This window comes from Molothrus aeneus, chromosome 9 (assembly GCF_037042795.1).
Source record: "Molothrus aeneus isolate 106 chromosome 9, BPBGC_Maene_1.0, whole genome shotgun sequence".
NCBI lineage: Eukaryota > Metazoa > Chordata > Aves > Passeriformes > Icteridae > Molothrus > Molothrus aeneus.
The window spans coordinates 8,080,182-8,641,732 of NC_089654.1; the positions used below are offsets into that span (position 1 = coordinate 8,080,182).

Below are 561,551 nucleotides of genomic sequence, written 5' to 3' on the forward strand. Positions count from 1 at the left end.
GGGATCCAGTTTTCAAATTACTGTGCACAACTCTTTCGATATACCAATTGCAAATAAGCCAATGACTGCAATTATGGTTACTGGAGTATCATATAAGTGAATAAATGAGATGTTTAGAACCTCATTTGGGCTGTAGAGATGCACAGTCTGATAATGTTTCAAGGAATTTTCTTCCAGACAGAAGACAGACAAAGCAGACATTAACCACAACAAAATCAATTCCATGGGAATTTTTTAAGAGAAATGTGCTTTCTTTAATTTAGCTTGCTTTCAGGGGATGTAGTGAACAGAGAAGGGGGTAAAGGAGAAGGAAAAGATGCCCATTTTTGGTAAAAGCATCCAGTTTCTTAATAAGAATTTTGGATGAGAAAAACAGTGAAAAAGTGTCCTTGCTGAAAGCGAATGGAAAACCCTACACAGACTGGAATATTTGGATACAAAAATAAAATGTTTTCCATACAAATTAAATTCCCAAAGAGGCATTTTTCACCAGCATAGTTTTTCAGTGGTAGGGGCTGGGGGTGGGTGCAGAAATAAAGCAAGTCTAGAAGGCTGAACATTCCTTGATGAAGGAGTCAGGAGTTGGCTGAGAGTCCCCCAGACTCAGGGTTTAGCTCAGGCTGCTCAGAGTCCCGGTGATTAACAGGCTTTGTTGTCACAGAACCAGGACAGCAGGTCTTGGCTTACCATGAGCACTCCTAAGGCAGAGCTCAGAACAACTCAGCCTTTCACCATTCCTCTCATTCCTCACATCTCCTCTAAGAGGAGGTAAATTGATAAAATTCTGACTTCATTTTATTTCTGCATTAAAAATGTCAATAACATTAAATTACACACGTAGCTTGACATCACCCCTTTGCAAACATGACTGTAAAGAATACACACAAGAAACAAAATTTACCTAAAATCGTTGGACAGAAACCCAGTCTAAAATATGGGTAAGGAAGGAACTCGCTCCTCCTGTGTTATATTTACAGTATCTTTGATTTATATCAAACATTTTTAAAAAGTATTAAAACAAAAATAATTAAGGCAAGCCAAATCCCTTCCTTGCCAGCACGCAAAGCTCGTCCGACTGGACATATTGAGGCTATCAATCGGTGGTGTGTATTTATAACCCAGTGCTCAGACAACTTGGAACGACAAACGCAAACAGCCACAAAGAAGTTACTTTGTTCGCTTGGCACAAACAAATCCCCGAGATGAAAAGCAGCCTGGCGTTTATTTTGGGCCAAGCTTCCTCATCTGATGATCCACAACGTGGCACGGAAAGGGCAGTGTTACCAAAGGACACGAAGCACATGGAGATGCATCATTAGAGCAAACACAGACCAGGGTGCCAGATTTTGTTATTCTTGCTTCTTCCTTCCCAGAATGGATGTCACTTTCCCTCCGTTCTTCTCCTCAAAGCACACTGGTTTGGAGCTTGGTTGTTTGTTGTTTGTTTTTTGTTTTTTTAGGACCATGCTTGTCGGCACAGCCTGAAAAGCTCTTAGAGCTATAATTTAAAACTGAATTGTGTTGATTGAAAACATGGCAAGCATCTGACTGCAGACATGTCTGAAAACTTCCACATGCGTAGTCAAATGAGGACTGGTGAAGCCATGGTGGGATTTGCCAGCAATATTCAAGCAAGCTCTGCAGGCACATGATCTTCAACTGTGCCCTAGAAAATGGGAAATGCCCATCTAGAGATGCAGTGGATTCCCTTAACTACTGAGCCATGAAGACCTGAGCTGTCCAAGCAAGCAAGACACTGCGATGGTCAGTCATTCTTGAGAGGCTTCTCAGAACAGAGCGTTCAAATCCAAGACTAGAGGAAGAAATCTCAGTGGGGTCCAGGCTGGTTTGATACTGAGACCTCATTCATTTTCCAACATGAACGAATCACAAGAGAAGCAACAGAGGAGAATGGAAAGAGCAGAATAACTCTGAGTGTTTAGCCAGTGAACACAGGGCTTCCTGGGAGGAGAGCACAGTGCCTTTTGTGGGAAGCTGGCTGAGAGAAGAGCAACAAGGAGACAGGTACCAACAGATAATGAACAGAGGCTGCAGGAGACCAGGAACAGTTGGGTTTTAGGAATGATGGTGCTGTTCCAGTTCAAAGGGAGTATCTTGCCATCTTCTGTGGCTCCATCAGGGGAAGATCTGGTCAGTCTTCTAGTCCTTATCTCCATGGGCAGACACAGACACTGAGCCTTGAGTCACATTGTCCCATGCATGGAAAATGGAACCTCAGCTGTTTTTGATTCTACAGTTCTTCTCATTGCCTTCAGTCTTCTCATACCTGCATCCTCTTAAGATATGTCACAGAGCTAAAAGCATGAGAAAGTCTTAATAAAGTTTTAAACTTCTGACAACACTCAGGCTTTAAAAGGAGGGTCATAGGTGATTTGGGAGACTTTTCTCTCATTTTACTTAAGGAAAGGACTTCTCACAGCTCTTTAAACACCAGAAGAGAGATGCATATATTTTTCAGTGTATGGATTCAAATCCTTGGTTTCTTTGGCAAAAGGCCATATAAATTCTCATGGATTTGTCATTGCCTGCTATAAATTTACTACTCAGAAAGAATAATATTTCATTTGTTTTATCGTTGGTGCCTCTAAATAAGGTGAAAATAGATTTAAGTCTTTCATTGAGCATTTTGATGAGGGCAGAGAAGGAACATAAAAAGAAGCCAAAAGGACACTTAAAGAATTGATATAAGGCTCCATCAGCTATAACTCAGTTGATAAACTCAGGTCTCCTTTGCAATGACTTACAATGCCAAGAGATTTGTTCTGTAAATCCTGTCCAGAACTTGGCAACACCATTCCTAAAAAAAGAGAAAGCAAACTCCCAGGGGACTAGAGCAATACTTTTCATCTTAATAGAGTTTGGTCTTACTCATGTTGGCTTTTAGGTGCTTCCTATTTTACATAGAGGAATAGGGGCTCTAGAGACTGTTCGGTCATGCAGAGTAACACCCTATCCCGTCAGAAGGCTTTAAGCATCCACACATTCTTGTTCTTCAGCACAACCTTATTGTACATGCATTGCACCTGTGTGCCCTCTGTACCCTTTTGGGATTGGTCAGTACACCTGGGCACTCCATGTCCCATTACCTTGAATGCTGTTCACCTGACCTACACAGCTGTAGCCCATTAGGGATGAGGCTCGGCTGCAGCCCCACTCCCAATTACCACAAACTGTGAACCTACACAGGACCTCAAACTCTTCAGTTTGCAGATTTGTAGGTATATGCATAGCTTCACAAATTTAAATCCATCAAGCTAAAGCCATTTCCTTGGCAGCTCTACTTATTCCATGACTCTTTATTATCTTCACAGTGACCTCATTCAGAGGGGACACTGCAGGGATCTTACCTCCCTGTATCAGCCCCCAAATGACGTAGGCTTGGGATTCAGAGAGCAGGACCTGGACTTCAGCAGTGGCAGAGATCCAAGTGTGCAGAAAAGTGTGTTTGGTTTTTTGTGACAGAGTAGAGTGAAATCAAAAGAGTTTTGGACTCTGGAGCTTCTCCAAAATTTATGTTCAGACCCAGACTTGCCTCCATTTATCAGACTTACTTAGCTTGAAGAGTCTGACCATGTGGTTACCACCATATTAGCATCTGAGATATTAAGTTTATGCTACTGAACAAATTTATGACTTGAAAGCCTGATCCTTGTCACTGGGGATTCAAGATGTGGACAGATGAAGCAATTTGCTCAGAGTCAAAAAGAGGATGGGTTACAAAGTTGAGGACTAAAGCAGAACCCTTGAGTCCCAAGTTTTTGGCCAGTGCCCAGGGGGATCCCTTCTCCTTTCCAGGGATTGAAAGATCAGTGAATTGCTCTCTAAATGCTTCCAATGGGAACTCTCCAAAACACAGCAAATGGGATTTTTCACACTTTGACTAATGAAAGCTTGGCACATGGCATGACAAATAAAATCCTTGCTGCCAGCAGTACAGATATATATAAAATGATGTTTATTTCTACAGGGCTTGTGAATAAGCAAGACATTTTTCACCCATGAAAGGCAGTTTCTATGTGAATGTGTAAGCTAGCAACAACAACAAAAAAGTGTGACTGATGATCCAAATGAGCATCATCTCAATGAGATTTAAATAGTCCTAACTTTTTGCTTCCCAAAAGAAAGTCTTTTTACTTCACCCTAGAAACTTCTAGGTTTATTGTCACTATATTTCTCTGCTCTTGACAGAAATACAGACATAATTCATTCTTTTGTTTCATGTTTATCATCAAAGGGCTAGGTATGTATAGAGAGAGATGCTGCAAGATCTACTTCCACATGAAAACAAAGCTAGTTTCTAACAAGGGAAGAGAGCCCATTCTTCTTGCCAAATTATGACATTTCTTTTATTTGATGCTTTTTTCCCTGCTTTTTTGGTGCTTTCCACATGATCAGTGCTAACAAGAGGAGAGACTAGTCCTTAACTCCTCATGCAAGCAGACTAAAAGTGATTAGACACAGACTGGGACTGAACAACATGCACTAAAGACACACTTCCAAAACTGACAGGTTTTTCTCTTTGTCTGCTCAAACTGTTTGGAAAAGAGTGCACTGAAAAGAGCCCTGAAAACAATAATTTCTGTGAAATACTGATAATGGCATCCTACCAAATAAGAGATGACCTGGCCACAGCCTTCCAGATCACAGCAAACTTGATATCCCTAGGAGAGCTCAGCAGAGGAGCCCTTATAGGCATTTCAGGGACTTGCCATAGTGTGAAATGTTTATTTTTTTTCTCAAGTCCAAAAGAATTACTGGGACTATTTTAAATTTGTTTCAAAGAAACAATAGAAGAGCTTTATAGTTCTGCAATAATCAGAAAATATGTAAGAGGAGATAGGTAAGTTGTGAGGTGCTTTAGCACAGCAGAGCATCAGGTTTTATTTGATTAATTCTTCCCTACAGCTTGGAATGGATATACACAGTATGATTTCAGGGCAGGAGTAGCTTCAAAGTACGGGCTGAGTATCACAGATCCAAGCATGCACAGCTGGATCTCAAATGTATAAGCCACTTTGAACTTGCACATGAGGAAGGAAAGGGGAAGATTACTATGATCTGAAATGTCAAAGCTTTTTCCACACAATTAAGTGCATTTACATGTTCTACTTAAACCAGGAGAAGTTGTTTCCAGGCAACAGAAAGAAATTAATAGGACTCCACACTAGGTATGTACAACATACATATGCACTGCTCCTCACCTGAGAGTTTCTAAAAACAGGACAAAATCATGATTTGGACAGAGAACTGGTAATGTTACAAGAAAATTATAGGTATTGAAAAAGCTTCCTGTCATTTTCCCTGTGGGGAAGAGGACAAGGGATACAGCATAGAGATGGTTAGGATTCCCTTCTAATAACCAAAACGAGATTTCTCATAAAAGGAGGCAGCCAGATTTCTCCTGCAGCAGGGTGCCCTAGAAGGCCATGAGCAGGTAGCTCATACCGGCTTTAGCATCCCCAGCAGCCCATTTATCGGGAAACACCATCACAGGCTGAAATCCAGGTGTTGAAATCCAGAGAGAAGACCATCCCCATGATGAACCTGCAAAATCATTGCTGCAGTGCTGGCGTGAACTTTGAGCCTCAGGGTCTCTCAGCACCACAAACACTAAGGCAGAGTCCTCCTCCTTAGACTTACTCAGAAGTAATTTTATAACTTTGTAAGAAATTTGTTATTTACCCTTTTTAATGGACTCAGGATGACTTGGAAGGTTTCACCAAGAATTTGCATACTGGTCTGGAGGAGCAATAGCTTTGTGCTGGACTGCTGTTAAAAAGCAGGAAAGCAGGTGACCTGAACCAAAAGAATGGATGGCACAGGATGGATGAAATGAGGTCAGTAGTTATTACAGAGGGCTACCCCCAGCCTCCACTCCTAAGTGAGATGAACATCTGGTTGGGATAGTGGAGGTCCACCTGACCCAGCTCTGGCCAGGCTAGATTAGATCCCTTCTAAACCTACTTGTCTAAGATTCATGAAAGCAAACAGACACACTCATCTGGCATTCTGAGATTAGGGAAGTTTAGATCCTGGCCAATTTCTATTGTTAAGCTCACAAAACACTGCGATAAATAATGGAAAATGCTTCAGCTGCTATTTATTTGGGGCACTTTCACCATGTGACATCAGAAAATATTCCATGGTGGAATTTATTAACATAAAAATGGACTCAGTGAGACTTTGTGATCTATAAAACTTCCAGCTAACTAGACTTTTGGTTATCCCATCGACAGATGGTGTTTTTCTGAACTGGTTATGTTGATTCACAGCACTGAAGTGGTTACTGGAAAAAAGGATCACAAGTTTAATAAGGAGCAGGCCCACACACACGCAACAAATGTGAGCCATATTCTACCAGCTCCAAAAGAAAAAAAAAAGCAGCAGTTTTTACACCAAATTGCCAAAATATTGGCACATTTTGCATGTCTATTATGTGTTCCAAGCCACTGAAATAGGAATGCTGTTGGCAAATGAGCTACATCAGACATGCATACAACATTATTGGATTTCCTTGGAATATTCTGCTCCAGGTTAGGCCAAAGATGCAGAGACTCTCTTTCAGAAGTGCTGTCTTGGAGGGCCAGTTTAGCTGCCTTATAATAAAGACTCATTCCACTTAAAAAACCCTCCGAGGCTTCTCATTAATAAATGCCAATGAACATAATATGATACCCAGGTTGTATAAATCAATGGCAATCTAGAAACCAGGAAAAGAAAATAGAGTGAATAACAATGAAGAATGGAGCATTCAGAGGACTCTTGAGCAGCTGAACTCATAATCATTCTCCAAACATGAAAGAGGCTTCAACTGTTTATGAAATTAAGTGGAGCTTTTGGAACTGCATACTGAACTATGTTGAACAGGAAGAAATCTCTTTGCTTATTAGGCCTCAAGGAGATAATCTGTAGTGCTATGGAAACAGCTATGGCCTTTTCTATACAGCAGGGAGATTACTTCTGTTCAGGTGGATGAGCTGCTTTCAGATCTTTGTTTCCCAATCTCTCTGATTTAATATGCTTTAGGAATGGAACAGTAGTGTTCTGCTTCAGGTGCACACATAAGATCTTGAAAACACAGGCTCCACCATACTTGTGGTGGGACATCAGAGAAGGAGAGGCTTCTGCCTCCATAGGCTAAAATTCGGAATATTTTTGAGAGGATGGGGAAAAGGATTGAAAAGCATATAAGGGAGCATTAATAGCACTCACCTATCCCATCATCTTGTGTGTATATATATATATATATGTATATATGAATGCACTAATATATATAAACATACACACATAGCTACATACACCTTCTTAGAGGTGTGCATAGGTAATAATACAGACATACACAAGCACAGACTAAACTTTATACAGAGGGAGAATGCATTCCAGAGTCTGACACTGGGAAAGGTTTTCTTCAGCTATTTACACGCCTAGTCCCAGGCAGGATGTGGTCTGTCATTGCAGAGGCCACAGCACAAGGTGAGACTTTGCAAAATGTAATACAAGCTATTAATGCTGGTTGGTCTGCAAAATTCATACCTCGTTCTTAGAAGGGAGGATGTCAGGATTGAGAGGGGATTTTCTTCAAGAGCTAGATTGGTTGGTTTTGCTACACTGAGACAAAAGACACTGAATTGGACACAGGAGGACAAACAGGCAAGAAAATGTAAGATTGCCAACAGTGACTACATTGTATTGCTTGCAACACACATTAAAAAAAAGATGTGAAACATTGAAACAGTTGTGGTAATTCAGCAGTTTCAGCATGACAGCCTTAAGTAGTGGAGGCTTGTTCATCTGACAACTGCATGTTTCAAATCATGAATTGCATGGCTTAGCAACGATGTTTTATGTGACTAGAACATCAAAATCAATCTTCTGCAGGAAAATCTATTTGCCAGACACATCACAGCACAGGTGTCACAGCAAATGACAAGTCATGGCATGACAGCTAGTGGTGCAACTGCTTTAGGCTTAATACTTTTTTGAGTCCAGGACAGCTACAGAGAATGCCACCCGTGTATAAGAGTAAAGAAATCTAATTAGCATCTTTAATTGAACTTCAGCAGCATGATCGAACATTGAAATGAACCCTGCTCAGAGTGGTTGGACCAGAAACCTCAGGGAGTTACTTCCAACCTAAATTGTGCTGTGACCTGTAGCATACAAGAAGATTGAATCTCATCTACCATCTCTGGTAGGAGCACAAGACACCTTCAGCTTCATTCATGGAAAAAGGAAAAGCTGGGTTCTTACTCTTCCAGTTTTGACACAGGAGAGGTTTGGGGAGAGCCATTGGCCACTCCAGTAAGGAGTTCCTTACTGCAGGAAGGTTTTAAGAAATGCAGAGACTGAAATTCACCAGGTGCCTTCAAATGAAAGTACACCAAGGTGGAGACAGGGAAATACTGCTACATCACAGGCCAGCAATATGGTGTTTTTCCTGTGAGGAAGGTGAGCACAGAGGAGAACATTCTTTAAAAAAATGTTAAACTTCCCTGCATGCAAATTCTGATCCCTCACAAGCTGTTTTCTCTCAGATCTAATAATCTTCTTTACCTGTTGGAAACTCACTGTAATTACAAGTTTCAATGCATGCTTCTCATTAACAAAGAAATCTATCCTCTATTCCATGGAGTTTTGTCTTACCCCATTGAACATATTGTTAAAGCCTCCACAAATATTTTTTATACCCACACGGACTCCTTATTGAATCTGGCTGTCTTCACTTTCTGTTTAAGCACAACTCACTTGGTAAGTTGTTGCCTCACCGCACCCCTAAAGTGGTTGCCTTTAAGTGGTTGGTGAAATGATTAATATTTATTTAGTAAGGTTCTTTGAAAATGATACATGACATAAGTAACAGCTATAGCTATTTATTATGCTTCTGCAAAAATAATGCAGCTTTTGTAAGAATAAAAGCCAATTCTCCCATTAATTTTCTTAAAATTTGTTAAAACCAAACTTACGTAACCTTCCATTTCAGCTTAGCCCTCCTTTCTCTTCACAGTTTTTAATAGTCAGTATTTTCCACCTGATTACTTCTAATCACACTGTTATATTGCTTTTACAGCCTTAGGCTTTATTACAAAGCCTCTCTGTTAGTCCAGATAGGCAAAAAACAGTAGCAGGTAGGGAGCAATACACATTTTCCAAAGATCAGCACCATTATTTAATGTTTTTGTAAATATTTACTTTAGACGCAGGCTAAATGTTATTTAAGATTTGTTCTAAACTGCTGTGTTTAAAAGTAAAAATCATGAGGACATATGGAACTCATCCGAAGGAGAAAAAAAATGTTACAGTTTCACAAAAGAATTAATTTCTTTACTGTTACCAAAGAGTTGCCTTCATAAAACTTGTGGCATGCTTTTGTATCTTAGGTGGAACATCATGACACATATCATGTGGTTTTGTGGTCTCCTCTTCCTACTGCCTGAAGCTCTGGCTGCAGTTTCCCCAACCTGACTGTCCCACCAAATCTGTACACACCCTCATCATGCTCCCACTGGGATTTCTGTTCCTGTTCTGGCCTTTTTTTTTTTCCCCCTTCTTAGTCATCTTACCCACAAGCAGCATAAATCAAGGCGAGGCCATGTTTTCACAGCTAGACCGTTCTTGCAACATCAGGGCTGAGTTCAGGGAAACGGCTGGAAAACTTGCTATCCACACTATCCACACACTCACACACACACACACACACACACCTGCCTTTTGGCTCATGGAAGATGAGCACAGTGCCAAAGATGTTTGTTTATTCTTGCCCTGGGTGCTTTGATATGTATGCTATCGATGAGGGCAATCGCCTCCCTCACAGCACAGCGCAGCACCCGGCACTGAGCAGGGCCTCACATCCTCACAGACCTCCCAGGCGTCTTCTCCAGGGTGTGAGATTCTGGGTCACGTCACTCCTGATGTCCCCACCAGCCTCCTGACGAGGCCCCTCTGTTCTTTCACAGCTTTGGAAGAGATTTGGGCAGATCAAGTCAAAGCCACTAAGCCAGGCAAGTGCAGCCATGCCACTTTGGACATGGCCCTTGCTGAATGCAAGGAGAGTTTGATCCAGGTGGAGCAAATGCAGCTCTGTGTTACAGGGTCATGACAGCATCCAGCCTGTAGCTTTGAAATAGTTTGTGGCAGCTTAAGGAAAAGCAACAGGATCCTGTGCTGTGACTCTACTTAGCCCTTGTTGTGTGACATCTGCTGGGACATGGACTGCACAACTTTCCCGCTCTGGACCTTAATTTCAGGTCTGGGCACAGCTACAGTGACATTTGGGCACATTTGGGGTGGGTGGGAGTGTGTGATGAGGCACTCGTGGGAGAAAGGTGGGGCTGCTGCAGAGAGAAAGATGCTGTGGGCACATGAAGCCAGGCCCTGCTCTCCCTGTCCTTGTGGGATTGTGCCATCACACCAGCAATGCCAGGGAAGTGAGTTGGTGGGGAGGACACAAGAGCAATCACTGCAAACACAAGAGCAAACACACACACAGCTGCTGCCACTCCATCTCCCAATAGCACAGAGCCACAGGTGACTCCAGCACCCAGCCATGACTTGGTTGTCTCACTGGACCATCCTGTGCTGCAGCGATGGGACACTCTGTGTGCTAAAAATCCTTCTGCCTCTCTGTTCTTCTCTACTTTTCCCTTATCTGAACTGTATGCCTCAGGGTGGAATCAGAAAATGGAATATTTATTTGAAATATTAAAGAGCTAGAAACACAATGAGGAAAAACTTACTCCACCTGATTTTTACCTGTCTGGGAGATCTGGGAGGAGAGAGAAGAGGATGAGTGGCATTACTTAGAGAGGAGCTGCTGGTTCCAACACTGTGGTGAGGAGGATGCTCCCCTGGCAGGAGCAGTGTGGAGGGCATGCACACACTGTGGTTCCAAAATGCCTTTCAGCAGCCTGTGCTGCTGCTTTGGTCCATCAGGCACCACAGCAACCGGCGTCTCTCACAGTCTCCACAGGGCCCTCAGGAAGCCACATTTACTTCCAGGTGGGCCTGAGTCTGTCACTGTCCTTGGCAAAACTCTGCTGGCTACGTGCATCATTATAGTAATGACAGCATTTCATCATGTAAATTTTGGTAGTTTTGATCATTACCAATACAGTGAGGAACTTCCCAGTTTTGGACAGGGTTTGCAGTCAGGGAGGTGATGGGCAAGCCAGGATACAGATCGGCTCTGCTGCACACAGCAGGATGAGGGCGATACCTGGGGCTGGACAGTGTCCTGAGGGTAGAATGGGCTATGTCCGGCACCCTGACTCCCATCCCTGCCCGGAATGGATCTGGAGAGGCAGGAGTTCTGGCATGTGACGGCGACGGGCACTGCCAGCCTGTCCTCTGCTCAGAAACTCTTTAAACGCACGCTAGTGTGTGAATTGGAGCTGCTGAACTCAAACGCCTTCTGCAACGACCTCCACAGAGGGCTCCAGACGCCCAGGGATCCTGGAAGTGCTCCCGTCACCAAGAATCACCTCAGGTCGTGTTGCTGAGGCTTTTCGGTCCAAGTGGAAGATGGATCGCTAATGATTCATGTTTAAAAATTCCTAAGTTTCCTTCCCTCCTCCTGTGCAGCTCAGGAGGCAGGGGTCCCGGCGAGGACAGCTGAGGTACGCGGCACGGTGCTGGGGCCACGTCCTTGTGCTGCCCTCCCCGCCGGGCTCGGAGGGGCCGGGGGAAGCCGGACATGTCCTGACCGCGCGGGTCAGCGCGGGCTGAGCGGGGGCGCCCCAGGCATCCCCCGCAGAGCCGGCTGCCCTCGGTTCCTGCCCGTGACAAGCCCCGTCGGACTGACTCTGTCAACTGATCGAGCGTGAGGATGTCGGAACTTGTCGGTTCCGCGCTGTTTGTTGGTGTTGAACGCGCGGGACTCGCCGCGCAGGTGCCGCGGGCCGGGCGGGCGCCGGGCAAGCGCCGCCGCCCCTCAGCCGCGGCCGCCGCTGGGCCGCCATCGCCCCCTGGCGGCGGCCGCTGGCGGCAGGAGGCGCGGGCGGGCCGGGGCGGCTGCGCGGAACTTTCCGCCGGCGCGCGGGTCCGGCCTCCGGAGCGGGGAGCGCGGAGCGGGGCCGGGAGTGCGGAGGCCGCCGCCGCCCTGCCGAGCACCGCCTGCCTTCCGCAAGGCGCCGCGGGAACCCCTTCTGGACCGCCGAATTAAAGAAAAAAAAAACAAACCAGTCCAAAAAATCTTGGGTTTAAACTTTTTTAACTTTCTGGCTGCTCTCCCCCCCCTTCCCCCCTCTTCTCCCCCCCCGCCCCTCTCCTCCCAACCTCCTCCCGAAGCGGCGGGGCGGGAAGGAGCGTCTCCGGTCTGCAACACCAAAGCATGGCGGAGGCTGGCGATGAGAACCGTCCTCCCCAAAGCATCCAGCGCCTCTGACAAGCCCGGAGCCAGAGGGGGTGGGGGTGGGAAAGGGCGGGAGGGGGGAGAGCATGGGAGGGAGGGGGCAGCCAGTCCTTCCCCCTGCACTTGTCAGATGCAGATGGGACTGGCAAAGTTTGTTTGAATAAAAAAAAAAAAAAAAAGGCTAAAAAAAAAAAAAAAGGGGAAGAGCAGGAGGAGGGGGGAGGAAAAAAAAAAAAGATCCTAGAAATCCAAAAAGGCTCATCTGGGAAGGAGAGAGAGGAGACCGAGAGGAAGCGGGATGCAACTCAACCTGACGCTGATCTGCTTCGTCTTCGGGGGGTTCCTGCCCGACGCCGCGGCCCGGCGGGAGCAGATGGACACGGGGCAGTGCGACCTGCCCCGCTCGGTGAGCCGGGCCGGGCCGGGCCGGGGGCGCGCCCGCCCGCGGGGGATGCGCGCGTGTCCGCGGGGCGCGCGGGGGCCGCGGGGCGCGGGCGGGACGGGGGCGCGCGGACGGATCCCCCCCCCCCCCACCCGGCTCCGCGCACGCGGGCGCGCGTGGCCCCCACAGGTGTGGCGGCGCTGCCCCGCGTGTGCCCCGCGGAGGGGCCCGGGCCGCGTCCCCCGCGGCAGTCGGGGGTCACGGCGGGACCCAGCCCCACGCGGGCCTCATGGTGCCCGTGGGCTTTGCTCGCTGCGAGCCCGCGTGGGGCTGGTGCGAGGAGAGGGGGAAGCGGGACGCCCGCTCCTCCTGCCCTGCGGGCAGCCCTGAGGGTGGCATCGCTGTCTCCTTCCTTTGTGCCCCTCCATCACTGAGCAGCCCCTCTGTCTCCCCCGCAGCAAGGAGAGCTCAACTCCTTCCTCTGGACCATTCGCCGTGACCCCCCCGCTTATCTCTTCGGCACCATCCACGTGCCCTACACGCGAGTTTGGGACTTCATCCCTGACAACTCCAAGGCCGCCTTCCACGCCAGCTCCAGCGTCTACTTCGAGCTGGACCTCACGGACCCGTACACCATCTCGGGGCTGGCCAGCTGCCAGATGCTGCCCCACGGGGAGAACCTGCAGGACGTGCTGCCCCGGGAGCTGTACCGCCGCCTCAAACGCCACCTGGACTACATCAAGCTGATGCTGCCCCACTGGATGACCCCGGACCAGCGGGGCAAAGGGCTCTATGCCGACTACCTCTTCAACGCCATCGCCGGGAACTGGGAGCGCAAGAGGCCCGTCTGGGTGATGCTCATGGTGAACTCCTTGACGGAGACGGACATCCGCTCCAGAGGGGTGCCGGTGCTCGATCTCTACCTCGCCCAGGAGGCCGAGAGGATGAAGAAGAAGACGGGTGCGGTGGAGCGGGTGGAGGAGCAGTGTCACCCGCTGAATGGGCTCAACTTCTCCCAGGTAAGGAGGCTTCTGGGCCTCGTGTCTTATCCCAGGATAGGGGGTGTATTCTCCTTGCACTTCATCAGCTGATGGGGGTGAACCCCAAGTTTCTGCGGTGGGGTGGTCACTCCTGGGCCTCCAGAGCTTTTGTGCTGGGCTGCCTGTTCTCCATCATGCCGATCCGTGCTGCCTGCAGAACCCCCATGATGTGCGTGGGGAGTGCTGCGTGTGTATCACGTGTATAATTTATTTGAGAGGCAAATGTCCAGGGTGTGAATGTGTGTGTCTGCTTGCCTGCCACTTGTGAGGGAAACTTACATGCTTCCCATCCTGTCCCGGAGCTGGGCAAAAACTGATTTTTTGTTTGTTTGTTTGTTTGTTTTGAAGTAAAGCAGCTCTGTGGTACTTGTCAGGAAGAGGATGAAGCATGAACAATGAAAATAGGAATTTCCACATTGTTCAGATTGATTTAAGTGCATGCAAACTGTCAGTCGTCTTTTTAGTGGTCACTCCGGGTCAAAACAAAGTGGCTCATGTTGCCCTTGTACTGGGGAAAATTGAGTGTGCAATATGCATGGGTTTATTTCATTTTAGAGCAGGTACATTTCAGCAAACAGAAAGGGATGTAGGATAAGAAACAAAAGTTATTGGTGTAACTGGACTCCGGAATTCTTTCAATGGATTTAGCTTTAAACAGCCAAATACTAAGCCATGAGATCTATTTCATTTCAGTGGATTAATGAGGAACACAGTAACAGCTATTGACTTTGCTTTGTGGAACTGTTTATGTGAAATGAGATTTACTAGAAATTGAGGAAATGAACGTGTGTGGAAGAAAACAAATAATCCGGGGGAGATTTAAGATGGTGTCAGTTACTGCTATGATATTTCATTTTTAACCTGCTTTTCGTCATTAGTTTTGGGTCGGTCTATGTCCAGCCTTATCTTACTGTCCTACTTTGACCAAAAAAATTCTTGGTGATGTTGGGGAATAAGGATTAAAGGACTAATCTTCGGTGTGATTAAAATGTCCTTAGAGTGCCTTCACCCCCTGCTCCCCTGAAGTCCAGTAGGAGCTATTTGAAGGGGAAAAAGTCTGGCTTTCACTAACATTTGGTTCATCCATATTTTAACTAGGAGTCTTAACTCTGCATACAGCCTTCAGAGCAGATTTGTTCCATACACTTTTGAATGTATTTTCTTGTTTATCAGCAAAAAATAATTAAAAGAAAGCCCCTCAGGACCTTTGCATTATTTAACACATGTCCAAATCAAGGAATTCGTTTTACACTATTTTCTCTGAAAGGTTTAAGTGCCTATCCTCTCTGTTGAGCCCCTTCTTTAAGGTGAGGTAAAAATAATTAACCATTCCACACATCCTATAGTGTTTGGTTGTATTAGGTCAAAAATGGCAGTTACAATCAAGCACATGAAAGCACCTGGTTAAAAACGTAGCACTTGGAAGCCTTTTAAATGTGAATCATAGTACATTTTTTTCTTTTCAGAGAGAGTGAGCAACAGAGAAAGGAAAAGGGACAGAGTACAAAACTCACTGCTGCCCTTAACCATAATTGTTTCTCTGTCCAACTTTTAAATAGAAACAAAAATTTCCCATTCATTTTACTCCAAAAATAATCTAAAAAGAACAGTAAAGGTATTACTGCTATTGGCAAGCAAAGGACAGTCATTTATGCAAAACATTTGTGCTGATTAAAAGAATACATTCCATTTTAATTGTTAGAGAGAATTGACAAAGTTGCTGAAATAGATCAGTGTTCAGGAGGAATTTTCCTAGATTGAAGCTTTTTCTGGGAACAAGGCCACCATAACAACAGGAGACAAAATTAAACAAAACAAACCAGATATTTATTTTCTTGCTTCCTCTAGATTTCCGTGCATCCTGACACCTGGCTAGTTGTTTAACAATAGTAATTTGTAATGTTATCACACCGTCTGGCAGTCCTACTGCTTGGTGTATTACTGTGCTAATTTAGTGGAGTGGATTAGTATTGCAAGGTTTCACCTCCCAATTCCAGGTCTTGGAGCCTTCCTTAAGCAACACATAATTAAAACCCACTAAAATGGAAATCAGAAATTGAGCAGCTTTTGTCTCGCAGGGTGTTTGCACAGTTTGATGAGAACATCTGTGATAAATTATAGTCCCAAATCTGCTAAGGGCATCAGCGGTTTTTTACCTGTTTTCAGCATTACTATTACAGGAACACTGCACATTATTTCTGCATTCAGAATTCAGGTTTTAGGACTGAGCCTTGCTGAATCATGTCAATGCTTTTGTTTCCCACATCCCCAAAGTCCAGTATTTTTGCCCTAAGCAAATTATAAAAAAAAAGACAAAAAAAGCTTTTTTTCCCTACTTCTTCTCCTCAAAGGCAGCTTTGTGCTACTGCAAATATTTAATCTGACTACATGCACCAAATCTGTTAATCTGATACCGTGAGGAGGAGGAAATCTAGGAGTGGTCCCGGTGTGGTACTTGGTTTTGATCTGCTCTGAAAGAAAGTGGATACACTTGCATTTTTGACCAGGAACGATCTTTGAAACGTTCTGTGCGTGGCTTTGAAATGTTGATTGTCTTAGCCGGATAAAAAGATTAAGGTGGCTCATATAATTAGCTGCTTCCTGGAGAGCCAGCTCCTGCAGGTAGGGCAGGGAGCATTGTTTTCTATTGTAAACCCCGAAACTTTGTAGTTTGATGCTCTGCTCCCCCTGAAACCCTTGCACAGTGTTTCCTGCTGCTTTTCCACATCACTCCCATCCTCCTGCTTGGATCCTGGGGGGAAGTGTTATCCCACCTCCTGGGACTCTGGCAGCTGCTGGTCCGGGCCCTGGGTATGGACGAGCTGGTGTCAAGGTGTCTGAATCCCAGCAGAAGGCAGTGTTGGGAGCCTGGATGCAGGGGAATTGGTAGCAGGCTTGGGTCAGGTTGAAATTTTACTGCTCCTTGGTATTTGAAATTTCAGGGTTTTCATGGGAGGTGGGACAGAAAGAGCTGAGGCAGGTGAAGAAGAGGAAGCAGACAAGTTTGTTTGACAGCACTGATGTTTATGTAGAGAGTGGCCAGAAAAGGGCAAAATCAAGTTGGCCAGGGCTGCGAATTGGTGAGGGGTAGATGACATTGCAGGCCTTCTTGTGGAATCCTGGCAGAGGCACTGCAGCCACTACTGGCTGTGAGGGCTCATCCCTGTATTTTCTGAGGGCCAGCTGGGATTAGGGCTAAACTCTCTCTCCTCTTTGGGACTCTCATGTGGGTCTATGATGGGAAGCTTTCCCCAGGCTATTGTTGGAGTAAGGAGAATTGTGATGGTGGCTCCTGCAGCTGCTCAGGTCTGGTGCATCCTCCCTGATGGCCCAGGGCTGTCTTGGGACCCCCATCACCCTGGAGTGATTGCAGTGTGTCCCCACTGAAGGTCTGTACAGTCAGCAAGGGGAAGGTCTTACTGCTCTACCCCAACTGCTGTTCCCTGGGGAGGTGGGTGGCATGTCTTGCTTGTGTTTGATCCTGTTTCTCAGCAGGATCCACAGTCCCAGACAGTGTTCATAGCCCTTCCTCCACATTAGAACTAAAATCCCTTTCCCATCCCATCCTATCCCAAGCTTGCTCTCCTCAGGGACGGTCTGCATTCAGCTCATAGCAGATGCCTTGAATCCCAATGTTTGTAGGGGAAATTTTGTATCAAGGTCCAGCTTCCTGCCAGCCTGTTGGCAGGGAAGCTGTCAGGCTGGTGAGGAGCTGCCAGCACCCCCTTCTCTCCCCTTTGGCTGTTTGGGAAGCCCTGACTCTGGTCTCCTCTGGCTGGTATCATTTCCAACTGCAGGGGGAGATGTTAAATATCAAACCAGTGTTGATTGGATCAGAGACGGCCTCAAAGAAAGAAACCTCAGACTGTGCCAGATTAAACTTCACACTTCACCATTCTCCCCCTTTCATTTCTTTGCCGCCTCATTCTCTGCACAAATAAACCTCATCTCCCCGCTTTCTACCAATGAGACAGCATTCATGGGGCAGGAATGACTTTGTTAACAAAATCAGTTTTCATTTCCCAGGTCCTGCTGTTCCATCAAACCCTGGGACATGGCAGCTTTGATTACTCTGGTGATAGGATTAGAGGGGGGAACAAGTGCTGGTTAATAAAAGGCCCATGGGTGGTCCATCATGTTTGGTCACTGACAGCTCTGCAGCCTCGAAGCTGGACCTTCAGTGGCAAAACAGTAATATACACAGTAATATATAGGCAGGGCCACATCCTGGACTCTCTATTTAATGTGCCCTGTCCTCTTGAAAAACAAAACATTTCTGTGATCACAAAGCTGGGATTCTCCAAGCTGACAGGACCAGTGTAACTGACTTCAAGAGAAATGTACTTATTTGTCCTAATGAAAGATCAGGGCCCAAAGTTTTCTGAACTGAATTAAAGGGCTCAGTTTCAGAGCTAGCTGACTTTTGATAGTCTGCATAGTTTATGTGAGGGAGTATTACTGATTTTTTAAAAATTTTTGAAATAAAAATGAGTTTTGCCTAGTAGAAATGGCATCTTCTTGCTTTTATAGAATTTCAGGCTTTGTGAAGAGATCAGGAGTCATCAAAAACAGCATTACCTGTTTTGATTGCTGAATGGTTTGAGAGAAATGTTGTTAAAGGGTTTGATTTCACATAGCTATACATAGTGCACATAGTTTTCAGCTTGCTGGCTTTTGTTAAACTATCATTCCCTTCACCCCCTTATGCCCCAGGGTAAAAAAATTCCTCCAGCAAAATTAACCTCAGGGTAGAAATTCATATAGCAAAAATAGAAATCCTTCCATTTAATTCCTTTTAAGTACTAGTGGGAGCTGCTTTATGTCTTCACCAGGGGAGCTGTTGAGGATGAAACTATGCAAGTATTAAAATGACAGTAGTGGCAGTAACACCTGAAAGGATCAGCAGCTGACATTTTATAGCTGTACCCACATGTAGATGTTGCTCTGTACAGCCAGTGACTGTGTGCTCCTGCCCCACAGCCCCTTGGAAGGCTCACCCAGGCATTTGATGGCTATTAAGAAAGCAGCCAGTCACTAAGGATGGCTTGAGGGGCAGCTGGCAATTCATCTGTTTTATTTATTGTGTATATAACTGCCAGAAGTGTTTGTACAACAGGTCGGGTATGAGCCCTCCCTTTCCCTCTGATCCTTCACACCCTTGTTGGTAACATCCAAGCCCAAGGCAGGTGTACCTGCCTCCCACGAGCAGGTCTGGAGGATTCTGCTGGTTGATTTCTTTGCAAAATTATGGGTGCTGCCTGTAATTGGTATTAGGTAGGAATTATATCTTTGTAAGATGGTTCTTGAAAGGGCAAAATCCCCAGAAAACAGTGTGACACTCAGGGGAATCCCTACTGTACCCGGGGCAGCTTAACTTTACCAGTGTATAGAAGTCAAATCTTGCAGAATCATGCCATTTTTTCCTGTGTGTGTTTGCCACCTCCGAGCTGCTAACCCAGTAGATACTGGGTTAGCCCCTGTTTAGTAAATGGTATTGCCCCTGTTTAGTAAATGGTATTTTCACAGTGATGATTTTCAATCTGTTTGTTATTTACTGTCACTTTGTGATGCTGTTGCAGCAGCAGTCAGGATCCTCCTTCAGGCCCAGAGTGCTTTGCTTATAAACAGAATGAACCATTGACCCTAAAATCCTCCACTTGAAGTATAGTGCAACCTACAGTTCTCAGAAAGTCTTTAACAGCCTCCCCTCAGCTCCCTAGCGAGTAGCAATCCACGTTATAAAGGCAGCCCACATCATTTGGGCTTGCAAAGGCCAGAAATGATCTTACACAAGGGCACTCACTCACCTTGCACTCCTGCGGAGAGGAGATCAGTGGCAGGGCTCCTGGCAAAGCATATTTAGGGACTTCAGATGGACATACTGTAAAATAACAGGTTTCCCCTGTGCTATGCTTTACACTGCAAACCCTTATTAATGTTTTCACTGTTGTTAGGAGTTGATGAGACAGGTAAAAGGCAGAAGAAATCACAGTGTTACTGCTTAAACCATGGGGACTTTGTGTGATTTCTTTCATCTTTTGGTCTTATTAGTGAGGTTCCCTGCCTGCTTGGATGAATGACTGTAAACTGGCATCCTCAGAGGACAGTGTTTAAGTTATAGAAAAAATGGACATTTTCAGCAATGATTGGTATTTTAGAAACTTCCTTGGTTTTAACTTTCAAGGGTCAGTGTTAGAAGAGCCCCATTTTGCAAGGAAACATATCTGCCTTGTGTTCTCACACTTTCCCTAATCCCTCTTCCAGGTAGACGGCCAGTACAGATGCTCAATGCCACTATACTTAAAATCTGCAGAAAGCACTGTAGGCTGATGACAAAATTTCAGTATCTTTGTGAATCTCTCAAATTATTTCTTGGTTGCAATTACTAAGAGATTTTTTTCTGAACATTGCAACAATTTTTGAACTTAATACTCCTTCTGTAACCCCAAAAGCATTATAGTTTCCATCTCGCTTGAGACACCAGAAATTAAACTGGTGCCTGCAGAGCTTAAAACTGCACATATCAGTGTTTGAACTTAATACCTCAGTTCTTGGGCTGGAATTGGAGCAAGACTATGCTCTGTGCAGAGTGGGAACAGACATGCTACTAAACTGTAAGACTGGCTGTATCCATCACAACAGCTAGTAGTTATGGTGTCTCAACACCTCCATGAATTTGCTTTTTCTGGTGCTCAATGGAACAATACAGCTACCTTGTAAAATTGTACTGTTTATTTGATCTAATTGTCATTTAAAGGCACGGACAATGAAAAGTGACTTGGTTAATACCTGTCAGAAGCTCAAGCAGGAATTCACACTCATGTCTGCTGCTTTTATCACTAGTTATTCCAACACCAGTCATTCACATTTGGATTTCTAATATTTTAGAGCTTCTGGTGCAAGTAATTTCAGGACTTCTAGTGCAATATAAATGAAAGTTGGTAAAAACTTTAAATTAAAACCATGTGCTCAGCATTTTGAAATGGATGTTGTATGGCTTGAGGAGGCTCATTAGAAAAAGTATTTTTAGTTTGAATGAGATCAAAGACCCAAGATTTTCCACTCTGAGGGTCATTTAGCATAGTACTGGACACCCCATTTCTCATCATACATAGACTCCCATAGGCCAGTTATGCCTGAAGAAATCATCGTCCCTGAAATATTGTAAAAATTAGATTTATTATCAATGGACCACTGCTGATCACCTCTGTCCAGGCACTGCAACAATGCTGAGGGGTTGAAGAGTCTTGGAGATGTCAGACGTTTATTCCTGACTTCCTCAAAATTGCAGCTCATGCCAGTGGGTAGCAGTGTTGGAAATGACAGACTGAATCCTGTGTGTTGTATCCATTCCAGAGTCCCTTGAAGCCAGGGAAAACACTGAACCATCCCCAGAAACTCCTAGTAGCACACAGAGAAAAGATTGTAAAAAAGAAAAAGAAACGAATCTGATATCTTCTTTTCCTAGGCTCAGTTAGTGTGGAAATTATGAAGCCTTCCACATCAATTCCAGTCCAGAGGTTCTTCATGCTTGGGTATGCCTGCAAAATGGGAGTTAGCTAAGATGGGGCAAAAAGCTAGGAATTCAGTCATTGGCAGTTTACTTAGCTGTATCAACATAATTAAGGAAATAGCAACAAATGCTTTATGTTTCCACCAGATTTAATTAAACTTACTTGATGCTGCTACCCTAACTCTTCCATTGGGGCACTCGTTGGGAGACACAGATATCTCCAATATATAAAACAGAGAAGAATCTGCCTTCATAGTGCAAAGCAATATTCATCAGACTTCCTTATTGAGCCAAAGAATGAGAAAAAGGAAACAAATCTTACAGTTATTTTCTAACCTCTTTCCATTTTAATAAAAGTCAAGTTATGAGGAATACAGGGAAAGTATTGCTTTCAAGTAGGCAGTTCTGTGTCTTGAAAGTATCCCCTCAATATTTTAGAGACTGTACTAAATCCAAGGTCTCCATTAGGCTCCCTCACTTTTGTTAACAATCACAATGAAGACTGATTATTCTCTGTACGCTTTCTGCCACTGCACAAATTTAGCTCTCCTTTGATTTCTTGCAGCCTTTTCCTATTACAGGTGACAGCATAATAGTGATGGGGAATATTTATTTAAATGTGAGACCAAATGCTCACAGTGCAGGAGTTTGCAGAGTCAGCAGAGAGGGAGAGGGCAAAAGGGTGATTTGAGAAACATGCCCAAAATTTTGAAGGTCTTTGTATTCCTGGCATGTGATTGATTTACAGTTTTAGAAATGATTACTGAGATAAATGTTATGCCAGAAGGAAGTGTGATGGGACGTCCCAATGTGTCTTGTTGATTCTAAAACACTGGTAAAATCATCACAGCACTATTAATTGTAAAAATGCTAAGCCCTACACCATGAGAGGAACTGGTCCTGACATACTGGGAGTCAGGTGGGATGCTAACTTGTAGTTTGTTTTCAAACTGAAGTAATTCTTTATTTTTGGGATATCACAGGGGCAGGGGAGGTACAAGTGTGCCAAAAGGGCCTAAAGATATTATTTTCATACGAGTTAATGATACAAAAAACCTTTCTTTGTCATAATGAATTTCCTGATTAAGACAGGAAAAAGCTAGAAAGAGCATTCTCAAAAAAGCTCATTGTCTGCCTGTTGGAGCAGATAACTCACAAACACCCAGAAGTGAGCAAAGTCAAGTTTTCTAATACAAAGTTATGGCCAAATCAATTCTTATATGGCTTAGCCTTCAAACAACTGGGATGCAGTTCAGCTCCTTCAGCATTTCTCCTTTGCAGTACCAGAATACCAAGGAGATAATACCTCCTCAGTCCATGAGACCAGGTTATACCATCCTGAAATAATTCAGGTGTTTGGTGGCAAGATGAAGTTGAGAGGCTCAAGGCAACAGGCCTTTGCAGGCATGAAACACTGTCTAGCTTTATGGATCTGAAGACTGGCATTGGCCAGCTTTTTACCCAGCTAATTGTGTGAGGCCAGAGAGGATTTTCTTTATTAACTTGAGTGGCTTGGCTGTGAAATGAGACATACTGTACAGTGTATAACTCAAGCTTGCTTTCAAAGGAATTTTTGTTGAAGCTGGGTATCCAGAGAGATCTGAGCCTTTAACATGTAGTCATCTGAAACACACTCTAGGAACTTCATAATTTAAGGTCAGCATTTGCACTGGTTCATGTTCCAGTAATGGAATAGTGCTTGCTTTAAAAACATACTCAATTTATATCTAAATGTACAAAGATGGGCCTTTTTCTTAAAAATAAAACTGACAGCTCTGAGCACTTGCTGTGCGTTAACTGTGGCTGGATAAGCTTGGAATGGATTTACCCTGTAGGGACTACAGCATATTATGGCTCTGAAGTGGAAAGCAAGCATCATTGATGAACTTGTACATTCTCAAAGCTGGAAGTATTAGCTGTTGGGAATCACTTGCAGTAGTACCCTTTTGTATTTTAGGAAGTACAAAGAGCTAAAATCTCCCAAAAGGTGATGTATTTTGGCATATTTTGGATGGGTTTTGTGATTACTGACAAAGAGATCCCAGTGGAAGATATTCCTAAGAATGCAAAACACAATCACTAAACCCACACAAGATCCCTTATCACACTCTCTCTAAAGTTGCTGCAGATTCATTTGAATTACACTGGAAAGATTTATCTCTAATTAATGGAGCACTCTTCATTTTTTAAAATTGAGTTGTTGTGCAACACATCAAATAACAATGTCATAACACATCATAAATCAGTTTGTTCAGTGAAGGATTCCACATGAGTTAATCTAACATCCTGGACACAGTTCATGAGCAGTTAATTTTAGCAGTTCTCTTTGATACATATCAGTTAAGGCAAAGCAACTCCAGCCATTATGGAGTACAGTCAAAACTGGTTCACGGCAAAGCAAGTACAGACAAAGATTGTTCACAGATAAAGCCTTTGGCAGATCATTCAAGGGATCTTTGCTTTATATATAGAACAATTGTAGTTCTAATACCAGCAGTGCAGACACTCTGGGACAAAGAGAAAATACACACACACACACACCAAACCACAGAAGAAAACCACACACACCACTTGGTACTTGAGTCTAACAAGAAAGTCAAGCTAAAGTTCACCAACCCTGACGTAGCTACCGAAGAGCTCCATGGCAGGCAATGAGATGGGAAGAACCACCCCCAAAAATGCATTCAGGAATTATTCCCATTGTCAGTGTGGGAGAAACTGAGAATGTTTGATTTGAAACACAAAGTCATCCCGCGGCCTGCCAAATGCCATTTATCTCAAGGTCACTCAACGTAAATAACCCAAAGGTTAGCTCCAAAGCAGGAGGTAGCTGAGCAAGAGTAGGGTAAGGGATTCCTCTCTCTTCCCTGTGGATGTTTGGCATGCTATTGACAAAGTTTTGAGGCCTGGCACTCCTGATGAGTCTGGTATATTAAGAGCAGTATAACACAGCAAAAGCAGAGAATAATAGCTGAATTTAGCATTATGGAAGGGACCATGGTTTGAGACCAAGCCACTAAGCTGTCGCACATTTTCTGCAAGAATTAATCAGGGACACTAATTAGAAAGGAAAACTTCAGCAGTAAAAAAAATTCTTTTGGATGCTTAAGTCTGAAAAGATTAATCCCTGTTACACAGTAGGGACAACCAATGTTTATTTACTGTTCATCTGAGTGATTGCATGAATTTTTCTGTTCTTCTAAAACACGAAGTATCACAACCTTCTTATACTTTTTAAGAGAACAACAAGTTTAACTGTTACATCAATAATCAATCATTATCAGTCAGGGAAGGAAGAGGTGTGTTTTCCCAAGAGTGCTCAGACCTGAGGGTATAGCTTGGAATATAACTATGGGAGAATCCCAAAAGACTTGGCACCTGTTCCCCTGTTCTCTGAGGCAAAGCTCAGTGTAGCTCCCACTAAAACAAATCAAACAAGTTGGCAATCCTTGTACTGGGAACCCAAAACTGTATCTCTTGAAACCAGGCAAGGTGTCTTTCCTGCTGGTTTATGCAGAAAGGAGTTTCAGGTAGATAAATAATTTATTAAGAGAATGAGGGAGAAAAGAAATGTTAGTCAATATTCTTCTAATTTATATGTGATTTCTGATAGGCTTAAAAACCAGAATAAGTAGAGTTACTTGTGATTTCATGTTGAATTTTTGATGCCATGAAAAAAGTGAACTAAACTCACTAAGTCAGAAGGAAAACTAAAAGTGTTTCAATTCAGTCAGCACCACTTGAGGTCACTCTGCAGAGTCCTGTACATCTGTGTGGCCTGAGCACCATTCCTTCCAAAATGAAGGTAAGTAGGCTGGGCATGTAGATAAAGAACCCTGAGTCTTTGTATACACAACACAGACAGTTTCATACCTGTAAGGCCTTACATAATGTGTGGGAAACTGAGGCATCACTTCAGAGGCTGAAATACCCCAACTATGTTACTGCATCTGGGGCTAAGACAATGATTTTTCCATCTATAAATTTCTCTTACACCTCTCAACTTATTAGTACTCCTAGAAAAAAAAAATATTTGTATGTGGAGAAGTCCAGGCTGATTGTGAACTCCAGAACCTACAGCTCTTTGGGCAAGGGACTATGGGACACATCTTCAACCCTGGTGAATAGAGTGGCTCCACCCCTCTTTGCTATTTTAGCCCCTAAAGGAATTGTTTTTCTCAAATGCAAATGTTCTTGAAAAATGGCAGAGAGCGTAGACTTGCATCATTAGTAATGAACCAAGGTCCTGTGTGTTGCAACAACCTTTGTTGAGGGATTGTTGTGTTGAAAATCCACTGATTTTGGCACAAGCTGGAGAACTCAGCAGCTCCACTTTGCATGTCCTGCCATCATTCAACAGGCAGACCCTCTAGCTAGACATCATAGCAGGGCAGCCAGTTGGCTTCTCCTAACCTCCTTAGGTTTCCAGATGTCATAACAAAATGAGAGAGAGAGACTTAGCCATCTTCCATGTGTTTACGCTGGAGCTGCTAGGCAGAAACCAAGCCACAACACTGCACAGCTTTTCAAAAAGGACTTAATAGGCCTCTCTGTAAACAGATCTAAATATTTGCTCCAGTGACATTTATCGCATCACACGTCTGGCGCGAGTGTTTCGTCCTTGTTTTGCTTGCATGTTTGGATTCTCTTATAAACATTAATGAAGTGCCTGAATACAAATGAATAATCCTCCCCCTTTCTTCCCGCCCTGGAGGGGAGGGGAATGGGAGGGCATGAAGCAATAATAGTTCAACCTTCAACCCGTAATTGCTCGGTACATTTTGATGACAGTTTTCTTTCTCACGTGCTTTAAAAGACTTTATTCAGCATGTACATCTATGTAGAAGGCATTGCACCTTTCTTCAAAGGCAGCTGCAGCCTGAGTTGGAGTGGAGGGCACTTAGCAGGCAGCACTGTGTCATTTGATGTTTGAGCAGTCATAGCAAGTTGACTTGCTGCTGGGTTCCCAGCAGACTGCCAGAATTCTGCCCCATCTACAAGGCTTTTAACAGAGGATATATTTAATATATGCTTTCCTAGGCGTCTGCTGTTGAGCTGGACAGAATAATGGGCCTGAAGCACCTCAAATCTAACTCCATTTGACGGTTCACCTACCTTTTGCTGGAGAACTGGGGTCATTCAATAGGTATTTTCCAATTACCTACAGCTTCAATGACTGGAGACTATGTGTTTCCAAGTAGTCCCTTCTGGTCTTTCAATGCCTTTATGGAAGCCCTGGAAAGTGGTTGTCTTGGTTGTCTTTGTGCCTGGTTTTGAACTGAAACTGCCACATCCTCCTTTTGATTTTGTCACTAAAGGAGAAGGAGAGTGTGGGGTAAGGAAAGACTGACCAAATCTTGTTTCCATAGGTGGTTTCTGTGGACACAACCTTTAGAAGATAATTCTGTTGTCTAGGGTATGAGAACATAAACCAAATGTATTAGAAGCCTGTTTCCTGATCCTGAGAGGGGTGAAGTTGTGAAATAGATCAAGGCATCATCCCTGAACCTGTTCCAGACTGAGAAAACATTGAGTATCTCATTCCTGTGTGGGAGCAGTTATATTACTGCTCCATTCTCCCTGTGCAGTTCAAAATGTCACAGTGTCTTCCATGCACAATAAATTACCATCATCTCCTGCCAGGTGGGACAGTGCTTTGCTTGAGACTTTACTAAGCATCTTTAGTTTCTGCAGCTGGGCTTGTAGGAGCAGTGGTTTGGCTTGCTTGGAAGCCAGTAATAAAAGAAATTTTCTTTTAGTCATGAGGGGCTCTTCAGAAATTCCCTGAACTCATGCAACTATGCTCTCAACTCTTTGTTAAGAGCAAAACTGCTGCATTTAAGCTGTGGGACATAAAAGAAGTAATCAATACTCAGAAAGTTCATTCTTCAAACAGTCTTTAAGAAAAAAAATCATCCTATACATGACATCTACGGGTCTGTTGTGTGCAATACTACTAAGTGCAAAGGATTTATGTCCCAATAGTCAGGCTTTGGGAGGTCAGAACTAATACCCAAGAGGAAAAAAAATGCATGTGTTTCCTTCATCTGAGTGATTAGGTATAAAATGGGTTAAAAATTAATACTGTCTTTGGTTCAGCTTGTATATGAAAACATTCAGTCTGCACATACTTGAGTACTATTCGAAAGTGCCTGTCAACTCCATTAATTATCAAATTGCTTATTCAGTCTATGCATTCCTTGCATAAATCCATATCAACTTTGCCTCTTGTAACAGTGTTTGTTTATATGAGCTGGAACTCTCAATCCTGAGCAGTCTGAAACGCCTCTTGAAAGTATTTCTTCGTCTGCACCTACAGGGACCCAGGCTAATTGCTATTCAGAGGATGCTTTTTTGGTGAGGAGTCACAAAATTGGCTGGAAAGGTGTCCTTTTGTCACTTCTGTGCATATTGATAATTCAGATAGAAGAGACTAAAATCGTTACAGTTCTCAGCAGCTGTGAAGTGTACACCAGAAAAAACAAAAAGTTAGGAGAAAGAGATAGAAAAAAAAAATTCCTGATATTTTTGTCGTCCTCTTTCTAATGTGCCAATACTAATGGAGGCTTTTTTTTTAATTGAACTTATAGTCCAGTGTATTCTTTTGTCCCTGTCGCTCAAGCATTCTGCCTTTTGCTCATTTGCTGGAACACAAACATGGAAGTGTATTTGGAACTAGCTGGAGTCTTAAAAAAAACAAAATTAAGGCAAGCTGCCAGATCAAAATCTAATACACAACATATGTTTACAGGGTTATAGTCTCTTGCCATGCTGGCTTTAACAGCACTCCAGTGTGAAGTAGAGTTAATGCCTTCCAAGATCTTTTATCATCCATTGTGTTTATCAAAACAGTAAAAATACTGGTTTTATTTCACCAAATGCACCTTTCCTCTTGTCTGAAGCCCTTTGAATTCCCCACCACATTTGGGATCAATGGAAGAGTATGTCCTTGGTCATCTTTGTCCAGTTCTCCTCCTCTTCCCAAGAGCTTCTATTCCTCAGGAGTGACCAGGTTCATCCAGCAGTTTGGCAGGCAGCCCTGAATAGGACCCCTGGTTTCAGAGAAGACAGTAATGTGCCTTGTGCCTTGTGCATTTGATGTGTAACTCATGACACTTTCTGAGGAGTCCGTCAAGAGCAAAGGGTTGTCCAAGTCCAAAACAGGATTGAAGTGAATGAGGTGCTTTAAGCTGACTTGGGCTACCTCAGCTTGTCCAAATGTAAGAGGTGCCATTGTGTTTGCTCAAACTTTAGTACTTTCTTGAGAGCCTTCTGCACTCAGCAGAGGCTGGCATTTGGTGTGGCCAGTGAGCCACACTGAGGCTCTGTGGTTCCTTTGGGCTGTGCCTTACACACTGCTGGTGTCTCTCATCCTATGGTGCCTCCAGCCATCCACAGCACAACGGGACCATTGCCACTGGAATCTGCTGCAGTGGAGAGCAGCCAGCTCAAGGCAAGGACTTGAGTGGCAGTTCAGCATGTAGGGGTGGGGTGCAAGGGACAACACTGCAGGGCAGCGGGAATGGAAAACAGGGACAGTTGTGCCAGACTTCTGTCACCTCCTGTGGCTGCTCTGCCCGGTGCGCAGTACACACTGTACAGCTCCTTCAGCAGCAGCTGGATGCAGCCTGGAGTATGCAGGGTCCAGGGAGAATAAACTTGAAGTGTCTGAAAATTTTGTGGGATGAGACAAAGCCTTGGTGGGTATATGAGGCTCTGAAATAGCAACACCCCTCACTATTTCTTCTGCTCATTCTCCATATGTGAGATATACCTGTCCATGATCCATGAAGCATCCTAGGCCAGCTGGACTCCATGAGCTCTATGCACTATTCCAAGCTTATCAGGAGAGCTCTGTTAGGAGGAGGCAGGAGTTTTCTGGGCTCTCAAGAGACAGTCCTGACGTGGCCTTTTGTGTTCAGTTCTCTGCGTGCAAGATGGGCAAGATATTAGAGCTATTTATTTTTGGAAAATGTCTTTTTTTTTTTTTTAAACAGAAACAGTGCTGATGTAATTTTTTTTTGTATTTGAGGAAAGAAACATTCCTTGAAATGTCTCAATTTCAAATTTAAAGAGAAGTTAGAAAAACCATGAGTCTCATCAGTAAAAGAACAATCTGGTGAGTGACCCAGTTGGAAATTTTTGTGCTATTAGTGCATAACAACACATTAAAGATAGAAAAGGCTGAATTTTTAATTTTTTATTGAGATATTGTTTTTCCCCACTGAACTGTATATAGCAAAAGAAATGTAAATCTTGTAGCAGCTTTGGATAAACTTGCCAAGGGAGAAGAAAGTCCTCCTGTGCCTCCTTGGTGGGAGCTGTCTAACACAGCTCCAGGATGCCTGACTGGAAGGTTATTTGAAATAGGAGGACTTTACCTCTGTTGAATATAGAAGATTCTTTAGAGATGTCAGGAGAGTAATAGTGTTTACAGCTTACTTAATGTGTAATTACACCTGATTTGCAGCAGGTCAGGTCTCTGGTCACATCAGTAGTGTCATGCTGTGCATGGTCATTGAAGTTCTTTAAGTACAGTTGAATGACATGGGAGGCAGGACATGGCAGTTTCACCTCAACATTTCATCAAGGAAATCTCTCTTGGATTGCCTTAGCTTGGAGTTCATTTCACAAATAAAAATCACATACATGGAAGGCCACAAAAGCTGTTGTATAAATACTGGGTTTGCATCTCTTGCAGCTCCAGGACTTCAATCTTTGTAGCTCAGATCTCACCGGACAACCAGCTTACCCTTTCACTTGAGGAGAAAGTCAGAAGAGGTGGTCATGGTTTGGACTTTGAGGCTTCATCTCTTTCTTTTCTCCTAAGAAATGTCCTCCTTCTATCACTAAGGAGATGAGCTGCCTAGTTCAGCTTTTGAGTCAAAAGTTTAAGCTCCTGCTTGCAGTTCTTGTTTGGCTGTGCTGTTTGGTTCTAAACAATTTCTGTATCCGTTCCCATTCTGTTATGCCTATTTCTGTTTGCCTGGTCAGTGCAGAGTAATGTTTAAGAGATTCAGTCAGTAAAGTCCATGTTGGCTAATTCCTTGGACACAGTGACTATCAGGACAATGACCTCTCCCTGACAAAGGCACTGTTTCCTCTATTTCAGCAGTATTCTATGTCCTGACCACTTGCACTGTGCAGAGAGAATTTGCTGTGTGCTTTTTTTGCTGCCCAAATGCAGATGTAGGTTTTGGATTATGAGATTTTGAGTTCTGAGAATCAGCATGGGTTTTAATGCTCTTGATGACACAGCCAAATAGTGTTGTTATGATAAAATTCAAAATTCATCTCTGAAGCACCTCTTTCTAGCGTTGCCTCATGCATTCTCAACTAGAAACGTATTCCTTTGTCTAAGTGACTTCCACTGTTGGAACTTTTTCCTAACATATTTAAGGTTTTCCTTTACTGCTTCCAGATGTAGACCCTTGTTTTACCATTCTTCAACTCTGTAAATATATTTTCTCTGGTTCTAGTACTGCACAGTTATTTGATAGACAAGATCATGCTCTCTCTTTTAGGAGTCATTTATTAAAGAAAGTTTTTACAACTTCAGACAAAAAACAGGCTTCTGCAGAGAATGAATTTCAGGTTTTGTCTCGTTGGTTAACCAGGATTCACACCCCTTCTGGGACAGTTCCTAGAGACACCTCGTGGCTGTCAGGAGCTCTACAGAGCACATCCTGCTTGTGTCAAATTAATTTATTCTAAGCCTCAACATCCAGAGTTATTTGAGAAAGAGTTAAGAGTGATGCTGCCAACCTTCTAATTAAAAGCTAGAAATATTTTCAAGTTCTCCTCTGATGGAAACAATTAAGCAAATCTGTTCTAAAGTGGGATTACCCCCCAAACCCAACAGCAACATGTTGTCTGCCTGAGTATAATTAAAACTATCGAAGGAAATTTTCTATTCCAAGATGAAAGGAATTGTTGGTTAGTTCTTAGATTCCCATACTCCAGTTTATACTCCCATTCTGTAAGAAGTACAGCAGGCAGCTCAGACTACATGGATGCAGTTTGTTGCTGGGATTCTTAGCTTCTCAGTCAAAACCACACTAGTCAGTTCAGAAAAGTAACAAAGCAAACCCCATTCCTTCAAACACATGCGTCCAGAATGACTTAGATGATAAGCTTTGTGCAAGAGAAAGACAGACTGACTTTTTAGGTTTCAGGTCATCCATTAATGTAGAAATTTAAACAAGTTGAATCCTGATGAGATTGCTCACCAGGCAGTAAGTCTTTCCAGTAGTAAGTGAGCAAGACCTAGAATTCACTATCTCTCAGAATAAGCAAAGTGTGCACCCTTTTTGTGTTTGATGCAAACTCTGTGAAAATGATATTTTAAAGAACAGAAGCCTTTAGAGGAATAAAGTTTATATATAAACTAAGCAGTTTTACTGGATGTAGTTGCTCTAGACCCAGCTGAATAGAAGTCTTGTGAGTACATTAATCTTACGTGTTTAGATCCAATTATTCAAGATTATACTTGCCATAATCTAATCACAATTTCATGTATATACATATAAATAAAAATGACAGGTAGGTGGAAATAGTGTTACCTCTTCTTTTCTCAATGAAAACCGAATCCTGCAAAATGATGGAATTCATCTTTCCATAGCAAAGGAGAATAGTGTCCTACACATGCTTTGCACAAGGTCCAAAGAGTCCCTCAGATTCAGGGGTTAGTTCCTACTTGGGGCAGGAGTAAGGAGGTAAAACAGAAGCAAGAAGAATAGAGTTATGGAAAGTATGACTTTTAATGATAAATCCCCGTCTTCATGAAAGCAGAAGCATGAAAGCAATAAAAACTGTCTGCTTTACTGATTTTTAAAATATCCTGGTTGAGTAGGAGAGTCTCATTACTGAAGACAACAACTCCAAGTTAGTAGTAGGACTTCATAAGGATTTTTTTTTTCCTTAATCAGAACATAGAACCACCTAGATAGGGTTAGAGTTACGTGTATGTATTATCATCTTGAGCTGAGATTTTTTCTAGGGGTACTTCCACACATTTTCTGTAGATGCCCAAGCAGTCTCCTTGCACTGGGCTGCGTATCCAGCTATTACTTCTTTCTATTCTATGGAAAGCATACACTAGGGTAACATTCAGGTCTTCCAAGCATTAAGCCTTAAAAAAAGTCACCATGTTTACTTCAGCTTTCCCTTTCTAAATTGCTTTGACAGCCCTGTGCTTTTTTAACTCGTTTTGGGGAATATCCAGTCTGCCATTGGAATTATTTGAATTGTACAGAAAGAAAGGAGGGCCTGTTCCCTCCGAATTCCATATATTGTGTCGCTGGAGCTTTTCATGTTCCATAAACAATGCTCTCTTTTTCTAACACTCTCTCCCTCCCGCCCATAGCCTGACTTTCTATAATTTTCTTGACATGGACAACTCAGCATTTTTGTGAAAAGCTATGACTGATTTTCTGCAGCTTTACAAACAGGAGCTTGCTGGTGATTTCAAGAGGATCAGGTAGTGTGATGCAAGCGAGACTGGGTCGGGTCTCTGGGACTTCAAACATGTCTCAGCAGTGCATCTAGTTGTGAGTGATTGTTTTCCCTTAAAGCATTCATGATCTCCAATTGGCAAGTCTCCTCTCATAACTAAGGAGACATTTGGAAAAATGTTGGTGTTTTTAAATATCTTCTTAATCCCTGTAGAACTCTATCCACATACAAGCAAGTGGCTTCATTTTTCCACACACTACTCTTTCTTTAGTTAATAATTCAGTTATTATGTGAGTGAAATCTCAGGAGGTACTCTGAGTTGCAGGCACTCTGTCGTTTAAGTTCATTGCAAGCTTCCTATGAGTCTTTTAATACTTGAATGGTGTTTCATGGTCTGTCTTTGACGACTCATGAAGCTGGATCCCAGGAGAAAAATCACAGCCTAGATAAGCAGCCATGGTAGATACTGCAAAAGCAGTAGTGCTTGTGTAGCACTTCAGTGGATTGATGCCTCAGTATATATTTATTTCTTTCTTTACCAGGAAGATGGATAATTTCCAATCTTAACAACCACGCATGGAAAGGATGAATAAGCAGTATTTGGGAATGGAGTCTGATTGGTTACACCCTTGTCTGGCTGTGCTTGCTGGTGCATTTTGCATAGCATTTCTGGAATGCTTTTCTGTTGAAGTGAAAGGGTTGTTGCAGCATTTGATTTCAGCCTTGTAAAGGCTTTAGAAGAAATGCCAAGTCCCTGTAGTCTGGAAGCAGCAACACTGACCATGTGCCATGTCACGGAGAGGGAAAATGACTCCCTTCCAATGTTTGCACTGAACATGAGTGTCACCAGAAAGCTCTAGGTTGCTCTTAAACCCCCTTGCAGCCTGACTGCTTTGTGGTGGACCTGAGAGGTCTTGGGTTAATGTCATCTAATGCATCCTAATGGGCAGCCTAATTGTAACTGCCATTCCAGCTGTCCCTTGTGGGTTTAACTCATGTAAATGAAAACCACAGCTTTCCAATTTACTCTTCAGCATGAAATATTATATTCTCCTTAAGTAATGTGTTTTAATTGCAGAAGCAAGATAATATATATATATATGGAAAGAGTGGGTGAGAGCTTGCAGGTTGTATATAAATAGCAGGGCTTCTTAGTTGTTTCTTTTCTTCACCAGTGACCTGTCTTCTCTCACCTGGCTGCTGACTTAACAGACAGGGAACAGGCCCCAGCTGATTCCCAAGGGGTGAGACTGCAGGTTGAAATGTGTGGTCAGTTATCCCAGTTCCCATCTGCTGCAAGATGTGCAGATGGTTGGACACAGCACTCTGAAGCTTGCACATGCCCACTTGATGTCAGTCTGGAGTGACTCTCTCTCTCTGATTTATGTTGGCAGAGAAGATCAAAACCCAGCTTAAAAATTAGGTGACAGAGACGTAAAAAAAAAAAGAAAAGAAAAAAAAAAGAAGTCAGTAGACACTCAGAGGCTGGGAAAGGCTGCCAAATAAGCATTCCTGCCCTTGCTTACGATTCTCCACCACATACAACTGGCTGTGTACGTCTGCAGCAGCCAGCATAGTGATCTATTCATAAAGGGCCAAACTCAGGAGCCGACCTGCAAGGCTTGAGTACATTGACTACACATGGGGAAGGTGGAGCAAGGGCTCTGAGGGGCTTCTTGGAGTTGTGCAGGACAAAAATCTCCTTCTTTCCAGCTAGCTAGAAAGCAGGCACATCAGCGGGAAAGAATGGTGTTGTGCTTAGGGCTTTACACTGGCTTTTGGGACAGCAAGGACCAATTCTCTAGTTGAGCAGAGAGTGTAATTTCTGTAATCTGCAGCTGCCTGGGTCCTTGTGAGGGTCCTTGTCACTGCTTGGAGCTCCTGCAGGGATGCTCTGATTTAGATACTGCCCAATGCTCGCTACAGACCTGAAGCAGAGAATAGCCAACACTGCAAGACAATGATTTTGTCTTCCCTGCACTTTACTGGCTGACCTTTGAAATGTCCTGTTCCACCAGGTCCTGACAGAGAGAGATACATTCATGAAGCACATGAACTGCTTTTTTCTAATGATGCTTTTTATCTATGCCATCATGGAGAACTGCATTGAAACCCACTCTTTCCTTGATGTGGAACTTCTGAGTGGGGCTGGACAGAGGTTGAGAAGGAAACAGAATACTTCTCTTCAAAATGTCCAGCTGTTGTTTTCAGGACGATGATTTGTGTGTTCTCATTGTGAGTTGCATGCTCTAGCCTCACCTCGTCCATATCACACCAGGGGCAGAGCTTGCAATGCCACATATTTCTGTGTATCTTCTCAAGTGCAGGTATAAACTCCCATGTATAATCCACAGCATTGTAGCTCATTCGGGGAATGTTTCATTTCTCCTGTTTATTAGTGGTGTGTAATTGTAATTGGTAAGCAGTCACAGGGGCAGCACCCTTAATCTACTTAGTGAGCCATTCCTAAAAGGGATAGAAAGACCAACAATGGATGACAGATATTTTTTGCATGTGCTTGAACAGTGTTTCCACTAAGCCTTAGATAGGCTGGGGAATGTTGCTGTTCTTGGATGTCCTCTCATTGGTACTCAACATCTGAAGCAATCTCAGATCAGCATCTGAACATGAAAATGCAGTTACAGTTACTCCAATTCTTTTCACAGAAAACCTACTTGCTTTTAGCTTAATATTGTCTTTTCCTCTACTTTTCCTATCACGCATTTTATGATAACTTACCCTTGGGAAACAAAGCTGGTTGTGGCACTGGGCAGGTGCTTCTCAGCATTTCAGCTACAGGCTGTCCATCTCAGGTGGCAGCTACTTTTAAGATGTTAGGTCATCACAGGAGTGTGAGTAAAAGTGTAATCCTGACTCAAGGTATGCTCCTGATGTATTTAAGCAATAGCCTACGAGGTAGATTTGTGGCAACCCTAGATGGGTTACTTCAAATATGCAGGTTCTGTCAGCATTCCTGATTTCCTATCCCTAAGGTAAGTCAGGCTCTGCCAGGTTTCAGCTTTGGGTGATAGGAAATTCAGAAGTCAGTTGTTAACAGTCACAGCTTGATTGCATATGTACACACAGAAACACACATGCGGAGGGAAAGCAGAAAAACAAAGCTGTACAAAAGGAGTTATTTATCTGGTTCTTTGTTTTCCTCCTGCCGCGTGTGAGCACAGCTGGGATTCCTGCTCGGCTGGGGGTTTCCAAGGGGCAGGCGGCTCATGCAGAGCCTCCTCCGAGCTGGAGGTTCAGAGCATGACTCCTCCACAGAGCTAGCTCAGTGTGAGGAGCAGAGCTGCACTGACCTCACACCATGAGAAAACGAGGCTCTCAGTAAGTGATTTGGCTAGGAAAAAATGGTAGAAGGAAAGAAACTAAAGAAAGCTTCTTCTGAGCAGGGGGTATTTCAGTGGTCTATTTTCCGCTGATCATTAGAAGATTAACTGCTGGTCATGTTCCCAGTTAGGCACTCTCAGAGCTTTTTTGATCCTGGGCAACAGGTTTATTTGCCTAATTTATTGTTGCTCTTAGAATTTTAAACTCAAATATAAATTAAAGCCTTTTGTTCTGTACAATTTAAAAGCATGTCTGGGATGGGGAGCCCAATGTTTGGCTTGGCTTCATGTTCTGAGATGTATTTCAAGAGCTTCTGGGCATTACTGGGATGAATTTGGGGCTGCAGTTTGTTTTCTGAATTATTTTGGTGCTTGATGTTTCTGCACTAAGAAGAAAGGTCACTGCCAGCTGTTAAGCAATGAAGAAGGGGAGTGGTTGTAAGGAACCTTTTTAGGCAAACCACCTGTTGGTGTGTATCTTCTAAAAGGGGACAAAGTTAGAAGTTGTTTTGTTATCACAGCTGATTTCTGCAACCATTAGGAATAATACTCCAGTTTGGAAAGAAAATTTCCAAAGAGGTGGAGACTATAAAAAACCTAATGAGTTACATCTACAAGATCTGCTGATTATCCTGTAAGACAACTCAGAATGTATCTGCTTCCAAGAATCTGAGAATCCTTATTGGATGTCTTATCTTGGGTGGAGGTATGAGTTGGCTTGGAACAAGTGCTAGTTGGGGCTAGTTGGGGCTTCAGCTTTTCAGCAGTGGTTCATCATTATCCTTGGTGTGCTGAGTGACCCAGGGCAAGTCACTTCAGCCCCTCCAGATTTTGTTTATTGAGGGACACTGAATTATGATGGATGGTAATTATATCCCCTCTCTGTGGGGAGATCGTGGGCAAGGAGATCACATCTTCAAACCACTTCCACCCAAGTGCCTCTGTGCTGCTGTGCCTGCCAGGTCTGCTAAGCTCTTCAAGGTACCATGCATCTTCTGTCTGTGAAATTTAAATATCAAAATATCACATCCCTTGAAAAAGATACATTTGGGATGTCAATAATTGGAATATATTGTTCTTGGCCCACAGGGAGTCTGACACAACAGCTCTACCTTAAACACAGCAATCAGCCTGCAAAAGCCAACAAAATCCCACAGACCAAGTGATAACAACTGTTTCACTTTCTTAAATCTCCCAGTAATCTGAGGGATGAGTGAGCTTCGTAGCTGAGAATTGCTTCTAAGTACAATTTACTGGGGTTTGTTTTTTAATACCCGTATTTATTATGATTTTTTTTTAAAGAAGTCTTTTCACAAGATTTGCCAAAGAACATAAAGGTTTGTTGTAACGGATCAAATCACTTATCCTTATAAATCCACTACCCTCTATCTGCCAGTGATGACTTGGCTCAGCTCGAGAATCAGCTTGTGTGTAGTACAGCTGGGTGAAGGCAGGGCTGCCCTGAAGGGCTGAAAGCCTCCATCCTTCCATTCCTCATTCTGACCATGGCAGCCTGGTGTTGGCATCCCCTTCTTGGTGCTGTCAAGGCTGCACTGCTGCTGGTTGGTAAAGGCTCAGAGGAAGCAGGTAGGCTCCAGAGAGGCTTTGTACTGAAAATATGTCCTCTGGCCTGGTAAGCAGGACAGAAAATTTGATTTAGAGTTTTTTCTTATCATGGATTCAGTTTCTTTGGAAGTAGGAGTGATTGGAAAGAAAAAAATCCAAGGTCTGAAAAGTGATGTGTGGATCACAAACATGCATAGTAACTGCCAGAAACAATAGGGTCTTGTATTCTGGGTAATCTACAGTAAAAACAGAGACTATGAACTTCATCAGTGCTCAAAGGCTTTGAGCTCCATTTCCATGTGCATCAGCGTCATAGATGCTCCCTGCACTTCCCAGAGATGAAGCTGTGGCAGCTAAAATGAGGTGCCACACATAGGCTGAAGGACACCTCATGCTGCTGTTGCTAAGGTTTCAGAAAGCCTGAAAGGCAATTCTACACTAGGATTAGGCATTAGGGGTTTTTTCCTTGCATGTTACAGAGCTATATACCATTACAGAAAATTAAGATTCCTGTTGTAGTGAGGCACTGTCTAAATCCATCTGTCTTGGGACAGTCACTGCTCTGCAAGCCAATGGGTGACATTATTCTGAGGGAAGAAATCCAGCTGCTCTGTGCCCTGAATAGGCCATGTAACCTTGGGACAGTTGTGCTCAGCTTCCCTTTTCACCTTGTCAGGCTTTAACCGTATGGTACAAGACAGTTGCTTGTTGAAGGAAGGGCTCAGCTTGCCATCGTGGGCAGATGTGGGGGAAAGGAAGAATTGAAAACCCTCATGTTTTGGATAGGAAAAAATATCCCAGTTGTGATCTACTGTTGCATGCATAGGTCAGGGAAGGATTACCCTGCGGTTAAGGAAGAGGATGGTATCAAGGGACAAGTTCTGTTCCCAGCTCAGCCACAGACTTCCTTTCGGACCCTAACACTTCATTCTTTGTGACTTTGTTTACTCACCTGTCTGATGGGAATAATACCGCCTACATCAGAGGCAAGTTGTGCTACTCTGTGTTGATGCACGTGGTGTTAGTTAGGAACATTAAAATGCTTTGTGATCCATGGATTTTAAAAAAATGCACTGTAAATGATCAGGGCTGTTACTTGAGATTTTAGTTCCAGACACTGTACCAAAAATCAAAATATCTCCTTTTATTTCTTACTGTAGAATGTTATAAAACATCCAGTGGTCAAAACATTGCACTTCAGAAAGCAAATGCAAATTTTGGACAACCCATCTAAAATCTAATTTCATATTTAAGCTTTATGTATGTTCTAGTTTCCATTGATATTTGTCATGTTATTTTTATTTTATATTTACTAGCAAAATGCTCTTCTCCGTTTGTTAGAGTTACCTATCCATTGTCCAATACCATTTGCTTCCATGTTTGGTATTTCAGGTTTTACTTTATGTCTCCCTTGTCTTTAGAGAACTAAATTATTCCTGTGCTCATTATTCAGTTGGAGTTTGGAAGGAACTTCAGATCTTTTTTTTTCTTTTAAGTCTGTTTTTGCTACCGGCTTCAGTAGCTCACTGAAAAATCCTTTAAGGAAGACACCAAATAGGAAGGTGGAAGCCTTGGTTTACTATTCCTTTCTGATCTCAAGCTCTCTGACACCGGAGGTCAGCTACAGAATATGGTTTTATTCAGGAGACATTCTACTGTATAAAAGGTATGAGGTTTATATAGTGTATTGAGGCATGTAAAAAAACACTTACGAATAGATTGTCTGGGATCACTGGGAAAGGCTGTAGCTTCCACAAGGCCACCATTTTAAAGAGCTTCACAGGTTTGTAGTGAGGAGCAAGGTCCTTGTCCTCAGTAGTGTTCAGTTGCAGCTCCATCAGCCAAAGCTCTCCATCAAGGCATGTCTTACCAGCAGCAAGTGCTTTCTTGTGTGACCAAACAACAGAGATGCCCAGTGGGGAGAGCAGCCTGGCTCCCAGGGCCACCACAGGGTCACCTCCTGTGAGCCCATGGTGGTCAGACAAGCCCAGAGCTGGGGAGGAAGAGTCATGGTCCAGCTGAGACTGTCTGGAGCCAGCCTGAGTTCCAGCAGCCCTGACCAGACTAGGGTGAGTCCCTGCTGGGATGCCTCACTGGTGGGATGGAGAAGAGTCGTGTAGGGAATGATTGCTCAGGAAGCCACAGGTGCTGTAGTCTCTCTCTTCCTGCTGGGATGTGGCCACAGTAGCGGGAATTCCCTATTCTTCAGTGCTGGCACGGCTCCTCAGCCTGGGGGTCAACATCGTACTGCAAGGTGCCTTTCATTTGGGAAAGACACAAAGAGGCCTGGGCATGCTGAATGTACCGGGGGAAAGAAACAACTCTGCAGGTTTGTATAAGGAACCTCAAGACCAAGGATCAAGCCCCTTTCTCACCCTGTTATTTCCCTTTGAGAAGAAAGCACATGGAGAGCAAGGATTTGTGATTCAGTGTTAAGAGGTAGTCTTGTACTCCAAGAACAGTGGAAGTACAGCAACCGTGTCACTTGGGCAGGGAAAGCCTTGAATATCCCCGTTTGTTGCATGCTAACAAGCTGTTAGTTTGCCACAAAAAAAGAAAATCCCAGTTCCATTTGGTTTGAGATCAAGGCAAATGTCAGCCTTGGCAAACTTCATCCCCAGCTTTCATACAGCTTTGAAGTCCAATAGGGAAGGAGTTTGTATCTAGAGTGTAGGACAAGGAGGAAGCCGAAGGGACAGCTCTGCAATCTCTTCTCACAGCTACTTCCTCCATGATGAAATACTTTAATGTCTTTCACATCCTGGTCTAAAACCAGATTTCTTTCTAGTACTACACAAATCCTTACTCCTAGACTTAAGACGTTTCATTTTCATTCTTTTTTTATCAGATGTCTTCCTGGATGTGAAACCAGGATTTCTAGGTTAATGTGTTGTCCCTCCCCCATTTCTTTAGCTAGCTTTGGGGTCTGTAAACAGGGTGCACAGCTTCTTCCACTTCAGCAGTTGCAGGGGTGCTTTGCTTGCCCTCTGAGATGTTGCTGGAATTTCATACCTCCGTTATCTGTAGTCCATGCAAAATTAGTCAAAACTACTTGCCTCCCACCCTTGTCTGTAAGAGACACTTCCTCAGGAGTGGAGACAGGAAAATGGGGGAGGGATTGGAGGTGATGAGAGGGAGCAGGGGTCCATCCCTGTGGTGCACGTCTGGATGCGGAGGAAGGAGCTGAGGGAAGGGGGAGGCACAGTTTATTGTGCTAAAGAGAAACAGAGAGCACTTTCTGCCGGTGCTTATTGACACAAGGCTCGGCGGTGACTCCGGGCTTCCCTGCCGGCTCCGAGTGACGGCCAGAACAGGCTGTCCCCTTGTTCACTGGGATCTTGTGCAGACAGACTCCTTGTGGAGGGATGCATCCTCCTTGAGGAGCTGGCGAGAGGACAGAAATGAAGGATCCGCTGGCTGAAAATCTGCCATCAGGGGACAGACAGACATTTTGGGAAGGCTACAGCTATTAAATTAGGGATATTTTCCCCAAGGTCCCACTTTTGAATTGTCCTCAAAGCCAGCTGCTCTAGTGCTCAAAAGTAAGAGTTATTTCTGTCTGGGCTGACCTTACGGGACACATCCAGCTTCCAGCCCATGTTCACGGCCAGTGTGAGTGTCCAGGCTGCCTTCTCTTGGCTGATGCTGTTGCTGGTTAGGAATGATGGGAGTGGATTTACAAGCTCAGCTCAGGCACAAGGCAGAAAGTGGCTCATCCACAATGTGCTGATTTGGTGTACAGGCTGAGCCTGTTCCAGGGACCCCAGCCATGGATCCAGCATGTCCTTGGTGCATGCTGTGCCCTGGAAATGCAGCCAGAGAGTGCTGTTGTTCATTTAATTGTAATTTAGGTGAGGATTTGAATTTTTATTCTTGGAAAACCCCCCAGAAGAACCCTGTGTGTCCTGGCAATTTATCTTCCCCATCATGAACAATAAACATGCCATTATAGAGAGAGGAAAGGGCATGAAAATCTTACTGTGGTTCACTTAGGCAAGGAAATCAAGGCACTAAAGGAGTTGGTTCTTGCATTATCATAGAAATTTCCTTCAAGTAAATGGCTCCTCCTAAATGGATGGAAGGCTAAACTGGACTGGTTTGGCTCTAGATGCACATCCATCCTGACAGAAAGAAAGGAAAAGACAATATCTGGATGAGCAGACATAAAATATATAGAGAGATGAGAAGAATGGGGAATCAAGGAAATCAAGATAAATGGGAGAAGATGTTCTAGAAAGCACTTGCTGTGGCACTGACTGGTGTTCAGGACTGTATTAATCAGTGCTAAAAGGAACTGATGGGAATGCAGGTGAATGAGGTTACATCAGCTGGAATTTGCAGGAAAGATTTTGCCATTAAAACCTTCCTACTACTCCTTACTTGGCAAGGATGTTGGCAGGTTTGAGGAGTTCTGATTACAGGTCCTTGTGCTTGAGAAGGTTTCTATATTCAGCTCAAAGGACCATTAATCAACAAATTCAATCCCTTGTTTATCACAGGTCATGGAGGAGGGCAATTTATTATTCCAGCAGAGAAACCCATAGTGGCTGGGTGGATGAAGCAAATTTTCCAGAGGATTGGCCAATGTCTCTCTGAAGAGAGAAAAAGATGATCCACCTTTTCTCTTGGGAATTGAATGGTTAATTGCAACCTCCTTTTCAGAATAGCCCCTCTGATGCCTGTTTGGATTTTACAGGCATTAGAAGCTATGGGATGGCTTCTTCAGGGCACCTCGGGCAGATAGAGGAAGGTTGAAAGCAGCTGATGGCATGGAGAATTTCCTTGAAGGTGGAAAAATACAGGCAGCTGATTTTCAAGGAGAAATGTTCCTTTACTAAAGTTAAACTAGGGTGCTGCCATCCCTGTGAACTCCAGCTGTGCGGATTAGGACCAATAAATAGGCTGCTCTGCCAAGGTCTGGGCTAAGTGAGGCAATGCTCAGTGTTTGCTGACCTTGAGGGAACACAAGCCCATTTAGAGTAGCAGAGTGCTGTAGGTATTTGAGATCTGGGGTGACTGAGGTTTTGCTGTAACCAACTTGGAGCTCCTAATGGGCTGAAACGTCACCCTGAAGCCACAGACATGTGGAGAAAACCCCATTGTACCAAAGTCGCGGTTAGACAGGACAGTCAGTGAAGGTCAGCGGAATACAAGGCAAATATTGTGCTTAGGGGAAAAAAAATCCATGTTTTCTGGCAGTATGAAACCGAGACCAGGGTGTTTTTTTTATGAAGAGAGCCATTTCCAAACAGGGAAAGGCTGCCAATGGTATGAGAAGCTTTTGTGATGTATAACAGGTGCTCCTCAGACCTGAGCAGAGAAAGCCAACAACTGGGAGGATGTTTTTATCTGCACATTGTGATCTAAGAGAAGGCAAACAAGTTTCTAGGTCTGTAGGATGCAGCAGGCAAACAGATTACTGCACTGGAATAAGCCAAGGGTTTCAGCCATGGGATGTGGGGTATTTATTCAGGGGTCATGCAGTGGGAACACGTGTGCAGGAGTTGTGAAATGGACACAGACCTGATCTTGAAAAAAATCCGCAGAGCAGGAAAGTTGAGAGGGTCATCTCTGGGTGTGAGCATCAGGGTCATGACTCTTCTAGTGTGCTGTGTGTAGTCCTACACTCCAAATTTTGGCTAGTTATGGGTGCTTTATGTTCAGCTTCACAACGGTTTTTTTTTTTTTTCCTTGCATAGGGAATAGGGAATATTAGTATTCCTAAATAACTCCCCTAATAAGCACAGGAAATCAGAATAGTTGCCAAGGAGGTGGAAGATGCAGTGAAATGAAAAATTCAGGAGAGTTTTGAGTTAGAAAAATTGTGCTCAGTGTATTCAACCTAAGTAAAACACTTAGATTTGACAGGACATTATTCTTACACGAACAACAATTCCTAATGAAACATGCCAGTCTTCTAGGACTAGCAGATTTTAAACTATTTTAGTTTCAGAACTGTGGACAGGAAAAATAAATTAGAAAAAGAACACCAGCCATTTGGAAATGTAAATTTTTCCTGCTTACTTACACTAGGTGAGAATTTGGCTCAGACAACAGGTCATGTCTGGTCTTATGGGGGTGTTTAGGACTGAGAGCCTCAGAGCACCGGACATATTTGAATTGAGGCCACTTGCAGCCTAAATCTGAATCCAGTAGTGCTTTGCAGCTGCAGATAAGGATGAGGTCATATGCCAGATTGTGGTCTCCACAATACGTCATTACCAGGATAATCACATCTGCAAGAAGGACTGTTAGCATCATGCATTATTGAATTAGATCAGGTACTTGTATTTCTGAAATAAGTCCAGGACTGTGTAATTTGCTGGCTTATTAGTTTCCAGGGTGAAGCTGCCAAGAGGCCATTACCAGGAGTTATGTGAATTGACAGGGAGGGCTCAGAGGACAGTTTGAGCCCTGTGATGGACAAGCAGAGATTTTGCAGTCAGTGGGCTATCAGTCTAGCTAAAAATGATAGTCTACACACATCCCATTTCTGGGATATTTCTTATATCTTTTTCTTCCCTTAATGGCCTGATGTCCAAATGCAGCTATCTCTGATACAGACATTAAGGATCAAATCCAACTGGTTTAATTGCATGCTGTTTATTTAAGACAAACAGTCTTGGTTCTCTGCCTGCATCCACCAACAGACACTGTAGAGGCTCCTCTCTGATCTCAAGGCAGCATGTGGTGTTTTTCAGCATGGTACACCTAGACCTACCCTCACAGCCAGCATTTGTTCTGGAGCTGGCTCATTTCTAGACAGTTGGGAGCATAAAGAAAGTGCAAGACCGTATCTGGTGGCAGGTTCCATCTGGACATACTCAGAGACAACTGTGCCTTTTAGACTGTGACACTGCAGTCTCAAAAGTAGGGTTTGGGATTTATTCTTTAATTGGGAGCAAGGAGACTGAAAATTGGATGTCCAAGCTCTATGCAGTTGAAGCAAAACCTGCCAGTTGAACTGACTTGTTACAGCTGTAATAGACAACTTGAATCCTTTTCAGAGAAGTCCTTTTTTTTTTTTTTTGGCTGATTCCTGGCACTTCTTTCAGGTCAGAACTTTTGAGGTATCCTAAAGGGAGCACTTTGAAATGGCTACACTCTTTTCAGGAAAGTAGTCCTAAAAGCCATCCCATGGGTCCTGAATGACTGGAGCTGCACAAATACATAGTTTTATAATCCACAAAGAAGTCTCTGGTCCAGCCTTCTGCATAACTGGTGTGCTTTACACAGGAATTTGGCTCATCACTTTTTTTCTTGAGATTTAGCAGTGTTTGGGAAGACTTGATTTGAAAGACTTTGCTAGAAGGAGGATGTACCCTGGTTCCAGTGATGACAGTGACATATCTGATCTCCCCTACTTCCTTCTCCTGGCAAGTTGCAATTGTGACATTTGGTCTATCACCAGAGGCTCAAACTGTAGGATTTTGGGATCTGTTTTGTGGCCTGGGGGAGGGGTGGCATATGGAACAAATGTTCTGCATTCAATTGCTCCCCTGGGCTTCAGTGCAGGCTCATCACACTAGCAGATCTAGACAAGGGAACATGGTATTTCTAAATTTTGAGACTCAAAAAACTGCAACAGTCTGTTTTCCCACTACAATGTACAAGAATTCTTGAAACAAAAATAAGATCCTGTCTCTGCCACTTACCCAGAGCCTCAGAGATGCAATCAACCCAGCAGTCATCCTCTTGCCAGAAATAAAAATATCTGTGGTGGGGTTTTATTTCCTTCTTCTGGAGACCTGGGATAGCAACACATGATTTGGTGCTGCTGACATCTGGCAGCATCATTCCTATTTACTGTAAACACGAGTCATCGCCCATGGAGTGTTTTATTGCTTGTGGTTTCCATCTTGTTGTATGCAGCAATTATGCACATGGCGTAATCTTTCCATGTCAATAAAAATGTTTCATTCTCAGCAAGGAACTTAAGAATGAACCTAGCAATTCTTAGGGGCTACTGTGCTGAGTCAAATGGGATGTGATGGGGAGGGGAACGGCAGAGGGTCAGTGTGGAGGGCAGGGGTGGTTTTTGGGGTCACTTGGTGGGACTCTCACACTCAGGGCAGTGCACAGAAAGCTGGTGTGAGTGTTCACTTCTCCAGCCTGGGGCTGAGAAAAGGCCTCACAGCTTTTGTTTGCTTTGTTGGCAAAACGTTGTGCAGCAGGATGCCTTGTGAGTGCTGCTGGAGACTTTCCTTCATGCTAATTTCTGTTTCTGTCTTTACTTTTTTTCCCCCCCCTGGTTATCCAGGAGTTTGGAGATGTTTTCAGTAAAGGATTCATGAGAGAATCTTCAAAGGCGACCACAGCCAGGGGAAAATCATGGGCATGACTGGAAAAGTAGTGTTTTAAATTAGTGTGAAGGCATGGGGGAAGTCACTTAGGCCTAAATCCACAAGTTGATTTAAGCCTCTTATTGCTGCTTAGGTGCCCTGTGCTCCCTTTGGAGTTACATATCTAAAGGTCTTTATGGTACAGCACTTCCCATCTCATTCTTCCCTTGGCTCATTGGGAGATGGAATACAGTGTTTGCCCTCTTTGGTGGGAGCAGGAGTGCATTTGTCTGGGGCTCCAGACAGCGGGGCTGGTCTTGGCAAGTCACCCAGCTCCTCTCTGCAGCGCTGCGGAGGGACAGGCCCTTCTGGTGGGTGACTCATCTCCACAGAGCAAAGATGTCTGAGACACGGGGCAGGAATCACTCCCTTGAGGTGCCAGATCCTCTCCACTGGCACTCAGTGGAGCTTAGCCAAGGAGTTTAGACTCGGCGCCTAAGTTTTAGGCAGCCAATGGTATGGGAGGTGAATTTCACCCCCGGGAACTTGGGGTGGAATTTAAGCTGTCTGAAAATGACAGTTGTGCAAGCAATTATAAACAGTCTGTATGGTTCCACGTCTGGAATCTCCTTATAAACAGGGGCATGCAAATCAATTAGATAAAAATCTGAGCATTTCTGAATTTCCTGCCCAAACTTGAACAGAATCTGCTTTTGGATTTGATGAAAATCCCCTTCACTCCACAACCTATGTGTAAGTCTGGTACTGCCCGACAGGCTGCCTTCTTGTTTCACACAGGGATGGAGGTGCCGTGGGATGCTGTCAGAGTGACCTATCTCTGGACATCCCTAACTTCACCAGGATGGTGAGAATCAGTGCTGGGAACCTTCTGGGAAGAGCCCAGAGACGTGGCATGATTCCTGACTCAGTGCTGCTGATCGAAGTGCTCCAGATAAGCTGAGATGTAGATAAGCACCGCAACTCCCAAGCACTTATCCAAACCAAAACTTTCAACATTTATCCACCTTGACTGTACATGACTTTGCCCTTAGCAACAGAGACTACACCCACTTTTTTCTTCACTACTGTCAGCGGAGGAGCAAGAACCTACTTGAAGACGAGTAAAACACCTTAGGCTTTTAGGTTCCCACACCTTTCTTCTTCCTTTTTCAGAAACTAGTCTGATTATGTATTCATTTCTCATTGTAGCCACTACCTGAGAAACCACAAATTCAGGTAGGAGTGCTGGGCAGCTTCTTGTGAAGGGAAGTGCTCTCTGACTGTACCAGAATGGGGAGGGCTTTTGGGGCCTCACCATCATCACTTGCCCTCATTTGATGTGAAATGGTTCTATTAGCTGCCTACAAAGGGCAGGATTTTATTTATTTGTTGATTATTACTCCCTTTTAAATTTAAATGTTTTTTGTTTGTTCTCTTTCTTTTGATTCCCTGGAGAGGAGAGAATAGATGTGACCCATCCACTGCTCCCTTTGGTGTATTGAAAATGCTCAGGTGCCTTGTGGCTGTATCTCGCTCATGCACTCAGGGTAAAACCAGAGTTTGACTTAGGGAAAAATTCCTAGGAGTGACAGAAGGCCTTCTTTTCCTTCGTTTTTTGTGTTTGCTAAGCAGGATTGGGTATGGGCCACTCTTCTCTGACCAACAGGCATTATCACCTAACAAATTACCTGTTCTTGAAAGGATCAGGGTTTCTTCTTTCTGCCTGTAGTGCATTGTAATTTTTTTTTTTTTGTGGCTTTTGGTTTTTCAAATTAGAGATTTTAAGTTGTTATAGATTATGTGGAAGTGTTCTGTGGCTTGTGGTGTGTCAAGTTATGTGGAGTCAAGTTTGGTGAACCTTTCTGAATAAATGTTGTTATACATTGGCTGTGAGGGGCTGCATGTGATGAACCAGAGATTTGTGTTTGAGTTCAGGGATTCTCCATTTATTTGGGCACATGCAAGCAAATGCTACTGCACTTTCTTTCAAAAACTGCCTTAATCTTAATATTTATGGGGAATTCAAACTGTCCAGAGGTGTGAACTCACCAGGCAGCCTTAGACATTCGTGTTCTCTCATTCCTTATTAATGGGTCAAGCAACGCATTGGCAACGTTATAAGAAGCTTCAGTTCTTACCTGGAAGGTCACCTCTGAAAAGAAGCCTTTCTTTTCCCATGTATCTCTTCCCTCAGCCTTTCCATTAGGGAGAACTGGGCCAAGAACATGATTTTTTTTAACAGAAAAGTAAAATAAAAGTATTTATACTCTTGGAAAAATATAGTTTTATTTATTAAGGAGGAAAAAATATGTTGTATCTGTTCTGTGTATACATATTATATTGTAAGTACTAAGAGGTTTCCATTCTGCACTCTCCTGCCTTTTTCTTTGGACTAAATAGTTTGGTTTCAGCCCCCTTTTTGATGGATTGGACAATTCTGATTTAAAAAAACCTTTAATCCCATGAAGTGTTAATTTTTTAAAACCCCCCCACTCTTCATCAAGCAGAATCACAGCATGATTTGAAAAGACCTCTAGACTGAGTCCAGCCATCAATCCAGCACTGCCAAGTCCACGACAAAGCCCATCCCTGAATGCCACATTTACATGTCCTTTAAATACCTCCAGGGATGGTGACTCCACCACTTCCCTTGGCATCTTGTTCAATACCTAATCACCCTTTCAACGAAGAAACCTTTCCTAATACTGAATTTTGTTTAAAAACATTTCAGGTATCTACTGTCAGGACTCCAGGCACAAAATGCTAACTGGTAAAAATCATGGCATGTATATGCACAGCAGATTATTTCCTGGAATTGGACAAACACCTTGAAAGTAATGATGCAGAGTGCAGTTGTGTTGTGGTTTGCTTTTCCTCAGAAAAGTCCTCAAAGTCAGGTCTGGTTGCTCCAAGTTAGTCCAGTTGAAGTTTGGAAATCTGCAAGAAGATAATTGACAGGACCTCTCTGGATCTTGGCTTCAGTGCTGGACCACTCTCCCTCTGAGCAGTTTTGTTTCATAATACCCATTTTCAACCTATCTTGTGCTCTTTGTGTCTGTGTCCATTGTCTTTTGTAATTTGTTTTCCAGGCACCTCTGAAAAGAGCTCAATTCCATCTTCTCTGTAACTCCTTTCTGGACAGTGTTTAGCTCTCTCCCTTTGCCTTTACTCCTGGGTACTTGACTGAGAAAAAAAAAATGACTGAGGAACCTTGTGTTGGTTTAAAGAAAACCCCAAAAAACAGCAAAAAACAAAACCCAAACACTACTGACTAAACAGCGCTGGCAGTTTTATCAGTAATTTCCAGGAGAGCAGAGTTAGCCCAATAGTAAATCCTTTCATGAATCCTTTCCTTCATGTTTTTAGTGCACTTTCCAAACCAAAAAAGATTAAATGCTCCCTAATACTCATCCTAACCAAACAGAAGTTCTGACCTCTTTAAGCTGTGACCTCTAAGGTCAATATTTGCAAAACAAAGCTGTCTGACCAGAGATGTGAGGTGTTGGTAAATGTTAGCGGTCAGCTGCTGTGCAGACATTGGCCACAACTCTCTGTTGGACAGTTTTGGTTTTGGGAAACTTGCTTGACTTGCTGTCTTACAAATGACAACAAAACATGAGCTTTTGGTGGTCAACCTTCCCCTTCTTCTGGGACAAACTTACAGAAACCAAACACATTTGGGTCTGTGTATGGAAAACATGTATGGCACTCAGTGCTCGTGAGATTGCCCCAGCCAGGAGAACCCAACCAGGGCAGCCAGCCACTTGCACAGATGTGGGAGGTTGCTGGGTGGGGATGTTTACTCTCCTGGCATGTGGCACTGCAGCGTGTTTGCATGTTCTTGTGTGTCTTTTCTGCAGCAAGACTTTACCCTGTGCTCTCAGGAGCTGTTCCTCCGCTGGCAAATGTGCCCGCACGCCCCAAAGAAATCAGACAGGAACTCCCCCTCATGTTTTCCACTGGCTTTCCATGGGGCAAGAGCAAGTGTTTCCTAGATATAAAATGATGAGCACTGAGGAGCACTGAGGTATTCAGAGAAGCTAAAAATGGCTTCCTCAAGTGCAGCTGGATGGTGGTCAGAAAGTTCTATTTTTACTTGCCTTGTGTTTGCACAGAGGCATCCATGCATGACTTTCTGTTGTTCCTGGAGTCTTTCAAGCATATGGTAAATAGACTTTCAATGGGTTGGAACCTATTGCTTCAGGAAATGTTGTTACAAATTGTTTTTCCACTGCAGTGCATTGAGGGTTTTTCATGCCACCCCCAACATATGCTCTGAAATCCAAGTGGACTCCAGAAGGGAGTGGCCAAAAGTTTTCAAGGCGTTATGAAACCCATTAGGCCTGCAGAGAAAGTGGTAAAAGCAGCACAAAACATATTAGAGCGTAGAAAAGCAGGGGCTGTTACTCAGAATGCAGTGAAACCATGTTTCCTTAACTAGATTAGTTTACATCTTGTGGTACATAAAGAAATAAAAAATACTTAGATTGCAATAAGCCATGTTTTCTAACTAAATAGATTGCCTTACGTTTTGTAGCAGGAAAAAAATGTTAAGAGATTGATTTGTTTTTTCTTAATCCCCCTTGACAGGCTGGATTTCTGATGCTTGGGTTGTTTAGTGATAATCTTTGACTTTGGGGCATCTTTTTTGGCTAGCTCTTCTCCTCCAATGCTTAAGAGCAGATGTTGCCCATAAACACCTGAGAAAGGCACATTTTCTTTAACAATCACTGTTCATCCATGACAACTGTTCTCCATCTTTCTTGAGCCTCAGCCTCACAGGACTCTTTCTGTTATGTAGGACATCTCTCGACCATGAGGTCCTTTTTCTTCCACAGCAAGCGATCTCATCTATTTTCCTGCAAAAACTTTGTTTTGAGGAACTCTTTCACACAGTGCACCCTTTATGATGTCAAGGTCTCATCAAGTCTTCCTCCCAAATTAAAACAATCCAAGCCACTAATATGTGTGGGCACAAATCCAAGGGTTCCAGTGTGTTTTCCATTTATAGCAGCTGGCAGATTGCATTTAGTGAGTGAAAACATGAGAAATTGAGCCGGATACCCAGCACAGCAAACTGTCATAGGTAGGACTGATAATGATGGAAAAGGAGAATGGATTTGTTTGCATTTGGGAAATGGGCAGATAACTTGAACAAAAAGATTGTCCTAATTCATGGAAAGTCTTTAAATCCACAGTGTTGGGATAGGATTTTAAAGATGGTATTGAGACATCAAATTTCAATTTAAAATATTTTTGGGAGAAAATTCTATCTCCTCCTCTATTTGACTAAGATACCCTTTGGCTTTTGTGGCATCACACCTCTGACCTGGGTTTGGAGCGTGGCAGTCAGTGGACTGTTGGAGAATTATAGTTTTGGTTCAGATTATAGTCTATGTTAGCTGAGCACTACAGAAATCCCTGCTTTTTCCTCTGAAACAGCTGCTACTGCTGGTGACAGGATACTGGATTTAGAGGCACCACTGTTGTGGTATAATTGTCAATTCCACAGGTTAGGAAAAACCAAAAACTGCAGTCCTCTCCTACTGTGTGTGCAGACTCAGAAATTATTACCTTCTGGCAGAATGTGGTGCCTCCACATTGTTCCTTGTGTCTTGCTGAAGTGCTGTCTTACAGGAGTCAGCTTTACAGACAGGGTATGCAGTGCACATCAGCATCTGTGGAACACAGTTAGAGGGGTAGAGACTACTCAGAGGTAATGAAACTCAGACAAGTGGGCACTTGGCTTATATCTGAAATGAAGAGCAGGCAGAGGAAACCTGGGGCAGCAAGGTATCTTTGTGATGAAGTAATTAAACAAAACAGAGGAATGTACCTACCTTGGAAGGCTGCTCGAGTCAAATCAAAAGCAGATGGAAGGCATTTAGAAGAAACTCAGGCTGGCTGAATTGCATTCAGGCAGATAAAAGACTTTGCTAAAGAATATATCTTCCACTTAACACAGAGAGGAAGTCCTACAACTCATGTGGGCTTCAAGTGATGACATCTGGTTCAAGTATCATGGTCCTCTTCTGAGGAAACAGCACAAAGGCTTGTCACCACCCCAGTGAAACATTCAGAAGGCTGCAGCAGGGCTGAGTCTGTTCTCTTGGAGCAGAAAGCAGAGTCAAGCTCCGATGACAACAGATGGACAGAGCTGATTTTTTTTTAAGGAAAACAGATTGTGATTAGAGGCCTTGGACCCCTCACCCATAGAGGATTTGTCCACATAGATATGGGGCAGGTATTTCAGCTTATTGAAAAATGCTTGTTGTCTCTGAGTTCCATGAAGGAAGAATTGGCCACAGATGTCTTCGTGTCCCTGATTCTTGGTGTGAAACTGCCTCTTTCATAAACACATGCAACAAAATAAACCACATCCCTGAGGAAATATTTTTTCTTTTATGCATTGTTTTTGTGAGACTGCAAATAGTATGTGCCCTTTTGTTAGCATTGAAGATAAACTTTTCTGAATGTGTGAACCACTTTTGGGTTTACTTTGATTACCAGCAAGTCTCTTTGTTAAAATAGCAAAGTTTGTGACAGCTAAAGGATGCTTGTGGATAACCACTTCCAGATTTGAAGTGGTACCTGCTGGTGTTGAAATTCGAGCCAAAAATGTGACAAACATCAAGGTACAGAATCACAGTACATAAGTCACAAGAAGTACCCCTCAAAAAATCCCAGCTCTCAAAGGTAAAATGAACCCCAAAATCACATGTAATCATGCCTATCCCCACCATTATCCCTGGCCATAGTTACTAAGGAAGAAATTTTAAGTACTTGTAAGGCAGTTGAGGGAGTGTGTTAGTCACCCAAAGAATAAACAGGGAAATTAATTAAAATAAAATGATTCATTATAAATTATTCTCCCAGCTACACTCATAATGATGTGAGAAATATTCCAAATACTATTAGAAAAGCACTCCCTCCGCCCCTAGTACTTCTGGCACCTCTAGAAACAGCAAGTGCTGAAACTCCCACGTGAGGGATGTTTCCTGTGAGCTGTACTGCCAGATTGTACCTGTATTTTTGGATAAGTGTTGGAACATTTGCCTGCTTATGGAAAAGAGCCTGGAGCCTGAACTTTTCTGAGGGTAGCTGTTACCAGGTGGATTCCCCCCATTTCTGTGCTGGGGCCAGCCACAAGTAATTATTTGGAAACTGTGTGTAGCAATGCCTAAAAACGGTGAAACGTGAGCAAAGGTAACTCTTGAGGATGTGGCCCTGGAGAACTGTGGTGGGATAGTCACCACCCCTGCTTAACTCCTGGAGATATGAAGAGTCCTTGCATTGATTTCACCTCTGGCTGTTTTAAAGGACAGCAACTTCTTCCTTTCCCACTGGGCTTTCAGCTGCCCCATGGCCCATCACACCAAGTCCTGCTTTATATTCTAAAAAAACTAAATATGCTTCCCCCCTGCCCAAAAATAAACCCCTCTTTTCCCCCTCAGTTACTGTCAGGGTCTCCTAAGGTGCTCTGAGTGTGTCTGTCTGACTGTTACACATGTGTTTAATTCACATATTTTCTACTGGAAGGGATGTGAAAGTGTGAGTTTAGAATTTGAAACAGAACGTTTGGGGTTATAAAAATTTAGCTTGGCTCAGAAAGGCTGTGTGTAAGCAGAGACTTAATTGACTTCTGCTGCCTCCGATGGGTCTCTGCCAGTCATTCAGGCTGGATAGACGGGCTGTCACGTAAATCCTGCGCTGGGGGACTTGGACCAGCAGTTCCACAAACTGGGCATTAATTTTCAGCATCCCAAAGGAATCCTGGAGGACCAGCTCCCAGATCCATAGCCTCTCTTGGGACATTATTTGTGAGAAAGATATTCACCTGCTCTGCCATCATGACTTCATTGCCAGTGTAAAATTTGAAGCTGTTGCCTTGCCCTTTATTTCTTTTGCTGCCATTTCTTGAAATCTTCTTTCTCAAAATGCTAAATAAACACTATACCACAGTGGCAGAAGTTCCTGAAGAGTGAGCTTACCATAAGCTATAGAAGAAGTTTGCAGTACTGGTGGAGATGGAAAAGAGTGCCTGGTATTTTCACACTGACTTAAGCAACAAAAAGGAATTCAGCGGAAAAGCCTGTGAATAATCTTTGTTCAATTCTTATGGGAAGTTTTATAGCACCCCAGATCTGTTTAGCAATACCTTTCTGGAGTCCTCTTCTGCTTAAAGTTGTCTTCAGATCCTCAAGCTCCTCAGACCTTGTGGTCCTGCATTTGTAGTGTCCAACTCCCAAATCCCTCCCAGCAAGAAGAGTATAAGAAGTAGTTTCAAGCCAAGCCTGAGGTCTGGTCTGAGCTGTGTATCTGGAGAGGAATCCCTCCAAGGTTACTGAAGAGTTTTGCCATTCACTGAAACACAGTGTTCATTGAAAAACAATGTTCCACCAAAACACTGAAGGGGAAGTTTTATTCTCTTTTCATTTATTTAAGACCAGGGATTTGGCTTGGGAATTTTGTTTATTGAAATATCGAAGGAAAGTCTGTCTGGCCCCATCTTTGTAGTATCTGAACTCTTTCCAAGTGTTTGAGGGTGGGGTTGCAAACTCAGTTTTCTCAGGCCCTTCCTAGTTTCTCACCCTAAAAGTGGTATGACAGTACTTTTTACTGCATTTTCACTGCATTATGGACTGTTTTTACTCGTGGTAACTTACACATTGTAGTTATGTGCAGCAAAAAACCAGCAGTGTGTTGTTGCAGCAGTGCAACCCCCTGAGACCAGACAGGGATGCTCAGAGAACTGAACTCATCATCTCATAGGGGAAGATGACAAACAGCCTGGTCTTAGGTTGGGGTGTTTCAGAGATATTTATTATCTATTAGAAGTCTCAAAATACCTTAATACAGTGTCATAATCTGTTGAAAGGGAGAAATTTTTATCCCATATTGTGGGAAAAGCCCAAATTATTACACAGCACTTGAGAAAATGTATCATGTGCATGCCAAGAAGCCGTTAGAAGGGAAGCAGAAGGGAGAATTTCTCTACTTAATCTTGAAGCTGATGCCATCTTTGGTGGGAGTACAGACGACCAAAACATGCTCATTTACTTATTGTGGAAAATACTGTGTAATTTTTATTTAGTCTAAAATGTTGCTATTAAATTCTTCTAGTTTTCAGTTTGTCTTTTCAGTTAAAAAGGACTTTCTGGTTTCTTTTATTTTAGAATAGTTTGATTCACAATGACAAAAACCTGAACCTCATTTTTAGAAGGTTTTTTTATTACTGATTTTAATTGTCACAGTAACTTTTTCACAATGTATGAGTTTTTGGTGAGAAATTGCCTCTTTTCACAGAAATACTTCAGTAAAAATATATTGCCTAGCTCCTTCTTGGCTCATCCATGTTTGTTCCATTTAATTTAATATGTAATTTAATGATCACAAGATTTTTTGATAGATAAGTGGGATGTGATTTTTTTAAGCTACTAGAGGAGTTTGTTACTCAAGTTCTGTGAAATTAATGAGAAAAACGTGGACTTTGAGGAGTATAAACACCAGCTTCCCTGGACTTTGTTTTGACACTTGGTGGGAGAGAGACATAGCCTTGATTTAGTTCTACTGGAAAGGTGCTTATGTTACACAAAGAGGGCTTCCCAGTCCAAAATTTGACAAGAGACAACTCTAGGAAAAGAAAAATCTGCTTGGTCAGGAAATGAGGAGACAATCATTTCTCATTTCACAAGTTAATAAATATTTTAGGTGCATTGTGACAGGGAAATCCTCTCTTGCTAACATGAATTCAGGTGAAGTTCCTCAGGGTCCCATGAACCTCTCAGCAAACCTGCATCCATTTGGTTGTATGAACACTGGAATGAGCTTGACCTGCAGTTGGCCTGGAATGAGTTAGTGTCTCCATGTGGGAACCATGCAAAGTGTGATGGTTTCATCAGTCTCTAGATATGACCTTAATCCCAGCAGGAGTGTTGCATCTGAAATCAGGACCTGAGGATGCAAATGTTTCCTCTAAACCACCTTCCAATGCTTCCTGCAGCTCATTCATCACTGTTTAGGTGTAACAACTCCTAGTGGCGTAAATTAGTGGCCTTAATGAAGAACAGAGGTTCAGTCTGATATCATTTGATAAAATTTGAGTTAGTACAAGTCAGTTTGATTAATATGACTGAATTTTACCAGAGTTAAATTCCCTTGAAAGTTACAGTGGTAAATCAGAGGAAAGAGTGATCCCATATGTAGAGTTCCTCAGCTCAGGATTCTGGTAAGAGTGGGTAGACCTGACATGCCCATGGTGGAAGTCAGTAAGTGTGGATTTATGCTGTGTTGCACCACTGGATCCCTTCTGGCCCTTTGCATAATATCCGTGGGATTATCTGTGAATGGAACAAAAACCCATCTGCATCTCCAAGTGGAGACAGAGCCCATGGTCAGTGAGATCAACTTCAAGGTGTCACAGATCACTGAGATAAGGGAAGCTGCAGGTGGCAAACATGCAGAGTAATGGCAGCAGGGCTAAGGCTATGGTGGAGCCAGCACAGGGAATGTGGGCTAAAAGCAACAGTCCTCAGGAAATGAATCCGGAAATTATTGTTGAAACAGCCCAGGGCAAAACTGCAGAACAGAAATGGCTGCTGACCTCCTAGGGTAAATTGTAAGAGATGGAATGAGTAAATGGAAGAAAATGCACAGTTTGGAGACCAGAAACTTATATTTGCTCTGCCTCATAATGAAAGGAGAAGAGGACATCTGATTAAAATACAAAGGTGATGAAAGCAATGCTGATAAAAGACTACTTCTTCACAGGGTACATAATTAAAAAGGGGAGCTTGTTGCTTCAAGATGCCTTGAGATCAAGAACCTAGTAGAAATTAAAAATAAACAAACACTAAACCCCAAACATGAGATATTTCCATGGATAGCAAGAATATCCAGTTTTGTCAACAGTTCTGCTTCAGCACATAAATTCATCTCTGGCTCGTTGGGGTTAATACTCTGTTCCTCTGAGAAGGATACTGGAACTGCTTACTGCCCACAGCATTTCTCTGGAAGTGCTGGCATCACCAGGAGCCAGGCACAGAGCAGGGGACATGGCTGACTGCTGAGGTGCTGCAGTATCCCGGGGCGATGCTTTTAAGGTGTCTGGCTCTTGTTCTGTCCTCATCAGGAACATTGTTCTGACTGGGGGCCACTGGACCACAGACAAACATTATTGCTTTTGGAAGCATTTTCTGGGATAATGAGGTGATAGACAGTCTCCGGGAGAAATGCTTAAAGGATGTTAATCTCACCTAGTGAGGAGGGACTGCAGAACTGTGGCACATACCACATAATTAAATAGCTCATTGCTGCAGGATATTGTGAAGGCCAAGAGTACAGATGGATTTGAGAGGGGAGTAGACAACATTCATGGAAGGTAAGTCCATGAGTAGCTCCTGGTCCTGGTGTGACCTCCGGGCAGTCCTTGAAGTGATGATTTCCAGACACCAGGAGGACGTGCCATGGAAAGCGACCATTTTCCATGTGACCTTTTCTTTTATACTCTTCCCTTTTCAGTCAGCTTGGAAGACAGAATATTTAACTAGACAGATGTAGGTTCTATCTTTATTACTTAAAAGGACTTAGAAATTCTGAAGGGCAGATGAATCACATTGGCAAGGGGTTCAGAAACTGGCAGATAGTCTGAAAACCCTGGGAAGCTAGATGGGAATAAGGCAGACTTATTATGCTTGAGGAGTACTTAGGCATATGGAATAAGTTACTGGGGAATGGCAGGCAATGTAAAGACATTATACTAAGTCTTTAAGATGATACTTTAAGGCGATATGTTCTAAGTTCAAGAGACACCTCCATCTCTCTTTTGAGGGGGGGCTTGGGAAAAGAGCAGTGTTATAGAATGGAATAGGATTAAGAAGATTGCTGGGAAATGGCAGGCAAGTAGTGCTGGATGCCCTTTCCCTGTTCCTAAAGTTTCCAGCATCCTCCTGAGAGGAAGAGAAAACAAACGGAGCAATGGTAATGCCTGGGGTTACACAATCAGGTCGGAGGCTGCTGACCTCGCCGCTAATGGTTTATGGGCAGCCACAGGCATCCGCCGCTGCCCCATGTTTTTGTTACACATGATCTGCCAGTTGCCAAATGACTCGGTCCCAATATGCAGGAAATTACTTGAGAGCTATATTAAGCAAGATGAGCCCATGTCTTGATTTGGCTGGAAGCTGAGGCAGATTGAATTAATCTAGGGAAAACGGAGTGTGTGGGGTCCCGGCAGAACATTTTCCCCCAAGTTTCCTGGGGTCCTCTGGCCTCCCTGGCGTTTCTGTTGTGGGCCAGCCTGAGGGTTGTCAGTGAAGGCTGAAGAAAAGGGGGTTTATGGGTTCTTGTTGCAGGATGTTGCAGCACAGCTCAGGGTAGCTGATCCAATCTCTGCTGCACAGCAAGGACAGCTGCAGCGTGAGTGAGTCCTCCTGAGGGAGCACAGCGTGGGCTCCATCCCCCTGGGGTGGCCCTGGGGCTGTGATCTCAGCCAGCTCCTCTGCCTGAAGCTGGACATGATCACAGCGCTTCCCAGCACTCTCCCACCTCAAGCTCCCTCAGAAGCTCCATAGCTCTCACACAGCTCTGGTTTCTCAGCCTCCTTCCCACAAGAAACTGGAATTAGGAAGCAAGATGAAGAATCATCCTCTGGGTGGTCACCACTCAGAAAAATATAGTCAAAATTCACATTCTCCAAGAGCAGCCCTTGTCCTTCCTTGGCAGTACATCAGGCAGATCCTCTGCCAGGGGGCAAGCCATGGCACTGGCTCTGCCCCAGGAGAGAAGACACCCACAAGACTTGAAATCTGCACATGGAGGTTTTCTTTCAGCAGTCCCAGCTCTCTGAAGCTGTGCAGCAAGGCTCTCCCTGTGGTTACCTGCCTTTCATGCAGTTGTCTTATTGGAGGTGTGTGTGGAATTACTTGCAGCAATCCTGATTCACAGCCCACAAAATCAGATTGGTTTTGGATCAGACCCTGTAAAGGATTTGTATTGTATTTCAGCACACAGGAACATAAAAGAGCAGAGTCTGGTTATTTGCTCAATAATTAGCAGTGTTGTCCCCTAAGGGGAGATGGATCAGTTCTGGGATGAGTCTCTAACCAAAGTGCCTGATGTTACCCTGCAGCTACCACACAGCAGCCAGGTGTTGTGGGAAAGAGGGATTTTATCAGTGCCATGCACCATGAAGAAGTATTTACTGTGCAGGAAGCTCTCAGTGAGCTACACAAGTGAGGTGAGGAGCGCAGTGTCTGGGCAAACTTAGAGCCCTGGAATTTTGTTTACTATAGCAAGGTGTTTTGCATGGCCTAAATACTAAATACACTTCCTAAAGTGGAAGTTACCTGACAGCAAAGAAATTATATGATAAATATTCAGTGAGATACCTCCAAGGGAGAAATGTTAAGAGAAAGCTTTTCAGCTTAAAGACTCACTTTGAAATGTCAGCATTTATTTCCCACCCTTTCATATTTTCCTTAGAGACTCATTTTGCTGATCTAAAAGACCAAAATAGTGTCATGCAAATGGAATGGTTCACACAGAAGATGGGCAGTGAGGGTGCTGTGCCATGGGGCACAGCAAAGCCCTCAAGCTCTTGCTCAACATCTTTCACCATGAAGGATGACAGTATTCCTGTCACTGGAGCTGGGCCACAGAGAGGAGGATAGTGTTGGGTCCCTCACAGTTCAGCAGTTTCTCTCAGCTGGGGCAAGTAAATGACAGTCTGGATCCTTTGAGCTGTTCAGGAGGTGTGAGATGGTTGTCTTCATTCAGTGTGGTATTTAGGGTGTGCTGAGTTCAAAGGAAACCCCTCTTGGGTGCTTTTGTGAATCAGAGCTACCCTGCCTACTTTTATTTTTACGAATTTAATTGACAAGTTTCTTCATAAATGTTGTCCCAGCATTTGGGTTTCTGACATCCACCCAGTGAAATGGGCAATGCAATGACTGAGTGAAACAGCTGCATAAATTTATGTCTTGTAGGGGATTCAGTGCAAGCGAGGCATTTCAAAAGCTGGCAATACTAAAATATGGATGCCTATTGGCAATCCTCTGACTCCAGCTCATGGAGAGCCACTCCTGCCACCCATTGTCAAAAACATACCCTTGGTTTCAGCATTCATCACCATTTGTCTCTTGTAATTGCATTTTTCTGAGTACTAGAAATTAAATCGGCAGTGACAGAATATTTATGGCTCAGAAATATTCTGGATGATTCCTAGAGAAGCTGTTTCCAGCTTGGTTATTTATGTCCTTTTATCATGGATTTTATAGTGGGACTGGGGAACTAAACAGCAGAAACCATATGAAACATGCTGAATGATTTCTTCCTTGAGCCAAACATTTAGTGTAGGCAAGGAGATGCTGGTGGGAGCACATGTGCAGCTTAGGGCATCCAGCCCAAGGCCAGTGCTTCACCTCCTGCCATCACTGTGCAGAGAGGTGCAGCCTGCTTGCTGAGCTCACCTGGCACATTCTCTTCACCTGGAGGTTGCCATCAAGCCCTGGAAGAGAGGCTGGTGTGGGTGGAAAGGCTGGACGTGAGTGGTGAAATGGTCTGACCTGCTCCCTGCTGTCAGTCTCACTCATCCCCGGGCATTGTAGATGAAACTTGTCAAGGGCTCTGACCACTCTCCCACTGGGAGCACCAGGCTTTTCCTCAGTACTCACAGTGAAAACTGAAATGGCTAAATTTTCAATGAAAAATAAAAAATAAGGAAGAATGTATGCAGGAAGTTGAGAACTGAATTTGCCAGGTCTGTTTCTGTGGCATCAAATTGTTCAAGACTGAATTTTTGGAGTGTCCCACCCTCTTTTTGTCCGTTAGACAGTTGAAATGAAGCACTTTGGCTTTGCTGAAATCAAAGATTTTGCTGATTTTCCCTGCTAGAAATTTTGCCAATATCAGCATACTTCTGAGAAATGCTCTTGTATTGGTATTTTCTCATATAATACTGTTCCTTATGCAAAACTGACTATTCTCAGTGATAAAATCTTTTTACAGTTCTTATGCTGGTCTCAGCTTTAGCCTCCCTGTGATACTGTGAATTTTTATCACATGCTATACATAAATAATAATCATGTGCAGAAGGAGCCTTGATCTCACAGGGGTGTGTCACAATTTAGCCACGATGATGATGTGCTGCCAGCTGAACTGCTGACCCTGTCACTGATTGCCAGTGTTTACATGGCTTAGAAAGGGTTACAGCTACCAGTGGTCAGTCCTGCAGGATCCCCACATTTTCTCCATCAGCCACAGGATGGATTGGTATCTGAGAGAGCTGAGGGGAGGAGTGGCAGCAGCAGAAGAGGCAGCATTTCTCTGGGCACCCCTGGCCTCAGGCAGGGTACATCTGTGCAGACTTTAACGTGGTTTCTTTCTGCTCCCATGCACAAAGTCCAGAATAAATCACAGCAGCATCAGCGCTGACAGTCCTGTTGAGATTTTCTCCTAGATAGCTTTTATGGCCAGAGCTGACTTTCAAAAGGCCCAAATTGCTATTCTTGAGATACTGTAAAGAAATCCTGTGCAGCAAATAGTGCACATAAAATAAAAAATAAAAAGGAGGACCTTTGTCTGCCTTTAATCGTCCGAGTCTTTCCTCAGGCATTGCAGGCAGCCTGCTCTTCCTGTTGGGATGGCTGGCTGCAGCAAAGGAGATAACAGCCTATCTTTTTATAGGATGATACAGGTTGTAGGTGAAGAGCCCAGTTCAAAGTGCAGGCCACTGAGCTCCTATAAATTTTTCCTGACATCCCTGATAAAACCCATGCTCTCCCTTCCGCCCTGCATCTTATATGAGCAAGGGGAAAGGGCTGCTAGTAAAGATACCATTTTTCCACTTCAGTCAATACTTTGATGTTTAAAGCTGTTTAATATTCATCAAAACTACTCCTAAAATGTAATTGCAAGAATTACAATTCCGTTTTTATGACTGTCTGTAAGCTTTACAGAACAGGCAGTTAAAACCATCTCTGTGATGGTTTGATGATAGGTCCAGCACGGGGCTCTTGTCTCAGAGAAGAGCAGGATCAGGCCTGGGTTCTCCCTGCCCACCAGCAGAGGTCACATGATTGGGAACAAATGGATTCTTTCCTTGGAAAAATAATTTTTGAGTTAATTGAGAGTGTTTGGAAATCTGTGCTGAGTGGTGACATCCCTGCCCTCCCCTCTCATACTCCATTCCTGGGCAAAGGTCTGTTTTGATAATTTCTGAAAGAAACATTTAGATTTCTTATTTCAACACAAAATTAATTTTGAAATTTGTTGAAGTTGTGTATACATACTTGTCTTTAAAAGGGGATGGAAAATCTCTGAGAGATGAAGTGAGATGTGAGTTTGAGAATTTTGAAACAAAAACTTTTACTTGACTAGAACTAAGAAAACTAAAAGGAAAAAATAAAAGTCTACTCAAGGCAACCTAAAGCAATATTTCTCATTACTGCTGACAATGAGTTAAAAAAAAGTCAACTATTCTCCCACCTTGGGATGAGATGTTGTGTATCTTTGTCAAGCTCTTTCTTCAACGGCAGTTACAGATCTGTTCCCTGAAGAACATCTCTGAAGATCCCTTCATGTCTTACTATGACAAACTATCTAAGCATTTCACAATGTTTTCATCAGAGTGTGCTCACAGGGAAGTGCTAATAGCTCTATTTTTTCAATGGGAAAATAATGAGAGACTGATTTATCTCATATAATTCTAGTTATCTAAAAATGAAACATCTCAGCTAAGCTGCTTGTCTAAAGCCACATTGTAGTTGATTTTCTCCCACTGTTAGATCTTCTCATCAGGACTGTGGAATGTGGGCAGGGAGGCTGTTTCTGCCTTTAGGAGATTTCTGAGCCATATTATCAGGGGAGGAAGAAAAGAAAGGGATTGATCTGTTTCTAGTATGATAGTGTAGTGCTCCAAGTGCCTTCTGAGATACAAATTTGGACTTCATGCTGCAGCTGTGAGAAATGCTGCTCCTCTGGCCATCTGCTTTCAGTGGATTGTGGCTAATGAGGCTGGGGAGCCATGAGTGTTGGAAGGGAAGCCAACCTCAAGTTACTGTCTTTGGGAACCTTTTTGGCTGGGAGGCTTTTGCTAAGGTGACCAATAGACCAGGGAGGCTCAGATGGGCCTTTCCCTATGGGCACGTTGAGGAGAGAGGTTGCTTACAGATGCAAAAGGCTTGAAACTTTTAAGCTCAGCAATTAGAGCAGGTGACAAGACCTTTCAGGAGACTATTTCCACCTGTGATGTTAAGCTCCACTGGGATTTCTTGGCAGTCCAACTCCATGTTTCAGGAACTGTCATTCAGCTCCAAATGCACTCCAGGAGCTACAAAAGAGCCACTGTCCTCTGCTTAATCCGTGGATTGTATCTCTATTGGTGCCTGGCTGAAGTGTAGTACACACAGCCCTAATAGAAGCAATTAATGTCAATCAAATGATACCTCCTCCCACACAACATTTGAGCTAATACAACCATCTTAATTGCCCGAGTTTCTTTGCTTTCAAAAGTATGTTCCGCTTCATGATGCCTTTTCTAACACTGGAACTCTGTTATAGCAATGCTGTTCCTACAAAAAATAATTTTCCAGCAACAATTCTCTCTCCCCCTGCTCCCTTTGAGTCCTGTAACTTTTGCTCCTTTCCTCCCCAAGCTGTGCACAGACCAGTTGGCTCCAGCCAGGACTAATTTCCTCAGCTGTCCTGGTGAAGCGCTCACATAAAGGTTCCGGCATTTGACAGGGTGGGATTGTTCTGGTTGTGTTAGTAAAGCTTCTCAGTTGTACAACAGGGCTTGGAAATGCTCTTCTTGACTCAGGGAGACATCCTGAGAAAGGAGAAGAGAATTGGCACACAAGGAAAGTGCAATTGCTCGGTCACATTAAAGCTGAGACAAAATGTTTCTTTTTAAAGAGCTTTAAAATAGTCCCTAATGTAAAAGCTTAGCAGCTGCAGCAACACAGAGCCTGAGTAATTTCCATGTATTTGCTGCAGCAACACGGAGCCTGAATAATTTCCATGTATTTATGGATGTGCGTGCTCACATGTGTGTATCTTTCTTTCCCAATCTGTTTGCACTGGTGCTGTAATAAACACTGCAATGTCACGTGCTCTAAGGCCAACACTGATTTATTTGTCACTCAGGTGTGAAGAACAACACATTGCATTATGTCAGTCCAAAATGGGCCATCTGATTTGGATTCCAGCTCCCAACAATTAATGCCTGACACACAGTTTCGGCACAATACCCAGCTTATGGCCTATTATGTTCATCATCAGACCATGAAGTATTAGTTACAGCAAGCCAAAATATGTCAGATACCCCTGGCTTTCTCCAGCATTCTTGAGAAGGAGTTAAAAAGAAAATGTTTCTTCTGTGAGCAGGAAACTGAAGCTTTGAAACCCTTGAATGCACATGGGCAGTCTGTGAAATCCAGCTTCGATTCTCCTTGCCAAAGTGACTATAATGGATTTCAGAAAGAAATCAGATTTCCTGCAATGATTTAAGAGAAGAATGGTGTATTCTATTCGATGGATGGAAACAGGCAGACATCTAGGTGTAGATTGGAATGTAAGATAGGAATCACAAGGGAATTGGTTAATTCTTTCAGGCATGGGAATGCAGAAGTTTCTAGGCAAGATATAGGTTTCACAGTATTTAGTGAGAAGGAGACTCTTGGCCTAAATTTACACATTAAGTAAAATATAAAGGGAGTGCATGGCCTCATTGGCCAGGTGAGATGTAGAGTGAGCATCATGAATGGGAGACTTGAGAAGAAGGATGTGGACTTGTTCTGCATCTCTGTTTCCTAAGAGGTGTTTACATTCTGACAAAGTAAATTTTCCTGAAAGCTTCCTCTTAGATATATAATTTTTACTTTATGCTTGCTTTTGGAATTTCTAGGAATTAATGAACTAAAAAGTCCTGATTTATGGATGTGCAAGTTCCATGCTCTCTGAACCTCATAGATTCAGTGTTCTCTATAAACTATAGCATTATAATGCTGATTTACCCCATGTTTCATAGTAGGAAATGAAGAATTATTTTACAACTCCTAACCCTTGGCTTTTATTGATAGTGTAGAAGTGATCCCATGGTTATAAGCCATAAAAGGTTCGAAAACCAGGCCAATCTAATGTAGTTTATGAGTTGGTAACATCATCTGTATATGGACAAAAGGAGCATTCCATGGTAGGAAACCAGAGTTTAAAGACCAAGTGCTGGAAAGTTTGTATGGAAAAATGGGCATTTCACTCGGAATGCTTTCAGGAAAAAGTTCGTGATGCACAACTGAAGGTTTAAGAAAGGCACCCAAATGCTTTTGTTTTATACAGCTGATTACCTAATGCAGAGCTCAAAAATGTCAGGTTTTACTAGCTGACTAATATCTAAAGACGTTGTCTGCTTGTTTTCTCTGCAAACTTTGTTGCACTAACAAGAAATACATTGTCCATATGGGGCAAAGAATAGCATTTAAGTATCGTGAGCTGAAATCCCACTCACTTTTACACATTATGCTTCAAAGCCCTGCTTCCTGGATACAAAAGTAGTTGTGTTCCCAGCAGAAGGTTTACATAGTTTAGCATGAAGTAAAAGCACCAGGGTATGAAGCCAGCCATGTATATAAACCATTAAACAATTTCAGCGCAAAGCTGCACAAAATGTCTATTAAATTTAACAGTACTATTAAAAATCCACATTTAAGCTTTCTTTGTTTTTAGCAATGAGGCTCTGAAAGATGGAAAAGTCAGTTAAAAAATCCCCAAACCAAACCCCAGCTTTTGCTTGGTCTGTAATTTCATAGCAAAGACGAAATGTCCACATCCCAATGCTTCCCAATTGGTCTTGCTCCAATCCTGAGCTACTTTTAAGTTTTCTGCAGTGTAAATGTTCCCTTTATGAAGTAAGCTATAGCCAGTGCCCATGGAAGCCTCTCCTAAGGAGGTGTTATTTTAATATATGAAGGGCAGTCATTTCATTCCATAAAGATAGCTTGTTCCACAGAGGAAATAAACATCACACTTGACAGATGCAGGGACACTCCAAGATCCTCAGCCCCTGTGGGGGCAGGGCAAGGCCTATAAAGCTGTTCTGTGTTTCCTGCATTATGCTGCATGGGGCTTTAGATGTCTTCCCTGAAAACCAATTCTGTGGTATAACTGTAGCCACCTAATAATTTTATTTTACTTTTAATGCCATAGAGTGCAGTGAGAAGCATGGTATTATGTGGAAGGGTGCTAATAGCAAATGGGGAAGGGTCCTGAGGTACAGATATAACCTTCTCTTTGTTCAGTGGTAGTGAGCATGCTGGGAACTGACATCAGGCAAGGTTTGTGTGGTTCAGAACCAGCTTACACATGGCTAGTTTATGGGAATTGCATCTCTGTTGGCATAGAAGAGTGCAGGTTAATGGTCTCCTGCAATTCTGCAGAAGTTTTGTCTCACCATCAGTCCCAAACACGTAGGAGTCGAGGATGGATTGATAGCCAAAAAAAAAAAAATTAAATTCCCTCAGTTTGAAGATATGTTCCCAGCATGTTGTGGGTGACAGCCCATTTTCAAGATGGGCACAATCTGTGTGTTTGATTCAATTATTTTCAGATGCTGTTTTGAGCTAATGGATGACTGTTTCTGATGCAAGGTCTAGAGGCCAAAATGCTGGCTTAGCTGCTGGAGGGAAGAGTTTGGACGAAAGGGATGAGAAACCCTCCTGCCTTATCTATTCATCCAGTGCTGTATTTGTTATCCAGAAATTCTGGAGAGCTGGCTGCCAAGCTGAGGTGAGGCTTATCCAGAGTTATTCCGACCGCATTTCTCAACGTCATGTTTGTTGTGCTTGGAAGGAACTGGATGGCTCTGTCGTCTCTCTCTCTCACTCCCTCCTGCTGAACATAGTAGCTATACTATGTTCTTACTGGAGACCTGTGGCACTTAATGGTGAACCAAAGTTGCTTCGTTTTTCCCTCACTTGATGAATGAAGCTGGGGTTGAGGCAGGCAGCGGGAGTGGAAGTAAGGAGAGGAGGAAAATTCACCTTGAGAAAACCCAGGTTTCCTTAAGGAGTGAAAGATGTTATGCTGGGAACAACACATACTGCTGGGACTTTGTTGGCCAAAAGAAGGAAGAATGATCTGTCTGTCTCACAGTGCCTTTCTGCTGAATGCAAAGTGTATTGGAGAAAACTGAAAGCAAGCTGAGGTAAAATTCCCTCTCTGTCATTCCAGTAATCTGGATAGTGCCATTCTGTCACATGGCATCACTGCTGCTTGAATGGGGGCAAAAGGGGGACACTCTGCTGAAATCCGTAGTGCTTTCTAAATAAGGCTTATAATACAGGAAAACATAATTCAAATCTCAGGATAAAACCCTGAGAAATGGAAAAATTTGCTTTTTCATGCACAATATATAACTTTTCTTGTAATACAAATAATAATTTCATCGTCCGTAAATGCTGTCGTTGGCACTACTTTAGCATTGTAGCGACAGTTCCATAATGAAACAATACATTATTTATTTCAGATTTTCATTATTACTATGATTGATCATATATTATGCTCCAGCCATGGTTCTTACCAGTAAAGGTTGCTGTGGAAATGATCTCTCAGATCACTGCTGTGTGATGGTGTATCCACCAGTGCCAGGGAATTTCTTATGGAAGAAGCAAATACCACAAAATCAGTTGTACAACATTTCAATAAAACTTCAGTTGTTTTGGGTTTTTTTTTTCAAAAGCTTGCAGAAATGGCAACATCCACTGTATATTTTCTGTTGCAAATTTTTATTTCCTCTTTGGATTTTGCTTTTCAAAACTTTTAATTTTTTTTCTAAATTAGTTCAAGCTGTCACCAATACATAAACATATTGGATTTTTTTTGTTCCACAAAGCAATCTTCCCCAAGACAACAATGCTTAATTCACTGCTTTGCATTTTTCTTATATATTTTGCTTGTATTTATCACAGTACTTACTTCAGCAACAGCCAGACAATACTGTTGTAAAGGAATTTTGTCATTATGGATGACTTTTTTGGGGGTTTGGGAAAAATTCTGCCGGAAGCCAATCAGTGTGATTCGGCAGCTCCATTCTTCTTGTTTTTGTCCTCCCTATATCAGGTGGGTTTCTTACTCTGTCCTTCTGGTGGGATGTTTTGTGGGGTAAAATACTGTATAACACCAGTGAAGTTTTTGCAATCTATCTGGCTCTCCCTGTGCAAAGAGATATTAAAAGCCCACTCCTCTAGGGACTCAGAAAATTAGAGAATCTGCTGAATAACAACTTTAAAATGCTTTTTTCCTATATAAATGTGGTTGTTTTGAATGGGGAGTGTAGTTTCCTGGACTAACTCCGAGGCTGATGCAGGAGGGAGAGTGGTGGTCCTACACAACCAAAATCAGACAGTTCTCAGCCATCACAGCCTGGCCCCTTGGTTAGTCATTTATTACTTGGAAAAATAAGTGCAAGGTGGCTACAGAAAGATCTGATTTTGTTCTAGTGGTGCATTTAGACCACCGTGTGTTTATTTTGCCCTGACATGAGCAGTAACACAAGATGTGGGGCACAGTGAAGCAACGCCTGGGAATTCTGCCATTGATGCTAATGGTGTTGGTCTCTAATCCTTTTCCAGCAAAGGTGAGATGATGCATCAGCAAAATGGCTGCCCACGCTGGGAAAGACACCAGCACCATTCATAGTTGCTGAGACAGTGAAACAGTATTTTGGGGAGGAAAAAAAAAAAGAAAAAACCTCATTCCTTAATATACGGTCTTATAGGGTAAATATTTATCCAGCCATCTAAAGGCAGGAGTAATCACTGCAGTTTTCCCTTCACTCAGAGACTGGAGATTTTTCCTGATTGAAAAAAAAAAGAAAAAAAAAAGAAAAAAAGAAGTCCAATTTTGTGTATGTGAAGAAATCAAAGCATTGCCCTTGAAATGGGTTTTTCAGCTGTCTCCTGGGTATTCTGGGGTTAGTTTTCACCACGTGAGGTTCTCAAGTGCATACTCAAAGGTTCAAACACAGGAAAATTGGCTATCACTGCCAGCTCTGTTGGGTGGGGAGAAAAAAGTTCCTTTATAGAAAAAGGGAAAAAAGGAAAGACTTTTTTTCTTCTTCTTCTTTCAAAGGACTATATGAGAATGAGCAGGAAGAACTCTTTGACTTTTATTATATCCTGTAATCAAATTTGAGCATCTTACTTGCTTCTTTTCGTAAAGACCACCCTGGCAGTAACAGTCCACACACACACACAATTTTGGTATGCATAAACCTATAAATTTCATAACAAAATATAGGAGCTGATGTTGTAGGAGGACTGCAAGGCAGAAGGTGCTGAAATGTAAAGTCTGTGTGTGTTTGAAGGGATGTCATTTATTACATACTTCTGCCTTTAAAAAAAACCAACAACCCTTACTGTTACCACACAGACTGTGTAAATATATATTGCCTAATGCAAGATGGTGTGGTGTAAAGATTTTATTGGCATGCAGTAGCTTAGCTTGAGTAGCAAAGGCCTGAGCAAGCTCTGTATCACCTCAGGTGTGTGCCAAGAAAACATGTTCTTGGCATGAGCAATGAGAACATCTCCGGTGATGCTGCATAGGTGCAAATCTAATGAGGATAATAACCCGTGTGCTCCAGGGCACCAACCCATTACTGGCTTCATGGGATTAGGCAGGAATTTCTCCTTTGTGTTGTTCTAAAGCTGTTTATTGTGGGCTCCACACACTTCTCCCTGAAGCCTCTGCCACTGGCCACTGCATGAAGAGCATGATGAATTTGATTGACTACCTGGAAGGGTCTGATTTGGGAGCTCATGCACTCTTCTGCGAATTCTATAATGGTACCTGTTTTATGTGGTTTGGAAAACGTTCTGCTGGGGCACTTCCTTCTGTAATGCCAGCTCCTGTAAAGCTTCTTTCATAAATGCATGGAATCATTTAGGTTGGCAGGGTGTTCTGCAGATCTCAGTCCAACAACCCACTCCAGGCAGGGCTGGCTTCAAAGTCAGTCAGATTGTGCAAGGGACTTGCCCAGTTCAGCTCTGAAAATCTCCAGGGGCAGGAACTTGGCCACTGCTCTGTTCGTTCCTCCATGGGGAATTTCCGGCAGCTTCAGAGAGACTGACACATGTAGAACACCCATCTTGAGCTGCAGAAAGGTGGAGTCTCTCCAGTCACAGAATTTTTTTTCTTCCTCCTGTAATCAAAGGAGAAAAATACAAGTCCTGGTGGAGTTCCTTTCATTCAAAGATGAGAGGCTGAGACCACCCTTGGTCTGAATTATTTCTGGCAAGGTCTGTTTCTCTCCACTGAACCTGGGGAGAACACAGATGTCCCCCTCAGATTTAATACCCAAGTACTCAGCAGCAGTGGTTACCTGGAACAAGCCTCAGCCAAAATATAAAGTCATCCAAGGTGAAGGGAATAGTGAGTTTATGTAATACCCTGTTATGTGCTGATCATGAAAAATTAAAAAAAAAGTGCCCCAATACACAGATCAAGCAGTTTAAGTTTTAGTGATGAAGAATTACTTTTTTGAACAACAGGACCTTAAAGGCAGCAAGTTTCGTGATATGGCTTCGTATCAAAAATCAGAGGGATTTATCCAGTTGAAAAATGGCTTTGGATTTCAACAATGTCAGCTGATATTTGAACTCTGAAAGTTTGATGTGGTCTGTCCTTATTACAGATGGTAGGAAAAAACAGACTGTTAGTATTTCTTTGGAAGAGAGAAATGCATTTCAAATAAGATATTGTGAAAAAATACATCTGTGTTTTAAGTGGAAGGGAAAAAACAGTGGGAGGAAAAAGTAGGAAATTCCATCTGATAGAAAAGCAAGCAAAAAAATCACAAAAAATTTAAAAGATTCTGGCAAGAAATCATTGGCAGCTCCTAAAACCCCACTGAATTCTAGACTTCCCTGACAAAATCTGCTTCCCTGGAACTGGATCTGGAAAATGCCTGGATGTGGTGCTCTCCAAACAGAAAACAAAACTGCAGGTGCTGTCACTTGGGGAGAAGAGTCCCCAGGATTTTGGAATGAGATTATTCCAGTAGATTTCTCCAACAAATTGCCGCTCATTTCTTTTCCTTCTTTGTGAAGAGAGGCCTAGTGCTTGTCATAGTCTTTTATATCTCAAAAAGTTCCAGTGAATGTCTTGAGAATGAGTAAGTTTTTGTACTCCAGCCTGAAGAGAAAAACAAAAAGTCAAGGACAATTGAAAAACCACTTTTTTCCCCCATCTAAGAAACTTCCATGGCTTTCATTAGCAAATCCAATTGAAGTCTTTCCTGCAATGCACACCCTTTGCACAGGCTCTCATTTTCAGGATGCCAAGGGAATAAATGGAGTGATGGATTCTGGACAGATCTTGCTGCAATTTTGAAAAGTAACTTTCTTCTTCCTTTATCCCCACGTACTGCCACAGCAGGGGAAAATTATGGGAGTAAGAAAAATAAAGCCTCTGCAGTGTTAAGGTTTGCTGCTCTGTCAAATAAAATTTTCTATATTTTTCCCTGAATGAAAAAAGGTTTAAAAAAAACTTAAAAAAAAAAAAAAGAAAAAGTATGTATGCTACCCAAAAGCTCTGCCAGATTAATGTGGGCAGCCCATACACTGAGTCCAGAGCTGCTGCATTCCTCACCAAGCCCTGATGGGAAGAGAAGGGAAGGGGAAGAGGAAGGGAAGCTCAGAGGAGCAGCAGCTTTGGGTCCTCCAGCCTGGGTTCTTTTTCCCCTCTTTTCTGGAGATGGGTGAGTCAGGAGCCAGCCAAGGGGGCTACCCCTTCTCCCCAGAACCAGCAAGAGACCCTGAAAATGGCACAACTAATCCTGCCTTCTTCTGCATTTTTTATTGTGGGAAAAGGTCTACTTCTGGAAAGCAGGGGGAAAAGTTTGTTTGTCTTCAAAATCTTGGAAAAGAAGATGTTTCAGGAAAAAGAAAGGGGGAAAAAAGGGTTATGTTTCAATTTGGGTACATTTGTGTAATATCCCCTCTGGAGCTGTAGTTTGGTTAACCTCTGTGGGTCGAGCTCCCAGGTACAGAAACCTCTCCTCAGGCCTGCTGCCTGGGGAGCCTCAGGAAACAAACACCACCCTGGTGCTTTGGGAAGGATTATAGGAGGAAATTTAGTCTCTGGAGAAAAAGAGAACAGAACACACCCAAACAATAATTTCACCAGGATTATTTTTTTAAATTTCATTGTTAATTTTACAGGAAGAGCTTTTAGTTTTCAATTAACTCTATGTGAAATTGGCATTCTGCTCCTCCAGTTCATCCCCAGGCCACTACAACTGTGGCCATTTGTTTGAAGGGACATGAAATTAAGGTCAATGGGGACTTGTTGGTTTTTTAACAGGAAGAGCCTTCAATCCTGTGCTTGCAAATTGTCCCTCAAGTTTCCAGTTTATGTTGCTGGAGTCCCTGAATGCTGCTGGTGATCCCACTGATGTGTAATATGTGTGTGTGTGTGTGTGTGTGTGCGTACAAAGCATCTATTTATGGTCACCAGCCAATGGGTGAAGCTCATTCTTATGTGAGATGTCCAGGCCACATTAGTACTGCCCCAGTAGACCTGGGTTGTGTTTGCAGTTCTGCCACATGGTGGCCCTGGGCAAATCACCTCCCCTCTGCAGTGAGGAAAAAAAACGTCTTTCTTTCTGAGTTCTGCTGAGGAAAATACATTATTAGAGTTAGAATGTGGTGATAATAATTGCATTAGCAGTTTAGGTTGGCCCTCTCATTGGGGAGTTTTAGGATTGGTCAGTTGGGGAGTGAATGCCAAACTTTAACACTATGTGGTTTAAATATACAACCATATGAATATTCAGGCTGTTAATGAGTGTGTATCTTTACAGCCCCTTTCCTCTGGCCTTTCTGTCAGTTATCTGGAGCCTCTTGTAGAGCAGCAGTCAATGTGTTTGGTCCCATATACTCTCAATATCTGTCTAAATCTTGGACAGATCACAAGTGAAAAGGTGATCGTCAAAATTGGAATAAAACAACACAGCAGTCATCCTGCATGAAGGGATGGGAGTCTGTGGGTGAGAGAAGCTGAGTTGCTGCTGCTGCTGTTGTGGTTTGTTTTCCAGAACAGAGGGCATGTCACTGTTTCTGTTGTCATTTGCTAAGTCATGGCAATCCATGGCTCCAGAAAGCTGTGACACAAACAGAATAGAAAGGAAAAATTTTGTTAATTGCTGAACCTGGCCATATGTTGCAATCAGATGTGCAGGAATTAGGAAAACAAGAACAAGGAAGTTTTGTGTGTAGCATCAAAGGCGGTATTGGCTCACACTTTGAAGAGCACAAGCATGGCCAGTATTGTTTGTTGATTTTCTCCCAGTTTGTGTGCTTGAAAGCTCATGGGCACATTAAGGGTGTGTTGACAGTGTAAGGCACCTACCAGGCTTATTGCACATCATGGGTGCAGTGAGCCTGGTAGGTAGCTGAGATGTCAGAAATGGGTTTATTGGGACAACCTGAGTACCTGGAGCTGTGACAAGGATACATCTTAAAAAAAATACAAAAAACCACCCCCCCCCCCAAAAAAAAAACCACAAAAAAAAAAAAAAAGAAACCCAAGAAAGTGTATTTTCAATGAATTGTACAGAATCACAGCTGATACTCAGGGCCATGTGGCTGTTAAAAGTTTTAAAGATTTTTCCCCTGGGCATGGTATATCTACATACAGCCATCCAGGACTATGTTTGTAGATGCTGAACAGAATCCTTATGACCCTTTTTGTTCTGTATCAAGTTGTTATTCTTTGAAGGTTTGACCCACAGGAACCAAATTTCTACTGGAAGTTATTTTTGGCTGGATTCTCAGTGCTAGCAAGGGTTGATTTTGTGCTGCAGCCATGCTGTTTCTTTAGTAATTTTTAGCAGATTTTTTTGTCCCATGTTTGGTTATTTCTCTTCATGAAAGATGTAGGAGTTAGTGGCCTTATGCTCCCATCATTTTGATGGAAATGGGCCTAGGGAGTTAAAAGGTAATGGAGAGCTACTGTGACAGGTAGATCCAAAGGAAGCACAGTTAGAAAGGGCAAAGGAAATTGGGCTATAAAGAGCATTGAATGAGAAGTTCAAGTTGCCTGGGAAAAAAAATCTTGCACAAAAAAAATTGCATTATGATTTGTAAAAAGCTGGCAGAGCGTTGCCAAAACACGATTGAGGTCTTATGCTGGGACGTGTCTGACAATGTTGACTGTTGACTCTTGGCTGATGCAACATCTGTGGGAGCGTGTTAGAAATCCAGGCCCAACGTACACTTCATCTCTCCTTCTACCTCACAATCCATATGTACTGTTTCAAATGTTCCCACTTTTCAAAAATGATCTGTAACAAAATGCTCCTTCTTTGTCCCACTCTGGAGCTCAGGTTTCTCTCCTTAACCCCGTGTGCTCCTAACCCATAATGGATGAGATGTGCTGCCCGTCCTTGTGTCCATCCAAATGTCAAACATGCTCCAAGGGATGGTTAGTCCTGAACTATCCTTAGCCTATCAGGAACAAAGCAACCTCTCTGCTGATATTTTGCTGAATGACTGGGATCTTGACAATGACAGCTTCTCTTTTCCATAATGGCTCCAGCACAATATGGGCTCTTGGCTCTGTGTCCATGATTTGAGGTACTCAGCAGCTCTCCTGTGTCTTCTCTGAAGAATGGATTTTGTGTTTTGTGATCATGGACACACACTCCAGAGCTCTCTGTCAGACTGAGGATCTCAAATTAATGGCCATGACTGAAAGCACTGACATTTCCTGAAGTTAGAGCAAAGGAAACAATGGTTAAAGTGGGAAAAAGGAAAGAAAGGGCATTCATTGCTTTTGATAATTTTTAAGCAATCATCAGTTTTACTTAAGACTAGCAAAAGAGATTTGTATCTAATAGAAGTGGCATTAGTGCAGAGCTAGATAATTAACATAATCATGTCTAATTTCAGTATAATTAGCATGCTGTAGTTAGAAACATCGTTAGTATAATTGGAACATGTATAAAATTAGCACAAAGGTATTTTAAATGTGTCATGAACCTGGCCTGGTCAGTATAGCTGTTGTCACTCTGCATTTCAGGTGATTTCTGGTGGGTGGTTCATGCACTTGCATGGCAGAGGAATTGATAGAGCTTGTCAGTGGAATTGATACAGCTGGAGTTCTCTGCTGGGAATTCTTTGCTGATGGAGAGTGTGTTGTAGGGCTAATAATTTTTATGGGAGGATGCTCAACCATATAAATTAGCCCTGTGTGGATTAGCAAGATTTTCCTGCCTGCATCCAGCAGAGAGGACATTTTGGGAATGACCATGCTGTACTTCCCTGGGTAAAAACTGTCCTGGATCCTGGAGTCTTTGGTGGGACTGTGTCAGTTTTCACCAGCCAAAGGTGTGGTGACCTTTTGCATTGGTTTGGACATTTGTTATTGGAGAGGTTAAGCTGCATGAAGGCTATTTAATTACAGACCTGCAATGGTTTCTGCATGCTTTCCCTGGAATTCATTGTACATTCAGGAAGGTGTGTAAATCAAACAACCAGCACATCAGGCAGGGGGTGGGGGCCAAGCAGGAGGAATTATTGGATGCCCTCATAAAACTTTAAAAGGCTTGAATGTCAAGCTTAAACTCTTGGGGCCTTAAAACTTGAGTCTCAAGGCACTTCTACCTGCTGTTTCATCACATAAGCTTTTCACTGTTCATGAGCTGCAAACCCAAGATGATTATGACTTCTATTTCCCTGCAGTGTATTTAATTTCCCTTTACTGTTGTCATCATACCCATGTCTGAACCACCTTTCATCTCCTCCTACCACTCATCATCCTTTCAGTCGGAGCCAGTGATGCATAGGCTTTTTAAATAGAGTGTTCCTTGTAGGCTCTTATATCAAAATCTGTTTAACCTCTGGTGCTTTCAAGCTTAAGGCAAAATCACTGCATATTAGCAGTTCTAATGCATAACTGCACTCAACAGGAGAGTTAGCAAATCTGCAGAGTGATACTGCAGCGCACAGGGGATAAGCCTGCTGCCAGCTGTGGCCAGATGTTCAGCTCCATGCTCCTGCCCAAGCCCTGTGCTGACCCAGTGTTGCACCCAGACACCTCTTGTGTCCCGTGGCTGTGGACACTCCCCCTAGCTGACCTGTCCTTAGGGTGGGAGAGGATCCTAAACTCACCTGGCAGAGTCAGGAAGGCGCTGGGCTATTCCCTGTCATCATGGACAGGCTTTTCAGGAATTTCCTTGCATTGGGGAAACACCAAGTGTCTCATCCTCTGCTGTCCCTGCATCCCAGGGAGCCCCTTTGCATCCTGTCTCCTTCTTCTTTATCTCTCTGTGAGCTGTCTGTCCCTGGGGTAATCTGAGACACTTGGGCCTCCTTCCCTGCTGTAGCATTTAAGAGCAGACACTCTGCATGCCTCATCAAAAATACTTTACATGATACTCTGAGTGACAGAGAGATTTACACTCAGATAAAATAGCGGCATCCACCACAGGGCAATTAAACTGACAGCTCAGTGGCTCAAATTGAATTTAGAGGAAGTTTAGGACCACATGCAGTTGAATTTCCCCTTTGAAAAGGGCTGGCTGGAGCAAAGCAACAGCAAGTGACAGTTGCTAATGCCTCTGCCAGAAACCAGCCTGGGAACACTGAACTGTGTTATCATTTCTGGTCGGCAGCTGGGGTTTCTTCATACTGGTTCCTTTATCACCCCACAAACCAAACCCTTCAGTAGCTGTAACAAAACTGATAGAAAGTGCCTGGGGAGGGGAGCCTGGACTGAACTCTTGGCTCCCCAGTTAACTCATACATTTTTGAGGTCAAAGCAACAACAATTGTGACAACAGAAGAACTTGTAGATAATGGCTCAGTGTAGTAAGTTCCCCATAAAACATTCACTCAAGGCAAGATGCTTCAGTTAACACTCAAATCCAGGGAGAATCTTATCACTTGCTGATCATCTTGCAAGAAAGAGAAGAATTCTGTGCTGCACAGTGCTCATTTCTGGGGGTGAATGAGCCTCTTGGCTCAGTTTGAGGCTTCTTGCCCAGATATTTATTCTATCAGTCCAGTTTTATAACAAACTAGGAATAATTCACTCTGTTTTCTTTCTTGCAGAGTATCAAAATGCTTTGCTAATGAGAAATGGGCAAATGAATCTAAGGAAATAACTCCACTTTCCCTGAATATTTCCTCATGCCTGGGATCAAACCCAAAGCCAAGCTGAGCCTTACTACTAGGATGGATTCGTGCTTTTCCAGTGTTGTTTTTGATTGCTTCTCACATCCCATCCCAGCTTTGGAGTTTGGGTTTGGATAGAAGCAGCAGTGCTGAAAGGTTATGAAATGGTTGTTTCCGTCGTGTCTCTGGCCCAGTAAGCCACAGAAATAGTTTAAAGTTTTGGTGGAGCCTCGAAAATTAATCTTCAGCCATGAACTTTGGGGGAAATCTATGGATGACTTGGGAGAGGCTGCATTCTGAGGCTTTAAAAGCTGACTAGCAAAATTATTGCTTTGGAGATAGTGGGAGATAATGGCGAAATATAAGTTACATTTCAGCACTGCTGCTAAGGTGCAAGGAGTAAATGGTTGAAAAAAGATTCCTCTTTTATCTCATCTTTGTGATGAGAAAACAGAGGGTGCTTTGGTTTAGTAAAACCTCATCAGTTGTTATGATTTGGTTTTGTAAACCTCCAACCAGAGAGGCTGGGGTCTGGCTTCCATTATATCCTAACCAGAAAGTTCATGCAGAAGAGCTTTTGTGCTCAAAACTCTCCTGAATTTGTTCTAAATTCAGTTTAATCACAGCAAAACCTAAACTCTTAGTCCTTTAGGGTCTGTCTGTCACTGTTGTTAATATTTTACAGTGTTCTGTGTGGAGTTTCATAGACAAATGAACTCAGAGAGGGTATTTATCACCCAAACACACACAACTGTGTATATGTCCATATACATATTGTAGCATCACGAGGTTCTCTTTATTTGACCACAGTGGTTTCTCCTTAGCCACAGAAATCCCATGAGTTCACAAGCCAGCTCCTATTTTCATTTGCGTTGGGGTGAAATCAAAATCGACTTGGCATGCTTCAAATGACAGCAGACAGCGTGCCAGCACTGTGCCACCAAGGAAGACAGCTCTCTGCTGGGTTTTACCTTCTCTGTATTTATCCTGCAGCCTGAAGTGGACCAGAAAGAGCAAAATGAACACAGGGATCATGTGCTGGATGTACTGGATGGGAACAACATTGAGAAATTTTAAGATCAACCCTTATAAATACACTTACAGTGTGTGTGTTGAACTAAATTAATAGCAGGCATAACTCTTTTAAAAGTCACTTGACTTTAATTGACATATCATTATAATTGGCAATTATCTTAATTGATATACATGGCATAAATATTGTGCTCTGGAAAGCTTCCAGTCCTTCTTTATTAGAGTATTAAGCCACAACACATGCAGATTACATGGAAATACCACTGGAGCATTTGTTAAAAGAAATTCCTTTCTTATGTCTCTTTCTTGTATTTTTATATCCATGTGTATATATGTAATTATGAAGGAAAAAAGTCACGAGGACATACTGAGTATTGTCAATACAGTCTTTTAAACAATTTCAAGTGATTCCACTAAAGGGTTTCTACAAGTTTCACACTCTGCTTTTGTGGAAATCAGCTTTCAAGTCAGCCAGGCTAGAGATTAGATCCAAAGATTTAAAACCCCTATAGATCAAAAGCAGATGCTCTTAGAAGACATTTCAGCCAAGACAAGCCGTCTGGGGACATTGTTACAGCGGGAGAAGACAATTTATCATTAAAACATGAAAGCCTCTGTTCAATAATAACCAGATGTATTAAAAAAAAAAAAAAAAAAAGAAAGAAGAAGAAGGAAAGGAAAAGAAAAGGAGAGAGAAAGAAAAAAAATGGGGGTGTCAAGGTCTTGATTCATTTGTCTCCCACTAGAAATCATCTTTATCCCATACTTAGGAAATGAGTGTAGATTCTTTGATGCCAAGACATAATGTAAGAAAAACTGAAACATTTCACATTGTAAATCCTTGGCAATTGTCAAGGAAATTTTAATTATATAAAATTCTGTAATGCCTTAGGTAAAGATAAGGAGCAGTCAAGTTAAAGAGCAGTTTCCGTGACTTAAAATTAAATGGGGGAAAGATCTGACAGGGGCGTTTCAGACGCTTCTGCCTTTCTTTGTACCACTTTTCACTTTTTCCTATCTTCACTCCAACCTAATGCTACTTGGCCACAGTGCTTGTCTCTGCCCTAAAACCTCCCCTCCAAACATTTGGATGTGCCATTTAAGCCTTCCCACATAGCAGAGGGATTGTTGTCACCCACAGGCATGAAGGGACACACCAGGGCACAGTGGGATGGGATGAGTTGCCTCATCATACAAGGATACTGAGGGGGAGAGACAGGAAGTGAAATTTTTAGGATCTAATTTTCCTGTCTCATAATCTAACCACTAGAGAGCATCCCTTCCCAGTGAAATGTATAGATAGCTCTGAAACACAGGAAATGCATCTGCTGCCAGGGTATGTGGAGCAGGAAGACCTCCTCACTATTCTTATTTTACAGGTCATGCTAGAGAGTGGGTGTGATTAGCAACAGTCGTTATAGTATATTTGAAATCATTTCCAGGTTTGTGGTTAGACATTTCAGGCTAAAATTCCTTAGGGAATGAGTACATTTAAGGTCTCAGAGCAAGTAATGTGAGGTGAGGACACAAGTTCTTGGCCATTGCCACCAAGTGGGTGACAGAGCAATCTGCCTGAGCTCGCCAGTTGTCCCACAAAATGAGGCACAAACCTATTTGCTTTTCTCATAGGAATGTGGGAGAAATGCACTCAACATCACTGAAAAATGTTTTTGTTGATGTTTCTGGAAATTGCTCATTCTTTGACAGAGAAACTTTTGGGAGAAGTATGTTGGTTTTGATAAAACTCTGGGAAAAATTACTCTGTTTCAGGACAAAATTTTTGATGAGTTGGAAGGAGAGGCTTGACCACCCTGCACAAGATCAAAGAGGAACACAAAACTTGTAGGGCTCTTCTGATACCTCCTGTGAGCCACACAGATTTAAACTAAGGTGTCTGATTTGCTGGTGATCCTGAAGAATGAGTTCCCCTATCTCTGACTGTGAAGAAAACCCTTGTCCTGGCCCTGAGGAACCTTCTCAATAAATTGTTGTCAAAACAAATAAAGAGACAGATTGCCAGACTCAGTAAAATGTGACCCTCATCTTACCTGTCATTGACTATGTGTCACCATTGGCTTTCTGCCTAAGCTTCTGCTTGCGGTGTCCTTGAGAGAGGATTTGGAAGAAAGGACAAACTGATTAGACAGGCAAAGGTTGGCCCCTCAAGAAGACAGAGAGGACAATTTGGAGAGTGAATTCTAGATCTGTGATCAGAAACTGTGGAGACATAGGACATGGATGTTTGTGTATTTCCTCAGCTCTTTGAGTCTGGAGCACAAGTCAGGTCACTGTCACAGAGGTCTCTGGTCTGTCGGTGGCTTCTGGGTTCTGGTCAAACCTTGCTGCAAGGGTGCAAAACCAGAAGATTTTGTCAGGGGGAAAACATTTTTCCAAGGAAAGTATGAGGAAACTGCACCAAGATCTGGAAAGCATATCAGCATGCCTGCCCTTTAGGAACTGGAAGGCTTTAGCATACTTAATTCCATTCCTTTTTTTTTTTTTTTTCTTTTTGAATAAGAAAAGAAAGGCATTGCCATCTTCTAGTCCAACAAGAACAGTTATGGTAGAAAGTACTGAGCTTTCTGGAAAATGCAACTTGGGTGAGCTGGAAAACTGTCACCATGGAAAAAATGAAATGAATTATATTTTTATTTCTCTCTGTGTGCCAAGCACCATTCATTTCAAACAAATCTGTTTACTTGAGCACAGTTTGGCGGATGTAAAGGACCAGGAAAACATGAGATAAGATGCTGCTTCTTGGCTATTCTCTTGATATCTCTGGAGCCACAAGTGGCACTTTGGAGACCTACAGACTCACTGGTGACAAAGGCCTTTTAGTGGCACATTTGTAACATTTTGGCTGAAGGTCTATGGTCTGGTGGGGCAATTTCTGCTGTTTCAAGTGGGTTTCCCTTCCTTTTCTTCATTTGGGAAGAAATCTCTTTGCATCTGCCTTGGAAGGCAAATGTTTATAAGCAGAGTGGACTGAAGCAGAGAAATCAGGTCCAGGGCCAGGTTAACAGCACTGCTGTCATCAGAAAGCTGAGTACTGTCGTTCTTGTTCTGACTCACAGCAGAAGATCTGACTTAATTGGATACAGACTGGATCTGCACATTGATTTGGAAACCCCAAAAGTTCGGGAATTCACATCTGGAGTTCTCAGCATAGGTTGGAAACAATGGAAAAATTGAAGAGAAGGGCCTGCTCAGCAACTGGGGGAAGACAAGATCAAGGAAAATACAACGTAGAAGGAGAGTGACAGGTAGAAAGATTCACACTCCTTTGTGCAGTGCTGTTCCAGTTGTACCTGTATATCCCACACATGTAGAACCTCCCCTGTGATCCCAATCCCTAGTTCCTGGGATTTGGGAGGTGGGGATCACTAGCACATGGGAGGTGGTGGCCACCACACTGACACTGGCTGCTGTCGCTGTGCCTGAACAGAAGCTTGTTTGGGGCAGAATAAGTGGTTCATGTGGCCACAGACACCACTTACACAGTGTGGGAGATCACACACATAAAAGTCTAGTGCAGAAGTGCACAAGCACAGACTCACTCAGCCCTCGGGCCTTTTCTGTTAACAATCAGACCCATAAAGCACATAAAAATAAACCTATTTTACAGCTCTGCACTGCTGTTCAACCAAGCATTTCAAGAAGCAAACAAAAGCACCCACTGCTCTGGAAAAGCAAGACTTCATTCCCATCCAGGAGCACAAATTGTACTCAGGAGGGAGTTGTGAAACCCTGTTTAGGCTCAGATTTGTTTTCAGTTTTGCATACCTTTGATTCACCCTTCTGTAGGAGGCGTTTTTAATTTTAGGCATTTGATAGCTCCATAGTTTTTTGGACAAACCATTTCCCAACAGTTTTCTGCCGATACAAGTGAGGTTTTTGCCTCCTCCTTTTCAAGTGTATATAGATAGAGGAGAAAAGTGTGTTGAAGAGCAGAAAACCTTCTCTCCAGCTGTTTCATGGCAGCTCTGTGGTGAGGTAAAGAGGGCATGAAAAGATGCTCTCTGTCCTCTGCCAGTCTCAGCCAGGGCTGAGTTTAGGGTCCCTGCTGATGGACCATGCTGAAAACCATCCTGATCACTCAGGCAAGGACTAGATTTCTCATCTGGGACCAAAACATATTCCCTAGGGAGCTCTTATTTGCATCAAGGGCAGCCTTGTGTGGACTTCAGGGGTGACTCTTGGGTGAAGAGGCGGCTGCTCTCAGAGAGGCATCCTCTGAGAAAGAAAAACAAACAGCAAAAACAATGATGTTCTGTCTTCCAAACAAGATCTTACATCATACAGAACAAAAGGGTCCTCATTTTGCTTGGAGATCCAAACCCAAAACAAAGGAGCGTTTATAATAATTGATTATAGATGCAGAATTGTTTGTTCTCCTTCTAATTTTTCTTTTCTTTTCCTGCAATTCTTTTAAATAACATCATGAAACCATTTGCATTTGTCAAGCTAAGTGAGCCACTCATTTTTCCCAATCCTTCCTTGCCTGCAAGGGCCTTAAATATTGCAACACTTGACATAAAGCAAAGATTTTTGCTGATAAGCGTGCGTAATGGTTCAAAACTGTTCCAGCGAGCAAATCTAGTTTCTCAAAGGTAAATGATACAAAAAGCTGGCCTTTGATTAAATATTCCAATCATGACCTGCTAATGGTGCATGAAGCTGTGATTTATCAGCCAAAACAATGTGCTGGAAAATGAACATAATTTATTAAGCCTGAACCAAACTTCACTTGAGCTTTCCACTCACAATAACTCTTGGCCAACAGCAATTGGTGTCATGCAGCAGAGGTCTGTTTGTAGGACACTTCACATTTTTTATTTTGCTGTGCTGAGGCACGAATTCTACCACTTGAGCATCCATGCAGGAGCAGTGTCCTGAACTGCTTGTAAGGAAACCAGGGGCCATGGGGGATTTATTTTTCTTGCATACTTGTTTTAAGCACCAGAGTGCAATTTCAGGGGCTCAATTGGCCTCAGCGATCTCTTCCATCTTGAAGATGACAAAGAGTTGTTTAAACTCATCCTGAACAAGCAGAGAGCTAAGAATTCGTGTTTGGCATTGGCAGAACATGGATTTCCCTCCTCACTGCTGCTTCCACCTCTGCACTGGGGAGCTGCAGGGAGATGGACTGGTAGCTGATCCCCTCGCCTTGGCTTCCTGCCTCCCCTCCCTGTGAGAACTCTGCTGGGTGCCAATGACATGTAATTACTCCTCAGGCCGCAACTTGTTTATTTTTAGGCTTGCCAGTGTGAGCTGGGGACATGGGCTGGTCAGGAGTGGTTTTGTGCTTTTTGCTGCCTCCAAAGAAGGGAGTTTGGTGGTGCTAGAGCACAGGGCTGGAGCTGGTGTGCCTGCTGCTAGCAGGACGTGTTGTCTGTTTTGCTAACATCCTGGGGCTGCTTATCGTGTAGTAACAAGGACTGTTTATTAAAAAAAGATGTCTGTTTTGTTACTGATTCCTTGCTGTAAAAGCAGTTGGGGAAAGGAGAGGAGATGATGCCAAATCATTGTTGGTGTAGCTTCAGAGGGGGTTCATCATTATAGAAACACTTGTTCCATTAGATTAAACTCAATGTAAATCAGGGTCAGGAAGCAGTTTACTCTGTTCCCCATAATCTCAAAACCTCAAAACCACCATGATTAAGTTCCTTCTCACCCACTTTGCACATCCAGATGAGCACCGAAGATGTAAACCAAAAGAATTTCCTGCTCCTCACATCACGTTATTTCCCACACATGCTAGAGAAATAACAAAATTATTTATAAAGTTTAATTAAAATCAAATCATCAGTCAAATCATCATGAGCTTTAGAGGGAGACAAGGAGAAGGAGGAAGGTATTTTTTTGCTGGAGAGGTGTACATAGGTGTGTGGAATTCATGCCCTGGCCGATTATATGGTTATGGGGCTTGGGCAGCAGCAGCATTGCCAGGACTCACCAGCTGCACCACTTCCCACAACAGAGGGCTCCCAGCACTCCCAGTGAAGCCAGAAGTCCAGATATGGTAGAAAAGGGGCAGGGATGACAAGGTATTTTGTGATAGCATCATGCTGCAGGGCTGCCATGCTTTCTATCCATGTTGCTGCAGCAAGAGTCCAAACTGCGCTGGGCATCTGCTGTATGCTCCACCCTGTGCTCAGACAGGACTGAACCAACAAATGTGGTCTTGGGGTGTCAGTTCTGCTGCAGTTTTTCTGCTTGGAGACACCAGGGCTGGCCTAGAGGGGCCTCTTTACTGAATCTTGGTGTTTTATGCCAGGGATGATGGATAGCTGTGCTTGTAGGAGTAGGCTACACCTCCAGTTTGCTGGCAGCGTGCACACTGCTGCTCTGGGAAGCTGACATGTCACTGCTGCATTAGGGGTGTGATTGACTAATTTGCCTCTCCTTTGATCTAGCAGAAAGCACTTGACACTTTTGGAAGAGGGAAGACAGGAAAACCACTCTCAGTTCAGCTGTGTTGTGTAAGCAGAGTGCCATGGGCTGTGCTGGCATTGTGCGCTGGTACAGGCAGAGGGAGGTAAAGAACAGGCCTGAGTCCATCTTCTCAGGCATGGATCAGCATTTGGCCTCTGCAGATGGAGAAAAAGGAGGAGTGCTAATCCAGGGAGTGTGAAGGATGAGCTCTAGACTGCAGTTTGGTTCTGGGAAATGGAAGGATTTGGGGGGCACTGGAGATATCTGGCAAATCATTGTGTGGCTGCAGAGTTCATGGCAGGGTAGATTCGAGGAGCACAGGGGCTGGGAGTGAGTTGTTCCCACTGAAACCTGAAGGTGTGATGGATGTCCTGTAGCTGTGTTATGTGGACACCAGTGTCCCTTCTCTTTCTGTCTTCCCTCTGCCTGTTTCTCTTGGAGCTCAGATTAGGTCCCAGGATAAGAGCTGTGGTCATACAATATGGCCAATAGTTTTAGGAACAAGACCTTTATAAATGGACACAGCACTACAGACACTGAGTTGGGGAAAGAAATGAGTGCAAGGAAAATGATAATTAACCATCTAGGAGTTTTACCAAGGTCTGCCACAGACTCTCCATACGACCTCTGGAAAGTCCTTCATCATCTTGGCCCACCTTCAGTGGTCTGAGTGCAGCTCCAAGGAAGTGCTAATTCTTCCTTTCATCCACTCTTTATTTAAATGATGAAGTCTTCTGAGCAGGCATTGTTTTCTATATGAGTTTGTAGAGTACCTGCCAATAAGTGCAATGCCACAGCAAGTTGTGAGCAGAGGCTCTGATCTTAGAAGATACTTTGGTGCCAAATTTCTGTACAGGAAGAGCTCCTGCTTACTCCAGAGATTTGGCTTAGCATGCAGTGGTTCACAAATAACACTCTCGACACATTTCATAGTTCTTCAAAAGAATAAAATAGTTCTAAAAGCCTACTTGCTTGAATTTCTAACCCCTCAAACACATTTTAATTTATTGGAGGACACAAATTTTAACCTTGAGCTTCTTTCTCAATACTCATTCATTACTTCTCCATTGTAGTTTACATTCCCTGTTGCTAAAACTAACAAAATGTTCATTTTAACAGAATGTCTCCTCCCTGCTGGGCCCCAAATGAAACATTCCTGGGAAGGCAGGAGGCAGTTGCTTTATTCTGCGTTGCGAATTAGCATGTTTGCATAACTTAATGGTCAGTGCATCAGACAGGAATTCCAGAAGAGATCAATCTTCAGTGCTGTGTTTGACTTCATGGGCCGAGCATCCTCCTCTCTGCATGGCATCACTGCTGAAATGTCTTTCTGGTGTGGGCTATCCATCATGGTTTCTGTGAGGAAACCACAGAGAATGGGAATGTGTCAAAGAGTTTATTGAAAGGCAGACTTATCACTGCCCACAGCAGAGAGCAAGCACTAGCACATCCCATTGAGAAAAACAGCTCTGGCTTATGAAGAAGATGACTGAATTCTTCCATCTTCTGTAGACACATGTTGAAAAACCATCTTTACCTCCATCTGTAGCTTTCTTACAATGCTGTGAAACCCCATTTGAGGGATCTGGGCAAACTCCACTCCAGTGCCACCATGTGTGTTGTCTCAGCTGCAGCATATGAGCGGCACTGGAGGAGGAAACCACCCATGAGCACATTATTTCCTGTTCTGTGCTCTGCAGAATTTTCTTCTTTAGGAAAACAACTCAGGATTCTTCCCAAATGTGCATTTTTTGTGTGTGCTCAGAGTTTTTCCCTTGCCAAGTTGAGGCCTGATCCAGGCGAAGCAAGATAAAGGGAAAAAACTCCCCTAGACCTGCCCAAGGGTGCAGGGCTAAAGGGTGGTGTGAGTTTGAAAGAATGGGAGGGCAGGTTACTGTGCTTGTGGAAGCCACATCATGTATGAAATAGCATCACCATTTTTAAAATCTGCTGTGGTGACCAGGTTTCAGGTAGCAAGCTCACAGGGTGCTGATTGAAGTCATGGCTGTGTTGCCTGACTACTGCCATTTATTTGTGTTAACAAATTCCTGAGGCAATCATGGGCCAGGATCCAAATGGCCTAGATGCCATCCAAGCTAAAACCCCAAAAATAAGCCTTGCCTGGGGAGTGCACAGTCTCTGAGCAAGATGTGTCCACCCTTGTTGCCCCTGAGAGCTGTCTTACCTTTCGTGGTGTTTCACTGAAGTTACTGTGAGATTGGGAGCACCTCATGGTTGACGCTTGCAGGGAAAATTCGGGTTAGTAATTAAAATATGAACACTCTTGGGATCCTAAATAGGTATTCCCACTGATGGAATTTCATGTTACTATCTAAATCCACCCAAAAATTCAAGACACACTTCTCATAACGCTTTATGGCAATCTGGGAATACAGAAGGATGGGTTCCTGAAAAGCTGAGAGAACAGTTGTTGAATGGCGTCTTTGCTTCCTTCCTAGCAGATTTCTTCAAGATTTTGTTTTTTTAAAAATTCCTAGAAGTGATTAAACAAATTTTTTTTGCAGCAGAAATATTTACCCTGGTTTCTGAGAACTGATAACACCTGCTTTTAAAAAATGCAGCAACATGCAGGATGTTAATATTTTAAACATTTTTGCTAGTTCTGCTTCTTAGAAAATTGGCAGCCTCTTTGCATATTTATCTTATCGCCCATGTGGTGTTTCTCAGAGCAAGTCCAGAAAATCTGTTTCTATTCTAACTCATTCAGTTTCATTCTACTGCTATTTCAGTACTTCCTACCAGCTGGTACCCTCTTGCTTTTATCATGCTGTGTTCAGTCACCCTTTTACAGACAAGCAAGTTAAAATACCAGGCATTTATCACTCTCTGGTAGTATTTTCTTACTGCTTTTTGCTTTTTTGGGTCTTTTCTTTTGAAGACACAATGGTGGGGTTGGCAGACGGGCAGTAAACATTCTTGTTTTATGGTTCAAATCAACTTAAAATCATTGTAATATGCTTAAAGATTTTTTTTTAATATACATCAAAAAAGAATTTGAGATATATATTGAAATCTACAGATAGGTAGTGGTCATGCAAAACTTGTCCATAATCAAGTATTGGAGTTGACAGTCTAAGGTAACAAAATCCTCAAATATCCGGAATGTGTCTTTAAAAGCCAGATACCTCATTTTCTGAAATACATTGCTTAGACTGATGGTTTTGTTTTTTTTTTTTAGTACATGGTCGTATTTTTTCACTTTATGTATTTAGGAAATATGAAGCCAATATATGTTATCTGTGCTTAAGAGCTCTCCAAGTTGTCCTTTCTAAGAAATTCCCTCCTTCGTTAAAGAAAAAGATTTGTTTGGATAGATAACCACCAGCTTCTCTCTGCCATATTGCAAATTATAAAGTGGTTTTGGATATCTGCTTTCTGAATGAGTGTATTTGATGTAATAAATGCCCAAATGTAACTGTTGACTTTAGCTGGTGAAATTATTCATTACAAAAAATGCTGGTTTGTAATAACATTAATTCTCCTCATACCTGTTCAGTGGACAATTTATGGCACTGTAAGCCATGCCACAGGTTAATTTATAAACTCCTAGGACATACTTTTCATTATTGATTAATTTGCAATTTATTGCTTGAATAATCTGATGTTGACTCTGGGGTTTTTTTTTTGCTTGGACAACATAAGTGTGATGAATAAAAGAATAATGAGTTGTAAATTCAGATTTGTGGTGCAGCAGCATCCATCACAAGTGCATATAAGTGTTTGCAAATGAGAAGGGCAGTCCTTGCCCCAAAGGCCTTCCAGCAGATCATCTGCTGAGATGATGAGTCGATGCAGAAAAGGATAAGGAAAATGGATTTTGCCACCACTGTAGTGCCCTTGGTGTCCTGTCAGCCCATCCTTTGTCCAGTTTTATTTTAGGTGGAGGGGAGTTTAAGATAATCACCAAAGGCAATGAGGTGAAGGAGAGGATAGGAAAGATTGAGAGAGTGACTTTCTTTGAAAATGTAGCTAGGGGTGTAGAAGGCATGGTGGGACAGCTGGAAATGTAAATTAACCCTTTGATACCTGTTATGATCCCATTATAGGAGATGGCTCTGCATGAATTATGATGGAAACAAGACCAAATTCTGAAGTCAACAGTACAGATTTTATTCAACAACAAATGTGGGGTAGAGAGGTGGAAGGAAATAGAAGAAGGGGCAGGGAGGGAGAGAAAAAGGGTGTTGGAATAACATCACTTAGCGGTATCTCAATGATTAAGGGAGAATTCAGGCTGAGAATTCAGAGACGGTGGTAGTACAGGGCCAATTTTGTTATAAATGCCAGAAAACTAAAGCTGGTGATGTCCTCCCAGGTGATCCTTACCTTGAGGCTGATTTGTCGTGCATAATGTGCAGGTGTGAAAGTAAATGTTAGGGTTTTCTGACTTTGCACCTTTCCTTCATCTTGTGTGGAAGGATGTGGGATCAGGGTGGATATCTTGCAGTGCCTGTAATGAAAATATAGATACTTATCCTAAGAAATTCAACTTGATTAGGAAACAACAGTTGGGTTCCTTAGTTGGGCATTGCACATCCAAAACAGCACAGACAGCAAAATATTCTCAGTATTTGCTGGTTGGCTAGTAATGCAGGAGAAGTTTTGAGCAATTCAACAGTATCTGTCATGAAAATGCTATTTATTCATCTTTATTATATAAAGTTCCATGTGTTTTTGCTATTCTATGAATATGCTGGTCTGGCAAAGTTCTTACAGATCCCTCAAAAGGTGACTGGTTTTAGAATTATGTGTTGTTTCTGGTCCTCCTCTTTTTTTAAAAAAATAACTTTATTCTATTTTTCAATGACTAGAAATCAATTGATCTTTCTGTAACTGGCAGGCTGGGGTAAAGCATACTTACAAAAAACTATATCCCATGGAATTCTTGGCTTGCTTTCTGTAACTGTGGCAGGACATCCTGATGCTATGAAATTACATGGGAAAAAAAGTCTTGGAAGAAAAACTGGGATTAGTAGCTTTGTTACTGAATAGATTTGATGAGTTCCTTCTTTGATAGGAACATCATGATGTTGAAAAGTAGCAAAAGCTTTGAAGAGCTCTGGTGGATTTCGAAATGAAAATTGAATGCAAAACTCTGGAACGTTTTAAAGAATAGGCACTTCATGTTTATTAAGCCCCCTCCATGACTTACAGGTACTGAGCTTGTCTTTACAACAGAAACATCTGGCTTCTTTGCTTAAATTATTCCAGCAATTCAAGAAAAAAAAATAGCACTGAGAGAAAAGGGAAGTAAAGGGAGAAAGATACATTTGTGGAGAGGGACGGTGAATAATGCAGTAATTTCCCTCTAGCTGCACCCCAAATATTGTATGGAATGAGACTGACACAAGGGAGAGGACATCTGGACTATCATTTTTTCAGATTAGCAGAAATTTGTGACATGTTACTTGGAAGAGATGTAATTAAGATTTATTTATTTTCTGAATGCTCTGCTCTTCTGTATTGTTTCAGCACACATGGCATTCATATAAATCAATTACAGCCATAATAGTCTATGAACACAGTGTCTCATCCACAGCCCACTGAAGTCTATGGGAGGGCTTTCCATTGACTTCACTGGGCACTGAGTCAGTCTCACTGAGGGTCTTTGATCAGCCAGTAACAGCCACTAAATTCCCCCACATCCCTCTGTGTGGGAGAGGTGACAGTTTTTGTTGAACATTTGGGAGGGTGTGGGGGGCTGGCTGGCACTGCAGGAGCTCGAGCTTGTTGGTCTCCTCGCCCCCACTGCAGACTGCCCTGGTTCCTGCTGCCTGGCAGGAGCAGGGCAGGTTTGTGTTGCTGGGCCTAACAGGTTCTTTTAACTGCTGGGAACTTGGGACTCCTGGAAGTCTTGGAATGGAAGAGTAGTCATGTTACACAAAGGAATGGGAGTCACTGCTGAAGCCTGATTACAGAATCAGGGAATCATTAAGGTCTGAAAAGACCTCCAAGATCATTGAATCCACCAGTTAACCTAATACTGCCAGGCACACAACTTAACCATGTCTCTAAGCTCCACATCAACAAGGTTTTTTAACACTTCCAGGGTTGGTGACTCTGCCACTTCCCTGCACAGCCTCTTCCACTCTTTTGTGAAGGAATTTTTCCTAATATCTAATGTAAACCTCCCTGGTACACCTTGAGGCCATTTCCTCTTGTCCTATGGCTTGTTACCTGGGTGAAGAGACCAACCCACACCTCACTACGATCTCCTTTTGGGTAATTGTAGAAAACTCTTGAGTTCACCCAAGCCTCTTTTCTCCAAGATAAATAGTTCCCTGAACTGCTTCTCTTAAGACTTGTCCTCCAGGCTTACAGAGCTCTGCTGGAGAGGCCCAGCAGACCACTGGATGCAGCTGAAAAGGACCCTGAGCCAGCAATACTCTGTGGTACCCTTGTTACCACCAGGGAGGTCTGAGCACCAGAAATGGTTTTGAGCCAGCACAGGCCATTTCCCAATGTGCTGAGAGCATGCACAAGTCTGCTATGGCAGCTCAGCTGACAGCCCACAGTTGCTTTAGTGGTGAAAGCCCATTCTGTTCTGAATGGGGGATCATGTGTAAGATAAACATGGGGACTGGGAAAGCAGTATGACAAAAGTGACATTATCCACTTGGTTTTAGCCAGTAGGAAAAGCTATCAGCTCATCTTCAGCTCAGCTATAGCCTCTATAACTTACTGTCATTTTCCCAGCAAATATTTCCTGAATGCCAGGAAGAATATTTTTTACGTCAAACAATTCTACACCACATTAAAGATAGAGATTTATGCTTTAGTATCTGTTAATGAAAAGAAAAAGATGCTTCCCCAAGAAAAACACTATTATATTAAAATATGATGGCAATAGAATCAATCACATTTCATATGTAACAATATACAGAAAAGAGTCCTCACTTTCCAGTGGCTCTCCATCACTACTGAAATTCAAACTGCTTGGAGTTGCATTTAAGCTTTTGCATTTGCAAGTAAAGAGAGAAGGAATAATTAATTTGATTTTGAACAATTGTCTTCCAAATAAATTCTGTTCCACAGTTCTGGTAGTGACTATTTGGTAAAAGAGAACAAAAAATAAAAAAGTAAACAGCCAAGCCTTGCTCAGGCTTTGGGCTTTTGGGTTCATTTTTTTAAAGGATAAAGTTATTTTGTTCACTGGATCTTGAGCTTGGAAAAAACAAACCCAGACATGTCTAATGTAAAAGATACTGCACTGATTTGCCATTGATTTGCCAGGAAAGCCCTAATCTAGTGCCTGTTAACATGGGTTAGTGAAATACTGTTGACTCCTGTGGGCTTTGGAGCAGACCCAGAGACAGTTTCATGTACTAGTTAATAATCCTACTAGAGGGTGGAACCTGATTCCTGGCATTCAGCAGGAATTTCCCAATTTATTTCTCTAGGCTTTGAATCAGACTGATGGGGTGATACTCATCCTATGTTAACAATCTCAGGGCTGGTATCTCATCATCTAGGATCACTCTTTTATCAGAGGCTAACAGGGACGTCTTTGGAGAGCAGCTCCCATCTCCTTTGCCTCAGTAGGACGGAAGGAGCTGAACTGGAGAGATGAGACAGCCAACTATCAGCTAAATTCAGATCAAATCTGTCCTACCTCTTTTGATCCCTGTGCAGCTAACTTGTGGTATTCTCAATGCATGAAAGACTCAGATTAACTACTTGGCATTGAAGGGCATTGAGAGTAAAAATAGGGAATCAAAACCAGAACTTTAGTTTAAATAATTTCAAGTATAATAGAAAAAATCATTAATGCTGTACTTCCTGTAGTCATTCAGAAAGCAACTAGCCCCACACACATGAGGAGGAGGACGGGACACAGACACATCTTTAGCATTTACAAATAGCCTGAAGTACTCCTATCCCGAGAATTACTTTGATTAGCAACAGTATCAAGTTTGAAATGAGCTCAGAACTGCCTGCAGAGGACACTGTAAGCAATGTCCTCTCAGGGATTTGAACACTGATAAATGAAGAGCTAGTATTAGGAGAAACCAAAGTTAGGGAGTCACAGAAGTTTGCTGTGTTAGTGAGTGAGAGAGCCCAGACCAGGACCCTGAATTCCATTCTCCTTGTCGATGTTCTCTCCTGCTGTACAGGTCAAGAACACAGATTTCAACCCAAACTCAAATATTTGCTTGAAATAGTTAACACAGCTTTGAGGAACAACTTAGAGTTGTTTTTGCAGTAGGCATTATTTGTGTTTTTGGTAAGGAGTGCAACATTTTGCCACTCTTTCATTTCTCTTGAAATCCCTTGGGTTGGTTTTGCCAGCTTGGCCTAGAGCCATCACTGCTTGGGTGTGTGCTCACCTTATCTCACCAGCTGATCAGGCTCAGGCAGGATCAGCCCTTGGGAATTGCCAGGGAGAACACAGGGTGCCAGAGGCTGGAATGGTGAGGCTTCCCAGGAGGGTTTTCTCCCTCTGAGTCAGTGCAGAGCCACTAAGTCAGCCCTGGTTTTGAGGGTGGCACATTCCCTCTGTAGCCATGATTAATCTGTGGTTTCTGCTTAATATCAAAAGGATGCAGTGAATTAAAACCAAAACAAAAAACAAAACCAAAAAGCAGACCTCGGCCTTAAATAAATGTTTGGTGTACTGATAGGTATCTTAGATGATCAAGGGAAGCCATGATGAAATACAGTGAAATACGTATGCTGGGGTGAGGGCTGCTGGAGGTCTGCTCAGTCTCTTTACTCTAAGCCTGAATAGGAATATTCAGGGAAAGCAAGACTGGAATGAAAATGGAATGAAAAATAATGGAGAGTTGCCTTTGTATGTGGAATGTCATTGTTAAGCAGCAGAGCCCATGGCTGTAGGAGGGCACCTGGGACATGACATGAGCTTGGTGGCCAGGGGGGGTTGCAGAGATCAGTGTGGCCACACCAGGCTGTGCCCAAGGGCTGTCACACTGAGGTGCTGCTCCGAGCCCTCTGCATTTGCAGCCAGGGCTGCAAGAGCATTGAGAATGATTTTTGGAGAGGGATGAGGGATGCAGGCTGTCCCAGACTGGAAGGAGGAGGTGCAGGGGTGTTGGAGTAGCCTCCTAAGGCTGTTTGAAGGTCATCACAAAGATGTCAGCATGAATCTGAGGAAAGCCACAGAATAAAGCAGTGACCCATGAGCAATAACAAATTGCAGCTTGGGAGGTTTGAATTAGACATGAGGAAAAACTTTTCACGAGGAAGGTGGAGCAGCACTGGAAGCTCTTCTGCTTAGCCAGGCTGCCAGGGTATCTCTGTCCTTGGAGGCTTTCAAGGCTTGGCTAGACAATGCCTTGGCTGACCTGAGCTGCTGTCAGCAATAGTCCTGCTATGAGTGGAAGGTTGGACTGGAGACGTTCAGAGATCACTTTCAACCAGCATTTCTGTGATCTTATGACATCCAGTGTGGAATTTCCTTAAAATTATATGATTAAAAATTGAGTCCCTGGAACTTGCCAGTCTCCATTACAAATCCCTTGTCCTGATTTCCCTTCTGCTGGTGTCTTTTTTCATCTGCACTGCCAAATCACATCATACTCCCTGGCAGGGTTTGTCAGCCAGTACACTGATCTGAAGAGTATCTTGGTGAAGAAATATTTGCAAAACAAAAGGTATGGGTTTGCTTTTTGTGGTGATTGCATCATCATCTGCAAGTGCATTTTCTGGCCAATAGTCAGAAAAAGCTTTTTTAGCCCCCAGTTGCATTGCATGTGCCAGCTTTACTTGTAGTGAAATCTTTAAGTAACTCTGGATTTTCATGTGAATCCTTGGTTACCAGCTTCATCCAAAAGAAAGGCAACTCCAGCTTTAACCAACACTTGAAAAACAGAGCAGGGTTAGCTAATACCACTCTGTTATCAAGTCTTGTGGTAAGAAGACCAGTCACAAGAAAAGAAGATTTGAGGCTGTATAGGTCTGTCTGCCATCTCTAATTATTACTGCCATGGAGATGCAGCCACAGTAAGCCCCCATCCAAAGCTGAGCCAGACATATTTTACGTAATACAAAGATATTCTGAAATGTTTAGGCAGATAAGTTAAAAGCAAGTGGCAAACTTTTTCTTTTTTTGTCACTGGCTCTTTGCTTTCTGAGCTGGAATAATTTATTGTTCCTTTTCTGTCCAATAGGAGAGATAAATAAGGGTGGATTTTTCAATGAGTAAAACATACATTTGGAAACATCATTTTAGTATCAAAATGAGATTTCCATACGACTTCTCTGAATGAAGCTGTAGCAGTATGTCTTGATCCCTCACTAGGAAAGGAAAAGCAGCCAGAAATTTCAGGATTAAATTGCCTTGTAGTTCATCTTCTTCCTTTGTTATTTTTTTGTTTATAGAAAAAGTGAATTTATTGAGCATGGAAAAATACCAGATTGACAGCTCTGGAAAATGAAAGCCTCTCTTAATCCAGCATGCAGATGTGGCACAGTCAGGATTAATGCAGAATGCCTCCCTGAGATCCAGAGGAATCATTGGAAGTAGTTTGGCAGGGACAGGCTCTCTGTCCCAGTCCTCATCCAGGGGGATTTCACAGAGCACAAGCTCTGACCAGAGCTGGAGTGCTCAGAGCTCAGTGGTGTGTTTGCATTTCTCTGTGCCACTCTCACTGCCAAACCACCCTGCTGAGGGGAGCAGGGAGTAAGGGAGAGGGGGAGAAGGCCAAAACAGGGAGGTTTATGCTTATTAAGAAGTCATTTAAGTCATCAATTCAATGAAACAGAAGTGGATGGATGTCCAGAGTGATGTCTTTGCACCTGTATGGATATGGGTGTGGTGCATGGGCAGCACTACACATCCAAAGGGGGTCAAGAAGTTCATGCTGTTAAGAGCAGAGCATCCAGCCTATTGCCCAAATTTTCCTCTACACATAGCAGCCTGGGGAGAGCTGTAAGTGATGGTTAATTGGATTTGGGGTATTCAGTCTTTATTGTGCAAGCTTCAGGGACACTCTGTTGTGTGTGGAGAAGGTTGTTTGTTTTTATTTTGCATTTTTACTCTGAAGTGTATGACTTTTTCATCAGGGTGAAAATCTGTCAAATGGCCATTTCAGACTTCCTAGAAATTATGAGGTTCTGGAATCTATTAAAGCATAAATGTCAAAAGAAAATTACTGCAGAGTTTGTCTGGCCTTTCTTGTTTTACTCCTTGATGTTAACTTTTCTTGTTTGCTGATGTATGCTTTTTTGCAGGGGTTACAGGAAGAAAAACTTTAAAAGATGCTGCAGTTATTAACTACTTTTGCATGTCTGCAGTCTTCAGGCTCTGTGTGTGTATATGTGGTTTTCCATCAAGATAAAACCTGCTTAGAAAAATGTTGTGGTTAAAAAAAAAAAAAGAAAAGGAGGAAAGAGAGACTGATGCCAGAAAACCAGACCTAAATCATTCTCTTTTTTCCCTTTGAATATTTCTGAATTAGACTTGTAATGCACCATAACAACAAACAACATGTTTTTCTAGTGTAAGTAGATTTGCTGTTGAGTAAGTCTGTGCCAAAGCTATTTTTGAGCAAGCAGATGTGAAGGCCTAAACAAGGCCTGAAGTGTGCATGGGCATTATGAATTGCACTTGCTTTCAGGGACAGTCTGAGGACAGAGAGCTTGTTAAATTTGTCTGTGAAGAGATGCCATTTAGGTGACTAAATGGTATTTGGGGTATTTGGCATGGCGTATGTACCAGCCCCTTCCAAAGCTCACCCTGTAATCCTTCATTTTCCTTTAAATCACTTTGTACTTCCAAAATACAATTGAAATAAAATGCAAAGAAGGGTCAGATGCTCTATTGGTTGGCATAACTCCCCAGCCTTATTTCTGCTAGCCTTGGCTGGATACTTGGTCCAGAGTAGGTGCCATCAGTGACTGAGATGTTCCAAGGAGGAGCAGGTAAGTGGAGCAAGTGCAGAGAGGTAGTGTGTATCTATTCTTCTCCAATGTTGGGAATCACTTCCAGAAGTCATCAGGAGTTACTAATATACCCAATAGTGGGAAAGCAGTCTGAACAGTGAAAATCCCAGAGCTCAACTGCATTGTGAGCTGTTTTCCCCTTCAGTTTCTCTCTGCATAGATGTGTTTAGTTTATTACATACTTCAGTATAGCACTGGGAAAAGGTGTGGGACAGTCTGGAGCTTCCAAGGTTTTAAGAACTGGAAACCTACAATTAATTTTGGTTAAGGAATTGCAATGGATTTAGATGTTTTAAGCAGCAAAGAATGAGCTAAGGCCCTTGTGCTGTTCCGCAGGGCTGGAATAAGTCCAGGCACACTTTGCTTCTGGGAGGAAAGTTATGACAATACCATGTCTGGAAGGACAGAACAGCCCCTTGGTTGGGTTTAGCAAAGCCTGGGGGCCCTGATGCACATTCCCACAAGTGCTCCCTTGCACTGTGGCAGAGGTGTTGATTATTGTCAGCAGGCTGTGATGCCGTGAGTGAAAATCAGACATGTTTTACAGGGAACACTGGGAACGTTGGCAGGATCTCCTTTTTCCGTGTTTGCAAATAATGTGATGTGAAATTCAGCAGCTTTGTGGCTGCTGAGCAGGGCTGCAGAGAGTCTATTAGGGCACATGTGTTTCCAAACCTTACCAGTGCCGAAATACCTCCCAGTAGCCGCGTATCAAGGTATAAGGCATTCATTTTCCTGAGCATAGCATGGTGTAGCACTGAGCTGCACCAGAAGGGAAGTTTATGGAGTCAGTCTGATCCCAGACCTGCACAAGGGATCATTAAACCCCAGTAAAATAGCATTGTGGTCCTTACAAAGTGAGCTGGGAGAGGCTGCAGTGCTATCGCATCCCAGGCTCCCCTCTGTGGGGCCATCACGAGAAAACACATCTTGTTGTCTAGAACACTGTCCAGAACTTGCCACAGGTTTTATTATTAGCTCAGCAATTATGTCATAGGATACGCTTCATGAAATGCTTTGGGGGAAAGGTTTAGCAATTTTAATATGTGTGCAACACCTTCACTGTACTGCGTCTCTCACTGGTCTGTGATCCACCAGCATCCCGTGTGGATCATGTTGGCCATAAAAGCCTTGAAAGCCAGAGCCTGGCTGCAGATATGCATGAGACATTAAAAAAATGTAATATTTTCATTTGCTTCAGCTTTATGACTCTTAAACAGATGCTGAGATTCTCTGAGCATGTCTGAGTCTGGTTAGCTGCACAAGCAGGGTCGATGGCAGATATAAGGCTTGATTATTTCTCTGTCTTGGGAAATCTTTATATTTAAAATGCATAGTAGTTTTTTCCTTAGGATCTCTGAGGTTCTGGAGAAAGTTATTATCAGTCCCAAACTTAGAACTAGAATTTGATCTCTTAGTACTCCTTCCCAGGAGTTGAATTAGCTGGAATCAAAGCAAGGAATTTCTTGTGGTATTGCTACCAGCACAGAAAATTAAGTCATTTAGGAGCGAACTCTAAAGGAAAAGTTATTTATGTTGTGGATGAATTTAACAAAAATTATCTTTATTGGAAACTCAACATGTTCTAAACTTGTGTCATTTTAAGAAATAAAAATTTACGATTTATTCTGAAACTTTTGTATTAAAATGTTTTAAATAATTTACTTTTTCCACTGAAACACCTCAGCAAATATTCTAAATTTATTCATCTTTCAGGTGTTAATAATTTAAACAAAGATAATATAAGTAGATCCACAGAGCATACAACATAGTTTCTCAAATTTCTAGTCAGCAGACAATAAATCACAAAATTTTTCCTTATTTTCTAGAAACTGTATGAAAGGATGACAAAATTTTTTGAGTAGATTTGTGCAGGACATGACATAAAAGAGGCTTTAATAAAGTCCATGTACCTCTGAAAGCCCAGAAACTATGGAGTGGAAGTCAGCCACACCATCTACATATTGTACACCCTTATTGCAGCTGAGGTGGTTGGAGCACACTGAGCTCTTTCCCCTCGCACAAGTGATCAAGGGAAAGGCATAAATGGGCTGAAATAATGATTGCAAAAGGAAATGTTCCTGAGATATCTGAATTTGGCTGCAAAGGGACCTGAGTTTCTTCTCACAAGTTCTCAACAGGAGTTAGCAAGAAGAAAACAAATCCATGTTATGGAAGGGGCAACTTCAACCTCTGTGAGGTCAAGCAGTGCAAATTTTACAGGTGATTACAGAGCTGTGCAGGGCACTGCCAGGTCCAGGGCCTCTGAATGAAGGAGGACAACACACTGGAGAAAGCAGTCTGGGAGAATGTGATGACAATAGCAGCCCTGGTCCTACGTCTGTGAGAGGAAACAAGAAGATTACCTCAGAAAATAAATATTACTTAGGCTATTGACTTAAGAAAGGAAAGTTAATGCCTAGGCATCATGCCTAAATGTAAGAGATTTATCCTTCTCTTAGAACTGTGCTGATTCTGCCAGAAGTTCTGCATTAGTGCATGAGGTTCTCCTGTGGGACTGCTCCACCATCTGGCTCAGCCTATTGTTCCAGGGCTTCCAAGGCCATGTAGAAGTGTGTGACCCACACTCTGTGCAGCTCCGTGTGCAGTTATTTACATGGCTACACGTGTGCATGTGCTGTTTATTGAGGAGAGCTGAGGTTTATGACATGTCAGCAATGCCCTGCAGGCCCTAGTGAGTGTTCACAAGGCTTCCAACCCAAGGCACAATGGTTCCCCTTATAAATGAAATCCCCAGTCAATATGTGTTTCATTACTCTCTCAAAGAATGCATTTTCCTCTCCAAATCTGGTTCACTTTCACTTACTGTCTGCTGAAACATCTCTTTTCTCTAATTCAAGGGGACTTACAAGACCCATGGCCAGTAGAAGGGTTTTAATGAAATCCATCTTGGGTAGAGAGGGAGAGGCTTTTGCTGTGGTCTTTTTTCCCAGTTACAGTGATATGGGCAAGAGTGAGTATGGCTGGAGAACTGTTCTGAAACAGGTCACCATGGGATCCGCAGGCTCTTGTGTGGAAACCCAGATTTGGTAAAGGTGAACTTGTCTGGAGGACTGAAAAGTGCTGAGGGGGTTCCTGTGTGCTGCTGGGAATTGCACTGAATCTCAAGATGAATCTCATGACTGTCAGGATCAGTGCTTTGCTGTCTTTGGTAGTAAATGTTAAAGCCAGGGAAGTCTGGAGTGCTGAAGTGTCTCCAGGATCACTGCACATGTTCATAGTCCATGGAAATGATGCAAAAGCTCATGAAACCCGAGTGAAATGGGCAGTCAAGTGCTGCCAGGGCAGTATGGCTGCTGCTGGGGACAGATTTTCTCCTCACACGTGCAAGTGACTCTAATAAAGACCCAACCCATCCCATACCTGTGAGATCCTGGCCATTCATACCCAACAAAGAAACATCTGATTTGTTAGCTTTTTCTGGACCTTGTTCTGTGTGCTTAGAGTTCACTGGTGCAGTGAGTCTGCAGGAGGTGAGGATGTTCAGCACCTCCCTAAGCCGAGACTTTAGCCTGGAAATCCAAAGGCCTTTCCTCTCCTGACACAGAGGTGCTTTCAGCCACACATAATTGTTCTTTAATTATGCAGGTTAACTGGAGTCAAGGAGTTGTTACTCCACTCCACAAGAAAAAGTCTTGGAGACATCGCTTGCTTATAGAAGTTTTATCCCTCCAGGTATAGACTCACTGGGGTGGCCCTTTGGAGGTTTACACAAGGCACATCCATATCCAGTGCAGCCTTCAGACATTCAGGGAGCACTTTTCTTTCAGCTTGAAACCAGTGGAATATGAACATCATCAAGAGCCAGGGTGCATGAACATCATCCACAGCCAGGATGGGAGCGTGCTAATGATCTGTGTGTGCCTGTGCATGCAGGCTGGGAAAGCATCGCTCCATCATCCCCAGATGGCTGCGAGGGGAGTAACCACAGCACTGCAGAGATCTTCTTAATGCTGTGGGCTGGGGCTTTACAAGCAAAATAAAACCCCAGTGAAAACAAACAGCCCTCGGGCTAATGATCTGCTGCTCCTGTTTTGTGAATGGGGATGTGGGACGAGGATGCTGGGGAAAGGCGGGGTGGATATGGAGCTGTTTAGTGTGCTCAGTAGCTGGGGCTCTCTCTCCTATCATGGCTCAGTCAAGCACAACCTCAGGTTTCAACAGCTGGTTACCCACATCCATTCCAGGGTTTATTTTACTATGTTTTATTTTATTGTTATTGTTGTTTTGTAACCAGGAGGGGCTGCAGTGGTTTCCAGCGTGCTACATCTCTGCAGACCTCGTGAGCCTCTCCTGTATGAGGTGGGAAAGAAAGAGAAAGACATGTTTGAAATGAAAACAAAATAGAAAAAAAAAATTAAAAAAAAGAGAGTGCTGGTATTTGCTGAGGAATGCTCCCCACAATGCTGAAGTTGCATAAGTGCCATCTTTGTTTCCATCAAAAATCTGCTTTTTGGGTTGAAACAAGGCCACCACTAACAAGGCCAGGAAAGAAATTCCTAATGGTTTGAAGTGAATTTAAGATTTTGATGGAGCATTTGATTCTGGGTATGGTTCATGTAGCTGAAGAAACAGAAATGCAGCCCCTCCACATCAGCCAATATATATACAAATGCTGCAGCACAGATCCAGCCAGCCACCCTCACCACACGGCTAATGGGCTTGAAGGGGAACCCTACTCCTCTAGCAGGGGAGTGCTAGAGCAGGGGAAATGATGAAGTGGCAGATAAAGGAACTCAACGGGAATGACACCAGGTATTTTGCAGCATTTGGGATGAATTTTATGGTGAGATGGATTGATTACAGGTGCTGTTATTGGGCCATACAAATCCTCAATGCCAGTGAACCAGCCCAGATTGAACTTGGCTTAGGTAGAGCATTATAGAATCTGAAGTTTCCATGGACTGTATATTTCTATTTGATCTTTTTTTCTCTGTTAAATTCCTTTGTTTCCTTGGTGAGCTCCTGAAGCATTCCCATTTTCCTCTTTTAACATTAATCACACTGAGAAGTAGATCATGAACAATGGGGCAGCCTGTCCCAGGGGGTGTGATGGCTCTCCTGTTGTGTTCCTGTCTCAGGGCACCTTTCTGACATCCTAGGAGAGAAGCAGGTGAGACTGCCACAAAACCCAAAACAGCTGTGACCCACACGTTCACTGTTCAGCCTCAACATTCTCTAGCCGTGGGTCCATCCTGCACCCACCCTTCCCCATGGGCAAACCACACCCCTCATTAACCCACAGCTGCTTCCCAGAAATGAGAACGTTGCCACTGTCACAGTGTTAGTCCGTAAGAACTGGTTCAGATCCCACCCAGCCATCAGACAGGGTTGGTGGTGAATATTCAGCCTGCAAGTGCAGTGACCTTTTCCCACGTGTATCTGACTGGTTCGGGGCAGACAGGCATTGTGAGAACTTCCTGAGTTGGAGGCTGCATCTGCAACAGAAAGGTCAGGCCACTCCCAACAGTACAAAAACTGGACAACTTCATCCTGAAGAGTCTCTGAGTAGCGCAGGTCGGCTTTCTCAGCAGCTGCTAGCAAAATTACACCACCTGAAAGCAATGAAACCCGAAAGGAAAGAATGGAGAGAGAGCAGAAAACCACTATCCATAGCTTTCATAAGCACCTCACCTTTTCTTCCTGTAGCAATAGTTCTTTCCGTCCCAAGTAATTGAATTTGACACATTTTAGCCATGCTAACCTTTGGTTTTCAACACATCTCTCATATTGTGGTCAATTATATTTTAGCAAGGCGAATACCATCTGCAGTTACGCCGGGGAAAATAAAATCACATGGCCCATCAGTTCCCCTGCTTCAGGCATAAGTTCACAAGAGCTGAGGTCAGGAAGGAATCACACCACTCACAGCAGATGGATGCTTTGACACCTTCTCCTGTAGCATCTGGAAACAGCAGCTGCTGGAAGCAGGACAATAAACCTACTGGACCAAATCCTGCTATGATCAAGAGCAGGAGGCTTTTCCACTCCTGAATATTGTGCTTACCACTCTGTGTTTCTGCCTTGTGAAACTAAGCCTTTGTGGCACTGATGATTTTCATCCTTGGCTGTGCAGGCAGTTGTAGCAAGAGTTGGTCACATAGGAAATGTGTGGTACAGCCAGAATTAAGAACTCAGCAGCCTTATCCGGTCATAGGCAAAGGAAGAGCCAAGACCAGCTTTCTGTCACACACACACACACAAAGTGGTTTTAATGACGGCCATCCCAGAGGGGTTTGCATGGGTAGCAGATAAATGGTGCAATGTGTGTTCCAGTGCACAAATTCCCAGGACCATGAAGCCAGAGTGAGGATTTCCTATTGCTTGTCATTTGCTGAGACAAGTTGTGGATGGTTCCATCCCTGGGGTGTTCAAAGCCAGGTTGGATGGGACTTTGAGGAGCCTGGTTTACTGGAAGGTGTCCCTGCCCATGGTATGGGGTGTTGGACCTGGATGATCTTTAAGGTCCCTTCCAACCCCAGCCATTCTGTGATTTTATTATTCTAAGCTTTGTGCAAATTTCTGCCTCAGTTTCCCCACCTAATAAAAAGCCTGATGGTTTTTCCTTTCTGTTACTCAGTAAATTGAGATCTCTAGTTGAAACCTACTGGAGTTGGTTACATTGGGACTTTCCTCAAAGGATGGCATACTGTGATTTCCTTGGTTTATTGCAAGGAAGGGAACATGCCTCTTCCTCTCCCAGCTTTGTGTCCTGACAGGTTGTGCCATGGCCAGGAGGAGCATCATTGCACCCTCAGCCACACCAGAGGCTTTTCCTCTTGGAGAAAGGCAGGTGGACTGATGAGGTTCAGCCTGCCTCTAATGACTACCCTTAGATGACATTGGCAGATTTCCTTCCCTTAATCACATAGAAGGGATTTGACAGTCTGTAGTACAGATTTACAAGAACACAAGCTTGCAGGGAATTTTATGGATGAAATAAGTCTCTTTAAAGGAATGCCAAGATTCTAGGACACTTGAGATTTGGGGTTTGAGTATGTATATATTTATTTGTGTATATTTATATGGTTCTCTGTTTCCACACGCCTCTGTGTGTGGAATAGTAATGATCCTGCAGATTCCCTGCTCTCATGACCACCATGAAATGTTGATACATTAAACTGCCTGAACAAGATGCTGATGCCCTCCATCTTCTCCTCTGGGGAAGCTGAAGTTAATGGGGCAGCCAGGTGGTGTGCTGGTGTGAAGCCATTGCTTCCCCACAGAGAGAAGGTTACAGACCTAACGAGCATCCAGCAGCAGAACACGGATCTGAGCTTCTGGGTGGTAATATTAACACTTGGGTAATGGCTTAGAGGAAAGCCCTAAGTCCTCTTGGACCTGGTTTCTGCCTGGTTGAGAAACCGCGGAGCTCAGATGAACATTGTTCCAGCTGGACCAGAGCCTCCAAAATTCTCCGTCCTGGAGAGAGAGACAGGCAAAGGAGGGAAGTGAACACAAACAGGGAAGGCAAGATGGAAATATCATAAGGCTCAAAGAGAGGCATGAACCTCTTTTGCTCTCTGGATGATGCTGAGCCACCCCTTTCACCTTGAGCTGTTCTCAGGAGGAAATGGGAGGGAATCCAAAGCTGCACTTGTGTCTTCCCAAAATTTCCCAAAGGGTATCTCTTCAGTTACAGACACAAAGACACACATGTAGATTTCCAGATCCCTGTCTTGCATGCTTCACATATTCAGGAATGTCTTTCAGGGTTGTGCTGTCAGCATTTCCAACAAAGCCAGTTAATATTCCTGTGCTCGCCAAGCAGTGTGTTGATATAGCTTGGAGAACACGTTTTTGTTTAAACAGCAAAACAAGCGAATAGGTTCCCCACTCCTTCCCTCCTCCTGTCTGCAATTTAGGACTCCTAGTCCTCGGGTATTATTCCTGGCTGAGAGGGAAAGTTTATGAGTCCTTTGTTACTGCTCTTGGCAGAGAGTGTTCATCACACTGTTCCTGTAATACTGCAGCACAGGTCTGGCCAGGGAGGAAAGCACAGAAGAGGATGGGAATTTGGGAGAACCAAAAAAAGCATCAGGTCAGGAGCAGCATGCCATGAGGGAAGATGGAGACATGTCGATGTGGTGTACAGATGAGCTCCTTCAAGCCTCCAATTCATGCCCTGAGCCTGGTGAGAGAGGCACAGAGCAGGGAGAAGTCAGCAGTCACCTCATGGAGTGTTTTGCCCAGATAAAACTCTTTATAAACCTTATTCCAGGTATATCCATTATCCAATGTGGAAGTCTCTCCAAAAACCCCAAACAAACAAATAAAAACCCCAAACAAAACCAAGGCAGGAGGCAAATTGTCCCCTGTACAGGACCTGAAGTGCTGTGCCTTAAGCACAGCCAAGGACAGCCAGGTTTGACCTTGGAGAGGTCTTTTCTAGCAGTCAAGTGGGAATAGATTGGGGAAGATGTAGTGTTTCCACCCTGAGAGATTAGGGGAGGTTAGGCAGGCATCTGTCAAGAGCTGGCTTCTTTCTGTGTTTCCACATTAGAGGTAAAGATACCTCTGTGTTATGGATCCCAGGAGACCAAACTCTCAGTCTGGGAGCCATGGGCATGGCTCCCACAGTAGCAGGAAACTGTTCAGGTGATACACTCCTAAATAATCCTGAGGGACCATTCTCTGCCATCCTAGAGGGTTTCTCTTACACTGTGCACACCAGTCAGACACAGATTTTCTGTGCTCAACCTGCAGCACTGATCTAGGCTGCTCAAACTCTTCTCTGCCACTGTTACAGCTTTTGGTGTTGATGCAGGAAGTCTGGAGTGAAAATAACCTCTAGTCCTTTGTGTGTATGTGCACAGGAGAGGAAATTCTTCCTCATCCTGAACACATCTGAAGTCCTGAAACAGAAGAGTTTATTATTTCCATTCCCTGCAATCAGGTTCAGGATTAAGACACAGTGTGTCAGAGTAAGTCCAAAAAACCCCATTCTCCTCAGCCTCATGAAAGGTGAAAAGCAAAAGAAGGACACTCATTTGCAAGGCGGGCCATGATGATCATCCAGACCCATGCACTGGAGATGGTTTAACATGTGCTTTCTTGAGAAGGTACCTGTGAATAAGACACATCAGAATAATGAGGAGTAAAAGGAACAGCTTCTCCCCTCCAAATTTTACTCCCATTTATATGGAATGGTTTCACTTGTGCTCATGAACCAAGGATGAGGAATAAACGGTTAATCCATCCTTCCTTCCTTCCTTCCTTCCTTCCTTCCTTCCTTCCTTCCTTCCTTCCTTCCTTCCTTCCTTCCTTCCTTCCTTCCTTCCTTCCTTCCTTCCTTCCTTCCTTCCTTCCTTCCTTCCTTCCTTCCTTCCTTCCTTCCTTCCTTCCTTCCTTCCTTCCTTCCTTCCTTCCTTCCTTCCTTCCTTCCTTCCTTCCTTCCTTCCTTCCTTCCTTCCTTCCTTCCTTCCTTCCTTCCTTCCTTCCTTCCTTCCTTCCTTCCTTCCTTCCTTCCTTCCTTCCTGCCTTCCTTCCTTCCTTCCTGCCTTCATGCCTTCATGCCTTCCTGCCTTCCTTCCCGCCTTCCTTCCCGCCTTCCCTCTTCCCGCCTTCCTTCCTGCCTTCCCACCTTCCTTCCTTCCTCTTTCTGAAGAAAGTTTTATCTCCTGTTTCATGTTCCTCTTACTGGGGCAGGACCATGGCATCCAGGATTGGCAGAGATTTGCTCCATCACTGCATTCAGACTCCTGCTTTCTTCAGCCAGCAGCCTAATTAATTTTTTTCATAATGGCTATTGAAGCTGTTATTATTATCATTAAATCATGTGTGATATATAATTATGCAATTAGGATAGTAATGACATTAATAACAGACACTGTAACACTGCCATCTCCCCTTCCATGCCTGGTTGAGACAAATGAGGCAGGTCCTGCATGAGAGAGGAGGGAAAGAACAAACCTGGCTCTCTTCCCCTTTCTCTGCAAAATCCTGTGTTGCAGACACCTCTGGCTGAGCTTGGATTTTCCACCCTAAATCCCATTAAGCCCCTGATCCCTCTAGCAGGGAGCAGTGGTGACACCGTTTCCCGGGGCAGCGGAGTGGCAGCTGGGAGCTTCAGGCCTGGGGTGTGGAATCAAAGCTTTCTCTCTGGGTGTAGGTAATCCAAATGGGCACCATTCCCTTTTGTTCACCAACAGGCCAGAGGAGGCCAAAGCTCAATTATTTTACTGGACAGGATTTAAAAAGAACTAATAATAGATATACTAATAACACATCTGGACACTATGTCATGATTTAGGAGACTGAATGCCTTTTGAGTGGGACTCTTGGCCATGTGAAAATTTCTCTGTTGCCTTTCTTTTTTTGAAGGATAGTTTACGCATTTGAAATAAAAATTAAAATGCTTCCTGCTAGGAAGGAGGAGTGCAGAAACCACAAGAATCCCAGCAACTCATCCTTCCCTTCACTGCAGCAGTGGGTGGTTGTCTCTTAAAACCTCAAATCTCACTTGGGGCTGGGAGGAGGACTTAAAGCTATCCCTGGAGAGGGAGACATCCATGCTACCACCCCCACTAAGGAGGTTGCTTGAGGGCATGTCTGAATGAAGACCCAAATCCTGCATTATTGGAGCTCCATAAGAAGCTGGGAGTGTTGTTCTTGGATCGTTTGTTGTTCCTACACATAGTGATGGGCTTCACCACCCAGATGAAGGTCACTCCAGCAGCCACACATCACATGTGTCCATTTACATTCAGGCCACTTGGGGATGACAGATTATGTTAGGCTGAATTTGGAAATGTCTGAAATCAATGCTTCAGGAAATTCAGTTGTTTCAAAGACAGGGCTTAGACACTGGAGGAGACCTCACCTCAGTGTGGATGGGGAGTGGGGTGGGATTCACATTTCAGGCTCCTTTGTACTGGTAGCCAGGCTTCTTGTCTTCCAAAAATTTCTTGGGAACTGTGATGGAGTATCTGATGGAAGACTGGCATATTCCACATCTCCAAAAATCTTTCCATCCCACAAGATGCCCTTAGCCAACACTACTTCTTCACTCCTGATGGGGCTCTGGGTGGGAGGGATGTCTGTCCAGACAGCTATGCTGCATGTGGGTGTATTTGATGTGCTGCCACCAAGTACCTTCTGATCAGGAGCCAGCTGGGGATCTATAGAGTAGTTTTGGCTTTCTTTTCTAAGGCATCATTAACAAAAGGTCTACCTAGTGCTAGAGCTGGACCTTGCCTCCATCTGGACATAGGAGGAAGGAAAAACACAGCTGATGGTGGTGGCAAGACTGAAGTTACTTCAGGACAGACTTGTCTTGGAGCAACTTGTCTCCCTGAAATGTGTCAGGGGAGAAGAGCTGCCTGTCAGCTACTGTTGCAGCAGAGGCTTGGGCTGGAAGTCTCGCTCAGACTGCAGCCAGGCTGGCTGGAGTTGATCCATCTGTAAGACAAAGGTGGAAATCCCCTCTGCATACCAGCTCAGTTCAGCTTGGAAGGCATTTCCAGAGGTCTGTAGTCCAGTCCATTAGTGAGAACAGGACGGCTTTGAAGTTACAACCCCTCCACGTACTCCCAGGAGTGTCTGAGCTCCTCACAGGCCAAGTGAGCCGTGGATGTGTGCTGGCTCCATGAACTTGGAGAACAATGGCTTTGGGAGTGCTCTAAGGCATGTCAGGGCTGGCCAGGCCCAGCACTGTCCAGCAGCATGGCTGTGCATCTCTGAGGTCACTGGGCTGCAGCAGCTGCAGCTGGAAGGGAATAACTGAGCACAGTGCCCTCCAGCGACTCCAACACAGACAGAAAATGTGGAAGGGGAAAAAAGAAGTCAAGTTAACGTGCAAAAAATTCACAAGAGAGATGGGAATAGAAAAAACCCAGGGGTTTGGAGTTATGGGCCAGGAATTATCCAGCTGGCAAGGTTGCCTCTGCAGTGTGGCATGTTCCAGCCATGGTGTTCTGCATAAACCCTGCCCTGGTGGTCAGCCTGCCCATGTCCAGCTGCATTTCAACACACAGCCTGATGGCTTCAGTCAGTGTGCCTCCAGGGGAAAGGGAGGCATTTCTGCTGAAGAAATCCCATCTTGTGCTCCAGATGATTCTTCTTTTTCTTCAGGAAGAGGCTGACAAGATTGACTAAAGAAGATGGGAGGCATGGGAGAACATTATCTGGAGCAGTGCTGGCTGGGCTCAGCAGAAGTGGTTCTGACTCTGGCCAGGCACAGGCAAATTGCCTTGACCTCCCGTGCCTCAGTTTCCCCATCTCTGAAAGTACCACCCAGGTGTGTTCAGATTCACTTACACTGTGCCAGGGCCTCACATTTTATGGCATTCAAGACCCCTCAGCTCCCCTGCAGTCCCCCTGTTGGCCCTGGGCAGCAGAGGCAGAGGAGAACCTCATAAATCTTGGTGTTGGTACTGACTTATACTCATTGGTTCAGTTGTCAGATAGACATTGGCAGCAACACCGGTGAATGAAACAAAGGTTTTTGGGAGTTTTTCTTCATGAGGAATGACTTTGGGCTAGGAGACAGAGCATGGAGAGGAGGGGGTACACCAGAAGTGATCAGCATTCCTGCAGGTGGAAGGGAAAGGACACATGTCTGCTGGTCAGTGCTGTGCTGGCTGTCTTGGGGAGGGCAAATTGGTGCCATTTCCAGAAGAGCCAGCTTGTTGCTTTTCCATAATGGAGACAAACCATTGAAATGCACGCATTTTGCTAGGCTGGCACACTCTGGACAAATCAAGAACCATCTCTGCTGGAAGCATTTACCTCATCCCTGAATGCTTTTGTTGTTTTCCTTATGCACAGGTGACACCTGGAACTAGGAGGGGTGGCAGGAATCAGAAGAGAAAGTCACCTCTCCCTGAAATCTGATAACATATTAGCAGCCCCACTGATGGAAAACCTTCAATATTACCACAAGAGTAGAGGCATGAGGCACAGTTCACCTACAGGGATTAAAAAATGGAAATACAGGTGCTTCGGGGGTTTTCTTTATTTTTCTCTGTCCACGTACTGTTTTTCTGCAATGCCTTTTCTGCCCTGGGAGCACTGAGCAGGGTTCACAGCAGCCCTTTCTGATGTCTGTGCTGCGAGCAGTGCCCTGAGCAAACCCAGAAACCACCAGCACTGCAGGGTGACCCTGACTGTGCTTGACCCGGCGGCTCGAGATGTCTTTGGTTAAAGTCTGCTCTGTGTTAGCAAGTGACTGTTCAAACACAGATGCTGCCTGTGTCAAGGAGGCTTTTTCTCAGAAAGTACAGACAAATATTGATCCTCTATTGAGCCTGGAGAGCAGGCTGGAGCAGCTCAGTGGTGTGTGATTGGAGCTGAAAAAGGTCCCACAGCACAGGAATTGAGGATACTAAAGAGCCTCTTATTTGCTGATCAGGCAAGGCTTGACGTGTGTCTAATCCCCCTGGCCAGTGTGGTCACGGGGTTTAGCTTTAACCAATTTCTAATTAAAAGTGTTTACAGATGAGCGCTTTATTTACCCAGCATTAATTATAAAGGGCTTTACTCTAGCGGGGAGCAAACGAGTTTCCTGTCTGCTGCAGCAAACCCCTCGCTGGGAGCTTGCTTTCCCCAGAAGGTCCATAATAAAGTTATTATAACGACAGTCTTTGTGATGAGATCCTGAGCAGATGGGGGCAGGAGAGCTGGGAGTGTTTCCACCACACAGGCACCCACCCTCACAGGTTTAGGAGCCCTCTGTTTCCATGTTTTCTGCCTGGATGCTTGCCAGCCACCATCCAAGGTCTTGTGGGTCCACAAGTCATTAGTTTAAACGCCAATGTAATCAGATATTAACTTATACATATGTAAAATGAAAGCAGGAGGATATTGGATGGTTTAAGATGCTCTCTGTGGTTGGAAAAGGGCTGAGTGCACAGGGGGAACGTGGGATTCCAGCTCTGCAGATCCGTGTGTGTCCATAATAAACAGCAGCATGTCTCCCAGCAGCTTAAATGGAGCCAACACTAAGTATTATTTAATGTTTATCTGGTTTTATTTCTTGTTGTAAACCCAGATTTTTTCCCTCCATGCCACACTCATTTTGACAAGATTTGTCAGAAGGAAATAAGCTGGTTGGGAAAAATTCATTGCAGAGCAATGAAAATTACATTACAGTTACGTTACGGTTAGTTCTGAAGAAGAAAAGTTCATTGAAAAATATCAGATTTAACAAATTATTCCTTTTTAAATTATTTTCTGTATTTTTTGTCTAGATTTTTTCTTCTACATCTCTACTAGTAATATTTTATTGTGTGTTTTAACAGCCCGTAATTCTATACACATTTGTAGCAAAAAAAACCTTCCAGAGCTGCTGTTCTTGAGAAATTTTGGTTGCTGGGAATGCAGGCCCCGAGATGTTGACATTTCCCACACAATTTGCTGTTCTGGCAATTCTAGTGATAGCCACCACTGCGTGCAGATCTGCTAACGGGGTACTTGGGAATAGGTGATAAGGTGGTAAGAGCCAGCTTCCACCTCCTCTCTTCATAGTGATGTTCAGTGGTTCATTAAATAAGGAAGTTTCTTGATTTTTGTCCCTTAGTCAGACTTTTTTGGTGCTATTCTTTAGCAAGATATTCTTTAACTTGTAAAAAAATTTATTTCTTTAATATTAAAATAAGAAACTCCAGATACTGTAGCGAGGGGAAGACCTAGAGAAAAAACCCCATTTTCTATACATTGCTTGTGTATATCTGTATTGAATTCAACTTTGTTTTACAAAAAGCTGCCATGACCTAGCGCCCAAGTAATAAAATAGTTATTCCCTTGTGGGTGTAGTGTTGTCAGATGGCTTTTCCTTAAAGCACTGAGGAGCTTGAGACAGAGCCATTCTGGTGAAGAAGTGTGTGCAATTGTGCACAGCACACACATTTTAGGAGCAGTCTGTAAATCAGACATCTTCTGCCTTGCATTTCTTTCATACCCTAGATAGCATTTTGTTCTTGCCACGACCCAGTACACAGCCTTGCAGTGCTTATGTCTAAGCCTTCCCAGTCTTTCTGCAAAACATCACCCACGGTGATAATATGGGAAAATAAAGGAAAGGACCCAGAGCCATCATGAAGAGCCTCATAAATCTGTGCATTGTGGATCATTTGGGCTCACTATCCATCAGCTGTGGTTGCTGTGCTATGGGCCAGCTCCTCCTGTGCCTTCCTCTCCCAGGAAGGATGCTTCTGGTGATAATGCCAGGATGCTTCAGGTGATAATGCCAGCCTGGGTGAGGATGTGGCTCTTCCTTGCTGCCTGGGCACACCTGGAGAGAGGAGCTGGCCAGTGGTGACAGATCACTGTGTCTGAGGTGGGGCTTTTGTCCAGCCTTTACCTGGCTGTGAATTTGAATTAGGCTGGGTTATTCAGCTTGGCAGCTCCCCAGCATCCTTAGGGCAAAGCTGTGTTCTAGACTGGTGCCATGTCTGCAGTGAAGGTCCAGTTAATGCCAAATTATACTTAGGGGAAATCTTTACCTTCGGCTATGATATTGTAAATTATTGAATGCTGCAGAGAAAATTACTACATGGTCCTTCTAAAAATACCTTCCCCTGTCATAGTCATACAGACCTTCAAAAGGTTTATTGAGAGGGACTGGGAGATTAATTTCCGTTAAATATGCAATTTCCTTATTAAAAAAAGAAAAAGTTGTAACTTAAATGGTGCTGTAAAATCTAAGGTAAAAATGAAGGGGAATCTCATGAATTCAGGGTATGTGCTCAGTACAAGAATTGCTGGACTTGAGCAGCTCTACAGCTGTCATTTTGCATCTATTGCAAGGCCTTCACCATTACCTGAATTGCAGTGAATTGATCACCTGCCTCCAGAGAATTGCTGATTTGGTGAAATGTGCCTCATGAAAAATACCTCAGGTATTTACCTCAATATTTACCTTATTAATGCCTCAGGCAGCAGCAGACGGGTACCAGGATGGATTTGGGAAAGGAGTGGTTATTACCAGTGGGACTGTGCTGAGCACTGATGGCAAGGGAGCTGCTGTGCCTGGCTGGTTTTCCTCTGTAAACACCAACCACAGCTCTCCATCCCACATGGAAGGGAGGCACTACTCACTCACAGCTGAGTGAGCTGCCTTGAGCCCTTGGCCATGACAAGACTGTAAGTGGATGAGCAGAGATGGCAAGAAGCACCTTTCCTTTAGGCAATCCCTGATGTTGTGTTAGCAATGAAGGATACTTTATTCTTACCTCTGTAGTAGCCAAGCATCTGGGCTTCTTGAAGTGGGAGTGGGGCCTCAAGTCCCTGTGGTGAGCAAAAGCCCCCAAACTCTCATTCCACCCACCTCAAGTGGCCTTTTTGTAATTTTAATCTAATGTGGAAGGCCACTGGTCCATGTGGGCCTGTGGGTCTGAAAGACTTTCTACACCAATTTGCAGACTGTAAGTAATGGCTTTGTAAGTCCTTGGCTGTGAGACCTCAGTGAAAAAACACATTTCACAAACAGGCCCATCGTACACCCCAAGCATCTCCTGAGCCTGCACGGGTTTCCTCAGCTGCCCTGTGCTGCCTCCCCTCCTCCCTCTCACTCCATACGTGGTTTCATTTAAAATGATGCTGAAAGATGTGAAAGAAGATACATACAGCAAGATGTAAACCCCTCCAGTCTGTCAGCATGCCTCAGGGAAAAAAACCAACCCCCCACGGGCAGGAGGGATGTAACCTGAGAGTCAGTGAATTCAGTATCTTCTAAATAGGGGTTAGCTTCGGTATGCAGAGAGAGGCTTGGATGGTGATCCAAGGTTTTATTAACAGGCACGCTCCCTGATGATGGCAGCATTGAGATCTTAGCCCCAACCCGAATCAGGCTCCCTCCTTCTGCAAAACCAGCTGGAAATTTGAAGAGGTTCATAATGCTTTACATTTTGATGACACTTCTTCAATTCAGACACCATCTAGGCATTAAAAATTGGACCTCTTGACATTCTTGCTCTGACTAGAGCTACATGGCAAATGGATTTTCCAATTTGTTGAGGTTTTGGGAAGCAAGCAAAAGAAATTTTGTTCCGTGTTGGAACAAAAAAAAAAAAAGCAGAATTGTTTTTGGGTCATTTGAAACATTTTCAATATATTCAAAGCACTTCATTCAGATTTCAACCCCTTATAATGTAATAGAAGTAGAGTCTATTTTAAAGAAAGTAATTTTGCAGGAAGAAACCAAACTTCTCAGTGGATGTATGGAAACAGACCATTTGAATCTTAAAAAAAATAGTGCCCTGAATTTTTCCAGTAAAGAAATATTTTCATAATGACTATGATTTTATTTTTAAACTGTTTTATTAAAACAAGAGCTTTTCTAAAGAAAACTAGAAATCCAGTGGATGCCTGGTGTAAGCTCTGTGGATTTCTTGACTTCTCAGATTGTTCCCCCTCTTATTCAATTAACATCCATGGCTAAGTGCAATCCCATGGTTTTCCTTTTTTTTTTTTTTTTTCCCCCCAGGGAAGCGTGTTGCATCCACCTCGATTATCTCCTTATTCCCTTTTTCTGGGGTACAGCTTCAGGCATCCGCCTGTGACTGTTGAAATTCCCTGGTTGACTTCAAAATATTTTTGATGAAAGTTTAATGAAAACTGATGCATTTTCATGGAAATTTTCCAATTTTAACCAATTGGTATTTTCTAACAAAGAACATTTTGTCAAAGCCGTTCTTGTCCTGTTTTCCTGCCTCCTACCTCAATTAGGTCATTAAAAACCAGAGACACAACACCTGTATAACTGGATAACAGCATTTCAATAGTCTAATACACAGATGAAATCTGAATTAGATTAGGAGAAAACAGGGAGATGGCTGTTATTTTTGAATGAGGTGGGGGAACATGTTCCCAGCCCTGAAGATACAAGATCTGCTCTTTCCTGTGGTGTTTCCATGGGGGCTGCCATGTCCCATCAGAGAAATCACCCAGGTTGATGAAATTTGTGAAGCTGCCCAGCGATGAGTCTGCATTGTGAGTAAAGGCAAATTAACTGGCAGTGTGTTAGCACATATTTCACTTGTGTCATGGTGTAATAATGAACCTTGTATCAAAGCCTGCAACACCATCTGAGTTTTATATGCCCCATTTCCTACATGTTCTGAACAGTGGAACCAATTTATAATGTAATGATTTTTCCATACATAATTTCTTTCTTATGATTTCCATAACTCGGGAGTTTTTTACTACAAGTATGGCTGAAGGCAGCCTCATAAAGGATATGAAAAGAGGGCTGGCTAAAGTGTCTCATAAAAAACTAGCTCGATTGATTTGCTAGTGGCTCTCTGTGGGTTTGATTGTGCCTTGGGTTTTGGGCCATGCCAGGAACCAGCAACCTGCATTCCCAACTGCCTTCACACCGCCAGCCTTTCACACCAGGCTGACTGCGGGCGGGACACAGGCAAGTGGGGACTGCTGGGCCTGCAGGAAAGGGGGATCTTGGCTACCTCTGCTCCTTCACTGGCCAACAGGGAGGAATAGAAATTTACTCCTGCTTTAAGCCAATCTGAGGCTGTGCTGATGAAGTGGCTGGGAAAGCTCCTTGCAGAGCCAGAAGTGAGACTACGTGCCCTGCTCTTCAGCTGGACTCCATCTCCTGTCAGAGATAAAAATAAGCTGTAAAAGCAGCTGAGTCTTAAAACGGGGTTGGAGGTGCTGTTTGCTCTGTAGCTTTGCTGGGTGCTGTTAATGCAGGAGCCAGATTTTCTTTTTTGTGCCACACAAGTGGCTGGGGTGGGTGGGAGGTGAGGGTACCTGCTTCTGGTCTCTGTTCAACATCATTTTGTGAACATCTTGGGGTTAGTGGGTACAAAACCACCAGTTTCAGACAGGTGAGGCAATTTAGCTATAAAAGCTCAACTGCTTGTCAGAGGGCATCCTATTATCTATGGAGAAAAAAATATAAGAAAAGTGGTGGGTGAACCTCAAAATTTTGAGTAAGATTTTGAATAAAATTTTCATCTCAGCCATTTCAAGACAAAATCCTTCCAGGTTTTGTCTCCACTTTAGGTGAACTTTTGATTTAATCAAATTTTAAAAAGGAAAACTTTCAACACTGAAGTACTTCATTTTAGGCTTGAACAAAAACTGTAGTTTGACCCCAGTGAAAATTTTGCTTGTGTCTTAATTCCTTTGCAGCTGCTTGATTGGCTGATGCAGGTCATTTGCCTGATCTCTCCATCCTTGTGCAGGAGGATGCTGAGGAATTAAGTGGAAGAGGGTAGAGGAAGATGGGGAATAGGGAACACCTGGCCTAAGAAACACCAGTTTTATAGAACTGTGACATTACATTCTTTGATCTCTGTCCTTCATATCTTTGCATATCTTCCACCAAGGTCAGCTTGAGAGTTTACTTTTTTTGTCTCTCTTTACTTAACAAGCATCCCTACATACAGTTAGGCTGAAAAAAAAATGTTTGAAGTTAGTTTTCTGTATAAGTTATTTGAAATATGTATAACTCCCCAAGTGCTAGTGACTGTATATCAAAGGCATACCCTGCCAGGACTGCCATCTGATCATGTCACAGGTAGGAGTTAAGAAACTGTCCATTTAACACATCAGATGATTCTAGTTTTGCTCATACCAACAAGTATCACAGAAAACAAGTTAAGATTGTGGCAGACAAGTACACGTGAATATTTCTTCCTGTTGTTGTCTCTGTTTTTTTGTTTCCAAATTTCCTTTGGAAGAGGGAAGACTTTAATCCAGGCTCTAACTCTCAGGTTGTTTATTCAGTGAAGGAGAAATTATATGTTGCTAAGAGCCCCCTCTTGGGCATGGATGTGATCACACAGTGATGGTGATGTGCTCTGGAAGCCAGTGGAGCTCCAGTTGTGCCTGAGCAGATCTGGAGCCCCAACAGATCCTGTGTGATGGGTGAGTAAAAGCTCAAGTGCCTTAGAGAAAGTACAGAGTCCTAAGTAATGTTCTCTGCTCTGTTTAGAGGTGTGAACAGTGTGCCTGTGTAAATCACGAATTCCTCATAATTGACACATCTGCTGGATGCTAATGAGGTTCTTTTCCTAGAAATGTATTTCTTTTTATCTGGAGAAATCAGTATTGCGGGTTCACGCCACGTGGCTTCTGTCTCAGCTGGATAAATAGCCTGAATCACTTTTCCCTTTCAAAGCCTCTCAGCCACTCAGCTCTAAATACCCATTTAATCTGACTTTATATGTTAATAAATCACTCAGGATAATTAAGCATTAGCTCCACGTGCCAGCAGAGTGCTGGGAAGGTGAATGGGTTGATGCAGTCCTGTGTCTTACAAACCCTTTCACACCAGAACCACCTTTCCTGGGGCACTTGGAGCCCAGCACTGCTGTGTTTGCTGGGGCTGAACTGGGATCCTGTGCAGGCTCAGGACTGGCTGCTGAGTGAGGATGTATCCTCTGGGGATTAGCAATAGCTGTGGCTGTTTGCAGGATGAAGAGCAGGTCCCTCAGTGTGCTGAAGGAGAGAAAGCCCAGGGTTCAAGGTTTGCTGGTCTGAGAAGTGCCTGGAAACCTTGCTGTAGCTCAGACTTGAGAGTACAGTTGCTGTTTGCTGAACACAGGGAAGGTCTGGACAGCTAATCCTGTGTGTCCAGGTTGTGTTTAGGCAGAGCCATGTTAGGGTCATGTGCCTGTGGTCCAAAAATTCATAAGCCCTCCACTCTGTAGGAGTGCTCGGGAACTGACTGTGTGGGTTTATGTATTTCATAGCTGTCCTGCTCCTGAGTCAAGATGCATTTGCAGAGCAACAGTGAGATTTATACACAGGAAATGGAGAATATGACATTTTGTTTGTGCCTCTGTGTATGTGTAATATCTTTAATATGAAACTAGTTGCCACTTAATTCTACAGGCTAAAGACCTCCATTCAGTGTGTTGTATACAATTTATGAGTCTCAGGTCTCCCAGACACATATTACAGCCATGTGGCAACACCCAGGTGACTAACATTCCTTTTTAATTTAATTTCCTTACATAAATAGCTTCATTAAGGATCAGTGATTTGGGCAGAGAAAATGCTATTTGAATAGGTCAGACTAAGCCACTGAATTTAGGACGCTGCTACTGTTCCTGCTGAGAGCAGCGCCAGATCTGGGTGTGTCACCCTCCTGCTCCACTGTTTGCTTTCACCTTCAGGCCAGGAATCTCTCTAGCAGAGATGGTGGACTCAATTCAGAGCTAATTCAGTGTGCAAGGTAGCACTGAAGTTTTTATGAGAGCAACACTAGGGAGGATATTCTCAGTCTGCTATTCAAGATCAGCCCTATTGCCAAGATTTCCAATTTGTTCAGTTGTCTCTCTCTGATAAAAAGAATGGCTTGTGAAATTCATTCTCACAGCATCTAGAAAATCGTTTCCCATCTTTGACTCTCTAGTTTCACACCTGGAAACAAATGGAAAACAATTGCTGAAGTCCTTGGGAAGCTGCTTGGGTCACCTCCAGGCATTGCTCTCCTGCTCTGCCTTACCATGTGGTGTAGATGGCTTAGGATTCACGGGATTCAGGTTCCAGGCTTCAGGCATTAAAAAGGGAGGAGAAGCCATGGAAATCAATGAATAGGTATCTTTTAATTCCCTGCACCCCAATTTGCAACACTTGTACTGCTCTCAAAATACTTGCTCTGTCTGTGAAGGCACATTAGATCAAAACTCCTAACTGATCATGGAAAAGTTATTTTCAGGTTCTTATGTTAGGGGTATTTTCCCTGATACAGCATTAACTTACTCCTTTCACATGAGCAGAAATGTAATTTACATCTCAGCATAAAGATCATTTTCTGAGGTAGCCAAGATTTTCTCCCCCCAGAAGTGCCACTACGTTGCCAGCCTCCAAACTTTCTTCTTCTGCCAAAGCTGCCAAACATTGCCAGAAAGGTGAATATTGCTAATGGCTTTGGCATTTCCAGGCTATGTCTGCAAGATACCATCAAAAGTGCACTCTGAGAACACAAGAAGATGTGAGGGAAGTTGGACATTTACACGGCTCTGCTCGCTTCCATGATGTTGAGTAAAGGTTTGCAAGTGGTATAAACACTTTGTTCCAGGACATGAGCCAAATCTGAACTGTCTGCAGGTAGGACAGAGCACTCTCAGCAGACACATTGTTCCATCAATATCTATTGTGCAGAAGCATCTGACTTTTATTACTCTCTGGGTTAGTACATGGGGCTCCCAGGACTATCACCCTGAATGTGTGTGCAAGGTGTAGGAATCACTGCTTCTTAAAGCACCAGCCAAATGTAAATCTTCCCAAACCCTTTCAAGATGGGTGGTCTTGCCTTGTTGGACACAGGCTTTTGCTTTTCAGCAGGGAAAGGGTTGAGTGATGATTATCTCTCGCTTTTTCCCATTCCGTTTCTTTTAGTGATAAATAAAAAGAGCCCTGCTCGAAGCGATTGCTTTTTAACGATGCGTGTCAGACGTGAAAGCGGTATCGCTCCTGTTTGAAAAGGGCATGTAATGTAACAAGCTGGCTGAGTTTCATTCCCAAATCACCACCATTCCCTCTATCAGCATAGAAATAAATGAGTTCTCATTGCCTGTGGAGGCTGGGGTGGCCATACCTTGCTGGATATTACCTCCTTGTTCTCTGTGGGGAAAAAAGGGTTATAAAATAGCAGACGCCCCCCCATTTTTTTTTTCTGATTGCCAGACGACCTCCACGTAGAAAATATGTGTGATCCCTGAATACATGTCCAAGTAATTAAATTTCTGTGGGGCTCATAAGGCCATTAATAACTCTGCTTGCCCCCCATGGGGTCTGAGCTTTAGTTTGGGTATTGCTGACCCTAAAGAATGGATTGAGCCATGTGGAGAAGAAAATCCTAGAGGCAGCTGAGCCTGTGAAGAAACTCTGAGTAGGTGTTTTGTGTTGTCTCATTTATGGTGGACACCAATGACTGAGTCAGTGACCAGTGACAGTCATTGCCACTCTGTGGTAAGTGGGGATTAAAATGGGTTGGTAGGAGCTGCTGTGTAGGGCTGTGAAATGCTGCAGCCAAAGGGAGGAGGTGAGGGCTACCCAGGGAGCTGTGGATGGTTAATGCAGGTGTGGACAGTGAGCATATTTATTTTCTCCAGTAATTGCCCTGTGCTGCAGGTGGAAGGTAAGTTTGGGCTTGATTTGAACCATGAGCTATTTGAAGAGCAGGTCATGGAAGATACCTAGTCAAAGCGGCAGAAATGTGCTGCACCCCTTCATCCTTCACATTCAGTGCACAACCTCCCAGAAACCAGGATGCTTTCCAGTGCATTATCCAGTCCAATTTGAAATGACCCAAGCAATGAACCAGCACTTCCCCTGGCAGCTTGTTAGGATGTTTTCTTCTCCTACCCAACTCATATTTCCCATTTCTTTATTTCAGCTCATTACTTCCTTTGTCTGGCTGAGGGCAAATGTGCTTCACCACTAAACAGCCCACAGCAATCAGGGCTTCAGTCATGTACCATTAATCCCTAGAGCACAGCATTGCTTGTTCACCCTCTGCTGCATGGTCCAGGAGAGAGTGAATGATTGACACTGGCCATAAATGCTTATAGTGTTAATTCTTTAATATCTTGCTAATTTTAATTTGCTCTGTTCAGGTTGAGAGGGGTATGATAACAGTTGCTGGACAGAATACTGCTGCTTATCACTGCAGGAAACATGCCTCTCCTGTCGTAGTTTGCACAGCCTCAAGGCATGGAACAAAAATGAAGGCTATTTTTGTATAAATAAACACCAAATTGCAGAGAGTTCTGCATCTTTGGTGGCCAAGAAAAGGGATCTGTGTGCTGGAATCTGCTCCGTGAAGTAGGCATAACCTTTCTCATGCCCCTTATTATATGCAAAGGTTTTGCCTGGCTACTTAAACCCAGCCTCATTTTTAGAAGGCCTTTATGCACTGAAACCCTTCAGTATTTGAGCCTCAGCCTTTGCCAAGCACTTGGGCAGGTGGAGCATGTGAAGGCCACGGGCTGCCTCACACCAGACAGTGCCTGTCCTCATTTTTGCTCTGCTGAAATGTGCTCAAAAGAAGCCCAAAGAAGGTGGCTGTTAGATTCATCTACTGCCTCAAAATAAAGCAGACACTGCTTGCACTAAACCACCCTTTGGTTAATGTATGACGTCCTGTACTTGCGGGAAAGAGTGGAATGGGATGAATAGCTCAGGTGTTTATTGAGATAGAGTTGATGAGCTGGTGGAAGCTGGGGGAATCTCATTCCAGCTTTTGGTTTGGACTCGTGTTCCTGAGCTGCGTTGTGCAGTCATGGCATTTCTTAGCAGATGGCTCTGCGATGCTGAATTTCATTTTCACAGTGGTCCATGCCACACTTTTTGGGCTGATCTTGTCAGCATCGCACTCGAGACCTGGATTTTTGGAGATTCCTAGCCCGTCAAACTTGTGCCAGCATTTTGAATGTGGTGCTTGGAGTTGAGGCTGTTTCCAGGGAGGGCAGCAGAAAGTTCAGTTCACAGTGGTTTGAACTGAAATTCATTCATCTTGGTGAGATGCTCAGTAAGATGAGTACCCCTTATATGAGTGCAGAGAGCCCTCCGACAGGTTTACGGAGATGAAAACACAAATGAGTTCATGCCTGGCAAGTTGGATAAAGAAATCATTCTTTCTATCTCTGTTTTTGCTTCCAATTTGCAACTAATCATAGATTTCCTTTGTATTTTTTAAAATATCCATTTTTAGCCTAATTGCAGACAATAAATCAAACCCTAAAGTAAGCAAGAACATCTGACTGTCAGCAGTTGCAAGGGGGAGACATGACAGCAAACTGGCCTGGCTATCCAAGCTTACATTTTAAAAAAAATATGTAGAAAGTGGTGGGATGTGATGAGAGATGAATTCCATTGGTGACCCTGTACTTTTCTTTCCCTTTGAACAGCATCTTGCAAGCACCAGGGTTAAAGAAAACATTATTTAAAAACTAGGCAGGGAAAGAAAGACCCACTGGGCAACGCTGGCTTGTAGCTAGCTGGGCTGCAAAACTTGAAGAGGTTACTTTGTCATCTGATTGCTTCAACAACAGCAGAAGGTGGCTCTGATTGGAGAGAATGCTGGGGCTTGTTGGAATTGAGGTACCCCTGACATTGTGCCACTGATGAACACAACAAAATCCAGGGGAAATCTTCTGTTCCCGAGCCAGGTGGCAGTAAATTGTACTTAGCAAAGACTGCAAACCAGATACCTACAAACCCGAGGGGCAAGCCATGAAATATTCATGAAGCCTTTCTTATGAAAGAGACTTATTCATGTGTGTGTATATGTATATATATATATATATATATAAAATATATGTGCACACTTTTGAAATCTATTCAAACCAAATAAGACTTTCTTAGTCACCTTGCGTAAAATAGGAAAGCAGATGACTTTGGTTCTCCCTCTATTATACAGTCATCAGGAGACTGAAATAGCTCTGGAAAAGGAGCTGCTGGTGCTCTGCCTTCCAAAGACATGTGCCTTTCTGGGGCTCTGCTGGCGTTTCAGCAGAGCAGCTGCTCTGGGGGAAATCACTTGCTGCTACCTTGATGTAGTAAATCAATGAGCTTTTGTAATTTATCACTCCCTGCACAAAAATAATGAGTAACTGTTCAAATGTATCAAGGGACAAAGATTTAAAATACCCTGGGAATGGCAATAGAGGAGGTCAGGCTGTGACCATGCACTTGCTGCCAGTGTCTCTGCCCTCTCTACGTGTGCCATGGGAGCATTGTTCCCATCTCATCCTGTCCTGCCCATACTAGGGATGTGCTGTAAATCAGACTGGTGACTCCAGGACAGCTGGGAAACCCAATAGAAAATGGGTCCCTAGGTAGTGGGCCCAAACCATGCAAAACCCAGCTCCTTTGCCAAGAACTTAAACTCAGAGACAGCAACTTCTGTGCCTGTCTTGCCTATAATCTGTCAGTAAATACTTCAGCTTTTTCACCATCACTAAAGCCCTTTCTGGAATCAAGAAAGGGGAGAGAGAAGACTGCAAATAATATCCTACAATGTAATGTAAATTATGTAATGTAAATAATAAGATTATTGTAGGAGTTTTGCTTGATGCCAGCAAATAGCTTTAGATGGACTCGCACTTGTCTTTTGAAGCAAAATCATCGAATTTAGAAAAGAGCCTTTTATTCTTATGCATATGAAAACATACAAGAATCTTTTTGGTTACATTAGCTAAAGTGGCTTTGGCATTTTCTTCCCTGAGAAACATCTGAACTGCTGAATGCTGTCTATATTATGACAGTGACAGAAGTAGTAAATTAGGAAGTGAAATCATTGGTGATATTACTTTAATAAAGAAGAAACAGCTTATTTATGTTCAATTCCACGGAGAAATTCTGCCCTGCTACCTTCTTTTATTCCCAGAATGTCAGGTACCAGAGTGTTTTAGCCACATGTATCAACATTTTCTTTCTTGATCACAAGTATAAGGGTCTGTTCTCCCTGTTTGGCATCACTCTAGCCTGGCATAGGTTGCCCTTTGCACCTTTGTGAGTGGTGGAGAACTGTGCATGGGGAAGAAGAGAGAAGGAGCTTCTTCTCAGAGAGCTCAGCAGGGCAATTTGCCATGGCCCCACTTAGCTGAATTTCTTTTTAATCTTCTGCATTTCTTTCTGGCCCCTGTCTTCACAGACCTCAGCTGGTAAATACTTGAGGAGTTGTTTTAATGTGTGCTAGCCAGAGATATGTCAAGTTGCTCTCTAATTAATATGTAGTAAATTCTGCAGGAAGAAACCGTTCCTCGGTGTGTTTGATGCAAGTTCACACAGAATTTTCAGTTCCCATGGGAGCTGCCCTGCTCTCTGCAGAGACATCTCGGCTGTGCTGCTCATTTGGTTCCCCTCCCTAATGCATGGCCAGGGAGAGGGAGCAGAAAGCTCCCTGTGAGCTGCAGGGAGAGGATGGGCAGAACTGCCAGCTGGGGTCTCTCCTGGCTCAGGTTAGCTGTGTCAAATCCTGCAGCCGATCGCAGTCTGCTGGCACAGATCATGGAGTTTATGCTTTTATCCTGTCTTTCAGAGAAAGCTCCCTGGAATGGTGGTGTCAGGTCAGGCTTGGTGAGGGTGGGAAGGTCTCTAGCCCATAGAGGAGGTCCTGGTGCTTTCCTGGGTAGAGGAGCAGAGCTGGCTCACGAATGTGCAGTGGAGCCTTGTACCAGACCTTGGCCCAAACTGGAAAGAGATTTTAGTTTGGGCACAATTCAGTTTCAAGAAATCCAGAATGCTTGTTCCCACTGTTTAAAAACCACACCTTACCCCAAAGCAAAACCAAACCTTACCAAAGTGCTATCAGATGGAGATGCTTTCCACACAATTTCCATTTCAGTGGGAAGTAATCTGTTCCTTTTTACTTTTTGTTGCTGCTGGCAGAAAAAGGATTTGAATGAAGAATAAGGAGCTCCCATAACGTGCAACCTGACTTGGATGTGTCTACACAGAATTGGAGAAGAGCAGGATCAGGGAAGAGCATTGTAAACTGAATTTGTGAAGTAAATTCTTTGCCTCACCAGATGGGATCAGAGCTTTAAGGATCATGCTTGATGTGGCTTCAGAAGTGAATTTCCTTGCACACCTCCTCATTAGCTGCCATCAGGTACTTAGGCAGGGCTCTCAATGGCCATGGTGATTTCCTTTCCCTCCCCAGGTATTCTTTCAGTCACATTCCAGTCCACAGGCTTAATATCTTCATCATGTTTTATCTGTGGCCAAGTTTGGCAGCCAAACATTCACTCTCACCTGCTTCTTCATTTGTTTCACGTGCACTCCTTTTGCAGAGAGAATATCCCTGGCATAAGCAGTGTCTGACATCACCGTGCCTGGGGTCTGTTTATTTATCCCTTCATCACCTAGTAAGTATCTAGGACAAACAATATTGAACTGGAACTGGCACACGTACCTTTCATAACCTCTTCATTTTCTTTCAATGCCCCAGCCTTGGGCTGTATTTAACATGAAGCTCTGGGAACTGCATTCATAAACCAGATACTCAGCTGTTGTAAGTTACTGTAGCTCCATTACAGTCACTGATACAGGGCTGATTTATAGTAGTTGACCTGTGCAGGAGCCAAGGAGAACACATATAAATGGCAGACATTCCAATAACTAAATTAAGCATGGGAAAATGCAGGCTAGCTCCTTGGAAAATTTTCCTAACCAGGTCTGTAAGTGCCTGGAACAGGTACCCAAGCAAACTGTTGGAAAGTTTGCCTTTTGTGTGTGTTGCAGTATGGCAGGATGGAGTGTTTGGAGAGCTAGGAACTACCCAGAAATATATTAACCAGATGCTGCACATGCCTGGGTAGAGCATAGTAATAAAATGACTTCACTGCTGAGAAAAGAGCTTGTACTGAAACCTGGCCAGTTCATGGGTATTTCTGCCCTGAGCATTTGCTGTGTGCACCTCTGGGTGCTGTTGGGCAGAGCTGATGACAGCGTAAATACAAGATAAAACTTATCAAACCAGGTCTGGGCAAGGACCTGGCTGGTTCAGCTCCCAGTGGCCAGAAGCACATATCTAGGCAGAGACACAGACATTGTCCACATTCCCACCCATCCTCTGATGGTGTGCAGCTACCTCAGATAAGGCCATGCTTGTATTAAATAAGGTTGGATGGCTTTTTCCTGAGATCTGACAGTTAAGAAATCTGCTTGCTCAGCCTCCCAGCCCACGCTGGCACTGTGCTCCACCACTGCATTGTGGTGTTTTGTTCAGCCGTCCACGTGTTCCATGTCTAGCAGTGGTGGCAGCCCTCTGGCACATCACACAGCTCAGCTGTCATTCCCTGGTATGAGGTAAGGGCAAACTTGGTTTGTCCATCTCTCACATCCTCAGTTGCAGTTTCTGCTGCTGTTTGAAATGAATACAAATTCAGAATTCACTCGTGCTGAACTCTGTATGTTGTATTCCAACATCCCTCAAGTAGATGTTGCAGAAAATGGTGGGAGGATGCCTGAAGGTGATTCTTGCCTGGACTCTGCCTCATGCCAGCAGCTATTGCCTCCATCGGGATCCTTGCCATAGTCACTAGCTCGCTGCATGTTGAAACCACTCAGTGTGTGATCTCTGCTCATGTGTCATTGTCCATCCTGCCAGGAGGAATTTCATGCTGGGGATTTCTTATACTGGTCACTTGTGTACCTGAAGTGTGTCCCAGGAGCACTGCCAGGTTCTCCTGCTGCTTCGTTACAACCTCCCAGCGTTTCTTGAAGGAGCACAACTTCTTTGGTGCCAGCACTAAACACTCACTTTTAGGAAGACGACTTGAGGACTTTTTCAGCATTTTGGGGGGTTTGTTCAGCATTCCTCATTGAAATGCCTGCTGATGCCCAGACATGGTGTAGAGCTCCTTCAAAGGTCTGAAGCCACCAGGATTCAGCCTGGCAAGCAGCATGTGCATGCCCAGCCCCTCAGGCTGCTGTGTAATTAGTAAGTGGTGCTGACCAGTAGCACCATGCAGGGGTGTTCACCTGGCCTTGCTCCCCACCAGTGTGGGTTGTTCCAGGGGCACTCCCATTTTTCATTCCTTCTCTTGGCTGGGCAGCATGCAGGCAAGTTCTGGAATAACAAATGGTGAAAAAGGACTGGGCTTTTTGAGCTTTAGGAAGTAAGGCAGAGAATAAAACATGGCCCATTAACCTGCCAGAAAAGATACATGGAAGACATTGAAATGACTTCTAAACCACCCTGCTAGTACATGAGAATTTTTTTTTCCTAAACTGATTTCCTTATGAATTATTTTTTTACTGCAAAATAACTACCAAGAAAAGTATGTTTTACTTATTCACAGTGACCTTTTAAACTTCCAAGAGAACTGCATATTTTCTGAGGCCCCATGTAGGGCCTATTAATAATTATGCACTCCCACTGAGCTCCATTGATTAGTTTGGGTCCTATTTCACACTGTAAAATGAAAAAAAAAAAAGTCCCTAGTGTTTGTGTATGTTTTTTTCTTTTTATGTTTAGCTCTCCTCGGCTATAGATCAAGTTTTGCCCCTAGCACAGGTTTTGGCCTATGTTGATGTGTTGCTTTGCTGTGGGCCCCAAAAATCAATGAAGAGGCAAGACTGGATGGCAGAAAAAGGAGGAAAAGGTTTGACCTGTGATCCAGCAGCAGCAGCAAAGTTCAGCTGGTGAGATAAGGGGCAATGTGAGTGACAAGACCGTGCATTAGTATGCTACAGCCCCACTCATGCCTACACTTTCATTTCTGCTAGCAAACATTTCTTTGTGAATAAATCTACTTTCTTGGCAATGCTCTGTGAGTGCTTTAGTTTCATTAAAGAGCCTGGAAACACCCCAGTGGTTCAGGCTGAGATATATAATACTGCTAACACAGATTTGTTTCATAACCCACAAACTATTAAAAATATTAGTGTCCTCTCGGGAGCTGCCTTTCAAGATTCCCTTTCTCTTTCTCACTTTCAGAGCTGGGCTAAGACAGCCAGCAATAATGCAAAGCAAGCTCAATTTATTCAGCTAAAAAAATAGATAACACTGTATTTTACTACTTCTGAGCACTTTCTTCGTCTGAATGTTGCTTTGTGTTGCAATTCTTATCCAATGTAAACAGCCATAAAGGAGAGTTGCTGAGACAACATGTGGACATTTCAAAAGGTAGACTTTACCCGTCCAAAGGGAGATGACATTTTGTTCGTAGTGAATTTAGTCTGGGACTTTGTAATGGGATATGTTGGTCCCTTCAAGACTGAGCAGGGAGCTCCAAATCCCTTCAGGACTGAACAGATCTGTGTATGTGTTAGGGGTCTTTATTCCACCCAGCTGACAAAGAAAGTAATAACTGGAAGAAAGGTTAATGGTCCCTGGAGGGGACTCAGGAGGTGAGTAGGTCCAGCATCCAAGGTGAGGGCTGTGGGGTGTAGGGGAGAAGAGGTCTCCTGGGAGCCACAGCCAGCAGGGCTGTGAGCCTGGGAGCAAGGACAGAAAGCTGGCTCCAAAACCCTCTGTTCTGTCAGCCAAGCTTGCTCAGGAAGATAGAGGTGTCAGCAGTTTCTCCTTGGTGGCAAGACCTCTATCAGCTTAAGTTTTACTGTCTGTGCCAGGGCCATGTTTTGATAAGGAATCTGGAATACCTGATGGGGACATATTAAGAGGAAGGAAATCTCCGGGAGGTACATCAGGGTTTGGTGTTGAGTTTTGCCAATGCACTTTTTGGTGTGTTTGTATGGACTTTGCCACTGGGCATCCAGGGAGGAGATGAGCCAAGGGGGACAAGGAGCCCAGAGCTGTGGGGTGTGAGTGCAGCCTTGCTGTCCAGAGCATCGACAGCATCTGAACTGCAGCACAGTCTGTCAGAGGTGGACAGAAAAGCCCATATCTCAGGAGCTAACAGCCCAGCCTTTAACTTGGATGTTCAGTTAGGCACAGTGAACATTAGCTGTCATCTGGCTCCGCAGTGAGTCAGAACTGGGTGGAAATTATTTCAAAGAGCTCTTCTTACACAGTTTTTGTTATTAATGTCCATCACAATGGCACCAAGAGGTCTCACTGCCATCAGAGCCCCCCAGCCCTCCATCCCCACCTGGTTTCCTCTGACTGCTCACGTACCACAGGCTACTTCTATCTAGTTAAAGTAGACTGGAGGCGAAGCAGGCTCTTTGTTTTACGGAAAGGGGATGAAGCACAAAGAGAAGCAATAACTTGCCCAAAGTCATGCAGGGGGCCACAGACATAACTGGGAACTGTGATGTAGCTCTCCCTTTCATCCCAGTCAGCATCCTACCCACAAAATAATTTAGTTTAGTTCTGCTGAAAAAGCAAAATATTTAAATATTTGCTTAAATCTACCTACTTTGCATAGCAACCTGATTCATGTAAAAGTTTATATAAAAGATTGGCAAGTCAGAGCTTGAGACTTTTTTTTCTGGGTCGTTTGAAGAAAGTGTGAAGAAACTTCTGAACTGCCGAATCCAAATCTGAACCAAATTTTCCCCACTTTGAACTCTGCTTATTGCAAACTGTAATAACATTCATCCACATTTCACAGGGTATCCTTGCAGATGGGAGGAAATACAGTAGCGCTGTTTGACACAGAAGAAATTAGATTTACGTGAAATTCCCTTTCCCTGTGTCCCTCACTTTATTTCCAACAGACCTACAGTTAACAATCAGCAGTGTTTCACTTTCAGACAGTGTGGTTTTCATTACAGAGGCTAAGGGAGTTTAAAATACTCTGGGAGCACACAGCATACATAACATCCTACCCTGCTCCTTTTGATTTCCCTTTGCGGCACTTGCGTTACAGATGCTGTGCAGAACATGTTAGAGGACAGTGCTTTTATTTGCCATCATTACAAGGAGGAAATATATTTAGAGACATCTGTTCAGGCTCTTTGATTTCAGCAGAATATAAGACATCTTTGATGAAGAGTTGGTTTTGGAGCACGGTGGTGTCAAAGCCTGGCAGGCGTGGACGTCGGGGGAATATGGCACCGCAACAGGCCCCCAGCCTAATCGGCAGGTGTGGACAGCACAGCTTCACCAGGAGGGGGAATTTCAGCTCTCACCTTGTCAGAGTTACCTTTCTCCAGTGGGAAGTTCAGCTCTGTTGTTTTCATGTGGGGTCAGCCCCAGAGGAACCTCAGTGTGGGGAGTGATCCCAAGCACTGGAGGTTTCCCCATGTACGGCGGCACAGTGGTGCCTCCCCTTTGCCACTGGAAGCGCAGGCATCCTTCTTTTGCCACATTCAGAGCCTGAAATAAAATAGAAAAGTGAAGCATGCTTTGTCTAGAAGCCTAGGGTACTTTAGGAGGTGCTACTGAGACTGAGCTGAACAGAATTGTGGGCATTCTTCCAAAGAAATGGAAGAACTTTCAAAGACGATACTGGAGCTTTGGAGGAGCTGAGAGGGTTTTCAAGAATAATCCCTGTCTGTTGGCTTTTAGATCCATGCCTGGGTAAAATCTAGGAGCAATTGTTTTTCTCATGGGGGCTTAGACATGTTCACACATTGGTTTATACCCTGTTTCCAGAACAGCTTCTTACATGATGCCAAGACTTGCAATGGTGAATTGAGTGGAGTTTCTGCGGCCATGAAGGGCTTCTTCCGACTCTGCTTCTGCCACCTGATCTTTAGGCTGTATTACTGTCAGCTTCTCTCAACCTGTTGGAAAAGGGCAAAAAGAAAGATCTTAAAGTACTATATAAATGCAGTTAAAAGCTTTTTTTTTCATTTTTATGCCGTTTTAGTGTATATCTCTTCTAAAAGAAAAAGTTATGTCTTCAAGAATTTTTGAAAGTTCTGTAAATTTAGGTTTTCATCTTTAATTACCAGAGGCAGGAAATACTAAAACCTTCATAATTCAGACTTTGCAATAACCAGGGATGATCCAGCTCTTTATAAAGCTGTCTTTTAGTCTCTAAAGCGCTAATCTCATATATAGTTGCTTATAAAAGCAGGGAAATCCTCAATTAAAATTTATAACCATATTAAACAGTTAGAACACTTCTTTATAATTAATAAATGGAAGCCAACACATCAAAGTATATAAATAAATGTAATATATATGAAAACAGATATATATAAAAGTATATGTGTGTATACATGTGTATTTATGTGTGTATATACAGAAGTCAACAATATTACAACAGAGCAGTATGGATTGCAGCATTCTTTGAAAAATCCTCATCAGCAGAATGCCAGGCTGAATTATGGATCAGGAAAGATCCCTGGTGTTCTCTGTGCTTAATGCTTTATGGTAGGGTGAATTCATTGACTTTAGTGTCAATACCAGTGACAAACTCAATACAGCTCATTTAAAAAATGCTATCAGAACTTTTTTGGTGATCAGCTGAGTGCTTGACAGTATAACTCGGGCTTTTCTCTCTTTAACCAAATCTGTCTGTTTGCTGTGGATCCATATTGAACGCCCATTGGCCAAACCTAATATTGTTCATTCCAAGAGACTTTGGCCAGTGGCCAAAGGATTAGGGATTTTTTCAACAAAAATGCAATATTTTCCATTAGAAAAATCCCCTACAATTTTCTGGGAAACTCTGGCACTTAGCTTCCCATGTATCTTCTCTTTGTCATCATTGTCAGAAACTAACTGGCATTTCTCACTGATATTTTTAGAAAAGAATATTTATATAGAAACAATGCAAATAAAAATTTGTCGGCAGAAACGGGTGACATTTACAGTATGATACAGCCCTGACATGTTTATGCCACCAGTGGGAATTCTGCCTGTTTGATGACTGATTCTGTCATTCCTCCATCATCCAAGTAGACCCGTTCAACTCAATACAACTGCTTAACTAACATCCCCAGTCTCTCTCTGGTGAAACTCATGTCTGGGAAAGGAGGTGGAATGAGCCCCAGTGTTGTGGATAATGAACAGTGGTGTTGACCGACTGCAGTGTGATGAACCTCAGTCAGCACCTAGGTTAGAACTGCAAGTTTTGAACTGCTGAGGTGCTACTTCGTATGTAACTAATTATGTCTTCCCATTCAGAAGAATAATTAATTCATAATCTCTATGGAATATTGACATAGGGTGCTACAGGACATGGTTACTGCAGGGTTGTCAAAGTCCGGCTCTGGAGATTAAACTGCCCTTTATGCCAAGGATTAGCGCAGGTCAATGAAGAAGTCAAGATCTAGAGGTGGGTGAGAAAAAAAAGTGTTGGTCCAAAACAATTCAGAAAATGTCAAGTTGATGTTCTTTGGCAAGTGCTGAAGGTTGCAGAGCTTTATTTTCATGTTGCTTTCAGTAAGAGAGAACTGCATGTTCAGGCACAAATTTTCAGAGAAATTAGGTTTGCTGCTTTTGACTGGCATGTGTTCTGGGAAGAAAAAGAGGAATAATTTGCAGGTGTCAAACTAGTTAGGGCAGCCAGGTAGCTGACAGAAAGAAGTATCCCTTTCAAGCCAACTTCTAACAAACCCAACCACTCGGTCTATAAAGCAACCCACAATTCCTAGTATGCTAAATTTTATAGCCCTTAGGAAAAAGAGAAACACAAACACAGGAAGGGAGGAATGCCACAGAAACTGTTTTGTTAGAAGGAGGTTGGGTTTCTCTTCCAATGCAGTGTTCTGTATTTTGTTGGTTAGTTTTGACCTTTTACTTTTTTCTTCTCCTTGGGGTAAATGGCACATGTAGCTGGTTTTATTTTCTGCATGCCAGGTAGTAATTAAAATTAGCAATCTGGTAATCAGTATCTTGGCCTTGGGCACTAGAAACAGATATACTAAATAATGCCAAAAGTTGTTTCAAACCAAAGGAGGCTGATGTGAGGAGCTGTGCTGAGGCAACTCTGCTGAATTCAGTGCATCCAGTTGACTCACGTGGGAGGGGATGAAGCCAAACATTTCAGTCAGTTCTTGTCACCTGCTGTCCCTGGCAGAAGGTGACAGGTTGTGTGAACTTTGTCATGACTTGGCCAGAAATCATATGAGTAACATCTTCTCATCGGGGTCCTGTCACTGCAATCTGTCCATGGAGATGAACCAAGCCACTAAGCCACACACAGTGCAAGTCACCTTCTGCTGGTCAAGTCACCTTTGATTTAACTCTTCTGCAGTTCAGCAGTGGGTGAGGAACCACTGAAGAGATTTTGTTTCCTTGGGAGAAAGTCTGATTGTCATTAGCTTCACCTCATTGAGGAGAGAGAGTGGAGGAAGAAGTACAAGCCCCACCTTCCCATCCTGTTCAACATCTTCTCCTTGAAGACGAAACAGGGACAGGGAATCAGCCCCAAAGCATCTTCAGCAACAGCAATTCACACTAGCCAGCCACATACATATGTCAGCCCTGGAGGAAAGCCTACAAAAGGACCCAAATGTGATGGTCTCCCTGTATTTCTCTGGCTGCTGGATTCATTCAGAGGCTCACAGCGTGGGCTCAGTCTGCACAGGCAGTGATGGCTGTGGGGAAAACTGCTGTCACCCAGGGATGGCACTGTCCCTCCGCCCCTTGTGGCACTGATGTCCTCCCCACTCCCTCTCCAGGAGCTGAGAGCTGCTCCAGTGAGGCTAGCCAGCACTAAAACCAAACTCTGCTTTTTCACATCCTGTGTTCCAGTACATGAGAGTGGGCATTGGCTGTCAGGCAACTGTGGTCTCAGCGGATTGTGTTTGTGGTGAGGCACTTGGGATTCCTGATTTCTAGTGCTGGAGCTGCTGTTTGCTTGGTGTGTGGCCTTGGAAGACTCACTTAGCTCTGCAGCACAGCAGTTTTTCCTTCTGTTGGATGGGGAAGTGACACCTGCCAAGCTGCAGCTGGGATAAACAGCAGCATCCTGCTAAGGAGTAGAACCTCTTACACTAGCAGCTAAGAGGGAAGACACTAAAATAAAGTGAATAATAATGTGAATCCTGCAGCAGTTACTTTCTATCCCAGACACAACGATGGAGTAGCTCTTTACCAGTTCTTTGAAAAGATGGTGCACCATCAAATTGCACCAGCCACTGAAAGTTCATATATTGGCATATTTCTTTCAGGGCAGGCATAGGGCTGATCCAACTCATAGAAAGAATTATGTTAATACAGTGTGAGAATAAAGGGGATGAAGCTCCTTGGCTTCCCCTTCCTGTCCCTGCAATGCTCAAAGCTGTGCTCAGAGGTCAACCTGCTTGAGGTGCTCCCAACTCTGTCCAGAGCTATTTCTGGTACTGGGGGTGTGCATCATGATGGTGAGGGGCCCTTGGATATTGGAGCTGCATATTGTAGTGTTGGGGGAAATGTTATTGGAATCTGTCCACTCCCTCACTCAGAAAATTCAGGTAAACTAAACTTTGTGGAGACAGCCCCTGAACATCCTGCTCAATTAGAGACATCATGGTTTCCTTGAGATGATAAGGGCTGCATATGCTGAGTTTTGTGTCTCAGTTTCCCCAGCTGTAAAAGTGAAGGTATTTTTTTTCATTGCTCTAATGAGAAGGGATGAATTACTATAGTTTAGACATTGCCTAAGTTATGTCCCTAGAGGGAAACATCTTTCCCTCTGCATCACCACTACAAACCTGTGTGTCCCTATTTTTTGGGCAGCCAAGGGCACCAGCAGTCCTGAATTCCTGCTGTGAGTAGCAGATGGTGCTGCTGATCCCTGAAGAAGTGGACCAAGGGCTGAAGGATCCAGGTTCCTGTTGTGCTTGGCTCTCTCCATGCTGTGGCAGTGAGCTCAGCAGAATGCAGCATCAGCTGCTGCAACAGGAGATCTTTGTAAGGTGTGAAGGCATCCAGCTCAAGAAGTATATGGTAAAACAATACCACATGTTGAAATCACAATAGGAGTAAGTCCATTTTGGCACAGTCTTCCACATGAAATCCCCTTTAATTTCAGTAACGTCACAGTCTCGGTCTCAGGGAACCTACAGCAATATATTCTGTGCCATAAATAAATCCACTTGGGGACTAATAAACTAAACTGTTGCTAATTTGTAATGTGCCACTTTTGCAGCAGTATCCAAAATTCATATGCACTAAGATTCCAGGGCTGGAAAGAATGAGGTGGCTTGTCCCTAGCCACTGCTTAACTTTTTAAGTTACACTGGTGAATCGGGTGCAGTTTGGCTTTTAGTGAGACCCCTGGGGAAGCAAGACCATCTTAGCCTACAGTCTTAAAAAAGGGGCTGTTTAAATAAAAGCATACCTATTAAAAGAAATACAAGGAAATGATGTCTTTATGACTGAATCAGGAACACTTGTGCCATTCAGGGACAACTCTTGCACTTCTGAGTATCACCACTGATAAGCACGAGTGACTTTGCCTCAGTGTGCTTTACAGGCACAGGTGGACCCTTTCATTTCATGTCTCTCTGCTTGGGATTATTGCTCAGCTCGTGGAGTCCTTTCTGTCTGGCTCTGAGCAAAGGGGAGGGTGGCAGCTCAGCAGGGCAGGGTGGTGCTTTATGGGGCAGTGGATCACAGCTGGTTATTGTTCAGATTGAGGGGGTTCCATGTGTGCCTCCATCTCACTCTTTCAGTCTGTTATGTCTTCTTGTTGGGGCTGGATTTAGATTAGGCTCAATGTTTTTCAGACTAAAAGTAATAATCCAGGAAACCCAGTGATGCTGCTTGTCCAGGGGAAATCTGTGAGAGCTCTCCGGAGATTGCTTTGAATTTTTCCCTTTTGTTGGCACCAAAGAAAGTGAAGTTCTCTGTTTTGTCACACTTGAGATTTGAAAAATCTGCTCTTTCAACTTTTTGGGCTCATATCAACATGAAAGCAAGTGTCAGAGGACTGGGATTTCTCTCAGGACAGAGCACCTTTTTTTCTGACAGCCCTTTGGGTGCTTCATGACTAGGAAGGCATTCAAAGCAAACTCAGCTGAGTATCCTCCTGTTATCACAGAAGCATCAAGCTCCTGCATAGCTTTGCCTCCTCCTTATAAGTCCTTTCTGCCTAGAACTGGCCCCATTCTCCCATTCTGTAGATAAAAATGTAGCATCTCTCCCATTGAAGTGGCAGCATCTCCAAGGATGAATTTGATAGATCTTCCTGCACAAGGAAAACCAAGAGCAAATGAATAATCAGATACATTGAGACTAGTCTGAACCTGTGAAAATAAAGATTTTCCCATTCTGTCCTGAAGGATTTATGGCTTGTCATGGACTTCCTGTGTGGTTCTGGGTAAATGGGTTGCAGTACGTCTCTCTTCTGTGAGAAGGGACCCTGGAATCCTGTTTTCAGCCTCATGTTGTCACCAGAAAGGTGTATGGGACAAATGAAGTGTCAATGGTCTGGCTCCTGCAGATCATAAGGAGTGCACTGGGCAGAGCCAGTGAAGCCCCTCAGGGCAGTATCAGCCAGGCACTGAGAGAAACTCTGATAGCGAAGGTCATGTAAGCACTGTAGACAAACAAAGCTGACAGCCTGAGCTTCTGCAGTGTTGGTTTTGTTCTGTATCTTCACTAGATAAGAGCTTGTGCCCTGCTGCTGTGTCCTTGGTAGTGTGTGTCAGCCCTGAGATTCTCCACCCTTTGTACAGGGAGGGCTGTGCAGCCTCCCCAAAGGCTGAAGGAGACCTCCATGTGGGACAGTTCTCCAGTGTTAGCAGTTTATCCAATTTGCTGTCTGTAAGTGAATAACTTGCATCCATCTGGAAAACCTTCTTGTATCTTCTATCATGATCAGACTTGATCTTCTCAGAGATGACCCACCAAATGAGGTGGTTCAGCAGATAAACCAGCAGAAGTTTAAATAAGTCCTAATAGGAAGAGGTGTTGTTGAGTGTTTATTGCAGGGTCAGGATCTCTCCTATTAATCTTTCCTTCAGCATTGGCAACCCACCCAAAAGTAACATTTAGGAGTTCAGGTATATGGGACCTTTGGGAGCTCACTGAATTCCTGCCTGCCTGCAGAGCTCCCAAGCAGGCTGCACAAATGCTCTTAAATGATGATGAAGTCAAGTTACCTCCCTGTGCCATTGTGGCAGGCCAAGAGTTGGCATGTGGACAGCTATTTACACTTTCTCTGACATGGACCTTGCTGCATCACAGTAATTTCAACTGTGGTTTGCATGCTTAGCACAAGACTTTTACCCCATTCCGCCCCAAAATGCCTATAAATGATAGCAGGATTTAATGTAGTCCCCACATGAAAATAAATTTGGAGTTGTCCACATCAGCATTTAATTTGGATTAGGAACTTGCTTTTGAAATATATCCCTCAGTGTTACCCCTGTTGCACCTTGGTGCTTGTTGTGGATTCAACAGACATTCAGTCAATGAGACCAGCATAGTACTAAGCCAAAATAAACCTCCTGAAATGTATGTAATGTTTATGTCAGGCCCTACCTCTCCCCTGATCCATTCCTGTCAGGCCACACTACTTGCCAATTTAGCCAATTCAGACTTTGATGTTTTTAGCATTTTCCCCCAACCCCTCCTCCATCTCACTCCTTACAAGAAGCCCTTTTCACTCAGTTTCACTGTATTCCATGTGAATTGATGCAACTTACAGGGATGGGATTTATTCTCTTGATTAGAAGCTGGGAAGTTGGACTGTGAGCTATGGAAAATTGTCATTGTTGACTCTTTTGACTGATCTTAGCTGACCTAGGCTGACTTGTACCAGCTAAGTCTATTGTAATTGCATTAGCTGTATTTTTGTGTTCACTCCTATTTATCTATCAGTATGTTTTGTCCTAACAGCATTATTGTAAGGCCAAGGGATTATATTATCCAGGCTGTCTGAATTCATCACATCTTGCAATGCTTTTAATTCCTTCCTCATTAGTAAAGGATCGTGAGTGATTAGCTAGAATGTGGTTGCCATGGCCGAAGTAAGAGTTCTTTCTCTGACATCATTTGGTACACTGAGTGGTGGTAGAGCTTTTTCCTTTCTTTTATCTTCCCTTTCCCTTTCCCTTTCCATTGCCCTTGCCCTTCTCCTTTACCTTCCCCTTCATTAACCCTTTCCCCCCTTTCTGCTTTTTACTTTCCCCTTCCTTACTTGCCCTTTCTTCCCTTTTCTTTCTTTCCCCCCCCAGCCCTGCTGCCTGGTTCTTGCTGGGCTGAAAAGTCACAGAAGCTGTTTTCTGTCAATTTGTTGATATCTTCTTTCCCTCCTAGCCTGGCACAGAACCTGCTTTTGTTAGTTTTCCTTTGAGGAATACATGTGCACTTCAGCATGAGGTCTGGCAACCTTGACCCTCCAGGCATGACTAATTCCCATTTACAAACCACTACAAAATCCATCAGATCAGAAGTGTCAGGGAGTCAGGAAAAGCACAGCGTGTAGGGCTGGCTGGAGCTGCTCTCCCTGTGCTGTATGACAAGCCCTCAGTCAGCTGGGCTTGACTGGGATGAGGTCAAGGAAAAGTGGTGCTTGGAAAGAGCAGGAGGTGAAGGGAGCAAAGGAGGGTTTTGCAAGCAGCCAGGGATGGATTAATTCTGCCCTGCTCATGGCCAGACACTGTGGCTCTGGAGACAGCCTGCGTTAACCAGTGATGCAGATTGAAACTCAAGGAGTTTGAGATGTCTCCTGATGTTTGAAAGCCTGGGGTAGAGACTTCTCTTCCTTGAAAGTAGGAAAAGAGCAGCACAAAGCCTCCTGCTCAGCCTTTTACTGAGATTCCAGTGTTTAGGGTTTGGATTTTTATTTTCCATCTCAACGTACTTACTCAGAAGTAATAAATAATTTAGATCACAGTCATGGAATGGCTCATTTACCGTTAGATCTGACTAAGCCTGTGATAAATGGACTTCAATTGAAATGCCAGTGGTTGGGAGAGCAGCAGGCAGTGGCTGCCACTCGAATCCTACACCATCCACATGTTCCAGCTGCAGGGGACTTCATTTCATGGAGAAAATTTAGTGAGGGTTTAGCCTGGCCTCAGAAGCTGCATTTAAGAACCCTCACTAAGGAGAAAGGAAAGATGTCTAGGTAAACATGACTGAAGGAAATACCTCCAAAGCTCGTTAAGAAACTGTTAAAATTAGTTCTCATTTTGTCCCTTCAGTTGATCTTTGTAGTATATAGCAAAGGTAGGAGCCCCTTATTATTTCATGGCGTAATCAGTTGAGTGGTGGAGCTTGGTACAAATCCATCAGCTTGAAAGAGTTACTATTGGATTATACCAGTGAAAACCTGAAAAATATCACCTGTAAATAACTGCTGGAAAGACAAATGTTTGAAATTCTCAAGGATACCGAGTTCTTATTTACAAATCTCAATTTCAACCAAGCCAGTATTGGTCTGAGGTGAGTTTTATTGACAGGAAGCTGCTCCAGTGAAGCAGGTTTCAATTGTCCTTGCTGACAGCAAAGTGAAGATGTTTCTCTGAGCAGTGGGCTCTGCTGAAGTGTGGGTGGTGGCATTTCTTGAGCCTCTTCAAGGAAATGCTGCTGGGTTTTATGTGCCAAGTCCTTACAATTCTCATCTGACCTTGTCATAATCTTGTCAGAGAAGGGTTGGATTGTGCTGCACCACTGACCTGGAAGGGCACAATATTGTTCCCTGGCTGAGTGTCTAGTTCAGAATATGAATTGCCAAGTGTACTATTATGAATCTGTCATTGTTAGGAGTTAGCATATTAATCAACAAGGTGATGATACTGGGCAGCAGATTATCTAGAATGTAAGACTCAGTGATTTAGTGCTTGTTAAACCAACTGCTGGAGGAGGATGAGCCTGATCATGGCCCGCTGGAGGACTTCCTGAGCCTGGCATGGCCATTTCCTATTGAGTAAACATATATTCTACTGTTAGCCTTTTTAAATTCAAGCCATGTAAGTCTTTTGGGAGGTAGAGGGGAATCCACCAACTGTAGATCCGTTAGAGAAAATAAATGGACTGTAATCTGTTGCAGCACTGTCACATTGCTTTCCATTTAAAACTGGAAAAAGAAAGAGGCTAAAGATGGTTTATTCCTGTTATTTTCTCCTGATTTGTTTCTTTCTTTCCTTGCATGTGTGAGTGGGTTAAGGTTTTTGTCTTGCTTTGTTTTGCAGTGTTTTATGGCCCACATTCTGATGTGCTGCAGCTCACAGGCTGTGAGACTGGAGCAATGTTTTAATTTCTGTTTGTAACTGAAACAGGTAGTAAGTGGGTAGGTTATAATTTAGGGAGTAGGTGGAAGATATTGAAACGATATGTTTGAGAAATCTAAAAAATGTCCACTGACCGCAGTTCTTATGTAGGAGGAGATGTCCTTCCCATCCCTCTGCTCCTCTCATTTCCAAATAGTTTTGCAGAGCAGCTTTGACTAAAGCTTTGCTGAGCTGAAAGTGCCACAGCCTGGGATGATAATAAAAAAGGATGCGTGATGTTATAAACACTCAATTATTTTCCTTCTTTCTTGTGGAGTTGTTATTAAGCCAGGAGGTTCAGAAGTTCAAAAATATAAAGGAATAATTTGTACAAGAAAAGAAAGGAGTCTATTTCACAAGCTATTGATGCTTCCACAGGGAATTAGCAGTAGCTGTTAGAGTAGCTGGGGTCATACAGAGCGGCCATGCATTCTGCTCCCACTTAGGAAACCCCTAATTTTTAACTTTTTCACAGCCACAAGCTTACATTTCTGGCAATGAAAAGTGGGGGGAATATTTGAGGAGCTCTTATTAAAAAAATAAACTTCAAATGATGATTGACTCCCCTTTTATGTCTCTAGAATGGGGCCCATAAATCTCAACAGTTTTCTCTTCAATGGCTACTTGTTCTTTTTGGTTGGTGACAACTTTTATTTTAAGCAAGCTCAGTGCTTAAATTAACCCTTGTGTTGACTCAAGCCTCCTTGTTTGTCTTTGTTTTGCCTCCCACGGACAGAGAAAAGCTTAGCATATGGTAACAGATGCATTCCCGTTTCATGCTTGACATGAAATGTGCTCATCAGTGAGTTCCTGGGAAAAGGAGCATCCAGACTTCAGAAGATTTGCCTCTAAAAAAAAGCCCTGAGCTCACAGTTACTGAGAGTCACCTCTCAGTCTTGACACTGGACTTCTGACAGGCAGATGAGCGCTGAGGGTTTAATTTATTGAAGCAGAAATATTCAGATTCACATAGGGACACTCAGACTTCCAGTCACACCCATTATGGATGGGTTCTGGCACCCCTCCTTTGTCATTCTTTTAATAGCAACTGTAGGGACACAGCTGTCCAGTGCTCCCTAGATCTTCCCTGTGTTTAGAATAAAATCCAACCTTTGCTACCTAGGAAGGAAACAGGATTCATAGGAATCTCAGGCAGCATCAGCAACTGGATTTGCCAGAAGACACAGCTGAAAAATGGTTTGGTGAGGGCCCTGTGATGTCCATCAGCCTCTGAGTCTCCCTCACAGGTATGCAGGCCCTGGCAGCCAGGAACATGCCTATCCCAGTGCCTGCCTGTGTGTGGCCAGCGAAATTTGGAGTCTCTATCTTATATCTTTCTGTCAGTGACCTGTTATACAGTCCTGGGGCCTAATGCTTGTGTCAACAGGAGGTTAGGTTTCATGGCATCCTGAGCAAAGCAGGAATGTCCTGGCTTATATTTGTCTCCCCAGGAGAGGAAGAGAGTGGGAGAAAAGCATTCAGCAGCTACTGGGCAATCTTCTGCCAACTCTTGACAGGTAGTGATATAAATCAGAGCCTTGAGTGGGCTCTGCTTAGATCCCTATCAGCCATGATTAATTCAGTGCTATAGGTGGAAGGATAAACGTGGCTTCCTGTAATCTTAATTGTTTCCACCAGCCTTTGAACTGATGCATCCATCTGGTAGCATTTAGTTGAGAATACAAAGGGTCAAACTCTGCCCAAGACTGCAGAGTAGGCAGCAGGCCCAGTTCTGCAGAATGCCAGTGCCAGCTAGGAGTTGGTCTCTTGTTCAGGCAGTTTAACAGAGGCAAGGGCACTTAAGTCAGTCCCCTGCAGTTGTCTTGCAGTATCATCTGGAAACTTTCAGGTGCCAGAGCATCTAAATTTATTAGAGAAGAGGCTGGCAAAAGGGCTTTAAGAAGTCTAGGGCTGGGCTGGATCTTTCATTCCGTGCTACAGCACATCTGTTCTGCCATTCCCAATGCTCTTACGAAAAGTCTAAAGAGAAGACAATGGGATTGCTTTTCTTGAGCAACTTCCATTGTAATTGAAAGGATTTTGTGGATCTTTTCAGATCCTACTATCTTCTTGCATCAGGAATCCTTCCCCTCCTCTCAAGACTTTAATGGCTCTGGTCTGTAATCTTTGCAAGTCGGTGGCTTGTACACTCATCCATCTACCTTCAGAGCTCTGCACGAGGCTTGGCTTCACTCTGACATTCTTGTGTACAAAGAATTCCCATCAGAATAGCTTGAAAAATGCCATGCTGGTTTTGTTCCCTCTTTAACATTGCGGTGTACCTGTGGGAAATTCTGAAAAGGGCAACAGTCTTGCTGTGTTTGGTGGAGAGGGCGTGTTTTGAAAGCAGAGAGATCTCTGGCAAATGCAGCCTGCAAGGAACAGAACCAGCTTATTTGAGCTGACAGCTCTGGAGAAAACCAGCATTGCTAAGTTTCAAGTCAGTGTGGGTAGACACTAATAGGAAAATGTAGAGCTAACAATTTGGAGGGAATAGTTTTCTGCTCTTTGGTTAATCCCTTTTCAGTTTCTATCAGCATAGAAAGAGCAGAGCTCGCAGTCATTTGTGCCCAAAGCAAAATGTGATGAAAACAGGCAAACTACAGTGTAATTTAGCTTCCTAAAAGCAAAGAGGAGAGGTCACCCCATCAGAAAAAAGAGAGTCAGAATTTGCAATTTAAACAAGACTCTGCAAAGTCTTTGTCTTAGTAATGCTTGTATCCTAATGCTTTGAATCCAGTAAGTTCTAGTTACCAGAGCTCAGTAAAGCCATGTTTCCTGAGCAACTTCTTTTGCAATCTATTCAATTTTCCCCTCTCTATATAAACTCTCTGACATTTTTCTCAGATGTATTCATCGTTTGTGCCTTCACTGAATAATTCCAGAGCTTCACCTCATCTCTAAGTGGTCCAGAACATTTGCTACTCAAAATCCAAGCTAAGTTTCTTAGAATTTTATAGTTATATTTTAAATATGAGGAACAATTAAATGGAAAGCATAGCTGCACGTGCACAAAATATAAACACAGGGCAAAATTCCCTGCCAAGTGATGTAATAAAGGATGGTTGGGGTGAGTTAATCTGATCAACTCCCATCTGCAAAGAAATTGGCCTATAAAGCCACCCCCCATCCTACCTGGTTTATGGAAGGTAAAAAGACCCAGAGCAGGGAAGAAATGCAGATCAGATACTATCTTCAAAATAAGCTGATCCCCCACAGGTTTTGGAGGATGTAATTTCCTACCCCCTGCACCATCCCCATCTCCTCCTCTGGGACATGTGGGTAGGATTTCAATGGGTGTCACTCATCAGGACAGTGCTAAATTACACCAGATGAGCCTCCTTGTACTGGCTGGAGTCAGCCTTAGGAAGTGCAGTCAAACCTGGAAGCAATCCTCTGTGCTCTGCTCAGTACCCACACCACTGCTTTGGGATTTCTCCTTGGACATCTTCCCTTCTGTCCTGAGGTTGAATAGTGGACAGAAGCCTCTGATCTCCAGCCCCACTGTCATGATTGTGCAAAAGGCTGTTATCCATCCATATTATTCTTGGGCAAGAGGAAAGACATTTGCTTTTGGGAGTTGCTTTTTCTCCCTTTGGGGTCTTTAGAACTTGTCTGAGCTGTGTCCTCATGTTCAATGCCTTCAGTGGCTGTAGGATTTCTGGGAATCTTCCTGGTGAAGCACAGCTGGGGAGGGAAAAACCTGTTGGACATTTATGGAGTGTTTCAGGGGTTGGCAGCATGTAATTGCTTAGTTGTGGGTGTATTTACAGAGCATCAGTATTAAACAGGCAATGAAAAAGAGGTGGAGGAGAAAGAAAGAGTTTATTTGGCTCAAATTCTGTGAGTGCATGTAAGGAGTGAGGAGATGCAGCCAAAGGGGCAGGAGGTGAACCTGAGGCAGATCTCTGTCAGGTATTCTCTCTGCTGCTTATGTGCATAGAACAGAATGGTGCCTGAAAACAGTATTAATTACTCTTTTTGTTATTTGTTCATGTGAGGAAATATCCCACCTTCAGTAATATATGAAGCTGTGCAAAGAATATTCCTCTACATCCTTTCTTAGTTGGAAGAAAAAAAAATGAAAGTGTTACTTGAATGAAGTGCTTTCTTCAGAATTTGCCAATTTAAATAAATGTTTTGTGGCAGCATCTGGTTCCTGGCTCTATCCAGGAGAGGAAGAATCTGAGAACACTCTTCTTGGTTATTTAGCAGTATATCCTCACTGGTAGGCTGATTTCATAGGTGTTCTCTGACTGGAGTGGAGACTGTTTAGGCTAGGCTTAAAAAACCTTCAAGCAAAAAGTTCTTTTAGTTCCAATGATAATAAAAATATAATTATAGTTATCTTTCAAGAGACAGGTATAACCTCCCATAGTTCATAAACAGGAGCATTAGATTGAGGGAGCCAATATATAGTAGAAAATAAAGTGTCTGAATTTATCATTCTGACTTTGAAAGCTAACAGAGAAGTTTGTTACAAATAATTAATTTTATAATTTTCTTCTGGCTTGGCAACTTGACTGTGAATAGATTGCGGTTTCCTTGAAGCTATTTGTTAGCTGAATTTATTTGCTGAATAATTGATGTAAATATCTCAGTGAATAGTAAGTAATTATTCTTGGCCTCTGCTTAATTTGAAGGCAAGTGCTTGGCTGCAAGTAGATGATATTAGAAATTTGAGCTGCTGTGATTTGATGGGTAGGTCACCTTCTTTCCCTGGCTAACTCAATTTTGAGTAATTTTTGTGTAGACTGCACCAGGGCTGCAACACTCTGGAGGGGAGCACCAGCTTCAGCCATTTTCATGCTTTGATGAAGCAGCTCTGGGGGTGGGAGGCAGCACGAGGGGTGAGCACTGCCCATCACCTGTGCTTTACAAGGTCTGCACTGGAACCCTGACCCTGAGGATAGAACTGTGGATTCCCAGGAGAAAGAGGGGCTGTCCTGGTAAGGCCACCCAGGCCCTTTAACAGCTGGCACAGATGGGGTCCCATCATCTGTCCTGGTTAAGGGCATAGGTTTGCTCCAGGTGGGGAAGACCCAAAGAGAGCAGCTGCCAGATCAAGCCCTATGTTTCTTAGAAACATGGGGTACTCCATGCCTGGTCACTATGTACCCCACTGGCAGAAACATCTTGCATAATAAAATTATTTCATCTTGAGATAATGTTAAGCTAAAGGAAAAAACAACAGTTCAAAACAAGTGTTCATCCCTGATGAGTTCAGCTCCCTGCTTCCTCTTGAAGTTTTTATTTTCTTATGCTGTTTTAAATTGTAATTTCTACTTTTTTCTCCTTTCCCTGCTGGACCTCATGAAGATTCACCCTCCTTCAGGCTTAGGAAACATTCCCTTTTCTACAGCTGTTACCTCAGTGGTGCTCATGTGGAGACTAGAAAGCTGAGACAGTTGTTGCCCCAAAGTGTTTGTCCTTGGCCAGAAGTTGCAGCTCCATCTGGCTCCCTTCCTGATGGGCTGTGATTTACTCTCCAGGATAGATGTATATTGAAATTGGCACCTGCTAGTGCTGATACCCCAGGCTGGGATTTGGAAATTCAGGACAGAAAGATCTGTGTCCTCTCCAGCCATTCCTGCTGCAGGAGCAGCAGTTTGGAAAGGGGCCGTGCTGGCATCGTGAGGTGTTAAGCTGGGATGGCTGAAGGAGTTAATCTGCTGCCTCACTGTAATATAATAGAAAGAAAAACATGCCTGTGGGGCTAGTCCGTTTTACTATGTAGCTTCAGCTGGTAATTAAAAAGCAACAGTTCAAAATTAGGCAGTAATATGAATAAACCCCAAATTAAATATACCCAGGACAGGTTGCATTTTTCAGTGGGTGGATGCTTAGCATATCATGAAAGTAGACTTTTAAAAAAAAATGTCTCAGGCTGGGTGTCTAAAGCTGGGAGTTCCCCAAACCACCCCAGAGCTTTGCTTTTTTCCATGAGGGTGCCCCTTTCATTGCTGCTCACTCATCACTGGGACCAACTGGTCCGCTCCACTCAGGGCATGTTCCCACATTCCTTCTGTTACAGTGGAGACAAAAAAAGAAAAATCGAAACCCCAGAAGGGCCCGGTAACAATTTTACTTGTGAGCCGAGCGCAAACGTGGTTTCAGGTTCTTGGGAAGGATTTCATGTGCCCCCTCTGAAGGTGAAGGGACAATGTGCCCATTTAAGGTGGAGAAAAGTGATCGTGGGCGCTGCCCTTCGGGCATCCTGCCAGGCTTCCATATGGGAGTGAAATTGCTGAGCAAAGCAGCAGGCTGAGAGCTCCTCTCTGCGTAGAGCAGGCAGATGGCTGCTCCTCAGGAGAGTGGTGCAACCAAGCACGGGGATAATTTTGAGGTGAAGGCGTGGGGAGCAGGGAGGTGTGTGGGAAGGAGTGATAGGAGAAGAGGTATTTTCATCCACAAGGTCCCCAACTGGCAGATTTCCAGAAGATGGGAAGTGTTGTCTGAGAAAAGTTCACGCTCTGCTCACCTCATTTCTTACATGCTTTCCCAAAGTATCTGCTACCAGACACTTTTGGGGATGTTGGGCTTATCTGAGCTGACTGTTCTTGTTTCAGTGACACCTTTGAGCAACGTGCTGCAGACGCTGCGGCACCTCTGCTGGAACACTGCTCTTCTCCAGAAACCTCCTCACAAACCTCAGTGCCCACAGAGCTCTTGTGTTACATGGGGGGTGCGTGGGGCAGGGTTCCTTGACAGTGAGGCAGCATTTGGGCTTTCTGAATACACAGGGTTTGATCTTGACTAGTAAGTGATGAGATTCCACCAGAACAGGAATGACAAAGTGGAGCTGGAGTCCAAGCAAGGCTTGCTGGGGTGGTGGCACAGGGGGAAACTGTGGGGACCCAGAGGTGAGCAGGAGCCAGGCTGGCAGCCAGCCCAGGGCAGCAGCAGATGGGCAGTGCCAGATAGGCAGCAGGGCCCTGTCCAGTTTGTCCCACTGGAACACTGCCTGCTTTGTCTGGGTGAGAAATGTCTCTGCCTTCCTCTGTGCCTGTGGGTTTCACATGATCCAGGGCTGCTGCTTTAGACATCCGGTGTCACACAGTCCATCTCCTTTCTCTTTGGTAGTTGGGTCCATTCACACCAATTGAGCACTCCAGCCTTTTGCCCTCACAAAGGTATTTCTGATACCTTTTATGGGTTGTTTAAAATCAAACCCAGTTGTCAGCTACTCAGCCCGAGAAGAGCTGTTACTGCTTCATCACAACTTAACGTGAAGGGTGTAAAGAAAGAAGTCAAAGCAAGTTGCACCATCATGTCTGACTTGATTAAAACTAACATGGGACTTTTAGGTTACTGTTCAGCATTTCATATGCAGTATTCTGTGGTCTAGTGTGTTCATTCTTTAAGTCACATAACTGAATAGCTGAGGTGAGTTTTAGGGAGAACCAGTCTGAGTTCCACCTTCCTTCAAGAAGGAAGAGTGCTCTCTCATGCCAGAAGTATGAAATGATCTTACTGAGTGTTCACTTTTTTATTTACAAGATCTAAGACTCAGTGCAGAAGTCTAAACAGTGACACTTGGACCTGCAAGCACTGCTGGGCAGGGTGTTGGTTACTGGAACTGGTTGCACTTCATTGTAGAACCATTTGCAGAATTAGACTGAGCAGAGTGTAACTCATTTGGTGAAAATATTTCGTGTTTTAGATAAGTTTGCTCATGGAAGTTAATCTGCTGAGCTTAGCACAGCTGAGAAACAAGACTGATGCAGAAGCACTGGATGCAAGTAAATCCTGCATACAGAATCTACACAAGTCCTTCATTTAGATTGCAAATTTAACAGAGGTAATTCTGTCCTTTCCAGAGTTTCAGTTCTGATTAAAATGCAAATCTGTCTTCCTGTTGTTTCTTAATTTATTTCCCTAAGCTTGAATGTGGGCATTGACCAAAGCAGAGTTATCCTACAGAGTCACTGCTCACTCACACTGTGACTGGCTGGACATCAAGCTGAGTTACTGGCAAAAGAGACCTTGCTGATGGTGTGGTGAGGGCATTGAAACATCCTTCCATCAATGTGGTGGTTCACAAAAGGGGAAAGGATGGAAATTCCATATCAAAGCTCTTCCCCAAAGCTCTTTTCCTTTCTTCTATGTTAATCTGGACTCTCAGTACCTTTAGCAAGTAACAGAGGTCACTGCCACTAGAAGAAAAGTTTTCAGATTTTACTCTCATTCCAATACTGCCTTTGCTGCAGCTGCTGCTGACTTCAGGTTACATATTTAAGACCTTTATTTGGATTTTATTGACCTATTTAGAGTGGGTGTGGTATTTATAGTGTATTATGGTATAAGTTTTAAAAGTGCTTTCAGGACAGAAATTAATTCCATGTCTTTCTTGTCTTAATGATCTTGTGGAAGAGAAGACATGCATCTAAGGGCGCAAATTGTTGCTGTCTTGCCTGTTCTATCACATAACCCACCAGACCCTCAAACTGATGCTCTCCAGGGTCTCACTGAACCCTGTGCCTACCCCAGCCCTACTGAATACAGGAACTTGGAGCAGAAGCAATAGTGCAGTAGGGTCAGCCCAGGGAATGTCATCCACCAGGAGACTCCTTTTCTGGCTTGGGGAACTTAAGGCTGGGAGAATGGGGTTCTCATGCACTCTGCAGTGTTTGATGTCTAGAAATTTTCTGTTGGTTTTTGATTCAATCTAGACACAGCAAAAATAAAATAAAAAAACAAAATTATTTTCACCTGTGCAAGTTCATCATGGAATGTCGGCATAAGGAGAAAAGTCAGGAGGCTAAAGTCAAGATGTTGGAGTCAGCTTGAGCTGGAGCTTTGGGCATATAGGGCTGAAAACTGGGGCCTCAACATCCCTGCAGCTTTTCCAGCATCAAGAAAAGCAATCTTAATCCAGCGGCTGGACATCAGTCGCGTGGCTGCTCTGCCCTGGGCTGTACCCCTGTGTCACTGCCGTGGCTGAGCCCTAGGATGGGTGGTGGTTTGGGGTTTCTCCAAGCACCTCAGTCAGATTCAAACTGGTTTATTAAACTGGTTAATTGGCAGTTTGAAAGGGAGGGGGAAAGCAAGGTCCCTGGGTCTCCCTGGTCAGTGCCAAGCCGCAGACTGTTAACTACTCCTGCCTTTCAGAAGCAATAACTGCGGATTTGGGGAACATATGGAACTAACTAGCCGAAAGGCTTTTATGAGCAGCTTTAACAGGGAGCACGGTTTGGGAGTAGAAATTCCAGTGGATGAGTTAATAGTTTCACTTTCCTTAGCTGTCCCTTTATAGGAAAAACAACAACAAAGCTGGGCACGTTCCTCCCACAGCCACGGCTGTACAATGCGCCAATGCATCCAGGATTTCGTTTGGACACTGGGGGAGTCCTTTAGTAGATCCCCCAGGACCTGTTTTTCCAGAGCTATTTCCTGATGCTGACCTCATTAGGTGAGTTTCACAGCTCACTAATTCCTAGCAATAGCACAAGAGATTCAAGGAAAGGGGAAACCCGTCTTCTGGAAACCAATGGAACTGAACAGATTTGGGCAAGCACTTTTATTGCTTTTCATTAATCTGGAAAATCAGGGACTTGCATTTTTCTTTCTTCTATTTTTTTTTTCCCAAGTAACTATTTTGACCTGAAACTGTATATTTGATTTTCTGTTTGATCAGAGATTAGGATAACTAAGAAAGGAGAACCCCTGCAGAACTGTATATATATCAATATTTACGTTGCAGTTTGTTTTGAACCAAGTAGGAGAGTGGGTATTTCTTTTCTGGAATTGCAATCTTGGCACTGACAGCATATAGTCACTCAAACACTTCCAGTAATGCTTATTTAGTGTTTGCATTGTGGTGGCACGTGTCCAAAAGAGAGAGCAAAGGAAAACAATAAGTTGCTTGCTCAAGAGCTGACATCATAGTGTGAAATTTAAGTACTTGTTTTTGTGGTATTGTTATTAATCATGGGTCTGTGCAGGGGTCATCCTGTAATTCCAGCTACTGGAGTCCTGTGAATGCAAAGCTTGGCCTGAGAGTTTTCCTAGGGCTGCCTTTCATCTTCAAGTCTCCTGTATAGCAAACACACCAGAAGAACACAGCTCCAATTTGTCTTAAGCTTAACAAAAAATGTGTTTCTTGTTTTGTAATTCCTGAATTTGTTGTTTGTTTTATTAGCAATATATTTCATCGGAAGATTTGGGACCACTCAAGCATTTTATCTGTGAATAAGGTTTCCTTGTCTTATTTTACAGTTGCTTATTAGATGTTCCCACAAAGCTTTTTTTTTTATTTTTTATTTGGGGCTTCAGTTAGAAAAGTCGAAGAGGTGGACCTGGAAGAATTTTTACTTGATTCCACAGGTGGACAGGTCCACCTGTTCACCGTTGATGTAACCAGGAATGATGATGTATTTGATGAGGGTTAGCTTGGTTTTTGCGTTCCAGGTTTTCTTAAGCTCTTCAGCTAGAGACAAATATACAGAACATGGGCAAGGAGAAATCTCTCTGGCACAGAGGCTGTTATTTCTCCTCCTTAGCTATCACATACAGCACTAACATGGTGCTGGCTTTCAGGACCCTTCAAATGCCCAGTTTGAAGCTGCTGGCCTGGCACAATAAAACATGATATGTGACTGGTTGTAAGAGTACCTTGGAAAAAAGGGCATTTTCATCTAGCTTTTTTCCCAAACCTAAGATCAATGAAGAAAATTTTTTCTAGTGGAAAGGCTGGAGTGTTTCTAAGCCCATTCCAAATACACATTTATTCACTTCTCTCTCTTGAGAAAGGTGACAGTGGTTCTCTAGATCTGTTTCCACAGATTAGGTTTATATCCCTAAAAACCAACTCTCATTAAATTATCACATAAAATCAAACCTCCAACCTCTCCAATGTATTTGCAGAACAATACTCAAACTGTCCCAAGGACAGCTGCTGATACCAACGCTTCTGGGCAGTGCCAGACTCAAGACCTTAGGACCCACTGCAGTTGTGTCTGCTTGCTTTATGTGTGGTTTGGAGGTTTTATAATCCTGTCTTTTTGAAGGTGAAAGTTAAACACCATAAACATTCAAGTTGATTTATGGGAGGTTTGATTTTGTAACTCATTCCTTCTGTTCTTGTGTGACTCCTGGCTCTGTAATCCAGAAGCATGGGGAGGGGGAATACTGTGTGAGTGTCAAGGTGATCAGTAAAGCTGTAGTGCAGGTCTTCACTGGTCCAAAGGCCGTGCAAAACAACTCCAAAAATGTCTGGACCAGTGGTCTCTGGGACTGTGTAGGACTAGTGGGACCCACTCCCACTGACAGTAAAAAAGGACTGCCCTGAGAGCTGAACTGGTGTCTCCAAATAAAATCTCTGTGTTGGGGCAATGACATCACCCAGATTAAAAGGTTGGTCAGTCACAAGCAGTGGGGCTGGAGACAGACATGCAAAAATGTCTTCAAAGCACACCAGGGTGAGCACCATAAGTTGTGTGAATAAAATGCATTTCCCAAGAGCCAAAGTCATAACTTCCCATTGCTTCCCAGAACAAATCCTGTCTGCTCTGTTTATTAGGTGGGACTGTGTATAGGCAGTCTCTCTAAGTGTGTTTATTTTGAACTCATCAGTTGTTCAGTAATCTCAGGCAGCTCTGGGAGATTTAACTCAGATAGAGGATTAGGCTGGGGGTCGTGGGGTCAGTGATATTAAGATAGAGAGAGGGGAAGGACACAGCGTTGGTTTTGTGGCGTTATCTGAAGAGTAAGGAAAAATAAATTCGGGTTTTAAGCTGCCTTTAACCTGACTCTGAAGGAAATGGTCTACAAATCCAGCCAGGAAGCAGGCGACTGTGATGAGACCCCGCTTCTCTTTAAATTTGTTTTGAGCCACCCAGCCAAAATCCATGGTGGTTATGGCTTGATTAAGCAAGACTTCTCTAGAAATTGATTAATTACAGTTTTCCTTTAGCATATTCAAATGTTAAAGTTTCTGATTTTAACTTTTCTCCTAAAATAAAATCTCTGGAGTAGCTTTTGGGGCAGAAGTTTGAACCCAGCGGTGAGCTCCCTGCAGTGACAGCAGCATACTGGATGGGTTCAGCTGGTGGCCAGCATCACCTCTAGGTCTCAAAGCTGCTCTGAGGCAGAAAGCAGAGAAATTAATGTCCTGGCACCAATGAAATCATGGGGGACCACCTGCCAAAACCTTCAAAATAACTCGTTCTCTCTCGTTTAGAGTCTGTGTGTCTTATAAGAAGCGAACTCGTACAGTGGACTTCTCTGCAGGCTGATTTTTGAGGAACACATAGACAATCTTCTTCGAGATCTCTAACCCCCTGTAAATGTGACTGAAATAGTGCAATAGGTTCCAAACTTATTCAGAGGAGAAAGACCCACAGCATTAATGCACAGGACTGGTTTCCCCAGACTAATAAAAAAAAAAAAAAAGAAAAAAAGGGGGGGGGGGAAGCCATTGAGAGTAAAGTAAGGAAGGATTTGTTTATTGCCTTCTTAATATTTTATCATAAAACACAAGAGTCTTGCCTCAGGGCTTGTTGGTGGTTTGTATATGTGTGTGTGCCTGTGTGTATACATATTTTTGTATATAAAAATCCAGTAACATCCATTGTTTAAAAAATCAAAAATGAGAAGGATTTTGCTAAAAGCATTTTGGGAAAACCTCTGCTCTCATTTTTCCTGTCAATGTTTTTCTAAGCTTTTATTTTTATTAGTCAAAATGTTTAGAATCCCCAGGAAATCCTGGGATGAACCATTTCCTCTTTGAGCTGTAGCCCTTAGGGGAAAAAGAAAAAGCTCAGACCCTTTCAAACGTTAGAAATTTTTCAAACTGTATTTTTTTGCATATTTTTTAAATTAGAGAAAAACTAAGTTAGGAAGATGCTTAACTTCAAGCTGTGGTCCTGGGAAAGCTTGATCCCTTTGTAGAAAAGCCTGAAGAGACCCTTAGATTTGGGCAAGGAAATCTTTTAGGCTTGGCTCTTAATGGACAGCCGATTGCCAAATTGAGGTATAACAGGTTCAGTTGAAAGACCATCTTTTTTTCGTTTTTTCAAAAGTAAATTAAAAACTAGCATTTGCTTTTCTTCAACCCAATTTGTGTGTGTTAGTTAGCATGTAACAGCTTTTTATTGAGGCTGTTAGTGCCCTGAAGATCCTTTGTTATTATTAATATTGCTAACATTGTCACTGTTATTATTAATAATTAAATATCCGATACTCTTTTTTTATATGCATGAGATTTTGCAACTTCCTTTCCTTCACCTTCAGATAAACTTCAATGGGAATCATGATTTTAAGAAAAACTTCCATCCTGCAAATATATATGTAAATTGCTGATTTTAAACTCCTCTTGGGTTCACTCCTTGAAGTGGGTTCAGTTGCTAAAATTTAAGAAGGTAAGAATTCGGGTCCCAGACTGGAGCTCAGCAGGGATTACCTTGCCCAGATTTTGAGATGATTGTTATTCTCTGGGAAGGATGGGGCACTGCTGTTATAAAAGAAAAGCTTAAAAAGTGGTGAAATATGAGACTGAGGGGTGCAGGAGTCTTTTCATGAAAAATGACACATCAATATAATTTTTCAGAAGTCTGAATTCACAGTCACTACATTCCACTTTATTTTAGGAAAAGTGTGTTTGTTTATTTATATAGTTCATGACAAAAGTCTTCACTGCTGTTCTTCTGATTTATTCATCTACTTTTTATCAAGTTTCTTCAGCAGATTCTTGGAAAGCAGAACATGTAAAGCCCAGACTTGGTGGTTCAATAACTGGTATATATTACTCCCACAATCTGTCACGAATATAAAAAGATTTTTGGTAGTTCATTTGAAATTTAGTTGGTTTATTTGGCTTTTTAAATTTTTTTTTATTTGGTTTTTTGTTGGGGAGGCGGCGGAGGGGGTTGTGGTAGGGGGCTTTTTGTTTGTTTGCTTGAGTTTTTTTAGGCTTTGTTTGGTAATTCAAGGGGAAAAAATCTAATATGTAAGGTTTTGTTTTGGTTTTTTTTTTTTGTTACCCAAAATGACACAGTAAATAGTGCTTCTGCTTTTTTGGGTTTTTTTCAGGTTTGGGTTGGGGATACTGGACCAGTCTGCTGGGACAGTGTTAGAGATCTGTTTGTTTTCACTTTGCAAATGGGTGTGTGAAAGAAGAAAGACAAAAGGAGGGAAACTAATAATGAATTTCCTAAAGTTTCTGTTATTACAAGTGTGCACAAAGTTCCAATACATCACCTTTGACTTCAGAAGTTCAAATGATTTTGATTTTTTTCTCAAAAACCTGTCAACTGAGTTTGGGCTTTGGATTTAAACTCGGGTACAGGAAACAGTCAGAGGCACTAGACCTTTCCCCATTTAGGGGAGTTTCCATTCCAGTGTCTGTCATGAAGCAAATTAACCAGCACAGAGAGCCCAAGAGTTCTGAGACTGTGACCTCTGAGCAATATGTATCTGTTGTGAAGTTATATTCCATGGAGAGTATTATGGGATCTTGCACCTGAATGCTTTTCCATTTGGGAACGCCTAAAGACCATCCCTTGTTACTGTGGGCCAGAATGGATAAAGGGAATACACTTCAGATGCAGGAAAGTCTTTCAAAGTTTTGTCCTTTAGTCTTTGTTGTTTTGATTCCTGCTATCTTTGACTTTTTCTCTCTTTTCCTGCCTGTGTTTCTGCAGGTGCTGTTTGCTCTAAACCAGACTCTGCTCCAACACGAAAGCCTTCGAGCAGGGAGTTTGCAGGCCCCTTACACCACTGAGGATCTCATCAAGCACTACAACTGTGGAGACCTGAATGCTGTGATATTCAACCATGACACTTCTCAGGTGAGCAGAATTGTTCCAGATGGGCCAGAGAATTGAGGAAAAGTCAGCTGCTTTAATAGCAATATCCCAGTCATCACTTCATATTCTGATCCCTCTTTCCCCTCTTCCTTTTAATGCCCTGTGTTTTCTTTCCACACGTGCCTCATTTGCCTGGTGAGAGAGTGGAATTTCCCTGGTTTTGCTCAGGCTCTGGGGAATCATAGAATGGTTTAGGTTCAAAAAGACCTCCAAGATCATGGAGTTAACTGCTAAGCCAGCACTGCCAAATCCACCGCTAAACCGTGTGCCCAAGCACCACATCCACACATCTTTTAAATAACTCCTGGGATGGTGACTCCAACACTTCTCTGAGCAGCCTGTTCCAATGCTTGACAGCCCTTCTGATGAATAAATTTTTCCTAATGTCCAATCCAAACCTCCCCTAGTGCCACTTGAGGCTGTTTCCTCTTGTCCTATTGCTTGTTACTAGGAACAAGGAATGGACTGCCTGGAAAACTTTCCAAGGGATGTTCTTGAAAAAAGGTTAATTCTCGATGTTTGGGGCTGTTGAATGCAGACTCCTCATTAAGGGTGGAGGGGGAATCTTTGTAATGTTTGAGCATATATATGAAGAGGAAGTGGACCTTATGTAAATACTCTGTAAAGTAAATAACCTCTCAAACATGTCATAATTCAGTAATTCTGTGTGTGTCTCAGACAGCCCTTCAGTCTCTGTTTATCATAGTTATCCAAAGCTATTAAAAACTCTCAAGGGAGCAGAAATCTGCTTTCCAGACCAGTTTGATGCTTCGTGGCAAACTGAGATTCCTCTTTCTCCTTTCCAGTTAATTCTATGAAAATTTGGTCTTTGGATGTCATCTCCAACATCTCCTTTTTTTTGGGATCAATTACCAGGTTCCAGTTTCAGGTGCAGTGACTCACTTGGGGCAAACTGTGTACATTTGACAGCCACACTATTGTATGTCTCTTGCCAGTGAAAGAATTAAATCATGATAGCAGTCCATGATAGCAAATGCAAATCAAGGAGAGCTGTGTGACTTCCAGAGAGAACTGAGACAAGGTAAGGTCAGTCTGTGGATTGGGGTAGAGGTCTCTCAGACATTTTTATCTTGCCATCACTATCTTGGGTTGCACAGGGCTCTGTGGGTCACTTGTTTCTCAGCAGAACGGCTGGGCAAGCAAGTGGGGCCCCAACATGGGATAAAACCCCTTTGGTGTCCCAGTTAACTCAGTCCTAGAAAATGAAGCATTGTTTTAGCATGACTGAGCAGGACATACCAGGGTGGTTAATGTGGCAGCACTGGAACAGAAGAGTGTGTCATACCAAAGCTGCCAGGGCTGTTCATTCTGGTCAGCCTTGCGCTGAAAAGTAAGGGGAGATAGCAACTTGGGTAGGAATATGTCTTTAAAGATGAGGAATATGAGTTAGAAAAGGTACAGAGCTCATGACTTTAGAGGTTCCTGGAGAAGTCAGTGATTATAACTATTCCTGAAATTTTGAGGCACAGCCCACATGATAAACAAGGAATTAACAAGCAAGATGTAGTGGAATATTTGCCATGGATGCTATAAAAGGACTGCTGGTAGTCAAACCCCATGAAGACAGTCCTGGTGTCACCTTTTAATCTCCACCAGTACAATTTCTTCTAATAAGTAAAGCCTTTGTCCCTAAGATGAGTTTTGGTCATTCATAGCAGTTGCATGGACTCACAGACACGTCTGATTTATTGACACATTGTCCTGTAACAGACCTGTGGGTTAGACTTGAGAGGAGCCGTTTGCTGTAAAAACTTCTTTATTCCTGCAAATTATTGGATTAAGTGTGAGTTTCAAAACAGTGTTAAAGACAGAAGAAAGAAGCCAACAACCAGTCAGAGTTCAAGCACTGGTGTTAGTCATGGTCCCAGAGTGCATGCAGTTGATGGAGATTATAACGCTTACAGGCCATGGAAAATTAAAAACCCTCTATGTATACTGGTCCCTGCAGAACTCTAAATATTGTGCAGTACTGTTGGGTAAAGAGTTTTTTTGTTTGGTAGTGTTTTTATAAACCAGCTCTATACCATTTATTTTAACTGCAAGCAGAACAAAATAGAAAATTAAAACGTAAAATAAACTCCCTATTCAAGTCAGGTTTTGCCAGTTGGAGTGATTCCAAAGTTTGTTCTCTGTGGTTTTTTGCAAGGATGAAAGACTCTGTCATGGAGAGTTTTTGCCATTTGGTTACCAAATTAGATTAGCCTGACTCAGATATTACACATGAGAGATTCCCCATGGGATCTCTCTCTGGAGACATTAAATGTAGGCACAGGGATTTACTGTGTGCTGAGTCTGTTACAGTTCAGGGCAGGTACCCATGCCAGTCCTGGGACAAGAGTGCCACAGTGATTTTAGGTGTGTCCCTTCTTCCATGATATCTAGCTGCTGGCCCAGATCTTTAGGGGCCTGATAAGAGTTGAAGCTGGTACTGTTAACACAGCCTTGAAATATCCCATAGAAGGGAACAAAAGATCAGGAATGGTGCTGTAAGAATCAACACCCACGTGAATGCTGGAGGCCAGGGAATTCACCTCCATCCTATGCAGCTCAGGAGAACTGCAAAAGGATGGGACTCACTCTTTGAGGACTGATTTGGGATGCTGTTTAAGGTTATTCATTGTCCCTTGAAGGTTATCAGGAGCTGCAGAATAAAGGTAAACTGTCCATCAGTTCAGAGCTGTTGGTTGAGGTGGCTATAATGCACTGGGAAGGAGGTGACAAAGCCCAAGGTTGCTGTGGGGACAGTGGCAGGGAGAGTATTTATGTGGATGCAGTAACTTCCTAAATGCCTCCAGTGTGACTCTTCAGAGATGAAACAGCTTCAGTAGCTGTCTGCAAGATGCTGAGGTGCCTGTAGTGCAAAAATCATCTTGGAGCAGAAAGGACCAGAAGAGGAAACACCAGCACTGTTGACCTGGCATGTTACAGATAAATTCCTTCAGCCTCTTCCGCCTCCCCAAGAGAGTTTTGGAAGTGTGAGGTTTCCTGCATGTTCCTGAGTCCTGCAGCATTTGGGAGGAGAGGGCAGAGTCCTTCTGGGACCAAGACTGTGCAAGGGGGTGCACAGACAGGATGGTGCTGGGAGGAAAGGTGCAAGGCAAGGTACTTACTAGTCCAAAGCAGGGTTTAGGTCTCAGGACAGCCCATTTGTCACCCATGGGTAGGGACAGGACCACCCCAGGGAGATGCTGCTCACCTTGGGTTTGAGAATTGCAGCTTAGCCAGGGTGCCCAGAATGAAGGGGTGTGAGCAGGGCCCCATGTCCCTGACTCTTTCCTTTCCCAGAGCCATCAGCCCCGATGAGAGCGGAGGAATAAACAAATCCTTCTCAGTTTCAGTGGGTTTTTAAAATTTTATTTTAATTAAGAACAGTGAAAGAGGAAACACCTCTGCTTTCCTGTGGTTATACGACATTCATCATTCCTCTCCCTCTCCATTTTTTAAAACTTCATTTGCAAGCAGCATTTTACCAAATGTAAAAATCCATATTTAAACTCAGTAAAATTTTATGGGGGTGAGTTTAATAAGTTATACTATGACCCAAAAGTGCAGTAGGAAACATCTCTCTTTTTTCAATAACCTTCTTCAAACACTTGATTCTCTTGTGACTTTTGCAATCAAGAGGCTTATGTTGAGGCTTCTGGGCAGAGAGTCAAAATGATACCAAAGAGAAAGTATTCTAAGCTAAAGATAGGATGAGTGTATTTTCTGTTCTTTCTCCAGACTATTTTTCCCCTTGAAGAAGTCAGCTTCTTTCTCTGCTTCTGTAAATGTTCCCTAAAGCAAAAATGGATTGGATTAGGTCAGTAGTTTTAACTTCTGTATTCTGTCTGAAGCTCTCACTAGGGAATTGAGGTCGGTGTGTTCAGAAGTATTAAAGTGCATAAAATCTGTTAGTTCAAAATTAGAAAATTATCTGTCTCCAAATGAAACTTTTTTTACCTGAGACAGCTGAGAAATTGCCTAATGACCCGAAACCTCCATGAAGAAAAAGTGGAGTGCAGAACAATTTATTGTGTGGAGTTCTTTCCACCAGTTACTTCCTGTGGTCAGTTTTGAGCTATTCAGTTTTTAAGGACAGTTCTGTAAAGCAAATTCATCTTTGCCAGCATTGAGTTAGCTTGTTCTATGTTTCTTTGTACCCCAATGTACTCTTTATTAAGAGGAAAATTGAAAATCCAAGGCTTAGATTTTTGTCCTTCAGCCTTTCCCAAAAATTGTGGCTGTGGTCTCCAACTATTGTCTCTCATCTTCTGTCCCCAGCCATTCTCCTGACCTGAGAAGAGACTCCTGTCTCAAGAGAAGATGGTTTTTCCTTTCTCATTGCTGATCTGGCCTGTCAGTGACCTGCAGCTTTGCTGATCACTTTGTAGACAATATCTACTGGCCCAACTACCCAGGTTTCATACTTATTATTTACCTGTCCCATTTAGGGACAGGTAAATAATAAGTATGAAACCTGGGTAGTAGTCCCATTTCCAAAGCATCTTTCATCCAGGGAGCCTTTATGGTTTGTGTGTTAGATTGTATGGAGAGCCCACTGAAGTAAAGGAGAATATTTCCATGCCTTCAGCAGAACCTGCCATCACTGGATATCAACGTGAATAAATAAAGTGAGTGACTAACCCATTTTACAGGCTTTGTGCTCAGCTCAGCATAAAGATCTCCTCATTGACAGCAGGTGTAAGGTCTTGACTTCATCCCACACAGTTAAACAAGCTGTGCAGTGAAATTGTTTGGTGGTCACCACAGCTTACAGACAGCTCCCAACCCCTTTCAGGTGCTATGCCTCCTCCTTCAAGCTGTGTCCATCAGAAACAACCAAGCTTTTTGGATACCTTATTGAATGATGCCATCCATATCTCAAGTTGTCTCTGCAGTTTGAAATGCCCTGGGTGGATTTAGATAGTGAGGGCTGCCTTCTGAAAAGCATATGATGATCGTAATAACACAACATTAGAGATTCTTAAACTAAGCCCATGTCAATATCAGCCTCCCTAAACAAAAGAAGAAAATGTTTAGTGCCTCACTTCACAAGGCACTTGCTGTTTATAACTCACCAGGTTGTGTTACATACCCCTTTAAAAATGTTATCATCCTTCACTGAAACCTGTCCTTTAAAATTTAGGGGTCCTGATAATTCTAATTACATCATTAACTTGCCCCATTGTCATTTTGGATAAAATACAACTGGATTTCTGGCTCACTTCTCAAATCAATGAGAACTATCTGTGGAATGCTCCAGCTTCAGTAACTACAGAAACACACAGCTGAGACCATTATGTAGAGTGTTGAATGACAAGCAGACCTAATTTGTCCAAGGAATGGAGTTTTATCTAGGGCAGAGGAAGATAAATCCATGAACTGAAGGCACAGCTATTGTAACGCAACGCTCTGGAAGCATCTTATCGTTCTCAGCCCTAACAAAGTGCAGGCGAACTGGCACAGCCTCTCGTTCTTCCAGGGAAAATGATTGTGGGCTTTCCAGAAAAGCCAGTGCAAGGCTGTCTCCAGCCCAGGGGAGCCATCCCACGAGTTTCCCATTGTGGGTCCCGGCGGAGGGTCAGTCGCACTTCAGGAGTGTGTGTCAGGAGGATGCTGATGGCAGTCCTGATGCCAGGTGACACGACTGCTCAGTGCTGCCTGTGCCCACAGCCAGCAGAGCCTGTCCCCCACCTTCTGCTCTCTGGAGATGCTGCTGCAGAGGAGCTGCCTTCCCATAGCTCTGCTGTGGTGGGATCATAATTTCTTTCCACTTGCACCTGAGTTACAGCTCCGTGTTTTGGTACACTGGGAGCATTTGGAAGTGAACAAAAAAACAGGAGTGTAGCCAAAATTTTCAGAGTCCAATTTTCATATTATGTCAGAACAGGATTCCAGATTGGAGCAATATTGTATTTTGGCTTATGTGTTTCAGAAAATTGCTTGCAGATCCAGATTGAGAGTGAAGTCTACTTGTTGATGACAGTGCTGGGGAAAACATTGCAAAGATTGTTTTTTTATTAATAATCTGGAACATGCCCAGATAATTTTCATGCTACAGGTTTTGAAAATAGGCTGTTCTTGCTTGAAAATTTTCATGACATCTTTGCATTTGGAGTTGTTTTACCTTGGAAGTTCTTTCCCTCCTCTTTCCATGAAGAAAGCAATGTGAGAGAAGAGAGAATCATGGAGAAATTGGAACAAGACATTTAAAAGCTAAGATTTTTCTTGCAGACTGCTGCATTATTAAAAAAAGAACATAGTCACCTACAGAAAAGGGCTGATTTACATTAAAACATTTAGGGATTGTTGACTATCTGTATTTATTACTATGGGAATAGACTATAAATGAGTATGAAAGAGTGATTGGTAAAAAATATTTGAAGGTGCTACTTTCTGTGCCGTATATTTGCTGTAAAGCATTTGCTTTCCCTTCTTTTTAAAGAGCTGGTTTATGAAGTGTTTTTTGGAATTACTTGTTAAAGAGAAATGAAAAAGACTTGTTAGTATTTTAAATAGTATATTGCTGGTTGAACATACAAAGTTCTTTTTCTTTCTTCTTGTTTTATCCAGAAGTTATATTTGCTCCTCGTTATGACTGTGGGGAGGAGAAAAGTGGGACAAGGGGGCAGCTTGGTTGATTTGGCAGGGCTTGTCAGGATTAGTGTTAGACATTATTGAAAAGAAAATTATTATTGTGTTCTTGGGTACCCCTGGACACAACATTTCCTCACCTGACACTGTTAGTGTGCATTACCAAATGGTGAATGCCATACATTAGGTATCTCCAGTGTAAACTGGTTGAGCTCTCTGATGGTGACTTCAGACATAGACCTTCTAAACCCAAAGGCTCGTAGAGTTCTACCAGCTTGGATGTAAAGAAATCCATCTCAGAGGTAACTTAATCTAAATTATTCCTTATTTTTCTCCTCACTGGTCTAGTTCCACTTCTATAGGCTTTCTTGGAGATGTTCTCCATCTTTTCATCTGGTACTAGACCTCTCAAGTGACCCCATCTTAAAGAAAGTTAAAATCAGTTCAAAAGCTATAATCCAGTTTGTTTCAGATGCCAGCATAACTGGAAGGCTGGTTGGGCTGGGAGGAGCCTGGACTTTCTCCAGGACCAAACAGGAGGGCAGAGCCACCTCTGCAGTGCACTCCCTTGAGGGTCAGCTCCAGAGATCCCATGTCCAGCCCAGCTGCTGTGGTGTTATGAACCAGATTTCTGCTCCTCGCTAAATTATGTGATATTGTGCAAATCATATATTTTGGATCAGACTCACCTCAGGTTAAAATAATATTGCGAATTTCACATACACATTTGAGCTTTTCCTAGAATCTCACTAAACAGGGATGGAAAGAAACTCATTGAAGAGCCCTGAACAATACATATCCAAGACAACCAATCCTGAGTTTGTACCCACTACTAACCAACTGTTTTCCCACTGTGTAACAGAAGACAAAATGAAAAATACCTTTGGAAAAAGAATTGCAGTTCTTTAATAAACCAACCCCAAACCCAAACCTTCTGGCCCCATTTTTTTCACTTTATTGCCCTGCTTTGCCCTTTGATCAGTGTCTTTACTTGGGTGTCATGGCAATATAATAGGTGATGGTTTTAGTGTCTGAACAGGAAAAAAATATTCTTTGTCAAAGAAAAGAAAGCATTTGGAAGGGAAATAGAAAAACTTGAACTTTTCCATATGTTTGCAAGCTCGTGAAAGCTGGCCTTAAAAAAATCCCAATGTTAAAAGGGTTTTAAGTGTGGCAGGAGTGTCATTAGGTTGTTAAGATTTACCCTCCCCTCTGAAACCCAAACCTTTATTTGCATACACTGCAGGCTTGTCATCCTTAGTCAATTAATGAGCAGGTCCCTGTAATCTGGTCCTAAATATACTCCACATAGTTGGGTGAAGCTTGCAGAAAAGGGGCCGGGATCATTGTTCTGACTGTGTTTTGTTAAGACTTCTTTAATCAAAACATTCATTCAGATAGAGAGGCCGGCTGCATATTTTGGCATCGCGACCAAGGGGAGCAGGGACGGGGTTGGGGTGGGGAGGGAGGCCTTGGAGGAGGGGTTGGTGTTGCTTGCTTCTTCTTTTCCTTTTTTATTTTCCCAAGTGCTTGGAAAGCAGCTATTTAACTGGTGGGGAAAAACAAATAGAAAACATACATGGAGGTCATGACTTCTTAGGGATTTGTTGAAAGTCTTTTTTAACAGGGATAGAAGTATCACCCCCCAAGCTGTGAGTGTGTGAGACACACAGCCCATCCTTGTGGCCTTTCTGCCCTTTTTTTTTTTTTTTTTTAAACATGGTTTCTTTTGGCCCAAATGGGCAGAGAAGGTAGAACTAGGCAGGACACACAGCTGTTGTTTGGCAAGGTGCCACCTGGAAGAAGAGCCCTGGCAGGATGGGTTTGGTGCTCCCAGGGAGGGTGTCCAGGTGCAGCAGGGGCTGAAACTGCAGATACAGGGGTGTCCAAGGGCTGCAGCCCACCCTGCCTGCAGGCAGCTTTACACTCAGGCCAGCAAAGACTCCCGCAGCCTTTGTGTCACCTGCAGAGCTGGTTTAAATGTATTGTTCACTGTCCATAGAGATTTCACTGGCATTCAGCCTGCTCTTCCCCTCCACATCTTCTCCTATTTGTAATTTTCCTGCATTTACAAGTTTAGATGCTCCAGTGGCCCCTAGATCTGAGGTAGCCAGTTTGAAACTCTGTTTTCACACTCAGGTTGCCATGGCATGCTGAGGGGTATCCCACTAGCTTTAAGTCAGAGAGGCCAGTTACAGAAATCTCACTAACCTGTGAGATTTCTGTAACTGTGATGTAACTGCAACATCTAGGGACCATGAGCACTGATGGGAGGTGGGCAGGGATGAGCTCATGGCCAGAAATGGCTCCCCAGAGTTGGTCCCAAGAAATGTTCTTGCTTGTGTTCTTCACTTCCCTTCAAGCAAAAAGTATTTTTGCCTTTTCCCCCCCTCCAACTCTGGAAAAGGGAAAGAAGGACTGGAACTGAACTTTACTTCAAACATGAAGGACTCCTTTTACAGTTCACTAAGACTTGTAATATATTACTTTAATTTTTAGTGCTTAAGAGAAAGCCATAATGGGTTAATCACATGCTCCAACTGAAGACTGCTCCTTCCTGGTTTCCCTTTTCCATAACAAGCTGGAAGCTTATCTTCTTGGCAGCTGCCAACTTTGGGCTTTGGGTTAAGTCAGATTAACCTGACACTCCCTCCTTGGCCATTACTGGTCTCCCTCCCTCCCAAGGAAGCTTGGGAATGCTGGAGGAAAACCAGTTGAGTTGGCAGCATCTTTTGCTTTTGTGGCAGCCACGTCTTCCTTCTGGAGATACTTGTTCTCACAGCCCATTCACTTTGCACTATTTCAATCCTTCCTATCAGAGGCTCCAGTAAGAGGATATTGCTCTCCCAGATGCCAGAAGGGTCCATAAATCAGAGGAAAACAGGTGTCTTCCAAGTCCAGAGCAGTATATTTTGCAGCCCTGCAGTAAAAGCCACAATGCCTTGTCAAGGCTGGTTAACAGGAGAGTATCCTCCCTTCATAAAGGAATGATAACTAGATCTCAGATGTCAGCCTGTGACCCAAGAAGGGCTGGTGTGAATTTAGGGCCGTTTGGTTTGCTGGAGGAGCCAGTGGGTGTTGGGATGCTGTTCTGGCTCCCTGGCAGCCCCCATAAGCTGCCTGTCACCTCATGAGATCCTTATCTTTCGTAGAGCTGTCAACTGTATAAAGGTTCCTGACCTGCATGGTGTAGGGAAAATCCTTCAAAGCAGGATCCCTTACTTGTCTTCTGGCCTCTGCCCACGTAAAGCTCATAAACCAGAAGACTAATAAAGAGAACCCAATCTTTATAATGCTTTAAAAAAATTAATGCAGTTGTTGTGATCTGGGAACAACTCCCTGCTCACAACTGGAGATAAGGATTATGAGTGTGGAGGCGGAGCCCTCTTGTCAGGGAGGGATGGATGGGGTTTGTATTGGGGTGTTGGACTGGAACTCTGGAAGCTGATTGCCAGCTCCCTGGCCTGCCATAGCTGTCCCTTTTGACCCTGGGTGTGCTGTCTTCTGTTTTTCTTCGTTTAGCTGTGAACCCTCTGGGGAGAGAAGGAGAAATTAGGAAACAAGGCATTTGTCTTATTAAAGATTCCCTTGCAACTGTCGGTAGTGATGTTGTACATGCAGCAGACTGAAGTTTGGATATTTCTCAGGAGATGAGGCTGGAAATCCTTGAGTCATCTGCTGAATAGGACAGTGGGAGAGAGGAGCCTCAAAAGCCTAGAGGATTGACCAAGATACAGGAAGATAATTGCTGAAGAGGTTTTAGGACCACTGTGTGTTTCATGGCAGGGGCTGGCTTCTCATTTCCCTATCTCAGCTTCCTCTTTTCCATCTGCAAGTAGAATTATGGTTGAAGATCACCTCTGTGCACAAGCAGGTGAGGAAAGGCACACAGGTCTTTATTCCATTGTTGGTAATGTTATTTTTTGATTGACATAATATTGCAATTTGAATTCACATTCCAGAAATAGTCTCATCACTGGAACAGAATGAGGCTAAACAAGGTTATCAGAGGATTGGGAAATGCAGTGCATATGAGTAGGAACGATAGCACTGTTACTCCACATATGATAATGATTTGATACTGGACTGAGTCTAGAGCAGTTCCACTGTAGATAATAAATCCAAAGTAAAAAAAAAAAGTAGTCAAAGATGATGGTGCTTATGTGTGTTCAAAAAAAATTATTTGCAGATAGATGTTCACAACTCTGGCATTGTGCCTCTGCCCAGAATATTTGTCCAAATATTAAAAAATAGTAAATTTAAAAAATGGACTTTTAATGTAGTCCCATGTCCATGAATTTTTAGCTGAACTTTGGCAGTAAGCCCTAAATGTGATAAAAGACTCTGCACCAATATATTTTGGTTTTCTCTTTTTTTTTTTTTTTGTCTTTTTTTTCTCTCTGTCTCTACAGACAAAAGCATAGCATAGATCTTGAGTTATGGCTGGTGCATTTTTCTAAGCTAAAGTATCTTGTTAGCTCTTATGCTAATGACCGCAGCAGAATCCAAGCCTCTGTGGAAATTTATGGGAAGAGAGGTTACTGCTGAGCATTATGTTGGACTTTGGGTCTTCCTTTGGGTCCCTCCAGAGCTAGACTGAGCCAGTGCCTTGTATGTAACATCAAGGTAGAAAGTCTTTTTAGAAAGTCTCTGTCCCCATTTTACAGATGGACTTTTGAGACACAGGAGGAATAAAGCCAAATGCTTCAAAGACACTTAGTGGAGGTTAAGTGCTGAGTTTCCTTTGAAGGTTTAAACCCAAATGACATGCTTGTGATCATGTAAGAGATTTGTATCACCCATGGGACCAGAACCATTTTTTCAGGGTAGTGTCATAACCACTCCACAATCCTTCCTCTTTCTTCTCCTTAAAGCTCCCACTGACTTCAAAGGTGAAGAATTATGGCCCACATCCCACAGCACTGTGAGCTCAGACGTGTGTACAGAGCTTTATCCACACATATATTCCATCAGGGACACTGACTCAAGTAAAACTACACAGACAGTGGGGAGGGGAAGAAATTTTTGCAAGGCTGGAATTTCTTTTTTATTCTCACAGTCCATTTCTTTAACCTTAAAAGTTTAACTAAGAAATGCAGGGTGTACCTAATGGCTGAGCTTGTGGTCTATCTGTGCTGTCCATAGGAAAGCTGTAACCTAAAGGAAATGGGAATAGAAAAAAGGATTGCTACCTTATTAAGTAAAACAAAATATTCTTTATTTTGAATGCCTCAGTGAGATACATTATTGAGTTTCCACTAGAATTATATATAAATATGAGTTGGTTGGGTTCTCAGAAAACTGCACAGCTTGCAGAGACTGGATGTAAAGAATCTATTTATCTCTTGTCATGCATATCCACCAGAAGTGAGCACACCCCAGGTGATGCATTTTTCTCCTGATCCAGCTGTTACACTCCTAGGTAAACAGCAAAATTAGAAGTTTGGATTTTTCAACAGACACATAATCCACTCCATTGTACATTTAAATACTGGTAGCAATATTCAGGTATTATTAGATCAGTCCCTCACCCAGGGGCACAGCGAATATCTCAATCATTCCCTCTCAGGTCAAAAACAATAGATTCATATCATTAAAGTGTTAAAATTAATTTTTTCAGAGAATGAAAACAAAATAAAAGTAGAAGGGGGAAGGTACATCCTTTTGGTGCATATTTAGCCCATCCTTTTAAAATAACAGATCTTCTCTTTTTCAAAAAACCCCCCGAACTTAAATCCTGGCTCCAGTTAAGAGTTTCCTAATTGTGTGTGACTGTTTCTTGACTTCCTGATCCCTGTCTGGTTTAAGGGTTTCTTAAATCAACAGGAGCAGCTGTCTCCCTGAAGCCAGGCATGGTGTATGTCACTGGCTGTGGAAAGGACCTGGATACAGGGAGGAGCAGAGGTGATTAATGGGGCAAGTGTCACAGCTCAGAGTGTGGTTGCACTACTGTGTAGGGGCATACTAACTGCAGTCATTTATCTTCTGTCCTCTGCCACACACACGCTGAAATACACATGCAGATTTTATTTTTGCCAGGCATCAGAAATGCAGGAGTGCACACAGTGCAGCAGGACCTGTAGCTGATGCTGTGCCCCTCTAGGTGTTGCCTTCATTTGTCTTGTTCCTTGAGTGAGCAAAAGGAAGATTGACAAAACCCAGTCCTTGGTTTTAAGTTTATCTCTCTGCCATTGGCAAACTTTTCTCCACAGAAGAGAAGGAAAAAAGGGAAGGTGGGAAAAAAAGGCAAGTAAATGTCTCTGTTTTGTGTACTCTATTTTAGGTTAGATAAAGAGAAGGAACAAACTATAGGTTAAATGTGGATTTAGGATTGAAAGTGATGGAGTTGCACAAGGCAGTGAAAGGTGCTTCCCTTCTTGGCAAAGACCTTATACAACATCTGTTTTTTGGGTATCTAGACCTCCATCACCAGTGAGGTCACAAAGCTGCTTGGTCCCCCAGCATTGCTGCTCCTGCTTTGTGTAGGAGCAGGTTGTGCTCACAGGCAAGGCTGTACCTTGCTTTCCCCAAAGCATCTCAAGTGATTCAAAACCAGGTCCCAGCCTTCAGCCAGAAGCAGGGAAGAAGAGACTTCTCTTATGTGGGTGTTGAGCCTTCAGATGCTTCCACAAAATGTCACCTTCCACTTCAGTGCCTAAAGGCTTCCCTGACCTCCTGCCTGAGAGCCCCAGTATAGAGGACATGCAAAGGTTTGTGGCATCTCCTTGGAAAAATTGATTTGCAGCTTTGCATTACAGATGTTACTGCAAGTGTAAAATGGCTACTCATTCCTCAGACTTGATTCCTACAATATAAATCTCTCCCTGCTTTTCACCAGGAATGAAAGCCACTATGTCCTTTGCTGCTCTAGCCAGCAGCATTTTATCTCTTTGACACCGTCAGTCTGCTCCTCCATCCCTTTGAGACAAACAGGTATTCTTGCCAGACACAGAGGTAACTTCCTTGGGCTTTCACAGGAAACTGGTGTCTCCAAGAGGTCTGACTTAATGGGACTTATTACTTGTTGAGTGCTGGCTCAGGGCTAAACTGAGAACAAGATGCAAAGTACTTGCATGCTCTGAGGAGTTCACAGGTTACACTGGTGATGCCAAGCCATGCTGGAAAGCCTGGAGGAAGGAATGACTCAGGGTAATGTTACTGAACCCTTAAAGAAGGATATGCTGTGAGGAGCACGGTGATTTGGCAAAGCAGGTTGAGAAGCAGTTTGGAAAAGCAAAGGTCCAGCTGGTCTGTGAGACCCAATAGGCAGGGGCAGGGTCTCTTACACGGAGTGTTATCTCCATCCCCTTTGGACCCCCTGGTTCAGGAGATGTGGTCCCCTTTTCTGTCTCACTCAACTGGGAACAGCCTTTAGTGTGAATCCAGAGTGAGGTGTAGACTCATCCTGCATAATACATCGTGAGAAATCTCTCCTGGTTGATCCCTCATGTATATTAGGAGTGATGCAGATGGGGCTGCAATGAAAAAGTTTCAAGGAGAGTCACTGGGAAGATGGAAATCAGTTTTGCTCCCTAAGACTTGCTGAAAACTTTTGGAGAAGCAGTATAAGCAAAGAGGGTGGGAAGAAACAGAAATTATTGTGATAAAACCATGTGAGCAAGTGAAACAGGAAGAGGTGGGCTGAAAAATAAAAACCAAAGGCAAGTTTTAGCAAATGAGTGCAGGAATTTTGTATAGTAGAAAACCAGAGATGGAATTGACCCAAGTAACAGAGTCACTGTACCAAGTGTTTCAGCACAGTGAGTGAGGGATGTTCCCCTCATGTGCTGTGCATGCAATGTCATTACCACTGACTCAGATTAACACTGGAAATCCTGGCAGCTTTACACGTACCTAGGGACTCAGAAATCTCAACCTGGGGTTTGCAGCTTAAGCTGCTTTCCAGTGGTGAGGCACAGGAAAATCGCCAGAAAGTGCTTGGGTTCTGTTAGCAATCACCAAACACTGCCCCCTTACAGCTCTTCTCTCTGCAGGGCATGTGGGCTCCCAAACCCTTGTGGTAGACCTGGGACTTTGTTTCAAAACAAGTTGTTGTCCTAATAATGAGAGACTTTTGGCTTATCTGTCCATTACAGCTTGGGTCTTGGCTCATTCCTGGGTCTGCTGCCCTCACCAAAGTCCTTGAGCTTTCAGCCTTTCTGCTGTGTCTGTAAACATCTCTCCTCACAAAAGCAGAGACTGAAGGAGTTCTTGTGGAAATCACTTCCTCAGATATATCAGGAATGTTCCAGGGATTTATGTGTTTCAATGCATGGTCTTCTCTGGTGAGGCCTAATAGCGTGTAAAGATAAGGGGGTTTACCCTGTGTGCATCTTCCTGTGTCTGTATTTGCTATACTTTCCTCTTTTTAAACTGTTAGGTTCTTAGAAAGCCATATATACAAGCCAAATCTTACAGTCCTTGCTTAGTTCATGGTGACCTCAGCTGAGAACAGATCATAGGAATTTGGTATTAAACAGCCAATGATTTTTTTTTTTTGAACAAGAAGAGAATAAAGGTCCAAGTAACTCACCCAAATGTAACACCTGAAACTACTTTTTCATGAAGGGACAGAGAAAAATCAAAATTAACTAAAATTTCCTGTAGTAAAGTACTAGTTTCACGTTTTTTAAAGAGAGTATATTCATTGGGAATTTCTTTTCTTTTCTTTTCTTTTTATTTTTTTTGAGAGTCCCTAACAACCTTCCATGCTCTGATCCTCTAGTGGTTTTTTGTGTGATAGTGGTGCTCAGGTGGCTTAAAGAAGGCTGGATTAAAACATGCAGTGTTTTGTGTGTTCCTTAACCAATGCCATCTGGGTTATGGCTTCTCTCTCTGTTTCAGGTGCCAAACTTCATCAACACAACACTCCCACCCCATGAGCAGGTGACAGCTCAGGAAATAGACAGCTACTTCAGACAGGAGCTCATCTACAAAAGGAATGAGAGGATGGGGAGAAGAGTGATGTCACTTCTAAGGGAGAATAGAGACAAGAGCTTCTTCTTTGCCTTTGGAGCAGGTATGGCATGATTTTTTTTTCTGTTTTACTCTGTTACTATGATTGGAAGTAAAGTGTTTGGAATGCTTTAGGTCTCAGCCTGTGGGAAAATTTCTTACAAGGCTTCCCTTTGAAAGACTTTTGTTTGTCCAGACCCACTTCTAAGTGAGCTGTTGTAGGAGGTGGGTCTAGGTCCAGGCAGGTTGCACACAGACTGCACTTACTTTGTTTTCCATCTGGCTGTGGAAATGTGAAGCTGTAAGCACTTTTCATGCTGTTGTGTTTGTTCCCTTCCCAGACCTGTGGGCTACTTGGCCACGGGTGTAGAAGATGGTTCAGTTGCCTTTGAATTTGTAAGCCCAGGTGCTGATGGCAGTGAGTGGCAGAACACAAACCCTTTGGTGGCACAGGCACGCGTGTGTGGCTCCAGCACTGGCCCAGGATTTCAAACCTTCAGGGGTTGCTGCAGTTAAACCTTCTCGATGGGTGACTGAGCTGCTTTGGTGCTGTGTCTGTATGGATTGGCTGGTTTGGGGCTTTGCACAAGTGCATGAGTTGTGTGTGTAGCTAAATACCAGCAGTTTAAACCATGAAGTAAAAATCCAAAGTGTCCCTCTTCCTGTTTAATGCTCTCCCTGAAGTCTGCAAAACAAAGATATCTGCAGTACTTCTGTGAGCCTGCGACAGTACATGCTACTGTCCCCTTTTTCCCTTTTTTATTTCCTTTCCCTTGTCCAATAGAATTCACATTTCTGTGTGATAAGAGTATAAATAATAACTATTCAGGCCCCAGCTCAGCAGAATCCTGAGCACCAGCTAAGTGTTTCTTTGAGCCTCCCTTGACTTCAAGGCAGGCTACGATTGCTGTGTCAAGAACCAATCTGCTCCTCCTGCTCCCTCTCCCTGGCAATTTCTCATTTTTGACAGAACTTTGCTTCTCATCCCATGGCTCTCGCTATGAACTTTGGCAACAACTCACCTTTCGCTACTCACTTCAGTGGGAATTTTGATTAAAGACTGTGGGTTTTAGCAGAGACACGTGCATTTTGATGTATTTATTTTTTGAGTGTATCCGGACTGAATTTTCCCAAGCTTATTTAATCTCAGGCTTGGCTGATATTTCTGGCCAAGAAGTTTTGCTTAACTGTTTTTACAGTAGGAAAATATATCATGATGGCTCATAATTGGACAGGCATTCATAAAAACCAGCCTGTCTAACCCAAGGTTTACTGGAGATTATTGAACATGATGGCTTAGATAACAGTTTCCAGTTTTGAAAATCCCTTAACCAGTACATAAATGGAGCTGAGGGGATAAACTGGGCATCACTGCCCACTTGTAGTGCTCTACACCTAGTCCACAGACCATGGATTAGGTGGGTCATGGATCCAACCTACTGCAGCTGTTTGCTTGTGCTAATAACAGAGGTGAAATTAAGCCAATGGATGGATGCTAATTCCATGTTACATTCTTTAGAAAGACACCTCTGATTTACGGGAGGTTTGAGCTTTCTTCCCCTGTCCCCATCAGAGGACACCTACCTGAAACTCTCAGGGAGCATCCCTTGGGAAAGCTGGCTCATAAAGAGCAAATCTCACTCTGTCTTTTAGGCCCGTTTCTGGTGATGTTGAAAACTGCTTTTGTTGCTGGGTTGTTTTGTTTCCCCCAGCACTGAGCATGGCAGGACAGAACAGACATGTGGGTTTATTGAAAACTGGGATGTGGGAGATGCTGAGGAAAGCTTTTTGTTTTGGGTTCTTTGTTCCAGCCTCCCTTTGGCTTTTCTCACCAAATTGGGCCATCCCTGCAGGCTATCCATGCTTTAACTACAATTAATTCCTTCTTTCTTCTTTGGGGTGTTTTTTTCTTCATGCAGAGAACACTAAGAATATTAATTTTTTTCAATGCCAAAACTTTTATGTGACCAAAGTGCAGGCAAGTTCATTTCCTCCTATGATTCAACTGCAAGTTTTTTTTTCTTGAAGGATTTTTGTTTCCTCTTTTCCTCCATGTGCTGAATTTGAAGAGTGGATTTTACTGATAAATCTTTTATTTTGCATTCTTATATCTAGTTCTTTTATTTTGAGGTATTTCTTTGGTATGTGCTTGGATCATGAATTCAAATTGTCTTATAAAACTTTGAGGGTTTGGTTTTGCCTTTTATAAAATTAAAGGACGTTTTTGATGAAAGTTGAGGCCTTCACATATTCCCATGAATTCTGAAGTGGAAAATTTTAGGAATGCACTTTCAGTTAGGATAGGCACGATAGAGTCTATGGGAGTTTATTTGCTCCCGGAGCAATGCAATTTAAGATTTTGCATCTCTAAAACTGTCATGATGAAGGGGAAATAATTTGAAAAAAATACTCTGGACAATGTGCTTCAGATGATATTGCCCTTTATGCCAAGCATGATCTTTGCATTAATCTCTTAATTCTGAAGATATTTGAACTAATGAATGAATAGTAATTAAATTATATATGTGTATTATGAATTGTTTTCCAAATTTCATAATCTCCATCATAGTTTCTGGGAAAGGAAGAATTGGATAAAACTGTGCTGCCAAATAAAATTAGGAAAATAAGTGTTTTTCTAAGTAAGAAAATAAGCCTGTTACAAGAAAAGCACCTTGGAAACCCTTCAGCAAATGCAGTTCTACAGACCAGAGCTGCTCTAGGTGGGAGCCCTGAGCCCTGCAGGATGATTCATATGGACTCAGAAGTATCCTGTTACAAAGGGCTGGGAAATAGGATCTCTCCCAGAAAACAGCCCTCCTGAGGCTGAGCCCTGCCTGTCCCTCTGGTGGCCTCCCTGCAGGGAGCTGTACCTTGTGGATGCTGCTCTAGGGAAGTTTTACCCGGCTTTTGCACAGCTGCATGCAGCAACTGAGGCTCTGTTGCTCTCTTGGAGCATCATCCTCAGCTTACTGTAAGATTTCAGTGCCGTGGATGAGTAGTTCTGTAGCATCTAATAATTAATTATTATAATAAGCCTGACTAAGGTAGAAGGCACCATGCAAGTGTCTTTGCAAATTGCAGTTAGGTTTGGCTCAGTGTATCCTGCTCCATGACTATAGAACCAAAAAGCCACAAAAAACCCCAAACAAATCCAGTGAGTGGCTTCCAATGAAAAACAAGATGATATCCTGGCAGCCTGGTGGTGCAGGAGCCTGGTGCTACTGAGCTGGAGGATGCAGGTGTATGGTTTTTTGGTAAAAAATGGTCATTTGTGGAAAACAAAATTTCTCTGTTTTCTTCTGGAAAAACAAGTCCATTTTTGCAGATTTCAGTCAAAATCCCAGGTGCTTGGGTGTCATTGCTCTCCTGTAAACTGATTCCCACTAAAATTTCACTATGTGCCACTTAGAGCTGTGCTGCAAAGACCTTGTGGTGCATCGTAGGAGAGCTGGTTCCGAGTCTGGCCTGTAACAGCACAAGGCTGTGAAACATCCAAAAGACAAATCCTGGGGACAAAGGAGTAGGCAGGGGACAGACATTTGAATATCCAAGCAGGCTGAGATAAAACAGTTTTTCATAAAGTGAAGCAAAGTTTTTTTATGCTGCTGAAAGATGGGGGGTTTTGTTCCAGTCAAAAGTATTAAAACAAACAAAAAAAATTACACAATTCTAAAAGGAACTTTTCAGTTTTCTGTCATTCTTAAAAATAAAAAATAGACTTTTCAATAGATTTCTGCCTTTTCTGTCTTCCATGACTTTACTCACTATTTAAATGTGTTGAAGTAATTCAGACTTTTAATTTATTCCTTTATAAAACACGTAGAAGTGAAAATAGCAATTTTTTTCTTTCTACTTTAATTTCTTTCTCTTCTCCAAGAAAAATACAGGCTCTGGGTAAAAGAGACCCAGCTCTGTACCCAGTTCTGTGGACTTTGTTTCACTCCTGCCAGTGTTTACCATGTTCAGACTTAATGTGAAAATCCCACCATACCTGTAACTGTACCCTAGGAATGAAACAGCAGTTATTGTTTGTGCAGTTAAATGATGTTTTTCATTTAATGGATAGGGTAACTTTTCCCTTTGAATGAATAAAGGTAGCTAAATAGAGCACTTCCAAGTAAAATTTGGGCATTTGCTTGGGGTTTGTGTTTTAAAAATCATGATGGTTTACTTGGAATTATTGATCTGCAGTAACAGTGAAGTGCCTTAGACATCATTTATACAGACAATTTATAAAGGTCCATTTACAGTCAGGAAAGAAACACACAGCCAAGAGCACACGGGCTGTTAAAAAGAGTTAATATTTTGGCAGCTAAGACCATACACATGAAGTCAATGTTTAAGAATAAAATCCACTCTGGCTTATTTCATTTTTATAGGCAAATAATTTTCAAGTAACACTTATGATAACAGATGGATAAATTTATGTCTGCAGTTAATTTGAACGATAATTTCCTTAGGATGTTTTACTTGCAATTTTTTTCTTTCTTTCTTTTATGAGAGCTGTCAGTTTTGTAGCTGAGAGTTGGATTTACTGCTTCAGAAATTCAGATGCTGCTCCAGTTCACAATGTTTATTAGCAGCCAAATCAGTAGGCTTTAAGGCAGTGGGTTTTGTTGCTTAAAATAATAAATATATCATAGAGAATATTCTTTTACCGAGACAGAGTTGAAATGCAAGTACCATAGCATCTCCCATAGCAAGAAGGGAAGTAAATTGTCCCTCGACCACAGTTCTGGGGTGGAGGAGAGCACATGTTAAACCATCCCACCAGCCTCCACAACATCTGAGAGGTCAGAGAGGACCCAGCTGTTGTCTGTGGTGTGGTGGAAGCCAGATTGCCCACAGCTCCCGATGAAGCTGGTGATAAGAGAGATCTGTTTGTATGACAGAGCACCCTTGCTCATCTGCAGGCTTAGGTGGCTGAGTTTATTTATATTTGTTGATGGATTAGGTATTTCTGAGATGTTCTGCAAGAAAATAAATACAGGCTGTGCTGTAGATGTCTGTGTGCTGCCATGAAAGAAGACTCCATCCCAGAGTAGCAACAGCAAAAGTAGAATTTGATCATTTCCATGGTCAGAACAGGTGAATTCCCTGCCCATCCTTCAGAGTTCTCTCACTCATCACTGGATGGGCACCATCATCAGGAATGATTCTGGTCCTCATAAACTAGACTGTTTGCAGGAATTATTGAATAGTTTGGGTTGAAAGAAATCTTTAAAGGTCATCTAATCCAAGCTCTCAAACAGCAGTTACTTTCTTCCAAAGTAAATGTTCTCTGGTGGTTCTTCATAATGGGGCTCAGAAGTGGGGTGCACTTGTTTTCAGTAGGAAAAGGGAGAATTCTGCAACTTTTATATAGGGTGGGACTGGTATGAGAGCACTAGAATATAAAATCTCCTCATTGTAGTCCTCAGCTCCAGCTCTTCCCCTTTTGTCCTCTCTGCAGAGGATTCCCAAGGGAATTTCAGCCCACATCATTTTAGATACTTGGTGCACCAAAGACAGAAGAAGGCTCAGCCTTCACTTCCTGCAATGAGCAGGAGTTACAGACATCTCCAAGGTGACTCAAGTCTGCAGTGGTCCTGATCACCACAGATATGTTCTTATTTTTCTCTGAAAACTAAAGCATTCCTGACAAGATATCCAGATGATGTAGCTTGAGCATGCTTCATCAACAGGTAGTGAGCTGACCACAACTGAGCTGGAAGGTAATGGATGTTGAATTTTGGGGAAACCGGCCAGAGGAGAGGTGGCAGTGGGATTTTGTTTGAGAACCGTATTTCTACTCAGTAGTTTGGAAAAGGAAAGGAGGTGATGGATACTATAAGCAACTGCAAACAACTCAACAAATTAAAATCTTGACAGCCTTTGTGAAAGCCATTAGCACCTGCCATGGGACCTGGCATTGGGGTTCACATGTGTTACTTGGAAGTGTTTTTTCAGGAGGAAAGTGCCTTGAGGCCACTGTCCAACTGCACACTGAGTGTGGGAACTCAGCACATCACTCCGGATGTCCAGAGTTGCCGAGAGAACCCTTGGGGGGCTCAGAAATCCTGGAATGTTGCCAGGAGTGTCTGGCGGCTTGACTTCGATCCCTCTAGGGATGTGCCACCTGTTTGAGGACATGGGAGTCACTTGGGAGTGAATGGTGCAGGAATGATGTATTTACAGGGTGAAATATAGATTTTAAGGTTTTGGTACAGGGGGGTTATGGAGACAAGATGGAGGGATCAGGGCCTGTCTTGTCCTTCTTCTTTCTTCTTCTTGTCATCCATTTTCTGTGGTGATGTTGGCACTTGGGGATTGGTCCATGGTGAAGGTGCACTTGCTAATATGGGTGAAAGGTATTGGGAAATAAAGTTAAATACGATGTACGTAGTTTTTAGTATAAAAGACACAACCGCCCCATGGATGGTCAGAGTGCCCTTGGCTGCCTTGCTGGTCAGACCTCGGCTGGGCAGAAAGAAAATTCTGTAGATAAGAAATAATAAACAATCTGAAGACTGAAAAACTGAAGAGTCCAGACTCGTCCTTTGAACCGCGGGCGGCCCCAGAACCACCCTGCGTGTGTCTGGGCAGAGACAGACAGCTGAACCGGACAACTGAGGGATGGGGATTTACAGCTGTTGAATATGCAAATAGCTGCCTTGCACTCCCAACTGAGGCAGTATTCAGTGTAAATCAGGCACCAGCACCACTGTTGTGTCACTGGGAACCAACTCATTGGAAGTCTGGTTCTTTCTCCACCAGGATTGTGGAGCTCTTTACGATTTTCACTCGTCATCTCAGATCCTGTGTGGAACACAAAAGGAAAAAAAGGAGGAGATGAAAAGAAAAAAAGAAAGCACTTGCAGGCTGGAATATAAAGAGACTTTATCCCCCAGGTCAGGCATCCTGATCCAATGCTGATTAGTGGTGCTACTGACATCACCAGCACAGTTCATCAATGGGGTTGTCTCAGTGGAGCAAGAAGTTGGCGACCAGGAGATTGAACTTGGCCAGCCTACAAAAGAGAAGAAAAGGGTGAATTAACAGTTTGCAGATGCTAGAATTCCCTCTGCTTGTGTTTATTTGGGCATCCAGATGCTTGTAGTGAGGTCAGCCTGTTTTTGTGTATGGATTTCTTTACTAGTAGTTTTTAAGGCAAAGTATCACTTTGCTTTTAGAAATAGACTTGCATGCTAATTTTGACCAAACCATGCAACTGATTCATTTAAAAGTCTTTATTAAACAGGCAATGCCTGATTCTCTTTTCAGACACTCTTTTGTAAATCAGGAGATACTTCACTGGGGAAAAGCTTGTTCCAAGTGCAAATCCAGCCTGCAGCCTTTAAAAAAAAAATCAAGAGAACTTTTTAATGTACACTGATCTTGTATAATACAGGGGTTTTGAAATCCCTGAATATTTGCTTTTCACCTGAAGCTTAAATCGGCAAAGAGCACCTCAGTTAAGGAGGCCAAAATAAACCTGCCTGCACCACCCTTTTGTGAAAAGGGAACTTCTGTTCTGAAGGCTCATTCCTGTAATTCTGCTTTGAGAAACTCCTGTTGTATAACAAGATATTAATTGTAGAAACACAGCATGGTCTATGCAATGGTGAGAGCAGTCTTGAGGCCTCTGTCACCTGTACCAACTGAGGAAGGCAAGACACGTAGCAGGTGAAAGAAAAGACTCCAGTATTTGAGGTTGCAATTTGTTTTTTCCCCTGGTATGTCATCACCTAAACTGCTGAGGTAAGCTGGACAAGCCCTGGACTGTGTTTTGGTGGTCTGGTGGAGAATTCATTGTGCTCAACAGGGAGTCCTGCCTGGCCACTGCCCATCTTTGCTTTCATTGTTACTCCACAGAAAGTGTGTGCAACCCCAAATCCTGGTCTTTGTTTGCCAGTTGCAGATATTCAAACAAATGCTGAAAGCAACTAAAACAAGCCTTGCAAACTGCAGTGTGTACATTCACCAACTCTGGTATAATTTTGCCCATGATGTATGGGGAAAGTTGCCTGTGCACTGTAGGATTTGGGTTTAAAGAAGCACATACATTAATGTCAGCTCCTCTGGGTCCCTGACATTTTCATATCATATTTATTATTATGCCTGTGCCAAGTTCTACTGTATAAGTCTAATTCTGTCTCTCTGTTCTCAAAGGAAAGAAAACTCTATTGGCCCCTCCTGCCCAATAATATAATGATTTTGGTTATATCCTTACTGTATTTCTCTTAAACATCTGAGATGTAAGAAATGTAGACATAATTTGGGAAATTTTCTCTTCATAACTGAAGAAGCATGAGAGGCTTAATCACTCTGCTGAACAGAAATGGGCTTCAGCATGGGATGAAATACTTTTTCACCCACACACACACGCAAGAGCTTGCTGTGGATTCACAGGCCACCCTGTAGGCTCTCAGGAGACCAGGCAGAGCTCCCATATAACTCTAGGTTTCATAATGGGAGTGTTGAAATCAATATATGGATGCCAGACAATTCATCACTTCCCATCCCAAAACTCAGCTGAAAATTCCCATCCAGCTCTAACAGTGCTGTTGAGAGGATTTTAAAAGAGCAGTGAGGTGAACCCAAGGACTGGCAACCTTCCTCTAACACTGAGGTTTCTGCGGGATGCTCTGTGAAAGGCAAGCAGATTGCAAAGGATCCAAGGATCTTATCCCAGCTGGGATACCTTTGTGTGCTGCCTGCCCTGATTAAAATGTCTGCACCCAAGTGTTAGTCCCCCTGCAGTCTGTTGCTGTCCCAGAGCAAAAGGAAATCTGGTTACTCCTTTTTCTTGAATTCAGAGCCTGGAGTGCAAGCAAAGATCCTTCAGTGGTGTTTCAAATTAATGCAAGTTGATGGGGTTGGCCTGAGTTCACGCTCCTTTCTTCTGCCCCTCCTGCCTGGGTGCGTACTCCGGAGGAGGAGCAGGGATGTCCCAAGGCATCCTGGACCACCATGGCTGAATTCCCTGCAGCTCCACTCTTGGAGCCTCCAGCTGTTGGAGCAGAAGCTGGAAAGGGAATTTAGTAAAGCCAGGAATTTAGGAACCAGTTTGTACTGCTTGTGGTGTTGGTCTCTTAGAGGTTCACGCCATTTCTGACCAGTTTTAGAGCCAAGTTGCAGGAGGACTGCATATGGAGAAGAACCAGTGGTAGTCTTGGTGCCCTGGAAAGGCAGGGCACAACTGTTGGCTGGAGTCAGTTGTTTTGCAAAAGTGGATTTGAAGCTAAAAGCTTTAGAAAGCCTGGCTGTAATTTATGTGGATTTCTTGAGGATTTTTACTGGTATGGAAACTGGGACTGGAAATCTCATTAAACTGGGCGTTCTTGTGAGAGTTTCAGGTTTTCTTAGTCATGGTTGTGCCAGGAATATCATCAGAGAAAACTTGCTGAGAAAGGATTTATGGATTTGGGATCAGATCCTATTCTCACAGAATTAATGGTAGTTCTGCAACTGACATCAAGGTGACTGGCATGTGCACCTGGATGAGACATTATTTATTTGTCATTCCAGGTCTTTAATCTAGGCTGCTACTTTCACATCAATACCCTCTTTATAAGCCTATTAAATACCAGTTCCATTGTTATTTTCTCTGGTAGATCAGAAGAGATGTGTCAAGGAAAAGAAAATGAATGCGCAGTATACCTCAGCCCAAAAACAATATTTAAACATCAGAAATGTAAAGTGAAGGTAGAATTACTTAGAGGAGCAGAAGGGAAATAATTAAAGCTCCAGCCGGCAAGACGAGATGTCGTAAACTTCAGTTATTCACCTCTCTTAGACATTCAAAACACAAACTCTGCCACCGTTCAGGCATTTTATAGAGGCCTGCAGAAAGCAACAGAGGTCTCTTGGACAAAATTGCTCTGGTGGCAACTGAAACTGGGCTCAAGCCCAAGTCCTATAGCTGAGCTGCCATCTGAAACTGGAAAACACGCGGGTTCGTGCCTGAATCTCAGCTCCCTTTCTGCTCTCTTCAGAAAACCTGAATCTGGACTGGACTGATGGGGAGTGAGAAGAAACTTCAATCTGTGGAAAAGTGTTGCTGTTTCAAATTGGTTTTTGGAGAGATTACTCACAAAACTGGAAAATATGGTAATTCTTGGCAAAAATGGACTGGCTTGGAGGTAGACAAGCCCTTCTTCCTGGAAAAGTTTGCTAAAGAGTTGTGAACTGAAATATGGCAAAATATGGTTTCAGATGTACCAGGCTTTGCTCCCAGTCAACATCGAGGCAGGCAGTGGGAATGAAGAGGTAGGTGATCAAATAGAAAGCTGGATGGATCTACCTTGGAACTTCTGGTTTGCAAGAGATAATCAATGAGACCTACCAAGTTCTTAGACTTAGATACAATTTTGCTCATCACCTGACAATTACTCTGCCAGAGAATTTCTAAACGCCTTTTTAATCTAAACACAACATTTTGGTGGAGTTCACGTTTGGAACTCTCTGTCAGAAAAGTGAAATCTCCCATCATTTTCCTGGAATAATGTTGCAGGACTGAAACCTATGTGACTTGTATTTAAATTAATAACTTAAGTCTTTTTTAGTATTTTTCTATACTTTATTATGGGAAATACCTTAAATACTGAGGTTTGCAAACTTTTTAAAATAGGATTTATACACTGGAAGTAAAAGGAGAGAAAAATCAAATGCCACCACTGGGTTAACTCAGTATGAAATTCAGCACCAGTTTTCAGTATTTATACAGAATTCTCATTCACTTTGTGTTTTTCCTTGAGGTGTTTGAGGTACAGTGAAACTGCTGTGAGGTTCTTATCACTTAGCGATCTGGTCTGGTTCCAGTTGAAAATTCTACAGTACCTCTCACTGGGAGGATTGGTTTAAAAGGAACAGAGATCTGCCAAAGAAATAAAGACTTCATTATTGACATCAATGCTATTTTTAATCTGGTTTCCTAAGGAAATGAGGCTTAGGCAATGGCAGTGTTTGTGAGTATGTGTGTGTGTATATATAGGTGTGTGTGACTATGTCCTTCGCCCTCATAAATTTTTCATCTGTTGGCTGATTATAACCAAACCTGACAGATGGCTGACTCTCCAAGATAATAAGTTCTTGCATACTTCATGAAAATAAGTGATTGGATAGAAGAAAAAGACATTCATAGTGTGCATCCACTGAAAGGGCACAGCATGAGCTCAACTTTCATTAGAGCTCAGAAAGTCCCAATGGGAGAGGGAGGTGAGCCACATCCCCATAGACAACAGCATTTTTCTGGTTCCTCTGCACAGGGGAGGGTTTGGTGTGTAGTAAATAGATGAGACATGGCATGGTTTAAATGTAATGATGATGTTTACACCAAAGTTATTATTTAGAGTATCTGAGAAGCCACATTACCTCTGGACTGCCCTCTAATGAGGTACTCATTCTCAAGGCCAGAGCAATAGCAGGGAGCAAGTTAATAAATGTGACCGAGGCATGGCTCCAGGACTCTATAAACCTAATGAGTCGTGGGCACTCAAACTGTGCAGCCTCACTACTGCTAATTGGCCAAGTGTGCCATCAACCATGCCCAAAAATGTTCTTAAGTGGACAAGGGGTGAAAAGAGCATCAGAAAGTCCTGTGAGTCCAGGAGGCAGCCTGGGGCAGCATTCCTGTGTGCAGAGTTCAGGAACACTTTCCACAGAACCAAGGTCATTCTCTTGAGAGTTGAAGCAGCTCACTGGCAGTGGGGAACAAAACTAAGAAACAAAGGAAATAGTAAAGCATGACCAGGAGGAAAGGGGTTTGCAAATTTGGCTTATCAGACAAGGGGATGGTTGTCACATAGCAGTTGGAGAAGATGCTCCAAAAACATTGTGATGTTGAAAGTGCTTGAAACCTTTCCAAAGAAAAATACAGATGGGGATCAGAAAAGCCAAGCCAGGGTTAGTGCTTAATTTTACTCATTTTTGCTTGAGATTGGAAATTATGTATTTAGTATCTTGGTAACAGTGGCAGCTGGCTGTTGGGGTGGGACTCTCCCTCTTGAACTTAAGGTGTCTGAAAGTTCAGTGTGTGTTCTGTATAAGACCATCAGTTCCTTTGAAACCCTCAGAGGAGAAATCCTCCCACTTACCTCAGATGCATATTTTAAGATGGAAGGAATTGCCCTCTGGAGATATCTTTCTACTGACCACAGAGGAAACCTAAAAACTGGCCTCCAACAGATGCCTGACTTTCAGATGAGTGGGATTTATTGAACCCTGAGAGCAGGAGTCAAGAATTCAGGGTGTTCTGTCCTTACCTCTACCTGACCTTGAACAAGCTGCTCGGTGCACTGAGCACTCCCTGAGCAATGTTTTGCATTGCTGCCAATGATAGAACATTGGTAGCCCTGAGGCAAATTTGCAAGCAGAAGACTGACACAGGATTGCTTTCCATAATGCTTTGGAGAGCATCTTGGTGTGGTCTCGAGGGGAAAAGAAATTCCTCTGTGACCAGCTCTGGAAAACTCATCCAGGGCTAGGTTTCTTTGGGGTGGGAGAAGGAGCTGTAACACCCACCATGTGCAACTTTGGCATCCTGTCGTGTGATATGGTTGGAGCCCAGGGTTCACCAAACATTTTGTCCACTGTGCAGATGTCCCTTTGAGCCCCAGTGCTCAGACCAAACTCTCCAGCTCTGTGGTTGCATGGAAGAGGTGCATTTGGACATGCAGAAGTGTAAAGAGTTTCTTTCCATCTTTCCTCTCCTCTTGGCTTAAGGGAACAAAAGCTGCTTCAGTGCCAGCACAGTCATTCACAGCCGGGTGTGCCTGGAGACAGAGCTGCAGACAGGAGAGCAGGCCCTCATTTCTGCTCATCAGGCATGGTTATCCCTTCTGCAAGGGAAGAAGCGAGCAGTCAAAACAAACAAAAAAACACTTTGACATCCTATGTGTCTGATTTTTCGCTGCTTTCTTACAGCCAGGCCAAATCTGTGTAAATGCTGTCAGTGAGGAGTGTTTTGGACTTGGAGACACTTTTAAAAAGCCTTCTGATATCTCTTAGTTTTTTGCATGCAAGACTTAGAGACAAATAAGAAGGCATGTGGGTGGGTTTTCTGTTTTGTTATTTTAGCATTATGGAGAGACTCACCAGATAGTCCCCCCTGTGGGGTCACTCACTGGGTCTGTAGTATTTACTCAGCATTTCTCTGAAACGCCCAGCATCTTAGAAGTTGTCTTCCTGAATTTACATTCCCAGCTCAATCATCTCCCACACAATAAAAGCCCCAGTGTTGGCTTCGTTTTAAGTCCTGCTCCGCACAGCGCTCCCGTCAAAAGGGAGCCCTTGGTCCTGGCGCTTTTGTTTTCCTTCAGACCTGCCAATCACCCCGCTTGCCTTTGCCCAAAGTTTGTTGTCTTTGCAGTTGGTCCCAGCGTGAGCTACCAAAAGCCTGGCTGAGCCTGACGGGGGATTCTGTCAGCCTAACCCCAACACACGATCCTCCACCTCCCTGCCTCACAAAGGGCCTTTTCACCGGCCCACCGCAGCCCCAAGATTTCATTTCATGTGCTACAATTAATCTGTATTTATTGCCACTTATCTTAAATGGCTAACAATATCAAGAGTTTAAAAAGTGCTTTTAATGTCAAACTGGGTCAATTAAAACTCTACTTAAAATATTTGCAAAACTCCTTGCCTGAAAGTTACCCCCTCAGTCTGCTGTTAACCAAAATGGTTTAAATAAATACATGCAGCTTGAGGAGACTGACATTTGGTAAAATTCCTTTTGATATTTTAGTAGAATCCACAATTAATTTCCTTATTCCTATATTAACTTGATTTTTTATTTAATAAAAGGAGAAAATTAATAATATTTTAGATGGTTATAAGTATTTGAAAATTTGAAACAATCAATTAAAAGCCCTCAAGAGATAGCCTCAGAACTTTTAAGGCCAGAAGAGACTGTTAGATTAATTGGTTTGGTCTCCTGGAATTTTATCCTATTCTTTTGTGGACCCTAACACCATGTGTTTAGCTGTGAACTTCAAACCATGGGCCACAAGTACTAATTTTAAACTCCTTCAGTATCAAGTGTGGGCATGAGAAATAAAGAACTAGAACATAAAAGAGTAAAAAGTTAAATAAAGAGTAGATTTTAGTTGTGTAAGTTGGGTTTTACAGAAGGCTGAAGATGGCTGGAGGAACCTATTTTTTCCTCTTGCAGGAAAGCCACAAGTTTTGCCTTGAACATTTATTTTAAAGTTCAGTTTGCAGGACAGCCCTAATAAATTGCATGAAATAAGTGCTGATGTACTGCCCATGGGGACTCAGAACTTTCATACAACTCACCCAAGGCTGCACTTTGTTAGGGTGGTGACACACATCAGGTGGAGAAGCCCCAGGAGGGACCCCGAGTAGGACTTAGCTGGGTTGGATGCATCAGATGCACAGATTAAGTGAAATCCCAGGCTGAGGGTGTTAACTACCTAAACTTGGGTTCACATGAAGCTACTTGGACTTAAACCTCTGATCCTCAAACACTTACTGTGAGGAGCAACATTAATGAAGCCTGGTTTCCTATGGATTTAGGTAATTTGCTTGGATTCCCAGCAGTCTAATAAGGTTTGAACTGTAGCTGAGTCATTTCTATTAATTAGGGCATTTGTATTTTCTTTATGGGTCTCTGATGTCCCTAAAAAGTCTCACTCTGCAACTTTTCTTTCCATGGGAGAGATCAATGAGTCTCTATCCAGCCATCTGTATTCATAAAATATATAAGAAAGGGCTCTCTTGGAGACAGCTGCTCTTCTGTCTAATAGATTTGAAATTTGCCCGTGGGTTCAGAATATTTCAAGGGAGAGCATAAAAACAAAAACATAGACACAAAGAGACAGCAGGATCCTGTAAGCATCATGGGTTTTGGAAGCAAGTTTAAAATGAAATTGCCATATTTATGCAGTGTAAATATTGCACAACTTGAGGATACCAAATGGTTTCGATCATTTCTTTAGTAATTTCTTCCTGAAGAATATTTAATTAAACAAATCTGACTTCCTCAAATGTTTTGTTTTTTTTTTTTCATTTTTATAGATTCAACATGTAAACACATCTTGAAGAATTTGTTTTGTGTAAGAAATAACATTATAAGAATTAATTTTTCTTCTTTTGGTCTTTGCCATCCATAAAGAGAGTGTGATTATGTCACTTTGGCAGAAAGCAATTGTTCTTCTGTATCACTGTTCTGATGAACACAAAGTTACTGGCTTGTGGATGTGCTTTTATTGCTCATTAGTTGCTGTCCTATTTGTTATTCTTTTGATTTTGTTCTAAATCTTAGTCACTGTATGAACAGGCCAAGTGATGCTGATGTCTAATTGCAGCCCAAGAATGGCAAAGCACAAGCAAACAAGGCAGACTGAAATACATATGCATAAATTTTATTTTTTCTCTCTTTTTAATGCTTGCAAGCATTAAATGCTGTAAGTTTCCCATTACTGTTTTTCATCCCCGGGTTATCATGTCCTGTCAGCCTGGTTTCAGACCTGTGTGACACAGCCTTGTGTGGCCCTGAATCATTTATTTCTCCTCTTTGGGTGTGACAAAAACGTCTCACTTGAAAAGGTCAGGTTTGAGATCTGTTTGAAGACCATTGCCTATGGCAATGTTGGCTGAGGTCTCCACAAGCTCTTAAGGACTGCTGCCTTAGACTGACTTTTTGTTAAAATCTGTGATTTCTTCAAAAAGCCATTAAGGACCATGTGTTAATTTTGAGAGCTTTCTTGCACAGATCTGGGCAGCTTTAGGGGAGGTCAATGATGACAGGCTGGGAAGTGCAACAGCAGGGGGATGAGAGCCCTCAAACTTGGTGTAGTCAGGGAGGAAACTTAGTTCCAGTTTCCATCAGAGGAAATAGTGTAGCTCTACTCATCTCTGCTAGGAACTCTGCAACCCATAGGCTGGTTTCCCTGGAATTTTGACTGAAGGTGGAAGTTCCTGTGGTTATGTTCCTACTTGGAAAGAGGTAGCTTTGGCAAGAGGAGGAAACTTCTGGTAATGTTGCCATTCAGGAAAATACTGTGATATAAACTGAAACTCACTCTTTCCTAGGTATTGGAAAAGGAGCTCATTCTCCAAGCATGGATCTGTAGGAAAAACACACTTTGCTGGTTACACTGATCAGGAGAAAAGACTTGGATTTTTATGGTATTTTCTACTAAAATCAAGTGTTTAGGATTCTCAGGCCTGGCAGGCTCTCAGCTCCTCATCACCTTCCACTGGATATGGAGGACAAAACAAGGAGGCTTTGCCAAAATTTGGCTGAAATGAAGGAGATTCCTGATTGGGTCCCAGCAGGGAGGAGGCTGGGTACCAGTCCAGTATGGCACGGGCACAGGTCTTGTATTAACAAAATACAAACACAATTGTGTTCAAAATCTCTTCCTGCTGGGTGAGAAAGGGGAAATGAACACAGGCAAATAAAATCTGAGTCTTAAAAGGGAAGGAGCTGTGCTAAGTGCAGTCTAGTTACAGCCTTGGATTACTGTGACTGTGGGAAAATGTGATGAGACACTTTACCCAAGCACATTTGCTTTTTTTCTTCTTTGTTTTGGGTGGGTTCATTCTATGCTGTTGTGTATAAGCAGGCAGTGATGGATTGTCCCACAGTTCTGTGCACAGTATCGAAGAGTGCTGGATTTAATTGTCCTGCATTTATTGTACAAAAGAAATGAGTTATGAGCCACTTTACAGCATCTCCAGTGAAAGTGATTATCAGCACTGCTCCTTGCCAGAGATATAACTCTGTCAAGCAGACTCCCTCCTCTCTTGGGTTCCTAGGAAAAAGCTTGTGAATTTACTGTCTCTTGCCAGTGAAAGCTCGGGGTAAAACACAAAACCAAAAGCTGCCAACAGCTATATATTCAGTTCAGATGTTGTAGGAATTTCTTACTCCATTTTTTTCCTTCCTTTTCCCCTGGGTGGATGATCAGTCAGGGTTGCTGAAGCACACAGCTGAAATAGTGCAGCAGAATGTGTTCTCAGTCGATTGCTCTTTTGATATTGTGGGTGAACTGTGTGCCTGAGAAGAACTTGGCTGTTGGCTTCAGTTGGCTTTGTCCAGGGCTCACGTGCATGTACAGCACAACTGGTTGTGATGCCAGGGAAGGAAACCCTTATCCCTCTGCACCCAACCATATCCCACAGCTGTTTTCACATTGCTCCTCCCTGCATTGCACAGATAACCCCAGGAACAGGTTTAAGCTGAGGAGGATGCATAAAAGGAATGTTATGAGCTCTGCCTCCGAGACATTGCACAATAACTCATGAGCAGAGGAGTGGGGAGTTTTGCTCTTTACCTTTTCTGTTGAATACTGCAGCATAATAAAGGACAGCAGGATGAATTTCAGGGACCATAACATTGCCTGTCAGAAAGATATTTGGGGGTGATGCTTCCCAGTGTTGTGGAAGAACAGCTGCAGTGGAGATTTTGTGCTGGGGTTTGTTTAGATCTGCAGAATTACTTTCAGTACCTTCAGGAGAGCTGGCACACACTGTGTGCTTTGGGGATCTGTGGGTCCTATCCCCTCTCTAGTAGGTTTTTTGTGCTGCCATTTAAACAAGCACAAGATTCCTGTGTGTTCACAGATATTTTTATGGCTGGGATAACCCAGATAAACAAGTGAATCAGCACATGGATAGAGATAACACTGTGTACTCAACTGTGCAAGCTCTTACAAAAGGTTCCTTTCTGCACTCCTCCACATGAACAGACTTTGCATGGCTTTATCAACAGGTCTACAACTGCCAGAAAGTCTGTTCTTGAGAAGAGGAAATAAAAGGGAGAAAAAGCTGTAAAAAGCCCTGGATTCTAATGGTACTACCAGGTAGCATGTGCAATTCATTTAACTATGAGTCTCCAAATGTGTTAGCTCATAGCTGTGGTAACACTCATGGCAGCAGTCCCTGGGCTGAAAACTGTCCTGCTAATTAATAACAGCAAGGAACAGAGGTTGTGTGGAGTGTCACAGCAACAGGTCATGAATTAGGAGAGGAGCACTTGTGGTCACGTGTTCTGTAAACAGAGGACTGTATTTGAAATTATTCCCCATGTGTGATCGTGCCTTTTGGATAATCAGGGCTCAGACTAGTGATGATTCCATGATTTCTTCCACTCTGCCATTCAGTTGACTTACTGTCCTTTTTAAGTCAGACGGATATCAGCTGCAACAGAGAAAATTCAGCAAAGAGAGCTTGTAAGGTTACCTTGTGTTTTGTGCACTGAAAAGATTGTCCAAACTTAAAAAGAGTTGCTGAGAAAAGTTGTGGAGTAAAATGGCAGCATGAGCCTTCCACAGTTTGGGAAGTCATGAGTGGCCATTTGTCCATTAAGGACCAGAGTCTCCTGGGAAGAGCTGAAAGACAACCATATGATAAGATGGTCCTTCACTCCAGAATGCCAATCCATGGTGTGTTTTTGTAGCAACACAAGGGACAGGTTCCTTCCACCCTCTCCCAGGGCAGCCCCCTCCAGTGCCAAACACAACACAGTAGTATCAGTATTTTATGCCATGAGACTTTATATTTTTCTGTTCCAAATAGCTATTTGCCTGGTGGTAGCTAGATTCATTTGGGATGTGGAAAACAGAAGCTTATGTCCATTTCTGATTCCCAGGTTAACACAGGAATTGAGTTTATGACTTCCTTTTGCAGTACTTTCCTCAGGAGGCTGGTGATGGCTGGAGCATGCCCAGGAAGAGTTATTCCAGAAGCATTCTCCAATAGCAGATTACTGTGCATTATCTATTGCAGCAGATTTAATTGGAGGACTTTGCTCTTAGGATTCAGTACATGCAGTACCAAGGGACAGATTTGCATGTAACCAAAATCTTGAGACAATTTGACTCTTTGATCAAATAGATGTTAAGTGCTCCATAACCAGAGGCTGTGCTGAGGGCTGGATTTTCAATAGGCCTGAGCCCTTAGCAGTTTTGAAAACCTGGCTGAATTTCAGTGCAAGCCTGGCTTTAGAGACCTTTTATACGTTCACTGAGCACAAAGGGACAATCTGTCTTGTAAGTTCATGCCTTCATTGGAGGAACTGAATCCTATTGATTTCCATGAGCATTATGGTGGGATCAGGCCTCTTCAGCGTGTGACCTGTCAGCACCACACTTAAAAGCTCTGCCATGGCAACCAGGGCAGCAACCCTACAGCAGGGGAATGGGAAATGGCACGAGGTGGAGAAGGGACATCCTCTTCTCATTGACAGGAGACTTGCCCATAATAGAGGAGGGGGCAAAAAAGCTTGATAAGTCAAGTGGCTTGATTGGTAAGCGAGCTTACTCTAAAGCAAACACAATGCCTTATGTGTCCCATTTGCCAGTGAGATCATCTGTTTCTTTGTCAGGGAAGAATATGTGTTTCCCTTCCAAGTCCAGGGCTACTCAGGCAATTTACATGAACAAATATAGATGAGGTTTAGCAGCACTATATAAATAAAATACAACTCTAAGTGGCCACCAAAGAACTGAGCTGCTCGAATGGAAGAGCACTGGGACATAAGCCAGGTGGCTGCTGTTTGCCATGGCTGCTTACAGTTCCCTGTCCAAGCATTGCTCAGATGCTTCTTGCTGAGGTGAGGTTTATGGCTGTTGCAAAACACACTCTGGGAGATAAACAGGCTATGCTACAGATGAACACCAGAGCAGAGAATGTAACATCAATCTGTGCCTTAGCCATGGGCTTCACAGAAACTAGCTGGGCTCTTGTTAGAGCAAGAGAGTGTGCAAGAGTGTGTAAAAGTGTGCAAGGGTGTGTGAGTGTGTAAGAGAATTAAAAAAAAAACCAAACACTTGGATTGTATGTATAGGATTTGACTGTATACGTAAGCTGGAATTAACCGAAGCTGCATCAAAGTGCTTATTTAGAAGTTTTATTAAACCAACAAAAATCTTTCAGAAGGTGAGTTATTGTAATATAAATATAACTGATGTAAAAGCTTCAGGTTATAACCTCCATGCAGAGCAAAAGTTTGATAGGACTGTCAATGGGAAAGTCACTGTGATGCTGGAAAGGCCAGTGCTTTGCATCTGGATGCATTTGGCCTGTGGGTTTCACATCTGCTATCCTCAGGCACAGCCATGAATGCATATCCAAATGATAGTTACCCTGAGCTGTGGCTCAGCAGGTGGGATGCAGTTGTTCCATGGTGTTACTGGAAATTTTCTTTATATCAGCTCATTGTTTTAAATGCTAAGACCTGGATATTCATGGTAGCTGACTCCAGGTACTTCAGCAAATTATGTTAGTTATTCAGACATTATAGGATTTCTCCTGACTATGTCAGGTAGGAAGTAAACCTCTCCAGAGAAAACTACAGCTCTCTTAGGAGATTGGTCTCACTCTCACAGCATCTGTCTCTCTGCATTGACTTTAATGGGACCTTTGGTAAAGTGCTGTGGTTAAATACCTAAACTTAGGCAAAATCTGGGCTGGGAATTGGTACACCCCATGGACCTTATGAGGGGAACAAACCAGCATAATTTTTCTTAGTTGACAGATAAGAGACTCAATTAATATGCCCAAAGCAAACCAGAAAATCCGTGGCAGATTTAGGAACTGATCGTGGGTGTTCTGAAGTCCAGTTATGGCCTTAACTGTTTCTGTGCCATTGCTGCTGCTCACAGCTGAGGATTTGCACCTCTCCAAACAAAACACATCTTTCTAACATATTGTATTATATTTCTCTGTGTGTGTGTTTATAACGACATAAAAATTAAGATAACACCTGCATTTCCTAATGCCACAGTTACCAGGTGTTACTGATCTGTAAAATTTCTCACACAAAAAAAAAAAAAAAAAAAAAAAAAAAAGCTGTTAGATCCAACCCAGCTCTGACTGGTGTTAGATTGGAAGTAAATCCTCTGAGAATTACTGGATCCAAAGATTTCACTTGGCTCAGGAAGCCGCTGGGCTGCAAAAGGATGGAGGCTGGGAGGGAATCAGGGGAAAGGATCCTACAGAGCTGCCCTGGTGTTTTTCTGGTGGGCTTAGCCTGTTCCTGATGGACCCTTCCCATGTACCCAAAATCAGCCACAAGCTGACAACACAGCCCAGAAAGAGAGAGAAGATCTTGAGTGGGCTCTTGCAGTGTATCAAGGAATATGAACCCAAACTTCTATTCAGCTTCCCAGTAACTGCAGTGCCCTGAATGCTCAAGAGTCCAGCACTGACAATCTCATGGGATATTGTGATGCTGCTAAATTTAAAAGAATAAGACTATTTTTAGCATGAACAGTTAACAGAGCTCCCACAAATCATGTTGAGAGGCATGGTTGTGATTATAGATCTGTAACATGTTTGCTGTGATAAAAAGCAGACCTGAGTCAGGTGATCTTGTTAGCACAATGTTTGTACACTTGGGTAATAGATGCAGCTGTGGCAAAAAAAAAATTTAAAAAAATCAGCAGTTCTATTTTAGTAGCAATTACTCATTTATAAACTGTAGCTAAGTAGTGTAGAGGAGTAGCTAAAATCAGAGGCAAGACCTACATCTCTGGATGTTGGGAAGGACTATAAAATGAAAAACATTCCACTCTCAGGACAGATGTCCTTTCCTCTTTGCTGACTCTCCTCAACACCTGCTGCACATATGCTTACCTTCAACTTGGCTTCATTTTGACAGAAACATTGCTTAAAGTTTAACGTGTGCTCATGGGCTTTGCTGGATAAGATGGATCGTAGAATGACAGGGTGGTTTAGGTTGAAAGGAACCTTGAAGATCATCTTGTCCCAAGCTCCCCTGCCATGGGCAGGGACACCTTTCCATAGACCAGGTTGTTCAGAGCCCCATCCAACCTGGCCTTGACCACTTCCAGGGATGGATGTAGGTATGCACCTAAAACTTCCTTAAATTGCAATTTTAAATGGTTTCTTGTAAGACTGGTGAGAAAACTGCTGCAATTAGACTTCCTGATCTTGATTTTGTAAGGGGCTAAGTGTGCTGGAAGTTTAGCCCCTTCTCTGCCTGGTCACCTTAGTAAATATTTCACATTTATGATGTGTGTTATTGCCAGGGACCAGGTGCTGTTGGCTCTATGGGGCAGCTTGGTGTGAGCCAGAATTTGCCCAGGGAATGCTCACAGGGTTCACCACAGCCATGGATCGTGGGACTCCTCATGGCATCAGTTTCCAGTTCAGTTTGTTCTGGTTCCCATTCTCTCCAGTCAGCTGTTTCTGCACCTTTGTGTGTCTCTGAGCTAACTAAGATCGGGAACCCTGAGGTATTTTGAGTTTGGGAAACATGGAGAAAAATTACATGAAAAAACCCCATGCTCATTACTTACCTCACCTGTACATTCCCCAGTAGGTTTAAGGATTTACAAGGAGCTCTCCCAGGAATAGACATCCTGGTTTTTATGGAGCTGAGTTCAGCAGTTTGTGAGATCAGACAGGGAGCACTAAGTCCTGAATTTGTTTCAGATACTAAATTTAAAGTCTAATGGGGAACTTGGGATTTTTCAGTCGTTTTATTTTTTTTTCCTTCCAAAAAAGTCTTTTTTACAAACTGAAAACAAGACCTGATGCATAAAATTTCAGGTAATAATTTTCTTTAGGAAAATTTCATTTGTTTAAAATTAAAATTTTTTATAGGTAAAAAATGTATTTTGTGAAATAAGTTCAGTTAAAAGTTTTACATTCCTTTACTGGAATACCAACATGAGCAGGCCTAGTTTATAATTGTATAATGGTGTTTTTTATCTTAAACTTTAATTTTACAATATCACATGTAAAAAATTAGTTACAAGTCCACATGAAAAGCTATTTTTCATCCTTTTGGGCCTGTGAGATGCTTAGCATCCAGACATCAGTCTGGTTTCTTGGCTCTTCATTATCAGCCACATGGCACTGTTTAGCTGTTCCCTTCTGTGATACATCCAAGATAAGCTCGTGCCTTGGAGAGGTGAAATAGCATGAATTCCCACCACCTTTGAAATGTAGCTTGTTCTTTTAGTCTGAACTTGTCTTGGGTCTACTGGACAGTGTCCTCAAAGTTTGTGTAAGGAGTTTTTCCATAAATGTAGCCACTGCATGTTTATCCAAATCACACTGAGAGCTTTCTGGCTCTTTTTTCCCTTTTAAAGACTCGTCTGCATCCCACTGGTAAGAGCTCTAGTGGGGTGATTTGTGCCTTACCGTTGCTTTAGTTAGCTCGGGTAGTCCTAAGCTTGGAGCTGCAAGCCTGAGCACCCTTCAAGCTGAGAGAAGCTTGAAGCTGAGCTCTAGAGCCAAGTCCTGTGATTTTGAGGCCATTTGGAGGTGCTCATTCAGGTGCGGGCTGTGTGGCTGTGGGAATTGCTGACATCCTCACATGTCTGTGACTTCCCATTCAGTAAGTGCTACATCCTCCAGTTGCAGTGCTTCCTTTCATCTCCCCTTGTCAATGGTCTGGGGAGATGCACTGGAAGCATCTAAAAGCCTTCTGGCATGAAGCCTGGTAGCTTTGCATCCCACCCTGCAACAGAGGCTGCAGGGCAAGCTCCACCTGAGCTGAAGGTGGTGCTGGTTCTCCAAAAGGAGCCTGCCCGGCCATGGAGAGGCCAGTGGTGGGAGTGAGAGGAGATGGATGGGACTGGTTGGACCAACAGCAAAGTGGCCAGGGTTAGGAAGGGCTCCATGGAGCTGTGATGTTCTGTTCAGGATGCTCAGGCCCCTCACCATCAGGCAGTGGTGGGGTACCAAGGGGATACAGCACAGGGCCCAGCAGTTTCCATCTGCTGAGACTGGACATGAGAATGCACAGTGGAGCCAGCCTCTCCCCCTTCCCATTTCTTCTTCCAAAAAATGGTTAATGTAAATAAATTGTCTGTTCACATGTGTTTTATAATCTGAATGGGAACACTTGTCCATGTGCCCCCACCAGCCCCACTCCCTCCCTCCCCTGGCGCTTTTGCTAAATGAGCTTTTCTTGCTCAGTTTCAGCTCCAGCCAGAGTTATTCCATTGGCATTTCCCTCCTGGACTGATAACAAGCCCAAGGAGCAGGCTGTAAAGCTGGTGACATAGACCAGCCCCAGTGGTGTCCAGGAGCTAAAAGGTCCCCAAGCCCTGTCTTGTGCAGCGGATAAACACTGAGTAGGGACCCAGGGGCTGCTCCAAACCTGAATGTTGGACTTTGCATTCCACTCCACTCACCCTGGTCTCTGTAGGAGCTCAGACTTGTTAAAAACTCCTCCCTAGGTGCTAGCAAAACTGTGGCAGCATCCACAGTGTTCCCTGGAGCACCAGACTTGCAGGGAAACTCTTGAATGTGGCTGTACCTTAACATTACATGATATTAAGTTACTGAAGGGGAAAATAACATACATTTAATAATAGAATTTCATTAAACGATAATGCAAACAGGTGACTGCAGGAGAAAATACTCATACAAATTCATTTTGACCGGGTGACTCCAACTTCAGGTTGTTTTGCACAGACAAGGAGAAGAGAGGTGGTAGATCACATGTTGCAAAATATTTCAAATGCTTCCCATTGGAAAAATAAATATTCAAGTAATTATAATGCCCCTTGTTAAAGGAGAAGATGGAAACATATTGTCATCCTCCACACGATGTGCATTTCCTCTGCTGCAGGGTAATCAGCCACCCAGACCTCCTTAATCCTGTTGGATTATTTGCAGCTGCACCTGCCTGAACTTTTTCTGTCCTGATTAACATTTGATTAAATCCACTTTTAAAATGCCAGCCTGACTGCAGTACTTGGGGGGAGGTGCTTGCAAAGAGTGTTTTGCTCTCCATCCTGATTGCATCTGCATTAATTATGCTAAGTGCAGTGACAGGAACAATATTGATGTAACAAAAGTTTATTAGGTTGATGTGGTCATTCAGACAAGAGGGCTGTAAATGGCTTCACATGTGTGCATAGGCTTGGCCTCCCATGAGGAGAAAATGTCATCTCATTATTATTCAGATTGACCTGATTTGGGTAATTTCTTTCTGGGAGCAAGGTAGTTTTGGAATCTCATTAGTTTACTGACATTTGCATGTGTTTATAATAGAGTTCTTGCTGGTTTTTAATCCTCCCTCCCTTTCTTGCCACTTAAAATGAGTGTTTGGTGAAAATCAGGGATTTGGGCTGTGTGGCTGAAAACTTTCTAGTCTTCATTTTGGACCTGCTGTGCTGTCTTCTGTTCATGGACCCTGACCCCAGGTGTAGTGGTGCAGGAAGTTGTTTCCTCTCCCCAGGGAGCAGGCCCCACTGTAAGAGCCTTTGCCAGAGGGGAAGATGTCCCACTGTCATTGTAAGGATATGTGACGTTCGTCACATTTGGGTTTTTTACCTTCATTGTGCACATCACCAGTGCCTCAAGCCTCTCCGTGTTGGTCTGTCCTGTTGTACAAAAATCGAGGAAGAAATCCTGCCAGGAAGAAATGTCTTAACCACACTTGAACATGGATTATGTTCTTATCTCTGGCAGCAGTTGAGGGCTCCCTTTTCAGCAGGCTGTGGTGTGATGGACGGAGTAACCACAGCTCCGCTGGGCACAGGCATCCCAGGGCCATGGGGATTTCTTGGAGTATGTTTGGAACCTCCTTCTAAAGGGAATGGGAAGCCCTGCAGTGGTCTGCAGCAGCATGTTCTGGGCTCGGCAGGGCTTCCTAAAACCTCCAAATTCCAGTCACCCCTGATGGCTGGATCAGGGGCAGGGTCACATCCTGAGCAGAGATTACAGTTCACATTTTATGACTTAACCACAAAATTCCAGCCCTGTGTTACTGCCCTTGCACTGACAGTCTCTGGCCCAAACCAGTTAGTCTGCCTTGATGGCCTTTAATGGAGCATGCCATGAGTGACTCCACCCTCTCACAGTCTAATATACAATAGACAAGTGCTTGGTAATCCTAGAAAAGAAGAGCTTTAAAGCAGTGTTTTCAGGCCTCATGCAGATCCTTTTGCCGTGGTTTGTTTTATTTTCTTGCTAACAGGTGTTTGTGCACAATTTGCTCAAAGAAGCCACTTACCTGCTCGGCAGCCCATCATGGGAATGTAAGATACTGAGCAGATACCTTGTCTTGCTCTGGGATTCCTGCTTCTGCTCTTCCAGATCCCACTAGTATAAAACCAAAGCTTTCTCTGGAAATCATAAAGCAGCTTTTCTGTCCTGTCAGTTGATGTTTTGAACCTACTATGTCAGGAAATGAGAAGAGAAACAGGGTTTTTAAAATTTTTTTAAAAACAAAAATATTATTTTCTAAATGAGTAACAAAAACCTCTTTTTACAAATTATTTAGGTTTTCCCCCCACTCCCCTTTCTAAAAATGGAAAGTCCAATAACTCATTAAACAGAAACTGGGGGGTGAGATTCTTGGGAAAGCTTTCATGAGGGCACAGGGAATATGTCTAAAATCTTTTCCTAAAAAATGGCCTACTCTGTAACACCTGTGCCTGGAACTGAAAACGAATATTTGTTTGTTTAAAAAATGGTTGGAAAAATCATTTTCAGGCCAGCTATGGATTAAAGGTTGGGATTTGGGGTTTAGTTGTTTGTGGTTTTTTTTCCTCAGAGCCTTGTTGTTTCTTTGCTGTAGACTTATTTTCCTTTCTGCAGCTTCTCCCTCACTGCTGCACAGCACCAGTTGAGTTCCTCCCAACATCTGCTCCACACTCTGACAAAAGGGGCTGCAGTGGGAGCTGCCTGGATCTAATTTTGTAGGGTGATGGCCAGTTTACTCCTGCAGATCTCCACGGTGTCTCTACATGTGTTTCACCTTTTTCCCATGAACCCAATGAACTCTCTCAACTTTTTTTTTTTTTTTTTTACAATTTTAGATGTTATTTTGACTAGGTTTTTTAAACTGTTTTCTTGCCTGATTGCTGGAGGCTGAGCGGGTGAACAAAAACACCTGGGCAAAAAAAAGAAAATAAGTTAACAATAAACCAGATAGGGTTGTTTATTGAGCTTTGAGTCTCTGGCAAATAGCTGACTGTAGCTGTATTAAATTACCCTCTGCAAGTATCTAGTCTTCATTTGTAGCTTCATAATTTGCTCACTACTGATTCTGCACCAGTTCCCCTTCCACAGTTCCCATTTTGAAACACAGGCATTATACTGAGTTTTTTCCTGTGGTGCTATGGCTGATAAGAAATTTTATGACCTTTTTACCTCTCAAAGGGGCCATTTTTAAATAGGTCCTTACTTTTGCTGTATTCACCACTGGAGTTTTCCTCCTGCATAGTCAGGCAGCGTGATTTTTGCAGTGCGTAGGTTGTTCAGGGGCATTTCTTTCCCACCAATGATATGAATTATTGACAAGAGAAGCACCATAAAGAGAATAAAGCTGATGACATGTCACAGCATAATTTCTATGACTGATGCATTTTGCAATATGAAGGCAACATTACAGAAGGTTTTCTTGGACCTACTCTGGAGCTTATGTATCTTCTGACACTCGGGGTAGCAGCTTTCAGATTCACTCACAGACCCTTTCTTTACATTTGTGAAACAGCTCTACCACATGAAATGCAGAAGACAATGCCAGGGCAAATAAACAAATTGTTAAGCTCTGTCTTGGTTGGATAGTTGTATAGTTTTCATCATTGTCTAAATAACAGTAAGTGCTGCCCATGTTCATTTACTCTGTTTCGTCCTCAGCTTTGAGATGGCCACTGTGCTTTCCTCAGCATTGAACGTAAAGAGAGTTCATGATCTGGTGGCTATCAGTAGTACATGAAGGGAAACTGCTTCACCAGGAGCCAAAGCCTCACTCTTCTGTGTGCTTGTTCTTCACTGCCTGTAGCTCATCACCACACACACAGGATGTTGAAAAGTGGGATTTATCTTTCTGCTTTTTCCCAGGAAAGAAATGTGTACTCTAAGATGAATCAAAAAAGCAAAGCTTAAAAGGTTTTGGAACAGAAATTCCAGCCTGCTCCTAAATAAACCTCAGTGGGAACCTGACTTTGTTTCCCTCTGGAGGATGACCAAACACTGCCAAGCACTGGCCATCATGCAACAGTGTGGAATAATTTTAATATTTATATTAATATCTTAAAATAACATGTCATATAAAAGTGAGTGCTATTCAAAAAGTAAATAATTGCTATTAGAAATTATGAGAATTTTAACAGTGACATTATGATGTCCAACTGATTGAAATAGAATTTTCCCTTTCAATAATTTTGTCAAAACCAACATCATGTGCAAAATGTTTTGGAGCAGTGACAGCATTTCCCAGAAGAAAAATATCAATTTAATAATTAATTAATTAGATTCAATGTGCATTGTGAAAATTAATAGCTGTTTAGGTGTGCAAGAGAAAAGCACTGTGGAATTTAATAGCAAATTGTTCTAATGAAGTGCAACTTCTAATCAATAAATTGCTATTATTCTGATTCACCATCTTTCTCCACATCCTCCAGCAGCTGAGTACCAGCTGGGCTGGAAATGCTCTCATTGATGTAACTGGATGCAGACAGCTAATTTGGGAGTGTTTTAACCTAGTTTGTACTTGTCTTTATCTTTACTCTCGTTTTCATGTGGCCTGCTGCTACAAACCATCCCCTGGATGATAGGACAGAGGGATCTGATGAACACACTTTCTTTGGTGGGTTTACGAGGCTGAGCAGTGAGGGGATTGTTTTCATTACTAACATCCTGGTGTAGTAAAATACCAGATTTAATACATATGACGATTGTTATATTACTTAATCCACCGTTTGCCTTCTAATTTAGTTTGAGTTTGCCTTTTTATTTGGTATGTTAGAGGAGGGCTGCAATTCAGCTATTTGGCACACCCTCCTGCACCATCAGCTGCACTTTAATATCACATGCTGATGGAGCCTCCAGCTGTAAGAGCTCGTGGGATAGCGATCCCATCAGCCTGTCCTGGCTGACCTGGGCACAGGAGGCATCTGGTGTCAGTTTTGTCTGACCTCTCCATCAGTTTGGCAGCTTTTTCTTCTGGGGAAGGCAGGTTCACAAGATGACACCAGTGAAGCACAGAGCTGGAGCTTTTCTGTGGCTTTTGTGCAGTTGATGTGGCTCAAAGCTCAGGAAAAGCCACCAGACTGTGTGGTAAAGACCAGAAGTGTGAGCAGCATGTGTGGGGAAGTCAGTTCATGGATCTTCTGTGATTCTTGGGAGGCTGCTTTCTATTAAAATGGTTTTTGTTATGCTACATTGCCAAACCTGAGAGCAATAGAGATATTATTTCGTGCTCCAGAGGGTGTGAGAAAGCAGAGCCAGGCATTGCATTGCTCATCCCAGAAGGGCAAGACACTCTCTGGCAGCAGGATATCCAAGTGAGCTTTGCTCTGCATCATCAACAACAAAATGTATCAAAGCCTTCCCCACCCAAACAAGCTCCACAGAAAGTTAATTTATCTATAATGTTCCTCTAAGGACGCTGAGTGTCCTCCAGTCTAATCTGAAACAAGCCTGAGTACTCCTGGTAGGAGAAATTACCATGGAATAATATGTAGTGTTGTAGGTCTCAGTGAGGTTGGTGGGGCTTGGTATCATGAGTTGCACGAAAAGTTTTGAATGGTGCTGATCCTCTGGTTCTCATCATTTTGGAATCAAATAAGCCAGTTGTCTAATTGTAGACAGGCAAATTCTAGATTCATTGAAGGATTGAGCTCCAGGGTGCTGTCCTGGCTACAAACCAATGGACAGCAGAACACCACTCAAATCACATCCAAATCTTTTACATGTGTATGTTCAGGGAGGGAGTGGTTTTTGGGGTTTTTTGGTTGGTTAGATAAAAGAATATTTAGTAAATAGCTGGTGGGATCCAGGATAATGTTATGATGTTTTCTTTGGGTTTTTTTTCCATGGAATTTTTTTGTGGTGGGCAAAATGATTCCAGTGGCATTTTAGAAAGAAATTCACATTGCAGAAGTGAGGATAGGATGATTAGACTCCCTTTTATTTTAAGGATAAACAGGATTCAGCCCATCAGAGATGAGATGTTTGCATGTGGCCATTCAGTTTGTGTGTCACACATGTGATCAATTTAACCAGGGGAGGATTTAGGCAGGGTGGGGAGGCCGATGTTTCTTCTGACATGTGGAATGTTAAGCCACAAAAATGCAACCACAAAATCAGCAGATTAGAATTCCCATTTGTAAGGAATAAATAATCATTATGGTGAGATAGTCCATGAGGGATTAACACGGCTGCTTCCAATTCTGTTGTTCTGTTGTTCGACCTGCTATGACATTTTTTCCATGCATCTCCCTCTTTTTTTCGTTTATTTTTCTTTCCTTTTTTTTTTTCTTACTCCTGGTTGGTATTGTAGTTGTCACAGTGATTTATGGGAATGAGTGCAATCTTTGGGAGGTTTGTCTGTGTACATACCTCTTGTTTTCCTCCTTGCTTGTAATTATGTTATGCACCTGTTGTTCCCCATCAGGGCCCACGTGCTCATGGTGCAGTTGGTTTACTCAGTTTTACAACATTTGTTACTCACATCTGATCGATCTGTTCTGGCTTCATGCCAAGGAGCTGCCTGGCAGCATAAATCATCCTTGCACTGAAAAGAAGAGCACGGTATCTATTTCAGGTTCCCACCCACCAGAGCCTCATAAATTTTCACAAATGTTTCAAGAAACAGGTTTGATTGTTTAGAATGAGCTAATGCTGCTAAGACCTTCTTAGTCCCGAGCCGAGTCTGGGACTCTGGCTCCCCAGGCTTATAGGGTTAACTCAGATTTATAGGAAATGTCTACATCGCTCTTAAAAAGCAGGCTGAGAACAGTGGAGAGCATGTTGTCTTCTCAGCCTCCCTGAGGTCTCCCTGAGCACGTTGTGGTGCTGAGTACCTGATGTCCTGTTAACTGCCCTGTTAACCTGCCTGGCATGTGCAGGCGTGTCTGCAGCCTCAGAGAGGAAGCCTCAAAACAGGAGTGTTGAAAGCGTTCCCTTCCTTTTCTCAAAACTCAGTGTATGTGTATCCTTAGTTTTCCTTTTAGTCCAAAGGCTTTTAGAAATTTTCCAATCATCCCTCAGTCAAAGATTTGCTTGATTGCAGAGTGTTTCCACTCTCAGCATTTGACAAATGGGCATCTTTTTTCTCTTCTGATATGGTCAACGCAACTGATGGTGATGATGCCAAACTAAGGAGGCTTGGTTGGATCTATGGCATTTTTTAAGGAAATTATTCTCATGGAGTTGTTAACCTTTAAGTAAGTCCAGCACCAGAAATTATATGATTAAGGTAATTATATTTGAAAAATTGTGTCTGTAGTACATTCATTAGGGCTGGGCAAGGGGTTAGGAGTGGTGATATGTCCTTGGACTTCACTGTAGTTGTGGGACTGTGTTGTGAGGAACCAGGTAACCACCATCCCCCTAAATATAGGTGACAGAGGGAGCTATTGCTAGATCTGATATCATGAACATCTTGAGTCTTAAACAGAAGAGAATAATCTTTTATGGAAATTTGAAGAAGTTTTACCTCTTACACTCTTTATGCAAACTTCAGCAAAAGAGGAGAACATGGTCTGTGACCATTGCTGCTTTGGGACAGCCGTGTCAAGAAAGGAGGGAGCTGGTGAACCCTCTTCTGTTAATAGCTCTTTCTGGTGGTTCCACAGAAAGTTCTGATGCATGCACAGAAGATAAGCTCACCAGTGGCTCATTAAAGTTATGATTGAAGTGTAACCCCTGGTTCAGCAATTCCCTGACGCAGGGAGAGTGGAAGGTTATGCTGAGAAATGCTCCTCTGGGACATATGTCTTTTTTTTTTCCTATTATTTCTCCAAGTGCAGAGATACTGAGTCAATCATGATCCAGAGTTACTACTGGGGAAAATGGTTTGCTTGTTGAATTTAAAATATAAAATCCTTTGGGTGTCATTTATCTCCCTAAATGTAATAAAAGAAATGCTGGCTAACTCTGTATACAGCCTCTCCTGTTTACAAACAGATGTGGTACTGCCTGAAGTCAGAATTAGATATAAAAATGATCAAAAAAAGTCAAAATTAGCCTTGTAAAATTCTCATAACAATTGCATGACAGAAAACTGGCCGAGTACCTCAGCAATGCTCCCCAGCCTGTGATTTCAGAGGTAATTAAATGAAAATGCAGCCTGGCTTGTTTAAGTGTAGAGGGAGGGCTCTTTCCTCTGCTTGCAGTTGTTGCTATGTGAGAGACGCTGTGGCTCTGCCTCTGAGGCCATGAGGCCAATTTTTAGGCTCTCTAGTAAAATACTTCATTACTTAAATATGTATTGTCTTTGGGGAGCATGTCTCTCCTCTCCCCTCCCTAATATACTTCATCATAAAATTCTGCAAAAATGTATAAATAAATAAAATAATCCAGGTTCCTTTTTCTTAAACAAGAATTTAATTAAATGGAAGTTAGATCCCTTTGGAATACAGAAAAGCAACTTTAAAGACACTCTAGACATGGGCTTTAAGGATTTCCTTTCCTCTTTTTGCTTAATAGACTCCAATCCTAGGACTGTATTTCTCTGCTTCAATGCTAAAAGACTCCTTAAAAGAAGCAATATTCAAAGGCCTAACCCAGACATTTTATGGGATGTCATACATTTTCAGCTGTTCATAACATAAAAAATAAAATAAAATACTGCAGGTTACTTTATCAAAGAGAAAGCTGATTTGTAATTCCCAGGGTAGAATTATGAAAATACCTTGAGAGCATTACAGGAACAGACATTTATGAGAAGTAATAAAATTAGCTGACCGCAGTACAAATTTGCTGAATGCTTTTGGAGGAGAAATATGTTCCTTCCCCCACTGCCCAGAGAAAATCAGACAAAAACTGTCAGTTTGTGAGGCCTTTTCTGCGACAAATCAGAGCCATTCTTTAGCAGAGTGCTGTTTCTGCAGTGTTACTCTGGGAAAAACTTGATCTTCCTCCCTCTGAAACATCAGAAAGGAGGTAATGGTATTGACAGAAGCAGCACTGAGTATTAGCAGGGCTTTGTATATGGGAGTGGGGATGTTTCTCAGCTGCCCTCCATCCCCAGGCTGATGCTTCACTAGTCAGGTTGTCTTGAGGATGAAGGAGGAAGGATAGAAAGACTTAGGAAGGTGTCAAAGGCCAAATGTTGGAGGGTGCTGGGTGCCTTCAGGTCCACAGAAGGTCCAGCTCTCCTGTTGAACTACCTTGAACTGCTGTGTTGAGAGAGGCACTGTAGAGGTTGGTCCCACTGTCTTCACCCCCCTGTCCCAGTCCACAACAGGGAGACTGTCAATGGGAGCCCCTGTGGAGTTGCATCCTGTGTGAATCAGTGTGGCCCTAAGGTGAACAGATGCCACAAAAAATACCAGAACGAGGTGGGACAGTGTCCTCTGCTCCTGCCCTGCAGATAACCAGTGGTGTGGGGTCCATTAAAATCTATCTTCATGGCATCTAGAGCCATTCTTAAGGACATGGAGGGATCTCTCTCCACCTCCGTTTTGTGAGCTCTTCCAGTAGTTTTTACTTGCAACTGACTAAATAAATAAATAGATGAAGTACCTTCTGTCTGTTTGGCATGTGTTTCACTTCTGACTGAGCTGTGCCTTTCTCTGCTAAGCTTAGGAATATGTCCATTTCCACAAGTTTTCCTAGCAAAGATGTGCATAACTGCACTCAGTCCATCTCCATCTCACACTACATTGACCAACCTACTTAAATCTCCTACTGCAAGGCTTGTTTCCTGATTCTTGAGTTACGCTGATGATCTTCTTTCTATTTCTGGTTTCTTAAGAAAACAAGGCTTATGTACTGAAAGCACATTTGTGTCTGCCTGGGCCCCCTTCTCTCCCTCTCCATTAATTTCATAAAGGCAGGAAGAGTCTTAAAGATCTTTCAGCTGCACTTACCTGAACACCCACAGCCAGGAAGAGGAAGGAAATCTTAGTAGTGCCCTAATGAAGGAAAAGCAGGAGTGTGTGTGCTCAGTTGCTTTTAGACATCAAAAAATCCACACTGGAGCAACCTGCCACAAGTTTTCTTGAGTCACATTGCTCCTGAAGATGCTTTTTTTGAAGACACATCCCTGGAGCTGTGCATGATGGCCTCAGCTCAGTCTCACCATGCTCTGATACTGAGCCAGGTACCTGTTCATCCAGCCCAGGAGAGCAGCGCAACGAGAGCGGGGTCAGTGGTCAGCAATGAGCATCAAGGTTCACTTCCAGGAGCTCTACCTGGTCTCCCCATCTGCAGAAGTCTCTCTGGGTGTTGGTGTGCTCCTGCCCGCTTCTTTTCAAGAGGCAAATCTGTTCAGATGGCTCCATGTCTTCAGAATTCATCATGCTGACAGTCTGTCTCGTGCATGTGGATTTTATTGGCAGCATTTCAAGAACTTCCAAATCATGGATGAAAATGTTGACTAGAGTTGGGCTCGTTACCAATCCCTATATTTTTTTTTGCTAGAAAAAGTTCCCACCACAGATGGTTCTCCGTTTTTACAGCTACTTTTGAACATCTTTCAGTATAGTCAATTTTCAAACTGTTTGAGGTGTTTTCTACTAATATTACGTATTTCTGGTTCTATAAGCAGGAACTTAATCTCCCTTGGCTTACTACTGTAAATACCCATTTTACCAACTAATGCTGAATAATGTCAGAAAGAAAACAAACTCCTTTCCTAAGGATCTTCTCTATTCAGTGAGTATTCTATGGCATATCCTGTTATTCTTCGAGGATCTATTCCAAACTAGCTCTTTCAACCAAAGTCACCTAACCTGATAAAAGAACTGACTTAAACTTGTGATTTTGCTATGTTTCCCCTGAATCCTGAGCACTCTGTAATACCATAGATGGTAGTGGAAAAAAAAAAAGACTGTTTGAAATGCCAAGTACTTTAACAGCAGAAGGAAACTGAAACTTAAATGCATTTCCTTTTCTCAGGTCCAGATTTAATCATCTTTTCTGATTCCATGCCTAATATATTGCAGAATCTCTCACTCGTTCAACTAAATTTTTTGAGTGTTTAGCAAAATTACTTAAGTGAGCTTACTTCAGGAAATGTGATTTCCTCTTTGTCTTCCACTGCTTAATCATTTTGGTTCTCCCTCTACCTAAACCTAGTTAATGAATCAACTTTCTTTAATCTCATGTGAAATTTACTGTATGTCCCAATAATAGCATTGTTCATGACTCTTATGTTCCCTTCTAGTTAATAAGAAACAATATCTCTGTGATGGGCTGGAGCTCTGGCTGGAGAAAATTTCCATCTTTATCTGTCTTTGCTCTTTGTCAGAATAATCTTTGCAGCTTGGTGGAGAACTTGCACTTCATCTCTGCAGCCCTGCAGTGTAGCCTGTGCTGCATGTCCAGTGTTTGTGAAGAGTTCAAGTACTCAATCCAAGAGCATGTTCTGATGGATAGCACTTTGAAGACCTAAAAGACCACTAAAGCAATTCTTTGGTGGGAAAAAAATAGATTTACTAATCTGAAAGGCTTCTTCCTCTTGAAATGAAGCCCATTTTTTAATAGTTTTCCTGCTCAGATGGAAGAATCATAGGGTATTTTCTAATCTTTATCTGAAGTTTTTCTACCTCTTTTTCAGTCTTGTTTTCTCTTTCATTAGTGAAATGATAGCAAAGGAAAATAACTGAAAAAATAGCTGTTAAAATTCAGAGACACCCTTTGCATAAACTGTGGGTGTGCACATACATTTGTATAAAATATGTGTCTATACCCACATATAAATAGTTTGTGTAGAATAGATGTCCACGCAAAACCAGTTGTAGAATATACATCTTCTCACATTTGTATATTTCAGCTTTGTCAATTATCTCACCCCTCCCTAAAAATGTCCAAAAGAACAAGTTCTTATTTCCTGCTCTTTGCTATTTTGCTCCTTTTTAAAAGCATCTGAAGAGTTTGCTGCCTGTCTTTTAAACAGAAAGCAATAGCAAAGCTTTTCTACAGAACAGTAAAAAATACTCCTAAAATTTTCAGGGAACCCTGTTGATGTTCCTTAGTGTGCTTGTTCAGTTTTTAATATGTTGGGGATTTTGTTCCATAGTGTCTTTAAATGATCAATTTAAATGATTAGTTACAGATTTAAGGTGCTCATTATGTTTTATTCTTGATACACAATTTCAGTATTTTAGGTAACTTATATTTTCCCTTTGTTCCAGAGAGAGTTCCTGAAAGCAACCAGATTCAATTGCAGTGCTACTCAAATCAACATAATTATGCTAAAAGTAGAAATAGTTCTCTTGCCTAAAAATGTTGTTTTTCAATGCCATAGTAATTTGAGTTGAGTTTGGTAAAAAAATCATGGAAGTATCTTCCTTCTCCAGAAAATTCAAATATGCCTTATGATGTATTAAAAGTGAGGGACTTTGATTTTTATTATTTTACAAAAGAAAATTTCTTAGTATATTACAGAAGAATATAGAAACCAAAGAACAAAATATTTAATCTATGATTTAAGTGATGAAAAATAGTTTTGCAAATACATGTCAAAACATCTGTCCTGGACAAACAAAACCAGTTTTGTTTGTTTTCTTTCCTTTTTTTGATTGTTTGCTTGTTTGGGTTTTTTAAATTGATTTACTGAAATGTTTGTGAACTGGAAAAAGCAGGCTCAGTATCTGTGCACATCGATCATGGTACTCAATGCACAGTATATTTTCTCATAAAAGAAGCAATTGAGATACAGCAAATGCTTTTACTTTTTGGCATTCCTCTTTATTATTCTTATTGATTGACATGAAGGCTAGACTGGTTCCTGGCTCCATTGAGCTTGGTATCACACTATGTTGAATAAGATGTGGCTCCTGTGTTAATATGGTTTTGAAAGACTTAAAGCAGAGTGTGTCAGATTTTGCAATTCATTTCAGTGAAATAATTGTTACTCATTTTGTGGTCACAAGGAAAAGCATTTAAGATATACATATAATCATACATATTTCTTGATCTAGAGGCTGCAGAAATGAGGCCTTAATGCTGTTTATCATCTTGGGGGACATTAAAGTGATGGGAGTGGAAGGGCTGTTTAGGTTACAGCAATCTAATTATACCCAGAGGAGAGAGTACCACAGCATTCAAAACCAGCTGGTGGAGGAAATCTCCTGTGGATCCAAATTACATCTTTTTCAGTTAAAGAATCAGCATCTTTCTTTGGCTGAGCAACCAAACTGTTTTAAATACAGTTCATACCCATTGAAAGTCAGGGGGTTTATGTTGGGTGAGGGTGCTCAGATTTTTTAGTATCTCAAGAAGGAAACTCCTTGAGTTTATTTATTTTTCCTCCTTTTCTGTAGCTGCCAGCAGCACCACAGGTACTGAATTACTCCATCTCAACAGGAGCAGAAGGGGTTTGTGTTGGATCTGCTCGGTGGTGGAAATTTTTAAATTGTAGATCACATTACATGGTGCATCTTAAAATACCCATTCACTATTCTCTCCACAAGCACTTTTTGTTTGTTTCTTCTCAAATTCAACTGTGGTGACGAGGTGGGAAGTCTGAATGAAAGGTGGGAGTTTGCCATAAATGATTGGTGTTAGATCAGATAGGAGACACCTAAAATACTGGATATTGTGCTCTAGTGAAAATAATAAAATATTTTAGATTTCTGGGGGTAACTAAAATAAAGGAGAAATAATGATTTATTGCCTCTAACGTGTTTAAAATATTTCTGATTTGTTTCTAAAACTTACAAGACTTCATTTGTAAGTCTAAGTAGCCAAGCTTAGATTAAGCTCTGTTTTTAAATGCTTGCCAGGCTTTCCTTGGGACAACCACTGCATTTTATTGTGTGTGTTTGTACATGTGCATAGATATAGATACAGATTAAATGTCACCAATACCTAGTTCCCCAGGTCATGGCCTGCTTAACAAAATGACTGTTCAATCTGGGAGTGCTTTCTTTAGGATAGAGTTTCTGCCTGTTTTCAAGGTAAGACAGAGCAGTCAAATATTTATGAATGTTACAACATTCCAGATTTCCTTTCCAAGGCTACTTGAGGCCACTTGAAGAAGTAAATCTGTCGTGGTGTTGGAGACAAGCTTCATTTGCACGCTTCCTTTCATCTCTCTCCAAACAAACGGTTCATTCACACTTCCTAGGTCAGTGGTAGCAACCAGGCTTGGTTTCTCCATGCAAGGAGCAGGACTGGTTGTGGTCATTTACACAATGCTGGTGTATTACTGAAGAAAGGATTTGCACAGTCCAGGCACATGTTATCTTTGCTCCCCTTTCCATGCATTTGATATGCTCAGGAGGACTGGTCACCCCTGAGACTCTGTGTATACCTGGGAATCATGCAGACTGGGGAGCTGCCTTTCTTGCACAACTGTTCTGCAGATGTTTCTCCATTACCAGTTGTTCAGGGACTTTTCCCCAAGGCACTCACAACTATAGCAATGGCTAATGAATTGTGGTTGCTCTGTATAAGGCCTGATTTGGAATTGTGACTTTGAGCTTCAGGATGACCTTTTTAGCATCTTTCCAGTTCTCCCACTTCTATGCCTTTTGTGCTTATATTGGTACTTTCTTTAGTTCTTAATGAATCTTAATTTCTTTGGTTAGAAAAGACCTTTGAGATCAACCAGTATACCTGTTAATCCATCAGTGTCATGTCCCCAAGGGCCACATCCACACGTCTTTTAAATACCTTCAGGATGGTAAATCCATCACTACCCTGGGCAGCCTGTGCCAGGGCTTTATAATTCTTTTGGTGAAGAAATTTTTTCCATTATTCAATCTAAACCTCCCCTGGCACAATTTGAGGCCATTTGTTCTTGTTCTATCCCTTGCTACCTGGGAGAAGGGCTTGATCTCCACCAGACTTCAACCTTCTTCCAGGGAGCTGTTGAGAGTGGTAAGGTCATTTTAGCCCTTGTGTGTGTTGAAGTGGTGTTGCAGGTCACTGACCATTCCCCTTGCACTGAGGAGGCTTCATTCTGCTCCCCATCCCTGTCTTCCAGCTCAGGGGTCTGAGTACCTACAGAGCAATTGATCTTGCCATTAAAGACTGAGGCAAAGAAGGCATTGAGTACATCAGCTTTTTCCTTAGTCACTACATTTCCCCTCATGTCCAATAAAGGCTAGAGGTTCTCCTTAGCCCTCCTGTTGCTGCAGATGCATTTATAGAAAGCTTTTTTAATTGTCTTTTATTGCAGTAGCCAGATTAATTTCTAGTTAGGCTTTGGCACTTCTAATTTTCTCTCTGCATAGCCTCACAATATTCTTGTAGCTTTCCTGAGTTGCCTGTCCCTTCTTCCAAAGGTCATAAAAACTCTTCTTTTTTTCCTGAATTCCAGCCAGAGCTCTCAGTTCAGCCAGGCCAGTCTTCTTGCCTGCCAGCTCGTTCTTTGATGGGGAAGATGGAGTGACAACTCCATGTATTCCAGGCATTTTTCTCTTGACCTCCCACAGTGGCTGTCAGGGTCACTTTGACTTTGCTGCAGATAGGGCTCTGTGCCTAGAAATCTCTTTCTTGCCCTAAAAGTTAAGTCCCACAGCTGCTGCAAAGGAAACTTGGCTGGATGGTGGGAAACTCCTGTCAGGGCTGGATGGAAACCTTTCTCCCAGCTGCAGAGAAGGAGCAGGCTGGTCTGTACCTCCCATTTCAGGCATGGAGTCCCATCCCTGCTCCTCTTGCTACCCAGGAGGAGTCAGTGACTGGCAGGGGCAGCCTCACATTGCTGTCCTCCCAAGTGTGGGATGCAAGGATCCTCGTGCTGACCTAAAACAGTTGTCTCTGGTCTTGACCAATTGCACCTCAGGTTTTTATGTTCTGGTCAACCATTTATTCCTGGTTTTGACCAGTCCAGCCACCCAGCCCTGGAGAGTGTGGAGACCTAACCAAAGGCAGATATATGCTGGATCTGCAACAGGAGGTGCCTGAATTTCTGTGGGTTTGGGGTCATATAGCTGTTGATGTCCCATGCAGTTGTGCTTAGTGGTTCCTTGTTAGCTTTTCTCAGCAGGGGCTGCTGCCTCCTTGGGGAGCTCAGGAGGCAGCTTGGATGATCTCCAGCTCTCATCTGGAAGGCACCTGACGTGCCAGGTCATGGACAGATGGAAAGTTATGATGTGATTTGGGAGCAACCCCTGTTCTCTGGTGAAACAGTGGGTGGAAAGGGGTTGTGGTTGAAGCCATAAGGAAAACTCTTGTGCATGTCAATCGTGCGAGTTCCACATCCAGCACACTCCTCAGGGAGAAGGTGTCTGGCTGTGTGTCCCATCAGCTGTAATGAGAAGTGAGGAGATAAATGGTGGAGGCAGGGGTTGTGCGAGCTCACCTCCTGGCCTGCCCTCAGTGGGATCACGTCAGTGAAAGCAGTTGAGTCACCTCTCCCTGGAGGTGTCTGATGGATGTTGCAGCCAGGACTTGGCACTGAGGAGCGAGCTGGGCCTCGCTGCCCAGGCTGCATCCCCAGCTGAGGCACAAAGTAATGTCTTAGCCAAATGTTCGCTTGAGCACACTGTGGCTGCTTAGCTTCTCCTGTGCAAAAGAACTTCCTTCCCTTTGGGGTATTCCCTTGATTTTTAAAAAGTCAAGCAAATATTTAAGAGTGGATTAGAGTCTAGCTCAACATATCCATCATTCACCATCAATTACCCAGGTCACTAGTATGATTACGCTCAGCTCGGGACTTTCTGTGTTTGAACGCACCAAGAGCTAGGAGGAACTAAAGGTGGAAATTTATAGCAAGAACGTTTCCCTCCCCCAAGTTATTTAATGGCACACAGTCTTTGACCTGAAGTGTAATTTTCTGCAACATTTAAGGCAGATAAAGTGTCTTTAGCAGCCAAAGGAAAGCTCAAAGGTAACATTATCTAACTAGCAAACAGATGGAGGATTTAACATTCTTAGTAGCTGAAATTTTGGACTCTGGCCAAACCATGGTAATGGATTTTTTAGCAGTCGTTCTTTTCCTATGAAAGTGCTGGACACAGTTTTAAAAAAAATCCAAGGGAAATATCCAACAGTACAGGCAGGAATAAGGAAAGATTCCCATTTGATCACAAGCAGTATTGGAGTACTGGGGAAAAATAAAAGTATTTGTATCAAAAACTGGGGCATGACATGTAGGATTCAGTTAAAGAAATAAGATAAATCACCTCAAAAGCACCAACTCTTTGTTTGCCTTGATGGAGAAGACAAGCCTGTTGAGTAATTGGAGTCATTCAGTGTTAACTTTGTCTTGCAATGAAAACTGAAGAGAAAGAAGATGTGCTTTGAAGACCTCTTGTTCCAATTGAGTTGCAGGAAACAAAACAAAGTCTTCACTCCGTGGTGCACAGAAACATCCAGCTCCTTGTATGCTAGTGGCAAGCCCTGGTGTTGTGTTACTCCCTTGGTGTTTTGCTGTGTGACAGAGGGCTTTCCAGATTACCAGAGTCATAAGCTTTCTTGCTCCATCACATATTCTCTCTAGGTTATAAACAGATTATGTTATATGACAGATTGGGCCTTCAAAAAGCTATGTAATGGAGACCACAGAGCTCAGGAAACAAGAATGTGTTTTCCAGGAATTATTGGTAAAGATTCTGTGCTGTGCAGAAGGCAACTGAGAAGGCGGAGGCCCTGGAAAACCCTGATGATTTTTGGATTCACCAAATCCCATCATTTACTGTCAGTGAATCTCCAAAACCCTTTGAACATAGTGAATTTTTCACAAAATGTCTGTGTTTCCTGATAACAGCTTTCATCTCAACACCTGTTGGGTTAAGTTTGACTGATATGCTCGATAAAAAACATTAGTCTCTAGCAGGGAGCTGGGAAACACCATGTGGCTGAACCAATTAATAATCAATATGAATAAGGAATACTTATTGAAAGGATAGGATTAAATTGCCAGGCAACTCTGGAGAGATCTGGAATCACTCATTTCTCAAAGAAAAGAGTCTGACATTAGGAGGTTTGGAGCCATTTGCTTTGACTAGCCTTGTTCTTTTATAGGCCGGGGTTTGGGAGCAAATGGATGACATTAACACTCTACACTGATTACAAAACACGGGATAAATCATACAGATGTCTAATTCCACCAGATCTCATTACCACTGGATTGAACTTTTCACTAACTTGCTTGTCTCAAGTGATCTGAGTCAGCACATAAGCTCTGAGCATCCCAGAATTCGGGAATGCTGGAAGCAGCTCTGGTTCCAAACACTGGCACTAGAGAGCATTCTTACAAGTCATTTTCCAGCAGGCAAACGCTAAAATATTACAAAGAGAGAGTTGGAGGCCAGCAGAAACTCCAGCTGAGTGCTCGGAGCTGGTCCAATGCCAGAGCATCCATCTTTCGAAAGTTTAATGAGATGAGTTTCCATCAGGCGTTTTCACAGCCGGGCCACCAGCAGTGGCCTTGGACGTGGTGTCTCGCTCCCCATGGTCCCTGGACAGCAGGAGCTGTGGTTCAGACCTCAGTGAGAAAGCTGGATGGTGAAAATTTGTGAGAGCTAATTAAACAAGACAAGATTTTTGCCTGGCAGGGATTCATGCCAGATACACAACATCCCGGGAAACCGTTTCAGGCTTTGCCATAAAGTTCTTGTGGAGAGAGAGCAGGACGTCTTGCCAGACTTCACTTCAAATATAGCACTGCAGCTTTTCCTTTTCTTTTTTGGAATTGGTATGGCCATAAATTATCTGCTTAGCTCAAGGTTAAACACAGGACAGTGAGAGCTGTGAAGTCTCAGAGATGAAAGGCCCCAGTATAAGCAGGGAAATGGTCATACATAATGTTATCAGGCCATGCTTCATCTGAGAGTGCAGAGCATCCTCTGAGAGATCAGGACATCTGTCTCAGGAGAGCTATATTCCTATTCCTACTCTGCTACTGGCCACCTGTTGGTCCTGGGCCAAGTTTTTAGCTTCTTTTTGCCTTGAGTAAATGAGGATAGTTCTATTCCCTCCTCTGCTGTAAAAAAAAACAAAAACACAACAACAAAAACCAAAAACGTGAATGGCACAGTAATGTCTGGAGATTGCATGACGGAGGGTGGCAGGGAGCTGCATTATGCTGCTGTCCTGCTATGGAGATCTCCCCACCAGCAAGTCCCACCTCTAATCTGGAGGTTGCAAGGTCTTGGGGCAGTGATCCCAGCAATGACTGGCAGGTGAAAGGCCAAGTCATTTCTTCAGATGCAGCCTTGCCCCAGCTTTCTGACCAAAGAGTTTGCAGCAGCATCAGCAGCCAAACCCAGGTGAAAGAACAAAAGCGGGAGTTGGGCTCTGCCCTGACACCCCAGCACACCTCAGGTGTTGGCTCAGAGGAAAAACAACTCCCTGATGGCTTTAAGTTGAAAACAATAGTGGGATGTGAGGAGTAGGTGATGTTCCCTCAGAGCTCCCAGGGTACAGACCAGGATTTTTTCTAGACTCAGCCTCTGGGCTGGTGCCTGCAATCTGAAGTGGGAAGTGATAGTTTTTGCAATTTAGGTCTACTTTCAATATCTCAACAGATCTGGGACCTAGGGACTTAAGAGAGGATTCACCAAAGTGATTTCTTGGCTCAAAGCTGAGCAAAGATGTAGCTGATACTAAGGATTGTTTCCATTGTGGTAGACAATAACTGAACTTTCCAGAGAAATTATGCTAATACTAACACAGACTCTTAAAGTTAGATATTACTTAAAGATTGGGGCAATTAGGTATATATTGCAGTAGTATTTCTATCATCTGGACATTGTTCCTGTGCATAACTGTATTAGAGTCCTTGCCTAAGCATTTAGAGATCCTGTCTTTCTCTGTTAGAGAATCAAGTTACCTTAATTACTATATTTCTAACTTTGCTTGTTTCTACATCACATATAATACAATTTAATTAAAGTCAGAGCTAAGAAGAGACTTCCAGAAAAAGAAACTTGAATACTTCTAAGTACTTGAATACTTCTGGACTGTATTTCAGACGGAGCAGTGAGCAGGTGTCAGGAAAAGAGAGATGAGTTCTGAGAATTAAAAAAAAAAACCAGAGCGCATTGGTCTGGAAGAGTAGAAGAGTAGTAGCCTACAGATGTGTTTGCTGATTCATTGGAAATTAAAAGCAGAAAGAGCAGTTTGGAGAAAAAGTTCTGCAACACCAGGTTTGCCTCTAGGTACAAACACTTAAGATATTGTTCCCCAGTTCAGGAAGGAGAACTTTTTGGTGTTTTATGCCAGTCCTGTCTCATCCAGCCCAGAATTTAGTCTCTTGTGGGGAGACATCAGTCGTAAACAAATTGGAAAACTTAGACACTTTTCTTGGAAGGAAGTGTAGGGGTTTTTTTGTTGTGTGGGTTTTTTTTCAGTGCACCGCTGATTTCAAAGCTGTGTGGTTTGGGCAATAGCCCAGAATTCTTGGTTTTCTCTTCTCCTTGTTCATCTTATAAAGCATAAATATCATATTTCCTCTTCAGGAAAATATATACATGCCTTTTGTATCTGTGTGTATTGTGCATCTGCATTTGTGTGGATGCAGAATTGTTAATATTATTCGTTTTCAGGACCAGATATTGGATGCTGAATAAAGCAAAGCAGTGTTAGGGAAAAGGAGCTCAGCAGTGGGGAGGAAACAAATCCTTGTTGTGGCAGTCCTGTCCTTCCCTCTCACTTCTGCTACTCCAGTGCCATGGACTGGCAAATCTCTTTCATGCTGTCCATTAACTGCTCTCAGTTGTCACAAGCCAAGGATGGAAGAAAGCCATGGCAGGGAAAACCAAGTGCTGGTGGAGCTCTTGGCAGCTCGGGAGTAATTCTTTACCCTGTACATCTGCACTGGCCGTCCCCCCATGTGCTGTCAGGGGACCGTGAGGTCCCTCTTCTCTTTGGTGGTGACTCACAAGCTTTGGGCAGGAGCTGCTGTGAGTAATGCTCCAGTAGCACACTTAGCAAAGAGACTCTGTACTCTGATGTCCTGGCCAAATTCTTTCCTGGAAAATTGGATAAGATGCATTTCCACTGCAATTCCAGATGCACAGAGTATTCCTTGCTGTTCATAGACTGTCACAGACTAATGTCAGCTAGTCAGCATTAAGGTGTGCTTTCTTTTCTGTGATCAGCTAAGGAATTCCATGAATATATCAACTATAGTAATAATATTCAGAGACAAGAACAGAAAAGAAGCTTGATTTGCTACTGCACAGCAGTACTGTACTCAGGATCTTTTGATAAAGTATATGTGTTGTATTTATTAGTTACTGAAAGCTAGTCTCACTCCTATCTGCAAAAGAAGCATTCTACAGGCTGCATATCGAAGCTACCCAAAATGAATGGAAAAAAAAAGTGGGTTCTTTCCTGAAAGTGTAGTATTTACAGAAAAATTCTATTTGCAAAAAAGGACCAATAACCACACAACTCACTGACTTTCAGCTGAAAACTGAACTGAAAAAGACTATCTTTCCTTCTTTGACTATTATGTGCTCAGAGAGGCTGGAGTTGGGCTTTGTCCAAATGGCAGTCAAGTGATCAGAAAGTGGGCTCGGTGAGTGATGGGCAGAGGGTGCCCGAGCAGGGTGTAGCGTAACGCACAAGTGCAATGCAAACACTCTCACTGAGCCCTTGCTCTGCAGGCAGACTTCAGATAACGTGTTGACAGCATCAGTCAAAGGAAAATAAAATTGCTGAGGGGCTGTGAAAGGCGCCCTCTGTTCCAATAGAACAGTGCATATAACCTCTGCTTTCTGCGAGCAGTGGCAGTGACACGTGAGGGAAGGGATGCATGATAACACCAACAGAAAATCCCAGCACTCTGGTCACAGCAGTAATGATACTGAGCAACAGTAGCTTACTACGGCTCATTGCTGGAGGGGTTTTACTTTAAGGGTTTTAGTTCAAATCCATCTCTTTCTCCCGAGCAAGTTGCGCTGCCTGTTGGTTCAGGCAATTGTGTGCAGCAGAAGTTCTGGTTCAGCTGTTGAGTTGTGGGAACTTAGGAACTTACCCAAACATAAGTGTGTTGTAGGTTGCCTGAAGATCTGGAGAAACGATTATTTGTCGGTTCCAAAGTAACTGTATTACTGACCAGGAATGGGTTTTTTTGAATAGGAATACTCCATATTTCTGTTACTTTGGTACAACACCAAGGGGATATAGTAGAACTGTGGCTTTGAGAAACAACCCCAGTGTAAGTAATACTTTTATTTTCATTTTTCAAACTGTACAGCTGCACATTAAACAGACTTCTTTCGAGGAACTCTGCTTATTTCAATGGGACAGCTTTGTAATTAGCTAACGCTTGTTAAGTAAGGGTCACAGCTTTGGACCTGATTTCTATCCTTAAACTGCTCTGAGATCCTTGGGGGTTGCATATGAAATAACAGTGCTATGTATAATTTACAGGGTGTTGTCAGTTGAAAGCTTCTCTGCATTTTATGCATCCGGCACCGTTCAGGCCAGCTGGCAGTCAGCTCAAGATAATGATGCCATGATGAGAAAGATAGTCAGAAGTTGCCAAGACTATTAGACAGCACATCTGCCTGCTGGCTGCCAAGATCAGCTCTGAGCTGCCAGCACCAGTCTCTTGGGTAGAGATGGAAACACCTTCCAGTGTAATCCATGTGTCACAGCTCTTCAGAGACACAAACAATGGCTTCAGGTGGCATCAGGATATTTTCACTGTGTTTCATCTTGTTCAGGTTAGTATCCCTAGTAACAGCAGAAATACGCGCTAGATGCACCAAAAGTGATCAAGACTGTGGCAAACCCGAAATGCAGATTTTTTTTCTTAAGGGCATTTCCTTCAAAATGTTTTGATATTTTAATGTCTTCTGCTTGGCTATTGGCTCTGAGAGCAAAGCAAGCATAAGGCACCGAATGAGAGCTGGTTTTCATAGAGAAGAATAGCTGTTTTCTGCTTTTATGCTGATAATACAAGTTCTCAGCACTGGTTGTTAGAATAATACTGCTGGCAGAGGGAGAGACATGGAGAGACAAGAGGGATCATGTTTCATGGGCCATAAACTGGGGCACACTAAAATAATTCTCTCAGATATGGTCAACTGAATATGAATCCGTGTAATCTTGAACACACTCTACGTGAACTCAGAATTAATCATCAGAAAAAATGAACCCATGAACACAGAGCTAGATGTCAGGAGGAATATTTTGTTCTCATGGTGAAATACTCAAGACCAACTCGTGGCATTGTCCTACAAAGAGCATCATAAAATCTAACCCAAAAGATGTCATTATGAATTATTTGCTGGGAGCCTGACTGTCCCTTGCTCAGTATATTAACATGCCATGTGGCATTTATTTTCCAAACAGATTAGGAAGTGCAAAGTCTGTCATTAAAAAAAGCTCAGCTGGAAACCAGTGATGTTTTTCCCCCCTATAGAAGCCTTATTCCTTCTAAGACTGATATTTGGTAATCCTTTGAATTCATACTTCAAACAACTTGAAAGGTGAGCTTTGGTTCCAATACTGACAAGTCTGTGAGTCTGATGTCTCCAAGTCTGGAAAAAAGAGGTGTCTGCTGCTCTGGTGGGGCTCCTCACCCTAGACATGGAGTCAGTGACGAGCATTGTGGTGGTGGTGGGAAAGACAGAGATTGCAGTATCCTGAAGTTTATTCTAAAGTTCAGTCATCACCAAATTTATCAACATATAGGCATGTAATGGGAGAAATGTGTCCTTCTGGGAGGAAAAAAGATTATGCTTCTTGTAAGGATGGAGCAGCAGGGGCACAAACCAGTTACTTTGCAAGGAATCCAAGTGAGTGTTTCTTGAGAGGACTCCCAGTATCTCATCCACAAAGAAAATATTATCAAATAGAATTTTGATTTCTGTTGTTTTTTTCCCCAAAAATATGAGAAACTGTGGAACATAATTGTAGGGTTCCCTAACCCTTGGTTCATTGTGACTTCGAATGTCTGGGGCCACTGTACAGATCTCTAATCATCCTCTGTATGATAATGGGTGGGTGATGTACATATTTATCATCCTCCTGGAGCCCATGATGTACCTCAGAAAAGAATGAGAGACAGAGGGGAGAGTGAGACTTCTTAATGTGCCTTGGGAATTCATGACAGATCTCGAATCTCTCAAGGAATGTTTTTCTTGTTTCACTCCATTGGGAATTGACCCTGACATAGTCAAAAGCATGTTCAGAATGAGTCCCTTTCATTTTGTTGGCCTTTCTATTGCTCTTGTCACTGACCCAAAGCCTTTTGATTTTTTTTTCTTTTGACATTCTTGAGCTAATTGGCCTCAATCAAAAAGTGGTTTGTTTCCTGCACAAACTTGGCTGTGACAAAAAGTGTGGAAGTTGGGAGAAATCTGGGATAGGCCAGTGCCAAAGGGTTTATATAATAGCCCAGATTATTCAGCCAAAATACAGTGTGAGAGCATCATAGGTCTAGTTCAGTTGAATGAAAAGTTCTGCAGGGTTTGGGCACAAAAATGTCAATAGGGCCAGCAATGAATTTCTTACTTCAGTCAGAATTATCTCCGTTTCATCCGCTGAAAGGAGCAGATAATTATTTAACTGTGTAATTATGGGCTGAATTCCTTCAAGAAGGCACACTTTTGCCACAAGAGGCAAGTGGTAAGGGGCCACTCTTTAGGCAAGAGGACCTTGTCTGCTGTTTACAGTCTGCTCACCTGTAACTGTGTGTGCTCAGTGCTCTGGAGCTCTGGTGTCTTCAAACCAGCTGGAAGTAAGGACCCCACATTGCACAGGAGATGCCTTCTAGGCAATTTTCATTGAATTTAATCAGCTTCTGATCAGGTTGCACACAAGGAGAAACTTTGAAGCATTGTAAATTCTAGGGTAAAGAGCTAGACTGGACAGGTTTGCAGCTCCAGAAGCAAATTGAGTGCTATGAGTTGAAGACAGAAGGAAGCACAGTTTCCTTATGTGCTTTTCTGTAGCATAAATCTCTGATCAGCTCCCTTGGATTCAATGGGAGTCTCGTTGCTGACTTTAAGAGAAGTAGATGGGAGTTGCAAAGTGGTATTTTGGCTCTGAACCTCTTGTCTGTGGATATGACTTTAACAGCCAGGGAAGGTCCCACCACCATGTTCAGGCTTTAAGGTACTGCAGGTAGATCTCAAGAAAAAGAGAGATGCCGAGGATCAGGAATTCATCCACATTAACAAGACCTGAACTCAGTCTAGAGCAGTGGAAATGATTTATGTCTTGTTTTGTTGGCTGAACCAGATGACTGAAGGAAAAGTTATATTGGGTTAATGCTGAACAAAAACGTTTTCATTTTCTCACCAAAACAAAAACCTGGAAGAAAATTCAGGCTCTGCAAAGTGTTTAATTTAATGTCCATGTTTGTGTTCTTTTTGAAATTAAATGTATGCATATTCCATTTCAGTAAATCATTGCAGTGGGCTTTGAAATAAAACTGTGATTTAAAAAAAAAAATTTGGTTTGTTTTGGAAACAGCAAAGACAGTATTCCAGTACTCCTAAATTCCTCATCAGTATTCCTAATGTAATTTGGGAACTATTTTGACTATCAAAAAAAATATTTTTTTTTGGCAGATGAGCTACGGAGTCTAGACTATCCCGACTATCCCCACCCTGTGTACGACTAGATACCAGCTCCATCATGAACTCTGTTTAGTCCTGAGACCCATCTGTAGAGCTGATAAAGGGCATAGCCAACAGAGATGAGGGAGAGAGAATATGGGAATGTTCAATTTGTCCTCATGGAAGCTTTCCTTTTCCAAAAGTAAAGTGTTAGTTGGGGAGGGATTATTTTTCTTTTGTATCTATATATCTAGATCTAGATCTATCTTTTTTTGCCCCAATAAAAATTCAGTAATTCATCTTCTTCTGACTGATTTCTTCATGATCTGTCTTTTATAATCTTTGGTCCAGTTGCAGTGATGGCTTAAATCAGTGTGACTCAGCTAACACTATTTAGCTTCTAACCCATAAAGCTTCAAAACACATGATCCCTGACTTATCTCAAGCAAACGACTGCTTCCCTGGAGCCGGCTGAGGCTGCTGGTGTTATTAAAGTTAAGCAGGAGTCTCCGTGTTCTGCTGTGTTCAAGTTTAAACAGTAAGGTGATGACACTTCTCTTTTGCTTTTGTAATTTCTTGGAGTTGTTCTCCTTCCCTTCGGTATGTGTGGTTTAAAAGCAGTCCATCATGTTGCAGACTCTATAAACTGTGGGTTGCTTAATTTGTGTGATTCATAACACAGGAAAAAAAAAAAGAGCCATCATCATTCTTGGTATTACATCCAGCTATGTTACCCAGAGCATTGACCTTGACCAGCTAATGATAGGTATTTAATATATGTGCATGTCTGTATATATAGATATAAATATTCATTATGTGAGGTCTGAGATCGTAAGGGAGTGCTGGCAGTGCCAAGTTTTGTTCGATGGTTCAGGCCTCCAGCTGTGCCAAACTCTGGGTTCCCTTAATGTACCATTAAAAAAAAACCCCAGGCTTTGCTTGAATGTCATCCAGCTTTATTAAGAGAAAGATCAAGCGTAATCTTATTAAGCTTGTCACTCACAAACCATAAGGGTGCAGCCTTGGTGTGTCTGTTTGGTCCACATGTGCGAACAATTTTGCCTCGTGATATTCAAACAGGGGCTGTTATTCTTTAATGAGGGCTGTGAATAACAGAGCTACAAATTGCAAGCTTGGTGATGTGCTCACACACTCGTGTGTTAACAGAAAGGGGTGAAGGAGAGGATTGTTTGTTTGGATTTTGACATGTTCCTCAAGCACGCTCGAACCCACACAACCACAATGTTTTTCAAAAGTTGTTGTGTATATTTTGAGGTTTCTGAACTTCCATAATAACTTAGTCAGCTTTTGAATGTGACCATGTGTCAGAGTGGACAGCTGTATCAGGAAAACTTCACAGGAGCACTGAATCTCCCTCTTTTTGGTTTCACTAGAAGTCTGCTCCCTGGGCCAATATTATGAGGGGATGTTCAGATAAATTGTGCTTGCCTTCATTGTTGCTCCTTTTCCCCAGTGTTAACAGCTGGGCAGCAGGAGATAACAGTGGAAACCACTACTGTTTATACCAGTGTAAAACCAGAGAACTGCAGTGGGGACTCAAATCAAATATTTCTGCTTGCTCAAAACATGGATGTATATAGAAATTCTGTGTATTTATATAGAAAAAAACCCTAAATTGAAACTGGTCAGGATGTTTGGCCGTGTGGCTGAGAATAGATCTGTGTGGGTGAAACTCACAAAAATAACTAGTAATGAATGGAATGTAAAGACACATTTGATAGTCTAACAGGGAATAAGTTTGTAATAAGAAGAACTTCTCCATAGACATAGCATATATGAATTAGTACTTGAGGAATACAGCTTTCCAAGACTTCTAGTCAATTAAATTTTAAATTTGTGAGCAAGATATCCTTTGTCCATGGGGATGTGGGGGGCTTGATACAACTGTTTGCATGCCCAGAGTAGCTTACAAATGGAAGCATTTGTAGGATGAAGCTCATCTTTGCTGGGCTGGGATAGGTATTCATACAGCACCTTTGCAGCTGAGAAACTTTAACTACTGCAGGACTATGTTCTGTTCTTTTCCCGCCACACAGATGGTCTCTCTGACAGATAAGATTTACTGACCCTTCTGGTAGAGCATTTGCCATTGCTGGCTGGAAACTCCCCATGCTTCCACCACAGCACCTTTAGCCAAAGGACTTTCTGTCCTTGAAAGCATGTCTTTCTTCAGTTTTGCTTTTTAAAGAAAGAAAAAGTAATTAAGAAAATACACAGCCATGGAATCTCCTGATGCTGTCAGTGTCCTCTGGAAGTCCTTATTCTAATTTATACCAACATCCTTAGTCGTAAAACTTATGCGATCCATTGTGCCCAGGCAGAGCTGGTCCTGGTTTATGATCCATCATGCCCAGGCAGAGCTGATCCTGGTTTATGACATTTAGATGCACTAAAATGGGTACTTTCTAGTCCAGTTTTCTATTATTCCACATCTTTGGCATGCTTTGCATTTCCAAGGAGACAGAGCTCCAGATGTAGGTGCTTCAGATCTCTCCCAACAACATGTGTATCTCAGGGTCTTGTAATACCATATTCAGTAGCTTCACAAATATCTGTAGTGTGTTTCTGCCTTCCTTTTCTCCTCAGAGGCAAGTATTTGTTAGTGTGATCTATCCTGTTTTGGGGGTTTGCTTCCCAATGTCAGGCATGAATTAAGCAGCAAGCCTTGGGTTTGGAGTGTAAGGTGGGAAACAAGTCTGAGTTTGCCCCTCCTGGAACGTCACAGAAGCATCTGACCCCAATCTGAGGGTGTTTTATGGACTCTTGGGGCTTATTTCTCCTGCTTTCCACTCTGTGGGAAGGACCTCAGCCTAGGGCCTCAAAGCACTCCTTGAAAAAGCCCCTTGCCTGTACTGGCAAGGCTCATTATGGTGCTGCAAAGGAATCCTTAGCTGAATTATAAGGCTGAGGATGGTCTTTTAGGGCAGGTTTCAGCTGTGAGGTTGAATGGATTTGCAGATGCCTGGTGTAGCTTGTGAGGTGGCAAATGATCTAGGTAGCAGAGAGCAGTTTTCGATGGAGCAATTAGCTCAAGCCTTGCGAGTGGTGCAGCTGCACCAGGCTGCCTTCAGAGCAGCGCCAGCTCAAACCACAGAGCAGCACTACGTGTAATTGCCTTTAATTCCATGATCAAGGACAGGCTTGGAACCATGCCTGCTGCAGTGTGCATGGCTAAAGAGAAAGGGGTGAGTCCAAACTGGAGACCAGGTTGGATTTGTTGTGCTCAGCAGGGACATGTCTCAGCAAAACCAGTGGGCATCCAGCAGGAGGAGGGGACACACACCTGCACACAGGTGAATCAGGGTCCATCAGCTCCCTGGAGGACTTGCCCTCAGCTGCTGATGGAGACCATCAAGGGTGTCCTGCCTCCAGGTTTTACACTGGCTGGGCAGCCTCCAGATGCCACCAGCGCTGTGCTGATTTACCTGAAAGAAAAGGCCATTTCCAGGTTGGGGTGACACTCACCTTATTCACAGCCTCATTTGTGAACTTTCAGAAGTGTTTTTCTGCAACAACAGTGACATCCAGTGGCCAGCTGGATTTTTCTGGGAAAAGAATGAGCCACAGTCAGTCTTAACAATGTGAGGTTTTTTGTAGATAAAAAAATATCCTGCCTAAGGAGGCTTAACTTTGGTTTCCTTGAGCAGTTTTCTTTTTAAAAAAAGTCTGGTGAAATGGTTTCTGTTTTTCTATGTCCATGGGGTAGAAAGCATCAGTACTCTCTGCTCCAGCAAGGAGCTTGTCCTGTGTCCATAAACTCCAGGGGGCTGGCAATTGGCTGAGGAATCACTCTGTTTTGTGCTAAGGCATCACCACGTTTTTCACTTATGAGACGTCCACAATCCAAATAAACCACCAGGAAGGGGCTCCTGGAATAGATGAAGAAAGCAGTGTAGTCTGTAGAATAATTGACTGAGAGGTCAAAACCAGAAAGAACAAGCAAGGATCCATGTCCTGCCAACTGGGAGCTTTGATTTGTGGTTTTCAAACTGCTTTTCAAACAGAAAATGACAGTTCATCTTGTGGTCTTTTGAAGTAATTTCACAGATTCAACAGACATTGCCCCCAAATAACTTTCCTGGAATGGTTTGATCTCACACTAGAGCAGAATAAAGTTCTGTTTAATTCAGTTTAGAGCTGTCTTGTGCAAACTAGAGGAACTGGGGGAAGCAGGTTGAAAGCAAACACAGTGAAGTGCAGTTTCACACCAGGCTTGATTACATTGTGGACACAGTATATTGTAGAAGTCAAATGCATCCATGAGGCCAAAAAAGGACAGACTCAAGAGCCCAGCTCACTACTGAGCCTGTAGATAGACCATGGCCCTCATCCCTATTTATTTCCTGTAAGAAGCCATTTAGTCCATCCTTATTACCTGCCAGAAGCCTTTGTCAAAGTCAAGCAGAGGTGCTGCATTTCATAGCACTGGCTGTGTGCTGAAAATAGCTGTGGTCCCACATGGTCTGGTCCTCTCTGGTCCTCAGAGATGCCTCCACAAGTCCAGTGAGATACTCTGCTTGCAAAAAGCTGTCTTCCTGACTGAGGAGCTTTCCAAGGCCCGAAGCTGCCCTGAGCTCTGACTCCACCAAGTCCTTGAGGTGTTTCAGTGCTATGTTCACAGTTACCTTCTTTGCAGAGAAGGCTGGAGTTAGGGAATCTAGTTTCTCCCCCCTACCCCAACCTGTGCCTGGCTTTGGCAAGCAGGTCCACATGCATTCCAGGCTGTTTGGGGATGGCTCAGGGGATTTGTGATGGGATATGAAACACTTCTCTTAGAGGCTGCTTGCCCTGCACTGGATGTCCAGGGACTGGCAGCAGCTTCCGTGGAAAGAGCTGCTAACTGTGGTTCAGGTGGGAGAGGGTTGTCTACTTCAGCAAGGCTGCACATGCAGTAATAAGGCACCTTGGGTACAAAAGAAGGCTGCATTTCCTCACTAGTTTCTTCATTTCTTGAGGCACTGGTGACATCTGGCAAAGAATTTTAAAACATTGCACACCAGACTGTCTGCACTTGGGGGATCTGATGGTCCCAGAAATGCCTCCAGCACCCTGGGAAGACTCTCAGAGATGCTGAGTTTTCTCCAGATTTTCCTCAGAATCATTTCCTTCTCTTCTGCTGCAGTGTTAGGGATTGTGAAGTTCCAAGATTTTGTACATCGACCCTGTCTATTAGAGAGGGTCCCATGAGGGACACAGAGACATGTTCCCTGTCACACAGCTGCATGACTGGCATACACCTCCAGTCACACCCTTTTGTAGAAAGGTACATTCCCAACAATAAGTTCAGTGAGGAGCCTGCACCTTAAAAAAATAGAATAAACAAAAACAATTAAAAAATAAAATCACATCTAGTTGTGGCATTCTGATAGAGGGGAAAATGCCAATAACCATTCTCCATGCAGTATCTCAGACTGTGTAAGCCCTGTCTTTACTCACAGTAAAACCTGGGGACAAAGTCAATTAAACTTCTGTTTCAGCCCTGCTCACATAATTTTCCTCCTCCAGATTTTTGCCCTGGTAAGCTGATGCAGCTTATACCAGCAAACACACCAATACATTTTACAGAATAAACACTTCAAATATTCAGGCTTTGTTGTTTGACTCTTAAGGGATCCTATGTTTTTTTAAGAATATATGGTGAAATTGTCATCCTGTGTTGGACCTTCTCTCTGTGGAAAAGTCCTCTAATGCCACATAGGTGAAGCAAGAATATGAAATAGCCAGAATGGCCCTATAATCAACCAAAACCCCGATCAACATAGCTCCCTGTCCTGTGCAAACTCTGGCATGACAAGAAAGGCGGGGGACAGAAAAAGGGGCAGAAAAAGGAATGATGGTGGAAGGATGGGCTCTGTGCAGTGTTCAGGAGCTTCTGGGCAGTAGCAGGGTGGCTTGGTGGGTCACCATGCCATGTCTGATAGACACCAAGGCTAAAGGAGCTCCTTCAGCTCATATGGTCGATGGAAAGAGACTTGCACAGAGGGCTCATGTTCTTCCCAAACCTAGTGTTTGAGATGTTGGAGTGAATTGCTCTGTGGAGGTGCCATCCTCTCCAGTGAGACTCATTAGCACAGACCAGTCACTTCATTTGGAAATGTCTGAGGCAGCTACAAACTGACGGAGAGGCCAGAGGAGATTCTTAGGAGGTGATCTCACTTTAGCTCTTACTTCTGTTGTTTTTCTGAACCCAAGTGAAACAGCTGGTTTAGACTTGGAAGAAAATGGAGCTTTTTTTTTCCTCCCCAAAAAATCATTTTATTGTTTACCACATATGTTTAGGGCAAGTCTGCTAGGGAAAGTGCTCCAAGACTTCGAAGACAGCAGAGAACTGAGTTGCTGAGCTCATATTATGGCACTGCATTGAAACTGGAAACAGAGGGCTGTACCAGCAAGGAGCTAGCTCCAAACTGGTGAACTCTGTCCCTCTGTCAAATGCTGAGCCTGTTGAGTGTACATTGCACTCCAGGGTGCTTCTGGAGAAGGATTTCCATGGTGTGACATGTGAGTTCCTCAACAATAGCTCCATACCCTTAGAAGGGCTGCGCAGAAAGGAAGATCAGAAACGGAGAGACATTGGGGGAATTCATTATACCTGGGGGCAGCAAGGAAATAGAAGTCTGTGGGAATCTGTCTGTCCTTCAGATTAAGATGCTCCAAGTATAGAATTGCACTGCAGATCTCCGAGACACCCCAGGGAAGCACAAATCTGTGCTCTATTAGCTTGGCGTCAATCTGGAATAACCCCCTCAACTTTTGGCCCCTCATCTCTCCATTCTCCCTCTGGCTACGGTGTGGCCTTTCTCCAGAGCTTGTTCTCTTAAGTGCACTCGGGTGAGAGGGGAGAGAGGTGATTACATGCAAGAAAAGAATGAAGGGAGCCATGGGAGGATTACTGGACGTTGGAAATGCTGCACGCTTTGGCTTCTTATGTGTTATTGCTCTGATTCCCGTGACTGTCCAAAAGTGGCTATGAGTCAGTTCCTCACAACTGCATAGAATAACAACATCAAACAAGAGGGAAAATGATTTCTCCATCTGCTTGGAGAACGGGTGGCATGATGTAAGGAGTCTATGATGAAAGCCTGCTTTGCAGGACCATTGCACGTGGCTTGTGCAAAGTATTTTTTAAGGCATGCTTTGGGCTTGGATACTCCTGCCAAATAGGGGAAGAGGAAAGCTCATTCCCTGCATCTCCAGCTCTCCTTCACAGCTTTTTGCATAATGCTGCAATTTCCAAGTGCAAAACCATGTCCTGAAGCAGAGCAAAAGCCAGCAACCTGGGGTGACAGACTTTTCTGGAAGGTGAGGCTTTTGATAGTCCCTTTCTCTTTGGAAAGCTCACAGAGCTCTTGTTTCAAACCTGAACACCAGCCTCTATGAGGCTTTTGTTACATCTGGTCTGGTGTGGTAGGGCTGCATGTCTCATCCTGTGGCATGGTATGGCTCATGTTTCCTACCAACTGGGGTAGGCTGTGTTCCTTCAAGCCATTTCCAGAAAACTCCTTCCCCTGTTAGATCCCCACAAGCATGAGTTTTGTTCACATTATCAGTAAAATTTAAAAGCCAAATATTCAGGCTGTCCTAACATCATACTCATGCCTAGGTGCTGCAGATCACCCACCTAATCCATTACCTGGTATCATTCCTTGATAAGACACTTCATATCAGAGGGTTACTCAGACTGGGGGAATCTTTCAGTTACATCTAGATCCAACTTGCAAAAGCAAGATCTGCACAAATCCAGCATTGGCTCCTTGTTAAAGTGCATTCAAGACACTTTTTCAAGGCCATCCTTACCACTAGAGTGAGATTTCAAGGAAGTGGTTCAAGAACAAAGAGGAGCAATTGTCTGGCAGTGAAGGTCATCATGAGGAAGGCTGAAGAGCCTCCACTTTTTAAAGCATGTTATTCATTAGCAAAGAAATACACTGGACAAGGAGTGAAAGAGAATTAAAAATTGGGAGGGTTTATCCACAACACTGATTCCCCACCATGGGTCCCTGGAACATGTGTCGTGTCAGAAGAGAGTACTGTGGGATGGCCTGTGGTTCCCAGTAAATTCCTGCTGTTACCAGAGACCTCTGGGTCAGACTGGAATGCTATAGTGGAGAAATCATCAAATTCAAATAAAAGTAATTGCCTGGAGTGTTTGCTGCAGCTCCTTACTACAGCCTCATCTTGACAAATTCATCTTTCAGCTTCCAAAATACTCAGCTTTGACCATTGTAGATTAAGAGGAATGGAGATGCAGTTTTAGAGGCAGCAGGCAAAGGGACACAAAGTATTTACCCCGAGTGTGAAGGGGCAGCTCTCAGCCCTTTGCCTTTTTCCCTACACTAATTCTTGTGAAGCCTTCCTACCATAAACACTGTGGTGCTGCCAAGGGGCTTGAGAATCAGCATCAAGGGAGAAGGAGGAATAGAGGCTGCCGCCTCCTGATTGCAGAGCAGCCCAAGGTCTAAATGGCAACAAAACGTTATACATAATGTCTGATTCACTGTGTGGAGAATGTAAAGAATTGAGACCTCCCGACACAGTTTACATTGGCCCTTTTTATGACTAATTGTGCAGAAAATAGCTCTGCTTGTAGTGTGCATGGAAACAGTTCAGATTTCTGCTGTGTGTCAGCTAATGGCTAGCAAGGCTTTTTTAGCACAACTTCAAAGGCTCTGGCAATGGAGGTCCTTTGTGAGGGAATTATCTCCTGCTCCTTTGTACCCCGTTATCCTTCTAAGCCGTGGAACAAAGAATTGCGAAAAGAATAGACAAAGTAATTTGTAGTAGATCTCTAAACCTAGATAAAGTACATAACATTTGCTTAAAAACATTTTTTTCTGCTTCTGTCATCAAAACGTGGTTATAATTTTTCTGTGTAGGAACACCCAAGTTCATCTAACTTTTGAGGGATGCAACCTGATGCTTAGGTTATTGACGAGGGTCACTAGGATGTCTGAAATGGAAAAGGAGAGCTTTAGTTTATGTGGTCAATTAGAAAATACATGGCTGTCAAGAGCTGACTGAGAAGTGTCTTTCTCTCTGCCTCAGGATATCCCACTAAGAAAGGAAGAAAATGCATTCTTTCAGCAGTGTGTTTGTGCATGGACGTGCTTTAAGGAAACCATGTATATTTAATGTATTTTTTACATGTTTTTTAGTAAAAAAAAAAACAACCCTAATTGATGGTTTATTCTTTCTTTCTACCAGTGAAAAATGAAACCTTGGGAAGATAAGGAAACACATTACATGGATCTGCTTTCTGTAGTCCAAAGCACAGTTCCTAATTAAAAATAAAAGAGCAAACCAGGAATGGAAGATCTATGATTAATGTTAGCAGCCATGCTGTATAATGTGTTCCTCCACTGTCTCCAGATCCTTGTCTCGAAAAAACAAGACGTGAGTGAAAGGAGGATAATCTTGGCTTCATCAAATTTAGTAAGAAACCCCCTCTTAAGTGCAGCAGCCACACTGACCACTCTACTGTGCTTGAGTTTGTGTTTAAACAACAGAATTACTGTGTTGAGCACTGGATCTTGTCCTCAAGCAAATCCCATGAGTATCTCCTTATCCTTAGAGTGTAAAAGAATTGCATCCACACCTGGGCACTTTTAATCTTAAACTGTTAGGGGTGGCTGCTCTGCATGTCTCCATGCCCAAGTACAGACTTTCTCTTCAGGTCCCTGTGTAGAAAATCTTTTATGTCTGCTTTCTCTCCTTTTCCACTTCCATGGATTTCCCAAGGCAGCTGATGTTCTGACCTCTTGGATCCAGTTTTCATCAGCTGTCAAGATAAATTTGGTTAATACTGCAGGAATGGTTTATTCAGGTTTAGACTGAAGAGGGAATAGTGATGGAAATGCAAGATCATTCCCTTGCCTCTCTAGCCTGTCTGATATATCTCTAGATGCACTAAATTTTCAGTAGTTATATACTCTTGAGGTTTTTCCCAGGCCAGGAAGAGAAATTTTTAAAATATTTAAGCAGAAGCATACATGCACATACACATATCTATATAAAGCTCATTTATTTCATATCTATAAATAAAAAGTAAATCCAGGGATGTTATAAAGAATATGACAGTTACTGCATACTCTATTTGCACATATGAGCAGCAATTTGATGTTTTTCACTGATGATGAGCTTAATTGTCTCTGATAGGCAGGTTATTTTGTTTTCATCACATAGGCTGTCAAAGTATTCTGTTGTTGTTAATATTTAACAAGTGAGTCCTTATCTCAAGTTGTGTGTGACTAGGGGGAGTTAGTTTATGTAAGATATTTCTCACATAGAAGATTTTCCTGGATTTTAAAACCAGAAGGATAATTATTATGGACTTCACAGCAGGAGGCAGGCCAAGACAATTCTTCCAGGAATTCTTTAACCTTTCGTGTTTCACATTACCTACCTACACTGGACCTCTCCGGTGCCACCTTTTTCCTTAAAACTTTCTCTTCCACATCTCTGATCCTGAAGACCTCCTTGCCATGGGATCACATGAATCACTGTTGGGAAATGTCTGTGTTGGGTGGCAAAGACTGCTGGTCTGAGCATGCATAATTTCACATTTTCAATCGCTAAAGTAGAACATGATTTCAGGTTGCTTGTGGTGGGCATAAGTTGTCTACAACAGCATTACCATGATGTAAAATGAACAGGTGGATACAAAAACAACAATTAATATGTGAATTCTGACTGGACAGTGAAGTTAAGATAAACAGAAGTCAGAAGTCCTCAATCAGGTGGAGAGGATGCATTTACAGGGCAAGCTGTTGATGAGATGGGTGATAACTTACCCAGATGTACCTGGGATAATACAAACAGGTAAATTTTAAGCAGAGTCTAAAGGTTAAGTTTTGCAATGGCTTGCTCATGCCATTTCTTAGTAGTTGTTAAAGTTTCAGGCTCTGTTGATGTATGTGGAATGAAGAATTATTTGAGGGCCAGCTCAAATTTGGATTTTGGTTTTGATTTTTTTATTTCTTTTTATTTCTGTTCTCTTGGTTGAACTGGAGCATTGAAAATATTTTAGTATGTGTTGGATTGTGGACATACAATGAAATAACTATGATGTTTGCATGGATATTTGTAATTAAGATTTTAATTTATTTGGGAATCTGAAGTTGAGGGGTTTTTAATGGAAGCTGGCATTCCTTCCAGTTAGGAAAGGCAAAATTAAAAGAACAAACCCTGTGGCCATGCTGCCCAGCAGATCACCACTCCCAGCAGCTGGCAGCTTTCAGCATGGTATCAACACAGAGGGCAGGAATGGGAGGTCCAGGAAGTGTCATCTTTTGGTCTTCATCCATCACCTGAAGGGACTTGCAGGCTCTGCTGAGGAGCTGACATTGTTGACCAACCTACCATTGTATGAATGAGGAGTCAGAGCTTTTGCATAGTTACTTTTTTCCCCTGAGTTTAGAAGAGTTAAAATTGGTTTCTCTTGTGCTGTCATCTTGTCAAAGATTTGCTGGAATCAGGACAATTATTTACATTAAGAAATCTTTTGGCATTTAAGACTCTGGCTCAGGGAAAATAAAGTGGACTCGGAAACGTCTCAGACTCTGATACCTTTGACTTTGGCTCCTCAGTGTCACTTTGCCAGTGACAGAATGGGGACCTTTGTTTGCCTTGGCCACTGCATAAAAAAACAGGATATGATCAAATCCAGTTAATCATTCACAAATGTCTCATTTCTTGAATCTCTGAGGGTGTATAACACATTTTTGGGACTGTTCTTTGCTGCTTTGGCTTTTGTTATAAGTAAGTTAGAAAGGGGAAAATCAAATTTTGAGTTTTCTTAAAAGGAAGTGGAGGAATCCTGGAACACACTAGGGCTCTGCAAATGTACATTTAATCATTTAAAGAAATGTCTTTTGGCTAAAAGCTCTTACCAGCGCTTGCAAGTTGCGCTCAAAGCCATACAGCTACATCGTTCCAACAACTGAGGCGAGTTAGCGCCCTTGTTGGCAGTGGGAGCAGAGGGATGCAGGCTGGGCAAATCTTGGGGGCTGAATGCTCTCAAATTCATCAGGACTTTGTGCAGGGTGGGCGAAGAATCCCAGAAGTGACTCTGCTGGTGGCTGCACCAGCTCCTTGCACAGCGGTGTTCTGGGAGGGAGACTCAGGCACTTCTTGCCTGCCTTGGTTTTTTCAGTGCAATTTGGCTCTGCTGTGGAGCCAGGCAGTCAGAAATGTCTCCTGCAAACACTTTCACTGTGCTTCAGGCAAGCACACGCTCTCCAAGCAGCAGCAGCAAACCAGAATGAGTTCTTACACCCCACAGCATGGTGGAACTCCCTCCTCTGAGATGCCAGAGGCACAGGGAGACTTGAGCACATTCCTGGTGAATTCTGGTCTGTTCAGAGCTTGCAGTGAGGTTCAGTGACCTGGCTGTAAATGGGGGTCACCCGGCCCTGCAGAGCTGGAAGTTAATGGATATAATGGAAGAGGATTGTTCTGTTCTTCCTCCATGTCACTCATGGCTGCATTTGGAGACAGGTTACAGTGCTATGTGGATTTTAATAAATCTGTTTGTGGACTTTTTGCTGCCTTTATATATCCAACTCATCCTGCAAACAGTGAGGGACTCTGACAATAAGTTGAAAGCTTTGGCTGGATTACACTCCCTTATTGAGTCTGTGCCCAAAGCCCTTTGAGGGCTCCCATTGACTCCGGTGGGATTTGGTTCAGATTTCAAGTATATGGGACTCCCTTAAGTAAACTCTTTCAAGGCCTGTACACACTGCAATACTTACTGGGCTCCTTGTTACTTCTGTGAATAGGAATGTGACCTTTACACTTCTAACAAAGAGCCCTGAATTACAGGACTAAATCTTCGTGTTTTGGGAGAGATAAGGTTACCATCCCAGCTCCTCCGAGCCCCACTGTGCAGGTGGCTGAATGGCTGATGAGGCAGTTCCTGAATCACTGTGGTTTTAGTCAGACAACTGCTGAACATGCATTACAGCAGCCTGACTCTCTTCATGAGCAGATGTCCATGAGCAGTGATGGTCAGGGTTGTAAGTTATTCCATTTCAAGAGTCAAAGCCCTAGTAATATCCTTTTGCCACTGCAGGGTCATTCTGATCTCCATGTTGGAAATTTATTTAATCAGTGTACATCCTAAAAATGGTCACAGTGCAAGACTAGCAACCCATCTAGGTTTCCTATTTTCCACCCAGTCCCTTGGCCATGTGAGGGGAGGGAGGGATAAATGAGATGGAAGAAGAAAGTGTTTGGGCTGTATGCTGTCCCTCTGGTCTAGTTTTTGGCACCCTTGACTCCCAAAGCTGCTGTTCCAACAGGAGAAACTCAAGTGAGTGAGAGTGGTAGTTTGATTGACAGTGCTATTTTCTACCTGTATTTTAGGTCACTTCCTGGGTAACAACACTGTGATTGATGTACTGAGACAAGCAGGATTTGAAGTGGAGCACACCCCTCCTGGACAACCAATTGGAAAGTAAGCAGCTGCCCACAGATTATTAATCACTTTCTCTCCTTTTTTCTCTCCCTTTTTCTGTGACTAAGCAAGATTATTGCATTAGTATAGGAGGTGGGTGAGGAACCTCCCTTTCCCACCCAATTTCCAGACAAAAAGTGCATTGTAAAGCATCCATTGTGTGAGTTTGGAAACATATGGAGCCTGAATGGCTGGTGTTTTTGTGGGTTTTTTCCACTTGGGGACATTATTTATATCACAGCTGCTTCATTCTACCAGCTCAGAAGTGCCATGGTTTCTTTAAAGAAACATTTCATTCAGCTCATTTTCCCCCAGAGCTGTTTTTCCTTTTGCTCTCCATGGGGTTTTTGTTGCTTCTCCATTGCAGACCTCTCTGTCAGGCTGCTGTTCTTCAGGTGGAATTTCAGTTTTTCCTGAAGGACCACATTTTATGTAGCAGATGCATCATTGAAAGTGTGTTGGGCAGGTAGAGAGCAATTCAGTATTCCCTGAGCTTCTCCATATATCTGGTCAGGTAAAGCAGGCAAGAAGGACTGATCAATAGGCTCTTGGCAATCTTCATTAGTATAAAATAAAACATGGCACAAAATTATCCTTAGCTGGTGAAACAGATTTCCTTCATCCTGTAGACTTTTCTTTTTCCTGGCCATTTAAATGAGGTATCTGTCTCAAGAAATCACAGACAATAAAACCATGAGGGCTGGTGAGAGGCCATCTAGCTTTGCAAAATCAGCCTTTCCCCTACATTCTACAGATAAAATTTGGCCAAGGCTACTCTGTCATAGGATTGTTATCCTCATTAAGAGAAAGTGTTAGCAGCATGCTCCTGTCCCTGGTGGGCAGACATGACATGGTCCAAAAACGAGGTGAGTCTCAATGAGGAGGATTAATAGCAGAGGTAGCAGACCATGTCTGAAAAAGCTGTGTGTAATCTAGTTGGAAAATCTGGCTGATCTAACCTTGTTTGGGAAACATCCGCAGTGATTCATATAGAATATAATATGGCTCAACTGTACATAAGTGTTCTTTGACAGAGCATTTATCCAAAATGCTTCTTGGAATCTGTTGAGCAATAAAAGCATCGTCTTAAATAACAATGGGGGAAAGAGGAGGAAAAGGCTGTTAAACACCACCAGTAAGAGCATATATTCAGAGGAGATTTAAGAAGCACTTTGGCAGGGGGAGAAAAGTCAACATGGTGCAGGGAAGAGCAGTAAACACTGTAGCAGTCTGGAGCTGGAAATTTTTTTACTAAAACCAACAAAAAAAAAAAAAGGCAAAACAGAAAAACCAAGCAAACTACAGCAGAACAGCCAAGGTGTACCATTCCTAGGTTTCTGACAAAGAAACTTTCCACTCAGGGAAGCAGACACTTTCTTCAGCAATTTTCATTTAGTTGAAAGTATCATCTTCCCATGAAAAGTGTTTCAACTGGAAATTGTGAAACTATTAATTTATTGGCTGTTGCTAGCCCTTGAGAAGAACTAAAGATGCAATAGTGTGAGAGAAGTCCAAGAATAGTCTCTGCTCTCTGGTGTTAGGCTATGTCTGTACACATCATCACAGACTTGAAATAAAGGATGGGGCAGGAAACTTGACTCAAAGCCAGTGCTTAATGTCAACTTATTTGCAGAGTGGGGCACCTCTATGTGCACATTCCCCTACCCTGGCAGCAGTGTCTCCTGTTCATGATGTCTTCCCTAAAATTCTCAGTTCCTGGGGGAAATGGCCATGAAAGCAGGAGGGCTTGGACTCTGCTTAGATCGATGTGTGTGTCCTCAGCTGAATGGTCCCACACTGGGTAACTTCTGTTCTGTAACTTTCGTGTTGGACAGGTTTGCCTGGACTAGAACCCTTATTCCAGCGGGGTCTGCTCTGAACATTAAACATACAAAACTTTTTTAAAGGGTAAACAGTTGTGCAGGAATATTGGGTGGAGTCAAGAGAGAACACATGGTTGCCCCCCATAAGGATTAGATGCTCTGTGAGTCTTCCTGTGGTCTGATGATAGGGTAGATGTGCCAGTTCAAGATGAGAATAAAGAAAGAAAAATAAATTGCATGGCAAAAAATCCAGTGTTGCCACTAGACTGAATTAATCAAGGTGCAGAAACAGCAGAAAACTACAGAAATTGTGAATAAAGAACATTTAAATATATTCACAAGAAACAGCTTTTTGCCTTTAGAAGAAAAAAAGACTCTCAAAACTGCACATCAGGGACTGTATTGTCATTTTTCTGTAACTGGGGCTGTAGCTATCAGAAGTGCTTGGGGCTCCCCCTTAGAAAATGAGGAGGCTGCTGCAAACCATTTTGTCTCTTTTTTTACAGAATAGCTTGTATTTTATGATTTCTGGGTGAGCTCCAAAAGACAGTCTAGCCAAACAGAGTACAACATCACAATAGCACGACAACTTAATAGTTGTTGTGTTGTTTATGTTTATGTTATATTGTCGCGTTGCTGTAATTGAGTGTCTTAAGGAACTTTGCATTTTTGTCTAGCCTTCCTTTTTTTACTCTTCTCTTTCCTTTTGAAAAGATTAAATGAAAACAATTGAAAGGCCCAGAAGAGGAACCATTTTGTTATAGCGACTGCAGTAACAAAATATATACATCGAATAAACAAATAGAGGCTCACCAAATTTTGAGCTGCTTGCAAAGCAGAAATTGTTTCGTGGGTTACAGAGGTTGCAGAGATGGAGGTGTTTTCATCTGGGTTCTTGTGGAGCCATACATGAAGAGGTATTTCTTTGTGCTCAAGCCCAAAAGAGACATTTCTGCTTTACTTCCAAATAAGTTGTATAAGGGAGTCAAGCCCACTTCATTGCATTCTGGCATTGACACTTGAAAAGTTGGATAGTGTTCAAGGAAGATCAGCTGGATTCTAATGTGGAGTTTGGGGGGGTGGACAGCACATGGAAAAAATGCAAGGGTTGGAAAAAAACTGAAGCAGCTGCATGCTTATGTTTTACCAAAGGGAATTTAAAAAAAGTGTTGTGGACAGACTGTATGCAGAAGAATGAAGAGGAACAGTTCGAGCTGGCACATAGGAGTGTTTGAAAGTATATCAGATTGAATTTGAGGGTGGTTTTGGATGAATATCAATGATTCCTTGACAGTGATTTACAGGACAATTTCTCTCAGGTTAAGTAAGAAGCCCCATTATATGAAAGTAACTTTAGCAAAACACTCATGCTATGTCCTACTTACTACCAGTACTGTCTTGCCAAAAAAGCAAATGGTCATTTTCTTTAATCTCTCTGTTCCCAGAACAGTATGATTATTACTATTATTGACATGGTTAGTAATCTGATCTTTATTGTTCAATAATATTGTTGATCTTTACTGTTCAACAATAATTCAGCAGGATTACCATAAATAGGTGGAGTATAGTCTGGTATGATGTTAAAACCCTGCCATCCATTTTGGTTTTAGAAAGGACAAGAGAATCCCTTTTGTAGAAAATAACTAGCACTGTTCCTATGTATCAGGAAAAGAAAAGCCTTGGGAAGTGTGAAGCAGGACAAAGACCAAACCTGTTTATGCTTTCAGTTGCATACTGACTGGGTAAAGCCAGAAGATTGTTGCCTTCCTCTGTCCAAAATCCTAAGCATGGGTTGTGAAATGGCTGCTCTTAAAGCCAATCAAACTGAATACCTAGAGTCTCACATTTCTGTTGTCTAGTGACAAGCACGAATTTGAGCCAAATCCTCCCTTTCCTAAGGTAGCGGGGAAAAATAAAGTGAGATCTTGTCTGGCTGGAAGAAATAGCCATGACATAGAGGGGTCTGATGGCTCCAGAATCAGTGAACTGGCAAAGAAAAGTTTATATAAAGTACATGTAGCTGGTGTGGAGCTATTTGGGAATTCTTACTTACTGGCTTTCTGAAATCTCCTGGCTCCTCCTGTTGATGTGCCTGATGGCCCAGTGTTGACCTTCCTGTGCCTCTTCCAGATTTCCACCAGCTGACTATTGAAAACACCTTCTTTAAAGCTCAATCCCTTTCTGTAAAAGAAACCCTGTTCTATTCATCATGCAGAACAATGCCATAAACTCTTGAGAACTTATTCTCACATTGGCTTAATTTGTTCATTTTGTTGCCTGAGGAAGTGTCCTGAATCTGTTTGCGTGACAGCCTTCAGCAGCATTCATATTTGCTTCTTGTTTTGCTGGCTGTCATCCTTGTCCCCAGATACAGCCATTGGAAAATTAGTGACTGAATCAATATCTCATTGCTTTGCCCTGAGATAAGAAAGGCAAGTTTGTTTTGGTTGTTGGGGTTTTTTTTTGGTTTTTTGTGTGGAGTTCTGCCAACTGGCTGTCCCTGCTCCTCTCTGTCTTCAGAAAACAGAGCTGCATGCTTGGAGTGGGAAAGAGGAGGAGATGGGAGAAAGTCTCCCCTTAGATAGATTCCAGTGGCTTGAGCAGATAAAGGGCCACAGCTGCTTCACATTTAACTAGAAACAGCCAAAAAATGCAAGATCAATCCAGGAAGCACCTGTGTCCATGATGACTCTATTGTTGCTGGGTTCTCAGAATCAGCTCTGACCTTCTGCCATGTGCCAAGCCTGGACGTGCTGCACACCATCCTCTTGGCCAGAAGAACATGCAGCAGTGCTCATTTTTATCAGGCTGCTCTCTCCGAGGATGGGATCAGTGCTTCTTTCAGAATCAGAGAATTCAGGACAAATCAAAGAACTCAGCACAAGTTATTATGACTGCTTATCTAGAGTTTGAGAGTTTACTGTAAACTCTCAGAGTTCTGCTGGAGAAATTAATTACCCTTGCTCCGTTTGCACTTCCTGTGCCAGTTGAAGCAATGTGTCATTGCTGTTGTAACTTACTCCTGTCCTTCTGTCTGAAGCAAAGGGCTTCCTCCCTCCCTTCTCAATGGCAACCTATAGGTGTGACCCTGGCTCTGGTACTCACCATTATCTCAGGGTGGAAGTCTCTGCTCCCCAGGGAATGCTCTCTCCTTCCCCATGGGCTGAAAGCACACTCCATCCACACAGTGATGCAGCCATTTCACTCCATCAGGATCCCTAAACCTCTCAAGGTGATGGGCAGAATTGGGAAAAATGTTTGACATAACATTTCCCACAGCACCAGTTTGGTAAACCCAGTTTAGGAGATCCCAGAAAATTACAGATGCCTTCAGAACTCTCAGGAATCTCCCAGTACTTGCCAAGTTCCTTGGGATGCCTACACAGCTTCAGCTTTCTGGTGCCTGCTAGTCAGGGTTGCTCCACTCTGCATAGCTGTTAATTTTTGGGATGTGTTAGGGAAAATGTTAAAGTTTTTGTGAAATAAGTAGAGTTCATTTAGAAAATACACAAGTGGGAAAAAATATTACAAGAGCTGTGACACTTTAATTGGAAAAAACCTAATTAATTGAGGAAAAAAGAACTGAGAAAGGTAGACTCTGGATCCCATCTCTTCTGATACAGGGGAAAATGTACCCCTTTTTATGTGAGTGGAATAATTGGGATGTGGCAGTTCTTCTTAAACCTCTTGTAAACCTTTGAATCTTTCACTTGATCTGAGCCTTAGGATCATACTCCCATCACTAGATCACTTCCCTGAGAAGAAAAGTGAATCCATTATTTAGGGGGCTTCTCTGACAGCAAAATTTACAGTAAGAGGTGCATAGGGATTAAATGGGGTTCATCTGCATGTATTGGTGAATTTATTGACTCATCTAACATTGGAGAATATGACTACTCAATGCTTAAAATACTTAGCCATGAAAATATGCGCATTACATTTTCATGTTCCTGTGTGCCTTTAAAATATCCCCCTTTGCAATTTAATTGTCACTGTGTCTACCTTGCAGCCGCAAAGCCTGAGCCAGCCAAAGTAAATCCTGGGGGAAAAACATGGAAGGAGATCTCCAAAACATGGTAGAGAAGCAAAGTCAACTTACAAATTCTCAGACATAGAAATTTAAATATCCTCTCACTTCCTGAGCTACACATTACTTAGGGACAGTGTATCTGCGTGTCCTTCAGGCCACCTTTAGATACTGAACACCTTCTGAGAGAATGGAATTTAGCAACTTGCTTCAAAAAAAAAAATCTGGGAAAGAACAAGATAATTCATGGTGTTGGAGTAAGAATACAGAACAGAACTTCGCAGGAATTTCATGCTTGACTAGTTCTCCCAGTGGGACATTCACTTTGCTGTATAATCAGATTTTATCCTCAGTAAAATTTCTGGTTTCTTTTGAAAAAATTGTTTCATATTCCATATAATTCTGTTCCTTGGGAAGGGGGCCTCTGGGGAAACCCGGGCTTGCTTCTTTTTGCTCCAGGGCAGCTTGCTCGCTGAGCTGTCCTGAAGCCAGTGCTAAGGTTTCTAGGGTTTTTTGCTGATCTGCAGCCTATCAGGTTTAGGAGATCTGTATCTCATACTCCATAAACTCTCTAATAGTAAACTTACAGAGCCTTGGAGACTTCAAAAGTTCAGAGCTAGTTCTTACCTTATTTCCTAGCCAAATTTCAGCGTTCTTGTTTCCACAGGAGAAGCTGATTTTTCATCCTCTTTCTGCTTCCAGCCAATTCTAATGCAGATCTTTTCACCTCAGGTCATGAGTATGAGATGAAAATTTTGGTTTATAGTTATTAGAGATAAAGCTGATCCAACTTGCACTGAAGTTGTTGGCTTCTATCAGTGCCAGTAGCTTTTAGAGGTCATTGTTAATATGAGATGGTTGCTGATCCTCTCCCATCTTCGGTTGTGAGGAGCCATGAGGGAACTGGTGGAAAACTCAGAGTATGTTCACACAGTTGTGAGGATGCCTTCTATAGTCCAAGTAAAAAGACTGGCTTTTCCAGAGCAGTGCTCATGGGTGTCTTCAGACAACTGCCCAGCTTGCTTGCAGGAGGTGTCTGGCTGGTTTTAGGTGGCTAATGAAGGTTTAGATGGTTAGTCATTCTGTGAGATGTGTCACTAAGCTCATTTAAACCTTTGGAAAAACTGCACCATCCCTTCCCCAGCGTTGTATTGAAACAGTGAGGTTGTGTGACTTTGTTTGTGTATTCAGGCTGCACTTGTCCTGTGGATTGATGGCCTCCACCCCGGGTGACATCAATCTGGGCTGAAGTGCAGCTGCACTTTGTAACAACTCAAGGGGCACAAAGGTATCAAGTGGTATTGTGTGCTTGGAAAGATGTCGTTTATCTGAGGAAGTTTGTGGTCTGTTTGCTGTCACTCTGTCTTTGCAGTGCCGACTTCCCTTACCTTCACTATCACGTTGTCAGGCAAAGAGGCCTCACACATTAGGACAGAGAGCTTATCCACATTCAGAGCTGACTTCTTTCCTTCAGCAAGAGGTCTGTGGGCTGTGCTGCAATCGATAGAGCTGCTTGATTCAGCATGAGTGCAATAATTTAGCTTTTAGGGAGCTCTTTACAATGCACATCTTCCTAAAATAGGAACAGAAATAAAGGAAGTCAATGATTTTTCTTACTGACACTTTCACCTAAGGTTCCTTCAATAACAGTTCCTTAAAAAAAAGCAATCAAAGATACAGTGTTCTACAGAGAATTTTGCTGAGAAGTAGGTGTTTCATCTTTCATGAGTGATCAGGTGTTCATAAGGACATTCTTTGGAGTTCAAATGGGGTTAGAAGCCCTCCAGAGCACTGTAATGTGACTGGTGGCATGACCAAATGACTCCCTGTGGGTGGATCTTTTTGTGGCAAGCTGTGAAATTTACTGAAACCTTTCTGAATTGCCCCACAAGTAGAAAGTCACTCTAATGTACATATTTGGAGGGGGTGGTGTGTTTGATTTTGTGTCATTTCTTGCCCATTTTGATGCTAAATACTAATGCTAAATACTGATGCTAAACTCATGGTACCTCAGCCAAGCCAGTTGATTTCATGCTGGCCACAATCCAGCTTTGGTTCCTAAATGACTGTGTGGGTGTCCCTTTGGGAGAATATGGTGAAGAGTCAGGCTGAGATCCATGTATATCAGCCTCCTCCAAGTTAGGTGCTAGTAGAAGGAGCAGGAATGCCAAAAAGAATAAATTCTTATAACAGTAAATTAAGGATGGTGAATTTATGAAGCACTTGTCACAGTAAATGCCTTAGAAGCCAGAATGCATTTTTGTGTCATGATCATTGAATCATTTTTATGAGAAGTCAAAGTAAATTCATATGCAATCTGTAAAGTTTGTAAAGAGTTTAATTCATCCAGGAAATCATGTGTTGGGAATACAGTACCCAGATCCAGATCAGATATACTTCAGAGAAGCATTTAGGTTTTAAAATCCTTCCTCAAGCTAAACTGATCTCCCGAGTCTTTGGAGTTTCACCTTTCTCCGGACCTCATGCTCCATGCAAGTGAACATCATGCCAATGTGTTTCCCATTTCCTGGGGATTAAACTGCTGTGTCTGATGACTCAGGACTTTCCAAGGAAGCAGCTCAGTCACTCATTCTGTCTGAAGTGGCCTCAGGTACCTCAGAGGACATGTTTTCTCTTCCACAGTGATTCATGATTTCAGAGCAGAAGATCAGCTCTCTCTCTTTTCTTTTCTTCCCACAAAGTTAATTAATAAAAAAAATTTCTATTAGTGAGTGTTGAAAGATTTTGGTTTCCCACCCATACTCCCAAATGCTCTGCATTCCAGGAAGAATGAAAAATGGACCTGTGAACAGAAACAGGAGGGAGGAAAAATGGATCAGATGCTGTAGATGGATGTAGGTACAGTTGCTGTCAAGTGATATGGTGGAAGAACTTCCAGAATAAAGACAGTTTCTTGCAGTTGTAATTGCTAAAAACACACCACTACAGTAATCCAGTTTTGGGATTCATAGGTGAAAATTTAGAAAGTTTGGGGCACAGGGAGTGTCTGGCAGAAACTGAACTGTATGGGCCTCCCCACTGACCTCTTGCTTAGGTGGGCAGCTACATGTGATACAGTTGTTCTGCCTGTGAAAACTGGATCTTCTGCCACTGTCAGAGGCTCTTATTGGTCAGGAGAAGCACCTGGAGGATTCACCCCCTCGTGGCCACTGTGGACCTGGCTATGCCCATCTGTCTGCCTCATGTAGCCCCACCATAGTACAGAATTTTTCAATTTACACCCACCATGTTTGTAACTTTTGTCACTTCAGCAAGAAAACAATTGCTTGTCACTTCAGCAAGAAAACATTTGGTCCTACTGGGAGCCAGAGTTGACAGAAGGACTAAATTTGGGATATTTCCCATTCCTATTGCTTTATGGAACATCAGAGCAGTTCACAATTCCATAGTGCCCCTCTCTGTTGGTGGCAGCTTGCAGAGGAAAACGCCCAATTTGGTGCTCTCATTTGTGAGAAAGAGCACACTGAAGTCTTTCTCCATTGATTTCCAGTCAGCTCAGGAATTGTAACATTTTCCTGCTAACCTGTAGCACTTCAGCAGCAAAGTCATAGACAGGCTCCAAGTGCTTTAGTGCCCAGTGCCTGTCTGGCAACTAGATTTGCATCTGTTGTCATATGACCCCAGCTTCACATTTCCAAATTACTCTTGCAAAACTAAAGGCAGTCCCAGAAATTCCTCTGTCTGGACAGCACATCCCTGTTTATGTTTGAAGGGCTGATACCAATCTGGAGTCCCCAGTGATCAAAGTGCACGTTCAGAGATGAGCCTCGTGTTGTGTTTGAAGTCAGCACTTGGAAATGAGGATGAAGCAGGAATAAATCAGGATGAAGGATGTGGGGCATTACCTACTTTACATGAAATCCCTGCTGGAAAGACGTGGCTAGTGTTCCAAAGTTTTCCTTGGAGAGTGCTTGGAAGTTGCACACCAGCCTATTTGTGGAAAGCTGAACAGTTTCCTATTGTCCGTGATGTGAAACGCTTCCCAGATAAACACTTTTCCCCTCCACTGAAGAAAAACAATAAAGCCTCAGCAGAGTTGCTGGTTTCTGTTGGCATTTAGCTCTTTTAAAGGCTATAGTTCATATCCATGCCAGAGTCATTAGGGAGAGGTTCCATTATGGAGTGAAACTGGGATAATCTTCAAGGATGTAATGATGTTGTGCGCCCACATCTTTGCGTCTCTGGGTTCATTATGCCCGTGGAATGTAAATCCCAATCCACAGTGGATAAACATGGCTCTCAAATACTTTTGTGGTATTGTCTTCTCCTGATTTCTGAAAGGGAAAGAAAACATTGCTAGAAATAAACTCACTGGAGTTGTTTAGCCCAGAGAAGAGGAGGCTCAGGGGAGACCTTATCGCTTTCTACAGCTCCCTGAAAGGGTTTTACTGAGGTGAGAGTTGATCTGTTATCCCAAATAACAAGCAGTAGGAGAACAAGAAAGGACCTCAAGTTGTGCCAGGGAGGTTTAGATTGGATATTAGGAAAAATTTCTTCACAGAAAGGGTTGCCATGCATTGCAACAGGGTACCAGGGAAGTGGTAGAGTCACCATCCCTAAAGGGATTTAAAGGGTGTGTTCGTGTGGCACCTGGGGACATGGTTTAGTGGTGAACATTGCTGTGCTGGGTTAATAGTTGGACTCAATGATCTCAAAGGTCTTTTCCAACCTAAACAATTTTGTGATTCTACAAAGAGACCAGTAAATCTCTGCTGCTCTAGTGGGTTTAGGTTGTAATATTGCCTGCATTTGTGGCCTTTTAAGTAATTTTAAGGAATTATTGCTGACACCCACACAGTCAAGGCATCATATTCCAACACAAGGAAGATCCAGAAGTCCCTCCATGAACTTTGGAGAGGAAAAGCTGATTTTTCAATTCAGCAATGCTAAGAACCAAGGCTGTATAACACCTTGGGGTAATACTGGTGGTGGTTTGGTCCAGGTCGATGGGTGGCTCTCCCTCTGCTTCTCTTGTCCTGGGAGGTCTGAAGGACCTCGTTGAGTCCCTGCCTCTGACTCCAGTTTGGTGTTGCTGGGTGCCCCCTCCTTCCTCCATGATGCCTCCTAGGCTGAAGACTTTTTCGCAGAAGCAGCATGTGGTTCCACTTGTTGACATGCAGTCAGGGAGTGCAGTAGATACAGATTCACTTTTTGCCATCATTTTATCAAAACAAACCTTGCTTTTGAGCTTGTGACAAAGGAATCATCTTTCTTCCCTAGAAGAATGGGTTTCCTTGCTAATGTTAAATGGTAATTTTGCACTTGTATCAAAATTGTATGTAGATTAAGTTTTAGGTGGGATTTGCAGCTTCCATTGACATTTGGCATGCGCTGAGGTTTTAAATCTCTGAGGCAATTTTAGAAACATTTCCCTTGAGGAGAAAGGACATAGACTTGAAAGAAAGCAGAGGTAACAAGGGTTTCATTTGTTTGTTTCACAAATGCAGCCATAAATTTAGGTCAATTTCTATGTATTCAAGCATTCATACTGATTGCAGTCATTGTTGAATGGTCAGAAATTCACACTGATGTCGAGAAAGGCATCAATTGAAATCCACAGACAACCAGAAGTGGTTTAAATGAGGTGATGTAGCTGAAGACTGATTTTTTTTTCCTTCTTCTTCCACTACTGGGGTGCACTGTTCTACTTGCTTCCTTCTTTACCTTTTCTGCCTTTCCAAGAAGCCTTGGTCAGTCTGTGAACAACAGACCTGTGAGGTCTAGGAGTCCTATAGGTTCAACTGTGGTGTATAGAAAAAGGCTTTCCTCATAAAGCCTGAATCCATCATGCTTATTTTCACAAAAATAAGGGCATACACTCTTTTTTGGTATTTTGTGCTTTTTTGATCTGTGTGCTACTTGGGATAATTCAGTTCCAACTGGCTGTCAGATGAATTTTTACTAGAAAAGGAAGGCAACAGAGGGACAGAGTAGCCTCCCCTTCTGTTCAGAACTGACAGGCTTGTGGGGCAGCCCCAAGCACTCAGTCTCATTGTAGAGAGAGACAGAGTCGTCGTCCTGTGGTTTTAATTAAAACATCTCACGTGGGCATCATTTCAACAGCATTGACTTTCCTGCAGTTTGAGCTGTATTACAGCACCACCTCATGAGAAGTCCTAGTTTGGTCACTCTCAGTGTTCAGCTTTGTGTAGTGATAAGAAGCTAATGTGACTGCTGGAACCTGTGCCAGATGCCAGGCATAGTTCTGGTGAGTCTCTGACGTCTGTTACACTTGCTATATTACATGTTTTTCCATAGCTAGGCAGTGCTACAAGTACTCAGCTGTGATACCCCCTCGGACAACTGGCACTTAGAGAAAGCATTTCAGGGCAAACAAACAAACAGATCTGCACATATAATGGAGGTAGGTGAGCCCCTAGAGCTCCTGTGCAGTGAGGCCTCCGACAGAGTTAGGGAGGGAGCCTGCAGGGGCTGTCACCTTTGTACTGTTTGTCATTGTCTCACACCCTTTGCCTGTCAGCTTGCTGAGATGGAGCTCTTTAATGACTGCGTAATTTAATTCTGGGATTCTTAAGTGTACCATTAAAATCATGATCATGCATAGTTTAATTCTGAGATTCTTAAGTGCACCAATAAAAATAATAATCATAGACATTTCAGTGAAGGAGAGATATTTTCGGGGTCAGTGAAAGTTTTCCTATTTTAAGGAAGGAAGACCTGGAGCCTGTTCTTTCTAACTAGACAGTGAGATTTACCTGAATTCATTAAAAATCAGTCTCTCCTATGGCCTCAGAAGCCTTCTGGATATTCAAGGTCTGGTCTCATAAGTTTCAATTAGCAAAAAAGAGGATATAAACCCTTCTTTTCTTCATTAGGTTTCAGCAGCAATGTGCATGCTTTGTTAATGAAGAATTTTAGTGAAGGATGGCTTTGTCAAACAGAAATGAGCATTTGATACAAGCAGTTCCATCAGCATGACTTGATACAGAGAGGGAACCCTCTGTGACGTGAGGCTAATACATAGAGAGACTTTTTGTGAAGTCCATTAGCATTAGAGTTGACAGAACAGCATTAGACATTAAAGCAAGTGGGGTTTGGAGGGAGAACTCTTCTGCCTTCGTCACATTTTGAGGGCTTTGTCCATTACTGTGCAGTGAAAATGCCTGCAGACAGGCTGAAGTGTGGCCTGAATAGGGATTCTGACAACTGTCCTGTTCTTTTCTTGGAAACACTCAGGCACTGTGATATGGGCAAGGCCAATGGGCTCTAACATTTTGGAGAAAGTCAGAGTGTCTCTGTGTTCCTTTTTTTAGCTCAGCAGCCATCAGTGGCTGAGCAGATCAGATGTTTTGCAGTGTTGGCTGCAGAGAAGAAAAGTGGATTTAGTGTCACAGAAATGTGGAGTCTCTTGCAGACGTGGTCTTCTCATGGCTCTTTGGTTCCACACTTATGCCTGCTGCTGGATTTAAGTGGTCTGTGTCTCTCTCCTTCTGGTGATAGCAGCTACTTAGGAGCCCACATTATCTGTGTCTTGCAATTGTAAGAGCCTTGGCTGAGCAAGGTACTTCAGGAACACAAGTTGCTGTGCTTGCACAGATCTGTGATCCACCCAGTACCTCACTTCAGGCAGGACTCAACTTCAGAGCATCAGAGGGAAGTGCAGGAAACAGCACCAGGCAAACAGTGAATAATCTGCCCTTAGTTTCAGTCTGAAGTCAGTGAAAATGCTGTAGTCCCTCAAGCTTAGCATTTGTTGCCCTGCCCAGCTGTGTCTCTGTGGAGTTTTTATATTTAAGATATGATAGAGAATATGGGCTTCTGCAGATACATGTTCTCTCTGGAGGATCCAGCAAAAAAGGGAAACTAATTCTCAGTGGAGACAATCTGGGAGCAGAACTCAATTTGGATTGTAAATGAGCAAGATATAAACAGTTGTATATTAGCTGTAATTCTACTGTGGAATCAAATCTAGCAGCCCATTTGTTTTTTTGGTTTTTTTTTTTTGTCAGTCAGCTTCTTAAAATTCATTGCAAACTCAGCAGTCAAAATTTTCTTATAAGATGATAAAACATTTTAGTTAACTTCATGTAGCAAGCCTTTGGGTGCTGCATGGACATACAGAGTTGTAATTAGAATGTGAAGGCCTCTCTCTCCTCTGTAAAGGAGACTTCCAAGTGTCCCAGGACAGCTGCATGTCTCTGTGCTCCCATGTTGAACCAGGATGCCTGAGCAGGAAAAAGCCCATCTGGACCTATGTGATAGGGATTCTGTCCAAAGAGCTTTAAGTACCACTTCCATAGGACAGCAAGGCACCAGAAGTATCTGTATTGTGAATATTTTGCTTAAGCTGAACTACCCAGGCAGAAATAGCTTAGCACTAAATTGGTTTGGTGGTAATAAGACTGTGGAGATTTAGGGAATAGAGCCTGAGGTGAAGCTTGTCTACCATGAGCAAAGAAAGTTCTTATTTGCTATTTATGTGGAAAATGGAAACAAGACTGGAGGGTCAACCCATCCTTCCTCTGAGGGCACAGCCCATCCTCTGGGGCTGGAGCGTGCAGCTCTCAGAGTTTCCATGAAAGATTCATAAACAAAGGATTATTCAGTTCAAGAACTGAACCAAAAAATCAAGAAGGGAAAATAAGTTCAGAGCAATTTAAAATGGAACATTTTGAGGATGCTTTTGAAGGCAGGAATTGGGTTTTGTTGAGTTTTGTCATTTTTATATATTAGTTGGGTTTTTCTTTTTAATTGAGATCAATCTCTGAACAAAAAAGGGCACTTTGTAGCATGTAAGTCTTTGAAAACAGAAGACTAAAAAAAATTAGAAGCTTTGTTCATAAAATGCTGAAATGAAACATTTTGAATTTTCAGAAAGAATTCACATGAAAATGTGGAAATGACATGTTACAAATGTTACAGCTGCCCTCTTTTTTCAGCAAATTCAGCTTTTCAAGTGCAGAAAGTTTGCATTTCTTCTCCTGTGCCTTAGACCAGCTCCACTTCTGATGAAATAGAATAGATAACAAAAGTTTTACTTATTCTTCTTAGTTTATAGTTTCTCAAAGTGGGAAGGAAAACGTTACGGTCCATGTGAATATCTTCACAAACTTTTCATTTCATTTATGCACAGATTTGTACATATATACGTGTGTATACTGAGGACTAAATGTGCTTTCAAACTAAGGTTACAGTTCTTGAGCAACAGTGATTCTTCCCAGAGAAATAGTCTGACATGGATTCAGAGCACATCCAAGTTGGGGGTGGACTATAATCTAATTTAACTACTTAACCTAATTTAAGTGCTCATGAGATGTAGTTGACTATGGTGCAAAAAAATGAAAAAACAACTTTGTTTCCAAATTCTGCTAAGTTTTAACTTTAGTGTACAGGCCTAAGGCAACTACATACTAAATAAAATAACCTCATTATAATTAAGCTGATCAGGTGAGTGAATAATCAGGGATTTCACAGGAGTAATCAGGGATTTCTCTTTTGCTGTCTCTTGAGCCTAATTCATCCTGAGTAATTTACAGCACTTAGCCTGAAGCAGCTCAGATAAAGTTTAAGCATGGAGAGAATCTAACTCTCTGATCTTTGCTTTGCAGTTACTCTCTTTTGCAGTAAAATATATTTATGCTTTTCATCTTGAAGGACATTATGTCCATGGTGTCACCTGGTTATGTGAGTGTGCTCTCAATGCACAGTTCCCATCACTGGAAAGAGGCCCTATGAGCAGTGCTGGGGTGGGTTAGGATTTCTGCCTGCTTTTCTGTTCTTTTGTTTGCTTCTCTCCCAAGAGCTTTGAAAGTCTGAGCTTCATCCTAGTGTGGAAGAGGGGAAAAAAAGCAAAACCCTTCATGGGACAGGACATTGTGGTGTGGTGCCCATCTTGTGGGTGTGCATGACTCTCTCAGAGAGATGTGTAGGGAAAGCAGAGCCAGGAGCAGAGGTCTCTGTGGCCTGCGGCGAGGGGAGCGAGGGTGTGTGCAAGGGGCTGACGAATTCCTACCCTCACCAAGACACCCCAGCTGGAATGTATGAGAATTCATCCACAATAAAACACTTTTAACTCACTGTCTGGCCATCAGCCGGCTGCATCCCTGGAACAGTGGCATGAGGATGAAGCTGCTGCATCGCACATTCCTTGCTATCACCGCAGCTTCTCTCTTGATGAAACAAAATCTCCCCTTGTCTGACAGTTCTGAAGCAAGAAAACCTCAGTGATGTTGCTGTGCTTGGAAGCCCGTGCAAAGCATGGCAGTCTTCTGAGCAAAACTTTTCCATTGCTCGTGCTGCAAAGTCAGGATGCAAATAACAAATTGGCAGGCTGGGATTTCGGAAGTTTCTGCACATATCTGAGGGAACAGAGATGCTAACCGCAAGATTGCTGAAAAAAATGAGATTGTTGATTTCGTTGTCTGGAAGATGTGTATCATCAGCAAAGGCATACAGCAAGGGCAAGTCCCTCCCTGACCCTGTGGAAGCCCATGGGGAGGCTTGATGGGACTCAGTCTAAACGTTGCTGGCGTTACTCTGGCAGGTCAGGGGCAGAGGCGTTACTGGGGTCTGCCCTGCCTGACCTCTGCAGTTTTAAGCCTGGGAATTATGAAAACAATATCTTGCACGACATCATGGTGTTAATGTCATTTTTCTGACCAGATCTACTCAATAGCCCCAAAAAATCCCAGTGATGAGTCAATTTTCAGTGGTCAGTGCCAGCACAGAGTGACACTGCAGACCACAAGGCAGAGAGAGGAATGCTGAGACAGCCTAATGGAGCATCTAGCTCAGTCCAAACAACTTACTTGTTTTGTTTTGTTCTTTTAATTCTTGGAAAGAATTAGAAAGGGACGGCAAATTTCACCAGAAGTGAAAGAAAACCACAGAGGTCTTTGTCTGTGGATTAAGTGTTTTCAAGAACCAGCAAGAATAAATGTTTTCCTGCTTTCACTGCTTTCTGTACCTTAGGACCAAGCCACATAGGATATTTGTTGAGACTCCAACGTTTTCTTATTTGGACTTGGTTGTTTTAGAGTACTTGTTTTGCAGGACTGCACATCCCAGGGAAGAAAATTAAGGTCAGAGATGAGAAAAACCCACCTAAGGGCCTGAAATAATTTTCATTTTTCCAAGACCACCCTGTGTGGGAATGATACATTTAAAAATGGGTGGAACCTCTAAGCCTGGAATTGTATCAAGTTATTCATGAAACTTCTCTGAGATCTTTGTGTGGACCAAGATATTTGGGTGGTACTTTCTCACTCTTTCTTCAGAAAAGGCACTGTGGCCTCACAAACTGAGAACTAGCCTTGCTTTTTCCCTGACTTTAAAAATAACTATGTATCTTGAAAAGCTGTCTCAGCAGTAGTGAAGGAATGGAAAAAAAGTCCATTATATCCCCATGGTTTCATACAGTGCAGCTGTGCTAACAGAGTGCACAGAGACTGAGACCAGGGGAAAGGCACGAAATAGTCCATGAAATGAGCAGTTGAATTTAGCAGTTGAATTTAACAGTAAAGCTTCACAAAATGCAGAGATCGATTGTCCAGGTATCCGATTGCAGATGGCAGGTTTTTTCCTTTATTTTTTAGAGGGAAAATCCAGAATACAAATAAATTTGAGCACTTTTTATTAATAATTTTTTTACTGAAATCAATAGGGAAGTTACTATCTTATAGGAAATCTTTCTTACATTAAATTAACATCTTCAAATATTCTTGCAGTATATTTGGATTAAATATCCCTATTCTGTTTTGATTTTCCTTCTGGCAGAATATCTGTAGGATGACAGTCCTATTTGAAAAGAACCAGGCTCATAATACATTAATCATATTTTTATAATATTTATTTGTTGTTTATTTTTATTGTAATTATTATTTTTATGTATAATATAGTATAATTATTGTAACTGAATTATTAAATCAGTTTAAAACTATCTTTCTTTTCTTTTAGAGGAGCAAACGCATCAACATACAGCTTTCAAAAGTCTCTCTTAGGTCTTGGTGCAATTATTAGCAGTTACTAATAATTTAAAAAATATTTGTGCATGCATAATGGAATGAATATCAAGCAAATCTAATATGCAGTTGCCACAGTGGCTCTATTCCCCCTGACTCAACTCTAACATGCTGGTGGTTAGTTTATAACCCTCTTTAGGTTACAGCATTTTAACGTTTCTCCAGTGTTTATTTATTCTCTTCCCAAAGAATGTTCTGAAATATCAAGTTTACAACCTGTGGCTCATGTGATGGTAGTGGAAACAATTAAGCAAGAAACTTTCAAAGCCACCACTGGGATTTTGATGCCCAAAGTCATTAATTTTAATAAGGAGGGAGCTGCCAGTCGTCTTAAGTGGTTTGTAAAATCTCGACCCATAAAAACACCTCTCTACTGGTTCCAGTTTACAGGGAGCTCAGAGCAAGGTAAACACATGTAAGAAAATAGTAGGTGTTAAAAGGTGGAAAGTACGTGTTCAGATATCCCTAAGACCACTCAAGGAATCAAAGAGCAGCCCCAGCCATGAGCTGGCACACAGGGGCTGCTCCTGCCTGCAGCATCTCAGGGAGCTGCTGACTGATCAGAGCATGAGGCACAGAGAAGGAATTCAATGGAAACAGAAATCTTGGCTACAGCTCAGTTTCAGTGGCTTCCATTGGCCATTCATTGGTCTCTGCTGCCATCTCAGGACCCACAAGGTGTCTGTAGGTCCAGGTCCTTCCTACCTGCCTAAACTCTCCTGTCCAAGTTCACACTGTGTTATCCTCCAAGCTGCTATATGGCTGCAATTGGATGTTGATACTTCACTGATCCACCATCATGGTTGGATTAAAATTAAGAACTCTCTGCTGTGGTCTGAGAGACCCCCCCCAGTGCAAACCTGTGAGTGCCTCTTCATTTACGTGAGTCAGGAGATGGCTTCGCTTCAGCCATGAGCCTCTGCCATAGCTGAGGAATTCTTAAAGGCTTTGAAAAGCACCAAGAATTCTCAAAGGAAACTGCAGCACTGGGGAACATTCACCCTCAGTATGAAACATGAAAGTCTTAATGGGGAAAAAAATTTAGAACCGGCAGATCTATCTGTGGTATAAAATAGAGCATGGAGTGAGTATGGGTCAGTTTGGAAAGGACTCACTGGGAGTCTGAATGATTGGGAAAAGAAGAAAAAAAAGGGATTTTCTTGTGTGTTTTAATAATAGAACCAACCATGAAGAATTTTAGAATTAGTTCTAGAAAACTTTCTTTCTCTCCTCTATCCGTTGTATGATCTCTGAAGAACTCCATGAATGTTGGCTACAAGTGACAAGGTATTTGCCAGTGAGTGTCATAGTAACAATAATTAATTATCAGTACATATTGGGAAGACTTTCGGATGAAACACAATGCACTGGAAATAGAGGTGACCATCAAGACTGGTATTGTAACAGACTTCAAGAAAGTCAAAAAGAAAAAAAGCTTTCATTAGTAGTAGATGTGACTTTTTTGGAAGAGAACAAAATGTTCCATAAATGAAACATGTGGTTTCACTTGCGGCACATTTTGTACATTGTCACCAATGAAGTTTAGGATTTTTTATTACTTTTTCATTAAAATGTCTTACTGGTTTCACTCAGGAGGCAAAATTTTTCACGTGGCTTTAATTGTTTCTGTCATAAAAGTCATAGCATCCATGTAATAGAAATAGTTTTGCAGACCACAGCTTCATATTGCCTATTAATTCTCTCCTATTTTCTGTATGTACAACTCATTGGCCCATCCCAGGGACAGGAAAATTCTTGCAATTAAGACTCAATATGAACTTCTACTGAAGTTAGGGGGGAAAAATAACTTTATGTCAGTCCTGGTTTATTAGTTTTTTGTTTCAGCTATCTTAGCTCACAATAAGTTCACATGGCTGCATACCAAAGGAGAGAGTTTATATTGACTTTCTTCTAAAATCAGTGAAACTCTAGAAGATGAAAATAAAAGGTCTTTTTCTGCATCATTCCAGTCATGTACAAGAGGTGGTAATACTTCAGACAGGGTTGAAGAGCTCTGGCAGGATTGTTTCAAGGAGGCTTTGGATAGGTCATTTACCCCTTTTTTCTTCATTACCTGCTGGAGTTCAGGTCTCACATATCCCATCCCAGCTACCAAGCTTCCATGCTTCTATCATCAGCCTAGGCTTCCTTCTCCCCAGTCCTGACTGGATGAGGAGATATAATTTTTGTTGCAGTTAAAACAATGACTTGTTTTCTAAAGATGACATCCAAGGTTGGGGGGGAAAAAAAACAAAGAAGAGATAATGAGATAATTTATTAATTTAAAATCAGCTTCTCCTCAGGTATCTGTTTTCCTATAAGAGAGTCATTTACCAGCTTGGAGCTAGTTTTGTCATTCGACCTTCAGCCCAGCAGGGGAGGCAACTCCTACCACAGACTCTAAGGCCTCTAAGAAATCATTAAAATGCCAGAAAATAGCAATAGAGTGTCTCTTGCCTTTTCCCCATTTTTCATTTAAGTGTTTACTTGAAAGCTTCCTATGAAATGCCAGTGCTGTCTTTACCTGCCCCAGAGCAAAGCCTTGTGCACCTTCTCAGCAGTCAGGGGCACCCACCAAGCAGTGCAGTCTTCTGCTTTCACCTTTGTTTTGGCACCCTTCCTCCTTTACTCATATCTAAATGTTGTGTTTTGCAGTTCAAGGACGACAAAGACAAGCCCAGCCTTGGAGGGGCTCTCAGTGACAGCTCTTCCCCCTGTCCAGCTTTCTGAGCAGGTCCCACTGGCATCTCCTTCCCTGAAGCCACAGCAGATGGATGAAGAAGACAGCCTGTCTCCTCACCTCTTGCTGCCCGACAGCATCAGCCAGCTGGAGGAGTTTGGCAGGCAGAAGAAATGGCACAAGAAGCAGCACAAGCACCATCGCCAGAGGCAGTTCAATGACCTCTGGGTTCGGATAGAAGACAGGTGAGTCATGACTGCTCTGGTCCCTGTCCTCTTCCTGCTGGCTCCTAAATCAATGCTCTTTGCAGATCCCAGCTCTTGCTGATTAGACCATAGGGAGGGTCAGACAAAGGCTAACTGGGAGACACAGGGAGTGAGATGATGTTTTTGTAGCCTAATGAAGAGCTAGGAGGAAAATAGGCATGTTCATAGGCATGTTTGACCAAAAACTAAAGAGAACACAAAAACAAAGATTTGTCATATTGAAAAACAGGAAAAGAACAACAATAGAAAATACTCTGTGCTTGTCCTTTTTCTCCCAATAATTCTTTTCCTATCTGTACCAGCAGTTTTCATCACAAAGCCTTGCCCATTTTCCAACTATACAGAATATTCCTGAGAGTTCTTAAGATTCTGACAAATTTGACTTTCAACCTTCTTAACTGTATTGTGAGGCTGAAATGTTTTAACATCTCAGACTGCACTGAAAATAGCAAACTGAAGCAAAATGAAGTACTTAACTAAATCCTCTATGTGAAGAGAATGGAGGTAGGCACTTCTCCATGGCTATTCCAATCTTGGTTTGAGGTTAAAAACTCCCATTCAATGTTTGAATAAGAGCCTTCATGTTTGACCAGGGCTTCTCAATGTGTGCTTTTAGGATTCCTGGGCAATTTATTCTCCCACCTCTAAAGCTCTTAGTGCCTTTATCCAGGCCAAATCATGGGCAGACAAACAGCCACAATGTTTATTGATCTTCTAACAAGTAAAAGGAACTAAGTAATATATTGGGAACTGGCTGCTTACCTACACGTATAATAATTGTCTTTGAGCATTACGTATTCCCATTTTCATAGCACCTAAATTCCTTGAAAGTCTCTCAGAGATTTCTCCCTTTGCTAAGAAAAAAAGCTTCACATATTTGTGTTTTCAGATTTTTATTATTATTATTACTATTATTTTTATTCATTCTTTTTAATGGAGCAGTTACCTCATTTTTTGTAGTTTATTGTTTTCTCAGGGTGAATGATGTAAGGGTTGCTATTAAGGTGGTGCATATTAATCTTAATGTAATAAGGCTGTTTCTGAGGTCAGTGCCAGCCTTGTAAGAAGGATTCATGTATTTTCTTTTCAAAGTGTGTGTTCAGTGCTTGGATTCCCTCCACAGAGGATGTTTAAGCATGAACTAGGTGGCATTTGGTTCACCATAGCTGATTGCCTCAAAAACAAGGGACTTTTCTGTCCTTCTGCCTGGAGGCTGCTGACTTGTGGTGTCCCATGATGTCCCAGCATTTTACAAGGGTCTTTGGTCAAGTTCCTCATGTGTTGTACAAGTGAGATTTTTAAATCGGTCTGGTAGGAGCCTGGCACTTGGGCACAATCTTCCCACCCCTATCCTATCTATCCAGAAAGGATTTTGGATATTGGCAGTGGAAACGTGCAGTTGGGAGCTTAAAGTGGTGCTTATGATTTTTGCGCCTTTTGCTGGTTTTATTAAATGTTCCTAGGAAAGGGATTTAAGAGGTAGTTCTGAAGGTTAGAGTTAAATTATTTGCTGTGTGCTCCCGTGAGATTTCACCTGAATCAAAGCCTTTTATCCCTCTATTTCCATTTCATAAGGGTGGAGATTGGGGTGGGGAAACACAAGTTTCCGCTCCCTCCACGCTGGTGATGAACCAGACACTGTGTGTTGCCTGCCTTGATGAAAGATCCCAGGGAGATATTAGTGGGAGATCACAGGCCTAGAAATGAGGAAAGGCTGGAAGAAGGGAAGCCTGCCTTTGTGCTTTCAGATGGTTTTAGTGCTTCTGCAGTTCTGGAGTAACTTCTGGTGTTTTCCTGGAAACAAAGCAAAACAAAACACAAAAAAATACAAGTTCACTAAATCAGAGACTCACAACCAGCTCTGGTTTTCCCATAAATTGGATGGGGTCTCAACTTTCATAAACCAGCTGCTGCATATTGTGCTTTTGGCAGTTGGGTTTCATCAGCATTAATTGCAAGCTGGGCCCTGCACAAAGCAATAAACAGTGAGTTCTCTCCAACTGGTTCCTTTCTGATTGGCAAGAAAAAAACACAAATGTGTGTCTGTGACCAGACCTTGTATGGTGATCGTTTTTGGGAGGAAACAAGCAGGGTGGCTGATCATACAGGCAATAGAGTGTTACCTGCGCAGGAGAGAAATGTGGACTTCTTTGCATTGCCTCAGTAATGCTTCAGCAGTGGGACTTAGCACTCATTTTTGAAGGGTAATTGGTGTACTAGGGAATTCTTGCTCTGGCCTGTCCAAAAAATCCATTGTGCAGTTGCCTACACTTCAGTTGGAGTCCCCTATGTTCTGTATGGACTGAAGTCTCTGCATTTAGTATTAACTTGAGCTATGGCCCTGTATTTCCAAATGGCTGTTCTTCCAGTTCCCTAACTCACCAGTTGTCACCTGAAAACTTGAATTGTTCACCTTTGAGACAAAGTAGAGGGATTTAGGTCTTTGTTACGGCTTTTGGGGGAAAGCTGCATAAAGCTCATTGTTTCCATGCAAGGTCCCCAGGATTCAGCTGTTGGAGCTGCCTTTCAACCTGAAAAGTCAAAGAGAAATATGCAGGTGGAGGACAAATCCAGGCAAATTTAAACCAGGTTATTGATTTCTGTATGAACCTCATTGAACTGTGAAATGACTGTGGTTCATACAGCTCTTTTCCAAAGCTTTATTGACCATGGATTAGAGGACTTTATGAGCCATGAATTGCAGGGCTTTTATGGACTACGCATTTCTAGGCGATCTCATACACTTCCATAGAAATCTTAGGGTGTTTTCTTAAGCTACCAACAGAGAAACAAAGGAAATGAACACAGAAGAACAATCTTAAAGGAACATCAAAGGTCTGACTCCAACCTATAAAAGCCAGGAAATCCATAATTAATGGTTCCACTAAGACTTCAGCTCTCACAGTCATTCGGGTCTGATCCAAGGTTATGGCTACAATCTGAAATGGCCTTGTGAAAAATGAGTCATCATTTAATGCCACACATCATTATTATTATTATTTACTTTCAGTTGTACCTTGGAGAGTGTCCTTTTCTTTTTGTTCTGTCTTCACAGCTGAGGCATTTGAGTTGGCACCCCTGGGTGGACAGTGTTTAGATTTGTGTGTTGGAGGGTTAGTACTGCTGTGGAGGATGAGAAAGCTTCTGCTCTGTCTCCTCCCTGTCTTTCACAGAGCTAAGATTTGCTGATCTCCTGGGTAATCGCCTGCATTGAAGGCTATTAAAAAATAAAAAATGCTGATGAAATGTGTGGTTTCCTCTCCCTTCTGCCTCCTTCCCCCAAAATCTAAACAAACTGAAAAAGTCCTGCCTGACTGCAGTTTCTGTTTGAAATGGCTTGTCAAGAATCAAAATTGAATGGAGATTTCAAGTAGCAAGCTTTTTTTTCTTCAACTACTTGATTTTGCAGAAATGTGCAGATCTGAAGTCTGTCCTTGGGAGAAATTTGAACTTAGACAAGACTCAAACCCTGGCTACCTCCCATAGCCAAAATCCAGCTGGGGTAGCAGGGAGGGGAGACAAAACCCTCAGGCTGCAAGGCTGAAGTTTGGCATACAGAGTATCATTGTTTCTTTAGACACTGTGTTAGCTAGGCTTCCCCGTGTAATATAAATAATTAATTACAGATCATTCACTGGCTTTTCATGGTGAGATGCTCAGTTAATTGAAAGAATAGAGAAATGCCTGTGAGGTTTCAGAGTGGTCAGTGAAGGGCAGGTCAGGATTGCACCTTTGCTGTAAGCAAATGGTTCAAGGCTGCCAACAAAGCCAGTCGAGGAGAACAGAGAACCTCTCCCAGCTGCTGGGGTGAGTTATCCTGGGACCTAAGGCAAGGAGGGAGGAAAACTCCTGGGAAAAAGGAGGGAGGGGAGTTATTAACTGGGAGGGCATTATGGGAGGGGTGAGGTTTGGAAGGAGCAATGGCAGCTAGGGGATGTGAAAGAGAGAAGTACAGTGCTGGGAAGAAAAAAACTAGAAAGGATGTAATGGGCAAGTTAATTCCCACTGCCAAGGAAGAGATCTGGGTGAAGGTGGTGTTTGGAAAGAGGGTAAGGACACACGATTCAACAGGAAAGAGTTTAAGGGCAAAAAATTGTTCTCAGAAGAGAAAAAAGAAATTCTTGTCCCGGATGTAAGCTTAGCCCTGCAAAAGCTACCATTAGTGGGAAATGAAATGAATTCTTCCTGTAAGTAGAAATGGCAGCTCTCTGATAGCCCAGTGCAGACTATTCAACCCCAGATGAATGCAATAACATCACAAATATAAATTTATTTTGGAAGAGGCAGTTGTTTTAGGGGGAAAAAAAATGTATAGCAGTGATGGATGAAGGGAGACAATATGTAATAAACTACACTGAGTTTGCCTGTACAGAGTGAACCTTATCAGTTTGGATGGAATTTAAGCACTTAGCCTGTTATCCTTTCTTTCAAGACAATGCAGTGATGGAAAACAGAACTCTGTCAACTCAGACAAACTTTTAATTCCACTTAACTGCATCTGAAAGGTAAATTTCAGTAAATTAATCCAAATTGCTTCCTTTTCACAACACATGGTGCTGAAATACAGTACTTAACTTCATTAAAGAAAAGACTGCTTTTATTTAGAGGAGACTTAGACACCTTTGAAGTCTAACAGGTAAATTGTGGTCAGATGATTTCCCTCCATATGGTAGCTTTGAGCTTGAAATTTCCATCACTGGGGCCTTGTTTGTTTAAATTACCCTGTCTGCCTCCCTGGTCAGGACACTGCTGAGGTAGTGCCTCCTGATGCTCATGGGGAGGGGGATCACTCCTCCTCCAGCCTGTGCAGCCAAGGAAGCACTGTCACCTTTGTATTTATTTACCCTGTGTTCAACCAGGATTGAGGACACAGCTTCAGGACTTCTCTATCTTGCAGGACATGGCATACAAATATCTACAGTCAGCAGAAGAAATTCAGGGTTTGACAGTTTGGGTGCAAGAGCTTTCTGTGATATGGAATGGTCCTGATCAAATGCTCTCTCCTGCTTCCTTTGTGGAAGGTGAACCTTTATATCTTGAACTGGCCTAAATTTTGCTCTTAGTTTGCCCAATTTTTTTGAGCCCTGGTAGATATACAGTGTCCAGAAAAAGACATTTTGGGCAGTTCAGCAGTGCATCAGTTGGTCTTTCTTCCTCCCAGCCCTGCCTACCTCTCTCAGACATGCCATCATTCTTCTGTGAAGGCATCCTCTGCTCCTCCTGAGCAGAGAGCCAAGTGTAGGGAACACTGCATGTTCCCCTCCTTAGCTTTTTCCTGTTTCCATTTGATCCCCCTTTAAGGTGAGCAGATGGCTCAATGCCTCCTTTAAACAAGGACTGGCTCTGGCAGTTCTGTCATCATGCCCTTTGCACAGCCCCAGGTACACGAGCCCTCCAGTGAAAGTAAAACAGGAGCACAGTGTAACTCAGCGCAGTAAAAACAAGAGGTAAATCTCCTGACTGTAACAAATGGTATGGTGATGACATATCCTCCCTCCCTAGATGGTTTTTATTGAGGCTTCTTGGATTATCAGGTTGGTCAGAGTGCACAGAATATATTAATTAAAGCTGTGGAACCTGGCCTCAGCACACAGCTCTCTAATGCATCTCAGTAACGATGGGAAGTCCTGACATTCATGTCCAAACCTGTAGCATCTCCGTGCTAATAGACCTTCCCTGTCAGCTGGCCGTGACTGATAACTTCTTTCCCCTTGTAAAGTCAAAGAGTTAATTTGTTATCCTCCAGATGGGGCTGAAAAATGTGCAGCCTCACTTTTACCTGCTAAACACATGAAAAGATCCATGTGTTTTACTTTGTTCTGTTGTTCTTAATAATGTGCTGCCACTGTGGGATGACACAAACACAAATAAAATTAGAGAAAAACAAGCAAAAGTCTTACATGTTTACTTTCACTATTACTTAAGTGTCTCTGCTCTAGTATGACCAATTCATATGAAGCAGTATGCAAATGGTGTTTTAATGAAAGCTATAAATACCTGAAAGTAAAATCATTAAAGAACACAGAAGTCTTTTGGAAACATGATTTGTGTATAGATTTCAGTTTTGTTTCATTAAACTAAATTCTCTATTGGTAATGCATTAGGTATTTTATTTTAGTGAAATTTAAATCCATCATGAATATTAAATCCATATTTCTGAAGGCGAACGAGTAACAAAATTGGAGCACACGAGTTAGGATTTTTGAACAATGAGGTATTTTTCAGCAATGGCTATCCAAGAGCACTTTCTGTTCTTTCCTCTTCAATGCTGATTAAGATTTAAAATACAATGCAAGATGTTTTCTGGAACCTATGAAGAGCTTTCTTTTCCTTTCTTGTTTTCTACTTCTCATTTGAGCTGTGTTGAGTAAAAACAGTCCATAATATCTATTTGTATCTGTCCCATCTTGATGTATTTCTGACTGGGGCTGGACACAGCCCTACTACTGCTAACTTTGTTAAGCTGCCTAAGAACTGTCTGATGCAGCACAAACAAAGTGTTTTCTCAGGATTTCTTAGGATTCAAGAAGCAGCAGTGGCAGAGTTTAGATGATCTCTTCCTCTATGATCCCCCCTTGTTGTACTGTTTCTCAGCCAGTGCAGCCTCATTTCCTCATCCACTGCCAGGACTTCCACAACCTGTTAACTTTCCAGTTCCATCTTTCTCCATTTCCTGCTTAAATACTCTCTTTCTCCAGCGCTCTTTCTACCTGCCTTTTTAAACTCTGGCTGCACATGCTTGTATGGGCCCTGGAGAAAAGATTAGGAAGGGACCCCTCCTGCATCTCCATCTGCTGCACTCACCTCCACCTCTCTAAGCTCACTTTGCAGGAGGCTGTGATCACACAAACACTGCACTTTGCTCTTCAGTCCATCCATGCCAATTAAACTGGGGTATTTTGGAGCCTGCAGCCTTCAGCAGAATCTCTGAGATGGGGATATGTGTCACTTGTATCTCACATATCCTTGTCACCTGACATTAATGCAGACTGCAGGAAGTGGGAGGCAGAGCTAGGCATCCTCTCTCTCCTTTATTTTGTGACCAGGAGGTGCATCTCCTCCACATTACTTAATCTTTGCTTTTCCTACCATTTTCATATAGGTGTATGTGTGTCCAACTGTACTGCAGACTGGACAGACAGCATGGAATCCATTCTTTGCTAAATTCATGGGTATCATAAAGCAGTCCAGGCTCTTTCTGCTGATGTTTTTCCTTCTCTTGACAACTTGGCAGGCTTGTGGGCAGCCTCTGTGGCAGTGGCCAGTGCCAAGAACATTGGGGTGAACTGTGGTCTAGACACCTACAATAAGTCATTAGCAAAACCTTTAGGCTTATGCATTGGATCAGTTTTATATTTCTCATTTGGCACTAATCTGAAGAAAAGGTGCCTGTGGTTACAAATGTAGGATCACATTTCTTTTACCTGTAGTTTGTTTTAATGTTAGTATTGAGCTACTGTGGTCAAATAGGTTAGACTTTGTTTAAAGTTTTGAGATTCCCATCCACAACTACTCAGTCATAAAAACAAGGCTTCAGGATTAGATTTGTAGTACAAAGTGACTCCTGTAGAGCAAGGCAGAAAAGGAGCTTATTTCACTGGAAGAGTTAACGCTAAGTGAGTTTGACTGTATTCTGTGTTAATGCAAGGCTTTTTCCCCAGCTATTTTTAGCCTTTTCCAGCAGTGTGTGTCCCACTGTGGTCTGGTATGCATGAGCTTTGCTGTGAGGTTTGCAAACACTTGTATTCCTGTGCTGTGAGAACAGAGCATGTGTGTGTTATTGGAGTGCATGTTCTGAAAGGAAGGGCAGGCCATGCATGGGATCCATGCACGTTTCTGTTGTTGCCTGTGAATAACCATGTACAGCAAATGGGCTCTGGAAGAAAGCTTGTTAGCAGATGTCGTCATGGCCCTTCCAATTTATAAATATGAGCCTTGACATTTATATTTTCCATGTCCAGGGCTTTCACTAGCCAGATGTTCTGAGCATTTGCTTCTTGGAGTCTTTAACAATGACTCCTCATGGCATTTTATCTATTGCACACACACACACACAAATAAAAGTGATCTGGCTCTTATCAAACAGATAAAATGGGAAAATGCACTCAGTACCCTCAGGTAATTCCTCTAAACATGAGCTGCATTTTAACACAGCTCTACAAAACTCATTATATTCACTCAGCTGAAAAATAAGTTGTCTGGTTTAACAGGCAGAGAAAATTCAATACCCAGTAGCACATTTACCCTGCAGTTTAGGGTGGGTGAGGAGTGTGGTTTGTGTTAACACAAGGCTGACTGCAGTTGCAGACACTAAAAAGTGCTGAATGGGCTCATGCCCAGGCTGAGTTGGATTCCTTAAACACATGAATGGGTAGTAAAGCACCTGCACTCCCTGTATTGCAATTCTGGATACAGAGGTTTTTCCTTTGGCAAGGGAAGAAAATGCCAGAATAAACCTGCTCACACACCACAACCCCAAGTCGGAATTTTTTATTTGAGTGCCCTGCATATCTAGCAGTATCTAAGTCCTGAAAATTGCAAATCTGCTGTCCCTCTTAGCAAAGTAATATAAAATCCATAAAATACAAAAAATTTCATCTTCCAGTGAGTTACCATAAAGAAAATGTCTTTAAAATTCAGTGGAATTTAATGTCTTTAAAATTCAGTGTTGTGTGCAAACACACAACACTGTCAGTGCTAGCCCAGAGGAAAAAGGTAAGGGATATGGGATTTATTTCTAATTCTGCTATTCCCCTTCTAACTAGTGAATTTCATGGCCTGGAAAATGAAGTGAGGAAAAGTATGATAGGGAGTAAGGCCACATTACTATTGTGGTGGGCAGCTGCTTTATAGGAGGGGTTTAACCACAGTTATATTGTGGTATCTAACAAGACAGATTCATTGTGGAGTGAATCAGGAGGAAATTGGATTCCCTTACTCTCCCAGGACCACGGGGTGCACTGCAGGCTGGAAACTCAGCAGGATCCCAAAGGGCAGCTTTGGTCCAAGTCCAGTTACTCACTGGGATGAAGGAGAAGTAGGATTTATTTGAATTCATATGGTTTCAATGCTGTAAAAGCCGGGTTCCTGCAATTATGAAAATGCCAGGCCAAATTCAGATTTCGCTCAGATCACCTTTTCACAATTCCTGAATAACTTAACTGAACAAAGTGAGCTTTATACCTGGGGCCTGAGCCCAGGCTGAGGGAGCCAGGCTGAGTGCCTGGGAGCTGCTGGGTGTCAGGGATGCCTCATGTGGCAGAACCATGGAGAGATGTGCTGCAGACCACGCTCTCAGAAGCTCAGATCTGCAGAGACACTTCAGGGTCTGGGCTATGACACCTGGCAGGGAAGGGTTTTTCAGTCCTTCCAGCCCTACAGACCAGCAAGCAGCTTGGTATGAGCCACTGATGGCATCTCCAGGCTTTCAGAGGGTTTGGAAGTGCTTGAGGAGAAGGGGTTTGTGCTGTGACTGCTGTCACTGTATTTGCTTTGCCAGCAGCACGAGGAACCCAAACCTTGTGGCCAAAGCAGCATTTCAATGTGCCTGATAGATGTGCTCAGTGAACCTTTTTTTTTATTTTGTATGTGAGTCTGTTGGCAAGAAAAAGAGGCCAGTGCTTCTATTCAGTGGTACAAGCTTGAATTCAATAGTGCTCCAAATAAGAGGTTCAAAGATCTGACCCAACATTAATTATTGTTGCTGAGAGAGACACTGGAAAAATACAAGCAGAAAGTGAGCCCAGTGAATTAGAAAGAAAAATGTGATACAGACTAAGCAAAGAGAAAAACTGTTAGGTAGAGATGGAAAAAGAACAGGGAGAAGGAAAAAGAAAATTAAAATCAAGTGGAAAAATGCAGTATATTGGACATCCATTTAAGCTAGTTTATATTTTGGTTGTTCATTCTGTTCCTTAATACATTGCACAGACATCTCTATAGCTGAAATAATTTTATCTTAGAGAACAGTCTCCGAGAAAATACTTAATTTGACAGGATGTGTTAGGTATTTCCTCACTACCACCTATTCTAAATCATTTTAAAATCTGGAGGGGAAAGTCGATATCTTTTACAGTGTTTAACAAAAAAGTGACAGGGTCAAGTATATACATCTCTATGAATGTATGTGTTCCCCAAGCACATCTAAACATGCATGGTTAATTCTGTGCATCTGCAAAAAATATTTGAGCCATAGGGCCCACACAATGCCAAACAAACACTTGAGTACACAGAGGAAAGGGCAGAGCGAGTTACTCTGGTTCTAATTAATTGAAAAGCTGAGCCCGAGATGTAAAATATGGATTACAGTTTTGACCACCCCAAAAATATAAATTCTTTTGCATGTGAGGCTGTATTGGTGAGAGCAGGCAGTTTGCAAAATACAGACAAAAACCAGATATTCTGCTCATGCTTGGGATTTGGTTCAAAACCACCTGGTTGCAGCTCCATCAAATTAACTCCTTGCGTTGTGTATCAACAGGTTGCCCAAAAATCTTCACTGGCAGGGTTTTTCCAATGCTAAGCCCATCTGTGTTTGTGCCCTTGATGTTCTTGCTTACTTTGGCTGCACTAATGCAGTCATTATCTGTCCAAGGAGCAGTGGAACAAGTCCATGGTTATTTGAGCTGTGATGATGAGTGCCTTAATCACACGCACAAATCAGGTACACAGCCAGATGTGTGCAGCGGGTGGGGGCGAGTTTGGGGATGGTTTGGAGCCCACATCACTATTTAGACTATTGTGAGCACATCCTGGCTCAGATGTCAGTGCAGAAGTGGTAGAACAAAGGGCTCTGAGCTATCCCCTCTTAGCAAGGGCCTGGGTAAAACTGGGATGCATTATCCCAGCTCTGTGATTGCCTCGTCCCGCTGCAGAATCACAGGGGATATTCCTAGGATATTAGAGAATCATCAAAGCATTTCTTAGAAGGGCAAAAGAAAGAGCTAATGTTGTCGTCTCCTGTCTCAGGACCACCCAGACACTACTACAAATCATGGGTCTTCAGCTACAGTATCTTGAATACTCTTCACAGGGATTTTAAAGAATTTAATTTCTTTTTTTACCTATTTTTTTTTTTAAGGATGACATGTAGTTTCCTGATGGGCTGGTTTTAATAAGGTCAAAATCTTTGTTGTTGCCATATCAGAGAAGAATATAACATCTTTTAGTCATTAGATGGGAATGGGGTAATTACTAGAGGGTGTGCTTCAAAGGTTATTGGTTTTTACAACATTCTATGTTTTTACACCATTCTGCAGTCGTCTGGAAAGGAGCAGCAGGCCTGATTCTGCCACAGCCACAGGTGTGGGTGCAGGATCTGTATTCACTGGGTTTTCCTAAAGGACTTTGGGGCAGGACATTAAGAAGGGCCATGCACAGTCTCCTCTGGGGGTGGGGAAGGCTAAATCTGACTGTGAGGTGCAGGAATCCTTCCCACAAACTGGAAGTTCACCTCAGAAAAGGGCCCTTGGGCTGTGCTGGAGTTGTTTCTCACCTGCTCATTCCCTGCCTGCTGGATGCATCCCCCTGTCCACTGTGTTCCCCAGCCCTCAGGCTGCACTGCTGTGACAGCAAAGTCCCCTCTCCCTGTCTCAGATGCAGCAGACCCCACTGCCCCATCCATCCCTGTCCCCTCCCATCCCCGTCCCCTTCTCTGGCCCCACAGCAGATGATCCACTTTGCCTTAATGATGTGACCCACCTGTGGCTTCAGGATGCCCTTGCTCAGCCTCACTGCAGGTCAGTGTCTCTCCAGGGCTGAATTTGTCATCACAGAGATGTTTTGCAGGTGGCCTGAGCCATTGGGACCTGCAAATCAGAGCGAGTGCCTGCAAAACACTTCAGGTTGTGTTAATGCTGGTGGTGTCACACCAACGCTCTGAGGTCCTGACTCAGAGCAGAGTCAGGGGAGTCGTAGCACTAAAGTGATTTAACGAGGTTTTGATGGCTCCTCAGTGGGTGACTCGGGGATAAAAACCAAATCTCCTGGCTTCCAGCCCACAGCCCATGCTGAGAGGGGCCCAAAACTGCACCAGAGGAATCTGAGCTGCATCTCAGCATTGAGCCTCCTCCTGCTTACACCATCATGGCCCCCCTGGAGTCCCTGATCCAAGTGAGCCACCTTTTCCTCCTTCGTGTCAAACTCCAGAGCCAAGATCCCATGGAAGGAACAGCAGCTGCAGCCCTGCTCTGCCTGGTGTTGGGCAGCTGCTGCAGGACTGCAGAGGGGAGCTGTGTCCCACCAGCAGCTGCTTTTTGCACTGCAGCATCAGCAGTTTTCCTCTTCCCCACCCTGCTCTTCCGATCCCATTTGGGAACCCATCCCTACCAGTCAGGGCCCCCTGTAGGGCCAGAGCTTGGTTGGGATTCAGGAGACCTGAATTCCAGAGACAGAGATCTTTAGAAGCAGCTCATCTGACCAACCTTAGAGTCATGCCTTTGTGGGGAAAGGTTGTCCTCTGGAGATGTCTTGCTCCCTATGAACTGTAGCAGGAATACAGCTGAATAGCTTTGGTTATAAGCCTGCATGACATAGCCACAATTAAGGCCACCTTTTAAATCCTACTAAAGGCCAGTCAGCTGAAGGACTGCCTGTGATTCTCTTTATGGCACATTTAACTATCCCATCCTTGTGTGCAGTGTCCTGCTCCCCAGCTGCATTTCAGTACCTGGTGACAGTGTGGTTCATGATTGTGGCATGCTGCTCACAGCTTTCAGAGCCACTGCCTGGTGAAAATTGTGCTTCCTTTTCCATCTTTTCCCTTGGTATCCTGTTCTTCTCTGAGAGATGAGCCATGGCAGATGTCCTAACAAGCAGAGGTGGGGGATTAGTCCTCTGCCAGGGTATTTGCTCTGCCCTTTGCCTCTGCACAGGAGAAGGCTCACAGGTGCCTGCTTCAACAGGGGGAATTGCTCAGTGTCAGGCCCCGGAGGAGCCAGAGCACTGAAAAAAGGCAGGATCAGACTTGACACTGCTCTCAGATGGAGATGGTTCCCACTTGAGTCTCATCAGGAGAGCTCAGATGGGCAGTGAAGGCCTGTGGAAATGCTTCTGGTGCTGTTGCTGACCCCTCTGTCCATCACGTGGCTGAGGCTGTGCTGCTCACAGGGAGGCTGGGTGCTTGCACTATGGGACATGGCCAGATATCCAGGCTCCCAGTGACCCAGGGGTAACCAAAAAATAGCAGGGAGAAGGCTCTTCTTTGGCTCATGCCAGATCTTCTCTGCTGGCCCCATACCAGTGTGTGATTGTGCTTACTCACTTAGCTAAGGCAGTTTACTACACTACTGCAAATAAGCAGTGGTCTCCTCTGGACCAAAAACTGGATTCCCTAATCAGATCCAGGTTGGATTATTATTTTTTTTTAATGAACTGAACCTTGTGAAAGCATGAGCCTCTTGGCCTTGGTCCCACAAAGAGCTTTAGGATGTGCTGAGTTGTAAGTATGTGAATACTAGTGCTGGAAGCTCTGGTATTTGCGTGCTCACAGTCCTGCTCATCTGGGACCACAGGACTCAGCATCCTGCAGGATTTATCCCTCAGGCTGCAAGAACAGTGTCTGTAAGGAAGGTAATGATGAAGAGAGGGATGGGGGGAACAGAGCCTGTGTTGATCTAAATAATCCCTTCCAGAAACACATGAAATAATAATATGAACGTTTTGGAAGATGGGGATTTCATGTTCCTTTTAAAAGGCTACTCTAGTTATCTTCAAAGTTAAATCCTTGTGACATTTTTCTAGTGATTTTTTTACCCCCCCAACAGACTCCTGTTAACTCTTGGTTGAGCACCTATTCTTTTCCTTCAAATGTGTGGTCAGACTTCTTGCCAGCCACCTCATTTACAGACTGCAACGGGTTGGTCCCAGCACTTTAAGCAGATGTATTTTTCAAATCTTGATGAATAAATTTTGGTGACATAAAGAGGCCTGCTTAGTTCCAAGAATAATTGTCTTCACTTGAAGAACATTATTTCTGATCACCAGAAAAATAATGTGATCAGTCCTTTCACATCTGTTCATTAAATAAAAAGGGGAAAAAAAAAAAGGTCTGGCAAATTTTGTTTGAAAAGAAACAGGAAGCATATGCTTAATATCACTTAAGAAAACCCCTGGCCATCATAAGGTTAACATCAAATCACAAATGCAAAACAGTCATTATTGTATTTACTCAAAAATTTTCTTTCCCTTTACTAGCTTTTTAGGTTTTCAATTGAAGCATGCATTTTTCAGGTTTCAATCTAGCTTCTTTCATCAGATGCTATTGTAAGAAAGGCTGTCTGAGTCAACATTTGCTTACATTTATTAAAAATAGTTGTCTTGTGTTTACATAGCTCCTTTGATCCAGAAAAATCCCCAAACACTTTGTAAGTTATACTTGAAAGGGTTACTTCCTCCACCCTGAACAGAACCACGTTGGGACCAAGGCATGGCAGCAGATTAAAAATGGATAGAAATATCACAATTGGGTTGGTCCTCACCCCCTCAGAGAACCAGCAGTTTTCCATGAGCTTCAGAACAATTCCTGGGACCATAATGGTGGTTTGGACTTTGGAGGCAAAAAGCAGTGCCAATACTGTCTGTCCTCTTGGGGGTTGCCTGTTTTTCAGCCACTTGGCAGATATAGAGGCAGTGGAACCTACTGCACCAAGCACAGGGTTGGTGGGATCTCACCCAGGCCTACTGTTTCCAGTTTGGAGCATCTCATGCTCTCATCCAGAGAAGACATGGATCAGAGACAGGGCAGAGCAGAGGAAACGATAGAGGGAAAGCACTTGAGGACTTGCAAAGAAAGGTGAAGGGAATTGTTTGTTTAAAAAAGAGAAGGTTGAGGTGAAACATGGTTAAATTTTCCAAGTATGTGAAAGGCTCCTGAGAAGAGAAAAGGAATAAACCTGTCCTGGGGAACAGGACAAGTCATGACCTTACACTGTAGCAAGGGAGATTTGGTGAAACATTAAGCAGTAATTTTGGGCATCAGAAATGGTGAAATGCTGGAATGGATGGCTGGACAGAGTCCGGAATTGTATCGTTATCACTGTTTTTTTGAGGCTGGATGAGACAAATGTCAGGAGGGGTTTAGATCTTGTTCCTGTGTCTGGGCAGATGGGCCAGAAAGACTCTTCTGGTCCTGACCTGTGTCCTTCTGCTGTGGTCAGATGAACCCTGCTGACATGGATGAACCAAGTCATGCTAAAAATTAGTTTGTGAGCTCTCATCAAAGTCCTGACAAGACAAACCAAAGCATAAATTCTCTCAATGTGTTGCTTGTGTGTTTGTTTTATTTTTCAGCTTTAAAATGCTCCCAAACCATCAAGGTGCTTCAGCACACCCCCAGCTTGGAGAACTTGAATAATGTAATTGCATTCAGTAGAATCTGTGCACAAAGCATGTGCCTGAGGCCCCATTTTTGGGGAAAGTTTTACACATTCTAATGATAGTAAGACAATGTATGAGTAATGCACTGATTTGAAAAACTGCCCTATTATCTGATCAAAAGAACAAGCTCATGAATATGATACCGCAGGTCATTTGGCTAAAACCTACCTGGAGTCTTCCAAGTTTTTAAAACAATCCCATACACAGAAGCAAAAAAGAGAGGTATGAACAGCAGAGCCAGTGGTTGCCTGTTAACCACAGATCATGTGGAATGTTTTATTAAAGATATTTTATCAGACATACAAGGCTGAAATACAGAATATCCTGGTCTGGCAAGAGAAGACGTGATAATAATTTAGATTATTATCCCACAGATCTCTGGTTCATTTTTATTATTCTCTATGTTCATTTCAGGAACGCTCAAATCCTCTCCAAGGAAAAGTTCTGGTTGAGTTCAGGGAACTCTGCTTCATCCTTAGGGAATGTCCAAGGGTCAGTGAGATCCTACATGGACATGCAAACGTGCACAGAGGGAGTTTGCAGAAGTCATCTCCTGGCACCAGGGCCACCTCTAAGATCAGGTTATAATCCAGCCTGGCTGTCCAGGGCCCCTCTGTAATGCCTAGGAAGTGAAAGACATCAAGCAGGAGTAAGACCCCCCCCAGAGACCTGCACTGGAGTGAGGTGGACCAGCTTCTGCAAAAGTTTCTCTCCCCACTCACTACAGAAACAGCCTAGTTAAAAACTGGGACCAGAGGTTTTACAAGGACTTGTAGCATTTGGTAAAAGGGATAATTCTCTTTAGATATCTCTAAACCACCTTGGCAGCCAGCTAAAAGTACATTAAGAAAATGTTTTTAATGGATAAGCTGTGATTCATTTGCTATTAGCAAATGCTTTGTAGACGTTAGTGGAAACACACTGTTCTTCTCTTGTAAAGCACTCAAGGAGTTTTTGAAAACAAACAACCCCACCTAACAGTATTTATCTTAACAAGAATGCTTTTATACAAATGTAATGTCTTGAAAACAGAAAATAACCTCATTAACTAAGGAGAAGTGGTCAACAATTCTCAGGTCCTTGAATAAGGGAGAAAAGAAAATCAACAAAAACCAACCAATCAACAACAACAACAACAACAAAAAAATCATCCCCCAAAAAGACAAAACCAAAACACTTATGGAAGTTGACTAGAATGCAGAGACATCAAATGTTGATTTAAGGCTCCTTTAGGAATCCCTTAGATGTAGCTGGCTGATGAGTGGGCTTATGGTGCTTTTGCAGGTTCCCTGGCCAGCCTGTGTGCACAGAACATCCCTGAGGAGTAGAAAGTTTGTGCAAGGGAAACTTTAATCTTACTGGAGGATCAAGCCCATAAAATGTGTCAAGAGCAGGATACACCCAAACTGGAAGTCAGATTGGCATTTTGATGAGTTTTTAAAATTAAAATCTTATTAATTAAAATTTAATTAAAAATCAGACCCTCCTTGTAGTTTAAAATTTAATTTAGGGCAAAATTTTGTAGTTCAGTAATGTGGCAATCAGTACCAAAAGATGAGGACAAATACCTACCCATGCTTACCTTAGAGAAACCAGGTATAGGGGGAAAACCCAAGTTGTGATCCCATGTCAGTGCTGCCAGACCTGTGCACCACATCATCACTCAGCAGGATAAATGAGAGCTGGATCAGAAATTGAAGCTTGACTGCATTTGTGTTGGATTACCCCGAGCATGCAGTACCTCTTTTTGTCAGAAGTTTGCTTTAATGGTGCTTTGTGTTCACTGTGGGAATGATGTCACTTATGTTACAGGAGCTTGGCCACACAGTTCCTAATCCAGTGCCATTCCTGCCAGGCAGATTGGAAACAGCAGCATTAGTTTATGGCAGATCAGCTCCTTGTGTTAAGTGACTGCAGCAATCCTGATGCAATATAGCAGAAACTCTAAAGCTGGGTGTCTTATATCATCACTTCAAGACATAAACCAACCACTCACCACAGGAATTCAGAGAACTTTCTCCAGCAAGCCTTGATTGCAGAGTTCTCTGTTCACAGCAGTTTGTTCCTCTGGAACAAGCACTGCTCCTCAGTGTCAGAGTCCTAGTACTGGTCAGATGGATTATCTGCTCCCATGAAGCAATTCCTGTCTTTAATTGAAGACTGCCTTCCCTTTTTACTCTAATTCATTGCACATTAGTTAAGTTCACTTCTAGCTGCAGAAGCACTGTCCCACCCAGAAGCTGTGGTGACAGTATAAAGGATGAGGGAAGAAATGAAGTGACTTCTCCCAAAACTCAGGGTGAAGTGTAATGTGCAGGGATTGTCCATGGGATTTGATGTTGACCAATGCCCTCTTCAGGGTGGGCTCTGATCTCCTCAGTTTGTGATTGACTCAGCACATTTGAAGCATCTCAGCTAAAATCCATCTTGGTATTGCTTAGACAGAAAAAGACAAAAGCCTTTAGTCCTTCTAAATTCTGTTTCTGTGCAGGAATCTGAAGTAAGATGTTATTCCTTTCATCTGATATTACGCAAGACACAACCTTTTCCTTCCAAGGTCAAGATCCTGGATACTGTAGCTAAATATTTATAGGACTCCATAGCTTCTTAGCCCATTAAAAATTATATGAAGGTCATTTTCAGTGCCTCCAAATCCCCTTTATGCAAGTTTTAGAGAATCTACAGGTATTAGTGTCACATCTTTTTTTTCAGGGGCCCTTGCGTTTTTCTCGTCACTTCTCAGCAGAATGTCTTGGGTTTAAGTCCAAAATCCACCCTGTGCAGTTTGCATGCTTGGTTGTGCTGCTCCCTGACAACTGGTGGATTATGGATCATCCAGTAATGGATGCAGTGGGGAGATTTTATGAAATGGAGATTACAGCTTAAACTTCCAAATCAATCGTAAATGGACCTTTCTGACCTCCAGTGTCATGGGAGTCATGATGAATTCCAACCTGCAAATTCAAATCAAAGTACTAACTCAAGCTACAATCAATAAGCAATCACACTGCTATTGAGGCAAATTCAGAGTCAGGGAAACCTAACAGCAACTGAGTCTGGTTTTGGCTTTGTGATTTGATCCAAAATAGCTTAAAGCCAGGAAAAGAAATGAACCTGCTCAATCTCCCATGCTCAAGGTTATCAGTTGTGTAAGGGGATCCTGGGAAGTTCTTTTAGGCTTGTGAAACAGGGAAGGAATGTATTCTGGACCCTCCTGGTCACTCAGTATGTGGTCCATGGTGAATAAGACATGTCACTGAGACATGGCAAATTTTCACACCTATGGTAGGAAGAAAGGACATAAGAATCAGATCATCCTGGGTCAGCACGAGGATACATTCAGCACCATTTCTGATGCTGGCCAGTAATGGATGCTTAAAAATGGAGAGAAGTATGTCAGATACATTAAGAGCAGTCCCTCCTTTGGTTGTGTTTTGTCAGCAGAAGCTGAGGGACTTCCTGGATCAGAGCTGTTTCCACATCATCACAGTTACCAGTCTCTGGGTCTCTCTCTGGTGTCTAATGTGTGCATAAAATAATACTGATAATAATGATAATAATAATGATAATATTATAATAATAATAGGAATTGCCATTGTGGTTGCTACCACTTGGGATGACAATTCACAAAGTAGAGATAAGGATTCTCCTGTTTAATTTCCTTCTCTTGTGTTTTCTTCCAGCACCACCACGTTGCCTTCCTACATCAGGATAACCAATGGCTACATCACAGTCAAGCCTCCCATCTGGATTTCCAACCAGCTGGATCAGAGGCCGCGTCCCGAGCGCCCATCCCAGCCCTCGAGCTCAGCCCCAGCCAGCCTTTCCCGGCCATCAGTAACATTTCCTCTCTGCATGGCCATAGCTTCCTTTCTCCTGAGCCTACTGCAGCCCTCCTGACCACACTATATTACATGCAATCCCTTGGAATAGAGAGATAATTTATGAACAAATTGGAGTTTAAGACAACAGTTACAAGCTGGACCTTCTCAGTGACTCAGTAGTGCCTTCTAGCTGATATTGTCTCTTTGCCCAGATACATTTTGAAACTCTAAAGCTTTATTGTAACACTGACTTACATCTTCTTTTTGTAGAAGGATCTTTATTTCCCATAGTGCTATGGGGTTTTGTAAAATATACATGTTCATATAAAGAAAAAAAAAAGAAAAAGAAAAATGTATTTATTCGACTGGTAAACTTATTTTTCTTGTTGTATATGTTAATAACATCCCTATTAATCAGTAGCGATGGTGAAACAGATAAATTAATATTTTCTATATTTGTTTTCTGACAACTCTGCAAATGTCTGAACTGACACCAAATGAATGCTTTCTTTGTTTCTTTAACCATTACATTTTACAGCAACTGTCCAATAAGTACATTTCTGCTGAACTTCTTTATTTTACTTCTTTTATTCATTAGCATATCTTACACTGAATAAAGCAGATCCTGCTCTCTGGGGCCTGTGCCCTTTAGAAAAATAAGTTCATTCTTAACTCGTTAGCTGCCACAGTCTAAAATACCAGGTTTTTTTTACATGCCATACTAAGTCATTATTCAGGATAATCCTCTACATTCCCCCTGTTTTCTTTAACTAAACTATTTAACGTCTTCAGAAATTACCAGTTTCCTCCTTTGCCCTGAAATTAATTCACCAGCTAACGCATATTAAAACACCCTTTTCTTAATAAAAAAATTGCTTTTAAAGTCTGGAATAATCCTACTTGGAATTATTTTCTTCTCTCCCTCATTTTATATAAGTATAAGCCTACAACTTTTTTGAGCAGAAATGAGAAGAGAGCTTGGTCTGTCTATAGATTATGAAGATGTAGTGTCCTGTTAATCTCTACAACTCCTTTGTACCAGTTGTATTAATGCCCATGGACAACCTGGAGGCAAAAAACATCTACAAATTCCTCTTTCTCTTGCTACCATAGAGCTGATAGAGCTGATATCTCTGTGCTGAAATAATTATGTCTTGTCCAAATTCTGCTGAACACCACAGGAATCAAACTAACCCCTATCTTATGGAGACATGCAGAACATTCTTCCACTTTTAAACTATGGTACCTGACTTAGCTGGAAAAGTTACAACACCTTACCCTCACTGAAAAATGTGCTCCCTAACCAAACAGATGTTGTTGAGGAATGAGATTTACAACATCTATGTGGAAAAAAACCCGGTGCCATCTTAAAAATAATTATGTTTAAAAACATAATAATTATGTTTATGTAGATGTTCTTTCACTATCAGAACATGATGAAAAATCTCTTTGGATACAAGAGTTTATAAAATGAGTTTTGGTTGAAATTGTGAGTTTTTTCCTAAGTATCTACAAACAAAAAATCAAAACTATATGAGGAAAACATCTTTTTTAGAAGTCTCCAAATCAGAAAAATATAATACAAGCTTTTCTTTAAAAGCACTAAGAAAATCAGTGCTTCTTCACTTTGGAAAAAAGAAAATGATGATAATTATAGCAATGTCACTGCTAAAATTCTGGCTGAAAACAACCCTGTAAGTTTCCCAGCAGCCCTACAGCCTGGTCTGTGGAGCTGCAGATGATTCCATGCAATCTGCAAGACTCTGCAGTGAGAGCGAGTTCAGAACTCACAGTTTGCTTGTTGTCATACCAGTTATTTCATGAAAGCAAGTTAGAAAGAAACTAGACTACAAAAATCACAGGATTTCATGATGAAATACTGAGCATTTCCATCATGCATCCCAGCCCATTGCCTTGCAAAGGCCAGGGACAATACAGGTAATTTCTTTTTACCCTACTGGACCCCATGATGCATCCCAGCCTTTGCTCTATTTTTGACAGCAGGCTGTGCAGGTATTTCAGTGGGTAATAGCACAGAGTGCTACAGGCTTCCCCCAACAGTTGATAAGGCTGAATGGAAAACTTTGAGCTTTGCCCCAAATGTGAGATTCAAACAGACCCCGTGCATACTTTCATACTGTGTATTTTGGCTAGCAGAAGATTAGAGATGTTAGTTTTGGACAGAAGCCATTCACCTTGCATAATATTTATTGCACAGAGATGGATATTGAAAACATATTTTGAGAACTTTCATTTTGGTTTTATTTGAGCTATTACTCTAGAAATGCCTTCATTTGAATATTATGGTTTAAGAGACCTTCAAATTTAACAGTAATGCATTTTAAAAAGATTATTGGTTCTCCTGATGTGTTCAAGGCAGAGATGAAAACTGAATTATAATGTTTTATTTACAAGACTGTAACTGGATATAAGGTAGGTAAATCTAAAGGGTGATGATAAGTTATGTAGTAAAAGTGAACAGCCAACAAACCAAAACCCATTGAATTTTATTTGTTGTAACCAGATCATATCCAGAAATTATTCTGTGGTGCTATCCCAGGAATAATTCCAGGTGTTGGAAAACCTACAGTATAAATAGACAAGACCTTGTAAAGATAAGGGAGAGAAAAAAGAGCAGAAAACAGAAACAACTTGTCCAAGACTGTAAGGAAAACCAACAACAGGACCAAGACTAGAAATGACAATTCTGAAGTTCCCCAATTTGTGGCTTTCTCCATAAACCTCTGGGGCTTTTTTTTTTTTTTAATATTAGGAGCACACAAATCTCTCCACACTCCCAGCTGTCACTGTGCTGCACAGAATAGTCACTCTTTTATCACCAGTGAGGTTTTCTGCACAGTAATATTCAATTTTCATTAGCTCAGATACTGTGGTATGTTTGGCTATCACAGGATGTAAATGGCTTGGATATCAATGTATGTTTTAACATCTTTGCATTTCCTGGCATTTTCTCTGTAACTCTGGGAAATTAATGAATTTTACTAGAACCCTTGTGCTGGTGCCTCACATTTGTGCAGCCCAGGTCTCAAAACAAAGTGTCTGTTGGATTTGGGGTCTACACCTGATTTTTTCCACCTAGAAGCAGCTCCCTCAGTATCTGAGCTCTCTGTGGCTCAGGGAGGAGACACGACTTAAAGGTTAAGTAGGTGTCTGTAGATCTTAGCTCAGGAACCCCACATGAATGGCTTCAGCACAGGTCTCTAACCAAACACTCCTTTTATCCTCTTGTCTTACCCTGAAGTACCACTTAGGGTCACTTTCTTCAATACTGTGTGCAGAGCAATGCTGGATAATGAACCCTCACTGTGGCTGATGAGTTGTTTAACAATCAGCTGTGGCAGCCCAGCATTAATTAAAACACAGTAGTAGTGGTTAGCACAGACTTATGCACTCTGTCACAATGGATCATGATTTCTGAATTTCTGATGGTTTTCTAAACCACGACTTTAAAACCTGGACCAGATTTGATATGTGCTCTGGAAGCAGCACTGACTACCAGCTTCAGGTGGCTTCAGTTTCCTCTGTGGGTTTCTCAGAAAACCAAACACTGACTCAGCTCTTTCATCCAAAGGAAAGCTCAGATTCCCATGTTATCACAAGGTTCCAAGAGCAGGAGATTTAGCAAAAACATTCATGCCCACCACATATAATAGCAAACGCTGGTGACCCTGCTTATCTCTGAGAATCAGCATCAAGAGAGTCACCCAATGTCTGGCAGTCCAGGACACGGCTTTGGGTGAGTCCAAAGCTCAGTGGTCTCATGATTCATCTTCTCGACACTGTTGCAAGGGACACCAACATAATTCACATTAAATGTGACTGTAGCATTATCAACAAATGCTGTGTTCCTGCCAAGATCTTGCCCTGGTGGAATAAATAATATCATATCATCAGCAACAAATCTAATCTCTCCCTTCTCAGTGTTTTAATGCTTTTCTTGCTTAACTACAGACACTATATTAATATGCACTGCCACTTGGAGAACCAGTCAGTAAGCTGGGACAGAAGGTATTTTATATTTTATGACTGAAGTAGTTTCTCTTCAATCCCTAGAGCTGTTGAATAATGCAATAAGTCTTCTGGCAATAAATGATGAACATGATTTATGATAACTATGCTTTATACAGGTGTCAAAAATCTGCTTTGTTGAACTTCCCTTCCCATTCCTCTAAGCTCCACTGTAATTTAGGAACACCCAAGGTACAGAGTTGTATATTTATCTAAGTTCTTCAGTATACAATTGTCGAGAAAGAGAGAATAGAAAGAGGGAGAACTTAATCTATGTTTAGTGCATTGATTAGTCAAGTGATATGACTCAGTCATTACCATATACCACTGTTAGGGAGGAATTTCCCATCATATATTTATGTTAGAGAAACCAAAGTGCCAAGGTTATTATCTCAGCATAAGTGTTACCATGCCAAACTTTGCTTAGTACCGTATTTCTGTATTATATCCAAAAATTGTATGGTCTTGTCATATCTCTGAAGTGATCAATGTTCCATGGAGTGTGCTAAAACCCAGATTCAATTTAAGCATGTTTCAGCTTAACTGAAGCAGAAAGATAATTTGCTGAAGTTTGAGATCATAGGGTGTGTGTGTGTGTGTGTGTGGTGTGTGTACATTTACAGGTGTGTGTTGTCTGTGTTCTGTCCCAACCCAAATTCAGCCTTTTCTATGACTAACATTTCAGGAGGCACCTTAATCTAGCTAAAGGCAGAGAGGTCTTTGCAATAAGTAGGCAATACTTTCCTTCTACAGGACTGATTAACCATCCTGCAGATCATGCTCACGCCGAAATTCAAACTGCATATTTGTCAGTTTTCAGTTCAAATATATTTCAGATATTTTTTTCCTGTTCCGCCTCCTGCTTTTGTGAACTGTTTTGAAGAGTGTAATAAAAAGATGCTTTCTAATATTATTTTATCAAAATATTTTTGTAGCATAATATATTAATAAAATGTTATTATAAATCCATAGCACAATAATCTTGTGTGTCTTGATTCTTTCCTTTGCACTAAAAGCTAGGGAATCACTGAAAAAAAGGAACATTCTGTTTGTGGGGCTTAGGCATGCTGCTTCTTTTATGCCCAAAACCAACATGGGATGAAACATGGAGAAAGCAGAGCAAAGCTCTTTCTTTCTAACTACTCCCTTCCCTCACTACTAAATCCATGTGCCTGGGTACTGTAAAGCAGCACTGCAAGCCTTGGAGCTACACCAGCAGCACCAGTTCCTGTCACTGGTGTTAGAGCTCAGGCACTGGTGCTGGGACACACAGAACCATCTCTTGTCTGGCACAAGGGGCAGAAGGGCCAGGAAATGATCCCTTCCACACAAACCAGCTGGAGTGTGTGCAAAAGCCCAGGGGGAGCATCCATGCTCCCTCCTGGTGGCTGCAGGAAGCTCTTTTCTCCCATTGTTGTCCTTTGAACCACTGTTGCTGCCAGTGGCAAAACAAAAAAATCTCCACTGAACTGTGTCTCCATTGGGGATGGAGCAGAAGCTGCCTCTCCACATCAAGATAAAGACACACAGATTTACTCATTTTTCTTGGCATATTGCTTTTTCTTGCATCCAAGCCACGTCTCGTAGCCGACACTGCAGACTTCTTGCTGATCATTGTTTACTTCTTAATTATGTGCTAAATCATTTGGTCTTTAGCACACCATTTGCAGAGGACTCCACCAGCCAAGCTGGTTTAGAAATATCCACTGTAGGAAATGCAGCGGGAGGTGTAAACACTGGAGCTGGTTTGAATGAGCTAAACATGGCACAGGAAGGGCCTGTTGCAAAATAGAAGGGCAACTCCTGAAAAACAAAGCTAAAGAGAGTCCATCTATTGAAATACCAACCAGACCGCCAAAGCTGCTTGCCATCCTATCTTTGGAGTGTCAGCCCATCTGGAGAGTCTGTGTGGTCCAGCCATGGGCTAGCCCTGGCCCTGGCAAAGGGATATTTGTGGCAGCAGATCAGAGGGAAAACACACCATTGCTTGTGCACTGAATCACCCCTGGATAAGGGCTGAGCTGCACCTGATTTGTGGAGGGACTGAACACATCATGCCAGGCTGGGGGAAAGCTGGAGCTCAGCTCTATGGCAGTTGTCTGCTCCAGACTGATCACAGAGATGTGCTCATCCAACACACACAAAGGGGCTCCATAACATCTCCAGGGGTTCCACTGGAGCAGAGGGAACCACTGAAAAATGCATTAAAATATCTGTGCCAAATGAGATGTACACAGGGGGTGTCCAAAGACAAAAATAACCAGACATCCACAAGTCTACCACCAGTAATAGAAACAATAGTAATAGTAACAATAGTATCTGTTCAGATTGCTAAATAGCTGGATGGTGGGAATACAATTACTGAATATCACTGGAGTCTTAAAATAAAAAAACATTGAAACTATATAGAGCATTGAAAATTCTGTATCGGCTTTTTTAACATACAGTTTCTCCCATTACCAGGAAAATCAGTGAGTCCTGAACACCTGACTCATTTGAGCAGCAGGTCCCAATCCTGCAATCTCAGAATCTTGCTCCACAGCATGCCAGCACTTCACTAGCTAAGGCTGCACCTTTGGGTGAAGCCATTGTGCAAAGCACTGCACTTTATTCCCCCTTCCACATTTTCATTCCACATTTTCATTCCATTTTCCACATTCAACAAGGATACAGTTAAAACAGCAGAACAAATTCCACAGAGCCAAACCTCCACCAGGCTGGTTTTCAGAGGAATGATAACGATAATAACTGTGACAGTGAGTTCATGCTCACAGCCCTCATTCACACCTGGAGCTCCCTGCCTCCTTGGAATGAAATACAGCTTGAACAAAGGGACAAAGATAATGTGAGAAAACATCAACAACGGGCAGATAGAGGCAAAGCAAATGAAAGGCAGATGTAGGAAGGAGAGTGAGAGCTTTCTGCTCTGTGCTCATCCCATATCTCTGTCTCTCCTATGGAATATCAGTCTGTTGTCCTAATGATATCCGTTCTGCAGTCCTCCTGTGTGACATATGATGTACCTTTTCTTTCTTCATATGAAAGCCATTGGTTTTTGTTATGAATTGATGGATATGCAGCCTCAATCAGCCCTATGTGACTGAATAATTTTGAACAGCAGTGCCCTTTTTTCTTTCCCGCAGCTCTCTGCAGCTGTTTGTCTTGGCAAGGGTAGGTTTGTACCCAGACTCATCCTTTTTGAAGTCCTTTCCACCCACTCATGTCAGCCTGAGCATTCACCTCATTTTTAATGGGACCATTATCATCTTCAGTTTGCACTGGCGAGAACAATTCTCAGAAGGCGAAGAGACAGAAACTCACACCTACCCATGGTTCTTGAACAAACTGTCTTCAGCCAAACTGTAGGAGGCAAGCACTTCGAGGAATTTGCCAAGAATTGTTTTTCTCTTAGCAACAGCCCGGGCCTAAAGTGGACACAGATATAATCTGTGATATCATCTCTCAACCAGAAGGATCCCATGAAGACCCATTTGTTCAGACAACATGTGCTCTGCATGGTGGCTGTGGACTGAAGGATGCACAATGCTGGCTGTGTTCTCTGGCTGTGCCTGGGCCAGCTGTGGCCCTGAGGGCAGGATCCAATCCACATTAATACCCTTATCCTGCTGCTGCCTTTTCCTCCAAGCAGTTCATGGACAGCAAGCCATGTGTTCTAGACCTTGTTTGTGGCACTGGGTCTGATTTGCCCCTCTCACTGTGCAGGGCCTGGGGCTGGAGGTAAAGCTTGGCTCCCCATCACTGGGGGGTTCAGTGGTGACACCAGCACCTGGGTCCTCCTGGGGTTGAGCAGCCCTGTAAAAACACACATGAAGTGAGATCATGATGCATGTGAAGAGAGTGGAGTTCTGAGCCCTCTTTGGTTTCTCTTAAAAATACCTAACTCTCCCTGGAACCTCACCCTTCCTAGCCATCTTTATCCAAAAGCAGTAACACCAAGGGGGGTGGAAGGTGAGGGGAAGGTCAAAGTATTGGTGTTAATGGAAGACTCAGACATTAAAAGAGTATCCCAGGTTTGGAGCCTCTGTTGCCTGCTGCCAGGATCAGGCCCTGGTTGAAAGGAAAGTACCTATCTCAGCATGCAGTCAAGAGGAATAATAAAACTCTGGTCATTCAGAGGCAGGGAAGAGGAGAAAAACACTCATAAATGTGCAGGCTTATGTTTCTCTTGAACTTTCAAAATAATTTTCTCTCCCACCCAGAGATTAGTCACAGAAGCAAATGATACCATATCTGGGAAAGAAGTCAGGTGGATGGAAATGATCTTTGGGGAGAAGGAGAGAAGGAAGGGAGCAGACATTTACTTCTCTGCCTGCCTTGCTCACCTTTCCCTTTCTCTGGGACTGAACATACAAATGAAAGAGCTGGGAAAAATGCAAGTGTTTGAGTCCAGCCTAAGGCCAGTGGGGGCTTTAAGTCCATCCTCAGGCCAGAGTGGTTTTTCTATTTCTGTCTGGTGGAGCTGGGGAGCTGACTTTGCCACTGCATGATCCCCTAGAGCTCCCGCTCTGCAAGAAGATCATTTCTCTCAGAGGCCCCCATGAAATGATTTTCTACACATTTTTCCAGACACAAATGAAAAAGAAAAGGATAAGGGACTAATGAAAGCATGCTCATAAACACCATTCCCTGGGAAAGACTAGCATTCGCTATGGTTTTCAAAATAAAATTCCAGGTCCTCCAAGTACTTCTGAAGCACTGAGTTGGGCTTCACAACACCCAGAGGTTTCTGGTAAAGAACAACCTCAGGCCCCTCTTAATAAGGTGGGAAAATGAGGTGGACAGTGGATTTTATGACATGCCTGAAATCACGAGGGACATCTATGGGAGCAGGATTCAGAAGGCAGACCTTCCTCTATGGTACACTGTTCTCCAAAGCATGGCTCATTTATTTCAATTAATAGAGCTTTATAAGGGCTCCCCTGCCACCTTTTTTTGGCATGAGTTACTGCAAAGACAGTGAATTAAAAGCACCAAAGGGCATCATTTTCTTTTAGTGTTTAAAGAAGCTGTTTCCATAAAGGCAGACTATGTGGAATTGGCCCAGAAGAATAAACTTAGGAATAACATAAAGGATTACAACTGAAAAATAGATGTCTTAAAAATCTCTTCTTAGACAAGCCTGACCTGGCAGTTCAGCTCTGGAGTGGTCTTTCTGTGTAATACCAGCCAAGTGTTCAACCAGGCCTGGTTCCTGTCACTCAGTATTGCAGGATTAGGGGCTTCTCCAACAACCAGATGAAATTCTTAAAAAAGTGTAAAACTAATGCATGCAGCCCACAGTCCCCCCATTTTCCCTCTTCAAATACATGCAAGCAGGATTCAGTTCAAGTACCATGCACTGTCTGAAAGCTGTCACCCAAACTTGCCTCCTTCAGTGGTGCCACCCAGACTGGCTCACCCTTAGAGAAATATTTCCAGCTGGTGTGCCTTGACAGCTATTTTAACAGAGGCTCTTGTGCTGGGTCCAGTCAGTTCCTGCCCTCAGTTACACGTGTAATGTTTGCAAAGGCATTTCAGTTTGTCTCCTACACAGGATGATCAGCTTCAAAATGATTTTAAAACAAAGCCAAAACTCAACAACTGACTCATACCCACTGTTTGACCACATAAACTATCTCTGATGTGGCAGGCATGGGGCAGGATGCTTGTCAGGCAAGCTGTGCACTGGACAATCTCCACCTAAAATGCCTCCACTTCAAAAATTACCATTTCAAAGAGTTGAAGCCCATCATCATCTGCATAACATATTTTGGTCAAAACTGCAGGACTGAGTGATGCTGTGACATTCAGTGAATGTCCTGAACCTTGGCTGGCATCTCTATTTTTTATACCTAGCTGCTAGCTATAGTCAGGTAAACACTAAATAGTCCATTATGAGAAAGAAATCTGGAGTTTTTAACTTCAACTTTAAATGACTTCTTATTACAATGTGCTTTCATACTGCAAGTTCAAAATTTAAAATAATAAATCACATGGTTTGTACAAAACCAAATTTAAAAATTTTGTTTAAGTTCCCAAATAATAATAATAATACATGTCATTGATAAACAGCAGTAATATTTAAATGTCAATGAATGGAAATAATCAATATTTCTGCTCCAAATGAAAGTGTTGCTTACAGTATTGATAGTTGAAACTATGGTTTCATTGTTGGCCTGCACCTCTCCTCTCTCCTAACAGCATCATTCTTCTTCTCATCCTGGTTTTGAGGTCAAGAACTGGATTTTGATTAGTCCAAATGGACTTTGAGGTCCATGCTTATTTAGCATGGGCCTCTATAACAAGGGCTTTTTGAGTATAAACTTCATTCTGAGTTTATAATGCCTTTTACTAAAAATAATGTATGGGCTCTATTTAAATCAAACTTCCTGCAACCCTCCCATACTCCAGAAGTGCTGAAGACCTCAACTCAGCTCTCTCTCTTAGCAAACACTGCTTTGAATGAAATCACTGTGTGAAGGAAAATGTCATTGCAATGTGATCATTTGATGATGATGATGCTGAAGTACTGAACCAAAGCAATAATCTTTGGTCAAACCATAATCACAGCACTGAAATCCATTGGTTAATCATGGAAACTTCATATCCAGTGTGGTCTGCTGTGCTGTTCTGAGGCATTATGAGAAATGGCCAGAAGGAGGCTGACAGGAATGTATGTGCTCATGCTTTCATTACATCGTGTGGAGTGCATACCATGTGTTTTGAAAAATTGGGTTAATGAGTAAGTTACAGTATTTGAAATGAAGTTGTATGCATCCTCTGCTCCCTTTACTGTGAGAAATGAGGCACCACCTCCTCTTTCAGCTAATTGTACTCTTTTTACTATGATTTCTTTCATGATAGAGGTCTCATATCTAGAGAATCAAACTGGTGAAATTACAAGGTGCTGCTAACACATGCTACAGACTGCCTGGCTGGTGCACAGGTACCTCACAGAAGGAGACACCAGTGGGTGGTGGAGCTGTGATGGGGATCTGTGAGCTGTAGAACATCTCTTGTTTTACTCTGAGGTCTCTGCACACTGACACTGAGCTTTCTGAGGGGCCGTGTGAAAGGCTGTGGGTGGCCACGCTGCCCTGCTGTCCTCACTGGGGCTGTCAGCTCATCTCATCCCATGGCTGACTCCAGCAAGGCACAAGCCCTGGGCCAGCAGCTGTAGGGAAATGGCTGAAACATCACCCTGAACTCCCTGCATCCCCAGGTGCAGAGGGTTGTGTGCTTGTGTTAGAGCAACGTTTTGAAATCCACGGAATGGTCAAACGTGCCAGCTCTTCCCACCTTGAAAGACAGGCAGGCAATGTGCACTGTGCACCAGCTCTCAGGCAGTGCCTTGCTGTGGAGCTTAAGCCCATCCACAGGCATTCCCTGAAATACTTTTTGAGCTGGTCAGGCTCCCTCATGCTCCTCCCCTGTGCTGGGACCCACAGATGCACAAATCCAGCTCACCCCTGGAAAGGCAGCACCAGGAACTGCCGCTCGCTCGGGTGGCTGCTCAACAGCTGCCCCACCTGTGACATAACTGCCTTGGAACTTCAAAAGAGACCCATTCCTGAGCTGAAAACATGGGGATTGTTTCATAAAGCAAGGGTGAGATGTTAGCAGAGTGGGTAGCGGACACGGTGGCCCTGCAGAGCACACACAGCATCCTGTCAGCCTCGTCCTCTGCTGACTTTCGCTCCTTAGGGGTCCAATCCTGCAATTTTTTCTCAAGCAATAACCTTATCCATGCCAACAGAGCTTGTTATTCCATCTGCTGGTACTCACACTGGAATGTGTTTGCTTTGGGAGAGATTGTGTGCTTTGCTGGTGGGCTCAGAGGACAGATAAAAGCCAGTGCCCAGCTCTGCAGAGTCGTTTCTAGCGAGGTGAATGAACTCATTAGTAAAAGATTCCTTTAAAAAGTAGGGTGCTATGCAAACCCAATGTGGATTAGCCTTCTTGTGGGGTAAGTGGAGTTCAAGCACGACCTGATTCAGCTCAGCTCTGTTTCACGCTACCTCCTGCCCCTGGGAAAACTTTCTGATGCCAGCTGGGACAAGCTGAGAGAGTGCAGAAGTCATACAGACCAGGCTTGGAGGGGTGGATATCTTACAAAATGCAGAGAATGCCCAGATTTTCAGACAACTGTGAGGCAACAGGTCACACAGATGCTCTGTGACACTGGAGCTGCACGCAAAATTCTGGCCAAAAAAAATGATGGAAATGTTTTGCTGCATAACCTGATTATTGTCTTACTGATATATGCAAGGAAAAAGGGAAGGGATTATATTAAAAACTAACAAACAAACAAGCAAGCACATTCCCGTCTGGAACTACATCATCAGTCTGCCAGACCCCAAGATTTTCTCTTTCACTGCCATGAGAATCCTTCCTTTCCCATGAACGATGACTGAAAGCTTTTTCTCGCAAACAGCTCTCTGAATTAAATGGATGAATTTAGATTAACATTAAATTTAGCAGTTTAACTTATTGATGTTGGCAGCTAGAAGATGGCCATGGAAGAGAGGTATGAGGAAGAAAAGGAGGTGCTATGTTTAAAAACAAAGAAAAGTCTCCCAGCTGCCAAAAGCATGGTCAGTGGAGGGATGTGGTGGTGGCTCCAAACAGTGCAATATGCTGAGGATAGATGGATACAGCTCAAAGCAAGAACTGGGGGTGCCAGGATGTATTTAACACTTAACATGTCAAATCTTTGTGTTAGGAACCATGCTAGTGACTAAGGGAGCTTGAGAGAAGACTCTGATGTGAGTCATCTGAGTCCTGCTGAAATCCTGGTGCTGGCACCGAGCAGTGCTCAGATTTTTAAGGGCAGACTCATGAGCCAGGCATCCAGAGCTCTGTTACCAGATGAGCAAGTGAAGAACACCTCACCCAACCAACAGAGTCTTCAGGAATGGCACATTTCAAAAACCCACTGGGAAATATTTCCACACCGCTGAAAGCATTTGCTTGGAGCTCTTACTCTGGGTCAATAATTGCTGTCAGGTACTGCAACTCCAAAATAAATGTAGAAGTCCTCAGTTAAACCATCCTGCCTTTAGATTAAGGGTTACACTGAGCAGCTCTGTCCTGTAGACTAAATATCCTCTCATAAACGCATTCTGGCATTGGAGATTTCCGTAGGTGGGTGGCTTTGACAGAAATTCATGCTAAGTCCAGAGCCAAACACTGAGAGAAAAGCTATCCCAAACACCCATTGTCCTTTGCAAAAATAACAGAGAATTGATCATTCTCCACCCCAAAACCACAGCGTTCCTCAAGCCTAATGGCCCAGGGCAGCCCAAGTGCTGCTCTTTGATCCTGGGCTGCTCCAGGACAGGTCAGGAGCTGCTGCTGGGAGGGGCTGTGGCTGCAGCAGCAGCAGCAGAGGGGCTGCCTGGGGCTGCCAGGGAATTTGGCTCCTTGAGGCACAAAGTGAGCATTGAGAGCTGATGGGGACAGCAAACACACGGATCCCCAGCCCAGGTAATAAGGTTGAAACCCCAGTGCACTGCCCTGAGGGCAGCCTTTCACCTCTGCATCTCTCATTTTTCACTTGTGCTGTCCCAGCAGCAGCAGCAGCAGCCCAGCAGAGATATCAGCTCTGCCCTCCCACGGGTCTGGCACCAGGGCAGCAGCAGGGCAGGCCCAGATGTGATCTGCAGCATGGCCTGTGACAGGGTATTTATCCTTCAGCCTATCAGTGATTGCTATGATTTTAACTCTCCCTAAAAGTCCTGTGCGTTGTGCAAGGATGGGACTCGGCTGTTGCAAAGAAATTGCTTTAGGTTACAGCAAAACCAGTAAAATAACTCCAAAATTATCCCCAAAAAAATACAGTGCTGATGTACAGCAAGATTTTATTTATGTCGTGTGCAATTAGATTTGTTTTTCACTTTTTGACAGGAGCTTTTCAGGCCAGAGTAAGAAAGAAACACACACAAGCAGCGTGATGCCACAGCCAGAAACACTCCCTTCATCCAGGAAAGAAAGGGCTCTTACATTGTGAAAGGGAGCCTCCTGTTGTCTTCCAACTGGCATTTTCTGGCCAGCTGAAAGCTAAAATAACCCTTCCTTTATGCTTTCAATACTGTGGTCTAATGGCTAAATGGATTTTTAGTACAAAGCATAATTTTCTCTTCTGGTTTTGCCCATCAGTTAATGGAAAGGCCCCATAACATTCTGCTTACATCCCAAACAGTGGCTGCTCAGCAGAAGTGAAGAACATGTTGTCCTATAGGCCTGGAGTTATATTTTTTAATAATACTAACAATAACAATAATAACACTAACTATTATTGTTGTTGTTGTTGATTATGTTTTTATTATTATTTCACTGCAACTGGCTGCCTCCCTGAAGCTGCTGCAGGCTCACACTGGACAGGCAGCTCCCAAAGTCCAATGGTTGCAAGGCAATATCAGTTTTTGCCCAGTGCATCTTTCACCCCTCCTCACATTTTGTGACAGGAGGGCACAGGAGTGTCCCAGCTGCCCAGGGCTCAGTTCCAGACCAGAAATTCTCATTGCACTGGGCAGCAGCACTGCTGCAGGTGACACGAGAGCAAAGCCGCTCTGTGCCAAAGGTGCCATGTAACCTTTTGCTCACCCCCTTCTTGCTCTGCTTTGGGCACTTGTGGCACCCAGGACCTGTCTCCCAGATGGCTGATTCTTCCAAGAAACCATGTGTAGCTTCAGGCACGGAGCAGGCTGGGGCACTGAGGCCACAAGAGCAGCAGAGACCCTGACTGGGGCTGAGCTCTGCCCTGGGGTGAGGGCCTCAAAGGCTGAGGAGCAGCAGCAGCAGCAGGGAATGAATGTAAAGTGGGGGAAGGAGAGGATTTGGGTGCTGTGGGACATCCCCATGAGAACAGAACCCCAAACCTTAACTCGTGTGCACAAAGGGATTCTATAGGCACAACCTGTAGTGCAGCTGCCAGGGGCTGGCACATGACAGGGCCCAGAGCAGGGTGGTGGTGGGGACAGACTGGGGGCTCCCAAGGACACACATCCCAGAGCATCAGCCACTTCCACACATGCTCTGCACATGCTCTTCAATTGTTTAGGGCTGTCTTCTTAATTTTCTTCAGCTGTCCCCATTGTAGCAGAAGCCTCCTTTCTCTGGAGGGGCAACCGAATGTTGGAAGTGCAACACCACTGAAAGGGGGATGGAGAACTCCATTTTCCTTGGAAAATTCAACTAACACATCTGGAAAGGGAAGCTGCTTATTGCATGTGTTTCATTATGGAAAGAAAATGCCTTTTAAAATCTAAAATCAAGAAACTGGTGGAAAGGTAATTCCTGGAAGTTAGCTGAGTCTGTATCTTCCATTACTGTTCCCTATAAAGAAATGTTCCTGTTTCCTTTCTTTGGTAATCATGGGTTTCATGCCAGCTTCAGCTGACTCCTTCAGGCAGACTGGTGGCTCAGCTGAAGCTGAATTTACGGGCACAACCCTTCCCTGGCCAAGGCTCACCCCTCAGACAGATCCAGGTCTGTAGCTCCCAGTGAAGTGCAAAGGATGGGAGGCACCAAAATAACTTGTGAGGATCTCCATGAGGAGGAGAAGCCATTTCTGCCTAAACCCACTGAATTTGTTTGCTTTCACTCACTGTCTGGCAGCACCTACCTGTGGACAGTGATGGCCATAGTTCAACTAGATTCCTAAAAGTGGGATGAGCACCCTGGGAAAAGTTCAGCATCCCAAAGCTCATCCCAGGATGCTGAAACCAAACCCAGCCTCGCTGCTGTCAGTTGAAGCTGTTTCCTCCCCTGCAGCTAAACACCCTGGGACAGATCTGCTCTGCCAGGGCTCAGCTTCTCTCTTTATCCAGCACTGAAGCCAGAAGCTGTGAAGTAAGACTGCTTCCTTTTTTTAATTTTAATTATTAAGAAGGAAGTAAAACAATTCATTGTTCTGGGGAGAATATCCCTAGAGTCTAACTACTGAAAAATCAAACAGCATTTGAAAAGCAAGACAATCAGGCTAGCCTGAACTCACAGAGCATTAGAATTGCCCTGGCAGGAGCACAAGTGATTCCCTGATAGATGAAATAACAATGCTGCAATTACATGAAACAATATGTAAACTGAAAATGCAGTGCCACCCTGCTATTTGTACACCCCGTGTTCCACTGTCATCCTCTTATTGTTAGCCCTTTAAGTATTGTGTCTCTTAGGCCTTTAAATACTTCATTAGCATGATTTGCTAGCAATCTTTTTGTCTTAAAGAAGAATATTTTCTCCCACCAGGACTCTAATTAAGCCAGTTTTTAATGAAAGAAATTCAGGCTTCAGTGATATTTTCATGTTCCTGATGGTTTAAGTGGGAATGTCACAGAGAAGCACTTGATACCAACAGAAAAATAACACCTGAAAACCTGAAGTAAGGTGAGAAGTATACAAAAATTAATCCTTCCCTGTGGGCAATAGTTTATGGAAAATTTGTAAAGGATGATGAAGGTGAAATGGATTCACTTCTGTACTCCCACCTATGAAGCACTTAGAGATGCTGTAAGAAATTAATCTCCTCCGGATCATCAAACCAGTTTTAACCCCCGAGAAAGAAATAAGTTGACTTGTTTTGATTGATGTCTTGCGGGACACTAAAAAAAATTTGATATAATCTCATTCCCTGCAGCAGAGGAGCCTCCTGGCAGAGGGCAGGAGCCCGCAGCCTCCTGGCTCTGCCTCGTTCCCTTCAAATCTCATTGTAGAACTCCTACTGCCAGAGTGCCATCTAGAGACAGCTACAGAAACTAAAGGGGGCTTGTTCCTAAACCTTTCAGTGCTCTTTGAGGCTTTGTGGGGTCATATCCCCACAAAATGATTGTTGCTTGTTATTCCAGCAGCCCTTAATTATAACTTTGGGCTCCACCACCAAACCCCACGGAGCCCAGTGCAAAAGCTTCTGCTGGGTTCAAGCCAGGACTTGCTTTGTCCCACTTCCCCAGGAGGAGGATTTCATCATAATTAGCTCTTTATTAGCATAAAAGTACTAACAGAGCATCCAGCACAGAGCAAACAGCTCTGGACACTCGTGTGTGTCTGGACCACCAAATTAACATTACACAGTTGGAATTACTCCCGTCTTTTTCTTAAAAGCCAGTGTTGGCAGAGATAGAGAACACCAACACTTGCCCTGGTATTTCAGCATCCTCATGCCCCTGTGACAACCTGAATAAAAGCAAGAATCTATGGCTCTATGATTCCAAGTGCTTTGAAGGAGTGAAAAATGGGGTTTCACAGAAGTGCAAATGAAAAGTTCAGTCGCGTGGGAGGGGAAAATAGCACACTGACATTTAAAGCACTGCACTGGTAAGGAAGACACAGGTTTAAATCCAGATTTCCAGCTGTCTCACAGGCACTGTTGGACCTGGGGTGTACAGAAAGCTGACAGTGACTCCTCCACTCTCTCCTTATCTCTCTTATTTTATTTCTTTCTTTTCAGATCTCTGTGTGGCTGCTCAGTACCTCAGCCATGGCTTTCACTTGTCACAAAAGTAATGAATAATATTAATAAAAAAAAATATTGCAAGCGTGTCTCCACATAAGAATGATTTAAAGATGTTTTCTCATACTCCCTGGAGAACTGGTTTACGACCAAATTTAAGCTACTAAATCAAAGACAAATTATTTAAATGTTGTAAAGCTAAGGACAGAGAAATTACAGGATATAAAATTGATGATCATCTTGCTAGCACTGAAAAACCTCTTCTTAATCATAAGGCAAGTGGCCTCTGATCCAAAATATCTATATTCCATTGCATCTGGATGTCCCCAGGAGAAAACTGGATTAAACAGAAGGCAATGAAATACAGACCTCACTCAATGGCTGCCTGAGAGCAAAATATGCATCTTTTGTACATCCCTGAAAGATTTCTCATTACCCATGGTTATAAATTTCCTTGCAGTAGGGGTTCCAATGGAAAATATCTTTTTTGGTCACTTGGAAAGAAAGGACAGTAACATAATGATCAAATTCTCACTGATAGGCTGGTTTGCCAAGGAAGAACTGTTCTAAAACTGGTGGTTTGTGTTATAAAAAGAGCTCCACGTTTCTGCTCCAGCATCTCTGTGCATTCTGTAGGTCAGAGTACATGGGAACAGGGTATAAAGACCTGGAGATGTTGTGTCTGAGCCCCACGTGGGTGGACCCTGCTGTAGATGAGCACCTGGGACATTCAGAGCTGGGCAGCTGAAGGTGGCTGGGCCTGATGGTGGCAAATCACCCTCCTGAGAGCCCTTGGCTGCTAATGGTGGTACTGCAGAGCCCACAGTAAAGCAACCAAAGGCTAAAAGGAGCAGTGTTAAATGTTCTGCTTTTCAACTTTTTTGTCATTTTAACTACATCTTGCAAGCTGTAGCTGAACAAATATTCCTTTTTGAAACATCTCTCACTAAAATTCAATAGTACAAACCATCTACTAAGCACTAACAAAGACTGTAAAGAGTCTAAATTATCATTTTCTTAGGACTGTGGGGGCTAACAGAGTCTGTCTAAACAGAGGGTCTGGTCTGTCTCTTAGACAGAAATGTGAGTTATTGACCTCCATGCGTACATGCATTGACTTTGTTCCAAAACTCACACTGCAAATTTTACAAAAGCAAGAAATCAACCAGACAATACTTCCCCATGTGCAGACAGGTGATCCACAGAGAACAATTCCTAAGCAGCAACAAAGCTGCAGATGCTGCATATGCTGCTGCTGAATCTACCCTAAACTGAAGAGGAGCTGGGGACCCTCAAGGAGAACCCAGAGCGTGACCCAGAGATGGGTCAGAGGGACTGATGGGGCATAGAGAGCACTTCCTGCCCTGACACAGGGACTTCCTGGGATAAATCCTGCACGTTAGGCACAAGAAAAGTTCTTTACAACAAGAGTGGTGGCACACTGGCACAAATTGCCCAGAGAGGTGGTGGATGCCCTGTCCCTTCAAGGTCAGGCTGGAAAGGGCTTTGAGCCCCCTGATCTAGGTGAAGATGTTCCTCCTCACTGCAGGGTCCTTGGATGAGATGACCTTTAGAGGTCCCATTGACCCAAACCATTCCATGGTTCTGTGCTATTCATGAGTCCTGCAAGAGGAGGGCTATGAATAAAACAAGCACATTGTACATGCCATGAAATCCTCTGGGGCGAAGAGCCCCGGGCTGAGGGTGAGGGACCTGGAGGGAGTGAAAGCACAGCACAGTCAGAGGGGGACTGTCACCATCCTGTCCTGTCCCCTGGTGGCCTGAGCCCTGGCAGGAAGAGCTGTCTCACCACCCTGGTGACCAGGGGGGCTGCCAGAGCCCCCTGCCCACAGCACTGCTCTCACACCTTCTGCAGCCAGGCCAGCACCTGCTGCAGCCACCAGAAAGGCTGAAAGGCTCTGCAGCCAGGCCAGCACCTGCTGCAGCCACCAGAAAGGCTGAAAGGCTCTGCAGCCAGGCCAGCACCTGCTGCAGCCACCAGAACGGCTCTGCCTCACCTCCTCCCCTGGGGAAGCATCCCCCCAGCACTACTGGCACTCAGATCCACAAAGAGGAGCGCGGTAAGGAATAAATTCCTGCCACGTAATTTCTCCAGCACGAGGAACTAATGCAGGCCACGGAGCTGCCACTCTGCCCCTGGTGATGGAGAAGGGAGCAGGGAGCTGTGCTTTAACATCAGCTCCTAAGTGTAATTTCCTGTAATTGTAAAGTGCTTTAGAGGCACTTGTGAACTTGGGCGGATGGCTCCTAACGAAGTTGATGAATAACCCAGGACTGACTCAGCTCCTAAACAGACCCAGCACTGAAGGAGGGAATGTGGAGAAAGGTTTTGCCTTCCATTAGCAACACTATCCAAACAACTGACCCTCTCCCTGAGAGATTAGTTCACAGCAGGTGAGCTGTAATCGGCTCTGATCGGCAGGCAAGGAAAGCATTCATTCCAGCTGCATCACCGCCAGAGCTTTTCTTCTCTTCTTTCTTTCACACATTGTGAGTTCCCAACCAATGGTTCCAGCTACCAGATCAAACAAACATTTTGCCACTTATTTGCAGAAATGCTCCTGGTCCCAAGTCGGGATGGTAACCAGCTGAGGACTGGCTGGTGGGTAACTTTATCCCTGCATGGTCATCAGCACTTTCTCATCTGGAAAATGATCATTTGACAAGGACAAGATCTTGATCAGGGTCAGTTCTGTGCTGGGAATTTGTTGTCAATTTATGATGTTAAAGATAATCTACCAAAAATTATTATTTGGAAATCTACCAAAAATTAAATTTGGAATATAATTTGGAAATATATTTCCAAATTATAATTTGGAAATTATTTGGAAATTACCCTTCATCTGAGATACTCAATCACCAACTGGAGAATATTTTCAGGAAACAGTCACACAATTCCTGGCTTTTGGCCCACAGCCTCATGGGAAACATACAAGACACAGTTAAAAGATAAGATTAAATCCCAAGATCTGCTGCATATTAGAGCTCATAGACTCCCTTGTTACTATGGCACATATATTTCCCTAAAACCAGTGAAGCCTTCATCATCCCACAGCCAGTGACCATCCACCCCTTTGTTCCCCTCTTCCTCTCTCCCTTTGGCCAACAATGTCTCCTCACTAAGGCACTTGCCTGTTCTCCACAGGTATCAATCACACTTCTCTCCTCCACAAATCTGAATAACCAGCAAAATCCAATTACACTCAGAGAGATTGTTCTCAGCTAAGACTCAGTTTGAATATGGTAATTTTTATTTTGGAGTGAAAAACACCTTGTGTGGTTGAAAACTGAGCTGTTTGGGCTTATGGGTTTTTTTTCTCTCCCACCTACACCTGCAGGCCTGATAACAGGTATCACCTCTGCCTGCACAAATGGCTTTGCTCTGCAATCCTGTTAACTGCAGCAGGGGGGTGTTCACCAGGGACGGTGCCAGCCTCTGGCCCCAGAAGCTTCTGCACAGCTTGAGATCCTCTGGGGCTGCTGCTCACCAGGCTGGAGTCAAAGAGACATCTCGTGGCCACAGCTTATACTGCAAAGGAATTATTTTGTGCATGGAACATCCCTTGCATGCAGAGGGCCAAGAACTGCCTGTGATGGACTATGACTCCATTGGGCCAAGCAGCAGAGGATGTCAAAATACCCTGCACCTGATTCAGCCTCCAGCCTTTCTCTCTGAGTGCCTTCAGAGCATGAGGAAGTTTGAAATACAGGCATATTCTGTTTATCTGCTTTTTGTTCAGACGTGTAAGTACATGAAAAAGAAACAGCTTGGCAGGGGATGGCAGAGAGCTACAATGGACTCACTGGGGGAAACCAGAAAGGGAGCAGTTGCTCATTGTCTTCCAGCACAGGACTCAGCCACCAGGTGAAGGTTTTGAAGCCATGCTGAAGCAGGAAGAGGAGGAAGAGATTCCTCTTGGGCAGTAGAGGATCCAAGAGAGGCTCCTTGCTGGAGGAGAATGATTAAAGTCCACCAGGGTTAAAGGAAAAAATGCACAAACGTCAGGAAAATAGAGCTCTACTGGAGACAAGTAGCAAAAAGGTGAAGCAGTGCTGGAAATGCCCTGTGCTGCAGTTCTGGGAAAGCACTCAGGAATTCAATGTCCTTTCTCCAAGGCATCAGCCCAGGGCTGCCACAAGAGCCCTACACACAGGGCAGGGCAGGCCCAGGGTGTAACCCAGCACTGTGGGTTTCACACTCACAGCTACAGCTCCAGAGAAAGCTGGGAGCATCCCAGGAGCCTGTTTGATCCTGACTCCTGTCTCTGAGAGCCATGTGGAAGGTGAGCAGTGAGTCCACATGAGCAGTGGGGGAGCCTCAGCTCTCAGTTTAATGTGGGTCAGGCTCAGCATTGGGGTTTTTGGGCGAACTGGGAGAAGAGTTTCTCAAGGGAAACACTCCTGGTACTGCACCAACCCCACCTACCCCAAAAATTGCTTAGTTTTGGCTTGCTATGGAGCATCCCCTCCTGCCCCCTGGACCTCATCCTGAGGTGCCCCATCTCTGGGCAGGGGAGGACAGGAGGCTGAGGCTGAGGTCTGTATTCCTTGACATCCTCCTGTATTCATCGACATCCCCTTCTGTGTGAGGTGAAATAACCCAAGACATATTCATTTTCCAGGGTTGGAAGACCTGGCCCACCACCCAGAGCCCCTGGGTTTTTACAAAGATTTGTTCTTTGACCTTGTCCAAGCTGCTCATTCCTTCCTTTAAGGAGTGACAAGGAGACAAAGAGAAACAGGCATGACTGCTGCATGAGTGGTGTCCCAGAATTTGAGAAATAACCAGCTCAGACCCACAGCTAGCTGGGAAAGGGGTTTAAACTAATCTTTGTTGGCTCCTGCTAAATGCTTCCTCCATGATTAACACCAGAGGTGATGTTGATAGCAGGATTCATTGTCAAAATAGCTTATAAAACAATTCCATAAAACTGTGTAAATCTTGTGTTGATCCTACTTTTTACAAGGAGCCTTAAAGCCATATATCCCAGCACCATTTACAAGGTTGTTGCAGGTGTGGGACCAGCCTCAGAACTATAGCTACCAGTTAAACTGTGTATTTTACGAGCCTGGGGAAACATTCGTTTGAACTGTAAAAGGAGCTTTCCAGCCCTCTTGCTTCTTTGTGCACAGACCAAGCCACTGCCCATCAGACTTCAGCACCCCCTGAGCCCAGCACAAGGTGCAGGGACAGGATTCCTTTGTCAACAAACCTCAGCAAAGTTTTCCAGGATGTTGACCTTTGCCTTGAGGAGGAGCTGGTCTCCCCAAGCCCAGGGGTCACTGCAAACCACTGAGCACCCTAAAACCACTTGCCACTGGTTTTGCTGTGGGCTGCAGTCATTCCTCTGGTGAAGCTCACAGGCTATTTACTGCTGCTCTGGAGCACAAAGGAGCAGGTGGAAAGGGCAAGAATGAATAGCCCAATCGTGTGAATCAGATGACAGAAGGCATTTAAGTAGGCAATATATACCATAATTATGTAATAACTATTTAATAGACATCAGGGTGAGTCTCCTGGGGATAAAGGAAAAGCCAAGACACATTTCTCCCTGTGAGTTAAAAATTATCAAGATTTTAATCCCATATTAACACTCAAGATTACATCCCCTCCTCTACAGCCTTTGAGCTCTCCCTTCAGCTCCCAGTGAAATATTCCTGAGATTGCTCAAACTACTGCCCTCATCCCACAGTGACCATGGAATACAGGATTAATTAGGTCCCAAACTGTCACATATCTCTGCTCTTCGGGGTACATGGGCAACCAGCTGCCACACTGCACCCAAAGAGCTCTGTGCTGTGCAGCTGCATACATGGGATCCACATTTACAGCCCTGGGAGGAAAAGGGTTCCATTGGGTTTGAAGCCCAGGGGCTCTGGGTTTCAGCAAGGATTTAAACTCTGACCTTGGCCAAGCTGCTTATTCCTTCCTCTAAGGGCTGACAAGGCTCCTCCATCTGCACACAGCAGAGAGAAATATCAGAGAGCTGCAATGCAGTGCCACCACTGCCACGTGGGGCTGTGCAAAATCCTCTGCCCTGCTGCCCTCACCTTCATCCTCCTCATCAGATGCCTGGCCTCACCTTCCCAGCAGATGTGTCTCAGTGCCTTCTTATCTGCTGCTCATATCTTCTGTGTGAGACCAAATATTGACACTGCTCAGGAATGGCCCTTGGCTGTGAGCTCATCTCCTAACCTTCAAGATAGCCCTTGACCTCTCCCCCGAGCCCTGAAACAATAGAATAAATGCAGGAAAGAGTCACAGTGATAAAAGCTGGTTTACAGCAGCTGGAGGGATAAGCCCAGCTCACAATGTCTGCTTTGCAGCAGCTCAGTTTGGGGACTCTGAGTGACACTGAGTGACAGGCCTTTGGACAGTGCTGTAGCATCATCCTCTGCTGAAATGAGCTTTTCTCTAGCCCTGCCAAACCTCCAATTCATGATGTCCCTCAGATTTAATACAAAATAGAGAAAATCCTCCCCTACTTTTCTAAAACAGGCCTTCTAAAAGAGTGTCAAAATCCTGAATTTTACAGTATCCTTAAAAATGTGCAGTGGCTGTGCCATGGGATGACGGAACAAACACCACAGTACAGGGGCCAGGATCATCTGTGGGTTATGAGCTTGTACAACACTTGAAACACTGAATCTCCTTCCTAATCAGGGGTTGTTAAGATGCTGTTGTAATAAGATAACATTATATAAAATGCTTTATATATTTAATCTACTAATTAGCCATGATAGTAACAAGTAACCTTATCATTGAATGCATGAAACTTCATTATCTGAATCCAATTTTTATGTGGCTTCACTCTGACTATATCAAGTGCTGGGCTCATTTAACAACCTTCCCTTCAGCCAGAGCAGTGATCTGGGATTCTTCCCTATTCCTTGGTTATTTATTTCCACAAAACACTAAGGGTTCTAATAGGAGTCTATTCCACACACACACATGGCTGAAACCTGCCTGGTTTGAGTGATTAACTAGGGACTGATAGACCAATGTGGACAGAGCAATCACACAACTCCTCATTTCCTTTGGAAACCAGGCTAAAAATAGGGGACAGGCAGTAGAAAATGAGACAGGAAGGCAGGAATGGATCTATCAATAGCTCCTGCCCTGCTTCCTGCTTGTTAGTGTCTCTCAGCAGATGTCAGGTAACCTTCAGAAACCCCCTAAAGCAGCAGTCATTTATCAGACATTTCTTAAATTGAGATAAAGGGAATTTGGACAATTATGGGCATCCCAGAAGGAAAAAAAAAAAAAAATAAAAATGAAGAAAAATTAAAAATATAAGGGAAAAAAAACCCTTCTCAGTGCAGGTATTGTATCTCACAGAAAGTTTCTGTTTCTAATACAGCCACAGACCAACTGTGGACTTTGTACTCCATCTGTAGCTAAATGAGCATATTGCAGGGACCTGTCTCCCCATTCCCCTGGTGCCCCCACTGCTCTGACTGCAGTCCTCAGCAGAGCAGGAGAGGAAACACCAGCTCCAGCAGCAGTGCTCCTCCCAGGAGCTGCAATGCTTGAACTCCAGGTAAGAGTAATTTTCTGCCTGCAAAAACTTATCAGCAAGACACTGCTGGTGGTGGGTGGGAGAGTACCATATGTGTTCTAGCTCGGAGTGTCGGGGCTGAGGAAAGGATTTTCCACCAGAGCGCTGGACCAACCCCTCCTGCAGCGGCAGGAGCCGGTGATGGTGAGTGTTGCTCACTAGATGGCGAAGGATGCCTTCCTCCCTGCAAGGCTCCTACAGCAGCAAGGAGGGATGGAGAAAAGGGCTTGGATCACCCAGGGGAGACACCTGGAGCCTGCTAAAGCCACTGGAAGGAAGGGTGAGTTATTAAGGTTGAGGAGATGGTAGAGCTCTCCTTGAAGAGATGGTGTCACGTGTTTGAGAATCTCCCTCTTCACTTGATTTGAAACAAACCTGCAGGCAAGGCCACGGCTCCCAAAGCTGTGTGCCACCTCCACAGCACCATCCTCTGCTCTCCCAGGGGTGTTCAGCAGATGCAGGATTGTAACAGCAGGGACAGAAGGGTGTCAGAGCCAGATTTAAATCCTTCCACAGAGGCTGCGTTTGTTGGACCTGAATAAACCTCCTGCCCCAGGTACCTTCAAGTCTCTCAACCACAACCACGGAAGTGCAAGAAAGGACAATGCTCTATCTAGGGTGCTTGGCTATGAGCAAACCAGTCACTCTCAAACAAATAAAACAAATAAAACCCCCAAACAAACACATAAATTTAAAATGTTCAAGTGAGACAAAGATGTGAGCCAAGCAAGACTCTTTTCAAAGTGTTCAGCTGCACTAGTGAGTCATAAACCAACGCAGCAGCTATAGCAGTGAGTTAGAGGAGAGTCATTTCAGCCACATTTTTGCAGCAACTGGATCCCCAGGAATGTCCTGCTCTTGCAAATCATCAGTGTTTTCAATGAAAATTCTGCACCATTTAAGCCAGATTGCCTTACACAGCCTCAGCTATTTGCAAACAGCTCCTTCTCAGTGATGCTGGCAACTTCATCCCGGGTGTGCTCAAATTTGCACCTTCACTGTCTGCCCAGCCCAGTGTGACTCTGTGGCTGAATCTGAGAAAGGACCAGAGGGTTTGTGTGCTCTCCCAGCTGTCCCAGTGTGAGTGTGGTGGTCATGGTACACAGATGCCACCTCAAGCATCCAAAATGTCCCTTTACATGATGGAGCATCCCCTATTCCTCCCTGTGAGATGCCCTCATGAAAGCCCATCTGCATCAACCTCCAGGCAGCAGCACCAGCAACTTCACACCTGAGTTTACAAATATGGGATAACACACACATGTAGTGACGTGTTGATATATGCCCCCAGACATGAATGTATAAAGCAGCAAGTAGATTTTTGAACATTGCTTGCAGCCCTTTGGAATAAAATCAGTCCTGAGGGTAATATTTAGCAGCCTTAGTTTTTCATTGCTTCCTCCAGCCCCAGATTTGTTATCCCCATGCTACATTTTTTGCAGAATAATGCAAATGTATTTCTGTTCAGAAAGCCAAGGATGTTCCTGCCCAGCTGCCCAGAGATGAAAATACCTGGAAGGTGGTACTGACATTTTTCCTGAAGCTTTTTTCTATTTAACAGAAGCAAAGTCACGTTGTTGAGAGATCCCTTAGTAACAGGAAGCAGTTGTCCAGTTTAAAGAACCAGCTAGAAAGCAAACAGCTTTGCCTCCTTTTTAAAGCCCCTCAGGACAATATTTACTTTTCTAAAATATCATTGTGCCTCGGCTTTGGGACTTTGCTTGACAAACTTGGGGGTCTCTGAGCAGTTCAAAGTGGGCTTGACCTATAGCTGAGCATGGAAAACAGGAACTGCATATAAATAACTAAATTACAGAGAGATCAATTCTCAGTCAACTCATTAGCAATGCCCGGCATCTTTAAGTGATAACTCCACTCTCTAAGACCTTTACGTAATTACTTGCACAAGGCACATTTTACCCTTTGGCTTGCAAGTTTCATAAATGAAGGTTAAGTTTACTTAACCACCCAGGATTTACCAGCCATGTTAAAGCATAAAATGCATGTGCTGCCAGGTGTCTCTGCAGAAACTGCCTTGTTGATTCAGAGACTCCAAGGTTAAATGATGGCTCCTGAGTCCAAGTTAGTTTCCCACTGGGGAACGGGAGGATCTGCTCTGTAACATTGTACCACAGTTCAGACAGGGTCGATTTAACGAGGCTTTGGAGTTAAGATAGCAGTGATTGTGAAAGCCTGAATGAAAATCAGGGGTTTTGCTGTACAGCACACCCATAACAGGAATCTTAAGTGTGTCACACTCCAGTTTGTTACAGAAAGATAACTGCACTTTTCCCCTAGAATGATAGCTGTTTCTATCTTCTGTCTTTTGACCTGCATTGGCACACTTGCATATCTGTAGGATCCAGATTTATACAGCCTTCATATCTTCAGATTTACAGCTGATGTGAATCAGCACAGTCCTATTAATATTTTTGGCAAGTCACACTAGCCAAAGTTAGATTGGGTGGTTTCTACCCAATCTAATTTTGTACCTCTGGGTTTGATTGATTCTTTCATGACAGCATTTTGGATGTACTTCAGCTTTTCCATGCATTCAAGATTTTCAGACATCACTGGAGCACCCAGTGGCTTAGTAAAGTTGTGTGTGCACCAGGAGAAATTGGGTCAGAGAGATGTGAAGCCATTGGCTTGTGTAATGCAGGAAACCTGGGAGACAGCAGGCCATGGGACATGCATTTTCCTTCCTCCAAACCAAGCTCTTTACCTGACAACAAATTGCCCAGACTCTGCCCCTCAGCCCATGTTCTCCACCAGAACAACATGATGGGCCACGGTGCTGACTCCCAAGGAAGGTCCTCAGGTATGGCCAACGCTGGATCTACCATTCCATGGAATGCTTCAGCAATCTCTCCCCACTGCTGCCTCTCCTGAGGGTCCTGCACTCCCTCCTTCAGCACATGGACAGAACAGAGAGGTGTTTTCATGTGGGTCACACAGGAACCAGGCAGGAACTGAGAACTGGCATGTATCTCAGAAACCAGATGTGTTTCATTCATATGTAGAAATTGCCTTTGTGATTTAGATAGGGCTAATCAGTTCCCAGGAGCTGAGTTTCTCAGTAATTTGGGAATGTAGTTTCAGTAATTTGGGAAGGTAGTTTTAGTAATTTGGGAAGGTAGTTTTTCAGCCAGGGTGAAGTTGAACACAGATCAGGATTTGCCCATGGCTGATTGGGAAACACAAGTTCTGTTCACATTGCCAGCATGGGGTTGGAGGTACAGCTGTCAATGTATGGATGAATATGGCTTGAACCAGTTGTGCTACATCACTGTTAGACCTGAATTCAAATCTGAGTCAGTCCCTTGCTGCCAAATCTGTTTAAGGCAGAATTTGAGTTGATAACCACTAATGTGAGCTAGTACAAGTATGGAATGGTCTTGGTTCACACAGACCAGAAAGATGGGCTTAATTCCCTTTTTACATACTTAGCAATCTACATCCATTCCCATGAACGTGATTGTGACCACTGATGGAACACCTCACTCACATCTGAACAGAAGTGTAGCATCTCTCTACCACTGATTAGCCACGATGGAAACTTGAAAAAACAGTGGGTTGAACTTCCAGCACAGCTAATGGTGGCAGGCTAGAACTTCCACCCTTTACAGTTCTTGGTGCTTCTGTGCTTTCTGCTCTTCTTGAGGGGCTCTTGGTGCAGCTGTCGTGATCTGGAGGGAGGCACAAGGCACTGAGTGCAAGACGAGGTAGCATCTTTTATTAGAACACACTGGGTTGGAAAAAGTAGGTTAAGCTTTAAAGCACAGGAGCCTTTCTTCAGGTTTGGCCTAATTAAGCTCCTCTGCCCATTGCAAATCTGAGTGTGATTTTAAAGGCAGGATAGAAGTGGTACAAAGATTTTCTAAAGGGCTCAGCACAATAGGCTACAGATTGCAAATAACTAACCATTAGTCTTGGAGAAATAGCTCAGCCTCTGATCTGACATTTTAGCAGCTAAGAGCTCTGGCTAACAGATCTTACTCTGAATTACTCTCTCAAAACCTTATCAAAAGGAAATGGAGCCTTTTGAAATTGCTGGCATCTCTGGAAGACTGGTTTATCAAATTTCCCCTGGTTCAAGCAGAAAGCCTCTGTTTTCTTCTGCTCTTTAACCTCTTATTTAAAATGTCATTTTACTTTGAACTGTCAAAAGAGGCAGCGAGGGAAGCAGCAAGCTCACCACCAGGAGGAGGTGAAAGCTGAAACTTTACCCGTCCTTAGTGAGTTTATCCACATATTAATGGCATGCTATACCAATGTGTTTATTTTTATGACTAGAGCATGTCCCTGAACCTCAGGGATCCAAACATTTCCCTGGAATGTACAGACGTTTCATATCATTTATTTCCCAGAGGCCCTTCCCCACACATGCATACATAAACACACATGCTTCTTTCTATCCACATTCTCTTGATCACGCTGCTGTACACAGCCAGGCAGCAGCCTAGCACAAGCACACAGGCATCCCCATCCATGTCACCATCCCTATCCACAGCCCTTTGCAGGAAATATAAATGTGCACATTCCTGTATTTAGACGTACATATTTATAAGATGTCGATGAACATCAGTGTCCATGGTTTGTGTGTGCATCTGTTTATACAAGATACACATGTCAAAATGCACATATGTGGAAAACCAGGACTGCAAAGGGCACTAACACATGCCACTGATTCCCATGGCTGCTTAGGACTTTGCTGTGTGGTTTCTACAGCCTAGGGAAAGCATTTGGGTGGGATCCAAAGAACTTCCATTAGCCAAACATTTGGATTTCACTCATCTCTGTCTTTGTATCTGTTTTAAGGGGAAAACTCCTTCCTAGAGCCAATAACAGAAATGATGGAGCAGATTCCCCCTCAGAAGCCTTACAGCAATTAGGATTCTGTGAAGCCACTGCAGCTTTGCTCTGTTACAGCTCTGTCCCCTTGCCATATTGACTCAGGCTGTAATGAGATGTTACCAAGCACTGGGGTTGCATTCAAGCTCTCATATAAGCAGCCAGCTGAGGATTGGACTCCTTTATCAGTTTGTGCTTCTTACTGTGGGCCAAGGTCTTCAGCTGGTGTAAATCAGCCCAGCTCCACCGAGGCCATGAAAAATGAGGTGCATAAGTTAAGCATCTGTCTCAATGGCTGATGTTTATCTTTGCTCCCATGGCCTCAATTGCACTTAAGATGAACATAAACCCATGAAAACAGTTTAATGGGACACGGGCTTTCTGCTGATCATCTGCATGCAACTGAATTTTACTCCATTGGTTGCTAGGCTGAGTTCAACAGATATGCATGTTACAAATAATTTGTCATGCTCTGAGGCGTGTTCCACCCCAGGCCACAAAATGTTCACAGTAATTGAAATATACAGCCAAATTCCAAGCTAGCATAAATCTCTGCTGATGTCAAGCCATATGGAAATCCATATGATTTGAGGGCTGTAAAAAAATCCCAACAGCCAACCGTGCCTTCTAGTGAGAGACTAAATCTGATTTTTCTATCACACAGAAGATTAAGAGGTGGCTTCACTAGGATGTCCAAGTACAGATGGAAAAAGGAAATCCCCAGTACGGAATGGTTCTTTATTCCAGCTGAGAAATGCCACACAAGATTTATTGCTTGAAAATAAATGCCAGACAAATTTGAATGCGTGATAAAGCACAGATTTTTTTTAACATGGAATCATTGATCAAAGGATAAAGTGGACTCTACCATTAAAAGTCTTCACACCAAGGTCAGATGCTTTTCTTCACAAAATTCTTTCTCCTAGGATATGTTGGTGGGTTCAAATTTGCAGTAACAACATTAGCTGTTGAACTTAATGTTCTCCAAGAGGCTGTGACTATTTATAAGAAGCCAGTGAATTAAGGTTGAGAAAAGCCACTGTGCTATCAATAGGACTAAATTTACTACAGATTGATTTATCTTCCACTTGAAAACACTTATGGGACTGCTAAGTAAAAAATTAGAGCAGAAAGCACTGAACTTGATAAAACACAGAGCTGAAAGACAGACTAATGATTCTTTTTCTCCACGATTATTTATTTACTTCAAAGCCCAGTTGGTTATCCCCAAAATCAGAACATTTTTAGAGCTGTGAAATTAAATTCTTCCAGTTGTAACAGAGGAAAAAAGATGAGCCCTCTCAAACATGAAAGAAAAAATATTATTGATCACTGAGAAAGAAATCTGTAACTTGCTAAATTTGCATTCTTCTGCAGCAAAATCAATGGTTTTCAAAGGATCCCAACTGCCAAGTGCTGTGGTTGCTCCAAATTTCAGCATTTAGCCAAGGTGCCAAGCTGATTTCTTAAAAAAGTTTTAAAAAAAAGTCTTTGCACCATCTGTTCTCTAGCAGTGGTGCATTCCTCAGGCTGAGATGTCATCAGCTTCTCATCATCATTCTTAATGATTCTTCAAGTCGATCAAAATCAGAGACAGGAGAAGAGATTTGGGGTGTTTGTGCTGTGTTTGCACACTACACTGTGCCCAAAGTACACATGGTTTTTTGGTTATTTCCTTCCATGGCTCTTTGGCAGCAGAGCTTGGAGTCAGAACCCTCGCTTGTCAAACAGATGATGATTGTGTATTATATATAATCACAATGAAAAGGAGAGATTGGAGATGCAATTCTAAAATTGGAATGGGGTGGGAGTGAAACCAATTCACTCCAGGCAGCTTTCTAATTTCAGTCATTGGTTCAAACCCCTCCCAGAAGCCACAAGGCAATGCAGGATCCCTAAATTTCTTGGAAACTGGTCCCATGCTGTCATCAAAATCAGTGGGACGGTTTGCTGTGCCTCTGCTGGAAGCCTGGGAAGGTTTTAACCAGGGACATTCCAGTTTGGGGTGCACACACCCCCTTTGCAGTAGGTTACAAGGGGAAATTAGTCCAAAGAAGAATGAGGAGCTGCCAGGGCCAGGAGGGCACATTTGCCAACTGTGTTTTCACCGGTGGCAATGCCCATGAAGGAAGAAAAGGCTGAGGAAATCCACACTCCAGGACGCAGAAATAAAAGTCATTTCCCTGAGAAAGAGCAGCAAAACCCAGAAGTGCAGATCTCCCTAACACATTCTTGGCTTCCCCAAGGCTCTGCACAGCTCCCAGCTGGGTGAGTAACTGCTGATTTATCCAGCCACACTGCTCAGATGGGATTTAGGAAATAAACAGCAGACACTTGGATTAAACAGTCAGCACAGAGGTGCAGGGCATTTCCCCAGGATTAGCAATTGCCTAAGGGATCAGCCAGTGGCATTTCCGTGTCAGATAAAGCTCAGGAGCAGTGCTGCTAGGGCCGGAGGAAGGACCAAATTCCCACCAGGGGAAGTGCCACCACCCTAGAGAAAGGCCCTGTGCCTAAGGACATTTTTGTGATATTCACTGGCCCCTAGCAGTGATTAATGGTGTTGGGTAGAGACAATGACATGGGAGCTATGTTTCTGGTGTCCAAATCAGACTCCAACCCAATCTGATCTGATGATCAGTCAGTCAAGACCAAGGGCAAGTGAACAGTGCCAGGTCTCTGCTTTTCAAGAAGCTCACTAACCTGTAATATAGTATCTGATGGTTAAATGGTTAAATCAATAATGTGGGCTCAGATGAGGCTATATATCATGCTAGAATATTAATGATTGTAATATGGCCACTACATCATCTTGCCTCCACGGGGTTCCCCATCCTCATGGAGCAAGTCCTGAGCCTCTGCAGGCAGAGCTGAGCCCTTGCACCCCAGGCTGAGTGCAAGTAAATGTTCTGAAATTCTGGCTGCTCTATGGCCCTGGGTGTTTAACCCTTGAAAAGGGGGTGGGAGCAGTGATGAGAGGTAATTAACACGGAATAGATAAGCACACTTCCCTCAAGGTCAAAGCATCCGTTTCTTCACTACGTGGTGCTAGAAAAAGAAGCAGATAGAAATCTACAGAGCTGAGATTGACACTTGCACTTGGCACAGAGATCTCCATGCAGATAGATGACAACAGCTTGTAGGACAAATCAGGATTCCTGATCCCCGGTGTTGGATTGACACCTTCCTTTAAGCCCTTTATTGGCTGGAAGGTGTCAATCCAACAAGTGGCTCATCAGAGAGATAAGCATGGAACGCTTTACTCCCTGTGGCTGAGCTGAGCCCCTTGGCTCAGTTACCTGGCAGAACAGAACCAAAAATATTTGTGAAGCTACAGGAAATGTGCGGCACAACCTCGCCATAAACCCCGCTGTAAGACAGAAAATTCAAAGGTCAGAACAACTCTTCCCTCTCTCCTCATCAGTTTGTTTGTGATTAATCTGCACACAGATCACATGGAGAAAAAAAAAAAAGTGTCTTTTTTCACTAGGGAGGGGGAAGAGAAACACACTTGATGGTACTTTAAAGAAACAATTTTCTTTCCTTTCAAAAACAACAATTCAAATAAATTAATAGGCCTGACCTGAGGAGTATGAGTCATTTTTAGTACAAATTAACCACAAAAAAAATTTGGTTTTAAATTTAGAGGAGAAGGCAGGAAAAAAAATTTATAACATAATTAATGCAATTTTTAAAATTAGACAATATTCCCATGAGCAGAAAACAACTATAATTTTCAACATCAGAGATCAAACCTGCATCAGCAATGACCCAGTAATAGACTTCTTTAGTGACCAAATGATTGGATTTTAAGATCAAATTATTACACCATGTAGCTATCACAGAAAATAAACTCCACTCTGTATGTGCTTTTCCAGCTTTGTACTACATGAACATTAATAGTTTTATTCTCTCCATTTGCATAGATTAGCATTTAAGAAAAATCTCCATTACTCTCTTCCCAAATTAGTTTTTTAAAATCTGTCAGCAGTTGATGTGTCTGTGTCTACCCCTACTCTATTTATCTGTATTTGACACAGATATCCTCCCCAAAATGCAAAGTGATTTTTTGTGGACATGCACGTGTTTCCTGTTGGCAGCTGTGGGATTCACGTGGGTGTTCATGGCTTCTAAACACACACATGCAGGCTCACATGCACTTGATATTGTTCCTGTTGCAAACCCTAAGTTTTAATGATTTCTTCAAAAATCACATAAGAAAGAGTAACAGAGAAGAAAATCATTCTCCCAAGCAGCAGTCTAGTGCTGATAGTTACAAGATTTTTTTTCCCCACAGCCCTGAACAGCTACAACAGAGAAAACCCAGCTCCCAAGGACAGCTGTGATGTGCATCCCAGATCCCAGCTCTTCCCCTCCCTGGCTCTGCTCCCACAGCTGGCTCCTCCATGTGGGCTGGGTCACTAAAGCAGCTGGAAAATTAACCTTCCAGTTTGGTTTTTTTTTTTTTGCTTCATGGGCATCACAGCCCAGAAGGGCACCCAGCAAACCAGCCTTCCTCAGGCTCAGAACCATAATGATTTTCTTTTCCGTCATGGCTTTTATCTTGGGCAGCTTTGGGTATATAAAAAAATCATGCACATTCCTAACAAAGACACCTTGAAATTTTACAGTTTTACAAAGAAATAGTGCCCATACATATGCAATCCTACACACACAACACAGCTTTGCAAAGAAACACTCATTATGTATTGTGACTACACACACACACACTTATGTAAAATTAGGGATAAGGTACAGCCTTTTTGTGTGACTCAGACCCAGAAGCAGCTGATGTATTAGAGCTAAAAGATTATGTAGATATCGACCTGAGGCAGGAGTAGTGTGGGATAATTTAGTCCCATGGGTTAATTGACTATGAATGATCTTAGGATCACCAAACAACCTAACTAATGGCTTGTAATATGAGCTTTACATACAAGACACGTACAAGACACAGCAGTTTGAAAAAATTTCCTGCATTACTACATGTCTCCTGTTGTTGCAAATTCAGTATTACACAGAATATTGTGTGGGTTTTATGCTGCGTATTGTTTCTTTTATATATATATTATATATATATTATATATATTATATATAAATATATATAATATATAATATACGCAATCATATATATTAGATATTTTATATCATCTATATATTTATATATATAATATATTGATATATATATATATATATAGCACATTAACTAGGTTGTATTTTACATTACATTACATATTGTGTAAATTTGTGCATAAGCCAACCCCACACTGGTGACAAGCAGACAATACCTGCTCACAGCAAAAACCCAGCAGTGGGGCAGGTACAGCTGGCACTGCATCCTGTGGGGGACACGATGCTGCCGAGTGGAGTCAGAATTATTTCCCCTGACTGCAGAAGGAGAAAGTGAGGCTACAAGGAGGGTTTCTAGCTAAGTCTCTTGGCTACACACAGGTCACATTCCAAATTGTCTGTGTTTCACTCATCAAGGCGTTAAAACAAAACCGATAAGTGACTTTCTCCTCTCCCCTGCTCCAAAAGGCTCTGAGTCCGCAGGAGGGACACAGGGTGGGTACGTGAGTGCCCAAACCCAGGGAGCAGCCGGGGAATGGGGTGCAGCCACCCCCTCGTCCCCTCCCTCTCGCGTGCCCTCACATTTTGGGTGACAAGCGCAAGGGGAGCTGGTGCCTCTGGGTTTGGAGACAAACCCCGTCCCTAAAACGGCTGAAGGCGGCTGTATCTAACCGGGAAACCTGGCTTCACTGGCCAAGTTTCCCTCCTTTCCTTCGCAGGGACAGGGTCGGGCTGTGCCTCGGGGACGGGGAGGCGCCGGGGCTGGGGGAGCACCGAGAGCCCGGGGCAGCGGGGAGTCAGCGCACCCTGCTCAACCCGGCGGGCGGAGGGGGACGAGGAGGAGGAAGAGGCGCGTTGGTCGGAAACCACCGCGGGAGGGTGTCGGGGTCCCGTCCTCTCCTCTCCAGCCCCCTCGCACCCCCTCGGCTGCCCACGGTGCGTGTCCGTGTGTGCGCACCCGCCCGCGCACGGTTCACTTAAGGACGTGCGTGCCTGTGTCTGAATGGTCGTTTCGGTAGTTAGGTACAGCTCAAAGGTTGTTTAGAGGTAAAAAAATAGAAATATGTATGCGTTTAGAGGCCATTTCTCTCCACACGGACACACACGTGCAAACAGACGAATATTTGATAAAGTTTCCCGCAAATGCCATGTATTTGTATATTTACCTATCCGTCAGTCTAAGATACCTGTAATAGTCTGTCGTACGAAAATGCCACTTTTGTAATTCCAGCTCTCATTTAAGAACGTAATTTCCTTCAATATATACGCCAATATATATTTCCCTCAATATATACGCCTCAATATATGAGCCATTTAGTTGAAAAGATTTGTTTACATCAAAGATGTACATAAATTTACTTAAAAATACGTTCTGGAGTACGTAGAACTGTGTATACAATTCCGAATTAAAAACAATGTGTCTCTAACGTACCTCATGAGTATGAGGTGTATTTCATGGCATGTTTCACAAAAAGTATCATGAAATTAATTACGAAACTGTCATATGTGTCATCTATATGTACACAGGTATAAGTGTGTGTGCGCGCTGAATTTGTAAATTGTCAGTGGACGAACAGGACGAAACAGGAGACAGAATCACCGGGTAGCCATATATCAAAAAAAACCAAAAAACACCCCAGGGGATACAAACACGCCGATTTTGTTTCCGAGCCTGGCTGGGCTCACCAGGAGAAATGTCAGTTCGAAAGCAGGGCCAGCCGGGCTGGTCCCGCTGGCGGAGCTGGAGGGTCCTGGGACCCCCAGAGTCCCTCCTGCCCGGGCAGGTGATGATGATGGCTACGGGACTGAAAACGTTGTGTTTTCACCCGCTCGTTCTCAGAATGAAGACCTGCTATCTACCTAGAAATCTCTGCAGAGAAATTTAAATAAAGATTCAACAAAACAAAACAAAATAAAGAAAATAAATTAAAGATCGTAGCGAAACGGATCCAAACAGCCTCTCCCGGCGGAGCCAGCCCGATCCAAAGCCGCTGGTTGTTTTTAGCAAAAATCAGTGAGGAAAAGGGGGGGAATTCTGCTCTGGGTTTGGTTCGGGACAAGCGTTTTCCTACATTTTCCGAGGATGATTTTGCATCGGCCCATGTGATGGTGTGAAAAGCCCCTCGGGATGCAGCCCGCGAAGAGCTGCGCGGCTCTGCGCTCCCACGGGAGAGGGAGAGGAGGGGTCGCTGGAGGGAGGATGGAGAAGCTACAAGCTGCACTCGGGAGTGCTGCTGAATCGAAAGATGAAGGAAGGCTGAGAGATGCTAAAAAAGAATGAGCGGGGAGAAAAAGGAAATTACTAGAACGACACTTAGCAATGTGAAGGGTCGGGGTGTTGAGGGGGGCTTCGGGATGAGGCGGATTTTCCCCCGACTACAGCAGCCCTAGGCAGGGAAAGGAAAAAGAACTGTAAAGCAAGAAAGCAGTGTAGGAGAGCCGCAGCTGTGCGCCAGGTGATGGGGCCGGAGCGCCCGGCGGCCGGGAAGCGGCTCGGGAAGCGGCTCGCGAAGCGGCAGGACGCAGCCCTCGGCCCCGCAGCCCCGTTCCGGGGAGAGCCCGCCTGGCTTGGAGGTTTGTTGCTCGCTAATGATCAACATCTTTTTTTGCTAATTGGAAGTGCCTGGCGATGCCGGCGCCTGAGCACTCCGCCGGGAGGGCACGGCCACCCGCTCCGCCGGGACCACCCCGTTTGGGGCATCTCGCGGTGCCACCCCGGAGCCACCTTCGCCGTGCACCTGCGCCGGGCCGGGGGGACACGGCAAACAGCCCTCCTCCTCCTCCTCCTCCTCCTTCCTTCCAAAACCTGCAGCTGCCTCCTGGCACTGCGCTCACGAGCCGGGCGATGCTCCTGAGCAAGTCCCGCAGGATCCAGTTCTTTTGAGCTAACGCAGTGAGATGTTTGTTTTCCCTGCTGGTGGTTTTTTGTTGTTGTTAGGGGCTTCTTTTGGGTTTTTTTTGTCTTTTAATTTTTAATAATTATTTCTTTTTTTCTGCGGGGCCGGTGCACTTCCCTCGGCGGGGCGCAGGGGGTGCCGCGGGACCGCGCGGCGCCGCGGGACGGACCGGAGCCGAGAATGAGCCGGCGGGGCTTCCTCCCGTGGCTTTTTTTTTTGCTATTCCACACACACACACAGATACAGACACACACACACCTTTTTCTTCTTCACCTGTCCCCGGAGGAGCGAGCTGAGCAAAGCCACCGCCCGCTTTCCCCCACACCCCTTCAAAGGAACCGGGACCCACCCCCGCAGTCGCTCCTTCCCCTCCGTCTGAGCCCAGGAATTGCCCCACTGGAAAGGTGGGGGAATAAATAACTTCAGCTCTGCAGCCAAACTCCCAACAGGCTAAATAAACATACGCTGTCATCTTCCTGCGAGGGCACTGGCGAGTGTCCCCGGCTCCGGCTGTCCCCGCCGCCTCCCCCCGCCCCGCGGCCAGCGACATCCCGCACCGAAAGGCAGATTTATTGTCCCTAATCAGCAAATCGTTTAGGTCATTACAAGCCCATTACCGAGGGACAGGCGGGGTGAGGACAAACCCTGGCCACGTCTTATCATAGCCTCTGAAAACCAGAGAAGGAAGCAAGGGTTCCCCAGAGAGTCCCTCGTTATCCCTCTCCTACAGGAATGTCCTCTGGACGTTTCTCTCACTTACTGCTTTCCTTCAGACTCCTGTGGTCCCCACGAAAGGGGTCCAGTACCCCTAAATCTGACACCCCCCTGAAGCCCTTCTCACATCATTTGCAGCCAGAGCAACGCATCTTCCCAGTAATACTGAAGGGATTGAGACCATTTCACTGGTTTTGGTGGAGTTTTTTTTGATACCACCCCTCCTTTTTCCGACTTTTCCCCCTCATTTCTTTTCCCAGTCCCCTTCACTGACTGATTGTTTTTCATAAAAACACCAGGGATTCAGGGCTGCCTGTGCTGTGGGTAAGCCAGGGGCTGCCCTGTCCTTGCTGGCAATGCATCCCACCAGGGAGGAATTTGGGGCAGAGTCTCTTGGGTCTGCATCCATTCGGATCCATGCTAGGGATCCAGCTTGGGAGGAGAAAAAGGGGCTGACAGCCCCCCCCGAAAACCAGGACTCCTTTGCCAGCCCTGATGTGGCATCCTGCCACCTCCCTGGGACCTCTCCTGAGTACAAGGGATGTCACCAGCTACACAGAGCTGGGGGACTGCACAGATCCCCACAGTGGGGCCAGAGAGACCCTTGTCTCTCCCCTCACCCCTTTTACCTCCACCCTAGTAATTATGCAACCTTTCCTGACCCTGCTTTCTATCCCTTTTATCCTGGCCTCAGTGCCTGTTCGCCCAAGCAGGCAGGGCTGAGCCGTTGGAGATTGCTCTGAGGTCCTTCCATCTGGCACTTTCTCTCTGTTCCCCCACTCAATAAATAAAATAAGGGTCACCTTTTTTTTTTTATTTTTTTTTTTTTTTTGGATCACACACTAAGGCCCATCACAAATGAGACCCCCGAGGCTTTGATGCCTGTGTTTGGACACAAGCAATTATCTCTAATTATTGTTTTGCTTTTCAGTTTGCCCAACTTTCCAACAGCCTTGAAAAGAAACTTCAAGGAGGGGGCTCAGCAGACTGAATGAGACATTTCTCCACGAAAGCCCCTCCCAGAGCCCCCTCTCGCTTCCATATTGAGAGAAACAAAATCTTCAGAAATGTTTAAGTACAATATGGGTTTGCCAAGGGGTTTTCTTTTCTTTTTCTCTTTTTTTTTTTTTTTTTGAAGATGATTTCTAAAGACACGGGAACATTTGTACAAATAAGGTGCAGATGGGAGTGGGGTGGGGGAGCACACTGGAGCTGAATATCTGGGAAGGGAGGTGAAATGGTTTTCATCTGGGAAGGAAGTGGAGAAGCAGAGATTAAAACCCCCTTAGACTTTCCCACCACTCATAAATAATACATTAAATTGCACTTACTGTTTTCTGCTCACTGAGGAGCGCTGGGCAAAGGCCTCAAGTCCTGAAGAAAATTCACAGTCTGGGGCAATGGCAGGATTGGGAGGCAGGAGTGGGGAGACAGAGTGATATTTTGGGAAGCTGTTTGGAAGGATGGGAAACTACTAAAACCAACTCATGAAGTCTGTGCTAATGCATGTGGCACACATCTGCACACTCATATGCAGCTCTACACATGTGGGTAAAATGCACCTACATGCATATATATATATATATATATGCACACAAATGTGCAAATTTTAAAATGTGCAAAAATAGCCAAAATATACTCACAGGCTGGAGCACAAGTGTGCACACAGGTATCACACACACTCATGAGGGATGTGCATATGTGTGTCCACATCCACATGTGTATGTGTAGGTCCCTCACACCTCTGGGCTCATGCACACAAGGAGGATGTAGATAAACAGGCAGTAAAACCTGTGGTAACAACCCCCACACTGTATGTGGATATGGTAAAGTCATCTGAGAGCTGGGATTTCACGTGGGCTGCGTCAGACATCCCCCCAGCTTCTCAAAGTGATGATAATAACAACTCCACCACTCAGTCTCCCACTGCATACCCGAAGCCTGTGATTTTCAGCTGCTAACCCACCATTTACTTAGCAACCCTTCACAGTAACCAGAGCAGGCTACCCAAAACATGTCCAGCCTGCTGAGACGAATCTTTTGCTGAAAGGCATTGATCATTTTCTGCAGCTAAAATTCCTCTGCAAATCAATGCCATCCAGACATTAGTTCTTCATAACCCAGCCTAATGGGCCATCACATCTCCATCCAAGAAAAGGAAAACACAGCTCCTTCCCAGACCTAAGTGCACAGGCCAAGGTTGGCTAAGGTGGGGGAGCTTTGTTTATGGCTCCCCTCCTTTGGTGGTAGCACTGCAGAGAAGTGGTGTCATAAATATTTGTCTTTCTGCCTGGCTGTCTGTCAATACACATGTCTAAAATCCACTCTAACTATAAATATATAAACATGGCTTAGCCTGGACTTGGCAGGGCTGGCTAACAGTTGGACTCAATGATCTTAAAGGTCTTTTCCACCCTAAATGGTTCTGTGATTCCATGAACCGATAACATATGTGTATTTGTACACATCATGCTATATATATATAACATAGCATTAAATACATATAACTTAGTGAGTGTATTGTTATATGCACACATACATCCATATAAATAAACCCAGGCACGAGTGTCCCTTGGGTATTTTATTTTACTACTTGATTAGTAGCAGCGGTAGCAGTAATAGACATATTTCTGTCAGATCTAGACTGGTAACATAAGAGCATATTATCCTTTTAGGAAAGTAATTAGCATCAGGGATCTGATTCCTTTTGCTACCCTTCTAATTAATTATACTTGGTAATGCCATCATTAAGAAGAGCAGAGTGTTTGTTCTTTTAATCTCTCTGTAAGGGACATGAGTTGGGAACAAGCTGCTTTGCTGCGCTCTTTATTCCACCACTCTGCCCTCCTCTTTTTGTTTTTATTCCCAGCCAGGCTTTTTGCAGCAAGAGCCTACATCCCCCTACACCCCCCAAACAAAACAAAACAAAACATCCCCCCCACTAAACTCCTCCCTCCAAAAAAACTAGGAAACACAGCGAATTAAAGAAATCTTGACTTAAAAACGACCCATATGTTTGCAAATGCTTTCCAAATGATCCCTTTCTGAATCCATGTGTTGTGCGGGGGGCTTGGGGCGGGGGGAGGACACCCCAGCACAGATCGCGGCGCTGATGCCGGGGTTTTTCCTGAGCTGGGGGCTGTCTGACCCTGGTGCCAGGGGTCGGTGCACTCGCCCAGAGGGCGGCTGTCCCCACGGCGGGGCACAGCCACGGGCCCCGCTCCCACACGTGGGGTCCCGGAGCTAAACTGCTAATTGCACGGGTTCACAGATCCCCCAGCCCAGCGCCTCGCCCAAACCCGGCTCCTCCTGGCCGGGCCCGCATCTCTGCGGGACCACACACAAGCACCGCGCAGGGCTTTTGTGCGACAGAGAAAAGGGGACGCATAATAGAAAGGGCGAGAAAGAGAAAAAGAGTTGGTAAACACATTGGCTGTGGTACCTAGAGACCAAGGCAGTGCGACAGGTTCCCAAGAGAAGATCAAAAGTTGGCCTTTGGGATAAGCAACTGAGCAAACTCAAGTATGTTTCTATAATGAATTGCACAAAAGCAGCAGAAGGAGGACTGTGCTGAGCTCAATGAGCTGCTCAGAATGCACTGATATGTATATTATATAGATATTCCCCTACCTGCCCTGCTTGCACACATAGGTGTGTGTGCGGGCAAAGTACAGCACAGAACTCTGCCACGCACACCACACCAGCTATAAATAGATCCCTGCAAGTAATTCTCCCCACAGAGAATTGGATAAAAAAAACCTCAGGGCTCTGCCTTGAGACCTCAATATGGATAATTACACAGATTTACCCTCAGGTGCCTGCAGAGATTGTGTGCATTTATGGCCACAGGAATAGTGCTGCATACACAAAGTATGTGTGTGTCCATCACATATAGCCCAGCATGTCTGACCAAAAAAAAATCTGAATTTAGATGTTTGTGTTATCTATTTACACAGTTCTGTGCAAATTGCAAAAATACAGAATTGATCCTGGGTGTAGCAGGCATGGAGAGCTGTGTTTATTATTGTGGGATACAAGTTACATTTGCATCTAATAAAAAAATCATGCTGCTCAAAAATACTATCTTTTTTCTCAAAAATGCAAAAATGAGAATTTTCTTAAGAGGGCGGGATGTGTTTTTATACTCCAAAACTTCAGCAGCCTGGGAGACCATTAATACTCATTTATCTGTCACCTGACATGACATCTGTCATGTCACTGAGCTTTCCATTAAGAAGAACAGGGAGCAGTTATATTAAGTTATGTCCAAGCTATCTTCTTACAAAGAAAAGGCCTCATTTGTTCCAGGAGCTAATATGCTGGTTTCCTTCACTGTTACTCACTGAGGCAGCAAGCATGGATGTGACAGCCAGACGGCTGATATGAATGCACATGGACATCTCAGGTCCAAAATGAATATAATACAGTGTAATCCCAGTTTAACATTATTTTAAAATAAGGGGGAAACACTTAAACTCTTCCTACATAATGATATGAATTTTGGCCTGGATAAGATTACGTGGTTTTCAAGCATGATTAGCCATATGTCTAAACTGAAACGAGACAAAAACAAATCCAGCAAGTTTGCAGCGCTGCGTGATGAGCTCAGCGCTTTTTAGGATGGACAATACGGAACTCATTCAGCTGAAATGTAGCCACAGCAATTGTTTCATTGAGAGAAACATGTTGCTGGAAAAACTACAGGAACAGAGCAGCTTTAATTTGTCTACTGCTTTAGAAGGAGGATACCTGATGTTACCCAGTTATTCACCTAATCAGTGTGACTCCAATGCAGTAAATCTAGATATAACTTAATCCACATTTTTTTCTTAAAAACCCACTTAGACCATCTCCTATCTCTCCTAACTAATTAAACCTAATAAAATAACCAATATGAATTTATAGAGAAATATGCCAATAAAGACTGAAAAGGATCAATCTAAACATACATGTGGGGAAGGGAAGGGAAGGGAAGGGAAGGGAAGGGAAGGGAAGGGAAGGGAAGGGAAGGGAAGGGAAGGGAAGGGAAAACATCAACTTAAAGCTGTTAGTAGCAATTAGTTTTGCCTGTGCTCTCACAGTAGTACACATTCTCAGACCGCATTGAGAAGGCATACAGGCAACACTGAACTTTTTTTTTAGGAGAGAATCTCATTTGCAGAGGAGATTGTGACACCTAACTGGAACTTTACCAGAGGAATGAGTGCCTAAGTCATCATCTCCAAACTCAATTTGTCTCTCTCTGTCTAGAGGAGACAGCTCTGTCTTCACTGACTTTAGAGGGAGTCAAAACTACTTGACATTACTCAAGCAGTTTCTGACACATTTTGAACTCACAGATTGTCAGAGCAATAATGTCAAGCCTCCTGAGGATGGACCAGCCTCTCTCAGATGGCAGTAGGAAGCACCTCAAAGTAGCCTCTGGGATCTTCATGCTGTGGGTTGAGAACCACAGGAGAAAGAGGACTCCTTGCCCAGCAGCCAGAGGTTTCACACTGCATACCCTGAGACAAGGACAGTGCTTGCACCCACTTCATCTTCCCATTGCCCAACTCTACAGATGAGCTGAGCTGATCTGAACACCAGCAAGGCGACAGAGTCCATGTTAAAAAGCAGCTTGGAAACAGCCTGTGATGGGGGTGCTGTCCCACTTCTGAGCCAAGCAGGCTGTGAAGGAGCAGCTGTGGGGAGTGGGGGATCACCCTCAGGGCTCACAAATCCTTCTGGGTTAAGGCTGCCAGTCCTGGAGCCCTCACACACCACAGTGGTGTCTGTTTATTTACAAAGAGAAAGGACTTTCTCACACACCTATGTGGAGCTCAGAGTGCCAAGAACCTCAAGAGGAATTTTAGGAATGCCTCAATTAGCTCTGGAGAGTATTTAGCATTGATTCATAGCAGCTTAGTGTCTCTTCCCTGTTGCTCCCTGGCTGTGTGATTCAACAGGTGAGTTTGCCCACGCTGAGCTCCTTTTGGCTCCTTGAGCCAGTTTTGCAGCCAATGACTTAAGAGGTGCAATTTCCCTGGCAGTAGCCAGGTGTGAGTTCAGCCTGGGTGTGAGCCTGGTGTGAGTTACAAGCTGAGAGGGAAGATGGAAGTTACTGCAAGTCCAAGTCCTCCAGAGTCTTTAAATATTTCAGTTCACCTTGGCTTCCCTGAATGCAGCCCCTTCACTTGGATATGGCTTTTCTGTCAGCCACTCAGTATACAAAACCAAACTCCAGCCCTCTGTGTCCTTTAAATTATTTGCCTTTATTGTACAAGCTCCAAGAACAAAGCTAAAGAAAAACAATGAAAATAAACAAATTTTAAACACAACCACATTTCATGCCCTTTCCTCAAGCCAAGCTCTTATTATTCCAAAGAACAGGGCCACAAATATGAGGGACAAAAAGTGACAAATGAGTTCCTCTCACAACCAGCAGATCATGATTCTTGCTTAAGAAAAAGTAGCTCACAGTGCTCTTTTTAGGCCATAGATATCATGAGACTTCATTAACGACTCACAAAGTGCACAGAGAGCTTTAAATGAGAGCTATTTTCTTTGTGTGCAAAATAACCTGGTATTAATGGCTGGAGCAGGAACAAGTTGGCAAGGTATAGGCAGACCACAGTGTGGTCAGCACAAATTATTGTCATTTGCTGGAATAATTGCAGTGGCAACTGTTGCTGTTGTTGCTAAGTGGTTTTCTTCTTTTTTTGTTGTTTTTTGGTTTATTTTTTTCCTGTGTGTCTTTATGGTGCAGACTATTTATGGCCAGATTCTGCCATTCCTGTGGAGTCAAGGCTGCCCCCTCTGAGATCTGGATCATCCTGGCTTGGTCTGTTTTTAAGGATGGACACAACTTCATTTCCCAGCCCCAGTTACAGTCTCTGCCTGAGGCAGGTAACTCTATTGACAGCAGATTTTTCAGAGTGGTAGGGTGACTTTGTGGTCTACTGTATTGCAACTGGAAGACTGCAGTCCCTAGGTAGGTAGGAGGTGATGAATGTCTTGCCACATGAGGGAAGGACACCCAGTGTCCCTTGGCAGACATGGGGCTTGGGACTGCTGTCAGGCTTGGTGGCTGTATCCAGCTTTCCACATCTGCCATGTAATACCTTGGAGTGGGGCAGACTTGTGGCATCATGCTGGATATGAGTGACTTCCACAGCAGAGCAAAAAGTATAAGCAAAGGGCTGGGACTGAAACCCTTTCTCCTTGACTGTCCAAAAAAAGTATTTGAATTGTAAAGGAGCAAAAGCTGATGTCCAGAATGGGGGTAACAGTGTTGGTCTTGACAGAAAGAATGGAAGAAAAGCACAGAGCAAACAAAAGACAGGGAATAAATAGACAAGAGTGTGATTATTTTTCCAGTCACTAGAAGCATCTTAAATATGGTGAACTAGAGAGCTGATTTATTAGCATCCTATTACCTTATAAGAGCAGAACAAAGAGCTGAAGCTGTGCTTGAGGGGAAGGTGATGCTTTCTAGCACAATTGTCCCCACGCTCCCCCAGTACATGATAATTAAAATCAAAGAGGGCAGGTGCAGCTTGGGTACAAAAGGGAGAACAAAAGGTGAACTGCTCTTTGAGCAAGAAAAAGCATGTTTTGCCTGTCACCTTTGACAGCTTTGTGTTCCCATATGATTTATAATTTCTGATGTGCCAGGACTCTCCATCACACATTATCTCAACATGAAGATGCCATCTTTGAACAATTCATGCTCATATTTAAGCTCACAGTGATACCACTCATCTAGGATGGATCTCCAGTTCCCTTGTTTTATGTAACTCCAAAGTTTTTCAAACCAAGTTCTGTAAGGGGTATAAGGTCAGAGCAAGAGTGAAAAAAAACAAGTCAGATCCAAGCTAGAAGGTTTCTGCTATCACATCTGTGTTGAAAAGGCAAGATCAGAAAGACCTGAATTGTCTGAGTTTCAACAGTCAGTGCAGACTCAAATATATTTCTTATGTGTGAGAATTTGAAAGTGTACAGTATGTTCCAGCTTAACACTTTGGAAATGAAAAAGTATTTGATAACTATAATGAAGAGGTACTTTAAAATGGTACAGCTTCAAAATATGAATGCCAAAACATCATGGCTGAATCTTCCATTATCAGTCACAAAGTAGTGGAAGATTCTGAATTATTGTTTCATGCCTCAAAACACACTAATATCCAGAAAAGTATTGCAGCACATAAAAATTATATCCAGTGTGAGACAGAATGGATCAGATCTTTCCAGTTGCTCCAGCTTCTGAAATTCCCTTCTCCATACTCCCTAGAGGATCTGTCCTATTTGGCCTTAAAATTTGTCAGCATGAAAAATAGCATTTAAATAGGAGACATAAAAAGGTTTTGGTGCAAGCTCTGCCTTTGGATCTCTGACCTAGTTCCAGTAAGGAGTGAGGAGTGAAACAGTTATTTTCATGCAAAAGATCTCAGATATTTGTCTGTGACCCCTCATGAAGAATGAATTGGTCTGTTCATTTCAACAGTGATGAACACACCATTGCTCCCCCTTCTTTTGCCTCCCTCCCAACCTAGCTTCATCTGCATAAATATTAATACTACAACTCCTAATTAAATCCAGGAATATATTTACCTTCACAGATGAGCTACTTAAGCAACACAAGAGTGGCCTCTTGTTTCTATGAAACTTTGCAGCCTGTAAAATGCAGCAGATCTGCCTGGGGTTATTGCTGCTCAGTAAATAATGGGAAAAGATGAGGAATATTTCTGAAATAGGTCAAGTACACTCCAAACATAAACATGCTAATAGGGAGAGATGTAAGAACAGTGCCAAATGTCAATGATCACCAAGTAGCTCCCGAATATATATTTACTGAATGCAATGCTTCTCCACTGAACAGAGTTGACATAATGGCATGCTCTTAGAGAAAAGTTTCCTGGTTATTTTATTAGAGGAGTTATAATTTATTTTTTTCTGAAGTGCAACTAGAAAGTTCTTTCCCTCAGAAGACACGTTCCTTGAATAATAATAATATTAATAATAACAATAATAATATAATAGTAGGATTCAAAAGGCAAACAATGTCTGTTTTTCTCAGAATGGTTTGTATAAAGCAGCCAGCTTAGCTGTTCTTCTCTCCACACCCAGCACAACTGATTGGCTTGAATGGTATTGTTATGTTTATGGAAATATCACTGATTCTGAAGTCACGATAAAATACCCCAACTGCAGCTTCCCTGCCAACAAGAACTTATTACTCACTCATAAGAAAAGTCTAGACTGATATGACATGAGATCAGATAAATCCATGCTGTCAGTTCTTTATCAACCATGTGCATGCAAGCAGTCTGGCTGATAACCTGTTACACTATTTAAGCTACAGCCAGCTAAAAAACATTTCCAGAGTGGACACCCATGTGGAACAGGACATATTGAATGGGGTTTTATAGAGTCTGTCTGGACTCTGGCAGGTTGCTGTTGGTGAGCTGGATGATGCATGACAAAGCAAACCAGGAGGGTTGTTTCAGTGTGGCTGTGGGCAAAGTTCAGCACCTGCACAGTTTCTCCCTCTCCTCTATGCCACTGCTCCTGGCTGATCAAAAGCCAATGGGACATGCCAGAGAGAAAAACAGCCTCACACTGAAATTAATAACCATGGGCATCTTATGCAAGACACATGAGCTAAGCCTGTCCCACTGCTCACTCTCAGGAAGGTCTTCCTGTGTTTATCTTCTGCAACTGCTTTAAAACTGCCACATCCCGAGAGAATAATGGGAAAAAATGCCATGGGATTCATTTGCTTTGGATCCAGTTCAAGTCAAAACCACAGAGATGATCCGTAACCAACTTTTGATCAGAGCTGATCAAATCCAGAAGCAGTCAGACCTTGGGGGAGATTCTTAAGGAAGGCCCAGAGCAGCTTGAATTCAGAGGAGCACAACAGCCACAAAAAGGATCAGAAATCTAGAAGACTTTTTCTTAAGACTTAAGAGAAATGGTTGAAAATTAGTGAGTTTTTTCAGTCTAAGAAATCCAAAGAGGCCCCAGTGTGACAATCCATAAACTCCAGAGTGAGAAGAGGGAGGTTATAGACCTTTGTGTCTCCTATGGGAAAGACAGGAAGAGTCTTGTCCTTGACCTTTGAAAGAAGTTGAAAAGAACTTTTGAAAGTTGTTCAAAAGACAAGACAGCACTGGAGGAGTTTGCTGATGGAGTTTATGGTACCTCCATCATTAGGGAATTTTAAGAAGAGGTTTGATGTGTGTGTGGCAGGAAGGGTTTAGGGCTGGCTGTTTAGGTCCTGAATGAGGAGGAAAAATATCAGTAAATTCTCAAGGTCCTTTCCCACTCTGCTGTCTAGGATTTGTTAATTCAAGCATATCTAAAATTCACTGGACAGACTTGCTCAGACACACTCGTGATTCAGACTCTGGTCTTGAGACAAGGCCTTACTCAAAGTCTCAGAAACAAAGCTCCAAAGTTCAGTCACTTTGGACTCCAACCCACCTTGGTGCACTGGAGATGGTTTCATAAATCACAGTGAGGAAGAGGACATTTCTTATCCCAGTAAATCAAATACAGAGCTGTGACCAGGGCTACAACATGGACCCTGCTCCACATCTGAACTGCTCCTGGCCCCAAGATATTATATCTAAACTGTTGGCAGGGGGCCTCTCTGCAGCTTTACCATGTCAGCAGCTATTCTGGAGCAACACATGAGGGGTTTTTGAGCCGGGAGGCCTTTCAGGGATCTTTATTTTATCTAAATAGGGACAAAGAGCTTGTGCAGTGCCAGCACTGCCCCACTGGAGTCAAAAGGCCTCTCTGTTTAAACACCAATGGCTCGATGCCCGAAGATGTGCAGCTCCAGCAAGAAGAACCCAGGAGACGATAGTCTGTCCCTGCCAAGCAGCAACGTGGCTGTTTATCCAGAGGAACAGCACTCTGTGTGAATGATGGTAGGTTTATTTTGCAGTCAGCGTCACAAATTATGGCGCTTTTCCATCTATTGTCCTATATGCTAAGTAAACACCATAAACCATTCAGTGCTGTGTGCTTCTGAAAATCATAAGGCAAGAGTTTTACCATCAAGGAACAATGAAAGGGCAAACAAGGAAGTCAACCCATGTAAGTCAGCTTTGTTTTCTGTATGACAGAGTGGTGTATAACTTGTTTTCTCCTCTCATGTCTTTTATGGTGTTTTTTTAAAGCTACTATGCTGGGTTACATGGCTCCATTCATAAAATTAAATTCTATGGGGCAGGAAATCACTCCCTTTTCATGATCATATCATCTGAACCCATGCTGCAGGCAACAGGGAGAAATTACTACTCCTGATGCATATTTAAGGAGTTTCTTCTGCTGCACGGTTCCCACATCAATAAGACATCCTGCACATGCAGCAAGGCAAAAACCCACTGGGTAGGCTGAATTGTTTCTCTGTGTGTGTGTGGTTTGGTTTAATTTAAAGATGTGCAGATAGAGTTTTCACTCAGCGCGCGGTATTCATTAGTGCGAGGCAGCAAACTTGCCTGGAGATCTGAAGGCCTCAGAAATCAAGCTGAGGGCGGGAAGTGATTGGAAAGGTTTAAAGGGTGATGATTTGATAATTTCCCTAGTCCAGAAGCCTGCAGAGAACACACACATACAGAGTCTGGTCCAGAGGTGCCCCATATCCTAACTGCCCTGGATGCAGGTACTGCGGGACCATGCATTGGTCCATATGGATGTACTGACATGGAATGGATCAACCTAGGAGCATCCCAGGCAGGGGCATGCAGGCACACCCATGTCCCACAGCTGGCTACTGAAAACTAGAGAGATAGCTTTTAAATGCGTAACAGCAGCTTGAAAATGAGGGGTTGAAAGATAACACCCATTCCTATATGACACCGCAACTCCTTCCGGGTTTGCCTTCCTAAATTTATAATGCTCACATCTTGCTTGGATGAGGCTGGCAGCCCAGGTGGGACCAGCCTGAAGGTCTGCCTGAAGTTCACCAGTGCAGGATCCCCACCATGGCACTGGCACATGCCTGGCAGTGCTGCTGGGCTGATGCAAAGATGACCAAACAACCTCCCATCCCACTTGTGTAAAGGGGAGCATGCAGGCACTGCTGTAGCAAACACTGTTGGGAGCAAGTGGTGGGGCCAGTTTCAGAATGTAACTGCAGAGATTATTTATCATTTGGTACCCTTTCTTAAGACAGCATCTTACACTATATTAAAAAACCAGAACAAGTGCTTTATATTTCAGCTCTGCTCATTTACTACACTGGACTCAATCTTATGTGGTTCATACTATACAATGAATATATCTATGCATGCACAGCTGAAAATATGAATTCTTAAGAGTCACTGTAGATGAAGAATACTTTAAATGCCTATATATTATATTTTAGATACATTTATACATGCACATCTCTCACCATCCTGCAAAGTATTCATACAGTTTGTTCTTAATAATTTATCTACCTGATATAGCTGGGAAAGGGACTGTAATTATTTAACTCCTTAAGCATTCTCCTGGCTTTTCCTGCTGATGAATATCCCACCAGGAAGAGCATGCACATAGCACCTGTCTGGCAGTCCAGGTTCTGCCCCAGCACAGAGTACTGACAAATCTGACCCTCTTCTACAAAAATCACTTGGGCACTGCACTCACTGAGCCCCACTGGCCCCAGGTGGATGAAGCAATGTCTTTAATACTTTCCTGTCCCTGTGACCAGCAAAACATCTGCTATGCAATGAGTGTTTTGCTGAACTGCTCTGTGAAGCCTTGTGAAAAAATGCACATATTAATATAATGATGACAAAACCCCTCCAGCAGGGTTTGGGCTTGTCACCATTTAATCCAGCCTTAAAACCCCAGGTAACTTAAAGGGAGCAAGATCCAACCCTAAAGGGAAGGGTGGAGGAAGGAGGGGAAAAGAGAAGGAAAGAGGGTGAATGTTCTTTGTGCTTGGATGTGGGAGTGCAGGCATGGGGAGGAATGCACAAACATTTCTCTAGATCAGAAAAATCAAAAACGCAGAGCAGAAATTGAGCAGAACTTTTCTGCACTCATGCTGTGCCCACCTTTGGTGTAAATATGAAGGGCAAAGCACAGACCTGGCAGAAGCAGGTGAAATATTTGTAAGAAGGAAGACACAGCCCCCAGCCCCCTGCACCCCTTCCCTCCCTTCTCATCTATGTGTCAGTACGAGCTGAACAGAATTTTTTTCAGCACTTTTGCCCCTCTGTCTCTCCTGAAAAGTCCCCCATGGGTGCAGGGGGCTCTTGGATGCATCCCTTCTGGGGTGGTGTGAGCCCCGTTGCTCCCACAGCTCTGAGCGTGGGGATCCCTGCAGCTGCTGCCCCTGCCTCCCTGAAACCCAAACACCACGCTGACAGCCGGGTTTTAATCACGCAAGGGCCGATAACCATCAAACACTGCTAATTTCCAACAAATTATCTAATCCAGATGCTCGCCGGATTTGAGTAAACACTGCACCCAACAGGATCATAAAGCAAATAAGCACAAAGAGGTTTAGAGTTTCAGCTCTCCTCTCCTGTAGCCTGGGACCCTCCAATGGGGAAAAATGCAAATCAGGTGATCCAGTGCTCGTGTTTGAAACCAGACCGGTTCCCATGGGATCACATAAAAGTTTGTGTTGTTGTCCCAGTGCAGAGCAGCCAGGCAGGATCCTGCAGTGGGGGCTTTGGGACAGCCGCCGCTCCGGGCGCGAAGGGCGACAACCGAGATTGCTCTTGGCAGGGCGGGTGATGGTTGAGAACACCGCAGCTGGGAGGCATTTAGGGATGTTGCTGCCTCCCGGTGAGTGGTGGAGCTTTTTAAAGCCTAGCGGGGACCCTGATTCAGCCCCTCGCCTCCCGCACGGGGCGATGCTCGGCCCATGAGCCGCGGCACGGCTGTCCCGGAGTGCATGGGTGACACCGCGGCACGGCTGTCCCACAGGGCAGAGCTGGCACCGTGGCACAGCTGTCCCTCAGCACAGGGCAGAGCTGACACCGTGGCACAGCTGTCCCGCAGGGCAGGGGTGACACCGCGGCATCGCCCCGGCGCACCGAGAGGCCGCAATGCAGACGGAAAAGGGACGGAAAGCATCTCTGACCAACGTGGTTTGGGTGTACAGGCAGATGCCTGCAAGCTGCCTGCCCGCGGATGGAGGCATGGGGACTGTTCTGCTGGCCACCCGTGCCCAGGGTGCCCCTGAAATCGCCCCAGCTCATTCTCTAAGGCAGAGCAGAATTTAAAGTTCATGTCTTCGTAGAGAAGTGCACACGCAAATACGAGCAGAGAACCGTCCTTTTGGCAGTTTGAACTGGTTTGGAAAATGGTTAATAGGTTTAATTCTGCCTCAGGACAAGAGGTAGATCCTATTTCATGTAGCAGCCCTCTCAGACATCAATTTTGCAAGGGCTGGGACCTGGAGAGACACACAAAGGTGTGTGTACACACACCCAAAATGTAGGTATATGCACACCAACACACACAATTGTACTTTTTATCCCCTCCTCCTGCACCAGCCTATTTTCTTGTATAATTCTCCTACAGGATCACACGCAAGACATTCCTCTAAAGAAGAGACAAATTTTCTACTGCCATACAGTATTTTCTGATGTACACATATGCCTTTTTGTACAGTGTGTAGGCAGAGGATATATTTAAATAAACACTGCATAGAGCCACAGACCAATCCTGCATGAGCGCACATGGCACAGCCGTGGTCTGCCAAGTCTGGGGACTCATGTAAATAAAGGATTTATTTTACAAATTTCGTTACACACAAACACAGACACACCAAACACACTGGAAACATATGGGATAGAAAACATTCTTTCGCATAAGTCTGCAATATTGGATTCAAAGATACAATTACCCAGAGGTTATGTAAGCTTTGAACAAGGAGGGGAAAAATGCAACATGTCTGAGCAGGCCTTCTGGTGAAAATGGGGAAATGACACTCCCCACTTATAGCATATTGTCTATTCTCTTTCAAATTGGGAAAAAAAAAATTGTTTTCCCAATTCCATAAACAACAGCCACCCTTCTTTCAGCAATTCATGGTGGTCCTCGTTCACAAATGTTCATTAAAAAAATAGCCCAAACTATTCGCCTTCCCAGCCTTTTATGCTCCATGAAGAAATAAACCAGTCATGTTGCCTGTTTCTGAGAATTTTCCATCTTCCCCCTTTGCTATTAAAGCTGATCTCTCCTTGCAGTTTCGCTCCCCTCCGCTCCCCCTCCACCTCCTTGTCTGTCTAATCTCCCATTCCCCTCCAAGTGTGTTATTTGGTTTTGGAATTATGTCTATTTACCCGGGGTGGAAGTTGCACAACGGATGTGTTTATGCGAGAAAATTATATCACTGACAAATGCTGATTGGCATGTGGATATTGGGAGAGAAAACTACAGAGGACGTTTTCATCAGCTTGGAATAACACAATGATTGTGTTTTCAGCGGAGCTAATGGATCACATACTCCTGCTCACTCTGATAGCTGTTTACACAAAGGACGGCTTCCCAGATGCAGCCAAAAAAAAAAAAACCAAAAAAAAAAAAAGGCAAAAAAAAAAAAGAAAAAAAAAAAGAAAAAAAAAGCTTAGATTAAGAAAACCCGCCCTGGCAAACACAGTAATAATAGAAATAATGGGCGATCAGGGATAATCCTTTGGAGGAAGATCATGGGTTTAATTCTTATTTGCACTTAGATCCCTTCACACAGTGCTGGTGGGAAAAGGGGCGTTGAAGTGGATGCAAATGATATGGTTGGGTGTAGAGAGGCCTTCAGGCTGCCTGGTGAGACGAGGAGGACCCTTTTACTCTGGCTTTGTGCCAGCTGAAGGTGCCACAGGGTGTGGGTGCTTCCTGATCCCACTGTGTCTGTTGCAACCTCTGGCTTGAGAGGAGGATTCCTGGTGATGGAGGTTTTGGTGTTTGGGATAGGCAAGGTAACTTGTTCTTTTGTCTTCTGCATGAGCAAAGAGAAATTTGGATTTTTAGCACAGAAAAATGCTAATGCAGATTATCTGGTCACTCTCCACTCATTCCCTCTTCAAAACAAAATTAAGGAAAGCTACAGAAGTGTAGGTGGTCAGGAAAATCAGAATCCCCTCCCCAGCCCAAAGCCCCCTCATCATGCATGCATTCGACCTTCTCTAGAGCTCACCTATTTCTCATGCAAATATGTCTATCAGGGAACAATGCTTTCAGCCCAGGGAAAACACTTTACATGAGCTTTCATTACTCAGAGCCAGGCTCTGCCCAATGACATCGACAGACAGAGATACACAATTTTCTCAAACGCTTTTGGAAGACCAGATCTGCAAGACCCATTTATCTGTCTCTCTCTGTATTTCCCCTTCTCTCCTCTTTTCTAAACAAAGAGATAATTCATCTAAAATTCAAACAAATGACTTGTTGGAATCCAGACTGTTCATCTACTGCATGCTCCCAATTTCACATATATTCATGACTTTGAGAAATCCAAATCAGCCACATGCTGTCCAGGGAAACGTGGCTGATTTTGCTCTTTATTGCTTCTTGCATGCCTCTGTGTTTAAAGAAGACCCCTCTTTTGAACAGCAGCTTACAATCTGATAATATTTCTCTTTGAAAAGTCAACATACTATCATTGTTTCGAATTCAATTATACAGCCGGTTCTCTCTCTGTGGTATGCAAGCACTATATTTAGGTTATATTAAATTATGTTTTAATAACATCCACTGGATTTTTTTATCCACCTCAGCCTTTAAAACTCTTAGTCCCTCCAAAGGAGAGGGGAGAGCAGTTTATTAATGCATCACTTCAGAATTGTTTTTTAATTGGAAACATTTTGCGGAGAAAAGACCATTAATAAAATTCGATTCCAAATCAAACTTCTCTGTGTATGTTATTTTTACTCTGCAGTCAAATGCTTTTATTAGATTTAAAACTTTCACTGTTCTTTTTTATCTCTAGCTGTATAATGTTCTGCAATAAAAAATAAAGGGCCTAGTGACTCCAAAGTCTGGCAAAATAATATACTTTTTTGGATGTCTGTGTATGTTGCCAATTAGTTTTGCTGTAAATACAGACCTCCATCCATCATCAGTCTCTGGGTGGCTATAAGAGATCTAATTTGTTTCAGATGCCTTGTGCTTGCCGAGCTATTCACCAACTCTGCTGACCTGCTGCGAAGACCAAAAGCTGCAGAAGGATGACTGACAAGGGAAACTGGAGAAAGACCTATATACTTAGGGATGGATCCTGCCTCCCAAATGGGAAAGGAAGCTTTCCCCCCTCTCTCCTCCTTTTCTCTCTCCCCTTTTCAGAAGCCTGCAGCTTTGCAAAGGAACTTGAAGGCATAAGACCTGTGCTATGACAGGGTAATGGAAAACTCTCCTCCTCAATCCATTCTCCCACCTCCCCACTCCTCCTTTTACAAGCCATGCTTCAAGCCTCCCGTTCCCTAGGAATTTTATGAATGCCTGAGCCCAGCCAAAATAAACTCGTAAAGAAGAAGTTTCAAAAAGAGGTCACAGACCCATAGAGCAAGTGCGAACCGGTAAATATCCAACCCTGGGCCAAAAGGCATCGCCCAGGAGCCCTCTGGTCGTCCACAGTTTGCCAACCTAAAGTGTATTTGATTCTCTAGCTCCCACACCCGGGTCCCACCAGCTTTTTGTCCCTCCTCAGGGGCATCCCACAGTCCTCAGGAACTCCCCAGGACACCGCAGAACTCAAAATGGAAGAATGTGGGGAGACCTTTTCCTCCTGAGACTTTCATGCTGAGGAGGGTCAGACCAGAGCCATCAGCCCAGGGGGTCATTGGGAACAACCAGAAACATCCATCTATGTTGATTTTCCACAGACAATGGGATTCCTACTAACTGCGTGGTTTGTGTCTCTGTGTGTGTGTGTGAAACACGTCTATTTTTTTTTCTATAGAAATTAGTTTCTATAGGAAACATTCCTTTTTATTTAGAGTGAATTAAAAAAAAAAACCCAAGAAACCAAGAAAACACAAACAGAAAAGAAGTTTGCCTGACTTAAAAAATGCAAATCCCCCTGCCAAGCAGTGAAACCCTCCCGATGCCTGATGCCAGTGGCAGTTTATTTATCCTCCTATTCTCACCTCTCTCATGGGGTTCAGCAGTGCCATGCTGACACACAGCCCTGGCTGCTCACTTACTGCCATGGATAGGATTTGGTTTCTTCCGTGGGAGCTGCTTCTGAACTGCTCCCACAAACTGCACAGCCCTGATCTCTCACCCCAGCCTCGGTTTAGGCACTGGAGAAGGGAGATGGTGTTAGCAGTTCACACCTCATCCTGGAGAGGCTCTGGATCGTGGCCCCCAAAGACACAGGAGCAGGGACAGGGCGGGAGCATCCTGAGCCCTCTCCATGTGGTCCTGTAGGAGGCAGCTCAAAAGCTGCTGGGAATATGGGATCAAAAAAGGGGGTTTGGCTTCACTGCATCTGCTCAAGGCTGCTGCAGAGGGGTCCTGGGTGCTGATCACTGCTGCTAAAGCATTTTACGTGGAAAAGTTACTGGATTACAAGACATGGTAGAAACAATTCTTGGAGCTGAGACAAGGATAGCTGAGAAGGAGACAAGGCAAGGCTTCTGCAAAGGGCGACAGCTGGGAGAGTGTACTGGTTGCCTCCTCATGCTCCTACTCTTCCTCTCTCAGGATCAGGCACTCCGGTGGTGTGGGCTCTTCCACATAACCTTTTTCCCTGACTGTTTTACAGTTCTCCCCCAGGGATATTTTTGTGAGTTGAGGGATCCAGAGCACTCATGCAAAAGCATGCACAGATCATCCCGGAGGGATCCAAAACCCATCCCAGATGAGGAAGCCCTGAGCAGGGTTTTCCTGAGCAGCAGCAGTTGGTCTCAACTAGCAATGGGCAGCTCTTTCTGTGGCCATACAAGGAAGAAGACAGGGAAAATGGTCTGTCAGAAAATTAATGCAGCTACAAAGAGTGGAGCTTAGGAGTGCCTCTACCAGGACAAAGGGCTGGGAATGCCTAAATTATAATATCTGGGGGAAAAACAACCAAAGCCTGTAATAGCACAGAATCAGCTTTGACTACAAGAAGGGTTCATAAGCACCTTATTGTGTCCAAGGCTAAAATGCTAGGATTCCTTTGTGGAAAAGGATGTTGGAGGAGAAAGACTGAACAGCCAAACTACACCAAGATGGTGGAAGAGGCTTCCACCATCTCTCCAGATGCTCTCCTGCCTTGGCAGATGTGAGGGGCCACAGGAAGAATGGTGAAACCATGGTGGGGGACACCAGAGACCCACATTCACTGGCAGCACAAGCCAAGCTGGGCATCCTGAGGGGACCATCCGGGCCCTCAGCACATGGCCAGGGGCTGTGGGGACATCTGGGAACTCTCGTGTCCTAGCTCCCACCAGTGCCACAGACATCCATCCAGGTGATGGAGATATATGTGAAAACACAATGCTGCTTTCCAAAAGGAGCATCCTTACCCCAGTGCTCGGGGAGGGGAGGATCCTTTCTTTGCAATGGTAGGGCATGCTTAGTTTTCGTCATGTTGCGGGGGGAATTACTTTTTGCTCAAAACCATATGTAGAGCATCAACAAATGCACATCCTGTGAAGCTGGGCATGTTGCAAGAGGGATTACAAGGCTGGCAATTTATAGCAGCTGCCTTAGTAGCCTCTTCTTCCACGCATTATTCTGTCAACATTGTATTTTCCTTGGAAAAACATCTACAGTAGTTTAAATCTCTTTACTGAAAACAGATCTACTACAGGTGCTTTAGAGTTCATCCACGGGATATGAGAAGGTTGAACGTCCCCAAGAAAGGGAAATTTATGTCAGTAATGACTAATTGATTTGCTTGCCTTTAAAATCCCTAATGTATTTTCACATTTTTCCCTGCCTTCTTTTTTACAGAGCTAATAAAAGAAGCTACATCATATATTTGTGTTATATGTGGGTTTATTCTGGGAAATCCTTGCTTTTGCAATGTGTTTATGTTTTCCCTCATTTCCTTTTACCTTTCCTTTACAAAAGGGCTTGTTTTTATAGCAAATCAATAGGTTAAAGGTGAACATTAATGGGAAAAAAAAGTGGTTTTGGAAAATATATGGTGAAAACAAGGCATAACTAGAAACCAAATCTTTGTTCACTGGAAATTAAAGACACGCTTTGCACATCGAAGTGGGATAAATGCAATATATTGTGGTAGGGCATAGTGAGAACTGCATGTTCCTCTCTGAAGGCTCCCAAACCCAGTCCCAATCCCCAAAGTCACAAGAAACATTCTGATCCTCAAAAGGATGAGGAGAGGGGTTAGTGCATCTCTGTTGGGGGTCGTTTATGGAAAAGGTTCCTGCAAGATCTTTTGCGAAAATAAATATTTTTACTAAATCCCAGGAGCAGCTTACAATTCCCCCTGCTCACAATTACAATTTCCCCATTAGGAAACTTCCTTGAAAAACCCACTTTGGCTCAATTGGAATGTGTTTTTTCAACAAAGCTGAAACATTTTGATTTCAGCCTAGTTTTTTTACTTTGCTCTGCAATCATTCATCATAGTCCGACAGAGAGTATTCAGCAAGACAAAAATGGCAAAGTCACACACAGGAGTCAAACGTGTTGCTCTGAAAGTGACAGCCCATTTAATTTTGGCTGAAATATTGCTCCATTTTGGGGGAGGGATACAAAAGAAAATAGTGGTGATAGCAAAATTATTCCCTTAAACACAGCAGTTTCCAAGACAGCAGAAATTGGGGGGTTTTGTTAATGTGGTCACAGTGTACCAGCCTGTCCAGACATCTACCTAGAGATGCACACAAAGGTCCTCTCCAGGCCACTGGGAAGTTTTAACTGAATTTAACACATGATTCAGTGGTGGAGGCACAAAACTGGCACAGACATCTTTAAACCCCTGACCACCTCTGGTAAGGACACCAGCACAGAGAGGGGCACAGGAGGGCTTGAAGAGTCCTGTTGGACCAAATCCCATCACTGCACAGTGCCTCAGTTTCCAGCAGTGCTCTGCTGCAAGCCATGGGAAAGCCCTTTAATAGCCTGTTTGGAGATTTACAAGGGATGTTGTACCACAATGTTGCTGAAAATATATGAGCATAACATGGTTTCCAACTTCACGCTGTTTACAAACAGGTATTACCAAGAAGGCTGCTAATACATCAAAGTAAAAAATTAAGTGCCTAATTAAGGCTGTACTCAACCCCACTATACTGAGCAGAGAATAAAATTATCTACAAGACCACTTGGCAGGACATCAAGTAAGAAATCATGTTGCTTTTAAAATAAATTCATAAATTCATTTCTATGAAGTTAATGCCATTCTGCTTACAAAACTGTCCCTGCTAAACTTGCATTCCAATTTTAAAACAGGAATACTGAAGGAGTGCTCCATGAATCACTAAAAGGCCAGCTAGGAACAGAGGCATTCCTTTGAATTAGAAGAAGTATAGGAGAGCCTGGGCCTGAGAACACGAGGTCTCCATATGTCTCTATATGTGTCCATACAGGCTCCCACATTCGATTTATAAACACCCTGTGGAGCAGGGAACCTAACTTGCAAGCTGACATAAGCTGTGGAGGTTACAGAATAGATGGCCGCCCATTTCCTCCTGGGATCCTACTGTCAAGATCTTCTGGGATGCAATTTGTCGTAAAATCAATTAATTTTTACAGGGACCACTCCTGCTGAACCTTGCAATATCCATCCTCTGCCACTGTCTGCTGGAGTTATTGCCCTCAGGTCATGGGAGCTTTGGCACACCAAAGTTTGTACATGGTGAATGTTGCTGGAAGCTATTATCCCAGGGAGCTCACAGGATCCGACAACTTGGGGATGTTGTTTCCACTGAGAACCAGAAATCACTTTCTGATCTGACTGATGTTTGAAGGGGGGCCATCTGTGCTGCCCAAATTGATGCTGACAACTGTGTTTGATGTCTCAGTCTCAACTGGTAAAGAAAAATCACTGCTCTGCTTTCCTGGCTCTGCAATCTCTAACTTTGTGTCAGTGGAGGATATGATGGGGAGTGATAGTGTGACACTACAGGGAAAGTTTGGATAAAGTACTGGGGAAGAAGAAAAACTCTTTTTAACAGGAAGAACAGCAAAACCCTGGAAGAGGCTGTCTAGGGAGGAGGTGGTGGGATCTCTGGAAGCTAAGGCCATTAAGAACTGGTTAAACAAACTTCAGACCAAGAGACAGGCAGAGCTTAGGGCAGGAAGTGGGCAAAGGTGACCTCTGAAGGTAATTTCCAGCACTGTTTCTGTTTCTAGTAATGTTCGTGCAACCTGTGGTGCTTTAGGTTGAGTGTCTTCCCTAGAAGGTGCTGACTTCAACTGCTGCCAGAACTAATTAATACAGACCCAAGGAGATGGAATGGCCACACCAACCACAGATCACCCACAAGAAATGGTGACAAAGCACAAGAAATGGAACAACATCCAGAGTTCATGGAGCTCAGAAGAAATCTTCTCTTAAAGAAATGGACCTCATGTCAAATATAAAATAGCCTGAGTGATGAGGCTATTTTATATTTGACATGAGATCAAATATAGTTCAGAAGCAGAAAATCCAGAGGATTCATTTTTAATTATTGTTTTAAGCTTCAAGATAAATTGGAATATCAGGTGCATGTTGGGGTACAGCTGCAGAATCACTTCTGTGATACAAGTTAATATAATTACTGGTGAACCACCGTAGTGATTTTCTTTGGAGTACCTAGTATGAAACACAGAGATGCCTGGATTTTACCTCTTTCATCCCTGCAACTGTTTATAAAATCATTACAGAACCAATTACAAAAGCTCTAGATTTATAAAGGTTAATATATTCTTTATATCACAAAAGATTCGCTGTCTTAGACTAAAACAGGGAGAACCTGCCTTGGTCTAGATTATTGAAGTCAGTGTCTCAAGATATGTAAGAGTTTTAACCCAGCTTTGGCATCCATATGTGTTCAGTTCAGTCACCTTCAGCTGTCTAAAAATTGAACATGTACTTGAGAAGACTGTTCTAGATCCCCCTCTAAAGTCAGTGGGAAAAGGAGAGCTCTCCATTCCTCCTACAGCAGACGTCTGGGTAAGAGAGATGAACCATCCCATGGAGACACCACTCTCACCCTACAGATTATAGAAGCCAAGATGATATCAGACATCTATTACCTATAGCTCTGTCAAATTATATCCTGTCCTTAGGAATATTTCAAACGAAGGGGTTAAATTGACCTGTGTAAAAGCCCTTTCTGTCTCTGCACTTTACATCCATGACTCAGTTCCACGAATAATTTGCTCTTTGGCTTTCCTAAGAGAGCAAGCCAGAGCTCTGCCTGCTCGAGTCTGCCACGCTGCACAGCCCTTGCTATGAGGAAAAAAGCTTTTCCAAGACACCAGAAATCATTTGTAAAGGAAACACGGGGTTTGGTTGGGTTTTTTGCGTTTCTGACAAATCAAGATATCAGATATGGTTGTTATTATTTAATAATGATAATAGCAACAATTTCTCAGATGTAAAAGTAATACAATAATGATAGGCTTCACGGAACATTCCAAAAAAGACTAACAGATATAATCAGTTGCAGAAGGAACTGAAGAAAATCTGGGACATGAAAAGCAGAGTAACAACTGTTTGTGGTGAGCTGGGCTTTCATGATGGGGGTATCACAGCAGCAGCATAAAATGGAAACAGGGTTTACTGTAAAGCCGTGTGTCCTCCAGATGGCAACATTGATTGGTATTTCTAGAGGAGTTTGGGAGGAGTAATCTTTCTCTGGGATATATGGATCAGTCTTCAACACTGATTTGCATTAGTGCTGCTCTCGAGACCCTGGGCTGTGGCAGGAAAAGCCAATTCTTTGACAATACTCACAACAGTCAAAATGAGGAGGGAAATTCAATATCACTACACAGACTTTGGATTCAACAGATCCAGGGGAAAAAATTATGACACAACTATCGGGCAAAGGACAAAGAGGTATTTTAATGATTAGACCCCTAAGAAGGGATGATGATCATTACAGATGAAAAATTACCATGACCTTAAAGGTGCTTGAGTACCTTCTGCAATCAGTGTATTTCCCTCAGCATTTTGAGACACCAGGACTGCTGGTGCAAAGACCTCTCCCATTTTGCAACAACACCTTGATCTCTTAAAGTCTTGAGCTGAAGAGCTGACAACTGATGGACATGAGAGTGGCACCTAGCACTGTACTAGCAATGCTATTTAATGGTTTTCTGAGGCTTTTCATTGAGGATTTGGTAACCCTTCAGGAAGGAGATCAGGAGGATGAATTGTAGTTAAGTCTGAGATTTATATGCATTTGCCACAAGTTAATTCTAGTCCCCAAGCTGAAGCCAGGAAAAAATCAAGAAATTAGTAAGACCTTTTGCTTTTATTAGCTTTACTAATTTTCTTTCCGGTGCATTGCAAAAACAGAGTATGAATTCTGCCTTGATTTTGCGACGGTTCTAATCTCTTAAAGTCCTGCTCTTAATCTGATCAGGGTGCAGGGAGAGATGATATTCAAATACCACATGAGCAGCAGATTCAGAGCCAAATGGCAGGCTGGTGTGAACTGGCTCAGTGCTGGTGACTGTAAAGCAGTGTCACCAGTGGGCTGGCAGCAGAATTCAGTCTCATGTTCTAGGCTGGGAGAGGTGATTAATATTGGCTCAAATCTTCCAAATCATTGCCATTTAGAGAGAAGATAAAAACCCCCAAAAGTTCTATCACATTCTTAGACAATTTGTTTCTTTTTCATTATATGCTAGTTCATGCTGAAAATTTCTTGAGGTTTTCATGATTCATGTGTCCTCTCTAATAATGTTGGCTATTAATGAAGTGTTTCCTGGAAAACAGACAAGTTCAAAGTTTCAAAACCCCTGTTTTCCATTGAAGTTTAATTTCTAGAAAATTTTTCCACTTTCAACAAGAATGAGACTGAAAAGCAGAGAACATTTTCCATTAAAGTTTGCAGAGAAATTTCCTTTAGTTTCTCACAGAGGATTGTGGGGCTTGAAACAGCCTCCACTTTCACCACCACTGCCAGGACTAGAGCCAACATCATCTGCTTCCTTCTTCTGCCTTAAATCAGGCCTAAGAAACCCACTGAGTTCCCAATTTATGTGCAATTATTTCTGCTTTGATGTCTTCACATCTATCCAGGCTACTCATGATAGTCATGTTACAGTCCTCACCTTTTTCAAATTATATGGAGTTGCCTTCATCCCCTTGGCCCTGCTGAAAGAGATGAGGCTAATCTTTGTCTGATGGGGGGTGGTTAACTAGGATTATTTTGTCCAGAGAAGAGCTAAGATGATGGACAGTGACTTTATTGATCTCTGTAACTCTCTAAAATGTGGATACTTTTCCAGTTTCTACTTTTCCCCTACATTTTTCATACTGAAGTCTCACCAACAGATCTTGTTGCAGCACAAACAAGAATTCAGGCTATAATATTTGTTTGTTTGTTTGTAAAGCCAGTCCTGTTCTAACTGATGTGAAAAAAAAACCACCCCTAAATTAAATACAAAATTCCACAGACTTCTGCATTGAGGTTTTTAGGGGCACAGTACAAGAGCAGGTTTTGGTTTCTTCGCCCACCAAAAAATCTCTAAACTACACATTTTTTTCCATATAGATTTTGACAAAGAAAAAAAATGGTTTGAATAAACATGCAGAATTTTTTTAAAACAGCTTTGGATAACTTTTGAAAACATCAAGCCATGTTTTTACTGAACACTGAGGACAGCTCCAGAAAGCTTTCTCATTAATTACATTTTCACTGAAAATGCCCCAGCCCAGTGTGCTGGCTCAGAGCCATTCTCTTCCACGAGCAGTTTGTCACCAGAGTGGGCCTGAACCACAGGTGACATGTGGCACCTTTGCCCACTGCCAGCACAATCCATGCACCAGCAGTGGAAGCACAAGGTCCATTTCTTCTGCCTGTGTCGTACTCACCAAAACTGAGACACCATGACTTAACCCCACAGGATTATAGATGGGAACTGGTGTGAAAATCCTCCCTTATTTATTCTCTGGTAAGAGCAAGGCTGACTGACATCTGGCTGCTGTGCTGATGAACTAATATTTGGGTGATAGAAGGGGGTTGTTGCCCTCCCAGGAGATGCAGACCACAACAGACCTTTCTGATGAAGCCACAATACTAAAATGTTAATCTGATGAATTCTACCTCAATGGCTCCGGTGTAAGAGGTTAGCATAACACGTTCTGTGCCAAGAAGCTGTAAAATAAGCTCCATTTTAGATGTGATAGGGGAATATCTTCTTACTAATTGTACCAAGGTGTCTGCTGAATTAGCTGTGATGTATCAGCAGTGACTGTAAAGCCTCTGTGTGAAAATATCTAACAAAGTCAAAGAAGAGACCCCAAGGCAGATCAGCTGTGCCTAAGCCTAAACCAGGCTAGGCAGCATTCACTCATGCTGTACAAACCCCCTGACTGAAAGGAAAAGAGCTTTGATCACATTTGTTCCTATTGACTTCTGCCAGGTCTGACTTCCATCAATGGCCTGATGCACAGCCCCAGTGACCATCCCTGACTGCATCCAGTGGTGCTGGGATTGAGACACAAGCAAACAGGGACCAAAGCTCCATTAAGACTTCACCTTTCCCAGTCTCTGTTCAAAAATCCATACAGAGACAAGTGCCTGGAAATGCTGTTGTATCTGTTCTACAGGTGAATGGCACAATGATCCCAGCAATTGGTCCGTGGAGATACCATGGTCAATGCTTTCTGCATTTAAAAGAGTGATGAAAGATTCAGACCATGCCTGGTTTCTCTACAGCCCTGGAAACAGGCAATCACAAGGTCCCAAGCAAGATCCAACCAGGACTCTGGCTTAAATCCCAACATCATATGGAAAGGAGCAACCTGGTCTGGTGGAAGGTGTCCTTGGCCAGGGCAGAGGGTTGGAACCAGATGATCTTCAAGGTCCCTTCCAACCCAAACCGTTCTGTGGTTTTATGATCCAGTCTGTGACGGAGGTGGGAGCTCAGATCTCCCAACTCCCAGGTCTGTGTTGCTGCCAGTGGTGCTGAGCTGCTCTTGACATTTTGCTCTAACTCTGTTACAGCACACATTGAGTTTTCATGCTCATATCTTGAAAATTTGAGTCTGGTTTGGAAGTGTGTGTGGCCCTTATCCTTTTGCTCTCTCACTATAGGGTCGTGTCCAATATTCTGAATCTGTCTTACTAGAAGTGATTTTATAACAGTGGATTATTCTACAATATGTTCATTTTTTCCCAGGCACCAGTAATAGGAGATAATTTATAAGCCTAGTGGAAGCCAGAATTTCTTTTCAGTAATTTCCCCCAGTTATGTTTATCAATAAGTATCTCTCAGCAAAATGCCAAATCTCACAAGCAAGTTTGGAAAGTCAAATATGTTTGTGTAATACAAACCTATGTCATGTCAGGAATTAGTTTGACTAATAGGCCTTTAATTAAATCCTTGTGGGGTCTTGGTGTTAATAATAGACTCAGTTTCCAAAAAGTTTAATTTATAAGATAAATTCACAAATATATCCGTCTAATAAATCTTTCCTACATCCAATATTTGTCCTAGAAACAATAACAGGACAGATAATTTATTAGACTATTTCCTCTTGCATTATAATGACTAGGCTTGATACTTTAAATGTATCCTTCAGAGCCCTGGAATGACAGAGGCTATAACTAATGAAGATAAAGATTTCCAGGGCTCATTGATCCAGGAGAGACATACTTACTGTAACTTTCAGACCTATATGTAATCACAGAAATATTTCCCCAGAGAACACAAATTACAGATGACTCTAAAACTGCCATTTGAGATATTTTGCAGAAACCACAACAGGAAATGTTTATTTTCTCAACCCTAATAACCCTTTCACAATCCAAATTATTTTGTATTTTTGAGAAAATTACATTAATTCCCAATTAATTTTTTTCTTGCAACCTACATCATCACATTTATATAAATACCTATATTTCTCTTTACAGCATTTTCTTTAGTCAGCTCCTTGACTTCTCACTTAAGCAGGCAGAGTGTAGGAAACAAAATGTGACCTAAAGTGTCTCCATTTCTCTTCCCTTCCAGTATGCTTGGAATAGAGATGAGCACAGTATAAGGCCAATTCTAGCCTGGCATAAATGAATGGCAATCTTAATAGCAGCTAGGAGAACAAAAGTGCCAGGTCTAAGATGTGGTCCCAGCCACCAGAAATACCCCTCTGGTAAACACTTTTCAGGGAGTTAGACCCAACCCTAACTTATTGAACCATCACCTCTCAAATTCAGAGAGGTCAGAGGAAACATGCTCTTGCTGTCCTTTTCCTACAGCGCATCAGGTTGTAGCATTCTCATCCTCCAGTTGCACAGGTCCCAGGTTTTTGTTCATTGAAATATATTTGCTTTACTTAAAACTGATCAAAATATTTATAGTTTTTCATACCAAAGAAGTCAGTTCCAGGTAAATCTAGTGAGAGTCCATATGAATGGCATGGAAACTGCGCAGGCCCCCTCCTCATGTGAATCCATGGACAGCTTCACTAAATTCAGGCTGCTGTGGGAGGAAAAGGGGTGGAAGACAACCGCTGAGCAGAGAGATTTGTTATGTTTTGATCAAGTTTGCTGGAAGGCTTAGAAATGCTTGACTTATTTCTAATTGTACTGGATAGAATTCAGCTCTTAATGGCCTTCTCAGCCTTGCTCTCTCAGTACAAGGTCTATGCAGGCACAGCCTTGGGATGTGTACTGAGGTCAGGCAGCTGCTCTGACCCCAAAGACTACTGAACAGAAGGCAAAATAGCCACCCACTTCCTTGAGAGTTTGAGAAATAAAATGCACCAGAAAGAAAATGCTAGTGTGGGTTGCTGGTGATTTTTAGAAGAAAATCTGATTTGCGACCTGTGGTTTGGCTTGCAGCGTTGTAAGTGCATGGATTTCCTAGCAGTGGAAATGAGGCACTTAGGAGGCTTGGCTAGTGCTGGCCTGCTCTGGGCATCTCTCCCCAAAAAAATCTCACATCAACCTCATATCTCCTTGCAGGCCCAAGCAGCACCTCTGCTCCAAAATCCTTTGTATGGCATTGTAGGCAGAGATCTCTGGGCAGCAGAACAGCTATTCAGCACTGAGTGTTTAGAAAAGCAGGGGACAGAAATAAGCTGGTAAAAAGCTGGTAAAGTTGTTTCCCAATGACTCAGAAAAATCATCCTGAGGACTTGTACTCCTCTCTAATCCAATGAGCAGAGCAGGTGGCTGGCTTTTCACACACAACAGGCACTAAAGCCCCAGCACAGAGAAGATCAGTGTTTCTGTATTACACACATTTCCCGCTGCAAAGTACATCTCTACCCAGGAATGGAGGACCAAAATGAGACCAAGGCCTCTGCAACTGCAGAAGTGACAGAAATGTAAGATATAGAGTTTTTCTGCTTCTGCTTCCTTGTTCACACACAGAGGAAGTTGCAAAACATTTCCCCCAAACTTGTAACAAGCTTAAAACAAGCTGCAGAAAAGACCCAAAGCCACAAACTACAACATAAAAGAGGAGGAGAGCAGGAAAGCTAACAGGCAGAGAGATGCCTAGAGCTCCTGCAAGCACAAGGGAATTTGTTAGGTGCTAATTCCTGGGTGATCCTCAGCAGTGGGCTGGCCTCCGTGCTGTGGCTGGAGGCAAAGAAGAGGTGACAGGTCCCTGACTCTGTCATCTGATGAAAAACTTATGCCTGATGCTGAGCTTGATGATTTAGTGCTGGTTATGTGAGCAGGACTCCCTGAACAGGCTCCAGAGAAAATGCTAACACCAGCTGGAGCGCCAACACAACCAGCCCTGCGTCCTGCTCCTGGCTGGGGCCAATTTCCAGCGCTCCAGAAGAAGGTAAAGAAAACTTTCAGAAGCCAAGTTACGTAACATTTACACAACGTTATAAACTAACACAGCTCCGGTTTGTTTTTTTGTTCCCATGAACATGATATGACTCAATGGAAACTACTCTGCGGGAAATAGGCGGCCCATTCTGAATCCTAAGCTCCCAGAAATAAGATACTCTCTAAAGAATTTGGAAACAGCATACCTGTTGGAGGGATGAGCCTAGCTCAAGACCCTGAGCTGAAAAAACCTGGAATTTTGGAATGGTTGGAAAAAAACCAACCTGCCTTTGGTGTGGCTGTTGCAATTATGGTAGCACTGGACTGCGCCCAAACCGTGCATCTACATAAGCTGTGTGTCAATATAACAGCACTCATGTTTACTTTGAAACAAAACAGAATAACCCTATAGTGGGAAATGGTTTCTCCCTTCTTTCTGAGTATTTCTTAATGTTTGTACCAGCATTCCTTAAATCCCATTTCAGTTGCTACTTATAATCCTAAAGTGGTGGTGGAAATCTGTCTCTGAATTTCAGGGTGTGAAGCCAAGTCGAATCTCTTGTCTCCCCATCAGCTCTCCTGACAAGGATAAAGAAGGACAAAATGTTATGCAGGCTTGTTGACGGAGGTGAAAGTTGGTGGCTGCCAAAGATAGTTTCTGGAAACAGTGCAAACCCTTCACTGAAACCACACTGGCATGCAAGACAATCTTTGCTTTTTACTAGTAGGCCCAAAACTAACATTTTCATAATAATTTTCCAGTATCAAAGTGATAGTTTTTATCCAAGACAGCTGAATACTACAGAACTGTGTAACAACAATTCAGTGCCAAACATATGCTATGTATATATTTTAACACCTTTGATAATAATAAAAAATGCATGTTCCTAGCAGTTTTCTCAACTTTCATTCAATAACAACATCCTCAAGTTGATGCTTTTTGTTTTCCTTTCATATTATTATGAACCTGTGTTTAATTCTCAGTGCCAGTTTGGCTTTTTAACCTCTCTTTCTACATTCCACTAGTAATGTCTGATTAAGAAATTAGCCTTTCAAGTGCTATAAAAAAATCCAAGAAATACAGTAACACAATACCATGGAAAACTGATATAATCTTTTCAAAACTATAAAAATTGGTCACCCAAAGGAACATCTGCATGGTAAAAATTTTAAACAAACTGGAAAGGAATCAGATAGCTCATAAAGAACCAAGCAGCTAGAAGAGCCATTGGTCGTTTACATATTTTGCTGTCATCCTGACTTGGAGAAGACTATCATTTTAAAGCATGTTTCTTCAGTTTTAGTTACCAGCATCTGGAACGAATTCCAGGATGGAACATTGAAAGTTTTTAAAAGGAAACTCAACCTTACAATAATTATTCCTTAAATCATTAATATGGTGAAAGTGCCAGATGTAAAAATATGAACGAAATAAAGTAAAACATGCTCCCAGGTATCACTCAAATCCCTAAGGTACATCTGTCTGTTTTCTCAGTTCATTAATATCTGTTGTAGTCTCAGATATTTTCTTTTCTGCAAAAATTTCCACTTGCTTGTTACGTCTTCTGTCTTGCGTTAGAGTTATTGCTTTACCTCTCAGGACAACTGTCTGTGTACACTGGGAAACTGTGGGTCTACTGTAATACAGGCTTTCCTCCAGGAAGAGATAACAGGGTGTTCATCTTTTATCCAACAGCACGGGAAACTTCTGGTTTGATGTACGTTCAAGAGGAACATGCTCCTGGAAGAGTGGTTTTGTGGTGGCACCAGGGCTTTGTCAGCACGGAGCTCCTCCCAGGGCCCAGGTTTCATTCATGGACACAAGACTGGATGCAATGAGACCCAGGTGTTAGGGAGTGCTGGGCTTGGGAGGGGACCAAGAGCCCAAAGACCAGGCAATTCTGTCCTACCTTCACTCTCTGTTTACACTTCCAAAACAGCAGGATGAAGGCAGCAGAGGGAGGGCCAACAACACTGCAGATTAATACAAGACCATTCAATGGTCTGTTCTTTACAGGATGATGCAAATCACAAGGCCAAAATCAAATCCCCTTTTGTTAAGCGAATCCACTGGACCTTCAATGCAGTTCAGCAAAGAGTTGCACTTAACTCACTCAGGAGAACCCAGTACATTGAAAACTCCTGGAACACCTAAATAGATCCCACCAACGCCCCAGGCATCCATTTGTTTCTAATAATGCCCTCCCCTCCATGCCTCCACAAAGAAGATGTCTCCTCAGAGCTCCACTGAGAACTCTCAGCAATGCTAAGCTTTCTGCAGATTAATGCTTGTCAGAATGTTACTAATTAGGGCAGGCGACTATATAATGAGATGCTTACAAAGTTTATTCATCACTAAAAATAAATGTTAAGCATCTGGCTTGCAGGCTATTCCCATGTGCCACTCAGGTCCATGTGCTGTAGAGCCAGATGGAGCTGTAGGGCCACCAATCACAGCACAGAGGGATTACATGTCTTAAAACCATGGTTAACTTATATAAGCAAGTTGCCATCTCTCCATAAATCCCACATCTACCACCAGATGTGTGACAAGACTGTCACACAGGGCTTTCCAGCTTGGAGCTCCCCTGCTCCAGTGGGGCAGAGGAGAAAGTTGGCTGCCCATGGCCAGAGCTGTCTCTCCCTTGTACACAGCCCACTTGTCAGCAAAGCCACTCTCTGTTGGTGACCAGCTGAAAAGAAAGCCCCGATGACTCACAAAGCAGAAAACCATCAAATGGGGCTATGCTAAGTAAACTCTCCTTCTGTCCCAGGGAGTGGTGGAAATGACTCATCTCCTTTACAAAGCTTGGGAGAGAGTTTCTCCCTGCCATGTTGACCAAATGTTAAGTGTGTTTCTCAAGAGGGTTTTTGCAGTGAAACCATTGGTGATGTTTGTTTACAAGCCCCAGTTTAATTACTCAGAGTAGCAACAGATCTGAACAATGACACTGTGTTTCCTGAAAGCATTTTTTAGCCTGTGTACAGGCTGACAGAGAAGATGGGATTGACAGGTGGACAATTTCTCTTTTTGTCCTTGAGCAATAATGTGCAAGAAGCAGCATTTTTCTGGTGTCATGGGTTTCATGTGGACTGGGAAACATGACCTGGGACATCCCAGGCTCTGGGGAAAGGGAAGTCACTTCTCATCCAAGTGAAGAGGGAGGGAAGGGAAACTACCCAAGCCAACATCAGCAGAGAGAAGGAAACAAGAGGGATTTTCCCACAGCTGGCTGAGTCAAACCATCTAGAAAAGATGAATATTTAAACTCTATTTCTGTTTTTTAATGGCCTTAAAGGCTGCTTTCAGGTTAGCAGCCTTGCTTTGCTGAGCACTGCTGAGCACAAATAAAAAAGCTGATTTCTTGTTGTGCACCGAGAGTCTGCCATCCAATGAGAAAATGTGCAAAAGCAGAACTGATAGAGGGGAATGAAGGTAATTTTTCTGCCCTTGAGATTTCTTCCTAGAGAACTGTACAAGGTGATCAATTCATATTTGGACTTGGAGCACCCCAAAATTCTAAGCTTTTGGATTCATGGGGGTTTTATATTTGGTGCCTTATATTGCTAAGGAGACTTAATCAAGTATGGGACTTCCAGGGATCACAAAGTACAAGTACACTATTTAGATGAGACCATTAGCATAAGAAAAATAATCCTTTCCTCTGAAACAAGAAATCCACAAAGAAAACTGAGAGGTCTTTAAACCAGCAGTGAACCTTTTAGCTGCCTATTATCTGAACACTGTTAAGTGTTGAGTTCCAACATATCTACCAGTTCCAAAACATGAAATGACTGGACAGACAGAATAAGACTTTCAACCTGTCTAACCCACTGAAATACAAAGTTTCTCAGAGAAACTGTGGCACAGCAGCAGCCCACAGTGCTCCAACCTTGGACAACAGCGAGTCCAACCACAAGACACAAAGCTGCAGGACATATGACTCCTGAGGCCCCACTGCTCACTGAGCAGGCTGATGCTGCATGTCCTGGATTTCCTTTCCATCCTCTGCCACCCCTGCACTCAGAACCCTTGATGTGGGGTGGTGCACATAGGAAGAGCTGCCCGAGGCCACAGTGGATGTGATCACCACATGCCTGTGGGGTGATAAGCAGAGGCACAGCAGAGTGTCAGGAAGGATGGGTTTGTGGTTATGTGGTTCACCCACGGCCAAGAAAATCAGTCTCCACCATAAAATTTTTGCTTTGTTGGAAGCAAAACCTTTCATGTGGCTGTGACGCTCCAAGAGCAGAGGCAGCTTGGTGCTGTGCTGGTAGAAGCTGGATAGCTGGGGTCCATGGGAACCCAGACTGGCACAGGGACAGAGGACAGTGACAATTTGATCACTGTGTTAGAGCCTGGTTAGACAAAATGGATGGATTATGGAAAATTAGAACAAAGCTGGAAAACATTTGGGAAGTTTAGTAACAGTGGGTCAAAGGTGTCCATCTCAGAAGGGAAAGATTCTTGAAGACATTTTGATTATGGACACCATCTCCAGCTACATGGAATCACTGCAGACTTCTTTCCATATCATCCAGTGCAGGAAGAGAAGCCAAGGAAAACCAGACTTGGAAGGCAGAGAACAGCCCAGATCATGAGTCTTGTGGGGCAAAATATGTGCAGGTGGGAGGACGCTTGCCAAACTAAACCCAGGTTTTCCTGCTGTAGAGAGGTTGGGAGAAAGGTTCAACCAATGCCTGAAGCAACAGGTGGAATTGTCATGGCCCACTCAACCAGAAAGGACCTATCTACTTTCATACACAGACCCAGGATCACAAGAAACTATCCATATACAGCTTCTATAATGATTTAGTCCAGCTGGAACAAGCCTGAAGGCAGAAGTGAAGAATGGGGTTGGGGGAGATGAACTATAGGATGCTGCTTTGGAGTGCTTGGCAGGATTAATCCATGATTACCCAAGGTAAAATGTAGGTTGACAAAGTGGTGAGAGCAAATAAAACTGCTGATGCAAAAGAGGACTGGCCAAATGAGAGGTCTATTAAATAACAGACATAATGTACCCACTTGCCTGTGTTCTATTTTCAGTGTATTTCCTATTTTCAGTATGTGTCTTATATTTCACCCTGGCAAATGACACATACACATATCTCCAAAGAGCAGAGTTAGGGTAGGAGTGCAGGCTCAGTAACAGCTCCTCATCAGTGCCTCAGGTGGGATGTTTCCTGCTCTGGTTTAGAAACACAGAATCATGCAATGGTTTGGATTGCAAGGGACCTCAAAGACCATTTAGCTCCAGTTCCTCTAGTCATGGGCAGGGACACATTCCACTAGACCAGATTGCTCTGAGTCCCATCCAGCCTGGCCTTGAGCACTTCCAGGGATGGGGCACCCACAAATTTTCTGGGCAACCTGTGCCAGTTCCTCACCATTCTCATAATAAAGAATTCCTTCCTAATATGTAATCTAAACCCTCTCACCTCTTTCAGTTTAAAGCCATTACCCTTTATCCTGTCACTTCATACTCTTGTAAAAATTCCCTCTACAACCCATCTCCAAAGCAGGGTTAAGCTAAATCATTTGAGAGCAGGCTTAGGACAGAAATGTATGTCCACATGGGCAACTTCTGCCTGATGCTAGCACTGGGGCCACTGCTCCATGGTTTTGGGATTAATCAGAAAAACTGACATGAAGAAAAAAGCTCATGATAATAGAGACATGATATCAGGATGGCACCACAGTGAGAAAGTCAAATTGCTCCCAGCAGAGATATTTTGTGGGTGGCATGAAAATATTCCTTTTAGCTTTTCTCCATTTTTATTGACAGAATCATCAATTAGGATTTTTTTTTTTCAGACCTGGGAATTTTTGTTCAGTTTGTTTAGCTATGATTTATGGTGCAAGTTTAAAAAAACTCTGAACCAATAAATACACAGTATTATTGGTTTGGTACAGAAAAAAAATCCTTTCTGACAGCACTAAAAGATTTTACCCAGTGCAGTTACTGAAGCCCTGAAATACAGCTTTTGGGTTCTGGCTACAAGGGTGGTTTGATGCTTAACTCTTTCCTTTTAGTCCAAAGGAAAGAAATCTCTCAAACAGAGTCAGGGTCTCATGTCCAGTACCTAACAAATGGAAGGGAAACGGGAGAGAGACAGAGCACATTCCACAGCCTGGTGTGTTTAAGGAAAGGGGTATAGCTTTCACTCTCCTGCTGTTAGACAATAATGCGCTGACTGAAAATGTCAAAGCTTCAGTTTAAACAAAATAAGAGACTAGAGGGCCCAGGGCAGAGAATTTAAACACATATTAATTAAGGCTGGTAATACCCTGACATTTGCTGGATTTTTAATAAACTGATTAATATTTCTCCTTCATATTTCCGTGACATGAAATCAGTGCAGCACAATTAATTTCAACAAGTTTTGGTCAAAGGGTGCTGAAGGAAACATGCAGCATCACAGATTTGAATTAGAAGTACTCTCACTCTGAGTGAGTAATGTGGAAACCCATTGCCCTCCACATGATAAAATTACAGCACAGGATCTCGAGAGGAATTTATTTACTTTCAGCAAGTGATTAGCTTAAAGAGTAATAATTATACAAAAAGAAGAAGAAGACAGAGAGGATAAGTTATTACAGTGCCCTCAAGAATGGAATGGAGTGAAAGATCTTGATAGGTGGAACACAACACTTATGTGGGTGTTAGCATGAAGTCTCAGCTTTGTATGTTCATAATTAAACAACACGGAAAAGGAATTTTTTGGGGAAGATGTTGAAGGTTCAGTTGTTATCATAGCAATGAACACCAGAGTAGCATCTCTTAATTAGGTTTTAACCCTTCAGTGGCACTTATGCCAGTGGTTCAGAAGTTACCAGTGCCCAACCAGAGCAGCAACACTTCCCCACAACTTGTCATTCAGCATCATAGGTTGCTGTAAATGTTTCAAATCTCTCTGGGGTAGCTCCTTCCTCTTTTGTTAACTACAACAATATTTCTTTATGTGATGAGAGGATTCAGTCATAGCCTGGGTCCCCGTTGTGCAAACTTTGGTTGAAACACCCAAGAAGCAGAGGTCTGGCCCAGGGCCATCTGGGAAGTTTAGGCATGAGTTACAGCTTGGGATAAAACGGCACAGCAATAACACAAGCCACTATGCTGGTAAAAATTGAGATACAGAGCACGACCCCAGTGCCTGAAGAAAAGCAATTGCACCAGCGCTGACTCTTGCATCACTTAATGTGTTCCAACACACTTACTCAATCACAGCCATCCTGAAAAAGTCACATGCACATGAACATGCTCTCCTCCTGCTAGTAAGTGAAATTTGTGTGCATTGGGGGTCTTAGCTTTGCTTAAAGAAACCCTGGGGTGCAGTTATTGTAGAAAGAAATGGACTGAGAATGTACATTCTGTAATAAAGAGAAATTTTTTAGAGTTTAAAATGTTAGTTCTCACACTAAACACATGGCATTCAAATCCTACACATAAGAAAGTTCAAGCAGAGAACAGCTGGACATCCTCTTTTCAGATTTTAGTGAAATTCTAGATTTTGAAAACAAAGTATTCACATTTCTCCGCTTTCTTTTTTTAAAAACTATCAATCTACAAAATTTTGAAATAAAAACCTGAGAATCTTGAAATGTAAATAAACTGCAGATGAACAAAAGTGAAAGACATTTCAAATAAGCATTAGAAGGGGATTTTTTCACTTGATTTCAAAGCAACAGAAAGTGGTTTTGTATTAGATTGTGGCTGTTATTATGCTCTTGTTATTGCCAGTATTAATAAAATATTTGTATCCACTAAAGCCTAAGAATGTCTACCAGACACCTATGTGCTGGGTATTTTACTGATGTTTATTTGAAATACTGTCCTTGCCTCAAAAAACTTCCAAGTGACTGTTGCACCCCAGAGGACAGAGAAGAGAAAGAGCTGCTCAGCACAGGAGCTGGATTATCCCAGTCCCAGGAGATCCATCAAACCCCAGTCCATCATCATCAGTTGTAGCACAGGAGACCTGAGGTGACCCAGGCAAGATCAAAATGCCACCGTGGCCTAGTGAGCAGCAGACCTGACCTGAAGAGCCAACAGATTAAACAGATACAGAAATGGCTGGGAGGAGAAGAAAAGAGACAGGAAAATGTTGATTCAATCTTACACACCAGGAGGTAAGAAACTTCAGCACTGGGCTAGCAGAGCATGGCATGGTGGAAGAGCTTCCCAAAGTCATCGAGATACAGCAGCTCCCTGTTGTCCCAACCCGGTATTAAAACCCCAAGGACAATATTTGCAGATAGCACAACACATGGCAGGGAGGGTGTCTGAGAAGAAAGTGCTCCAAGGGGGTTTTTATGGTGTCCAGTAGTTCACACAGGCTGGTATGGTGCTTACACAGGCAGGGAGTGATGGGACAAGGAATGGCTGCAGGCTAAAAGGGAAGACATTTAGATTTGATGTCGGGAAGAAATTCTCTGCTCATAAGGTGGTGAGGCACTGGCACAGGTGGTTGCTTGGGGATGTTTGTGGGTGCCACATTCCTGGAAGTGTTCAAAGCCAGGCTGGATAGGACTTTGAGCAACCAGATCAAGAAAGTAGCATCCCTGCCCTTGGCAGGAGCTTTGAATGATAATCTTCAAGGTCTTTCCAACACAAACCATTCTGTGATGCTATGATTAATTAGCAACGTTCAAAGAGCCACCAGCATCCCTCTAGGCCATGGTAACTGATTATATGGATGCTCTAACTGAGACTGGGAAGTTTTACACCTGCAAAAACTGCCTTCCTTGGGGTCTGTGCCAAGGCTTCCTACTGCTAGAGCAGACTGAGGCCTTGGTACCTGCCCAGGTACCTAGACCCAAGCTCTGACCCCAGCTCTTCCCTGGAAGCTGAGCTCCTTCCAGCAGAGTTTGATGGACAGGAAACCTGTTTGCTTTTACACCTCCAACATTTCCCACTTGGCACTGTGATGTTACAGTACTGATTTCAATTAACAGATCAGGCAGAACAGATCTGCTGCAGGATGCCTCTGGGCAAGGGCCTTCTGCAGCCCAAATCAGTCCTAATTTCTGCCCACAGCTCCTCTGGAGGCTCTGGGGCTGCTGGCAGCTCCTGGTGCTGCCACAGATGTCAGAGAACATCAGCTCCCAGATGCTGGAGGTCATGATCATACTGTGGTATTTTTTGAGGCATACAAGGAAGAAGCTGAAGAAATTTTGAATTTATGCAGTCATGTTTCCCCTCTTACTCAGTAACCTCAGCTCTGCAGGTGACAGAAGGAGATGGTTCCTCTCTCCACAGCCAAACGAGCATTCCTAGGGGAGAGCTTTTGTACAATCACACTCATCACTCAGGTTTCATCCAGCCCACACAAGCCCACAGAGGATGTGCAGAGAGATTCCCTCCAGCCTCTATGGGGCATTACCAGTGTCAGTCACGGCACACAGACTACAGCCCTCCTGTCTCCACTTTGAATTAAGTCTTTAAATATGGGCCAAATATGATGGATTTCTAAACAGCTGCTTAGGAAGGAAGTGCTGCAGGAGATCCATTACACTGTGGTCTGACAGCTGATGCTGAAGTATTGCAAAACCCATGGGGTTTCCAAAAGGAGCTTGGCATGAAGGTGGCGAAGGAGCAGTACAGGCTGCAGAAGCCATGGCACCCCAGACAGACAGATATGAAATAGAAATTACTGAGGATGGTGATGGCCACAGAAAGAATAGGGATCTGGGAAATACCCAGCCCAGTTAGAAGAGGTCTGGGATGTACAACAGAAGAGAATACTGGATCCCAAATAAGATGAGTTCAGCTCATTTACTTCATTTCTAGGAAAGTCCTCCTTATAACTCATGTAACTCAAGAGACAAGCTCTTTGTGATCGATGCTGGTGATTTGGGCATTAGATTTAGCATGTGTTCTACAGGACTGGGAATCTGGAGACCTGGATTCTTGTCTCTTTAGTCTGCTGTGGATTTTCTGAATAACCTTAGTGAGTTGCACAGACCCACCTTCCGAGTGTGGCAGCCTGAATTCAGTGCACAGACTCATGGCCAGCCCCAGAGCTGGCTGTTGGAATCCCCCCTACAACCTACAGGGCCTGCTTTGGAAATAGGGAAGTTGGCCCCAATTCTGTGAGCCTCCACTTCCTAACCTGTTCCTAATGGTGTTATCCTTCCACAAGGTCCTTCCAGAGGTTTATTCACGTGCACAAGAGTAATAAATTCAGGGACAGAGGGATGGAAGAGGGAGCCAGATAAAATAATTATCTGTATCTGAAAACTGCGTCACCACATAGCCAAATGAAGCTGTACCAAAGGGGGAAGAGGAAATTGTTGTTTCCCCCACCTCCCTCCAGTCCTTCACTCACAGCCACCCCAACGGAGACCTGACCAGAAAGAGACGGAGTTGATACTGAAAAACAGAAAATACCCACTCCTCAGGGTTATCTGGGACTACCCAAATAAACCCACAGAAAATAGGCTCATAAGTACTCAGTGCTCATTCAGCACAAGTCATCTGATAATCTTGGGGCAGCTTACCATGTCTGGCTAGAGAGCACCAGGCCCAAACATTTCTGAATAGCAGACTAAGTTAGATGACTAAATATGGTATTTTTTTATGAACTTGGAGGACCCACTTTGGAGTGCTTGGCCCAGGATTGATTCCTTTTGAGACCTAGGCCTTTGATCTCACTGCTAGACAAAATAATTAAAGGAACTGAAATACAATCAAGGTTTCTTTCCAGCTTAAAAAAAAAAAAAAGAAAAAATACTTGGATATCTTTGTTGGACTCTTCAGATAAAACATCACATAGGAAAAAACCCATGGTGTCTCTTTAGCTTATTCCATCAGCTCCCTTCTTTCAAGCTGACAAGTGAAGCTGCTCAGATCTTTTATTGGGAGGCAGAAAAATTGGCATCAGGTAATGCTGGGGGGATGCACAACTTAAAACCAGACCCTTTTTTTCCCCACTAAGGACCATTACCTAAAATGCTCTTTTCATACTGAATGCCTCAGCTGAGGAATTTGGCTTTGAAAGGGGATTTCTGTTTGGAAAGAGGGTTTTCTTTGTTCTTGCACACACAGATTTGGTCATTTCAGTGGTGCTTCATTTTTTCTCACTAGCCTGTTTGATGGCTTCACTTTAGTGACATATGGATGGTCTGCATCCCTCACAGAACACACAGGATCATCCAGATCTGGAGCAGGAAGGAGAAGAGGTCCAAATCCCAAGGCTGGGGCAGGATTTCATGGGCTCCTGCTATCTCCTGCCACCCAGTCTGAGGTCTCAGGACCAGGTCAGAACAGCCCCGTGGCACTTTGTCTCCTCCTCAGTGAGGAACTAGAGTGGCAGAGTGATTTCCTATTGATCCAAAGGTGCCAATTGCAATGTCACTACTAACTGTCCAAAATTAACCCTATTAGGAAGGAATATCTGGTAATGTTACATTATCAGGGGGCAGGGTGTGAGCTTTGATATAAGAATATGGGGCTGCTGGAATAAGATGATACTTAAGGTCCCTTCAAATCCAAACCATTCCATGATTCTGTGAATTTGGAGGAAAGAGCCAAAAGCAGATATGCCACAGTAACTTCAATAGCCTGTCTGGAGACCTTAGGTCCTTCAAGTAGTCTGCATCACTCACGAGGACTAAAGGAGTCACCTCTTGTTGTGTCAGCAGAAAATTTCAATGCCTAGAGAGCAAGGGCTGTGTGAAGCCTCTGCTGCTGCCAACAATCAAACCCTGTCCCTGGGCTTAAGCTGTTGTTCAAGAGCCACTGTCTGGAAGTTTAGTGAAAAACTATTATCTTCCTAAAAGGGCACTGGCTTCATCCTTCACACTCACCTTCTACCACAACAGAACATTCTCCCCCCTTACCCCCATCTTTCACCATGACTTTATCTCTTGCTTTCCTTTTTTTCCTTTCATGCTGAGGTCCTGGCAAAGGAGGAAGGCAGAGGACTGGATTTCCTCACCACTGAGCCAGTCAAAATGGCTCTTTTGGTGACGATCCCAGCCTTGGATATGTTGCCAGCACTGAGGCAAACCCAGTGTGACCACACAGTCAGTGAGTCCTGGGCTGGCTTTGAAACTCTTTGGAGCAAGCACATCCCACTCCTTGCAAGCGTTTTGCACAACATTCCTTAACCTTACATTTTGTTCCCTGGGAGTACATTTGTTATTAATCACTGGCTTGCACATTAATACAGTGCTTTATAACAGTTAAACCAGATATTCCATCCTAGCAACTCAAATTAATATTTGTTTGAATAATCTATTTAGGATGATGTCTGGCCAGCAGTGTGGTCTGGCTGGAAGCACTGTGCTCTCCCAAGTGGACGTTATCATTTGGTTTGTTCCATATTTTACTCCTCTGCTCTTATTTTATTTTATATCATCCCCCAAATCTTCCATTCAAATTGCTTTCTCCAGCAATGGTTCCTCTTGTGTTCAGTCCATGAAAGTCAAAGTACTTTTTTCATTGCTTGGGGACAAATGGCTCTATTGAAACCAAATATTTTTGAGGAACTTATTTTTGTAGCTTTTTGTATTATTTAAGATTCAAGTTGAGACACATATTCTGGGTACAAAATATATACGTGGCATGAAACAAAATATGCTGGGTTTGTGTATGTATGTGCATCTGTATTTATTCCATCACTTTGCAGCATGGCAATTAATTAGATGTGTGATCACACTGATGTTGTTCCAAGGACTGTCTTCTGCAAGATCAAAGTCCTCCTGTATTAATTAAATTCCACCATGATCAAAATTATCCAAAACTAAAGAAGAATCAGATACTGATTTGGAATGGGTATAAATTTTCTCCTTTTTTGGAAGATTGGAAGTTCTGAAGCCAACTTCCACAGGTCAAACTTATCTCTGAAAAACACAAAGGAGCAGCAACCCATGTCCAGTAGTAATTTCTCCACTGAATCATAGTCAGAGTGTGGTCCAAAGCCCTCCTGTGTTTTGAGAAAGTATGAAGTTTTCTGGCTTAGGTTGGCCACAGACTGCCTTGGAAAACAAAATTTTCAGAACTGTTCATTCTCAGAATGTTGCATGGGTAAAAATTTGCTTTGACAACACCCCTCTGAGGTACAGGGATCAGGGTAATGTGCCCTGACTTCACACGATGCTGTGAACACAACCTGTGCAGTGGGAGTCAACTTTGCCCGGTCAGCTCTGGACCAGACCCACAGAGAATAAATGTATCGAAAGAGGTGAAAACACAACATTTCCAGACCTCAGGGTTTTTCAGAGCCTAAGACACTACATGTGCTCTGGGACATTATGGTTCCTTTTTAGCTAAGTATGTTTTCAGAAATCTATTTCCAGCTACTCTGCCTGCAAAAAGTGTGAATGACTGGTTCCCCATGTGCACTAAGATAAGGATTATATTGTATCATATGAAATTTTCCCCAAATTTTCCCCCAGTTTTCATCTAAAAACTGTTTTCTGTAGCACTTTTCACTGGGACTAAAAGATACCTTTTATTTTTCCAGAAGAACAAACTATTTTTCTCCAGTTACAAAACAGCCCACAAAAAACAATGACCAGTTTAAAAATTCCCTTCTCAACCAAGGGAATTCAAGGTGCTTTTTTTAAAGTATACTCAAATGAGATTAATGGATTCTTTCATTGAAAAGCTGCATTTAAATTGATAACCACAAAAAAAAAAGACTTCCAAGAGCAAGTTTTACAAACCATTACATCACAGAGGATTCCCTTAATTTGAAGTCTTTCCAAAAAAAGTGATATTCATTGATGCTACATTTGTTTGATTCCTTGCTTGATTTACATTAGTCAAATAGCTGTTGCTAGAAGAACCCAGCAGAAACCAGAGCAGTGATCTGCCTTTGTATTGTTTAAGGATTTCCCTATCCCATTTCAGACAGGGATATTTATTCCTAGAGACACAGACTATAGCATGTATCCATCATGCATATACTCACATTCACCTACAGTTACATGAATTCAAGCACACACTGCACAATTGTTGCAATTTATATGTCCCTTTATGATTATAAAGTAGAAAGCATTAATACATTGCCAAGATCACTGATCATATGACCATCTTTAAAAAATCCATCAGGTTCTCCCTGGTATTCCAGAGAAAGACAAATCCTGGGTTTCACAAACCTTGCACTCTCCTGACTCCACATTCACCTCTCTCAGAAGCCAAATTTGGACTACAAAAATCTCCCCAAGGGTGAAGAATTACCAGAGGGCCTCAGCACCCACAGAATCAAGTGAGTAATCAACCTATTCAAACTGACCATCCCACAAAAATTTCTGTGCATCCGTGAAACACTCACTCAATCAAAAATGATAAAACACTCACTCAATCAAAAATGATAATTGCAAAACAGTGGCTCGTAATTCAGATACCTGGCCATATATTTTGTCCTAAGGGCAGAAAAGGGGATCAAGAACTAGTAAAATGTAGTTACAGCTGTGTCCATTTGTAGATAGGTAGAAAAGCTATTGTGCTGTAAGACAAACTGGGAGTTTTGACCAGATGTTGATGGCTTGTTGGATCACTGAACATGGAGCATCTTTACTAAAATGCAACCAGATTTTACACAAAGATGACACCTTTAAACATTTGCAATCTCTTCTTATGTACAGCGGTTAGGAGGATGTACTAGTTTTATCATTCTGTTCTTATGTGTAAGACCTTGTCTTTGATCTTGAGATTAATCCAGGACAAACCTATTTAGTTTCAGAAGTGAGCTGATAGAAGAGTTTTCAGCTAATCTTTGTAGAAATCTATTGCAATCAAATTTGCTTAATACCCCGTACTTCCTCTAAAAGCTCTTTTAGTCCATGACCTTGGTGGGAAAGCAGTATGCTCCATTACTATTTTTCTTCTGTATTGTTTATGTTGAAAAGCAGCTGGTCCTTTATGAATATTCCACTCTTTGACTCAAAGACTATTTTAGCTCCTCTTAACAGTTTTGTAACTCCTCTTCTAACCAACATTTCCCTTGACCTCACTCCCACCCTCACCATCCACAGAAGATTTACAGAAAGGCTGGAATGGGGATCTGAAAAACAAAAATGGGGTATGATTTTCATCCTGCATCTCTAGAAGGCAATTTCTAACTATTAGTGGGGCCAAAACGCACACAGTACCGACTGAGCTCATAAAAAACCATTTCTCACTGATTTATGGAACTGAGGGGAGAAAGAGAGATTTCTCCAGGAAAACTGATGGCCTGCTTTATGATGCTTGGGTTTGCTTTTAATAAAACATTTGGAAAGAAGAAGCGGGAGCAAATGTTTCCGGGTTTTGGTATTATCATTAAAAAGCTCCAGTGTTTGTTAAAACCTCCTCAAACACTAAGCCCTCTCAGCTCTCAGTGAAGTCCAAGGGAACTGGCAGCCCTTCTAAATGCTGGCTCGTGGCAACCAACTTCACATCCAGCCAATTCCTGGGTCTTTATCCAGGTTTTACTCAGCCTTTACTCAATCAAAGCTCTCGCTTTGGGGCAGTAAATAAGGACTTAAGCAACTGGCCTAAAGTATAGGTTCCACGGCATGCAAGGCAACTCTTATTGAGTGTGGGCGTTAGTCAGCAATAAGCCCTCCTCCACCTCTTAAACTTTTGGTGTTCCCACAAGGGAAGCTATTGAAAGCCTGTGCTTTGTAAGTTCAATTCCCTTTGCTGGCTTATAACACAGCTGCTATATATTATCTTATACATTTGACCACAAAGGTGCATTCTATAGGCAAGATTCATCCACTCCTGCCATCCCTTTTTATTCATTCACCGCTTTTCAGCATAATGTTTGGGGACCCTGTTCTCAGCCACTTGTACACTTCAGCACTTGAAACACACCAAGAGGGACAATCGCTTGACTGATACCTCCATCTCAGTATCTATACCCGTCTCTCTGTTTCTCTAGCTTTCTACCCAAGCCATTGTGTGCACCAATTGTGCTATCATAAAGCAGAGTGTTGGGCTGTTTTGTGACGATGAAGAACCATGCAATCACAAGCTTTATTGCATACCATCCCATCCAGTGACCCCTGTTCTTATCATGAGAGCCCATTCAAGGGGAAATTACACCAGACTTCAACGGGGAAAGTGTCCCTCTGTTTCCAGGCTATTCAGGACAAAAGGTGAGAACCACAGAACAAGCCTCTTCTCCTTTAATTGTGAAATGTTTCAAGCAATTGGAAGGGGGGGGGGTGTGGGAGGTGGGAAGGGGGGCTAAGGGGGATGGAGAAAGAGAGATGGGGAAAAAAAAAAAAAGAAAAACTCTATTGAGATCAGGTGGTCCCATTTCCCAGAGATAAACAAGTTCAATAATATACTGGTCAACAGAGTTACCCCATCCTCAACAGGCTTTTGTTTTTTAAAAAAGGACTAAAATAACCACTTGGAAATGTTAAACCAAGGCATGGCATTTTAATATGAAAATGGAGGCCTAGTATATTTTTGGTCCCTCTGACAACGATTGCCCTCAATTAGATCACTTATACTCAGCAAATTGGTTGCTGCAAGGGGTTTGTGATCATAAAAATAATCATACATGGCAAGCTCCTTTCAAACCTGAGGGGTTTTTTGCTGTTGTTGGGGGTTTTTTCTCTGCTTTTTTGCTTATTGCCATAGTAACGACAAGTGCATATTTTGACTTGCTTCCAAAACAATATTCAAGAATGTTCTTTTTTGTCCATTTTAAGAGGAATCATTATGAATATTTGAATTATATTTTCCAATTAGGTGAACTGAAGTGTTTTCCAGCAACTCTGTTTTTTTCCCCTCATTTACAGAAAATGGGAAATTTTTATTACACCAAGGATTTTCAAGACAATAACTACAGAGACCATTTTCCAATGTTGTTTGTAATATCTAATTTAGTGCTAATTTTTAATGGACAGGGTTCCATGGGGATTTGTTTGCAAATTTCATCAACTTGAGTTCCTGCTTCATTTGCTGAAATACAGTACTTGGAATTGACCCAGTGAGCAAGAACACACTTGTTCTTTTTAAAACATTGCTGTATACTACAATAAACAGTGACTGGTTATCAAAAATAAAATGCTTGATTATCTACAGATTTGGAGCACACAATTTCTGACTTCGATGAGCTGTTGATTTATATTCACCACTGACACAGCTTAAACAAACACATACATTTTATTTTAAGCCTTGTGTTTCTTCAGAAGCCAATAGGATGTGCTCAGCTCACAACAAAAGCAATTTTATTTTTTCATATTTGTCCTGGTAAAACACTCTTCAGCCTGGATCCTGAGTGGATGAAAGCCAATCCAACTTGCTAAACCCACAATTTCACCCTCCTGCAGCAGCAAAATGTCTGTCACTTGAAAAGGAACCCAAAGCACTCAAATCTTTAAGGGATTGCTTAAGAAAGGCTTGATATGCACCTGTCTCAGGACTCATCTCCAAAATACATGATCTTGAGGTTTTCCTAGCAACAGCAATGGCCATTTCATGTGAACTTCATAAACACACAAAAGAAGAAAGCACTTTTAAACCCCGGAGCTCATTTTAGCAGAGCATGCTTCTGGTGGTGCTGTTGTAGGCACCTAGGACTTGCTGCTCAGAGGAAACCAACATCTGCAAGCTCTCCAAGCTGTAAATATCAGGACTTATTGCAAAATCAAGCTGTACTCTCCACCTCTGACAGCACAAACACAGTTACCCTGCTGAATGCTTCTACACAGGGATGGAAATAGCCTCACACATTGAACCCGTACAAGACCCATTTCCAAAAGGGACTGTACGTGGAAAACTTCCTGAAACTCCAAAGGGTCACTCAGGGCCACTCAAGTTCCTTTCCAGTCCTGGCCTCAATACAGGATTGAGTCAGTCTCAAGAGCCCCTGGATCTCTGAAAAGCCACATCTACTCATCCTTGTTCATGCCTTGTAGAAGCACCTTGTCCCAAGAAACCTCTAAGATGAAACATAGCAGAAACATCCAAGCATGAAGCATTATTTACATGGCACTGGGGAAGGAAGCAGGAATGGGGGGGAGATGCAGTGGAAGGGAGTTTTTACAATGCCAAAGCATAACTGGCTCTTTGCAAACAAAGGTGAAGGTTTAGGCCTGCCAAGTTTGTCCAGTCTCAGGCTATGGTAGATTAGACCCACAGGCTCTTTTTTTTTTTGTTGAGTTTCAAGCTAAGCAGGCAAACTCAAACACTGTGCTATATCCATCCTCACTTTCATTACACCATGAAACAAGCAATTAAAAAAAAAAAAAGAAACCAACAAACAGTTCAAACATGTTTGATCAGAAAGCACTTAAACAACACAGAAGGAATCCACAGCTTTTGATATTACATTAATACACTAATATCTTAATCCTTTACCAGTGACAGACTACACATTTAAATCCCTAATGGGACCTGGTTTCCAAATTACATTATTTAATGTTTATTCAGTGAATAATCCAAATAGTATTTAACACCACTGAAGAAAAAACACACACACCCCCTGGGTGGATTGTCTGCTTTTCCTTTGCTTCATAATTACCCAACCAAGGGCCCTATTAAATAACTCCATTTTTATGGTCTTAAAGTGAAATGAACCCTCTATTTGAACATTGCAGAAGAAACACTTCAGGCACACATGCACACTGTAAAATCCAGCTCCATGTCAAAAACTTTCCACTGATCAAGATTGTTTTGATCCATTTGAGGACTTTTGAGCCAGACATATTTAATACCAAAGGGCCTGATCCGGGCTCCATTCTGGAAAGAGAACAAAAGCAAACACCAAGGGAGCATGAAAAAAACCCCAGTAATGGCTTGTCAATTAAATCTCCGTGTCTCAAAGAGAGGAAGTTAATTGCCTGTAAGTTTATAATATAATTAAGACACTTCCAATGGGATTTGTTCCACCCAGCTGTGGACACAACTGGCAGGGCTGTAATCACCCAAGCTCCGTTGTTACCCAGCAGAAAGGCTCTTCCCCCTCTCTGTGGGGGGAGCTGAGGCATCCTCAGGGGTAGGAGAGGTCTCTGAGTGGTGGGGCTGGTGTTTGGCAGCATGAAAACCAACCGTGTTGTGCTGTCACAGCATGTCCTGATGCTTCCTTCTCTGATCCCCATGGTGCATTCCCTCAAGCCTTGCCCAGTGGTATCCCACTCCTGTGGACCCATATGGATGGACTATCCAATTCAGTCCCTTAGGAAAGCCAATCCCTTGGTCAGCAGAATTCACTCATTTCCCTGGAAAAAGGTACCTGGTTCCTCTAATGAACAGAACACAAATCCTTCACTGACAAAGATGAGCCATTCTGAAGAGACAAGACTCCTCAAGCAGAGGAACTCAACCCAGACATACACCTGCAGCAGCAGATGCTCCTGTTGTGGTACCCATATTTACATGCCTCTCTTTCAAACCTGTTTTAAATAAAGGCCAGGCCTGTTGCTGCTTCTGTCAAACATCTCCAATTGAAACTTTCAATCTTAGCTATAGAAATCAATTCAAGTAGTTCCAGAGGTTGTGAGTTAAAAAGTGTGTGTGTGGAAGTGAAGATACAAAGGAAAAATGGCTTTGCCCCTTTTGGAGCAAAGAATAATTTGGGGATTCATTTGTAATAGTAATAAAACCAAGGTTTTTCAAAGAGATCTCCCTGGCTAAGATCTGCATGGTATTTATCACAAAGAACCAATGGTGACCATTCCAGCATTTAACTGTTTTCATTCACACCGTTAATAAAATAGCCAGTGCAATTCCATAGCCCCATGATTTGACATCAGAGCTGCTACGAGGCTGTCAACATTTCCATTAAACAGCCTTGCTTGGGGAGCTGGACATGCTGACAGCTTGGAGAGCATTCACCTTGCAATAGGAGGCAGATGCCACTGCAGGTTTGGATGTCAACAGAAAGGTTCAGGGATGCACAGCCAGCCAGCTCCCAGCAAACCATCAGCTTCTGTATTATCTCCTGTTGACACCTAACCTCCCTAAAAGAGAAGGTGCTCAATACAGGCTGTCCTGCTGACATCCTAAATGCACTGCTGAGTGACTGGGCTGCTCCTCCTCTGCTTGACCACAGCCAGGCTGGGAATGAGGGGTCGGTGGAAGACTGCCCAACCCAATCCAAGCACAGGGGCTTCTGGAGGGATGCTGATTTAAAGACTGTAAGTGCACAGCCCTTAGGGTGTGCAAAGCCCTTGGTCTCAGCATTCAACTTTCCTACTTCAATAATACAAGGAGATTTTGTTCCCAGCATTAGTGTTCATGTTTTTATGACGTGGTTGGCTGAAAGAATTAGAGGTCCTTTCTGCAGACCAAGGCAAGCATCCCCAATATTTATATTTTTGAGAGGGCTTAGGTGGTATTTTTTTTGACTGTTGGATATAGTTTATGTTACTGGCAGCAAAGAAAAGAAGAAATAGCACCTGATTCTTTTCCTTGTGGAACAGGGAACCTCAGTTATTAATGAGATATATGAGGTGACTCTCATACAAGCCTCACTGTAACAAAGCTCCTCATAATCACTGGTGGATTTCATCCTACCTTTATATAAGGCAGTGCTTATTTATCCTTACTACACCAAGAGGGAACTCCAGCAATAATGAAGTAACTCCCCAAGGGTTTCCCAGTGGTGCAGGGTACCTGCCTACATCCCATTCATCCCAGTCCAACCCACTCCTTAAGCAGCATGGTGTTTTGGGGAGTGATGCTGAGAGCCAGCACAGGGCTGTGTGGACATTGCAAAAGGAAAAAAGAAGTCAAAATGTGCAGCACAGTCTGAGATCTGAATTCACTGGCAGGGTCAGGGAGCTATTTTACTTCCTACCACTGTGAACTCCAGGAATGGAATCAATTAGTATTAGTTTAAAACATCATCTGTTTCAGTTTAACAGAAAGCTTCTGTTCAATGAAATACAGGGTTGGTAAATGAAAAATAAAAGTTGGTCTGATTTTAGTAACTCCTAAGGTACTCTGTTAGGTGTGGCAAAGAGGAGAATCATACACATGCCACAAATGTGTGCAACAAGGCATTACTCTTGTTTTTCTTCATGTATTCATAGAAGAATATCCCTGCATGTCATGCATGTGCACAAAGTAAAAATCTGTGATTAGTGAGATGGTTCACCAGCAACCTTGCAGATGTGTGACAGCATTTCCCTCAACGATACCCTTGGGTGATAAACCAGCTATTTTGGAATGGATGTTTTCCCAGGTAATTAAAAGCATCTCTAAAATCACAATGGAAGAATTTCTTTCCAGGCATCACTTCTGTCTTTAGATAGATAAACTCTGTGTGTTTGGACTTTTTTTACCATAGACTTTGATAGGTTATGGTAGGAAGATTCATTGGAGAGCTACAAAATAAGAGTTTTCCAAGGCAATGAACTTAAGCCAAGCAATACTGCCTTTTTTTTTCCTTTTTTCTTTTTCTTTTTTTTTTTATAAAAGGTTTTTAAGGTACTGGCATCCTTTCCAATCCAAAACACATCTTGGCTCCTCAAGGGGACCACTGGCTTGCTCCTGATGTAAGCATCTTACAAGGCCAACAGCATATATAGGTACTTTATAGGTAAAACAGGAGCCATGTTATTGAAAAACTGAACTTCCTTGCAGTGATCTTAGCTACAGAAAATAAAATCCATTGGCTGCAGTTACACCTTTTGTTTCCTACCCAGAATTATGAGACCAGAGCTAAGGGACACTACAGAGTTTAATGTTACTGTTCCAGCAATTACTACTAAGCTGCTTGAATTTCTCATTCCAATTTTTTATTTTCTGAATACCCCCTTCCCTCTTTTAATACTCTTTTGCCTTTTCTCTGCTTACTTTTTGAGAAAACAAAAAAGCAGAGGAGGGAAGCAGACAAAGGATTCTTTTTCATCTTCTGTCTCGTATGGATTCTAGGAATGAAGAGAGATAATGAAGGGAAAATCAAGGGAGAGAGTCCAGTTTTTTCAATTCTCCCATCCAAAAAAAAACCCAAAGAAACCCTAAGCAAGTACTTATTTGCAAAGCATCTTCATTTTCCAACCAGTTGTTCAAGGTTTCATTAGTCCCACAGGTCTCCCTCAGGTCTGCCTGCTCTGGCTGGCAGAGCAACCCTCTCCTCTCCATGTGCCATTTTCACGGTGTGAGACCAATAACTGGTGATGGTTCCCCTTCCTGCACTGCGCAGCTCTCCGTAACTCAGTCTGTTGGTTAAGCAATTCTGCTAAAAAAGCACCATGCAGACAGTGAGAAGAAAGCAGAGATGGGCAGGATTATTCTCACTTGGGATAACTCATTCCTCAGCCAGATGATGAATTGCTGACAGAGCTGGAGAGGAAAGTCCATCCCGGCCTCCTGCAGACACCACAATGTCAGCAAAAAAGCTGTGCAAAGGTCTGGGGAGGGAGTGGGGGGCGAGATGAAACAGATGCTGGGCTTAGAAATAGGTGGAAAATGGCATCACAGCCCACAGTCCACTGCAGTGAGGAGATGCAAAAGTGGAAACCCGTAGATATATTTTTACATGGCGGTAATGATTTTAGCATCTGCATAAGGCACACGAGCCAGGGCTTGGATCCCTTCTCAGTTAAATCACTTAAAGTCCTGCTCTGCCTGAAAGGAATAATCTCCTTGTTTTTATTGCTGTCTTATAAACTTTCCATCCCAATTTACTAACGAAATTAAGTGACACACGGACTGTCAAATAAATTCTACAAGGGAGTTGTGGGAGAGGAAAGAAAGGTTTGAGCTTACAGAGTCAGGGCAGGGGGAGCACATTGAAAATATACAGCCCAGAAAACGGGGATAGTCATTGGGAAGGTGGCTCTGTGGGGCTTCTAAGGCCACAAAACCAACCCTGAAGCAGGACTACCATTCCCTGCTAGATGTTTGCTACCCCCATTATACCCCAGTTGGAGAAAGACCACTTTATGCAGGGAACTGAGACCTCCAATGAGGAAGCATTAAGAAGCCATTCCCTTTCCAGATGGTGTAACTGATGCTGATTGACCTAAATTATGTCATGCAGCGAGCACCAGCAGCCCATGCTGTGTGCACCATCTCCGATGGCAGGGGAACAATGGGGAGCAGGGCAGGGGACAATGGGGGCTGCAGGAGGCTGCTCTGTGGCAGGGTCACGAGGTGCAGAGTACAAGAGCACAGCAGATATTTCCAGCACGCCTTTTCCTCTGCTGTGGATGTGCCTGGCTCCTCTGCTGCAGGAGACAATGGCATCCTCCTGGTCAAACGTGTGAACTGGGAAAGCAGAGATCTGGTCTTGCTTGTGGTACTGGTTTTACCTGGTGCTGCTCTTTTTAATAATATTTTTGATAGATGAGGACCAAGTCTATCCTGGATCTGACCAACACCACACGAAGGTGACTCTGGATTTGCAGAAGCGGCAGTTTGTATTCTCCATGTTGGCTCATCAAATTTGACTTTCTCTGAAATAACCTGACACACATGTTCATAGGCCTATAACACAAAAGGCTGAAAAAAATCACTTTTTTTTTTTTACAAGGAGTGTTTGTTCACAATTCTCAGTAATTCCTGCAGAACAATCAATAATTTAAGTTCTTTTTCACCCTACAACTGAATGGATAGCTGGAGAGAGAAAGAGGAAACAGAGATTTGTATGAGACTAGAGACAGCCTGATCTCTCTAGGGGTAAGGACATATTTATTTATGTATATTAAGGTTTTGTTTTATCACAAGGATTATCTTCTGCAGGAACACAAATCAGGAAGATGGGAGGACAGAGGATAAACAGCAAAATAAAATAAATTATCTGCTTGGAGCTGGATCTAAATGACCAGCATGCCTCTACATGAAATCATTATTATGCAATATTGTTTAGATATCTAATATATTTAATTGGAAAAGTCTTCTCACATTTAATTTTGACTCCTCCACTGGTTGGTTCACTGAATATGTAATGGACAATACTGAAGACATGGTTAATCAATGTAAACAGAAAGGAAACAGCACTTGGTTTATTCCAGAAAATAATAAACTTGATGCTTATGATTTCAGAGATCTTATTTTTAAAACTCTTTCCTAGAGCAGAGCTGGTAAGGGAGGAACCCATGACAGAATAGCACAAAATTGGGGCATTCACAGATCATAAACCTGGCCCCTGAGGAAAAAATCTCCTCTTCTGATTCATGTGGCCCTGAATCACCCAGGATGTCAGCATAAATTTTAGCTTCCAACAACCTAAATATGAAGCCTGATTTTGGACATAATAGTCTTGTTCTTCATGTCTTGCCCCCAGTCCACACTCAGGCATTGGGGATCTGCTTGTTGTGCTCCCTTGGAAAAACCTAACATTGAGTGAAACAAAGTGAATCCATCTGCCAGCACCTGCTGACCTGTGCACCTGCACTGGACCTGGTAACAAAATCCCAAAATAGCACCAATGAGCTTCAGGTTCTGGCAAAAATGGCTTGCAGAGGGCAGGCTACACTCCTTGAGAATTCCCCTGGGGATGCAACTACTTGGAGAGATGGATGGGCACTTATGCAAGTGTATCCAGATCAGTCTAACACAGAAGTTTCAGGAGATCAGGTTCCCCAAGGGATTCTCTCGGTTGTTAAAATATGTTTTATCGTTTTTCCCCATCAAAGCCTCTCTTTGATTTTTCCTGAAAAAAGTCAATGCAGTGCAATTGGTTCTCAGAGAACAAAGCAGCACAGGCATTAGGAGAAAAGGAAAGGAAAGGAAACAAAGCCAAATAAATGAATGAGACCATTTTAAATAACTCCCAAATTTCACAAGATCGCAAAATTCATATACAAGGCTGAAGAAAGGGGGAGCTCATTTTCTCCAGAAAAAAAGATGCCGTCTTTTCTTTCTCTTATGTCAGTTTGATTTTTCATTTACAAGTGTTACTGAAGACTGCATACACATGTAAATATTCATATTAAAATATTCCCCTTGAAAAAGCAGGAGTGAAAGAGACATTAAGGAAATGAGGCTGGATCAATACCAGACGGAAGAGAGGATTCAGACCTACAAAGACATTGGTGTGCCTCAAGCCCAGTGTTCAGGCTTTCACTTCTTTCCTTTTCCTGGACTCTGACTGCTACAGCTGTGACCTAAAATCTTTTGGAGATGGGCAGACAGTAGCGATGAAATGACTTGAAGACTGAAGAAATTTAAGGAATTCCCCCTGTCTGGCACATCGAAAAGTTCAAAAGTTACCCCTGTCTCAGTGGCTAAGCAACAGAAATGTCAGGTGTTAAAATATTTTTTTAAAGAAAATGAGAAAGGCAAAAGAACCACCAAAGGCTGGGTATGAGGCCCAAGATAACTCAAAGAGAATTCACACACATATTTGACACACCACGCTATTTTCCATCAGACCAAAATAGCAAGAGAAATTTTATCTCTGCCTTTTTCTTTTTTAACTATCCATCTTAAAAATCTGTATCAAAATTGTGATAAAATTTTAGGCTGCATCTTTTTATGCATCAGAAAATCCAGGGCAACTTATTTAGTAGCACGTATTTGTCAGAATTGCTGACCTTTTGACCAAACCTATCTATACAAGATAGAACACAGAAAGAACATAAAGGAGTAGAAGATGGAGTTTTGTAGATTCCACTTCAAAGGATTTGTGGAAAGTAACTCTCATAAACAAGCTCATATCCAGTAAGATGAAATTAAATATCTATTTTCTGCACTTCTCTTAGAGGCATGTTATGATCCAACATTAACAATGGGTTTAAAATTAAGAAATTTAATTTTTTTTTTCCTAAAAGTAAATACTCTAGGAAGTTTTAATGTGTTATTCCATATATGGGAAAAAACAGTTTAGTCTTTTTTTAATTCCATCACGCCTTCATATTACTAAAGGTGTCCCTTCTTTCCTTGGGTGGCAAAAAGTTAAGGAGGGCTTTCCATGAAGATGAAAAGAAAAAAGCAGTAGACTAGATCCAAAATTGTCTTCTGAGCCCATCATTGATATTTCTAGGCCAAAAAAAAACCCCAAGAAACTTAATTCACAAAAAATACAACACTGATGCAAGTACAAGATCTGGTGGAAAAAGGAGGAAGAAGAGTTGAGGCAGAAATTTGTCTAAAAAAAAAAATTCTACACCCCAAAAATCTGTCAAGGCAGAAGAGAAAGGACTGGCTTGCTTTGAAAAGCCACATCTTGGAAGAATTTTGAGATCCCTGAGGTGCATAACAGAGAAAAAGATGCTACTAAAGGAAAAAGCTTCAATCTTTATCAATTTCCAGAAATTGTAATCCATGGATATAGGAACTGAAAAGAGGAGAATATCTGTCTGCTTCTAAACCATCTGAAATTTTATTTTGGAGAAACCAAACCAGAAAAATTGTGAGAAAATTAAAAAACTTACTGTCAGCAATTTTTGATGAAATTATTTTTCTTTTGGGAGAAACTCTATTTGCCCTTTTAAAATATATTTACTCATTACATAACATGCCGAACACCAAATAAAATAAAACCAAAAATTTAAAATCCCCATATTTTAATTCCCTCTTCTAAAAAGAAACTTCAGCTAAAAAATGACAACTAAGATCAAAAGGGATTTAGAAACCTCCTTTAGTGGCAAATTTGAAAGTTGAGAACTTCTTTTTTAGAAACAAAATAAAGCCAGAGATTGGGTTTGAAATTTTTGCCAAGCAGAAGATCTGTCCTCTATGGAACAGTAGGAGTCACAAATAATTAATATTCTGATTAAGCTGTCCTACTAAAAACCCAATCCCTTCATTAAACCTGAATCATTAACAGGCCACCCAAAAAAGAAAAAGAACCCCATGGATTTGACTTTTCAAGGATATTTCCTTTATTCCTGGTGGTCCCTGCCATTCTTGGAGTCACATTTTTGCTAAGCAAACAAACTGGCATGAAAAGAAAAGCTTTTCTCATCCATAGATCGATTAGATTAGATCATATCAGATCCCTGTTAGTCTGCTGAAATCGCTTTTGGCCAGCCAAGACTGTAGCTGACAACTTTTGGTAACAAAAATATGAAAAACCAAATCAATAAAAGCTTCCTTCTCTTTCTTTTCCTTCCTAAATATATTCAGTCACATGGAAGAGTACACAAATACATACAGCATTATAATTATTTAAAAGAAGTGTTTCTATTCCACAACATTTTCCTTAGAGACGCAAGACATTTCTATAAAAAGTGCAATTTCTATTTATTTTCCTTGAAATTATTTTCCTTCTATTTATTTTCCTTGAAAATAAAATAGGGGCAACAGGAAAAAAAAAGAAAAAAAGAAAAAAAGCCTGCCATTAGGAATGTCTTTAATTTTATGTTACTTTTTCCATCTGTATTCTTTCCATAGAAGTAAACCTCAACTCTAAGATGGTTTTTGAGATTTACATGTTTATTTCATTTTGTTTAATATCCTAATCGGTTCACAGTAAATTTGACCACACACACATACAGTGATCCCAGCTGTTTGACTGTGGCAAGCCAAGCCAAAGACATAGGCAAAAATACAACCCTGCTGCTGAAATCTTTGCAAAATTATAAACAAGATCCTTAATATTATAGCTTGGCATCCCACACCAGCAACAGAGATGCTAACACTGTTTACAGGAAAACAATCTAAAAGCAGCCCCCTGCTCTTTGGTTCTGAAAGGCATTTAGTAAAGCAAAAACTTTCATTTAAACACTGGTGATGTACAGATGTGCTCCTGGTTTGGCCTAATGCTGTGGTTTCCATAAGAAGGTCTGAGGGGGCTGGGATTTCCTGGCAGGTAGGAAAATGACTCATGTTAATATTGGATGAACTCTTCCTGTGTCTCTTTTCTCCCTCATTTTTTTGGGGGGAGCATTTAATTCATTATGTTCTGCCACTCCCTTCATTTTAAAGCCTGAAACAAATCCAAGGGCTCATTTGTAGCTTTCAGGGCTGCTTCACTTTTCATGGGAAAACACAGGGAGAAAGCTGAGACCGTGATCTTCAAAAGCATAAAATCCCCCAGTTTCACTTGGTCTGTCCTGGTTTGTGCCACACACTGTTCACCAAAGCCCAGACCTCATGGAAATATCCAGGGAGCCTGGACAGGGTGTAGATACCTGCCTGCATTCCCTAAGCACTGCCTTTATTTTTTTCTGACACTGAAAATTCAACCAATAAAGCCAACAAAAATTCAGTATAGTATACATCCATCAGTCCAGCAGAGGAAAGAGACAGAACCAGATGGCCAGATTTAAAAATAAAATGAAAGAAAAATAATATTCAGAAAGCCCTCTTTCCCAAAGAACACCCTCGGAAACAGAGCCTGACAGTGGTGGGATGGACAAAACCACACCATCTGTGTTTCTAAGCAGCCAGGACTTTCCACAGCACATGGGTGCTCTTAATGGGAGACCTGGGTGAGCAAGGGTGAGATCACAGGGTGCAGAGATCAAATAAGCCCACGCTCAGAGCCAGATAATGACTTGAGGATATGGAGGCATTCTGAGCTGCCTGCAGCTCTCCTTGGTGAAGCCAACCACAAGCTGAGCCACGGTGCCCTATAAAGCTCCTTATCAAGATTTCACATCTGGTCTGAGCAGCTTAATTTAATGATGATATGGTAGCATCCCATCTCCACTGCACAGCACAAATTATCACATTGCTTTCTGAGGACATAAATCTCATTTAGCTTTTCTTCCCTTTCAGTGAGTTTTACAGGCCAGGGAGCAGGATAAAGATATGCACCTGGAGGCATGTAAGGAGCTTCTTATGTCAGCAGTGACTCTGAAAAACACCCATTCCTGAGAAATACTGCAAACTAGTCTAATTAATATATTTCTTGTGCAATTATTACATTTCCCTAAACTCCCTGTGCCAGGCTACAAGGCAGAGAACTGGAGAGGTTGTTGTGCAGCACCTGGAAATGTGGTCCCTTTTATGCAGAGCCCCTCAAACCACCCCCCTTTCACTGAGGCTTATTTCTGTGAGGGTTTTTTTGCAATAGGAATGTAGAAGGAAAAGTTCTGGTGGGCCCAGTCCATGGTGGAGGCAGAGCTTCTCTGCCACCCCATAACAACATCTGGGAGCTGCCATCTCGAGTCCATCCTCACCCTGAATCCACAGGAAAAACAGTTTTCTGGCTACATGAGTTAAATCAAGAAAAGGGAAATAAATTCCCAGCTCCATAACAGGGACAGTGGTGTCCACATTCCCATTCTTTCTCCAAACTTTGTTATTATGGGATGGAGTGTTAAGGATCTGTCAGCATTTCTATTACAAACCTCAGTCTTTAGAGGTTTATAAACGCAGCCATTTAAAATAACACTGCATTAAAAAGTAGGTATGTGAGTTGTCAGCAGTGGTGTTTCTGTTTTCTTTTAGATGGTTTAGGGACGTTTTAGCAGATTATTAGCCTTAGAGAGGTCAAAAATAATCAGAGGTGGTTTTTTGGCTACATTTTTGGCTACCTCTGGATAAATAATGGTTTAATTTGAAAAAACATTGAGTACATAATATGAACTGTCTTTAAGCAACAACAACGAAAGAAAGAAAAAGCCTCAGTTAATGGCCACACTATTTATGTTTTAGAAACAGCTCCTGCACATGCACTGGGTATGCTCAGCTTTGAAAACTTCCCCTGTGATGTGGGTAATGGGATACAACAATAGTTACACGGATGGAGCTGTTGTCAACAGCTCCATCACGACACGAGTTGTTTCCATGACCTGAGCTCACCCACATCACCTCCAGGGGACAAGCCATCCCCAAACAAGGGCTGTCCCCAAGGATGCCACTCAGGATGAGGAGGCTGGGGGCTTAAGGAGAGGGCACAAGGGCACCTCAAACCCTCTGTCTCACCCAGCCTCCAGCAGCCAGTGCTGAACAGAGGGACCAGTGATCCCACTGGAATGGGCTGGTGGGCACTGACAGCACCAGCACCTCCTCCCACATGAGGGCACCCAAGCCATGGGGGGACTAAACTCCAGTGGCATGAGCAGAGAACATGAATGACAGACATTTGAACCTTCACTCTGGGTGAGCATTTGGGCCATCCCACGCTAGGTGGGCAAGGGCCACACTTATGCCCATGACCAGAACAATAATGGATTTCAGCTGGCTCCTGCCATGGATGTAAACCAAGTGAGGGTAAGTCCAGGAGATCTCATGGTCTGTGAAATGGAGTGGGGAAGGACTAGAGAGGGAGAGAGAAACTGCCTCAAAAACTGTCTGTGTGCTATTAAATGCCGTTACCAGCAAAAAGTCAAAATGGTGTTTTTAGCTTTCCCTTCATGAAGAAAATGACAGGCCTGAATCTTTGTTACAATAATTGCCCCTGAGATTGGCTTGCAATTATTTTGGTGAGTCTAACCTTCCAAAGTGAAATGACACGAACAGCAGAGCATCCACGGACCCAGGTAACAGCTTCTAATTATTTCCCATCAACTCTTGATCTTCTTTACCTGATTGTTGCTTCAAAGAGTTTCAGCAAAAAGAAGATGGTCTCAGCACTCACCATTTATCTCAATGTCTTGGTGAAAGTTTTGGAGCACTTTCAATGGGCAGAGAGTAGACACTGCCTGTGCTGCCTGAAACACATTTTTAACTAACAAAGCAATGGTTTAGTGCTAAACATATTGTATCAACCAGACAAGACACTTGAGTTCTTTCTATTGATACTTAATTATTAATAGCCTTGCCAGAATATCTATTTTGAAAATTGTCCATACATAAGAACTTAATGAAAATGATGGCTGTGGGCTATTTACACAGAGTAATTACATCAATGTAAGCTTCAGAATCTGAGTCTCTGATCCTGTAATAAATAACAATTTTCAGTGCTGGATAAAAATAAATGTAATCAGAATTATATGATGATAAATATAAAGAATCTGATTTGTTCATTTTTCCCCTTGCAAAACCCATCACTCCAGAGAGATTTGAAGACAACACCCCAGACTGTCCTGAGTAAGTGCTACAGCTCCCTGAACTCTTCTCCTGAGATCCCACTGCTGCAGCATCCACATCCTAGAGCTGGCCAGACCCACCCTGGAAAGGATCAGATGATATTTCTTTCTTCATCACCTCTGGGCACATGCCATGTGCTGCCCTGATTCCTATTCCTGATCTTCTTTTCTCTCCCATGTCTTCTATTCCTTCTATAATTTAATTCTTCTCTCTCTAGCCTGCTATATATTAAAATATACATACATATATCTGATCCAGTCAGCCAAGATTACATTACTATTTCTATTTATTTATGTAGCTGTGTTTCTGTGAGCCTGCAACCAAAAAGGCAACAAAAAGCAATGCCTTAAGTGGCTTGTCCATGGTGGAGCTTGCCTGGTGCTGCAGGCAGGGAGCTGCCCCCTCTCCCCCATGGAGATCTTGCCATGACTCAGCTTCAGAAGCTCTTTTCTGGCATTGCTCTTCTCTTCTCTTTCCTTTTCATATGTGCTTTTCTCTGGGACTAGGTTTTGCTTTCTCCTTCCAGAAAGAAAATTGGAATCCAGCAATAACAGTAGCAGAAAGAGCCCCAATCTATCTTCATTAAAACTTCCCTTTCCCAGAAAAGGCAGTTTTGCCATCTCTAACATTGTCTAACCATGATCAGAAAGAGGTTTCACGACAATGGAGCAGTATAAAGGAAGATCATTCAAAAGCAAAAGCCCTAATATTTTGTATTTCAGACGCTTTCATGTCTTTTATTCTGCCTTCTGGAGTCAGAAATCTTTGTATTCAAAGCCCCAGATATTATTTATAGCACTTCATGGAGACAGAGCCATCAGCACCCAGGCTGTCCAGACCTCTTCATCCGATTTTTGTTAGTACTGTACCACAAGCCCACAACATTTAGCAAATGCAAAACCAAGATGAGGGAGCACAACCAAACTGCCTCAAAATAAGCCTGTGCCTTCCCAAACCCCACACAAGCACCCTGGCCACTCGTAGCCTTCCTCCCTCTGAGGAAGCGCAGATTCATTATTTTCCAGAGGTTGGTTGTTCTATCTCTGTGCAGTCACCCACAGCATCTTCTTACCACCCACCGCTGCAGCTGATCTGGGTTTTTGCCCTTCATTCCACTGGAAAAGCAGAATTTGAACTGCTGGTTTCATTATGCTGGTACTCAGGGTTTCTTTGTCACCCTCAGCCCAGGGGAATTACATTAATCCTGCAGCACTGCGAGGCAGCCATTGCACAACACAGGAAAAATTGTAGGGGTGATAAATTCTGCAAGAAGGGATGAGGCTCTCCTGCCTTCACCCCACTGATCTCTGCTCAGACCTTGGAGAAGGTTTTACCTTCTCCCTGTCCCCCTACAACCAGTCACAACAAGCACTGGATCAACCCCAGACCACAAGGCATGAGCCACCTTCTGTAAGCGGATACATTTTGTATTTAATACCACGGTAAATTAAAAAATGGCAGACCACATCAAACTTTTATTTCGCATACAATAAAAGGGTTTCCTCAGTCATAAAAAAACGGGCAAGGAGAAGAGGAAGAGGCCACCGCACAACAAATTCCTTCCTTACAGTCTGGAGAATTTGTGGGGGCGGATTCAGGGGGAAATTTGCCAGTTAATAAAATGTTGTGTATGAATTATACATCAGGACTGGCCCCAAACGTGAACCAGACACGGTATGGTGTGTTGGGATCATTGCACTGGCACAGTGCAGGATCGCTTCCAGTTCTACAAAGACTCACATACAAGCTTTATCTCCAAGGTTTAAGCGCCTTCTGCCTCCAGTTAAACAGTGAGGGACATGTGTAAGCATTCACATGCTGAAGGACTTAGTTTTACAAAGACAGCTTTGTTCTGCAAAGGTTGTCTACACCAGAAGAAATAATGAAACAATAGAAAACAGGACAATTGTTTATCCCCTTGGTTAAAAAAATCATGTGTGCATCCAAATATGTTTGTCTTTAGGTACACTTAGGCTTTACCCCTTGCTTTTTCTCATGTACAAGGTGCAGATGTTAATAATAATTTTTTGTACCCAAAATATGCTCACATCAGTAGAGGAAAACCCATTGACTTAAAGGGAACATTGCAGCAGTCCAGGAATCCAGCTCTGCCGATCTTCCAAACTGAAACCAAAACCAATCCTAAAATCACTGCAGAGATGATGCTGCTTTTGTAGCATCTCTGGCATTATCGCTGGCAAATAAAGGATTTGTGTATTCTGCATATTCCCCACACTGCTCAGTGCCTCCCAGTGCCATGACAGTGCCACACACTCCATGGACAGCGTGGTACACACAGCCCTCATCCTGAAGCCTTTGGATTGCGGGTATGAAATCCCAGAGAGGACACAACAGATCTACAGATAAGCTTCTAGGAAAACCAAAACAACTCATGTCAAGATGGAAAGCAGTATATTTCTACACCCCAGCTGCCTAACCATTAATCTTTTTCACGCTGTATTTATCTGCTGCTCATAACAGTTTGTTTTATAATGTTTAGCTCCAGTAGCCTTCCAGACTTACACAGGGCAGCAAGAACAGAACAGGGTTTGTGTCTGCCACACTCATTCAGCAACCGAATTTGCTGCTTTGCTGCCCAGCCAGGACAGTGTGGGCAGCACTGCATGTGGGCAGCCTTTTGCCATCCCTGTCCCACTCCTCTATGGCCCAGCAGAGCTCTCTAGGACGTTCACTGCTGTGCTGCACAAACGCCGCGTCACGAGCCCAGCGCGCCCCGCGCTCCCACAACTTCCACACCACATACCTCCCATGCAGCAAGCCTGATAAATGCTTCAGGGGGGGAAAGAAAAAAAAAAAGAGGGGGTTGGGGGGGGTGGGAACAGGATATTTTAATTGACTTGACACTAAATTCCACTCCCTGCATTGAATCAACTGAGCATTAAATTCATGTGTCTATTATGGTATGTGCAGATGTGTCAGGGTACACACGTTAAGTGTTTCCAGTCACTCTCTGAGTTATTTTCTTGTTGAATAAAAATCATGTGAAACCCATTAAAAGAAAGACCAACAGAATTTGATAACAAGATGCAACAGCTATCTAAGGTTTTTGAACAATCCCAGCAATTTCAGGCGAGAAATATAACTTTTCAGCACTTCTTCCTAATATTCAGTAGAGGTGAAGTATTTCCTGGAGTGTAACTGAGGGCTTTGAGCAGTTGTTTTGTTGGTTTGTTTTGTTGGGTTTTTTTAATGCTACTATATTAGCTTAGTTTGTTGGGTTTTTCTTTAAATAATAACATCAAGGGATGATGGAATTTATTTTTTTTATGTAAGGTCTTTGATAAAGCTGGATTGAAATATTTAGACAATTAAGAAATATCTTTTTTTCTGACAAGTATGTTTAAATTTTTTTTTTAAGTTGCAAAATTGAAAGGAAAGGCCTCAAAATGCTTTATACAAAATATTTTAGTTGATCGAAAGGAGGAAATTTTTTCAGATTTTTTTGTACACGCAAGAATTAGAGATTTTAATGAGAAAATGCAGAACCTCATGGAAAACAGTGCCAGCAACAGAACAGAGGAACCACAATGTGGTTATTTCTGTTTAAAAACAAGGAGGCTAAATTCTCTGCTAGCCTAAAGCCAGCAGAGCAAAGAGCATTAGATCAGGTGAGGATTTGTCCTCCAGAAAGAAAATCACCTTTTTTTCTCAGAGGTACAGCATCCTCCAGGCTGGTGTGAATCACCAGGATACAGCAGAGGATGTGTCCTCACGCTTTTTAAACAATTCCCATCAAAATGCTGGCGGGAGGCAGCAGGGTTTCACGGCAGTAAGAATCCCCTTCTCTGGAGTGGGGATTTGTACAGATCAGGCTTTGTACTGGAATGAAAGCAGCAAGTCTCAGGCCACCAAGGTCCCTGAAGTCATTGCATTCATGTGCACAATGTCCAGCACTCCTAAGTTGTTCACCTCTTTCTTCTTAATTTTTTTTCATTAAACTTATGGTTTTGACTGATGAGGGATGAGTGAGATGCTGAAGAAAATAGAGTCTGATATTTTCCTTGAATCCAAAATGATCTACCACAGCAATTTTCATTACTCCAAGAAAAAGAGAGCAAGAGAGAAGGGAGGGGAAAAAAAAAAAAGAAAGACATTACTTCTCTGAATTACACGCCACTTTCATAATTCTCCCTGAAGTACCACACAGGGACTGTGTTGAAGGGAGGAAAATGAAAACAGCTGTGGAGGTTTTGGGTTACACTGCAGCTCCGTGCTGCCTTTGGCCCTTGCCCACCAGTGCAGTTTGTTCTAATCCTGGTCGTGAATGTCCGTATTTGTTACCGCTCACTAAGGCAAGTCTTCTGCCTCTTGGAATAATAAAAACTGTTGTGTGCTTATCTGCTAAGCTTCTCCGACAGTTGCAAAAAGTCATCGAGTCAGCAATGCGCCTGGCGCCCGGGGCTGTCACTCAAAGGGGCTGCCCATGCTGGGACGGCAGCACTGTCAGAGGGGCTTGGGACAGGCAGGGACAGGAGCCTTGGTGTCCTCCCATAGGGTTGGCATTGTCCTCTCACCCCAGAGTTCCCCTTTCTCCTCTTCGTTTTTTTTTCCTTTTAATTTCTGCTACACGTGCCTCACAACAAAGAAAGCATCTCCATCAGTAAATCCGCTCCTAAAAATAGGTTGCATCATTTTTGGTAGAGGTTTTGGCTCCCAAGGCAGATTTTGATGAGCACAGGGTGACATGTCTTCAGCAGGGCTGTGACTTAGAGCCACCAGCCCTTCAGTTTCCCACTCTCATCCCTGCCGTGCTGTCCAAGTCCCTCCATCCTCCATTCTCCCTCCACTGCCACCATATTTCCTGCTGTTGCACTCTTATTTTCTCACTAATCCCTGACTTCCTCCACACTCTCCAAATAGTTCTCCTCAGCCTCAACTTTATTAACTTAAGCTGTTTATTCTTCTACCACTAGAAAGTAATTCTGTGCATTCCCTTTTCCTCCGCCATGGATCCCCCTGCCCCCACCCTCAACTCTCTGCATGCTGAGAAGCCATTTGCCCCTTTGGAGAACTGCATGTATTTTTTCCCCAATGCATTTGGGAGAGAAAAGTCAGGGAGGGGGAAGAGACCAGTTCCTGGCAGCTCCCCACTGGAGGATAGAATCTGTTTTTAATTTAGGTAGTTAAAACTCGCAGCCCCGCTGGATCCTGGAAGAGGAGCGTGTGTGTGTCTCTGCGTGTGTGGTTACATGGGCGCTCATTGTGTGTGGATGGGACAGGGTGACATGTTTATGGCCAGTGTGCACACGTGGGGCTTTTGCTCATGTGGAAATGGCACTCTGTTTGTGGCCTGTGCCTGCCTTACATCCGTGGGAAGCTGCCTGAGTCTGCTTCTGTCCATGCAGGAAAAGCTCAGGAGAGCAGCTGAGGGAAGTATCATCCAGCTCCCCCACCATAACCTGAAAGCCTCCCCTGGGAATGCCAGCTCACAGCACACCTTGAGGGGGAAACATAGACTGGAGAGCAGCAGCTCAGCCATGACCATGGATTTGAGAGCATGAGTGCCTTAGCACCTCCAATCCTGGCCAAGGAAAACCAGCAGGCAACTGTTTTCTACTGGCACATCTCTCTGTAGCAGAAACATGAGAGAGCTCAGCTGGTTTTTGTCCTTCTTAGGCCCTAAAACCTGAGGACCTCTGTTTCCATATGTAGCACAAGCACATATCTCAACATAAAAGTCATACATAGAGCTATACATGTATCCACAGATACGCTCACCTCCACAGAGCTCCACATGCACGCACACAGGACTATGGCAAGCACTGTGCTGGGATCCCAAGGCAGTGTGGAGGGGAGGCTGGGCTAATGCCTCTGCCTCTAATGCAGGTCACTTCCTCTCCGGATCCCAGCAGAAGTGACTTATTACAGGAGCTTATAAAATCCCCCTGAAGAATAATTGCAAAATGAAACAAATTGCATTAAGTGGCGGCCAATAATTTCACCAGGGACACCAGGGCTATTAGACCAGCCAGGAAGGTCCTCGTTTCCCCTCCACTCTCCTCCAGCTGGGACAAGCCCTGTCTAAGGGGCAATGTCATCAAAGCATGTGTTTAAGGGGTGATTAATTGTGTCTCCATCAAAGGGGAGCTGAAGTCTGTCTGCACAGAGCTGCTCATGGCAATAGGTATATCCCAGCAGTGGGGGATCATCCCTGAGCAGCCAGACAGACACCCACAGACCTGCTCCCAGCACTTCTCCATCCATGCAGTTAGCAAGTCTTTCCAAGGGATATGAAGCCACCTTTTTGCAGTCTAAACCCACCACTCCAGATTTTAATCCCAGGCAGGGAGCAGAGGTTATTGACTTGGCTGCTGCTCCTGTGGGATATCTGGATAATATTCTCATGCCTTCCCCAGTCTCCAAACTACAGCATGCACTTCATCTGCCCACTCCTCTTTGGCCACCTCAGCTCCTTGTTGTTTTTCTTTGGAACTCCTGAATTGCTGAGGGAACAAATTCCCTATAGTGTTGACCAGTATTTTTGGCATCTGCTCAACAGCTGACCCAAGAGGAGATATTCTTCTGAGACCAAGAGAAAAAAAAAAAAAAAAGAAAGAAAAAGAAAAAATATAACCCAGCATACTTCCTTCTTCCTCCAAAAAAATAAAATAAAATAATCACAGAAGTGATGAAAAATGGGCCATGTGTAAAGAACTGCAGACCCCAGGGGTAGCTCTGGATTGAACTCCCTATTTATACCCAGTTTTACATTATTATTTACTACAGTAATCAATGTAAAAACACTGCCTACCCTAGCAACCCCTGTGTCATATGGTGTGTATACATCACCTCTGGGAAGCAGGTCAGCTCTATAAAGAAAATCAGCCATATTTAACATGAAACTCTGTAGTTTTTACAATGTTTTTAAAAATGTTTTACAACATGTAGAAATGCTTCCATAAAAGCAGACTTATTAATCCCAGTTTTAAGCTGTCTTTTAAAGTGGAGTTTTCTTACATAAATATTTTCCTTGTCTCCCCACTGCTCCCTGCCCCTCCTTTTAAATGAAGTTATAATAGAAAAAGAAATGGATACTCAGACCTGGAAGGCAGCTCAGCACTGTCCACCTCCAATGGACCCCTGATTTCCCTCCAGAAGATGCAGGGAAGGAGGATGGTTGCTATTCCCAGGGGAGATAACTCTCCTGGGCACTACCAGCAATAGGGAATATTTGCAGAATTTAACATGTTTTCTTATGCTTATCCCAAAGATTTATCCCCAAAGACTGAGAGCCTTTGCACCAAACGTGAAGTTCTCAACCAAGAAGCCTTAATTAGGAACCTAAATGAGCCCCTTCCCCTGTCGAGGAGGGCTTCCCATAGCTCAGGTCTGAATTGCCCTCTGGAGATGCCTGTCCCTTATTAATGCTGGAAAGACTCAAGTAATTACGTGTCTAATTTAGGAACAAGATGCAAAGCAAAGCCAGACCCTATTCCTGAAGATGTCTCCGTACTCTGTACCCACCACCACTCCCTGCTGAAGGCCCAGGAGGGCTGGCTGTCCATCCCACTGTGCCCACAGCTCGGCCACCCCCTGTCCCCAGCCAGTGGGGCTGAGCTTCCCACTGTGGGGTCAGAGCTACCACAGGTCCCACTGAGAAGGGACATCATCGTGCCACAATCCAGCCTGGGGCTCCTGGCAGCAGTGCTTCAGCTCCTGGCTACTCACGGAACTGCAATTCATCCCTTCACTCCTGGAGAGAAGCAGAGAGACACCACCAGCAGCAAAGGCACCACTCCCTCAGCAGAGAATCTGGATTGCTGTCAGAAATACCAGGACAGCTCTTCCCACCTGAGTAAAGTGGCAGCCACCTGTGTGAAATCCATTTCTTCAAGACCATTCTCAAATCTGACTGGCAGCATCTTTTAGGATCACCACAGAGCAGGAAAACACTGCACAAACAACAGTTCATGATTACTGATTTTGAGACGATCCATATATTAAAAGCAAGTCTATTGCATTGGCATTTAAGGTTTTCATCAGACAGATAAATATAAATTAACTCTCAGGGGAAAAAAAAGTTGTCTACTCCACCTCCATTGCTAACCCTTACAGTAATTCCCTTGGAGTAACAGCCCATTTTGCAGAGAGCAAAATTGAGACATGGAGAACTTGGTAACTTGCCTGAGATTACACATTTTTAATAAATCCTGACAGCCAGTGTTCAAATGCATCACATCTTTACAATAAGGACTGGATGCTGCAAGGTTTCATTAACAGGGGACAGAAGTGCTGGTCCCTGCCATCTGGCTGAACCTATTCACACCCAGCACCAGCCTCATCCCTGTAATAAGCTTGACCTCTGTGGTGGGGGGATGCTGTTTATCTTCCCTGCTCTGCGACCCCACTCCACAGCTTCCCTGGCTGCTCCTTCATTGGACCCAGATTTCCACCCTGCCTGCTGTTTTTCCAGCAGTAGCATTTTGGCTCCTGGCAGACTGGAGAGACATTTCTGTCGGCAGCTCAGGAATTCCCTTTGTGTCTTTCCTGAGTTTAGGCTCACCTTGATGCTAGAGTCTGACCCCTCTTTAATGCAGAGGAATGTGTGAAAAATTTATTCCCCTTTTCATTAAGAACTCATTTAAATTCACCAAAAGGTGACCTGGCTCCCTCCACTGTGACTATATTGTTCTCTGAGAAGCTGCTTTATTTCTGACTTAGAGGTCAGTTGAAAAGTGGGATCTCACTTCCAGTGATCCAATAGTTTAATTTTTAGTATCAATGATGAAGAAAATGAAGCAGAGACATGTTTAAGGTATGTTTTTTATACTCAGAAACAGTTTGATCAGCTATGAGGAAATGCTGCATGTCCCTGAGTGTAAGTGTCCTCCTTCTGGCTCACTTAATTAGCAACTCTGGTAAGCATGGGAATTTGATTTTCCATTAAAAACTTGGAAAAATATTTGTTTTGTTTATTTGTTTTTCACAACACACAAAGCAAAAGCCAAACCCATCATTTCTACTCTGGTTTGTTTTGTTTTCTTGACAAGTGAAAAAATCAGCAATCCTAGATTGGAAGCGTTTTGGGAGCTGATCTGGAAAAGGTGCCAATGCAAATAATGTCATCTTTTGTGCAAAACAACATCCAGGAAAAAAAAAAAAAAAAGCATTTTTCATCCAAAAAGCACTTTGGCAAATCAAAGCCTGGTTTTCAACTCGCTTCATTCTCAATCTGATTTTTATTAATGTCCCTTAATTTCCTGTGTGCTCAGCCATCACGGTGTTGTTTGTCACTGTGTGCCACTGTGTCACAGCTGGCTGTGGGCGCACCATGGGGATAAGTAGAGCTGGGGGCGGCATGGGCACATCAGGACACACAGAGGACCCCATAATCAGCAGCAATATAAGCAATGAAAAAGCAATAGCTTGTCACCACTCCTAAGTGAAGGGAAGGTGAGGCAGGGCAGGGAGGAAAAAGGGTACAGGGGTTGTAGTACTCCCCTCTCCCTTATTTTGGTCAAGGCTTTCTTTATCCCATCTGCATCAAGAAATGCTCACCAACCTATTCAAAATCACCCTTCTCCAGAGCATTGACAACAAAATTACCATCCACTTCTCCCAGCACACAAAGACTGCCAGGTAGAGGCACTCATGGTGCTCTTCCCTCCTGTCCACAGTCAGTGTCCCCAGCATGCCCGGAGAAGCTGGCTACTCCATGGTGTGAGCCACAACCAGCTGCATTTTTCCCTGTTTGTGCCACTTTTGTATTTGGTTTGCAGAGGCTGGGGGAGGAAAAGTGTCTAATACAATTTATTTTTTAAATTAACCTATTTAAAACTACGGATGCCGACTTTTCAGTAGTCTTCTGGGGGCTGTTACGAAGGGGCCCTGGTTGAAACCTATCTGAAGGGAGTTAACCACAGCCCTTTGCTTGCACATGTGGTATAATGTAGGCTCTTTATTGCTTTTCTTTACTCCCCAACCCCCCCACACACATTTAAGATACGCAGAGTAGAGCTTTTCTAAATATCTTACAAGTGCCTGAGTGTGTGTGCACGCTGGATTTATGGCAGAGAGGGGAACCTAATTCTGCCCTCAATTAACAAAACCCACGAGCAAGAGGGACCCAACACCAAGCTCCACAAAAGATCCCAGGAGGGGGTTGCTGGAGCAGAGTGTAACACAGCCTATGAGACTTGGAGATAACAAACCCCCCAGTCTTATCAGCAAAAGAGAGTTCAGAGCCCAAGATGTCAGGAGAAAATGAGCCAGTGCACTACGGAAGGAGGCCAAACTCAAGTCTTGTACATCTCCTCCTATAAAGGGATGGCTGGTCTGACTCTGTGTGTCTAAAGTCAGTCCTGCAAAAAGAACCAAGGCTTGGATTCACCTCAAGGTTTTGGGCAGGCAGCTGAGGCCCACAAGATGGGAACAGAGTTACCTAAGACCCCTGCTGCGGTCTCAGAAATCAGCTTCCTCAGGCCCTAGAACTCCTCTCCAACATCTGTTGGAAGTTTTTGTGCTTCTCTGCTGCCTGTCCAACCTCAGAGGCTCAGGCTGGGTTTTTGCAAGCCCAGCTGCATGACCTCCTCTGCACCAGGCCCTGCTGCAAGGCAGGGCTTTGGGCTGTGAGCAGGATGAGCCACACTTCATCTATCACTGCCAAAGACAGAGCACTGGGACAGGAACACTCGGACCAGGTGGCACCTAGGAAAAACGTAGGTGTTGACAATGATATTTGTGTTTAAGAGTGATGAACAGCTCAGGCCACCTACTACATGGTGATGCCAGATTCTGGCTCCTTAACCACAGGGAAGAGACAGAGAGCTTTGCTTTAGTCCTCTGATTTTAGCACCTCATTGTCACACCCACCTCTTCCCTGTGACCATCAGGAGCAGCCAGGTCCAGAATCACATCATGGGAGATCAGCTGAACATCTGCTCCTGTCACACCAGCTGCCCTGAGAAGCTCCTCAATCCTCTCTAGCCACCCCTCACCTTAGTGTCATGATTTCCACCAATTTTCAACAGCAGCTTTTCCAGATGCCTACAGATGTCACAAGTTGGGAGGCATCATAACAGGACAGCACCTCAGCTGGTGTAAATCAGCCCCAACCAGCTGAATCCACCAGTTGAAGATTTAGTTCAAAGCTGGCATCCCCATACTTGAGATTCCACAAACTGCAAATCCAAGCTCATTTTTAGCCTTGTGGGTTTTTTGGAGCTCTGATTTGCTGTGCTAATGTGCTTTTAACGTTGTTTTTTCCTTGGTATGTGTGTTATATTAGCACACATGCACCCTGTATACGCAGAAAGTCTGTAAAACAGGGCACTCGTATAATTTTAAAATAGACAAATCAGTTTAAAGCATTAAAGTAAATCTGGTAAAAGAAAATCTCTCCTGGGTTGACATTTTGTTTGCCAAGTTTTAGCTTGGAATGAATTTTTATGACCGAGTTATAAACCCTCGAAAATAGTGGTTTATAATGGAAATCTTGACAAATCCTTAACACAGGCCCCATTGTAACATATTCTGTACATATCCCATTGATCTATGGTAATAACAAGTTTTATATAAAATATTTTAGCCATGGGAGAGACGTGGTTATCTTCAGGCTTCCAAAAATATTTTTCAAATAAAGAGGTGGCTTTTTCAACTAGGCAAAATCAAGGAATTGAACATTGAAAATGACATCTAAATATTAATCTTTAAAAAAAAAAAAAGAGAGAGAGGAAAAAAGTAAAACATCACAATAATCCAGAACCCATGATGTTTCTTTGGCTGAAAAGCAGCCAGTGACTAAGCAGCAATTCTGCTCTGATATAACTCCCAATGCAGGATGGGGTATTAGCCATGAGCAACAGAAATTACTTTCTTAGAGGATTAGCTGTAGGCCTGAAACAATAAGCGACTTAAAAAGCAAGCTATTCCCTCAGCAGGCAAGATGATAAAACTGGGATACAAAGGATTTGTCTGCCTGGTCCTCAAGCCCTCCTTCTCTCCCACAGGACACTTGGTGCCTTTGCCCCAGCAGCTCCTCTGAGCTGGGCTTAGCTCAGCCTTGGGCTACCTGCACGTCTAAGCCAGAAAGCACAAGTTTTCAACTCTGCTGAGGCCAGGGGTATGATATCCATGGGGAAAAGAAGCAGCTGGAGCTCAGGACTTTATCTGATCCATGGTACCACAGTGGTGATGATGGCGCTTCAAGCATGGGACCAGGTGAGGGGCAGGGCAGGTGCCTTTTCCCAACACCTCTTACCCTCAAAACCATGTTTGACCACCACCACCATGCTTGATCCACCTCTAGACTCCAAAATGCAGGAGTGTCTAGGCAGGCAGCCTCCCTGGGAATGGAGAAAGGCAAACACTAATTTTCAAGGCAATTATATCTGCAAAAATGCTTTAGCCCATTGACTAGAAAATGCTGAGACTGCAAGTACACAACTCAAGTAGCAATAAACATTGTCCTCCTTTTCTTATTCCTAATAGTATCAAGAAGCTCTGTCTCTGAAATATTTTTAAACCATCACTCTTCCCAGTATCTGAAAAATTCATAGCCATCGTTATTTAGCATTACACCATTCTCATTAGGTAAGGAGGTTCAAGTTCACAAACAAGAAACTGAGGCACATAATTATGAGAAACTAGGGGGATTTGGACTTTTTGAAGATATTTAGATATTGAACCAGACATGCAACCAAGATGCCAAGAGTTTTTTATGGACAGGAGTGCAAACCATTGGTTCCAGAGAAGAAGCATATACTGTGATTTTGCTTTAATGTATCACATCTTGTCTAAGCAAGTTTTCCAGGCTCTCTTCTGAATCAATTGAAGAAGGCACAACATGAGAATGTTGAGAGCATCCTAAAAGAGTCATGATGAATCCCTTCTTGGACATTCCTATCTGCCTTTTCCCTAATACAAAGGTACCTAAGGAAGCAACCCTGATAAGGCCCCTGGAAGGAGTTGAATGGCTTGACTTGGCAAAGCAAGAATTTGGACTTGTGCCTCCATTGCCCTCGGCAAGCCTGAAACTACCTCACTTACATCCAAATAAAGGGGAAAAAATGAGTATTTTGAGAGTATATAAATGGGCATATACAACTTGATGGACTTAAAGGTCTTTTAATGCTAAACAATTGTCCAAAATAAAGCTGCTTCTATGCAGAGAGATGCACATGCAAGGAGAGAAGTACAGTTGCCACAAGCCTGATTTTCCCTGACTAACAAAAACAACTTCCTCCTCACCCAGTCATCCCAGACCATGGCTCTGAATTCCTGCACTTGCATCCAAGGGAGCGAGCCATTTCCATCTCTGATGCACTCCTTTTACTTCCATTGAAACCGATTACCACACTGCCGCTTTAGCATGAACATAAATTTTTCCGACTTAACATGTTGCTTTAGGACTCGGTTCCACTCGACAGTAGACTTCCATATGTGCTGCAATGTTTGTGTTTCTAAGCAATGCCTCGGCAACCACATCAGGGTTGCCGAAAGACGAAAACGAAAAGCCTGCTTTTTAATTTTCTTTTGCTGGCGATCTCGGTTGGAAACTCAAAGAAGGTCGTCTATCTTCCCCAGAAGAAATGTAGCCCATAGGGCCTACATGTTGTTAACACACACCAAAAACGTTTTGGTGGCATGTGCCTATTTTAGGGCAAAAAAAAATAAAATACACTTCACTGGGATTAAGTTGGGAGAAAAAAAATTTAATTTGCTGACACGTGAGAGGCACAGACAAAGATCTTTTTCTTGTGGAAAATGCCGGCAGGTGTTGTCTAGGGATATTTCTTTCTTTTTAAAGGCCAGAGTAGTTCCACACAAGCAGGCCTGGCAGCATCCTTTTGCATATTTTGCTGAATGCTTGACAAATTAGCTGCATAAACTTGCGTAAGTTTCATTTCGCAGCCATTAATGAATAAGAAAGAGTTTATTCAGATGCCTTGACCACAGAGGATAATAACTTCACTTTCCTTTCCCCTTTTTTCCTTTTTTTTAAAGACTGAGATCTAAATCTCATTGCAGTCTATGGAGAGACACAGATATTTTAAGATCATTTTGAAAATCTGGTCTGACACATACTATAGAATTTCACTCAGCTACCCCTGTAGCACAGTGTAGAATTTATGCTTGACTGAAGACCAGCCCCATTATTTTGCTGGGCTATGAGAATCAAGCATTTATGCTTTAGTTCTAGAAAGCATTTAAACACATGTTTAAGTCCCTCCCTAGTCAATAAAAGCACTTAAACAAATACTTTGTTCCCACTGAAGTCAACTGGATGTTGACACAGCAAGTACCTCGCTGAGCAGAACAGGCTGCTAATGGGGAGCCTCAGGGAGCTGCACTACGGTACTTTGGAGCTTAGAAACAGGGATACACTTATTCATTTTTATAGCAACCAAACAATAGGCTTTCCATCCATTGTGATGCTCAAGTATGTTAAGATTTGGTCTTGCCTGAAGCTGGGGCGCAAAGTCAAAAATAGGTATAAGTGTGCATATTTCAGTGAAGAGCAAGTATTCTCAAAAGCTTCATGTCACTCTTTCAACAGTGTCCCTCAGCCAGGCCACAAACAAGGCTCTTCAATGCTTCTGTTGGGAGATATTTATAAGCAACTCAGCCTCTGCCAGTGCCCGGGTGACCCCTTCCCCACATCCCTCCTCAGTGCAGACACTCAGATCTGTCTAAGGCAAAGGACACCCAAACTCCCAAAACATCTGCTTCCACAACAACAAATGCTCCAGTGAAAAGTATTCCCCTGGTCCCCTCTATGTCTGATGGTTGTGTCCCTGTCAAGAAGAACATCCTTAAGCAAAGCTCCAGCTCTTTGTCCCACTGCTGCATCTCACAGCACAGAACTGGCTTCTCCACACTTCAGTGAAGCTGCAGGATGTGCTGGTGGCCTCTACCTTTCCTCTTCCCCGTTTAGAAATTTATTCTAACCTCAGAGAAATGGTTAGGGGCACTTAAGAACGAGTTATGGCTCATTAGAGGCTGTGCTGGGTTAGTGGGAGGGAGGAAGAGGCTGAGAGCTGCTATGGCCAGGTTTAGTGGCATTTTCCTCCCCTCCTCAATGGTACCTGGATTAAAGGGGACAGCAGGACCTCTGGAAAATAATCTAAAAAAGAGCAGATGGGTTTTTTCTCTTGTCCACAGCAACTGTGACATCTCCCCTTTGAAGCCCAGCAGTGACAACCCAAACCCCAAATGTTGCTCCAGGGAGGGGGTGGGCTCTGTGCACAGCCCCCAGTACCCATGTCTAGGGCAAGCAGGGCTTGCTCTGCCCGTGCTGCGGGGCAAAGTCCCACAGAAATGGAAGTTACTGTAATTATAGCTTGCCTGAACATATGGTTTCAGGGATCTTTCCGCGTGTAAAATGCATGAATATGCATCAAAACTAGATGTCACTGCTTAAGTTACATAATCCTGCACAAACATATATTTAAGAGGGACCCAACATCCTCTGTTTTTTAAGGGGCTTTAGCTGTGATTAATTCTCTGAGCTTATTAATCACAACATGTGTTAGTGTTTGATAAATTGCCCAAAAGTTGCATTAGCTAATAAGTATAAGAACAAAACGAAATAGTTTCATCTGTTTTTATAATAAGACAAAGAGCATCATGGGAGCATACACGGTGGTCATGAATAAAAGAGAAACATTCATTTATGATAATTGGTTTCAGCTCCCCGTTTGGCTGGTTCTTGTGACCTAAATGTATCCAGTTGTTTCCTTTCTTTCCCGTTGGTTTTTGGGTCACTCCTAATGGTTTAATTCAACAAAAAATGTCTACCATTTCCTGTAACCTCTGTCTTTTTTCATTCCTCCTTCCAAAATGTTTTTTTTCTGTGCAGCATCTAGAGAAATCTCCCTCTCTCTCTCTCCCTCTGTTTCCTTCCAAGTGAACAAAGTCAATATTGTTGACAGAGAAAAGGTTTAACTCCAGGCAAAAGGGAAAAAAAAAAGTAATAGTCATTTATTTGTCTCCACTTCTGAGTTCACAAGGGTTTTTTGTTTGATCCTGGCGGTCAAGATTTTGACACGGAACATGCCCCCTCTGACCATGAACAATTTATGGAGGGAGAAAGAGACAAAAATCCTCATTCATGTTTAAGAAAGCAAAGGAAATGGCTGTAGATTAATATTTGTGCATTTGTAGCAAAATTTCTGATAGGTCTGTAACACATTCAACCACCCTAGTTGAGAAACACAAGAGGCAAAACTCAGCCCTGGAGAGTTGAGTTTTGTTACTCTTGGACACCTTTCAAAACATCAGCCCTCATTCTGCTTTTCTTAGGGCAGCTTTTTCCTCCAGCAGAGAGTGAAAAACGCTGTATGGCATTTGCAAGGAGGCGGCGCACGCTGGCAGGGGTTACCTTGAAGCACAGGCAGGGAGCACTTGCCATGGTCTTTCCATTTGCACTCATGCCTGATACTCCCTGAACACTGCAAAGTGCTTTTACATCTCCCATTTACCCTGCTCAAAGTGACAAGAAATGAATTTTCTAGCATGAGGCCCTGAGTTTGAGCTGGTGGGAGATGTGGTGCAGCACAGCACTGGGATGCCAGAAGGGTGTTGGTTGAGATACCCTGTGCCATCAGGAGCCCCTGTTTCACCACATTACAACTTCTGGGGTTGAAATTCCCCTTTGCCGGGTGTCTGCTTCCAGAAGAGTTTTCTAGGAAATCAAGGAGGGTGGGAGAGGGGGAGGCCTGGCAGTTTTCCAACACAAGATTAGAGAAAAGTGCTTAGTCGATATAAAAATTCTAACAATTATTTTTTAGAGTCACTCTCACGCCTCCATCTTCTGGAAAGGAGTCTGCAAATTTGGTGTCACACTGGGAACAGGGATGTGCCTTTTACATCCAAATTTGGCAAAGTGAAAAGCCTTTGAATATGTCCCACTGAAGATTTATTAGCCTTTGGGAGAAAGACCTCTACAGATTCTGTCTGCCTTGATCTCGCTCCATTTTGGGGCTTCTAGGGCTTGCTTCTTCTGGGTATTGCTCAGGACTTTCTTTGCTATAATTCCCTTCCTGGCTGTTGGACATGACTGTGGCTCTGGGCACTAGAAGAGAGACCTAAAAAGCCGTCCCTGTCATCTTAGGCCCTGGACTCCTACCAAGTCCCTCACTTCCCAAATCAAGCAAAGAGGAAAGAACAGAATGCAAAGGAGGAGCAATGGGGCAAGGACCAGGGAGAAGCCAGGCAGAAACACCTGAGGGGAGAGATGGATCCCATAGGGATGCTTGATATGACATCAGCGAATTGGGATGAGGCAGAAAAATGAGCCAGGATAGTCTGACAATGATATATAATAAAAACACAGACTCAACATAAGCACAAGGAAGATGATGAAGGCCACAGACAAGGCCTTAATTCTCATGTGTCAAGGCTTCTGAATTTCAGCTTTAATTTCTCATGTAAAACAGCTTGTGCCTGTTAACAATTCTAGAGTACCCCAAGCTCTCCACCCAAACAGACCAGGAAACCAAAAATCAGCAAAGAGTCTCACTGCTACACCAAACACCCACTGAAACAGCTGACAGGCTAAAAAGAATGGCAGAAAGATGTAATGAGAGGGCAGAGATAGTCAGATTAGAAAACACCATAATTTTGAGTATGCTGATGGTATGCATGAGGTGTAGTGAACTGCAGCAGTAAATCAAAGTCTGCTCTTGAAACTCTCACACAGCTGCTATCCAGAGACCCTCTGGCTGGAAATCATTTCCCCACAAAATCATGGGTATAACATAAATATTCATGTGATTTTTAACTATACAATATCTAGGAAGTTTTTAACCCTTAAGAATCACTGTACCTTGGCAGCAGAATTTCTAGCTTTCTGTTGCTGAAATCTGTACTTGCCCATTGCATTACACACCTCAGAGGCTGAGGCTTTCAGAAAGAAAATCCCAATTGGAGAAACTCCTGCTGAAGTCACGGGCATCACTAACACTTTGCAAAGTGGCAATACCCATTCTTCAGCATGCAGTGGGGCTGGGAGGATAAATAGGCTCAGGATGTGATAGGACACATTTGGAGAGGACAGCTCTATCTGCAGCTAGTAAACACTGAAGTCTAAGCACAAATTGCATCATGTGCAATTGCTGGAGGATGCTGGAGGACCATTGCTGTCAGCTGGGCCCAGGACCTCTCCATCAGGGCAGTTTTTCTACTCTCCAGAGAGGCTGCCCACAGCCCAGCTCTTTGTCACAGCCTGGATTTGGGATGACCAACCCTCAGCTCTTGGGAATCACAACTTGGTGCCATCACCAAGGGACATGCAAAGACTCTCCTGCCTGCAAGGGAGGAGCAGCCATTGCCTTCCCTGAAATAGTCCCACCTTGGCTGTTGTGGTTTGGGGATGTATTTGACACAACCCCCCTGCTCCCTGCAGCGTCACCCAGCACAGATAGAGCCTCAGAGAATTTGGCTGCAAATCAATGCACCTCCCCTACCACTACAACAAAGCTTGTGACTGCAGGAAAAACAGCATGAGGAAGGGCCAAAAAACTCCTTACACATCAGAAAATTAAAACCCACTGTCTAGACAAGAGATCAAGAATTATCTTAAATTTCAAGCAGTGATAATTGACCAAGGGAAGGGGAAACAAAAAGGAGAAAGCTTTTACTGAAAAAAAAAGGGAGGATTCTTTTTGGGTACATCATACCAATAAGGGAAAACTACATGATTTCCCTGCCAGTGCTGCTAAAGGATGACTGCAGCAAGTTTTGTTCCCAGTTCTGCCTAGTTCTTGCTTATAATGAAAGGCCCATGTGTTTCATTGTGTATGGTTCTAGTGCCAAAACTTCTCAAAGGAGACAGGTTTGTAACTGCACAGGACACCTGCTTTGTGTCTGCAGGCAGGAGTCACAAATGAACACATGATTGAAGGGAACTGCAAATCTTAAAATATGACAGGCATCAAAATGTTATTGCATCCTCTCAACAGCTTCAGAAAACTGTTTTTCTCTAACCTTATCAAACCAGAGATGACAGTGGAGCCAACTTCTACTGGATAATCACAGAAAAACAACTACACCACGGGCTTTCCAACAGAACAGACTGAGTACCTTTGTGGGGGAAAACCAGCACAGTGCAGAATACTCAAACACATTATGGATAAGGTTTAACATCTAAATCTGCAGCTACTCCAGAAATACAAAGATATACCTTTAGCAATACACTCTAGTTCAGTCTATCCCACTTATCTCAAGAACACTTTATGATCTGCATTCTACACAAAAGCAGGTGTGACAGCAAAGTTGGCATTGCAAAGGACTTCTGTTCCCTGTTTTAGATGACCACATCTCATTCTTGAATGGTGCCTTTACACATCTCTCAGCTGGACAGAGGTTCTAAATAGCTGTTGGTGTGTGGGTTTAGCTGTGGGAAGTGACTGGCTTTAAATTTTATCAAATTATTTCAATTGCATTAATTAGCAAACACCCCTAATTAACCACACAGCTGTAGGAGTACTGGATTTTCATCTTTAGAGATGTTGGGGTGAACCTTTCCACTCACACTGAATGCACCATGAAATAAAAAGCTCACTCTCTCCTGAAGCAGAAATCAGGCTACTGTAAATAAGGCTTGGGTGAGATCTCACACTGCACAGGGCTCTGCACAGTCACTCACATCTTCAGCTTACACACACTAACAGTGAGTGTATGAAAACAGCTGTGCCATTTTTCCATGCCATTCCACTCAGCCACATGCTTTTGAAATGGCTCCATTTCATTATATGCCTGAATATGCTTTCTCCTGTTTCTCTGTTGCACCAAATAAAACATACCACTAATCTAAAAAAACCCAAATCCCAAAACAAGTGACTCTTGCATGAACATAAGAGCACACTCTACCATATTCCTTTTATTTCCCCCATTTATTGACCTCTCCTCTGTGCTTCCCAGTTGATTGAAGGGTGTGTTAACATGCACAGCATGTCAGTGCCATTCCACAGGTTGGGATTTAGGCATGGTTTTGCATATGAGAGTTGGAATTGCTCGCCTTGCAAGCTATGCAATGCCTCTCATTGTCTCTCACCCTGTCACAACCTGCTCTGTGTCCAGCTGCAGGGTGCCCCAGGCACATTCCCTTCCTTCTGCCAGGGGCTGGGGCTTCTTTCACAGGTGCCAAATGGCAATTTGGAGTGGTTCAGCTGATGTTTCCAAGTCTAGCATCAGGCTGTGGCTGTCACAACCCTGTGAAGAGCGGCCCTGCCAAAAGGCAGAGGGACAGGATTTATAAAATATCAAACAGAAAAGAACGCCCAGAAGTGGCACATGAACCACAGCCAGGTCTGCTTCAGCAGGGCAAGGCAGAAAGATGTGTCACTGCAAAATGCCCTTAACAAAGGTGTCACTTTGGCGAGATGAGGTCCTGCAGTGTGGTTGCTCTCCTGGCACTACAGCCCCTCAGAGACTATTCAAACTGAAAAGTCATTCATAGAAAGGAACACCAAAAAATATGCAAGTCCTAGAGAAAACCTCTCCTTCCTTTCAAGGGACTCCTGTGTGGGATTAGGGATACCTCCCCTTCACACCCAGCACTTTGTTTCAGGCACAGGGAGGGGCTGCAGGAGGGACCATCCCACAGCATCCTGAGCCAGCTGCAGGTGCAGAACTGGCTCAACTCAGAAACGGGGTCAGAGTGCAGAGTGAAGTTCTGGCCTGGTGTCTTCACAAGATTTGTTTTAAAGGTCTGCAGTTTTTCACACCTCAATCCAGCCAGGCAGGCAGGAATGCCAAAAGATGGCTGTGCAAACTCTTCTTGCCTGCTGTGTGGAGGAACTGGGATTAACACAGCACAGGATAGCAAAGTGCCCCAGAATCCTACAGGTAAAGGGTGAGAGATGGAGGTGACAACCCTGAAATGGTGGATTTTGCCACCTTACTAACCTCAAGTCTAACTTAAAACCATATTCAAAAGACTAATGATAAAGCAAAAGCCTCTGCCAAAAAATTTAGGCAGGACATTCCTGCCAGAATATATGTTAAAGAAAGACACACAATTATTTTTTAGAGTTGCTGGCACAGTGCTTTCAGGAAACCTTCCCCTTTAAACACTAAAATTAAACAAACACATGAAACGCAGGGAGAAATGTAATTACTTTATAGCTTGACTTTGGTCTATTGCCTCGGGTATCCAGTTCCTTTTCTTAGTGATGTGGAAACTCAAATTCCCCCCTAACAGTGTCATTAATTCCTTGGCCTGGAGAGCCCAGCTTTCCTGCTGCATTTTGCATCAGGAAATCCCAGCTGCCCGCACCTTGCTCTGAGAACAGCTCTGCAGGTGAGAAAGGAGCTCCTGCCCTGCTCCCAGCACAGGAAGGGGGCAGGAGGGCTCCCCTATCCCCCCTGAGAAGGAGGGGATTAAAACAATTGGGTTGCCAAAAAAACAATTAGAAACCCAGGCAAAGATCTAGCTCCTCTGACCTCCAGCCCTCCCAAAACTCCCCTCGCCTGCCAAAAAAAATGACAAGGGGTGTCTATTTCTGCTTGCCTTTTTCCTAAGAAAAACACCTCCCCTCTCCCTCCTCATGCCCCCCCATGGCTCTTCCTCCCGCACACAGTTGGGGCTGGCTAAGGTTCATGCTAAATGAACACCCAGTCCTAAAACACACCCGGGATGGCATCCAAAGGCTACCAGAGGCTGCCGAGAGACTCCCAGTGGTGTGGGCGAGCTCATGTGCCCCCCACTGACCGCCCACCCTCAGGCCAAGAGCAGCTGTAATGCTCTGGAGGGAAAACAAACAGCTCTGGGGGAGCACAGGGAGCCCCGTGGGAGCAGAAGCGTCTCCCCCGTGCTTACCTTCCCCCTGCCTTGCCTTGTGGGATGCTGAGGAAATCCTCCTGTACTCTGTGCCAGCCTGACCATCCCAGCTGCTTCCCCGTGCCCAGGCAGCTGCTCCTGAGAAAGGTTTTCTTGGGCACTGCACAGAACATCCCAGCTCTTTTCAGACTGAAATCCGTCGAGGTCGGTCCTGGAAGCAGCCCTGTAGCTGCCTGCCCTTTGCAAGCTGTCATGCAATTTAGCAGGAGCCCAGGCAGACTGAGTGAGTTTATATCCACCCTGTGACACACGCACACACACACACAGAATGTGCCTGGCATCTGAAGCAGCCGATGCTGGATTTATCCCTTCCCTTGTTGCCAGTGACTGACATAAGTGCCGGGAACTCTTGGTGGAAAACTGCTTATGAGCTTTGGGCCTGGTCCAAACCCCAGTGAAGACAAAGGAAAGACTTGTGATTGCTTTGGAGCTGGCTTTGGATCAGTCCCATTATCTCTGCCCCAAGAGCAGTGTACAAACAAAGCAGCAAGGACTGGGGCACTGTGAGCCTGTGCCCGGGGGCCCATCTCATCTGGGCAAGAGAGAAGCAGGGAGATGCATGTGAGCCTTCCTTAGAACATCCATCCAGGGCCCTCCTGGGAGGGGACTAGCCTTGGGAACTGCACATGATCACAACCGATGGCTGGTGATACCCTGCTCAGGAGCAGACAGATTTGTCTGCTCAGGATTGGTATCAGCCACAAAAAACACCCAGAGCCAGACCTACATCCAGACTTCAATTGTGCGAATCATCCACCTCGCAGGCTGAGCCTGCTTTTATCTGTCAAACACCATCAGTTTGCACACTCCAACACTAAACACATTCCTGTGTTTCACAGGACACAAGTGAGCTCTTCCCATTCCATGAGAGACTGAAAGAGTAACACTCTCAGACTCCCTCCCACCTAAAAATCCACAAAAACATTTGTTTTGTGAACAATTAAGCAGCAATTAGCATTCTTCCTGAGAGTCTGCCTGCAGAACTGAAAAATGATTTGACACTATTTCATTCCGTTTCTCCTGGCAGCACTATCTTTCCCTTAATTTACTAAAAAAATAAAAAAAAAATTTGTTAAGTCATGTTTTTCTATTTTAAGGCATTTTTTGTAACTATAGAAAGCTTTTTTTCCCACTGGGAAAATAAATGAGAACCATGAATCACACCAAACTTACCTAAGAAAAGTGCAAAAACAATTCTCTGTCCTGGGATTGTAGAGTTGATGGCTCATGACCATTTCTTGTAGGGTTTAAGCTACACAATTTCTGTAGCATAAACTGATTTCCATTGGAGGCAAAGGGGTTTTTAAACCAACACCTTTCCACTTGTGCCAATCCTCAGTGTGGATACAGTTACACTACACTAGGACAGCTCTTCTTGGGAAACTGGCAAACAGCTTCCTTTCAGCTTGTTTAAAAACACATTTGAATTCCTGCATTTTAACAGACTACCATGTGTCAATGGAATGACAATAAACAGCAGTGTGGGTGTCCTTCAAAGGAGAGGAGCAAGAGCCAAAATGAGTTGCCCTCAATGAGAGCCCTCGGCCCTTTGTGCAGAGGCTGGGGCTGTGATCTGGCTTGTGTCTGAGGTGGGCTCGGACCCTGCAGCAATCACCTGCCTCAGCAGTGGGTGGCAAGGTGTGACAATGCACTGCCCTGCCATAGAGCCCACCCCAAACAGTGCTGGCCTAAGGCTGGCACAGCTTATGCTGTGCTCAGTTACCCTAACGAGGGTAACTCTGGGGAGCAGAGCAGCCCCTAGAAGTTTCAAAGCCTGTTGACATTTTTGTGATGCCAAACTCTGAAAATCGCAGCTGGTGTTGAGGGTCAGGTAACCCTGGGCTTGAAACACACAACACTAAGTTATTTTTCAGTCCTGGCTTGAACTATAGCTTTGCAAAAGCCTGAGTCTCTAGGATTTCCCACCCCTCATCCAAAGAAGTGGAGAAGAGAGAGTGAGGTTTTAAAGGGAAATAAGTTAAACCTCATAGCATGCAAAATGAATTCCCTAACCAGAAGGGTCTTGCCACATCCTCGGAATGGTGTCATGGCTTGAAAACATGCCTTGTTTCTAAGCTCAGTTATTTGCTAGGAAAACTCAGCCACTAGTATGTCTTAAAGAAATCCCTAGAAAGGCATCTGCAAACAGTTGCACTGAAATTTCAATTGCTGAGTGTAATTCACGGCAGAGCGAAAGCCTGGAATCTCTGAGAGCGCAGGGCACAAATAGCTCAAGGAGGTGTTTGGTACGAAGGAAATGGTGATGCTTCTTCCATTTCCCATGAATATCATATGCACTGCTTCAGCCATATGTTGTGTTGAATCTGCCACATTCTTCAGTGGTGGGCACAGATGTGGACAGATCTGACAGATCAGGGTCTTAGGGTCACACAGGAGTAAATTGGGGGCAGATGATTTGAGCGTCACAGCTTATTTTTAGAAAAAAAAAAAGGGGAAAAAGATTGCTAAGAATCATTTCTACCATGTGTCTGAACAAGAAAGGCATTTATCTCACCTAGTAAAAACAAAGAAGAGTTTCTCTCCAATAAGGAGTTTGTTTAAAGAGGCTAACAAAGATTGTTCTATGCACTCTATAGATCACAGGTGCTGTGGAGAAACATAGACTTTGCCATGTATTTCCGTGCTTCATTAACATGTATTATTTTCAGGCGGTCTCCAACAGTGCTCCAGCTTTACAGGCACAGAAGTGACTCCTTTGACAAATAAGCAAAGTTTCTTCTCAGTTGCCAGGCTTACACTATTCTCTGGTTATTCCTCTGATTAGTGCTATTTTGCTTACATGTGCACTGTGGGTGATAAAAGACATCAAGGAAATGGAAAACACTTTCCCAAGACTATAACCACTGCTAGGAGATGGAACAGAAAACAAGGAAAAAGGAAATCAATGCTTATTCAAGCCCTATAGGCCACCAAAATACAGCAAAAATGTAACAGATTCCTTCATGTCTATTATTTATGCTCATAAGAGCATATTACACACAGACACATTTTCTGCCTCCTGCTGTAAAAAGTTTAAAAGCAGAGAGTGAGGATGAGGTCACATTTCTTCACAAGTCCCACAAACTGCACTTGCCCAACATTCACTTGTACAAGGTGAGGCTCTGTAAAGCTAAGGCAGAGCTCAAACCCAAACTGCATTTGCCAAAGAAGGAGAAGAAGTGTTTCACCACACTGCCTGCCACAGGATAGGCCTTACAAATGCTGCTTTGAGAAGGAAACCAGAAGAAAATGCTGGATTGCACTAGAATGGTGAGGACAAGGTGCTGATGGCAGAAGTGTCCCAGCCAACCCAGTCACATCAGTCTTTGTGTTATGGTCATGCCCAATCACTTGCAGTGGATTTTTCCAGGCCATCAGCTCAAATTACTAAAAGGCAGCATGGGACATTTTAGTTGTATCAAGCAGACATTTACCCTGCTATGAACAAACCAGCCCAGGCCCCAGACATGCTGGAAATTGCTCAGAGAACAATGTCACCCCTTTGCTACCCAAGGCCAGCGCTCTCCCGAGCCCGAGCAGCCCAATCTGAAAGCAAAGCTGGAGCTTTTCCATTTCCTCTTACAAGTCACTGAGGAGTTGTAGGTGCAATCAGTCATATTTTTTTTCCTATGTTTTCCCTGTCTGTTTGGCTAAGAATAAATGGCCTGGATTGATAAAGCCTAAACTCCACTGATTTTCCTGCACCTTGAGGTTTCACACAGGCTGCTTCTGGTCCTTCAGAGGAGTCACACCAGCTGGCAGAAGGATTCAGATGGGATTTAAGCTGGGCCAAAACTGTGTTAAGTGTAGCTTAGTCATTAAATTGTTGGAATAGGGATCAGACAGCCCGGTGTGTTAGGTAAATATGGACATTTCAGCCCAGCCATCCAAGCTCCAAGCAGGGATCATGCCACTTAAATCCTTTTGCCAGTTGAGATTCACAGTGCTGAGGAGGTGACAGGCAGGTGGAGAAGGCAGTGTTTTGCTGGCCTCATGCTTTGGGGCCTCCACGAGCACATCAGGGCTGTGTTTTACTCAAACACCTGGCGCTGAGCCTTGGAGCCCAGACAGGACTGGTAGAAGAAAACAGAAGCCAGACAGAAGATGGGATGCTGCAAGAATTGAAGACACTTCAAGCTAACTTTTCTTTTTCTGTGAGATTTGTTTTTAGCTGGGTCAGCTTCCTGACCTGGCTAACAGAAGATTCCATATAAAAGGCAGAGGACTAGAGCATGTACCCATGGTGAAAAAAAATAATCACCATTTTCAGAGGCAATATGAGTTTATTTCAGATCAACCCAGCCATTTTAATTGAATTTGTCCCTATAACCTGGTGATTGGAGCAATTCCCATTAGGCAAACAAATAACCAGGCATTTCCCTCCTGGAGAGATGTTTGCCCCATGCAGGGAGGGCAGAGACTGGGAGAGAAGCCCATGAATCCCTACCATGCCTTTCAGGGCAGAGCTGCTTCCTGAGAACTTCAAACCAAACTAAGATTTGGGAGGAAGCTTGTTCCTTGCTGCTGCTTTTTCTCCCTGACTGCTGGTTTCCATCACTTCTGTGTTCAGTTGCTTTGTCGCTTATCAAATAAGCAAAGGTCCCCAAGAAACTCCTGCATCAATTTTTCCCCCCCCACTTGAAAAACAGGCTACCAGCCTCTAAATGCATCCCCTGCTGGCAGAGGAGAGAGGTAGCATTTTATGCAGCCTCACCTCCCCCGAAGGGTCATACCTGGTCACTTCTGGACATGTGCAAACAGCATCACAAACATACAGGATTTTGCAAGGCTTTCTGGATTTTTCTTGCCCCCTGAGTGCAGGCAAACAGCACGTGGCAAATATCTGACAGATCTGCTTTCAGAATCCTCCTATGGTAATAGAAGCCATAGTTCCACTCACCTCCCCAACAGAAAGGTTTTCTCCCCTGCCTCTCCAGTTATGATCCAAGCTCCCCATCCCCTCTGCTGTGCTGCCAAACTGCAGAGAGCAAGATTTCCTTCCCCAGTGGGATAACCTGCTACCTATGAGCTGTTTTCTTTCTTTTTCTTAGTAAGAGAGGAATAAAGATGTAAAAGATAAATAAAGATGTAAAAATAAAGTAGGTGGGAAAGGGGAGAAGAGAAATATAAACCATGACAGAAACACAGGACTTGTTTATGGGGGACAACCAAGTGCCTTTCTCCTACAAATGACACCATCCAAAGGCTGTACTGGCACTCTTAACAGCTGAGGGTGGAAGAAGGGGTAGTTCAACTCCCAGTTCTGCCACAAGCTTGCTTACAGATCTTGAAAATAAGTGTCCATACTTCAGAATGCCTCAGTTTGGGTCAATCTGCTGCTTAAAGAAAAAAAAAATCTGCTTCATAGGATTGCTCAAAGCTTAAATGAGCATTTGAAGAGCTCTAGTAGAAATGAGATGAAGGGCACTCTCAGAGAGACAAAGCATTATCATCATCAAGTGTAATCTTGATGTTTTTTATGGGCAAGCATAAAATTCCAGCAATAATCTTTAAAGCAACATCCATTATCTGGAAAATTAGCTTTCAGCTAATGGTCTGTTACAGGTCACACTTGGTAAAACTCCACGCACATTTTCTTCCCTTTTTCCCTTAAAAGCACTTGGAAATCCCGTGACAGCTGCCTGAGGGGAAGAGCAGAGCCTGGCTGGCTGATGGCACACAGTGACATGGAGAGATGAGGAGAAGCATGCTCCCATCACACACCAGGTGAACCTTCAGCCTGCCCACCATAAACCCCTCAAGATGCTTCCACAGGGCAGAGATCTCACCCAGACACATCTCACCTGGCCTGCAGGGCTTGCTGGGGCCAGGCACTCTGTATTAGCACTCTGGTTGGAGAGAAGGCTCAGTCTTAGACACCACCCTACCAGGACATTTGAGCGGCAAAAAGCAGGAGGTCGTGTTCTCCACCAGAGACTTCTTTCACTTGAGACTCCCTGAAGAACTGCATAAGTCAAAGTGCCTGGAGTGTGGGATGAAACCTCACCTAGCTAGGCTGAGCCCCTCAGCACCCTTGATGCATTTACTGCTTATCTTTTCAGAGACTGTGCTCTCCTCGGTGAGGAACTCTGAGGGCCACAAGAAGTTCAAATGGGAGTTGAAAGCACCGAATTTCCCTCCAGCCTCAACAGTTCAGCACCCACCTCCCTCCCAGCTGCTGAACCTTTGTGGGGAGCAGCCCCTTCCCCAATATCACCTGGAAATGCCCCACTTCACAGCATCTTTGCTCCAGGGAAGCCCACTCCTTGCTGTGGCCACCTTCTCTCTCCTGGCACGCAGAGTGACTGGGGGGACCCTGTGCTTTGTGCCCACCAAACGACGACAAGGGACCACAAGCAGTGGCCACCCCTGAGGAAGGAGCAGCAAAGCACAAGTCAGATGGTGGTCTCCCTGTGAGTCCTGGAGATCCATCTCTTCTCCTGGAAGAACAAAGAGCTAATTCACTGACACCCGCGTGCGAAGCCAAGAAATCGAACTGGGGCTACTCAGAGAGAAGGGAGCCAAACTCAGCAGCAAATGAAAAGAGAAAAGAAGACCAAAGATGACTATTACTATTTAACAGCTTTGAGGCTGTGCCTTTACTGAGCAGAGGCAGCGCCAGGCTGAGGAGCCCAAGAGCCCAGAGGGCTGTGCTGGGGGACATGGCCATGCTCCAGCCAGGCTCTGCCATCATCCAGGGCTGCCCTGGGAAGCAGCCTGGCTGAAACAACTGCTTCATTTGTTGGGGTGCAGAGCCAGACCTGATGTTTTGGTATTAATGGCTTTGAAATATCATTTCACAGCCAGCAGTGCATGGCTTAAAGAGCACAGTCCATGATGGGAAAGTGGGAACCTCTATGCTACAGCAATGTGGGTCTGGGTTTCAGCTGAAAAATCTTCCATGGTGAAAAATATGGATAAAAGGGAGAATGGGTGGGGTTTGGTTTGGGTTTGGTGGTTTTTGTTTTGTTTTTTTTTTTTTTTTTTTTGCCTGAATTGAAAGAAATTTGTTCTTTGTTTTAATGGTTTTTGTAATTTTATGCCATACTGGCCAAAACGTTATGTCATGATTCTAGAAACCAGCCATTTTAAGTTCTTGCTTGCCAAAAGCAAAGGAAGCAAAGGATGTTTTTACAGCTTTTTAAAACCAAAGCCTCATGGGGGGAAAAATGAAAATTTTAAATATGATTTTTCCCCTGCTATTTACTTTGCTAAAAAATTACTTTCTACTGGGAAAGTGATTAAAATTAAAACCAATTGTTGAGTCACTCGTCCAGACATCTCATGACTTTGCTGTAAACTCAGCAGATATAAGAAATCCCTCTCATACTATGAGGGGTCTTTCCAATTTTCTGAAAGTTTATAGCACTGCAGCAGGGCTGACACTATTTTTAAACAAACTGCAACTAAATCCTGGGTTTGAAGGCAGCTGATAGACAATCCCAGCAGAAACAACACCACTTTTGTAAAGTGCTATTCTGCTTCCTCCCTCCAAGCTTGGATTTAATGATTTATTTACAATATGAAGAAGTGAAGTACTTTCCTTTATTATAAGGACAAGCAAAGCCCTGGCTGCGGTGTGAAGGCAACCTGGTTTCTCCCCAGCTCTTCCAAGAATTACTTGGGTGGACTGGTAGCAGCTTTGCCCCATGGTCCCAGGCTCTCTGCAGCAATGTCAGGGTGAAGACACCCACCCAAGCTCCTTGGGGAAATCCACACTCACTGTCCAGGTAGAACTGAAGGGCAAAAATTAATAAAGTTTTCTAAATTGTATCCCTTTTCCAGTTGCAGCATCTCCAAACCCTCTGCCTCATAAAACTTTCAAACAGACCATGAACAAATGGGGAACTGCAACAAGACCTCCTATAAGAAGTGGAGTAATCCCAACTCTGGTTGCAACATAATCAAGTTTATACCATGGCTTCTGGCTGACAGTGGGAAAAGAAAACAAGGAGAGACACCCAGGACATTTCCATTTGGGTGAGCCAGTCTGCTGCTCCATGCAAAGCTTCTGAGCCTCGATCTGAGGTTCTCATGCCTGTTTTGCCCAAGGAGAAGAGAGCTAAATAGCCAATGGTCTTGATACAAAGAATGGCTAAGCAGGCCTCTGGCTGGAAAAAAAAGATACCTAAGATGGAATATTAATTGTTTGTACAAAATCCTGGTTTGGACAAGATGCAGTTGTTCACTATGTCTTCCAACACCAGAATTTGAGTTCTTAGAGCAGTAACATCAAATTAAACTTTCAAAGGTTCAAAGGTGGTAGGTTAAAAGCAAACACAAAGAAATCATTTGGATGATTCAAATGCAGCTTGGAGCTAAGCTGTGGCACTCTATCCCAGGATGCACAACTAACAGAAAATGGAGACCAGCACAAGCTCAAGGGGAAAAAATTTGAAGGAAAAAAAAACCCTGAGATTTGCTAAAAAAGCTTAAACCACCTCTAATCCAGGAAGTCATTGGGGGATGTGGAAGTGTGTATTTGGAAGTGTCCTGCATGCTTGCCCTGCACCTTTCCTCCTCTGTTTGTACCCACTTGCAGCCTCAGCCAGAGAAAAGATTGTTTATTAGATGAACATTCAGGGTGTCCACCACTGGGTATGAGATCAAAGTGCTGAGATGCTCCATGGAGGCATGCCCAGGCCTCAGCTGCCCTCACACCGGGAGATCCTCCCACCACCTCCAGAGAAGCTGCCAACTCCAAAAAAAGGGCAATGGGAGTTGATGGGTTGAAGACATGGAGCTGCCCCATGTCCTACTCTGACAGACATGGACCTGCACAGAGCCAGCCACCAGATTCCTGACTGACAGCTTCACAAACAACAAGCCATTTAAAATCAACCATACCAACTACTGAACTTTTTCTATAGTTGAAGTACCTTTTTTGGGGGAAAGGACAGCAAGAAAATAGCCCTGAGTATAAAGACATCCATCTCATAGGAACATTGTGCCAGAAAACCCTCTCCACAGGCATGCACATGCCTGCCTCTCCAGGGTCCTTTCAGGTCCTAGACTTCACTGCAAAACCATGCAGGACTACACTGGGGACCATGAGGATTAAGGTTTTCATGGCCTTTTTGTTCATGGGCTGGAGGGAAAACCAGACGACATTAAAGCTTTGACTTGTTTCCAGTTTAGCTTCCTACTGCAGTCACAAACCAGGATTAGCAGCCTGAACATACAGGCACAATCCTCCAGAAACATCTCAGCTGCAGTTTTTAGCCACAAATTATTATCCCATTGCTACTCAGCTCCAGGTCACGGTGCTTTCCTCAAGACGCCATTCTCCAAGCCACACAAAAGACTCGCTAGAACTCAAAGCTGCTCTGGGTATCTCACACTTTGCCAGCACAAGGGGAAAGGAGCAGCAGGTTATGCATATAACACAGCTTCCAACAGGGCTTGGCCATGGAAGATGTATAAAATGGTATTAGCAGCAACTGGGTGAAAAGGAGCCATGTCGGTGTCACTGAGCACAATGAAAGCGTAATTGGTTACAGCTGACAAACACAGAATTGCATTAAACAGAACATTCGATGCTGGGCTATGGTTTACATCAAATTGTCAATCTCAATATGGCAATCCCCTAAAAGGGCCACTTTTTTTTGTAAACCCTCAGGAAACATAGCAAATCACGGCAACATGTTTATAGTCTTCAAATGCCACACAAGGAGCCTGATATGCATCCTTTACAGTGGGATATACTGGAGGGTGTTTCAGCGTGTCCATACTCATTTTCCAAATACATTTCACAGCTTTGTTAAGTCTTTATGAATCTCACAAAGATCAGCTTTTAGGTGAAGCTGTGGAGTGGACAATCCTCAAGGCCAAACTCACTCAATAAAAACGAGATCACTTGCCTTATCTCTGTGTTGTTTTCTATCTTCAAGTCTGGCAAAGAGGGCTGCAAACAGCAGCAGCAGCACACAGATCTTTACAGCCTGCCCTGAACTTCGCTGTCTGCTGCTGCCATATCAACTGCCCTTGGACTTTGGCACTAAACTTGACACCAGCAACCGCAGAAGAAGGTCGATGATATTTATGTCCAAACAAAAGGGTTTTTTTCTGTGCTTATTCTGGCTGGAGTTCAAGTTATTCCAAGATGGTTTGTGGTTCCTGCACCTATTTACATACCAGATCCCCTGGGGAAGGGGCAGGTTTGCATGGTGCCTGTCACAGCCAAGTCCTGATGCTACCTGAACGCCGCTCTGTGGCTTATCCTAAGACAGAGGAGCAGGGGGAGAGAGGGTGGATTAAAAAGAGAAGGCCCCTCAGACACAGTCAGAATTGTTCTGTGTTTGGGAAAATACACCAGGTCTTGCTGCACTTACAGCAAACCCTGCCATGCTAGGATATTTTGTGAGAGGCAGAGCCTATGAAATACATTGTCCTGAGATGTTTGTGCTTTAGGTTCTCCAGTGTCTAGTACTCAGGCTGAGATCAAGCTGAAGGTCTTGCAGGGGAAGTTAAGAGTCTCTTTTCTTCACCCAGCTTCAGGTTTTCATGAATCTGGTAAGCAGTTTTTTAAGGTATTTTTAAGACTTCATCTAGGTGTTAATTTTTCCACCAAATCCAACAAGTCAGTAGAAATGAGGACAAACAGATAGACTACATACCAGAATAAGGTAAACAAACTAAAAAGTCACACAGTTTAATTTTCAACTTCAGAAGAACAGAACAACTTCCATCAGGAAAAAAACATTTTAAAAACTCAAAAAAGCTGCCTAAAATGATGATCCCATTTGCCTACTCAGTAGATGACCTGCTATGATAGCAGCATATCTTCAAGGTTTCAAGATAAGGAAATATAACACAAGGCAGATCTTTACAGCAGGATGGCAGTACCCTGAGTTCATTCAAAGTCCTGGTTTACTACCATGAGTACTCAGATATCCTTCCAGAAAATAGCTTTGAGCTAACTTTACTGAAGAACAAACAAGAAGAGTCAACAAAACTGTTCTCTAAGTTTTAAATACCAGGAGGGGAGGAAGCTTTATTGCTTTATGCTACTACATTACACAGATACAACAACAGCTGTCAACAATAATATTATCTGTATTTCAGCAGAGATCCCAACTGAGACTAAGGTCTCATTGTGCAGGACACTTATAATAAACAACTAGAAATGCACTGCAAGAAACCACCCTAAAGAAACTCAAGACTATACAGGCAAGAGGGAAATAATGGGGGGAATTGACATGACCCTGCTTTTACAGATGGGAAACTGAGGAATGCCAAGGAAAAGTGACTTGCCAGAGGCTGAAATTAAAGGTCTGTGGCAGAGCCATAACTGGGTCCAGATTTTCCAAATCCCACTCCAATACCACCCAAATCCAGTAGAAGACTTCCCTTTAAATTAGTCTTAATAATGTTACAGTTGGATCTCACCTGTTATTGAAATGTAGAAATCAGAAGTAGGTACATATTTTTAGGAGCGCTCTAATTTAGTCCACAGCACATTTTGCTCAGGACTATGAATTCTTCATTAAATGGGTCCATTGTGTCTAATTTTCTCTGCTTAACATAGAGGCTGCACTTCTGGTTGCTGTGCCAGGCACAAACTTGTTCCAGCAGAACTTGGTAGAACTTTTTCCTAATGCTCCTTTGCATGCTCAAGGCTAACAAAGCTGCTCCCTCTGAAGCATCCACAGGAGATATGAGAACATTTAATACAACTTAATAAACTCCCAGCACATTGCTGTGAGTGGGAAACCCCTAAAGAAATGCCACAGCCCTGTAACACAACGTGTTGGGTGAACACTTAAACTTCTGTGGTTAACAAGAGTCAACACGGTAGTTGAGTGTTAGTCGGAGTTACCACAGTTGGATTACCATTTTTCAACTTCTCCTGTTCCTAAAACCATCTTAGTGGCCTTTATTCACAAAAGACACAGATCTACCCATTTCAAATTGCCCCTTCATGTAAATACTGTCAGGACAAATAAAGTAATTACTGCCAAGCCATCTGAAAATGATCAACACACTTCACTGCGAAGTAAGCAAAGTGAAGTCCATAACAAGATAGTAATTTGCACCTTTTTTTTTAATTTGAGGAATAATTTACTTTTTTTGGTGCATAAGTTAAGCATGGAACATATTATTTAATCCTAATGCAAATCACACCAGCAGGAAATGTCGTAAAGAAAAAAGTAATCTTCTGAAGGAAAAATAAATTATCGACCACGTTAAGAAGGAAAGAAACATTCTCAAATAATTTCTTTCTTTGTTGGTATTGGCTGGCAGCATAATCCTTCCCAGTAAATTGTAATTTCCAAATTAGATTATACATTATGTCATATTAGTTTTATATTAGAAAAACAAACTGACTGAAAGGAAAAATGCCAAAGTTGACTTGCCTGGCAATGTAAAATTTTTGTGTTTCTGCTGTGAAATGCTAATGTTTCTTTTCTTTTTTTTTTTTAAACAAGTATTACAGCAAACATAAAAATTAAATTAAGGCAAGATATTTACTTTACTTGACCAAGGCCTGTTTGAAAAATAAATAGAAAAAAAAAAAGACCAAGCATTTTCAGGACAGCACATAGCCATAGCAACAGTTATCTCTGTATATAAATACTGATACTGGCATGGAAACTTTTATGAGTTATACATCAATCAAGAATATAAGCACCTATTGCACTCAAAAATAACTTATATAGAGAGAACATTAAACCTGCACAGGTCAAGTGATCTGAAGTCAGGAAATGGTGGAATTGAGAATGGCTGGGTAGCTTTTGCATTGCTGTCTATATTATAAAAATCTTTAAACACACCACACTCTCTCAGGCTTTTTTCACACAATTTCTGCTTCAGTCACTGTCCAGAATGGATGGTGTTTGCTGGATACATGGTCTGGGACATTAGTCCTATGAGGAACAGCTGAAGGTACTGGGATTCTTTAATCTAATTTTAGGGGGGAAAAAGCTGAGGGAAGATGCTTGGCCCCAAGCTTCCTCTACAACGTGTGTCCCCAGCTCCCAGAGGGACTGCAAGCCTTCTTTTTCCCCACTCATCTTTCAGAAGATGTTAAAATGCTGCTAGGCAGAGATAACACTTGAGCTTGGACACATGTCAGCTAGGGTGCAGAGGGATGGGATGACCTAGGAACAAAGCCATATGGCAACAGGGAAGAAAGCAAGGTAGGTACAGGACCATGGGGATGATGAGACTGAAGATGTCCCAGCACACGGGACTTGCTGAAAGCAATCATTTGCAGAAGGTTTTGAAGACAATTAGCCAAGGATAAACATGGAAATACTGTAATCTCTTCATGACCTGTTAAACTGTCCCAGAGCACTCTACTGTCACTACGATTTTGCAGTAAGTTTAGACAGTTAAAAACAAGTTATAAAAACAGTCAATCTTGGCTGCTTCAGGAACTAAAAGCTCATCAATCTGTTTTTCCAAGGAGCTGGCTGCAGATGATCAGGAAAAGTCCCACCTAAACAGACCAGCTGACAAGTACAAAATGCTTTAGTATTAATTAAAGACATTGGAAGGTTGAGCACATCAAGTGCATCTTCATACATACAAAGGGAGAATAACCTCTAATGGCAAGGTGTGAGAAAGGAAGAGACACCTGTGGATTCTAGTCCAGCAGACTGACAATGCCTACAGACCCTAACAGCAATAACCTTGGGACAGTGGATGTTTATCATCCTGAAATTACCTTTGCCACTAGATTTTTCCCAAATGACAAGACTAAAAATACCTGACTTAACCCTCCCCGTGCCCAAAGGAGTGTCTGGATTTGGGATCATCTTAGATATTTAAAGAAATATATATGGATATAGTAGACAAAAATATGGCCTCCAAAGACCATTTTGAACTCAAGTTTTTAATGAATCAAAACAGAGGTTTAAATGTAAGTTCCCATTTAATCTAAGCAACAATCTCACACCTCCCACAGTATAATACTATAAACTAGAAAAGGGTGGTTTTAACTCTAATATATTTTTATATCATCACAGCTACAGCAACATTCCCATTATAAAACAGACAGATACACAGACATGTCTATCTCACTTCCTGCAAAGGTTATACTTAGAAGTTTTTTATAAGGAGCCAAGAGATTATTAGTATGTGTGGTAATGTGGTGATGAACACAAGTACCATGAGGCACAGACCATTAAAAAGCCCTTAGAAAAGTCAGCTCTAAGCTGTGATTCCATACAGTTTGGCTTTGTAGAATCACAAATTTCTTGGCTTCCCTAACAGTTTGTGATTTTTTTAAAAACATCTATAAATCACCTGGTAAACCTTAGCAAACACTTCTAAGTGGAATTTTCATAAAAAGCAACATACATGCATAATCTTGGGATTTATGCAAGACAATCATCCATGGTAGTGTAAAGCAAATGAGGAGCCAAACTCCGTGGTATATAGCCCCATTTTTGTATTTGATCATGGATGTCACAGTACACCTATTTGGATAACTTTTTTAACCATTTTGGTCTTTCTGCACTAAATCCCTAATGATTTATACAGCCCCATTGGTCTCATTTGATCTGTTATATATATTATCTGCATTTAGGTGGCTAGAAATGGCATAATCCTGTGATTATTTCATGAATGGCCAGAGAGATTTATTTCATCTAAATCTCACCAGGAATGACATACAGATTTTATAGAAGAGCTTACAAGTTTTTTGGTGGGGGTCCATTTTTTCCCTCTACTTTCCCCACCTCAAATTTGCACAGGAAGCCACTTCACAGAACAAGAAAAAGACATGCTGGCTTTGTGTTTGCTTTCTTCCATAACATCTTAAAAGAAGAGCAGTTGTTTAGTGTGTCAATTTGCAACGTGTTTTATTTTTTGACTCCTTACTCCACTGACCTATGGGACTTCCTCTGCCATGACACCACCTGATCCAAGAGTCACACTAGATATGAGAAAGGATGACATCTGATGAAAATTTTAACTCCTCCATGACAGATGCAATCCTTTCAGTCCTCTATAATGCAATATTTATTGTATGTGAGCACAAAATTTCTTTTTCTCATGTCCTGATACAAAACTATCTGCTATGGATTTTTGAACTTTACCTCTATTATAAGTCTCAATCAAAGAAAGGACTAAATGGGTCATGACCTGATATGATGGATCTCACCAACCTGCCCTCTCTCATTCAAGAAATCAATATTTGGCTTTGGTGTGAAGTATCTTTTCATGCTTTCCCTCCCAGGCCTGACCTCGGATATCTCTTTCACCCATGACTTTCCCAGAGAGGCAATTAAAGTAAGGTACACATTCACCAAAACATCTTTTTTCATCTATTTTTTTCCCCCACCTTTTCAGATGGAGCTAACAGGGACTTGCTGGAGGAACAAAATGCAAGTTGCAGTTCTAAACTCAACAGTCAGAGCACGGCCCTTTAGAAAGCCTTTTGTGACACAAAATGCAACCAGCAGTTGGTGGGGGGGAGGGAAAGAATAAAAGCAACAATTCTGAAAATCAGCGACTCTCACAATTAACTGGTGCGCATAAAACAGCAGTTTCAAGAGAGCCGGAATCCCAGGCAAGAGAGACAAGACACAGATACATGTACATATACATAGACAAAGAGTGCTGGAGACCATGTCCAAAATGATATAATTGGTTTGCAGGCACACTTCAATCATTCCTCCATTTTATAGACTGCCATTATTTAGCTTAATAGGACCTCAAAGAAAGGAAGGCGGAAGTTAAATGAAGCAATCTCCCATCCAGCCCTGATGTATTATCCTGGCTTCCTTTATACTGGCTCATTTGTACCTATAGAAACTGTTCTCAATGACACAGGGACCAGGGATTATTCTCAATAAAGGACCTGACTTGACCATAGTCATCCATTACCATGAATGCCACTCAACAGCTTCTTCTATTAAGAAAATTATAAAAAAAAATCCTTTTTAACATAATATTTGTTGCCATTGAACTCCATTGGAAATATATATACTGCAAACATCTGCTTTTACATATAGCCTTTGCACACTGATTTCAGAGGAAGCCTGAAAGGCTCCCTTCAAGGTTTTTACCTAGGGATGCATTATTTAAATGAAGGTCTTTAATGCACCATGTCAGAAGGCCATCTTCATCTTTGTGATTCCAGGGAAGTGGAGGTGCTCCACTGCAAAGAATTTGGCTTCTTACATACATAAAATAAACAGTTGCAATGCCTGTGGATCTCAAAAATAGTAGCAAGGGCTCTATTTAATAATCCTGTTTCAATAGCTAGACTACACATCGCATCTCCCAGCACATATAATACAGCTGCTTTATGTTGGCCTTCTAGCTGTTCATTATTTTTGCTTTTATAATAAGAAATGCATGGAAACAAATGACCCTTTCAAAGTGCTGATCTGTTTAAAGAAATAGCAAACAATCCCAAAGCCACACAGATTCTTCTACTGGCACAAGAATGGTGGCCCGTCATCATTTCATGCCCCAAATGAGATAACGCTTTGAAACAACATTCATTAATGTTTAAAATCCCAGTACAGAGCAATTTAATTCAAATGGCTTTGTTCTTCAGAAGAAACCCAAAGGGGAAGGCGGGAAGGCTAAAAAGATAGCTTAAGTCATATAAACTTTCACCAAAGAACAAATCAAAACATCTGAGGTTCATTCAACAGGGCTGACTGGCCTCAGCGAGAAGACGACAAACAAAGGAGCATTGTATTGTTCCACAGAGTGAGGCTTTTCCAGGAACATCCCGTCAGATGCTTTCCAAGAGAACACCATGCAGCTGAGAGTAGGTGGATGTGAAACAGCGCAAGATCAATAAAAATCCAGCTTTCCCTTTCCCAGGAAGTCGACTGTTAAAACAGTAATGTACTTGTCCATAGCATGTAAAACAGAAAGGCCACACAGAGGCTGGGCGTTGGGTTACTGCTCAGTGTGTCTCAATAACACAGCACAGACATGCTGAACATCTTCCCTACCCCAACCTGAAACCTCCTTGTGCCAAATAGTCCAAGCCTTTTAAGCAAATTAACCTCTGATAAAAGGCAGAAACCAACCACAATGTCTCAAAGAACAAACAACTCCATTTTCTCCATTAACCTTGTAGAGAACTTCTTAATACCACATTTTGTCACCCTATCCTTCATTCCAAAGGCTCAGATACATGGAGAATGGAAGATATCTGTAACAAGGAGCATTGCTGATGGTGCTCTGACTCATTAGAAGAGAAGGAGGTGGGGAGGGCATCAGCATGAAAGCAACCATATTCTTATGGGCTTAGATGTTTTTATTCATTACAATATTATAGACTTATTACAGACTGATTTATTTTTTCACATGATTTGTTCTTCAAAGTTATGAGTGGAAAGAGAGCTGAATAAAACCCCCTGATTCACATGACTTTTACACGCGTCCACATTTAGATCAAAAACATGACAAGCATGATCCAAGGTCTTGAATGGCTGCTGCATGAGGCATGATTCAATATCTTCTCAAATTGGAAGATATGACTGAAATGGGATGTGACAGAGATCAGTGGGATCCTGGCCACAATGAGTAGGGATGAGTTGTTTACTCTCCTTTCCAGCACATCCTGGGAAACATTGGAGAAAACAACAAAGAGCAGACCAAGAAGAAATGAAAGCAAACAGCTCTTCCTGGAGCATTTGGTGAAGCTAAAGAATTCCTTGCATGGGATGCTGTAAAATGCATGTGGGCCCAAAAAGTGATCAGACAAACTCCTCAGAGAAAAAAATCCCACTCCCTTAAATACAAAACACAACCTTTGTTTCATGAGTGTTTGAACCTTAAAATGATGAAGGTCAAAAGAGTGATACTGCAAAAATGTCACCAGATGCTTGCCCTGTTGCTGTAAGGTTTTTTTGACCACCCTGTTGACTTCCACCAGTGCCTGAGTTACCATTTTAGAGAGGTCTTTGGCACTATCTAGCACAACCAACCTGACATTATGTGAACCACCACAGCAACAGCCTGTGTGTGTTCCCAGCCTGCAGCAAACATGAGGTAATTTGGATTAATTTAACCCACCCAGGAGGAGGTTTAAACTAAGCTGGATTGTCTCATGTTTGCCAGTGGCCAGAATACATATGCACAAAGTTATCTCACAGGTAGTCAGCAGGAGCCAAGGTTCTGCTGAGCCCTGTGGCAGAGACCACTGACTGTGTGTTACAGGGTTCACCTCAACACTACAGGACAAGATTTTTCTGTCTGAGCTTCCCACAGATCCCACCCAAGTGACAAATTTTCAGTCATAATCTGATCTTTGGGGTGCACCTTCCAGCCAAGAGATCATATGGATACCCCAGCCAATGCTGAGAAGGCTCTAACCAGTTCATGTCTTGTCTACACCACTGGTTTGGGAAGCAAAGACTTCCCCAGGGAGGTAAAAGCAGAAATCAAGTCAGCTTTCCAGGTTAATTTCCAGTTTAATGTTTGCGAGTCCCAGCTCAGGCACCAAGTTCAGCGAGCCCAGTCTCTGGTTTCAAGATGAACCCTCAGCTTTGCTGCAGCTTCTCAAAGGCAAATGGCTGGCCTAGCCTTCCAGGTTTGTCATGTGAGTAAATATTCTTGCTTTTGAGGGATTAATCAGAACTTCAGGGCAGCTTTTTTTCTTACTCTGGTAACACTGAGGCAAGGAATCCACACTGACGTTGGCAGTCTCCCACAGGAATGCTGCTGTGGGAGCATCTGCAAGTGATTAATAACTAGAAAAGAGCAAGACAAAAAGGTTCCAGTTGGTGTTGAGGCTCCAGTGGATGCTTCTAGGGTGTCAAGAAGGTATTCAGTCTTCTTCTCATTTTTTGTTTGCCTTTCCAGTACCCAGACATGAAGAACTGCCTGGAAGCATGAGTGGGAAAAAACAGCAGCCCTGGGGAATGGAAATTAAGTGACTGATCCTTCAGTATCAACAGCCAGGTCTGCAAGGCCTTGTCTGTGAGTCTCGTGGATATTCTTAATGGTAAGGGGAACCAGATGCTCATTAGTCAAAGATGTGGCTAATATTCAACCAGCAGCACACTGATCTAACGTTCAACCTGTGGGTCTGATTGCCTGCAGAATGGCAGTGGGACCGTCCAGCAGGGCTGTGTGGGAGTCTGGGACCCCAGCACAGATGGATTTGTGCAAATTTCTTGTTAGATTGCTTGACTCCTGGATTCTGCAATTCAGGTTGGATCTGCACCTGGGGGTAACAGAACAGTTCATCTGGCGAACGTGGAATCAGGCTGACTTCCACCAGAGGAGGTGGTGAGGGGTTGAAATAAAGCCGGCATTTTAAGCAATCAAAAACTTGAGTTTCTCATGGAGATGGATCCTCCAAGGCCTCTGTGGAGGGAATTCCCATTGACTTCAACACACAAGGAGAGCTTAGAGGAGCAGACCCCTGAACCTGGGTCAAAGTAATGAATGAAACCAAGTTCTGCTGCAAGCGACATAAATCAGCCACATTCATTCCAAACCAGGCCCTGCAGCATGACCCTTAACCAACCTTTCAGTGAACCTGAGATATGGTTTTCAAATTTGTAATGAAACCTGAAACTAAGTGATTTTCACCTGGTTCTGGCTTTTACAGAAAACATTTCACAGCAAGCTTTATTCCCTAGGTGTGATCCCCTAATTTCTTTGTTAAATCCAACCAGTTCTTTGAACTGACAGAACCAAAAAGCAACCTTGTGACAATTATCTGAAATGCATTAAAATATGTGTAAGTATACGAGCTCCAAGTGGATGCCTTCCATAGAGTTCCCCAAGGAATTTGCAAGACCTGTCTTTTCAAAACCATATGCCTTAAAAGAAATTTAAAAGGATAACACTTGTGCTAGACTTTCACGTAAAAGTTTCTGCAACCAACAGCACCTCCAAGCTGTATGCTTGAGCAGGGTGTAGTAAGGGAAGAAAAGAGTAGTATCAGTCATCTTGAAAGCTAATCCCACTAGGACAGTGATGGTCTGCAGAAGAGCTTTTGTAGAAAACCCTGAATCTTGGACAGGCTTTGTGCCATTAATGTGGGAAGGCTGTCTGTTAGCAAAGACACACTAAATGTCCTTCCTGAAGAAGGACTGGCAAGTCCTGTCCAGTTGAAGCCCATTAACTGGGTATATATCCGAAGAGAAGACAAAATGGATCTGCATGACTTAATTTGTCATCTCCCCAAAGTGCATCATTAAACACCTAAAAGAGTAAGGGGACAGAGCACTGAACAACTCAACTGCAGGGGCAATATCCTGATTGAAAAGTGAGACAATAAAACCCAGCAAAATTTAACCATCCTAAGAATAGTGGAACAGACCACTGAGGCCCCACATTCAATGCCCTCACAAGATTTCTAGTTCAGATGAGGCATAGAGAGTCCCACATCATCATTGAGTATTTAAGCCAGCCACTCAGAGATTAATTCCTAACTACACAACACATGCAGGTGCCCCATCATCCCTGCAGACATGGAAAAAGAGGGACTGTAGGGTAGTGGGGAACTGGTTGGACAAAGTCATTTTTGCATTGCTGTTCTTACCCTCCCCTAACAGATCAAGCTGTGATGGTAGAGCACAAGTGTGAAGGAAGTGTGTAACTAAACACCCCTTTATAGCTCTGCTCACCTCAAAAACATCCCTGGGCAGAATCCCCTCTTTTGACTGGAAATGGAACATGTGATGCTGGAGCCATGTGGGGACAGAGTTACCAGCAAGGGAGCTCATCCTTTAGGGCCCAGCTGCATTGAGAGTCACCTAAAAGGAAAGATGCTGCAGCATTCCCAGGGCTTTGCATCCCACTTCCTCTGCAAAGATTTGCTCAATAGACGTGATCTGATCAACCACCCTTTGATCAGTGCATGTTTTTCTTCACGCTGCATTTCTAGACAGGTAGCATTGCCTCATGTTTGATAATATCCTTGTTCTAAAGGACACAAACCCATGATTTACTCTGCAAAAAGCAAAACGCTCACTGAAAATAGCCTAGGAAGGATATAGCGTCATACCTAACACTACATTAAGTGCAAGCTGAGAACCTGATATATTTTAGGAAAATTCAGCACACTCTAGACTAATAAACATTTTACAATATTATTGCACATGTTCATTTCACTTTGTACAAATAATCATTCCCTTCACATCTAATAAGTCTGCTTGACACATTTGTGGCCTTATAAAAACACCTTCAAGGGTCTTGTTTTGAGGCATCAATCATTTATTTATACAAAGCTCAAAGACAATGACTAACAGTTCTGATGGTATAAAAGCCTTCAGCTGTGATCTTTGTCATGCTGTTTGTTATCTCAGAACTCTAAAATTATTTAAAGGAAATTCTATTTTAATAAATTAAAAAAAAAAAACTTGTTTTTTTCTTCTGGCAGCAACATCAAATCAATCAAGGTGTAGGAAAAGACCAGAGCTATTTGCCTTTTAGTGTGTTTCCAGAGCTGGAAATAGAGTGCAGTTTGAAGCACTTATTTGCAGTTTGTGCTGTCTACACAATCACTGGGGGTGCCAGAGGCTGGGAAAGCATGGACTGAGAATCATGCTTCCAACCATCACCTGAGAGATGTTTGGAGTTGACTTTACCTATTGTCCCAATACAGAGCTTAGCTTGACCTCACTAGAAATAAAAAATAGCAGATTCTGATAGGATTTTGACACTTTTATAGTTCTAAGTGTAAAAGGGCTCATAAATCTGGGTACCCCAAAGCTGGTGCACATTTTTGATCTCACTCCCTATCGCAATTTCACCTGCTTTTTCTTTCATCTACAAGCAAACTCCACCTGCCCATCCCTGCTGGGCCAGACCCTCAAAGAGCAAAAACAAGACCACCATGGCACAGACCCATGAAATCACACTGATTTAGGGTAACAGAGAAGCTTATCTGCAGTGGCAGTTGTTCCATGGTATGTTATGACACAGCAGTCCTGCACTGGCAGAAGGGAACTGTCACTGACTTTTTTTTGTTGCAAGCCACTAAAAGGACAACGTTTCCATTAAACTTATGATAGCTGATCTATGCTCCAAAGTTAACCAAAAGCAGAACCTCCATTCCAGTTATGACCTCAGATAAATGTAAATTCAAATGAGGTGCCAAGGAAATACGATAGAAGTAGGAGAATTATAAGCACTTACGTAACAATACAAGCATTCTGTAACTTGGTTTACTATTAAAATAGATGTATAATTGACTGCATTTTACTAGGCCCAGATTATGTTCAAAGCCCACTGAAGCAGATTTGCAGATTTATGGAAACACATGTTAACTAGTTGTACAATAACAGGTTTTCCCCCAAAGCCAACTCTCTCTCATGCTTTGTTACCATTGCTTTTAACATCACACGATGCCTGACAGCACAATATAAAAATTAAATGCTAGAAAATAAAACAGCTGCTGATTTTAGAACTCTGAAAAAAACTCATGGCCTCTGTTTAAGACACAGTAGTGGGGTCACACTGCTGTTAACTCAGCTTTCACTTTCTCCCAGGCCCAGAAAACCTATTCAATTGCTCCATGTACATCTCCAAGGGGTAAGGCAGTAGAACCCCCAAAACAGTTATTTGTTAGGATGAAATTTCCCCTTATAAAGATATCCCTGAGGATACCCCTACTCAGCCTTAGTCCTGCTCCCATCTCATTGGAGGATGTTGCTGTCCATACTGGGACTGCCCTGGAAATGCAACAAACCCTCCCCAAGTGGTGCTGGACTGAAGATCTGAACCTTAAAAACCTCTGGCCTCATTGTGCACTTGAAAAGATTTAAAAGGCCATTCTAGCAGATTATCATGGGTCTGCCATTCTTAAGGATCTGCTCTCACCATGTTTACTCAGCCTTCTTTTTTGTGCTCGTACCCACTTTCATTTCCATTGGAAACTTACCAGAAAATGTACAAAACCTGTATATCATACTAAAACCCATTAAAACTGAGATTAATTTAGTCTTAAAGGTTAGCTCCATTTTCTAACCACTATTTCTGTCTGCAATCTGTCTTCATCAGACACTAATTAATAAGCAGACACAGCTTTGGAAAACTGCCTTTAATCTTAGGAAAGTGTAAATGCTCATGGTTACTAATGCAAAATCTCAGTACACAATTCATCAGGAGATTGGAACATATAATTTTCCTTTATAACAGCTTACTGATTAAGAGGACTAAAAGCACAGGTGAAGCTGAAAAGAAATATTACTTTAGAAGTTTAAATTATTTTGCCTTTTTTTTCTCTCTCTCTGCAGTGCCAATGCAGTTGCGCTTTCCTAAGACATTTTCATTTTTTTTTCTCAGGCAACACCATTAGATCCTCCTGTGTTTTACACCAAGAACCTTTGCTTGAAGTCAGGGTTTGTTACTCCTGATTTAGAATGGTTGAAGTCATTTGGGGATTAACCCCAACCAGAACTGTGTGCAGAAAGAGGGGGGGAAGAGGGGAAGGGGTCTTGTGACAACTAGGAGGTAAAATATTGCTCTCCAAATTATATTTTTAATGATCATTTCCTTTCGTAATGATGCAAGATTATATATTGACTGTGAAGAGCTATTTATGTGCCATGACTAAGATACGTTTTCATCAAACATTTATTTCTCATGCCTAGAACTAATTTGTATTTGATTAAAGGTTTTCTACACATTTACAAGAAAAGATTATTCACATTGGATTGCTTTTCTCAACAAAACAAAACAAAAAAGTTTGCAAGCCCTGCCAAAAGAGCAGTTTAAAATACATCTCTTTTTACTCTGTGCATCACAGTAGGGATTTCTTAATCAATACCATGCTGGCTAGCACAGATACACTGGCAGCTGGGCTAGACCACAGCAGTAAATGACTGATGGTGATCCCTCTTTGGAATTGCCCCTTTTTGCTGGACCTGAAATTGCCATCTGTAGGGTACACCAAGATTTACAGATCCACAGAGTACAAATGAGAAGGTATTTTAGGACAGGTTTCCCTATCAAAAATGAGGGAGGGAGGAAACACTTCTTTACTTCTTGAAGACTTCTAGTGATGACAACTCCATCTCCTCCCTAGGTATTCTGACAGGTACTAGCTGTACTCTGCTTTCAGCCTCTTTCCACAGTTTCTTGGGCAAACAAGCCGTGCTGGTTTTCCAAACCATATCTGATAGGCTATGTAGACTGTAATATTTTCTTTCTCCCTCCAAAATGACAAAACTTGGAGCTAAAAAGTGGTTTGTTCAAATCACATCTGCCTGCCCAGGCTGAGCAGAAAGCATCAGTGCTCCTTCCTGCGCAGAGCAGATTGCCAAATAATACCTCTGCAGTCAGTCTTAGGAGAGGTTGGGGTAAACCCAAAACACTCAGACACACTGCCCTGAGCACCTGACCAAGCACTTGGACTGAGAGCCATCTACTTTTCTTCACTTTCCCTAAGAAACTGGGAAAAGCAGGATTCATCTCCAGTGACTGCAGAGGTGTCTAATCCAAACCTAGTCATTTGGGATCCCACAACAGCCAGAGGGGAAAAATACATTCCTCAGAGCAGCTTCAGGACATAGGGTAAGAAGGATCACCCTGTGGAGCTGCAGTCTTTCCCCACTGACTGTAGGGGAAATCTAAACCAACCACGGTCAGATGCCTCCAGCTAAGGTGTCTCTAAACCCATGCAAGACCATTCCCACTGCAAACCCTTCCATGCCTCAGTTCCTCAGACAATCTCCACAAAGACCAGAAAGGTTTAGAAAATCAACACATCCAAGGTCATGATGTACCTGCAACCCAAAGGACATCACGTAACGTGGGTCCATGCCAAAAAGCCCTAGAAATGGGCAAGTGCCATCAATTCTCTACCTCTTGCTTTCCCTTTTTTTTTCCTCTTCTCATCTCTATCATCACTCCTGCTCTCTGCTGAAGGAAAGCTGCAATATGTCAAGCACATGGGGAAGGATTCTCTGAAGCAGCATTAAAAAAAAAAAAAAAAGAGGAAAAGCTCCTCTGAAAAACGTTTTAGTTATAAAGACACTTGGATTTTTCAGTATAAATAAATTTATTCGTGAGAGCACTTAAGACAAGTTCTAAGGTTAACAAACACTGCACTATGCAACTCACAGCTGTGACAAATATTTAAGAAATCCGATACAGCATGCCTAAAAATTATTCATTTGCAGGCCTCGTTGCTTTTGAAGATCAACTGTTTTATTTGTAATTTTTGACATTTTCCTTCTTTTCCTGTTTGGCCTGTGAATTTGAAAGGGTTGTAAACACGTACTCCAGCTCTCTGCCTGAGGCACTGGGCTGTTGTCAGCATGCCAAAAAGAAAAGGAAGCTGATAGGTCCTTTGGTACATACCGATATGAAGGGCTTGTAAAGATAGTATTTGTTTGGTTTTTTTGATCTGACTTCGAATCTGGCTGTAGTACCTACCCTTCAGGGAAAAGCAACTTTTAAATAAATGCTTCAAGATTGTGCAAACATTTCAGTAGTTTCAGAGTCCTGGTGTTCTGGGTCAGGGAAGGAAGAAAATACATGTCAGTCAATAGAGATGGAAATGATAAAAATGGTTAGAGCCACAGCCATAATTTTTCTGGGCTGGGTGACGGGTTCTTTCGACGGCACATCACGTGCTGCCTCACTCATGTGCCTTTTGGCCAGCCTATAAAACACACTGTGGATTTTATCCATGTGCATACACTTGGAAACAGATTAAAAATACACAGTCCTTTCAAACTCATCACCCATCAATCCCACAATTTGCTAGTGCTGCAGGATCAGGAAAAAAATACAAGCTTGCTAGTTTTTCTGTTTGTCCTCGGAGAGTTCTGAAATGGTAATTTCCTTCTATTCCTTTGTTTTAGCTACATTTCTGCATTTTTTTAAAAAATTCTTTATTTATTACCTAGCTCCTGAGGGTCCCAGCTCTCTGCACTTGAGTTGCTGCACCAACATGTAGGCCTCCCAACAGCTCCCAAACAGGAGTTTAGGGCTGTGGGAGCTGATCCTGCTGAACAAGCACAAGGCAGAGCCAGTTCTCCTTGGAGAGCTCATAAGCTCGAGGGCCAAAGAGCAGGAGGAGAAGCAGAGACAGAAGGAAGTGAAATGGCTCAATCGAGGCCACAGAGCAAAACCAAATCTGGGAACAAGACCCACATCTTCTGGACCTTTATTACAGCAGAATAAATCAGCCATTTCTCATTTGCTTCCTGCACTTTCCTGTTACTTCCCAACTATAACCCTTCTATCTTTCTGCAAATTGCAAGGTATTCTTACAGGGGGTGTTATTTTTCAGGACAAAAGAATCTCCTTACTCCATGGGTTGGTTAGGGATGCTGGGAGAACAGAGCCCATACTTGGACACAAAGCAAGGAATCAGAGCTGCTACATGCACCTGAGGAAACACAGCTCCCAAAATACTCTATACCAGCCATCAATTCCCTGATTGCATAATTTGATTTTTTTTCCTTTGTGCATCTAAATTTTTGCTGCTGATGTTTAATACTGAGAAATTGGAAGGGCTTTATCTGTTGGTTGGGTTTGATCTGTACTAGAAACCAGCCCTGGAGCTTACACATCTGAGTTAAAAGCATGGGAAACTGAGTTTTGATCAAAGTAACAGGACAAGCTGAAGATCTGGAGGCACAGGAACTCATGAGCAGCTTGTACCAAAACACACCTGGTCTCACGGATCTCACCTGGTGCTAAGTCCATCATATTAACAACACGCACTTTTCCCTAGGGAAAACCAGCCCTGTGAGTCCTGAGAAATATTCCATGACAGAAGCACAGCACAGAGGCTTCTGCTCCCAGAAAACTTGCAGTTGAAGAGAACCAGAAACTGGTTCTCTGAGAATCTGAGAGACCAGCAGTAAGGCAGAGATTTGAGGTGGAATAGAGGTTAACCAAGAAGGAAAAGGAGGAGAAACCAAGGTGCAACAGTTAATGATTTTTCAAAGGCCAGAGGAGTGGCAGGTCAGGGTTTCCTAGCCCTAAGAGCAGATCTCCACTCTCTCCCATGGCAGAGGAAAACTGCCCTTTTTCCCCCTCATTGGCAGCTTCTGCAGAGGAAAACACCAGAGGCCAGGGCAAGGAGAGAGAGCAAGGGGTGGAAGGAGGACACTGATACTTCCAGCACATCTTTCCCTGGCTGGGAAGCACTGGGGCCAGCACAGCCTCCAGGGACCCACCAGCTCTACAGCAAACTCAGGGCAGTGCCACCTACCAGCTGTAAAACCCACAGCAGCCCAGGTTGCCACAGTGCTGCCGGACCACCAGGCCAGCTCCGGGGTGTGTTTGAAGGGAATCTTTGTGCGCAATAAAATCCTCAGGCCGTTATTCTTTGGATGCTTGGCAGAGCACTGCTGTCACGTTTTCATGGCAATAGCAGCCTGCAGGAGGTGGGATCCCAAATGGAGACAGTTATGGGGCTGTTGTATATTTGTGGCATGAGTTGGGTGGGGTTTTGTTATCCAGCATCTAACAGGGCACTGTGTCCTCTCCTCAGCCTGTAACTGCCCCATAGAAAGCACTGCTCTGCTCTCTCCCCCCCTTGCCTCTGCTGCCACACATCCATCCCACCAGTGGCTGGGGTTTGGGGGAATTTGTCTCCAAATGGGAACCAGATTGGAAAACGGATTAGCAGGAATAAGATAAAGAATTATACCCAATCAGCAGGCGACCGCGCTTTTAAAAGACACAGATGCACGCGATTAGCTTGCCGCATGTGTTCCAGTCAGATCCCAACATCAGAGATGGGCTTGGAGAAAACCTCAAATCCCTGAAGAGCTCACCGGGGCCCCGGGACATGCCTTTGCACGTCAAGGGCTGGGCACATCCCCAGAGCCATGCCTGGGAAGCTCAGGCTCGGGCAGCCCTTTGGTTCCTCATCCCCCCAAAAGCATCCCCTTGGTGCCCTCCACAGGGAGGGCATCCCCCTCTGCTCACTCCAGCAGCAGGAAGGCATTTCCATGCCCCCAGCACTGCCTGTGGGAGACAGGCTGAAGAGGAGATGGAGAAAAGCTAATCCCAGTCTCACAGCGTCTGAATAAATCCCAGACTCTGTTTGGGATGGGGGGGCTGGAGAGGAGAAGCAGATTTTTTTTCTCCTCCCCACCCAGGTCACTGAGTGAGTCACAGGTCAGGGAACAGGGGTGCTGGTCCAGCTCCACCCGCTCCCCAAGCAAGGCCAAGGAGGGTGAGAAAATTTAGGGAAGGGCTTCCCACCTCCAGCTGGACGAGGTGATGACCGTTTCATCATGTTGAGAAACGCCCCAGCGTCTCCTGGCCTCACGCTTACTTAAGATCCATCTGAAAAGTAAATATTGCCGAGAGACAGAACAGCATCTGCACACTATCAAGTTTTCCAGGATCCCAGGCAGTTCTTGGGCTCACCAACTTCAGGGGGTGGTTTTCCATTGGGTTGATGGGGATGGGATGGGGGAGAAGAAAAGAGGGGGAGAAAGGGATTGGGTTCAGTGGAAGGAAAGTTCTGATTTTTGGGAAGCCCTTTCTTGCTGGCAGAGAATCACCATCAAGTTCTTGCTGCTTTGACATTTGATACAGGTTCATGAGTTCAGTAGGAAAACATGAAACCAGAAAGGGCCAAATCCTGACCCCAAACAGGCAGGGAAAGCACTAGCCCAGCCCAGGGAGTACTGTAATTTAGCAGACAGACCACCCCATAGTTCATAGAACAATAAAATAATCTTAATTCTATAGAACTAAATCCTAAGCCCAGCATGGCTCTTTCCAATTGGTGACAGCAGAGTCGAGCTGTGTGGTTTGCAGTCCTATCAGCCTGGGAGCTCTGAGTATTTCGCAAATATCAATTCAAAGGCAAAAGTCAGCTGTGAGAGAGGGGACATTTCTTTCACTGCTTCACAGCTGGGGAAGCAGAAGTGAAACATCACCCTGAGTTCCTGTGTGTTAAAGCAGGCTTTCTACTGCTTCTGGACCTCACCTGGGCAAAGCCAGATTACAGCCCCCAGAGCTTGGCCAAAGTGATTGGGGCAGATTCACAAGCAGCTATGTGTGCCCACCCTTTGTCCAGCCACCTGCCCTGACCGGGGTCAAAATCCACCTGTCTGAAAGGACAATATCAAAAGAAATGCCCTGGAAGTGATGGGAGAGGAGGCCCTTTACTTGCAGGATGGTTTTCCCCAGCTCTGGAGTAGAACTCCAGCAAAGGAGGGTTTAATCCATTGCACCGGGTCGCTAGGCAGGTTTGAAAAAGGACAACATTGTGGTAAATTGCAGCACTTCATCTGGCAAATTTGCCACAGCTTTGTCACGTTTGGTCAGGGGTTTATACTTCAGTCCACCCCCTCAAAAGTTACAGGTTTTTGGAGCTTCCTTCCATGATGTCTGTGTAGCTTTATGTGCACACATGGGATCATCTCCAGTGGGTTTTAGTCCAGCAGTTAATCTCAAACACATCTTTACCCATGGTAGAAGACCATACAGGTTCATCATAGCTATTGTGATGCCATCTCCTGTTTTTAATCCCTTACTATAAACAGATGGTATTGGGCATGTTTTAAAGAAACTGAGTCAGATTAGTGCATCCTGAATATGCTCATCCCTCTCTACCCAAAAAAAAGTGGTGTTGATTTGTTCTTCTTTTCTTTTTCCCTCTGGCACAGAGATGAATCACACCTCAAGTTCCTGTAAGTTTTCTAAGAATTTTCACCCAGGAGCCTCTGTGAGTTTAAGGCTCAGCCACCAGCAGGCACCTGAGATGCCTTTGTGTGCTGACCCTGGAGCACCAGCCTCCAGGAATTTAGGCCTCTGTTTTTACTGCTCATGAAACAATTTTCTGGCACTGACAACTGGTATGCTGTGCAACAGCAAGATCACACATGGGGTGGTCTAAGGAGATAAGCAAGCACAGTTTTGAAGGGAGAGAGAACATCAGTTGTAAAACAGGTTTGATTAGGGAAAAAAAAAAAACCCACAGCAACTCCATTGTAACTCTGGATATTCCCAGAGAACTTTACAAACATCTACTTTCCCTCCTGCAATGAGTGTCCCAGGTAATCAATCCTCTGAGAGCAGCAGGACTGGATCCTGCATTCATGATCTTGCTGCCTCTCCCTTTCACCCAGCCAACCCTCATTCCTGACATGGCAACCATAGAGCCCTAACACAAGTGGTCTTGCCCAAACCCTCTGATTTGAGCCACAAGACTGAGGCCAACTGCCCCTTTCCCCCCTCCATCCCACAGCCACCCCAAGCTCCCAAGACACTCCCACCCCCAGTGAAAATACTGCACCTCCTGGAGCCCACGCAGCCACTCCAGCCCCAGTTGGTCAAATCCAAGAAAAAGATTTGTTTAAGCTTTTTCCAGCATACATTCCACTGCAGACATTGCTTTTAATAAAGGCTGCACCACAATCCTTTTCATAATGGCACGGAGCAATCTAGCAATATCCTCCTGTACTTAGAGAGTGAGTTAATGAAGGAATAGGTTAATTGAAACCGACTTCAGTACAGAGCACAAGCGGTCGAGCTGAAACGTGGCATAAAATAGAAATGAAAAGAAAACCCAGATTCTCAACCCAGCCTGTAGCTTTCTGGCCATACACGGAAAAGAATTATTATTTCTTCTTCGTCTTCTAATATGTTCAACAGTAAAACCACCAATAATATGAAAATAAATTACACCTGGGGCAACCTTATATTGCACTAACAGTCTGGCTCTGATTAGCCTTGCCTTTATCATGCATGCATCGTATTAGTCCGTTTCAAAGAATTCGTGGAGAAATTCATACTTCGACCTTAAAACAGAGAGTAAAAACACAGCTGAATTTAATTACCCACTGACCGCATGCACTGGGTTAGGTAATAAAATATAGAAGCAGTAAGATATGTAATGCTTTATTAAGCTATCTCAGATACTAGAGCATGCCTGGCAATTATGCCTGAAGGCTACTGAAGGCTACTCAGAATCTCTCGCGGACCACCCAAAGAGAGGAGCTAAACAGAACCTGGTCCTCGCTGCACGGCAAAGACATCCATAAATAATACAGCTATATGCAGGCAAAGTGCCTTCTTGCTCCTATCTGCCTTCAAGCCCATATGTTTATCAAACACACATTGCCCTGGCATCCATGAATTCTTCTCAGCCTTGCTCAAGATGTGTTTTTTTAACGCTTTCCCGGTGCACTCTTAAGCCCAGCTTAGGCCCCAAGTTTATGAACGTTTAAATAAAACAGCTAAAAATTAAATAAAGCCCAGAAATGGCAGCATGGGAAAGGAAAAGCCAAGCCTGCCTCCCTTCCTTGCTCCAAAAGGAAACCTTGGATGTAGTTAAAGTGGATAGGTGAGAAGGGAATGAGTTCGCAGAACCACTCCACAGATAATTCAAATCTTTAGGAGAGGTGAGAAGGCAGGGAGGGAGGGGAGAGAGCAAATCCTAATTCCAAAGTTAATGGCTTAAAGAAACCCAGAAAAAGGCACAAGCTGCATATACTGATCTTCCCATGGCCATGGTTTCAGGCAGTAATTTTTTAATCAAAAAAGCAACCCTTTCTTTCTGTTTTATCCAACCCTATGCTGCCCAAAACACATAAACTTACCCTAATAGAACAGAACTATACAATGAATAATGAAAAGTTGTGATAAACAGAGGAAAAAAAAAAAGCCCATTGAAAGACACATTGCCAGGGAATTGTACTATAAACTGGATAACCCAAGTTTATAAAGAGATTCACATTTTCAGGCCCCCATCCAGACAAGGGGCCCAGGTTCTGGGTTTCCAAAGGAAAAGACAGTTGTCTGTCCTCCTGTTCCTGCATCATTCCCATAACACGGAGTCACAGGGTGTCACCAAGAGCTTGTTACCCCAAATCTCAGCAAATCCTTGAAGGCTGGAGACCAGGCAACAAGATCAGCACAGAGGCAGCAGATCCAAGGGCAAGGTGAAAGAGGGATGAGATTTGCAGAGATCGAGGCAGATTCTCTAGCAGGAGGGGAGCCTGAATCAAAACCTCATGTCCAAACCTTCCTGGTGACCACCCCTTTTTCTCTTCTTCCATTTCCCTTCTCAGTTGTTGTTGGCTTAGACTACAGACAATTTAGGGTAGGAACACTTTTGCGTGTGGCTGTGCCATCCCTGGAGACACCACACTTGGTTGGAGTCTACAGGCTGTATATAAATATAATCACTGCCATAAGAATCAAATTAGAGAGGGATCCAATATTCACATCTAGCCCCTCTGACTCGTAACCAGCTGAACCCAACTTGCCGATCCCAGAAAATTTCCACCTCTGGCAATCTTCTACGCTGTGCTTGCCATGTAGGTCTGCTCTCCTCTTTTCCTGTGACGGGAAATCTGTTTCTTTGTGTACTTAGGTTTAGGGTTTTTTAATTTTTAATAGGAAAATAGATCCAAAATTTGAATCAAATCTTTCCAGAAAAAAAAAAATAACCAGAGAAAGAAGAAGCAATCCCAAGTCTGGGTCACTTTTTCCTTTCCCATATGCCCTGGCGTTAGTTCATCTGTTGCTCCTCTGCTTTTCAAGCTATGTGGCCAGGATCAGAGGCAGACTTTCTTAAACATATTGTGGTGTGAAAGGCTGCTCTCTATGGATTTCTGGCCACCACTCTCAATGTAGGATGAGTTGGAAATCTCCAAATAGAGCTAAGTCTCAAAGACTTCAACAGCAGTGTTGGAGGGGAAACACAGAGCTCTGGAAAGTGGGCATACTGTTATCTCCAGGAGCTCATGCAGATCCCTGGTAAATGGGAACTGAGCAGGAGCTCTATCAAAGTGACACTTCTCTGGCTGGATCAGTATTTACAAGGATCACAGTTTGCTCTGCAGTGCCTGTTAGCAAAGTTAACTGATAAGTCTCACAGTCCACATTTCCCAGCACTGAGCCAAACAGACAGAGAGGGACCACTCAAATACCTTGCCTGCAGATGATGGTGATGAGAATCCAGGGGTCTACATCACAAAACTTCCCTGTTCACACCAGAGCTTGGGAGTTTCCTGGGGTGCTATATTTAACATAGGTTTTCTGAAATCTGTCCCTAGTGCTTCAGAGCAGGGGGTTCGGAGATAAAAACCAGAACTTTGTGTGCCGGATCAGGAATTCTCGCAGACAACGTCTGCACTGAGAGCCCTCGCAACAGGCAGCAGGGGAGCCCTGCTCATTCACATTCTCTTTATAAACAGTTGTTTATTTTATTATCTTTATTTGAAACAGATTATGCAGCAGAAGACTTCTGGAAAAATCTTTTCCATCTGACTACTATTTTTGGCAACATACGGTACAGGATAGAAATGCGCTTGCTCGCCTTTGTTTATTTGTCTTTATCCTTACGGCTGCAGACAGGGAGAAAGATATATTGGAAGTAACTTCAGGGAAAGCTTGTGACTGTCAATGGAAGGACAACTGAGGTGCAAATCAAAAATCTTTGCATAGGGCCATCTGTGGACCATGCACACAAGACAGAATTAATCTTTGATAATTCATTTTTGCCTCATCCTACAGCCTTTCTGAGCTTTCTGTAAGAAAAGAGCTTGGAAAACCCAGCACCAGACCTGACAATCTCCATGACCAGAGCTAAAGGAGTGGCTGCTGCAGCAAGGAGCAGAAAACTGTGATACTCTGATAGGAACTGAAGTGAAGGGTGACAAAGACATCTCAAGAACTGCTCCACAGTGATATTCCTGCACTACAAGGAACCACCCTATTGAATTAAAAGCATTAACAACTTTTTCTAAAGAAATTATCCAAAACAACTGCAGAGAACAATTAAGATAATATTTAGCTGTAAGTGCAGTTAAAAGCCCTGATTCATCTCTGATGTAAGAAGTCAGTAAGCCACAAGGACACAGGAACTATACATTTCAAAAGAAGCTGGAAAAGCTTAAGAATGACATAATAAAAGTAGTTGTAATACCAAAACACAACTGTGCATTACTATGCATTTCTCTACATGTGCAAAAAAAACCCAAAACAACATAATAAAATTAAGGGTGGGGATTACTTCACTTGAATTGTCCAATTATTTTTCATAATGCCTCAAACACTAATAGTGGATTGGCTGCAGTTCACAGGTAATTTTCCCAGGCATATTCAATCTTTCCCATTGAGCACAAAAATGAAGAAAACACACAAGAACAAAAAATACATTTTTAAGAAAATTGGAGAAAATTGCTCACACTAGAAACTTTGCTTTGAGAGAGGGAAAAGGACTGAGTTTCTGTCAAAAACATTTATAGAAAGAAAACTCCAAAAGCCTCAGGGCTCCCCTTCCCACATACAACTTCTGAACCTGTCTCCATGATGCAGAATTTCCTTATGGAACATGAACACACACATCCGTAAGCCGTCAGCAAAGCTTCCACAAAACCTGCAGTGCCCGTAACGTCTCTATAAAATTTTCACTTAAACATTATTCATTGATCTGCTTGTAAACTTCCCAAACAGCACGTCGCCTAATTAATCATTTTTATACTAGATGCAATTGTGAGTTTAAGCTGCAGAATAGTTTGCTGTGGCTAATCACATCCATGCACTGAGCAAAGATGGAGCTGTTTGACAATTGAATATGAAGGTTTAATTATTCTATTCAGAAACAAAGTTTTCATTAGAGAATCTCAGAGCAGCTGGTTACGGTAATGATGTCCCTAGTGGAATTACAAACAGGATGAAAAGGGTTGGACAATGTTATTTGACTCACAGCATCGTGATGTTCATTTTGAAAGCCATGAAGGGTTGGAGAAGATTCTTTAAGTTTTGTGCTGCTGGTGCCAAAACTCAGCTGGAGCGTGTTTCCACGACACTATCCACTTCCTATTGTTTTGCAAAATGCTTTTTCCACCTTCTGAAAAGGGCTCAGAAAACAATACACCTCAGAGTGAGGATTTTCTGCTAGGAGGAGCTACTGAGCTGAGCACAAACTAGATGTCCTCTGGATCCCCGTTTTCCATGACCGCATGGAAATACAGTGCACGCAGCCTCGCTTTCCCACCTCCAAATTCTTTTAGGGAGCAGAGGAAATAGGAGAAGGTACCAGTTCCATTAACACTACCTAATATGGCACGTGTTCCCCTCGGTGCAACCTTACCCATGTCATGCAAATGTGGATATTAACTGTTCAAAGATGTGTGTGCTGGGGCACGAGGAAGTCCTCGGTGTAAGTTGGACTGGCTCCAACCCCACATCACATACTGCCCTAATGACTTTATGTCTCATTGGGAGTGAGAGAAAGAGGAGGGGAGCCAGTCCCAGTGTGAGGAAAGAGCCCATTACACTTTGCTCTGCTCCTTTGCTCTGTCAGGAAGGAAAAGGAACCAAACAAAGCTCCCTGGTCAGCTACATTCAGATTCAGGACTCCCAGTGAGAACCATGGCATTCAGAGGAACCTTCCCAATGCCATCACAAGCACTCTTCACTATAATAAATTCAGCTCAGTTTGTCCCAGTCTTTCCTTTTAGCAAAGGCGATAAAAAAAATGAAGTTCTAGACTTTGTAATATATGTCCATCTTTGGATGATGGGGAGGAAGGAAATAAGGGGTTAGTGCAACAACATAAAATATCATGAGAGATCCTTTTTTCTGTAGAAAAAGATCTTTCCTCTGCACAACTCCCTCAAGCTATATGTGCTAATGTCCAGAATTAAGTCCTAAAATATAACATCTCTGTTGAATTGTCTCCTTCTTTGTTGCCCTCCTTCCAGGACTTCCCTAAATAATTCATGTCCCAAATGTAAGCCCACCATGAGAAGAAGAAAAAAATTATATAAAATAAAGAAGAAAAAAAAAAAGAAGGGATTAAAAAACCCTCATGAAGACATATATCCTGCTGAGCCACCAGAGAAGCTCCAGGAACATCAAAAACAGAACCAACTCCAGTGAGTTCTGATGTGGTTTCAATTTTGGATTCTGTCATTGGGAAAGTAATCAGGTCAATCAGAAATGTGGTGGAAACCCAGCTGAGAACATGAATTACTGCACATTCTAGACCACCCAAGACCAGAAAGGGAAAAAAACCCAGAACTATATCTTAGTAATACTACAGCTTTTATCATTAGGATTAAAATTAGAGTTGCAGTGAAACTAATTAAACAATACAGATTTGTAAGCACTTCCCACAGAAATCTTCATTAATTTTTTAGCTTGTGTGTCCTACTGCTGTATAAAACTACTGAGAAAGTTCAGTTAGGGCTGAGGGCTGGGGGTCACATCCTCAACGGATGCAAATGTGGAACAGCTCCAGTGCTGGGAGGGTTCAGCCCTTTGTTGAATTAAATTCCAACTAGAGACTGGATATTTTTTTTCTCTCTTAGTTTACAGAAAAGTCTATTTGGGGCATTTGTGTAAGTGGATGTGATTTCTTTTACAAGGATGTTTGGAAATGAGAAACTGAAGCACTGAAGAGGTCTCTCACAAGATTTGTTAGTGTCCCTTTTTTCCTCCTTAAGCAGCTGTGAAAATAGTCTAACTGGAACAAACATGTGGATTAAAATGGAGATATTTCACAAGTGCAACCCTCTGTAGCCAGGCTCTGCTCACCATTTCCTTGTCACAAGTCCCACTGAATTCCTAAGAGCATGACAGAGGAAAAAGGAATGAGTAAAAGAGAAAATTCTTTCTAGGCAATATGAAAGGCTTGGGTAGGGCCCACAAACACCCTCCACCACTTGCAGATTTGTTGTAACCTCATAAAATAACTGAACCACACTTCAGGTGAGAAGAAACAGGAACAATTCCTCTCTGCTGTAAAGGAGCCGTTGGTGAAACTGGCTAAAAATGTTGGAGAAAAGAGAATCTGAGATGCCTGAAATGCCAGAGGTAAGTCAAAACCTGTGTCCCAGGGAGCCAGATTTCAGGCATTAACATCAGCCACAGAAGTGTGAGACTGTCACTTTCAATTTGGCCTCCACAAAGAGAAGCCAAGGTATGCAGTGCAGACAGCACAGAGCTACATGAGCCAAAACCTGAGTCCACATTTCACTCTCTTCAATTTAACCCAAAGAGAAACCAAAGACTTTTTTGGTTTTTGGTGAAGGTGGTCAAGCACTGAAACAGGTTTACCAGAAAGGTCCATCCCTGGAGATACTCAACACCCAGATGGGCAATGTCCTGGGCTTTAACTCCATCTGCAGAGGGAGTCTTCAACACTGACTGTTATGTGTGAAGGCTTTGCTTCGATGCTGCCTCTAAAATAGGCTAAAGAGCTCCCTCCTCTTGAAGAAATGGGCAAGAATATTCTCTGAGGATATAAAATGACCAGCAAGCTGCCTCCAGACTGCATGGACGAGTGAGGAAATGCAAATCCTCTGCTCCATAAAATTAGTAACACAGAACCTCGAATATTGCAGCCTCCAGCTAGATGCAGCTTGCTGAACTCCAAGGACTAGAATATGTGGAAAATTTCTTTTTTCTTTTTTTGTCTATCTGTTTTTAGACAGGAGCGTGGGGAACTGAGTAGCAGGGTCATGCTCTTTTCATCCTGTGGTCTGCCTCAATCTAAACACTGGCCACACTGGAGTCCAAAGCACGTTTTGCTGTGGTAATAAAAAGATTGTGGTCATTTCAAAAGCAATTAAGGTCTCCTAATCGATTATGCTTTTACCACAGCCATCTTCACCCTTGAAGCACACACCCAAGTACAGAGGAACTGATGGACATTTTCATATCCCCTGCATGCCACTCCAGAAGCTTTTCTTTCTATTTCTGCCTAGTCCAAAAATCTTCCAAAGCCAAAATGTTATAAAGTCAAAACCCTAAGAGAGGATTGCTTTTACTGTCTCATCACTGTCACAGAAAATGAGAGGGGGAAGGCTGCAGTGGTTCTAGTCATTCATAGCAGGGATGTTCTCATTAGGAGAGGATTCTGGCCCTGTGGCCAAGATCAACCAATTAGCTGGGGTTTGAATCCATGGACAGGGCAAATTCCATTAAGGCACATCATCCTTCTTTCACATGGGTGGTGTGTGCAAGCAACTGCCATCTCAGAGGGCAGTGTGGTGTCTTCACAGCCACTTCCATGCAAATGGAACCCTGTTCTGCCCATGCTTGGTGCTGAGACAGCAATAGTGCACAGGACCTCCTCGTTCAGCCAGCTCTCTGTCTATAAAGCACCAAGTGAAAAAAATAAATTCTCCCACCTGCATCCCAGTCCCTTGGCAGAGATAGGATCCTTATTTTTTCACCCATGGTGTGGCAGGTAGCAAATAGACCTATACAGACACCTTGAAACCTCCTACCCCAGAAGCTAAGAGGCTTCTTGCTGAACAGGTAACATGAGCAATATGAGAACCTGATTAAGAGCTCCACTGGTTTCCCTGATTGTATTTGAATCCATGACCCTCTGCCTGAACACTAATGAAAGCTGACAACAGATTACTTCTTGCCACTACAGCAACCTCAACATATTGGAATGTTTGTATCATATCTCACCATTCTTATTTTTTTCCCTAAACTGAACAATCAATTTTCTCCCACCCTTCCAGGTGTCTAAGGTCTCTTCATGCAGCTTATTTCTCCTATCATACCTTGCCCTTGTCTTCACAAAAACATTCTCCTTTCAGGTTCTGCTTTGCCAAACTCTCTTATACCTTTAAGCTGGCCTCAGCAGCTCTTCAGGGATGACTCTAAAATTAACAGGTATGTTGTCCTTCCACCATGCCAGGTGGTAAGGAAAGAATTATAGAGCAACAAGTCCAGAATAGAGCCCAGTCAAGTTCTCTCAGTAGTGTGAAAGCTTGACAATGAAATTATGGTAATCAGTCCCTGAGTATTCTCTCAAGCCAGCCTTAGAGTCATGTTAGAGAAGATTCACCTCAGCTCAGCTTCCCTAGCTCAGTTGCAAGGCAACAGAGCTCCTTCTTTCAAAACCTTTTGAAAATGCTAGTCAATACAATAGTCTTTGCTTTAAATTACTATATATACATACATACATATATGTACCTAAATAAAATAATCAGAGAGGGAGCAAAAGTTTGCCAGCAGCCTGAGGCTTCCCTCTCTGACCAGACGTACCCAGTTCATTTCCAGTAAAATTCTGTGGAAGCCACTGGCATCCCACTGGGATGTGCTAGGCACATATTAACTTACTAAAATAACATGAGAGATTTGCATGAGTTCTGCTGTAATCTATCACTTCTCACTTTTTTTTTTTTAATAGTCACTATGGTATCAAAGCAAAATACAACAGTATGGAAACTCAGGGTCACAGGCCAGCTTGCTCCTGCTCAGCATCCTCAACCTGCTGTGCTGGGTCCCCTTACTCTCAGCTCATGTGGTTTGAAATTTCTTGGTCTTAAAAGACTGTAACAATGGCCTTCAGGACTTCCCCTCTGTTGCCCTCTCCCAGATTTGGGGTCTCACAGCCATGAGAATCCTACAGCCAGTGTGATGCATTGCTTGGCTCCCATAAGATAGAATACATCATTCCCAGAGGCTCCAGACCAGGATCCAGGTGGATGCTTTGAGAATCAATGCTGCTAAAGTTAATAATTTGAATAAAGAATCATCAAAGCTTAAGAAAGTAAGTCATTAGCATAATATCTGCAACAACCTTTGGTTTCATTTTGTCAGGAAGCAGCTCCAGCAAAGAAGATTCACACCATCCACAGTGAAAACAGACTGCTATGTTATTAACAGAAGAGCTTGGAAACAAGCCTGACTCCAAAGCCAGCTCTAGACACCCCCAAAATTTTTGTGAACCCCCCTGAGAGGCTCACATCCAGGCTGTATGGCTCACAGTCCCTGGTTTTGACCTCTGCTCCCCCGTGACGAGCAGCAGCCACCAGCAGAACATCGGCCAAGCGCGAAGCGGAGCTGGCTGCCCTCATGAAGAGCCCCTGCCTAGGACTCTGCCATCTCCTCCCACTCATTCATGCCCTCCATACTGCAGCCTCATCATCCCAGACCTCTAATCACTTCATCTACACGCTGTCCATAAATTAGGACACATCACAGTGTTATTTGGGGCACTGAACAAGATTACTGTGCAATTACACCAACGAGCCACCTTTATCTCCAGGCTTGAAATCATGCCTTTACTTAAAACACTTTAAATCAATAAAATTATACTGTAGCCATAGGCAGTACATACAGTTTTGCTTGCTGGAATGACCCCCATTATGTTCAATGAGAGATCTGTTTCTGCCTGATTCAAGCACAGCAAACAGACTTCAAGTAATGGCAAATGTCAAGTGGTTTTAGGAGGAAATAATTATAAATCATTCATGACACCCTGCTATGTCCTAGCGGTTGGTTGGCTTATTCCTCTTGATTAGTGCTAATTTGCATACAACTCAGACCAGTGCAGCAGTGACAGAGGCTCATCCAGAGAAAAGCAGGTACCCTGAAACACAAAGGCAGATGGATGGACTATGATGGGAGAGACACAAATTGTAAATAACAGAAAAAGCACATAGGGAGTGATCTAACCATCTCTTCCTACTTAATAATCATCAAAGAGACCCAGCAGGAAGCAGAATAAAGGGAAAACAGACAAACACCCTTCTCCACGTGGTGCATAGGGAAGCTGTGCAGCTCCCTATTGCCAGTGGCTGCACATCCAGAAGGTTCCTAAGAGCTCTGAGTCCATCTCCAGGGCCAAGGGGTGACAACCCACCTTTGAGGGCAGCCAGAGCAGAAGACAGGGAAGGAGGGCTGGGCTTCTCTTTGTCCACAGCAGCAGAAAAAAATGGATACACACAGGTATTGTTCACAGTCTGGCCTGAAGGCACCACTGATTCAGCACTACTCAGTAGCACGAGGAAGCAAGAAAATGGGCTCCTAAGTCTGGATGTGATGGAAAAAGTGAGGACCAGCCTCAGGGAATTTGTGACTGACTGCAGGGCTGCCACAGTGGCGGCGGGCAGAGGACCTGCTCCTCAGGAGGTGGCCTGGAGCCCCAAAGCTACATGTATTACACAGGACCAGAGCTGGAGTGGGGCAGAAAGAACATTTCCAAAGCAGAGCATGGGGAATCCAACCCCATCTTGAGTAACTTAAACTCCCTCTGTAGCTTCATTATGTTATCCCAGGAGACAGGAAATTTTCAAGCAGCTCCGAGTCAATGGGGATTGTCTGACACAGTGACAGAGCCCTGATTTAACAGGGTGCTAATTAACTTCATGCATTTCAAGTCTGGCAAATGCAGAGCATCCCTGTTGAACCGGGGCCTACACGCAGCACTGAGATAGCTTAAGCCTGGAGAAGTAGGCTGGAAACATCTAACAAGAAGAGGATTTCCCATGATAAATCTGGTACTTCCTGCTTCTGGCTGTGCTGGGTTTACCACACAAATCGTCTTTCTCACAGTCCTTCGGCGCTGCTCATTTCATTCTCAGCTGGGCTCCAGACGCACAGAGGTGCAAGGGAAGGAAAATAATGAGACAAAGTTGGGATAGGCAAACATTGTGATGCTGGAGGCTGTTCAAGGCTCTCAGACACTTTGGTGGGTTTACAAACTGGGATAAGATTGTGAACCACTTCTTTTTTTCCCAGTAATTTGAAATGCATGCTCTCCCGCGTGTGCCACCAAGGGTGGCTCAATTATTAAAGGCACAAACAATTTTTCAATTTTTTTTTTCCTGGGAGACTCAACTGTGCCTGGGAGAGTGAAGAAACCTGGACCACCTACCATAAGCTGAGTAGGCAGAATACTGCACGTAGTCCATACCCCGTGCTGCCTTCCCATGTTAGAACTTCCACTCTGGTGCCCATCTGCCATTACAGCATCCCCATAATCACTCTATGCCAACATTTCTTATTTTTCAAAACAAAGATGATCCTGGAGTTGTAGCACTCCAGGAAGTCACAATCTGGAAGTGATCTGGATTTTCCCTAAAGCCTGGCATTTCACTTCAGGTCCTTTGTTCAGAATGACCAGAGATTAAATTAGACCTCTGATCTAAGACTGAGCTTCAGAGTGCCACTAGTTGAAATTCATCTACTCTTTATGCTGTTGCCTGCTCCAAAAGATTTCTCTTTTTCCTTTTATACATCTGCATCCATAGGAATTTCATTCCTTAAACCTGCATCAAGTTCACCCTTAATGACTCCTTTTTCTTCCTTTGTAATTCATCCAGTTTTTTTCAACAGCAGCAATTGTCCCTTTGACATTAATTTTCTTCATAAGCACTGTGTCTGTTTTCCTCATGGGTCAGTCCTCTGAGGTCTTTAAACATTACCTGTTCTCTAAAACCTGACTCACTGATATCTTTGTCCAGCACCAAGATGTCAGTGCTCATTGCAATCATGTGTACAGAAGCTTAGTGGTGGGAGGTCTTAAAACAGCTATTTTGTTCCCTGCCTTTGGCATTGTATTAAGAACTTGGATTTCATCTGCTGTTCACCATCACCTTGAGGTCGCTTTCAGAGATATTGGGTTTCCAGGTCCCCCATCTCTAATAGTACAAGTTAAGATTGCTTTCAATTTTCATTTCCTTCCTTTTGATGGCTCCACCCTACTCTTAACGTGATTTGAACATGAATTGTTTTTCTGGTTTTTAGGCTTCCTCCCAGCATCTCTGCTGACCAGTAACTGATTAAAATTTAACTCACATTCACAATATACAACTCTGAAAGTGAGACTAAGTACATGGACATTCATTTGGAACAGAGAAGAGAATATATTAGCATGGCCTGACTGATGCTTATACCCTCACATCTGGCCACTAAGTGCCTCTATAAATCAAATGTGGCATAAAAGGATGAGGAAAACTGTCGGCTTGCAGCAGGCAAGCACTGTCTCTGCTCCACTAAGAGTTTATCTCAATGGAGTCCTGAGAGCCAAGCCAGCATCAGCTTTGTTGTCTTTCTGCTGGTCCAAACATTTCCTAGCCTTTTCCCTGTCACTTTCTCCATCTGCATTCCTTCAGATGACCCTTCTCTGCTCCTTCTCAAACACTTCAGTTCCTCTGGTACATTCATTGCTCTGAAGAACATGAGGAAGCCAAACACGGGGCTGGACATAGCATCACAACCACCCAGTGCAGTATTTCTGGCCTCCTCTGTGACCACATGGCCTGAATGGAGCTCTAGCAGCTGTTCTGTCCAACACCATCAGACTATGGAGCAGGCTGAAAAAAAGAGATTGATTCCCAACCTCCAGCTCCACATTTTGCAACTCCAGGTTATGGCTATAAATTTTTACCCACATAGATAGCTATAAAGTTAAACTGGGTGCTTAGCACCCCTTCACTGTAGAATTTTCCACTTGATATACTTTATTATAAAGAGCAAATCTCTTCACTAACATTCTTTTGATGGGTATTAACACATTTTATGACTGATTCTGGATTTTCTACTAGTTCAGATCTGATATGGGTTACACAATTGCACTTCCAGAAGATTTTTTTTTTTTTAATCTGTACTCTGATTATTTCTTAAAGAGGCAGGACATTGAAATACAACAAAAATATTTTTCATTTTCAGCCTTAATTTATTCAGATTCAGGCCAAGTCATATAATTTAAAATAAGCATAAAACTCTCTGTGCCTCAGCTTTTCTGCACACAAGTCTGTTGAAAAATCCCTGGGTCAAAAGTGAAAAAGCTTTCTAATTTAATTAGCTTTCTTCTTTTAATTTGTGGGAAGCCCCGTTTCTCCTTGATCATTCTGCTATTTTCTCCGTTCATCTTCACCAAATTTAAGCATTTTTATTTTTCTCCAAGCAGTGGAACACTTCAATTGGCTGTGCTGTTGAATATTTCCCTTTCTGGGTCTCTGTTAGCACCCAAGAGCCATCAAAGGCCATACTTTCCTCATGGAGTCCTTCAGCACTGCTGTGGAAGTTCAGAAAAAGCATTATGAGCTTGGGGGTGAGATGGCTGCCTGACCAGGGCTGCAGACCCTTGCAAATACAGCCCCTGAGTCTCACATTAAGTCAGCAAATACAAACCCATGAGCAACTGAGAGCTCTTTGATGACAGCTGAGAATCTCTCTGCCATCCCAGGAAGTCAGACAGCTAAATCAAGGCCATAAAATAAAGCCAAGAGCTGGCCTTAAGATAATAAAAACATAAAATAAAAATGAATTATATCAACTAATACAATAATATGAAGGTTTTATGGAAATAGCGACCTAAACTCATCAGAAACAGCAAGTCTGTTTTATTGCAGTACCACCAACCACAAAAGCACTTTTCCTTTCCACTTGCCCTATCCTGGATCTGTTTTTGCCCAACAGCTGCCTCTGCATTGGGCCTGAACAGCCAGGGCACAAGTCATGCAATAAAGTTCCTTACACCTGTGGCTGATCTGGGAGCTTGGACCAGCAGCCTAACAAAGGCAAATCCAGAGCAGGAGAGAAAATTTGCCAGGCAGAATGTAACTCAAGTGGCCTGGGCAAAGAAGGAAGAGCAGCTGATTGCTCTTCCCCTCTGCAGTCCAAAATCCAAGGGTTTCAATAAGCTTCACACAGGTAGGTAGGCAATTCCTGAGGAGCCTGAGCGGCAGTGCACAGGGATAGGGAGTCCTGGGAGAAGCCACTGGCTGATTTACTGGGCATCAGCTCAGGATCAAGCTTGTGAGATCAGCATGGTCCAGGCAAATTTCTGGAGAGTTTGTTCCATCCCCCCCATAGGAGCAAAGAGACAGGGAGAAGGAAACTTGCCCACTCCTACTAATTAACCACAGTGCAAACTTCATAAACGTGCTCCTGACCTCCGCCACAGCGCACACACTTGAGTCATCCCAATAGAACAGGAAATGACACTTTGCCACAACATTACTAAGTCCATATCCCATAAAACCATTCAGGGAAGAGAGGAGGGGAAAAAAAAAGAGAGAAAAGCAAGAATAAAGCCAGCAATTATCTGTTATTAACCCAGTCCTCAGTGGTATCACATTGCTCCTAAAAATAATGACAGAGCAACAAAGCTTGTTTTCGTCTCCCATGTCCTTTGTGGGTTCCTCGTTATTCTAATGAGCTGCTGGAAAATGCACTTCAGATACATCCCCATCATATATCTCACTGATGACCCTGCTTTCATTTCCACCTGGCACCACAAGATGTTTTACAATTAACACTTTGATCCTTTTTCTTTCCTTTTCCTTCTCTGTTTTGTTTTGTTTTTTTCCCCCATCCAGAGACAAATGCAGACACACACTCTCTTTGGGAGGAGCTGGGAAATCTGGTGGATGAGGCTGCCTCCACGTTTTGTGCCAGACTGTGGGGCGGCCAGGCTGGGCATGGCTGGCAGGGGCACCACACATCCTCCTCTGCTCGCGTGACTCCGCTCCCCTGCAGCTGGTGCCACAGAGAAACCAGAAACAGCTCAAGAATAGATCTGCATATAATGTCTGCCATGTGGGCTCGGGAGCAAAACAGGGAAGGGATGGAGGAGGGCAGCAGCACAGCCATTGCACAGGCAAACAGGCTGTGGCTTGGTGGATTTTTTCTGTCTCAGTGACTCACACCACTCATTGTAAGTCGCAGTCTGCCTTCTCTCATGTGGAGAGGGGGGGAAAAAAAAGAAAAATCTTATTTGTTTCAACAAGCTCTCCTTTCCACCTTTTATTCCACACTCCAGAGTCATGATTCAAATTGTTTAAAGCTTCAAACAGCTGAGATGGAGCTGGAAAGCAGCAAGGCTTCCAATCTCTGCTTCTGCCCTTCTTCTTTTCCTCCTGCTGCACCTCTCAGGTCCCCTGGATGAGGAGGATCCACATCCAAGGCCATCCTTGCTTTGGCTGGAAATTTGGGCCATAGGGAGTTACCATGAGTTAAATATGCCTATTTAAGAGACAGGAATAACTACAAGTGCTGGGGAATGGAGCTGCATGTCACCCAGCACAAAGGGGACCAGACATCACAGAGCAACAGAGGCATAGGGAGATGCAGCTCACCCTCCACCAGCTAAAGCCAAAACAGGGAACTTACACTTTTGATATTATCAGGTTTGATATTGGTCTCTGCTGAAATTTAGACAATTAAATGCATTTTTTGTCCTTTTAGCGACAAAAACTATTTTCTCATTATTGAATTGTCTTCTCTTCTGTAGAAGTGCTATTTTATCTTTTTTAAAATTCAAAATAATTTGAAAAAACATTAAAAAATAACTATAAAAAGATTTTGTATAGTCTAAACCGTCAATTTTTAGGATAACTGGGGGGGGAAGGGGGGATACAGAAAGCAGATTTTTTTTTTTTTTTTAAGTCATTTAATCTAGTTTAGAAAGGGCTTGAAAACCATTTCAGCATTAGAACTTTTCTTAGGAAAGCAGATTTTCAGTTGTCTTGAATATTAGAACTCATAATAAAAAAAACGAGGAAGGATATTTGTGCCAAAGTTAAGTCTTTCCCTGCAAACTTGGTGATTTTTACTGAATTTTACATTTTACTGAACGGGGGAAAAAATTAAAAGAAAACACTTCTGGAATGTCATTACATGGGGTTTTTCGGTTTTTTTTTTTACAGTTATAATACTTGTTATTTCAAACTAATAATGAATGTTTAAAAAAAATGAACATCAAGATGAAATGCTTTAGGTTGTCTAAAGAAAAGCTTAAGAGAGCTTTGAAAATTTTATGTAATTGAAAAATCCACATTTTGGCTCTGTGAAGCCAATTTGGGATTTCAGAACCTTGATTCTTTAACATTTGGCTAGGAAAATGCTGATTCTTACAACACTCACGTTTGAGCATAACTTTGCTGCAGTTGTATTTGAATGAGGGTATTTACAAGGGCAAACTCACGCACACATTTGAGTGTTGACAGGATCAGGGCTTCTGGTAACTTGCTGACACTCAGTACGACCTATAATGCTGTACAATGCTCACTTTATGTACACCAGACTTTGACCTTATTCATCAAAATACCCTTCTGACTTTGTTCCAAGGGCTTTCATGTCCTCTGAAAACAATAAAAGTTCCCTTTTATGACATTACAGCTTTAATTTCAAAGTGTGATGAGTGAATGTGGTGTTGTTTTCTTTATTAAGGCACAATGAGCTCGTACGCCGCCGCTCAAATTATTTTTGCTCAGGCTTAGCATAACTCTGATACAACAAGCAGCAGATTGGGGTAAAAGTACAAATCCAGGGCACACACAGGCTCAGACCCCACCTCCCAAAGTGGGAGATGACTTTGACCCCTCCAGCCACAGCCCACCGGGAGGGATTCTTGCCTAGGACAACTCCTCTGCACAGGGAAGCGGCGGCTCCGCGGCACGTGGGGCTGTTCCACCAGCCCTCAGATCCCACAGCCACGTGCATGCAGGCGTCTCCCCCTCAGCCTCCTTTCCAACATGGTTTTCTAGAACTCCTGGATGCAATGAAGCCTTTAAAACACAATAGTCTTTAGTCTAGGCAGCACTGATACCAAAGTGTATTTTGGAATGGGTGATACTGAGCCCTAAATTCCTAGTGAAAGAAAGAGTGAAAAAGAGCCTGGGTCACCATTAAACCCAGTCTTGGCTTCTTTCATTTTAGCATGGATTCACTCACAGAGACTATTTATGTTTTTTTACTGAAAAGATGCTAATAAAAAAAATTGTCATTATGAAAAAACACACATGTAAGAAGCTGCACAGATGCTCTGGCTCAAATTTGAAACACACCAACCTCCTCAGCACAAGTCTGAACAATGCTAAGTCAGTTCCAAGGCCAAAGTTGTGTTAGTAATGCCTTACTGGCACTGCTCTTGGACCCACCTTCCTCACAACCAGCAAAAAGGATGCTTCCGCTGGGATAATTTATTCCAGTTTCCCTAAGGAAATCCCCTGTAACAGCAAAAGTGCTGTTTTGCCAGGATAAGCTATAACATTTATGCAGCATTTGCCAACACACATATATATACATATATTTAATTTTTTTTTATGAAAAGCCATTCCTCTCTGCAATGCTGTTCCACCAGAAATGATTCTTTGCACAGATTTGGCTGGGAGTGCCAAGTGCAGATACAAAAGGCATTATTATATGAGGCTGGGGACTGGTTCCAAGCTCAGTCAAAGTAACTGAAAATAGGAAATGCTGAAAATCTAACTCATGTACACAATCCAGGAAAATGTTGCAAATACTGCAAGCCATTTCTTTGAACAGGGGAAATAACCCAGTCCTGAACTGGGTCCTTAACTGGTGTGACTGGCATAGCTCCACCAACCCAGACATGCTTTACTGGTGTGCACACAGCCCTAAATTTTCCCAGTTTGGGGGCTTGTTTTGGAGTTTGGATAGAGGTTACCTGCTATCTCTGGGAACTTCTGGAGTATATTCAGCTGTTATGAAAAAAAAAGAAAATTAAAGGGAAAAAAAGGAAATTCTAAGCTCCTAGAACCTCGTATATGATGAAATGGAACCAAAGACAGAGGTATGACCCTAGAAAGGGCATCTTTTTCCATGTGAGGATGACCTTTAGTCCGCTGTGAGCAAAGAAATAAAGAACAAGAGAAAGAAAGAGGGGGAAAGATGGAAGAGAGCGTCAAGTGGAGGGGACAGATGGTGGGGAATTCAGAGGGAGGGAGGAAGTGGGGAAAAAACCCAAAGGGTAAAAAACCAAGGCAGATTAAGAAATAGGAATCAGAGGAAGAGGAGAGAGAAGGGGAGGGATGGGCAGTGATAAAGGGAACAGGGTTAAAATGAGCAAACAGAGAAGGCATAAAGAGAAGGGTTAGGGTTAAAGGAGCAATTGCCCTCTGGCAAACATACTGCAGTGTAAATGGAAACACATATGTCAACAAGGAGTGTCCTGAGATGGGCTGGAGAGGAAATAGCTTATGTGATGTGAGCTTCTGCTGGGAACCACCCCAGCCTTCTCCCCCCAGCCTCCACTCCTTTCAGCATATCACTCCTTTCAGCAGATGCTGACACTCCTGGGGCTGCAGGGCACTGCCTTTGGGTTCCCCCAGCCCAGCCAGGACTGTGACTCTGCCCAGCCCTGCTGCTGATGGGGGTAAGCTCCCAGCTCTTCACAGCCACAGCTGCTACACGACCTCACTCAGGTCAATGAGAGCTTCATCACAGCTCCTCAAGGCGTAAACACATGTGGCATTTTCACAGGTAGCTTTGCACACTCTTGAACCCAAAGAAGAGCTTCAGAAACAGCTGATAAGCAAACGTAAAAGTCTCCTGAGCAATCAAGGCTGAGCCCAGCACCTAAAGCAAGCTCTTAAGACCAAATTCCTTCATTTCACTACTTGAATTGCACTGGTCAGGACCTGATGCCTCAGAAGCATTTTCTCCTGGAAGCTAAATGCACACAAACCATTTTTCCGATCCCACTCAGCTTTTTACACGATCAAACCATCCAGTTACATCTTCAGACATTTCCCAGAACATTTCTGGTCATATTGCTCTTTCTTCTTCTTTAGGAGAGAGCTTAGGGCAGATGGCAGCAAGACATGAGTAAGAACCACGAACATTTTCCATAGTCAAGAGGGAAATTCTATGATAAAGGACAAGAGTCCAACAGAAGCACTATCTGCAGAGTTACCATCACTGCTGCCCAAGCCTTTGTGCTGTTCCTAAGGGATTTCTACACTTCCTGGGCATCCCTACTTGCCATGCCATACATTAAGGAAGGTCTAAACCACAAGTGTTGCCTAATAAAAAATTTCCAGACACATTGAGTGTGCACCACAGGGCTCTGCTTCCTCATGCCATCGGACCTAAACTGCCCAGGGCTTCCAAGGAACTCAAGATTTGAGAAGAGAAGAATCCTGTGTGAAGAAACTTTTTCATCGCTATGGACTCAGTCTCTTTGCCTAATGGGCATTGTGTGTAGTGGTTTCTTTGGCCAGTGGCACAGAGGGAAGTGAAATGACCTGTTATTTATGCTCAGATTCCCTTTTTTATGCCCAGTAGCATATAACGAGTCTAGAGTACCGTTCAAAAAAAGTTTGTCTAGGTCACTGCTTGCTTTGGTGATACCTGACCGCAGTGCAGCTACTTCTGCTGCTGGCTCACAGCAGCCCATGGGAACAGGAATTTCTACCCTGGTGTTAGTACAGCTATGAACAGGGCATTGAACCACCTCAAAGAGCCAGCAGGACTGCGCAGATAAAATATTGGCACAGCCCCTTTGGCTACTACAAAGATACTCTGAGCACCACCAAGGAACTGACAGCAGATCATTTCACCGTAAACATTTACTGAGGAGAAACTGACACATGGGACCTTCCACAGCACTAAACTCCTTCCAAGACATGTTTAATACACAGCACATCATGTGTTGTAGGAGGCTGTTCAGCGGCCATTCATCTTTTTTCACTTGAGCTGTTGTGACTTCCTCCTGAAGTGTTAAGAAACACTTTTCAAATATCTTCCATCACCTTGTCAATACAGATCAAGAAACATGCAACCAAGATCATTAATGACTCCATACAAAGACCTTTTGTCTATTAAAAAAGCATCCTTTAAGTCTACAGAATCCAAACCTTTGCATGAAGTCATGCTTGAAGACAATACAGAGATGAAGGGCTTCCTATAGCTATAAACCCAGAAGATAGATGAAAGTTCAATCACAGACACTGAATCTTTTTAACATTTAAACATTTCCACTCTGAAACACATGACAATCCTTCAAACAACCATGTTGTTCTGTTTTTATACAGACACCAATTAGCCTGTGTTGTTTAGATTGGTAATACTTGCAATGTATAAACTTTCTTAGCACATGGCAAGTGAAAACAAATAACCTCCGTCAGATATGCATTTTCCATGTCAAAAGGATGAAGGAAAATTAAGTGACATTTCTGTAATAGGCTGACTCTAGACTTTTTTTTCCCCCCAGAATCTAAAGAGACATTCAAAGACAGAAGCAGAAATTTATGTACTGATTCAAAAATAATTCTGCAGAGAATACTTTCTCCCAGTGAGTTGTGTTGCTGTAGCTGTGATGGTCTGAAAATAGAGGGACGAGGTTTCTAAACAAGAATCTTTTCCTGGATCAGCTGATACAGCTAAAGAAAACAAGCTTTGGGCACACAGAGTTTTCTAAACTCTGTTCACAGGAAGGGCACTTTTCCTTGCACAGCTTTGATGCCAATTCTTGTACCTCTCCAACCACCAAAGTTTTCTAACAGTTTTCTCCTGCTTTTGGCTGTGCTACCAACTACCCAAGCATTCCTGAGACTGTGGCCTCAAAAGTTCAGGAGACCAGGATCCAATTCCCTTTTGTCACAAGCTGCTTGTAGGACTTCAGGATAGCTACATGACATCTCCCTCTCTCAATGCCCATTTTCCCATCATATATAAAGCAGACTAAACGCCCTCTTACCTCAGTGGGTAAGGGGGAACAGGGAGGCAGAAGTACAAAAAAAGCAGGTAAGCCACACCAGTGCAGGTTGGTTTTGCTTCAGGGAAAGACCAGCATCACTGTATTTTTAAGGCAACAAAAACAGCAGAAACTTCTGTGAAAGAGGAGCTAAACAGCCACTGTATAACCAAGGATAGCCATGAGCAATATACACAGGTGATTTTTAAATAGCCCATTTTCTGAGCACAGGATGTTGGTCTCTTCTCAGAAACTGTGTGTTGTGCTAGAGAACTGTTTCAAAGACAGATGCAGGGAGTTGTTTGTTCAGCATTCTTAATCCAAACAAACAGTTGCATACTCTTACCTTCAACACAAGTCTCTCATCTTAAGGTTCTGGCCAAGAATAATATTTTCCTAGCTAGTCTGTTATGAAAATGTTTGAATAAAAGAAACAACATCAATAACTTATGCAAAAACTTCAACCTCTAATCAGCTGAGCTTTAATAAGGTTTGAGATAACAGCACATGCATTTTGCCAAGAGTATAAAATAATCATAAAATATTATAATTGATGCACTGTTCTGGTTTATTACATCTCACAAACTAGATAGCTGAATACATGGAAGAAAACATTCTGACCTCATGTTAGCATATTGTAATAATTAATAGCCATTATTTGGATTTGGAGAATTTCAGTGTGAGGTTTTGTTTGTTGGGGTTTTGGCGGGGGAGGGAATTTATTATTTTTACAGCCTGTACAAATTTGGCCATAGACTCGAATCTCTCTGAAATTAAATGAACTATTTATGACACAAAAGATTTGGCCCATAGAGTTTTGAAAACAGAGATGATAAAGTTTCAGTGCTGCTCAAATTAAACTCTCAAAATAGAGAATAAGAAAAGGGAAAAAGAAAAAGGCACCAAATTGCAAATAAACCCTTGACAATAAGTTACACCAAATTGTTTCCTTTTTGGAAGGTAGTGAGCTGCAAATAATTGCTAATAAAAGGTTCACTGTGTTTGGTGAATACAAATCTTTATTTAGTGGCTGCAGAGCAAGTCTTTTTCTTGCTCTCTTGACAGTTTAACTACACGCCAACAATATTTGCTTAAAGTCTTTGGCTCCATTAATCTCAAACCCTGCTACACAGATTGCCAAAGCTGATGACAAACCCCAGTTAGCATGGATCATCTACTTGCCCATGACAGTATTTTTCCCATGACATTAAAAGGATGTTTTTTTCCCCAAAAAGGGCACAAGTCTACTGAATATCAAGAAGGTTTGAAAGGATAAGTCTATGGCTTAAGGTGACCAATAAAGATAGCTGGGGACTACACGGAAACAAGGAGGAGGAAGAATACCCTTGCACTCTAATTGGCTTTTTTGTTTGCTCACAGTTGCTTGTAATATGGACAAATCTCCATAAGAAAACACAAAATTAGCACCTGTTAGGACAACTTAACCTTCAGGGAGAAAAGCAAACATCCTTGGGTTGTCAAGATTTTGAAACAAAGGTTACAAAGGAGGTGATTTTTTTCTGGATGGTTTTAACCCCTTCTTGCAACACAATGCAGCTCATTAACAGAGGTCCAGAACCGATTGTTAGCCACCCTTTCCTGAAATATGGTACCTGAACCAGTGCCATAAAACATGGGACTAATTAACAATGTCATTATGCCCTGAGCATCAGATGGGGAAAGCATGTGCATGTTAGACATGATTGAGGGAAACTGAGGCATGGTAAGAAAAATAATTGCTTATCCTCTGCCCCTCATGACTGACGGAATTAAGATGAAGCATTCACCAGTTGTCTCTGAGTCCCACAACTTAGAGACAACAGCTTGAAAGCACCACTCCTTTAACTTTTTTATTTTTTTTTAAGTTGCCCTCACTACAATGGCTGGTGGGAAGCAAATGGGGCTGGTCCATCAATCCTTGGGCAGCCAGAGTTAGGAAACAGGAACAGAGAATTATAAATGATGCCTTGTCACTCAAAGTAACCCTGCCATTCAAATCCTTGTGTGGCCCAGGTAGGTTCCGCTTTCCTTGTCCCACCCCTTCAGCTGTCAGCCTGGTCTGGAAGGTCCCACTTATCATGGATAGACATTCTGATATCCAGTGTGGATTGACATGTGGCTGTAACAGCCTCTGCTGTTCCTGAGCCCACAGTAGCCTTCCTCTGAGCTCTCTCAGACACGCAGACTCCCATGGAATTTACTCCGTGGCTCTGTTCTCCTTGCAAGCCGTGTTGGGAAGAGGGATGCAGGCACATTGGCAATGCCTTTCCTCCAGCCCAGCCCTGCAAGCACCTGGGACTTGGCTGCTCTCCCCTCCCCCGTGCAGACAGGCTCCATAAAAAGGTGCCAGGATGCTTTGTGTCCACTCACTCTGCGAGTAACACGGAGCTCAGCTGCCTCCCCAGACAGGAATAGCATCCAGCAATAATTTCTCACTCTCTTCCCTACTCGAGAAAAAGAACTTCTCAGAGCCAAAAACTAGCCAGCAACTAAAAACCAGCTCTGTGTCATTTTTCCTGACTCATCAACAGGTGTTTTGGCCAAAACCACTGATGTATTAACCAGTAACCAAGGCACCTGTTGCAGAAGCTTGCTCCCACAGGCAGGTGCCAAAGTTCTGAATATGGAGGGAAATATAAAAGGTCTAATGGAAAAGCTGGCAAGAAAAAAAAAAAAAAACAAAACAAAAACAAAAAAACCCAGAAGTACTTCCAAGTGAAATCCATAGTATTCAGCTATGGCTCTGGACAATACAAGCAGGGTATGTATTATGTATACCTGGCTAACAATAGCAGCACCTCCCTCACCCTGCCCTGGCTCATCCTCATGGATAATGATTTGGTTAAGCTAAGGACTCCAGCAGAACTATTCATACAGAAAAGCATAAAGCCTGCACAGAACTCCACAGGATGGTGACCTCAGGGAGTAAACTGAACTAAAGTGATTGTAAATGAGCTAACATCTTTCACTTAACACTGTCTCCTGTTACTCTCCAACAGAGGTACCAGCCTTTCTCTCAGTGGAATCTTCCACTTCTCTGTCAAAACCACAAGCATCTCCCAATTTTTCTACACTTTAACCCCAGAGAGGTTCACACTGTAGCTAACAGCCTCCAAGAGGACTGTAATAAAAACTGAGTGAGTCTTTGTTCTGATTGCAGATAAAAGGGAACAATCTGCAGTACAAATGTAAAGTAGCTTTCCCATGTTTTCTTTCTTCCCCCCCTTTTTGAATAATCAGTATCTGCATGTGAAGGTTCAATGTCACCAAACATGAGGCTTGTGTACAAAAGCACAAGATCCTTGACTAAAGCACAGCATACTTAACAGCTCAAAAGCAATTGTTGTAAAACTTGATGGAATTGTGCCTGGCAATCATATTTTATTGTCATTTGCACAGGGAAGCTTCAGCATTTTTCTGGGCTTCTTTTTTTTTCCCCTTGGGAAAGTGGTGCATGTTTGATGAAGAAACTCGATCTCAGGAGTTCATGGCCATATTTACTGTTTTCTCCAGAATGTACATATTTTATATAAAATACAACCCCAGGTGTTCAGAAGAGAAACACTTTCCATTTATTCAGGTAAGAATGTAGCCCAAGGTCACATAAAAGCCTGTCACTGAAGTTTGCACTGACTGAGGTGCAATAAATAAAGGCCCAGCGTTGACACAGCATTGAATATTTTTGTGCTGTGTACAAGCTCTCCCTGTAGAGAGGGCTTTCCTACCCCACTGGTACAGAGAAGGGTCAGTACCTGCTGCAGCACCACACACAAAACGTTCCTGTTTGGGTGACATTCTCCAGCAGCAACAACCATCAAGGAAACCCCTCCCCAGCCCGGGACACGTGCATTGCCCTGCCTGAGGCATAAACATAAAGGGGGTAGGGGAAGTTGGCTGAAGCTCTGCAGGCCAATGGAAAAAGGAGACCTTGGAAAGCAGAATTTTGCTTTCCAGATGGAGTCAAGCACATCTGGGGATGCAGCACCTCTCAGCAGAGGGCTTTACCCGTGGGACAGCAGTGACACCTTGAAAAGCAGGCTGCACTCATCCTCTTGCCTCTGCTGAATATGCTTACAAGCATATGGCAATTTTAAATAGAGTTGTTGGTTTTTTTCAGTGCTGAGATCCTTCTCTGGACACCAGCTGTTTATGCACATCAGAGTTAAAAAAGCACTATTGCTGGCATTGGGAGCAAAACCACACTCATTTGTTTCTTTGCCTCAGAACATATACACACAGGTGAGCAGATAAAGTAAACAAATGAAAATATCTGAAGTCATGTTTTTAGAAAGCACTTCCATCTGCCACATCTCCGAGTGTCCTTTATATGCTCCTTTTTCTCCCTAGGAATGATGATGTGGACCCAACACCACCTCAGAAATCTCAGAACATCCTGCAGCCTGACAGATAAGTGGTTTTTTTCCTCTCCAGTGCATACACCCTAATCAATATGATCTGTGTGCATATGTTCCATGTATCATAAATCCTGGGGGGCTCTCAAGACATCCAGTCCCTTTCTACATCAAGATCCCTCCTCACGCCCAAGCCCTCTCATGGTTAAATTTAAAAAAAAACCTGAGAAATCCTAAATTTCCGTGGCTGCCCATGGGAACAGTGATCCCTCAAGTCTAGTGCTACATTCAGGTTGCTCCCATCCCCTGCACCCCTGTGGCCTCTCCCACAGTGGCAAATAAATCCTCAGCCTGGGAGGGCTCACAGAGTGAACATGTGCATATGGATACACATATACTCACATTTTTATATATATGTGCACACATAAAAACATAAAAATCCCCAAGACTTTGGGGAGAAGGAGGAAGAGGGAAATCCCTCCTTTCATCTGCATCTAAATGGGAAGACCTGGTTTGCACTGGAAGTGAGATTTCAGAAACGTAAGGAATGAATGGCCTGCTTTGTCTCCACAGCTTTGATATATCAGTTCCTTCAGTGACAGACTTGTTAATCTTTCCAATGTTGCTTTTTCAAAAAAGACAAACACAGTGGATAAATGCGAAGGGCCAACCACATCCCCTCCCATAGGAAGTCTCGCCACATGGGCAATTCTTCCAAGTAAAGAAAACAGCCCACTTTATTTACAGGGTAAATCATTTTGACTTATCTTGCAGGGGTTTGCTCATAGCAAGCTGACAGTTTCCCCCTGTTGCACAGTAAATGGCTGACGGGGAAAATGTTTTCCTTCCCACCATGTAGAAACAACCAGCCAGGAGGGGAGGAGGGGTCGAGGACTTCATTTTTCTAATACTCCATTAATGTTCTCCTTGCTGACAATCACTGCAAAGGCCTGAACTCACCACTCCAGGCAGCTCCAGCAAGAAACCTGAATCTCTACAGGGATTTTGAGCTAAGTACATTGACTCAAGTTAGAACTTTTGGTTTTAAAGGGTAAGTTAACCATTAAAATGATTTTCAAGTAAGTAACATTACTGTAGGAAAAGGGGAAAAAAAAAACCCCAACCTAAAGTTACTTATTTTTTTCTTCTGTTTAAATCCTAGCTCTAAAAAACCTAACATCTTTGTCATGACAACAGGGGTAGAAACTTTTTAAAGGTATGATATTCCCAGGCAGATTGTTTATCTCTTTTTCTTCCTTACACAAAAATATATACTTTTTTTTTTTTTAATTGTGATCCACTGATCCTTTAGTTGGGGATATTTCAGATATGTACAACCTAAATACAAAACCAAATCTGGATATAATGCAAATTGCTATTTTCTTACAGATTAAAGTCTTCAGCTCAGGGATGTGACAAGGCCCAATCTTTCTTCTCTGGAAGTCAGTGTGATCTCAAGGCATCACCCTGAAGAAGTCATCCCATTTCTCCATCTCTGATCCAAGTTACAGCAGTTGCTACCCTGATTTTTTCAGTCCAGCCAATCCTACAAGCACATTTTCCTTGGGCCACCTCATATAGAAAAACCACTAGTGTTAAAAGACTGAAAATCTGCAGAAGTTTTGGATTTCTTACAGTATCAGGTGAGCACCAGGAACAACCCCAAGAGACAATGAAAGTGGAGCAGGGAATGCATTTGCAGAAGGTGTTCTTATCACAAAAGGAAGGACAGGATGAATTAGGCTGCTCAGAACAATACTTAGGTAGGTCTGCTTTGGGTTGGAAAGAGGAAAGCATTTCTCCCACCACACTTTCACAGGATTTGTAAATGATCCCATTCAGCTAAATTGGGATGAACTGCAAGCACAAAAGTCACCCCTGCCAATTTCAACAGGGATTGCAACAGGATGCAACTATCTGCTGAAGTGTTTTCCACAACAGCAAGCTAAATAAACCATCCAGGATAGCAGTCATCACTCAAATAACACGGAGAATTTCGCCAAGACTGTTAAACGCACTACACACACACAAAGAGAGCAAGGGCGGCATTTTGCAACCCTAATACAGCAGGTTAAGAGATGTGCATGTTTCACATCCCCAGTAATATCTTATTTAGGAGAGACATCAATCAAGGCCAGACCTCAGGCAAAATCCATGTAATTGCAATGATTTATACCTTTTGACACTCTGGCCTGCTGACACTGGGAAGACAACGTGCATCGGAGTGTGCTGCAAATGTCCGCTAACACATTTCTCGGCGGTTTGGGGGTTAGAAATATGAAAACATATGTTCTGATTTATAAACTGCAGGTCAAACATGCAGGTGTTAATGGTTTTTTCCCTGAGATTTTCAGCTCCAGCCAGACCTGTGTATGAGCAACCAATTAAGAAATAGAAAATAGCACAGCCATAATGGTGTTCCCATCATCTCATAGTAACCAAATAGCACAGCAAAATTAGAAACACAGACCTTTCCACCAGGACTCAACCTCCAGGTAAGAAAACAACTCTGGATCCTGCATGAATCTAACAAATGCTTCTGCTTTGACCTTAAATGGCATGATTTAAAGTAATAATAAATATTTTTAAGACCTTTTCAATTTAAATGGGTGAACATTGAAAGTTTGCACTAGTAGAGTTAGTTGAATGATTAAAAGTAACTATAACCCTGCTGGTACTAATGAAGGCTGCACAAAGGTTCACATTGCCTAACAGGTACATTTTTTTCTTAATTTTTTTTTTCCCTCTGCTTTGTTCTAATATTCCCTTTGGGTCCCATCTGCACAGGTAAATTTATGATGCTGAGGATTATCCTGAAATATGGGCTCTATATGTACAGTGGGCTAAAAGCACAGGCAGGCAAATCAAAGCTGACCACAGGACCTGGTACAGTTCAGCTGTCCCCATGCCTGGTCATGGGCACTGTGACAGCCTAGAACAGCGTGGCTTAGGATTTTCTCACTCCGTACTCTGCCAGTCTACAACAGAAGGGGCGTTGCATGAGAAGATCAGTCCAAGGCCAGGATTCATACTCTAATTTTCATCTGTGGTCCCATAAAACACAGTAACGACCACTGTGGGTGCTTTGCTATCCATGAACAGAAAGCAACAGCGCCCGAGGGCAGCTCAGTCTCCCCAGTCCCTAGGGCCAGCTAATTTTGGAAGACTGAGTTGCTCTCTAGAGGGTTTTTGTTTTCTGCCTGGAGAGGAAACCCATGCTGTTCCAACTGAGATGCCATAGCAAAATGCCTACACTGGCAAAATACAGGCTTTTGTGCCTGTGTCATGGTGTGTGATACAAACTCCTCTGACTGAAAGAGCATGACTTCAGTCTTGTGCATTTAACACATCCACACTCCAGATGGGATCTCCAATGTCCCTGAGGTTACAGTCAGCCTGCAGCTGCTTCAGGACAGCACTGCCCCACAACACAACAGAAGACAGCCCTGGAAAAGGTGCAAAAGCACTATAGAAGCATGGATGTCTTTTCTGGAAAGGGTAAAATGAGATTGCCTGGTCCCATTTCCCCCTTGCAGGAGGATTATTGGCAAGAGCAAGTGTTGAAAGCCCTGAAGTGTGGGGATCCTACAGCCTTCCTGGTACCTGCTCCACCACTGCAACACTCCCTGAATGAAGCGTCTTGCTTTAACACGCAGCACTGCTAAGAAAAGGCCAATGCATCCAGATGTGCAAAACACAGATGAGAATTTGAAAATTAGCCTAGTTTTTCTTTGCAACAGGTGGCTCACATCATATGAACACACACACAGCTCTGACACTTATTGGTGTTCTGATGTTTTTTTGAGGCTGGTTGGTTTTTTGGTTTGTACAGAAATACTACCCAAAACTGTCTGAAAAAAGTCCATATACCATTTTTCCTGCTTTAAAGACTATTTTCCCATCAGGTAACATAACTTAAAATTAAGCCAAAGATTTGTGAAGATGACAAGTCAATATTTCCTTGAGACCACAGAATTGTTGAAAATTATTGTTTTAATGGGGATTCAAAGTGGGTTTGCATCATTATATCAATATATAAATCATTTACAAATTTTAAAAAAATATTAACTGGCTACATAATTCCCAGCAAGTCTAGCTTTTAGCAACAGCAAAAGAAGACTGTCATTTCCAATCCCAGGAAAACATAATATATGTGGTAGAAGCTGCAACCAAAGAAAGCTAAAGAACATCCTTTAAAAACATTCCAAACATCTTTCTTTTTCATGCCATGAGAGATTATTTTTTTCTATTTCTTGTTAGGCACTCTGCTATTTTGCTTATGATTCCTCAGGGACTGCTGACCTCATGAAGAAAAACAACCAGGACAGAATTAGCTTTTATTTATATATTAATAGTTTTACCTCCAGCAGTGGAAGATAAAATTTTGAGTTAAAAATTGTAATTTGGAAGTGTTTGGATAGCAGCACTCCTGCAAAGTTGCGGTAGCAGGAATTGCTGGGGAAGGCTGAATTGTGGTTGCCAATTGCTGCATTTATTAATGACTGGATTTGAAAATTAAGTGTCTACTCCCAAACTGACGAAAGCCAGGAAGATCCTTTGCATTCCCTGGATTTTATATCAACCTTAAACCTAGAGTAGAGTCATAGCACAGTGGGGGGCACTTGACAGGGAATGCAAGACCGTAAATCTTTTCCAACATAAAGCTCCCTCAATAGCATTAGTAATGGGATGGTGCTGGAGGCTTGGGGGAGAAGTGGGTGACAAAAGCTCCCCTCCCCACCACTGCCAGCCCCCCAGCCAAGGCCAGCTTAGGAGATGACTGCTCCTTGTCCTCACCCTGGCCAATGAGAGGTCTGGTCCGTCTGCATCCCTCCCTTCCCAAAACACCCTTGGTGGGGCTGTGACAGGAGCTCCCACCCCGAGGGCTGGCGAGGCAGTGAAAAACGATACGAACTGAAGGGCAAAATCAATATTTGGTCAGGCTGAGGGGGGACTATCGATTCTTTTCTCATGATATCCATGTCTCCTGCACTTCCTGCTTCTCTGGGGCACTGGAAACCCAAGTCCCTCCTAGACCAAGGGTGGCCAGGCTTTGACTCTGTAACATCTGTACCTCACAAGAAGTTCACGTGTGGTCTCACAGCCCAATGCTCGTCCACTTGAGTGGCAGCAGGGACATGCTGGCATGAGGGCTACTGGGTAAGGCAGGAGGAAGCAGGACAGCAGGAGATGCTGAGGGCAGTGACACTGGGTCAGGGCAGGGGAGTACCACATGAATATGCTGCCAGCTCCTACCTCAGCCTTCTTCCTCACAGCCATGTGGCTACATCAAGGTTTTAACCTCTTAACTTTTCATCCAACCCCTCACATCTGTTTTCTCTAGGCTTTCTTGCTCTCCCCTTTTTTGTCCCAGAAGTCTTTTATCCTAGGCAGAGATAGCCATGGCCTACACAACTAGGAAATCCAGGAATGGTTGTCAAACCTCCTATCAAGGAATGAGGGCATAATGAAATAAATCACATGCCTGAAGACCCTCATCCTCCATCCAGATTTCCACATGCTATAGGAACTTGGGGATGAATAGCAGCATTCATCATGGGTAAATGCAAGCACAGGCAGGACCTAAGTTCATTCTCCTGAGAAACTTTCCCCCAGTTTCCCCACCACTGAGGCCCTTCTCACAGGTAGCCATGGACAATGGCCAACACAGGGGACAGTGAACCAAGAGGGAAATAAAGTGACACTGCTGTGCCACTAACCACACTCAGGTTAGCATCTCAAAAACTGGCAGTTTTTTCCAGAAACATTACTATTTAAAGGTCCTTCTTCCTTGGAGAAAGCTGGGGTCTCCCTAAAGTTGCTTCAGATTGAGGAGTTTGCCAAACCACACACTGCTCTTCTTGGTGTTTCCATTTGTTGAGTTGCAATGGTTTGGATGACTCTGGAAAGCGCCCAGGGATACAAGAATGAGAAGAGCACAGGAAAGATTTCCTTCTCTTCTGTAAAAACATTTTCCTCTCAGGTTTAAAGGCAATATTGCACACAGCAGAGAGTCTATTGTTAGCCAAGGCTTAGAGAAACCTGCCAGGTGCCTTGAACTCCAGGATGGACAATGACCAGTGAAGCTTTTGACTTCTTGCCTGGGCCAGAGGCCATTTTCCCAGGAGCAGGAATGAGATGGTGAAACAACTCTCCATGAACACCTGTCCAACATCCATAACTCAACCGCCAAACACCACAGCACAAGTTGTCTGCTCCAGGGAGTACAGAGGAGGGATTCTCACATCACCAAGTCCACTCAGAGCTGGGTCCCACAAGAAAGCCAAGCCTCCTCGTTCATCTGCCTGTGATACATGCAGAGTCCTGGTCTGGTTTGAATGGGGAATATGGAATCCTGCTCTTCCACACAGCTCAGGTACAAGCAGAAGCAGCCTGGCTGGAGCTGGCTTTTGCCTCACACATTCTCCAAAGGCATTGCCAGGTCTTGTGGAGTCCTGGCCTCTCCCACTACTCTGCCCTCAGCCAGGACAGTCTGATGGAGGTGGAAAAACATGAATTCATTCCTGCTAAAGCACAAGAGAAAAGTATTGGACAGACAAGGCCATCATATCAGTCACACCTGTGCATTAAGGCAAACATGAGCCCAGCAACAAGAGACTCACCCAGGGAAAGCTCAGTCACATTTGGACCAGGGCTAGGCACGTTGCTGGGAGCACCAGGTGGTGGCACTCATTTGCTGCGGTGCCAGGGACAACAGACAGACACAGCTCTGCCTCCCAAAGTTTTACCACAGATGAAATCAGATCAGCATGCACCTGAAGGAGGGCAGCTCCCTACACTGCTGGCAGGAACACAAACAAACCATGGCTGCGAGTGTCCTTTGCGGGCTGGGTCTGGCAAAAACTGCCTTGCAAGGGCTTGGGAGAGTCCATAGAGAAAGCACTCAGCCCTCAAAAAGACAAATATACAACAGAGCTGGCTAGGTGGTGGCTGCCCTTGCTAAACTTCATGGAAAAACACAACTTGTGCAAACCGAATTCCCTCGCTAACCTCTTCCCCTTGTTGAAATATTAAACAAAAATAACTTCTCTTTTTATCTTTGAGCCAGCGGGACAAATTCATCATTAAAGGAACTTCACTGAAGTCAACAGGGATATATCTGAGATGAAGAAATGAATTTGACCTATTGCTTTTTGTGTCCTTATGTTCTAACTAATAACTAAATTGCACAGCCTCCTAATCAACAGGATCAGAGAACCTGGCCAAAGCAGTTTGCCTTCTTCCCCCCAGCATCGCTATCTGTACTTTTATATTGCTTTCTCTGTTAGCAACTTTTGAAAACAGGTATTTTCAGCCAATTGAATCACATAATTTTTTTTCATTACCATACTGTCAAAATCTAAACAGAGTTTTCATAGAATATTTTCTCCTAACACAGAAAATAAGTAAACAAGACATTTTCTATTTAAAATTTTACCAATTGCCACTAAAAAAAATATTTTTTTGGGTGTTTCAAGCACACACATTTGTTAAAATTACTCCAGCCACAGGATGCCTAGTCTGATCCAAGGATCTCCCTGGAAGATGCATGGAATGAAGCAAAACAAAGCTGTGGCTACACAAGGAGATCCAAAACTCCGTGTCTCGGCACACTGACAGCTCTTTCCGTGGAGCCGGGGCACGCAGTCTTGCCAGGCAGAATAGGAGGGATTCAGAGAAAGGAAGGAAGAGTTACCAGCAGAGGAGAAGGAAGATGATGAAATGTCGAAGCTACCAAAGCCTGCGTTAGGCAGAAGATGCATTTTGTGTCTCGTGTTATATTGGCTGCCGGTCGATTACAGCGCAGCCTGTATAAACACGTCATGCGTGCTCTGACAGGGAGTCGGGGTGAAGCAGGGTGTCAGGGTAAAACAGAGGATAATAAAATCACTTTAGATTTATTTCTCCAAATTGGAAACTTCATGCTTACACCTGACTAAATCATCAGCCTGAAACTCTAGCTCGACTCCCACAGAAAAAGTATGAAACCTTACCCCATCTTTGTTTAACAAAGGCCAATCAAGCTCGCCTAATGAATTCTGCAGATGTAGGCGACAGGACGTGTTTGGCCACTTCAGTTCTGCAGGGCTTCCTCAGACCTGTCTCCAACATACCCATCTTACCCTTGAAACAACTGAAGAGCTCTCAGAATCTCAAAGCCAGGCTGCCCCACAGCAGCCCACGGGCAGAGTGGACCCAAGAGTGTGTTACTGGACCTTGGCCATAGCACTTATAAATTCTAACCAATATTAAGGAGAGCATCACAGGTGGCTGGTGGCAGGGGCTGGAGTATGGCAGAGCTCCCCCTGCTCCTGCCCAGCTTGGCCAGAGCAGGGCACCAGCACCTCCACCTCCATCCCACCACCAGTGAATCTCCTCACTCACAAAGTGCAAAAGGACCTTTTAAAAAAAAAGAAGTCTAGCATAAGGAGCTGGTTAAAAAACAATAAATCAGTGGTGAAATGTGGATAACAACCTTCTCTGTAAAATCAACATGGATTGTGTTCCTGCAGAGAGCTGTCTGACAGGCCGGTTGAAGCCTGACTGCTTGCAGCCAGATTTTTTTTCCCTTTTTTTTTAATTTTTTTTTTTTTTTTTTACAAGCTGTAGGAGTGTCTTGGATCAGGGGGAGGCAAGGAGGTCTCTTCCTTTTGTGCGTGGTTCTGCTGTGTTAGAAAATCAATAAGCAAGGTCCTGACCTCAGCATAACTTCAGACATCACTCATGACTCCTTTGAATCTCTTCCCCCACAAAAACTCAATTTTCTTTTTAATCGTGCACACCAGAGGGAGTGCTGGCAGGGAGGGGATATCTTGCCTCAAGATGTAGGCAAAACCCGTTTGCACCCATCTTTCCTGACAGGTAGAAATCAAATTAGAAGAGGAACGCACCCGGGGAAGGCAAGGGGAGCGGGGTTAGCTGAGGTAGATCACAGCCCAGCAGGAAATGCCAAAAAAGAAACCATATGGAGCGTGGAGGTGCTATGGATTAATATGAGAATTCCCACTTTTTTTTTTTTCCAGAGGGAAGGGAATAAAAACTAAAATGCACATTATTTTTCTCCCTTCTTGTTTTAGCACTGGGCTATTTCTGTTAAATCTCCTTTTTAAAAGATAAAACAAAACAAAACAAGATTTGCCACACATTTTCCCTCCAGCCGAGTCCTCAGGCTGGCTAAATTGGGTGATTAAAATATAGGAAGGCCTCCAGATTCCCCTCAGGACTGTTTTTAATATCTGTAAAACTGCCACTTTGTCTTGCCAAGGTAAACACCATCGCATGCAGTTCAAAGGTGAGCAATCCTAAATGTTTCCCTTCGCCTGAAAGGAATCTGCCTTGGGACCCCGCGGGCCGTGCCGGAGGGGACGCGGCCGGGCTGGACCGCGGTGCGGTGGCCGGAGAGGCATCTGTGTACACAACACTAACTTCTCCCACACAAATACTAAAAATTTCTCATTAAAAATTATTGCTGTGTCAACATGTGAGGCCGCTCAGCCCCCAAATCTGGAAAAGACGTTCTGTTTTTTTCTTGCCTTTGCTGGGAAAGCAGTGGCAACAGTGGCAAAGACGGGGGGAGAGAGATGGGATGTGAGACTGGAGTCATCTGGTGCTGACTTTGGATCTCTTCTTTCTCCCTTGTCACTCAAGTTGGGACTTCCAACTGTTCCACTTCATCTATTTTAGTTACTTGCTACCCAGGTTTTTTCCCCCCCCCTCTCCTCATTCGCTCTCTATCGCAGAGCTTTATATTTCCCTCACATGGCTGGGCTGGCTGCTTGGTGTTACTTTAAATGGAAATGCAATTTTAAGCCATCTCTTTTGTCGTGGCGGCTGCAGTGCCTTCAGAGCAAAAGGTTTGCTGTTATCTCGACCCATCTACACAGATGCAGCCATAAATCTGAATGTGCTCTACCCATGCATGATCCCTTTCATGGGTGGCCAGGAATTCACAGCAAAACAGCACAAGGACCAAATATTTGATCCAGTGAGACAAAATTCGTAAAGCCCCATCAATTCAAACTCTTAATTCTGCCCTGTGACATCGGGCATTTAGTCCCAATGCACCAAAATGAAAAATTTTAAAATATGCTCTGTTATCGAGTGAGGTGAAGGGAAGTCACCCCAGGGAATGAAAATATGGGGTGGGGTGGAAAAGGAAGGGCAGGGAGCCAGTTGTGTACTGTAAAACTAAGCAGCCGCCTCTGCAAAGCATCCATCTCCAGGGAGGGCTGGTGGTGGGCGGGTGGCCAGCACCCCCCAGCCCTCCAAGGGCTCCCGAATCCCTGCTCCCCATGAGACGATGCACAGGGGTTTGTGCAGAGACGACATGAAATACAGCAAGGCGTAATTAACCTGATGTAATGCTATATATCAATAAGTTAAAAAACCAACAACTTGCTTTGAGGTCAGGCACCCACACATGCAACTCAAACAGTGGAGACCTAATCCAAATTTATTGGAGTTTGTAACAGCTGGACTTATGCCTCTAATACCTTTTAAGTGCCTCTTTTAACAGTGAGCCGAGTGTGTCTTTCATTAAGGTGAAGTTGAAAGTATGTTAAGTTCATAAGCATGAAAATAGCCATTTAGGTCTCTCAGAGATTAATTCTGCCTTCAGTTTGCTCTCACTGAACCCCATTAAAGTCTGGGATTTGGTGTTTAGTGTCCCATTTGCATAATCTCTGTTTATTACAGGGCCTCGATAATGTGCAAGTATTAAAGTATTTCTTTCCCAAAATACAGAGGTATTAATCTTTGAATCCTCCTAGTGTCCTTAATTTGCCATCAAATCCCACAACAGAAACAAATGTGCTTTCTAATCAGCAATCTTTTCTCGCTTATAGGCCCTGATCCAACAAGCTTTTAAGCAAACAATTTACTTTAAGCAATGAGTAGTTGTATTGGAACCGATGGAACAGCTCGTGTGCTGTGATGGATTGAGGCCATAGAAAATTGCCTTGATGAAAATGTCAATGCTCCCAAGAGCTGGTGAAAATATATTTTTATTATAAACACACGGAGGAACTGTTTTGATCTGAACATTATGGGGAACAAGCTTTGAAGCGATGCTTTTCCACGGTCAGACCTAAACAGAAACTGAATACCACCAGGTTGGATGACAGTTTAAAAAGGCAGCCCAGAGCCAGATTGATGTTTGTATATAATGAAATTCAGTATTGATGTGATGTGGACACTGTCCAGCCTCTACAACTTGTTAGGGTGACGTACAGAGAATGCAGAGAAGATAAAAATCAAAGGAGCACAAGGAAAATAAGTCTCAGCACTAAGAGCACTAACATTGTTTTGAGGAACTATTTTGCTGCAAATGTTTTGAAGATAATGCACAGCCAATTGTAGAACACAGAAATGAAAATGATGTCTAAGCATCATGCACAAGATATCCATCATGCTTCATTTTAAGTCAGAAAACCAAAGCTGGGCCATTCCCCAGACATGCACTGAAAACTGGAGATGGGTTCAGAGAGCCATCAAACCATCACTCTGCCTCCACACCAATTAATGCCTGTGGGCACTGCGTGTCCAGGTGGTTTCAGGCAGCCTTCTCCACCTCCCTCACCTGCAGGGGATTTTGGACCACACCACTCCACAGCCAGGTACCAGCAGGACAGAAGAACAGATGTTACGTGGCAGCACAGGTAAGAAGTGATAACAGACAGCAGCTAAACCCCAGAGAACAGCACAGAGTTAATCCTCAACTCCTGCTGCAGCCGACAGGGAATCACCCCTGCTCTTTTATGAATATCATATGTTCATCTCTTTGCTGGTTTGCCATTGTGTTGCCTGCTCTGTGATCACCACCAGGAGCCCACTGCACAAGGGCCAGAGGGCTGATGGTAGCCCCAGCTGCCCTCATTCACCAGCACCTCATGGACAGCACAGGTGTCCTCCACCCTGGAGGTTCACCTTGCACCATGCTCAGCTTGGCAGGAGGGGGAGGAAGGCAGGAATCAAGCCTGCCTTGAACTGCAAATGAAAATGCAGGTCCTAAAAGCCTAAGGGAGTCAGGGAGGAGCATTTCTGGGAAAGGAAGAGAGCCCTGGCTCAGACACAGCAGAGATCTGCATAAACCAGCCATAAATGGCTTAAACTAGCCCAGCTTTCCTGCCTTTTTTTTTTTTTGATCCTGCTACCTGCAAACTCAGAAAAGAGCAGTTGCACTGACACAGCTTCTGATGTTTTCCATGCAAAGAGAGGATAAACCACACATAACACAGGGGGACAAAATTAACCAGTTTCTCACAGTACTGCAAGAAAAGGGTCATTGCTGAAGAAATCAGGAAAATGGACACCAGCAGCAGAAGCCTTTACTAGGGCATTTTGGAGACCAAGAACCTTTTCAGAGTTGAGTTAAAATAATGAAAAATTATAAAGAGGACAAGACAAATTCAATGCCAGGCCCATCAATGACTCCACCCCACCATATTGCTAAACTTCCAGCACAGAGGAAATGTCAGAGGAAGAATCACTCTCATTTTTCCCAACTTCAGCAAGCAGACCCACACACAGCACTGGGCTGGACACCCTGTAGCCTGACCCAGCTCAGTGTGAGGTGCACCTGGGAGGACAGCAGCCCTTGGTAGAGATCACAGGGATGGGAGGCATAGCACCAGCACTGCAGCAGGGAAAGAGGAAAGGAGAATTCAGCTGATAAAAGAAAGGTGAGTTAGAAGAGGGAGCTATGTCCCATTAGCACCTCCAAACTGGTTGCCTTTGAATGTGGAAAATTGCTGGACCAAGGAGAATCAGGCAAAGAGCCAGCAAGGAGCAGGTTATTCTCCAGCTTCATCTGCAACAAAGCCACATCCTGACTGCAAATCTTGCAAATCTATTATGCCCACAGGTTGTTGGGTTGCAAAGGCGGGGAAGAGGGAGTTTGTTTTGCTTTTCTTAGTAAACCACGAGACCATTTCCTAGCACATTACCCCAAGAATGACAGGCAGGGCCAGGGCTGCCAGGTGCCTGGGAAGAGGCTGCCAAGTCCCAAGGATCACCATTGCTAATTGGCTCCTCTGAAACGAGCGTGACAGAGAGCCACATTTTCTCACCCACAGGTTTCAGGGTTATATTTAACCGGTTGAGGCAGAATTAAATGTCAGCTTGGCTGGAAGGAGAAAAAACAAAACAAAACAAACAGCAACAAACAAAGTGAGAACTTGTCATTAAGCCGGAGGGGAGTCAGTGCTAAGTGCACTGTGGCTGGTGCCCACACACAGCCTGGCAGGCACCAGCACAGGCAAGAAGGAACCAAGGGATTCGTCCCTTTAGAAGCACAGTTTAAATTCAGGTTGCTTATTGTCATTTGTAAGCAACACAGGGGTGAGGGAGTCGTGGGTACTGGACTGTCCTGGGTACTCCCACCTCTCAGTTTGATTGCAGTCACAGATTTCCACATCCAGCAACACTGATGGCAGAAACTTCCAGCAAAAAGAGGATGAGGTGGTGAAAAGAGGCAGGCAGACTCCTCAAACACATCTGGAGCCGCTGGAGGAAGTTCAATTCAGCTGGAGCACAGGTCCCTTTGTGGGTGATGAAAGAGGGTGGAGGAGGAAGGGGAGGGAGCATTGCCTTCCCCCCCACACAGCACCTGCTCCAAAACAGCCAGCAGGGCTTCTCATAGCAACACACACACCACTGGCATGGAAAGGGCAGCTCCAGACCTCATCCTCTTGCTACCTAAACCATGAGTTTGGGCTTTCTTGGGTCATGGGACCAGTCAGAACAAAACCAAGACCCCATCCCCAAAATCTGCTGTTTCACCCCCTGCCTCCAGGCATGCAGGTGTGGGAACAGCCCTTGCCACAATTCTCAACAGCACCCAGCCCCTTCCCCTTTGGGGGAGGGCAGTGCTGGCACATCTCAAGCTTCAAAGTCAGTATTGGGCTGTTTGAGACCTGAGAGGCCCCACTCAGATACAGCAAAGGGGATATTTGTCCTCTGCCAAAGAGGATGATGCAGGATGTGCAACAAGACAAGGCACATCCAAGGCCTGCTTTGGTTGTACCTCACTTGCTTTGGCTCAGGAAAGAGAAGAGGACTGAGTATTTCACCATGTCCACCCTGCAAGCCCTTCAGTCAGGTTTATGAAGGCAACCCCAGGACTAACAAAAATGATCACAGACCTTCCCAATTATACTGGACAACACAAACTGATCCCACTCCAAAGGCAGCCCAGCTGTGTGCCCTATCCAGTGGCATGGACTGAGCAAGGAAGATCAGGATCAAGGGGAGTAACAAGGGGAGATCTCAAACCATGGGAGATTGGCTGCTTCATGTGCATTAACCACTAAGGAAATTCAGCATGGACACAGATATAGCCCTACTTTTGCATTACCAGAAGATCTCTTTTCTTTCCTCTCCTCCATCATAAACTATTGTTTAATCCAGGTGATCTATTCTCATGTTTTGGGAACGGGAGGAAGAAGATGGCAAATGCTAGGAAAGTAGAGCTATAAAATCAAAAGTATCCTTTCAAAACACGGTGTTTCACTTTCCAGTCAGAAGTGAGGTATCCTGGACCAAGCTGAGTTCAAAATCATGTTTTTCCAAGTCAAAATGTTAATTGCAAATGAGATAATTGTTTTGAAGCAGTTTAACTTTGTGAAGAAAATGACAGAGTTAAATATTTTGACACTATTACATCAAAACTTCTTATTCACTGGAAACAGGTTATTTTGACTTTTTAATCTTAACCAAGAACCAAAAATTTCAAAAACCCTACAAAATGTTGACACATCCCAATTTCCTTCAGGCTGGCAGGTCTATTTTCTAACCAACCCCTCTTAAAAGAAGACAGAAATATTAAGCTTCAGCTCATATTTCTCCAGGCTTATTTTCTTTAGCTCCCATCTTTAAAAAACTGGAGACCATAAATAGCCTGGGTTTTTTCCTCCAGACTGCAACACAGTCTTTTAAACCAAACATTTGCAATCATCACAGCTGTAATAAGTACAACATTTCTTCAAAGGGATTACATTGGACTGTGGTTTTCAGTATTGCCTTGTTGTCTGTTGTGAAATCTCCTCATCATAAATTAATTTGATTCTATTATCTTTCTGATACAATCTGCTTTCTGACAGATCAGTTTTAATCTTGGTTGATTCCTGTTTCTTATTGACAGCTCAGAACACTACTGAAGAGATGCAAGTTATTAATGTTGACAGGGTTTGTAACAGAATATCTTTTATCCAGCAACATATCCTTTGTAATGTTTTTATTCCCCCTTCTCTGGCTACTTTAGGCAGCTAAACAGAAAAATCAAACAAGCCATACAGCTTGACTTTCCTGGAACCCTTTCCAGCTCTTTCTGGAACTTCCTTCTACATCCACTGAGGATGTTATGGTATAAGGTGTTATTCACATTGGACAACACTACTAAAACAATAACATACTGAAGGTTAAGCACAGTGCAATCCAGTTGGAAATCGAACTGGATCAAACAACTTAAAAGAATTTCATATGTTTACAAAATTATGTCAGTCTACAATGCCAACCAACAAGAGAAACAAGAAGGGAAAAGTAGCAAGACAGCTGATGCACTACCCACACTTGAGATAATACCTCCCCATGCACCATCAGATAGGACAGAAAAGAAAGAGATTTGACCCATTGAGTCAGAAGTACTGGGCTGGCTCACTGGAAATTAGGCTCCCATCTGCCTTCTGTGGTCCTGATCCCTAGGACAAAGTAAGGAAACTTGAACCTCCTCTACCCTGCTGTACAAGCTATCCTCAAAACACCCTTCCATTTCACACATGATTCATTCAGCCTTAAATGCCTATTAAATATTTTCTTGAAAACATTATAACTGTGTAAGGAACACAAGAGAAGAATTAAACTGTCACACCTCTCCCTTTGCACCTTCTCTGCAGGAGCAAATAAATTCCAGGCACCAAAACTTCAGCAGCAGCTATACCAGGGACAGCAGACAAAACACCTCTAAATCGGTGTAATTCTCTATTCAGGTTCCCCTGCAAAAGTGTTTTACAGCCACCCTGGGTTCACACCGCACAAGATACCAGGATTTACGATTGGGATTTAAGCAAATCTGTAACTCCTAATGAATTGGGAAAGGCTTTTGCAGGGAGCATGACCCCCAGCAGCCTCCTCTTGGTTTCCTATCTCTCTTTTCCAAGTGTGTTGTGCTCATGCTGCCCCAAGGCAGCAGAGGGACCAGGTGTCCAGGCACAGCCCAAATGGTCCCAGGATAGAGCAGGAACTATTCTTGCATATTGGGGGGAGGGGGGCCTTGACAGTTCCAATTTCCACCCCAAGCTTGTTATTTTCCCACTGGTCTCAGAAGCTGCTCCATTGGGAATGCATCTCCCAACAGCATGGCAGGAGAGGATCCCACCTCCTGCCTCACCCACAGGAATTCACTAGACCAAGGGCTGCCTCAGTCTGACATGTCCCCACACTGACATTTACTAACAGAATGTTTTTTCTGGACCTCTAGGTTTACTTTGACCAGTTTCCACATTCTTATCTTTCCTCCAAAGTGATCAGGCCCTATTTCTTGGTATCTTTAGCAGTAGGCTCTCAGTGCTCAGCCGGCTTGCCTTCCAGTAAAATTAATAGTACCTTTCCCCAATTATCTGGAGCCCTTGAGAGCCCCATGTTATTACTGGAGTGTTTTTCATTAGCTGTGCTGGTTCAGGGCTGCAGGAGGATGGAGCTCAGCACAGGAGTCAAACTGTTCTGGACAGAATGAACTAGAAACCTCATAACACAATTAGAAGTACCCACAGGGTAACATATAACTTTACTGTCAGGCCCTGAAATAACATGGCTAGCTAATGAAATAAAATAAACTTTGTTTTAATTAAAATTAAAAACATTTTATCTCTCTCATTTCAGTCTTAAAACAGGGGCAGTTCAAAAGTCACCATGGAACAAATGAGAAAAACATTTGCAAAGTGAGGGGCAGGGACGAGGGTAACATCACTGGGTTTGGAGTGACCTGCATCACCAGCCCCTGGCAGGATCTTTGTCTGAAAACAGCCTGCAAGAGATGTTTGTGGAACAGATTCCTAATGAAGACTTAAACCTAAAAAACACAGGGATGCTCTCATGGACCCACCCTAAATCTACATTCCAGCTGAGCAGAGAAAATTCCCCCAAAGCAGGAAGGAACGGGATGTGAGGTGCTCAGGAACCCCCAAGTGTGACCCAGGCACAAGGGAACACAGCCTCTGCCTGGTACCACTCTGGGCCCTTGTGCTAGGAAGGGAGCTTCATTCCACTTGGTCTTCACCTATTGGCAGCACCTTCCCAGCAGATCTGAGAGGACATGGCTTTGCTGCCACAGCCACAATCAAAGGCAAGCTCTACCCCCACTATTCTCATTTCTCCTGGCCCTTTCCTCTTGTAGCTGACTGCTCAAATGTTCTCCAGATCCTTGGAGGGACACTCTGCAAGAAGGACAGACACTCTGCTGCTTTCCTCTCACTTTCCATGGCTGTTCAGCACAGGAATGAGCCCACCTAGAGATATCCTAGCTGAACATGGTGTGTTATGGAGGCTTTATGCACACAAAGGGAGAGCTGGTAAAAATAATAATCAGCTTTCCTTTTTTTACACAGAAATTTTGGCAAAAGGTGTCAGGGCAAAATATATTCCAGGCTTGCCCAGTTTGATGAACAATGGAAGTATGTGGAGAGCTTGACTGTATGATCAGGGTCTGATGAAAACCAGAAATTACCCAGGGGAACCAAATCCTCTTGGTTGAAATCCCAGTTTTCTGTCAGAAATTCTTCAACAGCTTTTCAACAGCTTCAATTTAACCTTCTTTAAAACAAGTTTGGTACCTAGTTCTGCTGTAAATGAGATTTGAGGAATTTTCTGATCTCTTAATGCTCCATCTACATGTATACCACCAGCATAGGTATGGATAAGTATTTCCACACAGGACAAGCAGTAGTGGAATTTCAGAATGAAAAAGTGTATATATATAAAAATACACACACACACATATATATATTAATTTCTCTCTTATCTCTGTCTCTTACTCTAAAATGCAGTGTAACCTCTGGACCTCTACATTAGTTCACTGACTCCAGTATTCCCTAGCCATTCCTGTTTGCCTACAGCAAACTGGGGAAGACAGGTCACTACTAGTCTGGAAATGAGTTAGGGCAGGGCTGATATGTTGATTATTTTTTTCCTGCTCACAGACTGGTCTTCCCCTCTGCTCCTGAGTCCCATGGAAGCACAGGCAAATAATAAACCATGCTACATCCTCATTGCCACTGCTTGTTAAGGGTCAACAGTACTGGAGGGTGCTCTGTAGGGAGCACTAAAAGATGTTTAAAAGGCAGATGGATGCCCAGCTCATTCAGAAAATCAGGCCAAAATTAAAGCACCCAAACCCTGATTTCACAGAAAGTGGGTCTGAAATCACCTGCCCAATTCCAACAGCTGGCTCCCTGCTTTGAGATACATCTGCCATTTCCCAAAGAAACTGGCAGGATCTGTATCTTGTTCTAGTCATCAAACGCAAAGGATTGAAAAAATAAAATCCCATACCAAAGAGGAAGTAACATCCAAAGCCAAGGAGTATTAAATCAGTTTAAATAGCTTCCCTTGCTTACTGTGAGAGAGCTCACTTGCTCTGGAAGGGATCCAGTAGATGGGCAGCTTTCTTCTATCCAAAGTTTAATTAAATTCTTGACCTCAACCATTAGACTCTAGTGCCAAAACCTTGAAGTTACAGGGAAATCTGTCAGCAAGCAGGCAGGACTGTGGCATGCAGCTGTGGTGGGGGCTCTGCCAGACCCAGCATTGTAGATGAATTTGCTCTTTCTACCAGATCTAATTGCCAGATGACCTGAGCTCCACAGCAAGCACCAAGGCAATGAGGGACACTGCTACAGTGGTTAATGGATCTGCTGCAAGCCACAAGCAAAGCTCTTGAGGGCTCTTTGATGCCATGGGTACATTGCTTTCTGATTAAAACCAGCTCAAGTTTGCTTACATGTGCTGCAATCACGTCCTAGAGACCTGCTTAGTGCAAAAGGTGCACTCACTATGACAAATATTAGATGTCCATTAAAAGGAAACAGACTTCCAAAGCCAGAGCAGGAAAGATTAAGGGAAGAGGTGTGAAAAGAAAAGAGCAGAGGAATAGGAATGAAAGTCTCAGAAGCAAACTCAGGATGTAGAGAAATAAGAAGTGATGTAAAAATAACACAGGAGGTCAATCACAAGTGATACAGTTCACTGTTCAAAACATGTATATCTTAAAAACAATCTGGACTTATTCAATCCAATAAAAGCACCAGTTCTCATTACACACTTACTATAGGGAAGTATTATTTCTGTGTTGGCTTACAAATTGTCTCCCTCTCTCTTTCTCAAACTCATCGCAATCTTAACTAATACAAGTAAATCTCTGCACATGAAATATGAGCCACTGGCAGCTCTCAGGCTCGCTTTTCATCCCAAGCCTAATGGGCAAAGCACTGTGATTTCATTTCACAAGCCTTTCCAACTGAGCTCAGAGTCGATCATTTGCCAGAGTTTGACTCTTGCAAACAGCCTGCTGGAGCCACTGAACTCACGGGGTCAAATCCATCCGTGGTGCAACCCCAGCTAACCTGAGACACCTCAGGCCAGAGACTGGTTTGTTCCAAAGCATTAAACATCCCTTGAGACCTGTGATCACAGAGCATTGTCGTAACACTTAGGCAGCTATGGCATATTAATTTAAAGTTGTCAAAATACGCATACAGCCCGCTTGTACTTCACTTGGATGCACACGAGAGGCCACAAAGTCCATTTATAATATGGAGAATGTTCCCAGAGTGCTGCAGCTCCACAAGATAGTGAAGGGGCTGTCCAGCACAGTGGGACAGGCTTTCAGGGGAAACTCTTTGCCTCTCCAGTACAAGGTTCTTGCTCCTTCAGCAGTGCTACCAGGCTCAGCCACTCATTTAGATGCCTAGAGCAAACCCATGTATTTCCCATCTTACGTAGCATCAGCGCTTGGTGCTCCTCTCCAGAAAGAGGGCTCTGGTAGCTTAAAGGAATTTTAAAACCCCTGACTCTCGGGCTAAAAGCCTATAAAGCTCACTAGATAGTGGGGTTTCCCTACACCCAAGGGAAATGGAAAGATGCCACATGTATTCTGATACATTTGCTGCTGACTGCTTTCAAATGTGGCCAAGATGAGGTGCAAACACCTCTTGATAGAATTAAAGGCTGCTATAAAGAGTGGAGCAAGTCAGACCTCAAAGCAGTGGGGTCCCATGACTGAAAATTAAGCCTGTGATTACACCCTAGAGCTGACCTCCAGTCAATTCCCCATCTCCATTTTCTTTTTTTTTTCATCTATTGGAAATTTCTTCCTGCAACAAACATGGAGGAAAGCCAAGGCTACAGGACAAGAGATGTGCCAGCCCTTGCTCACTCTACAAGGGGGCCAAAAAGTGGATCCTGCCTCCATGGCATTCTCAAACACCAATCTAGAAGCACTGTGGATCATCCCATGGTAGATATCCCCAGGACCACTGCTGAGAGAACCAGAGCTCTGTGCTAGAACCCCATGCATACCAAACCAGGAGCATTGCCTTTTACACTCCATCCAGGGGCAGGAGGACTTGGTGTTACAGCCCTGCTCCACCCTCTCCTGTGCTCTTCAGAGAACCCTGAACAGCCCAAAGCACGGCTTGCCAGAGAACCAGACCCCCAGCTCCTACCTACTGGAGACTGCTCCACTCCCAGGGGTGCCTTGGACAAACCCCACATCTTCCCCAGCAGAGTAAAGCCTGGAGCCATCCCCCTTATCCCATTTCCATGTCTTTACCAAAATGCTGCTGGGAGGAAACGCTTCCTACAGAAAACACAGCAAAAGCAGGAACTTTCTGTTAAAATTTTCATTTTTGACAAAGGTTTCAGTTTCCAAATAGGGGTTAGGGGACAACAAGGGGGAAATGGGTTGTCAAAGAATTCTCATAGTGCTTTCTTTAAGTGCTTTGTTGGATCTGGATACAAAGAAATAAGAGAAAGGATAAAAAGCACGGTCAACAGGCTACAAAATATATTAGAATCATTTCAATCCTTGGGAAAGTATTTTGGTTCCCATTGCTAATAATTATATATCATAAAATGTCAGAAAAAGCATTGTGGCTGCAGCCTGTAAAAATAACCTCATCTTACAACAAAATACTTCATTATTGCTTTCTGCTGCCCTAGAACTGCAAGCTACAAGAAAGTGGAAATTTCCAGGAAATGCATTAATTGGAAAATAAGAACATGTTGGATTCCTCATCAGAGAAAAAAAGCACTTTTATTGAGCAAAGATCATTATTAAAATTCAAGTCATGCAGCTCATACTCTGAATCCAACAGGCAAGAACTTTCCATAGTTACTTACAGTACATTTTCATAGGGTTAAGATGATACACAGTTAATTCTTTTTAAGCCAATTATGCAGAACAAACAACATTATTTGGGTGGATCTAGGAAAGCAAATAATATTTGTTTCCAGAAGAGCTACATGGAGCATTTGTTGACTATTCTGCTAGGTAGCTCTCCAGTTATTCACTTTTCAGGGGAGTTGGCAGGAGCCAGCACTGCAGCCTGACTTGTGGCTAGGTCCCTGTTATGCTGAATAATGGGAGAAGGAAAAGTTAAGCCCAGAATCAAACCAGTACAAGTTTAAAAACTCAGAAGCCTTAAATTATGTTGGTGTTTCCACTTCAGATGGTCTCAGTCAAAAGAGCAGTGTTCCCTCCACCACACACCCTGCTTGTTCTACAGCAACAGCAGTGGGTGTAAGCCCAGGAGGAGAGAGGAGGGACAGAGAGCACCTCACATCCTTTGGACTCAGGGATACCAAAAGCAGCTCTGGATGCAAGTTCAAGCTGTCCTAGAGGGACAGTTTGATTTACAATTCTTCAGGGGCCTGGCAGCTCTCTGCCAACAGCCACTCAGGGATGCTCACTGGCAGAAAGGGGATAAAATCCTGAGCACAGCAGGTCCTTCTTAGCTACAGGTTTTGTGCCATAAGCACACCAGCAGGACAACAAGAAGAAAAAAATATTCACCTTATCCTCAACTTTGGCACACCTGAGCTACCAATTATTCTTCTTTCTCCTGGGTTATTTCACCCAAATTCCTAATCCGTTCTTGAAACGCCAGAAGAGAAAAAAGAAAAAGTAACTGAAATGCACATTTTACAAAGCTCTGCTGAACTTGGCAGTAGAATCTGGATGTCCTCAGAGAGCTCAAAATTTAGGGCCTGAATCAATTCCTATTGGAGCTTTTCCATTCATTCAACAGCAGAGAAATTGGGATTGTCAGTAAGAAGACAGGCAGGGGAGGCAACTGCATAGGAAAGAGGACAGCCAGGATGCTGGGTTGCCTTCTCATCTCCCTTCCCCAAACTCATAGCCCAACAAGCCCCTGCACCTCCCCACAACTGCTCCCCCTTCACCCCACCTTTGCAGACAGCATTTAGGCCATTTTAGCTGCTGCAGCTCTGCCCAAAATAATTTCACCCTTTTCAAAAGAGTTTCCTTCCCCATGATTCATGAGCTCACAGACCAGAGGTGAAGCCTGGGAAAGTCCAGCCCAGAAGGGAACATTTTGGATAGGCATGAATATGTAAAAGCAGGGTGTGGAGACTGCACTTTGGTTTGCCAAACCCAGGCTGCCCAAGTGCTAGAGAAAAACCTCTTTCCTTGCCTGGGATAGTGAGCAGAGCAGGGCGGTGGGAGGCAGCTAAGCATTAACAGCTTGTGCTGCAGGGTCGGGGCCTCCATGGAGGTCAAAGACACTCTTCATTCCTGGAACACCCCCAGCCCCTGGCCTCCCTGGGAACCTGGGAACACAGCCACCTTTGCCCCACCTTCCCTGGCTGTGCCAGGCCCACGCTGGCCACCACCCAGATTTGGGGCCACTCGTTCTCATTTTTGAAGTTAAAAAAAGGGGGAAGGGGAAGGAGAGAGGAACCAAGATAGGGAAAGGTCAAGTGACTTCACCAAGGAGAAATGGCCCATCGGTGGTGGAGCTGGCATTTGAGCACAGGAGAGCCTGTTTTCTGCACCACTGCTAAAACATCCAGACCACCCTGCTGCCTCCGAGACCACACCGCCTCTGTGAAATGTGTGGAAATTTGCAGGCATTTTCCCTGATTTTTACAGGGATTTTTTTTGTTGTTGTTCCACACTTGGCTCACAGCTGTTTGCCAAAATCAAATTGCTGAGGTGTTTCTGTCTCTTTAAAACTTCATGAACAGACACTTGGACAAAACCCATCAGTGAATCGCAGCTGCAGTGGGGGGAATTTGATTTAGCCATGGCAGGCTGAAAGCAGGAAACCCAAACTGAGATCCAGCCCAGTGCCTCTGCCACTCCAGGCTGCTCACAGCACACAGTCCCCCTGGCATCACCCACTTGCTGTGAAAGGTGCTGGTATCTGGAGAACCAGACTGCTCTTTGATTCACCCCAGCAAATTAAGCAGCATTTTCTGCAATAACTGTTTTACTCCATACTTCCAAAGGAAAATAAATAAGAAAATATTCAGGTGGCCTCCTGCTCCAGTGCTAGCAGGTTCTGCTGCAGCTTGCCATCCATATTTCTGGAGGATGATGACAATTTGCTCAGTTAAGCATCTGCACCTCACCATATTTCCCCAGCTGGTCACCACTCTGCTCTGCTTGTGAGACAAGCACAGCCCCAGAATCTTGAAAGCCAGACAGAATCCTCTCCTGTTCCTTCTCAGAACTCATTCCTAATGGATGTGCCACAGATAAGACTTCATTCCTGCCCTCAAGGTCCCTGCCAATTCCCCTGCACCATGCACCTCCCTACAGAGCAACACCCAGGCACATCAGGTGTATCAGAGGAACAGAGAAATTCAAGGCTTACCCCAGCAGATGCAATGCTGCAAGAAAAGCACATGGAGATGATCTGGCTATTCTTTCCTCCTTAAAAAAACCCCAATGTAAGACACCAACACATCTGCAACCAAATCACATTCTGCAACTTGCCACCAAGGTTCTGAACAGCAAACAAAAGGTTAAACAAACAAACCCTGAGCAATATCTCAGGCTTGACAGATGGAAAAAAAAAAAAAAAAAAGCAAAGCTTTCAGCCAGTAACATTTCTTCTTCCCCAGCTGTAGGTTCATATTTTTAATGTCAGATTGCAAAAATAATAAAAGGGGGGTGGGGGGTAAGAAGACAAAGAAAAGCAAACATTTAGCTCACAACTGGATGGGAAATGAACTGGAAGCTCACATTTGTGTATATTTTTCCCTGGCAAAGAAAAGCCAGCTGGTATGTTGGAAGGTCCTGAAAACCTGTCCTGACATCAGCAGAAGTGTGAGCAGCAATACCTCTCCCGTGCTGGCTCATGCATTTTCTCCTATCTCACTTCATCTCTCACTGAGCTCGAGCGAGCCCACACTATTGCAGATTTATCGCCATCTGAAAAACATTAAATATCTCAGGGTTTCAAATATTTGCAGACAGCTGAAGAAGTGGCTGTGATGGAACTGTCTCTTTCTGGCATAAAGCTATCAATTTTCCATGAAAGTTGAGGCCTGGATTTTTTTTTTTTTATTTTATTTTCTTACCCCTGGTAAAACACTGTAACAAATGACTTGCTCCCCTTTTAGCGAGAGCGAGGAAAGCGGACAGTCATTATTACCAAATGTGTGCACACACAAGTAACTAAGGGAAAATAAATCCCATTTGAAGGTTAATTAACTAAGGCAGGGTCACAGCTTGACAATCTGCCCTCAGCAAAGGGGAAGCACAACATTGGAGGGTCTATGAAGCAGAGCCATAATGAATTGTGACTTGAGGCTTGTCTATACAGGGAAATTACTGTGCAGCCAGCTCGAAGCTGGATTTATAGTGCTCACTCCACATTTATAGCATTAGACCCTTTGTGCAGACTAATTAGGAACTAGTTTACCTCCTTTACCTTCTGACAAATGCTACTTTGCACAGAAGCCCAGAAAAGCAAATTGAGCCCCATCAACTCCTTGGTTTTCAGCCTCACTGCTGGCTTTGCTCAGAGAGCAGCAAGTCCAGGCTGGAGAGTGAGAAGGGGGTGAGGACAGCCATGTTCAGCCCCCAGAATGTGAGTGAGAGCTTGGGCTTGAGCCCAACACCCTTCAGTGCCCCCAGATTTGCACGGAAACAAGCCTGCAACAATAGTCACAACCATCCTTGTACAGAAAGCTGAGGGTGAAGTACTGGAGGAGCCAGGGTACATTTCACATCTCAGCATCTCATTCAATTCACTCCTCTCTCCATCCCTGCCTGAGCTGTGGTGCCTCTCATAGCCTCACAGGCCCAGTAGATGAGGAAAAACCAGAGGTTTAGCCCTGGAGGCTGCAGGAGTCAGAGCCTGTGAGGAGAATCGCTCCTCCAGTGCAAAGCAGGAAGGAGTTCTGGTGGAGCAGACCAGGGCTGAGACCAACCTAGATTTCTTCCAAGGAAATTTCTAAGAACAACCAACTGGCTCACTTTCACTCTCCCTGGCCTCTTGGCCAGGCTGAGGGGCGCCAAGCCAACACCAGGCCACCACAGTGCTGAGCAAACACAGCCATCACAGAGGTTTTGCACAGGTCCTTCTGCTGTCACCCCTCTGCCACGCACCAAGCACAGAGGCTGCATGGAGTCAGTGTGCTGGAGGGGGGCTGTGTCAGGCACCAGCTGGCACAGGGACAAAGGGCAGGGCTGGCATGGGCAGCATCAGGCCCAGAGAGGTGACAGGATCAGGCTCCCACACACTGATTGACAGCTAAAGTCAAGTCCTTTAAGGCTGCTTCACAGATGCAGGGTCACACATGTGAAGGTAGTCAAGACACCAGGTGCCAAAAAGTGCTGGGGAAGGTCAAATATGCCATCAGCAGTTAAAAATAAACACACTTCTTTTGGCATTTTGGCCTTTTGAGGCACCATACAGACAAGGATGTTAACAGACATCAGGGGGAGGCGTGGGAAGAGCTGTCATGAGGGACCCTACAGAGACCTCAAAGTCAATTCACCTCCCTGTGCTGCTGTTTTCCTGCAGTAACAGAAGAACAGTAACCTCCTCTGGGGGAAAAGTTTCCAAGTCTTAAGGGGTGGCAGAGATAAGAAGGAACCCAAGCCATGGCTTTCAAGGTGAAACATGGCTGCTTTCACTCCTCATTTCCCCCATACCAGAGAGGACGGGCAAGTTTTAGGGATAACCTCAAGGTGAAGAACACACTTTTTGTCCAGCAGGGTCACCAACACAGTGAGACAGGCTAGCCAGTGGGGGACACACCATATGGTGGGCTAAAAGCTCCCCCTTTTGGGGAGATCCCTTTGGAGACAGCTCCAGCGCAGGGAGGAGGTGTCTGGCAGACACATTTCCATGCTAAAACCAGAGATAAGAGCAGAAATTACTGCCTATCTCTCATCTGCTGTGGCAAGAATGAAAGGGGTTCACTATGAACATTCACTCCCTCTCTTCCCCTTGGGGCTTGGAAGTCCACAATCTCCTGTCTGCAGCAAGTTTTTCATTTGTCACTTTATCTCAGTTTTCTTTTCCTGCTTACCAACTGTAGGTTTCACAAAACTTCTGAGAGAGCTGCTTTACTGAAAAGGAAATGCTTAAAGCCAGCTTGACTACAAGGTGAGCCCTGCTGAAGGCTCAAGTCAGCTGGTAAAAAAGACTGCCTTTTCCCCAGTAGTCCAAAACCCAAAGGACATGGAGATAAAACCATCAGAGAAGCTGCTGAAATGAGAAACAGTCACACAGGCCACCGAAAGACAGAGCAAACCCCAAGAGGCACCATCTAAGCAGAACCATATGGCAATCTCAGCCAAGCCATCAAGAGATGGATTTTTTTCCTACCCGGCGCCTGCCTGTGTGCTCTCCAAGTGCCTCCTTGAGTCCCTTCCAGCGTGGAAGCATCCCAAGTGACCTGCCCAAAGCAATAACACCAAGCTAAAACCTCCTGCATGACCCTTTTATTTGTATCTTGCTTCTGTTTCCCCCGCCCTGCAATTTTTTTTCCTTTCCATGCATAAATAGTCTTTCAGTAGTCACATCTAACCCACTGCCATCTAAGGCTCTTTACTTTCACCTACTGGATTTGGGAAAAAATTCTTCATTGGAAGGGTGGTCAAGCATAAAGACAGGCTGCCCAGGGAAGGGGTGGAATCATTGCTCCTGGAAGTGTTCAAGGAACACAAAGATGTTCAGGTGGTGCTTAGGGACACGGCTTAGTGGTGAACCTGGCACTGTTATGGTAAAGGTTGGACTCTTTGACCTTGAAGGGTCTTTTCCAACCTTAATGCTTCTGTGGTTCTCAACCCAAGCACCTCACAAACTTACACAATGCTGGCATCACACTACCCACACTGATCAACTACAAGACAAAATTCCATCGTGGCCCATCAGATGAACTCTTTCATGAGCAATTGAGGGGAAGGAAAAATACCAGTGAGAAAGGGATTTAAAAAAAAATCTGTGGGTATATAGTTTTATTTCCAATGGTCCATTCCAAAGTAGAGATTCACATTCATTGCTGGATATACAGATTTCATGCCCATGAAAATATAGATGGCGCCTTCTGTATGAAAACAGCCTGGGGAATAAAATAGGTATAAAGCTACATAGTACAAAATCTGCAGGCTGGTCCTATGAAGTCACAGCCCACCGATGTGTGCATACTGTCATATATTTACCTAATCAAATATAAATAATATTTTATGTAGGAGTCAGTTTATGAGGCCGTGTGTATGCAGAAATGGGAGGACCTGTTATACAGGAGGGAGGGAAGGTTAAAAGACCTGTGTTGTCATACTGATTTACAGGCTGATTTAACTGGCATTTAAATATGATTATTTTGGGGGATGTGGGTGGTCATTCACAAGGGAATGCCAATATCATTATTTAAGGGATTTTCATTTATTTCTTGGGCTTATGTAGTTGTATGAAATCTAAATACATGAAACTGCCAAAAACCCTAAACATCCATTTTTGGGTACATTTGTATGGCATCTTTACCCAAAACACCACAAAAACCAGGTAAGAACCTTTATTCCTCAACCTCTAAGAGCAAGGCTGTAACATCCATGACACAGACAAACCCTGTGGGGACAGAAGATGTCCAGCAGCCTCCTCCAGCTCAGGGAGGAAGGTGACTTTCACCAGCGCTGTCCTGACCATGAGGCTCCTCTCCCTCATGCCCTCACCCACCTCATATTTCTATGCTGTGCACACTCATATAGTCTTATTCTTATTTTAAGAACATGAATATATACATCTGAAAACCCAAACCATTAAAAAGTAGTTGGCTCAGACTTTTACTGGAACACGTGCACAAATATGTTGTTTGGATATTTTTACGGCCATTAACTTTTCCATATATAACCCAGACCTCCCATTAGGTGTTGTGAACTGGATCGCCTCTTTACTTGCCAAGTTATATTTCAATTAAATTAAAGTCACCTTTGGTCCTAATGAACCCCCGTTGTTTGCCTAATGCCATGATTAATTCCAGCTGCAAGAAATGGTATTAGCCTGGGTGGGTACATGGTTGAAGACTCTGATTCTCCTCCAAGATTTATGGGTGCTAGAGAAGGCTCCATAACTCATGTTGCTGAGTCTATAACTTTTCAGGCAGTAAACAGAAGCCTCTGCCACAACAGGCCTCCAACTGGTGGATTCACCCTTAATTTGTTCCTGCAGTAGGAACTTGACACAATTCTTCAGGCATGGATAAACTCCTTTTTCCCCCCCAAAGCTCAGCAGAAAGAGAGGCATCCCAGGCTCTGCACAGACACTTGGTGACAGACTCCCCCACCTGCAGAGCCAGGAGGGACTGAAGCCTGTGCTCTCCATCCTCACCCTCCAGAAGTTAAAGGTTCCCTCAGACCATGCTACCACACCAAACTCACAGGGCTCAGAAGAGAAAAGCGAACAAGGCCCAGATTTTGTGCTGTGGTCTGAGAAATGCTGAGCTCTGGTTCTAGGGCTACACATTTATTTTGGATCCCAGACAAGTTATCCAATGACTAGTTAACATGGAAGAGCTGTATTGGCAGCAGAAGCCACAGGCCATTGAAACCCCAGGTCACTCACATACATGCCCAGCCACTAAGATGGTCAGAAGGAAGAGGATGGCTCTCAACACCCTTGCTCAGGGCCATTACACTGATCCTAGAACACATCTAGAGGTCCTCCAGGAGATGCAGACATGAGAGACTTAGCTGTGAACCAAAACCCACCCTTGTGATGAGGTCTCAGCTTTGCCAAAGAGGGGCTGCCTTGGTGCTATAGCAGAACCCAGACTTCAGGCACCCCAGCACTACAGAGCAAAGCTCCATCTGAGTGCAGAATCTTCCTGAACAATCTCCTATGCAGTAAAGATTTGCATGATCAACAGCCACTGCTGAGCTTGTCCTTCATCACTGTATTAACCCCCTTCGACCCCACTTGCACTTACAGTCATCACAGCACCCAATGGCAGAATCTCACCACCTCCCCACCCCTAGTGTGGCAAAGGCAGGTGCCTGCCAGGCACAGCACAGTGCTGGAGGAGTTGTTCCAGCTCTGGCCTCAGCCTCTAAATTCCAACTGTACCAGGACATCCTAAAGAGAGCATCATAGTGACCTACAAAACCCTTGAGTTCTTTCATTTAACAGGTGAACTCACTTATGGCCAGCCCCTTCTTCATTCCCTTCCCCTCCTCCCCTCTGTATTAAGGCCATAGAAGTTGCCTGAGTATCCAAAAACATGACAAGATTATCAGTCCTTTTATTAGTTCCAGTGGCAACCTGATATCATGTCCCATGCTGGCCACTTGCTTCACACCTCCCAAGGCAGCATAAGCCTTCCTTATTCATAGCTGCAGAGATTTCCAGAAAAGAGAGGGAAATCAGCAAGTTTCCAGAAAATTAAGTACTGTTCAGAGACTGAACAGGATAAGAGCAGATGGTATACCTCAGCTGTATGAAAATTTCTGCCCTCTGTCAATAAAATCATTATTACAGGGGGGAAAAAAAAAAAGTGTTCTGTTGCCAGAACCCTGCTTTAGGTTTGTGTCTGTGTAAGACAAGACCTGTTGCTTACATCCAAGACAGTCTTTCCCTGGCAAACAGCCTAGAGGATCAAGTCTTAGGAGAATTATCACCTATTTAAACTCAGGTATATCATGAGTAGCTCAATCTAGATGGAGTTTAAGACAGAGATTAGAATAAGGAATATGATTTCAGAGGGGCCAATGTAGCAGAAGCAAACATTCCTGATTCCAAGGCTCAGAACTTAGTCCATACAGCAGCTCAATACAAAACACAGCCTGAGCACAACATGACCATATTGAGCTCCCATGACTTCTCTGGCACCCACCTCACCTAGACCAGCACTGCACTTGAGCAAGAGTGAAGAGGCAGAGCCAAACCATGTTATGCAACTCCACAAAGAAATACAGAGGTTCAATGTGCTTCAGACAAACCCAAGAATAACCATTGCACTGTGGAAAGTATTTGCCACTAAAGCATTTTTCATTAGAAGTGGCATTTCTGAGCATTCTATCCTGCTGAAAAGCAATACCAGCCTCACATCAGAAAGTCTTTAAGGGAAATTTCCATTGCTATAATTAACTTCTATGTTGAGATTGTATTGTTCCTTTTTCACAGAAAAAATCTCAGCAAAATTTCCATGGTTTAGAGGCAGCCAAAAAGGTGTCCTATTCCATTTTTCAGGAAAAACTTGTGGTCACAAGGCATCTAGGAGAACTTCAAGTTATACATGGGGTGCAGGGAAAACACAGGGTAAACATCTACTACCCTGAAACCCAAGACAAGCCAGATGAAAGGCCCAGCTCACTCTGTGACACTGGAGCAGCTACAGAGTCCTATCTGTTGGCCAGAAGTTGCCATGGGACCACAGAAGAGTCAGAAATAATACAAGAACCAGGCTTGTACAGCATGTTCCTTCTCCCAGTCCACCTCTTCTTACAAGCTTTATTATTAACTTGCAAAATATGTGAAGAGACTCCAGAATGAAGTCAAAACCTTAGAAAAGGAATCTAAAAGGAAAGCCAGGCAGCTCAATCAAACTGGGCCCCTCACTGCAGCCAGCTTCTCACCCAGCTTGGCTCCAACAGTGAGAGACCCCCATACATGAACTGATATTAGTCCCCACAAGACCAAATTCACTTTTTCCAGACAGGAACAGCCCTGAATGAAGCCCTGTAATTCCCCTGATCTCTGGTTTTGGGTTGCTAACACATGCAGATTAATAGACCAGCCACCACAGGAACCTGCCCCACACATTATTGCAACACACTCTGGTTTATGTGTTGCATTTCAGAGATGTGGAGGGGTAGGCAAGACCCTACAATGTAACAGCTAGAACAAAATTTAGCTCAGTTACATGTTACTGTGTAAGCCCAGTAACTTCCAGATTTCTCTGTGCAGCTTGGTCCTCACTGTTTAAATAAAATAGGAACATGCTTGATTTCTACTTTGAATATAGATCTAATAATCAGGTGCTGGTTTTATTCACACACCCCCAAAGGAGATCAATAATTCCATTTCCTCCTGGCAATAGCAGTCCACATACTGACAACGTAATATTAATTTCATATTTCTGAGATGAGACTATTTAACTTTCTTCTCTTAACCTCAAGACCTAGTTGCAAAGATACTGGTGCACTGATTGTTGAGTTCTCCATCCCTGTAAAAAAGGTCAAAGCCATTCTCCCACTTTTTATACCCCTTGATCAGACTTTACTGAACTTAAAAAATAAAGCTGCTGTGAATTGGGTGGGGAGGGGGCAGAAACAAAGGAGAAAAACAAAGAAAGTGTAGTTTATGTCCATCAAGACAAAGGAAGCAAGAACTGTTCAACTGTCCCACAAACACAGAAATATGATCAGCTAAACCCCACAAAGAGCTCAGAACCAGATGTATCTCATGCACACTGCTGCCCAGAGAATCATTAGGAGACCAGGGAAAGGTGAATGCATTCTGGAAAAAACCCACATGAAAGTAAAGGTTGCAACCATGATTGCATTGGATTCATTGCTCATAAAAACCTTATTTTTCTCTGTTACAGCAGAATTTTCTTACATGTCAGGAAAAAGATCAGAAACAGCCTTGCTGTGGAAGCTGCACATTTCCAAGATACAACCTGGAGCTCACATGTCAGAGGGAGCAGGTCAAGAGTTTGTGAGGCAGCTGACCCCATTCCCAGCAGAAGACATCCTGCCCAAAAACAAGGCATCATCTCAGCTTTCCTGCTTCCAAGCCAAGGGCCTCAGGAGCCTTGCTGCTCCTTCCCCAGCCCCCACAATACCTGATCTGCTGCTGCCTCCCAGCATCCAAGCAAACCCCAGTACTGCCCATTTCTGTGGGTGCTGGTTTCCAGGACCTGAAGCTGATGTTGCCAGATACAGGGATTCCCTTTATGCAAGCCACATCCTGTTCTGCGACTGAATCTTGGTTCAGGAAAGCTATCTATAACACATCTGCCCTCACCCTGCCACTTACAGACCACTGACAAGTACAATTAACACCAGGTCAAACATACCACTCCAAATTTCAGAGACTCTGGTTTCAGCTGTTGTAATGAAGATCTCTGATTGTGCCAATGACTGGTAACAAACACCAGGACATGAAGCAGGGTCAAGAAATATCTGCAGGACTTTTCCCCCCAAATCAGTGAGGATTTTAGTCTTTATTTTGCTTACTAAAGGAAAGAAAAGGGATTTGTTAAGATTACTGTCTCTGTACTAATATGAAGCCTACTAATATATAAAAACCTATTTTATATATTATACAGGGTTAAATGATATCCAAAAACTCAATATAAAGTTGAACAGACTTATTTTAACCCTCAGTTATTCAAGGAGGCAAGTCATCCAGGGGAAAACAAAAACAAACCAAAAGGAAAAAAACAATAGCGCAACAAGCCAAACAGAAACCATATCATTCCCAAATTTCTTCCAGGCCTGCTTCAGTCCCACTGATGCATCTTCACTCCTTATTAAAAAAAATGTCCAATGCCTTATCCAGAGACTCCGATAAACAACAGAGTGAAGATATTCCAGAATATCTCAGCAGAACATGAGACTAACGGGGGAGCAGATTTATTCTTTACATCTTTTAGCAGCTTCAGCTTGAAACTGATTTTATTGTTGTGCCATTAGACAGTGCTCAATCCCAGGACTTGGTTTCACCTGCAGGGAACAGCCTGTGAAGGCTCTGGGTGGAGCTGCATGGACCTGCACTTCAGATGAACACAGCTTCTGCTCTGCTTGTGGTTGAACCCAGGAAGAAGGAAGAATTCCCAGAAATCCCATATGCTGCAAACACGCTTTCCCAAGAAGAAAAGAAATAGTTTGACATGGTTTCACAGAGCCAAAAGAGCTGGTTTGTTGGACTGATATTTGGTTACACTCCCAGGTACACCTGATCCCCTTCACTGCTCACTCAGCATCCCACAGGGAACACCTGTAGCAAATCATCCACTTGTCCTAAAACAGCATGTTTGGATATGAAAAACTGAAAAAATGAGGCTTCAACAGCAAACTCACATCCTATGAAATGATTCTTCTGCTACTCTGGATCTTTGCAAGCAAATCAGACTCACACATGAGGCTCAGTTGGTTTGTTCACCATGGAACCTCAGATTCTGTAGGTGACCTTCTCCCATCCCACCAGCCTGCACTACCACATAGGACAGCTGAAACACAAATACATCCAGCCCCTTACCTTCAGAAGGTTTCCAAAGACTGCTCTTAAAAGGTCTGCACAATGTAGCAAAACAAAAGAACATTTCTTTTCAGCAAAATCTTCCACATTCCCATCAGATTCTGTTTACAGAACATACATCAAATCAACTTTTTAACCTTCCCTTTGACAATATAAATCAAAGTAACTGCCATCCATGCCACATTTCAGTCCTCAAACCTGGAAGAGCATCACTACTCATCAGAAATGGACAAAGTTGCCCTAAGCAACACCACAAAGAACTTAGCCAGAAGGAATTTTTGAAACAACAAAGCAAAACTGTGAATAGATATGAATAGGATAACACTGCAATAAGCTCCACATGGACACAACAAACCAATAGCAATAAACATATGACAACAATAGCAATAAACAGCAATAAACACATGAGCTTCACCTTTAAGCTCATCTCTCCAAGAAAAGCAAATAGTTCTCACCTCTGAGCCCACAGCAGATGGTGACACACAAAGATAAGGTGGCTGCATAGCTGGTGGAGCTTCTTCCTGGGGAGCAAATCTTGTCCTTACCTTACAATCCCAGTGAAATTTATAGCCAGGCACTGCTGTCCTGAGGGACCACCAGTTCCAGCTGCTGGCACATCAGGGAACCTGGGCAGAAGGCAAAACAGACTCATTACAAATGGCCAACATGTTCCTCTCCCACCATACCCCAACCATCCAACTCCATCCACCAAGAACACCTTTCTAAAGCAAATCCTGGTGGGTACAGGGAGCATGGACTGCCCTGGTAATAGAGGCTCAAAAGATGAAGGCAACACCCCACTGCAAATGGGCAGAACAATCCAGGGCAGATCCTTCCCTTCCTCAAATGATATCCCAGGTAAAGTCACCTCCTGGAGATGGAGGGTGACACTTCAGTCAGGCTAAGTTAGCTAACACTTTTCACCTGGGATACTCATAGCGAAGCCCAAAATGGATTTGCTGGCAGTGTTCACCCCTTGCTGTCATATTGTTGGCACCTGGCCCTACCCCGGAGCAGTAAAGCAGACAAAAGCACAGAGAAAATTATGGGATGAACTCTTGGAGCAGCCATACACTCATCTAGAGTTTCAGACCCTTCATTTGCAAATCAGTTCTGGCTGACACTATGGCAACTGGGCCACAAGAGTTTTCCTTCTCCAAGAGAAGAGACAAATTAGCCCCATTCCCATTGCTTATTTTTTCATGCTCAGCACTAAAAGCTTTATCCAGACTACAATTATTCCATCATTGACTTACAGCACAGGCAGCTTTGGAGGATCATCAGAAGATAAAGGAATGTCTCTTCAGCAGTATCTCTCAACTGCTGTGCCTTAAAAAAAAAGAAAAAAATATATATATATATGTATATACACACACACGCAGATGGCAGAGTTCTCAGAAGATAATGGAAGGAATTCTGAGCATCCAAGATGACTGCAATTTAAAATCCTTCAGTTAAACTACAGATATTTTGCCAAAGTTTCTTTTAAAAAGTGAAAGGCTCATCCCACCACAATGCAACTCTTTCCAACCCATGTACTTCAAGAAGAAACAATGATTGTTCTCTAAAAATGTTTTAGAAATGCTTTTATCAAAAAGATTAGGAGACAAGGGCTAATCTCTTTTAATCAATATTTTTCTCTTCCTCATGCTCCTTTACCTTTCCCCTACCACTTTAGCATAGAAAAAGAGGAAATGCCATTTAAACACAAAGTTCAGCTCATGCTTTTTAATTCCATCAAAAATAGATTCAGAAAGTAAGTAAAACACTTTTTTTCCATGAAAAAAAATTCCAAAAACTTTCAATAAACTTCCCTTACTGAGTTTTAACCTGGTGCTCTCTCCAATTAGGGCTACACATTTAAAGTCATTCTAACAGAGGCATAACAAAGCTTTACTAAGCTCGTTTATTGTTACTTGCTAGCACAAAAATGTCTTCTTTCCAGCTAAAACACCAACCAACCTGCAGTCATAGCCTCAGGAAGAGCTAGATCAGAGGTCAGAATCCCTAATCCCAAAGCCTCCTTTAATTTTACAATTAACAAATCCATCCCTGGTGAATATTCCAGAGATTACTTTCCAAGCAGCAGAGTGAGATTGCCTGCCTAACTGGAGGACAAGCAAAAAAAAAAAAAAAAAAAAAAAAAAAAAAAACCAAAAACTTGCACGAGGCTTGCTGGCAACCCAAATGTCCTTTTCTCCCCCCTCCAAGCTGGCACACCCCTCCATCCTCACCCCTGCCCAGCACCTCCTGCTGCACAGCTGAGCTGGCTGTGGGATGAGGGGTTTATATTGGACAGGGGTCTGGGCTGGGCTTGTTGTCACTGGGTGGGACCTGTTGTTATGGGGTGGGGCCTGTTCATTGAATCCTAGAATCACAGAATCTTAGAATCACAGAATCATAGAATGGTTTGGGTTGGAAGGGACCTTAAGGATCACCTGGTTCCAACCCCCTGCCCCTTCCACCGGACCAGGTTGCTCCAAGCCCAGCCCAGCCTGTCCTTGAACACTGCCAGGAATGGGGAATCCATAGCTTCCATGGGCAGCCTGTGGCAGGGCCTGGCCACCCTCACAACAAAGAATTTCCTCCCAGTGCCTAATCTGAATCTCTTCTCTTCTAGTTTAAAACCATTCCCTGTTGTCCTGGCACTACCTGCCTGTGTAAAAAGTCACTCACCTGCTGTCTTATAAGCTCCCTTCAAGTATTGGAAGGCTGCAGTGAGTTCTTCCTGAAACCTTCTATTTTCAAGGCTCAACAGCCCCATCTCTCTTGCCTGTCTCCATAGGAGAGCTGTTCCATCCCTCTGATCACATTTGTGGCCCCTTTGGGCCCACTTCAGCAGGTCCAAGACTTTCTCATGTTGCAGGGTCCAGACTGGATGCAGTGCTCCAGGTGGGATCCCACAAGGGCAGAGCAGAGCAGGAGAATCCCTTCCCTTGACCCTCTGGCCACACTGCTTTGGACACAGCCCAGGATTTGGCTGTTCTTCTGTGCTGTGTGCATGTCCAGCCTTTCATCCACTACACCCCTCCAAGTCCTCCTCCACAGGGCTGCTCTCAGTGACATCTTCTCCCAGTCCATACCCACGTCTGGGATTGCCCAGTGACCAGCACCTGCCACTTGGACCTCTTGAAGTTTGTGAGTTTCCCACGGGCCTGCTTCTCCAGTTCCCTCTGGGTGCCATCTATCACAGATTGGTGTCACCTGCAGATGTGCTGAGGGTGTCCTCAATCCCACAGTCTGTAGGAGATGGAGATTGATGCCATTGATGGAAATATTAAAGAGTGCCAGTGCCAGGACACAGCTCTGAGGGACAGCACTTGTCACTGGCCTCCACCTGGACACAGAGCCATTGACTGCAGCCCTCTGGCTGTAGCAATCCAGCCAGTTCCTTATCCACCAAATAGTCCACTTTTCAAATCCATGTCTCTCCAACCTGAACATGAGGATGTCGTGTGTTGAAGGCCTGTTGTGACAGCATGGGGCTAACACATAAACACAGAGCGTGGCCACCAAGCTGTGATAGATGGCACCAGGGGCACTGCTTTCCTGGCTCCAGAGCAGTGTTGTTTTGCAGGGTTTGGGTTCTTTAAGTTATCTTTAAGTATCCAAAATAATGGCACATACTGGCTCTCTGGAGGGGCACTGCCAGGCTGAATGCAACAGGATCCCACAGTGCTCCACACAAGCATTGGCCCCATGTGCTGCCTCCAAGTCAGTGGGTGCCTGGGTTGATTCCTTGGCCAGAATATTTGTCTCAGCAGCGTTCAAGAAATAGAGGACTCCAAGCCAACTCCTATAACAATTAAAGTCTCCAGTACTATGCCCAGTAAAATCCACACTGAAACTTCTGCCAAGACTCATCCAAGTGCTGGCCTAGGAAAGCAAGAGAGAAATTCCCTTAGACAGTTTGCAAAAGCTCAGTTTTAGTTCATGAGTGCTGCAGATCTATCAGAAGAGACAGGAAGTGTTGAGCATACCTTGACTGGCTCTCTCCATGCTGAGCTCCATCACATGCTGAGTTTGAACTCGGTTGGCCACAAGCCTTTTGGACGTGAGCATGGAAACCACTCCATGACAGTGGAAGCCCAGCCAGGGCTTTGGTAGGTTCTGTGTGGTATTTCTGGGACTTTCCACACAGAGGAAATCATTAAAAACTGTGCTTTTCTCTATATATACTAAAACCTGAGAAATAGAGCACCTCCATGCTGCAATAGCTGGAGTAATAATTTCATGTTCCAAATAACAGGGTTCTTCCTTCTCTGTCCCCAGAAGTAATGATTGGATACAAAGGTTGAAGGACCAAGAGATCCCCTTCAGCTCCTTTTCCTTGATGTTGTCTTATATACCTCTGAGGGAACAGACCCTGAATTAAATCTTTTTCATATCCTAGCATGGCAACTCAGAAACCAGTAGGGTTTCCAGGCAACTGCTGCATTCTCTTGAGAAAGGAGCATCTCCAGCCTGCTTTGCTCCTAGAAATACTTCACTCAAACCATACATGAATGGCAGAGACATATTTGGATGTTCATAGAATAAATGACACAAACTGCTGTCATAGCTTAAAGTCTATTTCACTATGGTGGGGTGAAATGAAGAGCTTTATTTACCTGCAAAAGAAGATATCTATTATCTATGTGCGTATATGTATATAGTTCCTTCCCCTGAGTGGTGGAAAAAGTCATTTTGCTCCATAACTCCGTGGTAAGCATTGTGTCCCTCTGAAAACCATGCCCAGACTAAGTCAGTTAGAGCCAAGTATTTCCTTTCTATGCAAATCAGGCTCTAAGGAAGCCAAGGACAGCTCAGTGTTTCCAAAGACAGGGACCAAGGATGCCTTTTGGCGCTTGCCCTCTGTGTGATCTCAGAGCTATGAGGATGCCATGGGAGCCATGTGGAGTGGGACAGGAGGGTGCAGGCACCTGGGAGATGGAGTTAGGGCAGGCAGAAAACCCCAGTGGGTGAGCACACAGCTTGGTCTCCAGCTGCCAACTGCAGCACCTTTGTAAGAAGCTCTCTGATTCCTGAGCTGGTCCCATTTTGTGGGCACAAGGTCTTTGCAATATCTCAGGCACCATCTGCCAAGGCACAGCAGGCATCCTAATAGGTTATTTTACAACCAGATACAAATACACCAAAAATCCCACTACACACAGACACAGATTTCCTGGAGGGTGGTGGGGAAAGGAGCCCTAACTCCCCCCACATTGGCATGTTTGATGTGGTACCTGTGTGCCACCACTGCACCCACACATCCTTCGCCACCTCGCCCAGCCCTGACTGCACACACGTGATGGCTTTTGCAGAAGGAGGTCAGAGGGTTCATTTGGGGATATCCAAACTATTTCAAACATATATTTCAAACATAGCCCCTTTCCTTTATGCTACAGTGGCCTAGGAAATGCTGCCCCTTTCCCCACGCAGCACAGCAGATGCAGAATGAGGAGTTTGCACACAGCTTTAAGCCATTGCTGGAGATGCATCAGCTTTCCTGGCTTCCCTCGAGTCTCCACTCGTCGTGTCTCACACAGCCCCCACTCAAAGCAGAGACAAGGATAAACATCTCAGACAGTCTGGAAAGGCCGGGTATTCCTCCCCTTTCTGCATGACCGCCATGGACTTGTCTTCCAGGTTTTCACAGCTCTCCCTGGGCTCGACTGTTCCTTTCATTGCTCCATGCCTGGCCTCTCCTCCGTCCTCCCCACGACTCCTCGCAGTCGGGGGTCACTGAAGCTCGAGCTGCCGAGCCTCCCCAAGACCCTATCCCTCATTCCCAACCCATGAGTCACTTCCTCTCCTCAGACCTCACCTTTCAATTTCCATTTTTCATTTACTTGTGATTTTCTCTCTGTCTCCATAGGGGTTTTTGCTCTACAGCATCCAGTTGCAGCCCTGTTGGTGCAGGCAGGAGTGCTACCAGTGGTGTCAGCAGCAAATGGAGAGGGGTGAGGGCATCATATAAACACACAGGGCTAAATCCTCCCTCCATGCAACACAGTGCCAGCCCCTGTGGGGATGACCTGGCTTGCATCTGCTGAAAATCTAAGCTGTGCTGCTGCCATCATTTGGGGTTTCTTTTCTCTCAAGAAAATAACATCATCTCTCAAGAAAACAAATCCATCTGAAAAAGAAAAAAATTCACTTTTTTTTTCACATGATTTGAAACTGGCACCTTTTTTGTGATATTTCATTGGTATTTTGTGTTGAAATTATTGTTATTTTTGGAAACCATCAGAAATACAGCTTTTGCTAGGAAAATGTAGTGTCTGGCCAATAAAAGAATTTCTATCAAGATTTCAAGCAGCACACTGAAAAATCACCTCTAATTTAAAAAGAAGTGTGAAAATATAATTAGTGATAATTTAGTTTCATAAATTTTCATTTTAAAAGAGCTTTTTAAAATGCCCTTTTGTCTGTGAAGCATCACAGACTTTTATCTCATTGTAAAACCATGCGAGCTGAGGTTTGGGTGTTTTGCCATCCTCAGCCCATGGCAAGCAGTAGCAAAGGGGCTTCTGAACAGCAGGGTCTGTCTGGGACTTCTGGCTCAGTGGTCTCTGATGGGCACATCCTTTATGGCTCTGTCTCAAATAAAGCACTGAATATTCTGTGATTAAGTAATCTTTATTCCTTTACTGCATCAGCTATCAATAGGAATGTCCTCTGTGGAAGAAGTGGAGGTTCAACCAAAATGGCCAGGCCTGGGATTTTAGGATGTACAATAAGCTGTACCTATGGTCAGAGCAAAGAAAATTCAATAGCCACTGTGGCCCCTTTCAAAATATTCCTCCTACTTTCAGCATCCTCCTACTCCTGAGCTCTTCTCCCCTTGCACCCTCACTAATGCTCAGTGGCAGCCAGTGCCATTTCCCCAAGGACTTGCCAGCTGAGCACTCTCCCTCCTTACTGAGATGGTGTAACTGTCCAAACAAAGTTCTTCTTTCTGGAGTGTTTTCTGAAGGTCCCCATCCTCAGCCCAGACCTGTCCAAACAGGTTTTTTCTTCCAAGAAACCATTGGGCAGAGATACCCCAGAGAACTCATGAAACAGGGGTTGTAAATCCACAACCACCCCAGGAGAGTAGAGCATCCTTCTTAATTAATGCCACCCTCTGACAGCAAACTCAGACCCTCCAAGGGCTAAGGTCTGAGCCTGCCAAAAGCCACCAGTCCTTGCCCAAAAAATCCCAGGCTTTGTTGGGGTCTGGGCTTGCCTCTCTGGTTTACTGCTGGCTTGTGTAAATCCCAGTTTTCTCCTCTTGCTTGTTACACAGAACCCAAATACACTTTCCCAGCATCTTCCCTAATGCAAAGTCCAACACTTTGCCAGGGTTTGCTCACTCTGGCCATGCTTGAGCTCTCTCTTGTCACTGCTGGAATAGTGACAGATGCAAACCAGGGAGGGAAGAGTGAACCCTGCCAGGGACAGGGGACTGCCCTCCATGGATGGTGCCCTCAATTCCTGGTGACCATCAGCCTGTGGCAAGGGGGAAATGTGGGTGTGCAGGGAACAAGGGACAGACAGAGCTTGGGAGGGTGCCCTGGTGCCTGCACTCACCTCAGGGAAGCCTGGTGGTGCTAGAGGATCTTCCACATCCCCAGATCCGCAAGCCAGAGATGAATTACTGGGGACAGCTGAGACAGGAGGCAAATGGCATCACACTGAAGCCCAACAAGGCCTGTGACTGTGCACTGTGGGATCCTAAATATTTAGAGAGCAAAGGTCAGGAGAACAGGACACTTCTCAGAGATGATTTTCTTCGCACCCCAGGCAGGGACATGGAACTGCTATGCCTGGAATGACCCTGGGTGTTGGCCAGAGCCAGCGCCCTTACGGGTCACCCCGAGGTGCCGTGGTACCCCAGGCAGGTCTGTGTTCCCTGGGCTTTGGCTGCCACCAGGGCCCAGCACAGTGCCCTCCCTGAGCCTGGCCAGTGTCTGTGACAGACCTGATGTGGTGCAGGCCAAGGGCAGCAGAAAGGAGCCCTCTGGCCAAGCCACATCCTCGCTGGGGCGTGGTAGGAGCTGCTGCTTGGTGGCTGATCCTCCTTGCCATGAAGGAGGATCATGTCCCCTGTGCCTGCTGGCCAGGCCCCCCCGGCTGTTTCCAAAATAAACACTTGGGCATGACAACGCTGACATTTGCTTTCCACAAACACGCCCTGGGAGAAGGAGGCGGCCGCGTTCCTCTGTGCAGGCTGGTCATGAGGCAGGAGGCAACCTGCTCAGTGCAGGGAGTTTGGGATCATGTGCCACACACCATCCATCCCTCCCCCAAAAACAGCATCCCTCCACCACAGGGTCAGAGGTTTTCATGATGTCCCACACCTGGCTGGTGGCTATTGCTGGGGTCTAGGCAGGCTTGGTGAGCTGGGATTTCACCTGCTGGCTCTTTTCGTGCTGGAAGAGGTTAAAAAGGCATCTGGAGGGAGGTTAGAAGGGTGGAGAAGTAGAGCAAAGGATCCTGCCATAGATGTGGACATTGAGGATCCCAAGGGTCACCACAGCCCAACCCACCCACAGGAACAATCAATCATCTGTCAGACCCCTGATGGAGAAGGGTCCATTGGGACACTCACAGGTGACAGGGAGGGGTTTCAGTAAGGACACCCACCTCAGGGTGTCCTCTGATGCTTCAACCTTTCTCACCTGTCTCAATTCCTATTCCCATTTGGGAATCAGGTGAGATCCGCCTACAGAGTGCTGGCATCCCTGGGATTTCCCCTGGAGGGAGGGCTGGGGACAGAGGGCAGTCCCTGGGAATGTGGTGCCAGTCAATTTTATTCTGGGAGAGATGCCAAAGCTGAGCACAGCTGCCGAAACAGGGGCTTTCCTCACGAGCAGGCTGCTCTCCCGCTGCCCCTGCGCTTGGCTGAACGCTGTGGGGAAAGAGGTGAGGGATTGTACATCCCTGTGCCTCACCCCAAACACCCCCTGAAGGGGGGGGAGGCATCAACATGCCCCCCAGTCATGATCCCAGACTCTCACGCTGGGGCTGTGTGAGCATTGCTGTCACGCTCACTAATTACCCAGAGAATTCAGCTTGGTGAGAAATGAAGGGATTTATTTTTCTGGTTATTGCTCCAGCCACGTTAAGGCATCTGGAAACAACTCCCACCTCTTCAAGCTGAAGGGAATATTGAAGGACAAGTTGCAGCAACAAAAGGTCAGGCTGTTAAATCGCATGTCTATAATTAACACTCCCAGCCCATTACGGAAATGGTCAGGAATCACAAGGCTGAGCAGGGAAACTGAGGCACCGAGCAGCAAAGCAGCATCCCCCAGGAGCAGATCATGGTTCTGCCTCATCCCCAGCACCATCCTGATCTCCCCCTTGGAGGAAAGGTTGGACAGAATCCTTGCTAAGCCAGACCCAGGTCCCGTCTGTCGGAGAGCAGCAGGCAAAGCAGTTTTGGAGGGTATTGAGGGCGCACGGCCCTCAGGGCCTGCACTAACAACGGTGTGGGTGAATTCCTTCAAGCTGCTGGATGCTTCTCGCAGCTGCAGAACAAATTCAATAACAATACTCTGAGCAATGCCTTTTTAATAGGCACGAGGTGAAAAGAACCCGACGAGTCAATATTTGCGGATGAAAACAAAATAAGCCGAGCTGTTAGCACAGAGGAATGCGAGGGAGGCCGGAGGCTGCCGGGGTAATTATTATTTCATCTGCCAGACAGCCGCGGTCCTGCCCGCTGCCTCCTTCCCCCGCTGCCCACGCTGGCTGTGCCCGAGGGAGGGCAGGGGGAGATGGGGACGGGGCAGAAAAAGCAAATTTGGCTGCGGCAGCAGCGGCGTGTGGCTGGGGCTGGCTCAGCACTGCCCTGGCCCGGGTATTTAGTGTCAGCGCCTGGAATGTGCTTAACACAACATTTTACAAGGGAACATTAGTCAAGCATCTGCACTGACAGAGCGGGTCAGCGATAAGGAGCCGGTGCATGGGAGCTGCAGGGACAGCTCTTGTTTCAGGCTGAGCAGCGCAGGCCTTGTGGAGCTGGTGCCAGGGCAGGCTGAGAGGGGCAGAATGAGCCAGGCAGCCCTGGTGTTGGTCTAGCTGTCCTGACAAGCATCGCACGGGAGTGCAAGTGCCACAGGGACACTGTCCTGCTTCCCACACTCCCCCAGCTATTCCCTGTGGTCTCTGAGAGCTCCCCTCCAAACCTCCTTCAAGGTGAGATTTGAGGAAACCTGTCCAAAAGCCATTACCTGCCACATGCCCTTGTTTGCAAGAGTGCTGGTGAATGGCTGTCCATAGGTGGGAGCTTTCTCATGACACATCTCAGGCTTTGCTCCCTTGCCACAGGGTCTCTTGAGAGAGTAGCTTCCCCCTGAGCCAGCACTGTCAGGCCATGGCAAGAAGCATCCATCCCTAATCAGCAGGAGCAAGATGTGCCTGGAAATCACCCAGAAATCAGGTCAGTGAAACATTAGTCAGCTTTGCCTGTGACCTGAAAACAGCACTTCCCTCTGACTATTCCTGGAGCTATCCCTGTTCATTAGCCTTCTTGGCCCCTAGGCTTAAAAAAATCACCCAGTGTCATGACTCTTTAATAAGATGTCATCTTCAGCCATGACAAACACGAGCACTCAATAAATAATAGCCCTGCCATGTAATGTTATGCCTCTACCATCTGTTGTAGCAATGACTGTGCCTCGCTCACCTGCCACCCTCTCCCGGCTGCTCTGTGTGAGCAGCGAGAGCCAGGCCAGGGCTTGGCCATCCCGCCCCTCTGACAGCTGCCAGGCTTAGCTCTGGGGTGGGCAGGGCAGCCAGCACTTCTGTGGGGCAGGGAACATGCTGGGACACAGGTGGAGATGTGTGATCCAGGGCAGGAGGGAGGGATCACGGCCCTTGGCACCTGTCTGCTTCAGGCGATGCAAAGGGACTTCCTCGCTTTCCTCCCTCTCTTCTCCTTATTCTCACCTTTTTTTCTCATTTCATTATTCTCTTTTTCCTTAATATCATTTTCCTTCTGTCTGTTTTCCTTTCCTTTCCCCTTTCCTTTTCTATTTCCTTTATCTCTGCCACACTCCTGCATCTTTGTGCTGGTTTCCTGCTGGCCTGTTTGAGCACGGTCTCTCTGCTTTTGCTGCAAACTCACTTCCACAAAGCTCTCCAAGCATTGCCTAAGGGACAGAGCAAAGCTGATGGCATTTGGAAACTCACTTCAGCAGTTTTGGAACAGTTCCCCTTGACCTCCCCATCCTCTACCATTGGTGAGCATTAAACTCTTTGTGCCTTAATTTACCCATCTACAGGTCTGGGATTAATGACCCAGAGCAAACCTGTTGCCATGGGGTGGGTTTTTCACACTGGTTGGCTGTGGACACTTAACTCTCCTCCCCAGCTCCCTCCTCTCTGAGCCACGAAGAGGAGACTGCACTCCAGAGCAGCTGTTGCTCCTCACTGCTGAAGCAGCTCCTGTTTCCCTTCTCCACACCACATGCCCATTCCCGCCCCTTGGTACAGCCCCATCCCAGGGCTGGAGGGAAACAGGCATCAGGTGGGAGTTGCAGAGCCAGCAGGTAATTGTTGGTAACAATTTAAAAACAATTAAAACAAATTTTTTAATGGTACTGATTAATGAAAGCTGATTCTGAGAGGGATTTGAGTGTGCAATGCCCTCGGTCTGCAGGGAAGGAGAAGGACACTGCCTTTCAAGATGCCTTTTTTGCCCCCTCCCTTTCCTGTGAAACTTGGGTTACAGCAAGTGCCTAAAGGATTGCAGGACGTGGCAGTGCTGTTTGCCATGAAAACTAATAGGGCCATGCCTGCTTTCATCAGGAGTGTAACCAGAGCCATGGATGATGTTTTAAAAGGCACAGCAGCTTCAAGTGCAAGCAGGGATTTATTAATGAAATCGAAACCACACTCAAGGCTTTGCGAGTCTTATTTTAAGAGTCTGAAGGAGAAAGGAGTGGGCTGCCTGGCTGGGTGGGCAGGAGGCAAGGTGGCCACAGCTCTGACACTGAGCAGTGGTGACAAGCAGAGGTGACAGGGGCTCACAACACTGCTGGGCTGCTGTTCTTGCTCTGCCACAGGTTATGTGCCCAACCCTGCTCGTGGCACTTAGCCTCACTGTGCTTCAGCTCTCAGCCTGCACAGGGGGGTGTGACTCACTCTCCTACAACACCTTTAGAGAGAGATTATACTTCTGTGTAAATAAGAATCCTGCTCCAAGGATGCTTTCTGTCTCTGCTTGGTTTTTGGGCCCCTAAAGGACCTAAGGCAGTAGCCAAGGGTTCCCACAGGATCCTGCAGGTCCAGAGAACAGCTCTGGGACCTTTTCCCATTCTGGCACTGCTGTGTGACAGGACAGCCATGCATGTGGGGACAGGATGAGACAGGTTAAAAATGTCCCAGGAGGTGGTTAGACCAAGCAAATAGATGCCCAGACTCTGAGGGTCTCTGGTTCTGCTACAGACACAAAATCCATTCATGCTTGAGGTCCCCGGTTTCTGCTGCTTTGCAACAGAGGCAGAGCAGTGGCCACTGCTGGAAGGTTGAATTCCCAGTTTTGGCCAGCTCTCCGTGCTCCTGATGCTATTCAATAGACTCAAATAACTCCTGTGTGCTGGTGGATGTGTTCCCAGCCCTCAGCCAGGCTGCAGGAGGCAGCAAACACAGTATGCTCCTTCTGCTTCAGGAGAGAGCTGAGTATGACCTACAAGTGCATCTGAAAGCTGAATTTGGTGCTAAGGGAAAAGGAGACTTCTCCTGAGAGCATGTTGTGGTTTAACCCCAGCAGACAGCTAAGTACCATGGAGACTGTTGCTCAGTCCTTCTCACCTCAGTGGGGTAGGGATGAGAATTAGAAAAAAATAAAACCCATGGGCTGAGAACAGTTTAATAATCAAAATTAGTTACTGTATCATATTAAATAATTAATAATAGTAATGGACATAACAAAAAGAGAGAGGACTAAAACCCAAGAAAAACAAGTGACGCATGACACAATTGCTCACCATCCCATCCCCAAGCAGCAATAAGTGGCTCCTGGCCAACTCCCCCCTGTTTATATACCAAGTATGATGATCTATGGTATGGATTATCCCTTGGGTCACTTGGGGTCAGCTGTCCTGGCCGTGCTCCCTCACAGCTCCTCGTGCACCTCCACGCTGGCAGAGCATGGGAAACTGAAAAGTCCTTGACTTAGGGTAAGCACTACTTAGCAACAGCTAAAACAGCAGTGTGTTATCAACATTATTCTCATACTAAATCCAAAACACAGCACTGGACCAGCTACTAGGAACAAAATTAACTCTGTCCCAGCTGAAACCAGGACAGAGCATGATATGGGTTAGGGTCCGTTTCTCCATCCCAAGGACAGTGTGGCTGGTTAGCAAGCGGGAATTATCCAGAATAGATATTCCTGTATCTATTTATCTCTTTTTAAAAGAGGGGAAACCCTGTAAAGTAAGCACTTCTGTTTAGAAAAAGCCTGTTGGAAAGGCTTTCTTAGCCTCAGATGCCCCTGCCATCTGCGCACATAAGAAACCCTTCATAAGGTTCTCATTTCCTCTTTACCTTTTTTATATAGCCCATAATAAGATCCCTAATTTTAATGGACTGTATGGATCTCACTAGCAGGGAATGGCTCTAGCAGAGAGGCTTTACCCCTCTGTTCCAGCAGGATCAGCAGTGGAGCTTTTGGTCCACTGCAGGTGTTGGTAGGATTTCTGCAGCCACCTCTACCCAAGCCTCCCTTCCTGCCAGGAAATGCTCAGATGGACATGACCCATGCAGTGTTTGTGGAAACTTGCCCCTCTCCCTCAAATGCTTATGAAGCTCTACAAGGAAAATTAGCAGTACCTTGCCAAGCTGGAAGATGTGGAGAGAGATGGGTTTGTTCAATCAGAGAAGAAGGAGACAATGGAGCCACCATCCTCCTGGAAGCAAAAGGTACAGCAAGGGAAATTCTACCTAAATATTCAGAAAGTAATTCTAGTGAGACTAGTGACAAGGGAGTTAGAGAAGCACATGGAAGGGTGACTTCTCTGGGCTGATCCTTTAGGGGAAAAAAGACCCTAAAGGTGTGACCCCCGGGGAGTGCAAATGGTCACAACACAGCACCACACCAGGTCTGGATCTGTTTTAAAACCCTCTTAATGGCTTGGGTGAGGTGCAGGGCAGAGTGTAACCCAGCCCAAAAGATGTTTTGGCTTGGTATCCCTTGCTCAGGGCACAGCTCCACTTGGGTGTCAGGAGCCTGGCTGGGAAAAGCAGCACACATGGGAGCTGAGGGAGCTGTGACTGCAGATGGGTGAAGGCATTGCCAGGCAGAAGGATTCACAGAGCACATGTCAGCAGATCCGGGCTGGTTCCTGGGTTTCTGACAGCTCCTTTCTCCCAGAGTTTCTGGACAGGAGACAAAATGTGATTTCTTGCTCCTTGCACTCAAAGACGGCTGTGAAAGTCTGATTTATGCTGAACACTCTGGAAAAGAAGAAAGCTTGGCTGTGGAACCAAGTTCAGCTCCCAGCCAGGAGAACCTTGTATGGGATCAGCAAGTTTTAACCATGCAAATCGAATTTGAGTCCAAACAGAGCCCTGTTTCATGACTTCTGCCTCTCCCTTTCTCACTGCACAGGGTCAGGCTACCTTTTCCCTCAACAAGCCCTCACATCCATTCCTAGAATCAGGGACAGGCTGGAATGTTGTAGGCAACTTTTTTTCCTTTTTGTCTTTTCTTCTCTCTTTTATTTTTTCTCTTTTTTTTAAATTTTTTACTTCTCTCCTGCAAGGCACAGCCAAACACATCACTGCTCTGTCTTTCACTGAGATGATTCCCAGCTGCCAAAATGTACTGGAAGAGGTCCACCTGCCCATGAGCCTGTCACCAAAAGCTGTGTCTGAGCATGGCCTCATGCTGTGTGACCCCAGGCAGTCTGGAGGAGTGCTCAGGGCACTGGGGAAAAGGAATTTCTTGGCTCAGCTGTCAGCCATGAAGGTGAACAGGTGAACTTTATTATCCATGTCTTTGTTTCCCCAGGTGGATGCAGCAGGACAAAGGCCACCACATGTCCTTTTTCTCCAGACCCACCACCTCCTGGATGATCCTGAAAGTGGGTTATGGGAGGGATGTTTGGATGCTGCTTGGGATGTCTGCAGTAACAGCAAATCCTCACCCTCTTACACAGGTGAGAGCCATTCAAAGGCAGCACTGATGGACCATGGAGAGGTGACGCCTCCCACCCAGGCCTGCTCACACTGGCAGAATCCAAGGTGCTCAGAAGGCCCACAAACCCCTGTCTAAGGTAGGAAATTTGTGCCCAACAATCTGGTTTACAAGGGAGGTACAACAGGTCCTGAATGGGTCCTGATGAACCTGGAGGTCTCCCTGGTGTACAAACAGACATGGAAGGACAGGCAACAAATACACCTTGCAGAAGGGAAAGCTTGGATTAGATATTGGGGGAAAATTTACCCTGAAGATGGTTCAACACAGAGGACCAGTGGTGTGAGGGAATCTCCATCCTTGGGGATGTTCAAAACTTTGCTGGACAAAGCCCTGAGCAATCTGATCTAAACTGACTTTGCTTTGGGGCTGTTGGACCAGAGATATTCTGAGGTTCCTAATAACTTGAATTATCCTGTGACCTACATCCAAAGCTCTACCCAAGATTTTCTTGCATCATCTAAAGTTCAATGAGCCCATCTGGTTTTCTGCTTCTAAATCAGCAGGATCCTAATTCTCCCTTATGGTTTAATCCCTTAATTCATTTGGCGTGGTCCTGTAGTGTGTGGCTGGAGGAAAAGGAAACAGCACAGCAGAGAGAAGAGAGAAACGCAACAAGTGCCCCTGAGATTAGTATATTACTCCTCTTCTTTCCTGTTTGCCTTCCTGCTGTTCTGCTTCCATGAAAATTTGTGGGATTTCATCCAAAGCTCCAGAATCTCCCCTCCAGCAGTGTCTAGGGATGGATGCTTAGAAAGAAAATAAAAGAAGCAGTGAGCACAGAATGATTCTCTCCCTGCTACTCTCTGCCAGCCTCTGGCAGCTGAAGCCTGAAGGACATCTGAAGTTAAAGGCCACATCCAGACTTGAGCACTTGGTTGTTACCACCTGAGAACCTCCCAGCAGAGTGAGAGCCATGAGAGAGTGAGTTTTGCAGGATAACCCAGGGAAAGGTATTTCATCTTCTTCCTGTGAAACAGGCTGTCCAATTCTCTCACTGGACACTTCCCTGTGCCCTCTCACCTCACCAATGCTGCCCTGGCAAAGTTCATCTGAGCTGTGGATGATGTCTGGGGAGCTGGATGGTGTGTCCAAGAGCCCTGTGTTTCCTCAGAGGTGTGAGTGAGCTGAAACACAGCTTCATGGAGGAAAACAATCTACACACATACTCGCTGCTTTTGTCCACCAATGCAGCACATGGTGGTGGTAGGAATTCCCTCTCCATGGCATTTTGGGGTACTCAAAGTTCATACAGCTGCAAGAGGAGAGAGAGGGAATGCCTCGCCTTCCCCCATGCTGACACACAGGGCTGGCTCAGAAAAGATGTCAGTGGAGTTTGGAAAAGAAGCAGAAATATGTATTTCCCTAATAAGCTGAAAACTTCAATAAATGTTTTCCCTCAGTAGGATGTAGCTGAGGAATCTGGGGACCATTGCTGGAGCCAGCCTCTCTGAGAGGAGAAAGTGAAAAGTCAGTCCAAGTGCAACAAATGCCTGGACAATAAAGGGATCTGAAGGGGTTCAAGGGTAGGAGGGATTTTTTTTGTCTCTCTGTTGTTGTTTCTTGATTAATATTTACATGTCAGAACCAGCACAGCACACCTCCAGATCACACACGGGATCTTTTTCTCCTTACTTGGGCAACAGAACGTGTGGGCAGGACAATTGTGCAAACAAAGATGTGTGCCAAGCCCACCGCACCGAAGGGAAGAAATAAAAATACCAGTTATTTAAAACACGTGTATTAACAGAGGGGTTGACCTCTCCCCTGCCTTCATGCTCTGCTGACATCAAGGAGGGAGATGAAAAACCCCACTGGAGCATCAGAATGGCCCCAGCCCCTGGGGATGGAGGGGCTGTGCTGCACTGGCCCATGGGCTCTCTGGGGCACCCATTGGCACCTGCTGCATCTCTCCTGTCAGCCCTGATAGCACATGCAGCTCTCCAGCCCAGCTCCTGGGGAGCAGAGCACAGCTGCAGGAGAAGCTGGTTGAAACAGCCTTCCCTAGCAGGGAGAAGTACAGCTTTGGTTCAAGCAGAGGGGCAAGGCAAGAGGCTGCAGTGTTGTGATACCTGTGGGATGCTTCTGGCATGGCTGAGCCTCATCTGCCTCATCTGTGGTTGCAGCATCTCCTGGGTACAGGGACGATGACAGCCACAAAAGGTCAGGATTCAGACAAATCCACTTCATGCCATGGCTCTTTCTCCTTCTCATGCCCCTCTCTGCATCCTTCTTCCCTGCCTCCCCTCTTCAAATGCATCCAAAAGATTCCAGCCCAACTGTTCCAAATTTAGGGATGAACAGTGTTCCCAGCATTTTTGCTTTGTAAGGGGGATAAGAGGGATACAGAATAGCAAGGGGCTGCTATCACCCAGCCCCTTCTCACTGCCCAGCTTTGCACCAGGTCTCCAAACCCTGAAGAGAAGTGCCAGGTCCTGCCTGGGGGTTCTCCACTCCATGAGCAATTGCAGTGACCTGATCTGGGTGCTCCAGCACCGCCCCAGGAGGTGCAGGGCCCTCGGGGAGATAATGGGAGTCAGAAGGCCAGAATGTCTTATCAACTTGCTTGAAAGCAGAGTCAAGCCCTTCAAATGAAAGCCCTTGGGAGAGAGGAGATGATCTTCCCTCAAGTGTCAGGCACATTTCAGCAGTTTAGAAATAGCACTAATGTGTATGATGTCCTCCCTCCATCAAACTCAGCCTTGCAGCACCGGCTGCAACATCAACCCTGGACATGGTTCTGACAGAGCTGAGCACCTGTGCTTGATTCAGACAGGGAGAGCCAGGATCAGGCCTCAGGTGTGTGTTTCCAGAGGCACTTTCAGCTGCCATGTCTTGGTTCAGCCTTCCCAGGTTCAAGCGACGTGTTTTCCCCTATGCAGACCAAAGAAGGGGTTAAACCAAGCTTACCTTTTCAGGATCAGGACAAGACAGTCACTCGGCTGGAAAGGGAGCAAGATCCAGCCCCCTTCTCTCCCTCTTCCATCCCATTCCTCTTGCCACCCTGTTTCTCTCCTGCATATCCCACTGCAAAGCTGCTCTGGTTGCTCAGTGATGAGCTGTGAACGCTGATGACAGGAGAGGGGACAACATCCTTTTGTCGTGCCCATCTTTCCCAGGTCCTGACACCTGTCGAGGGCAGGAGGGAAGGAACTGAACACAGGGGATTTTCCCCCACCCTGTTGCAAGGCACCGAGGGCTGAGGCCACTGGCTTCCAGTGAGATTCCAGGTCTGTGTTTCCCCTGTTTCCAGCTCCTGTTTAAAGTCGAGGGGGAATTGTCCCCAGAGATGTGCAAAGTTGCTGGTTTTATTCTTCCAGTCCTGAGAACAAAAGGAGCATCCCGAGACCCAGCCTCGAGTCTGCTAAGGCAGTCAAATCCCAACTGACAATCGTGTTTCATCCACGGGATGAGTTTTGGGATGGGCTCAGCAGAGACACCCAAAGCTACACAAGGGCCGGTGCTGTGGCTGGGCTCTCAGGAGAGCAGCTGGAAGGGATGAGACGGGAGAATGGATTTGCCAGCTCTGCCTTCTCTCAGGACACCGGCCAGCCCGCCCCAGCCGGTTCCTGCCTCTGCCCCCGGGTTCTTCCTAACGAGGTTTCCAGCTCGGCTGGAGCCCCGCGCTGCTTTCAGGACCGCAGCCGTCCAGGGCTGAACGGGACTGCGGAGGGAGGTGGGGATAGCCGTTCCCATCCCCCGGGTTCTCTCCTCCGCGCTATTAGGGAGGGCTCGGGTTACACCAAACTAACGCGAAAGAGGGGCAAAACTGAGGAGGGGGCGCAGAAAATATCGCCACTGACTCGTGGAAAGGCGGGCGAGGGGGTTATAAACCCTGTGCCGATGATACCTCAGGAAGGGGCAGCTCGGGGTTGCTTTCGGTGGTGGTCCCTGCGTCCTGTGCAGGAGTTTGTGATGGAAAGTCTGCAAAAGCCATTAGGACTTTTGTGCTGGGGCACTAGAAAAGCAACGCAGACACCACTCACTTTTCTAAATAAACATTAGTCTTAAAAAGTTTGCACTGCTGACCCCCGCAGCTCTGATTACTTGTAATTCTCTGAACCATATTTTAAGGCTTGTAACTATTTTTTTTTTTCGGGGGAGGGGGCAGGTTTCGTTCGTTCCTTCCTGCAGCCGTGCCACAGATGTACCGTGTGCTCCGGGGCCGGGGGGTCTCTGCCCACCCTCCAAAGCAGGTCCTTATTCCACAGCCCTGCAGTCAGAGCCCCTCCACATATTGAACTCTCCCCACGTTCCCCCGAAGAAGTTTTTTCTTCTTCCTTTTTTTTTTTTTTCTTTTTTTTTTCTTTTTTTTTTTTTATTTTAGTGGTTGGGAGCACATTCTCCATCCCGGTGCAGGGATGCTGATCCCCTCTCAGTGCAGGAGCGGTGCGGGCTGCGGCCCCATCCCCACCGGGCTGTGCCCTGAAACAGCCCCGGGAGCCCTCCCCAACCCCCCCAAAGAGCCACAGCTCCGCGGCACGGCGGAGGCAGCTGCACCGAGGTATCATCAGCATAATTGGAAGGGTCACATGTTAAACCCTCGCTGTTGTTCGCCGTAATGTAGCTGTGTCCCCCGGTTGCACATTTACCGATTTCTCGCAAACCAACCATTGTCACAAGGTTCATTCCAGGAGGAGTGATCCAATGGGTTGCCACGGCAACTATAATGACATTAAAATAGAGGCGGCAGCCGCTGCCCCCCCTACCCCCCTCCCCTCTTCTCCCTCCTTTAAAAACCGGCAGCAACCCGGCGAAATTCCGCACCTTCCCATCGGGGCAGCCCGGGAAATAACACGGGCACCCAGAGGAAAACAAACTGTGTGCGGCGGGAGGTTGGTTTGTGTCAAACCTTCCCAGAGAACGCGGCCGAGGGAAGCCCCGAAATACGGCGAAAATGACCCAAGTGCGCAATTTCCAGGCGGGAACGGCGAGCGGAGCCCGGGGCTGGGGAGCAGGGATCCATCCCTGCCCCGAGCACGGGGCGGGAGTGGGGAAAAGGGTCCAAACCTAAAGGTTCTAAAGCCCCGCCGAGGCACCTGCGGGTTGGGCGGTGAGCGCCTCACCCTCGGGCCGGCCCCGCGCTGGAAATCCGCTTTGCGCCTCTTGCTTTTCCGGGAAACGTTCGTTTCCGATTAATTTGCCTTTATTATTTCTCATCGGTTGTGCTACGATGCTTTCTCGTATTTTTTTTTTTCCCACGAATTTTGGGGCCAGAAAAGGTGTTTTTAAAAAGGACCCCCTATTTCCGATTATCACAAGACGCCCTTCCCTCTCGATGAATATTTCTCTTCTCTCTGTCCCAGGCACATAAATAAGTGCGACCAAGGAATATAGTGCAAAAGCGGAAGGAAAATTCTGGGAATGTCGACTATAATATCATCTGGATCTGGCGGGAGGCTGCATATGTTTGATTTCCGTATAGGACAGAAATACTGCCCGTTTTTCCTCGTCGACAGCTGATAGCAGCGCCTGAAATCGAGCCTTGCAGGATTTCAGTGACGCTTTCCAGAATATTTTTCCCGATCTCTCAGTGAGGTCGGGAAACGAATAAATTCTATCAATTTCTCGCCTTTTTTTCCCTTGTGAGCCCGTGGGCGAGAGTTTGCCGAGCAAGGACAGAGTGGAAAGACCTGACCGCTCCACTCAGAGCCGTGGTTTCGTTACCTCCACCAAAATGTGCCCAACACCTGCCTGCGCTTGGGCTAAATCCCCACTCCGGGAAGAAAGGGAAACGTGTCCACTGTTGGCAGCGCCGAAAAAATAAAAAAGAAGAAAAGGAGGGGGTGTAGGGGGAAGAATTCAGCGCAACCCAAAGCGGCGCCGCCCGCAGCCGGTTCACACGCGGTTTGCGGCGGCGGAGCGGCTTCCTCCGGCCGGCCCCGACACTCGCAGCACGCCGAGTGTCCGCCCGGGGACAGGGCCACACTGGGGGATGCTCCGAGCTGCCCCTCGGAGCGTCCGCGGCTGGTGGGGCAGGGCAGGGCCGCGGGGTCTGAGGGCACGGCTGGCCCCGGCCTGCCCGAGCCTCCCGAGCTGCCTCCCTCCCCCGCACACAACTGCGGCTGCCACCCACATCTCAGCAGAGATGGCCAGGGTGCGATGAGGGGACCACCCCGCAGCTTGGACAGAGCTTCCCACCTCTGGCTGCTGCTGGGAAACGCGCCCGGGCTGCGCTTCGGGCCGGCCGGGGCGGGCGGGGGTGGCAGTCGCCGTTCCCGGGGGGACACGAGGAGGGTGCGGTCAGTGCCCCACAGGAGCTGGAGGGGGGAGAAGCAGCCGAGATGGTGAGAAAGGACCGGCCGGAGCCGCGGGACAGACGGAGAGGAGGCCGCGGGTGGGTGTCCCTACCGCAGGGCCAAGAGGGGTCCCTGTCCCCAGACACATGTGCGGCTCCGTGGGTGTGGGAGCCTCCCCGGGAGAGCGGAGGTTGCTGGGGACACAGACTGGGCTCAGCTCAGTCCCGCTCCAGGGAGGCCAGAAATGTTCTTTTTGACGATCTCCTGAGCTGAAGAGCCGTCAAAAACGTCCCTCTGAAGTGACCCTCTTGGCAGGGACTCATTGAAAGACATGGCCAGAGTAGGAGCATGCCTGAGGAGAGATGGCAGCCTCATGGGACAGGGGAGAAAACGAAATTAAAACCGAGTTTAAAGGAAGGAGAAAAGAGAGAGAAAGGTGGGAAACCGAAATTATCCTCCTTATGAAACGTGTCGGGCTTCTAGGGAGCAACTGCAGAAGGGAGAGGCCTTTCCACTAGGGTGGATAAATTTACTCGTGTCCCACATGACCGAGGGTGGGGGACCCGGGGCGGGGGGGAAAGAGAAAGGTCATGGGATTGGGATTTGGGTCGTAAATCACAGAGGAGACGTGGATTTCAGTGCCGCGTTAGGTGGCAGCAGCCTCTGGTTTTGCAAGAGAAGTAATTAAATAGGAGAGAGAGAAAAAAAAAAAATGGGGGGGGGGGAAGAAGAGAAAAGAGCATTTTAGGAATAACACGGGTGAAATCTCAGGGGGTTAGGGGTGGGAAGGTGCGTTGGGGAAGTGCCTCTGGGAGCCTCTGCTGTGGTTGTCCCCACATGTCCCAGGGCCGGCGGTGGGTGCTCGGCTCTGCATCCCGCCCGGCCCCGGCTCCCTCGGCCGAGCCCTGCGCGCTCCTTTTGTTGCCTTTATTTTGTGGCCACGTTTCTCTCCTGGAAAGAGGAGATCGCAGGGGCGCTGCAGGCCGAAGGGAGGGGGTCGGCACTACCCCACCAGCTGATTCCCATTTCGCTCCCTTCGCCCCTACGTGCCCCACTGGGATCTGCCGCGGAAGGGGAGCCGCGGTCCGAGACGAGGGGGGCCTGTCTGGCTGAACCCTGAAATTTTTCGGCGCCATGCCCAGAGGGGGGAAGTTTTTCCATCTCTGTTTGGTTTGTTTCAATTTAAAGAGTGAGCGGCGGCACCTCCATCCCCGGCCCGCCGGGGTCCGGCCCCCAGCACGGCTCCGCTCCCGCCCGGCTGTGGAGTGTCCCCAGACCCGAGGTCTTGTCCTCTGTCCCCCCTCTCGCTCTGGCGAGGGCTGATGGGTGGACATTATGGGGGGCCCCCAGTTAATCTCGTCCGGGTGGGGGGAAAATTCCCACGGACTTTGCAGGGAGTGCAGCTGGAATGAAAGGCGATCGTGTGCCCCGCAAAGGCTCTCTCTCACTGCTGAAGAGTGATTTGCGAGGGCGGGGGGTGAGCAGGGGCTCATCCATGGGCTTTCCGAGTGCTCTCCGCTCGCCTCCGTCGGCGGGGAAAAGTGAAGTATCTGGGAATTTTTGTGAGAGTGAAAGGAATCGCCGGTGTTGTTTCAAGCCGTTTCAAACCCTCGGTACTGACGAAAGAGGAATCTAATTTCACTTAAAAGCCGAGTTAAAGCAGGGAAAACGAAATATAAATGAAACGGATAAAGACGCCCCCGAAAAGCGCTTCTCTGCCACCCTGCGTCGTGGAGTCCGAGCCTTGGTGACCAGAAAGGATCGAGAACGGGAGAAACACCACTAAACCGGCCATGAGACGGATCCCAAGGCTCCGACACCAAGTCTGCCATGGAGAAACTGACGGACAAACTCATTGCAGCCCTTGGGTCTCCCTGCCGACCCCTCGTCGGGGAGATTGTATCCCTTGCAGGTTTCACGCTGCAGTGGCCGGGAGGGATGAGTGTGGTTCACTCGTGAACCTAATTCACCGGATCCCAGGGGAAGGGAAGCGGGCAGCCAGGGCGCTTGGGAAGCAGGAATCCCAAAAGGCCGCCGGGCTCCAGGCTGCTCGGTACCGGCTGCCCAGTGGGGCTGAGCTCCTTCCCGGGCCATCTCGGGGCGCATCCCGGTACCGTTCAACCCGAGGACATCATTAGCATCCGAATGATGAGGAAGGATCGGAAAAGCGCAGATAAAACCCTGCCGCGAGCAGGTTTTGTCCCGTCCTGGATCTCAGTCACCTGTTGCTGCCACGGGCTTGCGGTGCCCATGTACATCTCATTTAAGAAATTAATAAAGTGCGAATTGGTGCCGCACAGGAGCCCCGATCCAGGGGAGAGCGGCACCGGCACACGCTGAGCCCTGCGAGCCCGCATGGGCCGGAGCGACCTCCCCGGGGAAGGCACCGGCGGGCCCGTGGAAGGGTGCGGGGCGTGGGCTCCAGGTACCCCGCTCCAAAATCTCGCCCTGAGCTGCTCCGCAGCCCACCGGGCACAGGCAGGGGAAACGCTGAGCCCGGAATCGCTCCTGGTTCAAAGGAGCGGAGACCCCCCCTCGCTGCGGCCGAGAGAGATTCCCGGGGGTGGACACAGCTGGAAATCCGGACAGAGTGGGAAAGCGGCCCTCGATGTACCCCAGAAGAAGTGGGTGAAGCAGGAGAGACAGCGAGAGAAAAGGGAGGAAAATAGAAAGGGAGAAAGATTAAAAGAAGGAGAAAGAGAGTGTAAGCAAAATAAATAGAAAAATAAAAAGGGAAACCCTTAAACAGGGTAAGAGCAAAAGAGAGAGGAAAAGAACAATGAAAAGGGAGAAAGATGAAAAAGAAGAGAGAGAGAAAGAAAAACAAACCAAAATAAAATGGTTAAAGAGGGGAAAGGGAAAAACCAAAACACAAAGAAATTTAACAGGGTGGGGAGACAGAAAATAAGAAAAAGAAAGGAGAGAAATAGAGAGAGAAAAGAAAGAGAGAAAGAGAAAGAGAGAGAGAGAGAGAGAGAGAGAGAGAGAAAGAAAGAAAGAAAGAAAGAAAGAAAGAAAGAAAGAAAGAAAGAAAGAAAGAAAGAAAGAAAGAAAGAAAGAAAGAAAGAAAGAAAGAAAGAAAGAAAGAAAGAAAGAAAGAAAGAAAGAAAGAAAGAAAGAAAGAAAGAAAGAAAGAAAGAAAGAAAGAAAGAAAGAAAGAAAGAAAGAGAAGTAGACTTGTGGAAGAAGGAAAAGGCAAAAGAAAGATAACGAAAGAAAGAGGAAAATAATTATAGAAAGATAAAAAGAAGGGAAGAAAGAAAGAAGATGGAAAATTACAAAGGAGAAATTAAAAGTAAAAAAACGAGCGGATAAATAAATAAAAGGACGAAGACGGAGGAGGAGGAAGGTCAGACGAGCCGTAGTGCGGGAGGTGAGGGCAGAGCGCAGAGCCCCTGCCCCTCTCCTCGTCTGACAGACGGACACAGGGGCGAGCACAGGTCCCTGACCTACCGCGAACATCTCCAGGAGATTTCAAAAGCACCAATTTAATTTCCAAAGCAATTTTCCCGCGGCTGAGCCAACAGCTCTCCCTGCCCTCTCCAGATCGGAAAATGGGAATTTTTTTTTTTTTTTTAAACCATCTCATTTCTCTACGTTCTTCTCGGGGAAGGAAAGAAACGAAAGAGAGATGGGGAGGGAGAGAAGATGCTGCAGGGCAATGTTTTCAGGTCGGGCACTGGGGCACAGGGGATTGGACGTTAATATTAAATCCTAAATTCACCGTGAAAACGGGAGTTTCTGCGCAGTCACAAGGAAAGGCCAGGGCAGTCCTGGAGTAAGGATCAAACTATTGGAAAAGATGTTCTTGATGTCTTAAGGTGGTTTTTATAATCCAGGATGATTTATTTTTGTTCGGGGCCGCGAGAAACTAGAAAGAGAAAAACAAAAAAACTACCGGAGAAAGGAATAAGATCTTGACCTTTCCTAATTCTCCAAATCAGCAGTAATGGAAAGCAGAAGGTGCCAGGGGAAGAGGCAGGGGGTGAGGGCCGAGCGGGGCCGGGCGGGCCGGGGTCCCGCACCCACAGCCCGCAGCGGGCGAGGGAAGGGCCGCTCGCTTCCCTCCTCGGGATCCGCACCGCTTAACACGGGCTCAGTTAAGCGAAAGCAGAGAAAGAAATTACACACACGCAGCCCTCCCGCTGTGGTCCCGACGGGGATATTCCGGGGCAGGATCGTTTTATCCCGCCCTGACAAACCCGAGGAGAATCCCCCGTTTTCCGCCTCTCCCGGGCTGCGCACACACGGAAATCCGCCGCGGAGTAACTACGCAGAGAGCATCGCGGTTTTGCTACAAGCCTTTCATCTGACATATAGAAAGCAGAGGAGTGGGGGCACACTAGGGGAAAAAAAAAAAAAAAAAAAAAAAAAAAGAAAAACTCCATGAATGCGTGACCAAAGCCAAAAGCAAGGCAGGAAAATCTGCACCCCCCTTGTCCTACTCGGAAACAGCCGCCGATCCGAGAGGGAGAAGTGGGGAAAGAAAAAAAAACCCAAACGTACAGAAAAGGATCGGGCTCCTGGAGGGTTTTCCCCGGGGTTTAGCACTGACAAAACCAACTCCCAAAAGCAGCCCCGAGAACCCGGGCTACGGAGCCTACGCACGGGAGGGGAGGAAAAGGGAAATGCTAAGTCGCCTTTTTGGCCAGGGACTCCCAAGCAGCGACTGCAACAGCTAATTATTTTCCTTTCAGTGCTCGGTTATTGCTGGTGTCCTCCTCGCCTCCCCTCCAATAAATAAATAAAACCCTCCTTTAGGCAGCGAGGCGTGAAAAATGATCCTCGCTGAACCCTTAAAAATAACGTCCCGTGAAGATCGGGGCCGCGGAGCCAGCCAGCCCCGTAATTAAGGGCCATTATTCGTCCCGCCTAGCCGAGGCGAAATTTCTCGTGAAACCCCCGAGCCGAGCCCGGCCAGGGCACTCCGGATCCAGGGGAGACCCCCGGGTCCCTCCCGGCCGCCCCCAATTCCGGGCAGAGCCGGATCCCGGGGGCGCTCCCCAAGCCACGCAGACGCTTGCAGGCGGCGTGAGACTGATAGGGGCACGGAACGAGCTGCGGTGCTTCAGGGAAATTCAGGGAATGGGCAAAATTCTAATGTTAGAAACGCTTGGGGTTCTTCCTCTCAAAATAAAACCTCGACGGCGCTTGCAGTCGCAGCCCCCGTAGGTCCGAGCGCGACCCTTCCTGCGTGGGTACCACGTTAAGGGCGGGAATCCCCCGCTCCCCAAGTCAGGTCAGCTTCAATCCTGTCCGGCCACCGCGGCTTAAAAACCCTCAATGACTCCGCAAGGCGAAAGGAGACGAACGGAGCCGGGGAAAGGTGTCCCAGTGCCAGAGACCCCCCCGATCCCCCTCTCCTGAGCGTGTGGGGGCAGGGGGCTCTCCAGGGAAACACCGCTTCCCTGCAGAGGACCCCCCTCCATCCCTTCCAGCCCCGAGACCACCAACTTGGAGAACCCATTGCACCGGCGGGACTGCAGGGGCCACACGCCTCCTTCATCCCTCCGGGCATCCACTGCCATTTCTTATCCGCTCCTGGCACCCTTGGCTCCTTTTCCTCCTGCGCTTCACGAACAAACAAGCCAAAAATTATTTTAAAATCGCTACTTTATGTTAAAATAACCAGCCCCCCTTCTGCCAGGCACACAACCACCACCCAGCCTCGCTGCACATCGCTTTCTTCCCTCGGATCTCGTCTCCTCAAAGCAGGCTCGGTTATTAAAAGAGGCTGAACAAAGATAGTCCCGAGAGCAGCTATCAGCGCATTTTAACTTCATCAAAGACTTCGGGGGAGAGGGAGAGGAGGGGTCTGGCACCTTCTAGTAATGAGCTTGTCAGGAGCACCCCTGCCAGAGCAATTGAACAATTTGCACACAAGCAAAAGAAAAGGAGAGTGGAGGGAGGGAGGAAGGGGAAATGCTACAAAAGCCCCTTCAATTTCCAACCATGTGCTTGGCAATCTGGAAAATAGATTCATTGGCCTCCTCTTTTCTCCCATGTCGAGTCTTGTAGCCCCTTTTGTAGGAGCTGGACATGAAAGGGAGACAACCAAGTGCCGGACACGAAGATCGCTTTTCAAAAGCAAATGTGTGTGAAGGCGAGATGTGAGACCGCTCGCTGCGGGGAGGCGGCACGTTCAGGAACAACATCAACAAACTGCGCGGAGGTTCGAGGTGGCACAGACAGGGGCAGCCGGGGGGGGATAAAAAAGGGATGGGTGGGGGAAGAGAAAAGAAAAGCCGATCCCCCCCTGCTCCCCGGCGCACACCGCCCGGCTCCTGCTCCTGCCGGAGCCCCGGAGGGCCCCGCACAAAGCCCCGTGCCCGGGGACCGGCTCCGTCCCCGCTCCCTGCCTCGCACGGCTCAGCTTTTTTTTTCCTTTTTCTCCTTCTCCTTCAGCTGGCTGCCCGGTCAGAAAGGCCTCGATTCTTTCGATCAGGGTTCCTGCCAACAAGCAAACCAAAGAGCCACGTTTGGTCCCTGAAAAAAAAAAAATAAATTGGAAGGGGGGGAGAGAAGTTTGGAAGAGAAGGGAGCGCTTTAAGATGTTTATTTACTTTGTAAGTTGTTGCAAAATTTAGGTAGAGATCAAGTTTCATTCGGTCATTCAGATACTGCAGGCCCGAGGGGGACGTGTATGCGGGGGGAAAACCCTCCAATTTATTTTCGCTTGTGTCAACTTTTCCAAACAAAATAAAAAGAGGTGGTGGGGGGGGAGGGGATGAAGAAGGGAGAACCTTTTTCCCGGCCGCCACCTCCTTCCCTCTGAAAACACGCGGGATAATTTTTTGGTTTTGGTTTTGTTTGGGGTTTTTTTTTGTTTGGTTGGTTGGTTGTTTTGGGGTTTTTTGTTTTGGCTTTTTTTTGTTTGTTTGTTTTTGTTTTTTTCCCTGGGAGATACCAAATAAATCCAAGAAATAAAAAATAAAATTAACAACAACAACAACAACAACAAAAAATATCCGGGGATCTTTTCTCTCGCCGGCCCGCGGACCTGCAGCGGGGCAGGGGCGGCGCGGAGCAGCCCCGCGCAGGCTGCGCGCCCGGCCGCGGAGGGGCTGCTCGGCCCCTGCCGAACGCCCGCCTGCCGCCGGCCCCAGGCTGGGAGCCTCCGGCTTCCCCGAGGCCCGAGCGGGGCTCTCGGCTCTCAGCGTGACAAAGGACATCGCAAAGAACGATTTGGATTGGTTTTGTTGTTTTTTTGTTTTTTTTTTTTTTTTAAACCAGGTCACAAACATTTATTAATTTACACCAACGGTGGACAAAATTCTGTTGCCTTTTCCACATCAAATTATTCACAGATTCTCTCAATAAAATAGATATGACGGATGCACAACCAGTGAAGAGTTAACTGGACTCCGCTCATTAGCTCCCGAATAATCTATATACAAATAATTATCAATACACCAAAAAACCCACGCACGGAAGGGGTGGGAAAACGGGGATTAAAAAAAAAAAAAAAAAACAGAATGGGAATTCTCCAAACTTCCTGACGGATCCGATTTTCTTTTAAACGTGCATTTGAATGTCTAATTGGGGGGGGAAAAAAAGAAAGAAAGAAAAAAAACCCGCAGTCCTGAGTTTCACCGACTTTTCTTCTTCTTAAAAACAAAGAAACCTTAAACAGTGCCTTTTAAAACCAAACCCGAAGCTTCAAAGAAACTAAAAATAAGATCGGACCATTAAAACATTTTCTTTGAGAGCAGGGGAGAGACGGACACACATGGCAAAACCACCCGGCACGGAGACTGGCAGGAACGAAAACGGGCTCGCTGCGACCGGGGGCGTCCGCAGCTCCCCTGGCCGCTTTCCCAGGCGATCTGGGGGACCCCCGCGGAAAACCCGCACCTCTCAAAGGAAACATTTCCGACCCTGAGACCGCTTCGTTCTTCACATGCCCCCCCTCCGCCCCTCACACGACGTTGCGTGTTCAAGCAGCCCAGGTCCCAGCTTATGTTACGGCCACTTTATAAATACGCTTTGGCGCTTGTAGGACCAAATCGTGTTATTCTTTCCCTCCTCCCGCCCTCCCGATTTGTTGGATTATTTTTTTTTTCCGACTAAAGAGAGACAAACAGATCTGGATGCCACTGAGCCTGGAAATTAAGTAAAAATTAAAAAAAAAAAATTTCCTACCTTAAAACACAACAGGAGGAGATGGGGGGGGGACACGGGGAGAGGGAAGGGGAGCAGTTTCGGAGGAGCGGGGGAGAGCTGGAAAGGGGCCGTTTGCTTCGCGACTCTCCCCCCCATCCCCCTCCCCTTCCCCAGTCCCCAGCACACTTTAAAAATGACAGCTGCTGAGCGTTGTGATTTTACTGGAAAAGTTCTGGGCCGGCTGCAGGAGCGGCTCGTGTGCCAGGCTGACCTGGGGCTGTGCCGGGGCCAAGGCGGGGCTCAGCACGGCCAGGACCTGCGCCGGGGGGCCCGCCTGGCCGGCGGGGTAGGGCGCGGCGGGCGCGACGCTGGGGTTGGTGCTGGGCGGCGGGGGCACGGCCCCCCCGATGATGTTGTCTATGGAAAAAGAGGGCCGGGAAGGGTGGTTGGTGCCGCCGCTGCCGCCGCCGGCGGGCGAGGGGTCCGGCTTGAGGGTCTGGAGGAGGGCGGCGGGCAGGGCGGTGGGGCTCAGCTGGGGGTGGTAGAAGGACTTCCTGCAGTTCAGCTCGCCGCCCAGGAAGGAGGGCAGCCCCGAGGCGGCGGAGAAGACGGAGGCGGCGGCGGGAGGCGGCGGAGCCGGTAACGGGCAGTGCGGCGCCGGGAAGGGGAAGGCGCCCGCGGCGCCGCCGCCTCCGCCACCGGGATGGTGGTGGTGGTGGTGGGGGTAACCCTGGAGCTGCAGGCCGTAGTTGTAGCCGTAAGGTCCGTAGGCGAAGCCGGGCAGGAAGGCGGCGGGGTCGGCGGCCCCGGCCCGCAGCAGCAGCTCGGGGTGCGGCGGGTGCAGCTGCTGCTGCCGCTTGAAGCGCTTCCTCCGCCGCAGGAAGCTCCCGTTGTCGAACATGTCGGCGGACTCGGGGTCCAGCGTCCAGTAGTTGCCCTTGCCCGGGTTGCCGGGCTCCCGGGGGATCTTGACGAAGCAGTCGTTGAGGGAGAGGTTGTGGCGGATGCTGTTCTGCCAGGCGGGGAACTTCTCCCGGTAGTACGGGAAGCGCCCGCTGATGAACTCGCAGATCTCGCTCAGCGTCAGCCGCTTCTTGGGGCTCTGCAGGATGGCCATGGTGATGAGGGCGATGTAGGAGTAGGGCGGCTTCACCAGCGGGTTCTTCCCTCCCGCGCCGCCGCCGCCGCCGCCCGCGGGCGCCTTCTCCCCGGGCGCGGCGCCGCGGGCGCAGGCCGGCTCCGAGCCGCCGGCGGGGGACAGCCGCTCCGGGGACCCCCCCATGCGCGCCTTGGCGGCCCCGCTCCGCGGCAGCGCCAGCCCCAGCGGATCGCCGCCGTCCTCCTCGTCCTCCTCCTCCTCGTCGTCGTCGTCCTCCTCCTCCTCGCTGTACTTGCCCCCATCCTGGGGCGGGCCCACCACGTCGATATCCGCGTCCTCCACCTCGGAGAGCGGCTCTTCCTCCGGGGAGCGCTCGGACATGATCCCGCAGCCGCCGCCGCCGCTGCTGCCCAAAGTCATTGTTGTGCGGCCGGGGCGGCCGGGGCCGGGCTCCCCCTCCCACCTAGCGGCGGCTCCCGGGATGGGCCCGGGGCCGTGCCGGAGGGCTGCGGCCGCCGCTGGGACTCCGCGCCCCGGCGCCGCCGCTCCGCTCCGCTCCGCGCCCCGCTCGCCGCGCCGCTGCTGGCGGGGCAGCGCTGCCGGCTGCGGGGTGGTGGCTGCGGAGGGAGGGGCGGCGGAGGGGGCGCGGGGCGGGGGCGGGGGGACCGGGACGCCCGTGGGCCGGGCAGGGCGCTTGGGAGCAGCGATAATAAATAATGGTGATAATTATAATAAAAGGAGAGAAATTGAAAAAAAAAAAAAAGGGGGGGGGGGAAGGTTAAAAAAAAAAAAAGAAAAGTGGGTTTTGTGACGGCTCCTTGTCTGGTTGGGGGGAGGGAGGGGGAGGGGGAAGGGAGGGGCAGGGGAAGAGGGAGGGGGGAGGGCAGAAGTGGGGAAGGCGGCTCCCCCCTCCCCACCCCTCCCGAGCTGGGACCCGGTGGAAACGCTCCCACACTGCGCCTGCTGCCGGCGCTCCCCAGGCCTTTATACGGCCGCCCCGGCATCACGTGGCGCCCGCCGCAGCCCCCACGGGGCACGATGAGGGACTGCCCGGCCCGGTCCCCGGGGAGCGTGTCCCCCGCCCGAGATGCTTTCGAGGAAAGGCGCTGCCCGCTCCCCTGGCGCTCGGATGCCCCCAGCTTGTCTGGAGCCGGCTGCTGTAGGAGGGGGGCGATCGACGCTGGATAAAGCCCCTCCCCGCCCCAAGCGCCCCGCGGTGCTGGAGGCTCTCAGACCCCATTCCTGCACGATGCGACCGTCGCCTTCCTCCGCCCGGGGGTCCGCGGAAGGTCCGCTCTCCCCCCGAGGGCTGCCCATCCCCGAAGCCCGGGAAATGAGCTGCAGAGCTCCCGCAGCCTCGCCGACAGGGACCCTCACTCCGCCAGGACCGAGCCTTCGGCCCCCTTGAGGGGTCCGGTGAATTTGGGGATCCCCGCTCCCCTTCTCCACGCGCTTGCGTCACCGACACGTCACCGCGGCCGGAGCACCCTGCCTGGAAACCCGCCTCCTCCGAGGGCTCCCACCGAAGGGATGCTGCGCCCGGCAGGTGCGGGCCGGAGGGCGAGAGGCAGCGCTCTGCCGAGCCTCTCCCCCCGCCAGCAATAACCAAAGCGAAGGCTGTGCGTGTCCGGGGGGTGCTGGGACCGCTCCCGAGTCCCGCATCCCCGCCCGACGCGGCCGGCCCGGCCGGGCCCAGGAAGCCCTCGGGAAGGGGAATATCCTGCGGCCCCGGGACCCTCTGCCTCCGCTTCCCTGACGGCTGGCAGGAGGAGGGCGTGGGCAGCAGACACCCACCTTGTCGCGGGCTGCGGGCGAAGCGGGAGAATTTCCTGCTAAAGAGAGGCACACGAGGGCCCCGGGAGCCACCGCAGTGTCCCCGCGGGTGGCAGAGCCCCGCTGCCCCCCTTGCGCTTCGCTGGCGCACTCCGGGAAGCGCATCCACGGCTGAAGCTGCCCAGCCCGTGGCCCGTAGGTGGCTGTGACAGCAGGTTGTCCCTGTCTCTATCGCGGACGCTTTGAACCACGCTCGCGCTGTTAGGTTTTGGTTCGGTTTGGTTTGGTTTTTTCCCTTGGAGGCTCTGCAAACACGTAAATGCTTTCCCGTGGGAGGATGCTTGGGGAGGGAGGAAGGGGATGGGCTCCTCCAAGGGGGTACCACGAGGAGATGTCCCCCCGCCAGGGCCACGCTCGGCAGTGTGAGAATCCGCGGTGATGAATTGCCAGGCTCTGCCGTTAACAGGTGCGAGCATTTGGTGATAAAATCTCCAGCACTAATACCGGGGAGCCGGGCCAAACAGCTGCGCGGCCCCGCTTCCAAATGCCGGTCACAATTACTCAAGCCCTAACGACTCGGTGCACAGGCTCGGCGAATTCGGTGGGACCCCGAGGAGAGGGCAGAAGCGGACGCCTCCGTCCGCACATCTCCAGTGCAAGCAGCGATTTCAGAGCCGGAGCCTCTGCGCGGAGTCGGTCGCATCCTCCTTCCTCGCCGCCAGCGCGGACATCGGGAAGAATTTCTCGATCGGAGTGGAAAAGTAGAGGGGAAAACGTGCTGAGAGTTTCTCGGGAATGTGGGAAGTCTGTCCCGCGGGCGCGTCTCAGCTCTGGGGGAGCTTTCCTGAGCTTTCACTTTTATACTTCTTCGATGCTCCTAACCTGTGTTCACAACACATACGCATCTATCTCCCTCTCATAAGTTTGCATGTATATACATATATATATATATATATATTCAACTATATCATTATTTATTTTCTTTCTTTTCCCGATATATTATTTTTCATATATAGAAGTATATATAATTGTCTAACACGGAGAAATGCCTCAAAGATGCCGCATCTTTCTTACTATCATTGTTTAAAGTCTCCGTTCATCAGCCCGGTGGAAAAGCGATGGGAAGAACAAATGGAAGAGAACGGAGAGGGAAAAGACCCGAGCCGCTTTCCATTTTTATTAAGTAAAATAATAGTTATGCCTCCCCTACATAAACGAAAGTGTCATAAAAAATTCCGAAGCAGCTGCCAGAGATTTCGACCACACACACAACGGGGCGATTGAATTTCCACTTGGTGCATTTCATGGCAGCGAGGAACCGCCGGGAGCTGCGCCTTGTGCCTCTGCAGGGCGGCGAAGGGGAGGGCAGGGGGGGCAGCAAAGTGACGCGCTGCGAGCGGCCGGGGGCAGGGGACACCGCCCGGGGGATGCTCCGGGGCAGAAGATGCTCGGCTGGCCCCCGATCGCTCCGTCCGCAGGCTGGTCCCGCACGGCTCGAAGTGAAACAGATGTGGGTGTCTGCAGCCTGCCCGCCCTGCCCTGCCCTGCCCTGCCCCGGCCGCCCGCTCTCCCCCTGTCTGCAGGGATGGGCAGACCTCGGGGGGAGCCCCCGGCAACGCAGAGCTCGGGTGGAGCCGCTTGCTGCTATAATTATGGTCATGGGGACCCCGATGAGGTGGAAAATGTACGGGGGAGGCGAGAAGGGTTGATCCGAGGCGCTGCTGATGGGATGCGGCCGGTGCCTTGTCCCGCTCCCGCCTGGACCTGGCTCTGCCGCTCAGCACCGCGCACCCCGAGCAGCAGCGCGTCCCGGGCACCCGGCACCGACACCATTCCTGCCTGTTTCGAGGCACATTGTGGTCCCCGTTTAAGTGGGGGATGATCCACAATGGAACGAGAGGGAATGAATCCCGCTCTCTCTGTCTCCGAACGGCTTCTGTTCGCCGAGTCGGTCTCAGCCTCGGCTTTGCCACGCAAGATCGGCTGCAGAAACGAATCAAAACGAGAAAAAGTACCTAAACTACACCCGTCCTGAGACGATTTAGAAAAGGGAAACCCTGGAGTGAAACAAACCAGATGGACGGATCCCAGACACGGTGCACACACACACACACACACACACACACACACACACACACACACACACACACTCCCGGCCGTGCATCCACACACGGAGCAGCGGACGCGTTTTAATGTGCGCCGGGGTAAGAAATTATGTGGTCTCCCGAAAGAAAAACCCTACTGATCTACACGAAAAAATTGCTTTGTCATCGCCCCGCTGAGCCCGGGCATGCTAGGCTGGGAGGGAAACATTTTTCCTTGGGCAGATTTTTAATTTTTCTGCTCTCCTCTCTGCAGTATTTCCTTACAGGCAGCCTCGCTTCCCGTTTGAAGCCAACTCTGCTTTACATTTCACGTTAAATTCCCGTATCAAACGTGCGTGGGGATGAGTGCTGCTGGAGTGGAGAGAGTCTTTAAAAAGTCTCAAAAGTAGGGAAAGAATAAAAAATAAAGGCCATCAACCGATCATTCTGATTTTTTTTTCTCCTTTAAATTGATTTTCACTGTCTTTCCCGCCTGCCTTAATGAGGTGTTTGATCCAGGCGTGTGGGGTCGGTGTCTGATGCCCTGCTGACGGCTTCAGCAGGTGGATCCCCACGGCCGAGGTTTTCCCCCTGGGTGTCCCAGTGTCTCCGCCCGAGTCGGAGATCCTCAAAGCTGCAAAATCGGCCACAACGACCGGGAGCCTTTTGTTTTGTTTTCCTTTGGTTTTCTGGTTTGTTTGTTTGGGCTTTTTTTTTTTTTCCCTCACAGGGAGAAACAGTTGCCCTGACCGTGGGCCCAGGGCGTTATTTGGTGGGGGTGTACCCGGAGGGCAGAGCACGAAGCCCGGAACAGCGCAGGGTGCAATCGCTGCTCCTGCCCTGGCACCGGCCGTGCCCACCCAAAGAGCATCTCCCGGCGTCCCGGCGCGGGGGTTTAGCTGGGGAAAGCCCCGGGAAGTGAAACTCTTGGGAATTGTGGAAAGTTCAGCTCCAGCCCAGCCCACGTTGCTCCCACACCCTTGCAGATGATCTGTTGGGTTTGTGATCCGTAATCGTTCTTGCTGCTTCTGCCGAGCAGCATCTAAATTCGTTTATTCCGATGAGAACCGCATCTACAAGTCCCCCAAGGCTCAGTGATGGATTTTTATTTATTACCTCGTTATCAAGTTGGCTGACCTCTAGCTTCTCTAGAAAACATGAACAAGACGGACCTGCTGCTGCCTGGGCTGCCCCAGGGGGCTCTTTTTCCACTTATGTGATTTCCTTTGATATTATTTCTCTCTTTCCATATCCAAGGCTCAGACCTTCAGTGCTCCCTGCAGTTCAGCCCTTTTTCCAGCCCCTCACTGCCAGCTCCCAGCTGCAAAGATCAGTTTGCAGCCTGCACACCACGAGCTCCCAGCGCAGGGAGGTCAGTGGGAATGGTGGTGACAGATAGTGAGAGATACATGAAATTCCCGGATTGAAAACCCCCAGAGCCAAGTGCCAATATCCATCCCTGCAGCGTTCAGATGTTGGACAGCTCGGGTTTGTTGACTTTTCAAATGTAGGTGTCTCAAAATCCACACCACAAAAGGCCTGGATTTCAATGAAGGCTTTTCCCAGGAACCCTATTTGCAGGGCTGAGCCCCCATGAAACTTTGGAGCACAATTATCCCCGTCTTTTCTGTTCCTCAGACAAGTGGGAACATGGTAAAACCACGTTCATTTAAGTGCTATGATTTGACTTCAGGACCTTAGTTTTGAGCTTGCAGTTCCAAAACTTTGCCTCCTGCTCTTTCTTCATAACAGATCCCATCCCATGTGGGTTTGGAGGCTACTAGGCAAGCTCATACACAGCTTAACACTCAGCTGATTAACTCTAACTTGCTCTAAGCCCCTTTTTCGTACCATTCTTCATCAATCTGACATGAAAAGAGATACACACACTTACATGACTCAAAGGAACACAGCATTTTCAAGCCATAAACCACCAGGTGCACTTTTGAGACTCACCAAAGTCAGCTCTCCTGGTTGCCATAAAAAACACATTAGCCAAAGGCCAATGCATGTGGAAGGCAATTATGCTCTGGCACATGGCAATGTGTATAGAACAGCCTGGTAACTGTGCCTACCACACAAGGAAAAATATCCCTGTGAAAACAAGACTGCTAAATCACTTCATTCTTTCCAAAATCCCCTGAAAATAGAAGGAAGGATTTTCTGGGGTTTTTTGGGAGGTGAGAGATATATGTGGAAAGGAATCAGATTTTCCAAAAGTGGGTGCACCAGTGCAAGAGCCTGAATAAATGGCCAGACCCACAAGGATTTAGAAACTCATGATGAGGTTTCTGAATCCAGGTTTTCCATGTTAGCATCTGATCATGCCAAACTTGTCCAGGAAATCCCTGATGCTGAGTTTTCTGCATTCAGCATTTCAGCAGCTCTTGCCCACCTCACCCACTGAGGTCACAAAAGTCCATTTCTGCCAAAGTGCCAGTCGGGGACCTTCAACTTGGGTGCCAGAAGCAATACAGAGAGGACCTTCAAAGGAGGGAATGACAGAGAAGGTGGAAAATTACTGGAATATAGCTTGATCAGTATAAAAAGGTTTTAGTTTTTGTGGTTTTTTCTTTTTTTTTTTTTTTCATGTAGAAAATGGTTGGGGATAGGAGTCTTTGTGGAAGTATCCAGCAATGTCCAGCTGGGAATCAGATCCTGGTCCATCTGTACCCTTCTGAAAAATCAGCCCTGCATGAACATGCTGATATCTACGGAGCTGCCTTGCAAAGAGCTTCATAAATACATTTTGCCTCTTGGCCTTATATAAGATTGCATGGAAATAAAGCACAGGGCTCCTTTTCCCTGTTCCCATCTTGGGAAGGAGTTGAATAAACAGAGAGAAACAACTGCAACATTAATTATGGGAAGAGATCTCATGCATGTAGAGAAGCAGAGGCAGAACCAAACCCCTTATTTAGTAAAGGACTGCCAGGTGGAAAAATTATTTAACTGCACCATTTTAATATTGTGGCTGAATATGCACAGAAGGGTGAATCTCAGCTCCAGATGGGTGTGAACTTCAGTTCCTTTCTTCAAACCACTGGAAGAAATTGCTACCCTGAGCTGCACAGGGGCAAGAGAGGGGAAACCTATCAAGACACAGATTAAAATTAATCCAGCCACTCTGGGGGTGTTGAGGCTTCACATACACATCCCTGCTTCTTGCACTTACTGCAGGTAAACTGCTGCTTACTCCTGCTGGGAAGAGGAAAATGGATCACTCACATGGAAGGAACAACACTGAGGGCTGATGAAGGAAAGGCTGATGTTTCACATCTGGCTTTATGTTACTTGGAAATTTCTATGATTTCTTCAAGATGGATATTTAGCATCACCCAGCTAACTGGATCCCAGCAGTGCTCAATATGAAATGCCTTTTCTTATTACCATTTTCCAGGCTTTTTTATAGTCTAGCTGTTGAGCATTCAAATTGTGATAGAAGAGGACATAAGTTAAACGTTCCCTGAAAATACATGGTTGGGGTCCTGTGGGGATGCAGGCCGGTGGGCTTCCCTCCAGTGCAGAGATAAGCGTGCCATCTAGAGGAAATCCCTTTCATTGCCAGCACTGGCAGCTGAAAATTATCCAATAAAGCATAATTAACCTCTGGCTCCAGAGAAAATCCTCCACCCGTGCCCTGCTGCTCTGAGCTGCTGCACAGGCACGTCGTGGCAGGCTGGTGATGCACTGAGGCATCGGGGTGGTTTGGGAAGGTCCTGGCTGCTCGAGGGACATCCCAGCCCACCCTGGCACCAGCTGGCCTGACCCTTCCCCAGAGCTGCTGTCAGCTGCCCAGTCCCCCCCCTCCCTGCCCTGCAAAGGAGAAAAAGGCGATGTGGGTGTTTCCATAGCACACGTGGGTGCCTGGGAAAGGCAGGGAGGGGCGCATAGGGCGGGATGAGGAGGCGGGATGGATCAGATAATGCCCTCCAGTGGCTGCCAGCACGACTGGACCCGCGGTGCCCATGGCCAAGCCACAGCTGAGGCCCCAGGTGCAATAAGGGAGGCGGTGGTGGGGCCACCTCCTCCACCAGCAGCTCCCACCCTGTGGAGCACATCCCTGTGGAGCCCCTGGGGGCTGGCAGGGGTGTGCAGAGCACAGCCTACAGTGGGGAGGGGGGTCTGGCCTCCTGTGGGGCAGATCCTCATGTCCACTCATTTTTCCCAAAGAAAAATCTCCATGGCTACATCCCCAGTCTGGACTGCTCTCACATGGTGCTGCTGGCATGGGCAGCCTCACCCAGATCTTCAGGCGTGGTTGTAGGTCTGGGACATGGGACAGCTCCTGGGCTCAGTCAGCCCCCTGAACCTCACAGCATCTGTATCCCACACCTTTCTCTTTTTCTACCACCTCCACTACAGCACATCTGCAGTCACCAGCACAAGGCTGTTGTCCCACTAATAAAAACAAACTCTTCCAGCCCTAAAGACAATTGAAAAACAGTGATCTGGGTTCAGGCAGAGGGACAAGTGCTACTCCCCAGCAGGCAGCTGTCTTGTGAAAATGGGAAGCCTTGCAAAAAACAAAACCTTCAGAGATGGAGAAAGAGCAGGAAAGATCACACAAGAGAGAAACCTTATTCTGCAGAAAAAGCAGGTGCATGCTGCAGCAGGCATTATTTGGACAGGAGCTGTTATTGCATTGATTTGTTCATATTCTGCAGGATTTTTTTTTCTACATTTTCATCACTTTTACTGAAAATTATTCTCATTTTCCACACCATCTCAGAAACTCTCCAACATGTTCCTCTCTGATGCTGTCAAGTAAAGCTGAACTCCAGCAGCACTTTTTAGGTTTTAATGGTCATCTTTTTCCATTTTGAAACCTCCACACCTTCTCACCCATACCTGAGGGCTCTCAGGCTCCCCTCATGACTTGGAGATGCTGCTCTCACCACTGCACAGTTGCTGTTCTCTTCCGCACTCCATGGCAGGCAGGGAAGCTGTGGATGTGTCCATGGCTCACATGTCCTGCTCACATGCAGGCCCTTGTCACTCACATGGAGCAGAGGGTTTCATGGCACAGCCCTGGGAGCTCCTGCACTTTATACATCTCCCATTTCCTGTCATTACTGAGAAGAGCCTAACTGCAGTAAAAATCTGGGCTCCAATCCTACAAACACTTATGCCTGAGCTTAACTCTAAGCACGTGAGCCGTCAAAGGGGACTATTCATGTGCTTAAAATTTAAGCATGTTCTTAAGAGCCCGCAGGCCTGGAGTCTGTCAGTGGAGGGATTTGTGCCTTAAGCCCATATTCTGGGTCATTATCCTTTTCATGTCTTCTCTGCCATCTCAGAAGATGCTTCAACGGGGAATTTTCAAGTTCTTCAATAAACTTTGTCTTCCAGAGCAGGCTGGATTCTTGCCTATTCTATGGGGCAATTCTCCTGTGTTGCCTCCCCTCCCCCTGTGAGCGATAATCCTGTGCTATTTCATGCTTGGCCAGACAATTAAGCCCTCTTGCTGCTTGGCTCTGTCTTTGTTATGTATAATTGTTCCAAATAATTAGCCACTATTGCACGCTATTCTGAAACTACTTTGTATTGCAATTATACTTAGAGGGTGAGCATCAGCTGGGCAGAATCCAAGCAGCAGACAGCCTGGAAAGAAAGGGCTCGGAGCCGGGGGAGGACGGATACGTGCTTAAACCAACACTGTGGAAAACCTAATAATGAGTAACCAGGCAGGAGCAAATGCGGCTTGCAGAGGGTCTGCGGCTGGTCTGGGGGTCCGGCGGGGCGGGCCACAGGGCCCGGCCTGGCTGTCACCTGGCTGCCACCTCGTGGGTGCTGCCCACAGTGCAGGAGGCAAAGCCGCAGCCCGCTCCCATCGCTTCCGTGGCGATCTGAAAGGAGCATCTTCACCAAGCGGCCGCTTCAGCCACCTCTAGGGAACACGAAGCTCTGCGGGGATGCGCTTGGGGTCTGGCGAGAAAATGCTCCCTCCTAATTGTGTCTTTGGGATGGCAGAACTTGTGATTTCTTGAGGGTGAAGGCTCTGGACGATGATTGGCTTGGCAGCTCCTGTTTTCCCATGGGTAAACACATTTCTGTTACAGAGGAGTGCTGCATGGGATGCTCTCAGGAGGGAGTTACAGCTCCATATAAGCATCTTTCTGAAACTGAAAATAATAAGGCACAGCAGAGTCCCCCTAGCTCCCTAGCTTTACTCAGATTCCTGTCTTTCAAGCAGAGAACATCTGAAAAGGGTACAACCAAAACCTGGCTCGGCCTGACCTGCACAGGTGAACTAATTCCTCTTCTGAAACCCATGGCCTGCTCTGAGCAAAAAGCCAGGGAGGTCAGTGAGCTTGGACAACTTTGTGCTTTTTGAGGTCCATTTGCTCCAGCCAGATTAGATCACTTGAAACCTCCTGAAAATGAATCTACAGATTAAATCTGGTTTCCAACACCTGATTAGCAGGAGAGTTTTAAAACCAAGATGAGATGACTCTGGTGCAGATGGAAAGCACCCAAAATGTCTGAGACCATCAGGCCCATTCTCTGCAGAGGTCACACCCTGCTGGTTTGGCTCAGCAGTGTTGATGCAAATGGAAGAGGAACTTTTCCCAGGTGTGTGAGTGGCTCAGGGGCACCTTTTCTCCGTGCAGCACCCTGAGCTGCCACAAGCCAGAGCTGCTTGCTGGTGCTGGCATGGCACAGTTGATTCATTACATTCATAAACTGCTGCAGTGGAACCACTTCAGCAAGCACAGCACAAAGGCTGTGAAATGACTTCATCCTAGGTCTCTCCCAGGAGCTTGTAAGTGTTGTGCTGCCAATGCTCAGGCTCTGCTGCTTTGCCTGGCACTTGGGGTGCTGTTAATGCTCAGGCCAGCCCCCAGCTCTGCCATTCAACCATCGTGCAGCACATTTCAAACACAAAGTCAGGCTGCCAATGAGACTGGCTGCTGCAGAGGAGTGATCTGTCATCACCAACCCCTCCCCTTCCATCAAGGATGCAGATTCTCACTGTGCTTCTGCTCCTTTCCCTATTTTCACTCTAGGGAGGAGAGCTGCTGCAGGGGACAGCCAACACAGCCCAATCCTGTATCCTGTGCCCAGCGATGGCTTGGGAAAAGGGTAGAAGAAGGTATAGCCAGAGAAACCCTTTCCTTTGAGACCTCCCCAGAATGAGCAAGTGTGTTTTAAGTCCCGAGGTTGTATCCAGCCCACCGTGTTTCACAATTGTCCCTGAACAAACTCCACTGTGTCTCATCGCACCGCACCCCAAAACTCCCTGATGTCCTGACCCTCGGCAGCCGTGAACAGCACCTCCAAGGCCGGGATGCTGCCGGGGCGTGCTGAGCACCCCCGGGAGCCGGGAGCGGCTTCCCAGGGCTTTCCACTGGAGGTCAGTGTTGGCCTGAGCACTGCCAGCTGTCCCTCCGGAGGTCAGTGTTGGCCTGAGCACGCTGAGTGTCCCTCCAGAGGTCAGTGTTGGCCTGAGCACACTGAGTGTCCCTCCAGAGGTCAGTGATGGCCTGAGCACGCTGGGTGTCGCTCCAGAGGTCAGTGATGGCCTGAGCATGCTGGGTGTCCCTTTGGAGGTCAGTGATGGCCTGAGCACACTGAGTGTCCCTTTGGAGGTCAGTGATGGCCTGAGCACGCTGAGTGTCCCTTTGGAGGTCAGTGTTGGCCTGAGCACGCTGGCTGTCCCTCCAGAGGTCAGTGATGGCCTGAGTACGCTGAGTGTCCCTCCAGAGGTCAGTGATGGCCTGAGTACGCTGGCTGTCCCTCCAGAGGTCAGTGATGGCCTGAGTACGCTGGCTGTCCCTCCAGAGGTCAGTGATGGCCTGAGTACGCTGGCTGTCACTCGCGGCCGTGTCGCCCCTTCCTTGGCGTTACAGCCCCGCAGTGAAGCGGCGGAGGGCAGCGCGGCGTTGTTCTTGCCCTGTACAAACACAGCAGCTCCATCACCTGCTCCTATCCTTGTAGGAACTTTCCAAATGTAAAGGATCTAAACTTTACATAGCAGAAGTGGTGGTTGACTCCCAACACCTCAATGAGCTTAGGCAGTGCTGACCCCCAGATGCTAATTTGTTAAAATCTTGTTATCACCTGGCAAACCAACCTCAGCCGGTCCCACTGCATCCACTGCCCATCTCCCCATCACTGCCTGACTGTACCAACTCAGCCTTGACCTCCAAGAAACACCACTGAATGTCTTCAAGCTGTGTATTTGCAAAGAGCCAAGTATTGCATAGAGTAACAGCAAGTTATGGTGTAACATTTCCAGCACTGAGACTGTCAGTGAACAGCTGGCAGCATCCAGAAAAAACCTAACACTACCAGAGGGACTGATAAGTTCTTCAGGAAATGTGTTTCAACTAAAATTCCAGCTAGTGCTGCGTTTGTTTGCAAGAGGGTGGAAAACACTATTTATAGTTTGGGAGTATAATCTGGAAAGAGCATTTCTTGCTGCTTGTTTGAACCTGTTGGAAGCAGCAGGAAGGTGGTACAAGTGTGAAAAGTACAGATTGCTGCTGGGCACAGACAGACATGGCAGCTCAGTCGGTCCTCCCTGCAGAGCCAGAGTTTCCCAGGGAAAAACAAACATCTTTTCAAAGTGGCAGCTCATTTTGGCTGTGTGCTTCTGAACGTGCAGCCTGGGTTATCTGAAATCAGCCTGATTTGCAAGGAGTTATTCCCTGAGAAGTCAGATAAGATAGCCCAGATCACCACTAAATCTCTTTGGTGCTCGGGATGGATTCCACCTCCCCCATCAGCATCTCACAGGCTCAGGACAGCTCTCCCCACCATGGGGATGTCCAGAGCACCTCTTGCCATCACCCTGAGGTATGACATTCTTTCCACTATCTCAGAAGCTACAGAAAGTTTTTTGTGAAGAAAAAAAAAACAACCCTCTGTCTTTTGTGTGAGCTCGAGATTGTTACAACTGTCATGACATAATATTCCCTTAACTCCCTAAATAAAGAGGGGAGGATTTCCAGGGAGACTTGATTTCACAACTGAAATCTGAGTGACAATTAGTCCTGTTTCATTCAAATCCCTCTTATTCACTCAACAGGGACATCGAAGAGACACTAAAACAGATGAAGAGCTCAGGTATAAACTTTACAAAGCTTAAAACTACTCTGTCCCAGCAAGGCTCATGCTTTACATGACACCTTAATCCTACTCATTTGCTAGATTCACCCTAACTGTAAACAAAGCTTTGAAATGGAAGCTTAAAAGCCTCGTAGGGATACATTAACTTAACCAAGAACACACTCTTAAGGCATTAGTTTAATGACAATCACAATACAAGTTGCCAGAGTTTTGTGCATGTGAGGATTAATATCTACAGGAAAAAGAAGAAAAGGGGTTTGTTCCCCCTGTCTTCCAGCTGTTTGGCAGTGAAAGGCCCACGGTGAGGGTGGTTTATTGGTGCTTTCAGGGGGCTCTGGGCTGTCTGGCAGACAGGGATAACTCCAGGGAAGATGTGAAACCCAGTGCTGCCCACCAGGGGTTGTCCCAACACACCAGGATGGGGTCATCTGCTCTCTCCAAGCCTGGTTTTGAGGGAGTGAGCCCACTGTGGGGACTCACTCACACCAGAGCCTCCTTGGCTGAAGATTCCCCCTCTTGCACAGCACAGGGGCGGGGTGGATCTCTTGCAGACACATCCCTAAATCTGGAGCTGGATGCCACTCTCCAGAAAGCCCCACAGCAGGAGGGCACAGGCAGCTGGGGGGACAGGAGCAAGTCACAGCCCGGCCCCCTTCAGCCCAGCCCTCATGGCTCCACCAGCACCTGAGTTAACACTCAGACACACCAGGAGCTTGGAAAGCCCTTTCCAGCTCCCTGCTGTCTCCAAGGTGACTGGGAATGAGCCAGCTCAGTTTGGTCTGAGTTGTCACGGCTTGGCCAACTCTTCCCAGGGCATCCCACTCAGGCAGAACCCCAGCATCTCCTGCCCACCCCCTACAGCCAATATTGGTTTTATTCCAGGTCAGTAGCTGGTTCTCCCCTGCCTCAGCAGCCCTCCTGCTCAGGGTGCAAACCCAGTGTGTCACAGCCCCATCAGCCACCAGACCCAGTGCTTCTGGCACATGTTTGGCTCCGACACCCTGGGTACTTAGGCAAGACTCCAAAAGTTCTTTTGTTAGCAAAACATTGCAGGATCGGGCCCTGGGAATGAATGTGAGCTATGACAAATGTCCTTTCTGCTGACTGTCCTTGCAAGTGATTATTTCAGCACCCCCCTAGGTGATCTCTGCAGACAATATGTCACAGGCAGGCACGTTGCAAATTTCCATGAGACAGAAGGTGTCTGCCTATAGATATTGTGTGGAGAGAGCCAAAGTATTTCAAGGGCTAAGTTCTTTCACAGTGCCCTTTCTGAGCAGGGTTATTGTCAGGGGAAAAGCACAGAAGCTGCTGCTGGGACCAGGGTGAAAGCTGAAAGGGTAAAGCTGGATGGACCAGAGACGAGCACTCAGCAACTCAGCTGAAGATGGCAGACCAGTTTTTAGAGACAGATGGAGGCCAAATTATAAGGAAACCAAGAAGGAAAATGTATTTTCTTCCCTCTACTCTCATACTAAACCCACTCTGTATCTGTGGAGCACATGGAATGAAAGAATGAAAGGCCACAAGTCCCAAGCTGTGGACAAAAGCTGATTCCATGGTACCTGCCAGCACACCAGCTTTTGCTCCTGCCCAGCAGCTGGGGAATGAGATGCTGTTTTACACCAAAGACCAGATGACTTCCAACTTCTTAGAAAGGAGAATGCCATGGGGACTACAGAAAACTGCTCTGCTTCAGAAGACACCTTTGAAAAAAAAGGAGAGAAATCCTAGCTTGGCACTTTTACCCAAAGAATGTTTGCATTTTTAAAAAATGTAAATCTGGGGATGGGGAGTTCTCCCTTCAAACCTTGTCAGGTGGTCTGGCTGGGAGTCCTGCAAATAAATAGCAGCAGCCCAGCCAGTGAACAGGTTAGAATTTTAATTGATTTTGTTTCTAGGAAGAAAAACTGTGATCTCCTAATTTGATGGGCTAAATCAGAGCTTCACCTGCAAGGGATTCCTTGGAGGGAAGACACATTCTCTTTATGCAAATGGGAAACTATCAAGTCAAGTAAGAGCTGCGTGGGCAAGCCATGCAGGAATTACCATTTGGTGTTAAGAAAATCATAATAAAAGAGAGAGCTTTAAGAAGCATCACTAAAAATGTAAGATGTGGCAGTGTCACAACAGCAGCACGAATCCATCTCCCATCAGTTACAAAACTATAATTTCCTCTTGCCAAGATCTGTCCAGAGCCAGAGGAATATCAGCACTGGTCATGTCGGAAGAAAAAGCTTTATTTTAAAAAAGTCCTTTCTAACAATAAAAGTAATTTTTAAAAATAGTAAAAAGAAGTAGTCAAGTTGGGGTTTCTTTTCCTACAGGGAAAGGAAATCATAAACATCTTAAATATTCATTTAAAATCCAGTGAACTTATTTAGTGGTTTGGGGGGCTTTTTTGGTAACTTTCATTCCACTTACACGGGAGGCACTCGGGGAAGAGAGGAAAAAGCCCGTTTGAGAGAGAGTTCCTGCATGTTACACCATGCACCCCCCTCTTGAGTGTGCTCCTGCCGGCCCTGGGGGTGCCCCGGGGTGCGATGCTGCAGGCGGCATCCGCGGGGCCAGGCTGGGCACAAGGACAAGCGTGGGAAGCCCTGCCTGGCAGAGCCACAGAACTCCTTTTCCGGGAAGGAACAGAGCAGATAAGCAGATATCACCTTCCTCCGCTTCAGAAAAAGAGAGAGAGAGAGAGGAATTGAGTCCTGCCACACGCGTGTGTCCGCACACAGCCCAGAGCCCGGGACGCCCGATCCAGCCCAGCTGAGCCCCACGGGAGGGAGAAGTCCGCTTGTCCAGAGCCGCCGGTGGGAGCCCGGGGAGGCCGGGCCCGTTCCCTCAGCCCCGTCCATCACATGTAGCGCTCCAGGCCGGCGGGGAAGTTGGGCTGCCTCATGTACGTGTTGCTGGAGCCGAACTGGCCGAGGGGCGAGGCGGAGAGCCCCAGGAGCTGCTCGCCGTGCTCGGCGCAGGCCGGGGGCCGCATGGCCGGCAGGGCCAGTCTGTTGGGAGCCCCGTAGAGCTGCGGGCTGCTGGGCGAGTAGCTGCCCTGGGCCACGGGCAGGTGCGGGGGCGAGGCGGCGTACGGGTACGCCAGGGAGTTGGGGCCGGCCCGGCCCAGCAAGCCGGGGCTGACGGGCTGTGCCTGGAAGCAGGAGGGCTCGGAGCTGCCGGCAGAGCAGGCAGGAGCCAGCTCGGCCCCGGGCAAGCCCAGCGATGGGTGGCCCAGCTCGGAGGGCGGCGAGGGCTGCAGGGCCTGCTGCCCGCTGATGAGGCTGTCGATGCTGAACATCCTGGGATGCTGAGCCGGCGGGGCTGCCCCGGCCGCGTAGGGGTGGAAGACGCTGCTGGAGAGCTGGGGGCCGTAGCCGGGCGAGCAGAGGGCATTGGGGTAGGGCGCTGTGGGTGCCGTGGGGCGGCCGGCGGGGGGGGGCGTGAAGGCGCTCGAGTTCTGCATGTAGCCGGGGTAGGTGGTGATGTCGGTGCGCTTGAAGCGCTTCCTCCGCCGCAGGAAGCTCCCGTTGTCGAACATGTCCTCTGCGGCCGGATCCAGTGTCCAGTAGTTGCCCTTGCCGGGATGTCCGGGCTCCCGGGGGATCTTGACGAAGCAGTCGTTGAGGGTGAGGTTGTGGCGGATGCTGTTCTGCCACTTCTTTGGGTTCTCCCGGTAGAAGGGGAAACGCTCGGTGATGAACTTGTAGATGCCCCCCAAGGTGAGCTTCCTCTCGGCGGCGTTGGCGATGGCCATGGCGATGAGGGCGATGTACGAGTACGGGGGCTTGCCCCGCTGCACCGGCCGCTTCCTCCGGCGGCCCCCGGCGGCGGGCGGCGGCTCCTCGGGCGGCGGCGGCGGCGGGGCCGGGCTGCCCCCAGCGCCCCGCGGCTCCGGCTTCACCGGCGGCGCCTGCGGAGAGCCCCGCGGCGGCCCGGGGGAGCCGGGGCTGGCCGCGGCCGCGGGGCTGGGCGCCGGCAGCGTGCACATGCCTCGCAGGCAGGGGAAGCCGGCCGCGTTCATATACGGCCCTCGCCTTCCTCCTCCTCCTCCTCGGAGGATGGGGGGGAGCGGCGGGAGAAAGAGCCCCCCCGAGGGGAGGGGAAGGGGAGAGGGAGGGGAAGGGGAGGGGGACAGGCTCGGCGGCAGCTCCCTGCGATGGGGAGGTCGGTCCCGAGCCGCTTGGCAATATATAGGGCGGTCGCCCCCCCGGAGGGGCGTGCGGTGCCGGCCCGCCCGGCCCCTCTCCACCGGCGGGAGGAGGAGGCCCCCGGGGAGGGGTCCCGAGTCCCAGGACTAAATCCCCCAGCCTCTCCTAGGGTTCCTTCCACGGCCATGCCCCCGAGCGGTCCCTCCCCCGGGGGTCCCGGGGCCAGCGCTGCGGCCGCCTCTCGTCCCGGCCCTTCACCGCGGCGCTTCGCTGTGCTCGGAACTGGTGCTTCCTCCCAGGAGAAAAACCAAACAAAACGAGTCCCGACGGCCAGCCCGGGGCGACTTAGGTGCCGCTACCAGCCTCCAGCAGTGGAGCAGGTAACCTCCCTCCGCAACCCCTCCTGCGCTTGGATTTCGTTGTCTTTTTCTCCCGTGAGAAGCGCTCAGAGGTGGTGGCCTCAACTCAGCGCCGGCAAGAGCCAGCGGCTCTCTGCGAAACCAAGCCCGTCGGTTTAGTTACTTTGCATCTTGGTGAGACCTCCTAGGTTAAGAAAATCCTGGGAAAAGGTTTTTCCTTTTCCCCAGGAGAAAGGGAAATGGTCTGCAGAGCTCAGGGCTGCCCAGAGTGTGGGCGAAGGAGGGGACAGGGACGGGCACTTTGGAGATGGACTGGGAAAATAAGGATCTCTTTATCACTCCAGAGAGTATGAAGGAAGACACCAGTTTCAGAATTCTCTACTGGAATTCTGGAACCTACTGGGTTTCAGGAAAACCTCTTCAGTTCTCCAGAGCGAGTTGGCTGGGCAGAACTGCAGCCTCTCCTCCTCGGCATGTGCTGCTGCCAGGGCTGAGGGGCTGCTGACTGCTTGAGTAGCACCAAAAACCTGTGAGCTTCCTCACTGTGCTCACCCACTGCTCCTGAGAGTCACCTCCAAGCCAAATGCCTGCCCAAGGAGCCCCTGGCCCAGAGCAGGGAAGGAAGCCACTGCTTAAGGATGGGACAAGCCAGGGGGAACTTTAATAACCAGCTCCCAACCTTAGGCATAGCCATGTGTCCTTGTCCTGGGGACACAGATGGAAAAGTACCATGAATGCAGTGGCAGATCCCTTCATATGTCCCACTGGAGTAAAACTTGAAGTCTTCAGCTTTGCAACTTGTGTGAAAGTATTTCCAAGAGCAGAGCACAATGAAAGGTTTTCTCCACAGAGGCAAGCAGGTGAGCTTGACCAGGTCCTATCATCCTCCTACCTTCCTTTTTTGAACTAAAAAGCTGCTCAGCCTTTTGGAGCTTCAGCTCTTTCCTTCAAGCATTTGCTAGTGGTTTTAAATCCACCATCCAGGTTATCTCCCACCATTGCTCATTCCCCTTCTTGTGCCTGCACGTGGTTTTGTTTGTGCTTTATTTTTCCTGCAGATATTTGTGGCTCTTCTTCCCCTCTCCAGGGCTCAGGCAGGGAATCGTGGGTCCAGTCCTGATCTGACAGGGGCCAGTGCTGTTTCAGCTAACTGCCTCAGTTTCCACTCTGCCAAATGAGGATAACAGGAATATTGGTGCTGGCTGGAGGACAGAGAGCAGGTGGAAAAGGTGAAGGATTCTTTTCTCCAGACACAGATCTTCAGGGAGGAGAGCAAATGAAAGGCACAACTGGGACCATTCATTCACCTTGTGAGAGCCAAAGGAAAAAGAATGGAAAATTCATATTTCTCCTGAAGCACACATTTAAATCAAGTATCTGAATGGAGGTGGTTAATTTCAGCCAGAGGATCTGACTTTTCCACTCACTGGAGAGGGCAACAAGACAGATATCCAAGAAGGGAGTCACTAAAGATCACTCCAGACTACACAGAGAAAGTTATCCAACTGGGGGTGATGGAAACCTTCGGCTTTGCCAACATTAGCTGGTGAGATTTTCATGTTGATGCAAGGATTTTAATGTATTCTGATCTGGCAAGAATGGGTTTGGGAGGAAAAAGGTTTATGGAGTGCAAAAGAGGAGCAGCTTTTCTCAACCATATCAAACAGCCCTTATTTATCACTCACTACCTCCCACTTGTTTGTTTGGGGGTTTTTGTTTGCTTTGGGGTTTGGTTTGTTTTGCTTTTATTCTTAACAACTGAAAATGAGTTGAAAAAGAAAACCCACCAGTATGGCTGGATCTGGAGCTGCCTGCACCTAAGATCAGATCTAGCAGAGGAAGGGACATCTCATCTGGACAATGGGCTATGAAGACCCAACTGCTGTGAGTGTTTACAGTCCCAGGCCCTGATCTCATGTCATTTTACACACAGAGGGAGAAGCCCTGGCCCCGTCTGGGGCTGTGGGCTGGCTCAGACTCCAGCTGGTGAGTAGTTACTTTAAAGCTGATGGGACCATTCAAACAGCTCTCAACGTCAGTGTGTTAAGACCCAGATGTCAAAATAGCTTTGAAAGACAGATAAAACAGCAGGACAGAGCTGGGCAGGAGCACACAGGCAGGAAGCTGTGTTTTACCATGGAATAAGGAAGGCCAGAACACACAGACTTTGATTCCCACATATGCTTTCTCACTCAGGGTGCTCTTTGGCCCAGATCAATTATTAAAAAGTGGAAGACAATAATGAAAGTGGCTACCAAACAAACGTGATCTAGACCTCTCTTTAAAATGAGGTGATGAGAAGGCAATAAATCACATTTACTAAGCAAGTGTAAGTTTTGTCAGCATCTGCTGCCTTTTGCATCAGCTCATCCTGAGTACACAAAGAGATTTCAACCTCCAGCTCCTGAACTTTTTGCACTGGAGCTGCAGCCTTCTCTAGAAATGTTGTACACACAAATAACTTTATAGCACAGGTGAACTTGCTTCACTGCAGACAATGGGGCTGTGCACCCTCAGCCAGATTCTGTTTCAAGCTCCCCATGCAGGAATTGCATCTGTGGTACCCAGGCCACACGCCCAAGCTACACTTGGCAATCACGTGGGTTAGAAAAATGTGTGTTTTTTCCCCCAAAACAAAACAATCTTCTGCTAAACCACAGGCAGTATGGGAGTACCTGGGTGAAAGCTTTATGATCTTTAATGTAGCCATATTGAGAGACCAGTGGTTTGTCCTGTCCTGAGTAAAACTGTCACCTGGATGTCTGCACTGGGCACAGTTGCATTTGGATCCTCTCTATTTCCAGAGCCCTCCAATTACCTGTGAACCAGTCATCTGTTTCTCAGTCCCCCTGGGATGTGCAGGGAAAAAGAGGGAGTGGGAACCCTGATGGCAAGGACTTCTCTGCTTTCTCTCCCTAGGAATTCCACAGTGAACAATGCAAGGCACCCTCCAGCCTCAGAGCCAGCAGTGGCCCCTAGGGGATGCTTCAATGACACAAAACCCGCTGATGGTGCTCTTAGGATGGCCCTGAATTACCCCATCACTTACCAACAACGAAATGTTCAGGTACTTCCCTGGCTGGAAGCTGGAGGAGCAGCACTACCCTGACATAACACTCGAGCCCATTCCCACCCCCTGTGTGTCCACGTCTGAATCCACCCATGCTCCAAATTCCCAGATGGAGAACCTTGAGACAGCCTCCCCCCACAGGTACTCAGTGCAGTGGGAAGGCTTTGCCACCAGCAGGTGAATCACATTGCCCCCAGAATCATGGAATGGGTCAGGCTGGAAGGGACCACTGTGGTCATCTGGTCCCAGCTCCCTGCCCAGGCAGAATCATCCCAGAGCACAGGATTACATCCAGGCAGTTTCTTGAATATCTCCACAGTGAGGGGGGCTCCACACCCTCTCTGGGCAGCCTGCTCTGGTGCCCAGTCACTCACACAGTAAAGAAGTTTTTCCTCATTTTCAGGTGGAATTCCCTGTGCATCATTTTCTGCTCATTGCCTCTTGTCCTATTTCTAGGCAGCACCAAGGAGAGCCAGGTAAGAGCTCAGCACATTTGCATGGGGTGATGACAGCTCTGGAGAAATCCTCTCCTCCTGGGACACTTCCCTCATGGGGTGCCACTCCCAGGGGAGGAACATCTGATGGAGAACAGCAATGAGAGCAAACAGCAGACCTGGAGGGTTCACTGTGTGGCTTGTGACCACAGCACATGTCCAGGAACGGGGCCACCACACTGCTCAGGACCAGCAGCCACCCAAAAACCAGCCCAGGACACCAGGCAGTGCCTGGGGTCAAAGGAGCCACGAAATAAACACCCTTCCTGAGCTATTCCATTTCTTCAAGATGCAGGAAACTGATAACCAAAGCAAATAAATTCTTCCTGAGAACTAACCCTTTGAGTCACTTATGTATTTGTAGGCAACTGCGCAGTAAGGTCCAGACAAAATAATTTCTTCCCAAAAAGTATAGGTGAAAGCATGTACAAAAACTGTGGAACAGCAGGGGAAAATTCTAAATAAAGAAAATTTTGAGGTATTTTGCACCTTTTTGGGCAAGTTTTGGGTTTTTCCCATTACAACCAGCCCAGATTTTCTTCTAAGATCATTCAGATGTAATATTTTTAAGTATACCTTTATTCCTGTAGAAAAAAGAATGGGCATGGGAGGGAAATTTTTTTTTTTGTTGTCAGTTTATCAAAAATAATATTCCTGACAGAAGCATAATTTTGTTTAAATTTGAAAGAAAACAGAATAGATTACAAGGGACATCAGCTGTTGAAACTCTTGGGGGGCAAATTTTGGTATGGAGTTTTGGTGATTTCACTTCTATAAACTTTGTTGCTTTTTTTGCTCAAGACAAACCTCGATATTTGGGCGAACAAATATTTAATTTTCCCTCCTCCTGGAACAAAATACTCCTTAAATTTCTGCCCCAGGTCCATGCCTCATGGCCAGAACCCAGCCTAAGAGAAGACCACACACAGGGCCAGGCTGAGCTGCTCCCTCTCCCTGGCTTCTCAGCTGTCCTGCTGCCTTCAAGACACTGAGAAGAGCAAAGTGTGGGCCATGCATGGGGTTAGTAAATAATATTTAATGATTTGGCTTTATGAAGCAATATTAAATACTATAGAAACTCAAAGAGGCTACAGCATTGTGGTACAAGTACAGCATTTGTCAAAAATCTCTCTTGGTGAACCTTCCCTACCAACCTGCAGTTTTCAAGCAGGGCACAAATCCATCTGAGGATCACAAGAATGGACAGAGACTGGCAGGAAAACTTGTCCTGGACAGGGGCACTGCAGCAGGAGTGTTTTGTGCATTGCCACACTATTTCCCTCCCCCTGATCCCATGTATTATCCCAAACCTTCCCCAAAAGTTCTGCCTCTTCCCAGTGCTTCCTGGCTGCCATGTGAGAGGCTTTCCTGCTGCCCAAACCCTGTGCCCAGCCAGCTCCCCAAGCCTGCTGAGGCTCGGGTTTGTCAATGAAATCAGGAAACTGATGCCCACCTGTCCCAGATGCTGCACAGCAGAGCTCCCAAGCAAGGACTTCGGCGCAAAACTTTCCCTTCTCCTTGTTGATTTGCTACTCCTTATGGCTACCAGACCAATTACCTGCAAGCCTGGGCAGATGGTTAAAATCCCACTCTGCTGGCTCACTATCTGCTCTCTTTTTCCTCTGTTTAATGCTCCTGCCAGCAGTGATTTCATTGACTCCAACTATAATAGCCTCTTCCCTCCCCTCAGGCCAGGAGCACACCTCTGTAACGAAACATTTCCCTCCTGTCTTGCACCTTCAGCCTGATCTGCCTGCAGCCCGACCTGCAGGTTGTTTTTCTTCTCACCACTTGAAAATGTTTTTGAAACAAAGGCTCCTTAATCCCCCCAGCCCAGCCAGGCACCTCTGGGAAGCCCCTGCTGGTAGTGCAGGGGGAACACTAAACTCAGCACAGGGGACAGGGCACCCCATGAACTGCTGGGACCAGGTGAATGAAGCTGTGTAGCAAACAGGGTCTCATGAGGTGGTGGGGATAGAGCAGGACACAGAAGTGAAGCCATGGGTTGGTGATCTGGGAGGAAAAATAAAAGATCCTCACACTTGTCCACTGCCCAGCCCTTTGGTCCCAAATGGAAAGAGCTCACCACGTGTCTGTGTTGGTGGAAAAGCTGGCTGAGGTTCTGACAACCTTATCTGCCTTTAAGACCACTCCACAAATGACCAAAATCTAAGATTCTGTGCAACGATTTCAAAGTGCATGGAAGAGCGGTACAGGAAAAGAGTCTCCAACCATGAGAGACTGGTGTTCATCACATCATTTCCTAGTGAGCAGGGAGAGAGGTGATTCAGACTCAAATCAGACTGGACAAGTATGAATCACAGCATTTGCCTCCCATTCCTTCCAGCCAAAACCATCCCTGCCTGTTGCTGCTTGGGGGTGGGAGAATCAATACAGGCATTTCTTTCATTTGGGGCTCCACAGAAGTTAATGAATTCATTTCCATCTGCCACTGCTGAAGTGCTGTGGACACTGGAGTCCTCCAGCTGAGGTGGGAATCTCTGTCCCACGGGCAGTATTTGATGCAGGGAGGCAGCAGCACCCAGGCACTGATCTCAGGGTCCATTTAGAAGGTTTGCAACGAGGCCAACTCCATCTGGTAGTGACATCCTGAGTATAAACAATGAGGGAGATGGATTTGGGCTTGAAACCTGGCTCAGATCCTGGTTACCCAAGAGGATAGGTGCAAAACCAGACACTGACCTCCCTCATCAGCTGAGCAGGAACTCTGCCTTCACATCATCTCAGCCTCAAGGAGGGCCTTGAGCAAGGATTGGAGACCTCAGGATCTCAGGAACAAGAACTCTTCTTTAAAAGATGTCCAGTACAGTATGCCCTTGGGGAAAGGTCAGAAATTATTTTGCCCATTTCTTAATGCAAGTAGAGCCTGAAGGACTGACTCATCTGCAGCAAGGCAGTGACATCATCACAACCACCATCCAAAAACTCTCTGATGGAACAAAGAAATCTTACATCTATTCTGTAGATGCATCTGATTGGTACCTCTGAAAGCTTTTCCCCCATACACAGTGTAATATATTGAATACATTTAGTTTTTGTTTGCATGAAAAAGATTTTCCCTGCTTCCTTTCCCTTTCTCTGCACGCCCTTCTTTGGAAGATGATCACAGGACTATTGTGTGGAATATTATCCATTTTCTTTACACCAAACTTGGAGTGGACAAAGTTGGCACAAATTTTCTTGCCTTGTGTTTTCCTCAGCAGCCATGGCAAATCTTTGTAGACTTTAAAGATTAAAAAGGGGCAGCTTGTCCCCCACCTCACAGGGAGAGAAACTGGGGTAGAGGGAGACAGAGGAAACCTGGGCCAAATCTGGGACTGGATCAAAAGAGAAAAAAATATAGAATCTGGTCATCATTTTTCCAACACAGAGTCTGGGGGAAGTTGGTAAAAGTTAGAAATCCAGCAAACAAGAACTGGGCACTTACATCATGCCATAAAGTTCCTAAAGAAAAATAAAAAATCATCAGTGACAAAAGGAGTCCTAAGGGCCCAAACACATTCAGGTGGAGTAGAAGTCAAAGGACCTGCCTCCAGTCCCAGATGAGCAGCACAGCAACACAGAGGTATTTGAGATATGTGCTTATCCACCAGGATGGAGTTATGGGGTGCCATCAGCATGGCAGATCCCACCAGAGGGTTCAGCAGCTTCCACCACAGAATTAGCTGGTTGCAAACCAGTCCTAATGGCTTTGTCTTGTAGCCCCACAAAATCCAGAGGCTGGTGTCTGCTTTAGGCTTGTTCTTCCACTGCTTAGCCCACACCTAAGGAAAAGGGACTCAGGTGCAGCTTTCAGCCATCATCATAATTCCAGAGGATAAAAGATGAGCAGAGAGCAGAAGGCTGCTTCAGCAGTGGCGTGTCTGTGCTGTAAATGTCCTGTGAGACCAAGGTTGGCCTTCTTCCCAGGGCTGCCAACCCTTGTGTTTTCATCACAGATTTCTCAGAGTGGAAAGGATTTGCCCCCATTTAACTGTTTTTGTTTCTTTACTCCTTACACAACTAAGGAGTCTAGATTGTAAAGGATAATCTGAAAATTGTGGTCTTCTGTGCACACCCCCATAGGCCAAAAGAAGATTGTCTGTTGCTGACAGTGGCAAGAGCTGGCAGATGGGGTAAAATGCTCTCCTTTATTTTAATCCAGTCTCCAGAATTTGGCTGGCCTAAGAGCTAAACTTGAGGTGGCTGAGGTCCCCCATCATCAGGTGGACCTCACCCCAGTGACCCACAGAGGGGATGTCAGCTCTGGCTGGACAATGGCCCTTGGCCTCTGGAGATGGGAACTCACTTTTTCCTCACAGACCAAACAAGAGCCTCCTCAGGGAGCAAATCAGAGCTCACACCCTCCATCAGCAGGAGCCATTGCCAGCTGCTGTCATGGGGCCACCAGCCAAGAGCTGGGCTTGGGATCACTGCATCAAAATCCATTAACCTAATTACTGCTTGTGTTCCCAGTGGGTGGAGAGGGACTGCAGCAGGGGGAACAAACATGCCACAGCAGCAGGTACTTCTGCACAGCCAGTGCCAGGACTTGCAAGGAGGCTCTACCTCTTCCCTTTTTCCCCAACACACACTCAAATTACAAACCTGCCAGCCCCCTGCTCAGCAAATGCCTCATTCTGCAAACAGAAACTCGATGCCCCAGAGGGTCTCACAGGCCTTGTTCAGGTTGATGCTTGTGAAGAAACTCCCCCATTCTTACCCATTCTGGGGAAAAACAGTGGCAACTGCAGCCACAGGTTAAGCCTGCCATGGGATGCTCTGTGCAGGTTCTAGACCTCAGCCCTGCACAGCACATACTCCAAGAGCAGCCTGGTGTCCTTGACCAACTTCAGAGCATCACTGCTCAAATATCCCTGCACAGGAGGATATAATAGCAATTTCTCCCCAATGGCCTTCACTGGATGTCCCCACAGCAGATGTCATCACAGGCAGGGAGATTCCCATGGGCTCAATGAGAGAGAGCAGACTGCATCCCACCTCTCTTCTGACTCAGACCAAATGTCTTCCAGATACTCCACAGAGCAACCAAAATCCAAACAGAAAGTCAGGACCAGAAGGGCACCAGGAGGGCCAGAACAATCAGTTTACATGTTAAACCACCTGATTGGGCTAGGGGAGATTTCAGGTGTGTTTAACAGCTCTCAGTAGTGCTTTGGTCTGTTGACTTCAACAAGAAGAATCAGACCAGTGCTGAGCACGCCCAACACCCTTCTCCCCAGGATAAGGCCCAACATGGACACAAAATCATAATTTCCCTTATGTATCTGGGGAACTCCCCAGCAGACCATTTAAGCATCAGGGTAGAAAAGATTCTTAGGATGCAGGAAACCAATGGAGAGTCATTTCTTCTATGGGACATCTTTGCATAATTGCACCTAAAAAACCACTCTACCAGCAGATAGCTGCTGGCCATGGCTCAGTTACTTCGAGATGAGGAGTCAGTAACACCAAAGGCTGGATTTACAGCTGTGAAACAACGTGTCTGCTCCCACCTTCCCCCTGTACCCCACACTGAGAACAGAGATAATGTTCACCACCTCAGAGGTGTCTACAAGGGTTATCTCATTAACCTGCCCATCTAAAACAGCACATGAAGATGCCTGATGTCAGCACTGTTGATTGAATCACACCCAAATTCCTGGGCCAGGACTCTGGGAAGCAACAGGAAAGCACAGCAAGGTACCACAGCCAGCCTGCACTAACAGCAGCAGGGCAGAGAGCAGCAGTCACATCCTCACTGGCCCTGGGCTTCACGTGTCACTGATTGACTCAAGTTTTAATTATGCCCCAATATCTCCATGTCTCCCAAAACACAAAGCTTTCAGCCAGGCAGTTCCTGCCAGCCAAAATTTCATAAAGAGCAGCGAGTGACTAAGACAGCCCAACCTTCAAGTCAGATGCTAACAGCTTTGGACAAGTGTGGGATTTTTACACCCCTATCTGCAGGAAAATCTGATGTTTAGTGCCCTGACTGTGAGCAGGTCACTCTTAAACCCCTGAACATCCCAGGCAAAAAAAAAAAAAAAAGGCAGAAAAAGAAAAAAAAAAAGCGCCGGAGGGGAATTGTACTGGCTCTAATCCCTTCTGCCATTCTGCATATTCATGGAACATTGTCATAACACATCAGCAGGACAAAAGGTCTGTCGGCACCTCCTCCTCATTCCTTTGATAAACCACGAGACAAATGCTGAGTAAACACTTGGAATCCATTCACTGCACTATTCTCATCGGGATGAGAAAGGGCTCCTCTTTCTTGCAGGCCCAGAGCTGCTCAGCCTAATAAAGTACGGCCCACGGCCCGTGAAAAGAGAGGCCTATGGATGATGAAAACATGGATTATCTCATTTCACCCTCCTTGTATCAGACCCTGCTCACATTCTGAGTGCACTTGGTCTGACATGCAATTACACACCAAAAAAATAATAATAATAAATTTTTTTTAAAAAAAGAAAAAAAAGCCAAGTGAAGGGGGTGTTTAACAAGTGGGGGGAACTGTCCATGAAATTTCACAGATGACCTTTTCCTAGTGGGAAAGTAATTTGTTTCTGTCCCAGCCAGCACCAAGAGTTCTCATTGATATCATCATTCCCCTGAATATTGCAGTGGGTGGGAGAAGAGACAACACTGAGGGCAAGGCTTTGCAGGTCACTATGGGCTGATTTGTGCTGGCACTGAGTAGCCCAGGAATGGCTCCCTGGCCATGGGGCTGCCTCAGCTCCCTGCCTGGCAGTGGGAGCAGGCAAAGAGCCCCATTCTCCTCACACAACTGGAAACCAGGAGTCCTGAGGTCAGACAAGCAGCTGGAGAATGAGGGATGACTTCTGTGCCCGAGGAGGGATAAAAGCACCTCGGTGGTTCAGGATCTCCAGGTGAAAACCACAACGCCAGCCAAGCAGGCTGGGGCACGGGATCTCCAAACTCCAGTCTGGAGTCCCTTCAGTCAGGCTTGGACCCCACCAGAGCCAAGAGCAGGCTGGTGAGCCTGGGAGGAGCACAGCAACTTCAGCCTTCCTTCACACCCCACAGGTAGGCAGAGAGACCATAGACACGTTGCCAAATAACTGATAATAGCACTAAAATCAGCATAAAAATCCTCTTTACCTTGAGGCATTCAGTGACTTGACCCAGTTATACAGGACATCCATGACCAAAGCTGACCCCAAGTGCTGTCCAACACCTACTACAGCCACCTCCTCTGCTGCCCAGGTTTCTGGATGCTGAGCTAAAAAAGGCCTGCAATAAAACAAGGAAAATAATTTAATAATCCAAAACGGGGCAAGGAAATGGTTCTTTTGAAAGCAATCATCTGAAATAAATATTTTCCTTTTAAATATGATCCTTTATTTAAGAACATGAGCAATTTTCAAAGGGAAAAAAAAAATTCAGAGATGGTACATGGGGAGCAAGCACACTTAGTGCAATTGTGCCCATAATGAAAAACAAGACGCAGTTATGAATTACTGCCAAATTATGAAGAAACAATAAATAGACTGCTGATTAACTAGGGTCTCTTTGTTAAATAAATGGCTCATAATCCTGCTCACTAACTGCGGGATGAGTATGTAAATGGTGTATTCGATGCTTTTGTCTCTGGAAAATCCTTATATTCACCCTTTAAGTTTCAAACAGCCAGCAAAAAGCATAAGCAGTTGTTCCTCAACCTGGCACATTAGCCGTGAACGTCGCTATTCAAATATTTGCGTTTTACAAGGTGTTTGTTCCAGAACCTCCCGGAGAGCTCAGGGCAGGCTCCAGGCCTCGCTCCAGCCCCGGCCAGGCAGGCGATGCCGGCTCTTTGTTCTCCCCGAGAGGGGACTCTCCTCTCCCCAAGCAACCGAGAACCAAAAGCGAGTGTGAAACTTGCAGGGCTTCCAAGAGGCTGCTTGGAAAGCCCTGCTGCCCGAAAGCAGTTTCTGGGCTAAACAGCACCCGTACAAGTGACAAGTCCCATTTCTGTGCCCGGGGATGGGTGACGAGCAGGCTGCAAGCACCTGACCTGCAGAGCAATAGTGCCTTGTTAAAATACTGGCCTAATGCAATGATTTTTTTTTTTTAGATGATGGTTTTATTTACCCAGTTGCTGCACTATTAAAAAAAAATTCAGCAATGCTGTTAAGCCCAGATCCTCTGAGATTACTCAGGCACATAACTCCCATTCACATCCAAATGATCTCAGGCGTCTTTGGGATATGAGCCTCGGGGAACTCACCACTTGATATTGCTCACAGACACAAGTCTCCGGGCAGTTTCTCTGCCTGCCCAGCAGCAGCTCCAGCCTGCAGGGCTTTGGAGCTCTGAGCTCAATCCCATGGGGTAAACATTGGTTCTGAGCATGCAAAGATGCTGAGCAGCGTCCTGCTCATGCAGCCACAGGTACCAGGCACCCTCAGCTCCCTTCTCCACAAGTTGGGACCAAGTTGGGGGACAGGTCAGTTTTGAAGGGGAGCAGAAACAACCCTCAGCCTGTTCTGAGCAGCCTCGAGGAGACTCTCATATGCTTTGTACCAGGCCCAGGGTGTCTGCACAGTGCCCCAGGGCTGGGATGTGGGCAGCTGTGCTACAAACAAGCCCAACCCAGAGATGCTCTGTACTTTGCACAGTAGGAGGCTTCATGCATCTCATTCCAACCCGTTGACTTTTAGGGCTGACTCTGATACTCCTGAGAGCCGCTGGGCCCTGGGGAAGGGCCAGAATTTGGCCCCCAAGATTGACAGGGAGTTTTTCCATGGATTCCTGCAGAAAGAGCTTTGCTACCTATGGCATCCTGTCAGCAGCACTCAGGTTAGAGCATCCAGCCTCAAATCGACAACGTTCCTCTCCAAACCCGATAAGTAATTGTGGGGTTGGCTAATAGGGCTTGTCAAAATCAATTGGGGTTAAACACCTTTGGCTACAATAACAATCATCTGACCCGGGGCTCCAGAAACCGCCGGGCTCAGAGGAACCCCGAGGGGTTATTCCTGGCTTCCCACTGCTTTGAGACAGATAAAAGAGCAGACTATGCAGAGCTGGGTAATCCGTTCAGCCCATCCCAGCCATGCACTGAAGTGACAGCTCCCAGAGTTTCTGCAGAGCTGGCTCCTCCTGGGAATTGTGTGTGCAGGGACCAATTTGTTCAACAAAACCTGGGCAACCAGAGTTTTCTTAAATTCAATTGCCTGAAGGAGAAGGCAAATAGCATTTAAGCGGAGGAAAGTGCATTAAAACCACATCTTTGATACAATGGCTGATACACCCCATGCTGCCAACGCCTGAAATGATAATATTTTTTTTCTTAAATAAATAGCTCAGCAGCAGGATCCCAGCCTCCCCCAGCACAGGGAGGCTTCACGCTGCAGCAGCCACATTTCCAGCCCTCCAGGCCAAACTGCTGCAGTGCTTCCCCTCTTTGCTGGGCTCATTGCTGAGGGTGCAATGATTCAGGAGGGACCAACAGCTCGTGCTGAGGATCCACACATCCAGAGGGCACTTTCAGCTGATGTTTCTCCATCAGCTCCCAGGAGCAACATGTAGGAACACCAGCTGGTATGGACATCCTTCCCAGGTTGATACAAAGGTCCTTTCCTGCTTATGTGAGCTCTCTGCCTTTAGAGAACTTGATGCAGAGGAAGGCCAAGCAGGGTAGGTCAGGAAGAGAAATTAATATTCAGGATTTGGGGCACTTGCATAACCCAGTGAGCTTCTTGCTCTTTCTCCAGTTGTGGGATGCACCACCACATCCTACTCCTCCTTGGCAGCTTTTCATCTGTGCCTTCCTCCCTTCTCTGCCTGGGGACATTGGGGCCCTCAGGAGAGGCTCCTTGGGCACCTGAGACCCTGGGTTGGACAGCAGCAGTTCAGAGGAAAGGGACACAGCTCTGGGGTGGTGCACAGACAGGAGGCTCCATGGCTGGCTGTCCCTTGGAGCAGCAACTGACTTTACACTTGAGCACAGCATGTCATATTTGGATAAAGTCAAGCCTATAATGAGGGATTTTTAATTGTCCTATCTGGTCTCAAAATTTTTGTGGAACTGTGACAGTCAAAGAAAAGCATCCCTTGCCTCCACAAACTGCAGAGGAACCTGCTTTAAAGCCTTCCTCCCTGAAGATTTCATTTTCTGCTGCTTATGGGGAATCCTGACAAGGTTGTCTTCTCTCACACTAGACAGGCATTTTACCTTCTTACCTTGGCTGGGGACCAAAAATCCAATGCCAAGGTGGAAATATGTAATACCATGAGCAAACAATTACCCCAACAATCCCAAACAAGCATGCTGAGGTGAAACCTGAGCAGAAGAAATGCAGGAGGTGATAGAAGAGAATACAAACAGGTAAAACAAGAAGGATATAACTAAATAAAATCTTTCCCATAACACCAGGGAAGGGTTCCATCTGCAAGGGATGTCACACCATGGACATCTATTGTTGTTACCAGCTCCAGATTTCCCCCAAGCCACTCTCTGCCCTGAGCCCAACCCCATCCAGCAGAGACCAGACCCCCAACTGTGGGTTGCCAGCACATGAAACCTTCACTCTTGAAAAGTGATTATGGGAGGAGGAAAAGAAACTTGCCAGAGGAATCTGAAAAGGAGGGATTGGTTGTGATTCATCATAAACAGCAGGAGAGGGAAACCTGGAGAATCTCAGCAGTGGAGGTGCCTGCCTGACCCCAGGGAACAGCAAAGCTCTGTGCTCCTGAAGGATGGGACCCAGCCAGGACCACCCAAGCACTCATTCACACATTGAAGCTGCTAGTTGCCCGCAAGCCCAAAGAAATAACTTCTAAAAATTTGAATCCCAAAATGTCCCTGCACCCAGAATCACCTTGCCTGCACCCAGAGTCACTGCAGGAGGGCTGTACCACCTGCCCAGAGCACGTGTGTGCTGCTGGAAATCAAAGGCTGCAGCCAGTCACACACACCAGATGGAATCTGCTGGGATGGCATAGTTCCCCAGGTGACATCAGCATGGACCAGGCTGCAGGCAGCATCCCTGGGGTGCTCCCAAATGTGCAGGCAGGAACAAACAGGGGAGAGCAGCATCTACAGGGGGCTCCTCTCCTGGCCATCCTTGGGGTGCAGGAGGAGGGCAGCTCCAGGGCTTGGTCCTCTCCTGCTGGGTCTGCACAGGCCAAGATGAAGAGCTGCTGTCCTCAGCCTCTTCCCGAGTCACTGCTGCAGGGCAAGTACACTCCCTGCATGGGAAGGAGGAGCTGGTGGGTACCAGGTGAAGGGGATCCCAACCACAGCTGGGACAGATGCCAGCTCACACATGTCATATCTTATAAAACCAAAGTGAGCCCACGTGGTCCAATGCATTTGTGGTGCCAGCTGCAAGACTCCTTTGCAGGAAAATCAACCTGCACCTTCACCTGGGCTCTGTTTTACCAAAACCCCAAAAATATTACATGTGAAAGGAAATTCAGAGCGATTTGAAGGGCTCTCCATTGCCCCACTCAAAGGAGATTCCACTTTCTAGAGAAAGTCTAAACCTGTCATCAGCCAGGGGGCACAGTGTCCCTCAGAGCAGTGGCTGGTGCCACATAGGAGGCATCCAGTCTAAATTAACTCTCCCCCTAATACCTGAGCAAACATTTTTGGCTTGAGACTTAATATCCCTGGACATGCCTGCTGTCTCCCAGGTGAATCCCCAGATAAACAAGGTCAGCTCAGCCCTAATGTGGCTGTAAAAAGCTGTCAGTCAGCCCAGGAGATCTGGTTGCAAGGTCAAACCAGTTCTGAAGGTTGCTGGGGCCAACCCTGGCCTGTCACTCATTTTAAGTGCAGGAAGGTTTGTTTTCTCATTACCATGTCAGGTATCCCAAATTTAGGATTAGCTGTTGGCCGCCACAACATTGTACTTTCAAAAAAAAAATAAAATAAACACAAGCACACACACATCCCTTGCCCTAAATAAATCTGTGTGCTGAGCCTGCCTACAGCTGGGAGGTGAAAAGAAACCTGTCCTTCAGGAAAAGGGGACTTTCCCACACATTGTGACAGTTTCTGGCACAAAGAAACACCCAAAACATAGAGAAACATCCTTCAGTTAAAATACCCAGTTGAATAAAGGCATCTCCACCGCTGAAAAGCCCCTTTGTCCAGCAGATGAGGAGAAAGGCAGGGCACCCTCCATTTCCAGGGGGAACACATGGAAGCTGCTCCCAGGCCAGCTGCAAGCAGAACAGTTTTGCATGGGATGAGTCCTTGGTGCCATGTGTGAGATGAACACATCACCTTCCCCAAACACCTCCAGCTATCCAAGAGTGGGGCGCAGTTTGCATCCTTCCCCCCAGCTGCACAGCCCTCGTGACCAGATGAAGCTCTGGGAACAAGATCCAAACCAAACAAGCTGCCAGAGTCCAACCCAGCCTTGACTTGCTATGGTGCCAGCAGCACAGCACAGGTACAACACTCACAGTCTGGGGGACACAGACCTGGTAACGAGGGACTAAAGCCTCCCTGGTGCTCCCCTGCCCACAGCACTGTTTCAGGGGACAAGTAGTCTCTGTGGGGTAGATATTTTGGAAATAATTCCACAGGGAAAGACGTATTAAAGAGGCTCTTAAGGCAACTTGTCCCCTTCAGAAAAGCACCAACCTCTACCATAAAAGTCACTTGAGTTTTTGCCTCTCACCAGATCCTACATTAATTTGCTTCAGCCCTTCACCTTCTGATGCTTAAAGAATAAGTTGATCCATGGCCAGTTTATCCCTTGCTGAGTGAACCAGGATTCCTGAACAGCCTCCCTTCTCCCCTTGGGTGTTCAGCCACAGTGTTGCTCCTGCTGGTGCTTAAATAAGTTTTCCTGCTGCTGCAGGGAGCTGGCTGGGCAGGGATTGTCCAGGATAGCCCAAGGTACGTGCCAGGGACTCTGTCTGCAGCTGGAGAGGAGGATAATTTTTCAGGCTGTGCCTCAGGAGGGGAGGATGGGGAGCAGGGGGTTGGTCCAGCCTCTCAGAAAGAAAAAGCAAAGACAAATAAACTCCTCGCAGGAGGAATTACCAGACTGTGCACAAAGAGGCAAACCTGAAGAGACTTGTGCCAGGAATGTCGGGAGTGAGACAGGCTGATGACTGACAGCAGCACCCTCCCTCTGCAGCAGGCTGTGGCAAAGAGCAGGAGAGGTGGGCTCATCTCAGCACCTGGTGTCTCCACACAGCACTGCAGCTTTGATGTCTCAGCCCTCAGCTTGCATTTTCATGCTCCAGCCATCCATGAAGACTAAGGAACCAGGTGGGCTTGGATGTGATACACAAGGAGAGACATCAACCCTCACCCCCACACCAGCCAGATGCAGCAGAGGTGCCCCAAACTCCACCAATCATGTCCCAAGGGTGGTAGAGGGGGCAGGTACACTTTGGGGCACACATCAAAAGACCCTCTTCACCTCTAGTTGTGCTAATAAGTATTTGTGTCAACACATCCATGACCGAGGATTAGCCATTGGGATGGCTAATTGAGATCATTGAGATCATCTGCATGATGGAATATCTATGTACAACTCTCCTAAAGCAGAGCCAGGCTGAGAAGTTACCATCCCAAATGCCTGCAGCTCCAGGCTGCAGTTCACTGTCACACCCCCAAAAGGGATTAGTTTTTAACCCAGACCATTTGGGTATCCAGCTAAACTCTTGGCCTTATAAAACACTCACAGCCACACAGCCTAAGGGATGGGGAACTGGGGCATAGCTGGGAGAGCAGCTGGGCCAGGAAAAGCTCATTTTCAGCCAAAGTGAGTGAATCATTTATGACTTCAGCAAAGTTGAGTTGACACCATCTGCTGCCCATCCTGGAGCAAACTCCTAAAATGATATCTCATGGTGAAGGAAACCTCCAGAAAGCAGACAACAAAAGCCTGTGGAATGCCAAGGATGCTCATCCATCACCTGCAGGGCTACAGCATCTCCCCAAGAATCTTCTCTTCCATGCTGCCCCTCAGAGGGACATCCCACATTCACTTAACAATATCCAAAATTGTAATTTTTATGTTCTTTCCATTTTCAAGGCATGTTAATTTCAAAACAAAGACACAAGACACTGTCCTTAAACATCCCCAATATTTCAAGAGCAACTTTGTTTCAACATCCCTAAAATTGCATTTTCCAACAATTAAACAATTCATCTTTTTCAGATCCACTCGGGACCTCATCTAGATACACATTAATCTTCCTGATCTCAAAGAAGCTCAAAGCCAAGGAGAAGAGGCATTTCTTTCCCCTGATCCTACAAAACAATACTGCCACAGTATTTGCCACCACTTCCAACCCAGGCTATCAATGCATTCAGACACGAGGCTTTCCTCATGTTGCAACTCAACCTAAAATATCTGATTCTCAGTCTCATTCCATTACATCATGCTCTCAATATCCTAAAAAAAAAAATAAATTAAAAAACCCCAAACAAACCCAAACTCAGCCACCTATTCAACGATCTGCTTCTTGCTGATGGCCTCAGAGAGGTCAGGAGCTGCTGTCTCTGCTGGAGATCAATGCATCCACTGAAGAAGGGGAATTCATTCACCCCCTTCCTTAACCCAGCTCCTCACCATTTCACCTCACTCATTCCTACACCATCTTGCATGTAGGTGCTGCTCCTTCCTCTTCTTTCCTCACCTCTCTGCTCTTCAGGGGTTGCAGCTGATCAAGATCCACTCTCCAGCAATTGCTGGAGCTGGTCCTGATATGCTGCAGTAGAAGAGAAGCTTTGGGCCAGCACCACTATCTGGATGTCTTCACCACTATCAACATACAATAACAGATAACATACAATACAACACAAATACTCTCAGGGTTTACAAAGCATATTCCTCTCCTCTCCTCCTGCCTTGCCTGCTTGAGTTCAGAGATGGCCAACAACTATTAAACACATCAATGTAAATGTTAGTAGATTGCTTCTAATAGGAAACAAAAATGTTTTGAGCGGAGCTAATTGCCGGGAAATAAGGCCGTTCCAATATTTCAGCAGGGGGTTATAAATCTCTTGGTTCCTGCCTCCTTCCAGCATTAAGGTCTTACAGATGTTGCTGTCAGAAGGAGAAGAATGATTTCAGATGCTTGTTTCCACTGTACATTAAAAAAAGAAGGGCATAAATGTGTGCAGCAAATTGCTGGGCAAGTTTTCTTTCTACAAGAGAAAAACCACAGAAATCTCAGAGAGCAAAACACAGAAAATCTGCATTGGGACTCCTAAAATCTTATAATGATACAAAATGCTCAACACACTGACAACTGGCAAAACTTTAACACGTAATTCAAGCCAGCCAGTTGCACTGACTGCCAAATTGCTTGTTCCAGTCCTCTGCTGCTTTTTTACTCTTCTGCACCACCAAATATTCACTGTACATGGAGGGACTCTCTAGACCCAAAAGAAGAATGTGAACCAATCCATTTTTTCCTGAGCTGGTATAGGAGGATGAGAAGAGTCTAAGCAGCTGATAGAGAGGACAGCTGTTTTCTTGAGAAGCTAGACCTAGACCCAAATTCAAATGCTAAGAGGGCGGGGAGAAGGACGAAAGCTTATACCGAGTATAAGACAATGATTAGGGAAAAAAAGGAGACTTGTTGGCTGTCTCCAAGTTGTCTTGCCAGGGTAGTTCATCATTTACATGGGAAATATCCATGAAAGGGGCTGGCTCAGCTCCTTTCCCCTGGCACAGAGTGGCTGATGAGCTCTTGGGAGCACCCAGACAACTCCAGAACTGGGGTGAAGCTCCCCACCCCATCCCCATGCTGACACCCCATGGTACCTGCTGTACACGGACACACAGCGTGCTCTCTGAGGAAACTATTCCCCAAGCAGAAAGATCTTGATAATTAAAAAAAAAAAAAAAAGAAAGCAAGACCTATAAAAATAAAGCTCTCAACTGCACAACCAATTTGCTTCCTGGAAAAATAGAGGAAGCAAGGAGAGGACCAAAGACTGACCACCAGAGACTAGAGGCGAGTCCCTGCAGGAAGGTGCCCATTGAGTTTCTCATCATTGTTTTAATTGGGACAATGTAAGAATTACAAAGGGCAATGCTCTGGCTCCTGCTTAGCACCACCACAAGATCTGGGTCACATCCCCAGCCAAGCAGGTGCCCACACTGTCAGCAGTGCCTGCACCCAGCATCCGAGCCAGGGACCTGCCAAAGGAGGACCTCAGTGGGCTCTGGATGCCCACGTCCAAAACTGCCACCACAACAGCCAAGAGAGCTGAAATCCTGATGGGGACATGTACACCAAAGTGCACAACTTTGCTCAGCTTTAGCTCAGTGAGCCAATTTAGCTTTTACAGGTGTCACCATCACACACTGCAGTGTGTTAAGGTGACCTTTTTTTCCAGCAAAGTACAATCCACTCATTCTCCTTCAGCTTCACTTCCTTTAACAACACCATCCAAAGGAGGGGAGGGCTCTACATCCCCATGCCCAGCATCCCCAGTGGTCTCCTTGGGGCTCTGTGGATTCTCTTTAAGGCATCAGATTTGCTCCAAACACGCCTGACTCGAGCCAAGGGGCCAGGACCTCTCACGAGAGGCATTTGCACTGCTTTATTTTTCCAATTCAGCAGAAACTGTGACTCTGCTGCTAAGAAGCCTGGAGCCCACTCTGAAGACTGTTCCAGATTTACACTGTTTTTCCTTAAGCTCAGAGATCACCACTGAGCTGTCTCTCATTCTGCTTTTGGCACTTTCTTTCATTTTAAAACGCAATCATACTCGCTCCCCCAAAATAAACCAACAAAAACAACACATCCAGACAAGGGACCATCCAGTTCAGCTCCTTTAACATTCCCAGGACAGCAGTACAACTCCTCCAACCGTGGTGGGTGTTACGCTTTGGATATGATTTCCACTAGACACAAGTGGCACTGCTTAAAAAATAATCCAAGCCAGAAATAACCCACAGGGACAGAGGAACTGAAGTCCAACCTCTCTCTTACTCAAGTTGAGGAACTCATGGTTCCCTCAGAAACCAGACAACCTCCACATATGAAGAAGCAGTGTCCATCTCAAACCTCTCAATGCTCACACAGAGCTGGACCCCAGGGCCTGTGTTCATGTTCTCATTTTCTATCTCATGGCTACTCTACAGGACCCATGAGTGGGGTTATGTTTAGGCCAGCTGGACCTGGGACTGATACCTGCAGCTGGCAAAGATAAGGATGCTGACATGGCCCATTTCAGGATCAGCCTCTTAGATCACAGAGGGCAGCGTGGCATCCCTGGGGGGCAGCTCAGCACCTCCTGAGCTGTGGGTCAGCAAATCCAGTGAGGAGGAGATGCCCCAGCATCTTCACACCCCAGCCCTGTGCAGGGGGCGGCACAGCTGCCAGGTGTGCACTCCAGGGTGCCCATTTTGGGAAGGCTCCCCCGCCCTGGCTGTAAATACCAGCCCTGAGCACAGGATCCCAGCGGCTCCCCGTGCTCTTCCAGCAGATGTGCCAAGACAAGCTGATGTGAGGGTCTGAAATCAGAGGTTTGTTGGTCTCCTGGGAGCAGTGAAAGCCCAGGCTGGGGACTGAACTGCTGACTTGAGAGCACAAGCAACCAAGCTCTGTGAGGGCCACAAGCAACTGTAGAATGATTTAGGAGATGAGACCTTGGATTTGCCAATTATTTATCTTGTTGATGACTCAGACAAGCAGTTTTACTGTCCAATCCTTAGGGGAAAACATGTGGAACTAATCAGGCTACACCAAAATAAAAAAGAAAAAGATCAAATTAACATAAAATAAATTGAACAACGCACACAATACCAAACCTGATTTTTCCTTCCAAATGGGCACTGTATCTGAGATTCTTGCTCATTTATTATTCTTTAGCTTTTAAAGGACAACACATGGCAGCAGAAGTCATTTTTGCAAGCACAACAAAACAATCTCTTCACAAAGAAAGGCAATAGCTGTTTACTCAACAGGCCCCTCCTATTCATGACGTTGCCATCTGGAAATAAGAATGTCAATGAAAATAATAAACCAAGACATTTTTGTGATTAAGTTAGAAAGACACCAATTTCAGTATTAAAACAGCCAATATGAACAAGGTTTTGTGCTAATAAGAACCATGAGTTTGTTGCCCGTTAATGCAGGCTAAGGTGACAAGATGCTTTAATGTTGTCTGGGATATTTGGAGGCTTTTACCTTTTGTGCCCCAGAATCTTTGGGAAAGTCACTTCAGCTCCACTAATCAGGAGCTGGATGCCTAGCTCCTACTGAGATCCACAACTTGGGATCTTGTAGGATTTGGGACCTGTAATGGGACACAGCGATGTCCAGAGCCTCAACCCTTCCCAGACAGGACCTATGATATGTTAACCTCTAGTTTCAAAGGTATGCATGTAGATAAAAACTAAAACTTTTCTTAAAAATTACACATGTTGATGAAATTTCCTTTTGGGGGAGGGAGGATCAAGTTACCAACCACAACACAGGTGACTCAAATCCCCTCTCCCACCAGCATCACCCCTCCCTGGGATCTCAAGGCTTGACTTTGAGGCAGAGGGTCCTGCTTGCCTGCCCATTTCACTGCCTCCTCCTCAACACAGCCTCCCAGATAACATCAGTCCAAGGTGATTATGTCCTTCCCAGGCCAGCAAACCAGATTTTCTGAATGACCTACCCAGATCACTTCTCATCAGCCTCATGCATTGGTCGGTGCCAGAGCTCTTCCTCTACACAAGTCACCAGGTATTGTCCTGGAGCCAGACAGATTTTCCCTCCTTGTGTTCACTGAAAGACTGAGAATTTCAGAGCTGGAGCCATTCACTTCACCCACGCTCCAGTGATTTGTGTCCCCACCCCATCCTCAGGTCACTCAAACTTGCCCTTCCACTGAGCTCTTCCTGTTTGCCTTCCCTTCTCCCTGCCCTTTGACTGACAGGTTAAAGATGGCCCTGTCAAGTGGGCTGTGGTCTGGGGCCAAAAAGGGAGAAGACCCCACTCAGCAGGGAAAGGTACCTGCTGTGAGAGCTTATTTCATCCCTGTCAGAGGGATTATGCTTCACCTGGGGTAGATCATCTCCCCACTGAATCAGCCCAACGCTCTCAAGCCAGGCCTCAGCAGAGAGCATCCCAATGCCGGTCCATCCCCAAAAGCTTCCTGGCAGCTGCTGGTGCATTTGTTACTCATGATGGGTATTTCAAGCTGTTTCATGGCTGTGCTTTCTATCAGGGAGCAGCAGGACCCCAACTTCTGCCGGCCTCATCCTCACCCACCCCAGAGCTGTGCTCTCACCCATGAGGAGAGGGGTGACCCCAGGGTTCCTCTCACCCGCAGAGTGTGGGGGACCTGCAGACACCCTGGGTGTCTGTCATTCCTCCCCTCCCTACCAACAGCTCTAAGAGACCACAGTAACCCCAACAACAGGTTGTTCACAGGTCTGCAAGCCTTCCCATCAGCCCCACTTTCACCAAAGGAAACCTTTCATCAGGAATGCACCTTCACTGGAGCAACAAGGCAGAGGAGACCAGGCAAATACCACAGAGCCAGTGACAGCACACCTTGAAACAGAGCCACAGCCTCATGCAGCATCCCAGACTCTTTCCTTTTAGCAAAAAGAGACAATCAGCATTCAGGCTGATTTAAAAGATTGAGCAGGATGATGACAGCTCCCATTTCAGGGAGAAAGGCAGAGGGAGAGGGGATTTGGTTTCAGACTAAACCCTTTCAGCAGGCTCCCATCAACACACACCCAAGGTCACACGTGGGAGGCAGCTTCTCTAAAATAATAGGAGAGCTTGGGGCTTTATTTACCTCCAGAAAGGCTTTTGGACTCTGCTGGTGGTTGCTTCACCCCCAGGACTTTGTGGGATTCTAGAAATGTCACCCCTAAAGAAGCAGGTTTTGGGGACCAGTGTCTGTGTGTGGGGATGGGGACAGCAGGGCCCAGACAGGGGTCCCATGTCCCCATGGATGCCCACCCATCCCCCAGGCAGGGTTTCACACCTACAGTCACAGCCCAGCACTGCACTGGTGCCCTGTCCCCACCCTGCACAAGGCAGGGTCAGGCTGTCTGCCAGCAGCAGAATTCCTCCCTTGCACTGGCCCCCTGGACCCAGCCATGTTCTAATGGACACCCAATTCGGGCACACAAAGAACCCATCTCCTCTGCTCCCACCATCACAAGACAAGAGCACAAAGGGTCAAGGCCAGGAGTTTGCTGAGGAGCAGAGGGTCTGTCGCTGCAGCCAGGCACAGCCTGCAGGTCCACAGCAGCATCTCAGCACTGGGACAAACAGTTCCCATTTGTCTTATGCCTCTCAGGTGATAAAAACATTGTTCTGCAGCAGAAAAGGGAAAATGGCATCAGCTGTACATGGAACAGAGAACAAAGCTGATGGGTCATGGTCCTTCTGTCTCACCTCTGTCACCTGCAGGGGAGGGGTCAGGGTTTACTCATGCAGCTCACTTACTTATTAAGAGTAAGTTAATAACTTCGAGCTGGCTCTCACTTGAAACCAGCCAAGAAATGACCAACCTCTCAGCATCACACCTGCTGCTGATTTGTGGGCAGGGCAGAGCAGGCAGATCTTGCCACAGGTCTGCTAAACCTGTGAAGGGCAGCTCCTCCAGCAAGCAAAGCTCACTGATTTGGTACAGGGTGTGATTAACTCATTTAACCTTCAGCATTTCTTTCACTTGTTATCCTTTACTCATTTTCTCCACTTAAATTTAAAGCCTGCAGTACAGAGACAGCCAGGGAAGTTTTCTCACTGAATAGAGCTGGCCATGCTTCCTTAAAGCTTTCAATACTGGAGTCAGAGGGAAGTTGGGTAGGACTTTTTCCCTTTAAATAAAGCTCCAAGAGATGATACAGAAATCTGAGTCCACTTAAAAAGAGAAAAAAAACCAAACCATCTTTCCTACTCCTTGTGGTTACTGGAAGGAAACAAACCAAAGAAAAAAAAAAGAAATAAAGAAAGAAGAAAAAAAGAAAATACAAAAAACAACCAAAACCAAGCTTCAGATCATTTCTAACCGGATTTCATGCTCCCTGAGTGCCTGGCAGGCTTTCCAGTCACGAAGGTTTTGGGGCACCAAAGTCCCTCCCCTTAAGTAACTCCTCAGCAGCTTGGGAACTTTAGGGCATTTACTGGTGGGAAAAGGAACCAGGAGCATGGGAAAGACCTGAGCTTGATAAGGACCTTTACCTAAGGAATCCCGAGGTTCTGGGCTCCAGTGACCACCCTGCCTCAAGTAACGCCCTGCGAAAGGGATCTCCTTGGTGTGGTCAAGACCACACTCACACAGCCCGAAGAACCCAGCAGCTTTGCCCCTGAACACACGGATTCAGCAACAACCAAACCAACCCGAGAGCCCTCACCTCTGCTCCTCGGCCGGATCCCAAGCTGGGGCTGCAGGAGCAGCTCTCCTTGGCTGTGTGCGATGTCCTGCCCGCAGCTCCACGCGGACTCCTGGGGACCGGGAGGAGCCCGCTTGGTAAATGCCTGTCCTCACCCGCCCGGGCTGGCTTCGCTGCTGGAACCAATTAGAGCAATTAGCAGCACATCAGCGTTTGTGCTAAGGACTCTCACATGTGGGTGTTTGCCAAAGACCTTACCCATTTCCCCGCCGTCAGCATCTCCTGTGCTGTTTGTGGGGGCTCTCGTGTCCCCCTTTCCCCCAGGGCTCGGTTGTTAAGGGACTGTGCAGCTCGGGGAACAGCAGCCTCGATAAGGCAGCAGTTAATGAATTGCTCATAATGGAAGAATAACAACCAGCTAATTAAGGGTCTTCATATGCCCCCTCCAACCTTCATTAGCTGCTGTGGTGACCCTGTGCCTGCTCAGACAGCAGAAACCTACCCAAGCTCTCAAAAAGACCCAAAATCTCCCTTCTCCAGAGCAGGCTCTATCACAGTGCCAGTTAATGGATGCATCATTTTCCCCTAATTTTCGAAATTAAGGCTAAGACTTAATTATTATTGATGCTTATGTCATTTGTGCCTTATCCTTTTCATTAACCGATGTTTTTAACTTTTAAAAACACGTGTCATCTGAAACAAAATTATCTACTCTTTTACTCTGCAGTGCAGATGGGCTTTAGCAGGCTGGACATGAGTGCTGACAGATATCACATCCTTCAAGGACAACTGGACACCCAAACTAGTTTTGGTTCTCTCTGCCCACAATTATGATAAATTGTTCTTGAAGCACTTTTCTACCAGCATCAGCAGGTGCTCTAAAAATTGCAAATTTTCCCAGGGAAAAAACCCTCTCCTCTCAGGCCTTTGGAAAAAAACAGCAGAATTAACATCCTGACTTGAACATCTGGACTAACTTTGGAGGCAAATTGAAGAGATGCAGTGAATTCTCCTAAACCCCAGTAAGCCTGCCCTTCTTAAGGGACCTTGTCCTGCTAACTGTGGTGAGCTAGGAGCCAGTTTGGTCAAATTTGAGCAGTTGCTCTTTGCTAGGCCATTTCTCCTTTTGCCATTCACGTACAGTGTACTTCTGTCAAATTTGGGAGTCCCTTTGTACATTGATCTCCTGGCCTGTAATACAGGCTGCTCAGAAGATGGGGAACACCTCTGAGCAGTGAGGAACAGATCTGCTGCAAAGGGGCTACAAACTCCTTATTGCTGCGCCCCCAGGCAGCAGTGCTGCTCTGCTGTCTGTCTGTCTGGGGAGTGTCACAAGACCCAGATGTCACTGGAGCAGCAGAGGTGCTGAGCCTGCCCAGGGGGTGCCTGCTGCTACCAGTCCTGCTCATGCCCCACGGTCAGAATTACTGGCCATGCCCCGGCACAAAGTGTTGTCAAAACAAAGTCTAACCCTGCTGGCACCTCCACACTTCTCATTTCTGCCCTGCACCAGCCAAGACGCCAACCCCATTCTGTCTCTTCCCATTCTCCTACTCTGAGGTCCTTTTGGGAAAGCATGGGCTTGTTATTGCTGAAGGATACTCAGGTAGCATCTGCACAGCCATGCCTGAAGAGTAAACTAGCCCATGCTTTTCCACCAGAGTCATTTGGGAGGAATAATAGAATATAAATAGAATAATAAATATAACATTAATAGAATATTTATTCTATTATTCTATGGAACAATAGAATATTAATATCAATATCTTCTAATAACGAGAAGATTTTGACAAAAAACATTTATCAATTGACAAAGCAATTAAGGTTTTGACTGTGTTGCTACTGTCTTTTCTCTCCAAAATTTTCCTGTGGAAGGGAATCAGGTGCTTACCACTCAGCTCTTCCCTGCAGCTTCACTTTTAGTGTCCCCTCTGCCATTGCAGGGTAGAGCTCACTTCTGAGGCACTCTGGGATGGAGAGACACCAGAAATACTTCTCTGCCGTGGTACCAGGTATCAAACTCCTTCACTAGTGGCAAATTCTCACTCAGGATTATTTGAGAAAGTTACCTTTTGGTCCATGCTGTCACGAATGTATTTGCACAGAACAGCCAAAATAATTAAGTTGTCCCCATCTAGTTGTTCTCATTAGATTAAATAAAATTACTAATTAAAAAAAAAAGAAGAGGCATGGCAATGACTGTTGTCAAGTTACCAACATATATCCATCTCAGTGCAGCAAAAAACTAATCAAAAATCTATTTCTTTATAAGGATTTTTTCTTTTCTTTTTTTTTTTTTTTTGAGTTACACCGTTAAAAATAGTCAGGCTTTTAAACTAAAAATCAGGTCTTTCAACATAGTGTGCATCCCATGAATGCCCCTTCCAGGCTGCATCCTGCTCTCCGCGAGGCTTGCACCCCTCCTTGTGGTGCATCGAAGCAACTGTCGTGTGAGAAAAATCCTCTGCTGGGCTCTGGCTTCCAAAAAAGAGCACAGAGACATCCATCATCTCTGGCACCAAGCACCACCCTCTCCATGTTGTGAACGTCTCCGAGCTAGAGATATAAACAACTTCTGCCTCTTACTAGAAGTCAACTCTAAGCACACGTTTCAAACATCATTAAACTGGAGGGAGTAGAAATGTGTGACACATTGAAACAGTTACACTTCTCAATCTTAATGTTTGTTTAAAGGTTACTTTTGGATGAAAGCTGGTTAGAGAATAAATAACAGATGCTGAAAGCATCCATTATGTATTTTTGCAATTAGCAGAAAATCTTGGTACTTCTCTTAAAGAACATACATAATTTTGTGGGATGTTTATTGCTGGAAGCAATCTGCTCTTGCTGGCAAGAGCAGCATCCAAGAGCCCAGGGAAGCTTCACAAGGAGTCACACATAGTAAGCCAAAAGCAATGCTTGCTTCAGGAACAGCACTTAAACCCCTGTGCTTGCTGTTGCAAGGAAGTGGTCAAATGCACTTTCTTTCCACAGAAAATTTTGAATTAGAAAGAACATGGTGAAATTATCCCTGTTTCTTTTCCACAGACATTTTGATTACCCAGGGAAAAAAAAAAAAAAAAAAAAAAAAAGTGGTTCCTGATTATACTTTCATTTAAAAAATGCACCCAGGATGTTTCATGCCATTGTTGTCTTCTCTGCCCAAAAGGTTTCTTCCATGGCCCAGCTACCACCTCCCCTCTTGGGGTATGGAGATACTGCTGTGCCTTGGGAACTCCTGAGCTCCAGCATGCATGGCCTGGAAGGGAAAATAGAAGTAAGGAAGCCACTGCAGTTCCCAGAAAGTATCTCACTCTCACAAAAATTTGTGTGTGGAACATGAGGTGGAGCAGCAGCTTTAACTGTGCCAGTCCTCCCTCTCCCTGATGATTTCCATCACATCCAAATGAAGCTGGAGGGAGTATTCAGAAAGAACAGAGGTATTTTGAGTTAAACATACTACAAACCTCAGCACACTTAGTGATCATAGCTGGGAACTTCAGCTGGTTCTGGTTTAAGAGGACAACAGCAATAATGCCCTGAACAGAAACCTAAAGGGCTGCCCTCTGCTCAGCCAGGAGAGAGGACCAACAGATTTTACATCCTACATACACCCTGATAGATCCCGATAATCCCGAAGACCTTCACCATAGATTAAGCTTTAATCCTAAAACTTGATATAATTCTATCCCCAAATCTCTTTTTATACCTCTTGGTACTAAATAGAAGTTGTCCAAGACACCATTTTCATGTACCATACCCAGCCCATCACACTTTGGTAGTCACACAGCAATCTGTGCCATTTCTCACCACACAGAAACAGCATTGTGCTAAAAAGCCCTCCAGAGTAAAGCAGATAATATCTTTTGGGATGGTGCCTTGTATTTTCCAAGAGTTGTCTCGCTGCAGCAGTTATTGCAAGAAACTAAACCAAACCCTCCTATTTGCAAATTGGATAGAAAAAGCACAACTCACACTGGTATTTGGTTTAGGACTGAAGGGTTCACACAGGGCTTAAGAAGCATTTTAGACAAAAGCAAGCTTTCTGCCAAACGTTTGAGGGGGAAGAGAAGATTTCTGCTTTGCTGTCTGAACACAGTTATAAGCCAGGATGATGAAAATGCCTGGCACTGCTGCCCACAGTGGAATAAATACACTGTGCATCTCCTACCTCACATGCAAGGCTCATGTTGCTGTCATCCTGCCCAGTTTAGTTTCTACAGTGTTATCCTGAAGAAAAATTCCTGTCTCCACAACCCCTGGCATTAAAGGTGGCAGGCTCAACAAGAGGAGATGAGGAACTTGTAGACAGGGAGTGCTTTTGCAATAATTTCTATACAGCACAATGATGAAATAGCAGGACTCCACAAGCACTGCTGCCCTGTAGAACAGGTATTTATCAAAAGCTGAAATCTTAAAAGTGAAGCAGAATTGACTGAGCTTCTCTAAGCATATTCTCTCCCCTCTTCCACCATCTCACGTGCCTCCACTGATGCACAACTCATCACTGCTGGTTTAACTTCTAGTGACTGAGGAGGTTTTCTCATGCAGCTGCTGCTAAGCACTGTGCTGAAGCAAGGCAGGCACAGCTGATCTGACTCACACAGGAGAAAAGAGCAGAGCTACTACACAGAGATTTCCTGTAGCTGGAAAAAAAAAAACAAAAAACAAAACAATGTGCTTTATGTTGGTTTTGTAACAGCTTATGTACCAAGTTCATGTCAGAAACAGGTTCAGATTGCTCCAGAGGAAGGTTTAAAGGTTTTCTTTATTTAGCAAGCACATAGAGATTGGCAAAAGGACCCCCTTCCCTATCCCAAAGAGCATCTGCAATTCAGAAAGGTAAGGAAAAGGCATTAAAAGGCAGAAAGCAAAGAGGATAGCTGAGGGGATTAGAAGACTCAATAAAGACACCTATTGTTACCAACAGAAATACTCTACAAATACACAGGCTGAAACCCACCATCTTAAATTAAGCAATCCGTGAAAAATAGCAGAGATGCAAGATTAAATTCTTCCATGCTCCCCTATCTCCACTGGAAGGCTTATAAAGATCTGCAGATCACAAGAGTGTGCACATTGCTGCTATCTGAAACCATGTATTAATATTTCTATATTATCTAATGTTTTGTCTCCTTTGTTACCTGATCAGGCAAATCCTCTTCACATTGTCTCGCAGTTTTCATTAACCCTGGGATGTTTGGACTGTGGCAAGGGCACAGCCCTGGGTCTCAAAGTCCTCCTGCACCACGGCTTGAAGAAATAACCTGCTTGTGCCAAGGAGCCCACTGTTGCCCCCCAGAGCAGAAGGCCAGCAGAGCTGTCACAGATCACAGCCTTCAGAGACATCTGTGCCACAACAGGGACTGAACTGGTTCTGGAGCTCACACCAGAGGAGGAAAGTAATCCCCTAAGCTGCAACTTTCCTAAATGCTGGCAGCCAGGAACTGCCAGCCGGTAACGACAGCTGGCAGCACCACTCTGAACTGAGTGGTTTTTCCATTTAACTCTCCCCTTCTCCCCAGCTCAGCCCGGGCAGCAGCACACACATGTCCCCACTGTTGTAAGAGACAGGATTTTCCACAAGACCTCAGAACTCCCTCATGAGCCAGCTCTTCTTATTAAGGAAAAATTGTTCCTAGCAGGGGATATCTTACACTGAGGCAATCTTCAAGTGTGTGTTTATGGTCTTCTCTGCTTGTTCCTACTCTCAAAGTGGGAAACTTAACTCAAAATCTCTGTCCAAAAGGTGCAAATCCAATGGGCAGCTTTGCCCCTTTCAGGCCATCCTTGAGGAGATGCCAGAACTTCAGGGTGAGGTTTCAGCAAAAGTTTAGTCTCTGCAGATTTCCCAGCAGAAAGGTACCTGGCACAACTGAAAAATCCCTTGCTCTTCCCCAACCCCTTTCAGACCAGCTCTGCAAATCTTTCCAGTGTAAAGTTTCAAGTTGGAAGGGATGATCTGCCTTAGAAGTCTTTTCCAACCCAAATGATTCTATAATTTTAAGTTCAACAAGTTGTTTAATGGGAAGCTACACATGACAAAACAACCACTTTTGTAGCAGACCTTTACATAAAATGAGTTATTTTAAAATGAGCCTGGCAGCCTCTCAGTTTCTTTTCTAGAGAATATTATGCTGTGCAAATCTCCTTTAAGAACAGCCTGGAGTATAGCACGTACACATGTGCTGCAGAGCCAGCAGAATGGCAGTCAGGGGATCAGCTGCTGATTGAGCAAGGAATCATGAGAAATCCAGGCCAAAAATGTCTCCAACAGCAGGTGTACAATAGGTTTGTGTTTCCTACACC

The 561,551-nt window shown here is 44.3% G+C and overlaps 3 protein-coding genes across 3 annotated transcripts; 1 reads left to right on the top strand and 2 right to left on the bottom strand.

Annotated features, from left to right (window-relative positions):
* The first annotated feature begins 12,584 nt into the window (after positions 1 to 12,584).
* TRABD2B (TraB domain containing 2B) lies at positions 12,585 to 272,309 on the top strand. The gene is made up of 7 exons (XM_066555948.1): positions 12,585 to 12,773; positions 13,208 to 13,768; positions 153,608 to 153,754; positions 169,214 to 169,388; positions 232,021 to 232,111; positions 252,619 to 252,888; positions 271,968 to 272,309. The coding sequence occupies exons 1-7, from the start codon at positions 12,666 to 12,668 to the stop codon at positions 272,182 to 272,184; spliced, it is 1,569 nt and encodes a 522-aa protein (XP_066412045.1). The 5' UTR covers positions 12,585 to 12,665; the 3' UTR covers positions 272,185 to 272,309.
* Positions 272,310 to 512,040: 239,731 nt separating this feature from the next.
* On the bottom strand, positions 512,041 to 513,372 carry FOXD2 (forkhead box D2). The gene is given in 3 exon segments (XM_066556003.1): positions 512,041 to 512,529; positions 512,531 to 512,580; positions 512,583 to 513,372. Coding segments are annotated over 3 exon segments (1,329 nt in total).
* Positions 513,373 to 528,738: 15,366 nt separating this feature from the next.
* FOXE3 (forkhead box E3) lies at positions 528,739 to 529,902 on the bottom strand. The gene has a single exon (XM_066556124.1). It carries the CDS (start codon positions 529,900 to 529,902, stop codon positions 528,739 to 528,741), a length of 1,164 nt encoding a protein of 387 aa, XP_066412221.1.
* Between the last annotated feature and the right edge of the window lie 31,649 nt (positions 529,903 to 561,551).

Excerpts from the sequence above, each read along its gene's own strand:
- FOXE3 (XM_066556124.1), bottom strand. The coding sequence starts at position 529,902 with ATGAACGCGGCCGGCTTCCCCTGCCTGCGAGGCATGTGCACGCTGCCG.
- TRABD2B (XM_066555948.1), top strand. The coding sequence starts at position 12,666 with ATGCAACTCAACCTGACGCTGATCTGCTTCGTCTTCGGGGGGTTCCTG. Across the intron at positions 13,769-153,607 it reads ATGGGCTCAACTTCTCCCAG|GTGCTGTTTGCTCTAAACCA; the intron begins GTAAGGAGGCTT and ends GTGTTTCTGCAG. Across the intron at positions 169,389-232,020 it reads CTTCTTTGCCTTTGGAGCAG|GTCACTTCCTGGGTAACAAC; the intron begins GTATGGCATGAT and ends CCTGTATTTTAG.